This window comes from Pyrgilauda ruficollis, unplaced genomic scaffold (assembly GCF_017590135.1).
Source record: "Pyrgilauda ruficollis isolate IOZ18807 unplaced genomic scaffold, ASM1759013v1 scaffold4, whole genome shotgun sequence".
Taxonomy (NCBI): domain Eukaryota; kingdom Metazoa; phylum Chordata; class Aves; order Passeriformes; family Passeridae; genus Pyrgilauda; species Pyrgilauda ruficollis.
Genome location: NW_024525489.1, coordinates 11,123,326 through 11,700,041, shown reverse-complemented (window position 1 = coordinate 11,700,041; position 576,716 = coordinate 11,123,326). Strand labels below are relative to the sequence as shown.

Sequence of the window (576,716 nt, the reverse complement as noted above, 5' to 3'; positions counted from 1 at the left end):
AAAAAAATCTAAAAAAATGTATGCTTCACACCCCTTTTTTGTGTTAGTATTCAATGCACATGCTCATGTTTCACTGGCACAAATGCTTATGAAAGATGAATTTCAAAGTAAACTGCCAAAGTACATTCTGAGTAGGAAAAAATACTGCCAAAACCCAAGAACATAACTGCATTTGCTAAATAAGGTAATTAATAATTATTGCTTGAGGCCTAATAAATCATAGCATTCATAATTATGGAGTTTCCAATGGGTGACAGCAAGGCCGCTAAGCATGCACACTTGCTAAGCAAGCTACTTGTTATTGGGAAACCATACCCTGTAGTGATTCTACTTGTCAGAAAGCAAAGATGAAAGATGCCTTTCCTCCCCCGTGACTGTTTCCATAGAACATATTTGTCCCATCTTTCCATCTGGGAGTCAGTGTCTCTGGTCACTTCTCAAGACCCCACTTGTCAAATGAGTCCTGTCTCTGAAATATTTATGCACACTCCATCACCTATATTTCACAGCTCTGTTAAGAGGTAGACAGTCTCTGGGACAGCTGCTGTGTTCAAAGAGAGCAAATCATATAAAGCATGACACCAGGCAGGAAGCGATTGAAGAACCATGTGAGGCCAAGGTCCAGTTGCACGAACATTAATTATCTCTGTGTCAATGTTTTCATGCTGTACTCTGGTGCAGACTGTCATTTCATTCTTTCCTGCGATGATGCAACTGTCTCTGGGCCCCGGTGATCTCTTCAGCTTGTGGCCTGACATTTCTATCACCTCTTTCCTGTTCATTTTCTTCGCAGCAACCCATCCAAGAATGTCTCCAGGATCTATGAAGTTTGATCTCTTCCTCCCCTACCTCCTTCCACACGTATATGGAAGCTTTACTGCAACATTTCCCTCTGTATGCCTGCTGAAAGGGAGTAGAAATAAAAAGGAATAGAAAAGGAATATAATGGAGCAACTTAGAGGCAATGGGCAAAGCCAGGGTGACTCCAAATGCTGCAGGAGAGATGGGAGTTAGGAAGGGGAAAGCTGGAGGACTCTGTAGCACTGCAGCAGAGATGTTAGCAGGGAGATGGGAAAACAAGGGAATTCTAACTGCATCATAGGTCTGCATCAAGGAGCTGAGCATAGAGTTGTTCCTGTGCTGCTTCTGAGCTGGAGCAGGTTCTGCAGCAGTGTGGAACAGGGCAACTGTCTGACCTGAGGCAGTGAAATCGGGCAGCAAAGGAGCCAAAGAGGGGGAACTGGGAAAGGCAAGGGAAAGCCAGTGTGTGTGAGGAAGGGGAGCCCCTCAAACTGGTGCAAACAAACTGGACACAGCAGCACCAAGTACTCTGCAACACACAAACTCCTGGAAGATGAGAAGCTGGGCAAAGCTACAATGACAGGATGCAGCTGAACTGCCTGCTGTCCGTTTTCTTTCTGTTTAATTCTTCCCAGGAAAACTGTAAAAAAGATACATTAAAAAATCCTAGTGTGCCATTCTGAAGTGCTGGAACCAGAATCTCTGTGCAAAAAATTTCCCCTGGCCTAGAGCAGTGTTTCCCATTATTCATAACACCAAACTGGTGCTGCTGCAGTCCTAGATTCTCCTGGGTATCTCCTGCTTTCAGTATGAAGCATGCCAAGATAGGGCTATAAATCCCAAGGGTTCTGCTTTGCTCTGTTATCCTCATCTCCACTCCAGGGAATAGACCTATGCTGTGCTCACTTTCTTCCCAGATGCATTTTACACCACTAGTGGTACCTCTGAGCCTCTTGTGTATTCTCTGCATTTTTGATTATCTCTTCTTGTCACAGATAGTGTTTGGTACTGAAAGGAGTGATGGAAAGGGAGTCCATCGCTATTCTTCACCCAAGGTGTTCATCCTACCTGAGCTTCACGGCCCTTCCTCCCTGCACTTCCCAGATGCTGTTAGTCATGGGGCTGTGCGGGGATTTCTGGCAGCTTGTTGCTATTGTATCGGATTCTGCTATTCCTGCCTCCTGCCTTCACCCAGCTATACTTTGACACACTTCTGTTTCCTGGTTAAAGCTTATTTGAAATCCATTGCAATTCCTTGCCCCTGTGATCTCAATGTGTGGCCACTCTTCTTTCCCCAGCTCAAGTGCTCACCCCGTGCCCTCCCCGCTTCCCCCCTCCCTGCTTGTGCACTAAACCCAGAGGCTTTTAACACAATATTTTCTACCAATCTCTATGCTTCTTAGCCTATATATCTAGTCTGACAGAGATCCTGCTGGGTTGGGGTTTTTTCCTCTTATGCTTTAGGACAGATTTGGCTGGTATAGGGATGCAGACAAGTGTCTCAGCATCACTGGGAACATCTTTTCTTGTTTCACCTTTTCTTTGATCTTTTTTCTCTTCTGCCTGCTTCTTCTTCTACATTCATGCTTTCTTCTTCTTTCCCACCCTCCCTTTCATGTGTAAAAAGCGAGTTGAGAAAATGTCAAGCTGGTGCTGGTCAAAGGAACCTGTTCTTCCTTTCTTCCACTTCCTTTTATTGCCTCGGTGCCCTCTCCTAGTCCACATCTCCCAGACTGCGCTGGAGAGGGATACTTTTTCACAAAGAGCAGAGACAAAGGGTTCAAGCATGATTCTCCCCTGTTCATGCCCTCTGCCACTACAAGCAAAAGGTGCATCGATTGCAGCTTTTGTCAGTGCCAGGCAGCTGATCCAAAACATGTGATCCCTGCCCTCAGGTGGTGGTGGAGGTGGTGGAGGTGGTAAAGGAGCTACTCCTGAAGTAGATGCCTCCATCCAGAAGGCTGTGTTTGAACCAGTTGTCAGCACTCCGAGGAGAATGTGCTACTTGAATTTCCCTTGAGGGGTCTTAAAAACCACTCGCAGCATGGGGATGGTTATTGGCTCATGCAGCTCTTAGGTGGACCTTCCTGTTTAGGCCTTGGTGGAGGCAGCCTTTGGCCACAGACAGCACATCATGTCTCCCTGATGAGAGGAGGAAGCCATCCTGCAGAGTCATTTCTGTGGAAGCACTCAGGTGAGGCTGTGGCTTGCATGTCCTGACACCTCTAGTTGATGAGAAAACACTCCAGCTGGTGTTCTCACATCAGCTGTCCAGTGGCCACATGCATTTTTGGGAAGCTGATCCTATCAGCAGAGAGTGACTTAAAATAACACACAAGAAGTTCCTCAGTCCCTTTTTGTCCTTAGAGAGAGCCACCCTCACTTCAAGAACTGAGCATTTGTGTTTTGGATATTAAAAGATAGCTGCGGAGTAAACTAATTTTCTGCCAGAATCCCTCTTCACTGTCCATCCCAGACCACAAGAGCTGGCAGAACTAGTTGCAGAAAGATCCAGCAGTGTGCCAGGCAGGCTGCAGAGAAGAACATCCCATTCAATCCCTGAAGGAGTCCCACTGCTTCCTGGGGGACCATACCCTGCTGTTCAGAGGTACAGCTCTCCATCAGCCTCTCACTGCAACACAACAATGAAAAAATAATTGAAATCTGTAGCTGTCAAAGCCACAGTCTGAACAGCTTGGGCAGTCAGACCTCTGCTGGGATGGGCTTTGTTGCACCCAGGAGAATGGGTGTGCAGTCCCCAGCTCACATGGCCATCACTGGCTGTTTTGGCAGGAGATACCTGAGTCAGCCCAGTGCCTGGTGGAGGCTGCCTCCTACTCTTTTTTTGGCAGCAATCCAGCCAATTGCTGTTTTTCTTCACTACCACAAATCCACTCTCCAAGCCTGACCCATCTTCCCTCTGCCCAAACTCCTTCCAGGAGTGTTATAAATAAACACGGCTTTGACCTGAGTTTTGGAAATCCTGAGGCCAGAGTTCTTGTTGGAAATATAGTGATCCCTGTGTGCTTATCTCTTCCAGAGGCACTCAAAGATGGATGTGGACACTTATGTTTTAATTCAAAATGACTTATATGGCCTGTTTCACTGTCATTCCTTGCTCGGCTCGTACCTATAGCTCAGGGTGGCAGGTGAATACATCAGAGGGTTTCCAGGCTTAAGGAGAGAATGCAAAGAGCTGCCTTACTGGGCAATGCATGTCTCAGTGCCACTGAACTTCCTTGCTTTGGCTCTGTAAGCTGATGAGGTCTGGAGGGATAGAGGGCTGCAAATCTTACTTCGATGAGGGAGGATACTCTGAGCTCATCTGCGAGGACAGGGTCTCTCAGCTCTCATTTGTGCTCTTCAGCAGTCTCTGCACATATACCACTTGTATAAAAACATTATTTAATCTCAATGTTTTGATCCTATATTACGTTAGGAAAACTTGGATGCCTGAAGTCCAAGTGCTTTGAGAAATGTAGAACACAAAGAAAGTCATGGGTTGTTGGCCCCTCTGACTTAATCTAAAAGCCGCTCCCTTCTCATAACCCAAATCTAGCCCATGGTGTAAAAGCAGCACACAAGGCTCAGCTGCTTTAAGTGAGTTTGAGAATAAAGCCCCTACAGTTAACTTGTGCAGAAGTAGTTTCCTTGTTGGATATTACATTTAGTCTATGAGCTACCCTTAAATGTTGCTATTGCCTCTTCATTTTCAGCATTTCACTGCTGCAGTACTTGACTCAAGGATCCAGTGATTTTTTTTCTTTTGGTTTTTTTTTGTGTTAGCTGCTATGTACACACACACACACACACACACACACACACACACATCCTTTTCTCTTCTATCCAGTGATACACTGCAGCTACATTTTTAACAAACTGCCTGTTGAAGTGAAAATATCTTTAAAATTCACTGCACAAATCCAAAAGTTGCAAAAGAAATGTTGAAAGAAGAGAAAATGTTCAGAAAGGATGTAAAACTGCTGAAAGGATGTAAAACACCACACACACACATAATGCACCAAGGATTGCTGCTCCCTCTTTACCTTTGGGGTGAGTCTGAAACACAATTCCATGTTGCCTCTATGCTTAAATATTCTCACATCCTTAAGGCACAGCAGCATCCTTGTTTTCCCTCTGTAAATGGATCCATTTTAGTAAAGGTGAAATACCCTGTTTAAACTTCACATGTTTGTAATACAATTGTACAGCAATTCAGAGTTAGAAGAACCATTACTGTAAAATTAAGTAACACTAGATGCTACATGCAAGGAATTAGCAGAAAAACCCTACTGAGAGGAAATTATAGAAAAACCAACCCCATTTACCAACATATTTTTCATTGGAGTTGCTCTGACCATTTTAGAGAAGCTGGGGCTGGGGCTGGAGCTACGTGGGGACACAAGACAGGTATGTGAGTTCCATGTAGCATTGAAACACTGCTCCTGGGGAGGCAGCTTACCCGCAGAGCTGCTCTTGCCAGGATCACCCACCTCCTCACTGCTTCCAATCAACACAACAAGGGAACTTGCACTCACACAGAGGGCTTCTGCTGCCATGGCTGTCTCAGCCAGGAGTTGCAACTCTGATCAAAAGCGAGCACGAAGGAGCACTCCCCTGTGTGAGGAGGGGCTGAAACACAGAGCCAAGGTGTGACTCACCCAAACTCAGACAGCGAGGCAGAGAGATGAGCAGAGCTGGAACAGAGTACTTTCTTGCCTCATTTCTCAGCATGGCTGCAGACAGACAGCATTGCCACTGAACTGTGTATTCCAATGTATAATTACTTGCTTATTAGCTGGCTAGCTCATTATGCCAAGAAAGTTATCGGGAATGTGGAACATTTCTTCTCTTCCTGCCTTTCAGACCAGAGAAATGCCAGATCATAAAACCTGCTAGGAACCTCCACCTTCTCCACCCTTCATAGGCTGTCAGAGGTTGAAGTTTAATTGATTTCTCAGTTACCTCTAGTCCTCAGAAGAAAGAGAAAAAGAGCTAATCATGCTAGCCTGATACTAAGGTCAGGGACTTTGATGGCTGTTGCTATTGCTGCTTCCCGAGTGAAGTGCTGGGCACATGGGTGATCTTGTACCGAGCCTTGAAGGTGTTGGGAGCAACCAGCTTTACCACACTCCACTGCTTGGTACCTCACAGATGGGGAGGACTGTGATATGGAGTGCCAGCCTGAGGTAAAGCCAAATACAGGGCTACTGGAGCCAAGACAGGGCTTGACTTACCTATTATTTAGGTGACCCTTTCCTAAAGCTTAAAAACATAATCTACTCTGTTGTAACTTCCCTCTAGGGGCTCACCAGTCACTGCAGTGTTTTAAGGCATACCAATTCATGTCTGAAGTGTTGCACACTCACCCTGTGGGTTTCCAAAGAAGTCTGTCCATGCAGCTCCCCGGGTGGCTGCCCTCTGCTGAAGGGTGAGGCGCTCCTCCCTGCTGAACCAACCCCTGCATCCCAACTTCCCCAGGCAGATCAGTCGAGGGATTTGAGCAGCAGCAACAGACTTCCCTATTAGCTATGTCAATCAGTAAAATTAGTGGGAAATTGCATAATTTTCAGATGGACCAAATAATTTAGATTACAGAGACAGAAGGAAACACTGCTGATCTCCTGTTCTAATCAAAGTGTATTGTAAGGAACAACCTCCACTACTGATTTCTGATAAGCCAATAATAAACCATTCATTTCTAGTTCACACAGAGCAGTGCCATATTCCATCAGGATGCACAAACCAGTATTCTGAAGGAATAAAACCCATTTGGAGTCAGATTTACAGCCCTTCAGCAGCTCTCAGATTTGCAGGTAGACCACATTATCTGACTTGCTGGAAGGTTTCATGGCATGTGATGCTGGCACTGTGGAATTGATGTCTCTGATTTTCCCACTCTGATTTTTCCTGGTCTTTGGTATGAAGAATGAGGGAGACAGGTGCCACACTCCACCCAGCTTCAGGGAGGACTGGAGGAGCCAGCAAAGGAGGGAGGAGCTAGTGGGAAGTCAGGCAGCACTGACTCAGAAATTAATGGGGTAGACAGAGAAAGGAGGGGCTGGAATATGGCCTGGGGGAGAGATGAAAGAGGGGCACTGGGGCAGCTTGAAGCATGGGAGGAGAAACAAGGACTGCTGGAAAGATGCTGGGAGCAAGTAGACAACTGAAGCTTGGTGAAAGCTGGAATAAAGAAGGCACTGATTCCTGGGGCAGGAACTGGTGGCCCCTGGTTGGGCTGAAATGTGGTCCTGGGCCATGGGTATGGCAAGAGGAGGCTTGTTGGGGGAGGCTGGGCAGGGTCCCCAGGACCTGGCATCTCTGCCCCTTCTTTCTGCCCAGCTAGCCCTTATTTTACTCCCTTCCACCTTTGTGCACCCCCTCACTTCCCTCACACCCTGCCTTAATTCACTTACAGTCCTGCCTTTGCAATGAAGCCAGTGGAGCTGGAAGGGCTGATATGAAGGGGAATTCAGGAAAGAATAAGGTGAAAAGTGTTTCCTTGTGCCTGAAGATCCAGCCCAGTTGTCCTGGGCACACCTGGTCTTGGGAGTAACATGGAGTTGGGTCATTGCAGCTGACAGGGGATGAGCTCATCCCTGCTCCAAACATCCTGTGTGAGTTGTCTCATGTTAAATACTCTTCTGTATTCCCCATGCACCTCTGAGTCCCTCAAAACAGCAGACATATTGATAAAAGATGCCTGAGAAAAAATATTTTACAGGAACCAATAGATGCCTTTCTCTCTGGAAAATAAGCATTGGTTAATCAAGAAATTACCAATAAAAATTTCTCATATGAGCACTTTTCTCCCCCTTGTTTGTCTGGCTAGAGGATCACATTTCATTTTTAAACTGCAGTTCTACATTTATCATCCCTGATTTAGCAAATTGCCTCTTGCGGAAACAATGTCTAACCTACCTTTATTTAAGATTTTGCAGGATAATGTGTTTATGTTGGACTCAGAGAGGCTCACAAAAAAGTGGTGAACATATTGCAGTGGAGGTAATATAAATTATTTTAGATTTAAAATATTCCTCCTCAAGTAACACTTTCAGAAAATATTGTATTGCCAGTAAGACTTAACTCTAAAATCTTGAAGCAAGAAGAATTTTGTTGTCTTTCCCCTTTATTTTTTTTTCTTAACAGGGATCAGAATCAAATAAGCCTCTCGTTGTAGTCAAATAGAAGAAGGTGAAGATACCTCTAATCAGAGTTGGCTCAAGGCTTATCAGCAGGGTAGGTAAAATTTAATTATGCAGCCCAAAGATTTTTCACTTCACCCTTGGGCAAGCAAGTCAGCTCTGTGGCAACAGCAGAGTGGGTCCCTCCCTAGATGTGTTTCTTCTTTTCCACCCTCTTTGTAGCACGCAGCTTGGAGGGGAAAGGCTGGACAGTGGGGTCACGCCTGCTGCAGCCACAGCCATCCCCACCTCCTCCAGCCAAGCAAACTAGGCTGCTGGTAGCCCCTGGCAGGCTCCTGCCTTTGGCACCCAACAGCTTTGCCCATGCTTGAAACCAGCCCCATAATAAGGTAGAGAATCTCGTATCTGCAAAGCTGAGTCTGGAATCATTATCATATAGCTGCAAATGGAGCCTCCCACTTCAATTGAAGGATGCAGATAATTGGGCTATCTCATGGAAAACAAATTCTTCTGCCCTATAAGCTGCAGACAGTACACATGATGTGATCTCACTATGCCAGGGTGGAAAGGGGAGTCTTGGGAATTGGGGGTGGCTTGCTCATCCGAAGCAGGAGAGGACTTCTGTGCCCTTGGCGGACACAGCTAAACTCCAGGAGATCGTGACAGTCACACATATGACCCCTTTCCATTTGAGCTCCATGGGAATACTATTATGATGATTTCCAGTGAAATCAATGAGAAAGTAAGAGGGCATCAACACAATCATTAATAATTTCTCTCAATTATAATCCAGTTTCTTCAAATACAGCTGTTGCTGCAGCCTCCAGCCAGAATTAATGGCACGGAAAATCTGAAGGACAATAAACAGTATATCCTTGAGCTAGCAGGACGTGAACAAACAGTAAACAAAAATGAAAATGTCAAAGGGGTTAAATCTTTAATAAACTACTGTTCCAATATTGTTTGATAAGCGCTCCTTCAGATGTTGCACAAATATTCTCGCTTGCTTTCAGAGCCAGCTTGGTCTTTTTCAAGCCAAACACATTTCACAAGACAAAATTGTAGAGGAACTGAAATGGGCCTTTAAAAGAGAAACAGATTGTAACCTCATTCTTACATTTTCAAAGCAGTAACATGAATGCATGACTACACATTCCTCATAGCTGGGATTCCTCGTTCCTCATAGGTACAGAGCCTGTCCTGTGTTCAGCACAGAGCTCACTGATGTTCAGTACATTCTGCTTGTCTATAAAGCAAAACAAGCAGGTACATTTTGCAGCTGCTAATATCAAGGTTAATAATATACACACACACATGCATCCACCCACACAAGCACAGAGAGGTTAATACCAATCTAAAAATATTTTGTGTGGCAGAAAGAATACAAAATCATTGTCAGTGGAGTTGTTGGAAGACAGTGTCAGTTAATGGAAGTTTTGTAGTCTTGGCCACACTGTCCATCCTGGGCAACTGCTGCGTTACCTCTTGTAAAGTACTTTATCAAATGCTTTGTGATGAAAGGTGCCACAATCCCTGTCTGCCTTACATAAATAAACAGCAATGCAAATGACAGAGGCACATTTGTGAAGCCAAGGAAGGAAAGGATAAGTTATCTTAGGCCTGATTTTATGTCACAGATGCATTTTTGTTACTTTTAGACTTGTCATGAGTGACTCAAAATGCCAAATTCTAATCTCCCAAGACACAGAGACAATCAATCAAAGGGGAAATGCTGAATTCCCTGTATCCAGCCTTTGCTAAGACAGCCGGTCAGCTGTGTAATGCAAACTAATCTGTTTCAAGCATCAGCTTTTTTGTTGCTTTCCCTGGTTCACATATATACACACATCCAGTGGGGGAGAGAGAAAGAAAAAAAAAAAAAAGGGAGGGGAAGAGAGAGGCTACATCTACATGTACCTATAACTGTTGGAAGAAAATAGCTAATATGTGGAGCTAGACCTGGAGAAGGTGTGACTGCTCTACAATTCCCTTAGTGAACTATAATTAAGATAGACTATAAAAACACAGAACTATCAAAAATAAAATACTGCATGGAAGACAAAAATCAGGGCATGTTTTTAGCCGTCTGGTGGGGGGAAAATAGCTATAGATTCTGACTGGGAGAAGCAGATGGCGATGAATTACGAGAACAGGGCACTGCTGCTGCTGCAGCCGCTGCTGCAACTGCCACAGTTCAGCTCTTTTCCATCTGACAGAGGGGCCCCTGGGCAGCCACAGATGAGTCAGACTCGTGTGTGCACAGGCATCTCTGGAGAACCCCAGTTTTCCCCTTTCATTTGTGTGACACTGCTTCAGGGTTTGAAAAGAGTCACACAGCCCCTACATCCTAAGAACACCCTTTCCCTTTGCGCTTACTTCTCCCAGTGTCCAAGGTGTGGCCAGCCCTTACCAGCACGGTGTGGCTGGCTGGCATCATGCAGGAGGGATCCCTACAGTCTCCAATCAAGGGTGATATTCTCATCCTCTGAGTGGTGCAACAAAAGTCCTCAGCTGATGCCAGGATGCAGAGAGGGAGCCATTGGGGACACCCATGTTGGAGCCATCTTGCTTGCACTCCTTGGGAAGACCTGCACCCAAGGATCCTCAGTGCAGAGCCTCAGGATTTGGCTAACACACTGAAACCTGTAGGTTACCTGTTAGCACTGGTGAATAGTCCCCTTTGGCTCTGGGAGACACTGCAGCCCCTGAGCAACACTGGCCCAAAACTTCAACAAAACAGTGGAAGCAGAAGGAGAGTGTTTTGAGCTGGAGACTGGCCAAAGAACATCCATGGCATCCACAGTGTGAGAGCATCCAAAGAGCATCCACAGTGTGAGAAGCTCTTGCCTGCTTGCAAAAGAGAAACTATGCCAGCACTGGCACCCTGGATTGCTTTTTTTACAGAAGACATAGATGTTGGATTGAAGCTGAGACGTTTCCTATCCTCAAAAGACTATTTTAAGCTGCTCCACAGAGAGCAGTTGTTGAACAAGCTCTGTAAATACAGAAGAGCAGTAGCAAATTCATTTCGTCTTCTTAGCTAATGGCTTCCCTTTCTGGAAAAGAGATTCCTGAGGAAAGAAACAAACAATCTCTGCCACCAAGCCTGACCTGAGTAGGCTGCTCTCTTCAGCAGGTGGGGGGGAAAGGGGGCACCTCTCTGATAAAGGTGTCTGCCTTCAAATGAAGGACTGCCGGCTGAGGGCGGTGGTAAAGGAGGGGAGATGAGCTGGGTGAGGAATTATTGTTTTCTGTTCTTTGATACCTTCTGGGAAAAAATTAGGGGTACTTAGCTGCTGTCACACAAACATTTTATGCAAATCTTATCTTTATCTTCTGCATACTGGTACATAATTTGCATCTGATTATCAACTTTGGGTCTATTGTTTTATTCTAAACAGAATTCCTGCTGCTGAAAGGTGTTAGATTGACAACTCTGGTGAATAAAATAATCACATCATCTCTATCAAGAGGGTAGGAGAAGAACAGCTTCTCACACAGGACTCTGCCATTATTCCCCAGCCAGGGCCAGCAGTGAGGATGCCAGCCCTTGTCATCTTCTGAGCCTGCCAGTTGATGTAAAGAGGAGCTATGAATGTGGAATCCCTGTGAATTTTCTACAAAGACAACCTAAAATCACTTAAAAAGGCAGCAAGTCTGTTGGGTCAGATTCACATGTGCTGCACGCACAAAGGGTTCCATCACCTAGCTGGTTCTGGAGTCACACCCAAGGATCATGAAACACTTTGCATGGTGGGATCTTCAGACCCAAAATGAAGGCCTTTACTCTCTTGACTTAGAAGAGTGGAGGTATTTGCTCCCTTTGGCACATGCACAAATATTGCCAGCTGGATACAGCCCAGTCTCCAGCAGCAACACGCTTTGTCCTTTTCCTGACTGTAGCAGGCTGTCTTGCCTTCTGTCTTAAGTTAAAAATATTTGCCTGGAACTAAAGTGTCTCAAGTCCACTGGAGTTCTACTTCAGTTTACCCTGGCTGAGAATTTGTCTCAGGTACACCACCTTAGCAGGAACATTTTGGGAAGCCCCTGTAGGAGTCAATGACGAGGAGAGATCATGATCTTCAAATTTTGCAGCACATGGATCTTATCACTTACCTCTTCTGTCTCTGGAAAGATATTTTTCTTTCACTTTGAGTGAGGGCGCAGAGTGCCTTCCCCTCCCTAATTCTGGGGAAGAATAGGGAACTATTCACAGCAGCTACAGGATGAAGTGGGGACTGAATTAATCCTGCAACACAAGGCTGCTTCAGTCAAGCCAAAGGATGAGGACAAACGAATGTTAACCTGATTCTTAGGCTTCAGCAATCACAGCACTGAGCAATAGGAGTCTGTCCACTTGACTTTGGGATGGATGCCTGTTCTAGCTGTGTTTGTCCTTTCGATAAAATATTCAGGCTCCGTAACAGCTGCTTCTGTAAGAGCACCAGATTAAGACAAATAATGCAGACTTAGTGCTCTTTACATGGATTGCATGGGCTGACCCTGCTGCAATATGCACACCCACAAATCTTCTCAGCTCATTACCTCATTGAACACTGCTGCTGCTCTGTGAGGACAGGAGCCTGGTGATACCTCGACAGAATTCAAACATGACATGCCAAGTCAGACATGGAAAGAGCTGACTGAGAGCTCGGGGCCTGCCTTGGCCATCCTGTCAAAAGATGCAGCCTCAAGAAGAACATGACAGCCCTGTTGGACAGGACCCTTGGCACTGTGGAGGAGCTCATTAAGACATCCCACATTATTTCTGTTCTTGTTCTTTGGTATCACTCCCTTAGTATTTCACTTCTCTTCTGCTCTGCACAGCCCGTTTTGGGTTAAGAAGGGAGGAGTATGCATTGTGTGAATGAAGCTTGTTGTTTTTCTTTAAAGTACGTGGGAAGGCTTTGAAAGCTCAACTGTAGCCATTCCCAATAATCTCAACTTTCTGCTCTATTTCTCTGGTTAACCTTGCTGACTCAAAACAACAAAAAGCATAGCCTGAAGGAAATAGTGCTCAGTGCTTTCTTAGCTTTCCAATAGCATTTTCCCAGAGATATTTTCTTTTTGCTAAGACCTTTGAAGTCCATTCCTCTCTTTCTGTGTGGATTCCCGTGAGACCAAATGACTGCCCAGCCTGCTTCCCCAGGCTTCCATGGGGTAGGAAGCATGGCTGCCTTCCCCAGGTGATAACAAGAAGGAAGAGTCAATGAGGGGGCTGCTGAGCTGACAGCAGTAAACAAGTGAACACAGAGATGTGTTTTGTTTTCTTCCCAGAAGATGGTGGGAGTGAGATCTTCCCTCACATGTCCCAGTTAGAAAATGACAACATCATCTATTAGGATATTGCTCTGCCCATCCAGTAAGACTGAACAAGTCTCTTTTTCATATTGCTTTGCAGTCAACTCAAAAGGTCACTCTTGACTCAAGCACATTTTCTTTCCCCACCCACACTTGTTTCCCCTCACCCCTAGCTGTAGTTACAAACTCATTGCCTGGAGAAGGAAGCGATAGGAACTTCACAATAAGGCAGGTTCCTGTCAAGCTCTGCCAAGATACCTGCCTGGATGAATAGGGTGAAATGTGTCAACAAGATCACTTGAGGTAAGGCAGACACCCTTCCTTGCTCCATTCCTGCTACAGAACTTCTGGACAAGAGTCTATCTCCTCCCTCATCTGAGCCCAAAGGACTGTGTTTTCCTTGCCAACCTCAGGCATGCTTCCACATGGTGGTCAGTGGCTTGACAGACAAATGTCTTGATGCCTTTAGTTTTAGCTTTTTCAGATTCTGTACTGCCTTGGTGTGTAACTGAACTCTATGTGAGGTGTTAGCAAGTTCTCTTCACAGTTTAGTTAGACAAAACAATCCTTTTCCAGCCTGAGAACCAAGGACACCGTCACATCTTTGGGCCCAAAAAGTGGGCAAATTGAGGAGATCAGTCTGGGAGGATGGGACTTCATAACCTGAAGCTGTAATTGGACAATTAACCCCAATATGTACATACACCAAAACTTATAAAAGCGAGACACTCCATGACTGGTCGTGCATCTTGCGTCCATCTTGGGTCCACCTGGGGCAAAGCCCTGGCCAGGCTCTTGCACTGCCCAAGGTGTATCCTTTGAAGGCCTTTCAATAAATACCTGCTTTATTGCTTTAACTCCGTCTAGCCTCTGTTCTGGGTCAGCCTCTCTAGGCATCAATCCCACAAGTGCATGGCATAGATAATGCTTCTGCCAAGGTACAAATCCTGAGTGTAGGGAATGTGATAGAGAAGGGCATTTGCCAACTGCGAAGTGAGCACCACAGCACTACACCATACAGCAGCCTGAAAACAGAAAGACACACAGCTGGGAAATGTCTCTGCCTGGAAAGCCTGTGCCATAGGAAGAGCTTTCATCCAGACCAAGTCAGCAGAAACACCACCTACCCACTCAAAAGGATTCAATATCACCACCCTCTGCTTCTGTCTCATTTCTAAGGAAATTTCTTCGGGGAAGATGAAGAAAAAGACATGTTCTGCTTCCATGCCCTTCCATCATAGATGTGATATGTAAATGGAGGGAGAAAGGACTGTATGAAGAGGCCCCTTGAACATAATTGGAGAACTGGACTAATTTGGTTTGTCCTTATAAACAGTCCAGAGCTGGGCACTAGACTTATCCACAACAGATAAAAATTACTAACTACATAATGAGGTTAAAATATTCATTAAGCTAATTGCATGTTAATTAAGTAAATGACGCTATTAGGGATCCATTGAGCTCCATCTATGTGTGCAAACAGGAGTGAGAATAATCACATTAGAAAGCAGAGGAAAAGACTGTGGCAGTACACAGGCACCAGGGGTGGAAGGGATAATCACTAGGGGGAGTTCCTGGTCCTGGGAGGTCTGACAGCTGGGAAAAGGAGGGTGGTCTCGTGAGGAGGCCTGGTCACAAGAAATCCTAGGTGCTGTTGCCAGCACTGTGAGTGTGCACATCACTTTCCCATGCTCTATTTCAGACATGTAAAACATGGACCATAACCTTGTCTCAAGTAAGAAAATTAATGAGGCAACTCAGGAAAGGGTCTGGCCAAACTCACCTTCACTGTTGTGTCTGTTGATTTTATAAGAATTCCTTGCAGGGGCAGAGATCCATCACCCCAGAAAGAGCAGTAAGACTCAAGCCAACAAGCCATAAGGCACCAGAACAGGTCTGTTATTGAGAATGGCCAACAAGAAGGCTAAAAATAAGGGGGCAGAATAACTCATGCATTTAAACTTCCTCTGTCAGCACCATGGAGGACAGTTTCTAATAGGTACTTCGTCAAAAAAAAGAGAAAAAATTCTGTCTGACATAATTATGGCCAGTGTTCTATATGGCAGAATAGGGAAAAAGCCTACATATTTCATGTTAAAATTCATTAATAATGAACGGCAAGGGTTAAATTATATAACTGTCACCTTAAAGTTAAATAATATTTTCAGCAGAAGGAAAGGGAGATGGGACAACTCCATAACCGGCACGTTTATTTCATCACATGAATAATTTAGACAAATAATACAACAGCTTTTTAAAGCGGAGAGGATTTGATGAGGAGATTGGGTTAGAAAGGACTCACACTGCATTTGGAGATTTGAAGGACTGGGAGAATAATTCATAATCAATCATTCATTCAATTAATTTGTCCTTTCTTTCAGGCCATTAATGGGCAGATTGTTCTTTTCTCAAATGCACTTACAGTTTGAAGTTACTGGAATAAATCTGGTCCATGGTTCCCCTTGAGTGGACAGTTTTTTGAAAGAAGACACTGCACAAAATGGGAACAGGTTTGGATGGGAAGGCCATCTCCCAGTGGGCTTCTGATATCAGACTAATTCCACAAGTACTTTTTCTATGAATCTAAATTTAACATCTCATCATCCTTCAGCAATAATTGCTTAAAATTTCTTCTTGCCCAGGTAGACCTGGCAGCTCACCCCACTTACCCTGCATGGGTACAAAGTAGAAGGCAAAACTGGAGTGAACATGAATGAAACAGATTCATTTAAAATTTCAGACCATTGTTAATAAAAAATTAGTTTATTTTGTTAGCTTGTCCCCAGTGAAGCTGGCATTGTTCCAAACTGCCCTTCTGATGAGTGGGAAGGAGAAGAACTCTTTAAGTAATTCATATTTCTGCAGTGAAACCTGGCAGATGATGCTTTATCCAGAGGGTGATTATTGTTTTGGGAAAAACAAAAATATCCCTGTAGATTCTGCTAAGTACCCAAACATATGTGCTCTGCTGTGCAGACCCAGAGCCTCCCAGTCAGACTCTGGCTCATGAAAGATGCCCAGGAGAAATGGCACAGCCCTTCCCACAGGCTCCCAGATAAAACCTCTGCAAAAGTTAACCAGATTTCTCTGAGTGGCTGGAGCTGTTGGCAAGAGCTGTACGTGGGTCTAAGGATGATGATCCCTGCGTAACAACAGAGCTCTGGTGCCCAGAAACCATTCCTGTGACTGACTCAGCAGGAAGCCTTAATCCTGATTATTTTATGGCTCTTAGAGGCCTGTGCCTAATGATTTTTGTCTGGGTTGTCTGCCCATTTCCAGGTAGATAAATGTCTGCGTAGCAAAAACAGAAGCCCTGTTTGGCACTGAGATGCCTGCCAAGCCAGGGATCTCAACAGGCAGCCTCGGGGCTCCTGCTCAGTTCAGTCTCCACTCCGCATCCAGGGAAAGCTGTTTTGCAGCAGAAGGGACAGACAGCCAAGGAGACACAAATAATGTTGCTTCTGATCTGGTAGTAGGAATAAGCAAAAAACACCCATCTGCAAGGATGCTAATCAATTCTGCACAACATTCTCTCCATTTAAAGAAAAATTATAAATAATAAAAACTTCTGAAAATATTTCCATTAGGTTTGAAACACAAGTGAAATCTAGGGTATTGGTATATGTAGGCAAACTGGTCAATGAGCAATAATGAATCACAGTGGGGGTATGTGAGAGCAGGAAATTTTATCTGCTATTTTATCTGAACGGTTTTATGGGGGTAGAGGTCCTAGTAATTCTTTTCCATCTCTAATTTCTTTGCATTACCTATCTTGGCTATCACTAGTTTATCATTAAGGAATCACTCACACAAATTCAATTAAGTATTTAACATTTTCCTTCCTGTAGCTCCCTGCCTCACTGACTTTTCATCCCATTTCAAATCTCAGTTGACAACATCTCTTACTTCTCTGGCTCCCAATTCTTTGCCCTTAGACTATTAACTCAGTAGGTGTGTGACTTAATCCACTGAAAGATTTTGGATTCTCTCTTTCTTGCAAAGGAGACACAAAATGCAGCTGTAGTGTAGGGCATTAACAGGGCCCAGCTGCTGACTGCACAGCTGTGTGCTGCAGGAGATTAGCCCGCTGGTCTGTCAGCTCTGATGACCCCAGTTCAATGCTGCATTAAATGAATGCAGGAATGAAAATGAGGTTTTACTTTCTATTGTTTGTGTTCACAGGCTAGGTACAACATATGGGGTGGAGTTCAGCAGAGTCCATTCATGACCTTGGGATGCGAAGAAACAGGCTGTGGCATGGGCCAGAGGAAGGGGAAGACTTGTGCAATGAGGAGTTAAGGGCTGGAATAGCAAAAGTTGAATGGCTTGCAGGATGTACAGCAGTGGTGCACAGTGGTGCTCAGTCTCAGCCAAGAATTACTGCTCTGCTGGGCTTTGAGAATGAAATTTTAACTGCTTACCACCTTGGGTTTCATCTTTCTGAGTTTTCTGCCATTAGTCTTCTGGCTTTTTGCTCTCTCTGGCATATGCTACCCTCCCTTCCCACATACATGTTACTGCAATTATATGTAAGCTTGCTCCAGTTGAAAACCAATGTTCTACAAAGGCTCAGGAGCAAGTCCCAGCTAAGTGCATAATTACATAGTACTTGGAGTAATTTTGCTTTTCCTCTGAAAATGCTCATTGGCTCTGATTTTTCTGTCTGCAGATTGTAAGCTCATAATTAGCAGTAAATTACTCACACAAGTGACAAATTTTGTGCTTTCAAGTAAACAGACAAAATACAGTTCGCAGGTTGCCTCGTGGTGGCACAGGCACCTGGCTTTTCCTGCTCCCATCTATCCCAATTGCAAGAGGGATGGATCAGGAAACATTTCTTCAAGGGGCTTGGATGAAGACATCATTAACTGAGTTATCACAAAAAAGCTATAAAAGGCAACTGCTAAGCTGATGCTGGCCAGTCCCAGGATTGTGTGGCTTGGCTGGGTGTGAAAAGGAGAGCATGTGGCAGAGGGATCTCAGGAGCAGAGGGTCTCCCTGCAGCCAGCCCAGAGCATCTGAGCGCATCAATAAGCTCTCGATGCAACAACTGGAACTTCCCCTCTCAAGCAACAGGAAAAAACATGTGGTCTGGAAAGTTGCTGCAGAGCACTGGAGGAAAATCCAAGTGCTAAGCTATTGTGGAGCAAGGCCCAAGCTAAACTTTGAGGGTGGAACAAACTTCTTAAAGTGCGGTCTGGTCTTGGGCAGTGCTGTGTGATGAAACAGTGCCAATGCGATTTGTTAATCACAGTTAATCGTGGCTGCTGGGGACAATAGCCCAGACAGAGTGAGGGGACTGCAGGGCAAACAAGCCAGATATTTTCCAGTTTTAAGAGCATTCAGCTGAGAAATGGCTTCTGGAAGAAGCCCCAGGGATGGGTGTAGCTGGATGGAAGATCATCTGTACTGGCTGGACATCCGTCTGAGGCTCAGAGAATGGCAACAGGCCTATTCATCTGATTAATGAGCTGTATGTTTTCAGGGATCTGACCTGATGGTCATCAGTGTCTCTACTACATAGCAAGAGGGTGTCTCAGGAAAAATTACCACAGCAATTATCAGAGAAGTAGAGATGACAACAAAAAAGAAATTTCTCCTGGGGTTAAAAAGTAGTTGTTTGGCAATGTGTAAATATAAAGGAGGGATTATTGGAACATGCCATTAGCAACAGAAGAATAACGTGAGGAGGTTCTGCAGGAGGGATGTTGATTAGGGCTAGAATAACTTTCAGGAACCAGTGTGTACAGTGGCAGAGTAAACCCTGTTCCCTGAACACTGTCACAGATGCTGCTCTGAAAGTGTAGGCATAAGCAAATGCAAAAATCATATTCTTGTTTCATCTTCACTGGAAATTCAGGTGGGAAAACACATAATCTACACAACAGCAGAAAATAACAGAAAAGGAAAAGAAAGGAAAGGCATTAAAAATGGAATTTTAAAAAAACCCCAAAAAACAACAAACAAAAACCACAAAACAACAGGAAAAGATTATATCTTAAAAAAAAAAAAATTGAACCCAGAGGTTGCTGCTGGCCTGGGATCATAATCCCTTTGTTATTACATATTAATATGTAAGGGATGTTTGCAGGGAAAGGATAGGATAAAACAATTAATCTAGAGCATCCATCCAAATAGAGGCAATTCTTTCCTAAGCATAGCATTATGCGAATGCATTGGAAACAGAGCTGATCACAGAATCATTTCATATAGAACTCACTCGCATTTCTAAAGGTGGACTGAGATTTTCCAATATGTATACATAAATACATATTTTTAGGAATACAGTATAAGTCCTTGAATAATAGTACTTTGCACTATTGTAGCAAAGTACTTCCTTCTGAAGAACTCAAAGAACTTTACAGAAATGAATGAAGGAACTTTCTGCAACCCACTGTGAGGGAGATAACTGCTTGTCCCTTGTTATACAAAGGGGAAGGAGGAGAAAGAGCAAGACAGAATAGTTAAACAATTTGACGAAAGTCAAGCAGTACATCCAATGGTCTGAATGAATTTAAGAAGGAAGCTGCTAAGTTGCTGCAGAAAGTATGCAGCCTGTCTGATAGCAGCTCTAAGGAGAATCAGGGGCTGGCAGATGTTGCAGCAGCCATCTGCAATAGGTGTTTGGGAAAGCAGAGCAGGAAGTGTTAGTTACCTGTGATGAAAACAAGACTGGAATGACAAAATATCTGGAAGTTGCACATATAACAGGGACTCTGGAAGGGCATTTGCAAAAACACTTCAATCTATTAGCACTCTTTGAGTGTGTCAGCAAACATGGGACAAATGATAATTATCTGCCTGTTTTCACTTGGATTTTCAAAGCATTCTCGACAGGATCCAAACAAGAGAGTAGGCAATCAGGTACTCTATTAATGAGAACATCATGCCGTGGCAAACAGACAAGCTGGCTAAGCATCCAAAAAAAACAACTTCGTAATTTAGCATCAAGTTTGCCATTTCCAGTGCAGAAAAATACTAGTAGCAGAATGCATCTATCTCTGAGAAATATCTCTGTTGGTTTGTAGATTAATGGACAATGTGGTAATGGCAAAGTCAGTAAGGTGGAGATACTTGCAAATGGTAAATATTCTTTGTCAAGCCTAGAGAAAGATGTGAGTAATCAACCACATAATGGTGCAGAGCTTCCTGGTAACAAATGCACGTTGGAAGGATTCATTTGAAGTATCCATATCTGTTCCTATGTTCAAAATCGGAAGGATCTGAAGTCCTCCAATGCTGCAGTTTACATCCTTGTAGCACCATGCTCCTCTGGGGTCAAGCCGTGCTCTCCATTTGTTGGGGCATGCATAGAGAATAGGATGGAGTTTCTTACTAAAAATGGTGTGAGATCAGTATGAAAGAGCATTATGTCCAGAATGCTGTGCCCAGTTCTGCATTCAAAGAAAATTGTAGCAGAAATCAACAGGGTCCAGAAACAGTCAACACAATTGTTTCACGGAATAGCATGACTTCCATGTACAAAGCAAATTAAATCACAGGTGTATTTATTTTAGAAATCCTATTAATAAAAGAGGCAGTCAAAATAGTTAGAATAAATTATGTAGAAAAGAAAATTCAATGGTCCTATTTACATTGTCTTTCACACTCTAGTACCAAAGGCACATCTCATTAAACTGAGAGATAGGGAAAGTATTCCATCAAAGGGAATACTTTTCCTCAGGCGTCCTCATTCACCTGTGGAAATCTCTTCTACAAGATATCTCTGAGGTGCAGGGTGTGGAAGGATTCAAATAAGACAGAGATATTTGTGGATATTGAAATTTTCCAGATTTACAATAGAAGTTAAGATACAAATGATGAACATAAAAGCTTCACAGCTTCACACTACAGCATGTCAGACAACCACTAATGAGGGTGCTAGGAAAGCTATTTCCCTAAGCAATGGTTATACTTAACTCTTCAGCATGAGACTCTGTGAGCCTTCCTTTGTAACTTCTGGTACGCATCAATATCAAAGACAAAATACCAAAAAAAAATGAATAATTGCCCAGATCAGACGTGGCATTTCCTGTGTTCTTGAACCTTCTTTTCCTCTATTTCTTTCCGTCATCAAGGCCAGCCTTCCTGTCATCTAAAGTGCATGGAGGTACAGTTGAATCATTTAACATTTCTATCAGTGGCTTTTTGCCTCTTTTAAGCAATTGAACTCATGGTGCCCAGCATCAGCCTCACTGCCAATTTTGACTTGACTTGGTCACAATTTTGCAAACACTGTCAATGCCAGAGCAACAGCTGAAATGGAAATTTTAATGATGTTAATGACTAAAAGCTTAAGCTGTGCTTCCTACACCTGGGCAGCAAAAGTGCATTTATAATTACTTGCCGAACAAGCCTCCTGGCTGCATTCTACTTGCCCCAGGCAAGCAGTTAACTGAGGTTCTCTCCTTTCACCGGGATTATTTTTGAGTGAATACTTCTGCCAGTGAAAGCTGTTGGATTGACAGCTGTGGAGGCTGAAGTCCTCTATTATGTGAGAGAAGTGAAAAAATCTGTAACAACAGATTTTATTAGGTCACCTAGTTCATCCCTCTGTCAACACAGGATTGTTCGTTATAATATATTCTTGAGTGATTTCCACTGCCCCTATTCTTCTCCTGCTCTTAAATATAAATCTCTAGGTCTTTTCCATTTTGCTGCACAGTCTCTTCTTTACTGGCATTGTAGGAAAAAACCCTATGTGTGTGAGTATGAAGATATGCATGTGCAGCTTTCAGGCTCCCAGACTTCATTAGAGAAAGGGCAGCAAGAAAGTTTGAAATCTTCAGGGAAGATGCCAAGAAAATATCAGATAGCAATTTCTGTGGAACAATGACTTTCCTCCTAGAAGCATCCTGAAAAACAACATTCTTTACCTTGCTCTGATGCTAATGCACTACAGATAGTGTCTGAATTATCACCACCTTTTTACCACAGACCACCCTTAAAACTTATCACAGCAGCTTTGCATTTGTTTAAACAGCGAGAATTGAGGCACAGGGGGATTAAGCGACTTGCCCAAGCTTACAGTGGGTGAAATGAGTCTCCTACCTTCAAGAACAAGCCCTTAAATCCTCCCTGGGGACTGGTAGTAAAATTCAACTATCGATGAATCTTTGTCCATGACAGGATACTGGTCCCATGCCAGGGCAGTAGGAAGAGAGGAGTCCTTCAAATCCCACATAACATGGATTTCTGGGAATTCCAATCTCCTCTTAGCCCCTTCTCCCCTTGCATGTTGATGGGATTCATTGCCTCCATATTGTAACGTGAGGGTATTTATTCCAGAATACATCCTTCTCTCTGTCAAAGTCAAACCAACAGATGAAAACAGGAGCCTGCATAGCCTCGTGAGAAGAACTGTGACAGATGTTTCCCTTTGTACAGTCATAGACTCACAGAATGGCTTGCGTTGGAAGGGACCTTAAAGACCATCTAGTTCCAACCTCCCTGTCATGGGCAACCTTCCACTAGAACAGATTGCTCAGAGTCCCATCCAGCCTGGCCTTGAACACTTCCAGGGTTGGGACATCCACAGCTTTCCTAGGCAACCTGTTCTGCTGCCTCACCACCCTCACACTATTTAGTACGTGAATGGGAGTGGGAGCAGAAACTACACTAGAGATGACCAGTTTATAGATAGGCATTTTCTTTCTGTTTAGAAATCATCTATTTACAAATAATTCCAATAGTCAGCAGCAATTACCATGCACCCTTTCTTATCAGACTCCTTTCATGCAACCAGTTATTGTACCAGAACAGACCTGTGCTAGATATCTTCCTCCAGAGAGCCACTCTGAACGTCCTTAGCTTCAGAAGAGCATTGCCAGTATATGAAATGGCCAAGACTACTGTCCCAGACATGACCCAGTTTGATTAGCATTTGGTTCCTGCCATTTAACTGTATACATCTGGTTTGTAAAAGGATCTTAGCTGGCCAGTGTCAAGCAGTAACCAAGTGTGTTCAGTCAGGGAATTACAACTGATTTATTTATTGCCGTGATAGTGCACATGGATGGATCCTAGACTGCGTGCCCAAAAACAGAGGGCATCTTCTGCTCTCGCACTACAGAGCATATGTCCATCATGCAGTGCATCTCATGCGGAAATTTCCAGGCTTGCACGTCATGATCTCGCTTTGGTTTCAAAGGCACTGGAGCTTCACTGTGTGGTGCTGGCTCCAGGGAGCTGGCCCTGCTGGGAGCAGTCTGCTGGCATTGCTATGCCACTTCCATGACCTGACCTAATGTTTCCGTGCCACTCCCTGCTGCTGGGCTCACTCAGCGCTTCAGCACAGCAGTGCACTCTGCAGTGTGGATGTGCCCTCAGGTCACTTGCCAAAGCCATTTTATTCCTCCCAGCTCATGCCATGACAACAGTGCAGCATCCAGATGTTATTGAAAAAGAGGGTGATTACAAGAGGACGCAACAGTCTTGTGGAGCCTTTACAGGAGAAGGGCTGGCTCAAGAGAATCAGGGCATGAATAGATCTTAGAAAAGAGCCTAAGACTGGGGACAGCCTCTGTTGGGATTTCATTCTGCAGGAGAAAGGTACATGCGTGGGCCAGATTCATCAAAGAAATGAAGGATATTGGAAGTGAACCTATGCTGCAAAAGAGTCAGCAAGGCATTTTAAAGAAGGTGAGAATCTGGGTGGCAAATACAGGTTGTGTCAGATATCTGACTTAAGCCTGGCCACCTGGCCTCCTTCTGTCTTATATTGTTACTTTGCGCGCAGCAGAACAAGGTCTGGCTCGCTGTGCAAAGACACCTGGAGCCTGCCCCATCCTGAAAGAGATGCTGGGCCTGGCTCCCAGCCACCCTCACGCACCACAGAGCAGCCAAGCACTGGAGCTACAAGGACCACCCTGGGGTCTCTTCCACACCACACCCACAGAGCTCATCCAGAGTCACACTGTCTTGTGCCCTGGCAAAATTCATGCCCTCTCTAAGTGAACGATTTCCAAAAGAGTAACACAAGTGACTCATTCTGTCTTACAGTCTTTCACATGTAAATATTTTATATTCCTATTGAATATTTTTAGATGATTATGAATTCTTGATGTGATGAGGACCTTGCTATGAAATGCAGGCAATACCAAGGACTCCACAAGGAGGGAAAGCATCCAAGAATAAAAAATATATCATTACAAATGACAAGTTAGAAAGAGCTGGGGTAAAAACATGGGCACATACCACTCTTTCTTCTTCCTCTGCCTGGTCATTTTCAGAAACTGTCTGTAGCTCAAATAATGAGCTTTGCACATGGATTGATATGGAATTGGTGGTCTCTCACCCCTTCCCTCCCTTTCTCTATCTCCTTCTTCTTCCAATTCAGATTTTGTTTCACTGTTCCTGTTGAAAGATGCAATACCAGTAGCCCAAGGGACCCAGGATTAAAGTCACTCCAGAGCTTCTGCTCTGTCTGCAGTTAGACTCTTTTTCTGCAGTGCATCCAGAAACCCAGACTGAGCCTCTGAATCCATACAGTGAAGAGGGACTAAAGGCAGAGGATTTCTACAAAAGAGGTAGATCTGGAAAGGATCTGGACAAAGCAATGTTTACTTTTATAGCCCTAGCATTGATAGTGGCAGCATGAGCTTCATGTACAAGTACCAAAATGCCTCAGTGTCAACAGAGAGGATCTTGGCTAGATTGCTGTGATCTCTCTTCTAGGTCTCAACCATCCAGTTGGTCAGAAGGACAGATACACATACAGAAGTGAACGGGTGAAAAATGTTAAACCTCAGTCAAGTTAGGACAAGGTTTTCAGCAGAAACGTATCCTCTTCATTGAACTGAAATAAGTAGGGTCAGTTATAATTAATGTTTTACCCTATGTATCCATACATAAGCCTGGCTTCTCTTCCAATAGTCCTCGCCATGAGCTAAGAAAGGGATTTGTGATGCCAATTGTTTTTGTGATGTCCTGACTGACAAGATATCTGTGGGTCACCACAATCCAGCTGTGGCCTCACCTGCTGATCCAGATCTAAAAGTACAGAGCTTTATCCAAAGGGCATACAGTTTGTGTTGTTGGTATGTCTAGCTAAACCAGGAATAACAGTCTTTCCAAGGTTTCTCTAGGATCCTTGTTGTCCCTTGTCCACGGTCCCAGCAATTGCATCTCCACAGAAATCCTATGACAAGGAGTCACACTGCTCTCTGTACAGGAATAATTTCTCAAAGCCTGTACAGAATACAATGGTGCCTTAGCCTTCTTTATGTGGTGAGAGAATAAAACATTATCTTTGTCAGACACAAAGCTAATTTGGACAGATCTAAACTAAAAAGCTGACTCAGAAAATGCTTATCTGACCCATCTTCCAGACCTGTCCACCTCTGCTCATGCTTCCCGAAGTAGTTGTCTCCAAGCACAGCCCCCCACCATGACTGTCTGCTTAGCATGTTGCCTGCCAAGACAAAACATCCCACTGTCTACCAGGGAAACGTGGCCAACCAGCACAGCAAGGGAAGTTCTCAGCTGAAAAAGCCCAGATAAAGATTGCACAAAGGACCCTGGTTATCTGGTCCCTGTTGTGCTGGTATCAAAGTCCTGCACTGAGCATTAGGGTTTCCATGTCTCCCCAGGGTGTAGTACACTGACTTTGCTTGAAGTGCAATTTAAGATTGATGAATTCACACATTTTAAATCAACTGCAGGCATCCGGGCTGGCCCCTTGATGGAGGCTATTAACTTAATGAAACTGAAAGGCTGTGAAGTCAGATAACAGGCATTAGAGTCTTTATTTACCTAGAGATTTAAGGAGACCTTTCTGAGATAGCTCATGGCTTCTCTTTTGAGAAGTGTAAGCTACTGCCCAGCAGCTCTTCCCGTGCACATGCACACATGCACTCAAGCTGCCAGGAAGGCACTTTGTGCTGAGAAGTGCTCATTCCCTCTCAAGTTGGCTGACAAGTGATACACCGTGGCACACAGAGAAAGGCCTATTTTAAAAGCCCAGGTTCTGCTGCAGTGGCTGTCCAGTATGAAAGGAAGGATACCCAGCAAGCACGGGGGTTCCATGTAGCCAGCCCCCAAAAATGATGCAGTTGGATGACTGAGGGATGGTCTTGACCAGGTTTGTGCGCTGTCACTCAGCAAGTCAGCAGCTGGGCTAAGGGAAGAGTCTGACTCTCACCTGCTACCTGGCTCTGTTGGCCACCAAGCCCCAGAGCCTCCCAGCACACGCTTCAAAAGGAAGAGGCAGAGCAGTTCTCCATCAGAGCGATCCAGTACCTAGCAGCCACCGGGATGCCCTGCTCCCCACCTCATGGTTAATGCATGCAGCGCAACGCGTGCGTGCTCACTCTGCACAATCGCTGTCCTTTCGACTCCTGTCGCACCGAGTCTCTCTGACAAGCCCAAACATTATGTTTGCTGCCTCTCCCCCACTCCCACACACAGCTACGGTGACAGGGTGCGCGCTTGGAGCGCTCGGATGGCTGCTCCGGAGCGGGAGAGGCTCGGCCCCCCGGCTGGCCGCTTCCAGGCGGGAGAGGGGAGCGGCAGAGCGGGCACCCAGCACGTACAGCGACCCCCGGCACCCCCTCACACAGGGGCGGCAGTGCTGCAGAGCGCCCAAGGGCACAGCCAGGGAAAGAGCAAGGGGACCGGAGGAGAGGATGGAGAGCAAACAGATCTAATTACCCCCACAGTCCTTGCCTCTTCGGCGGACAGCTCAAGAAGGAGAGAGAGTGTTTGGAGAAACAAAAGTGCACCAGCCCTGAGTCTCTGCCTTCACTGCAGTCAGTTTACACGGCACTGAAATCCATCCAGGCTTCATGAACCACGGAGATTTGTGATGAGAGCTGTTAGAGTTAGGGAGTAGCCTCCTGCAAGGCAGTAAGGATGCTCCACTCATGAGGTAATCTAGAAGAACAGTCTTAAATGAAGCATTGGCGTTTGGATGTGTTTGTAGTTATGCCTCCTTTATTAAAAAATAGACCCTTACTCAGTCACTGAAATGAAACAGAGCAAAATCTTTATATAAGTCACTTTTGTCCTGGAAAACCCACTGCAGACTCTGGCATATCTTGCTCAAATGTAGCTGGGCTCCTCCCAGCACCAGACAGAACTCTCAGAAGCATGAGATAGGGGATTTAAATGTCAAAATAACTAAGGAGTATTAGGGAATTTATTTTGGCTAAATGGCATATGTTTCAATTTGCACAAGGCTGGGGACTATTCCATTTAAGCTCTTATGCAGATGATTTTTGCTCTTGTTCACCTAGATCTAGCCATGTTTTTTTTTTCAGATAAAGTGCAGGGGTCACTCTGAAACACACTTTCTATTAAATTCTCTTTAAAAAAGGGAGCAGTTAAAGTTTACCTTTTAAGTTCTTTCCAGTTTCCAGTTTTCTTCTTTTAGTGATGCAATATCTCTTTGGATTTTCCTGTGGGCTGAATGCGTTAGTTAGACTGTAACAAACAGACTAAATTTAAATTCCAGAAAAATCTTCCATCTGCAGGAAATTTAAATCAAATATTACATGCAAGTTCTTGTTTATAGGCACAACGGAAATGCGAGCACATGTACGTGTATTTTTATATATGTATTTAAACCCAAGAATCCGTTGCTAGTATAATCGAAGTCTTAACAGCGTAATCCAAGAATAACACTCCAGATCTGACTGCAACACAAAAAGGAAGCATACTTCTGTACAGAAAAATGCACTCAATAATAGTAATAATGCACTTTAAAACTTCTGAGTTGGCACCCCTTTTCCTGCTCCTGTGCTCCCCTTTTCACTGTTCTTCCAGGTCTTGATGGTGGTGGTTTCTCTCTGGTGGGAGGCGCCAGGACTTGTCATGGTGTGTCTTCAACATCTGGAGTGCTTCACCAGAAAAATGTGATGTTAATGTTGATGGTTCCTTCTTCCTCACTCTAGGGTCCTGTTGGGGTCTATTTTATATAACTTTTTATATAACCTTGCTCTTTTTTCATTGGTCTGCCCCCCACATTACATCCAAATGTATTATGTATGGATAGATACTTGTTCCTTGTTCTCTTAGTTACCCAAGATTACTGGTTTTGGGCAGCTCCAGAACACCTGTCCAGCTGCATTTCTTAACTGGCTGTTGCTGAGTGGTTTATAGCCATGCAGCTTCCGCTGCCAACCTGTGACCCATCTCCTGCCATCCCATACTTGTACTCTTCTAAACCTCTTTATGCCTACAAAACTGACAGAGATCCACGTGCAGCACAGCCCTGCTGGTCCAGGCATTTTTACCTCAGTGTTGTTCTTAACTGTCACAAAGATCTTGAAGACCAAATGCAAAGACAGGGAGCTTTTCCTTTGAAATCCCTGTGGCTTTCATTCATCTTACCTGCTGTCTGCCATGTCTAATTGAAGTGCAAGGACCATGTCATGAGGATGGTGAAGTTGTATCCAGACTGCAAAATTTGTTTCCCAGACCTGTCACCAGCTTCCCAGCTGACATCAGACAAAAACACAGAGTGTGCCCTTTGTTTTTTCCTTTGTAAGAAAAGGATGGCATGGCTTGTATTATCTCTGCAGAGACTTTGAAGGAAGGACAGATAATGTATTGACCCAGGTTTGCAGATGAGCTCTGACAACTCAAACAGTGAAGGAGAGGCTAAACCACAGTAATTCTCTAACCAAGTTTTCACTGGTTGTAGTCCTGGAGCACAGAAAAGAAATCCTGGGGATCACAAACAATGGCAAATTTATGTAATCCCTTAGGGATTATCCACCTGCAGGGGATAGTGAAACTACAATGATTTCCCACTTTTCCCATATTCCTCATGTGCTCTGTGCCAGGGATGGTCTGGGGATGATGACTTAATACACGAGACTTGTGCCAGCTGGGTGTGAGGAACTCCTCAGCAGTCAGGTACCCATCCCCTCTGGCAGGACAACAGCATGCAGAAGGTCTGATAACCTTTCAGAGGCTGTAATAACAGCAATAAGAGGATCTGTCTCTCTTGCAGCCTGCCTTCCAGAGAGAGAATTTCTTGCTGAGATTCTCATCCTAATTCACTGCTTCATGCCTCCTGGGCTGCAACTACAGAAGCATGCCATTGTGCTCAGAAACATTTCTGTGTATGGCTTCTGGCTCCATTATTAGAAAATTGTGCATTATCTACTGGTGAGTGACTGGCGTGTTAAAAGTCACCCACGGGGCCCTGTCCCCTGTGCACACAGGGGGTGCAGCCTCGGGTCACCAAGATCCAGCACTTTGTTTCAAGCTGCTGCAGACAGTGTTTCCTCTCCTTCACTGTGTCGTTCTGCCCATCTGATTCCAGCCATAATGCTGTGTACCAACGAGCTGCTCCTGCTAACCGTGGTGCAGATGGGCAGCAGTCTTGCTGGGAATTGATGGATATATTCCAGGGGGAGAGAAAGCAGAATTCAGCCTTCCAGTTGTCTGACACATCTCCTGCAGCAAACGCAAAAAAAATACCATAATACAAAATAATTATATCTCCTACATCTTACCTTTCAGCATTAGGAATAGTTATGGACCTGGATGCAGCCCATATCCTGAGTCAGGATTGTAAATTTTGCCTTTTCAACACAGCTGATAATAGGTATCAGAGAAAAAAGAAAAAAACAAAAGAGCAACAAAATGATAACCATTCCCTCTCCTATTCCCTGCTGGAGGATTTCTTCCTCGTGGTTGTTGCAGAGCCAGAGAAATAGCAGACTGGCTGTCAGATTTCTTTTTTGGCAACTGGCCTTCCAAAGGCAGTGCCTTTTCCCTTCTCCATTCTGTCTTGTGAGACTGCTCCTTCCTGTGCCCTTACCTTTGGTTTTTGTTCCTCTTGGCAGAAGCAGCCAAGTCCTCATGACAATCTGAAGTCAATCTGAAGTGATATCAGGGTGATTGATATAGGACCCCTTTAGCTTCACAGAATCACAGAATCATTTAGGTTGGAAAATACCTCAGAGATCATTGAGTCCAACCCATGATCGAATGCCACCTTGTCAACTAGACCATGGCGCTGCATTCCATGTATAGTCTTTCCTTAAGCACCCCAGAGATGGTGATTCCACCAGGTCCCTGGGCAGTCCATTCCAATGCTTAACAACCTTTTCTGTGAAGAAATTCCTTCTGATGTCCAGTCTGAACCTCTCCTGGTGCAGCTTGAGGTTATGTCCTTGAACTTTTCCCTGGGGACATGAAGGGGAACTCTGTAAAGGAGAATAACCACACCAAACCCATTACCATTTGTGAGAACAATTATTATTATATCCACTGTGAACTACTCTAACCTATTCCTCTTTTCCCCTTCTGCCAGGTTACATGTCCTAGGTGCTTAAAATGAGAAACCACCCCAAACTGAGATGTCCTGGAGTTACCTGAGCACTGCCATGTCTGTACAAGCAGCTGGGATGGTAGCCCAGCCCATGGGCAGCTACCTCCAGCTACCACAGAGAATTAAGGGCTCTGTCAGCTCCACTGCCCAGAGACCCTGGGCAAATACATAATTTACCCTGTAATACATGAGGCGGATTTAGAAGGTGTAACTTCTGTTTTGCCCAGGAACAAACCCAGAAAGGCAGCTACAAGAGACCCCAGAAGAGGAACATCTTCTCCCAGCTGTGAAGAAAAGTTCTGCATTGGCTGCTGCTCAGGCAGGGAGGGCCATGGCCACATAGTGACGGTGCAGCCACATGCTCCTCAGAGAGCAGAAGAAGACCCCCAGCTTCTGGTGTTTGAGCTGTTCACCGCCCTACCTTGGCTCTGCCTTCCCCACTATCTTCTCCTTTGGAGGGGAATTAAACATTGCCTCTCCAGCCAGGCTGGCCCTGCCCCATGTATTTAGCCTTTTCACTCCGTCATAGCTGGATTAACCCTCCTGCTCATCTGGACAAGCTGATTAGTTAAAGAACGTGTTCATCCCTCTCTAGGGCTTTATTTTTCATCTGTCATTTTCCTCTTTATTACTGCAGTAAGCTTCTGCCTCTCCAGCTTTTCCCATGCTTCCCACTCACTGTCTTCTTCAGCTCCTGGCCACTGGACTTTACCAGTCTTTCCCAGCTGGGGTGAGAGTGCAGAGCATTCCCATTCACCTCAGTGTGATATTTCTCCATGCCCTTTTACCTCCTTCCTTCAGATGTTCCCTTTCACCTGAGTTAATGCCCAGTTTATTCCTTGCTTACTCCCTTCTATTTCATCCCCCTGGGTCCATGTTGGTCCCATGCACAGCACTGTGCTTGAGGTGCTCCTGCACGTTCCAACACAGCTGGAGGCAGTCTCATGGGCTTGTATCACCGTGCTTGATAATCCTGGGCCAGGAGTCAAGAAGAAACTCTATGCAGGTATCTGTCCTATAGAATGCTTGCACATTTGCACTTGTTTCTGGCCAAAAGCAGCTTTGGCTCATGAAATGGAGGCGCCAGGACTTTGAAGTCCATTAGAATGAGTACTGAACCTGGAAGCTTTTCTCAGCCTTTTGCAGGCCCAGCAACACCACTCCCTCAGCTGCCTTACCCATCTCAGCAGCAGGAACATGGCCTTATTTCTCCTTGACTCTGTCCATTTGCTGGTCACCTCATCCTGACCATTGCTCCCTGCTCCTGCCATCTCCTCTGTCTGAAATTGTCCTTCCAAGTGTCCCTTTACATCCTTCTCCATCTCTGACCAATACAGGCAAACACTCCAAATGGTGGGCAATGGAAATGTATCTTTAGGGGGGGAAAAAAAAAGCAAAAGGAGCCTATGATTATGCTGCCCCTGTGGCTGCCAGCAACAGCTCTGATCACTTTGATTGTACATTGTGACCCCTTTTGCCATGCTCCATCTGTTTGTTTTTATAGTCTGAGTTGTAGCAGCAGCAAAAGGACAGTGTCTTCTTATTTGTATCTACAGGGTCTCCTGTGCAATCTGCCCCAGCTCTGACCAAGGCCTTGCTCTACAGGAGGGACCAGGAAGAATAACAGTAAAGGGGGAGCCACAGCCAGCAGCATAGCCCTATATTTGAGAGCAGAACAAGACAATTAAGGAAAGAATTCTCAAATAATCCAAATGAAGAATACAAGGGAATAAATATTTAATACTCTCTCATGCAGTTTCATCCTCTCTAATAATCCCTAATGTTTCTACAGAGCCTTTCAAAAGGGAGCAGTGCATAAAGGGCAGATGCAAGATGTGGCTCCAATAGGCCAAGATCCTCCCTCTTCCCCAGTGGGATGGCAAGTGTGCTGCTAGATCCAGGACATGAGGGAGTCCTGTCAGTGGCAGCCACAGCTGTAACCCCATGGAGCTCTGTTGAAGGACATATTCTGCTTAAGCCGTAGCTGTGGCTATATTTCCTATTCTTACTCCCCTTGACTGCACAGGCAAGATCATGGAGAGATTTAGATTTAGAATTGGATTTAGAATACAGTAATGCTCTGTTTAAAATTAAAAAAAAAAACAGTTCACACTTTTTGCAACACAGTTCATGTCCTTGTCTGTCTGGGGGCTCAGCAAATTACTCTTCTTGAGGGGAGAGGGTGCACTGATCACAGCTTCCCTTCAAGAAACCTCTGCATTACACAGACAATTTCTCTGTCCTCCTCTTGCCCAGGCATTTTCAGGCTCCACTCAGGAATTCCCAGCACATGCCAGTACTGGTATGAAAAATACTGATGTCCAGGCTGGGTCAAGGGAATTGAAGACAGTGGGAAAGGACAGACAGATTGCTGGTGGATTGGAGTGGCCAGAGGGAGGGAAGGACAAGCAGAGACATTAGTGTGTTCCTAGTGGAGGATGCTGGAGCCAGCACCTGGGATATGTGCTGGATATTTTGGAGTGGGAACATTTTATCTTTGTGTGTGGAGAAAGAGGAGAATTTCAACAGTCTGATTTTCAAACTTTTTCCCCTTGTCTGATGAACAGTTGTGATTATAATCAAAATTAACAAGCCATGCTCTTACTGGGCAGGTAATATCTGTGAACAAAAGGTGACACCTAGATATATATACCAGGGAATGGGCCACCTGCAGAGCATCTGCAGCCTTCTCCCCTCTCTAAAAGCAAACCTGGTCTATTTTCCTTCTTAGTAGTCAAAGGCTAGCTGCAAGCAACTGGCAGGAGAGAGAAGAAGTTACCAACATGCTGCATCTCTGCTTCTGAGAGTACTTGAGTGTATTTGGGAAAAAAGAAATCCCAATTGCAAAGGATGGATTCAGATAAATCTCACTCTGGGATCTGATAGGCTTATTGGGGATTGTGTTAGCTTCCAGGGACTTGGACAAAGGAATCACATTCTCTTCACAAGTTCTCTGGATTATATAACCCTTTTCAATTTTCTGCAAAATCAACCATGCGTATGGAGAAAGCACCCACTTTGTAAGGTGGTCTCAAGGTGGTTTTATACAACTCAGTCTCAGGTCCTGCCTCCCAAGATGAAGACAGGATGGCATTTCAGAAAGGCATCTTTCCAGTAGTTTCCATGTAACCATGAGCACAGCACTGTGTAGTGGCAACCTTGGATGGAGAAAGGAGGAAAATAAAAAATTGCTGAATAATCCAGGTTGAAAGTGACCTTTTAACTCCTGCTGACTTCAAAGCTGAGTTGGGTTATACAAGACCTTGTGCAGGTGAATTTAGAACATCTTCAAGGATGGGGGTCCCACAACCTTGCTGGGCACCTCTGTCATGATCACTCTCCTGGTGAAAAATGTCTTCCTTATGTTCAGCTGGAATGCTGTGTGCTGCAATTCATGTGTGATGACTGCCTTGTGCCTTTTGGCCTCTGTCAAGAGCATTTTCACCATCAACGCCTTTAGGCAGTAGAAGACAGCAGCTGGATCTCCTGTTTGTCTTCCCTGCTTAAGACTAAGCTGAGTTTTCCCTCAGCCTCTCTCTCTGCACTGTGTGCTGCAGCTTCCAACCACCATGGCAGCCCTGCACTGGACTCCCTCCAGTTAGCCAAACTCCCTCTTTTATAGAGCAGTCTCATACTGGGCACTGGACACTAGGTATGTCCTCATGAGTGCCAAATAGAGGGACTAATCCCTTCCCCCACTTTGATAGTCAGCTCAGCTTCCCAGATCTGCCCCTAATAAATGCACACCATGGATGTGTCCTCTGCAGCTCTGCTCTATGCACTGCATGCATGTTAGAAAAGGAAAAACTTACTGCTGAGTGTCAGATAAAATTCCCTTTAATAAAAAAAAATTAAAATACTTCAAATAATTAATGTGTGAAAGCTACAAAAAGGGAAGAGCTTTCAAATGTCCAGTAAAATTTAAGAGCCAATTGTGTGTGTATGCTTGTGGGATGTGAGTAGGTGGCTGAGTGGGTGTCAGTAACACTAGAAAGGAATCCTTACTGCTTTTTAAAATAAAAAACATTAAGGATCAAGCAGTATGAAATAGCAATTACTACGAAGCATGTTCTCATTTCTGAATCTGGTATGAATTTCAGGCTCTGCAGCTATTACATTTTGAATAAATAGCAATTAACATCTAAGGCTTTTCTATTTCTCTTAATTTCTTTTTCTTGCCTCCCAACTTCTGGATAACTGACAAACTTCAGCAATTCTGAAATTCAAATACCTCTGAAGAGAATGTCAAGATCTCTACATCCCCACTAATGAAAAAAAATCCAAAGCACATTATCCAGCTTTGAGATTTTGCTTTATCTTCCTGGACTGACAAGCGCTGACCACTTGTGGGTTGTCATTCATTGTAGTGTCAAATGCCTGCAAATCTTGTACTGACATGCAGCTGATTTGTATTTCAGCTTTTCATTCTAGCGCCTCACTGTCAAGTTTAGACTTTTTTATCCCCTTGTTTGTACAATAAGGCCCATAGCAAAGTTTTGCAGACCATGTTCTACTGCCAATGGTACAACTCTACTTTCTGTGGCTCGCTGACAGTGATACAAGGGCATATGCTAAGTCTCCAAATTGTGCCTGAAGCAGCAGATGTGGGATGCCCCCACCAAGACAAAGTGTGAAAATGCAGTGTGGAGATGAAGTATGGAGAGCTGGAGCTTGAGGTTACCCTTCCAGGTCTGTGATAGTGATGTAGGAGACATAACACAGAAAACCAATGAAAATGTAGTTATCAAAGAAAAAACCCTAATTCTCAGGTGGTATATTTTCCTTTCACTAGAAAATCCTTTCTGTCCCATCTTCTTCCCTTAATGTCTTCAGTCAGTATGTCTAACATTTACAATTAGAAAAAAAGCCATGAGATGAAACATGAGATGAAACATCCACATCAGTGAATTAAACCTTTCTTTTCAGTTTATGAGCTCCTTAAAAAAAAAAAAAAATCCAGTATAAGTGTTATTTATTTCCTGTAGAACAAATGTAAGACTGCATTCATGTTTCTTTGTTATCATCTGAACATCCTGTGGGAGCAGTCTGTGAACTTCCAGGAATCTGCAGAGCTCAGACTGAAAACTATTGCAGTGATGTATGTGGAACAGATACACCGCCTGCAGAGCAGCTGTTGGACTGGTATTCAGCAAGATATGAAGCTTTGGAATAGACAAAACACCCCACTATTAACCTCTGTTTAATAGAAAGTGCTGTTGCTGGAGGACTGATGGAAGTTTTGCTCCTGAAGAGGAAGCAGTACCACAGCCCACTTGATCCTAAAACGCATTAACCTCACCAAGCAAGTGATGCAAATAGACCAAGAGCAGCTACTGCCTGCTCCAAGGAAACTACAGTCTGCCCCTCTTTCACATATTACCTCCAAGTGTACTTTTCAAACCTCCTCTGAAGCAAGCTGGGGTGTTGGCAATGCCTTCAGAGTGTGACACAGACTCCAGTCAGTTGTCCTTTACCCTCTATTCCTGCTTTATTCCACATTACCCTCCAGAGGGCACAGCGGAAAATCTGGGCAAAAGAAGATTCCTGGAAAGTTTCCTCCCTGCAAGTGCAGGGGGAGGATGCAGCCTCTGCTGTGGTTTCCAGGGGGCAGAAGCAGGGAGCTGAGCAGTGTAGCTGAATCTTAATTCATGGCCATTATCAGAGGTCACTTTCAAATGCTTCTCCCTTAATGAAACGCTGGCTGTTCCTTCCTGGTGTTTCATTAAATCACAAGCTGGAGCAAGCAAAGATGCACTGGAATGGAAACAGGGAAAGTGGGGCCCCAGCTGGGCCCCTTTGGGGTCTTCTGGGATCCCCCTGTCTCCTGCAGCTGGAACTCTCCCCCAGCTCACAAAAGAATAAAGAAAGTATTTTCTGTGTTGAGGGGTTTTGTTGTTGTTGTTGCCTTTTCCCTGTGCCGTGCCCAACGTTCCAAAGAGAGAAAAGAATATTTGATTGCAGTAATTAGTTAATCAGTAACTGGCATAATTTTTTTTCCCTGATTAATGTTCTGAATAATCATTGCAGCCCTATCTGTAGGCAGTCCTGTTATCAGAGTCACTTTGAAAACAGCTTTGAAAAGATGGATCTGCATGCCTACAGATAAAATTAGACAGGTCAGATGCTCCACCCTCCAAAAACTGTTCTTTCATTGAAATTGGCCAGGGGAAAAAAGAGATCAAAAATGCATTCTCTCCTCTCAGCTCACTCATTCGCACTTCCCTGTAAGCACCTTTCTGGAAGAACCCGGGGAATGAATCCACATGGAAAATTTCAAGCTCACAGGGCAGATGGAGGCACAGGATGGGCCTTCCAGGAAATGAAGACCAGGAAAAACATTTACATCAAGACTAATCCATCTCTGTCCCTAGAGCTTATTCCACTGCTCCAGGGGAATGCTGAAACAGAGGACCATATGCTGATCTCAGGGAAGGGCAATCTCAGTGTGGACTCCGTGTGTTTATACATATTTACAGAACATGTATATAAATAGGGGGTTTTTTAGATATATACTATATTTTTCTATAATGTGTGTTTCATATGTCTTAGTCATGTTAAACATGCATGCATAAGATAAACAATAAAGCTAGCTTCAGAAAAAGAAAAAGATGTGATTTTTTCCACCCTGCAGGAGTTAGATCAATTCCTAAAGCAGCATCAAAGTTCAAATCAGCCTTTGGAGGGATGAATAGTGCAACTCCAAAAATTTTTTTGTAACTAATTATTAATCCTGAAAAATTGAATCTCTCAAGAAGAACATCCCAGGCTCAGAAGCAGTCTCTTGTCTCTTGGGTGAGATTTCTAAACGGAACATTTCGAAGAGGATGTCTTCTGTGAGAGGAACAGTACAAGTGAATATATGCAATGCTCAGAATGCTCAGCACAAGATAGCACTCACTGGGAAGGGCCCAGCTGTCAAAACCATGGCTTTTCCAATTTACTTTGAAAACCTGGACCTGAGTTTTACTCATCTCTGGTCAGTGCTGTACTCTCTTGCATATGAACTATTTTAAGTACCCACTCCCAGTCCGTCACCTCTCACCAAAAATGCTTGATAGAATGGAAGTTTTCGTTTTTGTTCTTTTTCTCCCATGAAGCAGGGGTATTTCCAAAATCCTGAAGGTGCTGGGAGGATGAGATACCATTTCCTGACAGCTGGACCACCTGCCTCCAGAAGCTGTGACATCTGCAGTGGGCGCATCAGTAGCTGTGGGAGGAGCCCATCAGCAACAATGACTTGATCATCACAGGTACAAGCTGAATCCCCTCCTTGAGACAGTTCTCAAAAAACCACAAGGTGTAAGGCAAAAATCAAAGAGGAGAGGAGAGGAGAGGAGAGGAGAGGAGAGGATTGTGTGTGAGGACAGACACTGCATCATTCAGAAGAGCTGGACCCAGCTACATTGTGTGACCCCACAGGTATTAGTAGCAAAGGGGTGAAAGAAATTCCTCTCTGAAACTAGGATTTCCTGTAATTCATGCAGAGAAACATATTTATCAGTCTTACAATGTGATACCACAAGTAAATCAGGAACAATGGGATAGAATTACAATCAGACCATCTTATCTTTATCTAAACTATGTCCTCACTTATGTTATAACTTTAGTGAAAAATTGCCTCTTGGCAATGAGGCCATTCCTTCTGACCTTTTGCTTGTGGAAAGCCTCAAATCATTTGTCTTGCACCTCCAATGTTTCCTGGACATTTAACTTCCACTTAGCCTGCCTAATGCTGAGCTGACAAAAGCTGTCTTGGTAATGGGTACTCATACGTGCAAAACTACTACCTATGCTCCTATCATATTCCTTTCCTAATGATTATTGTATAATATTTCCTACTTTCTCTTATGCTTAATACTATACTTAGACTTACTAAAAGAGTCAGGATTAAATGACATGTGAACAGCTATCAAAATGGATAATACTATTCCCCCTGCGACAGGAAGACTCCCAGAGTGATATGGTCTGGCTGGCTGATGCATTTGTAGTCATGAGAAACCAAGCAGACAGATCCCTCCTCATTTCTGTCTCTGGAGGAAGGAGAGCAGCTTAGAGATGCTTCCTCTCTGCTTGAAGGGTAGTGGCCATTTATAGGGGTGAGTACAGTAGGACCCAGACAGTGACTGAAGAGGAGCCTTGGACATCTCTGTCTCATTCCTGTACTTGGAAGAGCCAGGTCACACATAAGTAAAGACAGTAAAAACTATGAGATTCATTCTTGTTTTCATTATTTCAGAAATAGCTATCATCTTCCAAAGACTGTTTCTGCCTTTATAATTGACCTGGTCCTGCCAGTATACAGATATCTGCAGAGGGGAAAAGATGATCCACTGATGTTTATTCACTCTCATCCCAGTGGGGATGCAAATACAGAAGGTCATGGCCTCCCTTGTCCATTTATTTAACTAAGGGAATTTCTGCCTCGAGCTGCCAGGCAAACCCAGACTGGGGAGAGCTGGAGCTGCTGTCCTGTCCCTGCTGGTGGCAACTCCACAGCCCCAGGAGACTCAGACTTCACTGCAAACACAGGGAGCAAAAGCAGTGTTAAATTTAGACAACGTTAATTTCTGCTGTCTGAAGGAAGAGTGAGCAGCTGCCTGTGCCCTGGATTCCACATCTGAGCTGTCTCTCTCACGCTTGGATGCTTGGGCACACAGAAAGTCTGGGAAAGAACTGGGGGCAAAGGCAGGAAAGCTGGAGGACCTCTGTGCAATCTCATCCCCAGGGAGAATCTCCTCAGGCTTGGATGTATTTTTAATCTGTTCCATCAGCAATAACAAACACGGCCAGAAGAAGTAATAACAGGGATTTTGCTGTGTATGAACTTGTTATCATGAAATGTAATCTCTCGATCAAATTAGAGCTATGTTCACACATTCTCTTTACTGACCTTGGGCTCATCAAGAGAACAACATTTTCTTTCAAAGTTGGCGGGTCACAGCTGTGTCCTTTAATCAGCCACCTAAACACTTTGCCCTTGTAACTACCTCTTTAATCTGTTGATGCCTTACTCTCTCTGAGTCAACAAGTAAGGTCAAAGCAACACGAGATGCTGTCTTTTAACATGAGATGTCCCATAAAAACCACCAGTGAGTCTGATTACTATCTTGTTACTTCTGTGCCTGAACCAGATACCAAATCAGAAGAGTTGCAGTCCATGCTGGAGTTATTCTATTGTCTTAGATGGCCAAGAGTAACTCTTTCCTTCACACTCTTAACTGATGTGTAGCTAAGAACAGAACTGCTGGAGTTCACAGCAAGTCTGTGACTAGACCGCAGTGTGGGGCAGAATGCTACCTGAATGTAGGTAATAAGTTGGTGAAGTTTGTTAAACACCTTGGGTGGAAAATACTCATCATTCACTGAGACACAACTCCTTAGACAATCAATTCAGGATGTCAGACATCCTCCATCCCACAGTGCCAGTGGTTAAGGGCTCACAAGGACCTTACAGCTACTGCACCTGCTTGCTGGGGAAATATGATAAATGTCTGGGTGTTCCTGAAGCCGATCAGTCAATTCCGTGATGCAAGCGGGCTGAGTCTTTGTCCAGTGCTCCAGAAGACTTGTCCAAACCCACACAACAGAAGTTAAAGGGTAGAGGTACCAAATGACCCTGCTGTGTCCTTAATGTGCCAGCATGCATAATTCATCATCCTCAGATAACCTGCAGTCCTTCCACCCTTCTGGTGACTGTATCAGCATTTGCAATGCAAAGCACTCCTTTAATTTTATTTATTGCGGGACTGATTTGCACAGCAGGGCATCACTTTGTTTATTCTCTGCTATCCTTGTTACCTTTAATGAAGACAATGAAGAATTTTAAATAATAATTATAAAATATATCCCCCTCAGTTACCGTGGCAACAAGCTGGAGCTTTTTAACACTGCCACATATTCCATCTGTTTCTTTCTTTTAAATGACAAAACAGCTTCCTCCCATACCAGCGTTGCATAGAGGAGAGAAGACTCTCAGGAGGAGGAAAACAGAAGTTCCAGCTAACAAACATCTCACTTTACTACCCTGAAAGAAAGCCTGTTTCTAGTCAAGAGTGGTTTCCTCCCACTAGCGCTGTCTAACAAGGTTTCTCTACACAAAAAAAAAGGACACAGATCTTTTAGCAGTCAAGCAGTCAAGGATTTCATTCACTTCTTCAAGGAGCAATAGGTACAGTGGTGAATGTGTTCCTCCCTTACCTCCATCTGCAGCTAAATCAGCTAAATATCCTTCAGCTTGGTGCAAGTCTAGACCTACTTATAACTCAGCCCAGTTTTGAAACAAAAGTGCATTCATGTGATACTGCATGAGAGATGTCACAACAAGGTGCTTTCCAATAGATTTTTGGGATGTGGATTAAGGGTAAATAAAATGTCATAAAAATGTTGTTTTTCTAGAATTAGTTTCTCTCAGTATTCTCCCACACAGATTTCCTGGACTAACTCTTTTCTATTCTTCCTCTTTCTCTCTTTTGAGGCTTACCCCAGCTCATCCCTGTTCCCAGAAATTTCTTAGATCTCTAAAATGAACTCTGGTCTTCTCTCTTCCCTTGTTGGCAGACAAACCCTCTCCCCCTAAAGACTGGCTGTCTGCCACTGTTCAGATGTATGTCACACCTGCCTCCTGCCTAGCATCTGACTCACAGATGGAACCATTCGTTGTACGAAGTCTCCATCTGCAAGATTTTACTCTTACTTGTAAGGATGTAAAGCCAGAGCAATTCCCCCAAACTTCCTGGAGATACTCTGTCTCTTATGCTTGCACTACCAACACCACAACTATGATCAAATGTTCCTCTTTGTCTCGCAACTGAAGTTCCACAGAGAAACATCAATGGACGAAACTGAATGCTTAGAAAGAAAGCTGGGAAGTGACCTTACAAGCAAATATAAACCTTATCTTCAGAAGCATCTTCAGAATCAAAGAGTTTGCACTCTCCCTTCCTTTCCAGCTTCCAGGGTTCATTTTGGTTTGTGTGGAGCTTTTTTTCCCCTATTATCTAAATGTTTCCTGCAGTCTTCTACCTTCGTTTTCAGTTGGTTTTGCTTTTTTCATCTTGTGTCTCAGTGCTTCTCCCAGAGTCCAATTTAATTACCCACAATTTTATTTTCCGACAGGCTGTATAGTGTTTTGGGGTTTTGCCTCTTCTCATATCAATCTGTTTATTGGTTCCTTCTGTCCTTCCACATAAACGGCAAATTGCATCTGGGGATCAAGAGGAAGCTGGGAAGCAAACTGACAGTTCACCTACTGACATTGTAGCAACTCTAACCAAGCCTGAAATGAGAGTCAGCTCATGGCCAGGAGAGGTTAATGTCTTTTGCCTCTGCATACGTGGGTCCTGGCCAGAGCCAGGCCTCGTCTCGACCACTGCTAATGGACACCAGATAAGCCATCGTGGTGGCAATCTCTACTTTAGAAAGACTCAGGGCTGAAAGCACAGAATCGGGATAGGCAGTAGCAAGGATGCATCTCCAGGAATGCCTGGAAGCCACAGACTGAAGTAGCAGAAAGTGCTGTGCCAGTGGCTGAGGTTGGCCCAGGACATGAATAACAGGACATGGCCCTGGTGGTGCTGGGGGAAAACGGTGCAGTGGCTGCAGTGTAGAGAACTGTGGCAGTAAGACTGGCCTGGCTGGAGGGTGAGTAGGAAAGTCTACGTGTGGACACACAAGAAAGCAGAAGAACTCTAAGAACAACAGATGTTAAAGACATCAAAATCCAGAGGTCACCAGGATAATGGCATATCTACAGGAAGCCTCCCAAGAAACTTGGAAAAAACTCTGGAAAAAATAAACAACAAATATGGATCTAACATCTTTCTTTTGTTTTTGGTATTGTAGCCCTGAAAAGTACCACTAGCCTTTCTGTCACACACAGACTGAGGTTCTTTCTCTCTCTCTTTCTCTCTTTCTCTCTTTCTCTCTTTCTCTCTTTCTCTCTCTCTTTCTCTCTTTCTCTCTTTCTTTCTCTCTTTCCTTCTTTCTCTCTTTCTCTTTCTCTCTTTCTCTCTCTCTCTCTCTTTCTTTCTCTCTTTATCTCTTTCTTTCCTTCTTTCCTTATTTTCTCCTTATCTTCACGCGTAAAAAGCAGACTCCTAGAAATGCAGTTAGTTTCCTGGAGGAAACAGACAGTTATGAGAGCAGCAGCGATGGTTTCCTGTAACCTGATGAGCCATGGAGCTAAGACTTGGGAGCCATGAATCTTGTCAGCTGACCAGTAGAGTGTGGGATGAATGGAAGAGAGTTCCTCAGTGAAGCATTGGACAATGGTGGAGCAGAAGCAGAAAGGTCATGTGACCTTTTAAAATTGGGATAGAAGAACTACTAAATGAGCAGTAGAAGACGGGAAAAACGGGCTTGTTTGGAGATACCTTGCCTTGGGATTTCTAAGGGCAATGTGCAGTGTCTGAATTATAAACTACCAGAATTGTGGTTGATATCAACCTTTAGAGATGCTGTGAGGAAGTCTTTGAAGGGCAGAAGGGGAGAACAGATCAGTAACTTCTTCTGTAATATAAGTTAACATCACACCCCTGAGCCTGGAGGGCTTGGGGCAGGAATGCACCATCCTGCCTTGGCCCTGCTGTTTCACACTTGTCCATTACTGGGGATTTTAACCTCCATCCTGAGGTGTCCCTTGGTGTCTGGTGCAATAAACATGGCCCTGGAGCCAGATGGTCCCATTAGCAGTCCTGATGCTGGCAAGACACGGGCATAGCACTTGGCACTTTACTACCTGCTCCTTTACATTGCTTACAACTGATGGTTGTGCTACTAAAAAAAAGGACAAATATGATAAATAATTATGGGAAAAAGTAGATGGATTTTCTACTGCAAACTATATGTCCCTGTCCAGGGCTACTGCACAGTTGTTAACGAAAACAGCAGGGTAATAAAAAACAAGATTTCCTACATTTTCAGTGATGTTTTCTGACCATGTGTAATATCAAGTGTTGAGAGACTGGCCAGAATTTCAGCCCTGGAGGCCAGACAAAACCTCCTTACGTCACACCTTCTGGGATCTTTTGCTAAAAGGAGGAAACCATTGCTGCCAGCCAGTGCTTGCCTGGCACCAGGCCCTCCTCCTCCTTCTGGTGGTGAATCTGCACCTCCAAAAGAAGCCAATTTTTCACTGTAATCCTAGTGATCATAAAGCTAAAGGTGCTGGCCCTTGACATTAGCTCTTCAAGGGCAAAAATCTTATTCAGAGAAAGAACACACGCACAATCTGAGGAAAATCCAGAGTACTAGTGCCAGCAGAGACTTAAACCCCCAGTTTTCCAGGATCCCTAATGACAGAGTCAACTCATCAAATTACTTTCTTGTACACTGATGAGGATGTCCTCAGGGCTTCTGGACACCCATCTCCCAAACTCCAGTCATGACTAGGCATACCAGCCAGGTTCCCACAGAATAACCTGCCTTTGCTGTCTGAAAGTTAATCCAGCTAATTATTCACCCCCATTAGCATTCATACAGAGAGAATTTACCTGAGTAATTTCTGCTTTAACAATGCCCTGACCATCAACTTTCACCTTATAGTCTGTAACAGCTGTCATTGTCAAGCTTTCCATCTCTGTTGGCTCACTGAATTCCTTGATTTATATCTTCTGCAGCAAAAACTTAAGAGGATGAAAGTTAAAAGTGCTTAGCCAAGCAAGGACTGAGATTGTTGAAATCAAGGGTTTGGTACTCCCAGGTGAGGAGCAAGACATGAGTAAACAGAATATGCTCCACGTTAGAAGCAGTTCTATCCTGTTACCTGTATCCAGGGAGACATGGTGAGTGGGCAGTTAATTGTTACCCCCAAACACAAACATTTTCTGCAACTGAAAATCAATATTTCTTTATCTTACAAATCTATAATCCCAGGTAATGGTGGTTTATTGCCCTGTCACAAAAAGCACTATGAGTAGGGAATCCATAAAAATGGAAATAGTCAGAGTCATTTCCTCCTCTACCTGAGTAGACAGAATAAAGGGTCCTTCATCCCTTGGATCTCTGTCTCTTGGGAATTGACAAGATGGAAAGATGACCTTTTTACTAACAACTGTGGATGTTAGAGGGGTTTTCTATTGGATTTCTGCCCCAGTGGGTTGGTAGAAGTGAAGCATTAAAGGAGAGACGAGCATTTGCAGTCCTTCCTTCCTTCCAAGCCTTATCACCTTTTCCTAGCTGTTATGATGAGCCGAAGGATTTGTTCCCCTACCTGTCTTCCCTGAGCTATTTTTCATAGTGGATTGAGAAAGGCTTAAATGCTACAGATGGCTGAAAATCTTGTGGCATCAGCATGAAATGGCTGCTGCTGTTCATGCTAATAGCCTGAAAGGAACAGCAGCAGCAGCAACATTGTGAGCCTTGCCCTGGTCCCTGCAGTGTCTATCCGCTGAAAAAAATGAAGCAACATACCTAGTAGCAAATACTGTCCAAAGCCTTTTTGGCTCAAATTTGCCGCTGTTTCTAAGGCGGGTTTGGGTACCTCAGTGATAGCAATGGACAGGTGACCCATCCAGAATGCACAGATTCAGAGAGTTGCCAGCATTTTTAATGTTGTTAATGGTTTTTTGGGGTTTTTTTTTAGCAAAGATGAACCTAAGGGGCTGCTTAGGATGCTTGTTTTTTATGTGAACTTCCAAAACTTCTAGTGTTTGAGACCATTTTGCTACCAGGTCCCATTAAGACAGCTCACTACAACAGTTGGAAGTGCTCAGGTCAGTGTCACATAGCCTTTTCTTTGCTGTATGGTTTGGGAGCAGAATTAAAGGTGACCAGCATCTGACTAAGTGCTTTCTGCCTGTTAACCAAAGCAGCAGGTAAGTGTGCATCCTATATATCTGTACTTTTGCTTGGAAGTCTTCCCAACCTGTCCTTGTACAAGTCCTTCCTCATACTTGTTCCCTTCATGACCTGCCTTCTTTTTCCCTACATCTTCCTCTCACTAGAATGTAGCTGACTCTGGTAGGATGGAAAACCAGCACAGCAATCTGATTTTCATTCTCACATCAAGGAAAAGCAGTAAATCCAGGTTCTTGGTGCAAAAGCACTTGTAATTGACAGCCATCACTGGAGCAATGGAGCCCTCTGCTCACCGTCCTCCTCCTCCTCCATGCAAGAAAGGTATTTGCCAGCAGACATTTGTAGACATGAGTGTCATCTCTAAAGCCTTCTCTGTTACAAAGTGTGTAAGGAGGAGGTCACCCACACCTGTGTTTGAATTGTTCATCTACCAACAAAAAGAGTGATCCTCTTAAAATAAAAATATTCAAATTAAAAAGAGATGCATTTATTGGAGACAGATTTCAGGGTGTTTCTGAGCAGCTGAGCTTGGCTAAAATTATTAAAAGTGACAGGACCTAAAATTCAGTTTCCATGTTTTTCTGCAGATATGTTTTTAACCTCAACCATGATTATGCCTTGGACTGGAATCCTAGGAAAGCAGATGGGTTTTCCTGGCATCAGGTTTCCTAGGCTTTTGACTGTTGGAGTCTTCTGCATCCTGTTGTAAGGGGAATGTATTTTGCAGTGCCATAACAGGATTCTGTCTATTTCCAAATATAGTGGTTCCCTCCTAATTTTCCAGCACGAGGTACTGCCAGGAATGGCTCAGCCTGACACCATTTTACTACAATGGACATGTGAAAATAGCCTGATTTCTGCACTGAAATTCCAAGCCAGGAATTAATTGAATCAAGAACAAATAAGTAATTCCTTGTTTATTCCTCAGCTAAGGTTTGCTGCTGTTGTCAGGCCATAACAGGTCAGGGAGGAAAATTTCTCTCTCTGCCTCAAAGAAAATAATACTCACTGTTACAGAAAATTAATAAATGGCAGGACTACTTCTCCTCCAGGAAAAGGTAGTTCTCCTCACTTTTTAATTTACTATTTTTTAATTTCTGTCTCTTACCTACAAATGATTGGAATATCATTACAACTTTATAAACCATGAAAATCTTCATAACTTCCCTGAGGTTTTCTCTTACCTCAGACCCCTCAGTAGTTACCCAGTGGGGAAGCTGTTAAGGTCACTGTTGGCTTTTGGGGCAAATGCAGAGACAATGTGCCTGGAAGCAATGAGCTTGTGAGCTGAACCCATAAGTTTCCATGCAGAAGTATGGAGGAGTTAGTGAGTGAGGGGGTGCTCTACAGAAGATCACCGTCTCACCAAAGCCATGAGATCCAAACCACAACCTCCTTCTGAAGCTCTCCTTTCCTCAATCATGCTGGCAACAGAAGCTGCTGGTACACACAGCTCTCTTCCTTCATAGGTACTTTTGAAAAGCTCCTTTCCTTGCTGTTCAGGCACTGTTCACCAGAAGTTTACTCTTGGCTTCACATCTCGGGTGAGCACAAGGACATTTCCTATCCATGTGAGAATTGCTTTTGCACAGCAAACTCTGGAAGGAGAGGTTTCCAGAGTGCTCGACCTCCTCTGTTGCAGGCTTCTCCCTGGCAGCCGAGGGCACTCTCCATGGTCTCTGTACAGCAGGACAGAAGATGTGCAGCTCAGGAACCTGGCTTGTGTCCCACCAGGGGAGACACACGCACTGCTAGCACCCGTCTGTAGCACAGCAGTAGCCCGTGGTCCTGTGCTTGAAGTGGCCATGCTACGGGGGCGCTGCCAAGATGCCTTCCTGGCTAAGACTGCCTTTAGGAACAATTGGAGGGGCACCTGTGAGGACACACAGCAGTTCTGCTGCAGCAAGGGAGGTGCCCAGGCCATCTCTCCCTGCCTCAGGGATGCTCAAGATGCTCCTCTGCTTGGTGAGACAAGGGGCTGCATCACGGTTCTGCTCCATGCCTCTGCCAGCACCCCTCATCCGTGACATGTGGCTACTGTTACTGCAGAGAGCTTTTACCTTAGTATTATTAGTATTTTACATTTTTATACAGCTTTTAGTTTTAACATTGTTTGATGATCAACCGGACCCTTCCACCACAGTGTAAAGCACCACTGAAATAATTCATAATGGGTAGAACCTTCCAACAGGGCCTGATTTTTCTCCAGCCTTGACACAAAAAACTTGTGGAGAAGGAAAAAAGTGGCTGTTTATGGTGTCCACTAAAATTACACAAGAACATAGGACAAAAAGCAAAGTGAAAATCTGCATTAATCTGAATTGTTGGGGAGATTTAACAATCATGTACTTAGACAGGCATCAATGTGGACAGGAAAACCCTGTTTAGCACCTCTCTCTCTTTAGAAAAGGACCGGAATTTTGTGTATGCAGCAAATAAAGAATTTACCAGAATATTAACAACTTCCCCATTCCCACAGTGGGCACAAATATAAGGTTCAAATAGGCACTCTTGGTATACAAATAGAAAGGTATTGCTGTCCACCCATGGCCTGTTGCCTTTGCTACTTAAAGACCCCAACCATTTTGCATTTTGCCAGCCACTTGGAATATATATACCAGCTATAAAATGATACTTAAAGAGTTCCTGCACTTCGTACAAATGGCTATTTATGACCTGCCATCAATGTTGTTCTACAGAGAGACGTGGGGAGGGGGGATTGATGGAGCACTGAGCCCAATCCATCAGTCACTTCGCTACAAACTCTAAACAGATTTTAATTGTGAGGCCAGATTTATTCCAGCCATCTGTATACAAAACGTGTCTCCCCACTGAAACAGAGAAATACTTTATCCTGAATGTTCTTTTGCAATGTATATATTGTATCAATGTCAATAAAATATTTGTCACAGCAAAAATGTAAGCCTGTCTGCTGTGTAACAGAGAGCCCCAGTGGAAGGCAACATTCCCAGATTTAATGCTGACTAAACTTCTCAGTTTCACAGGAAATTAATGGGGCTGGGGAAGAGCCTTGCAATTAGAGGAGCAGGGCTACAAATTCTTGCCTTGCTGTTGGCTTGCTTTATTGGAAAGATCTCAGTTCTCTGAGCAGTACTGGGCTGATGGCTGGAATTGCTGGGAGCTCTTATTTCTCCTCAAAGCAATAAAAAAAAAAAAAAAAAGCCACTGGCATGACAAGCTTACCTATGCCTCCATGCCCTGTTTTGCCAGAGCACCCCAGGTTGTTCCCCACCCAGAGCAGTGGATTTACTCCCCACAACCCCTTTAAACTACGGCATCACTGCTGAGACTGCCAACATGGGAGCCAATTAGGTGGTGCTGCAAAGATGTGAATGCCTGTGGTGTGAAATCTATCGGCTCATCTCAAATATCCCCTGAACTGCTGTAAGTGGCAGCAGCTTTTAATCATTGCTGAGCTTGACTCCGTTCAGACCATTTCCTTGAGCTATCCAGTCCTTCTGTCCACCTTACTTCCACAATGATTAAAACTCTATTTACTGTAAGAAGGCAGTAACTTTAAATGTTATACCTTTCCTCATTGCTAACTAAAATACAATTGCTTCTGAAGATCCTTGGGTTCTGTGACTTCCTCCTCTACTGTGGCAGACCCAGTCCACCACCTCAGATCTCTGGGCAGCCTGGCAGAGTCCTCAAGACCTGGTATCCAGTCCTGCCACTGCTCCTCTCTCTCTGGCACTCAGAGAGGCATTGCATTACACCCTCCTTTCTGCATTGCCATAGACAGGCTCTCCCTGCCACTCACAGATATGTTTTACCCAGGCAGAACAGTTCTCCTTTGCAATTCCTAATGCATCTGTTAATAATAAAGGCAAAAAGTGACCAGTACAGCCTGAAAGGTTGGTCTCTGGGACTCCTAAAAGTGCTGTACATGTGAGAAACATTTCCTCCAAAATCAAGTGACCATTGCATGCAGGTGTCATCCTTATTTTCTGTGAAGGTGCAAACCTTACCAGCCCCATTGCACTCACATTTGTATTTTTTCTCCTATGGCATGTGAGTACCACTCACTCATTTGTTGTGATTTTAGATTATTCACACAGCTTGTGGCACAGAACTCCAGTCTAATTAACCTGAATGGATGCTGGCATGCTAAACACTGTGTACTCAGATTTATAGAGGATACCCCAAAAGCTTATCCTTGCAAGGCTTTTTATAATCCAATTTGCTTTTCACATTCTGCTGTTTCCTTGTCCCTTGGCATTCCTCTCTGATGGACAATGGAAACAGACATCTAGCTTTCACTTCAGTTTCTAGTCAGGTTTACTCTGAATTTTGTGCACTAACAGAGTTACATTTGTGTTGCAAGTTCCAAAAGGGGATTTTCCTTGTTTTTAAGAGCATTTCTTTCATGGGAAGTTTTTAATGAATTGCTGTGTTATGTTTTTATTGGTCTGTGGTATTTATTGGGCAAGAAAAACCTGGACCGAGGGTTAAGCCCTAGTCTTGGAGCTTCCCTCAAAATGGTGGCCCCTGGGCCACAGTTAGTGAATCTAAAACATTCATCACAGGCTTTCTATGTGCATGAAGGGAAGAAGAGATATCGACAGCCTCTTATCTCCATTTCTGGACAGCCATGCTTGGTATCACGGCTGCTAATTCTCAAATCACCAGGTTCACCTCTGTGCCGTGTGATTCAGAGAGATCTGCCAAGGAAGAAAATAATAGGTCAGTGTCAGTCCTTCTGCGTTCACCTGGCGATGTTCGTTGCGCAGGCATAACCCTTGTCTCCTGGGTGATATTGAACAACCCAGGAACAATTCCAAACTCCTCAGGCTTTGCTCTTGCTAGGCTGGCAGCACATCACCCTTCTCCCAGTAGTGAAGTGAGACATGGAGTATATGGATTTGAAGATGGGAAGGAATCCCAGTGAGGCAGGCAATAGTTTGGCAGTTAAATTTACCATCAAAACCACTCTAATGTATTCTAGAGGCACTTTAAGTGCACTGCATTAAACACAACCAGTAACACAAAAACAGAACAGAAATACATCTTTGATTTCCTTGCCTGTTTTTTATTGCTCTAGTGTACGCTCTGTAAACCACGTGAGCATTTGCATCCAGGATAAGGCATTAAATGATAGTGAAATTCAGTGGGCAATGTTCCTGCCTTTAGGCAGCAGCATTGAAGGTCTGTATTTTCCTTCAAGCTCATACCTGCTAGTAGGAAAGCAGGAAAAGGCTGGAGGGGTGAGTTGCTTTTTGGGCCAAGCATTTAACAGAGAAACATTGTGAGATGCAACAGGGTGAAAATGAGGATGCACATCACTCATTCAAGAAGCATTATAGCAGAGTATGTACATCTGACACATAACAAAACTTATTAAAATGACAGTACAAAGTCAAACACTGAAAAATTAGGAAAAGGCAGGGATCTTCAGGCAACCATTAGTTTGCTCCCTTATGCATTAACTATGTGGCTACACAGTGTTTTCCCCGCAGGGCCCTGTTTCATTCACTGCACAAGGTAGGCAGCACAAACTTAATAAATAGCATTTCAGTATTTCCTTTCTCCTTGGTGTTCGCTCTGCTGCCTTCACGGTTGGGTTCCTCATCTCCTGTGCCCCTTTCTGCTTTCTCGGTCCCTGTGCTCCCAGTCATGTTCCCCTCCCTTGCTGGTGTTCCAGTCCAGAGCCCCTCTACAGGCACAACACCAAGTCTTGCTGCTCTTTCCCATCAGTGCCTCCAAGACATCCTGTCACATTTGTCTCTGCTCCCCTCCATCCTCTTCAACTCCTTTCCAAGGGTTGCTGCTGTCTCTGTAGGGTCCCACTATTATCTCCCCACCCACACAACCTTGGGCACTGAGGACTGGCCTCCCATACAACCCTTACCCCTCCCGTCTCCATCAACCCCAGGGGAAGGAGCAAGGAGTCAGCCCTGCATCCAGGGGCTGCAGGGGTTGGGCTGTGACACGGAGAGACACCCTGCAGAGGGTTTTCGTGCCAGCCCAGGACCAGGGCTCTGCAATACAGGCAGATCCCCATCTTCCATCAGCCTGGGAAGGTTTAAATCACCTGAAGGGCTCAGCAGCCGATGTCCCCCCACAGGCTGTGAGCCCGGGCCCCATCTGATCAGATGCAGAGGTGTCCGTCTGAGCTCATCATCTGGTGAGCCTTTTGCCGTCAAGGCAGAGAAAACACAGCAGTCCTGGGGCATGATTCATCCTAAGCAGGCACTTAATATAGGTCAGTCGAAATGTTCCCTAGGAGTGCCAATGGCTGTAAACAGAAATAGAGCCTGCAAAGCTGTGCATCTATCGAATGCCACACTGGTGGCCAGGAGGGGAAGAGCACACAGTCCCCTAGACACCGTCTCAGCCTCTGTAATCTCAGTCCCAGTCTGACCCCCATGATCTCACTTCCCTCACCCAGATAGTTTTCCAGGCCCAGTCCCTTTGCTGGTTGTGTCTCAGTCTTGCACCCTTCTCCAGATCCCAGCCTGGTTTCCCTCTCTCCCTCTTGCTCTTACCCAGGTGAAGTTCCAAACCTCACCAGGCTCCTGTGAAAAACTGCTGCCCCAGCAGCCACTAAAAGCTAGCTCCACATGGCTACAGACCTTGAACAGCAAATTCTGCACAGCTTGAGGCACCAAACATGCTCAGGACAGAAAGACTCTTGGGGGAATGATGCTTCTACAATGCAAGTAATTCCCAGTAGGCATGTGCAAATCGTAGTTTTGGGGGACCACATTTGGGACAGGTTCACAAAGGGTCCATTCCTGACTCAGAGGCTACCCAAGTGCTCAATTTCAAGTTTTATTTCCACAGCATGCTGGACACAGAACTTTTAAAGGAAAAGGTCACCTTTATTTCTTAATGTGCACAAAGGCATAATTATTTTCTGGCTTCATTCTTGAAAACTATTACATCATTTTGGATGTAACAAATATATGTATCCCAAAAAGGAAGACTGAGTAACTGAAAAATCTCTGCCCAGAAACGGTCTTACATATTGAAAAGTAAGACCTTATGATGGGAAGTGCTGGACAAGCTTAATTATATGTGAGTCTAACAACCTGCACGTAAAGATGAGGCACTGTCAGGAACCGATGTGTCAAAAGAAAAATTGTTAGAATAAATGCACTACATTAAAGAGCTGTAAATCACCACTCTCTGATGGCTCAGATTAAAAAATTCTGAAGGCACCTAAGAAAGAAATTTTGGAGGAAAATACATAATCTCTCAATAATATTAGTTAGCTGAAAGACAGCAAGCACCAAGTCTACCATTTTCAGAAACACTAGGATTACTCATTCCATGCAAATCAATACATCTTACTCTGATAAACAAGTTTTGTAATGAAAATTTAAAACATAATTACAGTGCCACTGATTGAGATACGTTAAGGTCTAACAAGCAAATTTTTGACACAGGAAAATCATGTTTCATTGTTTGATTGGACTTTGGATAAAAAGGCAACAGAGAGCTGGTTGCTACAGGCTACTGGATTCCTACAGAACTTTTGACAAAGTCTTTCTTAAGACAGAATTGCATAAATTAGGTAGCTAGAGGCAAAGAAACATTATAAACTAGAGCAAAACTGCAAAGCAAAAGAAAATCAAGAGGAACAAATGACCAATTTTCATTATGGTTAAACACCATTAGTGAGATACAGTAAGTTTGAGTGCCAGGGGATTGTACTATTTAACAGTCTTCGGTGCTCCTGAAATGTGAAAAAAACCAGCAGAAAAACCAGCTGATGAGGTTCCTTTATCTAGCCGAGGATATGTAGGACTGTGTGGGTTGCTACGTGCCTGGGCTTCTCACACCTCCAGGGGGCCACCACTGAACCAGCAAGCCAGAACTTGGGTCTGTAACCTCGCTTAACACTGTATTTGCCTGCACTGCTTTCACAAGACTGCAGCTGCTATATTGCTTCTTTCCAACTTTAATTCACAGTACAGCTGGTCCTCAAACAAATGCTCCTTTAGAAATCACGGGTATTACTTACGAAGCATAACCTTCCCTCCTGGAAAGCTACCAGGCACAGCCCATGCCATACTCGCTTTGGGTCTTGAGGATCAGCACTTGTACAACAGGGGTCTGTTCCTGGAAACCTTTGCTTCAAACTGTGAAATTTCAACCATGTTTTTAAATAGCATTGCATCATGTACATTTATAGCATTATAAAAATTAAAATAGCCTTTTCACGAAAACCAGTCAACCCCAATCAAGGGTCAAGCCAACCCAGGTCCTTCGTCCTGGCACATTTGGATAGGAGACTCCTTAAACTCCCTGCAGGGTCAGTCAAACTGAACCAGTTGCTGTGGAGGGTGGCTGCTTTAGTGCCTCACCTGTCTCTGCCTTTGAAGTCTTTGCCCAGAGTTGCTGAGGACAAGAATCCTTTAATCCCAGAAGCTGGGCATGCATCCATAGGTCACAGCTCCCATTCTCTTGGGCCTGACCCCACGTTTTGTTTTGGCATGAACAAATCTCCCAGATGGTGCACATAGTGGGTAATAAACATGTCCTGTGCTCCCAGGTATGCTTCATTGCTGTGGCTGGGGAGCCAACAAGGACGTGCTGCTTCTTGTGGCCTCAGAAATAATTCTCTCTTGGGATTTTCCTCTCTACCTCCTTCAGCAGGTAGGAATAGCAACACCAAGGAGCTTTCAAAAGCTCTCCATCCACAGTAGCACCCTCCCAACTCTGCAAAGAGGGACGTGGGGAAGGAATGGAGGAAGAGGAAGAGGCAACAAAAACTTATCAGGAAACAGAGTCAGAAATGGGAAGCATTACTAAGCCTTCACCTGAAATTCAATACTCAAAATGGTCAGGCTGGTTTGAAGGCTGGAGTTCTGTGATGAAGTTTGGAAGTGTTCTGGAAAGAGCTGGGCAGTGCCCAGCTTGGTGTCGCTGCTGTACGAAGGCAACATGCTCTGTGGCTATTCACCTCTGGGCAGCGCCAGCTATTGGGGTGGACACTGCCCATTCTCTCAAATCAGCTGTGTGTTTCAGAGGTGCTCCCTTCTCCTCTCTGTGTGGTCATTTCCTTCTCTGCACACAGTGTCAGGTGCCCAGCTGGAGATAATGGGGATCTTAGTGATCCGTGTGAGACAGTCTTCATTTCCTTTGCCTCTCTACCTCTCTTCCATACCATACAAGCCACCTCTTGTCTGTACAATCTGATGTTTAAGCTCAGTTTCCCATATGGAAATTCATGGTTTTTATGTTTGACTTCCACAGGGGCCCTTCTCCAACACCCTCTTAAGAAGCAAACAACAATCGAGATTTTTTCATATTCTTAGACAGCAAAAAAAGCAAATAAAAATATTTACTGTTCCTTCAGCTATTTACAAATGCAGGTGGACATTCCCACACCAGAGAGGGCAGGAAGAAGTGAAAACTGTACTTCAGGGCTCCTAAATAAAAGCAGCTCCACAGAGCAGCCAGCTGAGCTGAGCTCTAGCACCACTCCCCTGCCCCCCTTTCACTTCTCACACCTTTCTCCAAGTCTCCAGCTACAAAGAAGAAAAGCAACAAACCTTCAAAGGTCAAATGCTGTTGCTGGCTTGCTGGGGTAGGAAAGTTTGGTGTCTGATGTCAGTGTGGGGCTGTTTTCCCTAGTGTTCATGTCAGTAAAACAGATTGTTTTGAGGATGACACCTCAGAAGTAAGATAAATATTTGGGGTCTGAGTTGGATGGCAGCTGTCTAACAGATTGAAAAAAGTCTAAGAGGACAGTCATGTGGGTCTGGCAGCAAGGGACCAGCCCCCTGCTTAATATCTTCACTTATAGGCTAGAAAGAAAGCTCTTCCCTCCTGTCCCTATATCTGACTGCTTCAGAGACAGGAGAACGTGTTTTTTGAAGCTCCTCTTGCAGGAAATCATCTGTCACAGCAAGGAAAACATGGTCAAAAGCAAGGCAGCTCTGGGGCATGGTGCACTCAGGTCTCCCTGAAGTGATGCGCTGAAGTTACTGGCCTGAATGTGCACAGTTTAAAAAAACCTCTCAGCTGCCTTAAAAAGGGTCAGCCCATGAAAAATAATAAAACTTTTGCATTTGTGCCATGACTTTTGTGCTAGAGTAGCACAAAAATAGAGTCTCTATTGGGGGTCACATATGTCCCTGTCTCATACCTGCTCTTAAAAGGGGAGCTTCTGGGGAGAAGAAAGAGGCAGGCCATCTTCCCCCATGCAAAACTGGACATTGCTAGCTAGATTCCACTGTCCTTTGCAGGGAAAGGGGGGTGATGGGGAGTGCTGCAGCCTCCCATCGTGACCCAGCATGGACACGTGTGCCATGCAGCTGACAGAGCACATCACGGTGCCTCCAGTTCCTTGGCAGTCAAGGCTAGGTGGGGCATCTGCACTTAGACCCAGGGTGGAATTGTGCCTGGCCAGCAGTACACACACTGAGGTGTTTTGGTTCTGTGCCTAAACCATCTCTGGGGGAAGAGAGATGTTTCAAACTTACCTTCTTGCCCCAGACAAGGGGTTTTATTAATGCATCTATTGACATAAGCAGCTTAGACTGTTAGAAACTGAGGGCAATTGCCACCAATTTTCTTTTTTCTTCTTTGCACAGATAAAACCCTGAGGACTGAGAATAATTTTGGAAAATTTTCATTATTGGATTTTCTGAGAGATGTTCATAAATTGATGAGGCACTGGAACGAGTTCTGGATGTTTCATCCATGGCAGTGTTCAAGGCCAGATTGGATGGGGCTTTGAGCAAGCTGGTCTCGTGGGAGGTGATGATCTTTAAGGTCCCTTCCAACCACAATCATACTATGATTCTACGAAGTTTGTAGGGAAACCCAACAGGTAAGGCAAAAGCCCTCTGATGCCGTACTAGGACAAATGCTGGGGCCCAATACAGGGTGGAGAAAAGATCAAGAGCAGCAGTTGTTTGACTTTCTTGACAGTATCATGAGTCCCAATTAGCAACTTCAGGCATCTTTGTAGCAGTGCATCTTTTCTATTAGGGGTCAGGCTTTCACCTCATCCTTCTCTAAATACTATTCTAGGGGAATCAAAAATAAAATAAAAATAAATGTCAAAATAAAATCAAAATAAATGTCCAAGATAGGCTCTGTCAAGTTGTGTTCCCTTCAGCTAAGCTATCAGAGTTCAGCTCCACAGCATAGCCACATACAGCAGTTTTAGTTGGGCAAAATGTACTGAGTGTAAAGCTGAGAGAAGGTTTATCTCTTTACACCATTCTGTCAATGATTTTCTCTATTAGAATTTCTCTTCAATAGGAATTGTTTCAATTTAGACCCTTAGGAATAGTCTCTTCATAATTTTTCATTCTGACTTAATGATATTAGCTTCAAAGCCAATGTAATTAAAGCAGTATTCCCTCCTCCTCCACAGTCACACTTTAACTGGCATAAAGGGACTTATAATGGTACTGTTTACATGAAAATTAACTGCATTAATTTTTCCTTCTCTGCACACCTGTATCACATGCAAACAGCTGCAACATCACAAGGGGGTGAACTGGGGATGGAATAGTGCAGCCCTACTGATAAATTAAAATATGTTCAGGCGTAGGCAGGTGATACTAACAAGGCAGACCACCTCACACTCTGGTCTTGTACTTAGCAGGACAGACTGAGAGTCAGCATCTGTGGGTTTCAGGAAAAGGAATCTAGAAGAGTCTGATTTGGGATACTCTGTCAAGAAAGTCCCAAAAGAATGGGGAACTTACAGCTTCTTCTGGTGTCACACCGGCATGAATCAGGATCTCCACTCCTGATGGCAGAGAATAATGTGTTGGCTTCAATTACTGCCTCTCACTATCTTCTCCTACACATGGTTCTGTCAAGTCTCAAAATTTCTTGTTTGGATACTGGAGTTTGCCGCCACCCCTCCACCCTCCCCACCCTGCTTTTCCATCTCCCAAACTCTAGGTCTCCTTCCAAAGCAATCAGAGGCATCCCACATGAGGTAAGCACATCTAAGTCATCACAGTCATCTTCCCTGCACAGATGCCAAACAAAGTGCAACATAATTTCACATTTGTTACTTCACAGACTCCTTCCCAGTCTCCCTGATTTGTGATTTCTATTTCAGGAGCTCTGCAAAGGATCTCCACTGATTAATCTTCCATCAATGAGCTAAAAGCAGCTGTAATCCCATGGCATGGGGGAGCACCCTTAAACATTCCTGGTGGAAAGAGGCAGTATTAATTCTGGCATGGGAACAGTACTTAGCTTGCCCGCAGAATTACTTAATTTGTTTCTTAATGGACACAATGCTTTGCTGATAAAAGCCCTAAAGTGCCTTTAAAAAAAAATTAAGAAAGTGATTGTTCCTTCTTTACCCATTGGAGATTTCATTTATAATGTTTATGTTTCATCCTGTAAAGTGGAAAGGGTCATGCTCCCAATGGAAATTAACAGGTGCAGGCTCAAGTACTTTGTTAACTTTGAAAGGGAAGGGAGGAGCCTGCCATTGAAGAAATGCTGAGAGCAGCTCCTTGTAAGAATTACTGTCCGACCAGAGGTTCAGGGTGAGGCAGGAGGGATGCCTAGACATCCAGGGAAATGTTTTACCTATGATCTTGTGTGTTACAGGAAGAAGAGATCAGAGATTAAACCCAGTATCTAAATTTCCCTAAACTGGATAGTAAGGAAAGTCAGTTCTGCTACGTACCAGGTAAAAGCGGGGACCAAACACCACTCCCCAGGCAGAAAGGGTTATCAGCCACTTGGCTCTTTCTTCTGATGCAGCCTTCAGATGTCGTCATTTTCTTATAATTGCTGATGACTCAGCAAAATGGAGGAGGAGGAACAGTAGATCCTGGAGATGGGAATAAGGAAGAGCTTTTTAGATTACATATATATAACATCAGAATATCAACCAAATATACAGAAACTGAAAATCAGATCCCTGCCCAGCTCTGGATCCTGGTCCAGTGCTTTGTTTTGGCCATTTCTGCAGGCTGAATTTGTGCTACTGACCACTGCCAGGCAGTCTAGCTCTGAGAGAGACGAACCATTTGTTTAATCTAACATGACAGGTCCTGTGTTCTGTAATGCATGATGCATTTCCAGGGACCCCAGGCTTTCATCTTAAGCCCAACAGCCAGGTTTTGGTACCCAGGCTAAAGTGCTGGGGCTCCTGCTTTTATTCCTTACCACATTTGCCTGGAGTTGCTGGGTGGGTGCCGAACCCAGCACTGCCATTTTTCCCTATCTCCATGGCAGGGGAAGTCTTCCTGGCATCCTTTCAGAATGTGGTGTGTGCTGGGTATAGTGCTGCAGCAGGGTTGCTCATGTTTCCTGTCAAGGTTAGTGGATCACCCGCTCTCACCCCTTCAGGTCTGGGATCCCTTGTTCAGTTATTCCCATGCTGGACCTCTTGGACATGCAAGACCGAAAGACACCATCTCCTCTTATGCCTGGAAGCCTCCAGGAGGGAGGGGAAAGCAGCCCATCCTCTGAGGTTTATCTCTCTCTCCACGATGGGGACAGCAGGCTGGGTTGGATACAGAGAGCTTGGAGGTCAGTCTCCCCACAGCAGTAAGCGTCCTCCCAGTCCAGGAGATGAGGACAGAGCAACAAAGCTTCTGGAGGCCAGACTAAAGTAGATAAGAAACCAAAGTAAAACATTTGAGCTGACAGAGAAAACTTGATGATCCAGGAGTATCAGTGAAATGAGAGAAGATCTAGCAGAGATCAGTGCTATAAAGCAAAAGAACGTGACTAGCTACTCAAAATAAAGCTCCTTGAGTCATACTGCATTAGCCCATGCAGGAGAAAAATACCCTATGTAATGTACAGAGAAATTACGTACAGAAATCCTGGGCCAAGGCTGAGAGGGGAAAAGTGCACAGGAGTCTCTGTTTCAGTGCCACTCTGTCACAAGCACTCACCAAGGCACAAAGTGTCAATGAAAGCTGCATATCATCCTGCCCTGGTGAGCACAAAGGGCACCCTTGTGTCTGCAGGAAGAGACAGGGATATGGCACCAGGTCCAACTGACATGGAAAATTCCTTGACATTGAGAAAATCTAGGTTGAAATCAGCAGGAAGCTCTGTACTCTATTGGGCTTCCCTTCCTCTTGTCTAACAGGTAAAAATATTGGTACTTGTTCAAACAGGAGAAATCAGGGAAATCCCATTCCCAAATGAACTGTTTGCTGGCACTTAGCATCTAGCCCAATACTGATCTCACTTTTACAGGCATCAAGGCAGCATTAACATCATCTGAGGAACTTCAGACTTAAAGTGGTGTGACCACAATCAGAATCAGGCCTTCAATAATTTTTTGGCATGAGAGTCTGTTCCCCTCCCCCTGTTCCTCCCATTATTTTCTGTGGTCTACAAGATAATTCACTAAAAATATTACTATGTGCTGTTTGTACCGCCTGCCTCTTCAAGGTGTTTCTATGCCATCATCTCTTCCCCACTCCAATCTGTGGAAATTTCATAAATCACTGCAGGTTACACTCACCTGCCGTGGGGACATGCATCACCTAAATACCCTCTTCACAAACTGGCTTTCACCTCAAGGACATAAGAAAAGATGCTCCTGCTGGCTAGCCTGCTTCTTGCCTTTCAGAAAGCGTGAGGAAAACTCCAAACGCAGGAGTATATTGATCTAAATTAAACACACAGACACAATCTAATTGCACTGACAGGAAACTGGTGTTTAAAGGCAGAAAATTAAAGCTGTTAATATAATAATGAACAGTTGTGCTTACTGTCTGTGCCTCTGACATTTCGTATTGTCATTTCACAGCTAATCACCACCTCTCCCTCTTTTGTGGGAGTTTAAATGTTTTCATCCATTCACCCAACAAGGTAGCTCTCCAGTTCTTCGACAGTTACTAATATATCCTACCTGCTAATGAGCCACCAAGCTGGAGCTGCCCAGGCGATGGAACAACAGCCGCCCACGCTCCGCAGTAACGCTGGTCAGGTCAGGCACAGCACACTATAAGCCTCCTGACTGCAGGTCAGGCACAGCACACTGTAAGCCTCCTGGCCACTTGCCTTGATCCCTCAGATGGGAGCAGTGCCCCAAGAGCCCCACTCACACCCCGGTGCTGATGGGAGAACATCAGGGGCAGCTCTGAACAATGCTGTCAGGCTGCTGCAGGAGCAGGGGCGAGCCACAGCCAGTGCCTTTGGCCAGCGAGGTTCCTCCCTAGCTCGGGGCTGGAAAGTCAGGCCCTGGCCGTGGATGTGAACCCCAGCTCAAAGTGCTGCACCCCCCACGGCTTTGCGGGGACCTGGCAGCTCTGCCCATGCAGCTTCCCAGAAGAAGCTGCAGAGGTTTTCGAGGCACTGCACTTGACGCTGGTCCTGGCTGTTACAGTAATTTGGCTCCCCTTATCTCCAGCCAAGGGCTGTGAAGACTTCAGCCTGCAGCCTGTGAGGCTGCTGGGCTGGGCCACTTCAAAGGGTCTCTCTGCAAGTTTACTGGCCAGCAGCCCCCTGCCTGCTCTCACAGAATCAGGGACTTGAGCACTGCAGCTCGATGACTTTTTTTGCCTGAAGAACTGTGCTCACTGCTAAGTAAAATCTCTGCTCCACAGACAGTGAGCCTGGGGGGAGGCAGGAAGACAGACTTGCCTACGAGTCAGCAGCTGGACTGGGAAATGGACCCTTGCCCCAGCCTCCAGCATTGCCAGTTCCCATTTCCAACAACAGAAGAGGGAGAAAGGGAACGAGGCTAGTCTGCCTTTAAAGACAACCTGCAAGCTGATTTCCTCCAATGATTTTCCAATAAACTTGGCTACATCGCTTGAGTGGATTCTCGACAGCCTCAGCATAACAGAAAGGGCACCACAGTAGCCTCCACAAGGGCTGCAGAAGTGAAAGCCTGTGGAATAAATGTTACATTACCCAGGCCAAACCCTGCTTTGTGCTGCCCGCCAGTTATGTCCTAGCTGATGAGTAACTACCTCGTTAATGGCAGAGGGATGACCTTGGAGTTGCCAAAGTGATTGGACCTGTGGCTACAGATCAGCATGACTGGGAGACACCTTCTGCTTGCACAGCCAGTGTGTACAGAGTCCCACATCCAGCTGGGAAGGAGCAAATGCAGAGAATTAAGGGTATTTCCATAATACATATTCATGCATATTTCTTTTTATTTTTGTCCCATTCTGTTTTTTTGGACACATTAATTTTTGAGAGCAAGGAGTTCCTTCAGACCTGGAGCTATGTATTACACAAAAATAATTTCCTAGCTTTTTATGAGCAGCTTTTCAATATAATGAATCATCTCCAAGAAAGAAAATAATTATGAGCCTCCAGTACACTTTGTCTAACCCATCTATTGTTTTACTCTGGTCTACCATGTCTTTGTTATTTATCTCCTATGTTTGATTTAAAAAATCCAGTATTTTCCACCCTTTTTTCCTGACTTCCAGTTCCTTTTACTTGCCCTCCACCTTTTATGGACAGATCTCCAGGGCAGAGTATAATATTGCAGGTAAAAGCAAGCCATCTAACAATATCATGGCATTACCGCATAGTCGATCTCCTCTCACATTTCCAGCTGTTCCATGCCTTGCTTCACCACCTTCCTGCATACTGGAGGGGTTTCATAGAGTTCTCTGCACTGGAAAGCTCATTTTTTCTTCCCTTAAGTGAAGACACAGCAATGTCACTGAACACCTTAAATTACCTCGCCTTGCTCCTCGCCCATGATGGCACCCACATCTTTGAAACAGATTTTTGGCTTTGTTTGGGTTAGCAGTTTTCCATCCCCTCCATTTCTGTCCACCTGTCAGAAATGTCCACCATTTTCTGTCAGCTCCCTCTGTTTATGGACAGCATGAATTGCCCACCAGTCCCTCAGTCAGCCCCAAGTACACAGACCCACACCAGCTGCTGGGAGCAGTGCTAGGAGAAGATGAATGCAGTCCTTCCTCCTGCAGTTTGCCCTAAATCTTCAGCTGAGGAGCTACAGGAAATCAGCCTCCAAGCCCAGACCTTCCACTACCAGAGACATGAAGAACAAAGTAAATCTTCATTCGCCCAAGAGGGAAGCAGTACTTGTGGGTGACATCACGTTCCTGTGGGGAACAACAAGGAAGCCCAATCTGCCACACAGCTTTCCCAGGTTCATTCCAGTGCTTGGGTTGATTAAATCCAAAGGACAGTCAGGAAAGGCCAATGAGCAAGCAGGAACAGCAGAAGTCCTGTTTCAGAGGGAGAGTAAGGACAGCAAGGCTGAGTGGAGGGGGTCTGTTCTGCAAAGCAGAGCCAGCTCCACCATCCTCACCACCACACTGCAGAGCATTTGTGCACTGGTCCCTGGGGATTGCTGACAGCGAGGGAATTGCTCGGTGGAGATGCCTCACTTCTGGGTAGCCATGGCCACTGGCACCATGTGTTAGTCAGCAGAGATGGGAAGTGGTGATGGAGGCGATCAGAAAAGCCAAGATGTGATCAGCTGTAGCAATGAATCAGCATTTTCCCTGGCCTGGCCCTGCCCACGTGGAACAGAGAGTGACACTGGATGAAAATCATGGCTACTGCACCTTCCCCTTTGCATTGGGAGTGAGCCCACTTCACATGGATCCCATCCTCTGACAGGTAGGTCGTGTCCAGGCTTGGCCTGCAATTTGTCACTCAGAGGTCTCTTCTGAGGCACTCTGCTCCTTACTTGGCCCACAGCACAACCAAGAGGAATGCAGAGAAGGATGTAATTTCCCATTGCCCAGGCAATGAAAGTATCTTTCCTCATTTTATAGGCACCTGCCAACAGGCTTTAAAAATAGGGGACCCAATTTCCATTTTCATGGTGTGCCCTTATAACATAAAGGAGCTTTAAATTGGAGTGATCTATATTCATCTCATGGTTTCTTTCCACTGCCATAGTGCTGTAAAACCTGCTGTAGTGTAAATGAGAATCAGGTCCAAAGTGTTCCCCTACAGCACAGAACAGCACTGGTCCAAGTCTTTGAGCAAGGCACTTGGAAAGAGGAAGAGAAGGAGAAATTCCGTGGTCAAAAAGGGGGGGAAGTAAGAGGGCAGGATGGCATATGTGACCTTGATAGGCACATTTGAGAAATAACCCTCTACCAGCTTATGGCTGTGGATAGCCCTCAGGGATGAAAGTGCCCAAGCTGTTCACACATGGGTGAATTAATGTGAGTCCAGGCTCGTGAGAGAAGGTGTCACCCATGCAGGTGACACCTTCAGTGACACAGTGTGTATGTATAAATCTATATATTTGTATGTATATATGTATAAATATACATACAGTGTGTATGTATAAATCTATATATTTGTACACATGGATATCCTGGAGTTTTGGCAAATCTTTTCAAATTTGTTTCAACTACCACCAAGACCCAGTGGATTACTGATAATTTAGAGTTATCCTTCCTGTACAAGATAAGCAGTTTCATATGCAGTGTAAGCAAATATGTCAAGCAATTTCTTGGTTCACCCATCTGTAGCTGCCAGTCACGCTGGGATTTATGTATTAACTGTGTTGGATCAAATGCTGGCTCAAATCTTGGATAATTTGGTGAGAGAGGCCAGTGTTTTTCCAACTGAAAAGAGAACATGCTGGAAGATGGACAGGACTGTGAGCAATGGAATAGTTGTACTTTTTTAATCCCTGAAAAATGCCACAGGCAGCAAGGCTAATCAACTCCGCTATTAAAACTGGGAGGACTGTGGGTTTGGTGTATGCACAGCTTATATACAAGTAGCCACAGCCACGAGCAGCACTCCCCTCTGACCACCTCATGCCTGTGGGTGCAAACTTGTGACCCCTGGGCTTGGAGGAGGAGAAGGCAGTGCAGAGGTCAAGAGTCAGAGAACAACAGCTGCTCAGCAAGAGGTTTCTCTAACAACTCTCAGCCTCTATAAAGCCCATCTTTTTCTGTCAGGGTGTCTGTGCAGTCTCTTCTCTCACTGCTGATGGGTAGGCAGCACAGCTAGGAGGCATTTTGGTTTTATGACCAAAAGCCACAAGGGTTCCCAAGTCACTTTGTGCATTCATCTTCTAATGAAATTGGTATGGAGAGAGGAGACTAACCACGTCCCATCCCTTGGACCCTCACTGAACTCCAGAGAAACTTTCTATCTTGAATAAATTGTGCTGAGTGGAACCCTGGGACCTGGACCAGGCTGGTGGATGAATGTTGGCATGTCTCAACACCCCCACAGAGCTGCTTTGAGGACTGGAAGGACAACTTCTCTGACCCTTCTGCCTTCCTCTGCCTGTGGTACTTTTTGCCCTTCTAGTTCCCCATGGGACTCTGAAACCTGACTGACCCTCTTCTCGGAGTATCATGAAAAAGACAGGTACAGGATTCTGGGATGTTGAAAGAGAAAGGAAGGAAGGAAGAAGGGATTTTCCCAACCTAGCAAAGGTGAAAGGTCATTAAGTTTGTAGAAGGCAGCCTTCAGCCAAAAAAGAGGCTTTGTCTGAAGTCTCAGATATGTGAAAAAGGTGAGTAAAGTGCAAACACACTGGTCAATGCTTTGCACCATGGAGTTAACACTGTCATTATGTGACACAGCATTTGGGGTGACAGGACTACACGAATGTCCGTGGTGTGGGTAACAGACCAGGAGACCCCATTAACTTGCTCCTCTTATGGATTTCTGCTTCAAAACAAAAGGACGAGTTGGCTCGAGGCTCCCCATAGAGAAAGCAGATGTCCAGTTGGTGGTCTTCTCATTCTGCAAACATCCATTGCTCCTTACCATCAAAGACAGAGGTCAGGCACAGCACAGCAGCTATGAAAGCACTGCACATTTCCCAGCCAGAAAGTCTAAAAACAGCTAAATGGAGTGGGTTAGAATGTGTCCAGGATGCTGGTACTCTGTCTTAGGAAGAAATGCTGTGGCATTTGCCAGGGATTAAAGATATCACTAACTGTACAGTTCATCCAAGTCTTGCTAACTCTTTTATGGATTCAAATAGCAGAGAGCCGCTGTTTCCTGCAAGCACAAACACAGCAAAACACCAGTGTCATTTCCCACAGCAGTTAAGTTTCCCATAGTGGGGCACTGACACCTCCTGGTGCTGCTTACTTTGTAGGACAGGTCAGAAGCAGAGCCCTGAGGGACATCATATGCTTGTCTTCTTCCGCTATCTTTTTCTTACTGATTCTGGTCATACCACCCTCCAGCCACCTTGGCCAACATATCTCAAGCAGAGAGATTGCTGTTGCCACTTGAATCAGACCTGACCAAGAAAAAATTACAGCCACTGGCTCTTCCAGAGCAAGGTTTGTTCACAGCAAGCCAAGGGATGAGCATGAGTCAAGAGCGGTTTTCCCAAGCTCCCAGGAAAGAAACTGTTCATCCCAGGTGGTGCTTCCCAGAAGACTTACCTGGCTGGCATTGTTCCTCCAAGGCTCATTTTGTTTTTGCTATTTCCTAGCTCATATTTGACTAGTTAAAAGTTTTATCAGCCAGGGCCATAAATTATCATGACAGCTTCTAGGGAAACTCAGCCCTTTCGTCTCCTGCTCATTTCCTCTCTGTCCCTTGCCATTGATCAAACCTGCAGAGTTTTAGACTTTTCAAAAGCAGAAACAAAGAGAACTCCAACCCTGTTTAATTGAGATGTAGGTAAAGTTAAAAAGCAGCTGCCACGCATGTCTTTGCTTCAATTAAATTGACTCCTTGATATTTCTGATAATTCCTTTTTCTTCTTTCCTTTTCATATCTTGTTTTTTTTTTTTTTTTTTTTTTTTTTTTTTTTTTTTTTTTTTTTTTTTTTGGTTAGAGCAGCTTTATGATTAATGGGTGCTGTGATGTGGTGACATTTCAGGTTTTCGCATATCCCACGCCCCTGTTAAATGGCAGGGGCTTGAGCTCCTGTTTACAAGAAGCAAGAGGACTGCAAGTTGTACTATTAATCAACAGGGTAATTCAGCAGGGGTGTGGGGAGAGAGCTCAGAGCCCTGCTCCTGGCAAACGTGATACCCCCCCAGGAAATTTGAAAATGTTTGTATCCAATGCACTGTGCAGCTGAGAGCAAAGTGGCTCAGCTGAGTAGCGGGCTCAAGGAATATCACTGCACTGCTTGAAGGTCATTAATTTGTGTCTGATGAGGGAGAAAAAAAAGCAGTGAAAGCCAATGCTTTTCCAATGTGTGGATTGAGGGCTCTAACAGGCCCTGAAGAGCTGATGCTGGAGAGCAGGAGTTGTGTTTCAACCCATTAAGCCCTGGCCTGACTTTCAATGTCAAAAAGGAGATAGATGATGGTGCTGAGAGCAGTTTCCTTGCACAGGAGATTGGAGGCTCTACAGTAAACTTTGAACTGGATAAAGTGTGAGGAATATCAGGCTTTGCTGGGGGCTGCCTCTGTAATAACAAGAGTTTCAGATAATGCAGCTGTCTCTGATCCTAAAGGGACTTCAACAAAACCAGATTCAGGAATGCCTCACTGTGCTGAGAAGGGAAGGGTGGCTGGTCCTGGAGAGAAACAAGCGCAGTGGAATAAGACAGCACTGCATGCCAGGAAGGTGGGACTGATCCTCCTACTTAAAGGGCTCATTGAGAATCCAAAAGCAATGAATGAGTGTAAAAGTAATGTTCAACCATGTCTCTAAGAGAACATCCTAAGTTGCATTAGCATTATGGTTGCCTGGAAAAAAGCCTCAAATTTCCATAGCTGGGTTTCTTGGTCAGGTCTCTGCTAAGTCAGTCATCATGCAGCTGGGGAGGACGGATAAGGTGGTAGCCTGACATGACTGATAAGCTTTGTGCACAACCCGAGGAAAGCAGAGCTGAGGAATGGGCTATCAGGATTCTCCCTTTCTTTCCCTGGTGCAGCATTTCTGAACAGGGGTGCCAGCCCAGCATCTAGCATCTGATGAAGCATCAAAACACAGAATGTCCTTTCTTCTGAATGGGAGCTAAATAGACTCACTTGCCATTCAAGTGGGAGTTGCACAATGTGGCATGTTCAGCAACAAACAAAAAGACACAAGTTAAAAATAAGACTTCCAGAAAAGGACTGGAGAAGCTAACTTCGATCTTCTTATCAAAACACAGAACACAGCCCTATAATCATCAGTGTCAGGACAACTGAGGGGGCTGCAAAAAGTGTTACAAGAGCAGAAATTTCTTGAGTCGGCTTTCCGAGTAAAGGAAACTTATGATGTCATAATTACACCCTACCAGCAAGCACAGCAGCAGCAGGTTTCTATTGTCTCTGGATGTCTCTGTTCCTCCCTACATGGGTGTAGTTATAGTAGAAGTAATTCAGCCAGTTCAAGCTATCCCACATAAAATAGCAGCAGAGAAAAAAATAATTTAAAGCTTTGTCTGCTGTGGCCTTATGGGGCTTGTAAATGATGCTCCCAGTTCTAAGAAGAGGGGAGGCTTCTCTGGGGGACCAGGACACCTGAAATCAGTGTGTTGTCTAAGAACTGTGGAGATGGAAAAAGTTGTGCTTACTCTTTGGGAAGACTTGTGGAGCAGCAGCTCTCAGAGAAAGCATCAGAGCTGGTGTAGCTATTGCGTGGAGCTACTACAGAGAGCAGAGTTGCTCAGCACCACAACAGCGATTATCCTTCAATGGCTGGGAGAGGAGCAAAGAGAGCAAAGCAAAGAGGAGAAACCCCCAGTCTATTCTACATTGCCACCTCTCTTTGCAAAGCATCAGCAGAGACATACAACAGATGAAAGGGTCCCCTCTTGGGCAAGCGGTATCCAAATGTCACTCTTTCTGCTGCCTGACTAGCTCAGCTCTGAGAGGTACTGAACAAATACTCTCCAATGTAACTAAACCAAGGGATGAGCACCAAGTGCTTTCCCTGAACTAGAGGAGCTCCCAAAACAGGGGTTGGCAGGCCTGGGAGATCCAAGAGAAAAGATTTTAAGGAGTCTTTGACAGCGGTTTCAGAGCCACAAGCTTCTGAAGGGGAAACATCAGAGGGACATGTTGGCACAGCTAACCTTGCCTGGGGAGTTTCTGGTATGGGCACATGTCTGCTGGGAGAGATGCAGCCCTAACCAACCCTGCAGGGGTAGGAGAATGGGCCAGCAGATCTCATGACTTTCTTTTTACTCCCCTTTTCTGCAGTTCCTGTCAAACATGCCTCTTTGTAAATAAAAGAAATCATTGTCTTAATTCTTCTACAACCAGGCTTAAGCAGAGCAAATAGATTTAGATATAAAACCCAAGGGAGAGGGAGCTCTGTTGGAGGCCACAGCTTTATCCAGTAACCCCAGCCACATCCTCTCCTCCCTCCTCTGCTGAATAATTCAGAGCTTCATTTTCTTATCTGCTCTAATCTGGGTTTGTACAAACCAGCCCTGCTGTTAAGTAACATGAGGAAGATAAAGAACAACAAGGAATCTTTGTGCAGGGGAAGCCTCAGCAGGCAACAGATACCTCCCCTTTGTGCTGCCACTGTTCAAGAGAGGAACTGGCATCTTTCCTCTGTACTGGCACACTTGTTTCCCTTCATTTTTTCTTCATGCTCCTTTCTCCACAAGGATTCATTATATGCCTAGGCTGGCTTCTACCTGAATCAGGAAAAGCCAAGAAGCACTGAGGGGGCAAAGGAAAAACAAAAAAGCCCCAAGCTCTGTAACAGACTTTTCATTTACTAAATCTTTTAGAAGTTTTCCTTCTTTCTTCACTAAATATCAGTTGCTTAAGATAATCTGTGAACCTGCAGAATGGCCATTAGGAGCTCCCTGGTGACTAGGTTAATTCACAGTAAATTACAGTCACTGCCAAGGAGATTGCAGGGAGGTTAGGAAGAGATTGGAAGCGGCAGGCAGCAAAGCACTGTAGCATTTACCAAAACCAGAAAATAGAACAATAATCAAGGATTGTAAGGAACAAGGAGTCCAGGCAGTGAATGCACATTGGAATAGTCATTTCCAAACTCTGACAAATGCTGGTGAACACTGGCATCAACACTGAGCAAGTTTTCTGAGTGACAGATCAGTAGTAGCCTGTTACCATACACAGGAATCATGAAGAACAGGCATAAAGAGACTGCCCTTTTCCCAACTGTTTTTTAATGCGGTAGAACACAGGAATGTTGGGCAAGAGCCAAAAACTTGGCTGCACCAGGCACTGTATGCATGGAAAGACATTTTTCAGGGAGACAACAACCTTTTCCACCTTCCCCTTCCCCCCACCATTGTTCCCTCCTTTCCGATCTGACTGTTAATACGATGGCACTGACCTTGTCATGAGTTCCACCACTGATGTTGCTGTGAGGACCTGGGCTCTTTCATAACTCAAATATTTGCTTGTGCACTGCGAGTGCTACTGCTCACAGGCAGGCTCTCTGGGTGCACCATCCTGGTCCTGATGAAGACCAGCTAGTTGTAAGCATAAAGTGGGGGACAAGTTCCCTGTGCAAGTCACATCTCACAGACCACGCTTTGCCTCCTTTCTTCTGGCTCAGTTTATAGCCCAGGTGCCTCTCATGTGCTTGGCCACTCTGATGTGGGAATAAGTACATTTCCATAATCACACTCAAGAGGAAAAAAGGGAAAATGCCACAATCCAGGAAATCCCTGAATTACTGAACAGTAATTTCAGTCACAGCAATGTCTAAGTGCAATAAAATTGTGCCTGGAGAGCTTTTTGAGAATACCAGAGTGGTCTCCACTATAGGACCATTCCTGTCCACCTGGGGACTGCAGCTGTCCACTGCAAACCTCCTCAGGGCTCCCAGAACAATTGGGTACATCAGAAAACTGCCAGGATTTCTTCATCACAGCTTCCAGACACAAAAGACTCCCTCAACACATTTGCCTATTGTCTGCATCCCTTCAAGAGACCAGCGTAGTGAGGACCAGCTCGGCCCATAGTGGCAGTGCAGCCAAAAAGAGGTCACATAGCAATTGTCACCATCCCACAGTGGCTTCTCTTCAGCCTCCCACCCAAGATTTGTTTCCTTTCTCTTGCTATTTCCACAGTTCCTTACACAGCCACTGCTGTGGCTACCAGCCAATATTCAGATCCCTGTGATATTTTGTGGCTTCCTAGTGTATAAAAGGCTGGTGTTCAGCACTTTCACAGTAGGTTGGTAGTAGATCATACTCCAGTGTTCTGGGGTTTTCTGCACTATTCAGCTCAATCCATTCTTCCACCTTTCTGGTGGGCTACAGGCAACAAGGTATAGAGGTCTCTGGAAATTCAGCTATCATCTCACCCTCCCTCCCTTCCCTTCTTTTCTTCTTCCCTCCCCCCTCCCCAGGCTCTGGGCTGCCAGGGCTTTTTTAATATGAACTTCAATTTTTTCTGCTAGTAAAACATAACTGTATCAAAAAATCATTTATGCCTTTTTTTTCCCCGAAAATATACATATTAACCTATTGGAAAGCCTTCGTTTCTTCTGCCAACTGGTATCAACAGTCAATCAGAGTCTGTCAACATACCAATTTTATCATCTCCAACTCGGATAGCAGTGCAGTCGTCATGGGAACCAAAATAGTAACTATGGAATAGCTGCCTTAGAAACAACAACAACAAAAAATGTGTTGGCATAAAATTGCATTTGTAGTAAATTTCACTTAACACTTTAGAAATTAAACAGCTGCTGTGTGAATCCTGTAGTTTGTAAAATCAAGAGCCCTCTCCAAGGAAATGGGGACTTTTAAAGTTCCCCAAGATCTAACCTTGTTGCTGGCCCCTAGTGCTCTAATTTGAAAGAGAAGTAACAGGGGGAAATACATACTTATTTTGATCTGGGCATTTGTGTAACATGAGATTAAAGATGCAGCAGCTTTACCCCTGTTTGAAGAGGCAACCTGCATTCCTTATATACAGAGTTAAATTTGTGATGCTGAGGAGAACTGCTAACTACACAGACTTTAAAGCCAGGCTTGCTTTGGTCCTTGTGAAAATCCAAAAGAACATGGGGAAACAGCAGGAAGGGAAACATGGAAATTGCTGCATCAGTGCAGACCTGTGGCCCAGACTCTGGGGCATATGCACATTTCAAAGGAAAACACGTATTCTCAAAATGCTTAAGTCACATATGCACAGAGATTGAGCTTTTCAGGATAGTGGGTCATTCCCTTAGTCCACTGAATGCTCACATTATATTCCCAAAAGCAAGTGAACAGAAAGGGAGGTTATGTTTAAGAAGAGCACTTGCTGGGTTTGTCTTTTCAGAGGACAGGTTAAATACAGTGCTTTTATCCCCTCCAGGCCTCTGGTTTCTGTCCTGAAACACCTTCAGAAACAGAAAAAGTCAATCCTAGCTTTACTTTGTATGTGACCTGTAAAGATCCTGCCAGATCTCCTTGCATTGCATAGATGAATATGATTCTCTTAACAGCAAAGATGAGTAGCTAATTTTCAGGTCGGCTTTTTAATTCACTGTCAAGGAGGTGACTTCTCAGCTGAGCATCAACGCTACCCACAGCAGCAGGTTCAAATCCCAGCACTGTCTTCTCTGCTCTGCATAGAAAAATTCAGTTCTCTACCACTGAGGTCAATCAGACACTATGGACAGTTGAGAAAGAGTCCCCAATACAGTAATAAAGTCCTTTATGAAATGTCTCAGAGCTCTTTTTGAAATGACAGTACTATTCATTTCAGTTTACCAAAACTAACAAATATATAGAAAACACATCTGGCACTAGAAAGGCTGAGCCACAGGAGGCTGAAGGCTGAAGAAGACTTGGGGAGCTACAACTCTCTACTTATACTGGTCTTACCTATTTTCTGAAAGGTCCATTTTTTAACTCCTGACAGATAAAAAATGCTGTGGGAGTCTGACATACATGTTTTAGGTATTATAATATTCTTCCATACACACACCCAGTTCATTACTGGCCTACAGCCAAAGAACAGTTTTATTTAATCGGTGCTATATTAAAATTGTGAAAACATTGTCATAAAAAGGGAATGGATAGGTAGTAAATGTTTCTCTTTCTAGAATAAGAGGTAGTTTAAATATTTGTGTAATTGCAGTGTCACGGGGTTATAATCCATTCACTTTAATACCAAGACACTCTTTACTGGGAACAAGGCCATTGAGACTGTCAGTTTGCAACAAAGGCCAGTGACCCAAACTCCTGCTCAAGTAGATCATGTCCCCAGGTAAAACACAATCATTTAGAATGGTATAAGTGCTGTACACAATTTAAGTGACCTTTTGTCCAGATGAGTGTGTCCTAGTGACTAGTTACCTAGAGAGAGCACGCTCAGAGGAGAGCAATGGTCAGAAAGGTCAAGAAAACCTTCCATTCTTCCACCTTCATAAATCTTTTTGTAAGAATGCCTTGAGATGCTTCAGAGAAATCAATAGGAAAATTCTGCTAGAGCAGTAACAAAATCTGTGTCATGTAAAATGAGTTTAGACCTAAGGTTTAATGCCATTATCTTAAAAGGGCATCTTGCTACATTCTTCCTAGCACGGTGATAGTACAGTGGAGAATGGCCTGAAAAGGTGTTTCTCAAGAGGAGGTGTGACCACTGAAGGGTTTGGAGGATTAACCTTTCAGTTTTGAACCAGGGCTGTGAGAAGTGGGTACGAGTCAGTGAGGGCTGCAAGGCTATCAGCATGGACAGAGCTGGCAAGGTTACAAAACAGTTTGGGTGATTAGCCAAGAGCCCCAGTGGAATCAGTGACAGAAGTGAAAACAGAGGAGAAATGCTGCAGCTTTGAAGACAGGAACAAGGACAGTGGGTAGAGAATGAGTTTAGTTTGCTCAGAGGTGGTTCTGTGTTAACAAACAGGGGCCAGGGGACTCAGGGGACTCTGAGGGGCCCTGTAAGGCTGATTCAGAAAACAGAACTATGGTGGGAAAAGGACCATCTCCAGAGGCATTAGCAAGCCTAGAGTGTACCCACGCAAAAGCTTGTAGCTATTATTTCCTTACTACACACATTTACCACTCTCTGTATCACTTGCCCCTTCTCCCTTTTATCCTGACATACACAACCACTTTTCCAAATAAAAGTGGGGTTAAGTTGGAAGTTAGAAACTTTTGCAGTTTTACCACTCAAGAGAGCTGAGCACTAACTGAGATGTCCATATGGAGCTGTAATGGACTAATCAAGTTCAGTGACTGCCAAACTTCCTGTGCCTATGAAGCACACCCCTTCAGCCCGTGAAAGATGATTGCTACTGTTCTAATTTCTAAAACACACAGGAGAATTGTGATTTCTTTTTGCATCATGGAGTTATGGGTTGATCCCAGCATTAATGGTGCCTAGCTGCTGCCTATAATGTTCTCAAATCCTCAAGTTTCCATATCCCACATATGCTACAATTAAAATGTTTTAGAGAGCAGTTTAACACCAAGAAGAAAGAAGCGGGAATATTTCATAAATCCACTAAAATCTACTGGGATAAGGAAGGCTTTAGGAAGGGCAAAGGGAGAAAATAAAGTTATTTCAAAAGACAAATGGGGCACAACATAGGATATACATGAGAACCAGTTTGTCACTGCCCCTCAGTGCCACCTTTGACTCAGGAGGTCACACGACTGCAGTCCACAGGCAGCCAAGGACAGCACACCAGGAAAGCTTCATTGTCTAGTGGTTTATTTCTGGTGCTCTTCTCTAGGCCATTGCTGCTGCCAGGTACTGGATTCTGAGTGAAATAGCTCTTGGGTCTCACCCAGAGCAGCTGGTTGGATGGTTGTGTCCTGATCCATTCCTGGAAGGCAGCTTTCACTACATAAGCTGGAAAGGGAAGATCTTAGTACAGAAGGAAACAGTATAAGCAGTTCACAGTCACCATACACTAAGAGTACATGTTTACTTCTGATACTTCCAAGAAAATCTTTCTGAAGTTAGGTCTGCAACTGCTGACCTATTTTTTCAGTTACAAAACATATGATTTTTGAAGAAAAAGTGACCAAAATTGAAGCAAATTTCCCCATATATCAAAATAAGGAGCCAAATGGGGAAGGCATTTACAGTATGCCCTGCATGACAATAAGCAATATTCGTTGTAATGCAGCAGCCCTCAGGGAAGGGAGAGGGAGGTGAAGCTCTGTCTCAGCTACATGCATGTCCCCAGCACAGGCAAAAAGCTCAGCTCCACTTGGGTGAGGAGTTGTCTGAATGCCACAACAAATGGAAATCCACGCCTGAAATGGTTTCATGCCAGCTTTGTGCAGCAGTATATTATCATTTCATGCAATTATGTCATTAACTAATTTGCAAATTTGCATAGAACCATTCATTTAATCTTTAAATAAATAGTATGGATTTTGCACCAGTGAAAACCCTTCAGAATAACTGCTTGGTGAATGAAGCTTTCCACTTATCTGTGAGACAGCAGCAGGACTAGCTTTATCCACATGCTGACCTGCCAGCACACTGCAACCTCGATTTGACAGATAAATGCACAGCTTCATCTGAGAAGTTGTAGAAAGGAGCTCAGCTCCTTGGCTCAGGCACCTCGTAATCTCTCTTGGACCTTTATTGCACATCAGGGCAGAAAGTTTTCAGAGTGCAGCTGGTACTGAGACTCATCTCAGTTCCTGTGCTCAAATCTGGATGTCTTTGGAATTGAAATGACTAGCAAGTTGTCACAGGGAGCTAGAAATGGCCCCTCCACAAAATGAGCACTCTGCATCTGTGAGCAGCCACAGCAGAATAACACACTTACACATTCTCTCACTGTTTTATTGTCCTCTGCCAACCACCTCACTTCAGTAAGTTATGCTGTGCTCTGCACAAGACACTCACACCTCCTTAGACAGCGTCTGAAGGTTGCTTTATGACAACTGGTTGGATTAGCTCTGCTCCTTGGAAGCTGCCCCCACAACCACTTTTGCAACTTGCAGAGAGGCAGCCACGGTGTTGAGGAGGGGCAGCAGATGCTTGTGCACCTCTTTGGTGGCAGATGGAGCTGGATTCTTCCACCTACCTGTCACAGCTGGGCAGACTGACAGACTTTCTCCCTTCATCAGGAAAATATACAGGGCCTACACCATAAGAAAAAAGAGGAGGAGGATCCAGGCTTTTGCTCTACTGTCTTTCTGAAATCCAAGGACCACAACAGAGCCATGATATCTGCAGCTCTGAAATCAGGAGGCTGAGTGCTCAAAGAGGAGAGGAATAGCAGACAAAAATCAGAGGTAGAAAACTATCAGGAAGCCAGTGATTTTACAACCTGTGTTGTGAAAATAGATCCTGTACCTCAAACCACTGTCAGGGAGGCACACTCAGCAGCCGGGCACACCTGGACCAGCCACTTGGCTCTCAGCTGCTCTTATTATTCTCTGCAACCCTTCAGCATGACTCTTGACAGAAAAATTACCAAATGTAATGTACTTGTGACTTAGTTAATTTGCACCTGTATCTAATTTCAGACCTGCTAGAATAACAGAGCAGTTCTGTAATCAAAAATGGAGAGAGGGGAAAAAAAAAAAAAGCCAGAGCTGCCAGTCACTGGCTGCTGCAGGGGAAACTGCCCCCACTTCATACGGTGTCCTCATGCAAGAGCTTGCAGGAAGGTCATAGGTTGCAGAGGTTTCCCTGAGAACACCCAAAGCAAACCCCCTGTGTGGGACTCAGAGTGAGCCCATGGCAATTCCCAGTGGCAGCTGGCAGTACCATGCTCCTCCCTGCTTTGCCAGTCAGCAGTTGTTTCAGTCTTGTACATGTCTCTCCATTTTCATTTTGGGAGATTGTTCTGCACAGTTTACAATTGTCTACTCGTGGCTAACGGCCATGACATTCTGGATGCCAGAGGGTGCCTTGCTTCATTGTCAGAGAAGCACTAATGAGACAAAGACCCTCTGGCCCATGGTTGTGGCTCATTAGGGTACTAGTCACGACGCCTCAGTTTCCCCTCCAGGCTCTGTGGAGCCACTGATGTTATAGTTCATGTGTCATTTTTAATCCTCTCCCTCAGTCTTTGCCATAATCTAGGTCCTCCACAGTATTCAAGTCCCTAGACATGAGATTTAAGAAAGTCAAACCCACTTTGCTTTTGTCAGCTCTCCAGGGACCCTTACCCATGCTGGTGCCAGGGTCCTCTGCTCAGCCTTCTCAGCCTGCTCAGCAGCTGGCCATGTGCAGTGTGGCACACCAGCCCACAGACCTCTCATGGGCTGTTCTGTGGGACACTGGGCTGGCCCCATCCTGCCCAGCCAGCAGCTGCCTCCCCTTCATTGCATGGCACAGAACTGTGATTTCAAAAATGTTCTCTTCGAAGGAAATCAACAAGGAAGAGCTTTGGTTTTCTTCTTGACCAGCTTGTCTGTCCAGCCCTCTCCAAAGAGGGCAAATCCATCAGCCTTGTTTTCTGCTGTCCTTTCCCTGTATGGATCCCATTGCATCCTGATACCCTTTAAACCAGGTGCAACTCTACCCTGTCACATGAACCATCTCTTATACTAAATCATCTCAACCCATACCCAGCCATCTTCCTACACCTTCCCTCAATGGCATCTGCTTTCCTGTAGCATAATCACCCAGCTCATCCCCAGTGATTGTGGTGACTAACCCCAGCCATCTCCACTCTGCGAGGACCTGAAGGTGATACAGACAGTACAGCATGCAGCAGCCTGCACTTTTCCCCCAAGAAAGACCAACAGTCTTCAATAGAGCTGCATAGAGAAAGCAAATCGGGACATAAAACATTTTGAGATCTTCAGATGAAAGGGGTTAGTACGTCATTAACATCAATTTCTTTGGCAGACACATGTTAAGCACAGCTCTGGGAATATGTAAGTCTGATGTTTTAACCTTGGCCTTCTTACTGACCTTATCTCTCTAACCCTGGTCACACATTTTAATACCTTTGTCTTATTTTCTAGCCTAAAAGGAGGTGGGTTCTAGCTGTCCTGCCTTACCAGCCTGCTGTGCTTCTGTAATTAGGTACAGCCCATAGATCTTTTTAAATGTAAGCATTATCTCTCTGTAAGAGCCTGAAAACTCAGTGTCCTGCTATAGTGGGCGTACCACAGCAATATGTTCCCCAAAGAGATAGGTCCTTCCACCTCCCAGCCTTGCTTTTTTCTACATGCAAGGGCTCTCCCGGGCAGCCTGTGCAAGTAATATCTGCCCATTACAGCTGAAGCTGAAGGTTGAACCAAGAGGAAGGAATTTCAGACACTGTCTTGGGACATCCTCACATATCATGCTGTACCAAATAGGCCTTCTCTGCCCTAAATGTAATCCCAGGAGTGGTTGCTTACTCAGCTGGTGAGAACAGTGCAAAGCACAACTGTTGATCAATGCTGATCGTATCACTGCTGAGATTTCTTCCCAGAGATGCCCTGCAGCAACAGCTCAGAGAAAAAATCTGGGTGAAGGATATGCACTTCTGTCTTCAAAGGGACCCCTGAAGCCACCACTCCCAGCCTGCCATGGGAGCACAGAGGTCATGAAAAGACTATGCCAGCATTTACACCAGATCCACAAAAACAGCACCTTGGAGGAGCAGGAGAAACTGAGGACATTGAGTGGTGCTGAGGACTTCCTTCATGTCATAATTGGCTCCTGCAAACCTTCTGCTTTAGTCACCTGAGAACCGTTTCACATTCACAGTACCTCTGCAGAAATTCTTCTATGCCAAGTAGCCTTTACGTGAAACAGTCTTCCTATGCTTAGAGCAAACAACTAACAGAGGACTGGAATCCTCTGAAGCCCCGGTGACTCATGACTGGGTAATTACCTACAGCCCAGCTCCTCTGAGACATACACCTACCTATGGCTGGCATTCATCAGTCCTCCTAGTTTCAGTCCTAGCAGAAAGGCCAAGCCTCACCAGAGAAACCAAACATCTGATCCCCGCCCGAGGTGGTGCTCCAGGGCAAGGTCGAAGGAATATTAACGATACAGTGTGGGAGAGCTGCACTTTATCTCAGGATCCAGAGCTATCAATACAGCGCTGCAGTGGGGAGATGCAAAATCTTTAATTAACTTTTGCTCACTCGCTCCTAGCACTGGTGGAGGTGGGTGGATGTGATCGTTGCTCAAGGGAGGATTCTCCCCTCCCCCTGCTTTTGAATTCCCAAGCAATCAGTGCTCTGTACAGAACAACATAAATAGAGCTCCTCAAACCTGGTGGGCTTTAGTTTTGTTTTGTTCTCTTTGGGGTGGGTTTGCCCTCCTCCCTGGTCTATCAAATACCAAGGAATTTAAGGACCACTTTGAATGTGTTTGCACACCCTCTTTGCATCTTAACTGACAACATACATGCTTTTTTAATTAAAATTTTATTGGCTTTTCCATAAGTGATGTACCTACTGTAAGTAAGCACAGTTCAGTACAGATAACATGCGGTTTGTTTAGTTATCTTGCAGGAGATTATTTCTGTTATCAATGTAAGTTGATTATTGTAATTATTGAAAGAGAGAAGGCTGACAGAAAGAGAGCATGCAGAAGGAAAATGGGGGGGGAATTAAAAGATAATAATAAAAGATAATAGCAGTCTCCTTTGTTCTTATTTTTTTCTCTTGACAACCTACTGTACATGCTAAATTTCAGTTTAATGTTAGAGTCCTTCCTTTTGCTAACATACCCCCATCAATACCACGAGGTCTTTAAACCCTAGATGCCTGCAATTAACTTCAGTATCAAAAAAAAAAAAAAAAAGAAACTGTCTCTCTTGTTACTATTACCAACCCTGTGAATATCTCAGAATGATCCTTTTCACCTCTGTCTTCTGAATTAATTAGATATTTTTAACCCTCTTTAGAAATTGTATGGTTTGGGCACACAGAAAATTAATGATAAGCATTATGTATGTGGGGAATGTGTGTGCATGGAAAGGCTGAGGGAGAGACATTATAGACTGCACAGATAACCAGGTGCTCCCGGCATCGTTCTGAGGAGCCAGCTGCCATTCTATTGGTGAAACACTGTGTTGCCCTGTGCTTGTCTAGAGGGACACATGTTCCAGAGGCAGTGAACATGCCCTGTTCATGTGAAGTGCAAGGGAATCTGTACATGTTGGTAATCTCAGTAAGAGAAGTGCCAGTCTCAGGTAAGGTTATTTTTTCCCACATTTCAGAGAGACACTGGGCAATGCTTCAAACTACTGGAGGAGGGTATCAGAGGGCCACTTCTTTCCTTTTCCTGCAATGGAAAATGGCAAGACTCTCATATAAACCAGATGGTGCTAATAAGGTTACTTTTTTAGATACTTTGATACAGACTACTAAGGCTCTCAAGGACTGAGACTTTGAACTTGTCTATGTGTTATCTTAAAACATGAGAGAAAGGAATGGCACCACCAGCATGAGCTATTGAAGTGTTCTGGGCTGCGGCAATGTCTCCCACACCCCAATGACTTTGTGTTCAATTGGGGCAGCTAAAAAGGGGAAAAGCATAGGTCTTAGTGGGACAGCACCACATCCAGGCATTAGTACTAGTGGCGCACATTTTCATCTCCAATAACTATGTTCCACTGAACCATTTCCACCAGACTGCAGATCCCCTCCTCAGCAGGGACATGAAGAGTTTCACAGTCAACTGAGTCAAATGCTGCAGAAAGATACAGTGGGAAATCTGTCCTCTAGGTATTAAATGCAAAAGTGCCACAAAAGCAGTTTCATCTAATGTCCTGGCCTGACTCCAGCCAGAGCCCCTGTGTCATTCCAGGAATACTGCGAGTGGCAAACCTCACTCGGGTCAGGGGGTCAGAACTGAAGCCATCCAGCTATGAGATATTCAGATGCATCTCAGAAAATCCTCCCAACAGACCAAGCGCCGTGAAACCAACCTGAAAAAGAAAAACCAAGAAATCAATGCTGTGCTCTTTACAGTTTTTCTGCGGTAAATAAATACTGCATTACCTACACTGTGCTCACATTAAAGGATTCTCTTCACTCAAGGTAGTTACTCACTTCAGCATATTTGGTGTTAGCTTCCCCTCTTTGCTAAGGAACCTGATTTGTGATGTCGCATGAAACTTCAAAATGAAGTGCAGCTCTCCCTTCCCTCTCTCAGAAAAGGAGGCTAACAAGCTGCACGCCCTTGCTCACCTTTCCCAAGGAAGGAGAGCTATGGCCCATGTTACTGCTTTACAATGACATGACTATTTATGGTCTCAAAAGTTCTTGTCAGGGTTCCTCTAGTGAAGACGAGAAAGACAGGAGAGAAGTCTTTGAAGGTTGAAACAAACGGACAAACCAGAAGAATTTTTTTTTCCACTGGGGGAGGGGTGAGAGATGAGGAGAATACACCCCTTGAGATCATCTTTGATCATGAAAAAGCAGCAGGGATCAAATCAGCTGAGTTTCATTTGAGGTGTAGAAATCTGGAGTTCAGACTGTAAATATATTCAAGAATAACCAATTTTACTGTGCCCTCATTATCTAGCAATGTCTATCCTGACCTGCGGGAAGCAAAGCAATGAAAGAAACTGAAAGGAAAATATTTTTAAATTAACCCAGATTTCTCAAACCACCTAAGATAGGCAAACAAACAAATAAAACAGGCTGAGCCGTCACTCACTTCTTGGATGCAAGATCACGTCAACTTTTATTTTTCTGAATTGATTTGCTTGTTTCTATTGCTTGCCATTTTTATTTTTTGGTCCCTGAAAACGTTGTAAAAACCAGCTAATAGGGGTACAAAATAGTAAGTTTTATGTACATTGCAGAAACTTGTATATGATGCAGTTTGTTAAGATCTCCGTCGTTCCCCCAGCACCGTGTCAGGTTTGTCTAACACCCAACCCCTGAGTTACAGTTTTACGGCGCCGATTTATAGCGCTGTAAGTTTAATATAGTGGCGCATTGTAAAAGGTTGGGGTTTGTTGGTTTGGTTTTTTTGTTTTTTTGGTTTTTTTTTTCCCTTTCCCCTTCCCTTAATTAATATTTCAGACGCCGGGAAGGCAGCACAAGGGCAAGCGGCGGGAGCGGGGCTGGCATTCAGGGAGCGGGGCTGGCACTCAGGGAGCGGGGCTGGCATTCAGGGAGCCGGGCTGGCATTCCGGGAGCGGGGCTGGCATTCAGGGAGCCGGGCTGGCATTCCGGGAGCGGGGCTGGCATTCAGGGAGCCGGGCTGGCATTCCGGGAGCGCCCGGAGCGCGGCCCGGGGACGGGCAGTGCTGCCCCCTGCCGGCGCGGCGCCGCCCCGCCGCCGCCCTTCCCGCCTGGTCAAGGGCGCCGCAGCTGCGGCCCCGCAGGCCGCCCTCAGGAACGGAGCCGCCGTGCTTGGAAAAAGCCGCCGTCATTTTAGAAGAGAGCGCTCCCTCACTAATTAAGAAATAACCCACCCCGCCCAAGAATTTGGCAACCGGAAGGTGCTGCAAATTGAACGGACACAAACCCCTCGGTCGCCTTTCGTTGCTATGGGTAGCGTGAAACTGTAAATCACCTAAAACATGGCAGCCCTTGTGCACTGGGGGTAAAATACCAGCTTTAGGCCCAGGAGCTCTTTCCTGTGCTTGTTTCGACCTCCTGGAACGATTGTTCTGTGGCTGGGATTGTGCCGCTTGCTGGGGCCTCCTCTTCAAGGCCTTCACCTTCCTGGAGCTTACCTCCAGCCCGGCAGGGCTCTTCTGAGATGTAGGGAACCTCTGGATAGCTACAGGGAAAATAGCAGTGCTGCTGCTAGCTTATAATACAATCACAGACTATCCTGAGTTGGAAGGGACCCACAGGTATTATTGAAGTCCAGCTCCTGGCCCCGCACAGTGCTGTTTGGACAATGCTCTCAATGCCTGAGAGCATCGTCCAAACACTTCTCGAACTCTCTAAGGTTTGATGCTGTGACTTTTAGGTCTCCTTGTTTGCCATCATTCAGTGTGTTGTTTTTTTCCACAGACTAGTGGGACCTAACAATGCTGCCAGCAAAACCAAGCTGTATTGTCTTACAAGGGAGGTGATGTGCCAGACGTGAGTTGCGAAGTGAAGATGCTTCAGGGACGGAGGAAAGAAGAGACGCTTTGGCTTTCACGGCAGCCCCTCTTCCACTGAGCCCCCTCTACTCCAAACAGCTGTTTGCCATCAGCCGTGGCCCTCATTGGAGTCGGCTCCTGCTTTAGTCCCTGCTCCCCTCCGTCACTCTTCTCTACTTCCCTAGATCATCAATTTGTCTGATTGTTTGCAATTAACTGTTGATTATGGTGCACAAAAGTCCAAGGAGGATAATTAAAAACTGCTCAGCCAGCAGTGGAAAAACTCAGCTTTTGCAGAAGAGAGAGCAGTGCACAATAAGCACGTCCCTGCTTCGGGTGGCATGACGTGGGCTGGTGAGGACCAGCGAGCCTGCTGTGCACAGGTGGGAGGTAGGCTGCAGGAAATGCAGGGCAGGTCAGAGACTGGTGGTGATCTCAGAGGGCTCAGATGAAACATTGCAGCTTACTGCCAGACCTCCCAGAACCGTGAAAAGAAGGGTAGTTCCCTGCCTCAGTTATGATCCATGAAAAAAAATGAAATCTCGAAGTCAGGGAATGAAGTGAGATGACCAGACAGAGAAGGAATTATGATGAAATTAATTCCAATTTTTAAAAAATTCTGAAATTAAGTAAAAATATTTAAATGGAATTGGATGATATGAGTTGAAATGAAAGGACCATAAATTACCCAAATGATACTTAATGAAATCTCAGAATCAGGGAACAAAATGAAATGAGCACACAGGAGATGTATTTTGGTGAAATAAATTGCAATTAAAAAACACCCCAAAATTCTGAAATTAAGTGAAAACAATGACATGGAATGGAATGACATGAAGTGCAGTGAAACAGACCAAAACTTGCCACAGTGATACTACTTGAATTTGCGAGATTTCATTTCCTTTGTTTAGAAGGAAACTGTGTTTCCTTCTAACATATGTCCTCTCCAGTCTGTTCATTTCAGTTCCCTGATTTTGAGATTACATTTCCTTTCATGAAATGAAGAATCTTCATTTCATAAGGGAAATGAAATCTCAAAATCAGAGAACAAATTGAACCAAACACATAGGACAGAAATTACAATGAAATGCAATCAAAAAGAAAAAAAAGAAAATTCTGAAATGAAGTGAAAACATTTAAATGGAATGGGATGTCATGAGGTGCAGTTAAAAGTTCTAAATATTGCTGAAATGACATTCATTGAAATCTCAAAATTGGGGAACAAAGTGAAATGAACAGACAGAGGAGAAGTTATGATGAAATGAAATGCAATTCAAAAATAAAGAAAAATATTACAGGTAATTAAAATAATTAAATGGAATGGGATGACATGAAATGCAGTGAAATGTACTGAAACTTGCAGAAATAATACTTATAGAAATAGCAAGATTTCGTTTCCTTTCAAGAAATGAAAATTCTTCATTTCACAAAAGGAGATAAGATATTGGAATCAGGGAATGAAGTGAACAGAACACACAGGAGAGGAATCATGATGAAATAAATGCCAATTGAAATGAAAAAATATTCTGAAATGAAGTGAAAACAATTAAATGGAGTAGGATGACATGAAGTGCAGTGAAGTGGACCAAACCTGACCAAAATAATACTCATTGAATTAGCAAGATTTCATTTTCTTTCATGAAATACCAGTAGGACCAGGAGCCCAGGAACTGCAACATGCACCTCAGGCCGTAGCAGTAACATCAAAGCCTTGAGTGATTTCTTCAATAACTTTGCTGAATGGGTTGAAGAAACACACTTCTCTGTGTTCTCAAGCAGCATCTCTTTTTAGACAAATTGTCAGTGGAAAACCTTTCAGGAAATCACCTTGCTGTGAATTACACTTTTGTTGCATGAACTGAAGCACAAAGGCAAATGCTGGACCTGATAATGCAAAGTGCCCGCTCAGTCCTGCGTCAACACAGACCGACAACATGGGGTGTTGAGGAGAAGCCTGGGCAGGAACAAAGTACAGACAATAAATTAAAACCTTGGAGGACTGAGTGTGAGAAGCAGAGTTTTATTGAGGTAGAGGCATTTTGCATTCCCGTTATACGAAAAAGAATTGCAGCTCAATTAGAATGAAGAAAAGTCTGACCAGTTATATGTACTAAACAGATTCTACACACAGACCTCAGAGCTTCTCTCAGATGCCACCTGGAAACAAGAACAGCCTCTGATTCTGCAAAGGGAGTTGGGAAAAGGGGTGTGCAGGTAGAACTGCTGTTTGTCTCTAATAGCATCTCAGAAATTTAAAAAATTAGCTTTTCCCCATGGAAAATAAATAGCTTTTCCAAATGAACCATGCATCCAGAAGGAGGTACTGAACTTGCTCTGTCATAGGTGAAACCAAGTCTTGCTACACGGTCAGCTGAGCCCACACAGCCTTTTCTGCTTAAAGGAGGGGATTGTCTTCCTCACCCTCTTGTCTTTCTGTACCTCTCCACTTCCCCTCATCCTGTGAGATAACCTTGCCTTCTCCTGGCCCTTTGAGCCCATTTGTGTTGCCCACCAAACCCTTCACTAAGCTATATGAGTCATTAGCCTGGGAGGATGTGATCCTAATTTCTGGGGTGGTTTCTGCTATCCTAGTGAGTTGAAGCTACTCAGGGTATGATACTGGCAAAGCAAGAAGATGTTAGATACAGCTGGAAGAAAAAAAACCCATATTTCTTTGGAGAGAATAACACAGTGCCAAAAGTGAAATGTTTCAGTATTTTCAAGAAATAAACCTAGAGTAATTCCCAGCCCTGACCTGTATTTGGATGACCATATTGTACCCCAGATAAAACCAGCAATATAGAAATGGGTAAAAATGAAGAGCAAAAAGAATAATTGAATTGCTTTGATTTTCAAAGAGGGATTCAGGACAGCCCAACTGTGATTATAATGAGCATCTTTGTTTTCTCTGTGGGAGATCTATAGGGATACAGTTGATATAAAAATAGGGGCTCAACAAACTGGTAGGACATGATTACAGGAGCTGTGCTGTGCTGCTACACAAAGCTTAGTTCAAGACACAGACATAATATTTTCTCTGAAAAAGGTGGAGTTAATTGCAAATTTTCTTGGTTTCACGGCATCTTGGGTTCATTTCATGAAGCCTGAGCAAAGGAAATGTGAACAGCTGGGATACCAGAGGCAGAGTGAAAAGAAGGAAGAATTCAGTGCAGGGGAAAATGCAAAAATATAAACTGAATGAAACTTAATACATCGGGGATGAACTCTGTTTTCACTTTTTAAAATAATATCCCTTATCCTGAAGACACAATGCTGGATGTTATAAGAAAATCACTGTCCTCTGAAGCCTGATGTTTCAAAATAATGAAGGCTAAATTCTCATTAGATGTTTGTTTAAGGACTAACACATTTAGCAGCTGTAAAACCTAACCATAATGTCTTGCTGTTTGTCCACTAAATCACATTATTCTCTAGCAGTGGGATGTGTTCTCTGTTTAGCTGCCCTGCCTGCCCCGAAACTAGAGTTTTCTCACTGAATTTGCCGCTTGGTTCTACAGTTCTTGTTCTAGACCTTGAATTTAGGGCTGGTCAAGAGGGATGTGAGAAACATCTTTGAAAGAGCTGATCTCCTGCCAGGCAGTTCAGGAGCAGCACAGGCAAGACTTTGACATAAAAAAAAAGGAAGAGTTTTTCTTTTGTAAGAAATTAAGCAGCAAACAGTAACTCCTGGAATACAGAGCTGTGGGACACTCATTTATTCCAGTGACACAGCACCTTGCCCACAGTTTACTGCTGTTGGCACCATGGGATGATGGACAGGTTGGAGGGAATGAGGGTTTTCTCATGGCAGGCACTGTCCTAAAAGCAAGCAGGCTGCCTGTGTTTCATTTACAATTTCAGCAGAAGTTTTGCTCTCTTGAACCCAGCGTGCTTTGGTCCATGGATCCTATTCAGTAGAAAGTTTCATCGAAGCTCAGCTGCTCACTGAATCTGTGCTTGAATGGACTGTTAAGTCTCAGTGTCCTGGCATTGAGGCTGCTGAAATGCAACGCCTTGAAGTCTCAAATCTTCATGTCAAGCTTCTCATTTACCTCAGTCACTGACAGGCTTTCATCTCATTCAGATAAGCTGCTCTCAGCGTTTAGAAAGTCATCCTTACAGCCCAGTCTGTAAGTCTCTCTGCTGAGCCTCTTGGCCAAATGACAACTTTTATAGCTCTCTCCCCTACTGTGGATGTGCCAGACCCAGAATGACAATCCTCAGAACTCAAATCAATAAATTGTGCCCCAAAGTTGTGAGTTTTGTCCAAAAGTTGTAAGCTCAGATAGATTACTTAGGGACAACTTCAATTTTCCATAGTCTGTATTTCCCTATCAGTTGCTGTCTGGAGATCTGGGCTTTAGAAAGAAGGAAAGAACAAAGACACTAATTCCCTGCTCCAGGAGACAGACCTGCAAGACATTGGAAATCCGTAAAATCCTGAGCTGGCACCACCCCCAGCCGTGGGGTCTCAAAAGTGCCAGTGGGTGAAACCAGGCACCATAGCTCATCAGCACAGAGCAAATGCAAACTTTATTGTGTAGTCATTGTTGCTGGAAGAATTATCTATTCTTTATCTCTGTGAGAGCGTGAGAGATTAAGTTTGGAAGCCTATTAGCAACCATTGAAATGCCATTGTTATCATTCACTGTTAATCATCATGCCTGGCTCTAATGCACTTAATCAAACCAGTTGACACTTGGGCTCTAAATGAGTCAGCCAAGCGGGAGAGAGGTGGAAAATGCCCACGGCTCTTGCATGGGGCTGGCATCTTCTGCTCATGGCAGTTTTGAGTCAAATAAAGACCCCAGCAGCAGGGTGGGAACTCCTGGCAGATTATTCCAGATCCCTAACTGATTACAGCTGGTCTTGGCAGTACATTTAAATGGCACAGGGAGGTGGCATAAAAGCTCCCTGACATGAAACATCCCACACAGGACTAACAGACATGCTTAAGAAGCCAGCCCCTGGTCAGGGAAAATGTTTCTTGGGGTCTTTTTGGAAACTCTTGCCTGCCAGCTGTTAATGGATGGGGCTGAACTGCAGTCTGCATGTTAATGAGCCTATTATGAGCGGCACTTTATCTTGTGACAAAGGTGGATTTAATGGAGTTGAAAGGTTTCCCAGAGTAAATTCTAAATGTCCTAATAATGCAATGAAGACTCTATTAGTGTATTTATTAATTACAACACAGCCACATTTCAGCAAGCTGTTTCAGCACCCCAGCATGTGGCTTTCCCAGTTGAGAAAGCTCACAGAGACGTGTCCTGCAACCTGAAGATGAGAACCTGCAGTCCGTGTCACAGTCCTTCTAGAAATCCTTAACATGGTGTTCTTATCTCGTCTTCCACTTTTACTTCCACTCTACTTTATCTGGCAGTAATTCTAGCCTTGATGTCTGTGAGGAGCTCTGGGGGCTTATCACCCAAATGCTTCAAAAGCTCTGGGGGCTTATCACCCAAATGCCTCCTCAACCTATGTGTCACTGTCACAGTTCTGGAGTGTAGATCTCACATAGATTTGGGGCATATCTCACAGCTCCCCAGGTGTACCCCGTTGTTTCTCTAGGATATTTTGATGGGGCTTTACCTGTACCATGAATCTTCCAGGAAAAGTGCTGGTCATGTCAGCTTCCAAAGTGCCTGCTTTTACAAGGCACTGTGGCATGCACCAATTGTTATTCTTTGCATGCCTGGGCTCAAATTCTTTAGAGTTCAGGTTAGTCACTGAGATGAATTCCTTGTCTCAGGACTGATGCTGTCTTTTTTACACTACTGGTCAGAGGACTCTTCTATCTTAGATGCTCTGGCAAGGTTTCCATGAAGATTGTTCAGAGGAGAAAGGGACCATGATAATTGTTTTAGAACACTGTCAGATAGAGGACATCTTTCTTTGTCTTTCAGGTTATGATTTGCTTTAATAGTGAAGTGTGAATGACTGCAGGCTTTCTGTGGGTTTGCTGGAGTCAAGCTTTTGAACTCTTTCCTCTCCTAGGAGCTAGCACGCTCAGAGGTGAGGAAAACAAGGTGTGCAATTAACATAAAATTCTGGCACAGTATCATGATTCATAGTATCACCTGGGGTTTGTTTTTTTTTTCTGTGCTCATCACCTTTGTCTCTTATTGAACGGCATCTGTGCACAGAATACCTATGTTTTCAAGCTGTAATCCACATCTCATTTGGCAACCATACACCTGTTGAAAAAAAAAATAAAAACTAATACAACAGCTCACAACTTTTCACTGACAGAGAGAATATGATCTTTCCTACCTCCACCAAAGATTCCAGTTGAGAAACTTGTGGTGAAAGGAGCTGCACAGATCTATAGGAGATGCTTTCATTCATGCCAACAGGCTCATTGGTAATTTTTAAGAAAAGGTTTAAAAGTCTATTTCAGTTGGAAAAGGGGACTAAATAATCTCCTTCAATCCAGTTTCACTCCAAGCTCTCTGCTGCATTGTAATTAACTTTGCTATCTGCAGCAGTACAAGAACATTTTCAGTCAAAATAAGAAATTATGCTTCTTCTATAGTACTGCCTATCCAAGACTGAGTTATCATATCATCCTATTGCTTATTGCCTTCCTTTGCTTTGAAGCAGCTTGTCCCTGCTGACAACAAGCAGTGGTGGGACAGAGAGACTCCATCTCGTTGGCCCTGACTCACTGCCCACTCCTACGCACTCTCACTGTCGCATTTGAAGACACCATGAAAGAGGCCGTCCTGCATGAGCCCTTCTTCGTGGCAAGCATGCCTTGCTGAGGAATTACAGATCTCATCAGAGGTCCAGCAAGTTTAAATACTGTATCTAGAAGAAAAATGGCTGCATTTTGGTCTTTTAAAGAAAGAAGGGTGGGGGCATCCCATCATTTCTTTAAAGCGAAGAAGAAATTGCTCTGAACATAGGAAGTGCCCTATTCAGATCATGTGGACCATGTCTGGACTCAGATGCCATCATATAACTGTGAACTTCAGCATCATCACAGAAGGGTATCGTTACAGAAGGAGGTCCATCCTGATTAAGGTAAGTATCCACACACTTCTGAGAAACAAAAGGACCATGACAGATCTGGCTGTCTCTGCTCTACCACTCTTCTGGGGGTAAATTGAAGGAATCCTGGCAGACATCATGAAGGAAAAGATTAGCTTTCTGATGTTTGTCATAAGTGATCAGAGAGGCACATTAAGCCACAAATAGAACTGTTTGTATTTCTAAATCAGTGCTGGACACGGTGGTTTTTCTGGAAAATAGAAATAGTAAAAATTAATTTGTCAGCCCCTGTTTAGATCCCAGCCTGTTCCACAGCAATACATTGAGAAGAGCTGGTTGAAATAATTATGCTTGACTTATGCAATCATTCTTTTTATTTCTGAAGGCTAATGGAGTGAAAACACGCTTTCCAGACCTTTGCTAATGACAGAGTCAGAAATAATGATCTGGGACCCTTATGTTCCTCTCATAATGAGGAAAGCAACACAAAATGATAGGGATGTGAGTCCTCAGCAATCACTTGTTCTTTATTTAAAAGGCAAATGGAGCATTCAGACGAGTTCTTTAGGTTAATGGAGCCACAAATAAGGTTTTGGGGCAAGAATTTTTCACAGATAATGCAATACAGGCAATCACTTCTCTGGAGGACAGAATTATTTACAGATGTTGAAATTTCTCTATCACAGAGAGGCAACCTAAAAACTAACACTGTGAGGACAAGCCAAATTAATCCTTCATTTCGCATTGCCCCAAGTCTGCGCACAAAGTCCCCTGTGGTGCAGAAGCATCACATGCCCAGCCTGTGTGTCAACTGTTGAAATGATACAGGATGGTCACAGGAAGTGAGAGCCCCAAAAAGATTCAGAGAAGGGGACATAGTAAATTTGAAAATCACTTCTCATGTGCCTGTCACCTGAACCTCATGTCCCTCTGCCATGCACTTTCCTGTCCCCTGCCCTTGCCCAAGCCCAGATTCTGACACTAACCCAGCAAAATGAAATGACCCAGAGACTCCCACTCTTTGATGGGGGTCATGAGACTGGACAAAGCAAGCCTAGGAGGTCCCTCAGGGAAACCCTAAGTAGGAGCTCAGGCAGATCTATCCCAAGGGAGAAGAGGGCAGAGGTAGTAATCCACACAATCATCAGCTTCAGAGAGAAGGAGTAGAGTGTAGGAAGTGGCCCAGGCTCGGTACTGATGGTCAGATGCAATTTCCTCGACATCTGCTAAAAAGAGCTGGAAGAAGTGAGAGCCTGGAAAGACTTCTTCCCTGCTGGGTCATTCTTGCTAAGGAGATTGTGCCTGTTTCTTTCTCACAGGTTGGTGAAGGCAGTGGCAAAATGGAGCCCCCATAACCTTGGAACAGCCGTTCAGGTCCAGCTCTCCAGAGTCATCTAATTTTTCACCGCATCACCACATGAAGCAGGTTCATGTTTCCTTTATAGTTCTTGTTGTAGTCATCAGTACTCCTGTAAATAGACCTGAAACAACATCCATAGGCTGGGGACTTTTAGGGAAAGGGGACTAACTCCTTGATTGCTAGCACCACAAAAATTCATTTCACATCACCGCTTTCCCTTCTAGTGCAGCAAGAAGGGAATCACCTGCAGGTTCAGGTGGTTAAAAAATAGTCCAAAGGCTAGTATGCCCATATCATTGATTACTCAGCAGGGGGAGGAGGAGGCAGTATGTAATCCACTAAATAATTTCTGAAAGATGCATGATTAGTACAATTAACAGTATCTCATTTCTTTCAATATGAAACCATCACAGGGGGGAAAAACTCTTAACAATCACTATAATGTTTATAACTGGGTATGTATCGAGAACCAGTCTCCTGGACAGAAAGAGAGAATAGTTCACAGATACATTTGTTTTTTATCAAAGCCTGCTAAGCCCGTTAGAAAAAGAAATTTAAATCCATTGATCTGGCAGGGTGAACAACAAGAGAAGCACGTCTGAGAAATTGGTTCAATATTCAACACCCTATTTTAATAAAGCTGTTTTCCCAGGTTGTGATCTCATCACCTCTCACAAGCTTAGCAGCAGGAGCTTTTTGAATGTGTTCAGTGGGGTGCCATGAGCATGTAGAGGAGCATCTTGAAGTGATGGGGCAGAGCTGACCGGTCCTGCAAGTCAGGACTTGAGCCCAGCACCCTTGTTGACATCTGCCTGGTGTAGTGATCCATGAAAAGAGATGTGGAGACAATGTACTCTAAATCTGTGACCATGAAATTTTCCACAGGACTTTGTGGACTTACATTAGAGTGATGTTTGATTTCAAGGAGGAAAAAACTACTGAAGTAGAGCATCTATCAGTGGATCCATTTTAATATGTGCAACTTCTCTAACATTTTTGACTTTCACTTGAAATTCTATATGAAATCAAGAAATTCCTAATAATTAACTGGAAATAGGCACCCTCTGTATGATCTTCTGCATTATTCTGTAGAAATATGAGGTTTTGGTGCTGTAAAGCAAGTACAAGCTGGAGAAATTCTACTACTGTGACTTTCCCTACCCTGCCCAAGACAGTGTGAGATGCTAATCACCCTTCAAACCTTGCTGCATGAAGACTGAACCTTGAGAGTCTATTAATGAAGACCCAGCTGCAGTAAGCTGGGCTCATGGCTTGGACAGATGGTATGAGACTGCCCAAATAATGAACTGGGAAGGGCAGTTGTCCAAGAAAGTGCTTCAAGTAACTTTAATGTACATTTGACTCGGTGTAATTTATCAGCCAATGTATGAATCTGTAGTCACAAGCAGAGCACCAAGCTCGGGGATGATGTGAGCCGCTTTAATCAGCTTGCTGCTGGGTAGGAAAAGCACACAAGGAGAAGGGTACTGTCAGCAGCAGAGTGACACGTGCTGAGCACAGAGTAGGGCTCAACAGTCACCTCCACCAACTCTGATTCACTCACTGCTGGTACAACACTGTCACCCTCACCTGTAGGAGACTAACACTAACATGTGCAACCACCTAAAAACAGTCTGTGCTGGCAAAAAAACATTTGCAAAACAGTCAGTGATGGGATCCAAATGTATTACCCTAACAGATATTTCAAGATGGGAAAAAAAAAGAGGAAAGAAAAGGAAACAAATCATGTGCTAGGGCTGCCATGAATAAGAGTTGACTGTATGAAAACTGGTTTCCCTGCAATCCAGGTGAATGACTTGGCATTTGGCAACATTAAAAAGCATTTTATTGAAATGGGCACTGCAGACTGCACCATCCTATCTCTCTGTGTAACCACTCTGTCCCCATCACTACTGGCTACTCCTTCAGTTTTTGTTGTCATCCTCAGATTTTATCAGCAGCAATTTTATATTTATTTCAAGATCACCAATAGAGAAATGGAAATAATACTGGACACAGACTATTTCCTAAAAACCTCACTCCCATCAGTCAACATTCCCTACCTCTTTTGACTCAAGTCAAAATATTGTGCTGGGGCATGCTGAACACAGTGCAAAAGTACATTATCTCTCTGCAGTTTCTGTTGACAACTGAATTTGTAATCACATACAAAATGAAAGTTGTTCTGTTTAATAGGCTCTACCTCCCTGAAAGCTAAGTTGCCTGATATTAATTTTATTTCCAGTTAGAACCTCATATTTCCCTGTGCACTATTTTGCCAGATATTAATTTCAGGTTGTTCAGCTTATAACTGTCTTAACTGCTCCTGTTACACACCTCTGAAGGGGTGGCAAAGTACTGGCTAAACTTAAGACCTTTGCAGTCATCTGCTATATTGCCAGCACTCCTAGGCTCATTAAAAACAGATGTTTCCTGAGCCAACCCTCTCAAGACTCCTAGATATATTTTGTCCTAATAGATAATGTTTAGCAGACTCTTCAGTTACTTCTTCTGGGAAGTAATCAGCCTTATCCAAGTCCATATGTTGTGGATTTTCAAATATAGAGTGGAAATAATGACATAATGCCTTTGACTCCCTGCCTTCATTATAGTATCTTTAATTATCTCTGCATCATAATGCCAGCATTCCTACAGTTCCTAAAACTGCAGATAGTCCTCACTGCCTCTACCTTCTCTCACTAAATCAGAGGGTTTGTGTGCTGTATTTAGCTGCTTCCCACTCCAGCAACCCCCTTTTCTGCTGCCTCTTCCTCCTCTCTGACACCCCCCTCAGGAAGGGTGTTGTGGTCAAGGAACAGCAGGCAAGCTCTGGAGGGAGATCATGAAGGATGCCTAACAACTGCTCTGGGATTCAGAGGCTTTCTGCAATTCATGGGGCCAAAAGCCCTGCCTGCAATTAGAAGGAAATTATGTGAAGAGAAAAATTTGAAAAGTCCCATTCTCAGGGTCTCTGTGCTGTTGTACAGGGTTTCTGTCTGTCAAAAAAGGTAATGAATAGTAAGTTAATAGTTGGCACAGAGGCCATAACAAAGACTGGGACAGAAGTCATCACTCTAAACTATTAATTTTGTGTCTTTTTCAATTTCACTCATGTTTCTTTTTCCAAATTACCTGGTGCATCTTGTCTTACTGCCACATGCACAATGGAACTAAAAGCTTTGCTCTCAAAATAAATATCTACTGCAAGGAGAAGTTTGTTATTGTAATAGCACATTCACCACACACACACACACACACTGCATTCTAACAACTACAGCTGTGTAGAGAAATCCTCTTAAATCAAAGAAATACCATAAAGAATAATGAAAATGTTCAACAAAACCCTCTGAAGCAAACAGGGAAATAAAAAGATTGTTTGACCTTTTAATACTGTAAATACATCTGGAGTGCCCAAGGAATGGCTGCATCCCACAGCCTGCTGAACAAATACCTGATGCCTCTAATAACATCGTTTTCCTGCTGTAGCAGCCACATGGCTCCTCTTAGCAGCAGGACAGGACACCTGGGATTATATGGAGCAGCATTTCCCAGCTGCTTTGATTTCTGTGAGGTTTTTTTTGGTTAGCTTAGGTTTTTCTTTCAGGAGCTGTGTCCATTGAGTGGGCTAAGTTGTCAAATACAGCACCCATTTCTTCTCAGTAGAGTTAGGCAATAACAGAACACCAGGGATGCACAGGTGAGCCAGTCAAGGGCTACTTTGTTAGTCTTGACAGCCTGAAGGACCAGCTGCAGTGAAGGACGTCCCACTAGACAAGCTACACTTCCCTGGGGGAAGGAACATGAGCAGCTTCATCTCAGAGGTCCCCTAGTCTCGAAGAAACTGTGAGGGTTAGAGGGGAATTTTGATGAATGTCTGAGGTGATGGCATGTTCACTTCCTCAGTATCTCCATATCAGGGAAGCAACCTCCATAGGTTTTGGGTTCACCCCATGCAAAAGTGGTTGCAGAAAGAGGGCTCCTCCTTGTCTGATATGGGGGATGAGTATATACACTCTCCCAGGCACTTTCTAAGGACCTCCAAAGTATAAACTTGTCTTCTTAGTACAACCACACACAGGGCAAAGGCCATCAAGCTAATTCTGCTCTAATTATCATCCAAACTGGAAGGCGAATAGCTGTGAAGCTGCTTTGCTCCACTGAAAGGCTAATTTTCTGGGCCCTGAAAGGTGTACTGGATCTCTGGAAGCTGAGTTTGTTACCTGCACAGAGCTGCATTGTGCCATGAAGACTCATCAGCTTGTTAAGAGGGGCCAAAGCACAGCTCTGGGTCAGGTTTCCAACACAGTTCTGTTCCCACTGAGTTAGGTCTGTGAAACTCCAGTCCCAGGTATTAGTAGCAAACTGTTTGGAAAGTCAAGCCTGAAGCTCTTGAAATCTGCCCTTTTTCATGCTCTTCCCATTACTACTGATCTCCATATTTAAAAAACATGGTTGTGGTGAGGGGTGGTGTGGTCAGGATGGTAATAGAAAAGGATTTTTGCAGTCTGATAAGCTACACTTGTTTAGTGTAATGTTTTAGCCATCCTTTCTTGAAAGTAACATTAAGAATGAGAAGTAAATAGTAACAGGGTGTTTAAAATGACAGCCAGAGAAGTCAAAAGTATTTCACTAATCTCTCATAAATTTCTGGCCATGTCAGAAGAAAGCCATGACCTACTGAGACTGTCAAAATGATTTTGAGCAAGCATCACAAAAAAGAGAAACTGGAGGAATTCAGAGAAGGAAGAAAACTATTATTTTGATGAAACTTTAATAAAGGGAAAATAAATAAAGAATCAGATGGCCTATTTTCGCCCTGGAAAACATCGTATGCCTCAAGGTTCCACTCTGGATTCCACACTGTTTAATTTGCTTGTATTTATGTACCATCTAGAAAGGACTGGAACTGAAATAGCAAAAATGTACCAGCCACAAATTTTTAGGTGGGTGAGTAGTAAGAATTATTATGATAATGACACTCAGAAAGACCCTAGGCAACCAGATGACTGGCTCAGGTAACCAAATTCCAGTGCCAAAACACCAACGATATGTTACATTGGAAAAGGGAAAAATATTACTTGCACAGGAATCTAAATGAAGGTGACAAATCTTTCCAAAGAAGCAAAATTTCTTCTACACCCAGCCCATGATCTGTACCTCCAAACTGCTGAGGGCCTTCATGGCTGCACAGTGCCTCCCCTTAGCAGACATGTGCCCATAATGGCACGGTGGGTCTGAGCAGTAGCTGTCCCTGTCACACCATGGGAGAGGCTGTGCACCTCCCTTCCTGCTTCCCTCCCCCAGCCTGCAGCATGGGGCTCTGCCAGTTCTCCCAGACAGGCGCTCCTCTGCAGTCTCTTGCCCACCACACATAAAGACACACATGGGGCCCTCAGGCGCCCTTGGCCTCTGTCTCAGTGAGGGGCAGCAAGCAGGAGAGAAGAACAGAGTATGAAACATGAAAGAGAAAGAGGTTGTGGTGTTATAAGGAGAGGAAAAATAAAGGATAGAGAAAGAGCAGGGAGGAGCAATGATCTAGGGTTTTTGTACCATGATGCACTGCTGGTGGTACAAAGGTGACACAAGGAGACAGTCTAAGTCATCACTGTAGATATATCCATCCAGATTCAATCTGTGCACAAACGATAGCAGAGAGCTGAAATGAATTCCAAATCTCAAAATTATTTGAGCAATTCTATGTAAGCACTACAAATCCAGCTGAAATCCTACACATAGTGTATCTTCATAGGCTCTAAAACTTCCTCAGAGATACTGCACAAGTCAAATGGGGATATGGTTGCTGTTAAAGCAAAATATTAAGAAGACATCATAGGGAAAGAGCAGAAGACAAGGCTATTAGCCTTGGGTTAGGGTTTAAAAATCACTACAATAAGAGTGCTACAAATGGTGCAGGGTAAAAAGGAGGCCAAAGGAATAGGGAAGCTGGAAAACATTCTGGACTGACAACTGTTCCACCTCCAGGATGCCTGAGAGTCCTGGCTAATGCTGTGGTGACAAAAAGGATGAGTGGAAGGGTTAGTGTTGAGAGAGAGGCAGGAGCTACTGCTGCAGTTGGAGTAGGGCTGCCAAGGGATGGATGGTCTGCAAAAATAGCTTTCCTTTAAGATCTTGCTTATCCTAACCATGACTGGGAAAGCTGGGACAAAAGTCAGCCAAGGTCAGCAATTTGGACTGAGGTGTGGATCAGAGTTTCTGTTGGGAGAGGTGCAAATCTGTCTGTATTTTTGAGTGGGGTTGGAAGCTGGCTGCCAAACCAATGCTTAAGCTGCTGAAATAATTCATTTTCTGAGACCTTTTGTACAATAATGTGATGAAGGAATGTGTAATCTTTAGAGTATACTCACTTTATCCCTCCTCCTTAGCTCATAATGTCAGGAAAAGAGACATGCAGTGAACAAAATCACATCAAAATCACCACAGATAGAAAGAAATATTAAATACCTTTTGCAAACAGGTGTTTAAGCCTATGTACTCATTCCTATAGTAGACCAAGGACAAAAGGTGATTCAAAATGAAAATGTATTTGTCTATGGATAACATTCGTTTCCAGAGTCATGGGAGTTAATGATAACAACAATTTTTAGAGTATATTAAATGCCATCCTTCAAGACTTAATCCAACCTCTAACTATTTTGGGATCAGGATGAGATCTAATGGGGCTTGGGAACAAGGTTGAAAGGATTGATTATCCTACATCTGCCTGCTGTGAGGTTCTTACATCTTCCTCTGAAGCATGTAGTGCTGGCCAGGGTCAGAGGCAGGCAGCTGGATAGGAAGGCACCCTGGATTAGCTTGTTTGTACTCCCTCTGCTCTGCCTTGGCTGCAAGCTAGGCAAGGTTTTATGTCTGTAATCCACAGCTCTCCTTGAGGAACACAGAGGGTCTGTGAAATGCTAAACAACCCAGGGAAAGAAGCTTACCTGAAGCCATGAGTATCCCAGCAGTCAAACCTCTGGCACAGATTTGGGCTTCTTCCTCTTCTAAATGGCTCAAGGTTTGGATGTCTTTGTTTTCAGCCCTGTATCTGAAAGATAAAGGAATTAGCAGGATTTCTTTAATCTTTGTGTTCTCCCAGATAAGTGTATTACAGGAATTTTGTAGGTTATGGAAATATTTATTTTGAATTAAAATTAAAGCTGCACCACACTGTGTTTATTGTATCTTAGTGTAGGGCACAACTGAGGCATGCAGTCTCCTATATCTGACTGCAGAAACATCATTCCTCTTGCCCAGACCTGGATAAATGAAATAACAATGCTCATTTTCAGCAAAACCCAGTTTATATCTTGTTGTGATGCAGCACACACAGATCCCAAAATGTCTCCTTAAATAGGTATTTTATTTTCAAAATTTCATGGGGAAATTGATTTTGGCTTTCAAGCAGAAAAGAACTAGAGGTGTAACCTAGGGCATTATGGAGTCGGCATGCCTGGTTACTGACAGAGGAGACCAATAATTGTATTTTTGTGTAAACTTCTTTTAGTAAACATAAGACTATCTGATCTGGCTCTACCTGAGCTCTCTCTAGCCAGTTTCTTCTAATTTAACCAGAGGAGAGGTGGCTGGTACTGTCAAAGAAAAAGAAGAATATAGAAAAGGTGATAGTTAACAGGCAGACATGTTTCATCACTGTGAGACTATCACTGTGTCCACAAAATTTCCTTCCCACCTCCAACAGAAATTTAGTTTTCAGAAAAGATCAAGCCCAGAACATATTCTAAATCTCACAGGCAAGGATTTGTTAGCCAAGTGACCATATTTCTGGGGTGCGGTGCTCCTCTGCCTGAACAAAGGGATAGAGGGGAAGGTGAGGAGTACAAGATGAACACCTCCCTTCTCAGAACCTTATGGGGTTTCTCTGAATCCTCCTCATGGCAGTGTGAAGCCCTCCCTGAACAGAGCAGCCCACAAGCAGCATAGCCCAGCACCTGCTGAACTACATTTTCACCTAACAACCCTAACAATTGTATCATAACCTTCCAGAAATCTCTCACTCTTAGCCGTGGCCCAGTCAACACTCAGGGAAATGCAATTTAATTAACCCTTTGTCATGAGGACTCCATTCAAGTACCCCATCCAAATAACCACTAATATTGTCTCAGTTGCATTGCCTCAGTTTCTCTTGTCAGTCTTTCTTTTTTTTCTCCTTCTGCCTTCAGTAAGCTCTTCAGATTCAAGCACTAACCTCAGGCCAATTTTTTATTTCAAAGCTGGATTACTGTCTTAACTCTCTCTTCCCATTTTTCTACCACTTAGTTCAATGCTCTCTGACTGAGAGGATGTAACACAGCAACAAAGGACCAGGAAAAAAGACAAGGGATTAAAGTATAAATGGATCTAAATACTTAATAGCTGGAAGGAAGAAAAGTGTGACCTACCTTAATCAGAAACAAAGCGGTGACAATAGGCTTCAGCTGTCTGTGTACCTAATTGTTTATTTATTCAGTTAGTTATATATTTATTTATTTTCAAGGCAGCAGGTATCAAGAAAACATGCTTGAAAAGGTTTCATTCAAGTGTGGCTTAAGACACCATTTGGAAGTTTTCTACCATTTGGAAACAATCAAGGCATCAGTCAAGGAAAAAAAAATAAAAGCAGCTTTATGAAGACTAGCCCGCCAGATAAGAGGCTGTCAAGAATTGCAGATTGAACCCAATATGTGTAAATTACATAGATTTAAATACACCACAAGGATCTTTGTTGCCAATTCTTGAAACTTATCCACATGGCTTTAAAACTGCATTTTGAAGGTCCAGGCTCTGGGGTCAAGAGATTATATAAGTCTCAGCTTCCATCACAAAATTACACTGAATGTCAACAAGGTTCAGATATCAATAAAGAACCTCCCAGCTTTCATCTATCTTTTTTTGACTTATGATTTTTGAAGGCAAAGTTATGGGGATGGTGTTCCAACTTGTCTTTTGAGTTGCTGGAGTGAGCAGTGCAGTACACATGGGGCTGCTGTAAATGTGCAGATCTCTCAAGGCTGCTGGCTGCATTCTTTACTCTCCAGCTGCACTTGGAGAAGGGACAGAAGATTTGAATGGCCAATGCAAATACCTAGACTTGTGCCACCTCCTGCCTTGTGGAAAATCTGGGAGGAAGACTTGTTCTGCTGAGGCTTCTTGGCCTGCCCCAAACAGAGTGTGTCTTTGGGGTCCCCCAGATCGAAGCAATGAGCAGCTGAGAGTGGATTGCTTCAACCTATACCTTATTTGTTCCCCTCCTCTCAAGCACTGCAGCTTGACTCATCACTGTAACTCATCTCAGTAGCCTCTTGAGCTCTGAGCTGGATTGGGTTTCCTTTAACAAATCAGCCTTCTCGCCCCATTTTAACATTAATTGATTGGAGATGCTTTTAACTGTTCCTTCTGGGTGTATTAATTTTTTACAGATTGAATTTGGTTTGATGAGGCAGGAAACCTGAAACTATTCCTGGCATCTCCTGCATACTCAGAATAACCACTCTAATGCATTCAGAGCAGCACACAGCAACAGGGTGGTAACAGAGCAGGGCTGGGGACAGGGGAGCAGAAGAAGTGGGGTAGGGTGAGCCTAGGTAGTCACTTATCCGTTTCCAAAAGACATCAGTAAGTGATTGCTTACCCATTTCATCTTTTATATTAAACACTCTTTTCCCAGCAATGCAGGCATTTTGATCAGGCTGGGACTGCTGACATTAACAGATATTAAATATACTCAGGAGAAATATGATCAAATGTTTGAAGTGTCTAGTAAATGTGCTGTTAGCTGCCCTCTCAGGGAGGCTTAGTGCAAGCTATTGTGTTTTGCTGAGCAAGAGAAAGGCTGGAATATTAGACAAGGAATCCAAAGGCAATTTTATCAGCAGTGTTATGCAGCCCTGGAACACATTGCTTTTCTATTGGAAGCTTTTCTGTTGCAGCCATCAAATTACTTGCTATTCTTAAACATTGAAATGCCATTTTGAATTTTAAACCCTCCAAGCTGGCATGTGTAAAGGATTGCTGTGCTCAACAGCAATACCTCTGTCTTCTGCCACTGTGGTGAGGCTCTGGACAGGGCCAGGTTTTGATGCCCTGTTAAAATAGACAAAGGTTTCATCCTTCCTGCTCACCCAGACAGGAGTGGGAGAAACATTTGCCCAAGTTCCTCTCTCACATAGCCCTACTCAGGTCAATGTTTAGCCCTTAGATGAGGTTGACTGATTCCATTCCTAGCAAGGTACCCTGAATCACCAAATAAGCTTTGTCTGTCTCAGAGAGTGTTTGTTTCTTCCCACAAGATTTTCTATCCTTTTATTTACAGAGATGCAGTACCAGCAAACCCCAACATTACAGCTCAACTGTTCTGCTCATGGAGCAGAGAAAATAACAGATGAGAAGATAATTGCCAGAAGAAAAAGAGGGTTGGCCACACCAGAAGTTATATAAAGGAGCATCAGGAAAATAGACTGGGAGAAGAGCCTCCCTGAAAAATACATCTCTGGCTATTTCTCCTCTGCTTTTCAGCTTTTGGTTTTATAAGAAGGAGCTTGAGGCTGCTCCTTCCTCATGGTACAGGAGGGATACTATAAGACCTCTGTAGGGTGGGCAATGTAAACACTCCCTTGCAGAGGTTTTCTCATCCTTAAACCAGCATCTCTGCCCTGCAGAACTCTTCCACAGGGCTTTAAAAAGGAAACCAAGTAAAAGTAAAAAGCCACTTTCTTTGGTAAAAGGCCAGGTTTCCCTTAGGGAAAAATGGCTGTTACATTAGTGACATGCACAGTACTTTTGGAAAACATCCTCATTCCTTTAAAATTTCCCAGTATATCCAAATAATACATATACAGCCATGTCTGGACTAGATGCAGTCCTTCAAAATGCTCCTTTCTAGCCAAAAGCTCAATTTAGCCAAACTGAAGGACCAGCTTTTATTTTGTATGAAAGAATTCAAATACCATTCTTGTGGTATACTTCCATACCTTACCTGAGGTGGTCAGTCCCAGGAGCAGCCCGAAGCCTAGGACATCCAAAGCACCCATACAGGTGATTTGAATTCATCCTGAATTCAGTCTTGTCCACTTTTCCAAGAGGCAATGCTAGTACCTTCTGAGGAAGGACTTGGAGCATCTCATCTGTCCAATCAATTATGTGGTGCTGCTACAGGGCACAAGTGAGGACAGCAGAGCCAAGCATCATGCTCTGGGGTCCCTGCACCCCCCCAGTCTTTAACACCTGTACATGTTCCTTTTCTCCCTCCTCCTTGTAGCCTGGGCTGAATATCTGAATTAGCCCAGAAGTAGCCCAAGGCAGTGATTCAACAGGCTAAACAGGTAGTGCAGCTGGCTTCATTCTGGGCTTTGAGATTAGTAATTAGTTGGTCATGATGGTCAACAAGGGGTTAGCCAGGGCACTACAGAGGATTTTAACCCAGTGTTCAAGCACCAGCAGGTGCTGGCTTTGGTGAACCAGTGATCTCATTGAGAAAAGCAAGTCCTGGGCCCTCCTGTTTTTTAGAGCAGCATGCTTATTTTAAATTCAAACCTGCTGTCTTTTTCTGCTCCTCTTTTTCTATTGCTAAAAATGGTTTTATGACAGATCTTGATGGATATGAATTGTCTGCCATATGTTGTTTCCTTTCCTGACTGTTATCTCCATATGTCAAATGTACTTGGATCTGATGATCTCCATACAAATGATAACAAAACAAACAGACAAGGAGAGGCCAGACTACAGGGGAAACAGAATCTCTACCAGAGAACTGAAATACCAGCAGACAGCCTTTCTACAGGAGTCTGTACTGTTTACATGCTGTCACTCAAAGACAGTGACTCCTTTTAGGCACTCTCACACATTAGTTGCTCTGTGCTAAGACAGGATGTGTTCAAGGGGAAATTCCTTGGGGATCCACCACCAAGCTTAGAATATACAGAGTAGTGAGAGACATAATAAATAAGGTTTACTTTGCCTCCAGCATACCTAGTGCCAAGCTTTTATAATTTGGGTTTTTTTTCCTGGTAAATTTGGTAAATTATCAGAAGTGCCTCAAGTGACTTAAATTTACCAAATATTTGGTCTCTTAAGTCCCTTAGACACTTAAGAAAAATTGATCTCTTCTCTCTTAGTCACTTATTTTCTTCTTTATTTTCTTACCAGATTGCCAATTTTTTTGGGTGTCTTTGAGACTTCTCCCACTCTCCAATACAGCGAACAGCAAGGCGTATTTAGAAAACACAGGATCATAAATACCTCATAATAAAAGATAGTGATAATAAAAGATTACTTTTTCCCTAATGGTCCCAGTTTTGCTTTGCTAGAACAGGCATAGGAATTGCTGCTCATCCTTCAGGCTGTTCCCTCCTGCAATGGGCATATGTGACCATGGGAGTACTTAGCCTGGCCAAAGTCTCCTTCAACATCTGTTGAAGAGAGGACAGGATATTCCAGGGAGACTGGTGACCCTGAGGACAGGTGAAGCCTTGCTCCACAGTGCTTTCCTCTCCTCTTTGTGATGGGAGCTTTCTCTGAGGCGACACAGATCCAGAGCCATGTTGTGCAGCCCCTGTGAACATATTGTATCACTGTTAAAGAATCATCTTTCCAATGGGAATCATACCTGTAGCCCTGCCTCCTTTCTTCTGTGCCCAAACTTTCCTGACACAGTGCCTTTCTTCCTGACTATATCCACAAGGAATGAAATTGTTCTTTACAGGCCAAGGTAAATTTGTGCAGCTCCTAAGAAAAAACCCACCAGCAATGTAAAAGTCAAAAACCATATTTCAGGTATGATAGCTTTTGACTTCTTCAAGTTCTACATTTCTGAATCCTTCTTTTCTTTTTTTCTTCCCCTCACAGTTATTGCCTTGCTGAGCTGCTCAGGAAGGGAAGCACAGTGTTGGAATAGAGATCTTTCCAAGGTTAGAGAAGACACCTTTCACTTTAACAAATGACAGTCTCCATCTGGTTAGCATCCCTCTCATGTGTCTGTAACAGATACAGGCAGAATTGATTATCTTTACTTCAGGCCTACTAATTAAAGCCCTGCTCTGATGTAATGGTATCACTAAAATTTCCACTTAGGTCATCTGTGTTTTTCTGTGGATCCTGTTTTTTGGTTTTTTTTCTTCAAGACAGAGGCGATTATATTTAAGGGAGTAGATTTTTTAAGGGAGACCAGATAGCAAAGAAATGAAAGGAGATAATGAGTCTAAACAACCAACACAAAGGAGTTTTATTCTAGGAGACCTAGAATAATTCAGGTTTGAAAGGATTTTAGGAATCCATCTAAACCAAGCACAAGCTCAAAATCATCTTCAAAAGCAGTCAAGTTGCTGAGGGCCCTGTCCAAAAGTGTTGAAAATTTTCAAGGATGGTGATGCCAGCCTCACTGGAGACTTGTTCCAGTGCTGGATTGCACAACTTACAGACTAATACAACAAGCAAATAAAGGGGTTTGTGGCTGGTATCTGTCTCAAGCTATCCTTTCAAGGCAAAGCATGGAAAGCAGGCTGCTTTGTGACTGCTATTTGCTTGGGGCTCACCACTTACCCAAGAAAACTTTAAGGCCCAGAAGAGGAGCTGGTAAATTGGTGTTTCAAGCTTTCATTTAACTACAAAGCATGTCAAGGATGCTGACTCCTCGGGAAGTGTAACTCAGCCTGTACAGCCATTTGGTGAACAGAGAGGAGGAAAAAAGGTCTGTAACAATTTGCTTTGAAGAGCTGCTCTTGTGTGCCCAGCACTTCCCAGAGCATCCCTTATCAGAGGACTGGCCACACTGCTCTTCAAAACCAAGAGGGTTTAGGAACTCACTTATCACTCATCATGCTACCAAAGTTTTCATTAGTCTTACAGCGTTACACAGACCTACTTTGCTAGATAATGTGGCTGCAGCAAATTTCCTTTCATCTGTTCCATAATCTTTTCCAGAACTTTACTGAGAGGTCCAGGTCCACAGTACACTCAAGGGGGCAGTCACAGAGGGTACACAGGCAGAAATGAGCAGCAGTGAGCAATCCAGGTCAGAGGAGCAACAAACCAGGTAGTGCCAGCTTCAGTGCCAAAGTGGATGCATCAAAACTGTGCTCTGAGTGCTGAGCCACTGCTGGAAGAGGCCTCACTGGAGTGAGTGCTGATGCTTGTGTGAGCAGTCAGGCACATGAAACAGAATGACCCCTTCAGAAAATGTCTCTTTCTAAAACTCAGGTTACCACTTGTTAATTTGAGTGTAGTTAACAGAGGTCAGAGGTTCCCTGTAGCTCCTGGGTGAGCCCCTCACTTCACAAACCTTGTCACCATTTCTCTTGTGACCATGGTGGTACCTCAGATCTTTCTCATTGAAGGAAAGGAGAGTGCAGCAGACCTTTGAATAGTCAGGGAAAGCTGAGATGTTTCTAGGAAGTTTCAATACACATGCAGATTATTTGTCAAATTCACTAACACCTAAGATAAAAAGCTTGCTGTTGGCTCAGCCGATACTAAGCAGACTTGTTGGGTTGGCTGTCTTCTATTTTTTGTTGTTACTACTTGTGTATTTAGAATATTTAAAAAAAAATGTGTCTTTTGAGCTAGCTGAAACCAGAAGTTGATCCAAACAGAGTGAATAGACAGTACAATATGCTTGCACACACTGCAGGTTTGTTTTTGTTTTTTTTTTGAGTAATTCTTGAACCAATGTCTCAAGTCTGAGATTTCAGTATTTAGCAGTTAAAATTCAAATCTTCTGGGCCACTTGCTCATAAGCCACAGAAGTATGCTTCTTGTAAGTGTAGTATAAGTAAAGAAATAAGAGATAGTGTACATAAATTCAATTTAAAATCAAGAAAAATGACCCTGGCTAATTTTTCTTACTCATTCACCTTTCCCTCTGGCTTCCTGACTGTGCTTTGACAGGTGCTCTGAAAGCAGCAACCAATTAAGCAAAAAGCATTGGGATATGGGAAGGGCTGAGGACCAGAAGGGATCACTTTGAGTGGACTGTGACCACCCTGGCATTAGGGCTGGAAGAAAGCAACAATTTCAGACCTTCCTTCACCACAGCCCCAGTTATAAGAAGTCTGTCTGTCTATAAGGATTTACATAGTAAATAACTCCTAGTTTTGTCTCTGACCATTAAGTACCAGTGTTATTGCCCTTGGGGAGAACTTAATGTCTCTATCTATTTTAATTTCATATTATTTTGCACTGGTTCTTTAGAAATGCAATTTCATGCATTGCTTTGTTTCAGTCAATACCATCTAGACAAATTGAAGTCACTACATAAACAAGCTCCTTAAAGGTAATAATGCCCTGAGATGAAAAGAAAATATTTGACTGCTTCATATGCTTGAGCAGGAAGGAATTGAAAGGACCACTACCAACATCAGACAACCTCACCATTTAGTTTTATATTTCAAGAATTTGATTATGTTTTGTTGTCAGACTCTTGCATCTCAATTCAGTACTGTTTTTACCAATACACATTGCACTTCAAAGCTGCTGGTGTAATTGTTTCTGTTTAGATGGTGCCCTTTAATCAACACAAGACCTTGCACTACAGACAGCATATGTGGAAGTCCTGGAAAGCCTTGCCAAGCCAGAACCTTCACAGGCTCTAAAAAACCAGTCCTCTCTGTGAGTGAAAAATAATAGAAATCATAAAGCTTTCCTAATTAGTGCATTCAGTTTTGGTGCCATCTAAAGACTGAAGCATGTAAGTCTCCATGTTTAAAATTAATTCTACAAGGCAGAGAGGAATCACTGTAGTGCACAAGCAGAATCAGGAAAGATGAGAGAGGAGGAAATGGAACAGCAAAACGACCGTGGCACTAATGATTATGGCTAGTAACAAGATGTTGCAAGAGCTAAATTGTCCAGAGAGAGAGACAGAGTATGTGTGTGTGTCTCTGTGTGTGTATGTGAGAGCATGGGACTAGAATCAAAAGGGTGAACTCCCAAATCTCAGTGGAGTTGAGCAAGTTTTTTAATATAAATAACTTCTTAAATGAAGTTTATCTTATAGTCTATTTAGTTATTGCAAAATGACTGTTCACAGGTTTGAATTTTTTTTTCTGAAATTAATTCACCATTTGAAATTGGATCTGAAAACCTGTTAATTAATTCAAGTGATCTACAGTTCATTCACAAGGTGGTTTTGGAAAAATTCAGTACCTAAAATTGTGCTGGTTTTGTATAGATTTCTAGATAGATTAATATGCTTCTCTATCCCTAGCTGCTGTGTCTCATTAATTGCTAACACTGGTTTCCAAAGGCTGTATCTATTGCAAATTTAAAATTCACTGTCTGAAAAAAATCACACACCAGCTAAAATTCATGGTAAAATGTAAAGGATGAAATTTTTCCCTTTTCTGAAATTTCTGTGAGCACATACACTCTGGGAACTCTGACCTCCAGCTTGCCTCAGGAGAACATGGCAGGGACAATGATAACAACATTCCAAAACAACAGAGGGCTTACAAACATCACAAAAAAGGACTAGGGGAATCAACTCGTGGGAAAGGCAGCAGTTTGAGCCTACATCTCTTAACATAAGACACATTTCAGACAGATGTTTTGCATAAATTGAAGAGTTATCCCAGGCGAGGACAATCCCAGCAAATTCATTTGAAATCACAAATGTTGATGGCTAGTTAATTAAAGGAATCCTTGAAATTTTTGAAATTTCCACAGTGTTAATGAATGGAGGTATCCTGAGTTTAGGTAGTACATTTCTTTGCACAAATGAAGGATGATCACGTCCCATCCTGCTAAAGCAGTACATCTGTAAATCCCCCAATATTTGGGATCATAACAACAACACAGATACTACAGCACATGATTGCAGCTGCTATAATTTCATTTTATTAAGTGATGTCTAAGGAGGAAAAAGTAACTTCCTGCATGTATTTGAAGATCAGCATTGAAAAAGGGCAGTGTAAACGGTGCCTAATATAACATGTCTGTATGGTGCTAAGCAAGTCAGAGGATCTGACTGCAACACAGTGAAGACTCACACATGCCATACATATTAAATACATTACAGGTGTACATTACAGCTGTTCAGATGGATATAAAATGTGAAGTATAATTTTTTAAAAAGAGTTTCTAGTAGTGCAATCTACCAAGCTAAGGGACAGAATTGCCAGAAAAGGGGTAGAACTGACAATTCTGAGATACAGACATTCAGTTTGATAGCTGCTGTGTCCAGAGGCAGCTAGAGGGAAGGTGATTTGGTCTTTTCCATGTATAGCTATGATTTTCCAGCAGGCAGTATTAGGGAAAAAAAGAAACTTCTGTTTTCCTGAGGGTAAAATAATCCACTCTTTCATTTCTATGGCAACATCAACGATTCCCAGAGAATGGGACAGCGTGTCCTCCACTCCACTTTGTGCCCTGTCTTCAGACAACCCTTCCCCTGCTCAGCACCTCTTTCTGGAACTTATTGCTTCCTTGTCAATGGCAAACCTACATCCATCACTGCTGCTCTAGGTTATGACATCAGGCTAGACTTCAAAATCCATGGAGGCAGGACTGACAACAGGCAATAATTTAAATTAATTGAGATTTTCCTCCTCATTTGGAAACAACTCAGGGAAAACATAAACCTTGTCATGTTTGAAAGACGGCTTAATACTACACTCCTGAATGAGACATGACTGAGTCTTAATCCCACTGAGTGAAACTTGACCTGTTTGTATTAAGCTTTATTATCTCTGATATTTCTCCCACTCTAAATCCTATGTGCATCATTTACATGGGATTTTTAAAATGGCAAAGCAAAATCCATTTGGAGAGACATTTTCCCATTTTAATAACATTTTCACGCACATCAGGTAAGTCAGTCACTGTTGCAAGCTCAGCCTCCCTTTTCTGCAGTGATCAAAATTAAATACCAGCTGATGTCCTGGGAGGCTACAGACTGAGCCCAGCACAGCAAGATGCTGTGGTAGGTATTGATGCTCTCAGTGAAATCCCATCACTACTTATTCATGTGTTTAGCAGTAATTAAACACCATGTTATTACAGAAATCACAGGATCCTAGTCCAGCAATTTTTCCTGAGGAAGTTTCTCTATACTCTGAGACCAGATTTCAAACCACCTCACAAAGTGCCAAGTTAGCACCTCCCTCCACAGTGGATCAGGTGAAGAAGTGGCCCTGAAGTTAACACAGGAACTCAGAGGCAAAGATGGGAGGTCCTTCCTTTCAGGAAACTAAGAAGTAGATGACAAATTTAAGCTTTGCTCTTGTTTGGACAAATTCAATTATAAAGCTTCTGTTTTTCGAGAAGGAGCAGAATGTAACTTCCTTTTTTCCTCCTCCCCACAGAACAGGTCTCTCCCTGTCTCTGCTGTAAGGAGCTGAAAGGAGAACTAGAAAGACCAGAGTGCAACCTCCCTAAGTCATGTTTAGCACTGCCTGGCTTAACCAGAGCTGGCCTGGGTTCATCCAAAATAAATACTGGGGCCTCTTAGCACCAGCCATGTCTTTTTACAGGTAAGGTCTTTCTTCCAAAATGCTGTGATCATATGTATCATGCTCATTTCCTAAGGATAATAGCCCACAGCACCAAACAATTCAGGAACCTGTGCCATCAAAGACCTATGGATTTGAATTTACAGAGGGTCTATACATGTTCTTCTGAGGACATCAGGGGGAAACAACCTCACTTTCAGAGGCAGGAAATACTCTCATGTCAGGGGTTCTTCCACACTTACTTCCTCCTGTCATCCCCCAAGAATATCTGTCTTCTTAATCACCTGAGCCTGAGTCCCTGCACCTCTATAACAGAGAGCATTTGCTGTGAGAGTAATCGTGAAGGGAGGGTCACACAGAATTTTTTACAGGACCATTTCAGAGAAAAAAAAAACCAACCAAACAAAACCTAAATGTGCAGTATCACTGTATAATATAAGGCCTTTCATTCTCTCTGAAGTGTGAAATGGATCTGAGGTCACACAACTGTTTTAATTGTGAGTGCATGCAGAATCCTTTGTTGTCCTTTATGTGCTGCAGTTAGAGGTGATCACAGGACACTCAAAAATTATTGAGGGTGCAAACTGGCACTATTATAGTTCCTACCTGGGCTCAGATTTTGAAAAATTAAATTCTGTTTGCAGGTTGCAAATGAACAAGGTCATGGGAAATGCTATTTTATACCTAGTAACTTTCTAACTTTATGCCAGTTTTGTTGCATGAGGATTGTGCTCAGCCTCTGTAATCCTGTCTTCAGACAAGAGGCAGAAGAGCTAAGGAAATGTGCTACCATGTTTAAGCATTTGCTAGTAACATTCTGTGATTGGGACTGTTATAGCATCTGAGTTAGTCTTGCTTTGCACCTTGCACAAGGCATTTATGCTTGAACAAAGAACATACAAAATGCTACTCTTTGGATTTGGCAGCATGTTATAGGCATTTGGCACAAGCACAAATTTCAGTGTAAAGTGCAAGGCAACAAAGAATCCAATCTCATTCACTCCACAAATAAAAGAGGGAAAAAAAAAGAAGAGTATTTTGCACTTACCTAATGATAAAATTTTCCAGGGCATAAGAGCTTTTTTTTTTTTTTTTTTTTTTTTTTTTGCTTTTTTTTTTTTTTAACATTCCTATCAGCCTTGCTTTTAAAATGGAAAGAATGGTAGCTGAAGGCAACTAATAGCTTACAGGGTCAATCTCAGCAGTGGGATTTGAATGAGAAGATGAAAGAAGTCTAAAGGGAATGAAATCCCCAGACACAGAACTATGATCCTTTTGGGAATCATTCCCGTAGGGCCACTTAGCAACAGGCCACCATCCAAGCACAACACCCCTGAGAGCAGAAGAAAAACTTTCTTCTTTGTGTCTTGCCCTCTCTGTTGGAAATACTGTTTTCAGCTTATTCCCTGGGGAGTCAGAGGCTCATCAGGAAGAAATAAAGCTGGCCAGTCTGGGAGTGATTGTGTCTCATGTTCTGCAAAGGCACACATTTCTCTTATCCCTAGGAAGAAAATTGCCTCATTTTATATTCAGATTCAAATGTACTGAAATTATAAGCAGTAGAATAATTACGTTCAACATGACACACTAGATCTGACCTTAATAAGACAGCCTGGTGTCCTTAGCAGTTATGGGACCGGCTCCTTCCGTTTGTAGACCTGGGGATCATTTCCACATTCTCCCTCCAGTAAAAATAAGTTATGTGCTTCTTGCATCATGACCCAGGGGCTAAAGCAGTAGCTCATTCACTTCTCTAAATGCTGGCTTGGCCAGTGCCACTAACATAGATACAAAGAAAGTAAATATTTACTTAGAGAGAGTAATAGACACAGCTTTGGATTTATTTTTATCCCCTATTAGTTTGGTACTAATTCACTTCGGAATTTTTCACTAATTCAATTTGGAATTTTTAGCAATGCTAGAAGAAACAGTGACACAATGAATTGGCTCCACTGGAGTAAGAGCATATCTCTTTCACAAAGGTATTTGGTATCAAAACCTGTCACAGACCAAAATCTACCAGGTTCTTCACTTCTGACTGCCAGGACATGTTGGTACTCCAGTGCTACCCCCAAACATCTCTGCCAGTGCTACTCAGCCATGACCCACAGACCTTACAATAGTTAGCATCGAGCACCCCACACAATGCAGACAACTCATTTTTTCTGATGGAATAGGTGTAACATAAAACCATCACACCAGCTGGAATGGCTCACCTTGTTTGGAAACCTCCCTGTACTTAGAAGATGGAAAGCTGCAGGATGGGAGGGAATGGGAGGAACAGCTCTGTCCAGGACATATCCTTTGGAACCTGCAGATGTAGTTTTTAATCCCTCTTTTCCTTGGGGATCAGTTAATCAAAAGTACATAAGAGAAGAAAATCAACACATCAGCTTTCTCCTCAGTAACAGGAGCAGCTGGAGAGAAATGTGTGGATATAACTTACATCTAACGACTATGTGCCAATCCTTCTCCCCAGAGAGGTGCATACATGAAAATTTGGTTAAGAGCTTGCCTCCACCCTCCCATCCCCCTTTCCCTGATAGACAAGGAATTAAGGTTTTTGCAACTAAATATCAGAAAACAGGTTATTAAAGTGCTTTCTTCTGGAATTTATGCAAACATTGCTTATTACCAGTTCAGCTTTCCATATAATTTTGGATTTTTTCAAACCAAAGGCATGAGACATGCCTTAAAACCCTGAATTGTTACTTGCTAGGTGTAAAAGGAGGCACTCTAGCATTTCCTTCACAGGGAAGCTGGAAGGATAACACTGCAAATGCTTGAAAGGTGTTCAGAAGCTGTGGATATAGTAGAGTATTGTAGAGTATGAGAAATACAAAAAGAAAGTACTTGTGTCTTTATTGGGAAATTGCATATGTATGCATCAGACCAGGAGACTTGGAGAAAAGATGTCTGTTTTATTTTCCCAAGTCTGTCCTTGGTATTTTTTCTAGCTGATGGTGGAAAAAACACTTTTCTTCTCAGTACATCCATCTCTCCAGCCATAGTATGGGAACAATACTACTGACCTTACTGAGGAGCTGAGGAGATTGGGAAAGCTGAATTCACTCGCGTGCAGAATGCTTCACGATTTGCATCACAGATCATGGGTTAGAATTAAGTGTCATTGTCCTGGTGCAACCCTAATGCAGCTGATTTTGAGCCTCTCATATTTCAGTGTTAAAGCAAGGAAAGCAAAAGTCAGTCTTGTTTTAACCAGCCTTGAGCAAACTGCCTGTACTTTCTGATGTACACACCTTGGAAAAGGATGATCTGGCCCACTATAGCCCTTGTGTCAAGGACAAGCACACAACATGAGGTTGCCTCTGCAACAGTGACAAGCCATACCACCTCTTGCATGAAGCCCCAAACCTGTTCAGTGAGCTCTACAAAACAAACCACAAACAAAAACAGAGGCTACAAGAGAACCCGAGACCTCTGTTGTATCTTTGTCCCCCAGAGCTTCCCTGGCTCACCTGGCAGAAGTTCCTCCATGCCTATGATCTGCCTTGGAGAGCCTGGCAGGACAGCAGGAGCCTCATGGCAGTTTGTCATTCAGCATTGCAGGTCAGGGACTTGTGTTCCCTTCCCTGCAGAAAGCCTCTGACAGTAATTTTCCAAGCTATAGTGTATTCTTTGTCTCTGAGGGAAGATCCATAATCTGAAGTTGGAGAGGGTCTCTTGAGCGGCAGGAACTGGTCAGTGCCCTGCTGCTTCCCAGTGAATGCTTCCCAATGATTTTGTGCCTTGTCCTATTTTGCATGGCCTCGGCATTTATAGTCTGTAGCCTCCTACACACCCTGCTCTTTGCAGTGCCACCATGAAAATGCCTGTATAAATGTGAATTTCAATAGCCATTATACTCCCAGCAACAGCAATCGCATTCGGTGCCTCAGAGCCTGCTAATCTGCAGTAGTCATGAGGTTACTTATCTCCTGCTCTTTTCAAATACCTCTGCAGCGGATACAAAAGGGAAATGGCATGAGCTATTCTTCTCTGGAGTCTGAGAGGGTTTTTTTTTCCTCTTTTCTCTCTTTCTCTCTCTTTTTTTTTTATGCTGTACTGTTGCTACATTACCAAGCATCACATTCAAAATCCAATGGCAAAGTTTGCAAGAGAGATAAGAGATTAAAATCTCCCAAATTTCTGCTAGTGTAAAGCTCTCAGCCCACAAGGGCAGCAAGCTGCAGGTTCCAGAGTGCTTAGCTGTCTGTTAGCTAATTAAAGCACTGTGATCTGAGAGCTTTGAAAGATTTAGTTCAGATCTTCCTTGAGGTCATTTTTAGCTTCACTACCTATTTGCTGATGAATCCTCAGCTCCAGGTGTTGAGCTACAAAAGGATGTTTGGAGAGGGGTGCTTGTAGCCATGGACTTAGGCATTGTTAAAAGGCAAAGAAAGATGTGGCTCCACAGAGACTTCTAGTGAGGATAATGGGAGTTAAAAGCAAGCAAAGATAATAAATTATGAAAAACAATTATAATTTTGATTGGATTTAGAATGCTGTTGCTATGCCTCTTATGGTGAAGAATTTGAGTTGCTGATTCACCTAATGCCTGTCACTGCTGATATCCAAAGTTGAAGCCATTTCAACAACTGAAAACTCTCCCTGAGAGCCAGTCCTCATCCTTTTTTACATCCCTAGGTGGAGTGTGACACAGTAATAGAACACTGAGATCTCACTGTGTGACCAACTGTGACTAAAACAAAGGCACCAAAAAAGGCATTGAGGCATGAGCTCCATGATTAACCAGCTAGGTTGGAAACAGTGCTTAAGAGAAACTGAGGAAAATTCTCTAATGTGGGATGAAGTGTCCCAGTCAAGATCAGAGGTCTGCCAGGTGGAAATCCAGCTGTGGAGCTGGGCCTACAAAAATAAAGGAAGGTAACTGGACTTGCACTTCCAAGCAGGCCTGAGCAGAGCTGGGTGCTGCAAATGAAGAATAATAGAGCCAGCTAATGTAGGACACAGAGTGTAACAGATGGAAGGGAATGGGGAGGATGCTGAAGGTGCCTAGCAAACAGACGCAAAAGATGGGGGTGATCTGGTTCTCATGAGGAGATGGTAAAAATGCAACTTTATTTTCTGCTTATAGAAATTAAGAAACTTAACAGTTCTTTCAGTGCAACTTTAATAATTTGGTAAACAAGAGACCCTTAGTCAGTGCACAATAATGAAATCTTCGTATTTGTTGTCCATCAGTCAGTCTTTGGAACAAAGGGATAGAAGAGGATTTTTTTCTATTTTGCTGCCCAGGGTCACAGAAAATTCAGTAAAGGACAATGTTAAGCTCTTTGGAAGGTATCTTTATTTCCTAATGGATTTCTGCAGGCAGAGTCATATATAAAAATAAACAACACAAGGCAAAATAAAATCAAAGAACAATGCCTGGCAATCTAAGATAAACTGTGTTCCTTTTGTTATTGATCACCTGAACCCTGTGCTTTCATTCCTAGTCAAACTGGAGAGAGAAATAACTTAAGGATTTCAGAGAAAATAAGCCAAATATCGTATACCTGAAAAAATATCTCAAAATATCTCAAAAAAATCTCAAAAATATTTCAAAAGCCATGGACCAGGAGCAGAGAAATGAAGTTGAATTAAAATCTGGCTTTCTTCTCTCCTCTTCTACTCCCCACCACTGAACTGAAAAGCTTCTGCCATCATCTGCTTGTAGAAAGGCAAAGGCTTCAGGCACCTGTCTTTTTCTGTGTCTGAATCATTGTAATTACATGAGCAACCACCAGTATAGTAAAGGAGTCTTTTTCTTCAGTGAGTCTGCCTGTTTGTCCAGCCTGGAAGGAATATACTTTTGGTGTCTTTCCTTGTGCATCCTCACTCGTGGCCCACTGCAACTTGGCTGCTAGTAGCTTTTCCTGCCTCATAGGGATAGATAGGAAGGAGGAAAAAAGAAAATGAGAGAGTGCCCAAGGTGCCTCCCAATGTGATTAGGTTTGCCTTTTGAATTATTGCTGCCACAAGCTAAAGAACATTTCCCCCAGCTTTCTCTCTCAAGGGCAGAAAACTCTCTTGGTTCAACAGGATTTTCCACATGCCTGTTGTTGTGGGTAGAGGATATGCAAGCCAGAAATGAGAACTATTTTCACTGTTTGAGGCAACTGCATAAAAGTAATCAAACAACAACAACAAAAAAAAAGGCTGTTATAGAAATCAGGAAATGCAATGAGCTCCGATTTGCATTCAAACATTACCTCACACCTCAAAGGCAATAGAAAAATAGAAAGGCAATCTCAAAATAGAAATTTGAGATGCTCTTTTGCAGCATGATTCCATGACATCTTCTGGACGTCATTAATACAATTTTGTGGTATATATGTGTGAGTATGTATATGTGGTATGAGTGTGTATTTACATGCTGATTATTTATGTGAACTCTGACATGGGTGTGTGTACATACGTTCAGGGCTTACTCTTTGAGCTGGGGGTGTTTAACCTGGAGAGAAGGAGGCTCAGAGGTGTCCTTACTGCTTTTACAGCTACCTGACAGGAAGTTGTAGAAGGGAAGGGGTCAGCCTCTTCTCCCAAGTAACAAGGTAACAAGTGACAGGATGAAATTGGCCTGAAGTTGCTCTAGGGTAGGTTCAGATTGGATATTAAAAAGTTTCTTCACTGAACAGGTTACCAGGCTTTGGAACCGGCTCTCCAGTGATGTGTTGGAGTCACCATCCCTGGAAGTATTTAAAAGTCATGTAGATATGGCACTGAGGAATATGGCTTAGTAGTGCATTTGGCAGTGCTGGGTTAATGGCTAGACTCAGTGATCTTAAAGCTCTTGTGCCATCTAAATGTTTCTATGATTCTATGATTCTAAACCTATTTTCTGAAGTTTACTTAAGCAAATAATAATCCAGTTGTACTTACCGCACTTTGCAGCCACAACACTTGGGGCACTGCAGAACAACAATAGAAATGTTTCAAAGCACAATACAAACACAGTATTAAAAACGTCTTATAATACAAATAAAGCATGCTGAGTTCCTGAGAGGCAAAGCCATGGAGATGTCAGAAGGGAATAAATATGTGGTTACAATGGTTTTGTTTCAAAGCACAATGTAGAAAATGTGGTTTAGATAGATTTAGAAGAGGAGTGATGGTGGGGTGAGTTCCTCGTGTCAGAGCCCTCTCTGACAAAGACTGACTGTAAAAGCTGACCTGTGTCTGGTGCTGACACATGGTCAAATTAAGCTTGAAGGAAGCAAGCCCAGGTTATTGCAAGGATCAGCTGTGCAAAAGGCTTTCAATAAGCAGCATCAGCATGTGACAGTTGCTCTGCTTCAGAGGAAGCAGCCATAGTGCTGAACACAGGGCATGCGAAATTTAATCTTTGCCATTTTCACCTACTAGTAGGGATTGAGGGAGTGACCTCCTGACCAGTGTGGGAGCCATGTGAAGAAACAAGGAATGACACTGTGACCCCAGAGGTGAGGGCTGCTAAAGAAAAAGCAAAACCTGTTGTTCATACCTGTGGCCCATCCCAGGTACAAAATAAAATCCCCTACCTTCCTCTTTTACAACTCTGGATGCTTACCTTCTCAGATATTTACCCAGAGAAACACAGGTCAGCCCACTGGGAGCACCAGCTTCCCTGCTCAGCCGTCAAGGAGACCCACAAATGCCACTGGAGCCATTGTTATTCCTCCCGTGCAATATCTCTGAACACAGCACAGAGATATAAAGGCAGCAGAAGTCTTGCAAACAAGAACCTCATGATTTGTTGAGAGCCTTCTCCAAGGCTAGTGCGACGCAACAGGAGCTGCATCTGGCGATAAGCGCCTGCCTCCAAGGCTACTGAAAGCTAAATAAGCCCGTGTTTGTTTGTTGTGCAGCAAGCAGAGCTCTAAGCTGGATGCTGCCCAGTGCTTTCCCCATGTAAATCGGTGAGTTCCTGCTCAGACGCCAAATGTTAGAGCTGCCTTTGAGTGCCTGACATTGATTTCAATGGAATACAATTGCTGAAGCTTGATTCTCACTGAACAAAATGAAAGACCTGAAGCAAAGTTGTGCCTGGTGGAGCTGAGCTTGGTGTAGCAAGAGAAAGGAGGAACACTGCCCTCTGGCTTTTCAGCTCTTTGGAATAGACATTTTTTATGCCCAGACTCCCGTAGTATTCCAGGAAAAATGCCAGGAAGCTCTCAAAGGAGCTTAGGGTCAGGGCTGAACCCTGCTGGGGGTGTGCATAGTGAACTAGAAATAGTGCTGAGAGGCAAGAGTACTGAAGAGGGAAAAAGTGGTAACCAGGAAAGCACCAACACTGCAGTGGAGCATGGGTGTTCAGTATCAGCTGGCTCTAGGAGGTACCAGGAGACCATGGATCGTGTTGATTGTCTCACTGTCATTGTAGCAGAAGATCCCAAGACCATCTTTCTGTATGTCTTTACAACTCTCTGCTAAAGGCCCACCCTGTGAGAGACCTGAAGTAGTGTAAAACTAAACCCTGTACTTTAATACAATCCTACTCACATAAACACAATCACGAATTTCACATGCCAATTCAACCACAAATGTGACATCCATATTTTCACTCTAATTTAAAGAACATTGAATGATCTTGACCCAAACTTTCATTTAATATAACCAGGTAGGGAAAGAGCCTCAGTGTATAGACAAAATTATTTGTTTGCTTTATCAGAACAGAATAGAATACAAATTAGTTACCAATATTTGTACAGCACTTAGACAATGAGTGCTTGGGCTCTTGGAGTCTCCTCTCAAGAAAAGGACAGAAAAGACACTGTTCTACCATTTTGTGTTCTCTCCAGCAACTTTCCCTGTAGGATGGCTAGGAAGGGGATCTGGCTAGCATGGGGCCTACTGGAATTTATCCTCTTTCACAATGGCAGTACCCCCAAATGCCTAATTGTAACCTGACATGTAGGGTGCTGTGTATCTCAGGTGCAGTGCTCAGTCTGCACTCCCAATGAAGTCATTGGGGGCTGAGAGAATGAGAACTTTAAGTAATAATGAATCAAGAACCAGAATAGTTTAAAATTTTTACTATCAGAGTCACTACTGATATTCTTCAGTCTGTGCCTTAGCTGGAAAGCTATTTCCTTTGGCAATAAACCCAGCATCTCTGCAAGACTCTTCAAGCTGACCCACCCAAGTCTAAATTTATTAAGCAGGATCATGTGAGAAGAGACACAGCAGCTCTGTCATTGCAAGGTTAAATGTTTGAAATCTAATATACGAAAGAAGGTGAAACATCAGGATATATTGGGCCAAATAGTATAATTAACCCCCAAAGGAGGACTGAATTCCACATGTCCAGAATCTCTTAAGTGCTACCTTCCTCTCCAGAGACTTCCCATTATGCTGCCTCATGTATTATTAGTGACATTAGACCTATATCTATGGCCTCTCTCCCTGTCACAGTCCCTACACATCACACACTGACATTGTCCTTTCCTCCTTCATAAGGAATGACATTTTTGATATCACCCTATGAGCAAGGACTACAGAAACAACAAAGCAGCAAGCTATTGCAGGATGAAAATGCACAGATCCACCTAGTTAGTGATCTGAGAGTTTTGCAGGAAGGTAATGTAGGTTTCTTCTTCACATGGAAGGAAATAAGATACATGGAAGAAAGAGTCTCTCCCAGTCTAGGGCACCTGGTGAGAAAGTGAGAGTGTTCAGAAACTTCCAAAGTTCATTTCATTCTTTTAGGGCACTGTTACACTTTTGGGTGTTTGAATTAAAAAACCTCCTGGGGCTCCCTTGTTCATTTTGAGAAACTCCTTTCTTATGTGAAACACTTCCCTTGGACATATGGGCATGAGGAAGTGTAGAAAATGTGCAGCCTGGGAGAAAAGTCTGGAAAAGCTGCCTATTCTAGGCATAGGTTTGAAGATGCTGAAAAAGACACTGAGGCCAGTTCTGCCTTCCTGTTCTATTATTCTCCTTTCGCCCTTCATTTTTGCCTGAAAATAACTTGAGGATAACAATCAGCAGTAACACAAATAGCAGAAAATGACAGATACTAGAAGCTAATAAAGGAGATGCTTTTCTGGGATTGGGCTGGGGTCCATAATAGTGTTGGAAGGTACTGAAGAACCTGACTGCCACATTGCTCCAATCTTTCTATACAATTTCTCACTTTGGTTTTCCTTGGTGTCAGCACTATACAGAAATGTTATATGTAAAAGAAAATAAAAAGCATTTAGTGCTGTCCAATTTTCTGAGGTTCTAGCTCAGTTTTAAATCAGTCTTTCCTCAAGCTTCTTCTGGAGAAAGAGCTGAATGATAATTAAATAATGGGCATGTAAAAAAGGAAATGGATAAACAGAATATGAAATGTTTCTCCTGGAATTTTGTTCATTCTTCAGCCATTACCCTCTATTTATGTACAAACAGGTGAAAGGATGGGTACAAATATGTTCCAGCCTAGACAAAGTAAAATTGATGGAGACTAGAGATGCCAGAGCAAATGAGATCTCTGAGGGCTCAGAAGCAAACTCTCTGACATATCCACTCAATATTCATTGAAATGAGCTCAGGAAACTTTGCTCAATTAAAGACTGGCTGTGGGGGAAAGCAGATCCAAGCTGAACTCTGCAGAAGTGTTTTCCTGGACACCTAAGATCTAGGTCAAAAGAGACGTAATTGTCCAAGGGATGCAATATTTTATAATGACATCTCCAGAAGCAGTGTTCTGGAGTGCTCTGGCTTAATTAATAATGCTCACCTTTCATAGTTACACCACTGCAGTGTTAATGTCTGTACAGCTGGCTTAGTAGCACAACTGCCCCTGGAAATGCAGATTTCTATGGACAAAGTGAACTTTTGACCCTATGAGTCAATGAATAACAATTAGGACAGATTTTCCTAGTGACATTAAATCTGGAATGAATCCATGGAATTCATTGAAATTTCAGCAGTTTTGTAGTAGTACAGACTATTTTAGCTTATTTAGTTGTGATACTGCAGACTTATATTGATAAAATCATATATCTCGTGTCCATTTCATTTGGAGAGAGGAAACTGCAGATGACTAGAGCCAGCACTTCTCATCACCTCCCCAGACTCCCCACAAAAGCTCCAAAACAGGCATGACTTGATCAGGTTAAGCAAACCTCTATTGTCATACTAAACAATGCCTTCCCACACCAAGCCATATGGATGGTACCACTGCAAAAACATCTTACATTTCTGTAGCACCTTTCATCCCAAAGGAACCAGGTAGAGAACCTGTTTACAGGCTTTGGTGGAATGCTTTGACTCTCCTTTGTTGCACATGAGCGTATTAATTAAAAGTATTTTCATAACCAGCACTTGCAGCCCGTTCTGCTTCCCGCTGCTGCAAAGACCTTTCCTGGAGCCTACACAGCTCAGCCTGACACTCTGGAAGGCCAGATCACCCACTGACCACCCAGCAAACCCCCATGTGCAAGTGAAGCTGTGAATGAATGTGAAAGGCTGCCAGAGATGAGCCACACTTTGCAGGTGCAAATCAGCAAAATCTCACTGCCCTATACAGCAAGGCATTAGGTGGGTTGTAAAACCTAAAACAATGGATAAAGGGCCTGATGTACCAAATGCAAAATTTGATGAATCATATGCAGAGACTTATCAGTCTTAAGAGAGGATCTAGATCAGATGGGGGCCAAGCAAAAGCTGAGCACTTTCGTCATGATGCATTCTCAGGCAATGCCATGAATATCCAACACAGAGAAGAAAATCACTCCTTTACCTCCACTTTTGGTAATACCTCTCATGACACTGAAGGCAGAATATAATTTAAGCAAATTTTATAACTAACTCTAGAAATAAGGGAATTAGAGCCATCATTAAATTTTTTCACCTCAGAAACTAAACAAATAGAATCAAGTTGCTATCTGGTGTGATTTAATTGAATTCTGTGGATTTACAACCACAGATGAACTTTAACCAATAAAGAGAAGAATGTAAATGTTTTATTTGATACTTGTGACATCACAAAGCTAATATAGCTATGCAATGAAGAAAAGATTTCTAAGCACATTTGTCTTATTTAAGTCTCACTTATAATCAAAAGTAATTAAATACATTCCATTAAATTGGATAAAGCAGAAAAGAATGCTGAAGAATGCCACTTCATTTGTGGGACTGAGATGTATTTTGTTGTTTCCTGCTGTTTATCTTTAGCTCTGCGAGCAGGAGTTCATATTTATGTTCAGTTATCAGCTGCCAACCTAGAGCCCATTGGAAGATGCATGTCATTTCCAGAAGGATCTTAATAAACACCACCAGTGGAGAGGCATTTCACACTTGGCAGTTCATCTGTCAGAGGAAGACATAACTTCAAATTATTTCCATGCCTGTTCTGCAAGTATTTGTGGAAGGCAACTGAGGCCCACAAGATAATACTTAGGGAAGACACAAGTTAGAGAGGACTCACTGGTTTCATTAGGAGATAGCACAGCTCAGCAAGCTCAGTTGTGACACTTGTCTTACCAGTGTTCTGCTACACCACGTTCATCAGGCTAGTGGAAGAAAATTGAAATTTCCTTGCAATGAAGAGCTCAGTACTGCTAACAGCCATTCCATGGCTCGGGGGTGCCACTGCCAAACCTCTCTCCACTGCATCATGGTGGACAGATCATCTGCAGGGGGAAATAGGGCCCAGACAAGTGCTTGCATCGCACAGAAAAGTTAAGAGAGCACCCTTCGGCCTCCATAGGAGCCTGTCTCTTTAGCAGTGTCAGAGTTATAGTCTTCTATTTACCTAAGAAATTCTCGAAGTCGCCAAAGCTACTCCAGCTTAAGAATAAGACCAAAAAGACTCCAGCTTAAGAATAAGGCCAAAAAGTTCATACATGAATCAAGTGGGTGGAAGTGGTAGCACTCACCCGAGCACTGCCCATGTCCCTCTGGACTGTGTTTCCACTGCCTTGTTTATCTGGCCATGTTCCTCTCTCCCCAGTTTCCTATCTTTCTATCACCTTCCTGCAATTCTTGGATAAGGAGGAGAATGGGATGATAGCAAACAGAGAAAACAGGATGCCTGACTCACAAGCAGGCAGCAGAAACTGAATTAAGTATGGGTGTCTTGCATTCCGTCCCCAATGGAGAGGCAAAGGCACAAAGAAAGGCATGCATCCACAGAATCTCAGGAAAGGTGTCCATATGAGCAGTGCATTTAAGGAAAGGCATGGCTGATAGTGCATCTCCACAGCACCACAAGGTTGTAGCAGGTCTTGAGAAACAGGAGCTCTGCAATTCTGGATATGTATCCCAGAGGATTTTTTCCTTTTCTGCTTGTCACCATGGATATCAATACATCATTACACTGCAAGTTCACCACTCCCAGCTACCACCAACTGGTAACTACTGAGTTTGGGGACACACACACACACACACACACACAGACACACACACACAGCCAGTCACACACAGAGTCACACACACGCTCTTCTCGCTCCCAACAACACTTTGACAACAAGGGTGTTGTGACTTTTTCCTGTTCTAAGAAAATCTATACATCAGCTTCCCCCAGCTCATGAAACAATTTTTCTGGGGCACTTCTACAAGAGCCACTCCATTCTATGAAGAGTTAACGTGGAATGCAAATGAAATATATATTTTAAAGGCTGACGAAGGCATGACAAAGCTGGAGGCTACTGAGCAATATCTCCTCCTGTGAAGTGTAAACCCACTGCATTTTTTTGCCCCATAGATTAACCTAGTTCTGAGCCTCACTGGCTGAAAGAAAGGTGAAGTGCAGGGTTTTTGGCCATGGCAAGATCAGCAAATTTCAGAAAGTCATAGCTCAAAGGTGTGAGTGGTTTTACACTTCTTCTTTAAGCCCAGATGCTAACCATGCTAAAATGCAAGTTTATTATGCAGCTTGGCAAGATTTCAGCGATTTTATTGAAAGGCCATTTTGTTATGTTTATTAGATTTGTCAAAAAGGCATTTTATGATGTTTATGAGAGCATATAAATTTGTGAAACTGTAACAATTTTTTCAAAAATAGCCTTTGCTGGAAATCAAATAATGCAAGTAGTAAAACCTCCCATCAGAAGAATCCAGGCAGAATTTTCTATCAGGCAAGGTACAGACTCATCCACAGAGCAATTTGTGAAATACTGTCAATAAAATCCATTGTAAATGTAATCCATGCTGTAAAGCAGTGGAAAAGATGCTGGTTGCATGCAGGTAGGCTGCAATGCTCCCAACTGGCTGCAGATGTGGCCATTCTGTCTGATATCCCTGCCTGGCTACAAGTGAGGGGCCTGCTGGTTTTGTTGCCCCAGCTTTTGCAGAAGGAAGGAATGAGCTTCTGCCTTCTGTTTGGCTTTGTGTTGTGTACTGCTGCCCATAACAATCACTTGTCCCTCTGCTTTCCAGAACACTGCTGGGGTTGACATAGTGCACAGGAATGTGCCACGAGCACATCCTCCACCAGTCTCTGCTTGTCTCCAAACCAGAAGCCTCTTCTGCAGGGCTGTTCTTTCTCTTTGCTGCTGTTGTTGCTTTTCATTTACTGCTGTTCATTTCTCTCTCCCTCCTACACCCCCTTCAAGTAAAAAGCTGTCTTATATTTCTGCTCAGAGAGCTCCCTTCTTCTCCTCATTTTTTTTCTTTTGTTCATCCTCTGCAATACCATCAAGATGATGTGAAACACTTGATCTCTTCCTTTTTCTTTCTTCCTTAGGAGGTCAGTTTGGTACTCTGCAATTGATGCTCTCCTCTTTTTTGGAGGCTGTGATGTGGCAGCAGGACAGGCTGACAAACAGATTGAGCCATTACTGTGGCAGCTGGGATCTTGATCACAGCCATGACAACATTTCCAAAATGAGGATTTTGGAATGCCATTCCCAAGTCTCTCTTCCCAGGCAGGGGAAGATGTAACAACAATAAAATGTTTCCCACACTGCTTCCATTTTGCTGAGGAACCCTAAAAAGTTGGAAGGGTGGTGGGGATGAGAGGCATTGGGAGGTTAGGCAGGAGAAATCCATGCACTAAGGAGCTGAAAGAGTAGGGATGGGGAGAGAATGAAGTCAGCCCTGCCTGTGTGTCAAGGCACATTGGTCTTATGCTGGAGAAGTTCATCCTGCCATGAATCATAGAATCATAGCATTTCTGAGCTTGGAAAATACCTTCAAGGGTCCAACTGTTAACCTAGCACTGCCAAATCCACTGCTAAACCACATCCCTATTTCTGTACTTACATTTACAGCTTGCTCCACGATGTATCAAAATGAAACAGACCTAATACTCATACAGACTTAATAGCAATAATACTGCTAGAATACCGGAAGAAATAAAATACTAAATGCGTGAAAGTTTGCAATTCCCAACTGGTACTTTTTTACACTGTTTTTATGTATTCTAAGGAACACAGAGAAAATAGCGTAAATTTACTACTCCTAGAGTGACTGTTGTCTTTTAAACAGTGGCTTTTCAAAACAGACATGATGTTTTGGTACTGGAAAAGCAAAAAGAGTGTTGCAACCACAGTATTTAAATTTCAAAAATTTTTCATTAAATAAGGCCCTGAAGGGCAGAGAAGGGAGCTATTTGAAAGCAGAGCACAGACAAGGGAGATGTGTTCACTTTGTGTAACCAGAGTGTCGTCTCACAGGTCATCACTTCACCAACAAGCCTTGTGGACCTGCTTTGTCTTGCACTCTTGGTGAGGAGGTGCAGCACTGCCTTGCTCGCTGTTCTCCCTCATTCCACTAGGGGACACATTCAAGCACATGACAAATCGAGTCCTGCAATAACCTCACTAGACCTAAACTCTGATGGTGCCAAGAGTGTGACTGTGACAGTGACCAGCCCAGGGGTATTTAATCTCCTTCCATTTTCACACATCTTGTTTTAGGAAATATACCTCATAAAATGCCATGGGAGCTGAAAGCTGACAGTGTCCATCAAATAGCAAAGTGCCTTGTTTATTGCCCAAGCTCTCCTTAGCTGCAGTAAACTTGGATGCCCCTATTAAGTATTTATCCATCTGAAAGTGCTGCACTGTCATTAGTTTGATTGAGGTGTCATAGGCATGTACCACAGTGATTGGCCTGGAAAGTATAAAAATGCAAAAGGCTGGGAGAGTGGGGATGGTAAATAAGTGACAGTGTGCAATTACTATGCAAATTTTAGAGGAATGATCATCACCAAACGAAACCTCCTTGGCATGGACGCTGCTTTCAGCAGTCTTAGAATCCACAACCCAAACAGGTTGAAGAAACTGCCTGATTCTTTTGTCCTAAAATGACAACAGTTGCAGGGCTCACAGAATACATTTGTGTGGCTTCCCTTACCCCTACCTCTATAACCCCAATATACACCTGAACGTGAAGTCTACCACCACCATCTTGAACACTCTTTTACTGTAGCTATACAGCAGTTTAAGCTGTTGTTTAAGGATCATCCTTGTCTGGGTCTGTCCAGGGTTTTTGTTTGTTTGTTTTTCCACAGGGGAGAGGTCCTAGGTTTACAGAATTTTACATTCTTGTAGCCCTGACTAAATTAGGACAAGACTCCTGTCTTCCACCAGCACAGGTCACAGCACACAAGCTTCTGCACCAAATATCAGACACAAAGCCTTGGGGAAGAAGTTGGTACATGAAACATTGACAGAGACCTTGTTTACAGACTCAGAGTTTTCTCTCCCATTTTTTCCAGTTTTATTCCATCCTTGTTGCGATCAGGTATATCCTAAGTACATCCTTCTCCATCATTTTAGTATATATTCCTATCTCTCCAGGTCACTCGCAGCACGTCTGATCAGCCTGCTTTTCCTGGGTGTATGATGATCTATGAATCCTGGATGACTCCTCATTTTCTGGGCAAGGAGATTGGGAGGTGTGAAATAGTGCATGAGATTTTGAGTATGTATTCACAGGCTACTTTTGAGTACATGCACCATTAGCTGAATCCCATTAGCTTGGCCCTTGATCCAGCAAGAGCCTACAGGTAAGCAGATGAAACAACCCTGGCATGAAGAAATGTCATATGGGATATCAGCAAGAGACCATGTAGAAAAGTACAAAGTATAGATGTGTCCATACAAAACTTAATACACCTTAGCTCATCCAAAGATTTTTGCACAAGCCACTTTTAAAATAAATCCAGTGTATCAAAAGTGAACATTGACTTGCTGCAGTTCACTGTGTGAATTAAAAGTGTTTCAGGTTTGTAAGGAGAGGGTAGTACAAAAGCACAAATAGAATAAGCTGGCCATTAGGTAGCATTTGTCATGTGGCTGTGAATAACTGAGGCAAGCATGTGAGCAGCACATATGAGAGAGCCACAAAAGACAGGAGGATCAGAGGGAATTTTAGAGCTTCTTACTCTTTAGAATTTATTTAACCCACTGACTGCTCATTTGTTTAATTAGAAATAAAAGATTACTGAAAGACCTCTATAGTTCTTGGATGATACATTAAGAATACCTTAATTCAGCACTTTGGGTTGGTACCCTTTGGACTGAACATTGCTTTGGCATAATCCCAGTGCCTTCTACCAAGATTCTCTCCATTACAATAGAGCTGACTTTGCCCTCTCTTGCTGGGGCCACATAACTGTGCTCAGTAGTTATGAAAGGAATGTATGAAGCAGAAATTAAATAGAAAGAACAGTATGACTGCAGCTTCATGAATTTTACTCCAGTCCCAATGAAGCTGGAAAGATTTCTAGGCAAGCTTTTAAAGTCAGGGAATATTAAGGCATCAGGTTTTTTGAGTCTGTCAGCACTGCACTGATTTAGTATTTTCTGTATCACTTTAAACACAAGGATTCATAGACAATCTGTTAGACTTTCAGAGGAAACTGTCCAAGCATCTTGAGGTCACAAATGTCTTGGAAACCAGATGTCCTTAATATCTGTGTGTTGTTAGGTCAGAAGAGTTTCTTGTCCACTGAGAACCTCACTTTGCCTCTGGTAACTTGACAGGGATTACTTGACCAAAGAGAATTTGCTCCATACATAGACGTATTGCCAGTCCTGGTGAAAACCTGAGATCTTCCAAGGTTTGGAGCATTGTATACTGTGAGAACGACTTTACTGCACTATACTTTAAGGCATTTGGAAAAGAACCAACAGGGGTGGGAAAAAAACCCCATGGGTCTGAGGAGCTCAATCACCCCTGCCCAATGCAGTTTGCATACCTGGTGGTGGGATGGCAGTGGGTATCTGTCAGCTGAGTCCCACTTTCCCTTTCCTTCCACCTGTACTGCCCCAGACAGGTTTGCATCCCTTCCCTGAGTCTGTGGAATCCTCTGTCTGCACACCACGAAGCCTTGATGCTTCTGCAAGATAAGCAGAAGGGTATGTGAGAGACTGGGTGGGTTCCAAACTACTCCCTGGGCAGCTCAAAGCAGAGCAGCTTGTGGCTGAAGAGATGGCAGCGTTCAAAATACCTGGGCTCCCCTGAGCCAGGGGCTTGAGTTCCAACAGGGCCATTCAACCAGCTACTCCCAGTTACCCTACTGCTCTCCACATGTTTTCCTGTCTCTAATGCTTTAGATAAAACATCACATCTTGAAGCTGTGCCTGCTTTGTATGCCAGCAACATATTTTGAAGCGCTCTTGGTGAAAGCTGGGTTTTCCCCACTGATTCTCAGCAATGTTTGCACCAGAAATTATCCAAATATCTAACTGACAGGAATCCTAGACCTTCTGGGGAGTAAATTTTCTGGAGAGGTATTCAATAGATAAGATATTCTGCTGTGTATATATCAATATTTACAATTTCTAGGACCAAATCTGGAGGGTCACCAAATAAGTAGAAGAAAACACACATATTTTTACAGTGCTATGTAAGCACTTTGGGCCTCATTTCTAATTTATAATGTGCTTTGGGATTAAAGGTGTCCTATAAATGTAAGATAATTATTAGTAAAAGTATCTCTGCAAGTCCAAAACAGTCAGCTAGGAACAGATACAGGGTGTTCTGCATGTTTGTCAAACCAAACAGAACCACTACAGAGGAGTATTTCTTGTCTTTTATTAGAATGAAGCAGAGAAATAGTATGAACAAATATAATTAAAAATACCTTCTGGATTACATGTACCCTGATTGCTCTTGCAAGCCAGATATCAAATTTTGCACTGTTTTATAGGGGTTGATTTTTGCTCTGTAGTTTTCATCTGGTTTTACAGTCAGCATTACTTCAAGCTTATTAAATTTGTAACACAATACAAAATACAGCACCATTAATTTAATTTTATTTACGTTTCAGAGTTATTCAGCTGGAATAAATTGAATGCAATTTGATTGAAACTGTCCTGCAGGACTGACTTTAGGCACATTCAGCAAGAGTGCTTTATAAATAATGGCAGCATTTAGTACACAAAAGACACCCTCTTGAACTGGAGGATTTGCAGGAGTTGTTATCCAATAAGGGAAAAGCAACAATGCCAAGCATTGGGCTAAGCTGAACACTTCTCTGGAGCCCACTTTTAATTGCATGTGCCTTCAGAAGAGACCTTGGCTGGAGGGCACGATGACCATGCACATATAGTTCCTACAGAAAGCAGTTCCTAACTTGGGTGTTTCACTGGCACAAAAGCATCAGCACTCAAACTCTTCAAGTGATGCAAAAGGAATGAGGAAGATCAATGTTTTGTAGTGGCCCTCAGAATTCCCAGTCAATGATGGGGAAGATGTTGTGAAGACACTTTGCAGAACCAAATAGACCATCCCTACCTTCCAGGTGTATGTAAAGGGCAGCAGGTGCATCTGGGCACACAGGGCAGTGGGTTGTTTGGTTTGGGTCCTGCTTGTCAATGTGATGGAGAGTGGCCACATCGCTGGCAAGCTTTTCATAGGCAACACAGTAAAGGAGTGTTTTCAGCAGAGATTTGAAAAGACAATGAGGGTATTTTGCTGCTCTTTACCAAGATTATTCTCAATAGCAGCAAGGAAAAGAAGCCCATAAGTTGTTTCTATAAAAATGTTAACAAGTGAGAAATAGAGACTGACAGAATGATGAGAAGGAGACGACATTGTCATAGCAGAGGAGAGCTCTTTGGCAGGGTGGGAAGGGGCTTGACAGGAAAGACAAATAGCTTGTGTTTGATGGAGTAAAGAAGAGGAATGTAGTAGAAAGGAGCAAAGAATGTGTAAAATCCTCAAACTGATGGATTAGGAGGATGATCTTTATAGCAGTACTTTGCAGGGATGTGCACAGACTGAAAATACACTTGGCAAGACCAAAGAGAAGGATGTTTCAGTAATCAAAATGCAAGACAATTGGATTTTAGCCAGGTTAGATAAGGCCATCTGATGCTTTTTAATGGGAAGACTAGACTACTAGCAGCAACTTTCTTATCTTGCCTGGAAATGAAAGGCAGAACTTTGAATCAGTTTTTCCTTGTGATTATCACTGGGTTTTGTTCCAAATTCTGACAGCCTGCAGCATCCATGAGACACTCCCATTCACATCTGTGGAGGACATAGAATCATAGAATTGTTCAGATTGGAAAATTCCTTCAAGATTATCCATCAAGTCCAACCATTAACCCAACACTGTGAAGTCCAACACTAAAGCATGTTCTTAAGTGCCACATCTACACATCTTTCAAATAAGTTTAGGGATGATGACTCCATCACTTCCTTGGGCAGCCTCTTCCAATGCTTGACAACCCACTCGGTGAAGGTTGAGGGATCTTTGGTGTCCTGCCACTTCTCTAAATGTGCTCATATAAGTCCTGAATGAGAGTTGGAAGATATTCCTGTTAGGACAGGTAAGTGAGATTTGTTGGTGCTGATTTGGTGGTGTCTAATAGATGGACATTCATGGTCAATCCTCTTATGGAACTAGCAGAAGAAAAAGGGAATTTTGTTTCCGACTACTGAGATATTTGTGATCCTTCAGTGCAATATTTGATTATGAAGGAACAGAATTGCCATGCTATACCAAACAAATGGACCATATAGTTTAATAATCCTGCTGTGATAGGGCCTGTAGAAACAATTCAGATTAAGTACAAAGAACCTAGCAGAAGATAAGTAGGGAATAACTTGCCAAAAGGGGAAGTTTCTTTTTAATTCTTATCAGTTAGCAACTAGCCTAGGCCCTGAAGCAAGAGGGCTTCCATAACAAAAGAAAATATGTATTCTATTTAATTAGAACATCCCCAATTACATTATCCATATAAATGTCTAATCCCTTTATTTAAATCCTACTAATCTCCTAGGCTTAATGTTATCTTATGGGAATGAGCTAATTAGGCATTGTATAAAATGCATTTCCTTTTAACAGTTTTATATTTGCTGCCTTATATTTCTATTAAATGTTCCCTTGTCCTTGTATTCTGGGAGCATGAATACTATTTCTCCCTATTTCTCCTTCTTTCTTCTACCCACATTTTTCACATCCCAGTCAGGGACCTCCTCTCTGACGTACAACTTCCAGTGTTTCCAGGTGTTCCAATCAAACATCACATTCAGATCTCTTTGCAATTTCTGCCTTTTGTATCTGAGAGCCTTATTCATCTTTACCAAACAGAAACCAGAGCAGGGAAAGAGGATTATGCCATTGACCAAAGGCTTTACTACGATTACTACGACTGCAGGCTGGTTTGGCCAATACTCTGAGCAGACTGGCATTATCTGTAAATTTGAGCACCCCATCATGCCTTGAGCAGGAGAATCCACTGCACTCTCACAGTTCCTTTCCTGAGACATTACAGTTCCTGGAAAACCTTGCAAGTGCCTGGGTGCTCTCCACCACCACTTCCAGAGGCATTGTCTTATGCCTGCTCATGCAGGATGCCTCTGCCATTGCTCCAAACAGTTAAATAGTAGCCATGGCAGGGATTAAGGAGGTGTCTTGCTGCCAGTCTTCACCAACTTTAAAACTGAACCCTTATTCCTTTGTTTTCATCCCTTTTGCAGGTGTTTGATGCTTCTTCCTCTCACCTTTTACCAACCTTGCTTTTTTAACAGTAACTTTGTGGGGAGCATTGATACATGTTTTTAAATGACCAAATAAAATCTGACAATTTGTTCACATCCTGTACAATCCTGAAGTGGTACTGGAGTCATGATAGTAAAGCTTAGTTCTTGCTAGACTATAAAGAGCCTGCAGGGAGTAAAATACAGAAATTGTGAAGGATTTCTATATTCTGGATTCAGTACAATATTTCTTCTGGCACCCATCCAAGCTTCTCCACATTGATCTTTTTTTTCTCAGAGCTTACACAGGAAGGCAAAAAACCTTTACATTGAACCCAGAAGTAAACTGATCACAAGCCAAAGATAAGTCCTCTCTCTGAAGCTATCTGAACCATTATAGCACCATTTATTGAGTGCCTTTATTTTTCTGGTTTTAATCTGCACAATGCTGACAGCTCCAGAAAGATCTTTCTTAATGGACTTCAATAGCGATGCAGCGCTAAACTTATATATAGCACCTGCCACACCAAGGCATCCCAGTAGACTTCCCAAATAATAGAGTTTAAAGCTTCTGCTTTCATAAGCCAAAGGCAAGGCTCAAGAGAACAAAATTAGGTTTAGCTTTTAAAATATTGACAAACTTGACATTATTAATTTCAAGAGGTGAATTCATCACTGCTGGAATCGATTGCAAGGGAGAAACTAGGGAAGGATCAGCAGAGACAGCATTGGTCAGGTCACAGCCACACACCTGCATGGGAACCCAGGAATGAAAACCTTTGTTCAATGTGCAGCAATTGCATGTTTACAGCTGTTTAACCCACTGCAATTAAAATCAGTCATCCAGAAAAGCAACAAGAAGTCTGAAGTCAGACTTGCTGTATGACATTTTGAGCTTTCATGCAGTACCATCTATGCAATGGTCTCAAAGTATTCTACAACCTTTAAAAAGTTACATTTCCCTGAGAGCAAAAGCATTAAAGGTATTGCAAACCAAGACACATAAAGATCAAGTGATCTGTGGCAATTAATTCATAGTAGTACCAATAGCAGAAACTCAGGTTCTCAGATTTCCCGTCTATCACTTAGTCAACAAAGATTCCTGAAACTCCAAGAGACCAGTGTGTTCCATGAATGACTTCTCTTTCACTTTGGTCCTAATCCCAAGAATAGATGTATGGTGTCATTGTCATCAATGGATGTATAGGTGTCATTAAGGCTAAGACAGCATTAATAATTGAAACTTTTAACTGGCATTCAGCAGGTTTCATTTCCCTTCACCAGTAGGAATTCATGCTTTGAACGACAAGAAAGCGGGAGGAAAACCAGATCTTGTGTTTTCTGAGCAGACCAGTCTTTCAGGAATAAATTAAACATGTCAGAAACAATTTGCAGACCATCTGAAGGAAGAATACAAGGAGATGCTGAAATGTTTAGAACATTTATAAACACATTTAAACAGATCCTGGTAGGAGATTTTACCTCATTTCAACAGAATAGGAAACCTATTTCCTAACTGTCTGTATGAGCTGATGGAAACTGCTTCTGAACAGTGACTACAAAGTTCAAGACAGGTCACACTTTCCAGCAGGAAACAGGCCACATGCTTACTTAGTGCTACAACTAATATATACTTATTTTTTGTTCCCTATCTTTCAAAGTTAAATGCATCTTCAATTGATTACAGCTATTTTCTTATTCTCAAGTTACTTATCACATGTCTATTAAATCTGTGAGCACCAATCAGTGCATCAAGGTACAAGCTCCCATTTGAAACTCCTGAAATATTTGTTTTATAATGGCAATAAATGTTTTTGATTCAGACAGCATAAGTAACTGCATCTTATTGATATTATGCAGAACTGAGCTTGGAATAAGGCATTTTTATTTCTCTGCTGTAAGATTGTCCTCCATGAATTTCAAACCATTCTCAGACATTTTGCTGCCAAGCAAAAGGTGACATGTAAAATCAGCTACTGGAAGGAAATGGTATGACTGGGCAAAAGTATGCAAAAAAAAAAAAAAAAAAAAGACAAAAAACCCTCTTCTCAGAAAGAGAAAGTTTATAACAAAACTCAATGAAAAAAAAACCAGTCTGGGGATTCAAACTATTCTTATAATCCCATATGGGAGCTCCATCCTTCCCCAAGGTCATTCTCACTTTCTGCCTCCTATGAAGTCCATTTACAAACTTTTTCTGAATGTTTATTGAAGGTGTGAAGAGGGAAATATCTCTGACTGAGCTATGTCTAGCTAGGAACCAATTTGCACCTTTCACCTAATCCACAAATTTGCAGCATCACTTCTTTACACATATGGGCAGAGCATTTCACTGTGGAAACTAAAATGCTAACTTGGTGCCCTTGGGCTGTCCTACAATTTTTTTTTTTTTTTCCTGTCAGGACAATACAGCTGGGTAAGTCAGATAACAAATATCAAAGGCCCAGTTCTGTCACTTTATGAAAATATGGGAGTACTGTCAGTGCTATCCAATGAAGAAGGTACATCTTTGGATTAAACAGATCCAAAATATTAAGTATTAGTGGATTTGGATGAGAAAATGATGAAGAGATATGTCATCCCAAATGTCTAAGCCCCATAAAGTTACAGCATAAAACATGAGGCACAGCCAAGCTCCCCTTAGTTCGTGCATTAACCTTTATGAGCTGGGAAAGAGGCAGTATAAGAAAAGAAAGTGTATGCTACCTTTCATATCCAAAGCTGGGGCAAATAGTCATCAAGAAGCAGTTGATACTGGTACTGATAAAGGAGTAGACCAGTCTAGGCTGGATCATGAAGCAAAGGATCAGACAGCAAAGGGGACAAAGTATACTCAGTATTATTATATAGGGGTGACAATGTCTAAGAGGATGGCACTTCCTGAGAGCCACTGCCTCCCAGGCAGCAAGTTGGTGGGGGACTGAGAAGCAGCTTTAGCACCTTGCAGGAAGGAGAAGGAATTATCACAGCTTTTTGCTAGGTTTTGTCCAGGGCTGGCATGGCATGGGACAACAAGAGAGGGGAAAGGAAGTTTAATAAATAGGTACTTTAGCCTGGGACTTTTAGTGGTTTTGTACGTGTAGAGGATTTTATGTGTTACATTCAGGAGCCCAGTACTTCTGGGCACTGTCACAACATAACCTACATAGGCAGTTCTGCCTTGATAAAGTTACCAGCCAGGAACAGGGAGCCAGAACAGATCAATATATAATGTGGGAGTCATCGGCAAACCACCTGCTTAACCAGCGTCTAGCAGCCTGTCACCAGAAATAGAAAACAGGAGACTAACGTGTGTGAGAGATTCTGCAGTAAATAATTATGGATTAAACTACAGCTAACTACTGGTAGTTTGTCTGTCATCCATTTTTGTACTGTCTAACCTATGGCTGCTGTCTTCATGTATTTTACTTCAACCTCCAGAAAAAGAGAAAGCTAGACATAGAACTTTTGCAGGGGTATAAATTAGAGACTAGGTTTCAGTGTAAGCTGAACCCAAACTGGACACAGTTGAAACCTAGACAGCAGAGTTTAATTTTAGTAGTCCTTCAATGCCATCACATCTCCTAAGCCTGTATTTTCCAGACTCTCTATTGCCCCTCCTTTTCCTCCAGCTTACTAGAAGCCACCTGCTTGTTTCTACCAAAACTGAAACCAAAAATATCACAACATTCTCCATTGCTTCACTGCTCAGATCTCTTCAACAGCCTGAAAAGACACTACCTGAATGGACTACTTGCTGGGCTGCTTGCTCGGTCCTGGGTGCTCACTTGTGAGAGAAGGGGAAGCAAAGTGGTTTGGGTAAGCACACTGACACCTGCAAGGGTGTCACGACACAGATGAAAACAGACAAGGAAAGATGGCAAAAGAAAGCCTTGGGAAGATGTATGTCCTGCTTTGGGGCAGGTTAAACACAATTAGACCACCTCACTATCTGCTTTACAAGGCAATGTGCCACAATGACAAGAGCTGCCACTAAGCTGTCCCAGAGCAAGGTGACTGACAAGGCACACCGACAAGTGTTGATACAGTATCAAAGCGGAGAGAGCAGAGTCCTTGTGAGAGCCCTTGGCAACAGGGGGACCAAGAAAACAAGAATAAACCTTGGGACAGATTGTGTGATTAAATGGAGCTGGAGATAATTGTGTTTTAAAGATCTCCTGGGGAATGGGCTCAGAATAAATGCAGGAGCAGAGTTGGATCTGCAGCTATGTATAAAGCAACTGATGCATTTTTCAGCATAAGACAGGAAATGGAGAACCATGGTCTACATGAGTTCATATCTGTTGAGCAGGTCATTGTGCTGTTAACCAGATGTGCTGATAGCAGTGATGCAACATTGTCCCACACAGGCCCTTACAAGTCCCAGGGCTATACTGAATGAAAACATTTACAGGAATACTAGTCTCCACAAGTTATTCTTCACAGCCTGCTATTTAGGAATAATGCAGAAAGCTGGAAAAGAAATAATTTTTAACCATCTTCTGGTTCTTGGTTTCAACACTACCTGGACGTTCACCCCCTTTATTCCTTATTCCTGACTAGGTGCCTCCCTTTATTTCTTTATTTTTTCATTTTTTTTAACCACAGGACAGACTTGTGACAAGCTCTGATATTCACAAGCAGGATGAATGTCCAACAGCTGCCAGCTAGCTCTCCCTATTCATTCATGTGATGATCAGTCAACAGGTGCTGAAATCTGTTGCCCATGCATGTGTACAAACTAGCAAAGCTTTGAACTCCTTACTGGAGAAGTCTCCTGATCTTCTCACAGATGTCATGCAGATGCACCATGTTCCAATAAAGATGAGCTGCTTCCAGTGGGCTTTGCTAGCAGCATGGCCATGCCTTCAGTGCACCAAATGTGTGCACTAGCAGCAGCTCAGAATAGAAAAACCACTGGCTCCTAGGTACTTAGATTTCAGCATTTAACTTCTGGGATGAGAGCAATGCAGTCTGCATTTCTTTAAAAAGAGATACCCAGCTTTCAGTTTCAGCAGTACAGCCTCCCTTCTCTGGTTGCTGGAGCCCTTTTACCCAGTGCATCCAAGGGCCAGATGAACGACCCCGAGTGTGAGAGCAGCTATCGCCTCCTCGGCAGTAAATCAGCATTGCCAGAAAGTGCTGGACTAGAAGTGAGAGAGTCACAGTGTGTGGCCTTCTGGAAGTAGGGAGGTGATGGGCCCATCCCAGAAATGCAGAGAGGCACCTCTGAGAGTGAGTAATGGCTATCAACACCTATTCCCAGTCATGCTCCTGAAGAACTTGTGACAACTTCTGATCCCAGAAGTGAATGAGTTTATTGGTAATCAAAGTTGGTAACAACAGTACTTCACTAATAAGCACAGGCAGCTCACACCTCAGAGCTGGGGTCTATAAATTGCCTTCAAAAGGTAGTAGAAATTCCTGAATAGGGGTTTTCAAGATTTTCTTTGACCAGGACAGCAGAAAGCTTTCTTCCCTAGTGAAATGATTAGGCCTGCACTGACACAGTCTTAATCCAGCCTTGACTATGGATAACAGAATTGGAAAACAAAGCAGTTTGTCTTAGATCTCATTTTGAGGTGTTGAACTGTCACATTTTTTCAGAAATAGAAGTCATTACAGAGAAAGCCACTCTGACAGCTTTTCCCTTGGTCTTCTTAAACCCCTCGTGTTAACCACAGCTGGGGGGGTTAATAAAGAAATTAATAAACTCAGCAGGTAACACAAGTGACAGTCCCAGCAACACAGACAAGCTTCAGGAGGCTAATTGTGACACGTAAGGGCTGGAGGATCCCTGCTCAGAAGTCTCTCTGTTTTTGTATTGCTTGCTAAGGCCTCACTGATAATTTCTTCTTTCCTATCCTCCTGTTACTCCTTTCTCCATTGCTATGGTTTCTGCCTGTGGTATTTCACTGACCTATTTTCAGCTTGTTAACCACTGACCTGCCCCATGTTCCACCTCTTCCCATCAGCAGCCTTCAAGATGTATCCTGTAAGCTGTTCTTCTGTTGAAAAGTTGTCTGTAAAATGCAATAATCTTCCTGAAACCGATATGCAAACCCCAACAGTGATTTATTCTTTCTCTCCTGCATGCATAGTTTAGCCATAGAGGATCACCCAGTGTTTCATTACCGTGCCAGCACTTGGCTCCACACCTGAGTGTAGGCATTTGCACTGGTCTTCTAGCCAGACTCTTACTCCACTCACATCCTCAATTTATCCTACAAATTTGGAGCCTATATAGGCCAGACTCACTGCTGAAGTCAAAGATGTGTTTGAGTTGCTGGAACAGTAAGCTGACCTTCAGAAAATGAAGAAGCTGCAGTGAGCCCATTTCCATCTCCTCTCCCCAGTCCAAGAGCTCTACCTCCCTCACCCATACACAAACACTGACAGACACTTTCCCTCCCACCTGCTCTTAAGAAATCCTCCCTCTCACAGCAGCTGTGTGACTCTGGAGCCACCAATGTACTTGGTATGTTACAGGCTATGAAATCTGGGGTAGAGAGTCCCAAAGACTTTGGGACAAGGCTTGCCATGCCTGCTGCTCTGGGCAGGAAAAGGATGGTTGCTCCTTGTACTATAGGGAGACAGCATCTCCCTGCCTCCACCCAGCAGTGGCCCCACACCATGCAGACCATTCCTCTTTCTGTACTGCTGATACCAACAGAGCTGTGCAGGAGCAAAGTAAAGATCAGCAGCTGAAGTTTCCCAGCTGCTCCCACTGGAGCTTGTGGTCATGAAGTTCAGGTGCTGCAGCCTGTCTCTCATCCAGTCTGCTCTCCACTTTCTGTCCCAAATACAATGTTGTTGTGCAGATCAACTTCTTTCTCTTGCAGCTGGGCCAAGGTTTGTCACCATGGCTGGTATCTTGTCAGAAGCATCTCCCTAACTACTGCTTCACTTCCAGATTTTGAGTTCTAACTCCCCCGGTTCCCTGGAAACCATCCTCTCATGGCTTGCTGCTTGGATTTCTTATCTGTTGCTTTGCTTTGTCTAGGTTCTCCTCAAATTTTTCAACTGACTGAAACAAAATATGGTATCCTCGCTTTAGCAGTAGTCTGCTAGAGTGAAATGCTTTGTAGCTTGACAGAGGGGGGTACAGAAATCCCCTGCTGAGTTTCTGAAGAAAATGCAAAGCCTCAGCGTTCTCCTTACCTTCAACGGGCACCATTCCCTCACTCTCTGGCAAATACTCCAGCTCCTCCAAACTGCTACTGGAGTAGCAGTTCTGCCCTTCAGGTGAAAGACTCCTTCAGATCTCAGGGTCTTCAGCCCTGGGAGAGGAGACTAGAGCATGCTGCCCCAGGTACATTACTGTAAGAGGCAGGACAGGATTCTCCAGCAGTCCCTCACCAATTCACCTCCTCCTCAGTATCTGTTCAAGGCCAGTGGCTGCTGTTCTGGCCTGGGGAGCACTAAGCTGGTCAGGGCCGCAATCTCCTCCTACATTTCCTGCTTGTATCTTGCCATCACCTTGATGTGACAGGCAGAGTGTGAAACACTTGGGGCTCTCTGGAGGTGTGACTCTCCACCTGGAGTCAGAAGGTGACACACATTTAACAGGATGGGCAGAAGGTCTGAGGACCACCACAAGCACTGGTCAGCCCAGCAGATGCTGCTATATGGCATTATAGCTGTGGCTGGCTGCACACATTCCTGCAGGTCCAGGAGCCTGCCCAGTCATTTCCAGCCCACAGCTGGAGAAATGCATCTCAGAGGAACAGCAAGGGAACTGAGCACAAATGTGGTAGCTCAGTTATATGGCATAAAGGAAAGCTGTCAGTGTGCACACAGCAGGAGAAACTGTGCCATGGGTACAACTGTTAACACTTTAAACTTGTTTTATAACAGCATCAGACAAATTTGAAACAGCTGCTCAGTATGCTCTTCATTTCCAGTTGCAATGTATTTTTTTTTTCCTTGCTGTAAAAGAAATTGGTGCTGCTGCTGTTTACAAAATTACCCGAGCGGCACTTAAGACTTCTAACTTCTGATCTTGCTGTGATCACATGGATACCATAAACGGCAGGATCAGGGTTTGCTCTGCTAACGTTGGTGCCACAGCCCTGAAAAACTAACTGCTGGATACATTATGGAGGGGAGCAGGCAGGGGCAGCAAGGGAGAACTGTCAGCTCTCATTTCACATTCTCTAAGACCTTTTGTCATTGAACTACCAAACACTTTCTCATGAAGCCAAGCAATTAAGCCTCCCTGACACTGGAGTGTTTATGAGGGAATTACTGCTCATCTCAGCCATGCTCAGAAACACCAGGTCAGAAGTCAGAGAATTAACAAACCTATTGAGGTGCCAAGAAATATGTTCAGTTGCTGCATCCCTAGGGTTGACATCTTCAGAGCAGTGGAGGAAAGAGCAGAAATAGCTTATACTCAAACAGATTACCGGGGCAGGCACCTTCCAAGCTAATGAAGGTGAACTTTTCCATATTTATACAAGATGAGAGTTTTATAATGCTTCTTCATCTGTGTTGCAGTAGGACCCAGAAGACATAGGTGCAGACAAGATCCCTTTGCACAAGGCATTATGAAAATCCTGAAGACAGGTAAAGAAAACAGAAGAAATATATAAATATTACTAATATTCTACCTTTCCATTTAACCATATTCTTTCAGCCTAAGCTGCTTTTTCAAATGGAAGGACACGTATAGTGCTTTATTAATTTTTATCCATGCAATTTACGAACCAAGTAGCTGCAGCAATGACTTGAGATACCGCTGTTAAGCAAACATGGACACTGTGGCAGAGGAGGCAGGTCCTGGGAGGTGCTTATGGGAGCACCCAAGGCATGAGCTCTGCAAGATGGCACAGACTCTGCATCGGTTGCTATATTGGGAGTTGAGCAATGTGAATGCTATTACTAGATCTGCAGGTGCCTTCTTGTGTGACCCGAGGCAGCTTGTTTCACTTTCCAAAGCCGCTTTCCTCCCGGTAAAATTGCTGTCACAATGCTTACCGGTTTGTTTTTTTTTTTCTTTTAAGGAAGATCATTTGCTAAAAAGAACATTCAAAGGCTAAGAATGGTCTTTGCTGAGTCTGCCATCCAGCACCAGGAAATGCCTAGCACAAATTCAGCATCATTACAGATTCATAAGTCTCATGGTTTCTAACAATAATGAAAGTCTCGCTAATATAGAACATAGAACCATTGCATCATTTAGGTTGGAAAAGACCTTTAAGATCACTGTGTTCAACTGTCAACCCAGCACTGCTAAACCATGTCCCAAAGTACCACATCTACATGTCTTTTACCATCTGCAGGTTTATTTTTGTGTGAGTGATTTCAGTATTAGTTGCTGTCACCATACTGTGTGAGGTCACTACTCAATTTTGTTTTCTAGGCATCCTCACTCCTTCTACTAAATCATGTCTAATATTCTGATTTTTATTTGAAATACATTATCTGGCATTTTTAGACTAGCCTAGAATGTTTGTTTAATTGCACTCCAATTTTTCCATCTGTGCTTTTTTCCAAGTGTCCTAGATTACATAAGGAGCAGGAAGGGGAAGAAATACATGTCTGAAAAAAATAGAAATATTATTAATTGCCTCTGGGTTACTCATAATAATGCAAATTGCAACTGGTTAAGAATTTTCTCTTTAACCTTGGACCTTCCATCCAGCCATTAATTGCAAAGAAATGGCACTCTCTTAGTCACAGTAATAGCAACAGCAGCAGTTTTTCATTTCTAAAACCACCATCCAATAAAAACTCCTTTACTAGAGTGCCCATGAGATTATTGTTTCCATTTGAGAAAACGAAACTGAGGCACAGAGACTTAAAATAACCAGAAGAATGTCAAAGTCCCAACTCCAGATTCTGTGTTGTAACTATTTAAACTTGTCCTTTAGTTTTCAAGCTTATGTTTTATGTTTTAAAAAGACACAGCTACAAAAATCTTCTAATCTGCATGACTCATAAATTGATAATTCATGGCTGGTTTTTTGTTTTGTTTTGGTGGTTTTTTTTGTTTTTTGCTTTGTCAAAACAAACAATATTGAGAGCCAAGATGAGCTCAGCTTGCTTTCTTTAATCTGGAGACTTCCTTCAAGCAGCAAAGAAAACTGAGTTGGATTCATTGAGGCCAAGCCAGAGGCTAAGGTGTGGGCACTTCTCTCTTCAGACAGCTTGCACTGACACCTAACTTAAACTAAATGAATAAGCAAATGCTAAGGCATTCAGCTGGATCACACCCTGCCAGGCCAGGTGCATACAAAACCCAAGGTATGCGTTTCAAAAGGAGAAAATGAGGTGAGCTATGCGAAGAGCAGGCACTTGCAAGCCTGGCAGCCTCAGCCCCGATTCAGTCAGCCAGATCAGTCACTTTTTCCAGGGTCAGATCTATGTTGCTGACTTGCTGCAGGTTAATGCCTTCATGGTCTGCAGTCCGTGCCCTGGGCTCGAGTGAATCATCATAATTGTTCACTTTTATTGTTTGCTATGGCTAGAGCTCAGACATGTCCTCTCCACTGCCCTTTCCCACATGCTCATTTTATTTCGCAGCCTCAGTACAGGTTTTAACAAGAATGATCTTCCAAAAGAAAAGACTTCACTAAGAATATCTGCCTACTGAAGAGGAATTAAAAAGTGGTGATTATTTCAATCAGTTCAAGAGTCTCTCAAACAGACTGGCATCACGAGTCACTTTTATAATTTCATGGTAATGTAGATCTCAAGATGAGAAGGAAGACGTACAATACTTGTGACATTCTCCACCTGCTCCACTTTATGGCTGTGCACATGTATTTCAGTCAGGCAATCATGTTTACATTAAAATAAACCACCCCCAAATGTTCTGATTATATACACGTACAACCTTTTCTAGCATAGTGAGAAAAAAAAGGGAGCTCTTGAGAAACAATGGTATTTAATTGATGCTTTTAAATTTGGTGGAGTTGTGCCTCCTGATTCTGTGAGGTGTATTACCTCATCTAATCCTGCAATGGGGTCCTGCTGAGAATGAGCTAGAAATGAACCTCAGCGAGAGGTTAAAATCAGACCTTACCATGAGAACACTTTCTGCATATGTCTTAAGCATTTATCTCCTTAGAGACATCTGCTTCTATTTTTTACTAAATTCTGTCTGTCCTGCTAGCAAATACCTTCTATTTTTGGTGACAATTTAAAGTAAGAATGTATGATTATAATCTCTCCCTAAATGGCCAGACAGTAAACATTAGATTTTTCAAGTATTTCAGCATCTGCAGCCTGTATTTGGGCTGCTTTTCTCTGTATTCTCTGAATTGTCTGTAAAAATATGCCTGGAGAATAGCTGCAGGGTCACTCATTAAAAAGGATTAGTACCTTCCCCATTTCTTTCATGCATTCAGATACACAGAACTAAAATTGCATGAGCTGTTTCTCTTGTTATGTACTTAAACTGTTGCTCACTATTCCAGGCATCACTCTTCTCCAAATTACCTTCCCATCACTCAGGAGGTTTTCCCCCCCACCTAATGCATGTTTACAATGCATATTTGCTTCCAAAGGCTGAAACATGCTTTGCTGTATCTGGACCATTTGATAACTTTCTGCATACGAATATTCCCAGCCCTAGAACCAACTAATATGCTACCTATCCCTCTATGTATTTCCTAAGTGCTGTTCATCCATTTGTCTGTGGATGCTTGTACATTATTGAGAAAGGATCCAGGGCCTGGACTCTGGATCAAAAAAGCCAGAGAAAATGTCAGCACTGAAACTCCTCAGGGGCCAGAGGCCTGGCTCAAGAGGCGATCTCTTGGAGGTTGGATCTGAATGGAGGTTGCAATGCCATGTTCATGACAGCATTAATTTTAGATCAGCTGAACCAGTTTTCTCCTTGCCAGCCTCTAAAGAAGCATCACTCAACCGTACTTCCCTTTGCTGCCAAATTTCAACACAAAAACACTTTCTGGTGGTTGCAAATGGATGGATGTGATTAGCAGACACACGACACAAATCAAAACACTAAAGGGTTTAGAAAAGGAGGTACAGATTAACATACTGAATTTTCAGGAGACAATGCTGAACTGATACATTGGTAATTTTCTGTTGTCTAGACAAAGTAGGAAATATACCACAAATATACAAAACCAGTGTTGCAAAGGTCACACTTGAAAATAAAAAAGGCCAAATACATTATTACAAACATAGCATGAAATCAAAGCACATGCTCCCCTCTTCTGGATCCCATAGTATTCAACTGCACTATAATCCTGAAGCCTCTCACGTGTGTGTCCCTGAGATTATCCTTCCTCGGGGCACTAGCAGCAGCCAGTTTGTTGTTGTGTATCTTCACTGTCAGCATGCTTAATAAGTGTTTGCTTTTTGTAACAGCATTGTCCCTAAATTCATGCTTTTCTTGTGTTTACCTTTGGACTGAAGTACCACACCCTTGCAGGGATTTTAAAAATCTGAACTGCTTGGAAACCTGGAATTTTGACATTATCCCAATATCACTTTACAAAATTATAGAATGGCCTGGGTTGGAAGGGACTTAAAGAGAGATCATCTAATTCCATCTAATTCCAACACCCCTGCCACAGGCAGGGACACATTCCCCCAGACCAAGCTGCTCAGAGCCCCATCCAAGCTGGCCTCAAACACTCTCAGGGATGGAGCATCCACAGTTTCTCTAGGCAACCCGTTCCAGTGCCACACCACTCTCACAGTTAAATATTTTTTTCCTACTATCTAATCTAAATCTACTCTCTGTCAGTTTAAAGCCATTCCCCCTTGTCCTTGTCCCTATATGCCCATCCAAACAGACTCCATCTTTCTTCTAGGCTTCCTTCAGGTGATGAAAGCCAAGGTTTATTTGAAGTGACACAGAAGCACTGAGCAGAGAGATTGCTTCTGCACAACAATTGTAATAGTTGAAAGCTAACTCAGTATGAGCTTACCTTAATAGCAATTACAGACATAAAGCCTATTAGATCACCTTTTAAGAAGCCACTCCTTATCTGAGGGGAGTTTACAGCCTCTGGTAGTAGTGCAGGTAACCAGCACAAAAGAGACCATTTCAGTTTCCAGCTGACTTACTGGCTTAAAGGCCTGAGTTAACAAGGCCAAGGCTATTTTTTTTTATGTACTCGCTTCTCTTGGTACCCTCAGCAGTGTTGCCTCAGCAGCTCAGCTTTGTCCTCAGAGAGCTTTGCCACGGGACAGCCCTAGTGCTGTTCAGTTCACAGGGTGGTTTGCAGCTACAGACACTTCAGAAAGGGCACAGAGTTGCATCAGCTGGGAGTCAGGCAACCCCAGACTAGAATGGTTTGAAAAAATCACCACCATTAGTAAACTATCATGAACCAGCCTTTTCACAAATCTTGTTTACATTATTTCAATTAAATTCCAACTTTTTATTAAAAAGTTTTAAGCATGTGTGTATATGTACTTTGTTATTATTTTTTTTCTGTCATGAATTAATTTGATAGAAGATGCTTTAGGAAGCTTAATACCAATGCCATAATATCCTTGTCATAATTAATTAGTTCACAAAGATTCATACACTCTAAACTTTGTTAAGAATGTTTATTATTTTCAAAGTTTAATAACCTCGGTTTTAAGTGCAAAGCAAAAATCGAAGTATAAGACAGGCAACAGCAGTCAGAAACAGATCAAAATTCCCCCTTCATTAATGCCACACCAGTATTTTTCCACACATTTCCCACCCAGATCTCAAATTTCTGGTGGGGAGGGGTGGGGGTGGTCAGCACTATTTGTATTCCCCAGACAAAACCAAGGTACAGAGTGCAAGGCTGTGACTTGCTCAATACTATTGGCTAAACCAGTACCAGAAGTACAAACCCCATTACCCAGCCCTCAAGTCCAGGTGCTGGAAATTCTCTTCTCCTTTCCTGTCCGTCAAAGATCGGCAGCCAGTAATGACCGTGCCAGCCGTGCTCTTCCCTCCCTGCCATACCTTACCTCTCGCAGGTGCCAGGAGCGGGGCCAGCGCGGCCTGCCTGCTCCGTGTCCTCACCCACCCAGTGCTGCTCACCGCAGGCGAGGAGAACCCTGAGTACGCCAAACACGTACACGGCTTTATTTCGGACAGAGGGAACCGAGGACGAACATCTACAGGATAAGAAGGCAGACAGAAGGACAAACGAGGCCCTCAGACCTCTGTCCAAGCGGAGCCCAAAGGGAAGAAGTCCCTGTCCTCACCCTGCACCGCACCGGAGCTCCCCAGAGCCGCCCAGCCTCCAGGGAGAGCTCCCGAGCGCGCATAGCCGGCCCGGCCCCGGCACACTGCGCTGGCAGCGACCAGGACAAGTGAAAGACATTCACTAGCCCCCCTCGGCGAAGCGGGTCCCGGCACAGCGGGAGCGGCAGCACGGGACCGGCCCGGCCCGGCCTCCCGGGACCCGCTCCCTCCAACAGACTTCCGCGTCAGGAGCCCGTCTGCGCATGTGCGAGCGGCACCGGCACACCAGCCCCCCCACCCCGCCGGCCGTCCCTGGCTGTACCACTGTGTGCCCAACGTATGGGTAGAGGCAAAAGAGGGCAGCGGCTCCAGACAGCTCTGCGGACCTCAGCCCCGTCTGGGACTCGTCACTGAGAATCCTGTTCTGTTCTCGAGCCTATGGGTGCCCTCCAAACTCGCTTCTCACCCAGTTCCCGCACGCGATCCGCCCAAACTTCCCCCGGGGATGTGCTGTGGTACACGCCGCTCCCAGCTGATTCGGTGGCTTGACGAAACCATCGCGCTCAGGACGGGGGGAGCCACGGTGCCGGAGGGGGGCACGCATTGTTGCGCGAGGGGCCGAGCGGCGCTCCGGGGAGGGCGGGCGCGAGCCGCTGTGGCACCGAGGCGGTCACCGGCACCGGTGGGCGGGCGGCGCCGCAGCACGGAGCTCCGCGTCCCCGTGCCGCCCCGTCTCCGCTCCCCTGCCCGCCCCATCGGCAGGGTGCGGCCGGGCCCCCCCGCGCCCTCCCCTCCGCCGCCTCCCCAGTGGTGCCGCCCGGCTCCAGCTGACCGGCCTGGAATCCCGGCCGGGAGCCGCGCGCCCCCCGCCCGCCGCCGCCCCGCGCCCCGGCCCCACCATGGGAGACGCCGGCAGCGAGCGCAGCAAGGCGCCCAGCCTGCCCCCGCGCTGCCCCTGCGGCTTCTGGGGGTGAGCCGGGCCCGGGGCTGGGCTGGGGCGGGGAGGGACGGAGCGGGGCGGGCGGCCAGGCGAAGGGCGAGGCGGCGGGGGGCCGCGGCCGGGCCGGGGGGGGGGAACGGGCCAGGTCGTAACCCCCGGCGCTGGCGGTCGCGGGGCCGAGCCCGCAGCGCGCCGCGGGGAGGGGGCGGCCCCGGGCCCTTGCCGGGCGGGCCGCGGGGGTTCCCCCGCTTCGGAAGAGGGATGTCTCCGTGCCTGTGGGTGCCGGCTCCCGGGGGGCCTGGACCGCGGTGTCGGCTGCGGCCGCTGGCGTAGAGGCAGCGGGTGCCCCGGGGGGAGGCGGCTGCGCTGCCTCCGGGCGCGGAGGGGGAGGGGGTGCCGAAGCCGCCCGCGGCCCCCCCGCCGCCCGGACACCGCGGCCTTCCCGGCAGCCCGGCGGGGGAGGCCTGACCGCTTCCCCAGGCACGCAGGTTTCCTGGAGAGGCCGCCCCTCCTCTGGGGCTGCGGGCTGTGCTCCGGGGCCTGCCTTTATCTCCTCAAAGGCGCAGATGAGTAATGCGGGCCCCTGGGTGCCCTGACGGGTGTCCCTGACACATCCCTGCGCTGTGCCCGCGAACGGCGAGCTGTCGCTGCAATTCACGCAGGGCAGCATAACTAATGAGGGAAAAAGGCTAAGGACAAAAACATACCTCTTTATTCACCTTATGAAAGCGAAGTGGTTCATAAGAGATAAGGCCCTTGTTAGCTGCTTACTGATATCCTTTTAGGAAGAAGGAAGTAGGGGTCATTCCTCTTTGCCAAAGGTGAAAAAAAAAAGAGTAAATCTGTTCCTTCCTAAACTATCACCTCTAGGGTCGTGTCTGTTGAAGATATTTCCGTTACTGTTTTATTTTTAAGAAATCACTTGTACCATGGGAGATGGTATTCTCACAGATACACATCATCGTAAAATGTCTTTACTGTCTATCACAGCAACGTAAGTCCCTAATGTTCTTATTTGTGGAAAATTCATAGAGTATGTGACTAAATAGACTTTTGAGGGCCCGCCTGAGATTTACACTTGTCTGTGATTGTACCTTCTTGGGATTTATGTAATGCAATTTAAGGTACTCTGGGGAAGTGGAGGCTGAGAGAAAAAAGATACAATAAGAGTGATTTAGTGATGTCACTGTACGTTTGGTTGGTTCATTGAAGTGGCAGGATTTTAAACGAAATCCCATTTTTTAGTTATGACAGAAGCCTGAATTGCAACAAATGCCATAGTCTGTTGGGAATGATCTTGCAGGACAGATTATAAATACATAGGAAATAATTTTGTTTATTTTTGTTCTGTTAGGCTCCCATATTTGGGTCTGATATTTTTTGTAAAGTAGTGGAGAAGAAGGTTTTGCTATCTCTAATGCAGTGCACTGACTTCTGTAACATGATACTTATGGGAGAATCATAGAAAGTTGAAAGTGAACTTTTTCTTTGGGCTCAACTTCTTGGCTAGTTCAGCGTGTTTTGATAATGAGAAGAAAATCTGGTGCTTTGTGTTCAAGGATCTGCTTAATAGTTACAGGAGGCTCTCAAGAAAACCCATTGCCTTTAAAGCTGATTTTTTTTTAAACATGCTTCCCTTGCACAAGCAGATATCAAGTGATTTTTTTTGCCCTCCCTTTTTTTTCCCCTTCAGAGTACCATCCGTGCAGGGGTGTTTTTCCTCACTTTTTCCACTAATACAGTGAACAAATTAGTCTGTTTTTCAGTCTCTTTAAGTGTTTGCCAGGTGCATTTCAATACACAGTGGCAAACTAAGTATCTATTTTTCCGCTTTAAAAAATGATGCTGTCAGTTTCCAGAGTTGATTGCTGTACTTTTCAGTCCTGAAAAAGCTTAAGTGACTACATGACCTTATTTACCTAGGCCTTGCTAGTGCTTGAACAGATTGTTTGGTAAATCAGTGCACATGCGCCTTTCTATTGAAGTTGCATTGTCAGGAGTTCTTAAGGGGTTACAGTTTTATCCCAGCTTTCTGAAGAAAGTAAGTCGTGATAGCAGAAAGACTTATATTTGTGTGAAGTTGAAATTCTGCTGCTCTAGATTTCAAGTGTTCCCAGAGCAACCCTTGCTATAGCTGGAGTTATGACATGTTTTAAGATATGTTTTAAGACAGGGTCTTATCTGTGACTTTCATGTCATCTTAATGTCTGTCAAGTCACGTTTTGTAACAACAGGGCCAGGACATTTAAAGCTATGAAAAGTTATGAAACTTGTAATTGGATGTAGTAGTTTGTATTGAATTTGTAAATAAGGTAGTGTAGAGTATTGCTGTATGTTTTTGGGTCCCTGTCAGTGCAATGGTTGAGAACCCTTTCACAGTTCTTCTTGAGTGAGCCCCAGCTAGGTAAGCAGCAGAGCAATTTTGTGTCTGGGGGTCCAACAATAAGGTCTAGATTTTACCAAGTATAAAAGATCATGCCTTTCTTTTTTAAAATTGATTTTATGTGATGCTTACAGGACTCTGTAGTAAGATTCATGCTTTCTGCAGTAAGCCACAATGACAGGAAATATGAAGGAAAAGACTGAAAGAATTATTAAAATTGAAGTAAGCTGTGGGTTACTGTGCTAAAGCTTGCTCATTGGTTGAACTCAGGATAGAAGTAGCTCCAGAGACACGTGTTGATAGTGATGGCATGCAAAGAGATTACAGGAGCAGACTAGTATGTACTATTGCATTGAAGTTGCAGGGGTTCTTCTTTTAGAAGACTTGGGTTTATATTAGAAATTCAGATCCTCTAGGTTTCAAGGATCTCCAGAGACTGGAAAACTACTAAACTCTTGATGTTTCAAGATCTAAGAGACTGAAAAATGAACAGCTGAAAGAAGATACTTTTGAGTGAGGCTGTTAAGAACTTCTGAAACATCTGCTTAAGGTCAACAACTAACGTTTGCTTGCCTTTTGTTGAAGATCACGGAATCCATCCTTGAATCTGCAGACTCGCCCTTCTTTTTAGAATCTCCAGTCTGCCATTTCTGCTCGAGTAAAGTTTAAATGGAGCACCGAGATGATCTTTATATTTTACAGAGTCATTTCACTTACCCAGATAATCTCAACTGGGAAACCTCATCAGTATTCATGTTATTTATGAAAAATTCATGCAACTTAGTGTTTGGAAATATTTTGCTCCCCTTTCTCCCTCCTTCAACTTCCATCATTAGGAACTATCTCACTATTTACTGGAATAGTCTTAGTATACAAAGATTGGAAAGGATTCAGTATGCAAGTTATTTTAGATTTCTTCATCTAAAATATGTTGTATTTAACTTCTTATTCTTATGACCTGGAAAAATGCTTTCTTATTTTCCTGGTTAACGGACCAGAGAATTATAAAATCATGTAATGTTTGCTTTTTTTTTTTTCTTAGACTACTGGATTTCAGAAGCCTTTCCCTTATGGTTCAACCTCAAGGTTGAAGATTTTATAAATACTTGAAAATATTACTGGATGTATTATATTCCAGTTAAGCCTTTTTGCATATTAGAGATGAGGCTGATTCTTTAATGACCTACATGTTGGCAATTTCCCTTTGACTTTTCAAGATTTCCATGAAGGTTTCATTTTTGAGGGAAACCATCAGAGGGCTGGGGATACTACTGTTAAATGGTTATATGCGTAGAAGGGACTTGTAAGCTGGTGGTAGCATATATTGTGAAAAGAGTATGTCAGAGAGGGTGATACTTTTACAATTCTATTTGTAGTGTGGTGGCTGCTGCTTATCTTTTTTATTGGCCAGACTGATACCATACCACTGCATTTAGTGCCTTAGAACCAGAAAAGAAGGAAATATGTTAATAAACATAAAACAAATTAATTCCATTCTTGAAATGGTGGCAGCCAGCAGGAAGTTGATTGAAAACAGTATGATTAGTTTCATCTCATCTTCGTTCTGGCAACTATAAGGTACTGTAGTCAGCTAAAACCGATAGCAATATTATTTGAGAACATGCCAGCAGGGCTTTTGCAGGATGTTGCCATTTGGTCTGCCTTTTTCTGACACTGCATGCATCATATGTGTGGTGAGACACTGTGCCCCAAGCATTCTGTGCAGGCCCAATTCAGAGTTTATTTCTGAGTCTGGATTTTCCAGTCACTTATGTATCATCAGATCCTTGTCATGCCAATCTGGCTCTTTCCTCAATTTTGTTTGCTAAAATTAAACATTTGATCAAACGGTGAATCATTTAACTTAAACATGATGAGTTTGTGAGTGTATATCACCAAAGCTTGCTCTTAGCTTCTAAACAAACAATGGTTATATATATGTGCCATTTAGAAGCCTCTTTTTTGACTAGTCTTTTCTTTACTTTTTTTGGTGATTACTGCTATTCATTCCATAGGAACTCTCAGTGTTCCTTTTTAATAAACACTGTCTCATCTCACAGGCAGTGTAGGTCATCATAAATGCATAATGCCTCCCTAAAGCTAATTTTGCTTTAATTGTTGTTGCAACCTCACATAGATGTTCCTAAATGAAGCTTGAGTAAACTGTTGAAATATGTATCTTTCCCTCTGAGAATCTGTTTTCACTGGGCTTGGATCATGCAGTTCTTAGCCAGGCTTTCACTGGCTGGCACTTTGGATCAGATGCTGGAGTAAGCAGTGAATTTGTCAGTTTATGTGAGACAGTGTACTCTATTTTGCTCTTAGGTTAAGACTAAAAATACCTTAATATTCTAATTTTTTAATATTATGCATGAACTTGTATAATACTCTGTTAAATTCTTGGATAAAAGAACTTGAAGCAGTTTATATTTAAATCCAGTGCTAACTGCTGTAATAATATATCTATTGGTGTGTTGCAGAAATAGAAGTGACAGATTATTTAACTGAGAAACAAAGACTGATGAGAATTTGATTTATTTACAACTTTCTTACAAAGTGCTACAGTGTATGATAAGAGGTGTTGGAGAGGAACTGAAATTAATTTGCTTAGATCCTAATTTTAGACAAAACTGAGAATTATGAGATAGAGACGCTTCTGTCTGAGGAGAGAGTGGTAGTGAGGAATTGAGCTTTGTCATGTTCCCTGTTTGAATTAAAATATGCAGGATAAAGAATGATAAATTGTGACTTCCCTCAGTCATAATGCAACTAGAAGGACATATCAAATGAAGTCAAAAGGTATAAATTTTATCCACTTTTTTGTACAGTGAGCTCTTGCCACTTGCAACTGCAGTTGCAAGGTGCCACATTTTTGCTAAGTTTTCCATTTGCTGTAGAAGCTTACCTTGTGAAATGGGGCTTATTGGCACTTGAAGTAAAAGCAGATGAACTGGATTTAATACTTTTAACTGTAATAAGCTCTTTTCTAGGAATGTGAAAACAATGCTTTCTTTTGCAGTACTTAACAGAATAGACAAAACAGAAAGGAGATCTTGTTATTTAATGAAAACCAGCTGTTCTGGATCAGACCAAAGATACATCCAGCCCTATTTCTGATTTGAGTGATAAGTGATGCTGAGGGAATAAGCATAAGGACAGAGCAAGCATGCAGTGATGCATATCTGGTATACCTCCTTTGCTTCTGGCAGTCTGACATAAGGTTGTCCTCTGTTTTATAGATGTACAGCTTAGTAGGTCTTACCTATTTTTCAGTAAATTTGCATAATGAATTGGTGAGGCCATATGTACTCTTGACCCTTAAAATATCCTGCAGGAAGATGTTCTATAATTTAACCATTCTCTCTGTGGGGAAAAAAAAAAGTAATTGATTTTTTTTCCTTTAAACTTGCTGTGTGATAATTCTAAGGAGTGCATAAATTCAAACAGCTGGTGTATGAGGGCGTTTTATTTAAAAAGATCCAGAAATAGGCCTGCTTGATTAAAAATGTCTGTTAACTTATTGCAGTCAGAATTTGAGAAAAAAAAGCCCTCTTGCTTAAACCATTAATTTATTCAAAATCTGTATATAAAATGTTTTATAAATATTTTCTGATTTTAAATGGGTGCTATGTTAATTATAGACAGGCATATCCAGTACCTTTTAATTTAATGATAACTTCCTCATCAGTCAGAATGAAATTCAGTATCGTAGCTGCTGTTCTTACAAGTGGAACAAACAAGGAAGAAGTAGATTGTCCTCCTTTTTGAACTTGGAGGAGTTAAAAGTTACTGTGTCTAGGTCACCTTCCCAGTTTCTGTCTTCCTGTGTAACAAAGCTTTATCATGTCTTCTGTAAACTGTGATTAGTCAAAGCTATTACTGTTTGGGCAGTGCTGGCAATTTTTCCACAGTTACTGCTAGGAAATATCTGTCTTAATGCTAATTACTAAAATGTTCAAATGTCGTATGGTACCACAGATGTGTTTATTGTAATGCTTCATTTTGATGAGGATGCTTTCAGTTCTCAAAAGTTTCTGATGATAAGCCCAGTCAGTCAGAGGGTTATAATATAGGTATCAGTTTTGGGGAAATACTGCTGCTGATTTTAATTCCATAAATTTCAAACAATTTACCGCTTCTGTTGAAATTTGATATTAATATTGTTGCTGCATGTTGGACAGCTGTTGAAGTCTCAAATTGGTGGAAGCTTCACAACTCATTATTTCTTTTAAGGTGTTGAAATCAGTGATGCAAAACATTAATGAGAGAGAATGATCCCTGATGGATGTATTTATTGGAGATGTCTGGTTTTGACTTGAATGTTTTCACTAACATGCTATGCCGTTACTGGATTTTAATTTCTTTTTAAATTTGAAGTTAGTGCATATAAATAGGCATAGTCTTTCTTTATAGCCAGTGGGTAAAAATTATGAATGTGATATACTTTCTCAGCCAATTAGTGCTTATATTCTTTGAAGTAAAAAATTTTGTTCATGTGTCTCCTCAAATATGCAACCCTGGCTGGTGTAATTAACATTGTACTTCAGAAGTTAAGATAAATGTCTTGTGAATGTTGGACAGTATTTGATCTTGATTATGTTGAAACCCTTATTTGGGTTGAGATAAACTTCATCTCAACTTTAGGCTGGTAAATTCCATTGATATTTTCTCCCTCTTTTTTTCTCCTTTTTCAACTGAAGTGTCAGAAATATTTCCTGTCTGTTTTGAGCAGGCAGGGCTCCCTAGGTAGGATGGAGTTCCTTCTTTGCTTTAGGATGGAGTTCCTTCTTTGCTTTTGGAAGAAGAATTGAAAATCAGGCTGCAGCTGCAGCATCAATCAACTTCTCTCGAACATACATCTGTGAAGAAACTTAGGTCAGAGTAGCTACAGATATTAAAATGGCATCTCCTCAGGACACTGAAGAGGCCACATAACAAAATATTGTTGAGGATACCGTATGCATTGAATAGTAAATGGTTCTGACAAATGAAACATTTGTGTGAATGACCAATTAATGTCATCTCACGCTGTGGAGATGACATTAATGTACAGAAGTAGTGGGTTGGTATTTTTAGGTTCTGCAAAAATGCCCAGTCATTATCTTCTAATTTAAGATTTTGATGTAAAGCTATTCTTGTAATAGAGATGGGTCTTCTGTTTGAAATGGTGGAAAGTTTATATACTTAATGAGTGTGGAGTTAAACTTCTATTTTTTTTTGACACTTTTTTTAAATCTTGAATGTCAAACAATGTATTGTAATTCATAGCTCCATTAACTCTGTTATTCCTTACCTGTACTCAGGAAAATATGGTAGTTGAAGAGTTGCAGTATTCCATGAGGAGAAGGAAGATGTTCACAGTTGTGTGTTCAGTTTCTGTTTATAGCGTCTGACTAGTAGCATTGTGGTAAGTGCAGTACTTGCCTGTACAGAGAAGTTGTATTAGAAAATTGTTGATGGATTTTTACACTTAGTGTGTCATCTGGTGTCTTCCCTGCAGCAGGGAATGCTGCTCCATGCTATGTATGAAAGACTTTTAGGTATCCTGTTTGACTCCATCTGTTTAATCTGGCCACCATTTGCATGCTCTGAACTTGAACAATGTAAGTCAATGCAAGGAAGATAAATTTCAGTTTGTAAATATTGTAGTATTTTTATTAGTGTTTTAAGGAAGTTTATTTCTAATATTACTTTCATCAGTGTTATGTCCTTTAATAAAGGTACTTCGGCTGGTGTTGGATTCCAGTGTTTGTGTGGTGTAAATTAGAGACTAACTTAAAGTAATGAAAAATTTTGAATGGAGATAAAAACCGGTTTTCCTAAAATAATTTTAATAAGCAGTTAGACAAAGAGAGAAAAAGAGTTTGGTTGATGATTACTGTCTTTAGTTCTTGGCTCTTTAGATTATATAGTGTCTAATGTTGGGTGAGTTGTTTATTTGAAGGCCTGTCCTAGTAATGTATATATTTAACTTCTGCTTAGTTGAGTGTACTATTTAAGTTGAAAGTCCTATTTAAATACTAACCATCTATGGGAGGGGGAGGAGAAAGGAGCACAATACTAGATTTGAAGCAGTGCTTAAAAGAACGAAAAGCAGGCTGGTGTCATGATAACCACCTAGTTATGCCCTTGGAAAAGCAGAATCCAAAGTCATGTGCTCATTGACTTAATTGCTAAAACATAACAGTCCTTCACAATATGAATGTTACTGACATCAACTCTGTCGCCATAACTGCAGCATTTTTATCTCTAATTATTATATTCAGAGGTGTCTCAGAGGAAGCTGCATATATAAGTATGCAAAATGCTGTCATTTAGCCAGAGTCCCTCAGTATTGGAAACTGTATTGTCCTCTAACTATTGATTAGATGCTATTTTGGTCCAAGATAATGTCAATATTAAGGAGCCTGGCTTTTTGATAAATCAATTAAGTGTCTTTGAAAATTTTCTTTAACAATTATCCACTATTACCGAGTGAAATGCATTTTTTTACCTGAAGCAAGAAGAGTTCTAGGTTGGGTATTGCTGACATCAGTTTGCAGGATGAGGTGTTAGTAATGCTGGTTCATTGCTTAATGCCCCACTGTTACCTTTTCCTTAGTGATCTCCTTCAGTGAGCTAATGGACAATAATGGTTTCCAGAATTGTCCGGGTGTTAACAAATGCTTGCTTATTCATGTAGATGGGTTTCAAGTGTTCCCCTGAATTGTTAACATGTTTATCAATTCAAAATCTATTAATCTCTATTTTTAGAATAAACTTTGACTGTGTACTTCTGTGAAGGAGTTAAAGCAATTATCGTATAGCTTGTTTCCATAATGAAGATTCTCTCCAAATTTAATTTGTAAGCATGTTAATATAATTACTCCATTTTAGTAGGAAAAAAGCATCATAATTTAATTTTTTTAAATGCTCAGAATTTTACAAAATTTAAAATACATTTAAAATTCTTTGAAGAAATATTGGGGTTTTTTAATTTTTTTGCATAGATGTGTGGACAAACGATCATTTTTGTTGTAACTTATAAAGGGCTTTTAGGATTAGTCCATATGTACTTAGTACCTTCCCTAGGTGCTGACTCATTTTTGAACTTTTGAAAGAAAGCAATTAACAACAATATTTACACACTTTGAATATATTTTTCTTGGCATTGAGACTTTGTGATTAGTGTGTCTTGGCAAAATAATTGAAATTAAACTTGCCTTGGAAATAATAATTAAGATGGAGCAGGTTGACTCCATTAATTTAGGAAAGTGGACTAACTCTGCTGCTTGTTAAATCCTGGTGTTGTCAAATATATGGAGTGTTTGTGATACTCCTAGCATATCTATTTTGAAGTATAATTCTTTTCCAGAATCTAACATCAAGTTAGAGGTTAGAATGGCTCTGCATATAGTGTTGAATGTCACTATATATTCTTCTCTTATTTTGACTGTAGTTTATTAGCAGTTGTTTTATTTAGGACATTGCATGTGTTCCTGTTTAACATTCTCTTGGGTACTGCTTTAGATGTTTTGCTTTAATGCTGATTTTTTTTTTTGAGACATCTTTTTATTACAAGACTTTAGAGACTATAAACCTATAATGATGTGGGTAGTAGGATGTTATTTTTTTTGATAAAAATCCGTTTCTTACATTTAAGTTTGGAAAGGATTTATTGCTATTTCTGCTGCTGATACAGTGTGTCACAGTCTGTCCATGCTTTTCTCTGCATGGACTCTCTCTGTTTTCATTTGTGAATCTTCATTCAATTCCACAGTGCTTTATGAACTTTGAATGAGAGATATTGTAGCAAGCAGTATTTAGGAGCAAGGAGTATTTTAATTCAGAAACAAGTGTTTGTTTTAAATCAGAACTTGCTGTAGGACAGTATTGACCCATTGACATGTTGTTTCCCAGTGGTTCATGTAGAAGGAAGTGTTTGTGGTGGGTGGAGGAAATCTCTTTCAATCAGAAGAGTTGCTATGCAATTAGAAGAGCAAGAACTGCCTGCATTACACATCTGTGAGTCTCAGATGGTTTTGCAGCACTCTCTTGATGAAGATAGGACCCCATTATTATCCATTATTCTGTGATGCAGTCTCTCCTTCGACTATTAAAGTTCTTGTGTGACTAATTCAGGAAAGACCAGAAATCTTTCTGGTGAATAATTAACACTTCCTGTTCTGCTCAAGTGACTTGCAAAGAGAGATTCAAAAGGTAAAAACAAAACCACAGTGATGTGTATTACAGTGATGTATATTATTATATAGCAAATTGATACATTATATTATACTGAAAATGCCATCACTCAGTGGTATAACAAGAACTCCAGCATTACAATTTAAAATTCAGTGGCCTTAGCTGAAGTGCAGCTGAAATTCACATAACAGAAAGTACTGGTTGGTGTTGAAACTGCTGTAATTGGAATCCCAAAGTAAACAAACTAGTTCAGTGCTTTGAGAAACTTAAATCTGCAGCTTTCGGAGATTGTTATAATTTTTTGTTGTTGTTGCTGCTTTCTGTGTTACCCCCCTCTCGCCTTCCAGATCAAGTTTCCATCACACTCCTAGATGCCATTGAGACAGCAATTTAGCTGCTTTCTTATTAGCATTCTTTTTGACCTTATTACTTCAGTTTGCTGATTCAGAGTGGCTTTCTGACTTCTGCTAGCAAGATGTTTTTTGCAAACTTGTATAAAGAAAAGGTTTTTTTTAAATTATTTTTGAGGACTATTATTATATTTTTAAATGATTATTTTTAAAGATTATTTAAGGCTGCTAAACAACCAGTGAGTATTTAAATCAGTTTGTGGCCCAAATGGATTCATACTTCTTTTAAGGTTACCTAGTAAAGTTCTGACACAAATGGAGGCTTCAAGGACTTGTGTTCTTTAGGTGTCCGTGAAGGCAGTTACAGAAGGAGGTATGGGAAATGGTGAACATGATCCTCATCTTGGGATTATTAGCTGGTTAATCAGTGGTGCATAACTTTCTTTGTCTTAGTTTTCTTGTCCCTCATCATTCTGTAGGACAAATTCTGAAGGTAAGTGTTACATTTTTAGTAGCACAGCTGACTACTTAATTTGGAAAAAGTTGACCAGCTTTTGGAGGCACAGGCATTTCTTCAGCGTATGGGAAAGTTAATCCACTTTTTCTGAGTATATACCTAGATTTTACCTCTGTCTCCAAAATCAGTCTTGCCCATATCCTTAGGTCATCATGGGTGCAGCAGTGACATGAAAGACGCGTGTGTTCTATCTGCCAGGACAGGTGGCCTGATTTAATGTTTCTGTATTTTTTTCAGCTATTTTCTTGTGTATGTTGTTCAGAAACCCCTATTTCTGCCATGATATGTAGCAAGCACTAGATGCGGTGTTCTCCTTACCACAAAAGATTGAACTGTTCGATTTGTACCATCTAGAAAAAAGCTATAGATGTGTTGTAATTGCCTTGAGTCTAGTTGAATTAGGCAAGTGTAAACATTTTCTTTGAGTGGGTACAGGTAGTATTTTACTTTCCCAAAACAGAGCAAAATCATACACATGAATTGACTGGAGGAAAATTATGCTTAGCTAAAAATCCAGAACTGTCATCTGCCAGCCTACTGTTTGCACAGGGTTAGATGTTGGGTAAAAGTTTTGGGAAGTAAGAGCACAAGAAAACAATGTACATGAAGTTAGTAATTTGTTGTTCACTAGTTTAATAGCTGAAGACACTATTTTTTTTTTAGTTCTATGTCACTAAATTTCCCAGACTTCTGTCATGCATTAGTGTAAACGGACAGTGACAGAAGATTCTGTGGACTCCTTTCATAAGAGGCTTTCCATGTGTGAAGGATGCAACTGAACAAGGTGCACAGTTCTATGATTATAAACCTAAAGTCAGGCAGAATTGTGGAAATACCAGATTTTCTTTTTTATTTTACTTGAAGACTAGAGGTGATTGAAGAGCTATGGGCTGATACTGCTGCTTGCTTAATTTTTAAAACTCATTTTAACTCCTGCTTCTGTTTAGGAGTCAGCATTAATTTGATGTGGTTAGTGAAGCAGTAGAGTTGCAGTTTGCAGCTACAGCTTGGCCCAGTGGTTAGGTGGTTAAAACTTGCTTGTTCTTCTTGTGTACTGAGAAGGTTACACATAGCTTGGATGAGAGTTCAGGATGAGGTAAGGTTTCGAGGCTCATTTGTGTTGCTTGCTGTTAATGATCACTCTGCTTGCTTACTGTGCCTTTGCCTGAGATTGCCTTCAGAGATGCATAAAAAGCTGCTCTAATGAAAGAGCCTTTGCTGTTTGCATGCATGAGAATAAAATATTTAACTTGGCCCTGACTTCCCACTGTCAGAATTGGATGACATAAATGTACTGATTGTGATTTATTCTCTCAGTCTCCATTATTAGAAGAAAATAAGAAGTTGAGGCTTGTTCCCACACTTTCTTCATGTTATTCTAAAATAGGAAAATGGTGAGACTAATAGTAGTTTCTCTGAGTGCTGTGATGCCCTTGTTTTTGTTCATGTAAATAATTCTGGGCTGTCTACTTCGAACACTTAGAAAATAGTAAAAGCTACTTGTGAAAATGACAGCTGTGAAGATTACAGTTTACATTAGCATGGATCACTGAAGTTGGAAAAGCCAAAATATCACCCTGTGTAAAGGTTTCCTTCTCCTGTCTTGGGATGAAGGATATAGGATGAAGGATTTTTTTTTTTTACTAGATGTTTAAAACCCTTGAACTTTAAAGCAAAATGTGCATTCTGAATTCTTTTTACCTTGGTAATTGAAATGCAGTTGCCTGAGACCTCGGAAGTGTGCTGTGTGAAATAGGAGAAAGGCACAATGCATTACAGAGGGGGTCTCATCCCATCTTCACATCACTGACTCCCTGTTTAGAAAGTGCTGTTCCCTGACCTGTCAGCCACTTCTGCACATGCAGCAGCTCATTTCCTCCACTTCCCATCAGATGACCAGTGCAAACATAGTGGAGAAGGGTGAGCTGCCCCTATAGCTGGTCCACACTGCCTTCTGTAGTAGCTGTGGTCTTACTGAAGGGGCTTTCACCTGAACAGCAGTGGAAGAAGAGCTCTTGACTCAGCTTCCATGGCACCATATGAGAAAGACTGTCTGCAAGTATCTACACTTGAGAATAAATTTAGGCTGGCAAAATTTTAAAGGAGATATAAAGGGGGAAGGTAAAGCATGTTCATATTTTGGTTATTCCTTTAGTTCTCTTATTGCCTTTTCTTCTAAGTTCTCCAAGTACAAAAGAAAAACCTAGGTATTTTTATTTTTGTCAAGGAAAGAATATAATAGTTTTGGATGACCTTGTTCTGTCTGTCCTCCAGCCATAAAATTTTAGTTCTGCTGCACTTGCATAAAGGCTTTAGTTATAAATTTATATGGAAAATGTCAAGTGGCTAGTCACAAAGTGTGATCTATCTTATGTAGACACTTATGTAGAAACTTCTCCGCGTATGGCTTAAAACTCTTTAGGAAAAAACCTCACTGCTTATGTGCAATTGAATTATGACAGCAAGAAACACATTACAGAATGGTAAGCACCAATGCTTTTTACAATTTTGCTTTAAATCTCGATGGAGTCAGTAGGACATTGGAGGGTAAGGTTTAAGATGTTTAAGAGATCCTGATTATTTACTTAAAAGAGGCTGCTGATGGATTTTATGTAGTTTTTAAGTACTTCAATTAATTCTATGAATTAACAGAACTTATATGTTTAAAATGCAAAAGTAGATTGGTCTGCTTAAATTTGGGAGTTCAGATTTGTGGGTCATTGATAAGCTGAACTAATCAAAGTTCAGCTAATCAATGTCAAAGTTATTTCCAAATGTTATGTCAAAGTTGTTTCCAAACAAGACCTACTGCTGTTGATAGCACGTTTGATGATTGACCTAAACACTTAACTAACCCCCTGTCATTTAGCATGCATAGTGTTTACTTAGTTGCATTTCTCATTAGTTGGATGCTGAGAGGAAATGAGATTAGCAGGTTTTGTTTATGTTTTGCTACTTTCTTGAATAACACTTTCTTATATTGCTGCATTACTAAGACGATAAATAGGAAATGCTGGGTTTTTAAAAATAGAAAAGCTTCTGCTTGTTTCTTTGAGCTTTACGTGATTTGTTACAATTTGCAAGTAATAGCCATGTACATCCTGCTTTTCAGAGGATTTTTTTTTCTCTGCTGCCACAGAGAGACTGAAATGTAAGATAAATACTTTTTTCATGAATACTTCCATTCTACTAAACCTAAACTTGGAATACCAATCACATGAAAATATTTATTTATACTTTTGGGACACAGAAAGTTCCCTAAACTGGAAAAACAATTTGTCAAGTTGACATTATGCAGAATTATCAACTGTTAATAAATCAGTGTGTTTTGCACTAGAGTAGTTCAAAATCCTAAAATGGAATTTTTTTCCAAAGCACATAAAACATATGTGATACAACATAGAGCAGGAAATACCTGTGTCTAGTAGAGATACAAATGAGTTCAGCTACAAAAGTCTAAAGTCAGGAAAAATGCAAAGGAGATTGAAAATCAAGTTATTTGTTTTCCTACTGCAAACATAAATGGAGATTTGTGAATGGAAGGTGTGTATGAAGAATGCTGAATGATCTCTACTGGATATATAATTTGCTACTTAGAGGAGCAAAATTTGCATGGGTAAGAGCAGAGAGCAGCGTTGCTTGCACGCTGTACAACCTGTGAGGAGTCATTTGCGCTCAATTTCAAAGGAAGCACAGAACAGCTTTTTGTTGCAGTGGATGGCTATTATCAAACTTCATCTTTGGGAGAAAAACAGTAAGAAAGAGCTCAAGCATTGTTTTCCCTCTCTTATGTCATTAGGAGGAGTGAGGTGATGCTGAAAGGCATAAGGTTGAAAGAGATTAGTGAGAAAAACAGCTAAAATTTCTCACTACACCTTGGGAGCATGAAAATGGAACAATATTACTTTACATTGAGAGAAATCATGAATCAATGGGCGTTTTCATTCTAGAGAGTCTTACAGTCTTGTGTTCTGTGTTTCTATTGCTGAACTTGTTTTTGTACACTTTCAAATATTGAAAAGCTTAAGACTGATGTAAACACAACTGAATTCTTATATAGAATCATAGAGTCTGTTGTATTTTTTTTTCCTTGTGCAATTTGAGTTTTGAGTGATTTCCTGGGAGGGCCTTTTACCTAGTTAGAGATGCCCTGAAAATAGTGTGATTGGTTTAAAACCAAACTCATTATCTTTCATGAGTAACAAAGCAAACAGTTCTTGTAACTGAGTGTCCTTCAGTGAAAATCTAAATACAAGAAATTATTTCAAAGCATTTAAATGACTTGTGTGTTAAACCTCCTTGATACTCAGGAGCCTTTGAAAATGTTACATTACCATCCATACTTACATAATGTGATCAAACAGTGATTGTAGGTTTGTAGGACTGAATCCAGAGCCAGAACTGTGGTGAATATCTTAATGGGGTGATTTACTTCAGTGGCAGAGGCAGCATTGGATAGGCTTATGTATGATTTGACCTAAGTGCATTTAAAATGTAGTTGTGTAGTCCATTTCTTTTAGAAAACAGTGTTATAAATATTAAACAAAATGTTTAATATTGAACCAGCTTTAAACAACTCTGAAAGGAGTTACATTTAGAAATAAATAATATAGTTTTACATTTTAATCTTTTCCCCAAATGTAAATACCACAGAGCAAAAACTGTTGTATATGCAATCTGTAGTTCACATTCAGTCTTGTACTAAAAATTTAGAACATTTTCAAGGAATATCATGAAATAAGATAACTAACTGTGGTTCTGTCCCTGGTTTGCCCATCTGAAAATAAGTAATAAATACATAGTGACATTAATATTTTTGAATATCCATATGAAATGTTTTTTTATGGCTGTGGACAGGAGTGCAGGGTTTTTTTTTTTGTTTGTTTTTTTTTTTTTTGTGGTTTCAAAATAATTATTTAATAAAAACTTAAGGCAGGTTTTGGTTTTTTTACTTCTTACTGGTTACTCTTTCATTTGTTTAATTACTGGCAGAGGTCATCTTGTGTGTGTACAAAAATATAAATGTTTTCCCCATTGGTAAGATGCATTATGCCACAGTAACCTACTGTTGTTTCTGATTGTAAACTGTTTTGGAAGAAACACTTTATCAGCAGTATGTTCACATTCTATTTATGACTATTTTTTGACAGACCCCATAGTAGTATACCAAATTTTTGAATAATTTGACTTATTTTCATTTTTGAGCTGGAAATTCCCTCAAGTATTTATTGTGCTTCAGAATGATACAGTAAATTTTTGTGGATTTTTTGCATGTGTGTGTTTACAGCCTGCAAAATGGTCTACAAGTTTGAGGGAAGAATTTGGAAATCCTAAATGTAGTGGGTTCATTCTGTTGCATTTTAACTCCTATGTGAATTTCTCTGTAGCCTCATTGTGCAATATATTTGAGTATCTCATGGAATCTGGCAGCACCGGTAGCAGTAGAATTTTTCCTGAACAGAGTGATCAGATAAATTGTTTGAAGTAGGGGACAAGACAGGATTACTGAACACATTGACTAGTGTGAGTGGAATAATTTAGATGATGGTAATGGAAGAAAAAGGTGTTTAAAATATACTAAAGTTTGGGTATCCTGAATCAGCAGATTTTCAAATTCCCATACTTCCTTCCTAAATTTGGAGGAGAGGTGACAGGGCAGAGAGGCAGGACAATAGCTATTGTATGTATAATGGACTAATAGTCATTAGTATGTATGTTTAACCTTTGATTCTGTGAGCTTAAAAGGTATTTGGAATATTTTTGCCTTTACCAGCAGTGTTTGCCATAATAAATGCACCCAAAAAAGCCCCTCTAGTTTCAGTGATGTGGATACCTACACTGGGTAAGAAGTAGTCCGTGAGTCCAGACAAGCTGTAAGCTCTGATGTTCCAGGGTGTGATGTTTGATTCAGTACAGTTTCAAAAGCCTCAGTAACTTGGAAGATGAGTCAGTAGTGAAAAAACCCGCATTACTCCATCCACATGAATTCTGCTTGTGTAATTACATGTGGTATCAACAGAAGGTAAAGCTTTCATACAAAACAGCTTTTATGGAGAAGGCAAATGTTTTTGGAGGTGTTTTGCCCTCCCCTAAGCAGCCTTCGAATTATTTGATACACTTCTATAAAATCATACAACATTTTTTTCTTATTATGCTATAAATGCCAGAAGTACAGCTGCAGTCGCTGACCTTCAGCTGTATAACAGTAAGATAAAAATTTTTGAAAACTTTGGGACTGATGTTTGAGTGCATTGCTTTGTACATCAGGGAACTTCACTGAAGAATGAAGACCAGAGTATTCAATTGAGTATTCCAATTCACAGGATTTTTTTTTTAAACCGTAGATGTAATACTTCTATTCTAACTGAAAGTGATGATTCAAAATAAGACGCTTGCCTTTAGGGAACAAAAAGCAGAACATGGAAAGACAGATATGACAGTCTGTCCCATTGGCAGCTGAGAGGTAAGAAACAGGTAGTTCAAAAACTTTTTTTTTTTTTCATTTGGACCATTTTGTCACTATTATTGGGGAGGCTTCTGGACCCTGTGTTCTGGGATGAAATGTTCACACTGTATTACAGGAACAAACCTTGCCCACATTGTGTGACCAGTTTTAGTATAGGTGTTATAAAGGAAAAATGAAACCTGCAGTGTAGTTATGGTTTTCTTGCAGAGTAGCAAAAATACAAAACTGAATATAACTTTTATTCCTCTGAAACTCCTTACAGTGATGTTGCTATAGCTGATGGGTAAACTATGAAAGGTGATGTAGTTAAATGCAAGCTAGAATTCTGTTTGCATCTTGAAGCTTTAGGAAAGTGTTGGTCACTGGTTCACAAATAGGAAGAAAATGAGCTTTAATAGCAAAAATAGTGTAAGATGGCTGGGGAAATGGAGGATTTGTGGATTTTTGTTGAGGTTTTTTGGGTTGCTTTTTGTTAAGTTTTTTCCCCTTCTTTTTTCCCCTAGAGTGAGTATTGTAACAGGGAAGAGCATTGTTTCATAATTTTAAGGCATTTTATTTCAAGTGTGAAGGTTTAATGTGTGTTTAGAAAGTTGTCTAGAGAAAATGACTTTTAAGCAATATATCTTTGTATTGCTTTGTGCTCTTACATTACGAAAGCCAAGAGCTGACTGCTTGAGCTTATGATTTCTGGTCAGTTTCAGGTTTCCAGACAGCACATTTCACAAGCCATAAACTGGCAACATTAACAGTATACTAATACGAATATACATAGAAATATATAAAAATATATAAATATATAAAATATATATATACATATAAAGAGATAAATATATATCTATAGATGTATATTTCTATTTCAGTTGGAGCATGGTGGTAATAATGCCAGGATTGTGAGTTCAATCCCTCTATGGGCCATTTACTTTAAGAGTTGGACTTGTTCCCTTCCAACTCAGACTATTCTGTGACATGTGTATATATATTTCTCTATATCTGTGTATCTCACTTACATTGAAGTCATGGACCTTAGTGTTTCCTTACTAAATTAAACATTTAATCTGTCATAGCTGACTTTAGCAAAGAAGGTGTGTTACATTTTTTTAAACTTTAAGATATAGGGAAACAAAATTCCTTATGTAATATATTGAAAAGCAAAAGCTTTATATATGTTTAGAAAGTCCAATAATTAAAGTTCTCAGATGACCTGCAAATGAAATTTGGAGGAGAATAAAATTCTGGAATCTGAAGCCCCAGCCATTTGAAAATACTAAGTGACTTACCTTTTTAAAAAGGGACTACTGAAAGAAAGTGTCTTACTTGCTTTTATTGTGTTGTTATTTTAACCTTTATAGAGACACTTAAAGACTGAAATTTTTCAGTAGATCTGGTCGGCCTGTCAAACTAGCTTCTGCTGAAGTTACTAGTCTCAAGAGCAGAAGTGGGGGTTCCTGTAAACCTTTACTGAGGGAGCAGGAAGTGAGTCAAAATTACGATTTTATTAACTTTGGCCTTTCTCAAGCATTTTGTGAATGACTCTCATTCTATTTAAATATAGTAAATATTCATATTTGTTTTTATAGATTCTTTCCTTGGTAATAATACCTTCCATTATGTCCATTCTCTCACCTTCTGATTTGCTAGTTTTATTGTGCTGAAAAGAAAAGCAGAAAAAAATAGACCAGGTTTCTTGTAATACAGTGTAAAAAGGAGGCAAACAGATACATGCTTGTGTAATTGCTCATATTTTCTTTTCTATACTGGGTAAGTTTTCTGGGTTGTTTTGCTGACATGATACTGAATCCTGTAATATGCTAAGTTCTAATATTGATGCCGTTTCATTTAATACAGTATTCAGCATTTCCCCTTCTAATAACACAAAAGACTACCACATCAATAAATGTATTTGATTACTGAATGCTAATTTTGGTGAGTGGTATTTCTTCCCTATAGATTTATTTGCAGACATGGGCATTTACAGTCAAAATTATCGTATAGTAGTGCCCACTGCAGATGGCATTCACTGGAGCCTTGCAATGCAAGTGTAAGCAGGTTATGTATTTAACTTGGATTTTTGTAGAGCTGAGGGAAGATCTTCTGAACTTGCTGTTAAGTCCTGTTGTGACTCACCCATTGGTACTGGAGTGTAGTAGCCTGCTTCTGTAACGCATTTCCTTTATACATTAAATTCTTTTTAGTGTTTCTGGTAGTTCAGCCAATTCAGCGTTTACAACAGCAGAAACCCATGTGTGCCAATAGTCTGAGTTGTAAAATGTTTCACAGATGTTAGAGTGCCTAGAGAATTATATATGTTTAGTGTAAACTAGCAGAGACCTGGAGTACAGATTTTGTTTACACAGCAGATAGGCACTTGGGTAACTCCTGCCTCTGTGGGTACTTTTCTGTGGTGCCACATCATTTTAAGGGTGCTGCGTACAACCCATGGATTTTAGACTGATTGTGTATTTGAAAGTATATTGAGTCATTAACACTTTTTTATTGAACAAACAGTAAATTTAATTTTCTGACCTTGGTTAAGTGTGAAGGCTAAGGGGAAGTGAGCACCATCTAATAAAAGGTGAGCAGTCTCTCCCCAACTTTCTTTGCTGCTTTTTTATTGCCATATCTAATATTTAGTTTTTTTTTTTAAAGTTCTGCGGACTTTAAAAATAGCTGAACTCCAGCCAAGAACTAAACTGACATTTGGAGTCCGGTCCACTTTCTCTTAGTAGGTCAGTTAGATACACTGGAACAATTTGATGGTCCCTCATAGGATGTGCTAAAAAAACCCAGGTGAGAAATAACCTCCTGTGTTAGTGAGCACTGTGGGACACAGCTGGTCTTTCTTAGAAATGCTTTTGATTTAATGCATGCCAAGCTCGCACCATAAACTTCTCTCAGGAAAATAAGTGATTTTAGGAATTATATGTACAAGATACTTTTGAAGTTGGCTGTAGTTGCATACATATCACGACACCTGCATTATTTCTTTTGCACCCAATTCACCGTAATACCTTTAAGAAAATAAAGATTAAACTTCTGATTAGAGAGTGATTTTTGTTGTAGATCTGACTGTCTTCTCAGGTAGTAATCAAGTAAATAACAGAGTTCATGCCATTGGTTCCAATTTAACAAATCCTAGGAATGATTTAACAAATCCCCAGGTATGATGGGTGGTAGCTGGAAGTTAGCCCATGCAAAAGTGATTAGAATATGCTTGTAGTAGATTGTGAGCAGTGCTGATTGACAGCATAAGGAATAATTTGTTCTGTGTCAGGGATAACAGCAGCTGCATTTACAATGGTGAGTGTTAGTTAAAATTTCAAACAGTGAGTCCTTTAAGCCTGAGATGACAGCCTGTATGGAGAAAGATACTTAAAATCTATCTGTGAATCTGTTCCTTCCATCAATCCTTTCTCTACTTCTATGGGTACAAATGTTCATAGTGGAATATAAGGGATTGATTTTCAGGCATGCTGCAGTCGAACATGCACAGAGAACAGTTTTTGGTCACAGTCAGAAACAAAACAATTGAGGACTGACAAGATCCCCAGCACTTGGATATTTTAAATAATAGTGTTTTGCTGGGATAGCTATATTAACTACCAAATCTGAATATGTGGAAACAGATGCTGTTGCTTCCTTTTAGAATTTTGAGAAATGTAGTTTTATGTAATATTTTGAAAAGGTATGGAGAGTTGAAAAATGCAAAAATAAGAAACTCAGAATAAACTAGCATAAAAAAGCCAGTGTTCCATTAGGACATTGCAACACTTGTCTGATAGATCCAATTCAGCACTGATGCTGTCTGGGTTGTTTTTTGTGTACTGTGCTCATTTTATTTCAGTTCTTACGGAAGATACTTCTTGCTGTTGACTTCCTGATCAATGTCACGACAGTAGTAGTGACCATATAGCTGCAAAAGAGAATGGAAAGATGTTGGTCTATTTAAAAGAAAAAAGAAAAAGCATCTGTATAATTATTAACATTTACATATTAAGACTCAAAATGCTTTTGTTTAATTGTTTCCTTTTGTTTCATTATTTACAGAGAAAGTTAAACATGCAAAGGTTTATTCAGTAAGGTTTCCCATAGCAGAGAGTTCTTCTTGTATCGAGTGTTTGTTTGAAGAGTTTCAATTTTTGTCTTTGAAGAAACTAATAAATATAGACTAGTAATATGTTAGTTTTTTTCAGTGAGTCAGGTGCATGTTAATGTGAATTAACATGTGATAAAAGAAAATTGCAAGGACTGGAATACTGTCTACTAAAAAAATGCATAGGGTACTCTTCATCTGTGTTTTGAAAAAGCTTTACTACAGTAACTTAATAAACTTAATTCTTCTGTAGTAGAACCAAATTGTATGGCTAGAATTACAGAAAGACCAGTCTTTTAAGCTAACTGTAGGTAATGAGAAGATTTAATAATATTTTAGTATTTCATATTATATCAGTCGTAGTCAAGTTTAAAATCTGCATTTAGTAAATAACTTTTTTTCTCCTTCTAGAATTATAGTGAGGTATTTAAGATGTTTTTTTCTTTCTGAAAAAAACTTGGAGTACTGTTTCTGTTGTGATTGCTCTTGGAGATCATGCACTTGCATTCAGAATGCTGGAAAATGCAAGACATAGACACTGTGGTGCATTACATTATTTTAAAGTTGTTTCCTGTTTTCAGCCAAAAATTCTGGACATTATGGCTCGGGTCATATGGCTCAGGATGTTTTTACAATCTATTTTTTAATGTGTAGTTCTTTAGCCCAGTTAAATTTATTTTAAGCATTTTTCTATTCAAAGTAAAATTGAGAAGAGTTTTCAGGCAACATAGCTGGATAAAGTAGAGTTAAGGTAGCTGTTCCTCCTGGGCATATGAATCATAGGATTTGAGCAAAAGAGCACATTTACTTGCAGTTCATTTACTGAACTCTACAACATTGTTAACTCATTAACTTTCCAGAATCCCTTACGTGAAGAAAAAGAAGGGCATTGAGCAGCATTCCCTGGGTAATGCTTGGGTCTTGGAAATTGTGTTGAAGATGTAGGGAGGAGCTGAAATTTTCAGATATTAAAAAATCTTTAATGTTTAATGTTTTAATCATAGCTTGAGGAAACCTCAAAACCAACCAAACAACCCAAAATAATGTTTCCCGTCCCTCAAAAAAATCTTCTCAAGTCTCTCAAGCACTTAATTTCATTTTGAATTTCTTAATTGTGCAGATTTCCTACACCCGCCACTTTTGGATTTGTCTTTGAATGGAATGATTTGAGATGTTCATAGAGCAAACACCTTCAGCAAGTGAAGGGTCTTGGGGCTGAAAACACTTTCCATGACCAGTATCCACTGTGTCTTAGAAGCTCCTGAGAAAGTGACTTTGTACTGAACACTGCTGAAATGAGGATGCTGCTTTATGTGAGCTATCAATGGAGCTGTAGGTCCCAGCCTATCAAATGTCATTTTTCACTGAGCTAATGGTGGTTACTGTATAACTGCTGTTGTATTTCTTTACCTGTGTTTGTGCCTGGGTGCACATGTGGGAAAGAAAAAACTGCACCTTTTTCTGTGTTCAGATTCCTGTCTTGCTTTGTGTAAGTCTTTGCTATTATCAGCCTAATTATTGTTTATAACGTTTTGGGGGTTTTTTGAGGATTTGTTTGCTTTTTGGTGTTACCAAGCATGTTTGTATTGGTTTGTTCCTTAACTCTTTGTTGTTCTAAATTTTACCTGTTTTATTTAGTCTTTTTCAGATGCTTTGGAAGTTGGATGTTTAACGCAGAAACATTGTGAAAGAATTATTTATAAGCAGTTTTGTGCTGATTGGAAATGCTGTATTGGTTGGAATGATGCTGAACTGTTAGAAAACTCCAAAGTACTTATGAGAGGATATCTCTTCTCAAGGTTAAACATCCAAAGTGATGTTCTGAGCCAAGACTTAGTGTAATGTATTGGTGAAAACATAAGTTCATAACATTTTTGCAGAATAGCAAGAGAGTTACACTGTTTCTTTACTCTGGGATGGTTCTTTTGAGGATGGGAACCTCTCCTACCTGATAGATAGAAAAATCAGGGACAGGCATCCACCTGAGAGCTATTTGGAAATTGACCAAAATTCTGGGATGACCAAGATGAGCATGTAAACCTGCTTTTGCTAAGAGTAAGATAGTCTTGGGTGGTTCATTCCAATTTAAAAAGTGACTTTTTATGTGGGTTTTTTTCCTACTTACTTTGTCTTATTTTTCTGCTATTGTAACAGCAGGGCGGAATTGTTTTCTGACAGTGTAGGTAGATCTGCTTCCAGGAACGTTTTGTTTAGTTAACTGGCAGATTGTTCCTAGTGTAGGCATAATCTTAATACAATTCAAATTCCTGAGCTGAAGTACTCTTATTTCTAAAATAGGATCATGAGACGTAGCTGCATTTTCACAGCTGAGAACTGAAAATGTCTGTGTATAGTCAGTCAGGTGTAGAGGCAGCAGTGACCAGAGTAAGAGCCCCATTGCTTCTTGACTGTACAATTGGGTATAAGGCAGGCTAGGATGGAAGAAAGTGAATTCCCCATGGTGAATATCCAGGTAAACTTTTGGAGACTACTGAAACCTGTTTTAAATGGGGAAGAGGAAAAATGCCTGCTAACTTCCATACTGGTACCTTCTTTCAGATGTGTTTATGAACAATGTAGTTAAGATAGGATTACAGTCTCCTTGTCACAATTCTTCAGCTGCTTTTTCAAGAAGTGCCACAATTCTGTCATGGTGTGCAGTTTCAGAAGGATTCAATAACCAAGGAGTACAGAGAACCATAAAAGGGAGTTTGTCTCTCATTCGCAAAATGTCTCTCATTGCTGCTTTTTGGGGTTGTCTAGGCAGGTGAGAGATCCTGCTGGATAACCTTGTCATTACTAAATAGGACATAGCTCCTTACCCATCTCAGAATAGCAATGCTTTCTTGCTTTGTCCAAGGGATACTCTTTCCTCTTGGTTTTGGCTGCTTTATTTCTGAATCTAGCTTCCCATATTTTTAACTCATAGAAATTAATAATCAAAATAATGATTTGGATTCTAAGTCATCCAGTCAGATCTTTTGCATATAGTGCACCTTCAAGTGCCTTTCCGTATTTGGGATGGTCAACACTTGAAACTCCTTTTTGCTTGATTAATATTTGACTTGTTAGATGGAAAATGTAGACTCTACTACAAAGAACTTTGTTTTATAATTTTGGTGTTCTGCTAGCTTTTGGGAGAATACACATGGCACAATATTTATACCAGACTTTATTGGTGTGATTTGTAAATGCAACAACAACATTTTAAAACCAGTTTACATGCCTTGTCCTTTTAAATGTGACTTGACATAAACCCTTCCATCTTGGAAATACTTTGCAAAGCTGTTGCCCTCCCCCCACACAGGAAGAATTGAAACGTTCTAACCATTCTAAGGTACATAATGGCAGGCATTCCTAAGTATACTTGGAAAAAGTAAAAAAAGTATAAAAAAAGTAAAAAAGTATACATAGAAAAAGAAAAATTTTTTTATTAAAAAAATTTAATGCTTTGCTATGCATTTGTGTACAGAAAAGACATGCTGAGCTTAAAATCAGCAAGAATCAAACATTTTCCTACTTTCTATGCTAAATCTGGCAGTTCAGGTCAGGAAGTATTTTAGGAGGGTTTCTTAGTGAGGTTTGATATGTAATTACCCATACCTTTAAGTCCAGGGACAAAACAGTTTCTTTCTTGAGGTTTCTTCCAGCTGCCTTTTTTTTTTTTTTTCCTAAGAATGTTTTACTATTTAGTATCTCTTTACTGATCCTGTGGTAAATGGAATAACAGAAATGGAATAGATTTTTGAGTGGTGCTTGTCAGCAGAGCATTTATTGGAGTGTCTGATCTGAAGAAAAAGATAAAGTTAATATCTTACATTGTAAATCTCAGGAGGATGATTGTGTTGTTATAGGGCAATGTTAGTTACTACCTACAATATACAGGAAAATAATATCCTTGAGGAATTGGTGAAAGGTGGGTAGATCACAACTTTCAAGTTTTATTCCTACTTCACTAAAGGCTTCTTCAACTCTCAGAATTCCAAAATTTAATTGTCCTTTAAATAGTAGACTACACATCTTCTTGAAAAAGATTTTGAAGAGTTATCAGAGGAATGTTTGGTATATGATTTTGTTGCCGAGATTGTTTTTTTTAAAGGACAGAGTTGTGTATTCATGGGAATATGAACCATTTAGCTTTGACTGGAGGGCAACAAAATTTAAGTTCAGCTAGAAACCCAGATGAATCAGGTGGAAGTTCTCACAACCTGTCTTAGCTCATTTAAATGCACTGGATTCTTTTGCAGTTTATTTTAAGAATTGTTGGAGAAGGCTTTCAGTGAAAACTCCATCAGTGTTTTTGTGTGTTTTGTAAGACTCTGCTACTTCACTGTGTATTTTCCACATTCTCCCCTCTTACCACTTGTGTGTTTGTGCTCTTTTCTGGACTAATTGTAAACTGTATTGTCTTTATGTATTTAAAACATAAAAAGTCTTTCAGTCATGGAGTTTAAAAGGATGCTTTAGTGTACCCATTTGAAAAAAAAAGTAAATTAGGATCCAGCTACTTCATTGGGCTACATCAGCATGTCTTTTGAGTGTGGAAAGCTGCCAGAAGGGCATTGCCCTAGTACACTGTGTAGTTCATAAAGTTTGCCCTCTATTTTATTTAAAATTGAGGTAAGAACATGTGGCTCACTGACTGAAGTATCATTTTCAGCGGGTTACCAAAAATCTTCAGATGATAAGCAACATTTAAATTGTGGTGAAAATGAGAAGTCCAACACCAGAATACTGATGTTTTTAAAGCACAATCCCTTGTAGTAGCTGTAATCATAAAAAATGTTACTGATAACACTTTTCTAATTGAAGTTCTTAACCCTGGAGCATATAGGTATAGAATAGATGATTAAGTGGAAGATTTTGATTGCATTTGTGGGATATTTCATTTCAGATCTTAGTTCCCTTAAAAATCTCTTTCTGAATGCATGTGGCTTTCTTGTTGCCAAGTTCTCTGTAGGTCCACCTGCGTTTGCCATGCTCCACTTCTGCTCTATTATTTGAAAGGAATTTGGCATGCATCATTTATGAAGAATAATTGAATTACCTCAGTTTGAAAATATGAATAATTGTTTAAACTGCCCCAAAAAACTTGCCTATATTCCCTTTACAAGATTATAAATTACAAAGGGTATATAAATATCAAATATACAGCATATATGGAGTTAGTGAGGTGACTTCTGATTTAGAAAAGTAAAATGTCTTTTTTCAGAAGGTAGTGTACAGGATATATAAAACTTTCAAAGGACAACTGAGGATCTTATTAACACAGCCTAATTAACCTCCCTCCTGTACAAGGTGAAGCGTTAGATGCTCTGAATGAATGATGAAAAGTGTCAGGGAAATACAGAATTGGATCGATTTTCTTTTAATAATAAATAATCCTTCTAATTTATTTGGATGAAAGTAAACGTGTCTGCTATGGTTTTGCTTTTGCCCTGTGCCAGGATTCAGCTCACAGTGAATTCTTAGCAGAGGTCTAAGGCTTTGAAAATTGCTTTCTAATGGAAATGGTGACAGATCATTAACTACAGTACTATAAATGCATTGATTTAACATGAGTATAGTCATCCTAAGTTACAAAATGCATTACATCGTATGTGCTGAGCATATAGGGAGTATCTTTGTGTTTCTAACTAATTAATGACATGATTCATACTATGTTAATCTTTTTCAAACATAGGGCCCCTGACAATGTCGGACAGATATCATTCAGGGGCTGAGATATATTTGTACTCTAGTGACACTGTGATCCCACTGTAATTTGCTGTGCTGGAAGGGGACCAAGAAGCATTTAACATGCTGCATTTAATCACCAGTGCAATTACAGGGACACTGAAGTAGATACGTTTTCCTGCTACCAAGTCATAGCAACTTCTGAATTGTAACAAACCATTACTAGATGTGCTGGAAGACTTTAAGGCTTTTTTTTTTTTTCCAATAAAAATGCAGAACCTGGGATTTTATAGTCATGCTTAATTAGCATCTGTGGTTTTTAATGTCTCTAAAACTAAATGTCTAATGCACATATGCTGCATGAAAGCATTTTTTCTCCAATGTCCTTATTCCATCATCAAAAGACATATGAACAACAATTAGTTTAAAGAATTATGATTATTCTAGTGTTGTTTTTCAGGCATTAAGAATACATACTTGTATGTAGTAGTAGAATTTTTACTCCAAGGCAGCTGCACAATTCTTGTCATTGGTGAACATCTGTACTGATAATACTAGTTCACCATTACCGTAAAAAGTCTAGGTGGCATGCTAATACAGGTGAAGCTGAGCATTTTGTACTGTCCTTTGGCACTTGCGTACGGTAAAGTTTCTGGTATCTCCTTTTGTTTTTTGTCTTAAAGATGGGATGGGAGAGTTGTGAAGCACCTGGCCATCTGCTGGAAAATGGAGTATTCTGTTACCAAAACCTTCATTATTTATTAGGCGTGCCTGTCTAAGTTTCTTGGCAGAAGTTTGTTTTTGGAGATTGAGTCTCTCATCTTTGAATCTTGAGATCAGTCAAGTTTTGTCATACTTCTTTTTAACTCTCTTTGACCGCACAAAATTTCCGCATGTGATTTGTTCTTGAATCTTCAGAGTGAGATTGCCATTTGAATCTGTTTATTCTGATCAGCTGCTGTGCATCTAACAGTTGTGTCTTTGAGATTTAGGGCTAGAATTCACTTGCATTCTCTGAATATGATTTTGTATTGGTAGTCATTTACTGGAAAAGGGGGAAAGAAAACCAAACTTCCAATGGAGACAGAAAAGAATGTGCATTGATTTGGGTGGTTCCTTGCAGTGATATACTGTAAAATGGCAGGAAATATAAGGAATAATTGATAGGATAGAGCATAAAATTGAGTTTATGAGAGCAAGTGCTCTTCTTGGAGCAGATAAAGCCACTTCACACCTTCATAAGAATGTAGTGGAAGTACCATATGAAAATGGAATCAGGGAAGCAACAATCTCTTCAGTTTTCTTAATTAGTTATATATCAATTGTGGTACACGATATGAGCACGTGTAGGATTTGAAGTATGTGATTTTTGCTATTTAATGCCCATTGCTGGCTCTCAGTTTGCATTATGCACCTTTGACTGGAGATGCAGATGTGCATCTCTCTGAGATTGGGACATTATAGTGGTACACGTCTGTCTGAATGCTCAAATAGTTCCCTTTGCTGTGGCGAGTTGTAGGCACAACAGCACAAGTAAGGGGTGATGGTTCAGAGCCTCAAATGTGCATTTTATTTTTATCCTTACATGCAATTTATTTCCTGCTTAAAGTATAAACATGTTAGAACTTCCAGGATTTCCCATTTCTGTAAATTTCTTCCTCTTTCGAAGTCCCTATGTCATTGCTACTGCTTTCGTGGCCATGTTGTTAAGGGAGTGGGTTTTTTCCTTGGGCAGTGGAGGCAGTTTTAATGCCCTCACTGTTTTCAAACCAAACCCTGCAGAACTGTTGCCCGCAATCATTCTATAACCTCTGGGCTTGAAGTATCCTCTGCATTTAACTTAGTCCACCACTTGACCTTCTGAGCTTGCTTCACCTTGTGGTTTCCAATCTACATAATAATTTTGTATTACACTTTAGTTAAATGGTTTCTTTTTGACAGATGGAAGTACCTCCAAAGGGGGTTTAACTATATATTCTGCCTCAGTGATAATGCCATTCTATTTGACTTGATTTATCTATAAATATGAATGTCTTTCTGAATACCAGCTTAAATTATGTACAAGTAGAAATTATAAATTATCTGTATAAAAATTACTTTCTAGGGATATTGTACATATAAAATGTACATTGTGAGTAATTCTGGATGAGGTGCTGTTCAGCATGAAGCTGGCTTTTTATGAGAGAAGTCTAGGAATTACTATAATATGTGCAGTTAAAAACTGTGGTGATTTGATATCTGATTCAGAAGCATATCCCAAGCTAGCTGTGTCAGAAGGGTGTAGAAGTGCTGGGTGTCAACCTTAAGACTTGCAGTCTAAAACACAGAATTCTCATTGCCAGGACTAACTTAGAATTCTAGCCTTGCTGTGCCTTATACAGCACTACAGTCATGATATTATGTGTTCCTAGAAACAGGAATTGTATTGCCTTCCCTAAAAGTCATCCATGACCGTCTTTTTCCTATGAAGTGGAAACAGAAGGCTGTGTCGTGATTAAGACTTAGATATTTCAGAACTTTGAGTGTTTCAAATGAAATTGTCCCTAGAAAGAACAGATATTGCAGATGTATGATATATTTGAGAAGGTTGTTAGGAACAAAGAAATTTTACATTTTTGTTTTCCTCCCTGGCACTATGAGCTTCTGGTGAATTCTGGAGTCACTGAGAAATAATTAAACCAGTGATGTGGTTAACATGTGCTTTGCAGGAGAACAGCAATGTGCAAGTTTGCTCAGTTTTAAGTCTGGTGAGTGAACCCTTGCCTGCTGTAAAGAGGAGATCCTCTTAGCAGTGACAGGAGTGATTTGCAGTATAGCAAAAGGCTGTCAAACATTTTACTTGTCATACACTGACCTACAAAATTTGATGTACATAAATGCATTTTCTTTATAAAAGTTTTGCTCCAATTAAATATTGCATTTTCATAAAGAAGCTGACTTGATCGATGCTGTTTCTCTGTATTTGCTGTTTCCTTAGTTGTAGTGTAGTGCTGCTGTGTGTATCTGCTCTCACATAAGTGGCTATGTAAAAGAAACTAATAAAAAAACTGCTCAAGGTTCAGGTTCTCATCCTAGTAGCAGCTTCAGACTGACTTGGATGCCTTGAAAAGGCATATACAAGGATCGACAGGAAAGTGATCCTTGAAACTGTAACAGTGTTACTTGGCTTACAAGGTCACTTGTCCAATAGTGCTGTCCTTTCAGAAAATTTGATGCGGTTTTGTGTGTTGGATGTACAAGGCAGCCTTTTTTTCTTTTTCACAGAGCTCTATGTTGTGTTTGTGTCTGTGTTTCCCATTGTGGGTGTGCTGATAAGTAAATACTATATGGGGCTTTGGATTGATATTTAGCAGCTGAGATGGTTGATTATACCACTGAAAACATTTGTCGTTGCCCATTCCAATGTCATTAGTATGAACCAGCTGAACTCTGCCTTTCTTTTTCTTTGCTGCCCCTGGGGTTTAATGACTTTGCAGAGAAGGTCCTGCCTGGCATATTGAGCTGCTCCAGAAGGTCTAACCCATAAGCAGTGAGTACTGAACTGCAGCACACTGATGCTGTAGGTGTTGACTCACCATGCTGTTTTTAATTGCAGTTCTCTTGAAGTTAGATAATCTGTGTAGACCGTCAACCCATTGAATCTTTGGGTATCTACCAAGCTGATGATATATTTGTATGGCTACAAAGGCTGTTCTGCTTTTCTTCTTTCTTGGAAATTAACTTTTCTCCTGTGCGCATGCTGTTTCCATTTAAAACTAGCTTTCATGTTTCTGTAGCTCTTGCTATAGCTGGCAAATGGTTATGTCTCAAATCTCCAGTGATATGTGTTCTTATAGAATTTTTGAGCCTGATGTAAACCAGCTTTCAGATGTGCATGAATTGAAAACCATCTCTGATGTTTTGGTGATACCAAGATATGATTGATCAGGTCTGGATTTACTTTGTTACTAGAAAGTAATTTAAAATAACCATCTGCAAATTCAGGCGGGGGAATCTATAATTCTGATACATGTTCATTTGTGATACAATTGCTTTGAAAAAGTTGTCAAATTTTTTTGTCTCAAGGTAACAAGCAGTTTTTTATAATTGATGTGTTGTTAGACTCAGATATCCTCTCAAAATTCCCTTTGTGTTTGCTTGGAGGTAGAAAACAACTGTTTTGGTAGTCTCAGTTGTTTCTTTGTTTGTATTTTCCTAGAGAGAAAGGTGCAACTAATTTGGCTAAATTATATGTTCCAGCTGGAGGCTGCCCTGGGGAGGAAGAAAGGACTTAGGGGCATGGACAGTTTTGGTACAACCTTGCCTGTTAATGGATACTTTCAGACTTGCCTAGGATGGTGTTAATGCCTGTAAATAATGGCAGAGATGATTCAGGAATGCTGAACAAATCAAATATTGGGCAGTGTGCACAGAAACCAGTTCATTTTTACCTAAAGATAATCCAACACATAGAGAACTTTTGAGAATATTCTCCAGGTCACTTTGTAAAGGACATGTGGTGTTAGAAGAGAACTTTTTGTAAGCTGGGGGCTTTGGGTATTTTCATGGGAGCCCTAGAGAGGTCTTATAACCTTTTTTTGATAAGGCTACTGACTTTCTGATGTTTGAACACCTGTGACATAATTGCATATGCACTTTGTAGACATCTGGGAGGCTTAAGATACTGCTGCTGTTCTCCTGCTGTTATTCTCTCAGCTAAAGGTTGCTGCCCTTAAAGCTGAACCACCCTTGTGGATCCTAGGAATTATCCTAGTCCATGTCAGTGCAAAGTCAGCCAGGTTATTTTAAATTACTGCTGAATGCAGCTGAGGGTAGTAATGAACAGCTTGATGTAATAACTAGTTAAACCATTCCATCTAGACTTCCAAGAGCACATCTGTCTGTGTCCTTATAAGTAGAATACTTTAATCTCTCCATTGCTGTATTGTATTCAGGATTTGTCAGGACTGCAGAGCTGTTGCTATGGGGAGTCTGCTATTCAAATGGAATGTATTGGTTCTTCCTATCTATCATAGTTATCACATTGCAATACAAAGATTAGAATGATGAATGTGTAACGTATACATTGAATGGTCAAATAAGTTTATTTTCATATATGAGGTAAATGTGTAGAAGTCATATTTTGGAAACTCTTGGAAAGAGATTACTGTACAAAGTCTTTTTCCGTACTCTCATTTCTAGTGCAGCCACTTCTAGCCACTTACCTTTGATTCCTAGCCATTTAAGTTCTTACGTTCTCTGTTACCCTTGCTTCATTGCCCCCAAAACTTCCCTGTATTGATTAGAAATATAATGAATTTTTTAGCTCTATTTTTTTTTATTTTTTTGCCCCAGGTCCAGCAAGACTATGAATCTCTGTTCCAAATGCTTTGCTGGTAAGTGCAGTAAAAGGTTTTGTGTTTCCCTTAGATTACTGAAACCACATTGTTGGCATCTTCCTTAGGATTTATGCATGGGTTTCTTTTCCTTCAGTGTGTACATGTAATCAGATTTTCCTCACTTTGGTGCTTTCTTTATTTGCTAATCAAGAACCTCTTGTGTAAATGTACCCATCAAACTTAGTTCTTGAAGTTTAGGGAATTTAGGTACATCCTTGTACTACATAGCTTCACTGCCAGCACAGCTCCTGTATAGATGATGTGGTTTCCGCAACACATAAGTCTGAATTGTAATTTGGAATTTTGTAGGATTTATTTTGTAATAACTTCTGATATATAGAATGAATTAAAAAATTAAAAGGAAAAGTTGGTATAGAACACCTTCTTCCATTTCCTCTAACTTGCAGCCCTTGACCATTAAATGATCAGTAAGTCATCAGTAGGCTGTTCTAATTACTTCATATTATTTTCTTATTGTAAGGTCATTGCTATTGTGTAAAATCTCAGGAATTGTTTTTGAATTGTTTTTGACCTTTTGCTGCTAGCAGCTTCTAGCTTTGCCCTTCTGAATTAATTTTTTGGTATTACATAGTATTGTAAGCTTAACTTTTAATTGTAATTAAGGTCCTGTCATAACTCATGATTTTTAACTGCCTTGGGGCAACAGATAAAATTTTTAAAGGTCCAGCTTTTTTTTTTTTTTTAACTTTAAAGCTTATTTAGCATTTTTAAAGCAAAAAATTAATTTTCACTTAGATTTCAGATCTTGGGTTCAGCATCACTTCATTAAACAAACACTTGGGAAATAAAGATTGCTAAAAGGTTGTTCAGCAAAATGTATTTCTCTGGCTGTTTTCCAAAGGCATGGGTCTCTGGAAATGGTACATTGAAGAAAGTATAAGTAATTTCTTGTACTCTTTCCCTACTGACCACAGTCACAAACAAATCTTTGATTTGACTCAGTAGGACTGTTTTGTTCGTATTAGCATTGTAAGTAATTTGTGTTTGTATGCTCAGCAATGCAGGTGTTCTGATTCTGAGACATCAAAACAGCCCGTCCCTCATTTGCTGAGTTTAGCAGAGTACCCAACACTTCACACCCAACAGACTAGGCATTAGGCAGAGCATCTTTTCTTTTGGTTTTTACTGGTTTGGGGTTTTTTTTTATTTGCTTGTAATTTTGTTTCTTTTTAAAGAGAAGACAAGTTCTTGGCTTCTATTGTGCAATTTTTCTGAAATGCTATTACCTCTGATAAAGTTATTTTTTCTCTGCTGTAAAATTTTGAGATGAGACCTTGTGTGATTGGCGGGGTGGGGGTGGGAGAGCTTATGTTTTTAAATTTCCAAGATGTTCCTTAGAGCCTGTTTATTTTAATGACATGAGTCTTTGCAAGAGTTTTAGTAACTTAAAGAGCTGCTAGTGGTTGGAGTAAAGGTACTGTAGAAGATACTGTGGAAAAAGACAAGTTTACTCTATCTTATTTAGATCTTAACTATCGTTGCTTCAACAAGTAGTATTAGAACTACTCCAACTCCTTTGGAGTCATAACTCAAAACCTTTCAGTGTCATCATTCCAGCATAAAAGTGGTTTTCTATTTTTTCTTTTTTTCCCCTGTTGTTACTGAAATATTTTTAGCATATTTTCTATACTGGGTTTCTAGCTATATACTGATATAGAAAGACATGTACTCCTGTTTCTGTAATTTGAACCACCACAGGCAGCAAGATTCTAGGCAAGTAAGGTGTTGAAAGATGTTTTTCACTGTTTCAGGCACTCCGGAAAAGGGATGTGAAAACTAGTTCCTCTTTTTTATCTTTTAAAATGGCAGGTTATTTATTTAAATGTGTTGAAGCAGAGGGAAAATTTCAAAATACTATTTCTCTTGACCATCATTTCCTTTTTCTTTTATTTCAGAAAAAAGAAATCCACACAATGAAAAAGGTTAGTAACTCTTTAAATTACTTTTTTTGTTCATTTTTTTCTAGACTGAAGAATCCAGTCTTCCTTTAAAAAAATATTAATTTGAGACACACACTGCAGGAAAGACCCTTACATTTGTGTAAGCATTCCTTTCTTACATATATCAGGGGAGAAGGGCAACAAGTCCTCAAGGGGTGAAACATTCTGTTTACAATACAGTATGATTTATTCATGGAACCTCCCTATCTTAGCAAGTTTTTCAGACTTTCTGAGCTATCAACAAGTTTGTAAATACATGATCATGAAGTTTTCTTTGCTTCTGCATTTCCTGGCTTCCCCATTGTTCTGGTTCTGCCAGGACAGGGTAACTTTGTGTAGGTTACAGGAGGTTATTCTGTACCATCTCACCTCATTGCCAGGGGTGGGGGAAAAGGGACACTCCTCCAGGGAGAAGGGGTTGTATTCCAGTCAAGAAAGTCTGGCAGAGAGAGTGGTTTGTTAGCACTAGTTCTGAGAATTTTGCATGTGAACCACTCTCCTCTCTCTGGTACATTTTTGTTACTAATATTGTTGCTGTTAATGTTTGTTTTCTTATCTCATTGCTGTTTCCAGTAAATTGTTGTTATCTCAGCCTGAGATCTTTACCTTTGTGCCTCCAATTCTCCTCTCCAGCCTGCCACAGGAGAGGGGGAATTGAGGGAGCAGCTTGTGGTTTGGAGTTTCAGTGGGACACTAAATTTGGGAGTACCATTCCTAAACAATGACACCCATCCCTTGGGGGGAAAACATGGGCAAGTTTGACATAAATCAGATTAATTAGCCCAGAACTGGAGCAAAGGGTAATGTCAGTTTGCCTTATTGTTTGACCAAGTGCTTCTGTTTTCTAAATTTATTATCAAAATAAATTCACTGGATTTTCACCCACATTTGTCCAAAGATGAGACAAACTGCGAAAGCAACCAGATAATATGGCAGGGAGACTGACATTGCTTGTTTTGGTTATCTTTTGTACTTTTTTCTTACATTAAATGTGGGAATAGTGCTCACAAGTTATTACAGAGGTAAGTTGTTGGCAAGAAGTGATAAGTGTATGGCAAGAATGGGCTGCATACTGCACAGATACATGCAGCCCTTTGCCTGTAACTGCCCAGTGTTTTCATCCAGATCCAGAAAGTTCGCTATGCTCTTCTGTACAACCATAAAATTGCTGTTCATTTGCCACAGACTAGTTCTTAGCTTGCCGATAAGGGTTGATAAATACTGCAGAAGAGCTTGAAGTTAGCTACCCTCTTCAGCTGTCTTTGCCTCCTCTTCATACCATCTGCTTGTTCCAATAAGGAATACCTGACTTGCTGCACTTAAACCCTGCAGAAGCAACAGACTCTAAAATGTTCAAGAGCTTCTCTGAAATAATTTCAAATTAATTGTACTTCTGCAAAGTACTTCACAACATTCTGTCTCCAATTCAGTGCTGACCATGTGTAATCAATGCCTCAGAGTCTCCAGATAGAGAACAAGTGTAACCCTACATATTTAAGTGCTTCAAATAAATACGCTCTTTAGATGGTAAAAACGTAGTTGCTTCAGACTTCCCATGCATCTAGAATACAAATGCAGTAGAGTGGTATGTGTTTTGTAGGTATTTTGGTGTTTATTTTTTTGGTCAGAATATAGGTTGGTAAGTAAAAAAACGTAAATTATGGCCAGAGTATCTCCCTTAGTGACACCACATCTTTCAAGAATGCTGCAGCCTTTCTTCTTTCAATATGGTAAACTGTGAATTCTGAGTGATTAAATACAGGACAGTGATGAGTTAAAATTTTCAAAAGTACTCTTTATTAACCTGTCTTTGCTCCCATTAGGTTTATGGAAGTTCTAGTATCACCTTCAGGTAGGGACATTGTTTGAGTACCTTTTGAAATGCCACTTGATAAAGTAGAATCTTTCAGGCAGGAATTCTGCATTCATGGAAACAGCACCTGGTACCTCAAGAATTCAATTTTAATTGGAACCTCTGGGAACAGTCACAGAATGAACTATTACAGAGTAAGAACAAAAATTTAAATAGAGAAAATGATAAGACTACACTTTCTACTTACATCACCCCCCAGAAATGCAGTCTGTCTTTAATCCATTTGACTGTGAGCCTGGAAGGCTTAATTCGTGTTATGTTCTATCAGCCACGGAAGGAGAGGTACAGGAAATGGATTTCAGCTTTTTCTGTAGTGTGCGAAGATAAAGGTAAGCGCAGCGCTGGATGGTTTGGTGGAGGGATGTAATAGCAAAACTGGAAGTATAAGGATAAGATAAAATATGGTTAGAGTATCCATGGATTTGTGAATCAAAATCATAGGTATTCTGTCTGAACATGCAATTGAAACTTCTAGAGGAGATATCTATCCCTTAATTCAGCTGTGTAATATTTTTATTCATGTTGTGCAAAGTACTAGATCAGCGTCACTGAAATTGAAAAACTAACTCAGCCATAGAACCCAAGAATGGTCTGAGTTTTAGGGGCTTCAACTCATAACTTATTTTTAGGCTGAAGTAAAACATGTTTTTTTAATTACTGGGTTCTTGATGAGTAAAAAATTAGAAATTTTTAATCTTCACTATAGTAGCAGAAAGTTGGTGTTGCTAGAACCACATCTCTATTTTCAATACATTTGCTTAACTCTATGCTAGGTTATTATGAAATTTTGAAACTTTGATAGTATTTTTTATGTTCCTGACTTGAAAAGATCTAATAAGGAGTGAAAAAGAAAAGTAGACATTAACATGTACTATCTGTCATCTGAATCTAGAAGTGTCAGATTATTCACCTATTGCCTGAACTCAGATATCTGACTATAGAGTTACTTCATATTTTTGCATATCTTAACCTTCCTTTGTTGAGCAGATCTTTATTTTGTCATGCTTGAATCACACACAGTTTTTGTAGCTTACAAAATTGGCAGGTTTTTGTGTCTCAGAGTTATTGAATAGTACAATTTCCTTTTCTCTCAGTTTTTGTAAATCTTGGGAGCTCTTTAGAACTTGTCTGTTATTGCTGCCACCTCTGGCAGTAATGACTCCTATTGTAAGCATGAGCTGGCAAAAATCAGCGTTCCTGCCTAAATAGATTTTGCTGTTAATTAACTGCTGATTTGATTCTTAGTTAAGCTTTCAGCTTGCTTACTGGAAATCTTTTCAGCACGTGCATCTTGCATGTTGCTAGTTCAAATTATGCTTTTTTTGCTGTACCATATTGTATGGTAATTACTAAATTATGTTTCGTTCAGCATTGTGTTCATAAAGTTTTCAGTCCTAAATGAATGATACAAGTCTTATGTTTGTATTTTTCATACACTTGTAATTTCTGATGTCAATCCACAAGTTTTAGTACTTTGTTAGAAAAGCAGCAACAAGTGTTTCCAGAAATTTTCTAAACACCACTAAGAACTAGTTTCCTTTACCACTACACAAGACATTTCTTTTTTCAGTATGGTATTCCCTTTATTGGCTCCTAATAGAAGCCAGTGTCTCAGCAGGTTGCTTCATTAGATTAGAATTTGCTGCTGTATTCACATCTTTGTGTTTTGAAGTACATGGACTGCTTGCACAAGAAATGACCCTCACTGGCTAGAGTTTGAAAGTAGTCAAGCTTCATCTTTAATTTCTATTACACAGTCAAGCTTGCAGCTAAATATTTCTTTGGAAAATTGTATGGCCATTACAGTGGCAACAAAAATGTTTTGTATTTCTAGAGCACCTTCTAGTAAAGAATGTAAAACATTTCAGATATAACCATAGATATTGTTTGGCATACATTCAGTTTCTTTTGCTCTGTACCCAGAGAATTTCTAAATGGGTAAACCTGGTAGGAAAAAGATGTCTTAGCATAATCAGTAAGCTTGAAATGTGAGATGTGTGCTAAGCTTGAAAAAGAGAGTCACCATGAAATGGAATTAAGAAAAAAATTGGATAAACTGCTTCAGTTATTTATACACTTGATTTGCACTGCTGATCCCAATCATTCCTTTTACTCTGTTAGTACGTGTTATTTGTTGGCTTTAAAAAAATTTAAAATCTGAGTAGTAGCTCTGTTTGGATTGTTAAAACGGGAATATATTGTGGAAAGGTTGGGAAGGGATTTTTACTTGACTCCTTTTAACCCTAACCTGTCTTAAATGTTTAGAGGGAAAATGCACATCAGGAGAAAATTAATTTATTCAAATACAGTTGTATGATCTAAGCTTAGGACTAATCATTTTACATTTGTCAAAAGGAAACATCAACCAAATCATCTAGCATATTTATATAGTATCTTCCTAGGTCTCAGTATATACAGGAGGACTGGAAATTTGGGAGAGAGGGATACCTGAAGCTTTCTAGCCTTTCTGGAGTTAAAATACAGATCACATGTTGAGTGAAGTTAGTAAAACACTACTTGAGGTGTCCATATCTACATTGTCATGGCATGGAAACTGCAGAGTACAGTGCTCCTGTGTTGCTTTGTGTCGATACTGATATGATTTGGCTGTGCATTGTATAAAAAGGTGTGGAAGACACTGAGTAGAAGGCGCAACCCTCACCTTCCTGGGACCTGGCTATGTGAAGGCATTGTGTTCACAGCAGTGCAATGAAGCATGTCAACAGGGCCAATAGCCAATGGCTCAGCTGCTGGTTTGGTGTGCTCAATTATTTTGTCCCTTTTCATCCTCCTTTAAGTTCCCCTGGATGAAGTAGTGGGAAGGGGCAAGCACTGATGGAGGACAGACCCATGAAGTTTCTATGCAATTTTTAGTGGAAGAAAGAAATTCTTTCGCAGCTGCCACTCAAATGTTGTGTATTGAGGTAGGACAGGTTCTTCTTTTTCTCTTTTCTTCTTTCTGGCTTCTTTAAGTTAGTGGGGCATTATCCTGTCACATAAGGGGTTTTTTACCAACACAGTCTAGTAAAATTTAATGCCTTTTAATTAATTAACTATTGTTATTTTACAGTCAATCAATCTTATCAGCAAACTACCCTGTAGGACATTAGTGGCTGTTGCATTGCATCTTGCAAAATTCAATCTAGTAGACTGGGACTCATTTGTTAAAAATATGAATTACACTCACACAAAAATATGACCTTTTCTCAGTACTGGCTACTTGAAAAGACTACAAAAGAGTTTTAATTTAATTTTTTGCTCTGTCTTGACAAGACATCACTGATGTTTTCCATGTGTTTTCTTATCTCAGGGGGTTGCCAGTCCCATTGTACAGATTGATCTACAAGCAAAGAAAAGTGCTCAAGCCCTTTTTTTCCTCAGATTTACATTATTTTTAATTTTTCGTGGCTTTGTTTTCTAGTATGTTTTTTTTTCCTTTATGGTAAAGCCAGTTTCTTTCTCTTTTCTTAATATCTTGTTCCTATTCTAACTCGTAACCTTTCCAAATGACTCGTTGAAGCACTGGCTGTAATTTAGTCTCTTGTGTATAGGTTCTGTGTTGATGTAAAAAAAATGTTTAGAAATACGACTTAATTGCCATGATGTTTGCACTTTGCCAGCATGAAAGTGGAGTTACCTACTGAGGATGTGCAACCCACGGGTTTAATTTATTTAACTTCTTTATGACTCCATTCCCTTATAAATGTGTGCATAAGATAGAAGAAGAAATGTTATTCTTTTTTTTTCTAATTTAGCAATTTGCTTGATTTATGGAAAAGTCTGTGCTCTGTTTTGTGTATTTGCTCATTTGGAACCCTTCTATAGTTTATAGAGACACTAGTGATTTGTTCCTTAGCCTCCCTGTGGAGTTTGTTCCATATTACAATCTAATTCCATGTCCGTGTCGTGCACTCCTGAGCTGTTAATTTGTACATTTCGATGCAGTTTGTTTCATCGTGTTTTTGTAATCCAAACTGAATCTAACGAGCTGTGTGCTTTGGGGACCCAGCCTTGCCTTGCCAATTAGAACAAGTGGTTACTGAGAGAGAGCATGTTTTAAATAAAACATGGCACCTCTGCATGGGACCAGCAGCATTCGGGGAATAAAAAGAGGATATTTAACTCTTTCTGCCTGAGAAGAGAGGGCAATATCAGAATGTGCACTTTAGAAACATTCAGCTCATTCCTTTAAAAAGTGTTATGCACATTCATGGTCCTGTCTTTTAAATAAAATGTAGTTTGCCATTGGAGATGTTAGGCACTACTGCCTGAGGAGTATTTAGAAATTCATAAGGATATCTGTCGAGCTGACTGCATGTTTTCTAGGATTCTGATTGTTAATGCCACATCAAAATTATACTGGACTAGCAGCTACCTTTTTCCTTTCCCTTGTACTGCCACACAAGAGGCTGAGAGAGAGCAGGATGAGTGCCAGATGGTTAAAGAGCTGATTTCAGAAGGTATTTTACAAGGGAAGGAGTCTAGAAACAACATTTATTTTATTAGAGTGCTAAGGTTATGTGCTAGGTGACCAAGAGGAAGTTACCATTTTGAGGTAGCTGGGAATGTGTGTGTTTATGATCAATATTTGTGATCATTGAAGAAATTATCTAGCTTCTACTGATCTTCAAACTAACTAAACCTGCTGGTGAATTCAAGCAAGACACAACAGTGATTTAGGAAGTGAACTCTATTTTGCAATTCTTTCTTGGATTCCACCCCCAGAATTTCCTTTCTTCTGTCATTACTATTAACTTGTACGTCTACACACTTGAGCATCTCCAAATGGAAGTAGTTAGTTACTGTCCAACAGCAACTCTTAGCTTAGGACAGTGAGAAAGAATTTAGGTGAACAGTCGTGGCAGCTAATTCAGACAACATTCAACATACACAAGCGGGGCAAGACCAAGAGCAACCTCCCTTGTGAAAACCTTTTTGTTGAGCAGCTAGCTGTAAGGGAAGTACGGCTGTTTACTAAGCTGATTTAAGCTGTTAGGGAAAGCAGGTATATGGGACAAATGTGATCTGGATAATAGAATGAAATGTAACTGATGACTTTTCAGTTCTTCATCCATTTCATATGAAAGAAATGTGATCTAGCAGCTAGACAGCTAGCTAGGATCCTGACTTGATTTCCTTTTCACAGTCAGTGAGGATTTCTTTGTGATACTAGACAAGTTGGGGTTTTGTCTTGCACTTTTGTTCCTCATCACTTACTGAGAGGGGATACTATTTTTCTGCTGATTTTGGACAACCTGATTTTGGACTTGCCTTTCATGCCCTTGAGAAATGTATGCAGATAGGGACCTTTTGTTCCTTTATTTTGTCTTCGCCTTCAGAAGTCTTAGGCAAATTGGAATTTCTTTTCTGTATGTGTCTTTTCTGCAGTTGAATTTATCTTCTTCATTTTCTTGACACTCTTACCTTCAGTACAGTTTGTTTCTCTCTTAATTTAAAGGAACTCCTACTGCAGTGGTACAATTAATGCATACCATTTCATTTAAAAATTTAATGATTTTTCTTTTGGACCCTGCAAACATGCCAGTTGTTGTTTATTCATACCAGTCTTCTTATATGTATTGCAAAACGTTCTCACAAAGTTTGTCACCAGAGGGCAAACTGCTCATGCAGATTTAGTCAATACAACTATAATTTCCTGGCTTTTTAAAAAAAGCCCAACAGTCTATGAGTGAGTTTCCATGTGGTATTAATTAAATGAGAAGTTTAATGACTGTTGTCTTCAGACATAAAGAAGTTACAATTTTACGCTGAATGAGATGGAATTTTTAAGAGGTAAAATTTAAACTGTTGGACTAATTTGCAAGCATTGGGGGGAAAATACCCCTTTAGATAATCCTTTTCCTTGCTATCACATTAAATATCCCTTACTAAATAAGTGATTAAATATTACTTAATTGTTAATCAGGGAGAAAAAGTAGCTTAAAACAGTTTTCAGCAGGAATGTCTTTTTCCTTAATTTTAAGTAGATGACACTCATTTTATGGGGGCAGGTGTGTGTGTAATCCTGTGCTGGAGATACAGATAAGGCCTTTCTTGAGAAGTCACCTGAAATAACTATATCTCTGGTAGTTCAGCCTGTAAAAAGTTGTTCCTTTCCTTTGCAGAAAGCATAGGCTGTTGACTGAATCTGGCACTGAAGATTTAGGAAATGACAAGACAGGTTATAGTGCTGTAATAATTAATCCAATCTGTGTGTATGCATTGTAACTGTCTTTTAATTATGATAAAAGGATCAGAGTACAGGAAAGCACAAGATTACTGGCCTAATCTCCTGGTTTAAATCACAAGTCATTAAATGTCATCTAGGTAAGCTCTGTTTGCTGAAAATTTCTCCTTTAAACAGCTACTCTCTCTTGATGTGAGGTTGCTTGGGGTTCTGAATGCACCATGGTTAGTAGTATTTCTAATGATTAGGCCCCCTTACTATTAAGTAACATTAAGGTATGCCTTCTTAATTGCAACATTATAGAGATGACATTTGCACATTGAGCTGAATAGAGAATAATTATTTTCTTTAGAGAATTTCTTTAAAGAACTCATTAGCCCCCTAGTGCTTCAAGAAAACAAGTAATTTACCATCTTGACATTTGTGTGAGTCAGAGGTGGTGATATTCTTGTTCACTGTACATAGATAAGAATCTAAAGCACAAATACCAAACATCCAAAGATATCCAAATATCCAAAGATATTTGGTATCAACTTTGAGAAGCCTTGTAACTGCAGTCCTTTCTTAATCTCCCTCCCCCAAGACATAACATTTTTTGATGCTTTAAGCATTAAAAATACTCACCTCCATAACTCTATGAAACTGCAAAAGTATTTAATGCTTCTCTTGGTGAACCTAAGAATAACTTTGAACATTGAAAATAAATACAATAAATACATTAGAAAAGTCTTGTCAAAATTCTGTGGCAGAGAAAGCAGGTAGAATTTAGTTATCTTTGATTTTGCTCTGGAGTGATCCTTGGGGTTAAAGTCAAGAGCAGGAAGGGGCTTTGCTTTGCTTTCTGTAAAATTCCAATTGCACATTTTGAATGTCTTTCATTCTATCCAGCAAGGAAGTTAAGGGTCCTCTAAAAGAGAACCTCTGTGACTTGCATACATTATGAAAGTAATTTAAAATTAAATCAAGAGGTCAGATCACAAGTGTAAAAAATTGATTGGATTGGGCACTTCTTTATTTCAGACTGCTTGACTTTTCAAGCTCAGTGTAGGATTTTGTAATGCCACCCCCAATCTTCTGGTATAAATAAATGCAGTTATGTGAAACTATTAACTATTAATGGGCCAAAGTACTTGGAAGCCATGACTCAGGAGTGTTGATACTGAGCTGTTGGGTTGCAGTCAGGTTGGACACAAATGCTCTGTCATGGTTGATCAGAAGTGCTGAAGCTGAACAAGCAACCTGACTGGGGACTTTCTATAGAGTCCATCTTCTGAGATTGCTCTTTTCTTGCTGCAACAAAAGCAGCTCTAATAATAGTCTTCAGAACATAATGCAAGATTTTTTTCTCTCCCCTATGCATTACGGCTTCTGATTAGACAAATGTGGGATGAGGCTCTGGTTTGTATATTTTTAACTACTAATGTTATCCACATCCTAGCTGTTCATTACTTGAATAAGTGAACAGATGAATTTCATGATGTGCAAGGTTAATGATCCAATGCATAAGGAAGAGCTTGGAGCTTTCTAAACATTTATTTTGTATTTACGTGCATTTATCTACATTAATAGTTTAGCAACATTGGTAGCATTTTTATTATGTTTCAGCTCCTAAATAACTGGAGCTTTTCTATTTTGGGATTGGGGATTTCTGTATAAAAGGTCCCATATAAGGAGAGCAAATTATGAGCAGACAATAGATGTCATGGGAGGTTGGTAAGCATTAGAAATGACCAAAAGTACACTTTTACATCTCAAATGATTGCTCAAAGTTGACATGGTATTCACTGGAAGTTGTTTGTGGTGAGCTCAATCAGCAATAAAAGACTAATTTCTTTTTTGGTAATTGTGTAAGTTATAAGCTTTGCTCTTTTAACAAAAGATGCTGGAGTTTTGTCTTCCATCTTGTATTTTGCTTCAGAATAGGAAAAAAACCCTAAAACTTCAAGCACTTCAGAGGGTGTTTGTGGACGTAAATACCAGTCTGGCTTATTTCCAGGCTGAGAAGGAAATACACTGTGCTATTTACCTTTGTGTTCTAGCAATGTTTAGTATAGCATTACTGGTCTTCATAAACAAGCTTTCATCCTCCTCTGTTGACATGTCTTGCCCTGCAAAATGTGAAGAAATAGAAAGTTGATCCCAGTGTAGGTGAATGCAGTCTTTCACCATGACATTTTCTGTGCCTCAGCGAAGTCAGTGCTTAGCTTCAAGTTCTCAGGAGAACTGCCATCTGCTGAAACACTTTGAGCAGCAATTTGAAAGGTAGACTTTGACAATGCTGGCTTCTTTTTTTTTTCCTAGGGACTCAGTAGTATCTAGACAAAATTGGGATGGGTGTAAGTAATCCCAAAAATGCAAATGCATATAATAAATGTTGACATCTACTCAATTGACACAGATAAGTTAATGTTTAGAAATTGCTCAAACATTATTCTTCATTCTGAAGTGCTTCTATTAGTGTCCATACTTACTATTTCAAAAGAGTTAAAATTATTGTATAACTGGAAACTTATGACTGTAAACATTTAATGTAAGGTAGACATAGCAGTGACTTGTTTGGATAATCAGCACATTATGAGAATCACAGCTGATATGTGGCTGCAGCTAGTGTTCCAGTATGAATATTTTCTTTTTTTTCTAAATGAGCTCTCAAATCTGTGCACAACTGAATTGTAAAAAAGAGTATGTCTGAGTCCAAAATCAAGACGGCTGGTAATATTCTCCAAATCAATACATCTGTGAGCTGTGGGTAGCAGTAGGTCTCCAGTGCATTTCAGTCCTCTTTTTTTCCCCTCTTTTTTTTTTCTTTCTCTTTCTTTGACAGGAACCTGGTACGCTCTAGCTGAGGAAGAATATATAGGAATATTAATCTAATAGATTTAGAAATGCAGAGTGCTGAAAGCTTTCGTAACAGAACCAGTTTTTCTTGGTAGAACTAAATGAGCTTTTCTTCATGTAAAGGTCAGATTTCATGTATTTGTTCCCACTTGAGTTCTTCTTTGACAGAAAGAAAGCTATTTTTCACTTGATTTATAAGATATTTATTGTGAGTTAGTACTGCATAAGCATTTGACATTGCGAGCAGCACTGTGTACCGCTGACCATGCCTTGGTGAAAGGAATTTTAAGGTATTTATTGTGGTCTTTTCTGCAGGTACTGTAACAAAGTAGAGAATGACCATTTACAGGAGAGCAGAAGTAATTATTTTAACTTGAAGCTGTTTTCTCTTTCATACAGCAGGCTGCAGTAACTCCCTGCAGACTAAATGGTCAGTTGTGACTCCATGCACACACGTGAGCCTGAGAAATTAATTGTGCCTTAACTTACAAGGAAGGGAAACTCATGGCTCATTCACTTTATTCTTCTGAAGGTGATGTTGTCAGTAGGACTTGAGAGTGTGTGTTCATTTAGGACACTTCAGAAAATAATTGAAGTATTAAATCTTGTATTATGGCAGCTTGTTCTTTAGTTAGATTTAGTAAGGTGTTCAAATAAGAGTCTAGCTACTTTCTATGAAAAAAAGCTAGGCAGATAATTGTGTTGATGTGATGACACATAATTATGTGTCATATATAAAAATTCAAGTTGAAGATGATTTCTGTGAATTTTTTACTAATATTTTATTATCATAAAAGCAGTCATTTTTACTAACAGTAGTAGTGTCTCTAAATAAATACAAACCATGTGAGATAACTTCTTACTCAACTGAGTAATCTATTTTAAGTTCCTGTGTTTGTGAACCTTCTATGAAATTCCAGTTTGCTGTATTCCTAAACCATGAATAGACAAGTGAACTAGAAAACAGTAAGTGTCCAACAAACAGGACAAATATTGAGCTTAATTATTTTGTAAATGCAGCTAGGTAGCCCTTAGTTTTTTCAGTTAACAAAAAGAAGTTGTAAATTTCATTATTAAATATTAACAGTGTCTAAGAATCAGTCTTTAAACATGTTCACCAAATAATAAAACATTTTGGTTAAAATGCATCCTTTTGAACCAGGATTGGAATAATGTTTTTAGGTTTAAAATGTAAAAACTCTTTCTAGAGCTGCCAGGTTAGAACCTATTTCTTCCACTTCTCTTTTCTTAGTGAAACTCAAAGGAATTCAAGCCCTGAAAATTGAGGAAAATCATGTTACTGTGAGATTGTATTCTTGAGCAGGTGGAGAAATCCCATGTTCTGTTGTTCTCTATCAGGTTTGAGGCTGAGAAGCTGTAGAACCTGTATAAGCAACTAACTGCAAGGGTTGAGGTGTTTGCTGGTTGCTACCCAGCCTTCCTTTTTGCTTAGCCAAAAGGAGCTTTGGCTTCTAGACTCTCAGTGGAAGCCCTATAGCTTAGCATATGTCTCAGCCACCTTCTTCCCTCTCTGGTTCCCTGTTCTCTGAAAGACTCATGTTTGGGTGGGTGGAGAAGTTAAAGTGACAGGGCATTTACTGTGTCCAAAAGAAACTTTTTTTTTCTCCCCTCCCTTGTGTTAGAATACTCTTCTTTCATTTTATATTGTGCCTTATGCTGCATTCAGCAAAGTACTGTATTCCAGTAAGGACATGAGCTCCTTTACAAAACACTTATCCAAAACTGGGTTATTGAAGAGAGAGTTTCCTGAGCTTTGAGTGTATTTGCAGGTTCCAGTTGGTTGGATGAAACTAATAGCAAATTATTCTTGTTGCTTTTCTGTGCTGTTCTGGCTCTCTAGGTGCACAGCTTTCTTCACTAGAACATGTCTATAGTAGTATTTAGTATCACTTATTAAATAGAATATGGAGTTGCATTTCATGGTTAACTGCAACTCATTTTCTGCCCTTTGCTCAAGGGAAAGCAAGTAGGAGGCTTCCTGCCTCTTTCCCCAGTTTTACTGCTGATCAGGGAAACAGACTATAAAAGTTAGTTCTCTTTCCACTATGTAAGTTTGTGCAGCAAGGTATTAACAATTTTTTGGTTGTGCCCTGGCCTATTAGCAGGACTATACAGTGGTACAAGAATGAATTTGTTCAAAATTTTATGCCTCCATGACCTATTGAAGAATGGTATCCTTCTGCAGTGTTATTAAGTAATTTTTCTTCTCCTCTTACATTAATGTTGACGTTCTGTTACTGGATTTGTTCTTGTCTTCAGATTGGAACATAATGGAAAAAAATCGTATTGCTGCTACATTAAAATTAATTGTTTAAATATTTTCCTTGATGATGAATTCAACTAGAAAGATTATAATGTAAAATCAATATATGATTTAGTTTTGCATTCATGTATGAAAAAGTGCTTGTGGAACATTCAAAGCAACAGGGGAATGCAGAAGAGAAGGATAAGTGGAAATCACAGTGAGAAAAGGGCAAATTCCTGAGGAAGAGGAGATACTCTTCTACATCTGTGTCAGTATTCCAAGGGAAAACAATTCTTTGGAGTTCTGCCTTTCATGAGCATGATAATTCCTTTTCAATAATTGCCTTGTGACTCTGGTGATGCGAATTTTGTGCAATGTATGGAGAGGTGGGAAAGCTATTTGATATTAAATGTCAGTCCTGGTGGTTGGGTTTGGTTTTGTTTGCTTTGAACAGAGCCTTTTTACAAAACTTGGTGCAGGTTTGGAGCTGGCATTTTGCAAATGCTTTCACTATAGATTTTTGCTCTGATTCAGCTCAGGTCAGCCTTAACTGGAAGTTATTGATAAGGGATTTCTGTTTGCCTATGGAAGATAAACAGGCTTTATAATTCTGTTTCTATTGAATACTTCGTAAAAATTTCAGAATACTCGAGATGAAGCATTTGCTTTTTACTTTAGTAAAGAGATAAATCATAGATGGAGCTAGAGTGCTCAGCATAACCAATTAGAGGTTCGTGGTGTGGAAAGAAATTTTTTGTTTTGCTTGTAAGATAATTTAATCATCCTACCTGAAGGCTTACAGCCCTGAGACAAAGCTTAGGTATAAATGTAGGTGAGTTGGTTTTTGACAAGGGGTGGAGCACAGACTTCTGCCAAGGGGGATGGTGTGTACAAGAAAACCACTCAACAGTTTTACAGCAGCAGAAAAGGTGAATGGAAAATAATTCACTAGTTACCAGTCCTAGACAGAAGCACTCTGTTTTCTTGATAGTTTTTAAGTTGGGCATTTCAGAATGTGCTGCATTCCTTAGGCAAGTGGGGATTTACTCTTATTGTTTTGTATTTATTGTGGGGGTTTTTTCCCTAGTGGGATCGCCAGCACATGGCAGCTGAGGAAAAAGAAAATAATCTTCAGTTTGTTTTGTGGGATGATTGTGGTTTTCCAGGAGTTTTTCTAGTGTCCTGTCATCTGCTTGCCCTCTTATAGAATAACAACAGAATCGTGTAAGGTGTATTCTTTTAATGCATTTGGTTAAAGTTAATGTCTTCAAATTATATTCAACTGGCTGAGTTATAATATGAAATTTGGTTTGCATTGGTTTTAATAGTGTTGTGCCTGAGACTTTTATAACTGATGTAAGCTGCTGGCTTTAACCAAGAATTAAAAGTGGAGTCATGCACTGGATGGAGTGATAGGCTGAGGTGAGAAAGTTAGGATTAGTTAGTTTCTTTATCTAGCTGATACTGCTCAAATTTAGATCACAAAAGCGGTAGTTGGAAACTTTTCTACTGAAAGTTCCAAGTTGTGTGCTCATATGGTGGGACTGAGTCTTGATGTTATTACATGAAGAAAGCTTCTTATGAAGAAAGCTTCCACAGAAGCCATAACCTAGTGTAGTAAAGCCATTTTGATTGATTAGTCCATCTACAGATGGTACGGGATTTCTCATACTCTTTCTTGGCATCTGGTGTGGGCTACAGGAATTGTTTTGAGGATTAAAGGCAAATAAATTCAAGGAATTGATTCATCTTTTCAAAGAACAAAGAGAAAACGCTCATTTCACTGATGTCTACCAAATGAGATATCAAAAGGAGTTGAAATACATATGCTTAAAACCTGAGAATTGCACTGCAAATACCAAAAAAAAAAAAAAAATCATGTTGTCAAACACTGTTTTTGCTTTTGAGCTAGATTTGCTCCTAGAGGATTTTGTAGAAGTTTTTAAATAATAACGTAACGTTTGTCAATGTATTAGCTTACCAATAAAGCACAAAACATAAGTATGAGTTTTCTAGCATTAAAATAAGTTATTGGTAACACTGATTTTAATTTTTTATATTTTTCCTTTTAATTTTTCTCCCTCCGTCTGAGAAGTGAGACCTTCACAGAATGTCAGGTGTAGCTTGGCCCCCAATGGGCATGAAGAATCTGAGGCATGTACCTTACCTTGGACTTGTCTTCTTGCAAGAATTCTTGTAAGGCTGTCAGTCTAACTTAGCTTTTTCTAACTTGGCCTCATAGGCTATGGCTCCTGCCTTAGAAGGTACTCATGATTGAGCCCAACTTAGAGCGGATCATTACCTTATTTTTTTTTTAAAGGTTTGCATGAGAGTTCATATTATTCAGCTTGATCTACAGAAATGCACAAAAGAAAATGAGGAATCTGTTTTAGAAGAGCCTTCATCTAATGAGGGACTGAGCTTGGGATGTCTGTGTTCCAGATGGCAGTAGTTCGTGCTGCCATGTCTGCAGGTGTCTGCTGGAAACAGTTCCCTTATACTAGACAGTTCTTTGTAATGCCTCTGTCCCTCCACCTTTTTTGTTTCCTGGTTTAGTTCAGAAGATGACACATCTGTCAGTGTGGAAATACCTTACAGAGTGCAGTACAAAGTGGTTAAAGGAAAGCATCTGTATCTCTGATAGCTTTCTGAGAAGCAGTTTTAATCCGTAGAATACAATACATTGCCTGTCTTGTATGATCAGTGGAAAGTGTTCCTTTCAAATCAGGCGTTCTCTGGTAACCTTTTTAAATTCATGAAATCGAACCCACAGTGTTCAAGAATTGTAAAACCAATATTCTGAAGATTCTCTGAGAGGCAAATGTGCATTAGCATGTTGAGCAGCATGCTCCTACTGTTTTTCACTGAGAGAAAATAAGTGAAACCTTAAAAATTTTTATACTTTGTTAATCTGGTAAGTCATTTCCTGTCACCTTTTTCCATATAGATAAAAATGGTAAATGTGAACTGCATTTTTGAAGGATTTTTCTGCATCTGTGCTGTCTGGTGTTTAAATTGATTGGGTCTTTTCTTTAACTCTTATAATGAGATTTCAAAACTGTTTTTATTTCTGACTCAAGCTTTCAGATATGTTCACACTTGAAATGTACTGGGCTCTGAATAGAGTAAGTGGTTTTTTTTCTGTATGTATGCTTATTACTTTTCCAAAGAAACTGAAAATTAATCTTAACTCTAACCTGGCAATAGTGTGTGTGTGAGATATGGGACTGGTCCATGATTAAAAATTTAGGGTAAGGTTAATTTACTAGGTACTGACAGACTAATTGTGAGAGGTATAGGAGCTAACTGGAAGAGAATCTGTAGAGAAACTGTGCTCCCTTTTGAAAATCATTAATATTTAATTTTAATTTTAGTTCAGTAGCTTGAATCTGTCTCCCCTGGACATTCTGGGGAAATTGCATCTGTAGCTTGTCTTCTGTGAGTAGCCAGTGAAGTGAATATACAGAGCTTTATCCACAGGGCTAAAGAGATGAGAGAATTGTGTAAAATAAAAATAAAAGTTTGAAAATTTATATCAAATTTTAAGATTCAATTTAAACATATTGACATAAATTAGCAATGCTGTTTATTTTCAATGGGCCAGTATTTAAATTTCTCAAAAGCATTAAACAATGGTGCTGTATTTACTTATATAGGGTTGGCACCTAGGTTAGAAAATCACACTACTCTCTTGGAGCACAGGAAAGCTATTCAGTAATTAGTAAATTTTAAAAAAATTGAGGCTGCCTAAGTTGGTGGTACCATGTGGTATCACTGGTGACGAAAAGTTATTAGGAAGCCTGAAAAAATTATTTACTTCCTCGTGCTCTAGTCACAATAATGAATCTTCTAGGTTGTCTTATTAAAACTGAAAAAAACCTGGATTCTAATTTCAGTTTCGTTTTACCATGGCAATAGTGTTTATGCAATTTCATTGTGTGAATTTTCCACTATTTAGGCAGTAGGTATTGTAATTTCTGTGTGCTTCAGTCAAAGATAGAGCTCTGTCCTGTATGAATAAAAGCGAGGCAGAGTAAACTTTCTTAACATTGAAAGGGGGAGAGGGCACTGATGCTTCATCCAGCTCAGTCTAAGGAGTCACCCTGCTTACACACTGTTCCTTTATTGGCATAGTTCAATGAACATTGATCTTGTCTGAGATTGTGATCCTGAGCAAGTGGCATGGGAAAGGGAAATACATAGCTGAATAAATTGTATGGAAAAAGGCGAAGGTTGCTTTTTGAAAGGATGAGTTTTGGTTCCTCTTCTCAATGTGGAGCTCACGTGGGCTTTTAAGGAGAGTTCCTTGCATGGTGCAGGAGAGCGAGACATGTTTTGATGACAAATGTTTGTGTGGTTTGAAATACTGCCTTACAGATAACTGCCTCTTTTTACCTGGATGTAGAATTTTCTCTCTTCCCTTTTAACTTCGGGTGTCATAGAGAGGAAGAATTTATGAAAAAATGTGAGTGTAGGTTAAAGCAGGGCGCACAGAACTCACTGAAGTTTCTGTATGGATGCAGGCTTTTTACTCACAAGTTAAAACCTGGAATGTTATGAGCAAAAGTGTTCAGCTAATCCTCCTGAAGTATGTAAGCATGTGCACATCAGGGTATTTTCTTTTTCTTGATCAGATGGCCCCATGTATAGTATATTTTGGATTTGTTGAGAGTAAGCTGCTTTAAAAATAACTGTTCCTGTATTTTCTTTCTAAACAGAAGCTCCTCTAGTACGTCTTCAGATTTTCTTGCATTCATCAAAGCAAGACAAGGGGCTACCAGAGAGGTGGAAGTGCAGAACTCAGTCTAGGTGGCAGTGGGGAAGGGTTTTCTGCCTGAGGCTGTAAAAGGCATGCTTGTCCTGTAAAACTGTGTAGAATGTAATACCTTCTGGAAATACTGATGGTGGGAAACCACTGAAACTGTTGCTTGTTTTTTGGTTTTTTTTTTTCTTAGGGCAAAATAGATTGGTTTTTAACTCTGAGAACAGATTCTTTCCAAAGACTTTTCATTTGTCACAATTTGGTGGAATAAATTTTTTTTCTGGTTTCCAAATTATATTATATGGTTGTGGCTGTCTTAGGAGAGAGAGGAAGACTGTGTGCATGTGTGTACAGCCATTTATTTATATTAGTTTCCCTTATATAAGTTTCTCATATGCTGAGAGCCTGCTGTTTTGGCTGTTTCCATAGAAGTAAGTGACACCTATCCCAATCTCAGTAGAAAGAGGATGTATTCCTCATTTCAAGTTTTATTAATGGATTGAAGACACACTCCTTTCTAGGAGTAACTACTGGAGCATTTTATTCTTGTTGCCTGTCATTGTAGGTAATGAGAATGTTTAATCAGTATAATATTTTTTCATCTACTTTCTAACAACATATATGAAACACTTGACAGAGCAACAAAATGTGTTCACCTCTTACTGGAGTTCTGGATGGACCTTTGTAAGAGGACATTCTCTACTTTATGCATATTCTGTGCATAATTTATTTTCTTTCCTTGGTGAAAGGCTCATTAAACATGTGAGGACATCATGCATCTGTTTAAAAATAGAGGGGAAATGTGTTCACCATGGCCTGAAGTGTGCCCCTCTACTACCTCAACAGTTCTAAGTAGAAAATTTCTCCATTGCTAATAGTGAGATAAGAATTGATCAGCTGCATTGCTTGAATGAATGGAAGTGAATGAATGGAAGATTGAGAAGTGAAAAAAGAAAAGGGGAGGTGGCAGCACTGTAATGCTAGAGACATTACTAAAATAATGTTAGTTCTGTTGATGTACTGTCCTGTGTAAGTGCCATAGTGGAATCTATTGACTCTTGCAGGAGATTCCATTAACCACATTTTTCTCAGTTTAGGAGGCTTCTTGGTTAAAATTTAGCTTGTTAATGTGACACAGACCTTTTCCTTTGCCTCTATTGCATTGGCATAGAAAAATTCATTTGTATCAGATGCTTTATTCTGAGTTTTAGTTTGAGTTCTTAGAAATAAATCTCTATTTCCATAGTTTTAGGCAAATCAAACTAGAAATTTCCTCAGTGAGTTCTGTTTGTGCTGTCTCTAGCATGCAGTTATTCTGCTGTGTGTGAATGTACATCTTAGCTGCCAACAGGTTTTCCCTTTTGAAAGGTACAGTTCAGATGTGGAATATAGAAAGTGTACATTATGAAAGCATTTAGTTAAACGGTAAAGAGAAGAAAAAACCAATTCCCATTTCCATAAAAACATCAACATGCAGTATGAAGTTGGACTTTCATTCTCTCCAAGACAATCTCCTATCTGAAGACATAAAAAGGCATCATTTAAAGCAGCTTTTCCATTGATAACAATAATATAAGTAAAACTGTACATTTTACTGTTCAGTTTTGAGCAGCAGATTACAATACATCTTGCACTGCTTTGATAGCTTTCAAACTAATTTCACAGTGTTTAAATGTTTTCATATACATGGTTTCCATGTGGATTTTGCATTCTGCTGTGAATTTATTTAAATTATCTCTAATTTTTTTTCTTAATTTCATATACGGTACTTGTCTTCGTTGTGTTGATCGCACAGTACAAAAAATTTAGCAGATAGTAATTGCTTTAAGAAGTTAAGAGTTACCAGAACTGTATGGTTACAAAATTCTGTTTCAAAAGTAAAATTTTCATTAGCTGGAAGATGAGAATAGTGATGGAAAAGACGACATCACCCACTGTCATCACAGATGCAATAAATCCCAAAGCAAGGTGGTAGCTCTGGAGAATAATAATGGAACTATGCCTTTCATTTACTGAACTAAACAAAATTAATTCATGGTTAATACTGATTATATCTATGCAATATTGTCTATGTGAGAAGAAAACTAATGTTTTATAAATACACTTCCTTTAATTTATCAGTTGCCATACCCTAGTTTTGAGTGTAGAATATGGGTAGAATACATTTTGTCCCAAAGTGTCAATGTGCACAAATATTTGCATTGGAGAAAGGCTTCAATCTTACACTTACACTCCATATATTTTTAGTGCTTGTCGTTATTATAAAGCAAAGATGAGAGTTAGTTTTCAATGTAATGGATGTGAAACAAAAATCCCCATAAAATTAGTTTTAAAAGGATAATGTTTTTAAACAAAAGGGGAACGTCTTGAAATTCATGAGAGAAATTAAATAGTATTGCATGGTGCCTTTAAGAAAAATCCAGGATATTCTCTGTTAATACTAAAGTCATCTTTATTGTGAAATGTTGTGAGGATTGCAAAAACCTATGCCCAGTGTGCTTAAAGTGTGTCTATTTGTATTGAAATACTACAGAAGATGGCTTCTAAGCTGTTGGCAGCTCTTCATGGTAAATGGTTTTACTCAGCAAGTTCTCCGGCATTCTCTCAATTCTCCGTGGCATTATGTGATCTTTTAGTGGGATTGTGTTCTAGTCTAGCTACTTGTCTGCCCTAAAAAATACACAGTGTCCTTGAATGCTGATTGTATTGGCTCAATTGTGACATTTTCTAGTGGGATTGTGTTCTAGTCTAGCTGCTTGTCTGCCCTAAATACACAGTGTCCTTGAATGCTGATTGTATTGGCTCAATTGTGACATTTTCCAATGAATTTACCTTCTTAGTGTGGGTTGTTGTTACTGTATGGTTCTCCTTATTGTAATGCCTGAAATTAGGCAAGCAATCTGATTAGCATCTGCTATGGGTGGTTTTTTTCCCCAAGGTAAGCCCTGTAGGGTTGTTACTAAATACATTCCTTTATTCTATGTTCTATATTTGTTAGCAAAAGCTATATCACCAGAGTATACCTTGCCTTTAGAGAAGAAACTGATAATATTTGCAGTGGGTTTAGTTTCTGTAGGAATCCATCACGGAGGCTTGAATTGACTGTGGGGAAATCTGTGCTATGCAGGTGAGCTTTACCCTTGCTTTAGGCAATTTGTGGTGTGTTCTGCTTGGTTCTCTTCAGATACTTTCTAGTACCGTGTTGGCAGATAACACTTATCACAAAGATAAGATCTGACATCTCGCCTAAATTTCCTCTCTGAGAAGCCAGGATAAAGGTTTGGATGGGTTCCATGTGCTACTGGCAGTATGGTGATGACTGCTATATTCAGCTCTAGCTGTAGCTCCCTGAGGGTTTGGACTATCAGCGTAGCTGTAGAGTATCCTGAGTATGATGAAGTTGAATGTAGTTCAGGCCAGATCCTCACCATCATCTGGGCTACACCTTCCCTTACAGCAGCCATTTCTTAGAAATCATATTTACCTGTAGATTGTGAGTATTTACAGGTCGTTGTCACCTGTGATTTTCACATTGATTTGATGTTCCATATGCTCTCCAAATAGTTTGTTTGTTCCTGTTCTCAAACAGTAGCATCAGGAATACAGTCTTAGTAGTGCAGGTAACTCTATCTCAATTTATGAGAACTGCTTGATGTTGAGAAGGATTCTTGTCATTGGTCAGACTTCTGCATATTTTGCAGAATTACAGGCTGCTTGAGGTCAGAAGGGACCTTTGGAGGTCATCTGATTCAAGCCTCCTGCTTAGGCAGGGCCACCTACAGCTGGTTGCTTAGGGCCATATTCAGATGGCTTTGAATAGATCCAAGCATGGGGACTGCAACCTTCCTGGGCAACCTGTGCCAGTGCTCAGTTGCTGTCATAGTGAAAAGTGTTCACAGGATCACAGAATATATGGATTTGGAAGAGACCTACAAGGATCATTGAGTCCAAGGATCGTCCTCCTGGCCCTGCACAAGACCATTCCTGACAATCATCTGTGCCCAAGGGCATTGTCCCAAACACTTCTTTGAACTCTGTCACCCTGCGGCTGTGACCACTTTCCTGGGGAGCCAGTTCCTGTGTCCAAGCACCCTCTGGGAGAAAAACCTTTTCCTAATATCCAACCTAACCGTCCCCTGACACAACCTCAGGCTGCTCCCATGGGTCCTGTGTTTCTTCATATTCAGATGGCGGCTCACATGTTTCAGTTTGTGCCCATTGCCCGTATTTGAAGGAATGTGGTTGTCATGGAAGGAGCAGGATGAGCAAGTACTCTAAGTACATACTCTTGCCATTCCAGAGTAAACATTTGTGAAGAAGGAGAGAAAATATAATTAGGTTTTTTAATAGTTCAGATTGCTTCAAGGAATATTCATTGTTTCCCTGGGCTGTTGTGTGTAGAAGTCATTACATGGAAAGCATATTGTTTCAAAGTTCTGTTTGCTTTGACACAGTCATATGTCTAAATGCATGATGGTATTACTAGCCAAATATATCTTTGAATTTTCATTCTGTGCTGCATAGCAGTATGCTATTTCACTTTTGTGTCTTAGAGCTCAGTCAAGCACAAGTGTACTTCCTCAAAATGATGAAAAGTTTGTAGTTTCTTTACAGTCCAGGTGTTAGAGGTCACATGACAGGAAGCAACAGGAGAATTTTTGCTTCATACCTCCCAAAATTTGAACCAGGAATAGATTTATTTGGGGTTTTAATGATAACAAACATGTATTCATCCTCTATGCTGTTTACAAGGATTGTAATGCATTAAATAATTAGGTTAGCTGTAATGATGGATTTCAGAAATCATCTTAATTTGCATACAATTGTTGTGCTACACAAAGTAAAGAATTTGTAGCTTGTCATATGGCAAGCAGTTACCTCGGGTAAAATCAATGTTTGGCCAAGTTCTCACTATCTCAGTTTTTCCAGGCAGTGAATTAAAAGCAGTGTCCCAGTGTTGTCCTGTCATTTCCAGAGCTATTGAAGCAATTTTATAAGAATAGGTTAAAAGTTAGTTGTTATATAATTTACATACAACAGGCACAGATACCAGCCAAGTGAAAGAGTACTTACGTCTGTCTGTCTCCCTCAAGGGCTGACCAGGATTCTCAAGCCTGGGTTTTTTACAACTATGTAATAGAACCTTAATCTGTCAATGTGCTTTTGTGGGGTTTTGTTTGTTTGGTAGTTTTTTTTTCATTTGGGCTTTTGTTTTGTTTTGGTTTTTGGGATTTATTTGTTTGTTTTGGTTTTTTGGTTTTTTTTTTTTAATATTTTGCGGGGATTTTTTTGTTTGGTTGGTTTTTGGGGTTTTTTTTGGGGGGGGGTTGGTTGATTGGGTTTTTTGTGTTTATTTTTTTATTTATTTTGTGGGTTTTTTTTCTTTATTTTTTCCCCTAGCATCCATTAACTCCATGGTGTTTGTCAAAAAGGAACTATAAGGTAGATAACTGGCACTCTCCAAATCACTAACAAAAGATGTACCTCTAAAATGTGAAACTAGAAGAACAGATAAAATAATTTTAGGTTTGTATTTGAGTGACTTTGAGCAAAAATGTATCATGCCCTAGAGAAAGGTCAGGTTAATCCTTAGCATTATGGATACAAAGTACTTTATTCTGTGTTTCCAGTAGAAAAGAGTTTAATGAACTTTAGGTAGGGTTTAATAACTACTAGCGTAAGTTGAATTTGCTAGCTGTTACACGTCTTTGCATTTGCTGCAGTGGCATGTGGGAAGCTGGAGAAATTTCACACACATTTTGTTTCAGAGTGTTCTAATTGTTTCTTTTTCATGCAAAGTGTGAAAAGGCTCTCACAATTAAGAGAACTCCCTCTTTAAATTAAATGTAAACCCAGAGTTTTAATCAAACTAAGTCCAAAAATACATCCTCTTGTCTTCATTGTGCTGCCTTGAGGGTTAGCATATTACTTCATAACTGAGTTGAAACAGGACTTCATTGCAAATTATGCCTGAGGTGACTACTGAGTTGCCTTTGTCTCATTTCTTGACTGATTTGCATTTGTTAGAAGATTGCAGATTGTTAGAAGATTTGTCCTGGGTTGCCGGTCTTGGGGTAGTTGAATAAAAAGCTGCACAGTCCTTAAAAATCCTGGTAATCTTCCTTTACATGTGTTTTCTGGAGGCATGTGAGGTCACAGTGCTAACTAGAGATCCTCAGAAAGAAATTATCAGCATATGGTATTCAGAAAAATTTTGTCCATATACAAGATAGGGGGATGAAGGTGTTAATTTGAGAGGCTCTAAATAACTAGAAAGTGATACCGTCCCTTGGCAGCTCTTATGTTCATCGATGGACAGCAGAAAGGCTGCACCATATGCTGATGGAATAAATAGCACTTCCTCATTATGAGAAGCTGTAGCATATTGGTGTCAGCTAATTTGAAAAATGTCCAGAATGAAGTCATGCACCATAAATGAGAGCCCTCATGAGAAGCTGATTGCTAACTGTTACACAAAAACACTTTCTAAAATCAAAGTTGCTTCAGGGATCAGTGTGTTAGCTGAAAAGTGCCCTCAAGCTGACATATATTGGAGGGAAAATCAATGTTTTAGCTACAAAGTCTGTTTGGAAGTGTTATAATGAAAATAGCATTCACTTTTCCCTGTACCTAGAATTAAATGAAAACCTGGGGGGGGGGTTGTGTGTGTATATATGTATATGTATATATATATATATACAGAGAGAGAGATACTGTGAGCATAGTTTATCATATCCCCTATTGAACCTGAGCTATTAATCATGCAAATGCATGCAAGTGAGCTATATAAGGGACTGATACATACAAAATCTAGCCTTGGCATAAATTTGAATTTAATTTTCAGTAGTTTTTTTTTTTAATTCTCTGTATGGTTTTAAGTGCTTTGTAATTGAGAAAAATAATGTCTTATAAGGAACTAAGCATTTATTTCCTGGTTTTCTGTATCAAGTAATTAAGACCAGGTAAAACAGCTGTAAAAACACAGCCAGTATTCTTGATGAAGTATTAAATAATTCTTGGGAGCTGTTTTAAACTAGTGATTTTGGTCAGATAATTGGCTGTATGGGATAGTAAACTCATCCTAACTTAATGAAATGTCTGTATTTGTTCAGAAACACTGAAATTGCTACGTGGAAAAGCATGTTATTGGTTTTGGGTGAAAAAGATAACATTATCTTTCATTTAAGGATGTTAATTACTACATGTGTTTACCTAAACATATTTTTATTGCTCTATTCTCTTCCTTGACCCCCACAACAACATGATCCACAAGTGACTTGATACGTAGTGTTAGAAATACTAAATTCTGGCCACTGTGCATTACCTATGGGAATGTACTCCAAGCAGTGCAGGGTAGGTGTGCCACTTGGTAATCACTGATCGTGGGTGGTGTGAAGTGTTACCCCTGTCTGTTCTAAAGGAGAGCTGACGTGGCCTTGGCCCTTTTCCACATGAGCTGATGATTGTATTAGGCATAATAAAAGTCTCTCGTTCCTGAAGGAGGAACAGGAAGTGCTTCTGTGGCTTCAAAGTATGTGCAAGTTCTGCAACTGGGGAAGGCTGTACTGCATTTCTTAAGCTGGATCCTGATGGTGTAATTGTTCAGTTACCTATTTGACCTTCTCACTGAACAGAATTTTAATGCAAAAATATCTTGGATTTATTTGGCTTAAAATATTTAAAGAATAAAACTACTTATCAAGAACCTCAGGTAACATCTGCCAGTCCTTTATTTTGAATTTTCTTTTTGTAGAAAATGATAGGAACAAATTCTCAGGTGTCTTCATTATTTTGTTCCCTATTAAAAGCCATATAAATGCTTCAAGGTCTGCTTTTTAGGTGTTTCTGTAAGAATGAAGCATTGTTTATACTGCTTGTCAACTCATTAAGGTGAATTGCTATTGATTGTTTCTCACTTGTTATTCAAAGTTTCCTTTAGTGTACATTATTTTCATAGTAGTAGAAATGAGTGGGAAAGCAGCTGCACCATGTGCCTTCCAACACAATGAACAAACATCATTGGTAAAACAGTTGTTTTTATTTAATGTCTTTTTTGCCATGCAATGGGGAAAGTATTTACTTATGTCCAGTGTGCAAATGACAGAAGCAGTGTCCTATATAATCACTCTTGCACACACTAGTGTTTGTTAGTTATTGATGACATTTCACAATTTGTCTCTCTGGTGTGGTATCTCTTCCAAAACACAGCCTTATTATCTGCTGAGAACAGGACGTGTCTCCCAGCTCACCAAATGTAGTTGGAGATAGCAGGTGAAACAATTTAATGCTGCTGTCAGTAATAACAGGTGGAACAATTTAACATTTTTAAATCTCTCTTATACCTCTGTTGGTTTTGTAGCAGCCTGCCAAAGCAAGTTTCTGTGCTTTGAAACCTGTGTTGTAATTTTATAAGTTCTTTATTCTGTGTAGGAGATGAGAGCTTCCTCATCTGTCCCCAGGCTTCCTATTACTAATGTGATAAATATTTGGATGATTAACAAAAGTTTCTACTGCTTTGCTTACTTGAATTTTTAATTTTGCGTGATGCTGGTTGCCACAACATTTCACCAACTATGAAGAATAATAACTTCTAAAATTTCTATCACTGTTAAAGAGAACTTCTATCCCAAAGTTTTTTTCCCAGGAGACAGAATTCCTAACTTGAGTGGCAGCCAGCAGTGGACCTAGTGCTAGTATGGTAATGAATATGCATATGTTCAAGAGATTATTCTTGTTTTCACTGCTGGGTGCTAATTCTCTTGCTTTCCTTGTCTCCCATGGCTTGGACAGTACAGGAGATTCTTAAGAGCAGGAATGAGTTTATAGTTGAGGAACTGAGATATTAATCTTGGGTTCTGCTGTTAACTTTACAGTGTTGCATCTCTAAATTTATGTCTGTTAATGGTTTAAAAATACTTTCTGTTGACTGTATCTGTTAGACTTTGCGTGGATGGTTGGGACACACATTTAGGATCTTTACATTCCGACTTCTGTCAGCTAACATAGGAACGTGTGTTGGCCTCAGGTAGTAAAATAGTTTAAGAAACTGAAGTACAGCACCATACCCAGTGAGAACGTGCTTGGGTATCCCAGGCTGACAATTAAATGGTGATATATGTAGTTTATAACTCCTATAGACATGGAAAAAAAGAATAGGAAGTCACTCTCACTGTTCTGAGAGTAAGAGTAAAAAGCAAGTGTTTGCTGCAGTGCTCCTAAACCTAAGAAGTGTTTTATCTAGATTCAGAATAGTTAAATAATTGTGACTTTATTTTCTCAACAGTAACACTTCCTAAATCAAAACAACAGGGACTTCTGAGAAATAAAACCCAAACTGCAAGTCTTGTACACAAAATAGTTCTGAAGTTCCACTTACACAAGTTTGTGTATATTAGTTTTCAATATGTAAAATAAATACAGGGCTAATAGTGAAGACTTCTGTTATGGGGTCTGTGGACGAGCAGGTAGGAGTAATGGAAAAATAAGCTGTTTTTCCTGTTGGGCTTTTATTTAGTTAGGCTGTCTTTCTGTTATACAGCTCCTTCAGCTGATGTTTGAAGTTGTTTATTAGTGTACCCAGCCAGCCATGTATTCAGTGCTTTAAAAATACAGTCTGAGAGTTTGATCTGATTAGATCCACTATATCAGTGTTCCTGCTTTTGAAAACACTTTACTGCCTCTTTTCATTTGTGCATACAGGAATTCAAGATAAATTCTAAAATGTATATTTCTTCTTAAAGCTTTTTCTACTGTCTCCTGACAATGCAGAAGCAATAGAAGGAAAACAAAATTCCACACTTTTGTAAGCATTGCCTAACCTGAAAGCAAGACCAGAAAATCACATAACCTCTCAAAAGCTATGGAACTCACTGCTGAAATTTCTCCTAGTGTTCTTGGGGTTGAACAGACAACAAGGATACAGGTTTCTCAGCAGACAGTGAAGTGGCACTATGATGTATTCAGTTTTTTTATACTGAAGATAAAATCATCCTCTAGAGGCATCATGTCATGTTCCAGGTTACTACTTTTTCTGTAAATCCCTTTTAGAAGACTTGTACTGTCTACTGATTTAATAGCGGCTTTTATCTGGTATCTTTTGTACTCTAAACTACCTTCTTTTGGATTTTGTTTTGGACATCGTCTTAAAGGTCTTGTGGAATTAGACACATTGTGGTATAGATTGCTTATTAGGCTTTAGGTATTGTTTTCCCCATTCTTGCCTGTCAAACAGTAGCCATGCCTCAAAGGTTTCTCAGCTGTGTTTTTGTTTTGACAAGTTTGTCTATATTTGGACCAGTGTTACACCCCTCTCAGTGGCTGTTTCCTGCATCGGTGTTTGGAAGTTTCATCTGAAGCTGTCGGTGATCACGCTTTCTGTGTTTACATGATTGAAGTCAAGTTAGCTCAAATGTAACTCAGTATAGAGTTTCACTGTCAATATGGACTGGTTTAGGTAAACTGAGTTAGAAAGCCTCATTTGATATTTCCCTCTATGGGTGTGGTGATTTTGGCCACACAGCAGACTGAACTAGGGGCAAGATATCCCATCAAACTGCAAACACCTGGATGAGTTTTGTATTTCAGTGTATTTCGCCACCTCGCAAATCATTTTGTGACCACATGGAGGGGAGCAATTACACATGGGTTAGCATAGATGGGTACTGGAAATTAATAAACTAATTTCAAACTAAGGATATGTTATTAAACTGACAGTCAATTTAGGAATAAATATAGATGTCTTGATTTCTGTTATTTGCATCTTAGAATAAAGAAATCAGTGTTAATGGCATGTTCTTAGATATTTTTGACAGGGCAATGCCTAGAGGTGCCTCCCATCCAGAGTAATGTGGTAGTGAAAGCTGAAAGATAAGAATAAATTTATGAATTCCCTTAATTGTTGCCAAGAGAAGTTCAGAATATCATGGAAATGACACTTGAGTTGCATTGCATTTGAAATCTTGTCTGGAGTGGGAGATATCCAGGACTTTTACTAAGAAAAGTAGCAAAAAAATTATCTAGAACACAAAATGCACGACGTGTAGTAAGTGATAGCAAAGGGAGACTTACTTTTGACCCTTGTTGGCAACTGATTTGCCTCGAGCAGGAGGATTTAATTTATAATTTATTTATTCTTTCAGATAAAAGCATTGTCTGTGTTCCCTCTTCTAAATCTGTCTAAAATGTTGACTCCCATGATATGTCTAGTAAATATATGTCTGGCTACAAAGAAAATAATTCCATTCTTTAGCTAAAAAAAAATGGAAGAAGGGAAAGTTATGGAAGATGTGTGGTTGCATTTAGTATGTTTGGTATAAATACTTGACTGTGTCAGACAGACAGTAGTACTTGCTTATAGTTTAGAGAGTTACTTCTAATGGAAAATGTATTGAAAATCTTAGTTGAGATTGTCATACCAAAAAATAAAAGGTATTTTAAAGTTTTGCTGTTAGGAAGTTGATGGAGCTGCATGGAGGGAAGGGAGAAAGGTCTATGGTGTTGACATAGTATCTCCAAGTGTGGAACCATTTATTGATAAAAGATATATGCCTCTGTAGGTAGAGGATATAATTTAAGAAATTTCCCACAAAGCTGCTGAAGCAAAGGTAACTATGTTAGTTGATTTTGCAGCCAGTTTTCAGATACTGAGAGCACAACTGCTCTGAAAATTTATCACTGCTTACTCTACAGATATATGAAACTGAAGTCAGAGTTTCAAGTACATTTCTTCTGCGATTGATACATTTTCAAGGACTCCCTGTTGTTTGTTTCCTCCTCATCCACCCCCAGTTCTTTTGTGTAACCTGGGCCGGGAAGTAAGTGATGTTGACCAGAATAAAAAAAGAAATTGACAACCAAAATGTGCAGCTCTTTAGGATGAGAGGAGGTAGTGTATTTTTTCCACATTCAGCTTTCTGGTGTGGTTCATCACACTGGTGTAGGACAGTTGCCTGAGGGAAAGCTGCTTAAACTGGCACAACTGTTGGAAGAAATGCTTTCTGAACTTTGGCATGTTTATCTCTTCAAGATGAAATTTTTTAATAATGCGAATGCGGTCATCTTGTTTTGGATACTATTTGGATGGAAAGTACTTTGGTTATTTTTGCATTGGACAGAATTTCAGACTTCTGGCTCATGCAGATAATAGGGTGGGATAGGTTCAGGATTTTTTTTCCTATTTGAGGAATAAAATGATCCTCAACCAGAGATTGGATTAACTGTATTACAAAAATTACTTTTTAAAAGTGAATGAAGTTCTACTTTAGCTAAGGAGAAAACTTTTTTTGTTATTGCAGGATTACATACTGTATCTCTTTTTAAAATTTTACATAAGAAGGGAGGATGGCAAGGCTTAGCATTACCTGCATGATTGTAAAACCTAAGTAATGCTGTCTAATTATCCTGCTATTATATTTGGGGACTTGTAGACTTCATTCTAGCTTTTGGTGTGCAGATGGCTCAAAGAGAAGGTTTGGAGGAAGAGAGTAGTGGATTTACAGGTCACTTCAGGTTTGTGTAGGGAAATGTCAGATCCCAGAAAAGAGAGCCGGATATTTTCCTATTTTTTGCTATTGCAAGGGATTCATGCACTTGAAATTTCACTGCTCTGCAATAAGAAGTGCCACAGAAAGTTGCTTAAAAATACTAATGAAGAGGATGATTGCCCTTTATACTAGATCATAAAATAGTTTTGTTTGATTGTCCAGGCACCACAAAGGCAGAATCCCACAGAAATGTTACAGAAGACTGAATTTGTGATTTCATTATGTTATTTGAAGTTCTCTGTAATATTGCAGATACACTTCTCTGCAGTCTTGCCTTTGCGTGTTCTCATTGTTTAGAGCTCATCTTATTTGGTAGAACAGCAGCCCTGACTTGTTTGGCCAGCTGGTTACTACTGCAGTATGGATAGGTAAAGAATTGGGTTTTTTTCTTATTTAACCATGTAGAAAGGTTTTGTGGTGTTTGGGTTTAATTTGTGTTTTGGGATTTTTATAATCATTGTTTGTAGGTTTCTGTCTTTATTTCCCAATGTGAGTAGTTGGTATAATTTAAAGTACTGGTTTGCTTTTCTGTCAGTAATTGCAAAAGGTCTGACAGTGGTTGAGGTTTGCTTTTTGAAATGGTCACAATGAGAGAGAGAGACTTATGATTTCTATTACAGCCACTTTCTTAAGTGTCTGAAGAAAACATTATATAGTGGCAGTGTTATTAACATGAAAATCTCCTTTTAACCCAAGCAGTTCTGTGACATGCTCTATCCAGGGGACTTAAAGATTGTACAAAAGCATTTGCTTTGTAAAGCAGAGGCAATGGTTTCTGCACTGAAGCAACAAGGCTAAATAAAATGACTTGTGAAATTAAAGACTGCCATCTTGAATAAATGCATCTTGTTTTCCTTCTTCCAACCTTTATACAGCCTTATATTTTCCAGATTGCTTTGGGTCTCTTTGTTAAATGTGCTTTGCATCTCTCAGTTAATTTTGTGCCAGTATCACTTTAGGTTGACGGCTGTGGGTGTTTGTGTATCCATTAAGCACACTGCCAGGACATGTCCACCACTTGCCACCTCTCCCATTAAATGGCTGTCAGCAGGTTTACAGAGCTGCTTTCTTGCTTTGCATTAATTTCTGCAACTCAGTAGATGCACTGAAAAGCACCTATAAACAGAGAGCACAGTTTGTCTTGACATTTCTAAAGGTAAATAGAAATGCCATGAGCAGTTAAGTCATATTTCATATACAGTCATATCAATATGATTAGTAGGAAAGAAGTGTCACTTCTTTTTAAATTTTCTTTTTTCAACTAACCTTTCTCCTTGAGCTCTGACCTCCAAAAGGAAAATACTACAAATCTAAACAAGTGTATGTCAACAGATTCTTGCATGTGACTGTCTTGTTGAATTTGTATGTAATTTGCAATTGGTTCCGAAATGAAAATCTGTTAGGATTAGATCAAACATTATCCTACCTGAGATAAGCAGTGTGGGGAAGTTTAGTGATTTGTCCATGAAAGTCAGTATGTAGATGGGTTATTAGTATAAGGCTTTTCAAGAAATGTACTAAAATGCAGGTGTGCTAGCTTAATTTGGTGGGCTGCAGCTAGTTTGCTGCATACTGATGTGGTGTATTTCTCTAGACTAGGAAATTTTGATTCTAGTTCTTAAGGCAAAGAATCTTTTTTTGGGTGAAAATCCCTTTGTATTACTTGAAGCAGTAAAAGCAATAGTAAATAATTAAGGAGTGAAGCAGTAATTTTGTATATCTAAGCTCTTATTCAAATATTACTTTGGAAATCTACTGCTGAATGTGTGTAGGAGGCCAGTGCAAGATGTGGGAAAACTAAAGTGTATTGACTGGAGTTGTGAAGTTTAATCTCAAGCTTATCTCAGGGAAATTTATGTGAGACTTTACTATACTTAGCCCTATGCTCAAAGACTTCAGACTTTGATTCATTTTAATTTAACATTCTGGAGCATCCTTTGTAGATGAATTTTGAGAACAAATCATTGTGTTGATGAGTTTACAAGCTAATTTGACATGACCAGCATATGGAAAAAGCTGAAAGAAATTAGTGACTTGTGCAACATCACCCAGAAGACAAGTGTTGGAGAGCTGAATAGCTCCCAAGTGCTTTGATGCAGAGAAGTATCCTCTATGCTGGGTTGCCCAGTCTTCTAAAAATTACCAAAAGTTCTATTCATTCAGCTCTCTGTGTCTTCTTACACTGTGCAGGACTGTGAATTTTTTACCCAGCGATGTTCTCTTAAGAATCTTTGTGTTTTATACATTTGGCTGAATATGTTGAGTTGGTCTTTTGAGGGCTAAAAAGCTGCCAACTTTTCGGGCAGCCAGTGGTTGATCATACTTCTCCTACCAAACCTGCTGGTGGTAAGCTGCCTACTTCCACTGGTCACAGCATGTTGGTGAAATAAACATTTTTTAACAATGATCAGGATCTTTACTACCTTCTCACAGAAACTTGTGTTCTCTGTTTTATCCCTATGCAGTATTTTTCTTTACCCAACGTCTCTATGCTCTGTACAAATAGACTTAGGTAAACCTATTCCTGATGCAGGAATAAAATCAACTTTATCACCAGGTATGTTCTATTCCAAGTAGTTTCTAGGCCACTTGAAGGTAGTACTATAAAGTAATGGTCAACATCTGACTTAAATACTTGGAGTTCCTTTCTGCTCTTTAGTAATCATTGCATTGTTGCTGACAAAATGCTGATGGTTGTGAAAATGTGGAAAAACAAGCCAATATCCAAAACAAAATATTAAAAAAAACCCTTCTAGAAATGTTTACGTTCAGCTTTTGTGCTTCAGACTTTCTTGTAAACCATAAACTTCTTCGTGGTTTTTCACAGCCTCTCAGAATCTTTGGAGTGCCTACTGCTCCATCTTGCACAGCATTAGTTAAAATCAAATCAGTTCTAAGACACATTTTAACTGATTTGTGTAACTCTGTATAACATTTTATGCAGGATTCTTTACTGTGTGTCACTGTATGTTTTGATCATTCCCTGACAGTGCTGAAAATGTATGATATTTTCATGCTTACAGTTCCCTTGTTGTTTTGCCAGGGGTAAAAATCCTGTGCTGGCTATGTAACTGCATTTTTGTTTGAAAGGCTTTGGGGAAGGGATGGGACCGGGCAGGTAGATGTGTGTATGTTACGTGTTAGGGGGAATATATATAAAACATACTTTGCATATGTAGAGAAATTAATTGAGCTGTGTGTGGTTCATTGTCCTGAGGGAGCTCATTGCAGGTTTTGGTGAACAGTTTGCCTCCTCATTTTACCTATCTGACTTTCATAGTTAAAAAATATTCTGTTACTCCAGAGATCTGTCGGCCACTATGTCACTGCCATCTCCAGCAGAACACCTTTAAACCTGCCCTTTTTGAACATGTTTCCAACACTTTTGGTAGCCGTATCAAAAGTAAAGATCTGTTCAATCCCACAACACTCTGTGCCACTGAGATGGGATAAAAATTCTTTAGCCAGGAGAAAATAACAGCAGTAGCTATTGCTTCCCATCAGTGGAGTCTAGAGCTATTTTAAGTGCAATCAAATTGTCCATTAGGAACCAAAAAATCACAATTTCAAATGGGAGTTTCAGGTGTCTTTACATGGAAGATGGTAGAACCCAGCTTTGTGAGGGCTATTAGGTTTGAAGTAATTTAGGGTCTCATATTTTTTATTTATTTATAATGTGGTGATATGTAGATATAGACATGCGCATCCACTAATTATCTACAAAACTAAGTCTATAAAGTAATGTTAAGTAAAGTAAGACATGAAGGAAAATAAAAGGATCTGAAGATGTGGGATAAGTTTGGAATTTCCCACAAATTACTTCACTCCCCTAAACAAAATAATTTAATTTTTCTACAATGTCTGCTTTGTCAGATGTGTATTTATGAGGAATCAATAGCATTTAAATATCTGAGATGAAAATTCAGGCCAGAGTATCGTGTAAACAAAAATAGTGATCCTTACAAGAAATAATAAATCTTCTCAATAAGCAGGAAAAAAGAAAGTTTTAATATTTTCCTTTATTCCAGACTTTTACCCCTGACCCTGTAAGCTGAGGCCTGATACATATTTGGTGATTACATTATAAGTTCAGAATTTTACTGGGGCTTGAAGGACGTTTTGAACTATGGAAGATTTGAGCAAGAGAAATTTAAACTTAACACTTAACATGGAAATAGCAAACCATAAAATCACAAGTATGTTAAAGATCTTTGAGGCTCTAGCACTGAGAAGCAAACTACTTCACAAGTACAAGGATTTGTTCCATATTAAAAAGGTACTAATTCAGGTTAAGCCTTTCTTTGCTTAGATACTTGTAACTGAAATCTGATGAATGTTTAACTGATGTCTGACATAGATCCATTTACTAACTGCTTGTAACTTAAAAATTGGTGGTCAAATCTTAAAGTATTGACATCAAATGTCAGGCACGTTTAGTAACTTGTTTGCACAAAGAATTTTATCAGCAGAATCCAAATCCTTGTGTGTTTTCCAAACTGCTTTCCTTTTCCTTTCCTTCTTTTTCATCAGAAAATAACTCAGCAAGTGCTGTGAACATGTTATGGCTGTGTTAAATGTAAATGTCAAAAGATGTTCTGAAGAGTTACATTGCTCTCAAATTCCAGAAATCTGCAGGTGAATTGTGTAAGTCATGAAACAGTGAATGGCAGCTGGGAAGTTACTTCATTCTTTTGCATCTGGTGCAATTAAGGGAACAGAAATAAAATGCACTTTGGAAGCTTTGTTTTCCTCAACATCTCAAAGTTCCATTGCAGAGTTCTTTGCCACACAATCTCCTAAAACATACTTTCTGTATAAAAAACACTTAGAAAGTATATATTTTTTAAATCCTTTTTAATCAAATACATAAAATATCAATGAACATACAAAGAATTAAAATCCTGGTGGAATTCTGTAGCTGAAGTAATTTATACAATAAAAGGTGAAGTCACAGAAAATCAATAGGAGGTTTTGAAGAATAAAATTTTTCACAGCTGTCTGCCTTTGTTTATATAAAAGACTGTTAGCAGAGACTATGCAACCAATAATAGATACTGAAGGGGAAGGTTTCTTAGTCAGTAAAAAGTAAGATGTCAGGAAGTCAGCAAAAATAATTAAAGTAGTAGAGATTTTTGAAGCCCAATGCAAGTTGCCTCTCTTGCACTTCTTCTTTGCTCTTCTTCTGACTTCTGAGAAAACTCAAGTTTTGTATTTGAGTATGGATTTGTATTGTAAAAAGGTGCAGAGTAGCATGTCTTGTAATTCTAGCTCATGTATTTACTAAGAATGTGGTTTGACAGTATACTGTGTATCAGAGTCTCTGATAATAACTGCCTGTCATGGTACTTGATCAAAATAACTTGATGTTTTTTGGTTTTTAGGATTTTTTTTGTCATTTTCTTTGTCTTGTCTTTTTACAACATGTTGATTAAAAGAAGCAATGTTATGCTGGCTTGAGAACACAGTAATTGCTACCTTCTTGCTCAGTAAAGCCCTAATTAGTGTGAATGAGCATGAAAAATAGATACTAAAATACAGTAGATAAAGGTAATACTGTGCCACAAGAGAAAAGCTTTCTTCATTGTGACCAAATTCTGGCATATTTAAAGTATTAAGAGGATTAAATGGGTGAATTAAATAGTTGTGCTCTCACACACCATTTGCATTTGAAAAGAGAGACTATGTGGTGGAGTTTAGAGGAGGAAATGGGTCCCAGCCTGCTATCTCTGCAGGGACAACAGAAATTATAATGGACCTACTGGGTTTCCTCACAAAAGTTTTTCGTACCGAATAATTTTTAGGAGAGCAGCAGAAATGCATAAATACTATTAGATTTAAGACAGCTTTACCTTAGATGTATTTTATTTGTAGGTACGCTTTTGTTACAAGTTTTTGTTACTAAATTACTTTTTTAAATAATTTAATGAGTGCTTGGTGTTTATACATATATATATTCCTCTAATAATTTTGAATCTTGATTAACCTAGGACTGTTGAGTGCTTTCTTAAAGGTGAAAATTATTTTTTAAAAAAACAATATGTAAATTGCATGCTGTTATTGCAATATCTCTTTTTGATTTTTATTTTCTGATAAAATTGCTTTAAGGTTCATGATACCTAAAGAGCATCTTTTCTCTCATTGTGTAGTTAATCACTCTCTGTCATTATATTTAGTTGCTGAATAGAATATCAAATAAATATATTTTGGCTGCACTTACAGTTTAGTTGGATAAAATATGTGAAGTTATCATCTTGGCTGCTTTTTCATTTGCATCTGCAGATTTCTAATCACTTCATAATTCAATTATTCATTAGTCTGGTGTGTTTTTAAACAAACCTCATAAGTTGTTGTTATATACTCTGAAAATTTTCAAGAAATAGCAACTGTTCTTAATTGGATACATTTATATTCTAGTGTTCTTTACTTTTCTGATGCAAGTTCTAGTTCTTAGCTTAGATAGTATTTCCAGAGATACATTGTTGGCAGCTGAATACAGACTAGATGTTGAGTTTTGCCTAAACAAGTCAGGTAACCTCTTGCTTAAAACTTTCAGAAATTCATAGTTGTGGCTTTCCACATCTGACTCCTTCTGAAAAACTGAGCAAGCATAGGTCCCAAGGAACTTCTAGGCATCAATGATAGATCCATGTCATAACACACTATAGAGAGTTTGTCTCCTCTTCTTGTGAAAAATGGTACATCTTTGTAAGCAAGACAAAAGTCTGCAGAGTAGTTTTAGCTTGGCACTTCTGGATCACTTTCATTTGAACTTCAATTAGACAGCAATTTTGTATTAACATAGAGAGGCTGTGCTACCAACCTCTATTTTTAAAAGCAGATGTCTTTGAAGATATTTTAGTACTAATCAGGCATCCAGGTGGAAAGCTACAGCTTTCTGTTCTTCACCACATGAGATTTGATGAAAGCCTTTCATTCTGCTGTCATTGAACAGGTAAAGAAGAGAATAGAAACTCTCCTTTCTCAGCATTGCAATAGCAGGCTGAGATTTGTTTCCCTAAAGAAACTAGGAGAACGAGTTGAGAATAGCAGAAGAATAGCTCTGTACCTTTACTGAACTTTTCAGATCTTCTTAAATGTGATACTTCTGGCATGCTCTGCTTTGACAGAATTCAGCTGCATTGGGACTACTTTGCATTGGCCTGGTGTTAATGTGTTTGCTCTCTCAGCAGGTTAAGAATAAAGTTGCTCTAATTTGCTTCTAGCCATGTTTTTTTCATCCCTTGTGCTTGATAACAGAAGTAAGAGTATGACCTAAAGAAAAAGAAAGTAGAATATGCTCACATGAGAAGACAATGCAAATCCGACCTACAGGAGTCTTAACTTTCTTTTGTATAATGTCTTTAAGATATCATTTAATTGGGGATATTATCAAAAAGGAGGGGAAAGAAAATGCGTGAAGTGTCCATTGGTGTGACATCTGATATTGCTCCTTAAAAATAAATGTTGAAAAGAAGTCATGTATCACTACGATAAAAATACCTTTTACAGCACTGAAAGAAACCTAAAAGGCAGCTAATGCAGAAAATCACAAACACAAGTCTTGAATTTAGAAACTGCTGGCAATGTAATTTCTGGGCATGTACAATTATCACTCCTCAGTGGCCAATGTCCGCCTCAGTCTTCAGCATGAATTAAACAAAAAGCTTGAGAATCCAGCATTTTACAGACAAGCCTGGTCCTAGCTGTCTTTGTAATTGTAATTCTTTTTAAAAAGCCACTACTTTTCTGCTACCTAATTTTGATGTGAAAACTAGTCTAAAAATACTTCAGGTGTGTGCCATGTCTTCAACATGAGGGGCCACTGCAGATTTTCAGACTGATGGTTTTTCTCCTGGCATTGCAAATCAATACGACTGTGTAGTTTTCTTGCAAAGCAAGTTTGATGGGAAATACTGACTGTGTAAATCATCTTTAAATTGACCAGGGAGCATAAGATTCACATTTCTAAAACTACTTTTTTGAGGGTGTGTGGAGAAGGAAAGAGATTTCAGGTTTGATAAAGCAAGAATAAGAGAAAGTAGCTCGAGAATCAGACAGTGGTAATTTTTCCATACATTATAATGAGCTACTTCAGGGTTCTCTGGAAAAGGAGAGCAAAAGTAAGGAACTGAAAAGCTCTTCATGTCGACTGTGGCATTACTTCATTTAAAGTTATGCTTGTCACTTTGCTGTTAGCAAAATAACAATCTACTTGAGTATTGTGTAAATGTTTATAAAGATGTTACAAGTGCTGTTTCTTTTCAGAAGGGCTGTGTGATCTCCTTTTCAAAAATAATTTTTAAAAACAGGTTTGTTTGTCTAGAAGGATTAAGATAGTTAAGCAAGATAAAAGCAACAAGCCTTACAATTCACAAGCACAATGGCTATTTTCTGAATTTTCATATTAGTTGATTTGTGACATTGAGTTCTTCACACAGTGTACAGTTAGGAACTGTATTATTTCTTTTCTGTCATTCTTTCCTCAGCTTCATTTTTCACTACAATGTTGCTTGCTGTATTCAAACTGTTTCCTGTGCACAAGCGAGCAATTCCTAAATAATTCATTAATTTGAATAAAATAATGTTTGTACAGGGCCAGCCAAAGCTGTGACTAATCAGCATTCTCTCACCAATTGTGACCAAGGTGCCAGACTAAGCAGATAGGGCAAGCTGTTCTCAAAATTTCTAAAAATACTCAACAAAGAAACCCTTCCTAAATTTGAAATGAATCTTGGTTTCCTGAGTTTGTCATGCATCTCCAGCATGAAATTGGGCTCGTAGCTTAATTTTCCTTGTGCATAGCTGTTCCCTATCTCTAAAGACAGTTGGATACCCTTAAAAATGGTTATGAAAATATAGCTAACAGTACTGAAAGCGTATTTGATAACGCTGAAAAGATCACTCAACAGTAAACACTAAGTTAACCTTGAGTCATGTAGCATGTGACATTTTCCACTCTGAATGGTGTGCAGTGTAAAGCAGCTTGAAATAATCCAGTTGAACATACTACAGAAGCTTGGATTTTGTCTGTCACCTCTGCCACCATGGTCCCTTCGGGGCTACTAATTTGTCTCTGTTTTTTAAAAAATCTTTTAAATGTGCAAATTTGAATCTGCTAATTTGAGTAGCATCACAACCAGAACTTGGTTTGTTGGTAATTTAATAGAGCAGAATTCAACTTGGGACAGACCAGGCAAAGCAGAAGTAGCACAGCTGTTACTGTAAATGTCTGCAAAACATAAAAATGAGTGTTCTTGCTTAAATTAAATATGAGGTCTTGAAATCTTGTAATTGAAAGTTCAGCTTCTGTAATCATACTGTTTATCTCCGATGTAGCTGACACATTCTAGTATCGCCTGGGGAACTTGGAAATGAAAGAAGCAGGAAACCAGACCAGTGTTGCAGTCAAGATTTAGTTACGTTCTGAACTGGAAACTGGAGGAGATTATGGACTGACGTCCCAGAGTGCGTTGTAGAGGTCACAGATTAATTAGCAAGGGAGTATGTTGATGGAATTGAATATATGGTTTTCATATCAGAGGGTTTGTAGTGCTAATATGTTCTTAGTCATTGCTGAATTTGGCAGGAAGAAGGTAGGGCATAACCAGCAGCTCTCTTGAGTCTGTGAAATCGAGTGCAGGAGATTTGCAGATACTTGCCTTTATGAAACAAGATTTAAGATTCAGAGTTTGAGTTCCTATGGAGTATCAGTATAGTTAGCATGCAGGTCTACAAATTAATTTCTTAATTAAGAGTCTTGGAGAAAACATGCATTAGCTTGGAATTTAGTTCTAGGAAAAGAAAAATGTAAATATTGGGCTGTGGATTGGTTTAATTACCTGAAATCCCTTCATTTTACTTCTGCTTTCAGTTGAGCTGCCACTGTTATTTGCTGTGAATCTTAATGTACTAATGTTTACAGAAACCTTGGACAACTAATAGAAAGACAGATGTTTCCTGATGTTGTCTTCCAGAATATCTAGTGGCGCCTATTTTTTATTTGAATAAACATATAAAACATCTTTGTGTGTGTAACAAGTCTTTCTAGAGATAACCCAAGCCCATAGTATGAATAAAATTAATGGTTGCATTGCTTCTGTCCCATGTAGAAAAAAAATTTCTTTCATTTTTATCTGTGCTAAATATATTTTTTCTTGAAGTTTATTTTATATTTAGGCATTAAAATGTATCTGGTTTTATATATGTCACTGTGGTCCTAATATATGATTATGAGAATAAAATCTGTACTTCAGAACTGTAACTTCTGAAGTTGTTTGCCTCCAATATTTTAATGCACAATTAGGCAGGATTGAAATGTTACTTTACAGCATTTTGGATTAGGGCAAACACTGGAACATCAGTCACAGAGCATTACAAGTTAGATTTACTGTCACTGTTTCCAAGCCAAATCTATTGAATGGGTAAATGCTTTGCTCCCCTTTTTTTTTGTAGATATATTTCTGTTTCTCCAGCAAGATTAGATTTAACATTGGAGATTGTCCTGATAAAAGTTACCATCTAGTGTTCATATATTGAAGAACTTGCAGACTTTAATTAGAAATAGTCAGTGCAATGGATGACAGATTTCTACTCCTCAAGACTGGTGTTTGGTGTACCCTGTATTTGAAGTGATACAGGAAATCCTTGTTCTGTTTTTCTTCTGCATTTCTATTTGCTGGTTTGAGTGTTGCATGTATTACCTGTTCACCTCTGTAGGAAACATACAACTCTTGCCTTTTTTTTCCCTAAACAGGACGTTTGGTTTTATTACTTAGGCAGAACAGGAGAAATTGTAAAGCAAGATGGCAGGCTTGTGAGATTTTTTTTTTCCGCATGCATAGTTGAATTGCTCACTGTAGACAGTAGAAGTGGGTATTTCAAGACAGCCGTTTAGGCATTGTATATTGTAGTCATTTTTTTGCTAGTGTTGGCACTCTAAATGTTTTTTGTTTTTCCAGAGGTGTCTGCCTCAGTCCTCTCAAACTTCTATCAAAATTAAATTCTTGCAGTTAGATATTGTTGGTACCACTCCTTTGTCTCTTAGAAAACTACATTACTAGGTGTTCCCACAGATTTATACAGCAGAATTTACCAAAGATGAAATAACATCAGTCTTGCTTCTGCAACTGTATCTCTTTTTCTCATATTTAATTTAAAATTTATCATTCAAGTTTGATAATGTGCTGCACAGCAAGGTGGTGCCTCGTCACTTTATTTTTTTCCCCTTTTTTCTTTTACTTTTTTTATTCCTCCCTCCTCACTGAAGAAAGTAGAAGTAGTTTCTGTTTTGGAAAAAGAACCTGTAATGGTCCGCAGTCATATGGAAGATGTGCATTTCTGCTGTCTTTGTTTTATGTGTCAGAAAAAGGATCAAGGGCAAGGTTTTTGTTAATTGTTTGAGATGAAGAGGATGGATTAAGTTACCGGGTTGCTTCTGTTAAATTATCAAATTTGCCATAGCAGTACTTACTCTAAAATTGATACATATAAAAAGAGACTCTTTAAAAGTGTCTTTACAGAAATAAGGAAGCTTTTTTTTTCTGCTGAAGATGATTAGAATAGGAGTCAATGCAGGGAAGGAAGGTTTTGGAAAATGCAGCCTAGTAGAACACCTCCCTCTGGTGGTAGATATTACAGTTCCGTCTGCTCGGTCACACCGTGACTGGAACCTTCATGGCGGAAATGCCGCTGCTACTGGAGAGCTAGGAGAACTTTTTAAAAATATAATTGAATTGCATATATAGTTTCCTCCCCCCTGGCTATGATGGGGGAGATTTAGGCTGTTTGACCTCCTTCATTCTGAATTTGTCAGGTAATCCATGCTTTCTTCTTCTCCCATCTTGCTGCTGGGATTGGTTGCATTTTGCCATTTTTGCTGGGCTGTAGGAATAGGCTCTATGGATCTTGGTGCTTTAAGCAGGTAATCACAACAGTATGCACGAAACAGCTCATAGCTTCTAGCAATCATTTGGCTCGTTCTGAAAATTTAATTAATCTTTTAGTTTATTCATATTTAGCTGCTTGGTCTGAATTTCATGTGCCAGTCCTCAGTTAGTTTCCAAAGTAATATCTATAATTACTTGTACTTGAAACACGATTAATCACCTTAACTGGAGGAGAAGGGTTGCTGTTAACAGTTTATCTTGTAGGGTATTAATGCCAAGAAACTGATTATTTCAAAGTTGTTTTTTTTAATCAGCTGAACAGGAACGGGTTCAATCTATCAATCAGGCGTGTGAGCTCCCAAAGAGGTTGTAGAATTGTTATTTTTAGCTCTGTTTAGGCATAACAAGAATGCTTTAAAATGATTCTCGAAGGCATATTTTAGTTCCTTGCTTTTCATGCCCATTACACTTCAGAAAGTATAGCAAACTAGCAGAATGTATGAGAACAACATTTTTTATCCTTGTTTTCCTTTCTATTTAGTAAGCATTTTATAATGTTTTTTCCTGTTATTCTTTCACAGCATAGTGAAACCTGCTCTTATCCCCCCCCATCCAGGCTGAGCACTCAAAACACTTCTAGCTTTGTTTTGTATGTCATTAATAGAAGAACCTGTGAAACTAAATCTTCTCCAAGGCTCCAGTTGAAAAGCAAAAAATCTGGGACATTTTCGGGAGTAGGAGTCCTAATTCCATGACTGTGACACTGTTAAACTCAGGGAAACAAAACTTCAGACATGGAGGACTGGCTACAGAAGCCCGTTTTTATGTTCAGGATCCCAACATTACCAGCATTTAATTAATGCACAGTTCAAGGTCAGCACATCACTGCTCTGATTTGCAGGTTGGTTCTTTGCTACTGTAGACTCCCCTTTGAGGGATTCCACACCTGTTGTGCCAGCTAAGAACCCTTTGCAAGCCAGAGCTCTGGAAACACCACTGGTAAAAGGTTATTTTTCCATATCTGCATTAACTTGGAAGTGATAGCACAGGAAGTCAGATCACATCAAATGACAAATCATGGATATGAAAAGCAAAAGGATTTTTTTCTTCTTACACCTCTTTTATTGCACTTTGTCTTAATATGGAGATACAGACATAGACAAGAGTGGGTGTTTTAGGCAATTTCAGCAAGGATCCTCCAGCACTGACAAGCAGAAGGATCACTTCATCATCATAAGAGATGCTTTAAGTTCTCATGTCTTTGTTACTTAAAAATAAGGTGAATTCAGGAGCAGTGTATTTATCTGTGTTTTCCACTGAGGGGACAGGAATACAACATTCTGACAGGAGCAGTTTTTCTATTCCTTTTTTCCTTTTCTACACTTCTATGGTTTCTTTGCATTAAAGGAAGCATCAATATCAAAATAGTCAGCATTTGTAAGGGAAAAAACACTTAAAAATCCATGAACTTCAGATATTAGCTAATAACTTTTTTTGTAGCCATTTTGTACCAATTTCAAATGTTGAGATGGGTTCCAGCTTTTTTCTTTGGGATCAATTTAGTAATAATGAAAAAGGTTGTCTTTGACTTATATTCAAAACTTCTAATGCCTTCTTCTAAAAGACAATTTTAATAAGAAATTAAAAAAAACTTTTAATTCAAAACTTTGTCATGTTTTGTTGCTCACAGAGAAGCCCAAGCAATGTTTATTTTATGTACGCATTGTATGTCTGATACTTTTGTTCCTAAAGGACTGGAAAATAAATATGTATATTTAAACTTTACTGAGCAGAAGCATGGTATGCTTAAGTATAGGCTTGATTTCTGAGCCTTGGTGTTCCATAGTCAAAATTTAATGTAATGCAGAGGTTTGTGGCATTCACAGCTAGGGAGAGTTCTCAATGTTTGAGCTTTGGGATTTATAAACCTAAGTTGGCTTTTCTTTTCTTTGTCTTTGAGCTCTTGTGTGGTTGGTTGGTTGGTTGGTTGGTTGGTTGGTTGGTTGGAGTTTTTTGTTGTTGCTGGCAGGTTGAACACTAGTCTCCAGCATTTTTGTATGATTATAGAATGTGGTGGAGGGGATGGTAAGTGGGAGACTACAGCTAGTCCCTTAAGCTTCTGGACTCCTTGCGTAGTTAATGAGCTCTGGAGATTGAGGCTAAGGCAGCAAGGTGTCAGATGAGATTTCAGTGAATGTTCTCACTTGTATGATTAAAGCATTGCTTCAGTTTTCTTCAAATTATTTTAGATTATTGAAGTGGCAGATTGCTCATATAAACTAACCATTGCAAAGTTTTTGCCCCAACAACTGAGGACTGTCAGACTGCAAGTTTGCTCTCCAGGCTTTCCTGTAGCTACTTCATATGAAAGGCAGATGTGTATTGCAGGAAGAAGCATCAGGTTGCAGTAAGACTGAGAAGAGTGGGAAGATTACCCCTTATACTTCATCCTTCATTGCTTTGGTGGTGAAAATACTAAATCTTCCTTACAGACACACATTTCAAAGTGTTTGGTTGGCTCTGGGAAAATGAGGCCAAGAAGTGGGAGTGCCTGCTCTCCCTTTTCTTCCAGAACAGCCTCTGGGCTGTTCAAAGGAAAAGAATCTGATAAATAAGTGATTCTGGGAGATGTTTTGAGGGTTTCAGTAGTAGTTATTAAGGTGCCCTAACTGAAGATAAGGGCGAGGGCACTGATGAGTGGCTTACTACTAAGCAAGGTTTAATCTACTGCAGAAGCCTTTAGTCCCTTGTGAAAATCCTGTCAATTTATGACATGGTCAAACATTTGGGAATGCTTGAACTATAAATGTGACTATTATTGACAGAAAATGAGGCAAATGTACACGTTAATTGGAATGATATAAATTAGACTGGAGGAATTAATTAAAAAATAATAGACGTGTCTTGAAATTGGAAAGTTCTCTCTAGATATTGGAAAGGGCATGGTAAGGTGACTTGCAAGATAGTTCCAGAATAAGAAAAGCTAATTGAAACATTTCTTTTATTAAAATAATAGTTCCTATGTGTCCAGAATAAATATGAGTTGTAATTAAATCCTGTCAGTTAACAATCCCATTTTCAAGATCTCTCATTTATTATAAACACACCTTGAGAAGTTCACTTCATTAGTTTGTTTCATAGGACTCGCTGCTGTTGCAAAGTGCTTGGTTTATGGGTTCATGGGTCAGTTTCCTTCACCAGAACAAATGTTTCTCCCCTTTTAGGAGTGTAAGTTTTGATGTCTCATCACTCTGAATTTAGTTCAAACTTGTACATTTACTAATCTGTTTAGTTTCATGAAGGGATAGTAATACTGAAAGAATTCTAGTGATAAACATATTGAAATTTAGGGGAATAATAGAGGCACGGTTTTTATGGGCTGTGTGCTGCTCTTAATCAGTTTTATGCTTGCGTTTTTGAGCATTTTCTAAAATTGTCTCGTCTGTTGTAAAATGCCCATGTCACACGTTTTCCAAGCTGTCTTTGAGAGCAAATTCTACAGATCACAGCTGCTTACATGTTTTCCCAGGTACTTTTTAAAAATTTTCCCATGTTTAATTCTGTTATATCTCTGCTGTATTATCCTCAGATCATGTTAAATGTTTGTTCTTTTTAAGTGCCAGATGGGTCTTCAAATGACTGCAGGATTTTACTTTTCCTGGCTATGAAGTAATGGAGTTCCTTGTCTTGTTTCTTGGAGTTGGTACAATTGTTGAGATTGCCATCTTTAGCAGAGGAGCATTGTAAGAGTCCTCAGCAACCTGCCGACTCAGTTGGTGTCTTACTAGTCCACTCTGGTATATGCCCTTCCTAATGAATACCTGTTCCACATATCATTGAAAAATAAAATATTTCTTGCAGTCATGATGGAGTGGTTTCTTTGTCTTCCTCAGTTAAATTTCATGCTTTACCCTTGCGCTGGTCTATTACCAATATCCTTTGATACAGATTCAAGAATCTATAGAATGTCAATTAGTTGGGTATTAAATTGTCTTCATGCCCTGGTTTTACCAGATGCAGGTGCTGTATAAGCCATCCCCTCACTGGTTTTAGGTTTTTCAATGTAACAGTACCTTCAAGTAGAGTTTTTTCACTGTATGTGATCTATAATAAATTAAAGTATGAATGCTAACTGTGGACCTTAGGGATTCTCTAACTGAAAATTTAAAGTGGATTGTTAAAATAGGAGTTTACTCTTCATGGTTTCAGCACTTTGGATCCTGTAAAAGTCAATAATATTTATTCTTTTTTATGTTGGTGAGTTTTCTGGAATAATGAAATTTTGGTTGGAATAATGTAGGCCTGCTACTTTACGTAAGAATGGGAAATGTGACACCAGGGTACAGAAGTTTTCAGTGACCTTGTTCCTGTACTGAAATAGCTACAGTAAGCAAATTGTCATTATCAGGCAGAGCAAGTAGTATTTGTTCTGTGGGGTAGCCATTCTCAGGGGATACTTTGTAGATGATAATGAAATTCCTATTTCATCAATTTAGGATTTCACAACTGCTTTGAAAATGATGGGATCATATGCCATTAAAATGGCAATTTTTTTTCGTGTCTGTCATGCAATGTGTTATAAGTCTGGTTAATACAGTTGCTGTAGATTCTTTTGTACAAAACTGCATTTTCCTTCCTTAAAAACATTTTTGTATATATAATAATGACCTGGATCTTAAGTTGAAGGTCATCTCTAACAATGGTATGCTTGTTGTCTCGATAGTCTTTTCTTATTAGCTATTCATGAATTTTCTTGCTAAATGATAGGCAAAATATGGTAGTCAAATCTAGAGGTTCCTGTGTAACTTTGGGAAAGAATAATTTTATTGAGCCAAGGGAAATAAGGTTTATTATGGAATCTCATCTTTAAGCAAGGAGTGTCTTTTTGGAGAGAAAACCAGGTCAAAACACATCATCATCAGACTTCCTCCCACCCATCAAAAACTCAACCAACCAAAGCAAACAAAAAACTCTACAACAAAACCCCCACCAAGATAAATCCCCAAAATATTGATACATTGCATAAGACTTACAAATAAGGTGGTGTTATATACCTTGATCCTTATTCCTCAGTGATAAATACATGTAATTGCAGAGGTGTTGTCTCAGTGTTTGCCACCCTTGCAGATGCGTCTTTTTTATTTTGTCTTTGTAATACTTTTCTACTTATTTGAAAGGACAATGAAATGCTTATGAAAAACCTAGTATATGCAATATGCAAAGCTCAGTGTTATTTGACACTTATTAATAGTGCAACTTTTAAAAGTATGGCAATCATAAAGGATAACTTAGCATGAAGAACTCATTTCAGTTTTTCTTCATGAAGAAGAAAAGCTGGAAAAACCAGAAAATATTGTGTTTATGAATAAAACCCCTAAGAGCTGAATAGCTTTCCTGTATCATACATGCTCGTAACTCTAAATAAAGTTCTTTTACAGAAAATCACCTTTCTAGTATTTTTACTGTTTAGTTCAGTACTTTGTACTGTGAAAACTATGAGATCTGCTGATAGCTCATATAAGAATATACTGCAATTGTAATTTTGTACTTTGCAGTCTAATATATTTTATTTATATATTTATAAATATAATTTACTATAATTAATACATACCTCTGATACCTTTTTATTACTTTGTTTGTCACCTCTTAATGCAAATGCTTGTGTGTATTCTATGGTGCATTCTCCTAATAGCCAGATAGCTGTGTTTATTCTCCAAGTGGGCTAATGCATCTTTCTGTCTGCATGTTATTTAAAAAGAAAAAAGCTAAAACGTCTCTTTCCAAGTGGGGTTTTATTCCCAGACCATTACTGGAGCTCTGGATTGCATTCAGTATGTACTGAAAGTGAAGGTTTATCCATCTCACCTTAATTTATTATGCAAAAAGTAGTTACATATGAATGACACTTGAAATGCCTTCAGTAAGCTATGAACCAAAGAAGTTAGTGAAGAGTTCTCAATAGGTAAATAAAATCTCTGGGAATTTCAGTACTATTCCCTGGCCATATGTGAATAGTTTCTCTGTTCTCAGTTCTGTGAACAGACACATGAAGAAAAGAAAAAAAAAGGCCATAACTTAAATATTTCACAGTAGCAGTTTCAATGTCATAACATTTGTTACTTCCCATAGAATACTCTCAGAAAGTAGTTTCTTTTAATTGTGGAACTGTTTTCTGAATAGACTACTGTAAGTCTGTTGTGTACGTTGGGATACTAATGGACTGGAGACATTTGATGTTATACCAACACATTAATTTATGCTCTGTAGAAGAACAGGTTGCTCTGGGAATAAAAAACATGCAGATTGTGCATTTAATGCAGTGTAAGAAGCTAGCACTCTCCAAATAACCTTTTTGCTAGCTCACATTGCTAAGTTATGGGAACTGTAGGATTGAAGAGTAAGGAAGTGTAATATTTCCTATTGATTAAAATAATTACTTTAAAGACTTGGATTTTCTCCCCTTAGCATGCTGTTTACTCTGACACATCACATATTTGAATGAACTCATTCTTTATAATGAAACATCTGTTTTAGGTCAGAGAATAGGAATTGTTTGTAACTTGGACTCTCAAAATAACCCAAAAGGAGATTTTTGGCTTGATTTCTTATGCCATAGCAGTAGTGCAAATGAAGAAACAGTCTGGCTTAGTATTAAGTCATTTCATGCAACATTTTGACATACCTCTGTTTTTCAGAAGAAATGCTTTGTGATATGCTGATGATATTCATACTTACCATTGCCTTAAGTTTTAACTGATTGTAATCACAGAAGTTACCAGAAGCAACTGGTAACTTCACCAGAAGCCATGAAGGGTTGTTTCCTGCTTGGTCACAGAGCCCTTAGTTAAGCAAAAGTCAAGAACTCAAGATTTTCTTGGTGTTTTGTTGGATATTGATGGCTAAAGAAAGCTACCTACTGGAATTGAGACTGTCTCATTTCTTGTATCACAGAATCAAGTATTTTAGGTGGTGGAAGGGGTTGGATGTCCTAAATAATTGTTCTTGAGGCAATGGGTGAAATGAGCATGCTGGGAAGATGGGCTCTTGCAGGTTGCTCACCATAAACTGGTAACAGTAACTGGACAACTGAACTTGAAAGTTTTAGGGCTGTTCAGAAAGTGTGATTTTGTGTGGCAACTCCAGTTTTATGGGCTAGAATCAGAAGCTGTAAAGGCAATGGCTTTCAATATTAATGTTATCTTATTAATAAAAAAGGGCAAAAGATGGTCCTGCAAAAGGAGGTGTTACCTGAAGTCTGGAAACAAATGCAACTTCTTGTCTTCCTTTAGTCTAAGCTATTAGAATTCATTGTATATATAGAATATGAAGTGATTGAATCATGTCTGTCCATTCATACAGTCGTTGTTTTATTTACGAAGAAATACTAAGCAACAAAACAAAAATAGCACTCTTAGTATTAATATCCAGTGCACGAGAGCTCTGAGATACTCTGTTCTTGCTCAGCTATTTGAGGTACTGCATGTGTAACCCCTGAACTCAACAAAGCAAAAGGTTTTTGGAGCTTGAAGCAGCTGACAGCTGCTTATTCTTAGCAGCTTTTCTACCAAGCACTAATAGTTTATTGAAAATATTTCATGCATTTTATTGATAGATCTTTCCATCTACTATTTCCTCATATTTGCAGGAAAGAGCAAATTTTCATGTGTTATTTTGATGTTGACTCCACCATATTGTTAACAACAGGATGCTTCGCAGTGTGACAAAAAAACCCTGCTACGGCCACCCCAAAAAGCCCCAAAAACCAAACCCACCAAACCTGAAGGCAGTGGAGAAAGGGAGACAATGTTGAGAGGAAAAAGAAAACACCTTTTCTAACAAATGGAGAAGGCTTGTGTTAAAAACTGCAAATATGCATTTCATTTACTAGGAATGGGCAGTGCAGGTTTCATGGACTTTCAGTCACCCTTATGCATTTTGGCACAGATTTTGCTACTATAGTGAAAGTCTCAGGAAAAAATTTTAAAAAATTAAATTAAAGTGTTTCTCATGCCTTTCCAATTAAATAGGAAACTTGTGCAGATGGTGATTAATGTCTTGCCAGCTCTTGTTCTGGTTTTTCCTTGTTGAGATTATTAGGTGAGGTCATTTTTCTGTCAACAGAATTGCTTTCTGATTTTAATCAGAATAAAGCTTACCTTTCAAAACTTGCCAGGGTCTTGCCTGTATCATGTGTGTATTTTTGTTTTATTTGTTAAGCATTTAAGGCTTAACTGGATTTATTCAGGCTCAGCTCTCCTGGAAATACTGCCAACTTTTATGGTGCTTGCAGGAAGAGCAAGGTGATCTGCAAGTTATTTGTGTTAATGAGAGTCCTGGTTTACAGAAGCCAAATGTCCCGCAATACATGGATGAAATACAGAGGCAAGCTTCAGTTACAGTTCTTGTGTTTGGGGTGCTTGGGATCATCAGTCTTAAGGCTTTTCTCAAGTACTGTTGTCTGTAATGAAGAAGAGCCTGAAACAGGGGCAGGAGGTGTTCTTGTGTTCCACTCAACTGAGCAAGCTAAAACTTTTTTGAAAGTTAATTGATTTGCAGTCTGAGTAAAAGTTAGTTCTGAACAGGAGGTCATGGGTTAACAGAGGCAAAGAGCACTTCACTGCCATGATGGATTTTGCTGCTGCAGCAGCTCTGAACTGTTAAAATTGCCGCAGCTGCCTGATTGTGGCTGGTGCAGAAAAGTGTCTGAAGCCTTCTTGATTGCACAAACACACAAATAAAATCCAGAAGCCCAGTTTGGGTTAGGATTTGTTGATTCCTAGTGAGGCCTGAGTAGAACATCTTCCTCAGTCCTGTAACTCATCCCTGACAAAAAGATTCCCCTTAATTTTCAGAGCTGTATTTTGGAGGTGGATGATTTTATGACTGCCACCTCCTCCCTCCTCATCCTCCCCCTCCTCCTCCCTGGGTATGTGCTTGCTCCTCTCCCATCTGGACTTCTGGCTGACTCTTCCACAGCAGAAGTTAAGGTTTAATTCTTCTGGCAAATCAATTAATTCCTAAATCAGCATTCAGGGACTGTTTGACTGTAGTGCTTCCTAATCCCAGCGAGTCATGTTGGCAACCTGTGTTTCTAACACATCATCATCTGCAAATATTTATAGACTGCTCTGTTTTCTTGTCTGTCATGACATAATAATGTGCAACCAAGTATTGATTTATCTATGTATTTATGTATTGAATAAATTCTACACTTGTATGTAATTTTTTTAAAAATGTGCTTAGATACCAAGTGGTGGTGCACTTCATCTTCAGCTGTCTCTTTACAAGGAAGATGTGAGAGAGCTAGGTGCTAAGCAAACCAAAATTCATTTGGTTGGCCGGTATGCTTCCCAGAGGCAGAGTGTGCCAGACTGAAATCCAGTAGTGTAGCTGGTAGACATGCTATAATCAATCATATATCAGGACTGCAGATTTGGGAAGAAGCTTTCAGTGGGGAATTTGCACTTGAAAATATTTCCCCTCCGAATCTGATTTGGAGGTAAGGTAAGCCAGAGGGTGATGTGTCTAACACATGGGATTTGGACTATGGAGGCAGTTTGGAGACAAGTGTGACTTGACATTTGCTGATAAAAAAAGAAAACTTTGAAGCCAAATCGTTTGTACACATCTTCAATATATTTTAGTGATTTACTTTCCATACCTAACTCGCTGCTCTTAGATCAGTGGGCAGCTTTTAGTGCCAGTGTTGGAAAGTGAGGGAAGGAGGAAACACCCCAACCTTCCCCCCACCTCCTCCCACACATTCCCTCCCAAATACCCATCAAACCAATGATGCAGACAGAAGCAATCCTTCACCGGCTTTCCATGCTAAACTGGCACTGTAGCTGAGTACACTGGCTTTGCCAAAACTGTTACTGATGGGATTTTATATAATAGCAGTGAAAAGTGTAACATTCCCATAGTGCTGAATTACATACCTTGGTTCTTCCCTCACTGGATGTCTGCTCCCTTTAGGTTTCTGTATGTGCTTTGTGTAAACCCTTTAAAAAAATTGATACTGTGTGCTGTGGTAAGCTTTGAATGCTCTTGGATGGCTGGAGAAACAAGACCTTTGTGTAATTTGAAAATGTCTTTTCCCTAAGAAATAACTTTTAAGTTGTTTTAAATCTGAAGCAAAAATTCGAAGGCCGCTGTTTGTGTTTATCAAAGTGATGATACCTCTGGCAGTGTTTTGGACTTAATTTTATTACATGGGGTTTTTTGCATAAAATTTGATGATTAGACTGAGCAACTGTGGTGACATGAAATCTTGGTTTTGATAGATTTCCAGAAGAAACAGCCAGACGATGACTCTACTCCCAGCACAAGCAACAGCCAGTCAGATTTGTTCTCTGGGGAAACGAACAGTGACAACAGCAATACCTCTCTAACCACGCAGGCCGCTAACTCCAACCAGCAACTTTTGACAGAACTGAATGTAACTTCACCGAGCAAAGAGGAATGTAAGTGCACAAGTCCTAAGTGAAAGCAAAGGAGGCATCAACTTTTTGCTTTGTTCTCAGGTTTATGTTTCATTGACTTCCTCTGGAAGTTAATGGCCTGGCTTTTGGGTGAAGGGGAAGGTTAGAAGCTATTCACAAAATAGACATTATGGCTTTAACTGAAGAACAAATAGGAGTTTTTAACTAACTTCATATTTGATAGATTGTATTTCTTATATATGTAAGCCATTTGATGTGTGGGAGAGAATTTAATTGTGAGAAACTCCCTCTCACATTAGTGGTAAATTCATATGTGTATTCTAGCAACAACACCAGTATCTTGTGAAATTTGACTTTTAAACATGTTGGTTTTTAATTACTGTAGTTGCACAGAACACTGACTGTAATGTGTGTTTATCTAGATTGCTACTTGCATATAACTTGTTTTGTGTGGTAATTTATCTATTCTTTCATGACCTATATTTTGTCTTTATTGAACTGTTGGGCAAAAATTCTTCCTGAAGGTAAGTTAGAATGCTTAGCAAATACAGTGAGATAAAATTGACTTTTAAATTATTCTAAACCTCTGTATAAAGTTCATCTTGCATCTCACATATTGAGTTGTAAAATCTGCATTCTACAACCTAAGCTCCAGTGTGTAATTTGTAGCTTCATTTTTCTCCAGTAGTAGATATATTTTAGAAGGTGGAGAGAAACCCCCTTGAGCTGAGATTACTTTAGGCTGTGGCTAGTAAATAGATCTACACATTGCAAGAAAATGCTTGTTTTTCAGTAGGAAGTTTACAAGAGCTACTCTGGTTCTTGAGCATTTAGGCAGCTGCTGGCAATAAGAGTGTTGACAAAGTACTAGGACTAATACATCTTGCTTTCAGTTGTGTTAACTATTTGCTTAGGATGGTTTTGCTGAGTTGTCCAAGTATTTATTCTGTTTACAGATATGAAGAGGTTTTAATTATGCAGGTTGGCTGTGCACAAAGCATAAAATGTCATTTTGGGATTGTGGTGGTTTGTTAGACTAACTAAAGTAAAACTTTTAAACTGTGATGTTATTATCTCTCTGTATTTGAGACTATTGTGAGAAATCCAAGTGCTCAAATGTGAGTGTTCTCTGATGAGTTCTTGTCATAAGACTAAACTTGCCATGTAACTCTTGTCTCTGCTTTGTGTACACAGTTGCTGCTGACCACCCTTCCATCTCTTCCTTCTGTTCAGTGCTTCTTCAGGGAAACCTGTAGCCTGCTGTAAAAACAAGGCCTTAAAACAAGCTTTCTGGGGAATTCCGGAAAGCACATTATGCTTCAGCAACACATTTGGGCTTCACAGTGCAGGGAGCTTAGAGCACCTCACTCACTTATTAGCCAGTGTCACAGGATGCTTCTGTAGTGCTTACTGGGTCAGCTTTCCGAAAGTTTGTTCAGGTAGAAATGAAATTGTATTACAAATCTGTGTTACAACAAAGTGTTTCTGTTGTGACTGAAAAAGATTTGGTAAGTGGGAAGGTGATTACAAGAATGGGAAAGAAATTAAATTGTGTCCTTCATTGTGAATTGCTGCAAGCTTGTGAGCATACACTGAACGTGACGGATATTAGGCAGCACAGCCTGCAGAGCATTTGAAAATATTGCCTATTAAAAAAACTCTCTTTATGACTTCCTGCTGGGATGTTTTTAAGTGAAATACAGTGGAGAGATTTATTTACAGCTCAACCTTCTCTCACATCCCCACTACCTCTTTAATGAAGCTTAATATAATTTATCAGAAATAATTATGTACAGATGGAGATTTTCTGATGGATAATGACCTCATTGTGCAAGGTTCTTTCCTTTAACGAAGAATGCCCAGACTTAAATGTCTTTCGGATTTTAGTTTGAGGTTATCTTTTTCTATGCAATATTTATTTATTTTGCAGCATATTCTGTAAAGTATGCACTGCTCTTAGTACAACTGTGTTCTGTTATGAATAGAATTGTGGTAATTCACCAGAAATCAATTGTATGGAATCACTGGGCTAATCCTTATCCAAGTGTGGGAAAATTGATCTAATCGGGAAGGATCCTCATATTTCATTCCGTTCACCTCTCTTTCCTTTCAAGATTTTGAGGAGAGTCTTCTGAGGAGAGTCATTTGCCACAGTACTTGAGTCCACAGGGTAAACAGAGGGGACAAAATTGCAGCAAGTCATTTAGGCAATTAAAGTCATTTATATTACAACAACTGAAGAAAACTGTAGAAATCACATGTGGTAAGATTCATACTCTGTGTCAGAGAAAGTGAAAGGGTTTTTGTAGTTGTTTTTAAATAGTTATTTCCTTTTCATCACAGAATGAATTATATAAAAGAAAATTTCTTTGAACTATATTTTGCAGAAGTTCAGTTTGACACTGTGCAAGTATTTGTGTGGTTTTTTGTTACTGTTTTGATTATATGTGAGAGTTGCATTTGCATTCCTGAGTGTCGTACATATGCATAACCAGGTTACAGTGACTTTCCATCTCCCACCAACCTCAGTTCCAAAGAGTTACCTACCACAATGACTGCTGTGCCTTCTTATATCTCTCCTCCTTATAGGTGGAAGGTAGTTCTCAATATTATATTTACAGTCAACAAAACTGTGATAAAAATTTATACCCAGAGACAATAGCACAACTTCAGTAATTTTTTCCCCCTCCTTCATATATGTTTGATCTATTATGATATATTACTAATCATTGATTTTTTTTTAAATTCTGTTGAAATTGGTGAGGGGGGAATCCTGTGGAATTCTTTTTTTTCCCCCTTCACGTATACTTCTTGAGTTGCCTGTTTCTATCCAAAACTTTCAGGTCTCACCAGTTGCAGTAAATTTTCTGAAATAAACTTGCAGGCAAAGAGTAATATTGATATTGGTATAGCTCTAGTTAGTCTATAGCTGCATGAATTTTATTGATCCATTTCTTAACAGGTACTTGAATCAGTCTAACTTTTGTTCTACTGCTGCTTTATGTGCAGATAAGTTTAATCTGTTCACATTTTTCCTTCCATGTCCTCCTTTCATTTAGGAGTTCCTAATGGTAGTTATTTCAGCATCAGTCACTATATCAGCCAGTTCCTCTGTCAAAGATTTCCTTTTCATATTGAGTGGGCAAGGTTTTTGATTATTTTTAGCAGACAGGAAAAAATGGATTTGACAATGGCCCTCACTTCTCTATGTCCTTACTTTCAGCCACCAACATTCTTAAAAAAAAAGGCAGCTTATTAAGCAAGGTTCTATGTATTTTTGGTAGAGAAAAGGTCACACTGCACATGGAATAATTTTGCTTAGTTTCAGGCCTTCAATGCTTTCTTTGGGGCTGTCACATCATTTTTCTGTCACTGTATGAGCAGAGCTAAAGCTGGTTCTGTGCAGGTTTGAAATTAACTGTGTTGTTATGTGACAGGAGAAATGTCAGTGTGAAGAACACTGACTGTGGCAGCTTGATCAGATTTGGTATTTCAGTAGTTTTTAGCTTCGGCTGACAGGATTTTATTTTAATTGTGTGCTTAACTTTTCTTGGCCTTAGTGAATAGCAAAAACCACAATTGAAAAAGGACAAAAAGAATATCTGCTGTTTCTAAAAGAATTAAACTATCTTCATTCATGTGTTGAAGAATTTATAAGAAGATAAACAAAGATCTGAGCTGTTGCTGTGAATGTCAGAAAATACACTGGAGATTTCAGCCCAGAAAGATGGTTATGATCACTGACCACACCTTACCTCTCTGGGTGCTGAATTTTAGATGCCCAAATACAAAGGTATTTCATGACTGGGTGTCTATAAATTTTGGCTAGTTTCTATATACCCTTCAGAATTTGAGCCATTGCACATCAAAACTAAAACAATTTTGTCTCGAACTTTTAAATTTGCAAGATAAGGTTACAAAAATGCTTTTTAACATTGTTCATTTTATTAAGCATTTGTGTGCAGTGGAAGCAGTGAAATACCCCTGATGATGGAGTAATTTTAGTGAAGTTAATGTACATTAAGTGTATTAGTCCTGAGACAAAGATACAGTAGGCTTCTGTAAGAGATATCTGGCAGAAAGGTGAGAGATTGTTTTTCCTACTGCACCTATTGGATGTTTATACTCTGAATTTTATTGCTTGTTGAAGCATGACTGCGTAAAAAGCCACACAGGCTATAGCACTCAAAAAGTAATGGTATTTTTTCTCTTTGGAATAAAATAAAAATATATGTCATTTTTTCAACATTCACTTTGTGAAAAATGGATAAATAAGTGTATTCTTTCTTTGCTTCTTTCTTGCTGAACTGCCTTTTCTCTGACACTATGCAAAAGATTTTTATCAATTTATAACAACTTCATGGTTTTTGTATTTTGTCTGGGTTTGTGAGTAAACTTCTAGATGACAGCTTTTCTATGTATGCTCGGAAAATACTTCGCATTTTGAGTTATTATGATGACATCCTTAACTTCAATTTGTGCTTTTTAAGGAGAGTGATTTGTAAAATGACAGTTGTTCTTGGATGTTATTCATTGTATACTTTTTTAAATGACCTAACTTAGAGAATTCAGCTGCTTATTGCAGTAGGAGTCAGTTTTGTACTTCCTGTCTTCATTTGCTTTAGGGTTTTCTCAGTTTGGGGTTTTTTTTTCCTGGGGGGTGGGGGCTGTGTTTTTGTTTTATTTTGGGTTTAGTTTGGTTTTTTCCTAATTCACTTGGTGGGGAGCTTTGATCTTTGGCTCATCTCTGACTGAAGGTTACATGCATACCCACTTCTGTAACTAGTAATTCGATTATCATTGACTCTGATTTTTTTTTTTAATATTTATCACAAAATACATATATTTCACTATCAATGCAAACACTTTTTCCTGGGAATTTGTAAAAATGCTTTCAAATATAAAACCATACTGAGTTGTGGGCTATTTCTTTTCAGAAATGCCACCGGTATTAAGTGCCAGTACAGGACATAAAGGCAGTTAGACATTTGAATAAAAAGTGTCATCATCGTCTTCAGTGAAAGATTTTTCTTAAGTTTCCATCTATTCCATACAATCTCAGTTTCATATAAAGAACTTATCTGTATTTTCTGACAAGCAAAGGTCTGGCACAAAGATTTGTGAAATGAGTACATCTTTCCACGTCTGTCGCATGATAATTTTGAAACATAATGAAGACCAGGGATGTTATACCACAGTAATTGTTCTTCTGATTTATAGTCACTTCACATGCAGAGTAGATAGTGTATCCTAGGGTCCCATTTATTAGTGTGAAAGGACCCCATGGAACACAAAACAGAAACACAGCCACATTGGAAAAATGTGGGGTAGAGCTGCACAGCTATTGAGGTTAAATAAAATTGTTTATAAAAATGTTATTTAACTGCTGGTTTCAGAAGCACATTTTACTGTTGAACTTACACCTACAAAGAAGGAGAATATGACATCTGTTACTGAGGAAAAACAGGTAACCAAGTGAGACAATAGTAGGGGAGAAGGTGAAATCTGAATCCTATCTCTCTTTACTTCATTATAGTTGTTAAATTTACTATCTATTCGGCAACAGAGCAGTCCGGGTTTCATTTCCTTGTTCAAAAGCTTCATGCAGACAAAAATCCACAAAAGTACCTAAAGGCTGATTTGTAAAATTAGATTTTAAAAAGTAAGTATTTTTATGTGATATAGTCCTCTTATCTGTGTAGTAATGACATCGCTTAGGTGATCGTGCATCTTGCCCATTCTGGGACAAATAAGCAGTTCTTAAGTGTGGTAAAATTCTTCTGCCTTTTTTCCTTAAAGATAGCAGAGTCTGTCTGTGCAGACTGAACTTAGAGATTTATGTTTCTGTTTGTTTATGTATTGGTGTTTGTAATCGATGACAGTCTTCAGACTCAGTCTCAGTCGTGTAGATTAATTAGATTATGTCTCTCCCAGTTCAGGACATGTACAACTATGTTACTGGTTTGGACAGGTTTCACAAGGTGGGTTCTTTCCTGTATTGCAAATAGCCATTAAATTGTTCCTGTCCTGGCTAGAACACCGCTGTCCAAGGAAATTCTGCTCTTATGTATTACCTTCTTCCAGCCTGTTGCATTCAAGGGGTCAGTGTGGCTTATCTGGGGGGGAACCATCGCAGTACCCAAAGCTCAAAGAGGAGTGCCTCTGTCCTTATGTTACTGTGATCAAATGTTACTGAGCTTCAGGCACTTCTTATTTTTCATATTTGTTGATTATCTGACTTGCAGTTTTTGTGACATTTGAAATTGTTTCAATGTATTACTGTAATTTAGACTTTTCACTCATGTGTTAACTTAGTTTTGCTCCATTCTGCATCTCTTTCTCTGCACAGTGTGCTTCTGAGTGCTGTTCAAACCCACCTGATTTGTGTCCTCTGGGCTCAAACTTCTTAGTGCTTTTTCAGACAGCAAGGAGAGGGGATTAGAAACCCTAGTGTTGAACCTTTTTCCTGAGTGGAGTCACTTAACTTTACAGACTTCAGGAAGGGGAAACAACAAGTTGCCCTGACTCAGAGATGTCCTCAGGACAAATACTGCTTGGCAGCAGTTAACGTAGTTCAGGAAGGGAGGTGGACAATGCAGAAGGGCATTCTAAAAGACAGTTTAAACATACAGAATTAGAATGGTCTACAATAGTAAATAATATTAATGTATCCATAGAAATATAAGCAATATATAAAATTTTGCTACTTTGAATAATTTAGAAAAATTATATTTGAATCTGCTTTTCTAATCAATATATTTTGAGTACAGCTAGCAGTAAGTTACGGAAAGCTGGAGATATCAGAAGCCAAAAACATAGTAACTACATTAACAAGACCTATTGTATTAATATAAGGTTTGAGTTATCTTGTTTTGTCCTTTGTTAATTCTATGTTTGAATTTGCAAACTTGAGGATTCTCAAAATTCTCACAATTCTTCTAATTTCTTCAGTAGCTTTTAGTATTTTTGCATTTATAATTATCTTCTCTTGGGATTACATTATCCCTGGGCAGTGACTGCTTTTGTTTGAAAGAGGAGTTGCAAATGTCAGAAACCATACACTGGAAAAAATAGGAGCAGAAGCTGTTGTGTTATCGGTTAATTGGATATAGAGTTGAAAGATATTTCTTTTCTTCCATTTTAATGTCTTGTTTGTGCTGAGCAAAAAGAGCTTTACAGCCTTGTGGGTTATGTTAGAAGCTAGACGTGTGTGGCCTTTCACTGTGCACTGAAGTGTTTTACGTAGCACAGTTAAATAACCTTGAAAATTTTACTTTTTTGGCAATGAAAATGCAGATATATCCTGAATCTTGCAAAGTTATAAGCCTACCTTTGTGAACAGTCAAGATAGACTGGTGTTCTATTGTTATGATTTCCCTTTTCTTTTTCACACACAGAATTTTTATCAAAGCTGTGAGAAATATACTGTCCTGTTTCAAACAATACAAAGATGCCGGAATTAGCAGTTATGTATACCAAAAGATTCCATGTAGTGACTTCCACGCAGAGCTGCACAGCCAAGCCCACAGTACTGAATTATGCATGACATTTTTAATGGTGGAACAAAAGGAGTAGCAGAAGGAAATGCGGCAAAGTACGTGCTGCCTTCACTGGTTATTAGGCACTAGTGTACATGCATGCAAATCCCAAGATACTCTTTATTGAAACTGTGGTGCTGTGCTATACAAATCAAAACTGTATGAAAGCCATACCTAATGAGGGAAGAATAAATAACAGAAAACTCTGACAAAGAGAAGTGCAGAATGCATGCCAACTTATTGTACTTTAGAGAGTGAGAAATAAAGTTCTTACATTTGGCTGGATGCTGAAAGTATCAGCTATTGTAAATATTTACTTTACAATAATTGAAAGGATTAGTCTTATTTGTTAGTCCACTGTGATGATGCCTCTCACTGTCTATTCAGTGAAAACTGGGAGAATGTAACTAAAATTATTTACAGAAGAGCTGCTGCATTTTAAGAGGCAGCTGCATCTAAAGTCAGTTCATTGAAATTCTGTACCCTGTTGAATTTATTGCTGACACACATTTTATATTGAAACCAAATACTTGGTGTCTGAAAGTAGAGAGTGACTTAACAGACCTGCTCTGTAGGTTTTTGAATATGCAAAAGGTTTTACTAGAAAATTTGGTAAGGATTCTGTTTCAGTATTGATTTTCTTCCCCAAATGCACCAACCCCTACACTAAGCATCTTTTGAGCCTTTTGCAGCAGTAGTACTAACATAGATCAAAATAACTTTTTCTAGGCCAGAATATTAAAAAAAATTGAAAATATTATGTTATAAAAAAAATATTTCTGCTTACTTGACCATTTCTGGTTGTTGAGAAGAGGTTGTTGCTTGCCAATGCTGTCAGGCTTTAAGCCAGCACCCCTTTGGTGATACCAGGATGCTTGATCCGTCCATCCAGGATGCTTTATTTTTGCCTAAGAAAGGACCCACCCTGGGACTCCCAGTCCTCCTCACTGCAAAAGCAAGCTTGTATCTTATATGCATACTTGAGGTCCCCACCACTCCCCTCCCCTTACCTGTGCAGCTCAGCCATTTCTCACCAGCTCCCTCCTTACCAGCCTGGAGAATCCGCCTGTGCCTTGCAACACTGTCTGTAACATCTGCCAGCTACTTATGATGTTGCCTGTCACAAGCAGCATTTCTTTTGTCAGGTTCAGTAGTTTCCCATGTCCTGATGCTTGGCTTCACCTCTGACCAGGCCCTGATGAGTGCCCTCAGTGCTGGCCTGCAGGCCAAGAACTGGCTTCTTGGCCATTGTAACCGCCCGTTAAAAGCTTGCCTGTCGCACTGGTATGAAATGGTGTGTGTTGCTGGAGGAACTTGTTGAGAGAACAATAAACTCATCAAGTGTATTGGTCCTTCTCTGGAAAATTGAGAGTGTAAAACTGTTCCCAAGTGGACTTCATTGAAATCAAATGCACCAAAATAAGTTCCTCACGTTTTTCCCCCTCAACTGCAGAATTTTTTTTTTTTTAAGAGTTACAATGCTATGAGTGTTTCAGGGTAGACGAAATTGTCTGAGACCTGAAACTTAGTGAAAAAGAGAAATAAAGGAAAGCTTCAAGGGGGAGCATCCTAGAAAGAAGCAAAAAGAAACTGTTTACTAACAAGCCAGGCTTGAAAATACTTGAAAAGGTAAAAACATTGCCACAGTCACAGTGCTGCTTTCCAGTCATGCAAAGACTGGGGAAAAAAACAAAAGGGAAAAAGTATTTTTAGTATTTTTCAGTGCATGAAGACTTAATGTTAAAGGTTATCCTGTTATACTAAGCTCTGTTGTATTGCCAGTAAGTATTACTATATCACCAGCAGTTTAGTGCAAACTTGATTATTGGTATTTTGATAGCCAGACTCTAGTAGGGCTAACTCAATTTCAGGCTTTCTAGTATCTTCCCATTTATAATATTCAATTTTCAAAGCTATGATGTGTTGTTACCATTGGCAGTGCTTACTGTCAATTTGTCTTGGCTTCTCTGCATGGAGTTTATTTTTATTTATTTATTTTTCCTGCAAGTCACTGTGTACACTCAATTGGTTGCTACTTTAACAAGATCTCTGGAGAACTCCTCAGCGATGATGCATGTTAAGAAAAAAGGCAGAAAGCAATTTACTACCAAGCAGATACCAGATGAGTGGGCAAGAGTCCAGAACTGAAAAACCTTAAACATGGAAAGAGCTTGTTAGCATATGCTTGTGCCACACTTAGAACACATAATGAGAACAAGATCAGAGGCAAAATTGTTATCTCACTGGAGTCAGTAGCAAGATTTGATATCAGAGAAGTGATCACTTTGTCCCTTGTGTTACTTGTGGGTCACTTAAATACATTTCTAGCATTGCAATTACGGTGTATATTTTCCTAAAAATGCCTCTTGAAATATTTATAAAGTATATTTTAAAAGTGTAACTTTGTCCCAACTTTTCATCTATTTTTTACCACAAGACATTCACATTCAGCTTGGAAAGAAGTACTGAAGAGTAGAACTACTTCCATATGTGCTCTCCAAAGACAAGTGCTCCTCCGTGTTTTTTATGTTCTTAAGTATAGTCTTGATGTGGTTGTAAATGTTAAATATAGGTGGTGTTTTGAGACATACAATGTTCTCTGTTTCCAGGTGGGCCATGCACAGGTACAGCTCATGCCTCGTTAACCACGCCAACCAAAAGATCTTGTGACTCAGGTATGTGTTTTGCAGGATCAAAAAATTAGGTTTTGCATTATATTTAGCAGTTATAGTTTAATAGTAAAGAGTAATAACCATACCTGGAAAATGCCAAATGAGAATAAATATTGTCGCTTTGCTGACAGAAATGTACATATAAAAGGATTAGTATGGCGGATAGTTCATCTGAGAATCCTGTTAAACATAATTCTATAAATACACATTGTTTTCAGGTAATCTTTGTAAAAACAAGACATACAGGAGTAATCAGTTTAAGTCTAATGATTGTGACAGTGTTCTGGAAATCCTGCCCTTGAAATGCAAAGTATTGAGTAGAAAACTGTTCTGAGTACATTGACTTTCCCTGATTGAAGATGCAGTATAGACAGCTGATCTTTGCTTTGAGACTAAATTTTACCTGCTTTGGATCCTTTTGATGCCTTTACTTCTATATGCTGGATGTAGATGGATAATGTCACACAGAGCTGGTATTAGGAGTGACATGTTAGGTCACTGTCGCCTGAAGTCACTGCTTCTGAATCAGGTCTGTCCAGAGGAACCACACGTGCACTCATTCAGTCAGGCAGCCAAGTTACCTGCACTGGCTCAGGTCTTCTGCAGGCTTTGGTTTTGTGTGGATTAAGGAGAATTTACCTGATCCTTTCCACCAGGACCACTGTTGGAAGCCATAATCTCCTGGGGAGTGGTGGGTGTGTAGGTAGTGGTAATGTTCTTGCAGTCTGTGTTTCCAAAATAATTTTTGCCTATATTTGCATTTATGTGCAGAAAGGAGGGGTATTCCAGTTTGCTCTTTAAGGAGTTCAAGGGAAATTTCCTCTGAAGTCATTCTTTCAAAAAGTCTTTCCAGTTACTGTTTGAGCTGAACTGTAGTTATTCCATGGGTGAGTGTTGTTAGCTTGCAGCAGGTGTGTGATGATACAAGTTGGCTTGTTCTGCAGTGAAGGAAGGTTACAGAGAAGCTGCATTAGCTTGATCTTGGTGCAGGTGCAGACTTCTCAAGTAGCACATGATAATCTTTGACAGTGAGTGTTTTTTGCCAAAGAACTGAGTTTGGAACTGGAAGACAGTTCTTCAAAACAGGGAGACTGAATTTTCTTTTCTGTGTAGCCATGGACGTGTATCTAAACAAGATGGAATGTTTGCCACTATATCCCTTGAAAACTAATCTGCTTTGCTCACGGTATTTCTAAATTGTATTTTCTTTATATGTTGGCTGTTGTAATGTTTAGCTGGTTTTCATGGCAGAGTAATTTAAAAGCTTGCTGTGGTGCTACAGATACAGTAAACTGAGAGTACTGCTGGAAATTTTTTGTGTGTGTGCTTAGCAAAAAGATATGTAAGTTCATTATTTGGAGTGTGAAATAGCACCAGTAAAAGCTCCTTGGAGTAAAGCAGATGAAACCACAAGACATATTGAAAAATGTCTTGGCTAACTTGTTCAGTAGTTCTTTTATTTTCAGTTTGTGCTCTCGTTTGGTCTGTACATGCTTTATGTTTTTCATCTAGTGCGTTTTGCAAGAAAAGAAGGAGATGGCCTTAATTTGATGCACCAACTTTAATCTTCGGTCAGCTAAATCTGCTGATTTTGAATTACCTCAATTTCCCCTGAGGTTTTTACATTATTTGTTCAGTAATCTACATATTATCTTTATAGACCCTTACATGTATAAACCTGGTACCAGGAGTTAGTTTTCTTCTCCAGATCTTGAATTTTTAGCAAACTTTCATCTTTAAAATAAATTACCATGTTGTCATGGGAATTGGTAAGAAAACATTGGCTACAAAATATTACCCAGAAGTGCTGTGACATCCTCAGGCGTGAGCAGCATACTATGTAGGTGAATATTTGTCAGGGTTTAACCACAAGGCAAAACATAGCCCCATTATCTACTGTGAAGAAAATTAACTCTATCCCAGCCAAAACCAGCACATTCTTTCACACTAGAATCACTTCAGCTTCCCAGGAAGCTACTTAAATGATGCAAGCAGTATTTATTAACACTACACATTGTTTATAAGCCTATTTTCTGTAAGTATCCTGTGTTTCTTCTTCTTGGAAGAGCTTTGAGGAAAAAAAATGCTGTGTTGGATTTTATCTGTGTAATTCTGTTCACCCTTCAAGCATAGTTTTTTCCCAAAGTTCCCTAGATCAGCATTTGAGACAGAAAATTAGAAATTTGACCTACTTATTTTATATGTAAGTTTCCATCAGAATATTAAGGAAGGAGACAAACCTTTCACATTTTATCAGCATGAGTGTAACAATTGAAGAAAGATCAAAACAATAAATCTGTCCAGGTAAAGTTCTCCTAGAGAAAAAAGAGATTTTTCCTAATGTACTTGTCAACCTGCATGCTGTAAGAGCTGTTCTGATAAAAAAATCATGTTGTGACACCAAATAGTGGGGGTTTTCCTCCTGTTTGCCAGAATCATCACTGTGGTAAAAGTATTTCTATTCCAATGTACCCACAGGACAGGGATTATAATGAAAAAAATGAATAAAGCATTATAATGAAAAAAATGAATAAAGCCTTGCAATCATTAGTTTGGATGATGCCTCAAAGGCTTCTGAGTGCTGGCAGTCTGAAGATTTTGTAGGAAGAAAGATGGGACTGTGTGGCTCAGTGTACAGCTTCTTATGCATTTTGATTTGTTTCTTAATGCTTGGGTAATGTGATGATTGATGGCAGGTACTGGGAGGCTTCCTCTAGTACAGGGCATCCACATCCCATTTCTATCAGGTGCCCATGTTGAGAAAGTGCAGTAGCAAGTAGCATATTATTCTTGTTTTTCTGCTGTACAACTTTAATGATGATTTACTACAGAACTCTAAACAGCCAGACTTTATAACATTTTTATGCAGCTTAAAGAAACCTGGAAAAAATTGATGGAACTGTGTGAGTGTGCTCACTTAATTTTTAATTGTGCAGTAGAGAAGGTGGTAGAACCTAGGCAGATAAAATGTGGTAATGATGCAATCAATTCATACATTATATCCATAAAGTTGGTGAGGTTTTAAGTACTTTATTGCTCAGTAGCAGTTCATCAGAGATGTGCATCTGTAATATTTTGTATAGTTATATGTGTAGATAGCTCACATTTTATGAGAATATCTGTTATAGATTGGTGTGATGGTGTTTATATTGTACAAGATGAGAATCTGTCTTTTTTCTCTGTGTGTTTTCTAGCTTACAATTTGAGTCTAGAAGATGGAAATAATTATTTCACTGCTTGAGTAAAGTGGTTAAACAGGGCTGTGGTCCTTTTTGAAGTTTCGAATTTATTGATGTTCTTGTACTAATATATGTGCTTACTTTTAACAGTGCCAGGAATCCAAATGCATTGAGGTTGAACCTCCACAATTGAGAGGACAGCCTTTGAGGAGTTACAGGAAGGTCAGGTTGTGGAAATAGAAGTACACAGATTTTGAGCCTGAGCTAAAACCATGAAATCATTACATTGTTATGATCATTTTTTTTAAATCTATCATTACATGTTGAGTAAGGACAAAAGGACCTCATACACCACTAATTACATTTTCTTTTTTAATTGCTCTAAAGTGTTAAGCTCCTGAGCAAAAAATACACAAAAGATTACTGAAGAGGGCTTTATAGCATTAAACCAACTTTGAGGTCTGTTTTTCATTGGTGTTTCAAGGGACTATTAAGGTTTCTTTAGTGTTTGACTTCTGGAGGGCATTGTGTTGAAATCCAGCCTTCTTGGAGCTCTCTCACCAACAGGAAAGTGATGATAGAACAGCCTTTGAGCAGCATAGTAAATCACCCAGCCCTAGCAATAATAGTGCCCATTAGGGACGCTCTTCCCCCTCCCTCTGCTCAGTTTCCAGCTGCACTAATAGAGCAGCACATCAAGCAAGGCTGTAAATAAAAGTTACAGCCTAATAGGTGGGTGCTGAAGTGGAACGGACGGGAGCTGAGGCGTGGAGGCCTTATTGCTGCTCATCAGCAATTACAAACAGGATGAAGTGCCTGGGACTGGCACTGATGTGGCAGGAGCTGATAGAGGCTGGGAGATGACGCTGTACCGTGATCAGATGATGTATGATGATGGCTTTTTACTGCCTCAGCTTATTGCCTAGTTCTGTGACATGCTGGATTATCTGTTCCGTGCTCCCATATCTATCTGGATGGACAGGTTGGTTTCCTCTCCTCCTGGTTATCTAAGAGCCTTCTCAAAGTGTTATGATTATTGTAGACTAAAATCCGCCTAGTGGTAAGGATCATAATAGTCATAGCAGTAAATAAAATTAAGGACTTGCTCTAATTTTATGATTTATTTCCACTATTGCTTTTCTCAGCTATACAAAGCCCCCCTTGTTCATTAAAAATTGGGGATGTGCTTCACCTGAACTTTCTTTTACACTGAAGGCATCCCATGATTTTAGACTAATTGAGTTAGTTGGAGAATCCAAAGAGATGGGTTTGGGGTCCATACATCAAAAAGTTCATTAAAAGTCAGCTATAGCTGTGATGATCCTTGCCTCTGAGTTAAAAAACTTCAGCTGTTCCTGGGAAGGTTTATAAGAGCTTGTTAGCACACAATAATTGGTAATTTTATTTTTTTTTTGTAAAAAAGTCTTTCTTGATTTTTATCTATCACAGTCTAGCACATTTCTGTGCTAGACATCTAAATCATCGCTTTACTAAACTGCAGTGAAAAAAGCTTTGAATTTTAGTCCATATTTGCTTTGAACTAAAGAGAAGTTTTGCAAGCATCTTCATAGTTCATACATTAATCACTCATGCTGTTTACTTTTGAAGAGAATTTTCTTCCAAGTAGTGGAAAAAACACAGCATTCAGAAATTAAAAGGTATGCAGCAGCATGACAGCATATGAAAACAGTGACTCCTGTCCCTGTCTGTTCAGTACAGGCAGGATAAAATAAATAGATTATTTTTTTATCATCTTATGGTATTAGGACAGGAATACTTGTTTGCTTCTGTCTTAAAGTACACGAAACTAACTGACTGGAAACTTTTCACAGACAGAATTACTTTGAAATTAACTTTCACACTTAGTGGCTCCTAGGTGTACCTTTTCTTTGCATTGATCATCAAGTGAGGAAGCTGGATAGCTGAGGTGGCCAAAGGGATTAAAAATGTATTATGGCTGTGAAAGCCCTCTTTCACATGCTGTATAGATAAATTACAAATACTTAAGAGACATGCCAGTAATTTTATTTAGGGCTAACTCCTTTTTGTTACCATTCTGTTGTAGTCATTCTTGAAAGGATGATTTGCCTTAAGAAATAAAATTACTGTTGTGGAATAAGATAAATAGATGAACATGATAACTTACATGCTTACTAGTGTTTCCCATTTTTTAACGTCTTTGTAGTCCCAAAAGCCACACTAACTGAGATCAATTCTCTTAGGACCATGTAAGGCAGTTGAACATGATCTCCAAGAAAGAAAACTCCCGGGTATAAGAACAGTTTAATAATTAAAATAATAATAAATTGTAAAAAAAGGAAAATAGCAAAAAGGAGAGAGAAATAACCAACTTTTGCCAGCCAGTTCTTGAGCAGCAGCCCCTGGCCAGCTTTCCCCCTGGTTTATATGCTGATTATGACACCATAAGGTATGGAACATCCCTTTGGACAGTGGGGGTCAGCCGTCCTAGCTGTGTCCTTTCTCAGCTTATTGTGCTCTCCAGCCCCTCTCATTGGTGGGATGAGGTGACAAGCTGAAAAGCTCTTTACTCTGTGTAAACACTGCTTAGCAACATCTAAAACATCAGTGTGTTATCAACATTATTCTCATCCCAAATCCAAAGCAGAGCACTGTACCAGCTAGGAAGAAAACTCCAGTGGAAACCAGGACAATAACAATCAACCATATTTTCCCTTGTGGGGAGGAAAAAACCCCAACCCAGTAAAATAGAGGCAAAACACAATAATCAGAATCTGTCTGTCGTTGGGGAGGAAGGGCCTCCTGGCCTGTGTGGCCTCCCAGCAGGTGCTGACACACACACACCTCATAGTACTCCCAGCTCTCTGAGGTCAGTTCAAGTTCAGCATCCTAACAGAAAATGTCCTCCGAGTACTTAAACTATTATTCCCACTATCTTTATTTATCCTCTCAAATCACCCAAATTCATCTTCTTTCATCCTTTGTGCAATTCAGATAAGCCCTTGAAACTTTTTTATTCTTCACCAAATAACCCCTTTAAGACTTTCTGGGTTTGTGTAAGTCCATTTCTCAGCTTTCACATGTCTTTATCTCTTCTTGCTGCTTTTGTTTCAAATTTTTCATGTTTCATTTCCAAATTCTGAATCCCATAAAAAAGAACAACTTGGAGGAAAATGTACTTGGGTCAATAGGACAGGATGATCTCTTGAGAGGAGTTCACATTGAATTGTCAGCCAATAAGGAAATTATTTTGAATGTCAAACTAAAGATACCAGATGATAGGAATAAACACTGTCTGGATTAACTGTTTTAGGAGCAGTATAGCTGGCTGATTAAGGGCAGAGATTTTTTCCCCTCTAGTTGACACTAGAATAGGTACTCACAGAGGCTGTGAAGTCTTAGTCTTTGAAAAATTTTTAAAATGTACCAGGCCCTGAGCAACCTGATCTAATTTCTTTGATGTTTTACTCTGCATCGAACAGGAGGCTGGACTGCATGACCTCCAGAAATCCCTTCCAACCTAATTTTTTCAGTGACACTAATGGAAAACAAATACGATGTGAGTCTTTAGAGATACTTAGTCTAACCTCAGTAGCATTCGTAGCACTTAATGAAAACTGAGGTCTGGAAAGTACAGGCAAGCATTTAGTGCCTCAAGGACTTAAAGCTCTGTGGAGAAGAGCCAGGAGAGAGACTCTTGGAAAGGTGGGAGGGTTGGGATGGTCAGTGCAAAGCAAAGATATGGGAGAGCAGTCCATGCAGCAGCATTCTCTTGGGCCATGAGCAGGATAAATGACCTGTGCTTTTGTAAATGAGACTCTCCTGTCCTGAAAAAATGTGTGCTGCTGCCCTCAACATTTTCTCACTACATTTTCTCTATGGGCTGATGTTTTTCAGTCTGGTTGGTGAAATTGTTGCCAAATAGAAAACTAAGCAATTGTCTTTTAAAATTCAGATATTACCACCTCTTTTTACCAAAGTCTTAGGGAATTATGACTAAGAATTTGTCTTCAATTTGCTGAAACTGAAGAGCTAATATTTTGTCCTTCATGTATATTTTGGTTAAAATGAAACAGCTTTATCTTGATTATTTTTTAGTGGTTTCATGCCATGTTTAGTTTTCAGAACTCTCAATTAAGTGATCTCTGACAGTAGGTATATACAAGAATATATTAAAGACTATACATCTATTACCCTTATTTAACTTAGTTCTCCCAACAGCTCTGAACTCCTTGTTTTTTAACCAGAGACTGCTGGAAAAAATTGCATCTCATAACTTTAAACAAAGCACATCTCCATTAATTTAAAGAGTAGAGAATTCAGGGTTGTACGTCTTGCATTTCTCACCTACACTCTACTGCAAGAGGATTTGGGGAGCCTAGGGTTTGCTTTACTTTCAACAATATGGAGAATATCACAAAAATAGTTGAGATCATTAACTTTAAAAACCTGTCTCCTGTCAAGCTGAAAAATTGAATTGATTTTACCTCAGCAGTCAGCACCCTCATCTGATCTGTTCAGATCAGACAGCTTCCTTACAGGTATGCTTTAGCAAATGATATACATACTTTTAAATTTATAATTATAAACTTATAATTTATAATTTTAAAACTCTTACTTTACTGCACTGGAGATTTTTTTAATGAAATTAAGCATTAAATAACCAGCCTGAAATATATTTGGAACAAATAGCCACTTACATTTACTTTTTAATTAATTTTTTTTGTTTAATTTTTTTTTTTTTTACTGTTTTAAAACACATGTAACTTGTAGGGAACAAATCCACGATCAGATTCCTGCTGTACTTTTTGATGTGAGTGCCCCAAAGATTTCATCTGACTCTTTGTGAAGTTCTCTATTCTGACTATTTATTTCAGTGAGCATCAGACAACTTCTGAGAACAAGTTTTCAGTGTTTTCATTTAGATGATGGTTTTCATAAGGACTTCAGAAATAGATGAAGGTAATTTTAAAGCCTTTTGGATGTATTCTTTAGTCTGTTGAACATACACAGGGAAAGTGTAACTGCCTAGAAAGTGAGGAAGTTGCTTTCATGACAATTCTGTGAACATACAAATGATGTCTTTTTTCTGTTTCTGTTCCAAATTATTTCCATAACATGAACTTTGAGGAATAACTAATAACTAATGAGAGCAACATCTTGGAGCAAAAGAGGACTGAAAAGGATCTGGGTATAATATACAAGACAGTTCATGTACTGTTGCATCCTCCAAGTTTCACTGATCTGTTCTTCCTCTCCCTGGTCTTTGGTTCAGGTTTGCGTAGAAGCTTCCCAAACATCTCCTTTCCAAACAGTAAGAACTACCTGGTGAACCAGCATGACTTCTAGTGTACTGTAGACACCAATCAGGTGTACAGGAATTGTGTCCTATGCCAGGGTTGGTTGTTTCCCCCAAAAAAAAATTTGCTAGAAAAATGAATACAGTCAAAATACAAACTATATGATATAAATCGTTAAGCTTTATTTAAAGTAATGGAATTAAAACCAAGTTTGATTAGCTGTACATTTCAGAATGTACCTTCTCACAAATGCATTCAGGAAAATTTTTATCAAAATATAAAAGCTCTTAGGGTTTTTTCCTTGACATTAATCAGGTACAATCCTTGGAGCTATAGTCTCTCATTGCAAGATTTCTGTTACTAATGACATCACTGAAGTTCTGCACTTAAAAGACAAATTAGTTTTTTGAAAGATAAATATTGATAAGTATTTTTTTCACTGCTAGCAGGCAAGAGTTCTTTACAATTCCTCTTCTGAATATCTCTCTTAGCCTTGGAAAACCCTCATTATGCCAATGGGGGAAGGGTCTACTAAGGAAAGCTCTGTGTATGAATGAAAAATAACAGAGCAAATATTTTCTATATAGAACTTGTTTTAGGCTATTAGTTTGAAGAATTACCTTCCTGAATACTGTATACCATCTGATTGATGAGGACATAGCTGGAGTATACCACTAGGATTTGGAAGCAGAGCAGCACCGCTTATTTATGCACACTGGAGCTGACTAGCAAATATGAAATATTTATAACATTATCTGTTCTTGCTAATCATATTTTAGAGAATTTCACAAAGCATAAGAAAGTTCTCATTAAAGTCAGCAAAACCAAAACTATGATATTGTTGAATGCTTTCAAATTTCCTATTTTATCAGAACCAGTGTGAGCTTATTTGTGTGTATTTCTACATACATATTCAGATATGTAGATATGCATATTTGAGTACTACTAAGTAGTCTTCAGGTGCTGAGGAATGGCCAGGATGTTCATGATTTGTCTTCATAGGTTCTTCATAATGTGTATTAGTGTTAATGCCTTTTTTCTTTCTACTTGTGTCTTGTTCTTCCAGTTAGCTATTTGTAGTGTGCATTATCCCTTCACTTAATAATCCTGTTCTGATTATTCAGGCCACTTAGGATGTCATTTGTTCTCTAACTTCAAGTGTCACCAGAATTGGCCTTTGTCCTTCTCCAAGCCCATACCCTGTTACTATTAAAGTACATAATTTAATAACGAGGCAAGAAGTTCAAATTGACACCATAAATTTTTTTTTGTAATTTTTTTAAATTTAGTGTTGTGGCCCTTTTTCTCTTCTGGCCTTTTCAAGGTTCATTATTTATAATAGTCTGAATATATGAAGATGAGATGCTGCTTGTGAGCCATTACAAAAACCCCCACCAACAACTTATACCAGCTTCCCTTAGCATCCTTAGAATAGTATCAAGCTTCTACCCTGCATCAACTGCCCCCAGTAATCAAGGCAATGGGAATTCAGCCTCATGCCTGTACACACCAGCAGTCACTGTGTGTGTATCTGGCTGTCAGCAGCTGTTGTTAAACACGTTCTTCAGGTGTTTACCCTTGGACCATGAGATGAGCAGCAGTCCTGGACTGTCCAACCTGTTCTCTCTTCACAAGTTCATCTGTTGTGTCTCTGAAGGTTTACAGACTTCTCCCATGGGTATAATTCAGGAAAGGAACCCCACTCACATAGTTTTCTAAACAAACAAAATCCTTCTGTCAGCCAGCAGCAGCAGAGGTGGCCATTGCCTTAGGAAATGTTCTAACTAATTGAAATGCCTGAAGTTAATCCATCAAAGGAACTCTACAGTACAGGTGCCTGAATACATTTAAATATGTGCTTGTTTGAATCAGTCTGATATATAAGTAAAAATGTTTGAGAAATAAATTAACATTTCTTTTAACTAAAGACATGCTGACATCAGAGAGTATGGGAAAGTAATGCAAAAACTGAAATATAAAACAGAGTATAGGAGCCTAAATACAAGATGAAAACTAATTAGCTTTTCACATAATTTAACAACTATGAATTTTATTGACAGGAAAGTATAATAGCAATTTTCACACTTTTTCTAATTATAGCTTAGCTAAAAGGCATGCAGGAGCCAGTGTAGTTCACTATTTCTCATACATTTTCAACATGCATTAGATTAGTCCCTTCTGTTTCATTAGAGATGGTAGTTAGCACCCTCATTAAGTTACACTTCCTTTTTCCAGGTAATAATACTGACAGTACGGGTTTAGCAAAGAAAAAAAAGTGAGTGGTGGGAAGGAATTAGTACATAATTTTTAATTTTATTTTCCTGTCCATGAATCTTAGAAGTAAGAAAGGCTGAGGGTGGGAGAGAGCTCAGGAAACTAATCCAACCTCCCTGCTTAGAGCAGTCACCTAGAACAGGCTGGGACCTGGGTCCAGTCAGGTTTTGAGTACCTCAAAAAATGGTTTTGAGTACCATTTGTGGATGGAGCTTCCACAAACCCACCTGGGCAGCTTCTGCCAGTGTCAGGTCTCCCCTACAGTAAGAAAGCCTTTTCTTATGTGCAAGTGGAATGTTACCCAAACTGTACATATGATTACACCCCCACACTTCTCTGTTTTTCTGAAATCATCATAATTAATATCCATTCACTCACATACATAGATACATGTATATCTATATCCTCTTTTCTAGCAATGCATGTCATGTGTGCCACCTCTCATTTTGGAAAAAATGAAGCCATGTTGTTGTTGAACATGAAAATACCACTTACACTCAAAGCAGTATACATGCTAAGTTCCTTTTTTGGTTTTTGAGTGTTTGTTTGGTTGTTTGTTTTGGGGTTTTGGTTTTTTTTTTAATTAATCCAATACTTCAAGTCTATAACGGAATCTTTTTCTTAGCTCTGTTGCAAAGGGGGAAGGAGAATTTTTCTGTCAAGTGTTTGAAGCACATCAGTAATGTTTCACATTTGGAACATTTTGCAGCAATTCTTCCACTTATGTGTCTCAAACAGCTAGGCTGAAAGTTGTGGGGGGGTTTTATTGGTTGTTTTTACTCATTAGAGCTGGAAACAACTACTGTTGCATGGTTTTGGTGATGGATGAGAAATAATAACTTATGTAATACAACTTAGGAGTGTTATTTATAGTCTCCAGTGTGATTTCATGGAGAGCCTCCTGAGGCAAAGAAGCAACTGGTGGGATGTGAGTTCTGTAGAGGCTGTTCCCATGTGGTCTCTCTATTCCACATTGTTTAGGGACATTGAGTTTTAGTGCAGTTGCTTTTAAACTCTATGGAGGGGAAAAAATAAATCAGTGAAATAATGATGCTAAGGGCCCTGCAATGATACTGGAAAAGAGATTGTGTGGTTAAATATTACCAAAGGGCTTATATAAGATATTTTTGAGACATCTGTCTGTAATATTTTTTAAAAAACTGAGGTGAATTCACAAAAGAAATACATTTCTGGTGAGTGTTAGTGCTTCCAAAGAGGTTCACAGCCTTGAGATGCAGTCACAATTGTGTGAGAAGACAAGATAAGATGTTCATTTCAGTGAAATATCAGAGTTTCAGAATGACATTTTCCACAGCACTGTGCAGCAACAGGGAGGGACTGAGGTGGTCACAGTTGTCAGACTTGGCTTATGAGGTGTTAATCTTGATTTTCTGTTTCTTCAATAATAGTAACAAACAAAAGGGTTTTGGAACAACTATGTTAATTTTAGATTCATTTGAACTGGAGAGATTATTTTAAATTATGATTCTGGTAAATGTGATAGGGAAGATTTGTATAGAGGCAGTTTTTTCTAGATGAAATTTTTAATGCATAATCAACGTGCCAGGCAGTTAAGTAATCCCTCATCTAAGAACAGAATAATGACTTTTAAAAATAAAAAAAAACAACTAGAAATTGGCAACAAGCTATTGCTCAGATTTTAGTTAATCCATGTTACATTGTTATAGTCTGTGACTATGCAAGTTTCTTCATGGGCAGCGGTTTTAACAGCTTAAGCTGCTTCTAAAATAGTTTCAGGGGAGATGGCAGTAATGTTTGAGGTTCATTAAAGACTGCTTGTTCTGGTGTTTGCACAGACAGCTGAGATCATAAATGCCAGTCTGTGTGATGGGTTCTTTATGATAAGGAAAAAACCTGATTGAGTGCCTCAAAAGCTGTCATGAAACCAGAGATTAAACAGATTCATCTTGAAGAAAGCAGCAGCAGAGAAGAGATCCTTCTTTTTCTTACGATTTTCCCATTTCTTCCATCCTTCCTCCTTCCCTGTTAAGTTTTGTTAGCCCATGTCTCTGTTGGGCCTAGAGCATCCCACTCTCCCACCAGATGCCATGGAGGAGCCATCATAGTTGTAACTGAAGCCATTTGCATGCAGCCTGCAAACTCCTCCAAGGCTGGAGAGTAAGGGAGTGAAAATCAGCTCAGGTGCCTTTTTTTGGAAAAATTTTGAGGGGAGAACATGAGTAATAAAGATGAGAACATGAACAGTGAGGAACAAATGTGAGTCTCTGTTCATGACGTAATAGTTTTAAGAACACTGTTCTGCTTATTGATTCCAGACAAGCCTCCGGTTTCAGCCTTGCCTTGTTCTCTCATTTCACATGGGAATTTGATACACAATTAGAAGGATCTCCACCATCAGATATCATTTAGAAGAATCCTTGCTTCTTAACTCAGAATTAAATTTGCAGTGGCAGAGTGTCAATGGCAGTTACTCTGCTGAGCAGTTTCTTCCTGAAATTTTGGGGATTTCTCATCCTTATTGTTAATTTTTACAGAGAAGTTTTATGATTTTTTACATCTGTGGATAAAAGAAGAGCATTTTGGTTTTTCTCTCTGCCTGGGTAATAGTTGGTTTAGGTGCAATAATAAAATACAAGTTGAGCATGGAAGAAGGTTCTTACAAGCAAAGGAAGAAGTAACTGTTGTTGAATTAACCAACTTTCTGAGAAAAGCCACTGTCAGTCACTGGCTGAGAGAATCCTCTTCTCTGTAGCCTTTTTTGGTTGTTTAAAGGTTCATGCTGGGCGTTTACTCTTGATTCTAGTTGCAGCACTTCAGCCTGTATTCTAGGGAGCTTTTTTCAGTTGCACTCCAGGTAGGAAAGCTATGTATGACAATTTCATTTTGCTATCAGGTCTTTCAACTTTAAGGTTGCAAGATTCCAGGTGCTGGAAGATGTATTTAGTGTCCTGTATTGCATGTGTCAGTATCACAAAAAGCAACTCGATCTGGAAGAAATGCAGGCAGGACTGGCTCTAAAAGGTCTAATTTCTGCTCTGTGCTTTCTCCTTGCTTGTTGTACTCGCCCATGGGAAGATGGAAGTGTGTGAGCTGTGGGTCTGGTTTGTGATGAGTATTAGCTTGGACTCCTGTGTTCAAGGCCCTGGGCAATCAGTGATCAGAGAGTTGGTGCTGTTGAGTTTACCTCAGTGTTAAGTGTTTTACATTATGTCAGAGAGATACACATTGTGAAAAATGAGATACCTATAATTTCTATGATAATGACCAACTCATGTTAATATTCAGTTAGTCATTACCAATTAACTGAAAGTATGTGATTAAGTATTTTCATTTGTAGGACACTAGCCTGACTTGAGGTAGCTATTTTTCTCATTAAGGCATATGGTTTCATTAACTTATTAGACTCACACCATGAACTGAACTTCAGGATCAGCAGACCACTATGGTTTCCATCAGTGTAATTCAGAATACCAAATTTGCTTCTGAGAACTACCAGAATGGCTTATATTTCCAGAAGCAAAGATGTGTGGGAGGCAGCTGTTCCATAATGGCAGTATCTGTTTGAGTAGAGAATAAACTGCAAATGATGTACATTCTCCATGTGGGGCAGCAAGGTGGGCTGGAGCAGGTTTTACTGCATGCTGAGTCAGCCAGGTCACAGGACAGAATCTGCCTGTTGGAGGGGGTGTCCTTGTACACTCCAGGCTAGCCTGGTGTTCCAGGCATTCTGAAAACAAGTGTCCATGGGACAGGACTGTTGGCCTTGGAGTATGAGTCAGGATCTCTGTTCAGGGAGTCAGGCAGTCTGTTCAAAGGATCTTTCCCTTGAATTGTTATCTCCAGAGATTTAAGACAGGACTAACTGTTCCATAGCTGTATTAATGCATTATGCACTACTTTGTTTTCCTTGCCAAGGCTCCTGCATGGCCAAGCATGCAGAGGTGGAGTATGTTATGTACTGAATGTTCGTTTAGGCCTAATATATGTATTTTGTAAGGTGTAAATTGTAATCTGTGACACTGATCAAAAAGGTGGCTGTCTTGAGGTACACATCAGATAAAATCATTGCAGCTTAATAAAAACTTATCACCTGTATGCAGTGCAGAAAGCAAGTCGCTCTTCTATGAAATGTGAGCTGCAGAGACTTTATACTTGTTGGAAAGCCAGGCACATTTTCAGCATATCTTAAGAGCAGTATGACAGAAATAAAGTAGGCTCCAGTGAAGAAAGGTGTAAATAGTGGGGTACAACAACTGGAAAAACACTGTGACACAAGGGCTAAAACACAGGAAGGAAATATTAATTAGTCTGTATTGCATGTGAGGAACCAGGAGAAGTATCCTTCAGAGTATCCCTGAAGGGAGAAGCTGCCAAGTATTCCAAGTCTGACTGCTTTAGGTGTTTACTCAAGGAAAGTCAGGATGTTGATCAGCAGTGGCTCAGGTAAGATAGCTGACATAACAAGGTTATGGACAGTGTTGTATCCATGGCAGTTTCCTTTTCCTGCCTAATCCAGGACAGCACAAAGCAGACATAAGCAATGGAATGTTAGAATAATGGTACAGACATGTTCAGTGCGTTACCATCCTGCCAAAAAGATAGATTTAGCCTGTTATTTGTTGGATTAATGTTGGTTGTAAAGGGATTTAACTCAGCTAATGGGCTTTTTTTCCTTGCTCACCATCCTGCAGTAGAATACTGACTGATTGCAGTAATGTCTTTCAGCAGCTCCTTGCAGCACTGCAACAATTAATTTAATTTTTAGTACAGTTGGGATTAGATTTATTTGCAGTTTGTATTACAAAGAAATACAGCACTGATTCTGCTGTGGACAGATCTGGGAAGGGAAAATGTCTTTTCTGACCTGACTTGGATTGCAGAGCAGCAGATCCACTGAAATGTCATGTCTCTGACATGCCACAAAAACAAGGCTTGGACATCTCACTGTTCATCCGTAATGGGCATTCCGTTTGCTACTCTAGAACCCTTGTCAGTACACTCTCCATTGAAAAAAAAAAAAAAGAAAGGCTGAAAAAAAAAAAGTAAGAAAGAAGTAAGACTGCTGTAAACTAACTCCTAAAGGCTTTCCACACACCGTTTTCTTACAAGCTGAAATTTATGAAGTTATTAATGCAAATAGTATTCTGACTAATACTTTAGAAATAGCTGGGCATTTGGAATTTATAGGATGTATGTACAGATTGTGCTTATTTTGTTTGGGGTTGTATTGTTGGTGTATACTAATTTACATTTAAATTGTTATCCATGTGGAAAGAGGGGGAAGCACGATATGGTGCTTTCATGTACCGCCTTCAGTCATAAGAGATACAATTTACATGCTGTGCTTGAAAAATCCCCCTCCTGTCCAGGGAAGGAAATAGGTCAAACCTGCGCTCAGTTGTTTTTCATCACTTCAGTCAGTTTGTGTGGGGACACCGAAGGCAGCGCAGGAGAAAATAAATGAGATGGCAGATGAAGCCTGCAATTGTTTAGGATGGTGCGTGCTCTACATGTATCTCCATATGACCCAGCCAAGGCTGGAAGGAAGCTAATCAGTTCACTGTATACTCAGTATTGATAGCAGGAGGGTTTCTTGTAGGGAACAAAGATAATTTGTCCTTTACTTGATTCTCATTTTGGTTGTTAAGAAAACATGCATATGCAATAGAATGGGAAGTATCACACTGCTTGGTGGTGACCTCAGCTGAAAGCAATGTACCTTCAGTCTGTCTAAAGGGATGCCTCACCAAGGAAATTCTAATATTTTTCCTAAAATATTTGTTGTGAATACAACAGATTCACAGTCGGAGAGTGAGGCTTCTCCTGTGAAACGGCCACGGCTACTGGATGACAGTAATGACAGGCCTGAAGAAACCAGTCGATCCAAACAGAAGAGTAGACGTCGATGCTTCCAGTGCCAAACAAAACTGGAACTAGTACAGCAGGAACTGGGATCGTGTCGCTGTGGTGAGTACAGTTTGGCAGTAGCATCCGTGCTCAGGTCTGTGTCACACATGGAAATACAGAGAACACTTGCGTTTTTCACCTTGCAAAGATGCTTTAAACAGAAGCTACAGCTTCCATTGGTAGCAAAAAGTTATAATTAGTTCCTGTCAAATTTCCTCTTTAAAACTTTGGCCTTGATGTACTGCCTTGTCTCAAGAGATGCCAGATATTAATGAATTCAGCTTCAGAAGTTCCTTGTAAGACAGGAAGGGCATCATGCCCACTTGACAGGAGAAGAAGCACAAAGCACATCAATAAATATGCAAAGAAAGTTTCTATAGGGAGTAAAGAAACATAGGTCAGTAGCTGCTTCTGCATGTTATAATTACATACATATTAAAAACTTAAATCCAAAAAACCCCTCTAACTGAAAATATTTTCATTCTCACACTTAGTTTGCCTGGGGAAGACCATACACTTAAAGTCATCCAACTTGGCTTTTCCAAAGTTGATGACACTGTTCACGTAGTTGAATTGAAGACAATAATCCCATGCAGGCAGCTAATTTGGGGTTTCATATTAAATGCAAGTAAAATTTCTGAAACAATAATTAATGTGCCTGGATTCCAAAGGAGTGCTCTCTCCTTCATGGAACAATTGTGTTCTTAACTGGTTTAAATGTGCTTGTTAGACCCAGTGACAATGGCATGTGGTAGTTTTACCTGCTCATTTTTTCATATAATCATGTCTTGAAGGTTGCATTGAACTCTCTGACAATGCTTGTATTGATACGTTTGTTTCAGTTATTCCATTGTGTCTCAGGCAGGGGATAATTTCCAAAGGATCTGCACAGATGATAGGTGCAATTCATGTTGCACCTGTGAAAAATAAAATCTTCTGTTAAAACTGTTATCTGGAAAGAAGGCGTGTCCTTCTGAGCAGCAGTGTGGAGAGGAAGGGTGGGCTAAGGTAGTTACAAAGGCAGTTAATCCGATACTGAATACCAAATGGCAAGTGAAGAGAAGTGATAGGAAGCTGCAAAGATTTTGGGTTGTGCTTTTTTCTCTGCTTCAGCATCTGTCTGTCTTCAGGCTCTAGACATTACTGTTGTGTTGGGCTCTTTTGGACATGAGATAAGGCTTTGTTTTGATATTGGAGCACTGGCACAGAACTTACCTTATCTGTGAAGCCACCAAACATGAAATCAAAAGCTGTAGTGTTGAAATTCCTATTATGGAAATCATGTGTCAGGATACTTTGAAGTGTCTGGTAACATTTTTCTCAAACTGAAGAAATTCAGAGCTATCAATGGCATATTTTGGTATGGCTCTTTCTGCTCAGCATGGTAGAGGCAGGAATTTCTGCTCTTGGTCTGCTATTGTCATGAATACAATAACTCAAGCTGCTCATGGGCACCTGACTGAAATAGCAGAATCTTCCCAAATACTGGGAGAGTTTGAATTTTCGGGTGGATTGGATAAATGATTGCTTAACCATTATGTAATATCGTTAATCTCTCCTGCATTCTGCAATATTGGAGCTATGTAAGAACAATTAAGATGAAAGCCACTTTTAAAAAGCCCTTTCATTGATGAGTAATGTTTTTAAAATTATGTAAGACCTGCCTTTTTTTTTTTCTGTAAACTGGATTACAGATACATTTGGTTGGTTCCTCTCAAGTTTTCATGAAGTGGTTCCATAATTCAATACTGTTGCAATATAAATGTTGTAGGAATTATTCTTTAATTTTCTTCTACTGTATATATATAGCTTTATGGAAATATTTCTGTTAAAGTTCATAAAATGTGTTAATAAAACATGAATGTGAAAAAAATTCCAAATTCCTTGGCAATAAGTGAGGAGATGAAAATTTGCATTCCTTTATTACATCCTACACAGTTTATAGTTTGTATTATAAACATTTGTATTCTATACTTTTAATAAGAAAATAGAAGGCAGGAGTCTATTTCCATGTGTCCAAGAGGGCTGAAAAAACTGGACATCTTAGGTTTCTGTGCAGTTGCAATGTTTCATTAATACTGTGTGCAGTAAGGGTGTGTTATCTGTGCTCTGGTGTGATGTGAATGTGGGCATACCCTGTGCCACTTACGTTGAATAGTCAGATTAATAAGAAGCAAGCCAAATGCTGCCACTGAGCCACACTGGGCACCTCAGCTTCGCATCACCCAAACTGCTTTACCAATCGTAGCAGCATGTGGCTCCAGTCAGTTTTAAAGATGCTGCCTGAGAAACCATTCTTGCTAGCTTGCCCTGCTGTCTGTAAAATTAGGTTGCTTTAGATCATGAATGACAAGCCCATTCAAAAACTCTGGGTGGAGGTGATGGAAATGCAGTAGAACAAATCTGTCAAATTCTCATTTGTTTAAAATATTTCCTAAATCCACATGACTGGGTTATACTTTCCTGTCCTGATGGGAAGCACAGGTAACAAATCATGTGTGGTCAGGTGGAGGTGATGAGATAGAATCAACTGGTGTAAAATAAGCATGTGCACTCTTCAGAAGTAATGGTCAGCATAGAACATTGTGTGATCTGAGTTTTGAACCACTGCTATTAAATTCTTGGCATCTTAATCCTGAACTAAAGCAATGGGAAAAAATGAGGGAAACTCCTCCCAGTTTTAAACATTAAGAGAAAATCTGATATTAGGATCAATAAAAAAGGCAGACACCATCTTTGGAATGACAAGTGTGTGGGTTTGCTTGGATGTAAGGAAAAAGGATTTAAAGCATAAAAATGTTGATCCAAAGCTGTGTCTGAAACAGTCTTGTTAAAATCCAAATTAACTCCACAGACCAACAATTTAATTGTTTGCTGTTGCACATCTTCTTGTCCTAATGTTAAAAGTACTGGAAATCATCTTATTTTTTAATGATTTGTCTTGGTAAATCCTCCAGTGAGATTTTTAGTGAGACATAATGGAAAGGAAAATATATACATACTGAACAATGTTTTAATGTAGACATATTACAAATACTGATCCAGTTAACTGGGACTTGTCTAACAAGGCACAGCCTTTTTGGAAAGGAGACAGAGAGAGTGACTGGTGCTTTACACCACTTAGAGATCTTTGGGAAGCTGCAGTATTGGCTTTCCTGTCTCCTGTAAGCCATGTCCAGAGAGAGGTGACACTGCTGAGCTCGTTCCCTTGACACTACATGGAATTTTTGACAGATTTGACAGTGCTGCAGGGCTTTGCTGTGAAGAACAACAATTCACTACTGAGAGGGGAGTTCCAGCAATTCAAACACAACATTTTTCAGATGTAGAAAGATTTGTTTGTTTTCATACACACATACTCTCAAGATCTTTTTTCATTCTTCTTCCGCTGTGTTCAAGTTACTAACTGCTGACAAGAAATTCACATCTCATAAATAATGCTTAAGAGCCATTGCTATATAAATTGAATGTGTTATGAATTGTGATGGGCCTTTTTGTAGCATTCTATGCCCGGAGCAGGAAGAACAGAGGATGTCATTTTCATTAATTTCTAATGAGGTGCCAATTAAAGCTAAGGAAGGAACTCAGAAGGGAAGAGTCACAGAGCTCCCCTGAATCCTGTGCCCCGGGGCTGTCAAACGAGTGTGCTGCCAAACCTCCTCTGAAAGTTCCAGTAAATTACAAACTCATCCAGAGCACACACAAGACAAATTCAGCTTGCCTTTGATCTTCAAAAGAGCAATTTGTAAGACGAGTTCTGAGCCTTTTCACACACCAAACTGGGAGAAGTGATAGGAATTGTTAATTGCTGATGCACTTGCAAGCTCCAGTGAGAAAGAAATTTTAAAATGAATTCTCATTTTGAGCTTCTGACAGGATAACCTTTATATCAACACTGCTAAAACAAAATCAGCTTCCTGTGCACTGTTTGTAGGTGACAGTAAGAGTAGGCAAGTCCTGCAGACAGCAGTGTTCTGTAGTTTGGGCTAGATGGCCCTTCCAATAGTTTAGTGTCTTACAATGGGTAATGATTGTATTGAAATAATTTTTATTTAATATTCAATTTAGGAGTCAGTTTTATCATCAAAGAATTGCAGGAATCATACTCTTCAAGTAACACTCTGTTAGAGCATTTCTGCAAGCAGTCTGAAATCAACTGCCTGTGATCCTTGATCTGAAAAGGAAATTGTTGCCTCAGTGGTGTCATAACTAGGTGGTTATCAGAGAGTTGCTTCATAACTAGGGGCAGTGAATGTGTGAGTGTAAGGAGCTACAAAACACTGAGTTCTGGAAATATATTGTACAAAAGGCAGGTTGATTAGTTGCAAATAACACTATAAATTTCTAGCCCTGCCCTTAGTTGCTTGACTAGATGTATATTGCTACTAAATGTAGTTATGTACAGTTTTAAAAGACACTGAGCTGTAAACTTTTAATCTATAGAAATTATTTGCACAGAAAGCAAAACTTAATTTTATGGAAGAGGCTTACAGTTTTACAATAAAAAGTAGTTCTGGTAGCACTAGGTCTGTGGTACCAAGCCAACACACAGAAGTCTGCAGTGATCTTGTTGTTGGGATTGCATGAGAAATATGATCCACTTCTAGTCAGCAGTTAAAGAAAAATAAGTGTAGTGTGCCAGCTCTGCAGCAGCTTTTGTGTAGAACGCTTTGGTGTTTGTTGGCCACATCCTTATGGGTGTGTCTGTACCTCAGACTCCACCTGCCTCCTGGCAGTCAGTGGGGTGGCTGGGATAATAGGCCCTGCAAAGCAAGCCAGGCTGTAGCTTCCAGCAGCAGTGCCGTTTGTTTGTGTGCTTCTCAGACAGGAATTGTAATGTTTTTCCTGTTCTTGGGACAGAGGAGGTACTTAAGAGGACGGGAAGACGTTGAAACCTTCCAGCTTGATCACATTTGCTCGGTCATGTTGTGTTCTGATCAAACACTTGCTAGCCATATTTCTTGCCTGTGTGGACAAGAAAGCTTTTCTTGGAATTTTGCTGGCCTAGGTTATGTTGTAAGAAGCTACAGTTTCCTGGAATGCATCTGGCCTAACAGCTGTGCACTCTCTGCTGCTCTTGGGGGAGGCTGCTGTGAGCACTAAGCTCAGGCAGAGGTGAAGGCAGAAGTGGTTTGCAATTTTAATTTCTGAGATGTTGGCAAGTACTGATGTTTGTCTGCTTTTTGATTGGAAGGGATGCAGTTCACAGGTGGCCTCTACAGCAGTAAGACTGAGCCAGGAATCAAGAGTCAAGCTTTGCAACTCAGCCAGAGAGCCATGTCAGGGTGCAGAGCACCTGGAATTGAGGGTGGAGCACATGGCCCAACACAGCCCGCTCCTTTAGAAGGGCATAAATTTCCTTCCTAGTTACTGTGCTTACGTTTCCACATCCCTGTTTTTCGTTTAGTTCTGTATAAATCTATAATAATCTGTTGAAATTATTTTCTTGGTGTTACTGTTGATTTATTTTGTTTTGGTCTAAGCACAGGGATAAGAGGAAGAGAAAAACAGACTCCTATCAAGCACTAGCAGAAACAAAATATATCCACACAGCAGTGACTGTACTTACAGATAAAATGGCAGCAAGTCTCACTGTCATTAAGTAATCAAAAAAGTGGAAGAAAAGCAGCTGCAGATTCTTAACTTGGATAGCAGAACTGCTGGTTCATAAACACAGGAGATGAAGCACTTGTTTGGATTGTGCCAAAATAAATTGGAGTGATTTGATTTACTCAGTTAATTTAGAAATAATCTTCAGAAAGACAGGAAAAAAGAAACAAATTTAAATAGATAAACTGCTCCATCTTCATACAAAGTTGTCAAACATGTATTGAAACTAATGTTTCTCTTAAAACTTGGTCAAATATTAAATCATAGTTCCATTTCCATGGAACCTTTTCCTGTGGAGGAGAATTTGTAATGGTGCTGGTAAATTCACTTTCTAGATGGATAAGGTTTATCTGGTACAAGCCAAAATGACTTCAGGGCATGATTATGTCTTGGTATAACAGATGTACTTCCATTGATTAAGATGAAATATGCACAGTGCTTCTGGAGAGTATGAGTCAGCCAGTTCAGTAAAAAGTATTAAAATAAATCTTATTAGTGACTGGTTACTACAGCCCTGGCAAGTCTTACTGTCAGCCTGTAAGATGTGCCACATTCAGCTGTCTTGTGTTGGCTGTACTCCTAAGGGGGTTGCTCCCAGAATAGTTCTTTTGCTTTAGCTATTTCAGGAATGTCCAGCATCTTACCTTATATTGCTGCAAGTATTAAAAAAATACCCAACAAAACACAAAGTCTCTTGAAGTTTGAACTTGAACTCGGGGTGGGGGGATTGTTTTGTTGTGTTTTGTGAAGATGTCATTCCAAGACTCTAGTTTAATTGATGGGGAATAGGAGCTGTTAACTAATGTTGGTTTTTCTGACTAATATATATTCTGAAAGTACTGGAAATGAAGAAGTAGTTGATTAATTGGTGCATCACAGACTCCAAGTGTAGGACCCAGAAAAATGCTTTAGTGTCTAGGTTTCAGAAAAGCTGTCCACAGCTTTAAAAGTGTTAATGGAGTTCATGCTCCTTATAATTAGGAATCATGAAGTACTGTTTGAAGAGGCTCCAGTATAATTCTCCAGCTTGTTCAATTAACATGAGTTTCTTACAGGATGTGCTGATTTTTATTTCTTCCATTGTGCTACCAAAAGTTTAGCAGTGTTGATTTAGTAATGTGTACTGAGCCTGTTCCTTACCTTCCTGTAGTCCCAATCAGTCCATGTAATTGAAATGGGCTGCTCATCCTTTAGGTCCCCAAGTTCTCCTTAAGTAAAACAAGTGAGGATATTCCTTCTAAAATCAAAACATTTTTATTTTGACATTACTGATGTGGTAAGTCTATCAGTATATAACCTTCTGAGGGTTTTCAAATGGAAACTGCAGTACTGGATGAAAAATCAGCATTTTGTAGGCGTGCCACGTAAAGTCTCTTCCCTACATACCTGTATTGTGGTTACAGAAGAATTAAGTGTATCCATAAAGTGAAAGATGATGCGATTTTTTAATTGTCTTGTATGCACAAGAGACACATGGCCTAGTGAACTTGAACATAAAAATCTATCTTAGACTATCTTATATTTTTTCCAGTACTATCTTATATTTTTTCAGGGAAGTATTTGCTCAGTCTCTGAGTCATTTTTTCCTATAACAAAAGGACAGACAATTCCCCCTAAAAGTGATTCAAACATGTTTATCCATATGTTAACAAACAGCTGTACACAGAAGTACTGATTCTACTAGTATTTGATATTTGAAGTAGACACAGAAGGCCCAAAAATATGCCATAATAATCTGAGGAACCCTGAAGGAATATTACCAGCTAGTTAACTCACCACAAGGTAAGGCTTAGGTAGGGAGGAATGTGAATTTGTGAATTTTGTTGATGAAAGTCTAAGATATTCACAGGAAGAAGTGGGGAAAGAAGCCCACACTGCTGCAGAACTGGGAGGAGAAAAAGGATAATTGAAAGGAATTGTCTAAATTTGCTTGAAAAGTCAGAATTCTTTCCAGGAGCTAGAGTATTTTTCCCCTAAGGAGTGTCCTTAAATAAAATCTTACCTTAGAGGAAAATACCACCTGTGGTCCTAAATTACATAATTCAGTTATAATAAGGTGTTAAAGGTGGGTTCTGAGACTTGGGACTACTTAATGTGGATGTTTTAAGGATATTGATGTCCTAAGGAAAAGGCATTAAGATCAGTGTGCATCAGTTTTCACAGAAGTAAAAAGAATAGTATTAGTCTGTGCCAGGGCTTTTTAGTATTAAGTCTTACTGGCCTTGGAGGAAGGTTTCAAGGGCTGAGAAACTGCATCAATGGATATTAAAATCACTTAGGAGTATTCAGTAAGTTTTTAAAGGGTAATATATTTATTTACTGCATCTTTATATGTATTGAAATGCAGATGCTTACAGAGGTGTTCAGAGCTGTTAAACATTCCCAAGCTGATGAAAGTTTTGCAAGTTACAGGCACAAGTCATGAATGGGGGTCCTGACATATTCTGAAGAAGCAGGAGCCAGGAATGTTTTTTTCGTCTACACCAAAAGAAAAAAAAATTGAATAGTGGAAGCGTACATTGCTCTAAGCATTTGTTTTCCTTTGTGTTGTGAATGGGGCTTCTGAATGGAGCTCTATTTTCCTGTGATTAGAAGAAGAATTACTCTTGACATGGATTGCAAGAGGCTACAGTAACAGAAGACTTTCATGGAGCAGAAGGTGTAATCTTAGAGACCCTGAACAGGAGGTGTAAATAAGGAATGAAGACATGAAACACATTTTATTTAGGTTTAAAAGAAGTAGAGCTGCTTCCCTCTTGTTTGGCCAGCCAGCCTAGCTGCTCTCAGACTGTAGATCACTATGGTGCAACCTCTAGGAAGCTACTGAAACCCAGGGCAGAAATAATACAACTCAGGAAATAGACTGAAAGTTAAACTTGGAATCATATTCAACATGTGATGAAGTCAAAATACATGCAGAATGCAGGAAAACTGTTACAATTAATGCAACACATGCTGGATGTTAGTACAGACCCTTTCATTATTCATTCCAGTTCTTTATTAGTAGCATTATCTTTCCTGCATTTTCATTGGGCTAAACAAAATTATACACATACATTATTGAATCACTAGGTATTGCTTGCTATTTTAATTAACTTTCTGGGTACACTTCAGCTTTTAATTAAATCCTCAGCTTCTGGGAGAAGTGTATAAGCTCAGGTGAGTTTGGTGTAGAGAATTCTAGAAGTACTAAAGATCGCACAGCTCTTTTTAAAGTGTTAAATACTGCACAAGTCCCAGCTCTGACCTTAGGAGAGCTCTGTCATCCACCTGCAATTTCTCAGGACACTTTAATTAAGGTTTCACACCACTCAAATCTAGATAGTCTACACTGCTCAAATCTAAATATGTTGAGTAGGAAACAAATGCCTCTTGATGAGCTGGTATAACCCATGGAAGATCTAACTTTATAGCAGTACTAACATTTGTGATAATGTAACCTATTAGTATGAGTTATCTCTACTTCATTAGCTGCCTTGGACACTAGGAGGCTATTTGGCATCATTCTGCTTTTTTACCATGCATTCTGTTCTTTGGATTCATTTTCCCACATAACCTTGTGTAATTAGGAATGATTTGGGAGGTGCAGTATTATTTCAGTATGTTCTTGGGTGTGCAAATGTGGCAATGAATATTCCTTTAACAAGTGTAGCAGTGATACTAATTCCTCTTGAATACGCCATTGCAAAATCACACAATTGTTTAAATAAGGAAACTTTTCACCCACCTAAAGTCTAAATTTTTAATTTTGAACCTTACTTTTCCCCTCCTTCAAATAAGCTCATCATTGATGTTCACTATCTGATACCTCACTTGATGCTGTAAGTTGTTTGGAGCAAAATGGTTTCTCCAGAAATTCTCTTGTTAAATTAAAGTTTAACCAGTTTTGGTTATTTGGGGTTTTTTTTTCCTGCTTTTGTGTTTCAACAGTCGCACAAGTCTTTGGTGAAAAATGTTTCTTCCAATTATATTGACAGATTACATGACAAATTAAAATGCTAATTTCTGGGAGGTTGCATCCTTTATCACAGATGAACTGGGACCAGAGCCCAGTTCTGCAGAGATTACACAAGAGCAGTAACCCAACAGTTGTGGTTGGAGAGCGAGCTTGTGGTGTCTCAGCTGCTGCTTGTGCCTGACTGCTGTGGGTGAAAGCTGAGACCAAAAACCAGGGATGGTGTATAAGGTCAGAAGGGGAGCCTACAGATGCCATTGTCACCACTGTGTAAGTCAGTGATCTCTGAGGTATGAAGCAGTTTAGAAGTGAGTATTGATTGCACGGTGTATCTGTGGGACTAATCCTGGACCTGAATTGTTCTTATAGTCTGTCCCCAGTAGATAATAGCCTTAACTTAGAAATCTCTTGTGGGTGAAGAAGTTGTGATGTGGAAGTGTTTACGCTCAGATGCATGAGATCTGTACAGCAAGAGTTCTTGAGGATTCTTAAAGAATCTTTAACCATACCTGTCCAGTGGCTGTTACAATATTATGTCCTCTCTCTTTGGTGTACAACTTCTTTCATTCACTTCTTGGGCAGTCCTTTCCACACATGCTTTTTCTGTCTCTAGTGAACATACATGCACATTGCTTTACCCTCCTTATGGCAGAGAGCAAAACAGAGGAAGGACAGAAAAAAAAAATTCTTACTCCTTTCTTTTCTCCTAAGCATAACACCAGTAGTAGAAATACAAAATGAATCTGTAGGATCTCATGAGCACTCTTACATTGCACCAGGGGTATCACAGAGCTATATGCTTCCAGCATGAAACCTGAGATTATCACTGACTGAGAGCAGGATGGAAGTCCCAGGGTGCCCATCCAGTCCCAGGGACAGATTGCCAGAGTAAAAGATACATTCTAAGGTGTTTTACCACCGCTTTTCTTTTCCTCTCCTTGATTCAGCTATTGATCATTTTGGTAGTTGCGAGTAGGTATCAATGATCTGTATGAAGAAGAAAATACTGTAAATTGAGTTGCAGTAATCATAGCAAATGGGAAGAAAAATAAGTTAATAGGAAAACGTAATACTGTACGTTTTGTGAACCTTTTGCAGCTGTGCTGGTTGTGAAGATTCATGGAACTGAAATGCCTTGAGAAGGCAGTGCTTAAGACAATGTGCATTGATATTTAGAGACTTCTAACTTTGAGCACCTAGAGGTTAACACTCCTCATCCACTCAGTGTGGAGTGGAAATGATAGAAAGGACTACTTCAATTTTGTGGAGTTTAAATAAATACATCTGGTTAAAAAGCTTCATCATACTGTGGTGTGCTCCTCTTTCCCCTTGGAAATGAGTGACAAGATTCCCAACCAAGTTGTTCTGAGGTACTTATCACTTTGTCAAAGTCTATGTCAACTTGCAAAGCTGGGAAAGAGAAACAGAAGAGTTTAGTTCACTTATTTCCAAAACCTCGTTGTTTCGTTTGGTGGGATTTGGTTTGGTTATACAGAAAATGTCAGTAAAACTGAAATTTCCTTGAGTTGTGTAATGAAAGCTGACAATGCTAGTGCAGAGCATTCCCACGGAAGAGAGAGGCAAGATAATTAGAGCAGATGTAAGAATGGAGCTGTCTAAAAGAGAATAATACCAGATACCAGCAGACTAGAATATATTTGTATTGCCTAACGCAGTGCATACAAGCTGCCCTGGAAGCTTTGCCCGGCTGGACTGTAGCACACATTCCCGTCTTTCCATTACCGCGGGTTCTTGCTAAACAGCCTCCAGAACATAGGGAAGTAAGCTGGGTCATACTGCGCTTCTCAGGTGCTGAAGCCTTTAGGACCTTGCTTTGTATCTTGGTAGCTATTTGTTCTACTCTTCATTTCTTATCTATTTCATGTTTTTAAAAAAGAAAAAAAAATACTTCCTTCCCACACTTACTTATAAATAGTTTTATTGTTAGTATAATGTGCAGCACATTAAATCGTCTTTCCAGTTGGAGGGGCTACAGGGGGAGATGCACAAATGTTGTTTTGGATGTAAATGGTGTGCAGTTGTTCTGAACAGTGCAGCAGCATGAGCTGATCTCTGCTGGCTCATCTGCCTGGTTTGGCTGTGCTGTGTGATAGCCTGCAGATATGTTCATTGTTTAAAGAGATGTTAAAATCTGTTCTTGAACAGACATTTGCTTGTAGACTCATGCAATACCTTGTTAGATAACGCACCTTTGGTGTAGTTGGTTTACTTCTAAACTTTGGTACAGAATTTTTGCAGTATCTTCAACTTTTAAGTCACAAAGTATTTTTAAATTCTGTTTGATCATCTGTTCATTAAAATTTCAAATTTGCAAGAGAAGTAAAATATCTCGTGAAGAATGTGAAGTCAAAGCACACAGCACAGAATTCTGCACAGGATTATGTCTGTGTTATTACTAGGACTGTTTTTGAATAGGCTTTGTATAGGGCTCTGTACAAACACCGGTTGTTTATTAAATAAAATTTGGAAATTGTGTAAGCTGCAAGTTCTGGCAGTTCTGAACTTCTGCCTGTTGACTTGGGAATGAAAATAGTAAATACTGATTCTAGTGGACAGGTACGATGATTTTTAAGTATCAGAAGCTCAGGGTTTTATGGTAATGTTGACTTCACTTTCTTTTACCTACCAGTGGGAGTTTCTTTGAATGTATCAAAAGGGGTCACTGTAGTATAGAAGGCTAAACTTTCAGAGCAGTTGGTGCCTGCAATGAAAGGATAAATGTCTAGAGTGAACAATTAAGATGATTGATGGTACTTGGTAATGAAGGGCTTTGCCTTTCCAGGTCAGCAGTGATACTTGAACGGCTCAGCTTTCAGAAACTCAAAAATGTATCAGGGCTCTTGAGTGTAGCAATGAAGAAAAGGCAATTGTTTTTCATTACCCACACACAGCATACTGTAGGTCTGTGATAACTCTCTGGTCTGGAATATGGAAGCCTATTCTGTTTTCTGTTCTCTCCAATATCCCTTTCCCATCAGGTTCCTCAGGAATGATGCAAGCAGCTTCATATTTGCTGGTGAGGTCTTGAGCTTCCTTTGAGTGACTCCTCTGTAAGGCAGGGATGGTGCTCTGCTTTATGACTTCAGCCATTTTTGCTCTGGTGATGAAATGGAAGTGAATTTTTTATGATGTATTCTGTAGAAATTTCTGTGGTGCTCAGATGAGCTCAAATGTTTTGAAGGCACTACATAATGTTTTTCCAAGATGTTTGCATTAGAGACCTGAGGAGTGGGTGATTCATAGTTTACTTCTAACATAAGAAAACAATTGCAGAGCTGTGAGATGTATTATTACATTTACTAGATTGAAATCTTCTGTGCAGGGAGTGGAAGTCTGGCATGTTTTAGGTTGATGACTTGGGCAAATGAACTTCAGCTGGCAAATGGATTCCCTTTTGCAATGCTCTTTACACTAGTAGAAAAGTTATTTATTTTCTCTTTTAGTTAGAGTGTGCTAAAAGAAGCATTTCTGCAGTAAATTCCTTTAAGAGACACAATCTGTATTTGATACCATCCCATAATGAGCTTAACAGCATATACACTGCAGGAGCTCATTTATTTAACCTACTTTGTAACCGTAGAAGCAGAGTTCTCAGGAGAAAAGGTTTCACCTCTAAATATGGATTGGCATTAAGGATCAAAAAACAGATGCATCTATTGGCCTTCTGCCCCGGCATGCACTAGCCAGAAATGAAACTGCTGTAAAATCTGATGGCCTTGATGCAACTCAGGCACTTGTGCACGTGCAGACCACAGAATGTCCATTCTGATTTTCAAACCACTGAAAAAACAAGGAGTGAATACAGCAGTAATAACCTAATTGAATATACGCACTCTGAACTAATGAAAAAATGTTCACAACTAATGTCACTCAATTAGTTGCTGAATAACAGTGTTTCAAAGGCCTTTAAATTTTAAATAAAACCTACCAAAAAACCAAGTTCCAATCTTTAAAGTGACTTCAGCATTTGTAGCAATGAGATTAAAGATCTGAATTCTCTTTTTGGAAATGGAGCTTCCAGGAGATCTGCATTGCTAATTCAACCAGAATAAGACCCCTTCCATGAATCAGCCAATATATGCAGAACTATTTTTGTAACATTCAAAATGAGCTTGGGTATTCTTTCATTAGATACTATCTGTTCTAATTAGGAGTACATATTTAAATATATATATATGCATGTATTAATAACAGGTCTAGGTAATTTAGTTGCTGAAATTAGACATGCTATTCCTATACTCTGGGAAAAATGAAAATCACCTGCCATTCTTTTGTGGACAGTTACTGAAACTTTGTTCAAGAATGCATTAAAAAATCCTTGATGAACAGAAAAAAATAATGTGTCGTGTGGAATAAATATAGTGTACAGTACAGATTTTCCTGTGTGAAAACAGGTGCTCTATAAAGAAATGAAAGGTGCTCAAAAATGAAATAAAGATGGGGCAAATCAGAGGATAGATTGTATTAGGGGTGGCAGGGTAGAAAGGAACACCATGAAGCTGTGCTGGTCTGCATGAGGCTTTGTAGAAGGAGAAGAGATGGGGCAATTGAAAGGCCATGTTCCAAAGTGATAAATCATGTGGCATATGTACTTCCTTACTACATTTACAGAATTGTCAAAGGGTTTTGGTGAAGCAGTGCAGAAAATTGTATAAATTTTCAAGACCACTTTTCAGTAACATTAGATGGCATTTTTACATACACTTGTTAAACATTTAGAAAGGATCTGTAGGACTGCCAGGATTTAAAACCAGTTTTTATTCAGAAGGGGCTGATACACCTCCTGCCCAGTCCATATCTTCGTGGTGTCTTGCATCTGCTTCTAAAACGTTCATTGCAGCTAAGATTATGAACTTGATTTTTGAGCTCATCCAGGTGGGTATTTATGATTCTTGTACCTGCAGTGGACATTGGTTCAGCAATTTGATACCTTATTTCAAGAAATAAGGGAAGCCTTCAGACCCTGCTTTCTGTGAGAGAGAACTGAGTGAAATGAAATGCCTGTTCAGTATTGGCACTATAGTCCGGGGATATTTTGATTTTAACAGTCAGACCTTGAATTTTTGGCACCTCAGGAAAGGTATTTGTCACATTTGACTGTAGTATGACCCAGATTGAGATTGAAGTGGAGGCAATGATCACAAGGGGTGAGATACATATCAATTCAATCTGCATGTTTTCATCCATATTTCTGAATTGTACATACCAATACAGAAAACTTGTCTGTTTGGCTTTGTTCCTAGAACTGGGTTTCAAAGCCAGACACAGGTAATAAGCATGTATTTTCATAGCTTGGTGCTACTGAAACAAAGAGCAAAGATAAATCAATTTTTCTTCACCTTTTAAAAATAATTCCATGTATGACACTTTTCCCCTCTCTGTTTTCTTAACAATCACTCTAATATAAAGATAGCAAGTTGTTCTCTCCTGCAATTGATATTTTGTAGTCCAGGAACTTAAATTACTTCACACACATATTCTCATATAGATGTGTGTGTGTGTGTATATGCACAAAACACTCTCCCAATCATTCATTCACTCATTTTTATCCTTTTCCATCTCTCAAATACTATCATTTTGTGGGTTGAATATCTTTGGAGCATTTAAGGAGCAGCAGTAGTGTAAAGCATTCAGGTAAGAGGTAAGTGTTACTCTTTGCACCATCAGGCAGGAAGAATATCCCAGCACAGGCGACATTACATGAACCACACTAGGTTTTGTATACAGTGGACTGGTGAGCCCTGTATCTGTGTGACTTCTCCCTCCTATAGCATCCACTGCTATTTAACATTCATTTTGGAGGTGGGAAATCTGAGGCAGTTTCTTTACTGTTAGAAAGTGTTAGCGACAAAGAGGAAAAAAGCCGATTTCCTTTGTAGACTAGAAAGTGGTGGCTATGGCAGATGCCCTCCTCATCTGCAGGGAAAAGAATTGGCAAGTCACGTGCTCCCTGGAAAGCTGAGTAATATCAAGGAGCTTTAGACAAAGAGACGATAACCTCAATTTCTCAGCTACAGAGCAAAGTGATGTGGCATGCCACATCCCTGTCCCAAATGTCTGTTGCCCCCTGTGGTTAGTGTCAGAATGGTTCATGGGGAGAAGCTTTTGAAGACAGGGATAGTGAAGGAGCAGTGAACTCTCCTGCCGTCACTGCCAACGCTGGCAATGAGGAGGAAGAAAGGTGCTTAAATTTAACAGTTCTGACCTGAAAATCTGCTTGGGAACTCATCATAGAGTACCATAGGCGTGAGTTTCAGAAATGACAACAAAGTCCACTCAAAAGTAGGAAGGATTTCAGTGAAGGGGATTAAAACCCAAAAGCATTAGCTTTGTTACTATGCAGACGTACATAGCCTAGATGATTTTGGAGGTTTCCTGTATAAGATGAGAGGATGGCAAAAAAAACCGACAAATCTCGTATGACTTGAGCTTTGGTACTGTGTTGATAAATTCTCAACAAAAGGCAGTAAATGATCAAATATTCATTACCCTGTAAGAAAATAAGTAAAAGCTTTAAACTGCTGTGAACTTTTGAGAACTGAGTAATCCCCCAGTAGATGGGGTGGTTACTCACTTGTGTTTCAGGTGAGATGCCACCTCTGTAAGCAGTCCCTAACCGTGTCTCTTGTCTCTCTGTGGCAGGTTACGTGTTCTGCATGTTGCACCGCCTGCCCGAACAGCACGACTGCACGTTCGACCACATGGGCCGCGGGCGCGAGGAGGCCATCATGAAAATGGTGAAACTGGATCGGAAAGTAGGGAGATCTTGCCAACGCATTGGCGAAGGATGTTCCTGAGTGCAAGACTGCAACCAAATGCTGTTCTCTTAGTTCACTAATGTTAGCCTTATTTAGGACAAAGTCAGCCAGACACCTTGTACTAGGCAAGTTTCAGACTACAGCCAATCAGTTTCCTTCCTTTAGCCAACCGTCCTGGTACTGTAGTTTAGGGATTGATGGTGGTTGAAATCTATCTCTGGCTGGTTACTAAGGTGCCTGCTAGCCACCGTATAAAAATAAAACATGAAGAAATATTATTTTTGAGTATGGCTAGTGGATTTAAACAAAGCAAGAAAAATCCAAAGGCTTCTGTTATTGCTGGAGTCACTCTAAAAGCCTTATGCTGGAAACATTCCAGCTGCAGAGTTAAAACAAATAGTTGTATAGAAGCTGGTGTAAAAGTTTGCTATGCACATGGCTTTCGGACAAACTGTTTAATGTGCAGCCTTTCACCTCTTCACTGCTACTGAATCCTGAGGAGGTGAAATACTACTCGGAGCAGCAACTGCAGCTGCTTAAGCCCAGAAGACCTGACTGGTCACTCGTGCCTTCATCGCATGTGGCTTTTGAGTTAGGCAGTGTCACCAGCATCAGGGATTCTGTTGGGGTAGGAACACCTTTCCTGTTCTTCCCAGGAAGCCAAAAAGAAAGGGGGACAGAGATTCTTATGAAAAATTTTTATATGTATGTTACTATAAAGAACCTATCAGGGTTTGTTTTTTTTTTTTCCTTATTTTTTTTCTTTCTTCTCTGTTAAATTATGATCTCTCTTTAAAGCCAACTCCATCCTGGAGCAGTAAATGGTGCATAATTTTTACATGGCATCCACAGAGATTCTACGCGTTGTGTGAACAGATTCCACATACCTTGAGCAGTGCAGCCATTCCCACTGGCCGAAACCTGATTGGCTCTTGTTTGCCTTTTGCTAAGTGCAGGTATCTGATAATTGATCAAATAAGGCTAATTCACAGCACAGTAGCCATGGCTGGATTCTACAGACTGACTTTCTGTAGCTAGACTTACATATTGGGGAAAAAAGGACATTTTGTAGCAAATGGAATTCAGTAACAGTATTGGGGAACAACCTGTAAAACAAACACCCTTTGTGAGAATGAGTTTGTGTTCCTCACGTTCAGAGTGTCAATGAGATAATCAAAGGGGCTCCATCAGCCCTCCTTCTATGCAGCTGAACGCGCCCAGGAAAATCCCTGCCCACAAAGTGAGTATAGCAAGTGGATGTGAAAAGCATGACCTGGATCTGGTTAGAGCCTTGGTTCTGTGTTACGGTGTGTCACGCTGAGCTGAGCCGAGCCGAACCGCACCAGCTTTGCCACTTCGGAACATAAAAGCAAACATCATAACCGGGCTGTCTCCTGCTGCACACAGGGCTTACGCAGGTAAAAATGATTCGTGCCGATGGTGCCCAGCTTAATCCTGAATGAGTTTAACTTCACAGTCAATTAGTAAGTTATTAACAAGTGGGTACTTTTGTAAGAAAACCTGAGGGAGGGATCGACTTTGTCTTATCTTCAAATACTGGGCAGATGTGAAACATTGGGGGTGAAGTAACCTGTCACTTGGAAAACCCCAGCTTGTATGAGTCATCCTCCACTCTACTTGTTACAGGTATATACTCCTTATAGGCCAAATTATACTGTTACTTTGGTAGCCAGTTAGGAACATTTAACAATTAGACAACTAATTAAAACAAGAATACATATATATATACACATATATATATGTCTCTCCACACACACACTCAGCATCTGACTGTATTAGCATTAACCATGAAGCAAATCAGAAGTGTCCCATCATTATAAATGCAAGCTGTCTGGAAGGCAAGCTGTTTTTTTTTTCCTTGTTCTTATTCAAGAATATGAACCAGCAGCAAAAGCTTCTGTAATGGGCTGCATTTTCAGGAAGTGGTCCTGGTGAGAAGGACTGTCCAAGGATATTATTTACATTTGCCGTGAAGAGTTTAAAAAAACCATGGATTTTGGCGGCTGCTGTGATACGCACTTTCTTTTCCTACAAAATCCTATCCTAGCATTTGATGGGCATTCTGATTGATACACAAGACTTTTCTGCATTAATACTGAAGATGCTATTTTGTTCCTCCTTAATATTCTCTTTAATCTCGTTACAAGTGCACAGACGGTTTCAAGGTGGCTCTTGAGAGGACACTACTTAAAGTTCATGTGAAATATGGACAATGTTCACTTTAAACAAAAAGTTGGGGAGGGGGTTGTTCCTTTGCAGTATCTGTTCTGTGAAGTTTGTTAAACGTAAAGAAAGCTTAAGTTCTTGTATCTTAAAAGAAGATCTTATTTAACCCTTTTGTGTTCTAGATTTACTTACACATGTAGCCTAGAGCTCAGTTTTAGTTTAACATTGTGAAAATATTAAAAGAATCTTGTAACTTTATTCTTTTTCCTCATGCTAAAAGAAAAATTAAACCAATCAGATTAAAGTTTGAAGTCCTTTCTGCCTATTCCAACAGGTCTTACTATTTTGCACCATTTCTACTGTAAATTCATGTAAGAAATACAAACGGGGAAAAGACCAAGGTTAGGTCAGTAACTTCAAGCTGAATTTACAATTGGTGAAGGGTGGACAGGATTTTCTGCAGGTTTGGAAGAGAAGGATAGTATTTCTACTGGGTTTGAATTGAGGGATTTGTTTTGTAAGCAAATCTGCTGTAGCCAGTTTGGTCCATTTAACTTTGAGGTTAGACACGGTAATCAGAGGAATAAGTTGTGCATACTCTTCAAGTCAAATGCATCCTGTACACTGTATCACTGGCACTAAAATGTCTTAAATGTTCTTTTATGCACTTTGACAGCTTCACCTAGAGTAGCTGTATTCCAAATTAGAATGGGCTATATTCATAATGGATAAACAGAGGAATAACTATTGTTTCTTAAACATTTAGATGCTAAAAATGCAAGGCTAATTAAAAACCCCATAATTTACTGTATTAGAGGGAGAGAGAATGTGTAATTAATCATTTAAAAAAAAAACTTGAAAATCATTTGGAATTGAAATTGTGCCTGATTCAGGGGTCACATACACCCATTTTTTTCCCTCAAATTCTTATGGTACTTTAAATTATAAAACTGAATGATTCTTGAACAAGATAGCTGTGTTCTAGTAAAGGTAAGTTACATAAAACAGCTCTGCCTTTTTGTCCAGTTTCAAACCTGTGTCTAGGTGTGAGCCAGGGCTTCTAGGAAAATAAGACTTGCATGGGAATTTTGCTGTGTCCCTGTTCTGTTTCGAAGCAGCTCCGTGTCTTGACTGAGCAGCAGCACATCTGTAGCGTGAGGTATCTGAGAACACGAACTGCTCTTCAGTGTGCACGGGAAACACCCTGAAAAGAGTCCTGGTGCAATTCCAGCAGTCCAAAAATGATATTAGCTGCTTTTATCAACTCAATGGCAGGCGATAAATACATTCAAAACTTAAATTTTGCATTACTTTTCTTTTAGACAAATTGCAATCCCCTGGCCTAGTGAATACAATGTCCTCGTTATATTTGGCTTTGTACTCACTGTGGTTCAGTTCACTGTGTAATCAGCAGTTCCTTCTGTGATTATGCCACATCTTCAATATAAATCTCTAGGGGATAAAAGCACTTTTTTTTTTTTTAATCTTACAATGATTATTTCAGTACAAAGGCTCACCAGGAAGGAAAACTGATAGGAACTGTGTCATAAAAATACAGATTTTATAATAGACTCTAAGAAGTAATATCAGTATAATATCTGATAGCACCTGTCCTCACAGTCAACGTGTAGACAGTTAAGTGTCCTCATGAATTGTAGTAACATTCTCTTCATTGTATTGTAGTTACTGATATTGTCCATCACCAGAGGAACAGCCCAAGAGAAGGTCTAAGCTAAGTAATCCCTTAATGTAACAATGAGCTTGTAGCCAGTTCATGCTGGAAATAAATTAATGTTCTCCTGGAAACTTTCAGGCCTAGAAAACCAATGGAAACATTTAAGACTGCACTTTTTTAAATTAACTACATTTATTGGTACCAGATGTTCATCTTGTTACTCAAATGCATGATTTGAATTCTGCATAAAGAACAAAAATAATATATCTGGTTCAACACAAAGGCTGTGGTGGCAGAAGCTGCTGTGTAAGGATGTAGTTTTAGTATAACCAATTTATAAGATTATGGTTAGTTAAGGCTGCGTCTGTACATACTTTACTACAAAAGGATCACAGTGAAAAAAGACTGCATAAGATTAAACTGCTCAAAAGTATTTGCAGTGCACATTTTACATGGTGAACTGGTGCAATAATGGGCTTTATTTCTCACTATCAGCGGCTGTTTTGGGAGAACAAACATACTGCTGCTGGAAAGAGCCACTCTTAAATAATGTTCCTGATATACATCAACGAGGAGGACTCTTCTTCATCTTCATTAATTTTTCCTTTTTGTTGAAGCAGTCAGCATGTGCAGCTGGGCATTTGAAAGTAGTTCTGCTTGAATGTTTCTCTTTTTGGCTTTTCAGTATTCCCCACTGAAAAAAAAAGCATCAACTTCATTGTTCTTGCAAATCCCTGCACATTAGTTCAAGCAGATTAAAATACAGGTGTTGGTCTACAGAAGTGATGACCTCCTTGTATTTTACTGCAGTGGCAGCCTATTTCTTCAGTTAACTGAAACATAATGCAAACACAATTCACCTGTTCTGCATTTTGGGCTATGGGGTTTTTGAACTTCAGTTCTATGATTCTGTTCACAAAAGTCTTCCAATAAACTCTGCATGCTTCATCTTCCACTCTGAAGTTGAGTAAGGACAAAAGAAGGAATGAAAACAGGACGCAGAGGACGGCAAAGTGACAAATGCTTAGTGATCACATCCACCTTTCTCTTCAAGTCAGACTGGATCATAGAATAGCAAAGAAGCAGATAATTACTTGCCAAGCACCACCACCTTTTTTTCACTTGGTACTACAGAAAACCACTTTGCTTTATCTTTGTGACTATACTTGTGTAGAGTTTGTCTGAGTCAATTCTGCAACAGACGTTATTTGCAAAGAAATGAAACAGCACCGTCATAATAGGAAAACATTTTTGATGGATTATTTAGTAATAACTACATATTTTGCTACTGGACCTTCCTATTTTGCAATATGCTGCTATTTTCTTAGGAAGAAAAACAAGCAGAACTTTTTAAGACTAACTAAATTATTTCAAATTCAATATGTGTATCTGAAGCATTAGAAAGAGATTACTGAAATTATATATAGTTTTTAAAGATGATGACTGCATCCTCTAACAAAAGGGTTTTGTTCTTCACATAGTAGCAAGTGTTGATGGCCATGGTTTAACCATAAGCAGAATGTTCCTTTCTGCTAGGTTTGTGCAAAGCCAATAAGATGCAGTAGGATGCTCTGAGTTAATAACTTGTAGCACGGTGCAGTGACTGTGTAAGTAATGAGAATAAAATTATAGAGACCTACTCCTGTCTGTGGCTCTCCCTTCACACGAAAGGACAGATAACACCCACTGTTTCCTTGTTGCTTAGTCCCCTTTATTCTTTTCTGAGTCACAGAAGACACTTTCCTTCCTTCTACCAGCATGCTCAAGGAGGATGGAAAGCCAAATTCTAACTAAAGGTTATTTAGGAAAAAAAAAAAAAGTTGACATCTCTGAAGGCAAAGTATTGAAGTTACATGGATATCAGAGATGCAACTCCAGAAGGAGCTCTCCTTTGGGTTTTTGGAAGGAACACTTGAAAATTTGGGGGTGTCTTTATCTTTGTAGATTGTTTAGGATCTATTTGAATCAAAAAGCTAATCCTAATAAAATCCTAAAAAATAAAGAAAAGCACCGCATTGTATCTTCCTTTGAAAGGGGCCTGCATGACCAGCACTGCTACTTTAAGCCAGCTCAATGAAAGGTTCATTGCTGACTCCTGACATACTTAGTCTCATCTCCCTGCTTTTCAAAGGAGCACATGAATGCAAGACTCTTAGAGGAGGGAGGGAAGAGTGTGAGCTAAGGCCAAGCAAATTTCATTCTTCATTCTAGCAATATTTGTCTTTTTCCCCCCCACCTCCTCCTTCTGCAGTGTTTATTCTACATTTGCTTTAGATTCCAGGAAGTTTCAGCTGTACCAGGTTCTGGAGAAGTCTTTTAACACACTGCATTTAGCAGCGGCTTGAGGAAGATGATGAGCTCCAGTATGTGAAAATGAAAATTAATCACTACTGGCCAGCACAACTCTTGTCCACACTAGAGTGTGAAAAGGATGGCTATCTAGAAATGTTTCAGCTCATCCTCCTGTATGAGCTTTGCATCAATCCTTCTCATTCGGGTAGTCTGTCATGTGCACAGCAGCCAGAGGTGTGACCTTTGTCCTGTCTGCAAGCAGACTCTGCCCTTCGTTACACACACCCACCCCAACATTTCTATAGATAGAAACACTCACCAGATAAGCAGCAGTTTAATTAGAAATTCTACAGCTACACACCTATTTTTAAGTCACTCTGTATATCCCTTGTTTTCTCCTTTTGACTGTTTGGTCTTCGGTCTTGTCAAAAATAACAGTTCCACATGTATTTCCTGTACATGGATCTATATACACTCGAATCTTCTGGGACATCAAATGGCTGTAGCAGAATGATGCTGCTGGAATAAGCCAGCTTTCACTTCTGCACACCCACACATGTATTATCAGTCCTTGTCTGGCTTGTGTTCTGGGGAAAAGTAGCTTGTCCCCATATCTCAATTTGCCTGTTTAATAGTAACTGTAGTTAAATTATTGTCAACTACTAAAGACTTGGTCCTGGAACCACCATCATGTTCATTTACAATTCCACTAAAACCACTCCCCTCGAGCAGGTGGCAGGTTTGAGTGACTGCCAGCAGTTCTGATCTCTGTCCATAGTGTGTGTCCTGCTGTCCTGGGGCACTGAGCTCTGAGGGATGACAGGAGTGTGGACCTTGCAGGATCAGCAAGGTGATGCTGATTGTATTCCAGCTACCACCTTAAAAGAAATACTTTGTCCCTGAGGCAGCAACTCCTGCTAAATTAGTGGGAACAGGTAAATATGTGCTACTTGAAACCTACTATCCAATAAATATCTATTTATCAGCCTGTTTTCAGCACCCCTGAAATTTGATTTGCTGTGATTTCCATAAACTTTTCTCCATCATCCCTTTTGCAAATTCTCCCTCATTGACTTTGATGCCCACTCTTATATCAAATTATCATGTTCAGAGACAGAGTCTGTGTGAAGACAACAGGAGAGCTGATCACATATCTAAAGGTGCTGGGGCTTATGTTGCCATCTGCAATGAAAACATAATTTTCAAAAGGTAAATGATTGCTGCTCTTTAGTATATGAAACGCCTATAGCTGTTTTAATACACTGTAGCAAATAACATTAAGGCTGTGTTCTACTTCCAATTCAATCCCCTTCTTCCTTGCTCTTAACTCTGGACTTTCTCTATCTGAGAAACCTTAGGCTAGCTTGATACTGCAGCCACTGGAGATACGCAGGCAGTGTTTAATAGCACCTCTGCAAGTACCAAATACCCATCCAGACCAAGAATACAAAATTGTCTCTTTGTTCTGCTTTAGTTCTTTCTTCCTCTTGTTAACCCAGTATTGTTGTTTTGTGGATAAAATATAAAGCTATCACTCATTTGCCAAGTAATGCTAAACATTTATCAATCACAGTGATTGGTTTAAGATTTTTAGCATGTGGTTGATACTGTGGGTTTGTTTGGTTTCTTTACACCAAGCTTCATGAAGACAGTGCTCAAGTGTTAACTACTGAAACAGGCAGATCTGACTGACATAGAAACCAAGCGTTGGGCAGACCTGAGTCAGGACTTAACATGAATCAGAAGCAGTTCCTTGCCTTTGCTGTTCTGCATGTGGAGAATAAAGGTAAAGCCAACTCTGCTGCCTCAGCTGCACAGCCTGTGCCAGTGGTCCCCTGGCTCGGCAGCTGGAGGGGTGCTCTGTGCTGTGCCCCAGGCCCTGAAAGGTCTCAGGAGTCACAGAACCATCATCCATGAGTCCCTGGAGGTAGTCAAGCCTTCACTGTACCTCCTCTTTCTAAACATGTTTGTTCTGCAAAACAATAAAATTGTTTATGAAGAGATGTGCTGTATTAAACAAGACAATGCTGACCTGCAATTGAGTGGTGCATTCCAGGGTGGCTTTCTCTAGCAGCCTTTGGCTGGTAGCATTAAGGTGGGTAAGGAACTTCAACAAGCCTATGGAACTTAAATCATTCCACAGGAACCAAAAAAAATGTTAGGCTTTATGCAGTCTGCATACATCCAGCAAGGCAGAAAGATTAATGCCTTTATTTCATACCAGCCCTGATTCAGTCACTTAACACCAACACAGATCAGTTTCCCTCAGCCAACATTCAGCATCTTTCTAGAGTAAAGACAAGGAGGATCAATCATTTTGAGAGCAGTCTGCAGATAAAACATATCAGAGTTAAATATATACTATAAGGATTACAGTTTAGTGTAAAGCGTACCAAAATAGAATTCTAATACTGCAATGCATTTCAAATACAACACTACATTTCTGATTTCTCAGAAAGCTCCATGTGAGCCAAGACTGGAGCATTAACAGCAGAAAAAAACAAAAGGCAATAGGCTTCCCACACTATATAATTCTTCACGGTAAGACAGTCTGACCCTTGCTGTTCATACTGTTTATGGATTTCTTGGTGTAATTTTCTGTTTGAAAGAGCTTAAAGGTGAACTACAGTTTGTGGATATGGTGTAATTCCTTTGCTAGATAACTGCTACTCCAAGTGTGTGAGAAGAATGAAAGCATTAAGTCTTAGAATGTCTAGTTTTTATCCTTTAGTTTCAGGCAAATATAAAATAGCAAATTTTCTCAACGAGCTTGTGTAAACTTTGTGCACAGATTTCATCAACATGTTAATTGAGAGCTGCCAGGTAAACAGTATTCAGTTTAAAAAAGCCTCAGTGATAAAGTGACTCACTCACTCCAGCCAGGGGCACATTCTTCATGCCATGCTTCTGTTCCATATGAATTATCCGTGACTACTGGGGCCCCGCCTGTGCCAGCACAGCCACACAAACAGTACAAGCTTTGCAGGACAACTCTCACAGTTCACAGAGGCAGCTGAACTTCAAAGGTTTGCAACAGATAACGGTTTTACACAATGCTGCTCCAACCATCTTTTCTTTTACTTCTCTGCTGGCACCTAGGTCTTATGGAGGAGCGTAACAAATGCCTTTGTTTTGTGAGGTGCCAAGCCAGCTGAGACTTAAACACTGCACATAACCGTCCCCAAAATAAAAATGAACCTTCTTGAGAATATGAAACCCAGTCACATTCCTCGAGTTGGGATGGGCCTGCAACACTTACAGGGGAGTCTCCCATAAGCATTATTTCTTCAGAGATGACAAACTGCAACCTTCACCTGCACACAGTTCAGCAACTAGTTCATGTGATTTGGCAAGGAGAGAGAAGTAATACTGGGCTCTAAAGTATCCGCTTATCTCAAATTTATCTGAATCTGGGAGCCTGCTCTGATACTGAGTTACAGACCACACCAACCCACATAAACGAATCAAGCTCCATTTCTGTGCTTGCCCACACTGACTATACCAAACCAGTAAATGAAATGCCATCTCTGGTGTGATAATCAAACAATCTTGTCACTCCAAAGTCAAGAGTTCAGACTGGCCAGGCCAGGCTGAGACCTGTGCACCAGCCTCTCCGCAGAGAAAAGGGTACAACCCCCCGCTAGTGTGGAGGGAGGTCACTGTGACATTCCTGCACTGACTGCGGTAGGCAGGACAGAAGGGCAGCCATGTGTAAGATACTGTCAGTACAGCAATTGTGCAGTGCTGAAGCTCCCGAGGCACCTCCTGTGTGAGCTCCATGCTCTGCCCCTACATCACTTGGCCATGACATGCCTGTACCCTGCAGACCCCCTCCCCCAGCAGTAGTTTAAGAGCTCCTCTGCAATAACATCCACTCACGTTCTCTCCTCAGTGAGTAGCAGATCAACACAGGCAAATGCTTGACCAAAAGCCCTCAAAGAGGAAGAAAAAAGAGTAGAACTCCCTGTGCTGCTTTGGACTACTGAAGGCCATTTTGAAACCTTCCCTCTCCCTATTCTCCAAATCTTGTTTCAGGTCCTGAAAACTGTCAAGCAAAGGTCAGTGAAGGGACACACATGCTCCACACAAGCCTACTTCTGACATCCCACCAACTCCTGTCCACAGGAGTTGCAGTGGTGGCTTGGTATTTGATGGTACTGGAAAGTTTGGTGGGGGTGTCATGGGATGTGAAACATGGGTGGAATGTCCTCCTGACACACAACAAGGGAAGTTGCTATGCTGTTTTTAAAAACTGGCAAGAACCAGACTCTGTTTAGTGAGCTGACTGTGCCCATTTTATCATTTTGGACACAGAGCTTCCTGCAGAAGGCAAGTTTCAGTCAGTGACCTGATGTCTGGGCACAAGACTGTTCCTCAGGAACAGGAACAGTAAATCTGCCACAGTTTCATTCTCTGCTCAAGCTGAGCCCTGCATCAGTGACTGCACAATGTCAAAGTGTGACATAAAATATCTGGCTCCATGCTGAACTAATGCTTTGACTCAGTATTTCATTTTCACAAGAAATGAAAAACAAAAAGACATGGAAGATTACTGAAAGGACAGGTCACTAGCCAGGCTCTACATTACACTGACTTCTTACAAGCCATTCAAGTTTCCTAAGGTTAGCTGGAGTACCATTCTACTCTTTCCCACATTAACAGGGTGTTTGATTTTGCTTTCAATGTTGTAAATGTGTCAGATTCCTCACAGAGGTATTTGCCCTTTGGGAAAGGGATCAAAGTGTGGAATCCAATTTGTAAAGCACAGAAATACTTGCAAAGTATTCAAAAGTGCCGCATACAAGCTATTAAGAGGCTGTCTGTCAGTATTCATTTCAGAATAATCTGTGTGCAGCAGAAAGTAAAATAAGTGTGTGACCCTAAATATAAATAAAGTTGGTATGTGGCTCCTGAAGAAGAACATGAACACTGTTGACCCAGAACCTGAAGGGTAGGGTTTAAAGGACTTTCCTTTCATTTTTGTTTTAGCAGCCTTCAAAGTAGAAATTCTCCCCTTCTCACATGGCTACCTCTCCCACAGTTCAGGTCTTTGGTAGCACTCCAATTTCACATCTGTGTTTGTTTATGAATAAATGGATAAAAAGTATTGAATTGCCCCATTTCGCAGCTGAGAACTAAAGCTGAGAATTAAGAGACGAAATAACTATGAAAACTTCTGGTATGTGGCTGGAATGAAACTAGATCTTAGATAAATCAGAAGTTCCTGATTATTATCCTGACCATTAAGATTCCTCCCAATTCCACTGGTATTTAAAGAAAACCTCTCTGGGAATGTTGCAGCATCACAGAAATTACACAAGACTTCTGTAAATTTCTGGGCTAATAGAATCTTAAAAATCCCAAACAAATATCAATGCCATGAGAGTGCATTTGCTGCCATGTCTTTAGGCAGCAAAGACTAAGTGACACAATGTCACCTTTCATAAAGAGTTTTAGTTTCGTACTGCTAATAGCAGTTCTGTGGACTGAAATCCAATGCACAACATCTTGCAGCCGTGTTACAACACCAGAGTATATGGAATTCTGCTCAAGTGCTGTGGGAGATAAAGCGAGCAAAAGAAGAAACCCTTCTTTATAGCAACAAGAGGGTCTCATGCCAGGAGAGAGGCAGCCACCCTGAGGGCACAGCAAACAGCTGAGTAGCTGTGGTGGCACTGACCATCCCTCCACTCCACACAGATGCAAAAGCAGTTCTGAACTTCACTGGGGTATTGCTCAGTGTGCAGTGCTTGCCTTGCAAAGGCATTGCTCAAGCTGGCTTGCAGACCTGGCCAGCAGAGTTAGGCTATAACTGTCCGCATCAAGTCTGGTTGAATTCTTGCCACCAATTTAATCAGTGGGTCTTGTACACATCCAGTGCTGAGATCTCCTGATTGCAGATTTAATATCCATACAGTGCTCAGCACCTGAGTATCAACACACTACTGCTACAATGCCACAAAGACAGCAGCAACACTGACCAGACACCAGCAAACCCTTGGGTTGTTTCTTATATTTGGCAAAATTGCCATTTATCAGGTAAACCATGCCCAGGTAAACTTTCCCTGCTGAGCCTCACAGACCTCCTCTGGCCCCTGCAGAGTACTGCCCCAGTACTTTGGAATAAAGACCCTTTCCTGATGAAAACTGGACAAAGTCTCTTCTGCTCTAAGATCACCAGGCCACACTGATTGCCAGCTGCTGAGCTCTGTTATCTTTGCTTTTAAAGCACACTAGACAACCACAATGCTGCACAAAACATACTCATTTATTTAGCCAAATTACATTAGCCTTGCCTATTACATTGATGTGGCCAAACTGACATCTTTATTGATCCAGGTAGCCTGTTCTATGTACCTTCTTCATTATTTTCCATTTGTTCAATTAAAGGAAAAGGAGAGAAGAAAAACAGGCTGTGACAGAACCCTGAAACAGCTTGAGTATTCATGTGGAACAACTCCCTACCTTTTCTTTCAGATAAGCACATCAAAGTACACCAAGAAGCTCTCAATCTCTAAACCACATGTTCTAGTTTATTAGGCTCTAAAATAAGCCCTTTCTTCAAACAGATAAAAAACTAAGATTTGCTTGGTAAGGCAGTCAATAAAAGAGTTTCAGAGCATTCTCCCTTTCACATCACCCTGTTCTTATGGAAAAAGAGAGAGACTCTCTCTCCATTAGGGTTTCCCTATCCATGTTGCATTTTCTGCTGAAGAATTTCTAACTGAGAAGAATCCAAGAAGCCATCCCCAAGAGAAAGTACAAACGCTTCCCACAGTACTTCACCGTTGTGTAGCAGGTACAAGACACACAGGGAGCTCTTCCTCACCGCTACTCCACTGCAACACACCTCTTGAGAAACAAAGGGAACAAATTAGGCAGCTGCACCCTTTGCATCTGGTACCACATGCATACACTAAACAAATCAAAAAACAAGAACTGTGTACAAGAACTATGACAACTCAGCTGTTGTGCCCAAACTGCATTACTGTACACCCTAGATAATGAATTCACTGCAGCCAAGAATAACTGAAAAGTCATTTAAAATAAACAGGAAAGCTGGGGAAAATGAGCTTGCTAAATTTAATTCAGACTATTAAACCTGGATTATTTTTTTTTGTCAGATTCTGTGGCAACTTAATATGCCATGAAGAGCTATGAAGACAATATTCTTCCTTTTACAAAAAAAATGCGGACAGAAGGCAGCTGCCAATAAGGTAGCATTTGCTTTAGTCACGTAAATAATATCTTCCATAATCTCCATGTCTTGATGTCAACAAATGACAGTAATAGAGAAACTGAGATAACAGCAGGTCTGCATGAGCACAGAAGTAACTCCAGGTCTGCAGGGATGGGTGGGTGAGCACTGTTTGACAGATGACCTGAAAACCTGTGCAGGGGCTCAACTCATTCTGAATGGCTGCTCATTACTGTGGAATGCAAAGGGCACCGTGTTGACGATACTGTGCAGGGACGTGGTTTGCATAACAGCTCTATTGTTATGTTTGTTTGTTTTTAAATTAGGTGTGGGAACCTGTAATCCAAAAGTTTTTAAAATGCTCTGCCTTTTTTTCAGCTTCCTTTCTCAGCTGCCAACATGTTCTACATCTACATGCTTTGAGAATTTCCACAGCTGTTACACGCAATAGCTTCAGCAGCAATTGTGGGGTTGTTCAGTGTTTGTAGACATATTCAATTAGTTAACATGGAGAAGGCTTTGGTTCCTAATTTGTTCCATTTCTGTTTTTTCCAATACCTTTCCACTGAGATCAGAATTCCAGAAGTCAAGTCAAACTGTGCAAGTCAGTCAATGTCAGATGCTGAACCGAAGTACTTTTCTGAATAGCAAAAATAAATTTCTCTTCTTTCATTAATTACAGCAATGCAGAACCCCTTTATCTTTCTTTCCTCACCATCCAAAGAAGACAGCTGAGATGGCATATGTTGGCTAGGCTCTCTTCTCTCATCTGGAATCATTTAGTGGCTTTGTACAACAAGCACCCAGCAGACAAAAAAATTAGCCGGAAGGTTTTCCATTCAAACACAAGTTTGGTTACAATGGTTAATCTTGGGCCCCTGCCCTCTGTCTCTTAAGCAGTTCTGTCATTTAAGATGCAGGTGAAAAATCAGTGTAATTAGTACCTATTTCTCAGTGGTAGCTGAGCTGACCTACCTTGTACATGCCATTTTTCCTGCGCGATGCAAGAGCACAGCAGCATCTTAACTTCAGCAGCATAAAGGGAAGATCAAGTCAATTAGTGGCAAAAGGGAAAAAGAGCAGTTCCTCTTATATGTAAGAAAGGGAGAGCAAGTACTGCACAGATTAGGTGGCTCATTACATTCTTTTTCATCTTAGATTTTAAAGGGTAGCAAAAATGCTAATATATCATCAGAAGTATTTGCTAGGAGTTTCTGCAGGGAAGCCAAAGTCTAATGCAACAAAGAAGAATTAGAAAACCCACACAAAGCCTTGGTGCCAAACAATTCCTGATCAGAGCAGTGAAATGCTTCATGTGGCATTTAGAATGCCACAAGCATCAGAGATCTGCCCTTTGGAGATGATATAAGGCATCAGAACATCTCATTATTCTTTACACTAGAAAAATCCAAACATTCACTCTACTACTGAAATTTTACTGCTAGATGTAGCCTCAATTGCAAAGAGCCCAAATCACAAACAATTTGTTCTTTCAAAAAAGAAAACCTCTAATACGAAGAGTTCTCTTCTCCTGCTGAGTTGCTTACACACAGGTAAACAAAGCCCAATCCTTTTCACACAGGAAAATCATCAAGTGTGTGGATTAAAGAGAGATTCATCACTATCCTTCTGAGCATGCTGGCAACACTGCACATTTCTTTGGCTTGAAAAAACCCAAACATTTTCAAATGAGATTGCTGTCTCCATCCTGAATGGAACTGCAAGTGATTGAGTTACTGTGGTGTACAGTGGATCAGAGCTTATCCATTGAGCAGCAGCAGCCAAGGCCATGGTGTGCCCTTAACCCACTGCAAATGCAAAGTAAAACCACTTCCACTGTCCTAACTTAACATCTTGTACTAAGGTACCATCTATCACCAGCACTTCAGTAATTCTTCACATGCATTTTCCTCCTCTTGCAAACATAGGCCTTCACACACAGCACCTCAAACATTTGTTATCATAGGAATGTAGATTTAGGGAGGCAGCACTGAAGTTGTTTACATGGAAATTTGAACAGGCCATGCAGAATAAGACTCTCCCTGCCTTGGGAAGTTTTTAAGTGCAGCATAAACCAGATGCAATTTTCATGTAGTGCATGAATGATGGCACTTCCAGAAGGACAACATCCCCTCTTATCACAGTATTGTCTGCCCCTGAAGAGAGAGGAATGCCAGCTCCTCCATCAAAGAACTACACCCCTTGCAGCACAAGCTTTTCCCTCGGCATTCTTCCACCTAAGAACTGACCAGATTTGAACCTGCATTATCTCACAAAATTTAGCAGAATCACAGCCTGTGGCAGATGGCCAGCTTGTCAATCAAAATGTTACTCTGATCTATGCAGTCAGTGTCTTTTTTCCAGCTTGACTGATTGCCTTTGAGCTGGATCCTCAACTCCAGTGACATCTTCAAAGGGACCAGCTGCAAGATATCGCACTGCTCATGTCAACAGTCTGGCACTAAAATGGCTGTGAAATCCCACTGCATCAGAATGGGACACAGATATTGTAGCCCAACAAGGAGATGTGCACTAGAATGGGAAAACAAGACATACAAAAGGAAAACCACATTGACTGATATTAAAGGGTCACCCAAAGTATCATCCCTCTTTTCCTTCACCTGTGCAAGTCCCAGATGGATCAAATAACTTTCTGGAAGGTCATTAGTCAGGAAGAGAAGGATTCAACAGCCAGTATTTCAAAGCCAGCCTGACCTGAAACATTCAAGGTACAACCTCATGTTTATATCATGGTCCATTATCCTTGGGTTAGAAGACACCTCCCTAGACCACAAAGTCTTTGGGATTCTAGATTAAAGTCAGGGATAACATGGAAGAATGCAAGGAGCACAGGCTTCACAAGAGGAGTTTCTCAAGCACACACATTTTACACAATAGAAGCAGAGATTCATTGCTCAGAATTCAGGAACCCCAACCCTCCAATACAGCAGCCACCCCAGCCCACTGACGATGCAGAGGAACAGTACAAACACCTGTAAAAAGATTTCAGCAGGTTCATGTTGTGCCCACCTCACTGGCTGCAGGCACTGAGGCACATCTCAGCAGCAAGGTTTGCTGGCAGGAATGGTGTGGAATGGCAAAGGGGCCCAGGCTAACAAACCCTGGGTTAATGACCTGACCTGGCACTGTGGAAGCGTGAGCTGCAGTTGTGGCATGAAGGAAGCCTATGGGAGTCCCGGGTGACATGGAGATGGGAGAAGCAGTGTGTACCTAAGAAGCACCTGGGATCCCACAGTCTGGTTGGCAGAAGCAGTGTGAGGGCTCTGAGGGTTCTCTTGGCTTGTTGTTGACCCAGGTGCTTATATTCTACTGACAGTTGTCCTTTCAATGTTACAGCTTTCTTCACATCTGTACTCTTACATCAGGCATGACCTGGACCTGTCTGAACTGCTGAAAGGAGACAGACAGTAGAGACAATTACTCAAAAAAAAAGCAGAGTTCTGTCTAGATTTGGACTGTTAAGCGAATTCTGCTTCAGCTTTCCCATGAACAGCCAGGTGATCAGAAAACAAATGAGAAAAACAGAGGTAAGGTCACAGGGTGAAAGTAAAAAGGAGATGTCCAATCCAAAAGCAGCTGCATACAGCAATCACAAACGCTCTCCTCTCCTGGATGTTTTCTGTACTCAACAGCTGGGAGCAGTCAGAGTTGAGTTCTCTGCCCTTGGTAAGAACTGGGCAAGAGCATCTCAGAAGTGGGAGAACACATCTCAGGGTAAAATTAGTAACTCTTCTGTAGATGCTCGTCAGACTCAGCTCTTGAGAGACCTAAGATGGAAAGTATATGGAAAGTATAAAAACCCTGTTAGATCTGCAATTTTGTTGCAGCAGAGGAGCTGTAATTTTAGAGAAATTCAGCATATTTTTTATTAGCTTAGCAATAAAGAAATCGTGTCATAGATGGTTTAGTAGCACTTCACCCTCCCTTAACTGCCCGTGTAGGGCGTGCTCTGAGCTAAGCACTGTCCCTGCAGCCCAGGTATTAACTGACACTGGGCTAGGATTAAATCCCAGAAGGAAGTTTTTCCTTTCCCCAAAACACTAGGGAAAGCCCTGCTTGATAGACTACACAAAGAATGCAAGGGTAATCCTGAGTGGCACAGGAGCACTGCACAGCCTCAACATGCCAGACATTGCTTCCTAAGACTGCTTCTGTAGTTGTAAAATCAACAGAAGAGCTTGCTCTGCACCTGCTGTGATTTAATTGGTTTGGCCGCAGGTGACCAGGCTGTACAATACAATATTCTGCATATGCTGGTACAGTCTTTGTGCTTTCCTATTGCTGCTGCAAACTCCTCATTCAGCATGTTTGGAAACAGAAATACAAAGCTGAGATTATCACAAGGTTGGGACAGTGAGGTCTATCCGCATTCCATTTGTCACTTCTATTAGAGCAAGGGGCTGGCCACAATTTTCCTCTTTCCCTCAGCCTATGGAACCCTCCCTGGTTCCATTTACACTACTGCCTCACATAATGCAACAGCCTTTACTCCTTCACAGTTCAGTTACCTCCACTCTCCAGATTTTTGTCCTAATGTTGAGGCAAACTTAATTGCTCATCAAGTCAAGTGTGCCTCAGGCTCATTCTGTGCTGCCCTTTAAACACAAAAGCAGTCACACAGTAGAATCTACAGTGTCACTGAGAAAATTCTTCAGGTCTCATCTTCAGTGCATTACTCACAAGATATATGACAATGGTTGGATGAATCACACTGTTCCAACACTGGTCACTCCCCAAGCTGCAATTTTTATTCCCCCCTTCTACTGTTATCCTGCATTACTCTGGCCCCTATCCCTCTATTTTTAAACAATTGTTCAAAGGTCTTTGGGACGGAGCTTAACTTTTCATTACATAGAGTCTAGAGTCTGATTGGGGCCCTCAGATGCAATGATACAAAATAATAATAATAGCTGCAGAGCAGTGGTAATATTCTGTAGTTGTAATGGGCATGCTGGAAAGATTACTTGATGTTTATAAAGCTTTTTCAGACTCTTAGATGAAAGTCAAGCTAGTGATGCACAGGATTTATTATTCTATTCAGCACTTCAGTATCCAAGGCTAGCATCTATTCTAGTTGAAAAAGATCTTTACTGTATTGTAAAATGGAAACAAAATGAAATATATACAGTGCATGGTGCTTTATATATAAGGCACAGGCAGCACAGGAACAGAATTTCATTATTGAAATGGATGTAGCTGAAACTGTTACACACAGTGGGTAAAAGACCAGATTCAATGACCTCTTATTCTATTTAATCAAAATTGTTAGTATATGGTTTTCCAAAGGCCAAAGAAAATTTCTGGGTTTTTTTTCTTTTCTTTATTACATATTTCATCACTTTGTAATAAACCTTTGTAGTTGCTTATGATGTGAATCTCAAGCAGACTTGACCAGCAAAGAAATGAAAATAAAGCACATGTAGGCTTAGCAAACAAAGCCACGGTTCTCCTGTAATACCCTGTGCATTTAACCAGCAGTTCACAATCATCGGAGGTGGCTGCACTCCCTCTCCCTCATCACAAGTTTCTGCTCATTTCACAGCATCCCCCACTGCTCTATTTAGATGTGAGTTTCCCCCTCCTCCCATTCTGCGCTTGCTGAGCACAGAGGGAAGACGATGCTGTTTTAATGGTGCTGGTTATGCTATACGTGGTCTTGCTGTTTCTAGGAATAGACATGCTCAGACATCAATTAACATCTAATTGCAGGAATTAATCTTGTTCCTCTGCCTCAGACACCACAGAGATCAAACCAAGCCCATTTGCAGCTCTATTTTTAATTTACTGGAATTATAGTTTTTTTCCATCCAGTGAAAAATAATTAAGTAACATGCTGTCCAGAGAATACACAGTTCAGGGATCTGGGTGTTCAGGAAGAAATGAACCAAGCAGGAAAAGATCACGATTATTTGTGCGAAAGCATCTTTGTTACTGCAAGTCTTTCCTCTGTTCACACCTTCTCACCACTATTTCTCTTCACACCTTCCTGCTTGAGTGATCCTCAGAGAGACAGTGAGAATTACGACAGTGGCTTGAGAAGGAGCTGGATTTACCACCCTAGCAGATAATCCCTAGTTCTCAGGGTCAGCCTGTGCATAAGGGCAAAACAAGAGTGGAAAGATAAAACAAGGAAGTGGAGGGAAATATTTTAAAAACAGCAACCACCAATGCCAACCAACCAAAAATCAAGCAAAATGTTTTTGCAGCTTTGTCTTTAAGCAGTCACCCATTTGCCTTATTATTTCTTTAAGACAGACATTGCAGGCCACAGACAAGGCTTTGTACTGTATTTTGCAATTTTTTGTACCCAATGGAGCAAATCAGCTTTCAGCAGACAGCTCCCAGTCTTAAGATCCTGCCCCAGTTTCCTGTACATATGAGCAAGGATGGCTCGAGCGTGGCCAGTGAAGCTACTAGGGTAGGAACAAATTGGATTATTTAGCAAGAGAAAAACAGAACCTTACACAATAAGAGTGAACCTGAACTATCAGAAAGCTGAGCTGTAAAAGACTGTGTGACCTAACTGAGACACAAAACTGCACTCTGGGACTGGGTCACAACACCTTCTATACCAAACCTAAAGCAGCTGAAGAAGGCATTATATCCATGTACAATGCAGACTGCCAATTTATATTTATGGAAAGTTCTTTGATTGTTCCCTTGATTTTCAGAAAGATCTGAACCACTCTTCCTCATTCCTAGGTTAAATTGGCAATGTCCTAGGTTAAATTCCAAGGTCAACTGATGACATGTAGCATCACTCATTTTTACTGCTTGTGTCAGTCCAATTATTCTCTTAGCTTGTCAGCACGAGAGACCTGAGCTGATCTCACCTAAGGCCATCACCCCTTTGCTTCCTTTTTCTGTCATTTGCCAAATTCAGCATGCCCGTAATAAGTAACATTGAACCCCTCCTCTTACTTCCTCTTGCTAAAGAATAATGTGGAACATTCCCACTTTATAGCAGCTCAAACTCCATCCAGAAATGCAGTTTAAGAAAAAGCTGCATCTGTGAAGCTTTCTGGCACCTTTACTGTAGACTGTCGCTCCTGGTGTGAGGAGCCCACTTGGAGGCAATGAACGTCAGTCAGCCCCACACCAAGAGACATTTCAGAATTTCCTCCCCCCACCCCCCCCAAAAAAAAAGGTGTGGAGGAGCACCACCATTCCATTTGCTCTCACAGATTTTCCAAAATCCCACATTCTTACTTTCAAAAAGAAGAATGGTTCCCAGAGCTTTGGCAACCAGACCCATCATTCCCACATTGCATTGTAGTCATAGACATGACAAGTGTTGGTGGAACACCAACATGCCATGTCACACCCCACTGGAGAAACTTCTGGTCCCTTTAGAAGGGGGAGATGCTCAAAAGCAAGACTGAGTTTGGCGATACTTTCCTAGGAAAAGGTCAAATCTGTACACGCTTATGTGTGAGTGAAGGGCAGAGGTGGGCTGTGAGTAGCAATCTGTGCTAAGAAGTAAGACAAAAAAACCAAAATGCGTTTATTCAATGCACATCATTAGGTACTTAATTTACATTCCTACCAAGCAGCAATAAACATCCTTCTGCTGCTTCCCATTTCCCCTCCCCCCAGTATTTCCATTAGGAGCTCAGCTGGAGGCAAGGAAGGAATGGGAGGGGAGGGAAATAGAGAACCTAATTCCATCTATCTAGTTCTCAAAATACTGATACATTATTCTGCCAATACACGTTACCTTGACTCATGACCTTTGTGCCCCAGCAGTCCTCACTGCTGACAGCAGAGCTCCCATCTACCAACAACACATCTCAACAACAAGTTGATACACTTGGCACTTCTTCTGCTACCTTATTTCTGGAGTTTGTCCCTCTTCCTCCTAATTGCATCGCCCCAAACCACCAATAATCCATACCACTACAATCCAGTAACCTTATGCAGCAAGAAAAAGGAATGCAATCAGTGAGAGAGCTGAAAGGATCCAATCTTTACTGTCTCATCCTATCCTACAGTAAATGTACTTTCCTAGGAGATGGACATTGCAATGAAGCAAGAACATAAAGAAAAGCAAACCCTTCCCAGCATAAAGGTCTTCTGTCCAGGTGAAACCCCCACAAAACGCATAAAATAAGGACCATTCCATTTGGATGGCATTTACCTGACTTGCAACCCACGCAGAATTTTTTTGGTGTGAAAAAGCACTGGCTATTGAGTGCTAAATACATCCTATAATAGGGAAGACAAAGAAAGTAACCTTAATGTAAACCCTAAGCACAAAGCCAGCATTTTTAAAAGCGAGCCGTGCCCAAACAAAAACATTTTCACATTCAGAGATTTTTTTTTTTTTTTTTGCTCTTCAAAGGCATAGACAGAGACACCTGATCCCAAAGCCATCAGGCTACTCCTTCAGAATAATGGATACACACCCGAACTCTAGAGTAACAAACAGGTACAGTTAGAGTGGTGCAAACATAACAAATCAAACACAACACTGGTTTGGGGAACATGCCCCAGGCATGGATGTACTGCTGAACACACCAGCACTTTACACGGTTTTTGTTAAGAGCAGCCAAGATTTTATTGAGTAGGAGAAAGGGGTGTTTAGATGAAAGACTGTAGTATCCCATTTCTAACTTAAGCTGCAAAGCAAATAAAAGTGTGACTTGCATTCCTACCTCAGTTTTCCATTTATATAATCAGGATACTAATATTCAGACACCTTTAAAAATATTTTACTATCTTTGTTTGACAGTTGCAACATTAATTAAGTTTATTCATGCTAGTCACTTCCATCATACTCATTAGCTCTACTTGAAGACATCACAGCTTTATTAGAAACACCAAAACTGCTTCATAAATTTCAATTACCTAGTACAAATCATTATTACTATTATTTTATTAACTCTTGTGTAATTGCCTGTTGTGCATACAATTACAAAGTTAATATATGCAAATCCAACTTTAGAAGTTCTTTCTGTAACTTTTATCTCCATATCTGGCACATGTGTAGGCTTACATAATTTTTCCATTAGTTTTAAAATCTCCATCCTGAAATTTTCACTGTGCTCACACACTGGCATGATTTAGACATTAAAACATGATTCTTTAAATGACCTTATTATTTCCAAAGCAGCCATTTGTATAATTGAAAAAAAAAAAAATCATCTTACCATTCAGAGGTATGCAGAAATATCCATATTTACAGGAAACCTCAAAAAAGAAGATCATTATTTCTTTGATTATTTTTAAGAGGAAAACAAAGCCACCTAGTTGGGTTCTAGGCATAAGGTAACAAGATCCCAAATTACTAACCCACAGCTTTCACTCAGCTGTTACCTATTAATGGCAATGGTCTGCTTTTACAGAGCACCTGAGGACTTAAAATATGCACCTGAGAGAAGGCAGCATTGACTTTTGAGCATTACTCCAGGGACCACTATTAACTGGTAAAATAATTACATGTTCTCAGAACTCTGGGCACGCAGGCAACTGAAGTACTTCATGCGGGTGCCAGATTTTCTTTTCTCATGTATTATTTTCTGGATGATGACACAGGTAGCAAGTACTGTGCCTCTCTCCCTGTAAACTGCAGGCTTAGAGTATTTCTGGGAGTAGAGAGAGTTGTGACTTTGAAAGTTGTGAAGTTGCAAAGAGAACAGTCTCTCACTTGCTACAGTTTCCCTGACAAGGTGCTGTATACCAAGATGATACCTTCATCTCATCTCCTACAATGAGGATGCATTAAGGAAGAAATAAAAGCTCTTCTCTTTGTAGACATCTCTGCTCAGTAAAGAAGTCCAGACAATACCCCAAAAGTTTCCTAATTAAACACTTGAACTCTAAAAAGAGACATGATGGATAATGAACCCTTCCACTCAACCCTTCCAAATGAAGCCATTTTGGCTTTTAAAATGCTGTACTTCATTGTGCTGAATTGTTTTTGGTATCTAGCTCCTAGATACTGACATAATGAAGCCATACTTACCTGCTTTCCTTGAACTAAACGAGCATCTGAAGGTAAACACAGCAAGTTGTTTTCAAAAGGAAAAACGTGGAGGGAAAAAAGTATAAAACTAAATTGATGGGAAGCCGAAAGCACCTTTCATTGTAATATTACAATGAAATAGGATATTTCAGGTAAGACTATAGCGCTTTTACCTAGGCAAGGACGAGCAGGTCCTCTACAGACCAAAACCTGCTGGGGCGCGGCACGAAGGAGCGACTGATACCCCGGGAGCCGCCACGCACGGCAGGCCCCAGAACTGCACAGGAAATCATGGAACCACGACTGGAAAAGGCAGGAAAACAACAAGCAGAAACCGAACGACTAACAGGGCACCTCTTGTAAATAAACATAACAAGGATGGAATTACTGTCAAATCAAATTATACCAATTACAGATCGTAGGGCGCAGCTGCAGAGCAGCCTGGTTGCTCCAAGCGGAGCGGGCGGCGGACACCTCCGGCATTCCGAGCAGCCCTTCCCCTCGCCGGGATGCACGGCCCCGCAGGCAGCCGCACCGGCACGTTTCGCACCGCTGGGGATGGGCCCTGCTGTGCCGCCGGCGGGACGAGGGAAGGCCGAGCCGCTCGTCCTGCCCAGAGACAGACCGAGCAGCGGCCCGAGGGGGCTCGGCGGTCTCCGGCTCCCTCTGCCGGGGCCGCAGCAGCGCTGCCACCGCGGCCCCTCGGCGGCTGCAGCCCCGCACGGCTCTCCCTGTGCCCAGTGCCCCGGCTGGCTGAGGGAGGGGCCCGGAGCTGCCGGGCACGGCCACGGGGAGCCGCGGCCGGGCACGGGGGAAACGCTCGGGGTGCGGCCGCTGGAAGAGGAGCGGGCCTGGAGTAGGAGGCGAGAAAAGCGGGGGCGATGTTGGAAGTGCAGCGGGGGCGGCTCGGAGCCCGGGTGTGGAGCCCAGGGAAGGAGCGCTGCTCTCCCGGCGCCTCCGCCGTGAGGGGCGGGCGGTGCTGCCGCGGGAATGGCGCCCGTGGGCCCTGAGGGGGCCCGGGGCGAGGCGTGCAGCCCGGCGCCCTTCCCCGGTATCTATCAGTGCCTCTCCCCGGGACAGATAAACCACCTTTCCTGTAACAAGCGTGCTCCTTTCCAATTTGAATGGTCTCTTTCAATAAAATAAGTTGTTTTTATCGTTTATTCTGTCTGTACAAAACACTCCAGATTTGTTGCTAGAGATAAAGCTATAGCAAAGGACAATGTTTAACAAAGATATCAAAGGGTTTCTCACAAAGCAGTGCTCAATACACGCTTCACATTACTAAGGAAAGAAATAGATGGCCATTGCAGATTATCCATCTCTACAGAGAAAAGAACTTTCCCCAGAAGTTACTAATGCAAAATTACACCTGGCACCCAAAATGCCCAAATCGGTGCTTTCAGCTATATTTTGCTAAGGATCCTAGAACAAAATAGTAAACCCTTAAATACATGATTGCATTAAGCTCACAATGTCAACCTTAATATGTGACTATTGCCCTTCTGGCTGGTGGATATCAGCCAGCATTATGTGGATATCAAAAAGCATTAAGTAGTTTGTAGGTTGCTTTCTCTTCAATCTTTCCTTGCCCAGCAGTTAGGCAGCATTTCCTTGGGATACTCTGCAAGAAATGTAAAAGAAACAAAACTAAATATTGCCTCAGCTTCCATTACAGTGTGAAGCTCATATTGTAGCTCAGGTAAATCTTCCTTTGAGGTCTTGTCTCCATAAACTGTTACTTAACTCACCTGCTTTTATTTTTTAATAAAATTGTCTTTAAAATGTATGTGGAACATTGGAGGGGAGAAGGTATACAAGGACAGAAAGTGCACTGTCAGCCAAGTAAGCAGCTAAATGCAATAAATAAATAATGAGGGGAAGCAGAAGGCCCTGAAACATGGGGCTATAAAGATGTGGGAATGCCCAGGAGAGCAGTATTGTAAAAGAGCAAACACTACAGCTTTGCTTCCAGACAGCCACCCAGCACAGGGGAAGAGAAAGCTACCACTGATGAGGGCAGGTGCAGTAAGCTCCAAGTGCAGGCACAGGCACTTCCAGGGCTAGAAAAATTAATGCTTCACACATAAGTCAGATGCTAATTGCAGGTCACAAGGGAAAAGAGAATCAGTTCCTGCTTGAAACGATGAGCTCTGTGTGACTGTCCTAGGAGTCTAGGGAATCTGCCATTTCAGGTCACTAAAAATCTGTGATCTTGCTCTGGAATGACTGAAGCCAGTTCAGGGAAATCAGGAATTCTCCCCTCTTCTTTCTTTCCCTTCCTCCAAGATGAGAAGGGCAATACTCACCTTTCTGCAATGCCATGTGTCCAACATTTGTTGGAAAACTGATGCTGTCATGAAACTGTTAAATCCAAGTTGATGCCATTATTCCCAAGAGTTTCATTGATTTGTTATATAGCAAGGAACATTATTAACTGCCCAGATCACCGTGTGCCCTTGGCTTCACAGTTTTCCATTTAAATAGATGGAGACTCAGGAGGATGTTTTCAAATAGAGGAGCTGTAAATTTAAGCACTGTTTGATTTTCAGAGGTGCTGATATTTCTTAACTATCAGTGAAATGAATGGAGGGGCATTTGCTCAGCACTGCTGAAAATTAGGGTGGTTTTATTCAGGTATTGCATCAATTTGAAAATAAAAGCCCAGTTTGTGCACCCAGGCTGAAGATTTTGGCCATGATTTTTAGCAAGTGTCAGTCTAACACCCAGTGCAAAATCCATGTGGCACATGGGGAAAAAAATTCCTCATTTCATTCTTTGCAAATGTTAAGAACAGCATTTTTGACTCAGCTTTTCTTTCTCAGTAGGACACAGTGTTCTGGAGATTACTGGGCCTGCTCTGTTCTGTTCATGCTTAGATGCTCATTAATGGAACTGTCCCCTTTGGGGAGAGGGATGGAGGAGAGAGGCCTGACGATTGATAGCCAAAGTACTGATACTGGCTGTGGAAAGCCCATAAGAGGAATAAACCTATAAAAAGATTATTTTTTTTTTACCATGAAGATGCAAAAGAGCCTGTGGCACATTAATTTTTCATATGGAAAAGATAGAAACAGGTTGCAGGTTTAAATAATTTACTTAGAAGAGTTAACACACTCTCTTTTATCTCTAACTCATTCATTTTTCAATTACAGATATTTCTGAAGAGCAGATACTGCTGGCTCCTGAACAAGTTTGTAGTGGGTGTGGTTTTACTGGCTCAGTGGAAACTCCAGGTGCCAAGCCAGCCCCTAATGCCACCTCACCCCACCACAGCAGGAACAAGTGAACAGCAGGGTGAGGGAGAAGAAAGGTCCCATTTGTCAAGATTTCTGTAGGTAAATGCACAAGTGAAACTCAATAAAATTTCCGTTTAAAGGAGGTAAATCTTTAGTGTGATATCCTTATGAATCTAGTCTCAAAGCATCTCGAATTGATACTATTCCTGGACTCCCATCTGTAAGGATTTCTGGGAACACTTCCATGATGTAGTTATTAGGTGAAGAGCAAGCTTTGCTGTGCTTTAGTCATCCTGCTTTTTGCTGGGATTAATCTGTGTATAAGGAAGAGGAACACCTCCCAGTCATTTTCTGGCTACATAGTTCAGTATTGTTCAATTTGATAATTGTAATTAATACTATGCAGAGGGTTATGAATGCAACTGTGCTAAATAGAGAATAAGAACAGAAAATATTTCAAATGCACCACAACCGTTCAAAATACTTTGCAACAGCAGAAAAATTGGAGTGTCTGTTGACAAGCAGTCCTATCTTTGGGAACTCTCCATCTGAGTATTGATGCTGGAAGCCTTTCTTCCAAAAATTCACTCTAATTAGAGATCAGATCAGAAAACAAAACCTCTAGCTGCTTTCAACATCATTTCCCACAAGAAAGATCATTGTATGCATTACAATAAGGTGTATTTTTTTTAAGGCACTACTGTCATGCTAGGAAAACAGCTTTAGAAATGCCACCACCTTGAGACTCCTACCATGCTGGGAACAGCATTCATGAAGAGGCTGGCAGAGAAAGTGCCTTAATATCTGCTGAGCAGTATTCGGGTGTAGCCACTCACAAAGGTCTTTTCTACCATGCAAGATCTACTAATAAGGAGTTCAGTTAATGTGTCTCAGCTCTCACTACAGAACAGCCTTTTTAAAAGACAAGTGTAGAAAAAAATATTTGTTTTCAAGACTCCAGATTACAAAACCACCTGACAGATGGCAGCTGACAGTGAATGTGGCTGTTTTGATGTAACTTATACATCTGAGGAGCAAAGAGTATTCTGCATTTAGAATTAATAAATGCTCATATTATAAATTAAATTAAATTAAATCATGCTCATATAATTGGCTAATGATTAGTTTGTGAGTGATGAATATATTAGTTGTGAGCTATTTTCCAACAGCTATATGACCTCATGGAACAAGCCAATATCAATCTGATTTTAGATTGCAAACATTACAGTGCCAAACAATGATGGCTGTCAGTACAATCCCTCAGTATTTACACAAAATACTCAGTGAGTAGCTCTGGGTGAGAAACTGTTCTCTGTTCAGAAACAAAATTCAAACTCAGTGGGTAAATAATTTGTTGCAGATAGCTCAGGTAGACCAACAGTGGCAGGCTGGGTGCTCTGTCGCTGTTCTCTGTACGCACAAAAAGAACATTTGTAAGGGTGCGTGCTGCAGCTCAGCATAAAGGACAAGCAGAACATCAAGCTTTTTCTTCATGGAAAAACTGAACGTGATGCTTTTGTCAGCTGCTTCCAGTAGACAACACGAAGGTGTGGGCAGGAAAGAGGAAGCTCTAATAGAACAAAGCTTTTCTAAAGGGCAAGTCAAGCAAGCACTCTATAAAATTTCCAAAGAACAAGCACACTTTTTGCAGTCAAATCCACTGTCCAACGGAATCTGTTTACCACCTGCCTTATCTCAGAGCCACAGCTGAAATAATAACAGGGATTTTGATGCTGGTGAATTGCTTAAATGTGGCTCATTAAAACCCAGAGCAACTTGTGAAAGTGAAGTATTTTCTATGAGACTGAGTAGTGTCAGAATCAGGGACTGACATATAAGAATGCCCTCCTTGATGGTGGCCTGCAGTGGCCAACAATGAAGGCTGTCTGCTTGAGGAATTTGGAATATGATTTGGTTTTGCTCTGAGAAAGGGGCTTCAGTTAGGATATGGGGAAAAGGGCAATATGTATAAATCAGAGAAGGTGCAGATGGACAACCTAGTCTACATTTAGATCAGTGTCACTATCACATTAGATGGCAGCCAAGATTTATTCTTCCAGAGCTTTCATAAGGAGCTGAAGCTTCCAGGCAAGCTGGAGAGAGAAATTCTATGGGAGTGGATACAATATGATGCTTTTCCCATTAAAGAAATGTGATTAGCCTATTGCTTACTGTACCTCTTAACCTTGGTGATTTGAAACCTGTTTCATGCTGACCATGTCTGGCTACGATTCCAGTGCGCAGGACCTTGCTGTGAAGGCACTTGGCTACCCAGGAGGGATGATTAGTGACTCCCCTCATCACCACCACACAGACTAGGAAAATAACATTTATCTGACCTCCCCAGAAAATCTGAAACCTCTAAAAAGCCTTGGCAGCAAGATGAAGTAGATACTACTGGGTAGGAATCTTGCAGCTAGTATCTCTGGTCTAATCCTGCCAGCCCTCAGAACATACTTGACTTTTGCACCCTTCAAGGAATTGTCACACTTTTCTATCAGTTCCTGAGTTATCTTTTTGTTGCTATGAACATAACGAAGAAAATGGGTATTCACTGAAGCCAGGGACTTTTAACCAGAACTTTTCTATTAACATTCATTCTGAATCCTTACCCACAAACATGAAATATTGGGCTCATATTGGTTATTGCTTCATGTTAAGTAGAACAATTGATTCTTCATGGAAAGGTAGTGCTGGCACAGAGGTATCAATCAAAATTCTAGTCTCTAAGTCTCAGCAGTGTTAGCACATGGGAACCAGAAGAATGTGTCAAAAGAATCAACGTGCCTTTACCTTTCGTGATATAGTAATAAGGAAGAATTTCTGAATCTGTATCTGACTTGTTCTTCTCTCTTTTTTCTCCCCAAAACAGGGCGACAGAATATACATGTACCAACTTACACAAATCGAGTATTTAAGACAGCAGAAAGCTGATTATAATACTGTGCTCTGTCAGCTCTCCAGAGATCTTATCACAGTTCATAATTGCTAATTCAGGCTCAGAAACCCCGCTGAGATAGGCTGGAGCCAGTATTTTAATTTTCAAATATCAGTAAACAGAGACAGAGTGAGAGGTCACAGCTCATGGAGTATTGCTTCAGGAAGACATCTTAGAGACGTGGCACTGCTGTCTGAAAGCAGACTGGTTAAAGAAGGCTTGTGCCCCATTCTCACAGGACTCCAGAACAGTGTGCTTACTGAGCTTAAGGGTCTTGGTCACACGTGGGCAGTTCTACCACCAGAAAAGTCAGAGGAAGGTATAAAATTCCTTTGGCATAAATTCAGATCATTCCCAGGGCATACATTAGTCACTTCTATTAAAAACACTGTCTCTCTCTTGCTTAATTGCACTAAAACCTTTGTGTCCTTTCTTCAGAATATGAAAGGGATAAAAAAAAGCAATAAGTAATTCTGGGTGCAGGGATGCTGGTGTTTGGGTATCCTTTAGCTATCAGAGAATCAGAATAATCTATTAATGTTGCCACAGTGAAAATACAGCTCTCCTTCAAATGCCTTAGAATCACAAAGAGAGCTGATTTTAGTGGTTGGTTACATATTCCTTTTAATAGAATTTTCCTTTTTCACTTGTTAGCCAAGAAGGGGAATGTTTCAGATTACTGTTATCCCCCTCGGTTTTCCATGTTCTCCCAGGGAGGTGACTATATCCAGGAGGCAAATGAAACCTGCTTTGGTTCTCTCTAAATATTTGAGTACCCGGGATTCCCTTCAAGGGGTTTTTCATTTAGCTGCCTCTCCTGCATATAGATTTCAGCAGATTTAAGAAGCTCATCCTACTTTTCCCCTGAGAATACTCATAGTCAAGTATCTGATCAGTGTAGAAGACAAGCACTTTTCCATGTTCAATTCAAGACACCTTTGCAGTCTTTTTTCTCCTGCACCTCCACACTCACCGTAGCCTTGCAGAGCTGTAATTTGGAGAAACTAATACCATGGACATGACTATGCAGTCACCTCTCTGTTTTCTGGGATTAGATTATTCAGATTGTGGTTTATCTCTGGTATGGCTGCAAGAGGAGTTGCCTTTGATACAATTCATATTATTGCTTAGGTGGAGAACAATGACACACCACTGAGAGGCTTGGAAATCACAGAGCTGATCTGTGTTGCTTGGAGCCCCCACTGTAAACCTTAGATTGAAAGTCCCTCAGTGGCTGTGCCACACTGGCAGGACCAGGTGGGCTGTCAGGAACAGTGTGCAGCAACTACTTCCAGAGCAGTGACACTGAGTACAGCTGTGCACAGCAGCCCTTGCAAGCTGGATCTGAGTTAATGCTGTGCAGAACCACCGCCTGTGCACTGCAGCTCTGTGCTCCTGGTTCCAGGGCTTGTTTGTTCAAGCCACAGTGCAGCTGCAGACCCAGATTCAGACTAGCACTGTGCTGCATTAGTGAAGTCTCTCTGGAAGACTAGGGAATGCTAGTGTGACAGCCAAGAGCCAGCCTAGCTCTGACACAGCCAGCTGAATGCAGCCCTGCACTGGACACAGGCACTGTGTTCATTTTATTGTGGTCTCAGGTGCACCCAGTGGCACATGTATAGGCTTCTCATCTCACAGGTTTATACATTATGTCCCTTTGATAAGGGAGATTCTACTATAGGATCTCTCTCCCATCTCTTACCCAACAGTATTTATGTATATGGGAAGAACAAATGTGGATGAGATCTTCAAATTGCCAAACACTGCAGTTTTTGCAGCTCAGTGTCCACATTTCCATTCTTAGTTGAATACATTTCGCAAGAGATTCTAAAGATGCCCAGGTACAACTTTATCAAGCACAGCTTCGTTTGTTGCCTCTGATGTTTTACTTATTTACACACAGATAAGATCAACAGATTCAACCTAGAGTAGCACCTGTCTTACATTTCTAAGAGGCTAGGGAATGCCCAGGCAGCCTGCCAAGGCTGGGTATGCTACTGGAGAGGCCAGCTAACACAGAGGAAAATGGACTGGTTTCTGTGGCAGGGGTGCTAAATTAATTAACTGTAGTTTGTAATAAATCTGATCTGCTTTGGACATTTAATGCTCAAGAAAAACAACACTCTGGAGGGAAATAACAGTAAATAATTGTTATGACTACCATTTCTTTACGTCTAGCTCAATTCCCAAGTCCCTGGCTGCCATTTTTGCACCATTGGCGTGTGAGATTTCCTTCACGCTGATTTAATAGAAAGCATATTTGCACATTTCTTTTCACTTCAGTTTCTCCAAAATTAAGCTCATTCAGATTTTTGGCTTCCTGTACCTGATTTTTGTCACAGCTTCTAATTTTTCTCTTTGTTTTGGCTGAGATACAAAAATTGAGATTCTGATTAACTTTACTTATTGAGGTTCCATTTTTTGAAAGAACCAGGAAATAACTCAGTTTTCTTAATGGAAAATTCTATTGGCAGTTTTCCTTTTTAATATCCCTTCCATCTTTTTCTTAAGGATCTGTACTGCCCTTTTTATTTGTTCTAGTTCTCCACATATTTTTTCCTTCTACTTTTTCTGACTTTCTGCTCCTTGAACCTTTCATTTTCCCTTTCTTTCCGGCTTCTCTCTACTGTGAAGCACAAACGCCTGTTCCCCACAGTCCTGCAGGGTTTTTCTCTTGCCATGCCTTGTTTGAAAAGCCTTCCACCTTTAAAATGGCTTCCACCTTTAGAGTAGTCTTAGTGTTAGCCTTAATATCTGAACATAGCATGGGGTTCTGAGTGTTATGTTTCAATTTGACTGTTCTCTGCATTGTCTTCTCTTTCTGCATGTCATTCTCCAGTACTGTCCTAAATTCCTGGACAAGCTGTGAGGACACATGTTTATTCAGAAGTTCAGAGGTAAAGTAAATGTCATGGTTTGCTGAGACTTATAAGAAATTTTGAGGTGGTTATAAGCTGATTAATAATCACAGGAGAATGAATAAAATCCGTAGACAAATCACTGCCCTGCCAGTAGCATCTGACAGGCTGAGAAACCCATTTGAATGCAGAGATATGTACCAAGATTCACCAAAAAGGGCATTTCAGGAGGGGTGTTTAAAATGAAAACTATGTTTTGGAAAATAAAATTTACATCAGAAAAATGAAAGCCTGTAACTTTCCATTTGCAGTCAAATTACAGTCTTGCAAGATCCTCTACATGCCTGCAGGGACCTGTTTGGTAGTCAGAAATGCAAGTTGATTTTTTGTTTCACTCTTGAACTTATTAAAATGAGGCCCAGATTTACCATTTTTGAGCTTGTATCCTACAGAGAATTTAAAATATCCTATAGCCATGGATTATAAATCCCTGACCTGCCGTGGTAGTGAGTGATACTTGTTTGCTCCTTCCCTGCTACAATCATTAGAGAAGCACTTTCTCTTGATCAGAGGCCACAAAATGGATTCCTGCAGTTCTCAGGCTAGCCAGCAAGTTAGTTAGCCTGTTCTCTTTCTGTCATCAAAAGAACTGTATAGAATGATTAAAAAGAGGCCATGAGCATGGAGAACAGTGAAATTATTTCAAATCCATATTTTTACCAGCTGTTAATCATGCCAGCAGTTTCCTCCCACTCTGCTTCATGTGCTGAGGCTCCTCGTTTCCTTTAATCATTAATTAAAGCACTTTTTAAGCAAAAAGATTCTCACAAACTCCAAAGCCTCTCTGAATTTAGTGATTGTCAGCCCTGTCAGCCTTTCAGCAAAGTTTATTGGTTATGTTTTATCAACTCCATTCACAGTAAAACAGTTTGTCACCATATTGATCCTCGCTGGTTATATTATGGGATAGCCACTTTCCTGACACATACGAGGGCCAAAGGGACACTTGCACCAAAGACATGCCATAAAGGGATTGCACAAAAGAGCAATAGCAAGAACCAGAAAGGAGGAGACAAAAACGTGCAGAGCTTAGGATTTATTAATTTAGGATACCCTGTTTCATGTGTTGCTTTCTCCTCCCTCTCTCAGCAGCTTTTTCCCTTAACATAGATGCTCCTTCCCACCCACCTAAATTGTGAGTCTGATGTCCCATACTGAATTTGGTTGTGCTATTTTGTAGAAACACATCGGGCTGAGCATCAGTATAAATACAGTGACTTCTGTGTTTTGGGCTTTTTTGCATAGCAAAGCCTTTAATCTTGTTTGGTTATCTAAATCCTGCTAAAGGGAAATTTAGACAGAACAGTAATTGAAACACAGATGTACCATGGTGAAATATGAAAGACAGCTGTTACACTCTCTTTTGCCTCAAGGTATGAATGAAAAAAATCCCAACATCCCAAGGTAAATTTGTTATGTGGTAGGATACTTGTAGCAAATGTTGAGGAAAGGCCTCCTGGGATGGAATATACTAGCTGCTTTCTCTAAATATAAAACTACAATGAAAACAAAATCTGTCTTCTACAGAGACACCACTATTCTGTGGTTTCTATTTTCATATAACAGACATTTAGAAAAGTCCCTTTAAATCCATAATACACTCTCTGGGTACAAAAACCAACTTATTTTAATTTAGAATCATAGAACAATTTAGGTTGGAAGGGACCTCTAAGATCATCGAGTCTAACCATTAACCCAGCACTGCTGGGTTCCCCACTAACCCTCGTCCCTGAGTGCCACATCCACACATTTTTTAAATACTTCGAGGGAGAGTGACTCCACCAGTTCCCTGAGCAGCCTATTCCGATACTTGACAACCCTTTTGGTGAAGGAATTTTCCCTAATGTCTAATCTAAACCTCCCCTGGAGCAATTTGAGGCCATTTCCTCTCTTCCTATCACTTGTTACTTGGGAAAAAAGACTGACTCCCATCACACTTTCTTTTCTCACTTTCACCTCACATCTCCTTTCAGATGCAAGAAATTTGCATGCACTGAATGAAGTGCTTTGCCACAGACCTTTTTTTTGTGACCTTACCTATTATTTAGTGTTTGAAATTGGATTTCAAGTTCCTTGAGACAAGAATCCCATTTTATGCAACATAGAGGTCTTTAGAAAACACTGAGCTGACTTTAAAAACACATTGAAAAGAAGAAAACATGGCAGTGATTCTGAATTTCATGGGTGTCCATTATTGCACGTCTTCACCAGTTTTTACTTCTCATACAAAGGATTTTGCGTTAGATTTAGAATTAAAGATTGCATGTGGGTAAACTGGGAACAAAGGCCATACTCATAAGTTTTTACATTTTAGTTTCACAGACCTCCTGTCACCCATATAAGCAAAGACAAATCTCCCCACCCAGCAAACCAATCAGGTCACCATAGACATGACTAAAGTCATTATCTCAGAAAGGTTTTTATAGTATTTCTTGCTTATTTAAAGATTCCTTTGTCTTTTGAAAATACCAGCTCTTTGGGGAAAAGGTTGCCTTCAAGCCATTTCTCAGACACCTAACTTTGCTGTTGCTGGGACACTGATACCTCCTTCTGCTTTTGCATGGGGCCTTTACATGCTAAGCTTTTTTCTGAACTTCAATGTTATAGAAGCTCATATTGATTCAGTCACAGAGTTTAATGTTGCAATCTTAATTTACCATGCCCATCTTAACTACGTAAGTGTGGGTGGTGCTCATGGCTGTGGTACCCGAGTGCCCAAGCAGAAAACTCAACAACAGTTTTACTGATGAGTAATAGAGTAAATCAGATAATCATGCAGTTTTAAGATCAGAGGTGTCTTTCAAATGTGCCCAGAATCTGCACTGGCTGTGCCACTCTGTTGATTGTTCTTACCAGAGTCCATTTTCCAGGTGACATGGGACAGGAAAGAAGCAGAAAGAATTTCTGAAAAATCACTGCATTCTTGGTCTCTGGGCAATGATGACAGCAGCACAAATTTACCTTGTATATCACTGATGAACACTGCCCATAAACACAAGCAATTCAGGAAACCAGCTGATATTGCAGCTTCTTTGGTAAAACTCTGTGATTCAGTGTGTAAAACACAGCACTTACTGTGTAACTTCACTACAGAACTCCTCCAGGATTTATGGCGGTTCAAACCATGTGAGAACATTGACAGACATTGTGACTTGGATAACCTAACTGTAAATAAATATAAGACATTTTGTTTACTTGGTTTAGCTACTTTATTGGAGCTTTGATGTGTATTTGCCAGTTAGCTGTGAGACTTGGGGAGCTGGATCAAAGGAAGCTCCTGTGTGTGTGTGCATCTGCATTTTTTTGTGCATACACATGCATAGATTGATACATACGTAACTTGAGCAGTATAAAAAAGCAGGTGAAGAGTCTTCCAGTCTGTCTAGACTTACATGGTGGAAGTACTTGTACAATCAATATCTATGAACAGTTCATTCATCTCAGAAAAATACCCTGGAGTTTGTTTTATTTTTTAAATTGTTCTTATTACTCTACTATTCCTATTTTTATGCTGCTGTATACTTGATGCTTTAGAGATGTGAAGTGCTAATAGAGTATAGGAAATATCTATAAATACTACATATACCACAGACCCTAGACTATATCCATCCTGATTTACAGCCTTTCAGTACACACCATCTGTCTGATTTTCACTAACAAGGGGAGGGAGAAAGGAAGAAGAATGGACTTGGGGGTTGAAGGACAGACTATTATAACTGTTTACATATTTTCTGTTTTGAAAGCAAAGGCAGTTAGGTTAATAAAATTTTCACACTAATGTTGTTTGTTACCATTAATTAATCTTGATTATATGCATGCACTGTACCTCTCAAAATCACAGTGACATCTTTCACAGTGCTGCTTTCCAGCATCTGATACCATTGTAATAAGACATTATATGAAACTCCTTTATTACTATGGCTAAGGATATAAAAATCTAACAGATGTCTGAATGACAAACATGTAATTGAATAAATCATATTATGCAGTGCAGTGATGTGTCTACTGGGAACTGGAAAATGCTGCATCTACTTTGGTCTGGGTTTATTTTTCCACTGTGGTTCCAGCTGGAAACCATTGCATAGGAGCAGCATGTTGCTTGTATCCTGAAGAGTCCCACTGAGTCTGCATTTCTTTGGACTCTGTTTCAGGATTTTTTAGGATGGTTTTCTGACTTCACTGACTCATGCTGCCCTCTACAAGGTGACCCTTAAGCAGGCCAATGCACTTGTTCTCTCCCAGAATCACTACTCACTACCATGGACACACCCCCAGTGTGATGATGTGAAAAGTCATGGTCTTCAGGGTAAGGTGAAACAGCAGGAAAAGTGCTATGCAACAGGGGTTTGGGTTTTTTATTGTCATTTTATGAAAAATCTACTGAGCACCTCAATAGATTTGACTTGCCAGTATCAACAAGATACTCTTGTATTTTGATATTGAATGGGTGGAACTACGGCAGTCCTACATAACTGTAATAGCTCAGCAAAGATCCTGGAACATGTTGCATATTTTGAATTTGCTGTAATGGAAGAAATATTTCTGGTCACTTCAGGAGGGGACATTGCTTTACTGTGATTCCCCAAGCTTTGCCATGAAAATCAAGTCACAGTCAGCCATAGGCAGTAGGAAGTCAAAGCTGACCGAACAGTCTAATATATGATGCCTTTTTTTCTGTTTGCTCTTCAGTGTTTCTGCAGATTTCAGTATTCAGATATTCAACTTTAAAAGCCTTTCCCAATTTAACACAGAGTCCCTGATGCATCCCTAACTAGGGAGGATGATTAGATGAGCCAGGCACACAGTGCTGTTCCACTAAGGATAGTCTCTGTGGCAAATCTTTGAAAAGCAAAAGATAAACTCCCACTGGAATACACAAAGAAGCAATAACCATATGGGGATTGTGGTGTTGAATATATCACAGAAATCAAGAAAAAATATATCTCAGGATAAGTCACCATATGGCAGGCATCAGCAAGACTTAGATATTCCCCTCAGCTTGGGCTGTTTCTTGCACAGGTCACAGATAAAACCCTCTAATACCAGGAAAATAAAAAGAAAGATCAAAGTCTGCGCATGAGTTAAAAGCATCTCAACATGTGGGCACAGCACACAATCCATGGAACAAAATAAGCAGTGTAATATATTGCCAGCTACACTTCCAATACCTGATTGCACACAGGGGTACAGCCACCTCAGCTCCCTCTGCCTGCAGCCTGGTCCTCTGACTACCTCTATGGGAACCATGAAAACAAAGGCAATCTGACCTCACACTGCAGGACAAACAGTCCTCACGTGAGGAGATAATTAGAATTTCTCTTTACCTGAATCTTCTACCATGCTGATTATCACAGTTTCTGAAAATGCACTCAAAACAAAAATTAAACTTCTTTTTTGTCTCCCCCCTACCCTGCGTGTTTTCTCAGGAATTGCTTCCTGACTGTCTTCTGTCCAGGACCACTCAAATCAAGTATGTTTTAGAGAATGTTTCCCTTCTATTGAAGCATCAGACACCAGTCCTTGCCAACAGCAGTGGAACTGATTTGACAGTGCAAGAGATGTGTGACAGCATCTGTGCTAGCAATAGTTTCCCTTTCTTTCTGGAGGCAGATCGTTCATTCACAAACTGGTCAAATTTGTTTTGTAATGCACTGGTCTGTCGCTTTGGGAAAGTGAGTTAGCAATTTCCAAGGTAATTCCCCAATTTTCCTGCCAAGAGCTCTGACAGGACCCCCCAGAGAAAGAATCATTAAGCAAACATCTGTCTACTTCCTATCTGTCAACATCACAACAGCTTCAGAACTGGGGCTGACACAAAGGACCTGCCAGCTTTACCAGAGCCCACATTCTGAGGCTGCTGAGATTAGTAGAAACTCTGTCTCAACAGTGATAAAGACCCAGAGAGATACTTAACTGCACAAAGTAGTGAATTGCTGTTTTCCTAAATGTATTTTGATTGCCTTGATACAATATATGTCAATTTTTACAATAAAAAATCTCCCTTGAGAACCTGCTGCAGAATTAGCATTGTCACCTGTCTAGTGATGATACATTGTGCTGTCAGCTTGTCAAAATGATTAAGTGAACAAGAAAACCAAATTTTTAGCACTTTCTTGATAAATTAAGAGCAGAACAGGTTCTTTCTGTTTGTCAGCATCTGCTATGTTTTAGTAGTTTGGCTTTGATGGTGGAGGGAAAAGGAAAAACAATGGGGAGAAAGACAGGTAAGGAAGCCCATTAATCTTGAGAAAAACAAGACTCTGATCTGCCCATCAACCTTAAGATTAAAATCACTCAAAAAATAATGGGCAATTTTATTTTCACTTAAGAAGAAAATGTTAAAACAACTTGCTACTTCACATTCTCAGAAGAACAATTGCAAAACACCTGTTATGTAATAGTTTCTAGAATATTTTCAGGGGAACAGGATATGTTAGTTATGTTCCTTGCCACAAATGGGCCAGCCAACACTTCCAAACTACACCTGAAATAACAGTTTTGCACAGTACCTAGCAGAGAATATTTTCATCAGTTAGATGACTACCAAAACTGTGATCTTATGTCACCAGGGAGGTGCTGCAAGTGATACTCGTGACAGAGACTGTACCGTTGTTACCTTGACACAAACTTGTAACCAAGTTGAAAACGTTTAATATTTTGGATGTAGATATTACAGATGCATCTTAATGGAATAAAATTCCATACAGGACTGCTTCAGCCAAGCATGAGCATTCTCTGTGGTGTCTTAGCAGAAGGCACATAAATCTAGCTCTTGCCCAACAGCATGGTTGATTTGGCCTGCCCACTACTGCAATCAGTGGAGACAATTAGAGATCATCTTCAATATGCCTGATATAGGTATCTGCCAGCTTCAAAGTTCAGGCTGCATAGTCATGATTTCACAGCCTTGGAAAGCAGATGATTTAAATTATTTTGTCATCTCTTGACCTTAGAAAGTATTACAGGTAGACACCAGCTTTACCTCTTGGTCAGTTGGCTGTTGTGGCACTGAATATTCATGTTTCATCCGCTCCTATCTCTGTCAGAGAGGAAAAAATCCTTGCAATGTTTAAAAGAGCATCTCCTTGACTATGGGTCATATGATAGCCTAAAGTGAAGTGCCAGGCCCTTTCATGAGCTGCTTCATATACATAAATCTGACTAAAGGATCATTTTCTGAAGATGAATAATAAGCTGGCTTCCTGTTTTTGTATTCCACTGAGAGAATATCTGAAATGTGTAATGGTTAAGCTTAGAAAGCATAGCATTTAAGTTATTGGGACAGTAATTTCCTTGAACAGCTACCACTGGGAGCAGTTGAGAGTTAATATGTGGAAAACAAGAAAGAAAATGCCCTTGGAGTATCAGTAAACTTGTGGCTTGTGTTTATGAGCCTGCCAGTATTAACAGTGATATGAAGGGAAAACAACATCCTCTTTGAGCAGATGTTTTATTCACCCTGATCATGTACAAGAACCCCCATGTGTTGGGCTATCACCCAAACAGCTTTGTGCCAGTGCTGAGAGAGACAGTGGAAGTTCTTAAACACACCATCAGTCAAGCCTGAAAGTGGCAAATGCTAGAAGATTACAGGATTTCTTGCTGTAAGTCATGGGGCCTACTCTAGTTTGAAACAAAAAGAAAGGTCAGTTTAATGGGGAATTCTGATCTCATAAAATATGCAGGATAACATACGTATGCTTATATTACTGCTCCTTGTTCTAGAAAAGTAGGAAGAATACTGGACTTGCTGTCTGTTCCAGTCAGGAGCTCACACTAAATCACAATTGTGCCACAACTTTCCCCAGTTAGTTTTCAAGGTTTTTAAAGTAGTAATCCTGTATTCAGTGTTCTCTGCCCAAATACTCCCCCAGGTCAGCAGCTGGAGTGATGCTTTTGACAAGGGAGCTACTGGCATTTCCCACCATTTAAATAAATATTTGGACCAAGGCTGTATGAGAACGTGGACAAGGAAAATATCTACGTAGTAATTATATGCTTTATTCCCCTTTCTGTAGATTGAACTCGAGAGCTGGAGAACAGAACTGTCACTGGCAGAAAGCCCTTCAGACTGGAGCTACAGAAGGAAGAAAGCTGCTGGAAGCAGGACAAGAAAGCAGGACCATTAAACATATGGGAGAAGGGTTAACTGTACACATCAACTGGAAAGCTGTTGACTGGGAATATGTGAACATCCCTACTGTTACTTCCTGTGTTTGTGCAGAAAACCACATTTCTTCTAACATCCTCAATTGCATAGCTGTGCTTTTTTATTCCCCTACTAAGGTTTAACCAGGACAGTACTATGACAGCATCAAAAGCATGGGCAATTGCTTTCCTTGTTCCAGTCACTTCCAAAAGTAGCCATTCCCATCTGGTATTACCATTAATAACCAGATAAATCAAAATAGAACTATAATGTAAGTTTATATATTGATAGCAAAATTCTACTAACACTATATAGCTTAGAACATGGCTAAAGGATCATTGTGACATATGTTCCATTTATATTAATAAACCCCCATTTATCTGTTTATTGATAGGGAAACTTTAGCTTAGAAATACATCTATAAAATAAAGCATCACCTCCATTATGTGATACTGAAGTCTGAGCAGTGTAAGTAGCAATAAAACCATACTGTGTCAGCACCTTGGCAAAAATATCTTTTCACCCAGCAGCTGATAACAAAATGTGATAATGTCACATCTGAATTAAAACAACAAGGATATTTATGCAGAGGTTTAGCAGAGAGCATTCAGCATAAAGAACACATCTGACAGAAACAGATCTATTTCTACCACATTCTCCTTTCTTAAAATACACATTGTAAGTGTTCATTTCATTAGACTGCTGGAAAGCAAGACTTTTCAGATCCTTATAGCGGCATCAGTTGAGCACATTGCAATGATGGATTGATAGTAATTTGCCTTGTAAACAGAACGCACTTACAGACCTGCACCAGGCAGCCTCAGCTGTGCCTTAAGCAAATTTCTAATACTCTTACCATGCCCTTCATTGATATGTGCAAGTACATTTGTCTGTGCATGATCTCTCTGTATGTGTGCCTAATGAAACCATTAAATCAAGCTGCAAAATGGCTATTTATCAAAAAGTAAATACCTCTGAAAAGAGCTCAGACTTCGTCTCATGCATCTCCAAGGCAAGGGCAATTAGGAGTAATTGTAGCTAGAATCACTTTCACATGGTTTTTAAGCAGCAATCCTGGAACCTGTGACAAAGCTTACTACCTAAGGACACAACAGCCCATATTTTCAAAGCTCACAAATTCTCTGTATGGAATTTGGGATCTCTCATTAGCAAAGTGTGTGCATGAGCACAGCTGATTTGCTGGTGGCCATTTGCATACATCAGGTGTGCAGAAATATGTGTGAGCATGCATCACCTACAAGGCAAAGAGGCTTTTGTATTAAATAAGCACAGCTGTGTCTCAGTCTCTTCTTTTGCCCATGCATGAGCTCCAGGAAGTAGATTCAACTATTTGAGAGTACCTGAGGCACAAGGCAGTAGCTAAGGTTAGATCAGAGAGGATGCAATGGAGAGCAGTTACACCTCCATGAGGATTTTAGCCTGGAGAACAGGAGGCTCAGGGGATCCCTTTTTGCTCTCTGCAACCCCTGAAAGGAGGGTGTAGTTGGGTGGGGATTGGTCTCTTACCCCTGGCAGCCAGTGCCAGGATGAGAAGACACAGCCTCAGGCTGTGCCAGGGGAGGTTCAGGTTGGATTTCTCCACAGAATGGTTGAGTCAACATTGGATGGATAGCCCAGAGAGGTGGTGGAGTCACCATCCCTGAAGATGTTTGAGAAATGACTGGAAATGGCATTTAATGCCATCATCTATTTAAGAAGGTGGTGTTCCGTCAAAGATAGGACTCAATGATCTCAGAGGTATTTTCCAATCTGAGTCTGATTCTGAGGATGACCAAAGCCCTTGGCTATTCTACAGCTGTGATTCCCGGGCTGGGGCAGGTTCCCCCCCTACATACAGCACATGCAGGTGCCCAGCAGCAGCTCGTGTCTTCTAAAAACCACACAAGTGCAAGTGAAGGACTATGAATGAAGCTGGGGACTGACAAGCAAGTCTCAGGAAAAAGCACACGTATGACCTGGCAGATGTGAAAATGTAAAAGCTATTGCACAGTGCACAGAAGGGTGGGTCATCTTCAGTTCCTCCTCAATAGACACACAATGGGAACACTCAGGATGGCTTTTGTAGAGGAGATAATTATCTCACAAATGCATTTAGTGTCTTGAAGAAGTCAATGAACACAAGGATACCAGTGATCTAGTGGGTATATTTAGGTTTCCAAAAAGAAACTCAGTTGTAACAGGGTGTAGAATGTCCCCTCACAAAAAATAATGTTCAAATGATAGAAAACCAAATATACCTTTTATATTATAAAAATGCCTCCTTCTTGCCAACTTGATTTTATTCCAGAGATGGTGATATTTCTGTGCTAAGAATACCACTATCTGCCTTACACACATGCTGTGAACATTCATATCTGAAAAACATGGAGGTGTTTGATTAAACAGAGCTACAGATGCGTTTCCATGAACACATTGAGAACAACCAGACCGTGCCCTCTCTGCAAGCCAGAAGGGTTCCTGTGCAATCAGACAGTTTGTTCCTGAGGAAGGGGGGAAGATTTATGAATATTTCAGTTTCTCCCCAAGTCATGCAGTCTTCAAGGAAAAATACCTAGCAATTTAAACATCAACCTTCAAGTTAATGTTTACCACCTTCAAAAGCAGACAACAAGGAACAGTCTTTCATAAACAGGACTAAAGGTGGCACTGCACAGACCAGGCACTTCCCAATGACTCAGCTGCAACACACAATACTTTTGTGATGTGTCTACTCTTATTAAGCAGGATATGCTTTTATCTCTATAACTCAGTTCTTGCTTTTGAGGCAAAACCCACACACTTTTCCAGCTGCAGAAGGTCAACATATTATTAGATGAGAAAAAAGGAAAGAGAATAGCAAAGCATGGAAATATAGAGACTCAAATAAAATTTTATACGATTATTTCTTTTTTTGCCTTGAGCTACAAAGGCAACCACTGCCTACTTTTTAGGATGTTTAATTTAATTAATACAGCCCACAAGGATATTTAAGCAACAGTTAATAGATTATAAAATACAATATGAATAAGCAACAAAAACGTCCTGTTTATGTGCATTTTGCTTTGTATTGTAAAGATAAAATGATTGTGATTTGATCTGGTCTTTCCAGCTCTTACTGAAATGACGTGCTATGGTGTTTTAAGCTTCAATTGCCACTGCTCAAACAAGCTAGTCCATCACTTAGAATTAGAAACAACTTTGAAATAAATCCTCAGGTTGTAGCAGTGACAGTGCTCACTGCCCTCCACTACTGCTTGGAAAGGCAGCTGTATTTCCACTTCAGTCTGCACTCCCTTCATGAGCCCTCCCTGCTGATGATTTTACCTAAGCACAAAGATAAACTGGACCCTTACCAGAGCAAAGAGAAAGACTATTTCTTCTTAGCTTTGTTCTCATCCTGTGGCCGCAGCTCTCTTCACAGAGAAAAGCAGGTACAACTTCTCCAAGGATTTTTCCTGGAGAAGCACAGAGAGAAGAAAACAATTCTTATCTCTGTTCACTGCTCCTGTTCTTTGGCACATGTGGAATGTGTTATGGAGATTGTTTACTGAAAGTGATTTGGTAATTGGACACAGGTGAGGGTTGTTTGGATTGACTGGCCAGTTAGGTCAAAGCTGTGTTATGGCTGTCTCCAGACAGTCTCGGGTTTTTCTTTAGTATAGTATTCTTTAGTATAGTATCTTTTTAGTATAGTATGTCTTTATTATATAATTTAGCATAGTACTAGTGTAATATAGTATAGCTTAATAAAGCATTTGTTCAGCCTTCTGAATCATGGAGCCAATGCACATTATTCCCCAGCTGGGAGATCGCCTGTTTCTATTAAATCATCCTACCTCTTTTCCTGCTCTCTAAGCTTTTTTTTAATGTGTTTTTTCTTCTAGTCTAATATATCCAGCACTCACTACAAACTGCACTGTCTTGAACACAATCAAAATTTTGCTGAGGGTTGCAGTGCAAATTCCCTAAAGGCCTCAAGAGGCCTCTGATTTGTCAAGACAGTAAAGTCATTGACTCTCTTTTTAACTTGGACACATGGCATGGGAATGCAGATGGCTCCAGCATGAGCTTCTTCTCATTGACTGGATTATACTGCTTTCTGGCTTACTTGCAGCCTGGACCTTATTATGCACACATCATTTCAAAAGTAAGGCTTCCTTGCCTCAGTATTTCCACGTGTCACAATTTAGTAACTGAGCTGAGTGGCAGCTTATGCTTCAGAATCTACACATCTGCTTCTTAAAATAAACAGGAGGATGTGACACGTTAAAAATCTCATTTTTATTCTCAGAATCTAATAATAACTGTCAAGTGTATTTACTATTGTATGACTAATCAAGGCACAAAAGAAATTAGATTTAATTACATTGTGGCATTGTATGGTTTGCTGTGGTACCTCAGCTTGATCTTACAACTTAGTACCATCTTTTTGAGTTTGACCTCTCCACTTTCTAGGTAACAAAGGTTATGTACTTTTATGAAGAAAATAGCATGACATACAAATGTTTAGAAGATTACATGACAGAGGAATGTAGCATAGTTACAGAGAGACTGGAGGACAGTAACTGCTTTAGGGTATGAAGTTCTGAAAGATGGGCAAGGCTTACAAAAATTCTATTTGATGTGTGAGGCTGATAAGCCAGGAAGATAAAGGTCTAATATTCATGAATCAAACATTCAGTGCTCCCACCTTTCACGGCAGTCTGACGGGTTTATCAGCTACAAGCCTCTAAATAATCAGGCCTTTTTTGGTTTGTTTTTAGGAAACAGAATCCCAAGTCTCACTTTTTTTTTTTTTTTTTTTTTTTTGTGAAATAAAGGGAAATACTCATTCATACACTTCATCCAGAGAGTGTAACAGCACATAATGGTAGCAACACCCAGCACCTGTTGGTCCAAACATTTGCAGTAGCTTTGTGGATACCCGGTGGCCTGGAATCACAGTGAAAATCACCCCCATTTTCTATGTTGATATTAAGACTGTGTCGTTATGAGTTAATATATCAATGATGAGGTTATTAACTTCCTTGCTCTGATGAGAAATCAGTACAGTTCTGCCCAAAGTCTTCTACTCACACATGAAATATGTGAGCAGCATCAGACAGGTTCTAACATTATATTAATAAAACTACAGACAAGCAGTGAAGCACAAAAGATCACTTTATTTTTCAAATCACACCTCTCTCATTCTTGAAAAGGTGTATTTCTAATTGTTACTATTTTAAATATACTCTATATTTTCCTGTGAAGTTAAATACTTTGAAGAAGAATCCCCAAAGAAATAAATACAAAGCACAAGTTTCACTTTATTATTTGCTTTGAGCATTGTCTGGTCCTGGATCCACTCTGGCACTCTGCTGCTCTTTGAAACAATCCACAGCCAGCCTTCCTTGTGTGCCACAGCCCTCTGCTTATCAGCTGTTAATACAAACTGTTAATACTATGCCAGAGCATGCACAAAATAGCTTACAGCAGTTTAATAATTCTAAACCTTTTGTTACAAATACACACACTGCTACTAAGAAAATAATTGGGATGCTTCTTTTTCCGGATGCTCATAGAAAATTCCATGTTATAAAATGCTTGTTTGATGATATGCATGTCTGCTGGTGAAAACTAAATCAGTACTAACGAGGTTTGCCAGGTTGTTCAATGGATAACTTACAAAACCAGACAATTCCCAAAGTTATCAACTGGATCACTGCTGCACAATCTGCAACCACCATTTTACCTGAAACCTAATTAGCCCAAAGGGTCAGTAATGCGTATCTGCCACAGTATAAAATGACAATAAAATGACACCAAGGTCATCAGAACACGCCATGTGGGGTTTATTCTCATATGATGAGCACAGTCCAATGCAATAGCATGGATCCTGCAGCCAGGGATGGAGGCCTGATGATGCAGTTTTATGATGCTTGTCACGATGATGGAGAGGTGGAAGTCGTCCAGGGCAGGCAGCATCATGTCCCTTCAAAGAGAAAGTTGAAGCGCTTCCCATACCAGAAGCTGCACTCCTGAAAAGCTTTTCTTGAAAGAGGTATCAGCGAGAGCCTGAACAGGTGTGGCTGTGAATTCATCCCAATTACATGTCTCACTTGGGACCATGTTCCTGAAAACACAATCAGGGTCTGGCAGGCTGCTTTTGCTACATACACATGCACTTAAAGAACATTCCAAGACTATGATAGAGGCTAAAAACTGTAGCTGAAACTCGTACCTGTTCACAACAAAGTCTGAGGTAGTTTAGAACCATCTATGAGAAAGAAGAAAAGGGATTTAATGTACAAGAATTTCAAGGTACCATTATAATTGCTGCAGAGAAGGGGAAGGTAATATAGTGTAAAATGGATTTAAATTACTGTCTGTCAAGAAAGAGGAGCCACTAACAGAGAATGAGTGAAAAAGTTCACTAAAAGCTAAACTTCTATTTAGCCTGGCTCTGAACATTAACATTCACTTAAAAAAAAAAATCCAAAGACAATAGTGACATTGAGCAAAGCAAAAAGGAAAGAACATTTTATGAGAGACTGGACAAGATTAACAGACATGCGGTCCAAATTGTGAAATAATGCTGAACTTCACAAAATGAGCCCATGTGCTCAGTATGATGTTCAGATCCCTGGACAGCTACAATACCTTCACATAGGGACACTGAAAAGTTATGAATTATTTCAAGGTTCACTTGTGATGATGCAGTATACTTAGAAAAGATCACTTAAGTACAATTAATGCTTTGGACAATGCACAACTAGCAAATTGAGCATATATCTGGTGTACCATGGTGAGAAAGAAATACCTAAAATTTGTATTTAAAGTTATGTAAGCCAGCGTAAACCTGACCTACTTCCTAAGTCAACAGTAAACTTCTTACTTGTTTTCCTCTTAAGGGTAACAGACTGTAAACAGATCATGGAAGCACAAGGCCCAAAAGGACTACTATTTCACACATCCATGGAGAGCCAAATCTAAATGTTGCTGACTAGCACCTGACAGCCTAGTGGTAGTTGCCTTTTGAGTCTGATGTGAATGAAAGGGGATTATGATATTTTATTCAGCATAGGATAAAGAGGTAAGACGAAATAATTTTGAAAAATTCCTTAATACATTACAATACAGAGGAAAATTACAGGGAACACCCCAGCAACAGTGATATGATGCTATGTAGGGAGGAAAAGAAAAGGAGTAACAAGCAGGTTGGGGAAAGCATGTAGAGAAAGTAAGAGCTGGAAAGATTGGGGACAAACAGAACTAGCTCAGACCACAAGAATTGTGTCTTTGTGTTGCTCTTGCCATAAAAACTACTAAAGCCTCACTTCCTGTGTTCTCTTTTAGTGCTCATATTCAGATAAGTGATAGATTCCTTAATAAAATTCGATTTTTTTAGCAAAAAAAAGGTCATATAGAAACACATCTTTGCAAATGATCACTCAGCTTGCTTAACACATACACTTCCGTTGCTATATATGCACAGATGCAGCCAGGTAATTCCATACCAGTCTTTCTTTCTGCCAAACTGCTCTTTTTGCAACTCCAGCTCTTGCTTTAAGAGGTATTTCTAATCTAATCATCCAACCCTCATGAGCTTTTTATTACTGCATAAAACCATTCATTTAAGTATTTATCTCTCAAAATGAGTAACACAATTTCTGAAACAGATCCAGATCATGCAACACCAACACCCTTGTTATTAATAATGGCAAAAACAAACTCAGAGAACAACCCAAAGAGGATCCTGGCCTGTAGAAGCAGAAGAAACCCACCCCTGCTCTCCAGCAATGAACCTGCCACTTTCAAAAGCCATTTTTCAGCAAGACAAATCTCTATGAGAAATTCCTGAGAAGAATCTTACCATCTTTTAGCAACTGAAGATAATTCAAAAATCCAACAGACAGCTATAGAAGATGCCTAAAAGCCAATTCTGTAGCCTGAATATGTTTCAAAAGCACAAGCTGAAAGTTTTGAGTAAAGACAAAAATTCTTGGTTAAACACACTTACTGGATTCCAGATATCAACCACAAATCTTGCCACCTAGCAACTACAGCTCAGGAGTATAAAGACAACCAATAGCAGACCACAAATTACATGAATGAAGGAAAAGAGAAGTCTTTGGGATGACCTGACTGTGTCTGTGCAGTCCTTAAAGGGAGCCTACAAGAGAGATGGAGACGGATGTTTTACACGGACACGTAGAGGCAAGACAAGGGGGAATGGCTTCAAACTGACAGAGAGCAGGTTTAGATTAGGTATTAGGAAGAAATTCTTTACTGTGAGGGTGGTGAGGCAGTGAAACAGGCTGCCCAGAGAAGTTATGAATGACCATCCCTGGAAGTGTTCAAGAACAGCTTGGATGCGTCTCTGAGCAACTTGGTCTGAAACGTGTCCCTGTCATGGAAGGGAGGTGGGAACGCAATGATTTTTGTGGTCCCTTCCAACCCAATAATTCTGTGATTCCCTGATTCCTCTACAGAAAGACACTGTGATAACCACTGTTCACTTGGACTACAGGGCACATAGTTTAGACACCCTCATCTGAGCAGTAATACTGTCCAACTCACTTGGTATTTCAGGACTTGGCTGGTACTTTTTGAACACGCAGAATTTGGTATAAAAGACCATATTAGATTAATTTTCTAAATTCTTCAGACTGCTTAATATAATTGACTAAAGATGTTCATGTGTATCTGCCGATTTTCAGGAGTCAGAGGATTAATTCTGAAAATGATGAGAAACTTGTTTTAACTGAGCAGCTGCACAAAGAGAACAGATGTGCCAAGATGATAAGTACAAAAAGGATGAATAAAAGTTCATTTTACCAACAGTGCAGCTTTCCTCCTCTGTGATAGCCCAGGGCCTAAAGTAGTAAGAGGCACTAGAGAGGCATGTTTACACCTGTGCAGAGTGATGCCACCACTCATTCAAATATTTAGTAATCTGAACTTCAATTCCATTACATTCATGCAAAGAATCAATTACAATTTCTTCAGAACACTGAGTTGTATTATTGTATTAGGCTGCAAGGAACAGTAGGAGAAGTACTTCTCTAATGACTGGCTATGTAAAAATGGACAATGTCATGGGTGTACGGAGCTCATTCTTCACTTCCACCATCTGGACATGCTGTGGTAATTAAACACGTATGTATGATAAGACAGGTATGTGGTTGCACAGGCAGTCAGAATGTGGGCATATGATAGAAACCTGTAGTTTCCTCATTCTATGCTGCAGTTTTTAATTTGGGCTTTCTTTATCTAAAGAAAGTTGCAGAGTGATTTTAAAACTTTTCATGTAAGCATTCAGAGACCCAGATTCCACCATGGAATGTGAGTAGGATTTTGTCATTATGTCAGCCAAAGCTTTGCAACAAAAGCTTGGCAAGGGCAAAAAGACTGCAGGGCTTTTTTTCAGCAGGTGACAGAAGTCCTACGAAGATTCACTCTGTAAATACTGCAAACCATGGCAGACAAGGTAGCTAGGAGGAATATCTGTATTCTTTGGACTGCATTCATCTTTGAGATGAGCATTTAACTTGTTTTTTATTATATATACCTCACTACAGCCAAATCGCCAATATTTAACAACTGGACAAAAACTTTGGACTGCTTCACCTATACCTTTTTTAGACATTTGCACTTTTAAAGCAACCAGCATCCTGCCATACCACAACAGCAGCGTTTCACACCTGCCTGCAGAGAGGTTTTTTTTTTTTTCATTTTGGAACTTTAGAACATATTCTAAATGCAACCTAAATAATTAGCAACAACCTCAATTTAATGCACACACACACACATATATATATACATGTGTGTGTGTATATATATGTATGTATGTGTATTTAATAGTCCAAAAACTTGACCCAGGACCTTTACTTCTGTATCCTGGAAAAAGCTTTGTGGAGCTTCCATATATATATATATATATATATATATATATATATGAGTTAACTAGTACAACTGACAACAACAACAATCAGTTCAGAGAGAACTAACGATTCTAACCTAAACAGAAACATTAACTGAGAGATGGGAATGGAAACCCGGCCTCAAGCATCCTCTAGGATATACAATTATTTTTGAAGCATGGTTTAGTCCTCTGGCAACTGATATGATGACGCACAAGCCTAAACGTTTACTCTCGGATACATTAACTCTTACTGGCTCTATCACTTGCTTACTACTCTAGTCACAACAACAAAATTACCAATGCATTCACTTGTTTATTTGACAGTAGACTAACACCTGTCAAAATATAAGCCAATTAATATCTTCATAGAGAAATGCAATCTATAGCTTGTGAAATCAAAGTTCTAGGCCCTTATTAAGCATCTCTGAGTGGGCGTCACTTTATAACTAGAACTACGATAACACAACAATCAGACAAGAAAGGCAATAACTATGTAATCTAATTTTTGTACTGAAAATTTAATTAGACTGAAACAATTACAGACTTCTTTTGCTTTCTTTTATGGAAACCAACTCTCATCAAGTCAGTTACTCAACTGAAAATTCTCTCATGTTGTCATCAGTAAAGATGAAGATACATTAAACTGAATTTTTCAGCAATGCTGAGAAGCACTGAGCTCTTACATGAGCTGTCATAATGAATAAGCTATTTTCATGGAGAAAAGAAGAAAGAAGTGGAGCTCTGAAGGAAGAAAACTGCAATGAAGAAGAGTTCTTACTCTAACAAAATTAGCAATTTCTTTTCTGTATTGTCTTTTACATTAGACTTGCATTAACTTCTCTGATTGTAATTCCATTTAGCAGCCATTTGAACTTGTTTTAAAGCTGATTGGAAATGACTTGAAAAGTATCTTGAAAAATTGTAAGCTGCACAATGTTTGCTCACTTCAAAAATTAATTTCCTTAGATAATAATTTCCCCCTACATTCTGTGAATAAAAACCCTTTTATTTTCATTTGGAAAAAGTTAACTAAATAAAAAGATTTTAGAAAGGCCTTTGCTGAGCTCCACGTGAGTTAAGTCTAAGCCTGAATTCAACTTATGGAAGTAAAATTGAGAAAAGGAGGCTTGGGGAATTTAAAGATGCTGAAGTACCAAATAGAATCAATGGCTCAATATTGTCAGTATAGTTATTTCCATTATGCAGAACTCGAACAACACATCCATTTTATAGTTTCTGATAAGAAAGCAATGAGTGCCTGGTCCGTTCTGCTCTAACCTTGTTCTAAATAGAGTAAGACTGATTACACAGTTCTGAATAATTACATCATTTCATCACTTTGATAAACCCTGATACTACACCATAACAGCACAAGTTACCTTCCCTGAAAAGAAAAGCAAAGATAAAAAATAAAAGAAAAAAAAAAAAACTTCAGAGGAATATACAGGAAGTACATCTGAACTTGGGAGTCAACAAACACAGACAATAATTAGAAAGAATGAGAACAATGAGAACATTCACAGAAAACCACAAATCAGTTCTGTGTTGTATCCTCCTCTGTCACTACTAATACCTTGCTAACACAATGTTTAAGACAAAAGACCTCTTTTAGGCAATACAGGTATTAGGGGTGTTTGGTGGTGAGCAGTATTAGAAGACCCAGTGGAGTTCAGCTCTCTGTAAACATTGTATCTTTATTTAAAGAGGGTAAATTTGAAAGTGCGAAGGGCTTGTGGCAGGGCTTGACTTAAAAGCCTGGGAGCTCACTGGGCTCATCCTGATGCCAGGTTCTCAGAGCAATCAAAATAAAGACTCTGAGAAAGGCCAGTTGTGACTGAGAAGAAGTCCAATACTAAAAATTCACCTGCATGAAAGGATAATGCAAAGTTGGTTTTTCTTTTTACTGACTTATGGGGGTGGGAAACTGAAGGGTCTGTAGGACCTCAAGAGTTTTTGCTTTGGGGATTTCAGGTATGTTCATCCAGATTCTTGGCAGAGAGTGAATGTCATGGGGAAATAAAGAGATTTCTTTTCCACAATGAGTTACAGGACAAGATCAAACAGATGTTCCATAGGTTACAGCCTACAAGACTTATTTGTATCATAAAAATTAACTGTGCACATCAAAGATTACAAATGGAAAAATTCCATTCTTTCTCTGAGAGCCTAGGCTCAGAACAGATGGCACAACCTTTTTTGATTTTAGTTGTTTTAACATTCTCTACAGTGGTGACTACTAAATACTAGCAGCTAGGAAGTTATGCTCTTTGCTTATCCACAGTTTGAGAAAAGCAGACTGGTTTGATGGAACTGCAAAGAAATACCACCACTGCCATGCAAAGACTTATCTATCAAAAGCAAGATATGCTCCAGGCATCTCAGTAATTCCAGCATGGATTGCAACTGAAAAAGTTTTCCGGTTTTGAAGGGAAAAAAATTCCAACTTTTTGGACTTATGCATAAACATGAGAGTGGTGTCCTCAGTAGCTGGTCTCAATTCTTCCATGCTCCAAAGGCTGTTAAGCAATAAGGTAATCAGCCCTGCAGACTGGGAAACGGCTGGCACATGCAGCATCCTGCCTCAGAACTCCACACTGTCAAAGGCAGCTGTGGCACATGAATTAGAAGCTTTATACAGCACAGTGGGCACCCATCTTCACCAACAGACATTCACAAGTCAGAACACAGCAGTGGGAAAAGAGGGAACTGTATGCAAATGTCAGAAGTAAATTGTAATTTGGCAATGAAAAATACTATAATATTATTGATAAAGCCTAATCAATTTTATTTGAAAGAAAAAGGATGCTTTTCTTATTTGAAATATCCTCTGATTCATTGCTACCAATGATTGTATTTCTTCTTGGGTTTAGCACAGCTAGTATCCAACAGGGAAATTATTTCAAATTAAGCAGTGTGATAAATTAAGATACAATTTGCTATGTTGATATAACTCATTTTATCACTATGGTTATGTAATAGAAAACTGTATTTATCCTGCACTAGCTTTGTTTTCTTCTGACAAGGTTATTTATCACCACAGGAAATTCCAAGTTCATAAAACTGGTTAGCTGACATTTCCAATATAAAATACTTTGTGAGGAGGAGCAAGTGTCCTAATCAATTTTGCCAATTACACCAGCGTTTGTCTTAATACAAAATCTCTTTATCCCATACTGAAAAACCGACATGGAGCTCCTTCCTAAAAGTCAGGCAGATCTGGAGAGTAAGAGACTACATCATCATAAGTGTGAAAACAGAATAAGCAAAGTAGCAGGCAATGTAATCCAGACAGATATGGATAGATAACGAATTCTGTGACTGTAAAGAATCAGATCTTTTACAATACAGTACAAAATCATCACATTTTATGAAGATCATGAGAAATGTTAATGCATACACAGTCTTTGAATTTTTAGCTCCAGGCTGTAAAACAACTTCTTGGAAAAATGTAAATTACCTGCAAATTCATCTCTTGGTATTTGAACAACTGCTTGTTGTGACCAGATGGAGTTCCACTTTTCTAAACCAAACATTTTTGATGTTCTGTTGCAAGTTGTCTTAGGCAGGCAAAATTTAAATAATCATCTTCAGGAGTGAAAAAATACAATTTTCTTCAAGATGGATGTTTGATTTAGAAACTTCCTTCTGAATGTAGGAAATTACAATTTTGAACTTTGAAAAGTCAACTAAGGTCAAGATTAATATAGATACATTAATTAGTTTGTTGATATCATGAATGCTTTTCTTGTCATCCCACTGATGAATGAGAGAATTTGCATCTCAGCAGGTAAACATGTCTGATACTTCCTTAATTTACTGTACAGCATTTGCTATAGTCAAAAAAAGGAAACTAAATGGAATACAGAATCAAAATGATTTAGAAAACAGATTACTAGTTACAAAGGAATACGGATAAAGAATCACCTTAAAAATAAAATATATTCTGGACTGATGTGTTCCACAAACAATTTTTTTGCTAATAAAAGCCTCCAGGGAACAAATACTTATTTCATATGCTTTCCATTCTGCTTGAGTAATTTTAGATTTCCACTGTAGCTCTGCCTTTTATTCCCTTCTGTTGTCCTTGCCTTGGTTAGATTAGAGAGGTAGGGTGTTAATGGGGTACTTGATAAAGATTGAAGACCTATTTTCTCCCCCCTTGGAGACCAGCCTGATTTGAACATATCGAGGAGAGTGCAACAGTCTCTTTGTGTCCTTGGGAGAAAGCCTTTTCCATTTCAATACTTCCAGCTTTCAGACATGGTCCCCTTCATTCATAGAGAAAGAAAGGTGCCAACACAAGAAGGTTCTGAATAATTTCATAGAATGTCAGTGGGGCTGCAAAAGCTCCCTTTCAACCTCCTTTATGGTTGGTGAACTTGAGGATGCGAGGTGGATCCAGGAGGGGAATGCAGGGAAGCAGGTGCTGCAGCTCCAACAGGGCAAGAAACAAGCTACTGTCCACTAGTCCCCACCTCTGTTGTTGCTACTTCCTTACTACTCTCGTCCTTGTGGGTACTGTTTTGTGCTGGGCACTCAAAATGCACACAGTGAAACACCTGTAGAGAACAAAAAATGAAGATAAAGCAAAACAATTTAATGCTGACAAAAACATGATCAAAGTAAGATGGAGTCTACATGGAAGTCTATATGGAAGTCTGCAGGCCAGATCAGCGACAAAGTCAAAATAGAATGTTTCACCATGAGGTCAAAAGCATTTACTCATGGGCAATAAACATTAGGCAGGGTCAACACTGGAGCAAGAGAAGGCCTTCAAATTATACCAACCTTTACATATAGCACTAAAAATCAGAAAGATGGTTCCAAAACGGATAGGAATATTTGAAAACATTTTTTTTCCTTTGCCAACTACCAGAAATACCTACTACATGCTATTGGATAACAACAACTATTATATTAGTTGTCTTAAACACATTTTATGATCCAATCACTTTCTCAAGAGGCTGAATGTTCATGCACACTAGAAATGAAATTTAAATCATTACCAACATGATTCTATTTCAAGATTGCCCTCTGCTGTAATAACAATGGCAGCTTTACAGACATGTCCTGGAGTATGTAGACAGGCATTCAGTGTCCAAGGAGGCTGCTGCTTCATCAGATGAAATATTCCTTTTGAAATAGTGATCATTTTCTGATGATTCAAACAACACCTGGGACCAGTGTACAGGTGACTGTGTCTTAGAGTAAGAGGACCATGTGCTTAAGCTTTTTTTCCAATTTACTTTCTACTTTACTTACTTCTACTTCTTCTTGAAGAGCCTGGGAGGAGAAGGGGGAGGAACTCTTTAAAATTGTTACAAAGCCTCTTTCCATATGATTTCGTATTGCTATGAATTGCACAACTTTGACGCATACTAAATAAAAATATTGTTTTACACTGCATTAAGTTTGTTGTTTTCCCATGCATTATAGTTTAAAAGCTAAAGCTCAATGAATATTAAATCCTGAATTTTAAAGTTATTGTCTTAACTTTGTATACTTTTATGACATCTTGTATTATTCTTGTCTTTAAAGCTCTTCTCACAAAGAAAGGTAATCTCTTATAATCTTAACTGCACTTTCCCAGACCCTTTCAAATTAATGTGGGCAAAATCAAATATCATAAACAAGATGGATATACTACATATTCATACAAGACTACAGAATATTATATTTTCTATCTTTTCTCCAATATAACCTAAAATCCTATTACTCTTTTTGACCATCCCTGCTCAACTGAACATTGAGCAGACATCTGCACTGACATGTTTGCAGTAGCCCCAGGTCTTTTCTGAGGATGTAGCAGCTAATTCGAATTCTGACAGCATACATAAAATGAATTAAAAAATTTTCAGTCACTGCTTGGTTTTTTTTTAACCACCATTTTATTTTCTTGTGCCCCCCAGTGTAAGTTTTTTATTCAGATACATTGCAATACATGCTTGTATTTCTATACATACACTCATGCTCACATAAAGATGTATTGCTATGCCTTTATATATACATATATATGAACAGATTACAAATCTGCACAGGCACCCACACATAGACACACGTGCACAAAATGGTTTTCCTCTGCATTTCTTCTGTTTTTGTCCTAAAGCTGAACTAATTCCTATACTGGCATGCATTCTCTCCATCTGCTACAGTTCATGAGAAGCCAATTTTTGTATTTATCTACACTTCTAGAAAAGTCCCTTTTGTACTCATCCCACTCCTCTGTTTTTTAAAGTAACAGCTATTGTAATTTTTCCAGCTGCACTTTTCAGGATAAGGCCTTGCAGAAAAGAACATTCTCTCATCCGTGTAGCTCTGTAAGATGCTGCTTTCCTTGAAAGGAAGCACAGAATGTGATGGAGGTCTCTGAGCCAGAAGATTCTGTATTTCTGCTGTATCCCACAATAATAGCGTTTCTCATTTAAAACCTCGCTACACGTAGTGATACAGCTTTTTTAAACATAGCGTGGATAGCCCTGAAATTTAGCTAATACTAGTCTAGAAAGTCAGAAGTACACAATTCTTAAATTGTAACTTTCATTTTTACTGATTTTTTCATATCAAATTCTTAATGGTGAAAACATGTGACATATTGGCAAGCCTGTGAATTTGGAACATGATTCTCAGTTACTGTGCCACCTCAGCATTTAAGAATACAGCGTGTGGGAGACGCCTAAGTCTGAGAAGCACAGTCGAGCCCAGCTGCCTCATCCGGTATCAGAATTAAGCATTTCAGAACAGTATCACTAAAACAAACAATCTTGCATGTGCTTCTCTCAAAAGAAAAAATGACAGTTCAGGATCATCCTGTGACCCACATCATGTTCTGCTTCTCATGGATATTTTGAGAGAGGTCAGACACACAAAGCAGGAAGGCCAAGTACAAATACACTGGTGCAGTAATTTGTAAGATAAAGCTCTCACATCAGCAACTAGGTGTCTTTTCCAGGTCAGTGATACTGGAGACAAATAACAAGAGAAAACTTACATAAAGTATCAGGTGACCTATCTGACAAATAAATGATGACAAGGAAAAATAATTCTTTTCTCTGCAAAAGTGGATGTGTGTAAGCTCAAGAAAACAGAAAGTTACACTTCTGTCATGTTCAAATATAACAAAAGCTATTCAAACTCCAGGTCAAAAAATTAAGTGAACTTGTCTTTCAGAATTTGGAAAACATGGTGAGGAAAAAACGAGTTTAAAAGATTAAAGAATTCACAAAATGGAGAAATTTTATGGGATTTCTTTTAAATTCTAAAAATCAACTCTTCCCTTTGGGATGTACAGATTGTGTTTCAAAGTTCAAAGGTATGTGTAGGTAGAACAAGTAAGGAATATTTTGTACCTATTAAAGTAATACTCATTGATAAGAATATGCTGCTGAATATGCTGTATATTTTATTAAAAATGAAAATGGTTTGACATACTGTACTAGCAGCTGTGGGCAAGTAATTCTGGACACTGCTTGTATTCTTACTGAAGAGCCTACTGAGACTATAGAACAAACCAAGACTTTGGTTAAACTCTTCCTATTTAATTTGTAAACAAGAAAAATATCTTGCTGTTTTCTTTGGAAGACTAAAATCTATGACACAACATTACAGACCCTCTCTTTTATATATATGTAATTTGGTAATATGTGCACACTGACAGTGTTCCTCCTCTATAGGCATTAAAAAAAATAATTTAAAAAATAAAAACCAAATTACTGTTGGATGCAGATTTTACAGACAAAAGAGGAACAGACAAAGGAGAACAGCATGTATTTATAATTCAACTGAGACACTACATGAATGGCTGTAACCTCTATTCATACTCATCTTCACTACAGTTATGCAGTGCTCTGTATAAAAATTATACAGGATATTAAATTCCTTGGAAATAGTAACCAATTTAAAATTGGAATTATGGCTAAAAGGCCATTGCTCTTCAGGGCTTAAAGCTACCTTCAAGAATTCAAAGTTGAAAGCAATGTTCCCTGCATTGCTAAGTTTATGCAATGCACCTCCTTCTTTTTTAACAGAGAGCTGGGAATTTACAAACACTGGCATGAGAGGAAACAAGACTGTCAATATGGATCAGTAATGGAAGAAGCCTTCTTCACACATGTACTACCCCACAGGCAGCTTCTGACACTTAATTCTAAGGACTCATTGAGGCTGAACTGTACATGGTGGGAGAGACTGCTCAGAGACACAAAATAAAAATTTGTCTTCCCAGTTCTATTGGTTGGTCAGCTACTTTCCAGCTGTTGGCTGAGACATTGATATCTGCTGCTGCTTTTGTCTGCAGGAGTTGCACTACAACTGGGAACAGACAATGCCATTGGAAGATGCTCCCAGTGCTTAGGAACCAGCAATGCTAAACCCCAAATGCTAAATACAATCAGAAAACCTCACCTCTGGAGCAGACACATTCTAATTAATCCAAATGTAGTAGTGCTACCCCAAGCTCAGTGTAAAGCATCCAAGTACCATGTTTGGTGGTGAGCTACACGAGTGGGATATAGACAGGCAGGTCTATGCACACAAACTGTGGCCTTTGGTGCCTCTTGTAATGTTGTCATTTAAAGTCCTAATCTCACAAAGACGTACATATACTATTAAATTCACATATTGTAAATTGTTTCATTGAAGTCAAGAGTAAAATCTAGACTTTATCTGAGACAATACACAATGACTACAAAACAGAGAAGCACAAGTAAACAAAGATGGGATAATACTGCACTTTCTTTTTATACAGAAAAATATCTTTTTCTGTATAAAATGAAAAGAATCTTCTGGTTTGGCCACTATTAGTCAACCAATTTACCAGGTATGAAAATAAATTATAAGTGAATCTTATGCAAATAAGATTTTCTTATGACTACTGAGATTTTTCTTGTATTTTATTAATTAAAAAGATAATATACGGGTGATAAAATCCAAGTATATCAGAGACCATACACCTTTCTCTAGTGTATTAAATTGGTATTTTAATTGTTCATCAAAATCAGGATTAATTTAAAACCAAGCCCAATAGGAGTGTTTGATGGCAGTGTGGAAAGGTCAAAACGAGGAACAGTTTCAAGTGTTTTGCTAGATTGCCAGAGCAAAAAGATGATGTATGTACATTTGAGAAGGCCTTATCAATTTGACTGCAAGATATGAAAAACTGTGTTGTAGTATATCCTTGAAGAATATGGGGTTTTTTAGAAGTTCCTTACCTCATTAGCTGTGTTGCGAGTTCCAACTATTCTGATAAAAGATGCAGGCTGTTTATCAAAAGTGATTGTTTGCCAGGATCTACAAAGAAAATTCAGAAAGACGTACAAATATTGAACAGTCACAAAAGCCTCCAATAAAACATACAGAATGCATTCAAGTGACAGTATGTACTATTATCACTTAACAGGGCAAATGCAGAAACATTTTTCATGGCCTGAATTTCCAGCACCACTTCCTCATTTTTAAGTGTCTTGACTCTGCTTATGCAATTTCATACATACCTTATACCACTATAATTTGTATGCAGGGACAACAATCATACTACTGAAGCTGAAAGTTAAGAAAATAGTCAAAGAAAAAAGGCCTGGATCAAAGCCTAAAATCCTTGACTAATGTAGACTGTATTAGATAAAAAAAAAAGGTCAGATAAATAAAAGTGCATTCTCCTATTAACTTCTCACCAGGAATCACCAGAGTTTGTTTCAAGAAAATTACAACTGCAGGAGGGAAAAAAAAAAACCGACACCAAACTACCTAAAACCTCCAACTTTTCACACTCTAATTGGAGCAGTAGAGTAAGAGGAGCCAAGATTTCTTTGTGTGGACCAAGGTCCTTCCAGAAGTTAAAAATGCCACAAAGTACCATTTGCAGTTCAGTTTGCGAGCATTTCCCCATGCTGAAACAGCAGCAGTGAGGAGAATAGACCACTCTTCCAGAGCTGGTATATAATTTTCAGGCTAGACTAGAACACTAGAGGTACATTGGGACCGCTATAATCTTTGTTCCTTACTCATACTCATCTGATCTGAGCGAGGTGCAACACCTCAAGCAACCTAATACACAGCAGGAAAAGGACACCATAACTCTGTGCTCACAGTACAACAGAACAAATAAACAGAATACCAGGAACTAGAGGTTTCAGTTGGGCACCAGTTTTCCACTAGTTTAATACTTGAACACATTAAAATTTAAATTATTTTATATTCATAAAACATGAAAAAAAAAATCCAGAACTTAGCGTCTCAGCCAAACTAGACTCTATAACAAAAGGCCTCAGAAATAAAATTGAGTTAGGTCTAACTTGATTAATTTACTATGGAAAAAAGCTGGATAGTTTTCCAGAATGGGTTCTGAATACCTTCAGAAGTGTTCATGTAAGAAAAAGGGACCAAAGTAAAACTGGAATAGAACACCACTCACTGCCAGCAGACAACCCCAAAGCCTGGCAGTATGAACAGCTTCATCGCTGACTACTTGTCTGACATTTGATTTTTCTCTTGTTCTTGGGACAACTTTTGTCACAAACATAGCATTTCTCAGCTTAATTTAGTTGGCTATTACTTTTATCACTGCTGTCTCATTATATTTGCTTAAAGAAGATTACAAATCAAATCAAATCCTATTTTTAAATAGTTTACTGGTCTTACTCCATGAGGTAATGGGTGTAATTAGAGTCATTCATGACAACAGACAGGTGTGGTTTGTGGCAGGCCTCAGAGGTAGGCAGTTATCTACCTGATGGTATGTTTTATTTATATGCCTTATGTGGCTATATCTCTATTTTAAAGCTCAGGTTGTTTCTTCATGCTCTAAATAAAATATAAAATGGGAATAGACTATTTTGTTGATTGTTTCAAGACCTGAAAGATTGTTATGATTTAAGCATTTCCCCCAAACAGGATAATTACTCTTCTTGACATCCCTTCTAACATTACTCTAGTATGGTCAGTCAATCTCCATGGGCAAACAGAGTTGTTACCTTGAACTACAATGTCCCAAAGATGAGAGGCTGGGATAAAGAGATGATCACAGCACTGCTTCTCATAACAAAACATTGCCATAGTTTGCATTATGCATATGCTTTGACATTTACACACTAAAACTTTATGCAAGGAGAATTATGATGTAAAAACAGTTTGCTTTCTCATGATTTGGAAAATATTTTAAAGCTGCACTAAATAAGAGTTTAAAATCCTAAAGAAGCTATTAAGAAGAGCCTGTGCCTCCCTAGACACTAATGTAGAGTTTGTGTTCTGTGATAAGAAAAGACCACAATAATAATAATAATAATTAGAGACCACAAAATAGAACAGAAGTGGGTCTGTATTTATTTCTACCATTTCTGAGCACTGGTCAGATACACACTGCAAGAGCTCAGTGCAGAATTTCCAAGCACGGCAATAAATGTCACTGTTTGTGCCATGATGTGATACCAGGGAAGCTGATGCATCTATCTGGGAATACATCTGAAGAGCACAACAGATAGTAAGAAAGACTGAGCAAAAAGGTCTCTGAAGATTGTTTTGATGACATACTTCCAGATGAACTCCTCCAGGAAGTTCCTATGCTTGTTCACTTCTCACTGCATTGCAAGTCCTTACTTTCTGCTACAATGGCATTATTAGGATTGTATTACAATTACTTCTTTAATAATATTAAAATATAATGAAAAATAAAAAAAAATCTTGAGGGTGTTTTAGATAGCATTTTCAGCAAATTCAGTCCTAAGAATATTTATATTTTGGTATGTGTCCATTTTACTCCTTTCTCATTGGAAAAAGAAAGTCAAAATTACTTACAATTTGTAGGCACATTATTAAAATGCAAGAATATTGCCACTGGAGAATTAATACTTAATTGCATAAGGAGAAAATTAGGTGGTTCATTTTATTTTCTTAGCAAAAAGGAGAAAAGCCAAATAGAAAACAAGCCAAGTGGATTGGGAAGAATAATTTTTGAAATAAGTAAGGCAAACCTTCACTAGAAAAACACATGGATTTGACTGTAACAGTACGTTTGAGAATGCTGATATATGCAAGGCAATACCTCTACAGTATAGACAGCATTATGCAGCAAAGAGATAATTTATGCATGTAACTATACCCCTATAAGAAAAGAGATTTCTGACAGAACATTATCAAGGCATATCTGATCTCTTTTTTGCATTTGTTGTTGATATAACAAATTGACTTAGAATTCTATTAATGTATAGAGCCATAATAATTTTTCAGTGGTGCTCCTCAATTAAAGACATCACAGGTAATCCTCAAGTTTTATTCTAACTTTCCCTTTTTACTACTAGGTATCTCTGCTGGTACTATTTCAATAATTTCACTTTCTCTGTAGAAATTCTATTTTGCAAATTGTTTTGTAGTCACATCATTTATCTATTATCTTATCACGCCACGCCTGTGTGCTTACTTTACATTTTCTTCACACAAGCTTGTCTTTCTATTCTCAAAATCACTTTTGATGGTCTTTATAAAAATTTCCTCCAAACTTTATACATTGCTCTCACAATGATTCACACATAAGTCACTCTATAACAGGAACAGCAGCATCAAAGCAGATCAAAAGCACTTCATTCTTAGCCTGGGATTAGATAGTCCTGTGTAATGGATGGCATCTCTTCACCTTTACTCCCCATATGCCAAACAAACAAATCTTTCAAACTGTTGGCAATACTTTTACTGTCCTTACCTGGGACACAGTCATAAAGAAGCTATCAGAATTTACTTCTCTCATAAAATGACACTGCTGTCTTTTGGACTTTTTGTGTCTCTGTACAGCTTATTAGTGACCCTATAACAAATATAGTTTTCAGGGTTTAGCTTTATTAAATATTCAGGCAGTGTTGATATTTTTTATGCTTTGACACCTGTCTTGCTGGTTGATTTGTTTTAGATTTGTTGGATCAGTCTGCAGCAGTTCTGGTCATCACTTTCACAACATCACTGCATCAAGCTGAGGTTTCCATCTCAAAGAGAAGACCCAGGACTAGCAGCCTACTCAGATTTATACCATGATCCTCAAGCTGAAATGCAGCACTGGAAGTTGTTTGGCTAGCAGCTCCATTTTAAAAAAGAAATTAGCCTTGTTACAGTCCTACAGCATTTAACACTCTACATCTCACCTCAGCCAGATGACTTCTAACTCTTTTTCTGCCTGACTCCCCTAAGGAGATGCAGTAATTGATGATTAGCATTCCAAAGCCATGCTTGCATCCTGTGAGCCTGTCATACTTAATTACATTTTAACTATATTCGTCTTCTGTAATAGCCTGAACATAATTTAGATAATTATCTTTTGCTCTCTTATTCTCTGACTCTGCCTGTCTCACTTAGAGCTCCTTGCAATGAAAATCACTTTCTCTGTTTAAACATATAAACAGACTCTTGGGCAAAGAATTTTCACCTCTCCAACAGCAACAGCTGAAAACCTGATGGCTTTGTGCATCTCACAATCTCTTCACCACACTTTATTCAGAGAGAGAAAAAAGATCACTAGAAATCATCCTGCTTTCATATTTCTTCTTGTCTTTTTCCTTATTAGGCTATTGCAAGAAGAATGCAAGAAATTCTGATGTCCAGGTAAACCAAATACCCTGCTATTCATTAAACTATCTATAGCTCCAAAATAGCAATTCACTTCCTAAAGGACATAATGAGTTTTCTAAGCATTTAGAATATTTTCCTAGTTATTTCTAAGAAAAGCTGCTATCTTCCTAAAGATGTATTACACATAATAGGACATAAATAGTGATTCTTCCCATTATTTCCTTCTCTTCCAAAAAGAACAAATAAAGAAGGGGAAATTTATATTTTATTGAGGTTTTCTAATGAGCCAGTGGCACTACACAATACTACCACACTATAGGCTTACTAGAGCAGCACTGATCAGAGCCGAAACCCAGTTCAGGCCAAAGATGTCAGACAAAAGAGAAGCTGTTACATGTAACTAATACTCATCAAGCTGTAATAACCATACCATATTCCTATCAAGGCTTGCTTTAGGCTAAGCATGTATGTTTTCAATGCGCACATCATGTCTCGTCACTTTCCAAGATGACATAGAACTACCATATTTCTGTTCCTCACTCCAAGAAAAACAAAAAAAACCCCAAAACAAACAAACAAAAAAACCCCAACCAACCAAACAAAAACAAACAAACAAAAAAAGGCAAAGCAGACCGTGAAGCAAATTTAATCTCCATTTTACTTTCCAATATTTGTCTACATATGCCTTATTCTACAGTAAGTGATGAAACACTTCTTTGCTTATTTGGATGCTGACTTTTTCAACTGTGACTATGCATTTTTTAATGGAATTTTTAAAAGCAGGTAACAAGACAATGAAAGAAGAGTTGTGTCCTTTTTCTATATACTAGTGTGATGACTGTACTGATATAAAGAAGGCAGATTGTAACCAGCATGGGATGCTGCCATATAAAATTGTGTGCACAGATAAGCAAGCTTATAAGGAGTGCCACAGTATGTTCTGCATGTTATGTTACACCCCCTGCTTTGTTAATGAATACCATACTAACCTTTCTTATTTCTTATAAAATAAACACGGAACCACACACCATAAATGTTATAAAAGTAATTGTTATACAGATACTCTTTGTTATAAAAAGGTCTACAGCTACCTTATAAATTGCCTATAAAACCCATGTTTTCCACCACAACAGTACTGAACAATGAAGGGAATACTCCCTCTCCTGTTACAGATGTACTTCAACATAGGAACTCAGAAAGACAGACCCTTAAAGAAGTCAGACCGAGTAGCTGGCTCAGCCAACCCCTTGCCACCCAGCCTCCCAAGCTACTGAGGGGGGAAGACAAAGCATGAGAAAGAAAATATTGTTAGGAATCAAAGGTCATCAATATTTTGGTTTATAAATTGAAGCCAATTAAGATAAATTCTACCACTGCTCTGCCTCAACTAAAATTGAGTTTCCATCTCATGCTGTGACCATGATGGCAATTTCTCAGAAGGTGGCCTATGAAACATAGGACTCCTAGGAAGCAAGGAAAGTCCAAGCTGGAAGTAACAACTTTTTATCTGTTGTTCTCAGAGATGGAGGCAAAACTGACCTAATTAGGCATCTTGGCAAAAAAACTGAAAACCACCAAACAGCCAAGGACTTTAAGTACTAACAGAGGTACTAAAAACGGTGTGTGTAAATATTACAAGAGTCTAGAATAAACATGAGAAGAATAATAAATACTAGAAGTCACCTGTTGCAGTATTTGTTACATAATAGCTTTATATACTGACAAGTAAAAACATGCATGGACATCTTTTGGGAAACTTTCCCTCAAAAGTTTTTACTGTAGATATACTTCCCATAAGGATTGTATAATTTCTGTTTAGTTCAGAAAGCATGTGAACTAAATTCGTAGCTATTTGTAGGATAATTTCTATGATTTGATCCCTTGCACCAACCCAAACAAAATAGCTGTCCTCTACAAGAATGCTTTACTAAAATGCTACAAATGTTGTATTGCACAGGATTTGTTGTAGAAACCAAATGTGGGCTTGACAAAATGGACCTATTAGAAAAAAACTTCTGACATATAATTGATTTCATAAAGTCTATACTGGCTTTCTGACATCTTTATAAAACTTCCCACTTGAAAGACTCCATATAGTAACACCTGCTTTCAAAGCCTCAGTGCTGACATTTTTACTTTTTTGGAAAAAGTATTACATGAAGTAAATGTTAAAAATACAGTCAAATTGAACAACGGGAAAATTGAATGTAATAATTATCTTTCTATGTAAATGAAGCAATCAATTTTCAAATATTTCCACATACCAATGTAGGCAACTGCTAGAATTTCTGTACTGAATAAGCTCATATAATTTAGCTTACTTGCTTACTACACCTTTTTTCAGTTTCAATAAGACGTCTTTCTTTATTCCCCAAAATATAGCTTATATTTTAAAATCTTACATGAAATTAAATTATTAGCAATTTGCTGGAAACTGGCAGAATGCCATGAGCCAAATTTCTAAGTTGTAGCAAGAACTGTGCATGTAATACCTACACACACACCCTCGGGGACTGGCAGTGGCAGATGAAGCTGACAGCAGACAAAGGCTGTGAACTGGAGTAACTTGAGAGCTCATCTTCTGTGTACATCAGAGCACACGTGCACATGACAAGTCTGCATAATCCCAGAGGCTGAACTGGGTTTTTTGTGCTTACTTGTTACCAATAGTTATTGCTCCTAATGTTCACACTGGTAGCAAAGATATGAAAAGTTATCCAATGCAATAACAAACCAATAATACAATTATGGGAGGCTTTCAACTTTGAAGACTTTTTGTCCCCATAAATCTACAACAGATTGTGGGCTACTTTTATTATGTAACTTTTCATACCAATGGAAAAGTTGATTAAAAACAAATATATAAGCAATTCTTTTAGAAATATGAGGCAGAAACATGCTCCCTATTAATCAGTTTCTTTGTAGTGTGTACACTAACGCTATTTATCGCACTTGTCTCTTCCATTCCCCTGGGTGTAATTTCACGGCCCACTCGTAAAAACTTCACATTTACAGCAACTGCTCTTCTATTACAGTCGATAACATCTAATTGACATGTCAAACCTCCAAGGAATGCAGTAAATTGAACCACAGCCTCTAAGAAGAATAAAACAGTGAAAAAAGTAAATCAGCACGTGCCTCCTCCCAACAGCAATACAAGCAAAGTGAGGTTTGGCAATGGAAGGGAGGAAAACTGCTACCCTTTCTACTACCACAATGAATTATCTATTAACCTCAATGTCAGAAAGGAAAGCCTTGTGACCTCAGATTGAAACTCACCCACTAAAAACCCTGAACCTGAATCCAGGACTGCAGTAATTTTAGACATGAGAGTGAAGTGAACCAAGACAGACAAAAGTAACATATAAAACTTTTCTTCTGTTACTTTCTGAACAGAAAAACTGAAAATCCCTCAGAACAGTGTCTGGAAAACTGAATTTTATATTTAGCTGGGAACTCTCTGCCTTCAAAACTTACAAAGAACTGGGTAAAATTTCACAAATACAATTTAAAAAAGAAAGGAAACATGACTCATTATGAAAGAGCACAAAACAGAAGTCAGGCAAAACTTGTTTGCATAGCAGCCAAGGTATCAGGAAAAAAATTGATTTCATGTATGTGTACATGACATATATGAAATCCATTAAGAAAGAAAAATTAGTTGACAGGTATAGAAGAAAAATAATGGAATGTAATTGGGTAATATGATGATATTCTGCCCTGAGAAATAAAAAATTCTTACTGTGGGAATTCGGTGTAATAGAAAAGGAAAGAGCAAAACAGAAGCATCATCTCCTTAAGTATATGAAACAAAATGACAAAACATTATTCTAAAAAAATAGACTACATGCCACACAGTGCAGAAAACCTCAAAGGATGAACCTAAAGATATAATAATTCTTGGACTTTGTGTTTGATGGGTATAATCTGTGCTGGTAAAAACATTACTGTGACTAAATCAATGGCTTAATACTGCATGAATCTCAATGCAAAACATTTGTAACCCTAAAGACCATACCTGTTTTGGCCAGCATAAACAAATGTGTACTTTTCAGAGTTTTGATGAGATTAGGTCTTAAATATCAAGAACCAAACTAGGGCAAACCTCTTGATTTGACATGTTAACACCTGACTGTCCTCCTGACAATACAAGGAGATGTCAACAGTTGCTGTATTATTTAATTATTTTGCCTGTAGGAAAGGGCTAAAGACAAAAAAAAAACCACCACCACCTTACATTCTAGGTTATTTGGGTACCTCTTATTAATTAGTTTATTATCTTAACCAACAATGAATTTCAAAGTTAACAAACATAGCCTCAAAACAACAGTTCAGGTATTAGCCATTCCTTTCTTATCTCAGGCAGATAAATAGGCCAATTTCACAGAAGACATGTACAATCTGGATAATCTTTTTGTACTAATATTTATTTATACAGGTGCTGAGAGGGTGCATGTGTGGGTATACCTACATACACGTGGGTATATGCATGCATGCACAGATATCTTCAAGAGAGAATTTAAGACTGTGAAGGCAAGCCAATGTACTGTCACAAGATAATAATAATTCTTGAAAGTAAATGACTGTTTGTTTTGATTTTTTATTTTGAAGAAAAGACTATACTACAAATATTTCACACATACTGAATTGCCTTTTCTTCTTAAAGTATGTTTTTCTAGATGGTAATAGCAATACATCTATTTATTTTTAATTTAACTATTTTTGCTGGTCACCAGAGACATTCACATCTGTGCTGGCATGGGGGGAAAACTCAATACCTAAAAGAAACAGGTAGTGATATTGTGGGTATTATTTGGTATTGCTTATTTCCTCTGAGGCAGAAGTGAGCTAACATCCAAACTGATGTCAGATTTACTGTGGTGTTTTCACAACTCTCCTCACAGCAATGTGAGTGAAGAGGAGCCATGATCATGGCAGTCACAGGGCAAAATGGAGCAAGGCAAAACTTTAATGAATATTGTACATGCAGAGCTCTAGTGAAGAACATGGAAAAGCATTTAAGGCAGAATAGGACACTGCAGTTTGCAGCTCCTTGTTACTCTGTTGAAGGCTTGCTCAAAAGATCCATGTATATTTGTGGCTGAAAAGCAAACACAAGGAACTGAAGGTAGAAGTGGAAAAATAGAAAAGACAAATTAACAATTTGAGAACCTTGTAATCCTGAACCACTGTTAAGAAATGTAAATTTAAAGAAGCCAGACTCTTCTTCAATCAAGCTAGAATCACCTAAAATAGAAGCCAGCAAATGAAATGTTAGATGCAGAAATTCTACACTGCTGAGAGGCTCCTAATGCTCTGAAATAGAAACTCTGGTTTCTCTCTGTGAAATCTTAATTCTTTGTGCTTAATAAGACAGCACTGTGAAGCTGGAGTCTTTCTTCTTTTGCCTTATTAGAATCTTTCAAAAATGTGAGCATATAAACACAGGGAAAAAATATGTACTTCAATGCCTCTATCGTGCAGGGCTTAAAAGCTCAATAATTACACAAAATGACCCTTTATATCTGTCTGACTTGTTCCAGTAGGCATTATTACCAGGATAATGAACAGACTAATGAGAACTCTTAGTTTATTTTTGTGAAGTGAGACTTGAAATTGAGCTTCACAGTGTAGCAATTTCCCAGACATCTTGCTTGAATATATTTCATTTTGTATTGTATGAATGTGGCTACAGTGAGTTCGGCAACCCTGGAGCAGGCATCTGGATTTCACAGAGCTGTTGTGAAATTTGCTTCATGTGAAATAAATAGGATGAATCATTGTTGAAATATACTCCATTTGACAGAAGAAGAGGTACAAGAAGAGTTTTACTGTGAAATTAACTTCATGTAAAATAGGTTAAAGTATGGTCAAAAAAACCTGCTTGACATCAGAGGCACAAGAACAGCTCCGTTTACCCTGTTCCACCCTGCTGCTTGGGAGCTCAGGCATGAGACAGAATTAAGGACTACACAGAAATTAGGAAAAATGTTTTCTCATTCTAGGTATGACAGGAAAATAGATGCATGAAAAACTGATGGGAAACAACATAAGAAATGTAATGCAGGCATACAGGCAGTGGGAAAGAGCTGAGAAACATTTGAGCCATTTTATTATGCAAGAAAAGAGTTCTGTAGAAGTAGTTAAGGAAAATAATGATGAATGAAAACTGATGCAAGGGAATTTGAAATGGGATCGTATAGTGAAGTGCAGGAACTAGAAGCGGAAAGGAATAAAAAACTGTTGTGTTTGTGGTTAAATATAAGAAACTACAAATATAGGTACATAATGTGCCCCATGCAGGAAAGATATTCATACACTTCAGATATTATCTCCATAGCAGAAGAAATAATCATATCATGATAGCTATTAACCTGGTTTCACAAAAGCATACCCAGGAAAAAAATCCCAACTTGAGTTTGCCACTATTATTGTTTAGAGCAGAAGTATTTTCTCACTAGAAATCGTCAGGCAACATGGAAAACATTTTTCTGTACATCGGGAAAGTGGTTTAGGACTGTTAAGCACATGATCTAGATCTCTCTAGGTGTTCTTTACCTGTGAATTATTATCAAATAAAATACAGCAGTGAATGAAAACTTGAAATGCATATAATATGTCATGAGGTAGAAATATGAAACACTGGACAAGAGCAAAAACCTCAAAGTTGAAAATTATTCTGAAAAAAATAATCAGAAGACAGTTAATAAATTTTGATAATGAATCTTGCATTCACACTCCACAGGCTGTTCCATGTGAAAGTATTAATTAGATTTATACATGAACTACAGAAAAAAAATTTGAGGGGAACTGAACTGAGAATTGAAATAGCTGTTATACAATAAAAACTCAATAAGCAATGGAAATGTGAAATTAACAGCAGAACATTCTGAATAGCAAAGAATTAAAAATACATGTATAATGCAGTACGTTATAAGCCTCCTGGAAATCAAGTAATGCCTGCCATGAGAAAATCTCAACCAGCCATACAGACAGTTGATACAAACTGCTTTAGAACTGTCCATCTAAAAACAATATTCATTGTCTCTCAAATTCCATTACAGTATTAGATAGAACATACTAATGTATGGCAGCATGCCTGCTGCCAAGGGATTAGATCCATTTCACAATAACTACAAAGAAGAGAACTTTGAAGAACGATACTGAGTTGACAAGTACCGTGATAGCCTGCTTAGTATTTGTGTTTGCAGGGTTTATTTTATCAGAAGTGTCATTAACTCTGAGGTCTGGTTCTCCTACTGGCCTTTGGTATCTTTTGTTTTTCATTTGACTTTCAGACTCTGTCAGCAAATTCTCCTAACAACTGCAAGTCTCTATTGTTCAACACTAACACGCTCAAGTCCACTTATCATAAATGTTTTTAAAAATAGAAGGGAACATGACTGTTCTTCATTACTGTCATACTGTGTAGAGAAAAACAGCTTATTGTGGAAAAGAAAAAAAAAAATAGCCTCCATAGAGCATGTGAAAATTGTCAATTACACAACCAGTATGCATAAATTGGCTCTCACTTAGAGAAGGTACACAAGCTTCCCCTGTGAAGATAACAGACATTCAGTTTTTTCTTCAGCCTTTTAAAACTGGGAGAAGAAAAGGTTAGGAGTAGCCTGTCACTTCCTGCCTTTGAGCACTGAATTATTAATTTACACAAAATACTACATTAAAAATGCCATTAAAACAATCCAAAGCAGCACACTGATAGTTTAAAGGGGATGTTCATGCTTCAGTAGTCTGCCAAAACCAATACACGCTCTTTAAATGTAATTTAATTTTTTCTCATAGTTTTTTCTTCCACTTCCCGATTATCAAAGGTTTCTGTCGAGGTCTGTGTTTGGCAGACAGTTCATCCTCCTCTTTGTGCTAGCAACTGAGCAAAAATTATTTGGAGACCTCACAGGGCACTTGCAAGACAGCAGGGTAATGACCTCCACAAAAGTCTAACTCTACTGCAAGAACAGGTAGCCATAAAGCCAGGCAGCAAACAGCGAAGGCAAAAGGTCTTATCCACAGAAAGAACTCTTACCCACAGATCCTTGAAGCCAGGAAAATGAATAGGAAATATTACTAGTAGTGCACATTTTCTCACTGAAGTATTCTGTCTCTTCAAATCTGGGCCCCAGTGAAATTCTCCCATGTTTTCACTACATCCACTTTGATTTTCTACATTGGAAAGCAAGTGAGCTATTTTTCTTCAGTCTACAGCAATACATTAAACACAGAACTAATGCCAGAAAGGATAACCTCAGGATTTCAAGACCTCATCAATCACTTATATTGCACTCCCATCTCCAGTATGTATATTGCAGTCAAGTGGGCAACCACAGTCCCACGGAAGGACATACTTACTTTTTATTTTCCTTAAACAAAGACACAAGTCTCAGTGAAGGCAATTTTTATACCAACACAGGATTAGTTAATTTCAGACTGCAATGTCAAATATTCATTAAAAAAAAAAAGATTTGGCTGAGATAAAAAATAGCTGCAAAATTGGACCACATTAGCAAAAGATTCGTTTTGTTTCACCCAAATGAGAGAGGAGCACAGCATTCAAAACCATACAGGGAACAAAGAGATGATACTGTTGTTTCTATCCCTGTATGCTCTAGTCTGGTTAATAAAAATTGCCAAATGTAGGCATTATAACTGTCTGCCTAAACCTGATGGTGAGCCAAACCCAAGCACAGTGCTTCAGTGTGACTGTTCCTTTTCCTTGGGGAGCCTGTAAATCAGCAACAGAAGGCATTCAAAGGCAGACTAAAACTATCAATGTAATGCTAAGAGGAAGGACAGACAGATAAAAAAGAAATCCTCTGCATCCACTAGGAGTATCTTCATCATTACACTATGACAGTAAACCAGAAAAACGGTACCACCTCCGCTTTACCAGCATGTGTTCATTTTGGTTAAGATCCAAAACTATCTTCCCTATTTGTTGTCACTGTTAAAATTATCTGAAGTGAAAACAAGTTGTTTGTTTTCATGGCAACCATCCCCAGGTTCCAATCTGAGCTTTTTTCTTTTTTTAAATTACAGAAATTAACCCAAAAATTAGTTCTTCACATATTCCTGGCAGCAACTGGTTCAATTTTTCCCTCTTTATTAAGAAATCTCTACCACCACATTGAAAGTTTACCCAACAATTTTAAGTGAGGGCCTTCATTCAACACATGAGCCACTGAATGATGATGTCTCTTCTATTCTACATTCCACTGTTTTTAAACACTAAGAGTATGGCTTTTTTAGATCTACTGTGTTTCAGCATTTTTCAGCAAAAAAAAATTAGTGTTCCAGTACTGTATGTAATCACACACTGTATGAAATTACAAGGCTCTGATCTTTACAAACCAGTCTTAACATTTGTGGCATTTGGCAGTTATACAGCATTTTATATATTTAACGTATTTACTAGAGAAAAAATATTGATACTATAGATATTACTGCATATATTTACATGATACATATACTAGGTTATCAAACTGCCATTACAATTCAAGTAATTTTTGAGCTGAAGTAACTTCAGCATTTCTGCAAATCACACCTGAAAATAAAATGAAACATATTTAGTTTTCTTTGACTGAAAAAACCCCAGTCTATATTTCTGATCATAAAGGCAAGAGATATAAATTGAACATTAAAAAATGCTATCAGATGCAAAGAAATCACCTGAAATTTGATGGCCAGTGAACTCTGGTAGCTTCATGACCAGGTCTTTTTATCTGTTTAAAGCAGATACAGACAGTGCTTTGGACACTCTGTGTCTGCAGACTTCAAGAATAAAGACTGGCATTATGCCAGCTGACTGCACATCTGTCAGAGCAAGAAGTTAGGCAAAATGCAATTCTTTAATCCACATGAAAATTGTTCCTGCAGCCGCAGCTTCGAGAATTTCCACAGTATCTATGCTTTGAATCAAGATTTGAAGTATACCCAAAGAAGGCAGCTATCTTTACTTTAGGGATGTACCTTTATTTGCTCAAGGCTAAGGCTTTGAAAATAACAAAAAAAGCAAAAAAGCGTGGTTTGAACATGGTGAAAAGATACTTGAATTGGGCAGTCTATCAGCAATTTCACATGCACTGTGCATACTTAAGCAAGTGCTCCTTTGGACTGTTAAAGGGCTTTCAATATCAAAATGTAAAAGGAAAAAAGTGCACAAATATTCCTGATATCTCTTTCTCTCCCTTTTGTAGTTTCAGCCTTTTAGTGCTCCCACTGCTGGAGGCAGACAAAAAGATGAGTTTTATCTATTATGCTGAGATGTCTTTGAGAACGAGTGAAGATTTAATCGTTCTCCAGACCTGCAGGCAGAACCCAGGTTTCCTGCTCATCAATACCCTGCCCTTTGCAGGCACTGAAAGGACGTGTCAAGTTCTCCTTCACGAATACATCTAGAGTGCATTGTAAAGCATTTGAGTCACATTGTTTGTTAAGAGATGAAATATAAACTTTAGAAAAATGTGTGTCAGCAGTGCTGCTACAAAGGACTGAATAACTCTCTTGCTTGATGTGATGAACTGAGAATTTGGAATGCCTCTGAATTTGTAATATCAATTTTGTTTTGGCTGGCACAAATACAAGATGGGTGGAGGTTGGCCCCATATAAGCTGATGACTTGAATTTTGTCCAAAGAAAAAAAGCACATCTTATGGAAAACTGACTTAGGGAAAATGAAAGATGGAAGCTTTTTATAATTCTGAGCTTCCCTGGGGTTTTAATCTGGGAATCACATCGCATCAACACTTGCTGAATGCTCAGCATACCCGGCTTCTGGATACGTAATATATAAATTTGCAGACTGTCTTTTCAGTCCCACGACCAGTATCTAGATCATTCTTTGCTAGGAATTAGAATCATTATCACATGGCTTTTCAAGAAGGCTTTCAGTACTAAATTATTCTTCCATACTTGAGGAATGGATTTTATCAGCAGAAACTGCAGTAAAGCCTATGGAGAGTATACAGTCAGAGAGTATGTATGCCTGATTTCTCCTGATTTAAGTATTCAAATGAAAATGGAAGTTTTTCTCTCTTCTTTATCTCTGCTTAAGGATCACTCTTTTTCTATGGAAGGGTGCTTTTCAAAAGCAGAGTGTTTGGTGCATAAGTCAAGTACTCTACTTTTGAACAGAGACAAGATCAAGCTTTCGCAACTGTGTGGTCTATTATGGTTTGGTCCCTACCCTCACTCTCCTCACTCTCTTCAGATGTCATACAATACATTTATGAGTTTTGATAAGGGAGAAAGACATTTGAGTAGCAAAATCCTTTATCAAGTATGCTCCCTTCCCTCTCCTACCACATTTCTCAAGGCAGGGTGGTTTGACATCCAGGGTCACCATGAACATGTGACCTCCAGAAAAACACAGATTAACTTCTAGTGATCACAAAAACAAGGGTATAGTAAGCAGACTTTTTATGAACAAAGAATCCAACTGACTGTCTGAAGATCCAGTACCAATCTTAGGAAATTGATTCTGTAAGTCTTGCATTAATGTACAGGTTATGCAATGATCATTCTTTTCACAGTAACCTATATAAGTAGTGAACAAAAAAAACCCACCAAAAACTGTGGCTTCCAGTTCTTAATTTGTGCTAATGAGTGGAAAAAACTAAACTCACTTGCAGGAAATTTTTGTGCGATCCACCACCATGGTCCACTGCTGCTGATTTGTTGAAACCTCAATGTAGTAGCTGTAGCTCCGATCATCACAGTCCCAAAGTAGCAACCTACGTAAGAAGAAGTTTTTGAGTGGTAAGTTAAACAAACATCAAACCAACTTTAATTTTTCACAGCCCTTTATTTTCTTCACTTAATCCTTTCTAAATATAACTGTTTCTTTTGGAACGTACCTCTAACACTCAACAAAGTCTTCACTGTTTTTGCCATCTCAAACTACTATGACTCTATTCTTATTATCCTGAGGCCAGTAATAGACTCACAGGCTTATAATAACCAACTTATGAACATTAATCTATTACATTCATCCAATTACTTTTAATTGATTTGCCACTGCCTTTTTTAGACACGATGCAAAGATCTGTTTCAAAAAGTCAGTTTAGGAGAGGACAGGAAAAAAAGAATTAGGTGATCAAAAGGATTATTCTGCCTTCTTAATTGTATTTTAATGGTTTTGGAAAATATATCAGAAATATATTTAAAAAAAAAAAAAAAGAAAGTAAGAAAATTCCCAGTCCTAGTTCATCAGCAGAAGAAAAAGAAGGAAAAAAGGCAATAAATTGTTAAAAAATTGCTAAAAAAGCAGAAGAAAAAGAAAGACAATAGTTGTAACAAACATACAAACATGCACTCTTTCAGGAAGGGCTTTAAGTGACACTGAATAGCCTTTGATTTCCATACTTGTCTTACAGAGAAGAAGACCTAAAGCATCAGGGGTGGCATTTAGCTCAAGTGTTATCAAAAACCACATCTGGCAAATGTATCTTCTTTACTTTCCTTTATATGGGCATTATCTCCCTGTTGTAAGAGATATTTGGCCCAGACCTGGACACAGTATTCGAGGTACAGCCTCCCAACACCAAGTACAGAGAGAAACATCCGAGTTCAGGCCTTTCTTTTCAGCTTTTGAAATCCCAGTGTTAAAAATGGAATTAGGTCTAGTGGCCAAGCAGATTCAAAACAAATTCTCTAGGTGCCGAATGTAGGTCATTAATATTATCAGAAATAATATGCTGTCAAAAGCAGCTTTAAGAAGATAAATTAAAACACTTTCAACAACAGTCTTTTAGCACAATTGAATACTGTCTATTTGCAAATTAAAAAATTCAGAGCTGACTTAGTAAAAAACAGAGTTGTCCGTGTACCATGACAGTCTTAAAAAAACATCCCATATGCCAAAACAACCACTCAGATTCAACAGCTCTCCTTCATCTGATTATCCCCATTCCACTTTTCTACAGCTGAAAGGTCTCCACATACACTGAATGAAGTTTACTGATTACAATGCTCTATTTTGAAACTGCTACTAATCAACAGGTCCTGAATTATTTAACATTTATATTTTAACCAAGTCTTCTAAAATGATAAAAAGAGGAAAAATAAAAAACATTCATAAATTTGTTTTCCTTCAAAAAGTCTATCAAAATGTAGCTAATTATGCTTTTTGATAGAATCCTTTTTATCACGGTGACTCATTGCTGTTTCCTTGATCCATGTTTTCAAAGCTATGATCAAGACTTTGAATATCAGAAGCACACTGGTGACTGTAATTTCAACTAACAATAGTATAATTAAAACACAGCTGGCTTTGTTTTAAAGCAAAAGGTAACAGGACATATTTGCTCCTTTCAAAAATATATAATTGCTCTCTTCCAAATCAACCTAATCTCATTAAATAGGAGTAAAAATCATATGGTTTAGAATTATTACAAACCAAATAATGAATTAAAGTCAGCGGCATCTTTCCCAAAGTGACTTTGCATGAATGCTAAATGCAGATTTCTGTTTCTTTGATACTTCTGAAGGAAAATAAAAAGTTATTTCTTCTCTAGTAGCTTTTTAGGACAGACTCAGGATGCAGACTGACAGTAGATGTTATGTGGAATTTACTCTGCTTGAAATGCCTTTCTGGATAAGCAGTGAAATACTTTCAGGTGACACCTAGAATATTCACAAGGGGACATTGAGAACAAAGGCCACTTTTTATGCCAGGCACAACAATCTTTTCAACACATTACAAGCAAATTACCATGCTGAACTTTTTTAGCAAAGCTATCTTTTGCTAAGATGAATATTAAATGACAGGAAGGAGAATATTCCACTTAAAAATGAGAACTATACCCATTGGAAATGCATCTGTTTATGGCAAAATTTCCCATGTTCTTAGGACTTTCCATATTGAAATAAAAAGCTAAATTAGCTCATTAGGGTATCTTGCCCTCAAGATTGAGAAAGAAAAATTGAGTGAAGATTTATCCAGCTTACACCTTGCAACACTGAGATTTAAACATATTTCTGTTTTGGAGCCTAAGCCTGTGAATCATTTAATATTACATTGCTGTTTACATCACATGCTCACAATGCCTCACTTTATAAAATAAAAGCTTTTCAAATATGAATGAAACTTCACATTGCAGGCACAGGAAAATGATTATACTGGCTACCTGTTACAGAAAAAGAAAAACAATGCAGGACTTTTTTAAACAGTATGTCCCTAAATGTCATCTGTTGCTCTGTGATTGAAAGTTCTGTGTTTCTAAAAACATTTTCTGCTGTCTGTGCTTACTTTTTATTTTTAAATTCCTGTAAAAAGCATTGTCCCTGTTTAGTTCAGACTGCTGTATAACGACATACACTCAAGGTGTTAGCAGAAAACCAAATAATATTATCATGCACTTGACAGAATGACACCTGCTTCCTGAGTGGTTTAAGTCACTACAGAGAACATACAGATAAATATTTGACAGTACTGTGTTCATAAACCACTTGCATACTTGTAGAAACCCAAAAGACAGAAATTAAAACATGAAGTAGTGACATATCTTGAAAGAGAAAGAAAAAGAAAGAAAACCCTTCCACATGAAAGGAGGATTTTTTATACAATTGTTGCTGCATTTTTACCTCTGGTTGTCTATAAATCCCTTCAATTTTCTGCAGATATTTATGTTTCAGTAGTTACCCTGCAAGAAACCTTCTTTCTTCCTACAAAGAAGACAAAATTTCTGCGTATTTTCTAAGTGTTCCTATGATCATTCATTCTGAGTCATGATTTTACTCTCAAGTCAGGCAAGCACAGAAAATGAGCAGCAAAGAAAGAAAAGCTTCATAAGTGGAAGTGGTATGGAAAATCAGAAAGCATAAGAGATGTATATGATGATGGTATAAGCAAACAGAAAATACATTCAAGTTCACTGATGCTGTTTGTTAATTTACTGTGGATTACTGTGAATATAAAAAGCTATTGATTTCATATGAGAATCAAAGTCTTCAAAAAGATTAAGTTGGATAAGTAGTTCATGTACTTTTCTAAAGACATATTTTTTGTCTTCCTATTTATTCTAACATGAAAATCACTATGGCATAGATTTCCATCTCTACCACATACACTCCAACAATTTTATTTTTTTTTAATTTATAAGAAAAATCATGCAAAGACCGTAGCATAATAGTACTCTATTTCTATTCCAGATAAATGCAGGGAGAATTAGACAGAAAGTTATTGTGATAGGGCAGCTGCTGCAATATTCACATTTTAGCCATTTAAAAATTAAATTGTGTTTACTATGTTACACACACCAGTTGCTTTCTTTCTGTTCCTAATTAAACACTACAAATACAATATAGCATTCTGTCACTGAATATGGGTCCTTTCAGGGACAAAACGGAATCAGATATTTTGTGTCCAGACAGGCAACTACATGGGAAAAAACACCTAAATTAACAATTACTCTTCTGTTAACTCTTCTGAGAGCTAATAAAAAAATAAAACTCTTAAATATTTTTTAAAATTTCATGATGTAAAAGACCATATTTAGTAACAACTGTTAAAAAAAACTCCATAGAATCATAGAATAGTTTGGATTGAAAGGGATGGGTTGAAATCTCCATGTTTTCCATGTCTCTTCTATTAGAAAATAGTATTAAGTACTGATTGTCATTAGACCTCTTTCAAAAATTCTCAGTAAATTTTGATGTGGAAGTCAAGGGCTCCAAATTTATATACAAATAGAAGAAGTATTCTATATTAACAAAGTTTCAATGAGGTCTCCCATGGAATTTCTGAGTCAAATTGAACAGATGTCATTAGTTGCCTCTGTGCCTTCTCAGCAATGAAGGCCACAAACATATGGAGCTGAAGTAACAGCAACTGAGCCAACAAAACAATGGAAAGAGATTATTGTTCTGTACCTGACACTTGTTAGATCATGCCTCGGATACTGAATCCCTTTTTGGATCCAAATAGAACATTGATACATCTCAGCAATTCCAGCAGAGGACCATCAAAATGTTCATCAGGTTGAAGCACACACCCTGTGCAAGAGACTGGGGAAGCTGGCTTGCTCAGCCTAAGGAGGCTTGGGGTTGGGGAGGAACCTAACAGCACTTGTCAGTATCTGAGAACAGGATATCGCAGGCGACACAGAAAAGATTTAGAATTTCCTGCCTTTGAAATTTTTAAGACCTGATTTTCTAAAGCCTTGATTAGGATGGTCTTTTTTCATAACTGACCCTCCTTTGAGGAACAGCCTGATGCTAGGTGCTTCTTCCTCAAGTCCCTTTCAACCTAAGGGTGCTAAGATTCTTAGACATTGGAATGACTTTGGCAGAAAGCACGCATACAATATATATTCCTGAAACATTCAACTCTCTGCATTTCTAAGGCATATCTGAACACCAATAGTTCTTCTGTTTTTTTTCCATACTCAGAATCTAGTTGCCATGGTAACATTATGTCTTGGAGGCTCTCTCCAGTGATATTCCCATTTCTAAAGACTAAAAGCAGCTACTACCTTTTTTCAAAGGTTTATATATTTACCCCCTCTGAAATAAATATATTCAATGGCACATGTGTTTCTGAACTAAAAAGATACATACTTTAATTCCTAATCATTGATTTAAAATCCAAGCCCATGAGTATAATGACTCAGTTTCTGAGGGTAGCAGAATTAATGTCATTCTGTAGTCATGGTGTACTGCCAGCAAGCAAACACTCCTAGAATTTTTTTCTATTAGGTGGGAGCATGAGATTGAGGGAGTTTTCAAACAAGCAAACAGCAGGAAAACAGGCAGTGAATACAGTTCCATCATTTTTGGCAGACATTCTGTTAACAAAAAAATTTTCCTGCTTCCATAAAGATGAAATACTAAGACTTTTGCTGTCATCTATGTTTACATATTATTTGATTCCTGTACAAAACATAGGTTTCCTGATGCTGAATAAAGAGACCATTGTCACCATCTTTAGCACAGCATAATACAGAACATGTTCCAGACCCTTGCCAAAGCTGTAGATGCCACAGAGCGAAACTTCACTTCCCCACTCCAAGGAGCAGCTTCCTTTGGTTACCTGTGACCCGCAGTAGACATGGCTAAAACTCAAAAAACTTGTTCTTCTAGGCAGTACACAAGAAAGGAAAAATGACATGCTGCTAGCATTTCTGTCTCTAGGCAATGCAGGTAGTCTCCCCTGTCAGAAGATACCCCAGACTATGATGTTTAATAGCTTACTTTACAAAAATAACAATAATAATCTTGTTTGCACTATACATGCAGGGAAACTGACAAAGAAAGATGAGATTCTGAACCTGTAGCTGAACAATTCAATACCACATAAATCACTAAATGCCTATTAGTTTTGAATTATGTAATGTTTGGTTATTTTTTTAAATTTGCTTTACACACTTACTGATTACACAGTTATTACTTCTTGGCAACCAAGGTTTAATTCACCTAACACACCATTTAATAAAAAGACTTATTAAAAATCTGCACAAAAATAAACAACAGCATAGCATTTATTATGGGAAATTCAGTTTTTTTCACTAACTGGAAAAAGACAGTACAATGCATCAATGGAAGGATATACAACTGAAGGATATCAGAAAACAGTAAGATAGGAAGACAGAGGAACTGAGAAACTACCCATTTTAGTTAATATATTCTTCTCTTAATCTTTTATATGGCCAAAGCCTCACTGCTAAAAACTGCTACTTAAGTTTAAAGTGTCATGAAAATGCTGGCACTACATTTTCATTTAGCAATTTAAAGAAATCTGAGTACTGCTTGGTTTTCTACTTGATATACAATATTTAATAGAATATTATAACACCAAACTCAAATGAGTGGGGAAAGTTGCCAACCACACTTACTCAACTTGTTTCACACAGTGAGAACAATGCCGGACTTGCATTATGCATAACATCTACAGCTTGCATAACACACTAAACACTGCTTTTGTTGGGTCAGGGATTTTCCTGCATGTCTGATGTCAAACTCTGAAGACAGAGTTTTACAACCATCATAACAATGCCATAGGCCAAAACCAAACCACACAAAACAGAAACTGGCAATTGTAAGAGCTTTCAAGTCTCACTTGGCAGCTCTTAACAAGGGGAACACACTGAGCTCCTAGAAATACGTATCTATGTACATGGTCTCTGTTGCAAGCCAGTACTCACCTGGGATTTTAGCCTTTGATCACTGGTACTCTGAACTTCAGAAATCTTTATTTCTCTGTCACAGAGCATACAAATTAAGTCCCTGACTACATAGTCTAAATTTACAAAGACCATTATCCCATTAAGACAAGGTTTTGTATGCCTGATTTTATGAAACAAACACCCCAAACATTTATAGTTAGAGAATCTCAAGTTGGCAAGAATATTTTTCTTTTCACCTGTAAAAAATTTGTCTCTCCTATCTATTTCCTAAGTCTCTACATCAGCCAAGATTTTCATCTTCATATGTATACACACATTTACAGTAGAAACAGCCCAATGAACTTCAATCCAAAGCTAAACACATTCATTAATCTAGCCTTGTAAATCAATATTCAGGTTGCTGTACCTTTATTACACCCTCCACGTTTAAGTAAAAACCAGCACTAATTGTATAGTGAAAGGAAGCCTGGCTGACTTGACATGATGATTTTCTTTAAGAAAATTGTTTTCAGAATTAAGTGGATAACAGTAACTGCACCTACTTAACCATAAGTGAGACTGCAATTAAATTCTATTTTAAAATAAGTATATAACTTTAATCTTATAATTTGACTGTTACTACTATTATGCCTCTGAAAAGTATTATTTTCTGAAATCGCACTCTGTACCTCAACATATAATTCGCACATTTAATTTTTAACATCCTGTTATACTGAAGTAAGAAGCCAAATGACAACTACTAAACTAGCTCCCTAATTAATGTCATTTCAAATGTCACACATTCTAAAGAAAATAACTGCTCAGCAAAAATTTCAGTGTGGCCCCTAATTTAGAGAAAAATAAATCCTCCTACCGTATTGATCCAATCATGTAGGGCTGTGCCAGCTGCACCACAATAGCTCCGCTCCCAAGCTGGTGGCATGTGTATCCAGAATCCCAATCATAGTTTTTTGTGTCTCCATTCAATAAGGCATTGCGACTGCGACTTACACCCTCGATCACACTGGCACAGTCTGCAATTGTTGCAACATTTTCAGTGGGAACTATAAATTAAAAACACAGAGATGACAGACATACAGTCAGAAAACAATTCAGATGCCAGTGGTCTTTATTTCTGGAGAAGAACTGGTAAAAAAAAAAAAAAGAAAACATGATCAACAAAAGGAAATTTAATTCACATAAAATGAACTACGAACAAGTGATGAACAAATGGTACAGATAGTTTTTACAGCACTGATTCCAGAATAGCTTGGTAAATTAACAGATGGATTTCAGTATTGGTGATATGAGAGCACTCTTTTAACACAATTGCAAAAAAACATCTTGTCCAGCAAAACTTTAGAAATTTTGAAATAATTTCTTCCTGTTTTCATGATGAAACCTCCCTCTACTACAACATCTGAAAATGGCAAGAACACAGCTATGAGAATTCCAGAGATAATTGTATGCAAAAAAAGAGAATTTTCCATGAAGAGCTAGGATTTTGTGATTTCACTGTGCTACTGGTGTCAGAAGCATAATATTAAGAAAGCCACTACCCACCAAAACACCTTAAAACACATATGGAAAGAAACTGCAAGATCATTGCCAAGTAGTAATCCAAGGCAGTGGAAAAGCAACCAGCTCTGGAAAAGCTACTGCATTACCAAATGTACTATCATCTCTGTCTTCTCATAAAAAATTACTAAAACCACCACTTTACTATTCTAAAAATCTCCTGATTCCCTTACTACTGAAAAGAGGCACTCAATTCCCAGATTCTTATGAGGGAGCAGGTGTTAGACATTAGAAGTACTTCACTTGGAACAATCTGAATAAAGCAAAGTCTAACACTGCAAACTAAGAGTACTGGCATTGAATTAAAATTTGTCTTGACTTCCTTTTCTTCCTCTCCTCCCTGGGAATAAAGTAACTTATTTGTCTATTCATTTTATATAGGCTTTAAAGCATCTTCTACACAGAGCTGGTTCTTTTTTTTTTTTTTTTTAATAGGATGAGGAAGGTATTGCCATCTTGGTAAAATAGTAAATGATTAAAAGACAGAGTCAAAATCAATGCCCATATTGAGGCTCCATGGCATATTCCAGACACACTCTGAGCTATCTAAGTGATTAATTAAATGCAGTGCAGCTCAGTTCATGCAATATTTTGCCTGTGTGCCCTCTGAGCATCATCCTGCTCCTTCTCACATTTAGATTTCTGCACTAATTCAGGACCCTCCTAAGAAGATGTTACCCTGATTAGTTAAAACTCCTTAAGAACTGTACAGAAACTGTCTTGGTGTGTTTTTAACATAATTCTGTGGTCTTCCCTACAACAGCTAATTAGAAAGTGACTCTGACTAATTCAAGTGTGCAGAATATGCCATCCTGTCCCTTTTCCCTAGGGGGTCTGCCACTCCCTATTTTGAATGTTCATTATCATCTTTTATATACACTTGATAAATTTATTAAAAGTACCATCTGGTGGGGACTCGGTTCTGTATTTTCAAGTATTTTTATTGTCTTTCTTTCTCCCATTAGAATATCTGCTTCCATTTAGGTCACTTATTTACAAATACAAACTGTCAAAACCAACAGTCTTGTTTCTATTTTTGTTTCCTTTTTTTTTTTTTAATCCACCAGCTATCCAGCTCTTACAGTAACCAATATTGTCAGAGAAAAGAAAAGAGAAGATTACAAATATAATTTTTTTCCCCCCCCACTGTTCGTACAACAGTTTTGGGCTGAAAAGTCTGATTTGCTTCTAAGGAACAGAAAAGACGTGTGTTAGCAAAGCAAACACATTCTGTAAGCAAACAAAAGGAGAAGATGATTGAGGTTACAGGACAGCAGCATCAAACATTTATTAAAACTTACTTTCTTGTCTCTTTGCCTTATGCTGCAGTATGGAGCGATGAAGAACTGGCAGTATATATAACTCTAGCAATGGTATTTTTATAAAGGATTGCAATTTTCAAGACATGGCCTAAGGGTCATCTATACTGACTATATTTAAAGATAAGACAGATATGTTGTTCAACTTTCCTTAGAGATCTTCCAAGATAAAAATGTACCAGAAGTGTGTCGTAACCTCAGTCATATTTATCACTCCTTAAGCTTGTTTCTCTTACTTTGTCTTTTTAGCATACTTGGTTTTTCAAAAGAATTTTTATTTTTCCTGAAGCACGCTGAAAAAAAAGTTAACGCTGATGCTGCCAAGTGGCTTCCATATCTGAGTATAGACTACTTCCTTTCATCTCTCATTCTGGACAGGCCAGCTTTTGCTTTCTATCCATCCACTGTGACTTCACTACAATGTGGATGAGTGGGGAAATGAAAGAAAATCCTCAAATAACTTCTTGCAGCACAGAAAGGAACAGAAGTAAGTGGGTATTTGTATTGGTTTACATAACCAGCCATCAATAAACCTTAAATAAATTATGAAAACGAACATACAGGGAGATGGCAGATCTACTACACAGTCTTATTTTCTAGGAAAACAGCAATTTAAAGCATTATGGGCTGTAGAATATATTTAAACTGCTCTCTAGGCAATAGTCAAAAGCCCCCTGCTTATGTGTCATCATTGCAACAAAACTGTTCATTTTAGGGAATTCTCTTAAGATGCTTACAAAACTATCATTGTGAAGAAACTATAAACAAGAAATTACATTAGAAGAAATATATTTTTGTTTTAGTTAGTATGAAGGAGTAATTTTACTCTCATGATTATATCAGTTAAATATTCAGCTTCCAATTGCTCAACTTTTAACTACAAAATTGCATTCCTTCTCTACTTGAACATCTACTAACCTGACAAAAGTTTCCTTCCTGGCTGGTTGGAAAATAGAAAGCTGAGACTAAATAAAAAGAGAATTAAGTACATAAGGATTATTTCAGAGTTTGATCATATCGTATTAAAGAATTAAAGGGGTATTAGGCATTTTGCTCTCATTATTTTCCACATGCCAAAAGATTTTTTAAGTCTAATCTTTATTCCATATATGAATTAGCCCTTGTTTATTTGCTACATGGTAGAAAAAATAAGAAATCTACAGACTTTTCAATCAATAAGAAGTACAGCCAAATGTCCTGTCTTTCATTCCATATACTCTTTGTTATTTTCTTGAGTTGAAACTTGCTGATGAAATTACTAGATTTAATTTGAATCTTCAATTAAATTATTCAAAGAAATCAAGAGCTAAAAAAACATCAACTTCAAACAAATATCAACAGTATTTTCACCTATTTCAGTGAAAAGCCTTCTGCAAGCCATATTTATCTGGAAAAGAAAACCTCACTAATATATGTTTTTGTCCAACTGTCAGAAATTGTATTAGAAAAACTTCAGAGAAGGCTGATTTTTCACTTGATACCTGCTACACTTTGCGATTCCTAATCCAATAAATTAGAACAAAACCATTAAAGTCACTAGAACTGGCCATACTTTTCATTGCCAACTAATTGGCTGCTACAGGGCTCTTTCATTAAACATTGTGTCTGCAGAGGGCTGTCAGAAATATCAGTTGTTTTAGGAAGTATGCATCCCTCTTTGTGGTACTGGAGATAGACAGGAAAGGATTTAAAAAGAAAAAAAAAAGAACTGGAACCATATGAACAGATCTCTCTCAAAACCAACCATGTGGCTGTCCTTTCTTACAGAAAGGGGAAAAAAATTCCTGCAGTATTTAGATTGTCTTCAATTTTTCATAATTTCCTAAAGCTATGTCTGCAGCCGAGCTGAATTATACTGCTGGGTAAGCCTGCATTGTTTCGGAAAAAATGTGACCCTTTTCAAAAGGGAAAAAGCAAAATATGATAGCTTTGTATGGAGTCAACATTAAACTAGACAAAACCCAGCATCTTTCACTGCTTCCTTGGGGAGAGACAAAGCAATCTTTTACAAAGCTGAACCACGCACTAGGCAACTGATATGACTGGTTTCTCCCTGTTACACATTCAGTTTTATTTGTTCTTTTTCTAAATAACTGCCAGAGTAAAAGACAAGTGAATATTTATTTGTATCATTCTATCCCTTTTAAAACAAGTTCTCCTAAGGCATTGAGCAGCACACAAATGAAGGTTCATAATGATTCGTAAGAACTGAACAGCATTCCTCAGAGGGTGACCAAGGACATTCCAGTGTTTTTACATCTGTCTTCTGCTCTTCAGTCATTATTCACTGTTCTCTTATTCATGTCTATTGTACACATTGCAAGACAGTCTGATAGACTGAGACAGACTACTGACCAACACTGATATGTGGAAAAACCATCACCATTGCACTCCCGATGCCCTTCACCAGGCTCAAAACCAGAAAGAATGTTGGTAAAGCCCACAAAATCCTTGACTGCCCCTCAGCACTGAGTATTGATTAAAGGACACTGAGGTTATAATTTTTTTTTTTTCCATTTGAGGCAGAAAAAAGGAATTTTTCCTCCTACTAAGGTGGGAAAGAAAATTCCCAAAAACCTAAAGAGGCCTTGCACAGAAGCAGTCCTTTAACTGCCGTTGTAACTTCTTGCCACTGGGCAGATTAGAACATTGTACAATACATTGCATGACACCAGGTACTGCTTCCAAAGCAGTATGTTTCTTTCTTGTGAAAATATTCTTTTGTTTTGAATTCTAGATTAAATATTAATGGCTAAAGACCATTCAAAATTTCATAAGCAGAAGCTCATAATAAGCAAGCACTATGATTGTGAGATTAAAGAATATTTGCATCCTTGTTAAACGAAAGAGTTATGTTAATACCATGAATTTGATATGGAAAACTGTTAACTTGCACATTTAGAGATAATACTATGCCAAAAAGAAAAATACATCTCAACCCTAACATCTGCGTTAGGGAAATAATTTCATATGATTACATTCCTTTCTGTCACCTCATTTCACAAGACAACAAACTGTAAACCAACACTTAAACACCAGACAGTGCTATAAAGAGCATTTTCTGCTACTTTTGCTTCAAAACTGCTACTCAGCTACCATTGGGTCATGTCAGTATGACATCCAGTATTATACAAAGTAACTGTACAAATCACCATCCACATTGACTTTTAATTGCAGTATGTCAAGTTAGTAATCTTTCATTAAAACCTTGTACACAAAAACACAACAACATAAAATTGCTGTAATAATGAAACAGCACTTCATTTGTATTATTTGTTTACCAGCCCTCTAATCTTCACTGTATGGTGACAGCCATCACATAGATATTATGTACCAGTAGTAATAGATCTGATAAATTACGCTCTTTGCATATACTCAACTCTTTGCAAGGTGAGTATCTTTCACAAAAATTAAATAAATAGTTTCTCAAGTCTCTACATAACATCTCTAACCAAATACCTCAGAGGCCTCATTTCTTTGGAATGAGTTTTCAAATGACAAATCTTCACATCTTATCTTCAGTGTTGTTTTGGTAGAAGTAGGGGTCACTACATCTTTTTGAAAGGGAAAGGACCTTATGGTCTTCAAGGGCTGACCAAAGGACCTTATGGCCTTCAAGGGCTGACCAGTAATACTTCATTTTTTTTGATAAAACAGGGTATAGAAACAGCAGCTGTGTTTGTTCTAACCTAATTTAATACCACATTTAATATCATATGGGATAAGCAATGAACCCAATGAACTGCTTTTCAAGGGTTTAAGATGGAAGTTTCTCTACTCAGTCAAGCTTAAAAGCAATCTACTCTGATTACTGCACTTTCATATATTTTGTTGATTTTTCCTAACTGCTTTCAATTCACTTTATCCTATCTGGTCATTTCAGAAGCAGAAACAAACATTACAAATCCTCATCACAGTAATAAAATAAATCTGTGCCAACCCACTGGCACTCATACTGAGTTTTTACACAGATGGACCTTGGACTTACAGTCTGCTTGATTGCAGGAGCCATACAATATGGCACCTTATGGTAATCATCACACTGAAAAAAGGCATTGGATAGATATAATATCTCTTTGCTGGATCAAAGCTGCTGAGAATATTTTTGAATAGGCAATACTGATGGCCAAAAATTCTGATGGAACAGTCATAGGTGTCTTTGCTCCATTTCACAACTGGACAGACCTCAACTAGTCCCCAGATCTTTCCATTTCTATCTTTCTCACCATAAACTCTGCAGGGTCATGTATACAACTGCTGGTGCCTCACTGACAGTTGGAAGACTATCCACATCCCACTTTCAATTAACTACTCCCCAAATTCTTACTTTTAACTTTCTACCAACTGTATTGACTAATATCCCTTAAATATAAAAAGCCATGTAAACTACAGGCCCCTCTCTTTCCTTACTGTTGATCACTTCAAATGACTTACACACACAACAGCTTGACTGACCCACACTGAAGAACAGCAAAGCTGCCCTTGATTAACAACCACCATTAACACCAGAAACCCTCACTATTATGCTGCCCAAACCCTATTTACCTGTAAGATTCTACAAAACCATTCTCACAAACTGAAAATTTTTAATAAAGCCATATAAAGCCCCCATCCTCTAGATTACCTTTGAAACTTAAGAAGTGTTAAAATAGATCAAATAGTTTATCTCACCAGAATGATCACCCAACCAGTAAAAATAATTGAGTCTATGAAAGATGAATCACTTTCAGTATAAGTTCACTTATACAAACATGCACGGATTTACTGCCTTATGATCAAACAATCTTTGTGTTAACACAAAATTATTTAAGTCCAAAATTCAGCATTTATTAAATAAGTTTGATCATCTGAAATCAAATACATACAAATGTTTGTACACACTAACTGGATTTTGTATGAAGTTTTTAAAAATTCATAGCTGGCAGTGCTAACTATGAAATTTAGCTCAAAGGTTTTATCACATCTGAGATACTTTGTTTCTCTGTTGACTAGCTAACTCAAGGGAGATGTTTTCTTTTAACACAGTTCTTCCTTACTGTTTATTCTATTTTGAAATCAATAGCAATTGCAATGCTACTTGCACACTACCTAAAACAAAGGCTTTTGATTTGCCTTCGTATAATGCATGCAGAACAGGCTGGAGGAATTGGGTCTTGGTTTTTCACTGCTAAATATTATAGTTTTCTCAGTGAAAAATTTAAAGTGAATATGTCTTACTAAAAATCTTCTTTCTCATTCTATTTTGCAAACTTTTTCCCTTCCATCTGTATTGGGTACATATTTAAAATTTAAATATACGTTTAAAACCAGCATGAACTCTGAGAATTTTGCTGAAATTCTTGATTTTATGCTGTAAGTAATAAACTGTGGGAAATCCCACCTAGACAGCTACTAAATACTTTCTCTCCAATGAACTTCAGGATCTGACTTTTATGAGTTTATATGGAAGAAAGCACAGAAACCACCTCATTTTAACTATTAAAAAAAAAATCGATATTAAGTCTTTCTGCGACACATGTTACCATGCAGTACCGTTGCTCTGTAGGGGATTTCTATCTTAAGTAACATAAAGGTACTTAAATCAGTGTTATATAAGCTGCCCAGAGCTAAGACAGCTCCATCAGCATGGTGTTCTGAGAATAATAGCAGTATAACTGATATAATGTTCTGCCATGGCTAAGCATGTCTATGACTCTTTGGGGGGAAATGAACACATGAGAGTTTACTTTCAGCAGTTATAACCAAGCTGTATAAGGCCCTAAATGTCCAAATCCATCATCACTACAATAAATAGCTGTGCTTAGTCCATTCTTGCCTACTGGGAGGCATGAGCAACTGTACTGTGACATGCAAAGAAAAATAACATTGCCAGCACTGACTGACTCAGCTACAAGTTGCTTTGTCAGCAGCGGCTGATTTGAATTTCAGCATTCCTGCAGCATCATTAATTAACCCACAGTACTGGAATCTCATAGAAGTTGTAAGGACTAGCCAATTAATTCTATGCTTACAACATTGTTTAACTCAATTTAGAGATTTCTGGAAACAGAAGTAGTGTGCAGTAATGGCCAGCTTTAAAAGACAAGTGTTTACAACAGTTTATAAAAAAGGAAAATGGTTTTATGTCTTACCTATCAGACCTTTCTCAAGAGTAAAGGATTTGTTCGTGAACATGCATTCAAATGCCACAATATGGAAAACTTTGTTCACTGTATTGTGGGTCCCAACAATTCGAATATACCTATAGGGAAACAAAAAAAGATAAACAGCACAAGTTAAACATGACCAACTTCTGTGCACTTAAATATAGATTCAGTTAGACTATAACGTGCAGACCCATAAGAACTGAGTGACTGTTTAAAAAAAAGAAAAAGAAGTAAACAAGAATATCAATTTCATAGCAGTTTGCATCTAGTCCAGCATTTCATGCTGGCTCCAGTGCAATTTAAGAAGAAAAAAAAATCTTTAAAGAGATATGGAATCTGTTGAAAATGTTTCTAAATAAATTTGCCAAGAAAAGAAAAATTAGGGACCTTCTGTTTCAGAAATGGTCTGTTAGTGCAAATATGTGTTCATGGAGGTTTTAAATACTGCTACTACTAATGACAGTAATAATAATAGCAAGAACAACAGTAATAATCATCCTTTTACCAACAAATTTTCAGCACTGCGAAAGATTTCATACAGCCAGGACAAACTCAAAAAAACGAGTCAAGCTTTTCTTCCAAAGCCAAAAATCAATTCCATTTTATTAAGACTGTTTCTAATTCTAACACTGGATGTACACGATAGCAATCTATGTTGGTGTATGTTTTACTAATACTGAAAAAAACCCTCATTCAAATATTATGAAACCAAGCTATTCTGGGTTTCTTGGTGGTAGCTCACATTTCCACACTCCAATTGCAAATCAAATAGAGCTGCTCTCAAACATTGTGACCTATTCACCCCTGCTGCATCACCTTGGAGGCTTCACCTTCCATAAACAACCACTAACATTGATTCAGTCTGATTCTGCATTTTCTGAAGAGATCCAACAGTTCTTACTATAAATTTTGAAAAATCTCAAAAGGACTATTGTACACCTCTCAATAAATGCTGAGCAAGCAACCAGAAAACTACCTAAACCAAATACCAATTACTTCACAAGATGCGTTACCCATACAGAAAGCTTTGTATGAATTTAACTCATTTCAATCACCAACTATCAGAATGTATGAATCTTAAGCAATATCCTTGGTCTGTCTCTCATTTACATGGTATAATTATATTTCTAACATAATGGCCATTCATCAACAGCATCATTTTGGCTTGTGTTCTCCATCAGATCAAGTTGAGAAGACGCACAGTATGTTTTCTGAGATTTTCTTTTTAAACAATAAAACAACCATCATAGCTATTTACTGTGCTAATGCTCAATCTCCAAATTTCACTTAGAAATTATTTTAATAACTTGGAACAAACAATTGTATGCTATTGCCTAATTAATATTAACTCACACATCAATCAACTATCACAGTAGCCAATGTCCTGAAAGTCATTCTATGCAGAAAAAATAAAGTTGCAGGAGTGTAGAAAATATTTATTATTCATAAAGAAGATGAACCTGTGTTTTAAGACTAAAGCAAAACTTAGCCCTTACGCTGTAGCTGTGCCAAGTGCCTGTAAAGAGCATCGCAGGAATCTTGGCAGACAGGCAGGCAAACAGGAGGTGTTTCCCCAGACCTGCCTGTGTGAACCAGCTGACTTTCTTTTTATGAACTCACGACCACAGTCCGAACCCTAAAAACACAGGGAATGTCCAAAATTCTACAATGGTAACTGATCTTGTTCCCTCCAACCTCAGAAGCACAGAATTCCATTAAACGCAGGAATAATTTTGGAATATTTTGAAGTGCACATGGAGCCTGGCTTGCCATAGACACTCCCTTGACTCTCCCAGGCAAGAAAGATATTGATTGAGTTGCGCTGCTTGGACAAAATGCACAGGCAAACCACCAGAGTGTTACTAATGGAGATGTACTTTGACATCCTTCAGTTACGCTTCCTTGCATTAAAGAGCTTAGAGAATAAACAAAGTAACAAGATTAATAGGAACACAAGAAACTGCTTCATAATTAGCTTTAAAAGCTAATTTACTTAGATTTTTTTGTGTTATAAAATTGTATCATTAGAGCAAACTTCTTGATTGTTTGTTCAGAGCAATTGGAAGTTGTTCAAATTCCTATCAGCAACAAAGCAGGTTCACATGACACAAAGTTATCTGTGAATCTTTGTGTGATTGCAGAGTAAAAGAATCACAGTCCAATGCCTAGACTAGCTCCACTGTTGATGGGCTTTAGACTCAACTGCTAAGACTGGAAAACAGGAAAAAAACCCTGAATCATTCTCTAAAGAGAAAACCTTGATCAGTTTGTGGGGTTTAAATGAACTTCCCTAGCAGGTAAACAGGAATGCAACATGAAAATTTTGCCCCTTACTTTTATTTTCTGGCCCTTTTGGAGAATGATGGATACTCATATAAGTGCTCGAGAGTTTCATTCACACGTCACAGACTTCTCTAGCCACACAGAGTCAAGCTACACATGACCTTAAAATCCTCACAACAGGAATATCAACCAGAAAAATCTGATTGGTGGGGTTCTTTTTCCCACTACCAAGAAAATTGTTTTGACTATAGGGAAACAGCATGTTCTACTGGATCTTGGTAGAATTCTAAACAACTGAAATTTGAATGGACTACCTGGGTTGATTAATTAGGCACCTACATGGCAACATCTCTCATTCATCCCCTATTTTTCCCAGAGCAATTCTTCTCCTTCATATGAAATTACCATATTTGTACTCTGATGTGAGAAGATATCTAAACAACTAAATTATGTTTTATTTCTGCTCTTTACACTTGTAAAGCTGACACACATAATTCAGATAACAGCTGCTGCAGATCACACCACTGATTCTGCTGTGGATACCCTAGAGGACCACAAACACCAAAACTCAGCTGCCTACATCATCACAGCACTGCTTAGGAAATATGTGTCAAAGCACGAAAATATGCATACTCTAGGAGTCATTTAATCCTTCATTATAATAACAGCAGTAAGATACAGAAAAACAAATATATTAAACACAAATTCCAATCCCTTGAGAATATTGAGACAGAAGACTAAATAAGGGGAAGGAATGGAAATTAACATGTATTTTGCACTGATACCCACTCTTCAGCTACTATCAAAGCAACCTAAAATAGCAACAGCAAACTTGAAGAACTAAATCTAATATGTACAAAATGTGCTCTTATGAAATTGGCATTTCATCTTCCTTTGTGGAGCATTTGGTATGAGACACCAGTGCCAGAATTACTACATACTTTATACCTCCTCTAACTGCTTAGAACCACTGACATTCACATTCCAATCACTGCCACAAAGATGCGTGAGGCACAGCCCAACACACAAGGGCATTAGAAGACATTGTGTTTGTTTTTCAGTGGAAAAGGAAACAGTGTTATTCAACACCGTCTAAACTCCATTTATTGACAACTCCCTAAAACGAATAATCCTTCAGACTCACACAGCTGAATCAACAGACCTGTGGCAGGAAGATAGAAAAAACAAGGAAGAAAAATCTATTCCCAGTATTAAATCATGTGGGAGAACAGTGGACATAAATAAATACATAATATAAATAATTAAGCCAGAACAAACAAGAAAAGCGTATCTGTCTTTTGACAGAAGACAAGTTTTCCTGCACTTAGACAGGAAAGTCTAATAAAGTCTATTTTATACCAAAGGAAATCCCTACTGCAAATATTGAAAATAACTGTGACAAATTAAATAAAACACTTACACAAGACAAAATCATTGAACTCCAGTAGAAAAAGTACATCTAACACCTACAAAGCCTGAACAGTAACAAACATTTTCACCTTGTAAATACAACCGACAGTGAAGCAATTTGGAAATACAGCACATTTCCTTTTGTAATGTGCCAGAATGTGTATGCAGGTATTTTATGCTGGGGCATTCAAGTGACTAAAAATATTGGTATACAACATTTAAATGGGACATGTAATTGTTTGTGTACCACATGTAAGCAGTATGTCAACCCATCAACCAGTGTTTCTCAAAGGATATAACCAAATTAACACTGATGTGCTTTGGAACATAAGTAAAACTTGCACAATGTGATAATATGTTGTGTATTCCATACACAATAATCTGTAAGAATAATAAGTTTACAAATGCTTTGTTCTTTTCTAATGATCTCCAATTTTTATTTCTTTAAAACAGAAAAAAAACCAATTCCAGGTAAACTGGCTTTAACCTCCTCTTCACATTGTATGCATCTCTAGTTCCAATGAAGTTCTCAAATCTGAACTTGGTTCACCTGCTTTTATTCTGGGTCAGACCTCAACCCAAAACAGCTGAGTTTCCTAGAACCCATCTGGATATGAGCAGAAATCTGCAATTACACCTGTTCTCATAATGCACTTCCACTATAAGAACACAAAATAAAAAATGAGACGATATTAAGATTTGGATGTCATGAAATCTACATTTAAACCATATTCCTGATTTGACTGTGCAGCCAAGCACAACTTAAATATCACCCTCACTTATCTTTATGCCATCTTTACTGAACACATAAAATGGGATGCTAAAAAATTTAACTGTATAGAAAAAAAAAGTAGTTTTTAAATAGAGAAGAAGGTATTGTTCTTTAGAAAGTCTAGTTCTAAAACAAACAGGACAGGGGGATTCAGAGAACAGACATGACCTGGCTCTGCACACCTTCTAGGCTGATGCGACATGAAGCCAGATTCTTCCCAAAGAGAACCTCATCTGCAATAGAACTAATTTTCTTTCAATCACACTACATCCTCATGAGGTTTTATGACTTAGGATCAATTTAGCTTCATTATATAGATACATTGTAACCTCCACATTTTTAAACATATTGAATAAAACAAGAAAATACAGGAAAGTGCTGCTCCGTGAAATCTGAGAATGTTTGCCATTTTCCCAAGCTTCTCATGCTCCACCAGCCTGGGAATTTACCATGCAATACGTATTTCTTGCTCTAATGACACTTCAGTAAGTGCTGTCTAGATCTAGGCTAGAATCAGACTACAAACAATATGACAAAGAAATACCTGAAAAGTATTAGAAAAAAGTGAGGGAGGATGGAAGGACAGAAGGAAGGAAAACAAAGATACATTGATTTCAATCTGCATCCAGGTAGCTCAACAAAGAAGTAACTGTAGTTTTGACCTGTGCTTAAAAAAGCAAGATATTTTGAAATTTGTCCTATAAAACTGTAATGAAGATATATAAAAAATTTGTATTTAGCTCTGGGAAAAAAACCTAACAGACAGTGGTAAAGAAGGGTGGATTAAAAACAAATCTGAAAATTATTTTTAAAAAAGGAGGCAATTACTGAAAGAATCCTTTTAATATAAGTTTTGTTTGGACGAATCATTACAGTAACTCCTGGTATTTGAGCTCACAGGCATAAGAGAATAAGAGAAGACCTCTAGGGCTCTCAAAAGGTGGTCATAAATACACATGAAGAATTAAATGTTATAAGGTAAAAAAACCCCTAACAAACTGACCAACAAACAAATAAACTAAATGAACCACGACTCCTATCCAAACAGTATAACATCTTCCTTACAGAAAAATACATCCAAGAATATATGCAAGAAACCTTACCATTCATGATGTTAAAATTATACTGGAAAACTACTAAACAATACTCAAATGAAATCAGCTAACTGATTATGTATTTTTCATCAATATTTTTACGATTTGAAAACTTGTACGTACAGATACAACTCCTTGTACTTGCAGGTGGTTAGAAAATTGATCCAAAGTATTGCTGGTTCAATTTCAAATTTGCTACTTAGTTTTGGAATGCTGAAATATGAGGTAATTCATTAAGCCAAGTATGTCTCATACATTTTAAACATTTGTGATATAGCATGTAGTGTTACTACTCAAATGTGGTCTGGATCTGGAACAAGAATGCCTTTGTTAACTGAACAAGATTTAGTTCTTTAACTAAAGATATACAATTCTTAAACCCCTGTATACTACCAGTGATTTAAAGATTTACAAACACCAACCAAGAGTAACCGTATCACAAGAAACATCAACTTCAATTGTTCAACATTAGGAGCAATGTTTTTAGGAACAAAACCACTAAAAAAAAATCACAAGTAACGTCCCACCTAAAGCAGTGGAATGTCAGTTCTGACTGCTTTGGTGCTCCTTTCTAACATAAAGTGTGCAACACCTGTTCTGCTCCCGATAACACACAGCTTAGTCAAACTTAAACTATGATCATTCTTTAGATGGATTTTAGAAATTATTAATGCAGATTAAAATTCACATGAAATATATATCAAATATTATGAAAGTGTTTGTGAAACCAATGTCTGATTTGAGACAGAACAGTGAAGGCATCAACCAATTATTTCTAAATTCACCAAGTTCTGTCTTTTATGAAAAAAAATCTTACATGATATCCACTAGCAATGTCACCTGCTACACATATATACCACTGCTACCTCAGTTAATCACGGTCTCTAAACTTCCTTGCTTATGCTTTCCAGAATATTGAAGACCCAGCTCTTAGCTACTGCAGGCCTGAACTCAGGTATAAAATAAAGGACAAAAGAAATATTATTTAGGGGCCTATTCATCAAACACAGACAGTGCAGCAGATTCAATCTCATAAGCTTCATATGTCTAGATCTTTTAAAATCAAATTGTGTTTCACTGGAAATCATTGACGACATGGTGAAAGAAGATCATAAATTTGGATTACAAGTAGGTGGTCTGTATTAACCTGTACAAACACTCCTACACAGCTCATCAGCAATGAGATGGTAAAAGGGAAGGGTAGTGACTTCCAATATATGTAACAAATAATAAAATTTCCAGAAACTCAAGTTCATGTGAGAATAGTTGAATTATGGTTAAAGACAGAGCATTTAAGACAGACAACTACTGTAATGATTTCTTGTTCTCACTGCTCCTCTTTCTTCTGCTTTTTTTTGTTATTTTAATTGTAGAGTAGAGCCACATGTATCACACAACATTTGCCACATTTCTCTTGCTGATTTAATAAGCAGTAAGAACTGTCTAATTCAGAACAGCACTCTACAGTATTGCACCAATTAAACTGATTACAATGGATATTTATTCACTGAAACACTACAATCAGCCTGGAGTGGTACACTGAGTGTCACAGCCCCAAGAAAATGTTATTATTTTGTTAAAATGTAGTTCTTGTTCTCCTACCAAACAAAAATAACTTATGTTTGACATGTTTATGAAATACACCACTATAACTTGTGAGCAGACCAGCAGAAAACAAAAATATATTGACTGAGCTACTGAGTTCAGATCTCTTTAACTGGTTCCACAGCCAAGGAACAATAACCACGCAAGAAGTTCTCTTCCTGTGGTTAAGCATCTAAAGATATGAAACTGTTTTAAATCTGATTTCATAAATCTTAAAATAACTTCGGGTGCAATGGAAAAGAAATGGCAACCAGAAAAATAAAGTAAGGCTTTTCTTCCAAACTTTATTTCTTTTAGAGTGTAATAAAAAGTGAAGTTCTCACCTGCCCAAAACTCCCCTAAACACCGACTGAGCTACACACAGGTTACTTCTAGGTGACACTAATCCAGTGGGAGATTGCAACCACTGATGCACTGACTGCCTCCTCAGAATGAACTCCATACTCAAACAGAAGGAAGAACACTACTTACAGAATAATTAATGTGGGAAGTGAGGAATACAACTAACAAATAGGGGTTTGGCTACTAATTAATGCAAACATTATGTAATTGCTAAGAAATGAATGCTGATGCATTTGTTTGTTGAAATGTATAAACAGCATAAAGTTTTGATGGTCAGGGAGCCAGTATTTTATGCATTACCACCCAGATCCATACTTGGAGCAAACTAGAATAAAAAATGGAAATATCCCACCTCAGTGTGTGAATTGATGCTGTACAGGTAACGAGCCTGTGTTTAAGACAACAAAAATGCATATTTGTATCAGCAACAACAAAAAATCTGCCTTAGTAATGCCTTCCAAATACTTAATAACAGATTCTAGAGAGCTCTGAAAGGACATGAAAAAGTCAGTACTTGCCTGTGCACAAAAATTTCGAACATTTGCAAGATGACTACTTTTGTAGTGAAGTAAGCTTTATGGCCATGGAAAAAAACACCAGAGTAATAACTTCCTTCACTATGAACAAAGAATCTCTTATCTGAGAATGAAACAGAGCTTTATCTGGATGCCTACTTAAAGACAGAATGCATTAAGCCATCATCCATTTGGCTATCTACATATTAAAAACTGCCAAAGAGCAGTGTAGTGTATAGGGAAAGGCAGTCGGAAGATCACCGCGCTGTTACGGAAAGTCACAGGACTCGTTTCTTTCCCAATCCCCTAAGATAAGCCATCACCCTTGGAATGTAACGACTGTAGCCCCCCTAACATGCTAGTAACTTTCCATTCCTTACTAACCTAGGAAGTATTGCAAAACCCCTTTCTGATGAAGTAAAGTACCCTAGAGTATATAACCCCATGAGATGAAACAATAAACGCCTTTAACCATCTACCACATTGGTGTAAGCGTCTTGTTACTGGCCCGAGCGACCCTGAAGGGTATTGGGTCGCCGTGCTGTTTCATCGGAACCAGGTCGCCTGCCTTGCATCAGAAGGCAACAGAGCAGTTTCATCAAATGTTTCAAAAAGTAACAAACTCCCTGAGTATAAGAACTGCACTGAAAATGCTGGAAGTTGCAAATTAATAGGCTTAGAGATGAGTTATGACAAAATAAAGGATTCTTAAATAATTTAATGATCTACCTAGGATCCTCTAATGCAACAAACATTTCTTTTTCATAAACATTTGCCTTTTTCAATCCAGATGACATGTAGTACTTCTTTTCTGAGCTTAAAGCTGTTTCTGAAATATTTTCATTACTCAAAAAGGTACTGTATAAGACCCCAAATCAGATAAATCTTGATATCTTTTTCCTCTACTGTTAAATTTTGAACTATGTTCAAAACCACTCAAATACAGCTCAGAAATTCATACATACATACATACATACATATATATGTAAAGAAAATGTGAAGGAGATTTTTTTAAGTGCTCTGATCTATCTAAATGCTTACCACAATATCCTTGACACCACCTTATAAGCCTGTGTAACACTTCTGTTTTCACCTCAATAGCAGCTGGAAGAAGAATTCTGCTTATACAGCACATCTCTAGCACTGACAGAGTTTCCAGCATTTGGTTTGATGGGAACTTGTTTTCTTTGACTTTTACTTTTGACTGTTGCTGAACTCACTCAGCTAGCACTTAGAATGTGACTCCTCAATGAAGAAATAAACCACTGTACTTGAACTAAAAAGTCAGAAAAAAAATAAAGGAAAAGACAAAAAAGAAAAATAAGTAAAAGGTATTTCCCTATACTGCACAGCAGGTAAGTTAGTGAGAATGAAATTAGTGATTTAGGATATTAGCTCTAACAATCGTAGAGTCCATCGGAAACCTGCAGTTACACATTTGTGTTGGTATCAGCTAAGCTGGTCTATTCATGTGCTTGTTTCACCACAGCTACCCTCAGGATATGTGGTAGCTCTTCATTGTTATTACCTTGTATGTGGCCTTCCCAAAGTGGCTGTGAGCACACACAACTCACTCCCATTCAAAATCCAATTAGATCATTACAACATTACATTGGAAAAACGGCCACTGAAAGGCATTAGGTTGTATTGTATCTTCTTCAAGCAGTTTTTTTCCTTTAAATAACACTATTCTTGCCTCAAAAGTGACAGAAGTGCTCTGTGGAAGAGTATCTTTTAAATGAATCTACCACACAGTTATATGAATCTCAGTTCTATGGACATAAACTTCATTAGCACATCAATTCAATTTTCCTGAACGTCTTGCATTACCTTTTAAAACATCTACTTCACTTTATTAAGCTGATAATTTGAACTCAGTACTGCATTATTTTGATATATAACTAAAAGATAAGTTAATGCATTTTATTCTTATATATGAATGCAGTGAAAACATGTTTCAGGAGGCAGCTCTTTGTCATACTTCATTGCTTTATTCCTAGTTGTAACTAATGTCATGTGGCTATTATTAGTCTAATAGTACCTTTTTCTGATGATAATATTATTATTCTCAGTATAATGACATAAATATCCATTTAGAAATGGAGGCAATCAATATTATTTATTGCTATTTTTCACTAACTAGAAATTTACAGAGAATACAAGGCTGTGACTTCTTTCTGTCCTTCATAGAGTAGAACCTTTGAACTTCAGAACTAAGGTTCCCCCATCTGACCTTCCTTACCTGGCCTCTCTGACCTTCTTTACCTATGCTGAAAGTCAATTTTTCACACTTAATTTTCAGATCTTTTACTCTCCACCTCTCCGTTCATGCAATCTTTCCTTCACCTTGACAATCCATCCCCCTACTAGGTCATGTATCCTGAAATCCAGTGTATTTGATATATTCAAAATGAATCTTGATATACTTAGAATACAGTCTCCAGATTTTAGTGGAAATCAATAATTAACCTGTGTACTTTTCATCACAAAATGACGTTTAAATACCCTACTGTCCATATATTTAGCACATAATTGTAGTGTTGATCTATGCAATATATATCTTTTGATGTATACCCTAACCATTTTTTACATACCTCATCAGAGAGCTTTCTTGATGTCCTACAACCTCTGATGACTCAACTGCATTAATCCTAAATTAAACTCAAACTTTCTGATCATTTTCTTATATTACATTATAGTATTAGCTCAGAGAAGTCTGGCCATTGTTTCTACCTAAATATACACAGTTGACTCTAAATACTTCAAAACATCAGATTCAAAACATCAATTCAGGGAAAACATCCCAGTAACACCAAAATGCTAGCAAAAGAGTGGTTTATATGCTGATTTCAGGGAAAGGAGTCCAGGACCACAGATACTTAGCAAAAGTGACCAAAGCATAAGGGAACTAAGTAATGGTAATTTTTATGCTACAGTATCATTGCATTTACACCTTACATTATGGATTAAAAACATGCAAGTCTTACAAATAACCCTCAGAATCTCAGTAGCTGAAACCTGCATCCCTACAACTCACCTATTATTATCCATGGTAGCCAGATTAAAGTTAAAACATGGATGTTTAACTCATGTTAGGATCATGCCTTCATTTTGCTACACACATATACCATAGAAATAGGATTTCTGTGTTATCAAATTGCATTTGAAGCTCTCTCTTACACTCAGGGATTCTACTGTATTTGCTAATTTTCCACAAATAAGTAAACCAGAAATACAATGACTGGACATGAACAAATTTCAGCTCTAATAATTTTCTATAGCCAGAATACTAAAAATTATTTGCCAAATGTCTGATTTCATTCTATATATAAATATCAAGTCGATACATGAACTGTTTGGTGAAAACATTAAACCAGATCCTATATAAAGATGTATGACTATACATGACAAGCAATTTGAGCAATCAGCATCTAACAAAATGCGGTGTAATGCTAAGAGAAGATCAACTAATCTATGAGACTTGACACCTACCTGTGTTTCAGGAGAGATATTTAAACAAAATAAAAAACAAAACGACAACAAAAACCCCCACCGAAATCAACCAAACAACCCACAAAACTAGGGAAAGAACAGAAATAGTAGGAAGAGGGAGCAAAAAAAAAAAAAAAAAAAAAAAAAAAAAAAAAAAAAAAAAAAAAAAAAAAAAGGAAAAAAAAGAGAAAATGCAATGAAAATAAATAAATACGCAGCTCCACATTATTCTATACCTATCTCCTTTCAACACATATTTTTAAAGGAACTTACTTTCGTGTATTATTTAACCTCATAGTGAAAAGTAACAAAATCTTTCCCCACACAAATGAGATCTGATTTTACTGTGACACCTCTTAACACACTTAGTTTCAGACTTCAAAATACTCACCATGTTTTGTGAAAGACAAAAGCAAACAAAAAAATTGTTTGGAAAAACAGCATCATTTTGCAAATATCTTGCTAGGCATGCATTGTCAATATTAAATAGCAAAAATTCAAAGCTCATTTTTCTTATTAATAATTCACTATTACTGCAGAATGTCAGTATTCTAAAAAGTAAACCCTGTATATATGCTTTTAGTTCTGCACCTACAGCTTTGGTTTTCCACCTCTGTTTCAAAGTGATAATACTGCACATATATAAACTAAAAAGGACATCAAGAATGAATAAAATTCAGAAGTCTGCTTTAGTGCACTGCAAATGAACAGCAGGGTAGGCGCACCTTACTACAAGTGGTATGTACCATGTCTGCTTTGCACTGGTGAAGTCTATGAATCTGCCTACTCTACACCAAAACCAGTCTAGAAATCACTCACATTCTCATAAATAAGCTAAAGGCCTGAGACACATTTAAATTAGAACTCAAAGTTAAACCTTCATGACTTTTGAAATATTAAACCATCATCAAAAATACATTTTTAGAGGTATTACTTATACTTTATGCTATGATGTCCCTTTCCAGAAAGAAGTATTTCAGACCTGTATTTTAATGAAAGGTCTGGACTAGAGACCAGACTTCATACAAATAAAAAGCTGAAAATGTGGTGAACCTTTTGGCCTGGAAAAAGCACTCTTGTTTTGGCACAAAACTTAAAGTATAAACCACTCATTTTTGAGAGTGAGTTTATACACGGCTAATATATCCCTTCCCTTTTAAAACAGATAGATTACTTGAAATATTCTCCTACCAATTTTCTTCTGTATTTATACACATTATTGTTAGTGTGCTCACTACAATCACAGCTAAGCTTTGCACTAGATCAGGATAAGCCAAGACTGATTTTCCTCACTATCAAGGGACGAATACTCTTTGGCTCTTGATTTTTAAAATCATCTGTTCCAGACCTGTTGAACATTAGTATTCTCCATGGTACACTGAACTCATTTTACTGGTAACTGACACAGGCTCACACTCAGTGCTCTTACTGTACATTAAGTTCAGTGTGAAAATTAACATTAAACCTGTCCCATGCCTTATGAGTATGCAATTAGCAAAAAAAGTCAAAACCATCTCAAAACCTTTCTGTATCAGATGATGATATATCCTAATAAAGGATACATTCAGGACAGCAGTCATTAGCACTAGCTATCGTTAGCACACTCCCCACACTAAGGGCAGAAATGTACCAATCTGACAATGACCTCCGAAGTCCTCTGAAGTCCCCACATTTGATATTTTGCTTTAAAGTAGAACATTTGCTCTGTGGTCAACATATTCAAACATAAAGAAAAAGAGTTTCTGCAACTGTATTTGAAAACTAACTGGTGGAGACTACTGCAGGGAGAACAACTGTTTCCAAAAAGTAGTACAACAGAAAGTAGCCTCATAAAATCTTCCACTCCTCCTACCCATTACAGGACACATGATCATTTTAACTTCATATTCATTTATATGTATATACAGATATATGTACATATATGTATAAATATGCCTAAAAATAAGTCAGCACAAAGCCACAGTTAACAAATAGAATGGACATGACCTATTAACTCAGAAGCTTCAGATTTCAAATTAAGAAGTTGATTTAACATAATACTCCATTACAAAGATCCAGTAAAATGCTTTAAAAGCTTGAAATAATAGGATTGTGTATCTCATCTGCTCAAGGGCAAACATGAACCAAAGGATGCTCGTGTGGTGACAGTTAAAATGACAACATGCAGTTGATGATTAAAGGAACTTTATATATATTCATGATCTCTGATGTTTCTGAAGTTGAAAGAGGTGACTGTTACCCCTCTCTGCCCTGAAACATATGTCAATCAAGGAAAATTGAGATTATCAGATGGAAAGATAAACTGCATTTTGATATTATTTCTTTGATATGATACTTAAATTTTTTTACAACATTTTAGGTTTGCCTGAATGGTTTTGGCTGATTTATTTTACTTTTTTAACAGAAATGTTAAAAATGTTATTCTGGACAGAGAATGGATGAACCTTATGAAACAATGCTTTAGCATCTTCCAAACAGGAAAGAAGTGCAGAAGGGAAATCCTTACATTTTATTTAACATCAATAATATTGCCAGTTAATATACACAGTCAATGAATCTGTAAATTACAGTATGGAGCAGGAAACTAGCATTTTATATAAGTTAATTCTGACTGGCCAAATCTATTTCTTTTGATAAGGCCAAAACTCATAGAGACAAGAAATAATTTCCTTTTAATGGCATCCATACAAGGCAACAAAATATTTAAATTAATGTTACAATCTTAAAATATATGACAAATTTTCTAAAATGAATACTTGATGAGAACTAAAATAATTTACTAAGGATTTGAGCTTTATTTTTACGCACCTCAGTTGGAATTAATCATTTTATGAGCATACATAGCCTATTAGTTCAATAGTGCAGAATACAATGAAGAACAATGGGGGAATTTTTCAACTATCAATAAGAAATTTTGAAGCAAACTGCTTCCTCCAGATACATACACTACATTGTGCAGAAATTCCCAGCCACAGAAACAGAATTTAAAAGACAAATGACAATGATGTTGGCATCCCCAATCCCACATAAAAGAGGACATGATAATGATTTAATTATTTTTAACTATATTGGGTTGGGGTTTTTTGCCAACCTTAAAATATCAATGTAGCTCTTTCTCAATTCAAAGTTTCAAGTCCTTTCTTATTTTTTCCTTTAATCCTTGCTCTGCTGAATTTAATTGCCTTGGCAATGCCAGAACATTGCCTGATCCTAACAGGTCAGCATTGATTGTTCTAAACCAATTGGTTCCTTCAATACAGAGAAAATGAGGTAAAGAGAAAAGGCAGGTGTGCTCTCGCACAGTCAGCTGGACTTCAGCACTTGCCCTTCTCTCCCTCATTAAGTAGCAACCAATCGATCAGGAACCTGCCCAGAACCCACAAAAACTATTCATCACTTCTGACATGCAATGGTTTTAACAGGTCATTCAAGGAAAGAATATTTGAGTTATCTATCTTTAGAGCCTTTAAAGCTCATACAGTTTTTAAACTTCCATCCATGAGAAAGGAAAACTGAATTGCTACACTCCTATATAGTTCCAGTCTAAACCTTGAATCCAAAATGAAATCTGTTATCTATTTGCCCAAGACAAGAATTTGTGGTGTACCTAATTTTAAGTGCTCTTTAGTGTGAAGAACATTGATGCAGAGAAAGATCACAGCTGGGACAAAGACTGCAGACAGGCCCACTCCCTGCTTAAAGCCCATTTTCTTCTGTACTTCCATGGTCTTTAGTTGAAAAATCTAAAAATGCCAGCGAATGTTAATCCTAAAGCTTAACACATCATTTTTACCTCCACCTTTTAAAATATTTGAACACTGCTTGTATTTCCAACCATTTCACATCACTTTTTCTTAATAGTCCCTTTACTGTCAAGCTCCATACCTAATTTGCCCATACAATTGCAGAAGACCTCCTTTACCTTGCTTGTCAAAATTACTAACTGTTCAGATAACTTTTCAAGAAGAATGATCTTTAAGAGTAATCTGTACTGATTAGCTCTTATTCTAGTCAGTTATTCATGTTTGTTTCTTTTCTTTCTCTGATTGTAAACTCTGTGCAATATGCCTTGTCCTTGTGCTTTGTTCATTAACATAGATTCATAATTTCACTTTACTATCAGTTTGAAATATTGCTATCAAGTTGATTTCAGGAGAAAAAAATTGAAAGAGATACTATTAATGAACATATAAGCAGGGAATAAGATGTCTGAAAAAGAACAACCAACACACCAACAAAACACCTCAAAAAGAGAACAAGAAATGAAGAAAAGGAAGAGGCAGTAGACAACAGATTGCATGAAGAAATAAAGAGGAGTGGCACCATTTTGATTAGGAAAAAGAAAATTACAGTGAAAGATAATGCATTACTCCTACTAAGAGGACCAGAAAAGAGAAACATCAAACCGGAATGTCACTTTATGGCGCAGTGAATACAAAAAAAAAATTAAGAGGGCTGCAGAAATATAGGTGTAATCCTTTTATTTGCAAATCAGTGTAAAAACCACTTGTCTCCCACTTATGTCTTCTGTCTAACAAATGAAAAGAAAAGGTTAAGGTTATTATTTTGAACAAATCCACAGAAACTAATTGACTGAACCACAGAACATAATAAAGAAAAAATCAGGTGTTTTAACCTGTGTTCTTTGTAATAGAAACATGACATGTGACTGGTCATATTAGAAACTAATTTCAGCTGGGAAAAAGTTTTACCCGTTATATCATATTCATCCCAGACTACTAAAAACAACTCTTAACCATACAGTAAAATGGAATTTCCAAGCACAAATAAATTAACTCATTCTTTTGCTGAATGTTTCATCTGCTATGATGACATACAGAATCAGCTTACGTTCTGCTGCTGTTTTTCACCTCCTTTTTTACCCTGCCATCCCTTTTAAAACCTTTGAACCAGCTGTCCTGCATACCACTAAAAGGCCATTATTTCTGAAAAGATATTGCTATGCAGGAACAGTCTCTTGTGAAGCAAATCAATTTACCAATAGAGCACACTATGTAAAGGGCTATTCACACAACCTAAGTTAGCTGTTTGGATTCTACCTGAGCTCTGCACGATGATTTGAGTTCCCCAAGTCTGGCTGGGTTATCCTTTGTCATTGAATCACACAAAATTGCCCATTTATGAGAAGGCAACTGACTCTGACAGAAAATGGATGATGAGCCTTGCTGTGACTATTCAGCAACACATAGTCATTCATACATCAGAAGAGAAGCATGAGCAAGTTCAGCAACAATTTTAAACACTGTGTAAGTCAAAAATTATCTTCCAACGGTAAAAATACATTCCAGCAGATTTGTTACAATGTTGCTAGAAAAAAGAATTTAACATTTTACATATTACTGCAGAAAAAACTGCATTTAAAAAATCAGCTAAATCAAAGGTTCTCAAATTCTTTGGTCGGTCGCCATTTTCCCAGTTTTCTATGAGTTTTAAACCTTTTGAGAGGTTTTTCATACCCCCCTTCAGACCTCTCTTCTCTAAACCAGTCAGTCACAAGTTTGTCCGTCTTTTCTCGTAGGTCAGACTATGCTGGTTCTTGGTGTTCCTTTCTGGACTCTTCACACATTTTTTGAAGTGGAATTTTCTTTTTCTAATGATAAAATGATAATCCCCTCAAATATCCAGAATCAGCAGTTCAGATATGACTGAACTGAGTGAATGACACTGATTCACATTACAAGTTATACTCTTGGCTGTATATTAAAATAATATTTTTTTCACTAGCAGGTGATACTGCAGCCCTGTATCCAGTTTGGCATTGCAGAACTTTCTGGGGCTGAAGCGCTATTCAGCCATTTGCTCCTTACCCTCATTCTCTAAATCATATTTCCCTACACAGGGAGAGATTTTTTTTCCCTTGTTTTTAGGAAACTGCATTCTATTTATTTTAGACTGTGTCTCCACTTTGTCAAGATCCTTATTAACTCTCATTTTGTCCTTTTGTGTAACTGCATCTTCTCTCATAGTTTCATACTATCTGCAAATTTAAGAAAAATACACTCCTAATACACTTCCACACACGGAGTTGTGTGGAAGAGCCCATAAAAAACCCACTTCACATTATCATTCCATTTTCCATTTCTATTTAACTATGATTACAAAAGGTGCTAGTCAAATTTTATATTCACTTTACAGCATTTTCCTGTAGACCATGTTCCCCTTGCTTGGATAAGGAAATACCCTTTTACTGTCAAAAGCTTTACTTACGACAAAATATAACATGCACTGATTTATTTCTTATCCATGCCCAGTTTTCTGCTTCAGAAGGAAACTAAATTGACTATCTGTTTTTGACAAATCCAGTTTAGCTGACAGTAATTCCTTTATCTTTGAGTGCCTACAAACAATTTGGCTCAATTACTTGCTCCAATATTTTTCTGGAAACTGAAATTGTGCTGTACTACACAGCTCCTCAGCTCCCTCTTTTTGTTTCTTTTAAGGATGGGAAAGGAATAAGTTTGGTACTCATTACACATTTTCCATGAATTTCTAAAATCAATAAGTCTTCCAAGCTAATAGGCATGAGCTACAACTACTAGTTCAAAAGCTGTTTTCTGAGGAGTAAAAACCAAGTTCCGTATTTCTGCAGAGAAATAAAAGGGAATTCAAATACAAATTTCAGGCATCAGCAGAACAACTTTCTTCCTGGTTCTACAATTACTAATTGTTAATTGCAAGCATTACTGTCAAGAAACTGGAAGATTACATACTGTAATTTTTCAAGGATAACAGCTGATATTTAGAGTATATATTGTTGTTTATATTTCCTGGTTTTATTAAGAATAGAATAACTACTGCCTCTTCTCTAACATCACTATTGCTCTTTACAGCCTTGTAGTGAAATAAATAAGGAATTTTGGAATTAACTTGGCATATCATGAAATCATCTCTAGTATGAAAGTAAAAAACTTTCAAAATGGAAGAGAAAAATTACACCTTACTAAATAATATTCTCTAAGGAACACAAATCAAGAACATATAGAGAAAGAAGTAAATGTGATGAGTAATTTTGAAACCGTTTAAATTAAATAAAATATTCAGTGTTAGTGTTAAGACAGAATGCAATCCATACTGCCAAGAGTGCTATTCACTAATGTAATCAGATGCAATAGTATCCCTAACAATACACCTGTGAGGGCTTCTCAGAGACCTCCACTGGAAGGCAGAAGAGGAGAAAAGACCTTAAGTGAAACTGTCATATTCTCCTGCAAGCCTTTACATTAAAAAAATATTGACACCTTAATTCTCCTTTTCCCTCCTGCAATGGATGGATGGGAGGGAGGGAGGGAATACAGCTATTCCCAACAGCTTTCTGACTTCTTGAGAAGATCCCACTCAAGAGGAAAACCTCTGCAGTTGAGTGCTTATATTACTGGAAATGCACAGAAACTGCTGTTCAACACACATCATGACAGGACACTTACAGCTCTAAAAAACAAGTTCACCTTATTTTTTTTAATTTACTGACTGAAATCACTAGAATTGTGACAGCTGATCTGCTGGTAGCTGCTAAGTATTCATAAGAATTACCTGTTGTTTTCTACCTAAACCTAAGTGCTATAGAAAACTTTATTTCAAAGTCTGTCTTATCATATCATATATGGAGGTTAAAATAATATAAAAAGAAAATTAAGAGAAGTATTTTTAAAAATAGTATATTTTTCTAAATGTAAATTGGTTGCTGGAAGGCACAACAAACCCAAGGAAGACAGTTCTCTCTTGTTCTTCTGTATGGAAAAAGTAATAATGTTGAGGTAAAATGATGTGGAGTTTTTATTTGAAATAACTGTTTTATAATATGGCTAAATGGGAATCAGGGAGGAAGAACCTATTGCATTTGTTTGTTCCATGCAAATACCTGCATATTAATTGTACCATTGTTTCAAAATCTGGAGACTCAAAGTAAGGGAGCAGAGAGAAAATCAGCTGTGTCAATAACAATGTCTTATGTGCTTTGCAACAAAACCCTGAGAGCTGCATTCCCACTTTACAGAAGCGGCTGCCCATTTAAAAATGTTTCACTATGTTTTTTACACTTCAGTAACATCAGCCTGCAGTGTTGGTAACATACCATGTTTCACATTGGTATCCTTGTACTATTTAATGCAGTAATCACTGGGAAAAAGAACAAAACTCAGAAACCTGTGAGACAAATCCTTACCTTAGTACCCCCAAAAATTTATACTCTGATTAGAAATACAGTTAAATTCCCTCTGGGGCAACTGAAGTAACATAAGTTTGTTTAATATGCAAGGATAAAGCAAAAAAACGCTATGTTTGCTCCTTTAGACATATTTTCTGACAAGAATAGCCTCAGAAATAGCAAGTGGTGAGATAAAATCCAATAACACACAAATTAGAAATCAGAAAAAAAGTTGAGTGCTTTAGTAAGCTTAATTTTCAAACCTTTTATAGTATCCTTTGATGACAGTAATCAGGTAACAGAAGAATAAGCACTATTCCACAAGAGAGATTAATTACCAGCTCTATTTAAAGCTCAGTCATTTTACATTCAAATTTTCTCCATGTGATATACAAATCTTAAAAGAAACCAAAAAACCATAACATGATTGTAAAATATTATTTCAGAAATTGTCAATCTTAGCACTGCAATACTGAAATTGTGGCCACAGGAAACTTCAGTGTGGGAAGAGCAGTACTTCTATGCAGATTTAACTTAAATCCACAAAGACTGTTCAAACCACTTCCAGGCTAAGTCCTGCAGGGCTGCTGAAGCATTTCCCACCCAAGCTTATTATATTATTATACTGGAACAAGCACAACACCAGTACTCAGATTATAAACAAAAAACAGCAAGAGACTTCACAGCAGGAGTGGACAATGCTCGTCATCCTGATCATCAGCAAAAGTAGAGGGCAGAGACTTCCAGGAAGGTTTGCACTGGGACTGAGAAGTTGCTGATAACCCACTCTGTGCCTCTGAGCAGCTCTGCTTCCAGGAAGGTTTACAGAAAAGAAGATCAGTCTGCACTGGGACTGAGAAGTTGCTGATAACCCACTCTGTGCCTCTGAGCAGCTCTTAAACACACATCTTGGAGATGTCTCTGCTGAACTCTGCAGCAAAAGAGGATTAAAACCCAGGCACTAACTACTGGTTACTAACAACTGGCTAATACTACTACTGCCCCTCCCATTTTCCCAGCTGTAATTTTTAGCTACGGTAAAGGTACATTCAAACTCCCAAAGCAAAACTGATGTCTGCCTCTGTGTACGTGTACACTTTATTTCACTGCAAGAAATAAAGTCTACAGATCGTTAAATGTATTATCTTTGCTTTGACAAAAGGCTCTTCAAACTGTAAAGCTGCAGTAACAGTTTTCTAACTTCAAGGATTCATGTTCATTCATTTCAGATGGACCGTTAATAAAGTTTAGTAGTAGAATTTCAAAGACTGAAAATAGCTGTATCTCACTGAGGAATTTATGCGATCTATTTCTTATGTCATTATGAAGAAGAACACTGAAATGAAAGTCAAGACACTGTTCCACACTTATTTTCAGCCTGGAATCATACTTTCTTTTATAGGGAATCTCTTCACTGTACCTTCAACTAGAACAGTTACATGCTTACCTTATTCTGCTAATAGTTCATTCTCTATTTTTAATACAAACTTTTTTTTTCTGCCAGTAGCTTGCTGTTTCCCTGTGAAGTAATAATAAGCTCTTGCATTTCATCACAGTTCATCAGCTGAAAATCCATCCAACAGAATTAATATATAAAAGATTGTCTAGGCTAAATTGAAACTTTGAGACATTCAGTGCAGTCTGGACATTACAACAGCATCCTGATCATCACAGCTTCAGTGACCCTGATACTTTCGTTGACCTTAGTAAAGAAAAAAACCCTACCAAAACAGAGCTAACATTACAAAAATTATAAGAATAAAAACCACTGTGGAAAGTCATTTATTTGCTGTTTTTTTCTATTTTGTTGATATTTTTGTTTAACAGATGAACAAGAGATGGCAATCAAACAAACACTTTGAATTTTCAGAAAAGCATCCTTCATCTCAAAGTCAGCACTAGCTCCTTTTCAATTAATAGCTCAATCAAAACATGCAAATTACACCAAGTAAAGTATATTTGGAAATTAAAAATATTGAATGACAAATTAACACTTGAGAGCCATTTCCTAGAAGTTGCTTGACAAAAAGAAGCTTCAAGAACACTAGATCTGCAGCTTTGACACTTTGCTATTTCAAGTAACATCAACAAATTTTGCTTTTGAAAAGATATTGTGAGCCTACAAAATGAGAATTAGTTACATTTATTTTACCACTCTACTGAGTCTATTTCTGTGACTTTGCTGCTGCTCCTGTCACCCACCACCTTTAAAGGGTGGTAGAAAATACATCAGCAGCAGATTCAGTATTGCATTGCACTTAAAATACCGCCCTTCTGTTTGTAACACAAACTCTGGTTTTGACATGATAAGAAATCACATAACAATCAGTTCAACTTTTGCTTACCTTAAAGAATAATCTATTCTGCCCATTACAATACTATCTTACTGATAATATAGTTGCAAGAATAAAATCAGAGCAAAGACAACTCACTCTGCAGCTTTCAGTCAGAGTACTTCTTCTCCAGAGCTATAATTTCTAAATGGGGTAATTATTTTTTTAAGACAGTAGGAAATAAGCAGGTGGGCAGACAATTTTTTTCCAGTCAAACGTGTCTGGTTTAAGACACTTGATACATTTAATATACTTTCAGAACAAACAAACACAGTTTTCAAACTCATTCAATGGCACATTATCGTTCCAACTTTCAATATGTTTATTTTATCTCCCAGAGATAAGGCCCCAGAGCAATCACCTCAAATACATCCCTTTGCTTATCACACCATCCTCAGCTGGGGGTCAATTCTGGTGATGACATAAAAGACAACGCTGTAACAGCCTCAGACACTATTGACTTCGCAGGAATGGCAATGCCTCAAATACACTGGCCTCTCAGAGAAAGAAGGCTACAAAGCAGGATGCGAGGAACAAATCAGCACTACCACTAGACTCAGAGAAGGAAAATAGCTACAAAGCTTGTACATGAAGTGTGAATGCCTAACTTGGCAAATATATTTAAATCAGCTTTTGTTTAAGCTAAAATGGATACCTACTGCAAGAGACAGATACAAAGTCTGTTTTCAATTAAATTCTCTATCCACCACATTGTTTCTGAATCAGGCATATCACATGGAAAGAATATTTTTCATTCAATATATTTCATTCTCAAAGTATGTCAATTCGAAGTCCAAAAGAAAACTCCTTAAACCTATCTTTAGGAAAAAAGGCAAAACTTGATTAAAGAGGTTTATCTTCCTTTTTCTGAATTGGATATTCCAGCAGATGTAACAGTGGTTTGCAATACACAAAACAAATCCCAAATTCACCACATCTCATACTACTTTATACTTATTTACATTTCTGCTCTTTTAATGTCAGCTATACACTAAACCCAACTCCTATTATTCAAAATGTACTTTTTTAAAAAAAGAATTCAAGAACTGCAAAGAATTAAGGAAAAGTAAAAGATCTTCTGGACTGAATGAAGCATTCTTTGTAGGATTTTAACCTAGCCAGCATAATAATATTCCAGAACAAATCTTTTGTACATCTATGTCAGTATACGGAAAAAAGTAAAACCAAACCCAAATGACACCTTTGACCAACATGTCCACACCAGGGGAAAACTGCAGAACCAATGTAACTGTACCACCAAAATTTTTTAGGGAATTAGTATAATATTCTCATCAATGGAGGTGTTCAAGGTCAGGCTGGATAGAGCTCCAAGCAACCTGGTCTAGTGGATGATGTCCCTGTCATGGTAGAGGGTTGGAATAAGATGTTCTTTTGAGCCCCATATCACTGCATGAGTCTACACAGAGCAGGAAAACAACGCTTCCTTTACAAAGGCTTTATGTGTTATATATATACTGCAGAGTATTAAAGACCAAAACAAGCCACTACAACTTACTTGTAGGATTAAGCAAAACCAACTGAAGGCTATTGTATTTCTATATGCCAATCACCATGTGATTTAAGATCCTTACCTACCATATACCACTCTGTCACAATTCCACTGATTCAACTCTGCAGATACCCTGGGCCATTCCCACGTGTATACATCCTGAGCAGGAGTTTTTTTACACCCCCCCATATTATACTATACCACATCCCACAAAGTATATTGTGCTACAGCACATAAAATCTGTGCCAGGAAAAGCAAATGCTGCTTACAAGATATTCACTACGGTAGACAGGTAATGTCAAATTTCTACCAGGAAAAAAAGAATAATAAAAAAAGTAGGAATTTGGCTAGGTTCCTGAAAACCAATGTTTTCTTTCCCGGTTACATTTAATAGCAATAACTACCTGTCATTTAAAATTCTATTAATTTTCCAGTGGACCTCTTCTCTTTTTCACAAAATTGCTGGCAATAGTGGAACCTGCTGTTTATAATATACTTCTCATATTTGCCTGTCATTCATGTTGAGAGTGTAATGAAGACTGCAAGTATTAGCAATGCTATGCCACTTTATTTGCAGTTTCTTCTTACTCAACAGATGCACAGTGGCTCTTCCAATATGCAATGTTCTATGAAACTTCATTTAAGACGTAACAAATTATCAGTGAATATCTTTATCGTACAAATTGTGTATAGGCTTGGTCTACAACTGTGAAAAACTAACTTCTGCTATCCCCAGTACCACCTCAGTCTGCAAATAAAGGTGAACAGAAGCATTAAATCTCTGCATTGCACATAAAAATCCTGCAAGCCCTGTATCCTTGCATGAAGGATTCCTGTGCATCTGATACTTACACACCTTAGTGTATCCAACTAAAACTTTTCCCTATGTTCCATGATCCAGTGGCTATGTACGCACCAATTCCCCACTCCTGCCTCACCGAGTTACTCATTCACCTTCCTCCATGCAGCCTGAAGTGCTTCTACTTCCCAATAAACTACTTCTTAAGATACATGATCCATATGCTTCAACCATGTGCTTCTATGCTAAGACAGCTAATGCAGTGCTCCCCAGGGCAGAGCTCCAAGTTCACAGAATCCCAGAATCAGTTAGGCTGGAAAAGACCTCTGAGGTACTCAAACCCAAGCTATGACCAAATACCAACTTGTCAACTAGACCATGGCACTAAGTGCCATGTCCAGTCGTTTCTTGAAAAACTCCTGAGATGGTGACTCCAGCATCTCTGGGCAGTCTGTTCCAATGCCGGACAACCCTTCCCATGAATAAATTCATCTTGATGTCCAACCTGAACCTCCCCTGGCACCACTGGAGGCTTGGTCCTCTTGTCCTGTCACTGGTTACCCAGCCTCACCTTGAATATTGTGTGCAGTTTTGATCAGTGCAATGTAAGGATTATAGAGTGTCCAAAGAATGGCTGTGAAGATGGTGAAGGGCCTGGAGATGAAGCCCTCAAGGCTTGAAGTATGAGGACTGGCTGAGGGCACTTGGTCTGCTCAGCCTGGAGAAGAGGAGAATGAGGGGAGACCTCATTGCAGTTACACCTTCCTTGTGAGGGGAAGAGGACGGGCAGGCACTGATCTCTCCTCTGTGGTGACAGTGACACGACGTGACCTGACCAGGGAAAGGCCTGAAGTTGCATCAGGGGAGGATTAGGTTAGTTACCAGGAAAAGGTTCTTCACCCAGAGGGTGGTTGGGCACTGGAACTGGCTCCCCAGGGAAGTAGTCACAGCACCAGCCTGACAGAGTTAAGAAGCATTTGGACAACACTCTCAGGCACATGATGTCACTCTTGGGGTGTCCTGTGCAGGGTCAGAAGTTGGATTTGATGATCCTTGTGGGCCACTTCCAACTTAGCTTATTCTGTGATTCCGTAGGGACCACGCAGAGCCTCTTCTTCTCCAGGCTAAACAACTCCAGTTCCCTCAGTTGCTCTTCATAGGACTTACTCTGGTGCCCTTCTCTGGATACACTGCAGCAGCTCAATGTCCTTCTTGAAGTGGAGGGCTCCAAACTAAACACCAGTGCCAAGTACAGGGGGACAACCACTGCTGGCCACACTGTTGCTGATACAGGCCAGGATTTGCCCTCTTTGCCACCTGGGCACATGCTGGCTCATGTTTAGCTGGCTGTCGACCAGCACAAGCTCATCCCATCTTTTTCACCTACATTTATGGATGTTTATTCCTCTTAGAAGCAGAATGAGAGTGTGTGTGTCTACACAGATATGAAACCTGGGCTCTTAAATGCCTAAGCTAGATGGAAGGAATGTTCTATATCACCACTTAGATGATAGGGGCTTAGCTGTTGTTTTAACATGTGTAGAAATTCTCACAGAAAACTCCAAGATGGAAGTATGAGTGACTCAAAATCCAGAAAAACTCCAGCAGCATAACCAAAGCTAAGCTAGTATCAGCATAAAACTGAACCAGTATGATTCAACCTCCCTCATATGCTGAAAGCATTTATAGCTCTTCTGAAAAGCTTCTACTCAACAAGACCACCTATGTCAGTGGTTCACAATTTGAAATTCACCGCGAAAAGACATTAAAGTCACATTTAGATAAACAGAAGTAAGTTAAACTTATAAATCTAAATTGATATTTTTATAAAATCCATAATATTTTAAAAATTCTATATTAATAGAATATATAAATTAATAGAAGTTAAATTTAGAAGTGCCTTGTGGGGCACAAAGGCAATTGTACATTTCTTGTAGGGTTCAGAAACTTGCATAGTATCTGCATAAAATAAAATACCTAAAAAAATAATAAAGTTTTTAAAAAACTAACAAAATCTTATAGTTTTAAATGAATGAATTCTGGAGCATTTAATTTCCTCTTAGTAACTAATATCCTTTATATCTACTATTTAATTTATCAATATATCACATAAAGCTTTGGAAAGTCAAAATATTAGACATATCCCTGCACACAAAATTTGGTAAATATCACACCCTCTTTTATGCTTTCATGTCAACACATTTTAAAAATTGAATCCATTTAAAAAATCATGTAAGATTCTAATGTATTTAATGCTACAAAAAGTAGGATTTTGCCCTAGCTAAAAGGGATAGTTTGGTGCTTTCAGTGTGATTTTGAATCTGCTAGGTTAACTAAGTTTATCCCAAGAAGAGAGCAATTCAATTGTCCAAATATGATGTATACTCCCTGGATCCTCAGAGGAAAATAAAATACAAGTCTGCAAATAATGCATGTGCACAGTTGGAGCTGAGAAATCAGGCTGGTAAATTAAAAATAGCGTAAGACTGACTGCAGAAAATCTGTTCCATTATTTCTGAGGATGAAACTACAGGGTGAAACATGAACAAGAGTCAAGGACATAACTGGGGCAAAGTTGCATGATTTAGTGCTGCACTGTTGAACGGGGCACAGTCCCTTTGAAGGCTGCAGTTCTGATGGGATGCCCAAAACCTCAGGTAGAACAGGCTTTTCTCAAGCACCCATTAGGTAAGGCTCCCCAATATCTGAAGCCTGTGGCTTCACTTAACAGTCATAATTGTAATATGCGTTCAACATGAAATGGCAATAAATGCAAGACTTTATTATAAATGTAAACTGAAGGAGGCCAAGTAAGGTTATATACAACACCCTGATTTTGGCATTTCCAAACATCCAATTACTGGATTTGCAACTCTGCAAAGAAAATTCAACAGAAAATTCACAATTCACAGAAAATTCAACAATAACTTCTGACCTTTAAAGTCAGTATATCTATCATATGGTGTAAGTTTTGTCCATTCAGATTACTAGACCAAACACTTTTTTCATACAGGCTTGTCAACAAAAGTTAACCAAGAGAAATTAAGAACAACAGATACTCATTCTCCACCCCACCAGCAGTACAGGTGAATGGGACATTTAAGAGGTTTCACAGATATTTGCTGCCAATAGGGGAAAACCAACATTCAATACATCTGAAGGTGATATTAATTATAAACAGAATATAAAGAGAAATGCAGCACAATTAGCAATCCTGGTTTTAATTTTTCTTCTTAATTTATTTATGGTCACACTTCAGATTTGGAAAGGTGATTTTTCTTAATTTCACTTTTAAATTTCCTTTGTGTTGAAAATTATCTTGTATTTCAAATGAATACATGTGCTTCTGAGGACATCAATCATCAATATACTTATCATTAAACTAATTAGGAATAAGACACATTATTTCTATTGCTGACTATAAACTGCGAAATAAAGGCAGAAAAATACCACCGCCCTGAAATAAAAATGTGAAATTCATGTTTAACATACTGATATTTTAAGCCGTTATATCTCCTCTACTCTGTTGTTAAGCCTATGAGTTACTAAGAATTAAAACGAAACAATGATAGTAAGTGGTAAGACCAACTGTATTAAGTGCTCCTTTATCTGAAAACAAAACATGAAGCACAGCTGGAAGGTAAAATATTTTAAGATAAGTAAAAATGAAGTACAGTAAATTTGTTCACATCACCAAGCAATACAAGTTATAATAATTGCTAGAAACCCTAATAAAATACCCTTTCAAAAATATTGATTGGAATAGTCACAAATCTAAGTGCTGTTCACACATTGGTGCATATCCTGACCTCTAAATCCTGACAAGAAAGAAACTCCTTTCTACCAGTGGAGTATTGCATGCCCAAACACTGTGTATAATTTTTGTGTTACCTCCTGATACAAAATTTCCAACCTCCCACTCAGAGACAGGACATAGCTTGGCTATGCAGGTTGTTCTGCAAAGGCAAGAAACAAGACCCCATGAAAGTAAAGTATCTCATTCCTCATACTTTCATCAAAAGAGAAAAAGAAAGGAATTCCACAAGGCATCACTACAGCAAACTGACAACAAACACTACAGGATACATTTTGACAGCATCCCAGTCGGACATGTTTGTTCCTTAAACCAAAATTTTTGTGAAAATACATTCCCAAATACATTTTGCCCCTGTTATCCATGAACTTATGTCATCCTGGAAAAGAGAAAGTAGATCCTCTAGTGCCATAATGCTTTGATATGAAAAAGTAGTCAGGTAGCTATTATTTAAGGCATTAGTAACAAAAATAAAACCTAAGAGGGACAGAGTCGAAGAAATAAGTATCTTTCAGGTTGAACCAAGCAACACAGAGTAAGCAGAACTCTTGTTAACAATCACTCAAGTCACAAGAATCCAAAATATTTTCTCTACATTGACAGCCATTTCATGTTTCAAATCAAAACAAAACAAAAAAAAAATCCCAGAGAAATAAATGCATCAACAACTAATGGTCATTTCATGTTGCTTTACCAACAAAAGAAAAAAAAAATTTAGGTATAGTTCCTTGAAAAGGAAATTTCAGCTGTTGCTACTCTGCTTTCCAGATACTTCTGTAATATACTTAGTGCAGAAAAAGTAAAAGATGTCATTTTTTCCAAGTCTCATGGTTCTCACCTGTTAAATTTAAGAGCAAAGAACTCTCTATCTCTTGTCTTGGGGAAAGAAATTCAAAGACTGAATTAATACAGGAGTCTAATCATCTGACAAACTGTCAAGTGATAAGACTGCTGTATTATGATGATCAAGTCGAAAACTTCTCTACCATGTGGGGAAAGGTCTCACTCCATTTCCAATTTCATTATTTCAAGCCTCCCACTTCTTAAATTTCTGGCCAAGGAGTTCCACCTTGCAACACTTCTGGTATTTATCAGACAGAGCTTCTTCACTTACATCACCTTAATTTATTGGGAGATAGAAATCTACACTGTCATGGGTCAGTGAATTGACATGGGTCAGTGTTCATGCAGAGGTCAGACATGCACCAGAGCCAGCACAATGGAGCAAGGCAACTATGTTCACCCAAAAAATGAGGAAAAAAGACCTTCCATCCTTTTCAACCTTCCTACAATCTTACTACAGATTGTACCTGCACATACAGCTAACCCACTTTATGAACCAATTAGTCCCCTAAATTGCTTCCAAGAAGTAGAAAACAAATAGTTCCTCACTGCTAAGAAGAGTTTTCTAACAGTAAGCATGTCAGGACATTAAGTGAGGGGGACATGATTCAGGTCACAAACTCTGAGCACTTCTCACAGCCTTGCTCTGGAGCAGGGGGTAACCAGAAGCCCTGAGGTGAAGCTGGTGTGTGTGGGTACCTGAATGATAAATGACATACTTGAAATCTCATCAGGCACCTAAAGCAAAGTATGGAACTGCACCCAAAACACTCAACTCCCACATCGGTACTTCAAGCACAATAACCTGCTATCTTCCTAATAAATATGAGGGCAATGGTCATCAACTGATGAACAGATCTGACAGATACAATTACATGGCTATCAGAAACAAGGAAGCTATGCTTCCAAAACCAGCTCACTCAGGCTACCAGGTCATACCAAGCTGCAGAGCAACTGACCTAGATCGAACATCAAAAGCCTGGTACAGGCTTTCCAGTTCTTAAGCTACCCAAGCTATTGGTACACATTCCTATAAAAGTCTAACCCACATAACCCTAACTTTACTATAATTATTTAAAACTTTGTAAAATCTAAGTATAAGAATCCTATGCACAAGCATTGTTTTGCAGACATATTTATTCTGCTTTTCCCTTTTAAAAAAAAAGTATGCATTACCTTCTAAAATTGCTAAAATGTGAGTGTGAGACAAATTGCAACAGAAATGGATCTGAAGCAATGAAACACACACAAAACATTAAAATACATGGCTAAAGAGATGTTTAACTAAGAAAATTATCCTTTGCCAAAATCTAGCAGCAACACTCTTTAGTTTTTTCCACAAAACACAATTTTATTATTCATGCAATGCCATATCAGGTCTGATTAAAATATAAAATCTCTTTAGGAAATGTTAGGACTATATTACACCACAATTTACAGCTTATTTGTCAAACTGTGACAACACTGTATTTCTTATCAAACAACCCCTATTACTATGTATGAAAATTCACCCTAAAATAACTTCACAGTTGTCAGAGATGACTGTAAAATTAAAGCCCATGGTTCTGTATGAAATGCATTCAATACACAAGCATAATGGCTGTATTGAGCTTTGTATCATGTACCTGCTCCTTTTGGGAAGACATATGGCAACATTCACTCTTACTTTCATTGCTCACTCTGTCTTAAGCTTTCTTAAATATTGTTTCTGGATGTGACAGGAAAAACAGAGGCCTGTTGAAGTGCTCCGAGCACCTGGAAAATTAGATCAGGTGGCAATACCATTACTGCTATTCCTCACCAAGATTAAAGGTTATTAGTGAAGACTCTAAAGGGAGCTTCTGTAAAGGGGAATTTCAAAGAATCCTGATTGCCATAACTTAGAGACTAATTAAACGAAAATAATAGACCTTATGCAAAGGTTTTGACCAACATTTTAATGAGGTTGGAGAGCACTTTTTTCAACTGCTATAGCTATGGACTCCTGATAACAAAATACTGTACTATTGAGTGCTCACACAATGCAAGCTATTGAATTTCCAAACAAGAAAAGCAGCCAAGACTCTTACAGCCTTCTAGCAGCTAATTTCAGTAAATTCAAACCTTTTAAAACTGTACAATAAAGTACTTTCGTACACCTTTATTAGCTGAATCTGTATCAAAGAGCAAAAAAATTCCTGATGAGATCTGTGGGATTGAATGCTGAGGTTTTAACTTCAGCAGTGGCAGACAGGAATTAAAGTACTCCCACTGTCAGTTAAGTCCACATCTTAGTTCCTTGTTTGGCAATTACACTGATGTTATTATTTCAGCAACCATAACATTCACTTTTGCTCAACATCTAGAATCATACAGATTAAAAAAGATATAATTATGACTTCAAAATCAAGGTTTTTTAGAAACAACACCTCCATAGACTCAGCACTTGCTTCAAATCTGATCTGTAAGTCTACTAGAACAAAAACATAGGAAGAATTATAAAGAACTATTAAACTGAGCAGAAGGAAGAAAAGAATAGATAAATTGAGAAAATTCTAATTCTAAAAAATAAAATCTTCAAAATTACATTTATTTTCAAACTTTCTTTCCACATAAGAGCTGGATGGAAAATATGAATCAGAAAGACTTTTGGCTTCTTTTTTTCTTTGCTTTTTTTTTTTTTTAATATGCATTTAAATTAATGCTATAAACAACAGCAGCAGCATTTTGTTTTGATTCAGTCAAATAAGGAATTACATGACTTTGAGTAAATTATAACCTTAAAAGTTTAAATAACTTGCAATGAAACCATTACTGTCACTCAAACAATTTTCTACAGTTAAAGTCTGCATGTTAAGTGTAAATTAATTTTCCATTTGAAGAATATCAATAATTTATCTGCTCGGTGTGAAGAAGGAAAGATGCAATTGAAGATATTTTTCTGGAAAGATTTTTAGTTATTCCATAGCACTCTCTAGTGGTAAAAGGTGTTCAAATCAACTGGAACAATTCTGACTAAGAATTTACATTATAACACGATTTTGCATGACCTAATGCACACCTATGTTTCTTTGGAGTTTAGGAAAAGTGCTTGATTTTGTGGTGGTTTTTGTTAGTTTTGTGGGGTTTTGGGGTTTTTTAAGCTACAATCTCTCACAGGCAACTTTTCTCATGGTAGTGGCTTCAAATATAATCTTTGTGAACATCATTAATGCTAAATCTAATAACATTTAATCTTTCTCCAAATAATGTTTTTTAATTTGTATCTATGCAGGATATTCCATGAACAAAAAACAGAAAGCATTTGCATAACTCTCCATTGATGTTCTCTGACTTCAAGCAGAGCCCATAAGGACAGATCACTTTGAACTGCTGGAAAGCAGCTTCTACACTCTGCATGTATCCTTCTTTCTAAAGTATATTTCCAAGAGCCCTATGATTCAGTAGGTTACAAATTTGGAAGATTTGGATACCCACACATGTAGCCAAGTTGTATTTTGTACATTATAAAGTGCACCTAATGCATATAAAGACAGAGATCACCTATCTCCATTACTCTGCACAAAAAAGACATGAAAGATAAAAGTTTCTTTTAATATATTTATACATAATAGATAATAGTTATATTTTTAAGTAAGTTATTTAATTTTAAGATTAATATTATCTTTGCATGTGTCATTCCAAATTCACTCATCCATCTCCTGGGAACAAAGACACAAGGCTGGTTTCTGCAAGAAGTGCAGAGGAATTTACTGGTGTTTCAATAAGCTCACTCCTTACCTCTCCTAACAGCAAATTTTCAGTGGGATCCTTATGCTAGACAGTGCTGATTTCCTTTTGTATTTGTGAACTAAGAAAAAAGCCCCCTTTACATTACTTTTCAAATGCAGATCAACTTATTTCCATGTCCATTAAAAAAAATAACTCAAAACTCAGCTGTGAAATGGAAAAAATATACCTTATTATTTTATCACTCAGGACATGCCGGTTCCTAAACTCCCAGTTTATGTCTTTTGGTGAAATGGCATACTTTCTGGCAGATTACTAAAATAACTTAATTCTAGCAATAGAACAAGCACAGGTAAGACTGGCTAATCCCTTTTCATTACAAAATTGTAAATATTCTGTTAATAACTGTCTATAACAATTTTGAAGCATTAAAAGTGAAGTTGGATTGTATTAAAAGTCATTGTTAAAGATATAAATATTATGAGCATCTGACTTCCAATATACTTTGTCATAAAAGAAATTACAAAATAACATTAAAATCCTAAAGACAGATGGTTTTGTGGTTTTTTTAAACAAAATGTAAGAATTTGAATTATAGTCAGAGGCTAGGAGCCATTGCAATTTACCACATTTGTTCATTTCTTGTTATTTAAATGGCTCATTCTTAAGCGTTAAATATCACATGCAAAATTATGCTTTCTAGACAAGACTTTTACACAATAAAGAGAGTTGAAAACATTTTGATTACTTAACTACCTTCCAGCCCAAACCTCCAAAGAGAGAACTAGGGATACACTGGTTGGTATGACATGTCCCTAGACAGGCTCCCCAGGCAGGAGCAAACAGTGCATTCCAACTGCTGACAGCAAGAGCTGAGCAGGCTCTGATCAAAGTAAACTCAAGGACCAGGGATTCAAAAGGCTCTGGCAGGCAAAAAGGACTTATGTATCTAAATATTGAACTTGCTTCAAGAAAGCAAGCCAAAATGCTTACATTCAAGGAACCACCTCGTGCTGCAGGAATACACAGCCCACTGGAAAGCCCTCAGATGGATCAGTTTCTCTGTGTACCTAAAATTTACACATACAAGCTCTGAAGCATTATTGACTTCTGATACCTCTTACCAGCTGAGGTATGAGCCAGAGACTAGATAAAAAACTCCTAATAAACCAGAATTTTTCTTAACTTCTACTTTTTCTTATTACTATTATAATTATTTTAAGGTCTTGACATTATCCAGAAGTAAGCTGCTCCTGTTGAGAATACAAGGTCTCTGAACACTCTTTGGAACACTGTTAGGTTTGTCTAAACCTATTTAGTGAAGGTAAAGGTGCAGTTTCACAACTTCTGGAGAACACCACACCACAGATACAAAACCAGTCTTTGCCCATACCAGTCTCCACCAGGTGTTCAGAATGATCCTGCTGAGCACAGCAGGATCTCTGTATGAACTCATAGCTCAGAAAAGCTTTGGAAGTACAACTTACTCCTTTAAGGGTTGTACCTTGTACCATAAACACACTGATGGCTTAAAAAACTGCAGAATTCTTGGAACCTAAGAGAAAAACCTTAATTCTACATTATGATAAAGCACTGATTGTTGTCATCATTCAAGTTTAAAACATGAAATGCATTCCCATAAAGAATTTTTCCCACTATCAAGTATCTGCTAGAACAGTTTGCACCATTTAGCTTTCATTCTGAACATAATAAAGACTAAATGCTGGAGGATGCTACCTCAAAAAAAAAAAAACAAAAAAAAAAAAAAAAAAAAAAAAAAACAAAAAAAACAAAAAACCACAAAAAACCAAAACCAATCCAAAAATCAAAACAAAACAAAAAAATCCCCAAAAAACAAAAACATAAAAAAACCAAAGCCCCCAAACAAACAAAAAAAAAATCAAACAAAAAAAAGCAAGAGGGCTTTTTAAGACCATACATATAAATCCATGTTATTTCTTTTCCAAACTTTAGAGAAAATATTTATATTTCAGGTTGTCAAACACTTACTCTAAATTAAAAGACTTTCTGAAGTATTTTTGATCATTGAATTAATTTTAAAGAGTACATGACCATGGAGACTGCGGTTGTTTCCAGAACTGATCATTTAGGAAAGGAAATTTATCAGGACTTTATTCTGAATTTCTTACTTTATTTTATTTAACAAACAAATTCTAGTTCTTATATGCATAGCTGTCTTAATAGAACAATTTTAAGAAATCTGTTATAAAAAATCTTCTATCATTATTTTAAAATATTATTACATGTGGTATCTAGCTAGGTAGATTTTCAATACTACCAGTTTGACCTAACTTCAATGTAACATTTTGAATGTTGCATTCCCCACATAAACTGAGTATTACACCAGCATACAATGTGCAATTAAAATAATTATTCATTATAACAGAACTGAATTTACTCTTCCCAAAAGTCTTAGTATCCTGCTTAACTAGATTTGTATGTCTTCATGCATTTACACATAAAAGTGTGTGTGCATGTGTGTAGAGGAGCTCTATACAGCCACTGAAAACACTATCAAATACTGTGAAAACGCTAAAGGCAAAATCAATTCTATGTTTGCTACACATTATTTTATAATGATGTAACACCAGAGAAAAATAGTTTGGGAATCACTGCTTATATAAGAAAATCAGTTTTCTTGAACTCCTAATTTATTTTACATCAGTAAGAATGCTTTAAATTAAAATTCAGTACCCTACATGGGCTTAAATACATAAGACACACAGTTTTGCTTCCTAGTCAAAGAAAGATCTGACTGTGTACATTTCATGTTAAACCTTGAAATTACTGTAAGGATAGAATAAATAGTTTCTCACAGGCACATTGACTTTTGCTATGAAAATACACTGAATTTTTATGATAGTTCTTATATGTTTTCTGCTCCAATACAGTGTCTTGAACTATCGTGCAGACTAAAAAGCCCAGTCTCTTCTTCCAAGAGGTGTTCTTAAAGCATTTTCATAGGAATATGGATTTGAAAAGTTAGCATGGTGCCTTAAAACTGTGACTAAATGTAGTGTTTTGCTGACATCTTTCCTTACCATCAAACAAACTGACATTCTGCATATAAACTGTCACAACAAAAAGTTGAGGTTTTCTACATACTTTTCTCAGAGCTGATCTGCTTCTGCATTGTAAATTTTAGTATAACACTAGAGCCTAAAGAACAGTATTTTTTAAGCTCTTATCACCGTTTTTAACAACAGACAAGCAACACAAACATAACAGTTTTCATCATCTGGCCCTTGTATTCCTTTCCATATGAGAATGCAAATGGCCTCAGTTCAGCGGACAACAGAAAAGTGTCCAACAGCAGAGACAGAAACTTCTTTTGGGCTCCTAATGAGGTCTCCAGAGCCCAAGGCAAACCAATAACAAATTGTACTTTCCACACACTGGGATGTGGGGGCTGTGAGGGAGGAGAAGAAAACCCTGGAGCTTGTCATCTGAAATTAATTGAACTTAGCCATGCCAGGAAAATACTGGTAATAAACCCTTCCCAACTAAATAAAGCTTTTCACTAGGAAAAAAAAATTTATGGCAGTAATTTCATCTTGGGTTTTTCAAGAAGATCTTGCTGTTTTTCTTGCACTCGATAGAAAAATCCCAAAGGAGCAATGTAGGCAGCAATAAGGCAGACTTCTAAAAAGATACCACTTAATTTCTCACTCCTCCCTTGCACTATTGCTCCTCCTCCTCTTGTATTTAACTGAATATTAACTCTATTAGTGAAATATGCTACCTCAAGTTTTCTCATTCTGTAGAGGTAGGAAGTTTTATGCTTCAGCATCCCCTTGAGAGGGTATTCGATCTCTGCAGGTTCATCACTCATTCCATCATCCTAAAAGCAGTCCAGAGATGCTAGACAACTTGGTATTAACAAAATGCCATAAAAGATCAAAACATAAAAGACTTAAAAATAATAAATCTCATCTTCAGCCAGAGGACAAACATTCTATATGAGTAACTGACATCGCATTTGTTATTCCCTACATGCCACAGAAACAAAGCGATCTTGGATTTGGCAATTGCTGAATACATTTTTCTTCACTCTCTTATGCATCTTACATCCTATTAAAAATCCACCAACTAATGTTCATTGAATCTATTTAATATACAGCACCCAAATCCTTCAAGCACTAAAATTAAAACTCTGCAATTTTAGTTTGTTCTGTAAACAAAAGCAGATTAGCCAATATTATTTAGTTTTATTTTCTTCATTTTCAAAAGGATGATACAGCTACAGGAATTTTTTAGATGAACTGTATTAAAAAAAATAGCAATGCACTCTACAAAACCTAAAGAAATTATCAGTGACATACTTTATTACTTCACTCTGTATCATAACAGAAACCAAAAATTTCTGTACAGCTCACACATATATCTATTGTGTCATAGAACAGCTTACACTGAGATGCTTTTGATGCATCAGAAAAATGACAACCAATGTTCTCCAAATTAATTATTTAACGAGTTGAACCTCACACAATGAAGTTTCACACCCTGTAAAAATCTGTTCATACAAACCAGATCTATGCCCTCACTAGATCTGATAGCCCCCATTATAGGCCTGCTTCCTCCAAGCTTTTCCCCTACTCTACACAGCAGTCATTCTGCACAAAAGCACAAGAAAACCTCCCAGAATTCAGCCTCGAGATTATTCTGGCTACACTAACTGTTTCTGAGATCATTTTAAAATGGAAGCAGATATACTGCCCACACTGTTAAGGTAGTAGGCCTGTCCCTGGCATAATTCCTGCCCACCCCAACTGGCACTCCCTTCTCAAGCACTACTTCAGTGAGGGTCTACATGGGCCAGAAGCTATTCCACCCAAGGGCAATGAGGACAGTCAATACACTCTGAAGGTGGAATGGAGTTTTATAGGATGGACATGGCTAAAATGTAAAAGGACATTACAGGACTAAAGAATAGGCATTGGGACTACTTAGTCCATTAATTTTTAGATACAGCTACAGACTACTGGAAGCAGTTTCAAATGTTTAAAAACAACAGTTACCAGAAACAAACAATTTCTAGGCTGAATGATAAATTCCATAAGCCTGTTCAGCCTTCCTAGACATTCTCCAGGCTTGTCTTTCATGGCCCTACTTCTGTAATTCGCACATGATGCTTGCTCCTAATTGTACCTTTCGCATATAGCTTACTTTGCCCTTTGCCTCATATCCTCAGTTGAAACGGTTTCCTTTACTTTAAAAGCTTATCCTTCTATTCTAGTCTTCTGCCCAGGCTCTTCTGAGACTCACAAGCTACACAGTTCTTAACAGTTTATGTAATCTCCCTATCAGGCTTATACTGTATGTCTAAAGCTGGAGAACGCCAGCTGCCTTCAAATAGGATGAAATAGGTTTCTTTTTATTTTAAGAGCTACAAAATGTGGATCAAGAAAAACAACCAAAAAAACAGTGCAGCATTTTTCCCCTTTAAATACAGTGATTATCAGGCTGGTTTTCTGATAGAAACTCCTGAGAATAAATCAGTGACATTGGCAGGTACTTTATTATCCTGTATTTATGTATTAATCCAATTATATTATCAAAATATACACAAAGAAACTTAGCGAATAATCTTGACTGCCTGCCATATATATGCCATTTAATTTACTGAAACAGTTCCAAATCTCATCTAGTACAACTATCCCATCATTTTCAAATCAACAAAACAGTCCTTCTAATTCTGTTGAAACCATTTGATCCATTTTACTTTAAATTAACACAGTATTTAGAAGCTGTTGTATCATTGTTGTCCCTAGCATTCACCTAGCTGTCCAACTTTTTTTAAGTATCTTCCCAGTTCAGGACAGAAAGATGCTGCCAGAATAAAACCAGCTGATTCCAGTGAGGAATTCAGGCCTTCCCGACATCAAGTATGAAACTTATACTCCTTACTCTTCCCTCCCTTCTTCCTGCAGTATGACACAGGCCTCAGTTTTACTGAGAGAAATTAATGATGAGCTCCTGTTGTCTTTACCACATCTGTCTACAGGTAAGAACATGTTTAAAGAATTAAGCCATGCCGGGTAAACTAAAAACAAAGGAAAGGCACAAATGTGAGATGGCTTTAAACGATCTGGCTCTACCCCAACAGAGAATTAACAGCATTAAAAACACAGAAAGAAAAAGACTGATATAAGAAAATATAGAAACCCTACCAGAAACAACAGAGAAAAGGAAAAGAGCAGCTCAGCTAAACAAAGGCTCAGCCTGCTCCAGAGACTGATCAGATCAGCACTTTTCCACTTCGCTGACGACTGGCCTGCAGAGCACTAGGGCACTATGCTATTGGTGGAGAGCATATTCATGTTTAATCCAAGACTGTTTTCCTACTTAATTACTGTGCATTATGAACAAGAACTATTCTTTGCTCACAAACTAGACACCATCCTGCTCTCAAGCATCCACAGCTAGTGGAAGATAGAAAAAGTCATCCGATTTTTTGCACCATTAGGTATCTCCTACCACTGTAAAGTGCAGGAATAAAGCAAAGGCAGTTTCAAGCTTGATTCTTGGATCTCCTGTCTACATCTAATTTAGCTAACTGTTTTTCTTTCTGTAAGAGGCTGACAGTTTCCCACACACTCTGGAGTCCCACCTTCCAGTTTAAGCATATGAGGTTAAAGCAGAGCTCCACCATATGTTTTCCTCTTCAAGAGGAAAGTGAGAGTCAGCATCAAAAATCCCTGCCTCAGTGCTAACCTTGAGCTCAGGGCAGAGGCAGACCAGCAGGAACCATTCCAACAAGGCCTTCTGAAGGAAGATGAAGCGGTGACAGCACAGCATATGGCAGCTGTGTGTTAGTCACTAGGCCAAGAAACCAGCTGTCTTAACACCTGGTTCTTTTAACCAGAATAAACCATTTAGAATTTAGCCCTTGCCTGGAAAAGAATTTAAAGGATTAAATAAAGAATTAACAGGTTTTTTAACCATAAGGATCTCCAAAGCAACAGAGGAAGAATGCGAGCATCAAGGCATTGTTAACGTGCAAGTGAACTGCTGCGTTTAACTTGCTCAACAGAAAGTGGTGTTAAGAGGAAAGTAAAGTCAAAAAGAAATTCATCTTCTAGCATCCCAGAGAACAAGCACTGGTTCCATTTTGTTCTTTTGGAAATTGTCAGAAACTGTATTCTAGTAAACAGGCCACAAAAATTACTACAGTGACCCTGGAATGAAGTATTCTTCATTAAAGCTCTAATGTTACAGTAACTATGAATTACAACTCGAACACTGAAGTCTGGCCATAATTCTACAAAAAATAATATTTTCAACCTTATTTTTAAGACCACATATCCCCTGTATCTCCAAGCTTCATGAAAACCACAAGTATTTCAGAATACTTGGGATAAGCATTCTCCATTTTTCTTCATATAGGTGTTTACTACTTTATTTTACACACATTTTATCTTCCAGGTCTAATAACTCTGAAGTGGAATGTTGAAAATATTTGCCTATAATTATTATGGAATAAGTTCACTCTAAAGCACAATGTATGAACACCTAAAACATCCTCCACAAGAAAACAAACCACAAAAAAATGTAAGTCTTCTCCATGAGTGATGCTAATTTCTACATATATCTCTTCTCTTGCAAGTTGTGCATCACTAAGATGAGACACATTCGTCTATTCCATCTTAGTGGAATTTTGCTCACTCAATTGAAGAGTATTTTAGCCAACTTTCATGATACTACTGTAGTAACTGGGCTAGAGCTTATAGATAACTAAGAACTGATATGAGTACATGGTTTTCCTGACCCATAAATCAATTAACTACAAGGTCAACATAAAAATTCTCCTTAAAAGACTAGGTGGGTAGGAAAGTTCCATAGTACTGTGAAGACACTTCTTCTATCCAATATTTGAAGCAACAAAGATGGATTCTGAAAGACAGAAGACAGAAGAAGGAGCAAACTGTGAAAGGAAGCAACCCAAAAGATGTTCAGAGGACCCCAGAAACAACTCTTCTCTCCTTGAAAAAGGCCACTAGAAATAGGAAAAAAACTGCAGAGATCACAAAAAAGCCCAGTCCCTTTCTATCAGTGTGATCATATGCACCTCATACAAAAGCACTCTCCATTCATTGTTTGTGACTCCACTGGTGACCTCTGTTTTCTTTAAAGTACTACAACTACTTCAAGTAATTTCCATGGTAACTGCACACAGTTTCTAATTTTAATAGCTAAACCAAATTCTTACCTGCGTGAAATAATACATATTTTAGCTCCTTATGCAGACATAATTCACTAGAAGCTAAAATGAACAAAGATACTGAAGTGCAGTTATGCCTGAAAAAGAATAGAAGGTAATTTTGGTAATTTTCCAGTTTTACAGCTGCTTTCAGAATTCTGCCTGAAGGATTACACTCGGCAATCACTCAGATGCAAAATATTACTTCTATTCCATAGATTCTGAACATGAACTATTAAATCTGTTAGATCAATACCCATTCCTCCCATGTACACTTAAGAAATTAATAATGACTATAACATTTTCATACTGAAACATTTCCATTTCAGGTAAAGGATTAGACAACAAATACATTCAACTTTTAAAACTGCATCACAGCAGTTACATACAATGTAAGCCATAAAGCTATATAATAAAGATTAGATTATGAATTTCACCAAAATGGCAATTTTAAATAATGTACCACTGAGCCTACCTTAAAATGAAATGGTACAATAGATGTTCTTCAGTGCCTAGATATATCTTTCCCCCCGCAATTTTTTTTCAAATGTAGCTAGTAAATCAGTTTCATAGTTTGTTTTTGAACAGCTCTAACACTGGTCATTCACAGTACAAAATGAGAAAAAGTATCAAGCAATTTCAAAAAGAGTAGACAGAGAAGATCTATCTGAAAATCAATTTATTTTAAAAAAAATTATAAATTGAGTCCTCCAAAAACTCAAGAGGTTGCTCAAGAACGGTTCTAGAACAGTACTTTAAATGGGTTGTCCAGCAAAGTGGGTGAGTTATCATCCTGAACTCACTTAAAAGACTCACATGGATGTGGCACTTGTGTGGTGGGCTTGGCAGTGCTGGGTTAATGGCTGGAGTCTATCCAAGAGGTCTTTTTCAACCTAAATGACTCTGTGATTCTACTTCCTCTTAAATGCCACACTGTCCATAAAAAAAATATATCACAGAATTATCCCAAAACACACATCACATTTTTAACTGAGGTCACGTATTTGCCAAAGTTAATACAGAAAATGGGCCAACCTGAGCAGACAGTTTACATTCCATGCATTGCTCTACACAATTTCCCTTAGCCTATGATTTGGAGAATTCTTCAGTAAAAATTTTTGAAAGAAATCTGTACTAAATGAGCTTAGAGGACAGAATAAAATGTTCAGTCAACTCCCCAGTTGCTAAATGCCTTTACAGATTAATTTTAGACACAAACTAATATTGTATCTAATATACACCTTCTGAGAATTCCAACTTAGAAACTGTTCCTTAATTCAAGAAGCCCAAAATATTTTATTAAAACGTTGCAGAAAAAAAGTATTCTAAATATGCTGCTGACCTCAAGCATTATTATATTTACTTCCAGACACCTATGGGGGAAACCACTTAGGTGCCAGATGCGATGGTGCCAACACATGCCCACGTGCCAGACGACAGTAAAGAGCCTTGAGTTATCTACCTAGAAATCAGGTGATGCATAGATGGTGCAGACATTGCATAGGTAACTACAAAGTTTCCATAATACAAAGAGTAAAAAAGGATTAAGGAGTCTGAAAAAATGAATTTTCTAGCAGTGAAATTTCTAGCAGCTTCTGTTAAAAAGATGGATTGCACACTCTACAGTGTAAATTACCTGTGAGTACAGTGAACCCCTTTCACTTTACTATAATTCAATATTCGTGAACATGTCTGACAACTGTTGATGATACAAGGAACATTCTCTTACTACTAATCTGCATTATGTCAATCCACACCAAGAGAATAAAAGACATTTATAGTCTCTAGTTTCACCCAAGAGTGAACTATTTCAATTTCATTCATTTTCACTCCAAAGAAATAATATAGATTTGCTATATTGAAACAATTTGTTTCCCTTTCATTTACACACTTACCTATGAAGGCAAGATGAAATATGACACAGGAAGTAATCTCTCTTTACAGCTGTTACATATGCTTTATAATTTACTACAAGCTGGAATCATGACAATAACGTCTTCTAGCCCTTCACCCTATTTTGATCTATCGAAGTTTTAAAATCAGTTTTCACCTAAATATACATTAAATCATTCCCTTAAAAAAGAAGGGATGAAATAATATCTGAATGGGAAGAGTGTCTATGCATATACATACAGTGTTTCACAAAGATTTAGTTTTCCTAGCTATTAAGTCAAAATCAAGAGTTCTCTTGTAGAAAAAAAAAAGAAAAATAACCCCAAATAAAACATTAACATCATTATCAAAACTGAAAAAAAAATTGTCTGGCTACCAATAGCACAATAAAAATAATAATAACAATTCTAAAAAGATAAGCTCAATAGAAATTACAAGAAAATCTAACAGATAAAAAACTTACTACTATGCACTGAGGGAACACAACAGCTATACAAGAACACCCTAAGGCACATTGACTGTATGCCTCAATACTATGTACTCATAATTTACTCTTAATTTTTTCTAATGTCCAAGTATGTGACACTTAAACCCATAGTTTCTAGTCTAAAAAACTTGTTACAAAAACAGTAAGGCATTACCCTTTTCAGCTATTGCTTTCTTAACTGAAGTTATTTTTAAACACTATTATCCAAATTTTGGTGGTATAAAAAGAGCAGAGATGCCTGATCAGTTAAGGGGAAAATGAATATGTAATCTTAGATCACATCGAAAATTAGTATAAAATACTCCACTACAAATCCTATACATCTGAAGAATCAAGTAACTTTAAGGTAAACTGCAGAACAACTGATAAGTGCATTTCAAATCCTCATAGGAGGATGTGAAAGAAAAAAATTATTTTAACTTCAGAATGTCTCCCTGACTTTTAAGACTATAGTTCTAGTCATTAACTTTAAAAAAAAAAAAAATTCTTATCCTCTCCCTCAAAATTATATTGTATAACTTAAAAAAATTCCCTGGACAGGCTTAGAGGAAAAATTTTGGAGAAAATAAACCCAGCCCAAAAAGAAACCAAACCAACTAACCCATCTCCCTCCATTTGATTTTTGCTTCTAAAGTATATAAGGGAATTAATCTTTGCAAACGGTGCATCAGATTCAAAGAAATACCACCAAATCTTACTTTTAAAAACTGAACCAAATGGGAATTCTCATGCGGCTCACACAGTTACTTACATAACTGTGTGAAACCCAAAAGCATTTTCATTTGCAAAGTACTGTCAAATATCAAGAACAGAAGTAGTGAAATCTTTAATCTTGTTTCTAAGTAGCCTGGGAGCTAATAAGCCTAAATTCTTGTTAGTGCAGCCTCTAAGTCTGCAGATGAAAGTCAACTTCTTTGGGTAGTCAAGTAGCAGGGTGGGGTCCCTGAAATACTGTACATCTCTGGGAAGGGTGCTGAGAACAAAACAGTGCTGCTCTGTTACAGCTTGCTGCACCCAAATCTCAAACACTCACGTACAGTTCTGGTCTCCACACCTCAAGGAGTACATACCAGAGTCACATAAGGTACAGCCAACACCACCAAAAATCATAAAAGCGACTGAATAGATGGAACTAGAGTAGTGGTTGAAGGGTCAACACTTGACACTCAAAAAGGCTTAGTAAGAGTCAAACAAGTGAATGTTTTCATTCACCAGATCCCACAATACTGGAATTAGAAGAAACAAAGTAGCAAAAGAATTGTCTAAAGGGTTAAAACTACTTTTTTTGTGCAGTGATTAATGAGCTTTTGCAAAGTGCAGCCACTACAATCTGCAAGCAGTTGACAGCAGCCCAGTCAGAGAGGGACCTTAGATAAATGAATGGCCAAGCTTATCTCTGAATATGTCTTAGCAGGATCAGAGGAGCACAACGATGTCTGCGCTCACAGCCTCCCCCTGACCAGCACCTCCTGCTCTCGAGGTCAGAGACTAGACACACAGCAAGGTGCCTGCTGACCTGACTCAACAGGTCACTTACACTGTTAATGAAAATGCAGCTTGATTAGCCAAACTTGGCAATTTGCCATTAACAGAGACTGTAATTTAATTAACAGAATACAGATTTAGAGATCAATACTTAATACACCTTCCATCACAGCTGTTATTCCCCAATACAAATGAGAATGGGATGAAGAAAAGTAATGAAATTACTACTTTATTGACCACTAAAGATGTTACTTGCAGTATCTAAAATTTCCAAGATCTTTATTAGATCTGCAGTGAACTACAGAAAAATTTGTCCCAATCTTACAAATAAAAAACAACTTGAAAGTATAAAGCTGTTAAAGTTGCTCTGTGGTAGAAATCAAAACTCAAATGCAGAATCTGGTGTTTTAGAAAAAACAGTTTTTCTTTCTTTTAGTAGACATTACAAATAATAACTGCTCCCAGTACAGTAGCAGCCTAAAAATCATAAATCCCATGTGGTTTTCCGGTCATTAACCCTACCCATAAAAAAAATCTCTCTTAAAACATTTTTCACTTCCAGAGTTTTTCCCAAACATTGTATTTTTTCTGAGTAATATATCTCTCTTCCACTGTTTTCTTTCCTTCACTCACTTCTGCCAGTTGAAGACCCTTATACACATGTTCATGTCTTATTTGCTACAATTTGATTCTCTACAGCAGGTAATTTGTTCAGTTTGATTTTTCATTTTCAACTCTATCCTTTTATTTTTTCATAATAAAGAGTAAATATTCCTTTTAAAAACTATTTAAAACTGCATCAAATGGAACCATAAGCCCCATCCTCCCAACTGCAACGGAGATGAGAAAGAGCAAATATAGGCCAAGCGCAAGAAACTTCAAGTTGCATGAGCTTCTTTTGCAGAGAAAAAGGACACTGAAGATTAGGGCTTTTCTACTCATACTCTTACCTTTCTGCTGCACAGAAGATAACTTGAGGTTTGTGAACAAAGAATCAAGTTTAATCACAGACAAATTTGTTCTACTGTTAAAATTGTTATCATCCAAAGTATTCCACAGCTAAGATTGGCCTAATGTTGGCTGACAGATGACTTTATAAACTTAGACACTGAGAAGTAAATCCACAGAACGGCATTACTTCATGCAAACAATCTGAGTATTCATAAAGTGCAGTTTTAAGTGTGGTACAGCATTTCATATACACACAGGAAAATCGTGCCCATTATCAGCTAAGAAATGGGAAACAGAGAAAAGCTTCACACAGTGGCATCAAACAACTTAAACAGACAGCCATCACAGATCAACAAAGTAAAATAAACCAGAATTCTTACAAATTTGCCAAAACATGATTTCCTCTTGGAAAAGCCTGTCTTTGTAAACATGTATGGCAAGTTTTCACAGTTAATTCCATCTCTTGGAGTGCAACAGAAAACACAGAAGAGAGTTTAAAAAAACAAGTGCTGAAGATGCCTTTTAAACACACACGTCTTATGCAACATTAACTTTAAAATACAGCCTGCTGTAGAATTATCACCAACAATTTGATAATTCAGCATTTAGGTGTATCTTTATGCATCACTTTCAAGCTGAATAATTACTGATAATTTTCACTTACATCAGATCTCATTTATGAGGTGAAATACTGAAAACAGAACTCAAGACAATTTAGAGTTTAAGAAACTTAAAATGAACACTTCAAAATTCAGACTAAAGAAATTCTAACCATACTACAAAAAACCTACTTATTATTATGTCAAGCATGAGAAATATGTAATCTAGGTCTCTTAAAAAGTTAATTGTTTCTTCCAAACCATAAAGCAAAAAGAATATATTACACTTTTTTTATAATCCATGTTCAACAAACTGCATTGGCAGGCCCTCCCCTATTTCTCAGGTATCTCTATACAAGGTATATTGACCCTCTACAAATACTTTTTCAGACAAATACTCATTTTCAGCTGATAACTTGTCTGGCAGGTTGTCATCAACAGCTTAAATGCACACTGGCTTTTTTACTTTTCTTCAAAGCTGAGTTGGGCTCTTTAGGTTAAGATAATTGAAATTGCTATGACAGACAGGAGAAGGAATCTGAGAAGAAAAAACTGCTTTGATAAAGTTCTTGATGAAAAATATTATTGATTATTCCTGTAGAGAAATGAGCTTTTATATCACTAGGAGCACATTTGGAGCTGAATTTAGAAATGTAAGCTTAAGATCAAAAGTATACATAACCTGAAATGAAGAAAAAGATCTTATAAATCAATAAACACTCCAATCCAGATGAGGCAATAGCTTTCTTGATCCTGTGTAGATGATCTACATTGTTTGAAAAAATCTCAAACTATCACCTTTTCTTAGCAACAGAAAAAACACTAGAATGAAAACCTACTGGAAGAGAAAAAAGGATGTTTAAACACTGATAGAGAGAAAAACAAGCAGCAACTACTCACTAAAATGGAGACTACAGGAAACCATTTCCTCCTATTTCACAGTTAAAAGGCAAAGTATTGGAAACATGCCAATAAAGGCTTCTAAATATGATCACATCTTACAAGAAAGAACAATGAGCTCTACTCCCCAGCCCCAAAACAAAAAACTGCCTGCAATGAAAATTGATTTTTGAAAATAATGCCAGTGAAAAGCCTCAAAGCTTTAGATTAACATTTCAAAATGGCTTTTACTATTTATCACTATGCTTCTGTAACACAAATCGAGGTAATTTTTACTTATTTCTAGAAATAACATTTTTGCTGTATTACTTATAGTATTAGATTCCAGAAAAGATTTTAAAATTTCAGTTATCCAGAAATAAAGACAAGCTAATTTGAATTATGCAACAAGGTTGGGATTTCTTCGTAAATTCACAAACACCAGCATATCTGCACAGTTAGAAATAAAATATTTACACAAGAGTCAAGGCTTCCCAAAGAACAGTACAAAAATAATTAATCAACATGTTGCCTGCACAACTATTTCTAATTTTCAGATGCAGTGACTAAGATAAAGATGGTTTCAGTTACCCAAGTTTAATTACTCAATTTGCAAGAAGTCCTTTTATAAGGATACTAAGGACTTACTGATGAAAAAATTTTCACATATTTTTCAGACTGACAGAAGGCCTTACCAAGCTCTTGCCAGCCACTCTTAGTCTAGGTTTTCTAGTTAGGTCAGTGATGCAGTAGGGCTTCATTTTAAGTTAAAACAATGTTCAAAAGCTTCTTTTGGATGTCTCTACACTTTTTCTGAACACCACCATTCCATACTGGGAAACAACACAAAAAACACTCCCAGAGCTAAATTAAATCTGCAGACACTGCTTTCCCCCCAGTTTATTTCAAGTATGTTGAACAAAATGTCAACTGCATAAATTGACTCATTCGTTTCAACATCTTAAATCAAACTGTACTTGGAATGTCTTTTGGCAAGTTAGTATCCACTAAGATTCCAGACCAAGCTCAGGAAAACTGCAAAATGGCTATGCATAATAGATAACGTTGTCAGAGACCTACTGGTAAGGCTGAAAGTGAGACATTGTTGCTTAATCAGTAGCTAATTTCAGTGACTCTTCAAAAGACAGAGAAAAATAAAATTACTTTTAGTAATAGTAGAAGTTACCACAATTACCTGAGGCTGCCTGATTAAGACCAGAATGCAAGAAAAATGTTTTGTCTAGCCTACACCTGAAAATCACATCTGCTCGCATATCATTACACGCAAAATAACTGTGCATAACTACTAACGTGTCTGAGTTTAGAACGACCTTAGCACTGAATAATTTACTCTTCTTGTATTTTTTCAATGTTCAGAAGACACGGTCTACAATTTAATTTGCCTTCACTCAGGCAGAGGATTACAAATAGTGTAATCATTAGTAGCAAAGACTGCTGAAGCACTAAACAAAAAACGAACCCAGTATCATCAGTGCTTAATAAAAGGAAAGGCAAGTAATTTTTTCTGCACCAATAAATACATCTAAAATACAAATACACCTTCTAAAGTAAAAATAATTCTAATGCCACACTTTCTATAGCAGCCAAGTGCTTTAAGGGAAACACAGAGCCTTTATATCACTATTAATTCAACACACTAGTACTAGAAAACCTCAAGATTTTTCAGCTTAAAGCAGATTTAAAAAAAGGAAAAACAATATGCTTAAATAATTTCCCACATTTACAGCATGCTTCTACAGGCATCTACCAGTTCTCTTAATAGAAACATACTTTGGGACCAATTGTTTATGCAGAAATAATTTGTATTTTCTTTTGATAAATCACATAATTATCATCACAAAAAGAGCTAAGGCAGTAATAGCAAACACAGACCAAAAATTGATCTCTTTACCTTTTCAATATATTTTTTGAATGTCTGTATTACTGACAAAATAGCATTGATTTCAGACTATAAGTTAGTCTGGTCAGGGAAATACCTCCCCAATCAAAACACAGAATCATCCAGTGTCAGACTAAAGATGGAAAATGAATTTAAGGTTTCCTTTCGATTTTATGTACTTATTCCGTACTTGCTCCCTCTATAGCTTAAAGAGCAAACCAGAATGATTCTGTAAATCTGGAAAGTTTAACGCACAAAAACAGCACACAGTAGGAAGAACACTTTGATCAAACGAGTGTAAACAGAAAGAAATTAAGTCTTTTAAACTTTTATTGTAGTGACACCTTGTGGCTACATCTGCCTTATTATGAAACCTCAAAATTTTTCATTTTGTAGTAATTCTTTTAATGCAGTTCTTCAAATACTGTGGTTGAGGATGAAGTAAAAAGATAGTCACAAAACAAAAAAGAAAGGATGAAAAAAGTGGGAAGGGTAAAACAGAAAACAGCATTACCTGCTCAAAGACCTTTATCAGTTTTAACATTCACTGCTACAAGAGGAAGATGGAATAACTATGAACCTGACACTTGTTCCTAACTTCCACAGGAACCTGATTACATGAACATTTTCTGTGTCCTGTCTTCCCTCTAAAGAGTGTTCAGTTTACACGAAAGTTGATACAGAAGTGCAAACAAAGAAAACAGGACCAAAAGAAATTTTTAAAAAATGCACTACTGTGTTGAAAAAAAAAAAAAAGGGGGGGGGGGGGAACTATCCTGTAATCACACTCTCTTATTTGCTTTTTCTGCATAGTATATGACTGTCCAATTTTCAAAGATGGTAGAATGATGTATTCTAGAAGGATTTAAAGCAAAAATGTGAAGTCTAAAACAATTATGTCAATAAAACCCCCATATGTTTTACTCAGTATTTTCTTTTACTAAAACCCCTCTAAATACAGCAACACCCTCTTACTTGTTATACTAAGCTTTGACACTGAACAAGTAATCTTTGTACAAAATAGCTTGTTTATTTAAATCAGGAATTACATCCTACAAATAACAGAAATGATCTGATGTGTGTGAGAAAGCACAAACTCATCTTTTTATTTCAGAATTTCAGTCTTCAGTTATTGCTCTTCCACTTTTTTTCAGCTATTAATCTGACAGAGATTATGGCTGGTAAAAGTTACTCTGAACATATTAAGACAGACTGGAGCATGTAAGCAACAGGAAGAAGCCAAGAGTGTAAATAGTCTTATCACATTTCTTGACTTTGCCTAATCAGTTTGGATGGTTGGATATGCACTTTGCCAAATACAAATTATCTTTCATGGGAAGTACAACAATGCCCCTAACTCCAACACTACTGTAAATATTCCATAACACTCCATATATCAAAAATTCACATCATGGTAAAGACTATGACACACATGACAAACGATTCATTAAGAAGGCTGAATTGGTCTTAATTCACTGTCATATAAATTATTTATTTTATTTAACAACTAAAGGCCAGAAGGGTGCATTTTTTCATCTAGTTTCTGTAAAAAATGCATTGATTGTAGAATTGAATATGGATAGATTTGCTTAAGAGGAAAGTTACTGTTTTTCAAAGAGAAACAAAAACCCCAACTTGCATACATGCAAATAAAAGACACACTCCATCAATTTTTTATGCCCATGGAAATGTTTGACTAGCTTCTTAAAACTTAGATGAACATATCAGTTCAGACGTTGACAGCTCTCACCTTTTACAACTAATATTTCTGTGAAAAGTAACTCAAAAAAGCAACTAACCCTGCCTAACGTAGCAGGGCTCATATCCTGTTTATAATCTATGTTTGAACAATTACTCTAGTGTATCAGACAACTGGCTGTCCTTCAACAGCCTGTACAGAATCCGGCATGTTCTACTCCCTCACTTTGGAAAAAGGCATGCTAATAAAAACCCCCCAGCAATAATTCTACACTTCAATTCTTTGTTGTGTCTCAAAATGACATCTTACACAGATGCTTTGACCTCACAAAGCACTTTGAGCTATATAATTTTTTTAATTAAAAAAAAAAAAAGCAAACCCCAAACCACCACCTAACTGAAGACCTTCCTGGAAAGGCAATCAGTCCATGATTTTCTACTAGAAATGTATTCAAAACTTGAAAAAATTGCAGCATGGCTCCCTAAGTGGTTGCTTCCAAAAATATTATCTGCATTAGTAAGACAAAAAGAGTAAAATGTCAAAACTATTGTCAAGAAGACAGAACATAACATGATGCTTCCATTCCTCTGTACTGTTATCCATTAACAGGAAAAATTTTGGCACTGGGACTTGAGACACTAAAACAAGACTGTACAACAGCATTGAGCAAAACAGAGCATACAAAACACTTAAAACATATCTGCCCCTTGGTAAGTATGTACAACATGCCTGTGAAACAATATCAAATAAGAAAGGAATAGATTCTGACAATTTCAGATTCACTTATATGACTGGTGCTCGAAAGACTGGAGAACACCTTTTTTTAGGTGACAAGAAAATGCTGTGTATACTAGGATTTCTGTTTTGTGTACATCAGTATACTGGAAATAACTAATCTAACTTGTTTAAGTAAACAGAGCTACTTTAAACACATTATCACAAAACACTGAAATTGGAGACAAAAGAAAAGTTTAGTAGTCTTTGCTTACTCATTCTGAACAGATTATTGATTAAAAGACAGATAAGTCTCTAATACTAATATCTAGGTGTACATAGCCTCCCCTGCTCAAAGCCTCTCTCCTGGAGGGAATTTGATCAAAATTCCTGATCAAAGGAGACTCAACCTTCAAGTAATACCTAACTATTTATATCAATATAATTAAATAAAAAGTTCTTAATGGGGAACTCCTCAATGTAGGCTTCAATTCACTTATGCAAATAAAGATTACAGAAAACCTTATCTAAACTTTATTTATTTATCATGGTGACTCAGCTGAGAATTCATATTTTGCCTTAAGGTTACTGCTCCTTAGCAATAAGTGCTCATAAACTTAGGCTGCTACATTATTTTCTCTTTAGCTCTTCCAATAAGCTGCATCTCCAAGAAATTCCCTACCATTTTGTGGGTATGATAATGAGGAACAGAGATTTATAGAAAAGAACAGGAAAATGTGAAAAAGAAAGCATCTCTCTCCATGGAGATTCCAAGACTTGCTGTGCCAATTAAAAAGTTTATGTCTACAGAATAATTATAACAATACAGGTCATTTCCTCTCAGGGTCTATGACCCAAAACCTAATGATGACAGCATCTTTGGTATCTTCAGGTTGTATCCTCCCTACCAATTAGCTCAATTCAGTTTTTGAGTAAGACTGCTTCAATGTGATTATCAGCTTCTTGCAGAATTCCCAACCCCTACAGTTAAAATAATATTACAGTTTAAAAAAACATTAGTTTAACTACACTTAAACCCATTTATTAATTTTCACAGAATGGCAGAATCTCAGATATATGCTGATGTAGAACGGACCCAAAAGGATCACCAAAGTCCCTGTCCTGGCCCCGCACAGCACCATCCCCAACAGCCACATCATGTGCCTGAGAAGATTGTCCAAACGCTTCTTGAACTCTTGTCAGGCTGGTGGTGTGACCACTTACTTCCCTGGGGAGCCTGTTCCAGTGTCCAGGCACTCTCTGGGTGAAGAACCTTTTTCTAATACCCAACCTAACCCTCCCCTGACACAACTCCAAGTCATTCCCTCAGGTCCTGTCACGGCCACCAGAGACAAGAGATCAGTGCCTGCCCGTCCTCTTCCCCGCACAAGGAAGGTGTAATTGCAATGAGGTCTCCTCGCAGTCTCTTCTTCTCCAGGCTGAACAGACCAAGTGACCTTGGCTGCTCCTCATATGGCTTTCCCCTTAAGGCCCTTCACCATCTTTGCTGCCCTCCTTAGGGCCCTCTCAAATAGTTTAATATCCTTCCTATATTGTGGTACCCAAAACAGCACACGAGGCATTCCTCAAAGCTTCTTAGTCCTAACTTTCCCCTTTCTCCCTTTTCCAACTATTTAAAACAGTGCATCAGTAGAAAATATATAATACATAAAAATACATTTCCAAGTTCTATAGTAAGTATGTAAGTGCATTATAAACACTCAGGCAGTCAAGGAATGATGTTTACTACTGAGTGAAAAAAACCCAGCATCAGCTGCAAAAAAGGTAGGTATGATCCCAAAAAAAAAAAAAAAGAAAAGAAAGGAGAAGGAGATGGGCAGATATGGAAAAACCATAGTTTTCAAATTGGATGCCTGCATTGTATAAACTATATTAATATTACAAAATAATAATATAAACTATTATAAAACTATATAAACTAAGATAAACTATTTTTTTTAGCATAGCTGATAGAAGTTGAGATATAACACATTTTCAGAAATACATAATGAAGTAGCAAAATCCAGCAACTTATTCTGGTGCCTACATTCTTTAATGTCAGCCACAGTAAATTACACTGATGAACTAACCTGCAGACACGGGCAGGAAAATACAGGTTCTGCCAGGACCGACAGAGATATTTGGAGTGATCGATAACACGAATCCAGTCCAACTCATCCATGGACACCTCAATGTAGTAGGAGTAAGACCTATGGATTGCCAAAAACCACTTGTTAGAATACAAGTCAACAAATTTTAGGTATTAAATCTTACACTGAATTCTGGATTTTCAGTGTGTTGAAAAAAAAAACCTGTTCTTACCCAGATCCATATTTTCAAACTTACTTTAAAAAGGAACTCACACAGGTAAGATGTATTCTCAGAATGATTTAAAACATCCACACACTCACAATCTACAGTCATTAGATGAGACTACTGTGCCTCAAAAAATGAAATGGAGACTTTTGACTCTGTCATAAAAATTATCATTTGTATTCCTTCCTCACAGAATAAAAGTAAATCACCACCAGTGATATGGTACTACTTCTACTGCCAAATCAATAAAAAAATGAAAAACAATTACTGGATCAAAAATGCAAATTTAAACTCCTCACTTGAAAAAAGCGAATTTACTTTATGACCATTTTCACTTTATGACCATTTCACAACTGAAGTTGTTCTTCACTTCTGACCCTTTCAGTTCTTTATGATCCATCACTGAGCCTGTCATTACTTCCTTACACACTCCGAAATTACTTTACGAAAAATAAAAAAGCCACTGACAGAATCTGTGTCTTCCTCTTGCTTATCAGTTATGTTTACCTTACAGTTTGCTTTTAAAAGAAACCAAATGCAAACTAGACCGTAAATGTTACAGCTAATTCCCTATTATATCCATGACTGAAATGCTTAGAATAAAGTAGAAATTTCACTTATGTAACTGCAAATCACTGAATATCTGTTTCAGAGTATTTTCCTTCTCCTAACATTCACAGGCATTTCAAAAGCACCATGTCACCACTTAACATCCTTTCAGACTAATTTCTACAGAGGATTTACTCCTAAAGAGTTCTACACAAGCATTTCTTATTAAACATTAATGCCTTTGTTAGTATTTCTGATTTTCCTGATGACTTAAAGGAGTACATATTGAAAACTATGTTTTTTAAAAATCCTTAAAACGTTAGATAGTTAATACCTTGGAAAGGTAAGGCTGAGTCTTTAAATGTCAACTGCATAGCAGCTTTCACATTCACACCAATCAGATGTGTAATACTCACAATCCACATAAATACAATGTGTTTTAGCAACATTATTATTACTAACATATATGTACTTTAGCAAACTAGGCAGCAAAGTTTTAGTTTGAGCTGCTTGTATACAAAAGTTACTGACCTCTCTGCCTTGAGAATTTTAGAGGTTCTCATCATTGCTAACATATATTTGTAATCAATACACAACATGCTACTTTTTGGTTTCTGAAGACACCAAACAAAGAAATATTACCTCAAAAATACAGTTCCATTAACATATACAACAGTATGCCTTTAATTTTTTTAAGGTGGGATAACATCATCTTTGCAGAGACAGTTTGGATAGCCTCCCCTTAGCGCTTTTACAGCTAAGATTCAGCTGTTAATACTTCTGAACTAGAGGTGTGAAACACCTGTTAGCTTCCATTTGGTTCTTTTAAGTATATCCAATAGATCAGAGCTTCACACAGACAGTTAAAATTAACAGAGTAATTTAAAAAATTGTTCAACAAGAAGTAGTCATGCTGTACAGGTCTGTTCATGTCTGTACAGGTGTTAAAACACCTCCTTAGAAGATATTAGTCATGTATCCCAGGAGAAAGATGCAGTTTAGTGGCCAGCAATTGTTAGACAAAGACAGTAGAAAGGAAAAGATATCTACAAAAAGTAAGGACAATCTCAGAGTAAGAGAGACATGGACATGTCTGGGCAATCCCAGATCCTTAAGATCTTGGCTGGCAAATTTCTGCACACCTCTATGGCCAAATTCTTCCCAAGTTTAACTATTCCAGTGCAAATTGTTTCCCTAATATTCAATATGAATTTATCTTCTTGCTTGTGTCCACTGCTCTTTGCACTCTCAGCACACAGCTGCAAGAGAACTCTGTCCCTGTATTCTCCATATTCTTCCACTGAATAGGTGAGGAGAGCAACAAATTCTCCCTTCTAAGCCTGCTCATATAAAACAGCAGGTTCTCATGTGCTCAAGCCTTCATCCTGGTGTCCTGCTGAACTCACTGCAGGAAGTCAGTATCTTATACTGAGGAGCCCACAAATAGATAAAGTACTCCAAATGCCTCCATTTCCATTTAACTTAGACAGTTGAGTTATTGGAGGGAAAAAAAAGCTTGACAATTCATAGAACAGAGAATCACAGAATATTCTGAGTTAGAAGGGAACCCCTAGGATGATCAAAGTCCAACTCCTGGCCTTGCACAGGACAGACAGTGCTAATTCTAGTACTATACCTGTTGGGAAGCAAAAGAAAGCCCAATAGCACTTTCCACAGAAATCAGGATGATTAAAAAAAAAATTAAAAATCAGCAAGACGCAGAAACTAGATCTTAAACCTCTGAGCCCTCAGTATTTCATGAAGACAAAAATCTCTAGAGATCCACCTTGTCAGATACTCTGCCAGCAATAATAAGTTTGTTCTACAAATTTCAGACGAAGCACACAGGACACCAAGCAACAGATAACTTTGTAAGAAGTTGTCCCAAGGAGAACATTTATGCCCTGCAGACGAGGGGCATTTTACCAGTTACATGAATTCTCTAAAAATTGCTAGAGAACTCATTACTAATATATCTCTAATACTGTTTCAGATTATATAAAGTTGGTTGATAATTGGTTCATAAATTTGGTTGATCTTCTGGCACAACTAGTATAATATTATATGAAGCAGTTCCTTCTATCTTCAAAGATCCACTTATTGATCTTTACAAAAGAAATAGAAGTGAAGCAAATTTCAGTTGAACTGAAGTAGAACTTCCTTGAAACAGTTAAATAGTTACAATTCATTAAATTGGTTTTAAATTGGTAACTAACTCATATTTAAAAAATTATTTAAATTTACAAAACACCTTACCCTAACTAAAACTTTTATACACCCTGTTCTAGAATAACATGGCTTAGCTAAAAAAGCAAAATGAAACTGTTCTACAATGATAAACTGAGTTTTTTTGGAAATAAAATAAAATTAATCCTTTATCACAAGGTAATAAGGTACATAATAAATGTATACGTAAGCTTGTTTTATTGTTTTTAACAGCTTATGAATACCTGCTGAGCTGTCTACTAAACTGTAAGATCTTTGTCATGGCCAGTTACAAAATTAATATATTAAATTTCTCAGAGAAAAAGAACCCTGCAATTTTTCTACTTCAGCAGCCTCTCAATTGTTCAAATGAGCTTAATTTGAGTTTTCATACATTCCATAATAACCTGAAGTAGCTCAGTAACAAGTGGCTACAGCATGTATGACAATTCATATTTCAGCAGTCTAACCACAAAGTGGCTTCTAATAATTACTGTAGTCAGCTAGTAATTCACATTCTAAATAAATTTTACTGTCTCTGAATTACAGAATCACAGACTCATTTAGGCTGGAAAAGACCTAAAAGATCAAGTCCAATTTTATTGTCAAAGTGTGCCCTTTCTTAACAGTTTTGGTATATTGAAAAAATTGGAACAAAAAAAATTTAATGTTTGAAATGCAAATACGTAAAAACACTGAAATAATTTAAGGTAGTTTAACATCTCTAAAAATGATCTGGTGTGTAAGTAACTAAAATTGCATTTAAAAATCAGGTTATTTCCAAACAAACCCTGCAACTGTCAGCTCCAACACTACCATACTATTTCCATAAAATATTTAAATTATAGTTTGCACTGCTACATGATCTCCAGTACAAAATGCATTGCTTTCCCTTTTTATGTCACCTTGGCACCTACCGACTGTCTCTGTCCCAGAGGAGAATTCGTATGTGGTTGATTATTGAGGGCTGGCCTAGTTTAATCTCAATTCCCGAGCGGCAGTCATCGTTGATCGGGTGTCGAGAGAATCCATGATCCAGGTCATAGTTCTGAGTGTCTCCATCCAATAGAGCAGACTTCAGCTCCCCTTTTACAACTTGTGCTCCATACTTCATTGTTGCAATATTCTCCCCTGGTACTAAGAAGAAAAGGGAATAATTTCTTAAATTTTACACTCTCATACTGCAAATTAGATGTTCTGAATATCAACTCAATTAGGTCAGACCAAAGATTTATTCCTAGGATCCTTTCTTGGCCACAAACATATGCTCGAGGGGGAAAAAAAAAAAAAAAAAAAGAAAGTAAAGAAAATAAGACAAAAAAGAGGCATTAAAAACATTTCACTTCTTCAATTTTATTTGGTATCTTCTACATCCTTTATGGTAAAAAAGCTGTGATAATTTACTATTATGTAGCAGCTATATTCTCAGTCCCCTTCATGATTTTACAGAATTCTGTTGCACCTGTTAACTGTTGTTTGCTTTAGTTTGGGTTTTATTCTGTTCTTCCCTAAATGGAAGAAATTTAAATATACAAGATGTGTATCACATGTTCAAGATCCATCCTGACTTTGCAGAGGGGTGCATACAGCAGTAAAGCCATATATGATCCTCTGCCAGCTATACAAGCTTCCAGTATCCTGCAAAGCTAAATGAACTCAAGTGAAATAGGAAACTTTTGGCTACTTGGGCTTTGAATTGACATGGAAAGGCAAGTTTTTTCATGCCACCATTTCACAGTAATAAGCCTGTGTCCTAGGAACAGCTTCCTTCAAGCTAACTGGGAATAATGATCCCTAACTTCAACTACAGAACAATACTCCGTAAACTAGCCTTTCCAAAAGACATTTTTAACAGCCTTGTTTGAGGAGAGATCCTAGAAAATATGATCTGAAAACTTAATGATGAAAAGCAACCCCAAACTTTTCAGGCAGGTTGACAATAGAAGTATGAATTTTAACAGGCTGACAAAAATTTGATATCTAAAGAACAGAATTTGAAGTGGTAGTCAACATTTCCACAAATAGAAAAAGCTTCAAGATCCTGAATGAGTACTAAAACAACAAAGAAATTCCACTCTCAAAAAAGCTGTAATTAGGAGAATTTTATTGTGGAGATAAATATCCGGGAAAAGAAGCCAGAGAAACCATTTGACTTATTCAAATGTATCTACTGCACTGTCAACAGAACATCTCTCATAACAAGACTTCCACAATACCCTACTATTAAACTTTTAATCAATTAATTAAATGTTTAAATTAATTAATTAAATGTTTAAATATTAATAACTATAACTTCTAAGGGAGAACAAAGAATATGCAATTCTAAGATAGCAGTAATTTTCAGGGCTCATCATGCATGACTGAGAATACAGTGCGGACTCTTAAAGAATGTTGAACTTTTCTTTCGCTGTGGGTCAAATGTACAATTAGATGGCTAACTATCTTTTTAAAGCTTGAGTGCTAGATACTCTTGTTGAATTAACAGAGAGCACAGAAAAAACGTCAAACACAAGGTTTCTTACACTTCTTAGGCTTCCACTAAAATTACTTCAAAGACTTGTTTAAACTAATTAGACAAGCATTTAAAGAGAAAAGTCATAGGTAGCAGAGAAACTATGAAATTGTTTATCAAGTAGAAAACAAGTCACTATCAACATAAAACCATTTAAGTATCATATCTCACAGCCAATTCATTTTAATTTTCAATGATTTGTAAAACTCTTTCTATTAAATTACTTCTAGGAAAATGGTATTACATTCATTTTTGAGAAATATCTGATATACAAAGCAAGAAAATAATTGACTAATATCGAGAATTCAGAATAACAGCTACATAACAAGACATTTCATATTGCAAACCTTTTATAACACACAGTAATAGATGAAAACTCCAAGCACAAATTAATCATATCCTCCAGACAACCACAGTCACTAAATAAGAAGGAAGCAAACAAAAAACCTGATGCTTACTTAGCATGCCCCTGTAGTTGAGGTCCATGTCCCGACTCTCAGAACGAATCTTAATGGCATCTAGGATGGCATCAGGTGACAACAATCCAGAAGGTCTTACAACATTCAGTAGTTCTGTTAGACTCATTAGTGGCAAACGTACTGCTTGCATGATTTCAGCATGGTTTTCCTTGGGGTTATGTTTACACCAGTTCATCAAAGCTTGGAAAATGTCCTTTTCAGGAGCTGCAAATGAGTCTCTCAGTACAATACTTAGAAGGGCAGCCTGGAAAAGAGAAATAAGAACAAAAAATATACCCCCTAAATAAACAGAAATTAGGTTGAATTATTCTTTTTTTCAATTAAGAGAAATTCAAACAAGGCAAAAATTAATGGCTATTTAACTTATAGCTATTAAAAATAATCTCCAAAGGGGTGACTCCCCGAAATTGTAGATTGTTTTAGTTATGCAAGAATTACAGAATCTATGACCAAAGTAATAGGCAATATAACAAAATCACTAGAAAAAATGTAGAGAACTGAACAAATCAATATGATACCATTCAGTAGTTCAAATTTACTTTAGAATATTGATTTGAGGACTTAGCGGTACAGTTCAAAATATTCCTTTAAACTTAGGTTGCTATAAGACCACTGATGAAAAAAAGAATTGTTGCTTGAAACCACTTTTTTTAACCATTTCTAACTACTTGGGACTTCTGTCCTGTCACAATTTTTCTCTCTCTTTTGGTACCGACTAAGAATCACCAGGTAAAAACTCCAGTGACTCTTATTCATGTAGAAAACCCACTGACTGCAAAATGAGACCACAAATAATCAAATAACACTTTGATTTTCACTTAGTTAGCAGAATAATCAGGAGCTTGCGTAGAAAAGGAAAGATCTCTCCTATATACTATGACTGGCTATGTCAAAGACCTCAAAGTGTGCACTTTCTGATGAATGATGTTTGCTCATTTTTTTATTGATAATACACTCTCAGAACTCAGATTCAACAAACTGTATACGACACAGTACAGAGAGAGAAAAAAAAAATTTTTCCTTATACAGTGAGTAATTTACAGCAGTGTCATAAACTCACTCAAGTAACAGACCCTTCACAGCTCTTCCCCTAAGAAAAAAACACTTTAAAAAATCCCAATTACAGCATCGTTCATTCAAGGTGCTCTGCTGCTTCATGTGAACACCACTTGAAAACACTCTCACTATTAAGTCCAGCCCAAAGACCCCTGCAGAGTAAGTGCAAAATTTCAACTTCATAGAACAGCCAGACTCGGTTACAAATATTTATGCATCTAACAAAAAAAACAACACACAAAAAACCCAAGCCACACCACCATATTCTGCAAGTTCAGAACATGATGACAATCAGCAATATAAATCACAGTAATCTCCAGAATGCTTTAGTTCACCCAGCAGAAAGTCACCCACCACTGATGAAGCCTTTATCAAGGAATTAATAGAACAAAGTATGTCGTGTCATATTCAAGTTTATATTTGACTTCCCCTCTGAAGCATTCAGAAGCCAAATTATATTATACCAGGAACAGATTAAATAAGACAAAATTAGATTGCCTGCTGCCATATTTTAGAACACTCCATTAGATATACTATATTAAACTATATTGACTGGTCAGTACCTAAGAATTTCGGAACAGATTGCCAAAATTTTCAGTTCAGCTTATCTTGAGGATTTCTGACCCTCACAGTTTCACAAGCATAAAATAACTATGAGCTAACACAAGTTTTTAATTGGTTCCCTCATTAGTATTTCATCACAAAACTGTATTACCATTAAAATTAACAGCCCTGGGGAAAAAATGCACAAAACTAAAGATATACCTTAGAAAGTGACAGGAAGCCTTCGCTGGAGAGCACCTCTTGGGCATTTCTATCCATGAACATACAGCACATAAAAGTTAATTTGGGAAGAGAATAAAGACTGGCAACATCAAAAGTCATACAGACATTCTGAATATTAAGTATTGTGCAAAGATACTCAGACGTGGAATCCTCCAGTTCTGGGAATCCGTATTTATGTGCTAGGCTTAAGAAGTCAAGAAGAATCTCTTCTTTCTCATCTCGTAGTGTAGCACGACCAGTGTATATGTATTTCAACAGCATGGTAAATGCTTCTGCAGTGGTGTCCTGAAGAGGAATTTCTGCTTCAGGCTGAGATTCTCTCATTCCTCCATACAATAATGCTCTATAACGAAAAGAGTTTAGTTTAGTTAGCAGCTTATCCCTCTGACAAAATTCACTGGAATATTAAATGTATTTCTATTGAAAAATGCCCAGCTCTTAAAAAAAAAAAAAAAAAAAAAAAGGTGGATTAGTATCATTCCTAGTTTTAAAATATGTATTTTAATCTGTGTCAGCCAAACCTCAATTCCAATTCATCAAAACGAAACTTGCTATCTGACTATATGCCATAGAAACACACCATTTTATACTCTGAGAAATCAAAACAACTTTGCAGTAGTACTTTCCTGCCCTCAAGTTCTCTTTCTCTTGAATTTGCGAAACTACCTTCAAAATCCAATTTAATGAAGGTCAAAAGAATAATACTGTGACATGGTATTTATCCTTTTCTTTTTGAACACAATGATTTGATGTGCTGGGAAACATTCACACAGAAAAGGTCACACTCAATGGACAGATGATTACACCCTGAAAAGTTCATAGGGAAACAATGTTTATCTCATCTGCACAAAAATTTCCTGTGAGCCTGACAAAAAGCCTTACTTCACCTGAAATAATGGCATCTAGCAGCCAGGATCACTCTGTGTGCCGGAAAACGCTTCTTTTCCACAATAAAGGTAACGTCACTGTATTCTTCCCCGTTCATTAGAGCACCAATATGCTCTGACAGAATGTGGACGTGGTCAATCTCCCCCACAGCTGTGTATGGACGAAGTGGGTGGCTGTTACTCATCTTGGAGGGATGGTGATACTGGTAGCCTAAAGGACAAAGAAAGCAAGCAGTATTATACAGGAAAAAAATATTAAGAATAGCAAGCATAACTGCAATAACAAAAAAGTGACTAATTTAAGTAATTATATATTACAAGAAAAATTAAACCAACAAGTTTTCTATGAAAGTTCGTTTTCAACCCGACTCAACACAGCTGGCACCAACAATTCCAGCTAAGTATTTCAGAGAATTGTCACCTCGTTATTCAGCCAACCCATTTATTTAAAAAAAAAGTTTCCAACAAAGGGAATTAGAAGTTAAACTATTTTACATCATATTTCCATTAAAAAGCAATTTTTATCTGAATTAAAATGCACACACACAAAATAGAAATAAGCAATGTGATTAATTAATTTTAGTCTTAACTCTCCAATGAAATCAATGAAAATCAAATAAAAAATAAAATCAATAAAAAGAAAAACTGTTTTTGCAGGTTTCTAGTCAGCTTTTCAGAAACAGGAGAAAATAAACAATCAGCATAACTTTTAATAAATAACAAAGTCTGTCAGAGAGAAAAGCTTTACAATGTACAATTCAATTCTTATTCTTTACACTCAGTTTTCTTGATGACTTCTTATTTACACACATACATATACACACACCCATATATATATATATAAAAACATACCTCTCATAAAATTAGTCATAAAATTAGGAGATTGCCCACTAATGTGAATTATAGATAACTGCATTAGTCCTATCTTCTATAGAATTCTTTTGTTTCTTCTTCCTTCACAACAGGTTTTAGCTTTTTATGGTTTTGGTAAGACTAGCTTCTACTGTGACACTTCAGTTTACTTTTCTTTAAAAAGAGGTTGGTTGTTTCAGATAATGACCATCCATATCTTCAGAGGTATCTTCCCTGCTCCAGTTACTAGACACTTTTCAAAACAGGCAGATATCCAGTGCTGAAGAAAGGCAGTGTACCACACGAACCAAGAAAATGATGAGGCCATACCTTACATACACCTAACACAAGAATCTTTCAAATCAAATACTCATGACAGAAATACACATTTAGATTCTACTGTAAAAATACTATGAGAAAATATGTTAAAAAAATCCCAAACAGATGCACTTGGGGTTAATTATTATTTGCATTTGAACACATGGAAATGCTTTATCCAAAATCAAGATACTGTGGAAATACAGTCCCAAAGAACCTCAAATGAAACTAAACAGAAAGTGATAGAATAGAAAATAAAATTTAAGGAAAATACAGCATACTAAATCAATCACAGATCACAACACAAATGGGAACAAATCCCCAAGTTTCCACTGGCTGTCTCTGCTACTTGAATTAGAAGCTGTGTGCCTGTGAATCCACTACAGCACACCCCCAAGTTTCCACTGGCTGTCTCTGCCAGAATTACTTGAATTAGAAGCTGTGTGCCTGTGAATCCACTACAGCACAGAACCAGCAACACTGGCCAAGATACCTGTGACAGCCTAACCATGGGAACACAGAACGCTGTAGTCATTCTTCTACCCTGACATGAAAGCAAAATAATTTTCAGGTTTTCATGATAACAGACTATTTTTTCCACTTGCATTGGTTAACTTACAATTAGTTAAGACAATTTAGATTTATCCTACATACACTTCAAGTAAGATTTACTTTCTAACAAGCAAGATTAAGTTGATTACATCAGCCCAGCAACATCTGTTTGTACCAGCAATACCACTTACCACAACATAATTGTTTGAGACTTTATAGACAATGGTAAAATTGAAATGTCCTCGAAATAGAAAACTTTTTATTACACTGAGGGAGGATGCAAAAAGATGTTATTTGTTACTTAGCTGCAATCTCAGGTCTGGGTACTCCTTGAAGACTTCCATACCACACCCATAATTGCTGTTGTTGATCTTCATTTGCAATCGTCAGGCAAACCAACTACGTGTGAATTACACATCATCAAGGAACTCTGTATTACCTCTCTTCTGCTAGTTTAAACATTTGTGGATTCAGGAGGCTGATTTATGATACTTCATTCATGTACAAATATTGGCACATTTTAATTTTACAATCTATTTTTATTTCAACTTTTTAACTACATTCTACTGCTTTGTTTCCTAAATCCACTCTTGTCTTCAAAAAATAAGAACAGAACAGGTACTGTCTGAATAAAACTGAGAGACTGTAAAAGTAGTGAATACAAGGGAATGCCACCAGCTGCACATTAACTCTGCTTTTAGTAGCTGTGGATGTTGTCATGTGCCAATAGGGCAAAAATCTCAAGGGAAATTGTTTCTATTTAAGGTTAAATAAACAAATAAAATCAAAAGCACGCTTTCCTCTCAAGAGTACATAAACCTCTGTCTAAACAAGTATCAGTGTATATAAGAGGGCAAAGTCAGAAGTGGGAACAGTTGCTAGTGACCCGAGGATGCCCAGTCCTTATGAACATCAAGATGCTGAACGACAGCAAGCAATGAAAGGAGAAATTAGATATTGCCCTGTGTGTAAGCAAGGCAAATTTATTCTGATGTGCAATGTTTCTCCAAATTGCTGGTTCCACATACTATTCTGAACCATCAGTTTCAAACACAAACCTGCCGGGCACAGGAAATACAGGAGTCAAATGATGGCTACAAGCTGAGGAGGACTTTCAAAGGCTTGAATGACCCAAAGTGTAGGGCACTGTCACCTTTACAAAACCATGTTCATAACTTTTCTGTGCACTATGGGTACCACCAGTATATTGAAGAAACATGCCAACTCATCTATTTTCTACTCGTACAGTTTTCCAACACAAATTTTGTCTGGATTATGGATTTTTCATATAAAGCAGACCAGTGAGACAGTCCTGCCTTCAAAATATAGAGCCAAATAATACATGGCTTCATATCTTCCTAGGATTAATTAATGGTAAAAATTCAGGCAACCATTTCAGCGATCTGTACATTTCTTGTTTGAGGAAGTAAAACTTAATAACCTCTTTAGTCATGCCAAATTGCTATGAGCTCACAACTTCCCTGTATAGCTAAACATGTCTTTTCCTAGTTGTTATTCAAAAGTACTATTTATGATTAAAAAAATATGGATACTGCTAAGAACTAGGGCAGAACCCTTCCTGAAGCTCCCTCTGGCATCTTCTGTCATCAAACAACATCAGCTTTTCAGAGAATACAGGTGAATACTCTTCCTGGCAGTCAAAGAATATGGCATTTGCAAGCCTGCCAGCACCATAACCTACTTCCAGGAGGTATTCAGAGCTAATTAACTGCTTCAGGAGTCAGCTGCTGCAGCTTTGGTCATGACACAGAAATAAACAAACAAAACACTCTTCTCAGGGATTTTGAGGCAGGATTAGAACTGCAACAATCTGAAAATGCATTTGTTAAGTCCTAAGGCCTACAAACCACTTCTCTGACCTTACTGAAAGACAAGCTATTTGGTGGCCATCTTCAACAGTGAGCATGTGAAAAATGCAGGCTAGTATTTATGACATAAGGCAGCATGCAATACTACATAATGTGTGCTGTGCCTGGAGAAACAACCACCCCCTCCATGCTTTCAGTTTCCTGTACTTCCGCTCAGCAGGTAATCTGTAACAGGTTATGGGATTCAAAAACATCATCTAGGAAATTCAGCAACACCAGCAATGACATCCTTTCTGAACAACTCTCAGTTGCATTGAAAGATCAGCATTCAGTCTCTTCCCTCCCTCATTCAGGCTAACACTGAAGAATCCTCTGAAAAGCAGAACTGCTTCAATGAAACATGGAAGTGTTTTTCTACCAGGTGTAGAAAATTGAATATAAGAAATTAATCATGAATTATTTGAAGAAAAATTTTATATAACATGAGTAAAGAATGCTTACATAACTGATAGCTCTATCAAAACTTCAGAAATAAATGCAAGTAAATAGACGATTGCTAGAACTAATTTTTTCATTAAATAAGTCCACTTTATAAACACTGAGCAAATAATTTCATACCCTTAAAACAACTAATTCCTACATACTCTAGTTTGTACCCAGCAATTAGTTTGTACCAAGCTAATACTTTTATCAGAATTACACAAAGATAATTTTCTTAAATGCAATTCTTTTACACTGCTCTTTTATCTAAAAATTTGTTCTCAGTTGATTGGATGGCACTTGAGTAGTATTTCAATTTTTATAAATTCATTACTTCATAATTACTTCATATATTGTAAATAAATTCCAGTAAAATATTACTTTAGTTTCAAATTCTATTACCACAGACTCCCAGAACATGATAGACGTAACAGTAAACTACTGTACAAACATACCACTGGTTCAAATAATATGGTTTTTATATTTTCAATGGATACACATATGTCATTTCATAAATATATAATCTCAGGAAACAGAAATTTTCAGTAAATACTTTAACACGCAGAGTGTAAATACTTTGGTTCTGTCAGAACCTTTGTACTTTTAAGTAAAAATGGTTGGTTCAACCAAAGTTGAATCTGAGTGAAAATTGTAAGGGGGGGGGAAACGACAAAAACCAAACAAACAAGTTTTGATACTTTGTAGCCAAGAATACAAATAACATACTCAACCCATACAACTTTATAAATACAGAATTTGAAAGCTCAATAATTAATAAGCACAATTCACAGAACTTTCAAGTTTCATCTCCAACCCTTCTGTTGTGAAAGGACTAAAAGGAAAGCAGATGGTAACATTAATGGAAACTAACCACACCATCCAATCACAGCATTCTAAACAGCAATTTAGTACCAAAAAATGTTTTGACTCAAAGCATATGGGAAGTTATGCCCTGCTCATCAGCAAACACATTCCCTGCTACTACACTTAAATGCTGTAGTGTTAACATTTTACATTCCGCTCAGATGCTTTCCTGTCACAGAAGAGAAGGAGTACGTTTAGCTAAGTACAAAGAACAATATACTTAGTGCAGACTATTTATTAACATATATATAAAATGAACCTGGTTAAAATGGCATATAACAAAAACATTAAAATCTCAAGAAAACACATGGGGTCTACTCACCAGTGAAGCTGTCTGAAGACCTACAGTGCGCGTAGCCTGTAGGCAGATTCCCCGCTTCCGGGAAATTAGGGTTCTTCGCCATTCTGAACAGCAGACAGATTGAACAGCAAGCTCATAGAAATGTTATTCAGCAACATCCAGCTGCACAGCAACAACTGGACCATTTCCTGGAACAATGCATGAAATACACACCATCAGAAACCATGAGCACAAAGCCTTACGATGAAAGTGAGAGAGATGCGTATTTCTCAATTCAGCTTCTTGCAGAAATAAATTCTTTAAAAAGCCTTCAGTTTAACAGGAAAATGTCTAAAAACAGAATACAGGAATAGTATTGCTGTTCTGAGTCATCATAATTTAATTTTGACTGTTAATATTTTTAACCATCACAGAAGACAGTAACATGTTGCCATACTCATTATAAGCCAAAAAAAATTCCATCCTGGCATTTCTGCTACAGCACCATTTTCCCAGATGGGTGTCCTAATTATACCAGGTCTATACAAACTGTATCACACATGCTTTATTCCCTACACAGACAAAATTCTCCAAGTGTTCTTCCCGAACTAAAGTTTTGGAGGTTCCATTTGGGTTTTGGTGGTTGTTTTTTTCACAAAACTTAAGGCAGTTGCAGACTTTTCTATTGCACAACCTTTTTTTTAAACAAGAAACCAAAAAAAAAAACTGTAAGGTCAGGAAATGGAGAAATACAGAGGCTTGACTTGCTTAAATACATAACCAACATAATAAGTCTCTCTCAATAATTGCAAATTACTGTTAACCTTCCCTTCAAACCTTCCAGGAGGAAAAATAAACTGTATTTAACTTGCTAAACAGATGATTTATCAATTCTCTCATAAGGGTCACTCTAGTTTTCTTTATGGGATATGTTGAAGAGAACAAAGAAGGAGAAGGCAGAAAAAAATATTTTTAAGAAGTCTCATGAACTAGAAAGTAATCACACCTTAATCCCGCAAATCAAATCCAGGTTTTTTACAAAGAAAGTCTCCTGGATTTTAAGGATCAAAGGATAATATGTAATAAGTAATATTAGGATAATATGCATAAGTAATGCATGCTGTCATGTTGGACTGTGTTATGAAAATACATTCAAAAGTCATTCATTAAAATTCTTGGTGTCTTTTTTTTTTTTTTTGTTAAATTTGAGCCAACATCTCAACGGAACAGTTCTAGCATCTGATTTAGTTTTGTAACAGAAGACACATCAAACACACCTGCTCTGTGAACAGGCTCCAATTAAATCCTAAAACACATAAAAACTTAAATGATTCCAGCACAGGACTTCAAGAAGGTCTGTGTGCTGCTCTTTAAAAACACGAGCAAAAAGCACTGTTCGGCAAGCGAGATCACCGGCAGATTGCTAACAAGTTAACATCAAGTTAGTTTCTTTTAAATCTGATAATATGTTTCCTAAGCTACGAGTAATTTCAATGAATCACGGTAGTGCGTAACTTGCAGAGTGGTTAAACTACTACGACACCAAAACATCAGCGCAAACACTGAGTACCGCGAGAGCATCAAAATACTGAACTTATACTTTTTAAGAAATAAAATTCGAATTAGATGGCCACAGCACGGCCTGGAGAAGCCAGCCAGGGGCAGGACGAGGGGGCGGGCGCGGACCAGAGCCGGCGGCCGGAGCCGCCGATGCGCCCAAGGTCGCGCCCGGGGTAGCCGGGGCCGCCACCGACCGCAGCTCGCGAGGCGCCGGGGGAAGCGACCCCAGCCCGCTCGGCCGCCTCCTCCCTCGCCTCCACAACAAGGCACTTCAGGTGAAATCACTTCCCCGCCAAACGCGCCCGGCGCCTTCCCCGGACGGCAGCGCTCCCCCGGCCCGCCCTGCCCGCGCCCGGCGGGAGCCGCCGACGGCAGCACCTCAGGACTCCGGGCAGCCTCGGGACCCCGCTCGGCAGCGGGGCCGGGGCTGCGGCCGCCGCGCCCCTCCCGCCCGCGGGACTCACCGGCCCCGCCGCCGCCGAGGCCTCCTCCCCCCGCCCCGCCGCCGTTCATACGTCACCCGGCGGCGCGCTGACGTCACCAGGCAGCAGCGGCCTGCGTGTGACGCAAGTGGGTCCCGCCGCGCCGCGGGAGCGCCGCCGCCGCCCCGTTTCCTGCTCCGCCCCTGGAGCGCGGCAGGCGGGACACAGCGGCGCTGCCGGACAGCAGGGACCGGGAAAGAGCGACTGGTGGTTAACCTTCCCCGCCGCCTGCCCGCTGCTCCTTGGCTGCATTCAAAATCCCTGTTTCCTTGGTAGCGGCGTGCGTAGCTCCAGCCCTTCGCTGCGTGTCCTGCTTTCCTGCGTCAGGAGAGCTTCTCCCAGCGGGAATGGGGAATGTGGGCCTGTCGCTACGTAACCGTGAGAGTGACTTCTGTTGCACTGCATGAAGCTAAATTTAAGCCCTCCGAGAGGCAAAGCACTACACGCTATTTAATTCCATGCTTTATTTAGAAGATAAGAATCCTTCCTTGGAAGAAACAAAAATAGTGGCCTGTAATCAGAGAACATTATGAGAACATTAAACAATTTCAGAAGTTTTTCTAAATATTATCTAATATTGTCCTAAATATGTCTAAAATATTTTTAAAACGTTGCAGGTTAAAAGACTTATCATTAACTGGTTAGGTTTTTTTGCTTACTAAGCAGAGAAGCTTTATCATAGCCTGCTCCTCCTTATGTAGTTATCCACTGGACTACATGACAGGAAAGATGTTTGCTAATGTCTTTCCAAACAATTCCATGGGCAGGGTGTGGGTGTTAATGTCTTTGAAATAGTTCCTAATGTCTCTACGAACTTCAAGCCGCAATCTTGTTAGAGCCTAGACAATTTGACTCCTGAAACAGACAAATGGGTCCACGCACAAGCCTGTTTCTTAACTTTGGCCGGAAAGTGACATGCTTAAGGAGGAAATACGTGGTAGGCAGTTCAGGAAGGCTGTACCTTCCTAGTACCTCAGCCAATAGGGAAAGGAAGAGGCAAAATGTGGCTGGGAGTTTATAACAGGCATGTGCTCCAGTGAACACTCTCCCTTTATTTGAATAAATTTGCAGGACTCCTCTGTCTCCTTTGTGGACACTGGCTTTCCATAGTGTGGCTTTTCTGCTCACATGGGGTCTTTCCAGGGTCCTTCCACCATCTGGGACCAACACATGGCAAAGGTGCTGGAGTCACACCTCATCCAGTTTTTAGATGACCAACTCCCTTTGGTGCTGGCCAGCACCGGGCAATTGATTGCGTTCCCAAGACTGTCCAGGAGACGGACGAGAGGTGGACCAGGGAGGTCTGTGAAGAGTCCACAGGAAAGGACCACTGCAAATTTCACTGCTGAGTACAATGATTCAAAACAGAATCTTCAAAGGAAAACAGCGTGCCTTTCAGTCATCTAGAATTCAACAGTAAGCAAAGCGACATGTCATTGTGCTTTAACATTTTTTGTAGTTTTCTCCAATGCTTTATTGGGAAGTGAACTGCAATGCAATTACACTATTCATTAGCCTTTGGTTACACTACACATTCTTTGATAGCTGCATAACTGAAGAAGTTAGGTGCTGCTCAAACCAGAGTAAGACAAGGCAGAGGGTTTTATAATTTGTGTAACACAAGGAAATGCTACATGTTTTCCTGCTGCTCGCGGGTATGTACTATCACTTGTTATGGGAGGGCAGATCAAATGTCTAGTAGTAGGAAACTTGTTTCAGATATTCTTTTTCATTAATTTCCTAAGGCAGAACATACAGAGCATTTAAGTCAAATACAGCCTCAGGCTTCTACTGAAACAAAAATTATGAGCAAGTTCTTCCTAGTGTTGAAAGAGACAAGGGTCACTGTGAGTTAGCAACGATGAGACCTCTTCTCTTGGCTGTCAATCAGCAGTCAGAAGCTGAGCTGAAAGACTGAATTCTTTCTGCTGTACAGATTTATTCCCTCTATAAACTTTCTTTTTCCAAGACTGCTTAAGGCTGCTCCTTAAAAGAGTTTTGCTTGGAATAATGTAAGTAAGATTATGATTTTTATAAGCATGCTACTACTCCAGTCAGAATTAGCCTGACATTTTATTTTCTAGTATATGAGATGGGACATTAAGCCTTCAGGATCTTTTGACTTAATAAAAAAATATACTGAAGTTTCTTTTTGCATCCTCATTGATGCTTATCAGTAGTAACACAGTAGGTGTTGTCGTTGCTAGTTTAAATCTAATCAGTGTGAGATGCAGTGAGTTTCTGGTCACGTATCTTTTGACAGTGTTTACTGAAATATTAACATAATGAATGTTCAAGAGGAGAATCTGTGATAGTGCTCTTCCAGAAAATGATTGAGTATTCCTAACTGGAAAGAATTTGCAGTGGCATCACAGGACAAGAGAAAAGGAATCCAAGTGAGGTCCCAGGGGATAGTTTTGGAGGAGACTCTGAACACGACTGATTCTTCTCTATTAAGCAAATTTCACAAACACCTGTTACAGATTTTCTCCAGGAGTCTGAAAGTGGGTCTCTCTTATACTTCACTAGCACTAAGTGAGAGTCACCATGTGGTTAGGATTCAAAATTTCAATCCAGTAGCCATCAGGATCCTGAACAAATGCAAGTCCTTTCATTTTACCTATTAGGGAAGAAAAAAAAAAAAAAAGATAAAATTAAGACTACATGACTGTTTTTAAATGTCAAATTGTCAAATATAACTAATTTGAAAAATATTTTTCCTTTTGCATGTGAATTAGTTCAAATTTAGACAGATAATTCTAAAAACATCCAAATTAGTTTTTAATCGTCATTAGATCTCTGTATGCAAAACCATCAATCCTACTCTCAATAAAGCTGTAGTTAAAAGCCACTTCAGAATTCCATCTTTTGTTGATTGAAATTTTTTGCATATGCCCCTGTAAGTGTTCATCCTCAAAATTCAGGAAAATATTTTTGTGCTCTGGGGATGTTTTGATACATTTTCTTGAACTGGCTTTGCTGGCATAAAATCCTGTGTTCCTCTGCCCTGTTCATCTCCCATCATTCCTGACTCCACACTGTAATTTTGCCATAGAATTTTTACCTCTGACATGGCTTACAGTACACTTCTGCATCACTTCATAAAGCAAAGAAATGCAGGATAGGATTGTTGTAAATTTTACTGGTGGAAAACATATTATTCCTTAAAACAGGGTCCTCAAAAGTTGCTTTCAACAGTAGATCAGGACAGCACAGCTTAACATGTTATCTTTGAAGTGTTAACCACACACTTGTAGTATACTTGCTCCATGAAGTTATGTACTGTAACAGACCCAGCCTAGCTCTTAATATAGTCTAGTCTCAAAAACAACTGAGAAACAGATGTTTGATCAGTAAGGCAGGAAAATAAACCCCATGCTTGATCTCCCAGCCTGCTCTGCAAACAATGTGAAGTCCAAAACTTCCTCCTCCTCCTTGGCATTTGCAGCATCAATTTTGGTTCTGAATTTTAAAAAAGAGATTTTGCTCTGCCCCCACCCTTTCTCTGCTTCAAGAGTTCTTTCTTGTGATTCCCTCCATTTATAGTCTAAGCTTGTTCTTCTATGTACTTTCATTCCTACCACTGCACAGCTCTAAGTCAGCAACTCTCATTTCAAGCCTCTCACCATTCAACAGACAAATTTAAAAAGGCTCAGAAACTCTAAAATGCTAGAAATACCAAGATCTATTCTTAATTCAATAAATCAAGTTAAGTTTTCAGCTATACTTCTTATTTTGCTTCAGCTGAGAACACAGTGAATAAGATGAAAATCACTTAAATCTCTTTTCAGTTACTAGTATTATGTGTCTCTTTTTGAATGCATCAGTCCTAAAAATCTCGTGAGGTCTTTTTATGAAAGAGAATCCAACTGAAAAATGCAAGACCTCTCACCACTTCTGCATTCTGCAATACTTTCATATACACATTCTTTGCTTATATACTCTCTAGATATTTGTGCTATACATTATGCAAGTCAATTATGATACAGACTAACGGGGCTATTCCTACCAAAGCTCAAAGAACAGTTAAAAATATAATAACTAGTAGGTTGTATAGTAGGTGTTAGGTGGATTTACATGAAAATAGGCAGAAAAGTCAAGAATGACTCAGTTTAAATGAGTGGGAACTATTACGTTTTCTGACTTTTTTTACTAAGACAAGAACGAAGCAGATGTGCCATGTGAATTTTTTTCCATGTTACAGTAAATTCTTTAACAACTCTAGGCAGCAGTATACGTGACATGTAAACTATGACATCGAGAGAGGATGTGAATTTTACTGAAGGTCAGGCTGCATACAGAAGGCACGTAGCAGACTGATGTATTATTGTTACTGGGATGGATCCATTGCCAGTTTTGCCCACTCCATAAGGCGGTGCAGGGGTAACTGCTTCTAGAAAGCTCTAAGCAGTGGCAACTCCTAGCAACACGTGACCCAGCTTTCCAGGAAGATCCCATAGACAAACTGTATTAAAACAAAAGAAAAAAAATTACTTGCATTTCTGATCGAGACTTACCATCATCTGGTTTCTTCACAAATTTCACTCCTAGTTCTTCAAACCTCTTACAAGCTTTATAGACATCAGGAACAGCAATTCCAATGTGTCCTGTGCAAGAAGGTAAAAAGGGTGAAGTGCATTATAAATATTGCCGAGTGTTCTGTGAAAGAAGTTAGTTTAGTATTTCATGCTGTAGCTCACGTAAGGTGAGCGATTTGGGTATTAACATTATCAAAAGACAACTGTTTGAAAAATAATGTCTTTTAATTATGAATGTTAGAGTTGAAGTATCTTGTGCTGTTTAGACAAGAACTTTATTTAGAACAGGAAAAAATAAGATTTTCAATCAAACTGTTATAGCAGTATGTTCTTCCTTGAAGTGCAGCTCCATAACAGGATTTTGTTGTATTTGCTCTGTTTAACAGCACATGGATTTTATCATTAATGCTGTTTCTGCAGAGACTGACACTAGTGCTATGCAAGGACTGAGCTTACAAATCACTTCAGGAGCTTTAAATGTCAAGTGGCTGGACAAAGTGTGAAAACTTATTTCACAGCAGTGACCTTTCAAGCACTCAGAGTATCAAATCAAGCCACACAAATAATATCCTCAGTGCTACAGAGTTGTCCTTCTACCTTAACTAGTGGATTATACAGCAGATATCCAAGAATAAATCAGTTCAAGCACCATGATAATCTAATACACAATCACAACTGATGTTCTTCACTCAGTAGTTACAATTAGCATGTGTTTGCTTGCCAAAGGGTTAGATTCTTGATAAAGAGTGTAACAATGGCTCAGTACTGTGAAACACATTGCTTCATTTATTTTTATCATCCTTCACAGTATACATGTTGAAAGAAGAGAGATAAAAGGATGAAAGGCAAGTTCCCTACTTTCCAAGAGTTAGTACATTTTATTTCAAAACTTAAAAACTATAAACACAAGACTAAAGACCTACCAAATCCTCGGGGATCTGAATTGCCATTGTGGTAAGACTGACTGTCATCATTTTCAGTGCCCCAGTTGCTGTAAGAAGTAATTATGATATATTGAAGAAAAGCATTAAAATTAACTAATCCTAAATATTCAGTTTCCTTGGGGAGGGTAAGTTGTTTCTCCTAAAAAAACAGAGAATTTCAACTGTTGGCTGCCTTCATTAAACTACAAAGATCTTCCCTAGCCATGGGCTCCAGGGATGGTCTTGGGACTAATTCAGTCATGTTCACATTCCTTCACTATTATTTAGGCTCTACATTTGAATGAGTCAGGAATGAGTCTCATTCAGATTAGAGAGGTTTTGTTGCACAAATCAGTTGAACTACCCATCAACAGGGAACAGCAAGTGAGGGTAGCAGGTCCTGCAGTTAAGTAAAACAGCATTTGGGAGATTGTGTCTGCACAATTATAATGATTAGCAGCATTAACCAAATTGTCCTGTTTACAGGAAGTACATGTTTTGACTTAATATCCCTTCAGATAAGATTCCAAAAGCAATAGTTACCCATTATTAGGTGCTTTGGGGATCCAAAGAAAGGTCCCTAAATTACTTACCCAGACAGTATGCATATAAAATATACCAAGTACTGTTTCATATTAATGTTCACCTTGCAGTTTGAAAGATCTCCGAAAGAGGAAGATTAACCTTTCCAAGTATCCAATCTCAGATATATTGTTTCTATGACAGTGAAGATGTATCCACAGTAATCATTAAATTTTTATTCAATCTAATGGGATTTACACTAATCCAATATGTATAATCACTGTTAGCAAAGTGTCATCTCTCTTTATATAAATACTTACTGTGTCAGTTCAAGTGTAGCTTTTCTAGAGAAGGTCCAAGGTGTTCTCTCAGCTTTATCTTTCGGGATATCATTTTTATCTTCATACCCCAGGAAATAGAGTGAGAACTTCATAGTAGGAAAGTCAAATTTTTGAAGCAGTCTAAAGGGCAATATTATTTTGAAATAGTAACTTAAAAGGGTAGTCAGGTAGCTTGCAAATAAACCAAGATGCTTCCCCTATAGAAAAGTTATTTCCATGAATTTTTGTTCTTCTATAATCCACACCTTAAAATAGCTACATTTTAAAATATCAAATAAAAATACTCCAGAACACATTACAAACCTAAAAAATTTAAAAGAATCAGATGTTTAAAAACCAAACTACCAGTAACTGAATAGAAAAGTCAGTACAAAGGCTTGGATATTCAGACTGTCACGCTGTTACTTGAGGGTGTTTCCATAGGAAAAAACTTGAACCACTTTAAAATTTCACCAAGGAATAACAATATCTACTTTGAATTTTACTCATTCTACAGAGCTTACTGGTACCAGACAAAGTTTAAGAACACAACAAACATTTAGATGAAATACATTTACAGTTTCAATAGTTACCTATAAGGATAAAATCCCTTTCAGATATGACAATTTAATAAATTAAAAATACATGAAACATACATTTTATGTAGGATATTTAACTGGAACAAGTAGGCATGCAAAATTAATCTAACTTCTTTTTTAAAAGGTATTTTTATTTTCACACATTTTCACTACAGTGGAAGTAATTTATTTTACTTTAGTCTGGACTCATATCAAGATGTTTACAAACAAAACAGTATTTTGTTTTGAAATAACTCAAATGCTAAGAATGCACAAAAAGCCCCAGCATAAACGTGTTAAGCTACTGCATGGCAACTGCCTTCCAAAAGCCCTCTCCAGAAGGCTGAGCCTGGACTTTGTCTTCACCCTTTATTGATTTATTCTCATGTGACTGGAGGCAGTCATAAGGCACCTCTGAGAACTAGCAGAGAAAACTTAATTTCAAGATTTTTAACAATGACTCCTCATTATAAGCACAGTAATAAAAGTTACCAGCTAGCTGCAGGCTCAGTGAAGAGGAAGTAAGCAAGTTGTACCCTGATAATTAATGACCTATTTAAGAAACAAAGAAATTTCTAGTCAAGGCCAATATTAGTTCATTTGCAGCTTAGGCATCTACAGCTTACTGCCAGAACATCCAACTAAGCATCAGCTGATGGGACAGCATTGTTTATGTAGTTAGACCAATTAGTAAAATTACAGCCAAAAAAAAAAAAAAAAAAACATTTTCAGAAGAACAGAAAAAAACCCCAAACTTATCACAGCATACAAATTCTACTCACGTCATTCCAAGTACCCTTGTATAAAAATCCAATGATTTCTTAGGATCCTTTACTCTTAACATTGTCTGCTGAAATATAAAATCCTGTGGGGAAAAAAGGTTTATACTTTATACATCAGCCAGAATTAAATTATGGATATGAACAAAGATGCCAGTTACTAACGAGTCTAAAACCTGGAGGTTCAGAAGTAACAAAGAAAATTACTTCAAGTGCAAATAAAGCCTTTTGTCCTGATTCTATACATACAAATTTGTATTAAATAAATACATCTTTGTAATGTAATGTTTAAAACAAATAAACAATCCCATGAGTGGTATCATTCAATATGTATTATCAGATGCATCAAAACAGAGTATCCTTATATTTATTATTCTTTTATGGGGCTGTAGCATACATGAACAACTTCACACACAAGTGCAACAGCCACATGAATATTCAATATTGAGCCTCCTAGACTCCTGAGCTCATTATTTTTATTATTTCATGGCACAGGTATTGAACATCTGTCAAACTGGATTATATCTTGGCAGCAAAACCGGCCTACCACTCTGTAAGGATATTTTCTTGAAGTCCCAAGGTAACTATATAACAAGAGGCTTGTGAACGATCAAGTGGATAAAAAGTGAATGGTGTAATAGTTGACAGAGGTAACGGGAAAAAAAAAATTAAAAATTCAACTACTATGTTCTCCTAATAAAAAGTAAAAAGGTTTGGGGCGTTTTGACGGATTTTTCTGTGCCGTCCGGGCCGGGACTGGCCGAAGCGCCCCGGAGCGCTGGCTCAGAGCCGGGACAGCCGCGGGCCCGGCCGAGCGCGCCCCGCGGGGTTCAGGGGCTCACAGCGACCGGCCCGGCCCGGCCGCCCCTATCCACGACCCCGAACCCCGCAGGGCTGCCCAGCAGACAGGCACCAGGGCAGCTCGGGGCCCGGCCACACTTCGCTGCCCCGCCGGGACCCGGCCCGGCCCCATGCCGGCTCCCATTCCCCGCACGTCCGCCCGCTGCGCCGCCGTGAGGCGAACGGGAAGGAGCGGGCGCCACAGCCCCGGGCGCGCCCGTCACCCCCAACCAGCCCACCTTGGTGCTGGCATCCGGCTCCGAGCAGGCAGCGTAAGCTGCCTCGTCCGTGAGCCCGCTGGGTTCCGCGGGGGCCGCCATGTCGGGAGAGGAGGAGGAAGGGGAGGAGGAGGAGACGAGAAGGCGGTGCTGCGCCCCGCCGCGCCCCACGGCGCCAGCGGCCCGGCCGCTCCGTCGCAAGGATGCCCGAGGAGTCTTGCAAAGGTGTGGGATCAGATCGAGGTCTGCCAGTTCATCCCTGATTCACAGCGAGCCCCTGAAAGCGCTGAATCAAGCTTTTTAATTTTTGTTTTTCCGCTACTCTAGTCACTACTTTTATCTGCATAGTTATGATTAAACAACTACCTTGTGAACGTCGTCTACTTGGATAATCTTCTGTTTTAAAGACAAGAGAAAGCAATCCTAAAATGAATGGGCTGTCTGGACTAGAGCCACCAAGAGTGAAGTCAGCAAAACTGAGCAGTAAGTGGGAAAAAAATAATCCCAGCAACGGTCAATGGTGACTGTTGACTCATTGACCATCCACTCAAAATGGACCCCAGACTCAAATGGTTCCGCTAGTCACTAGTTTTATCTGCACAATTATGATTAAACAACTACCTTGTGAACGTCGTCTACTTGGATAATCTTCTGTTTTAAAGACAAGAGAAAGCAATCCTAAAATGAATGGGCTGTCTGGACTAGAGCCACCAAGAGTGAAGTCAGCAAAACTGAGCAGTAAGTGGGAAAAAAATAATCCCAGCAACGGTCAATGGTGACTGTTGACTCATTGACCATCCACTCAAAATGGACCCCAGACTCAAATGGAAGGAAGAATTGCACCTGTGGACTAATAAGCATTAGAAGTGAGAGACACAACTAGCAAATACGGGGTTCAGCACTAATTAATAGCAAGATTATGTAATTTGTAACTAATGAATGCTGATGCTTTTGTTTGTTGAAATTGATAAATACTGTAAAGTTTTGATTATTGGGGAGCCAGCATTTTGTGTGTTACTACCCAGCTCCCTACGTGGAGCAAACTAGAATAAAAAATAGAAATACCTTGCCTCAGTGTGTGAGTTGATGCTGGACAGGTAACGAGCCTGTGTTCAGGACACCATAAGGACCAAAGGGAAGGAGCTTTCCTGACTGTGGCATTACTTAGCTGAAATGTGGCATGAAAGTGAGGATCCCCTACGGTGACCTGACGATGCATCCCTCCAGTTGCCACCGGGAGGCCAAGTACCACACCAGTGCCAGAGCAGACACAGCTGATAACCCAGCTCTTCTGGAACGGTGGTGCTTTTGTAAGTCCTGACAGTTTCAGGCTGTTTGGGAATCCTGGCCTTGTGCTGTTATCATACTCATAGCAGCCTTGGTTTAGTGTTGACAGAGGTTGATTTCTGATTTTTGCCTCCAGGTGACGGGAAAAGATTTCAAGTAGCATTTGTCACAGAATTGGAGAATTGGGCAGATTCGAACATACCACAGTGGATCTGTTCGAATCTCCCTGCTCATGCAGTGTTATCCCAGAGTGCATTGATTGTGTCCAGATGATTTTTGAATATCTCCAGGGAGGGACACTCCACAACCTTTCTGGGCAATTTGTTCCAGGGCTCAGTCACTCTCACATTAAGAACTTTCTCATATTCTGGTGGAACTTCCTGTGCATCACTTTCTGCCTTTTGTCCCTTATCCTATTGCTTGGCACTCCAGAGAAGAGCCTGGAATCATCCTCTTGGCACTCCCATCTGACCCCCCTTGAGATATTTATACACTTTGATGAGGCCCTCTTTCAGACGTCTCTTCACCCTCTGGAGTTACACATTGTCCTTTAGTATAAAAATATAATTTCAGGCCTAATGTGAAGGATAATATTTCTATCAAAGACACAGAATGAAAACCAGGATTGATTAACCTGTGTGGGGAAAAGAATTAAAACTCCACACGATTTGTAATCGAGAGCAAGGCACTTGGGCAGCGCCGAGCTCACTCTGGGTTACTCAAGTAACTTCCATAGGCACATTTACTACCCACACCCACCCGCGCGGCCCAGCGGTTCCCAGGCACACGAGATCTTTACGGTGGAATGGCCGTTCGGATTTTGGGGGTCGAATTTGAGCCGGCCGTGCGCGGCGCCCTCTGAGCCCCGCGGCTGCCGGGGGGCGTTAGAGCCGCCGGCCCGAGCCCGCCCCGCAGCGGTTACGGGCTCCCGGTACCGGCCCGGCCGCTCCGCCGAACCGGGAGGAGTCTGGACCGCCCGCTGAGGGGGCTCGGTGAGCGCTGCGCTGCCGGGGGCCGCGCCCCGCTGCCCGCCCTGTGAGGGGACACAGCTCCGGCCAGGTCGGTGAGGATCTTCGCCCGCGTCTCTCTCTCGCTCATCATCCCAATTGCACGCCAAAGCTGAAGTGCAGGCTAAGGCAGCTCAGCTTTTCAGAAGAGAGCCGCAAGGCTGTATTCTCAGTACTCGGGAATCCTCCACTTCTTCCCTCTCATTCTCCCTCAACCCTAAGATGATACATGCTGGAAGCCAGACCTACTTTCCTTGAATGAACAGTTCCTGTAGAGAAGGTTTGGGGCATCCTGGAGGGAAGGAAAGGAGGTTTTGACATAAAAGCATATTTGTAATTCCAGCTGGGAGAGGGGGGCAGATGGAGCTCAAAAAGGTTTTTGAAAAGCGTGAGACTCTCACCTGGACCGCCAGGTATCTTGAATATAGATTTTGGAGAGCCAGGGACAATGCAGCCTTTGTGGGTTTTTTAAAGAAAGCTGCGAGAACCCCACCTCTCTCATCTTGTGCTTTAGGGGAAAGTATCAGCTAAAAGCGAACCAGTTAAAAGGCAGGGAAATTAGCATCCAACCTATTCCACTTGAGTGGAATAATCAAGGAGGAAAGTACCACTGCTAACCTTGTAGATGACCAAGCCAGCCATAGAAACATGAAGAAAAATAAATAAATAAAATTAATTTACATTTCACTTTTTTTTTTTTTGTGACTTTCCTAAATTTTATTTTTAGCTTTTTTTTGGTGGTACGTTTGCTTCAAGAAAGAGATGAACACTTTCTGTAGCAGGTGATTGCATGCCTAAAACCGTAATACATCAGCCAATTTTTCACCTATTACATGGGCAAAAATAAGGAGCAAGTAATGAACAACCAGGTGTTGCTTTTCAGGTGTTGCTTTTCATGTCTTCCCCTTTGATTTTTCATTTCTCAAATCAGATAATAATGGCTAAGAGAGTGTATAACACTGTTACAGCAGTGGGAGGCTGCCCTTAGGCCTCATATTAACTATTTTTTGCTAGTTATCTTGATCCTTACTGTAATTGTACACTGAGCAGAATAGCAATTTCTGTGTATGCAAGTCTTTTCTAAGTTGCTGAATTTGGGTATATATTTTAGAAACCACAATTTAAATATGTGGTTTGTGTTTGAAGCCATTTCTATTTCTAAGTAATCAGATATGCACTGAAATTATTTTTAAAACATATTTATTTTATAGAGATGCATTCAATCCACAAAATGCACATGTGTGAAAAATTATTTATAAAAAATATCTCGATCCTTATCTTGACATTTGTAACCTATCATAAAAATGTATATAATGTCTGATATTTTAAGAACTGGAAGAGGATTTGATGAGACTATTAAATTTATATACCTGGAAAGTCAGTTTTGTGGTGCTCCTGTCTTCTGCAAAAAGTAGACTTGAAATGTCTGGGTTGTTATAAACATGATCTTCTCTTTTCAAATTTCAGATTTTAGAATGGCAGGGGTACGAAAAAATTCTAAAAAAGGTTCAGCCACTGCAGAAGAAGTAGCCAGATCTTCTCAAGCAGCTCAACGATTAGGGAGCCTTTCCTCTTCGTCTCGTTCTTTTGGAAGTCAAAGTTTTTCTAAGATTTACCGCCCTAGTGGAGTACCGAGCGTGCAAAGTCACAAAGCAAGAAAGGTTATAAGTTTCTGGTTCTTTCCTCAGATTATTAAATTCAGTTTATATTAATCATTAGTTTAAATATTTTATTTATTTATTTTTGTTTAGACTCAGTTCTTTTACTAAATTATTTCTGGCAGAAAGTATTTTTTCCCATGTTTGTAATATTTTAAAATTTTAAAGTAATAGAGGTCAGAAGCAGGAGATATTAGCTGAATAATTTACATAGAAGCAAAACTGTACTCAGCTTAGTTCCTGCAAATATTTACCCACCCTAGATACTTTATTTTAAATGGCTGTTTTAACCTTTTTGTATTAATTTAATAAATTGAAATTTTGATAGTGAACAAGGAAGCCAGTTAATGTCACATAAAAATCTTAAAATCTGACTGTAATATTCTTAATGTTTGTTTTCCTTGACATATCCTCAGATTTGACTTCACATCTTATAATAATACTTAATAATTTGTTCCTCTCTTAGCCTCTGAAAATATAGATATTTCTAAAATTAGGGCATTTTGCAGCTGTAAATACAAGACAGTAGATTTCAGCATTAGTTGCAAGTTAAGTAGCAGGTAATTGTTGTGATTGCTTTATTTATTTTTAGCTTGAAAGTATTGCTTAATGTTTTAGATTCAATATGAAAAAGCAAGAGAAGATCGAAGAGCAAAAGTTAATGCTTCATATAAATACATATTTGAAGTTCTCAGTGCCAGGGTAGGCTTAGACTTAACAACTGTGGAGGAAATGATATTGGATGTCCCTTCGGTGAGTCTGTTCTGTATGCCTGTTTATTTAAATTATTAGTTAAAATATGTAGCAGATTACCCCTCTGATAAAAAGTGTTACCCGTAATTTTGATTGTTTTTGCCAGAAAATGTGATTATTAAGGCACACAATCAATCTAAAAGGATACCTGACTAAATGTTTCAGCTGAGTTTCCCGGCAGATTTGCAAATATCCCCAATTTTTGATTGTGGCTTTTTCATCTTTCTTACCTCAAGAAAAATATAAATACTGCTGTTATTTTGATTGAAGAGTTTCTTTTCACACCTACCAGTTCCAAACAGTTTCATCCATCTCAGACTGACTTTATTATCTACTAATTATGATCACTTTTGTTTGTTAGGCAAGTTCTCAATGAAATTTATAAGATTGTGCAAAAGTGTGTAACTTACGGGAGCATTTTGAAAATTGGCATGTTGTTAGTAATAAGAAGGAAGATTAATCCTGCACCATTTAAGTACTATGGAAATATTTGAAAGACCCACTAAGAAATTTCAGTTTTGAGTGCTTTATTTATATTTGGATGTTTAAAAGAATGGGTTAAGAGTGTTTGCACAGTGTATAGATCTCAAATCTGTGGAACTTATGAAAGCTTTCATTATTTTTGTGTGTTTAGTGTTGTCTTTCATGATGTTTCAAAGTGATTAAACAAACAAGAGGAAACAGTTAAACTGTACTTTTAATAGAATGTCAAAACTCAGTATGGCTGTTGTGAAAAGATACAACTCAACTTCTCTGATTACATTTTTGTTATTTGGCTGTTGTTGCACCTGATTGATGTTATGTTTGTCTGTTAAGAGAGATTTGACTTTGCATTTAAAACTCAGCCAGATAGTATCTCCTTTGATAAAACAAGTCAATTCTTAGAACTTCAGTTTTACAATTAAAAGCCAAATTTAGCCTTACTCCAAATTTGTTTGGATTTCATTTGTTTATTGATTTTTTTTTATCATAAAATGTACTTAGCCTCATTTGTTTGTTTTTTTCTGCTTACACAACATAGAGATGTGCTAGGTATTTTTTTATATTTTTGCTAAATGATATAAAGTTTTAAATCATTCTGATTTAATGTGAAACTGCTGTTCTACACCAAGTTTGACTAATCCCAACACTTGAGAAATTGAGAAACTTTGGGTTCTTGAGGGGTCTTTTTGTATTTGGTTTTGGTCTGGGTTTTTCTGTTTGTTTATTTTTGGTTGGGTTTGGTTGGGTTGGGGTTTTTTTTGGCTGTCACCAGGATCACCTGAAAAATTATTGTGGTCGAATATTTTCCTGCTCCCAGTTTTAGTTTATTTATAAACAGTTTAGACTGTTGAGGCTGTGTCAACATTGTCCCTCACCAAATTGTCATTTAATAAATTGCCATAAACATATGACTTTGATATCCATGAGTTAGGTTTTGCCCTCTAAAGTGTTAGCCTGTGTATATATTCACACAGTGGGTGTGAGAACCACATGGACTTGAGACAGCAGATTGATTCTTTGCAGAATCAGTAGCTGGGGGAACAGTTCACTTCTTACCTTCTGTGTAGAATCATACAAGCCCCAAAGTTACTGTTTGTCCTCCTTTGCCTCACAAGCTGGAGTGCTTCTTGTAGTAATGAATTTTTTCCTGCTTTTTGTCACTGCATTTCAGCACTTTAACAATTTTTTCCTTCATTATTTTGAGGGTGGCTCTTTTTAATGGATTTTTCTCTGCTTTAACCTTGTTATTCACTAGTGCTGTTAACAAAAGTGAAATGCACTTCTAGAGCTCACTTGCTTTTACTTCTTTTATTTTCATACAATGTCTTCTCACAAGAGTGGCTTTAATTTCCATCAACCTGGGTGTTGCTCATTTTCCCATCACTGTTCTGATTCAGCTTTAGTATTTGTCTTTTTGGGGATAAAAACCATGCTTGTAAGTAATATACCACAACTAGAAGTGTATCCTTTGTCCCTGAACAGGTGATGCATTTCCACACATGCTTGCTAAACTTCTGACCTTTTTTTTTTTTTTTTCTTATGAGGAAGAAACCACTACCATGGCTGAGTCCTTCAGCTGGATACTTCCAGTCTTTTCACAATATTTGGGGATAAACACTGGGGATAAACATTTGGGGATAAGCAGTGTCAACAAAACTTTAAACAGTAGCATGATGAAATTAGTTTTGCACTTCTTAAAGGCACATAAAAATATTTTGAGTAACATGTATTCACTCTTTGATTTAACAGTTCGATGCCTTTGAATCCTTTTTTGCCAAGGGAGGAAGAAAATCCCTGAAAATTTTCTATCAAGAAGGAGAGCCACGAGGAATAGGTAAATGTTTAGCAATAATAATACAGGCACATGTAACAGTGCATTATATTGTTCATTTAGTTTGAGGTTTCTCAGAATAAAATCTACTTTTGCTTGTTCAGAATTTTTCAAGCTTTTGCTCTGAGGACTGAAAATTTGTATTTTAAATGCTTGCTTCAAATCAAATTGTTTGGAAAAAACAAAATCTCAATTTTAGCCATCCCTGGAAGAAAGACTATAAAGTGTTATTTTGAAGTACTGAATTGGTTGTGACTTTTTCATACGTGAGTTTTGCCCACAGTTCATTAGAAAGCACTTCCATAAAATCTGTCTCTGAATTTCCATTTATTATAAATATTTGAAATTTTTCACATTTCATGTGTGGTAGAGAATTAGAATGTAATGTCTGAAATCACTAATGATTCACTAAGTACTGCAAATATTGTTCTGTTACTTATTTATATTGAGCCATCAAATTGCATAGGAATATATCCACAGAGAACCTGAGGCCATCTCGAAGTCTCTCTTTTCTCACTTAGACCTGACATCTTTTTTGGTAGGATAAATGAAAATGAAGTACCTTAGTCACCAGCAAATTGTTTCAGAACTATGGGCCTGAGCAAATTCCCTTTTCAGTGCATTACAATGCACCCAAATAGGTTTGTAAGACACATGTTATATGTTTAGTGTAGTTTTGTAATAGTGTGATTAATTACAGTTAGAAATTATACTGTTTTTTGTTCTCTGACCAAAGAAGAAAATAAATTATTTATAAGTTCAATTTTATTTCCTTATATTGATTTCAAGCATTTTATAATACCATCACTTTTAAAAAGAGTCATACCTATGAAATTCCTTTCCAGAGTGTGGTCGGGTAATTCCAGATGTTGAAAAAGGAAATAAAATGTTTCAATTTTATTTGGAGAAGACACCAGACAAAATCATGGGACTATGCTTATATTTCGTTCGCTATAAGAATGAGACATCCATAAATGAAAAAACTATACATGAGGTACTCTCTCATTTATTTTAACAACTAAAAACTTTAAAAGCAGCTATTTTTGTTTCATTTTTTTTTTTTTCACAGTTGTCACATAACTAAAATTAGTGGTAACTTTTTTCCTCTCCATTTTGGGTAAACAACAAATAGCTGTATTGCTTCAGCAAATACTTGTGAATTTAGTGTCTTACAGGATTCTTGTTAAAGAAATAAACACTAATTTCTCATTCTCCTTGGTATTTTTCAAGCGGTCAAAGCTGCTAAGTATATTTTAATTGTGATCAAAATCCCTAAGCTACAAGGAAACACTGAGAAGACTTTATTGCAAATACCAGGAGACAAAAAGTTTACCTGTACCTTTTAATATGTTTTGATAAATAAAATACAAAATTAACGTTTATCCTGTGTAAATTATGTGGCATGAGATTTTCTGCTTTACAAGACAAATTCATATGTAAGTGTGGGCTTCATTACTGTTCATAGCTATATGTCTTAGCATTTGGGCAGTGCTCAAGGGACTGTAAATTGATAACAAATAATTTCACGTATGTATCTTGTAATTAGTATTATTTCAAATTCTTCAGACAGAAAATCCATTATTACTTTACATGCTTTATATTTGACATTAAAATGATCCATTCCTTTTGAGACCCAAGAAGTTGAAGGAGAATAAACACTATCAGAATTAAGATACAAGTTCTGTCTTTATCAAGGGCCTCAGTACTGGTCATAAATATCACTTTTCCATCAAATACCTTCTCAATTAATTCCAAATGCTGAAGGGATAAGGAAAGGAAATTTATGTTCTAGGAAGTTTGTTACGTGATGTATGTTAATATTTGCTTATTTTAAGGACATTTTAAATATTGGAATATTAGAAATAGTCAGACCTTCTAAAGTTTTGTTTTGGAGAGTAGGAAAAAATTTAACTTGATTCAAAATAATATATATTTAGTCAGATAATTGCTTCTTATATAATTTCAGATAAGGACATTCAGAGAGTTTTTTCCTACTTGCAATTCATGAGTTAGTACCTAATTGTGGGTGAGGGCATTTTTCTACCATTTCAGAATTTCCAAACTCTGTGTGATAGACTAATGTAACAAAAAAAATAACTAGACAGCTTTTTTAAACTGTATTAAATAATTATTGACTTCACTTTTTTTATTGAAAGTACTATCTTATGGGCACAATGTAGGTATGTTATATAATGATTTTCTCTCCTTAAATTAAAGTTTTGTTTGGCATATTGGAGTGCTTTTATAAAAAACATAGAACTTATAATACTGTTTCTAGTGTAAGTTGCTGCTTTGATAACAATAATATTTTTACACTGCAGGAAGTTTCCTTTGGTGTTTTGGATGCCACTGATGGACTCCTACCTGGTATTAAAGATGTAATAGAAAAGGTTTTTCTCCCTGCTATCCTTGAAACAAGTAATTGGGGTGATTTAGGTCAGTCCAAAGAGGATACAAAAGACAAGCAGAATTTTGTGGAAACAATTAAGAAATACATTTCATTTTTAGGAGGTAAGCATTGCATTTAGGAAACAAACTAGAGGAATTCTGCTTAAGGATTTCTGTTTAAAGGTGGTAGTCCATAGATAAGGAACTTCTCACATTCTGCAAGGAAAAATAAAATTATCCATTACTTGCATAATATATACATGGGTGGATTATTTTCTTAAGAAAATAGTGACACATTGCTTTTAAGGAGTATCACTGCATTTAAAATTAGATATTTCTGCTTTATGTGAGTGCAGTAAATTGCTATTCTATCAAAGCAACGCTGACTGCAGATGTATATTTTCAAATTTAAATTGCTTTGAGTGGTGGAAATTTATTTTAAAGTCTTAATTGATTTGATATTGCAATTGCCTTTTTCTCAGGTGCTGCAGCATGCATTGAAGGAACAGTTGAGTTGAAAAAAATAGATCACATTAATTTTTCTGAACTCCAGACCTTTGATAAAATAACTGCAGCTGCTGACAATTATGACACAGTTAACCAGCTAGAGGAAGTACTTATGATATGGTATAAACAAATTGAACATGTAAGTTGCTGTTTTAACACATCAATTCAGCGAGAATATTTATAAATTATGTGTGAGAATTGCCTGAAGTTTGCCAAAGGTTTCAGCTGCATCTTCACCCAAGTTAAGAGAAGCACTCCACTTCTATGCACAAGGGAAGTTAAGTGGATAGTCCTTAATGCCTAGGAATGTACAGTCTAGAGAGAATAAGAGTTTCTGAACACTTGATTCACAAATAGCAAGAAGATAACAGAGTTGCAGGACTAATAACACTGATGAGGAGCACGTATGTATATAGAGCATACCTAACTGTACATTACCTGTTAAGTTTCTTCTGCCACTTGTGGTGGGAAGTACTGCTCTTAGAAAGATTTTTGAGCAGGACCAGCAGGGCATATTTTATCCTGTGTAAGTCTTGCATGGTAAGGTCTCAGTTATCCAAGATGCTAGTGTCTGAGACTTCCATGAAAAAGAGAGAATCCTTCATCAAAATATGAATCTGTGTAGGCAGGGACGTACTCTACTTACAAGGCATACTATAGTTAGTGTGTTTATCTCACAAGAATAAAAATGTCAAAGACATGTAAAAAGAGCTGACTGCGCATTTATCAACATACAAATGGATACATTTATGACTGATATCTAATACTTTTATTAAACTAATTCTTGAAGTTCTGGACAAGTGAAATTACATTTGGTGCATTTCAATCCACAGATTCTGATTAAAGGCTTATCTGTATATGCTGATATTCACCCAGGGTATGACAGCAATTGAACATATGTATCAATTGCCTTAATTTCAGTTCAAGAATATGATTAAGTGCAATTCAGACTTAGAAAGCTTTTCCAAATGGGAATAATTTTCATGTGTCAGTAACTGCAAGTTTGTTCCTTTCTAAGTGAGTTTCCTCAAGAGTGTTTCTTCTCTATAATGACTTGTCTATTTGCTGTAGTAGACATTTGATTTTTTTTTTTTTTTAATTGGGTTGCAGGTTCTGATTGAGAGCAAGCAGCTAAGGAGAGAAGCTAAGGATTCAGGTCCACTGATAGAATTGGAGAACTGGAAATACATGTCTGCTAAACTGAACTTTATTATCGAACAGATCAAAGGACAAAACTGTAAAGCTGTTATCAATGTTCTGAAAGTTGCACACTCTAAAATACTAAAAGTAATAATTTTTTCCTTTTTCTGCTTTTTTTTTTTTTTTTTTTACTATAAAGGTTATTGCTTCTTTGTTTTTATTTAATCTAAGAGAGTTTTGCCAAGGAGAATTAGAAGGGGAAAATTTAGATGTGTTGCTGGTGTGCTGAATCTCTCCAGACAAAGAAGAAGACATTTCAGGGATGCAACCAAAAATGAACATAAAATACATTATATGTGTAATAAATACAATAAATTAACTTTTATTGACTGCTTTGTCAATGCCTCTTAAAAATTCTTTTACCAAAGTTTACCTCTGGCAAGCGAGTGCAAGTTAAAGAAATAGTTCACTTTGTACGAAGTTCACTATGTATGAAGTTGTTCACAGTACTCTTTTCCCACTAGTCATGGCAAGAATTAGATGGCAAAATCACAGATGCAGCAAATGAATCGAAGGATAATGTGAGATACCTAAGCACACTTGAAAAAGTTTGTCAGCCCCTTTATACCACTGATGTTGTAAGTATGCTTTTCGCCATTCTTTATGCATTGTTTAGGTATTTACATAGAAATCCCAGAGCAAAATAAAGTTTCTCTTCCTTATATTTACTTAAAAGTATTTTTTTCTAATTTACATTTCTAGTTTTCCTGATTTTTTTCTAAGAGCTTCTCAAGTTAAATGTTGAAGCATTATTTTATTATATATTTCATAAATATAGTAGTTGAAATATGTATTTAGTAAATAAACATAAATACATATGATTGTCTAATAAGTCAGTCCTGCTGCTGGTATTATTTTTAAAAGCAATTAAACCAGCTACATATTTCATAATACAAAAATCTCCAAATTATGTCTTGCCCTGAAAATGCCATATGTGTCAACGATCACATAACTGTAACCAAAGTGCCAACATTTCAGTTATATAGAAAATAATAAAACCTTACAAGGTCGTAAATGGGCAAAACATTTTTTTAATATAGATCACTTCTCTTTTCAGAAGTACCTGCCAGTCAGAATTTGGACAATTGGTTGTCCAGGTACACCATTCAGTGGTAGTTCAAGACATTAGTTATTTGGTATAATAACTATGAATTATTATAAAGGTGTATTTGCCTAATGATTGTTGCAGAATAGGATGAAAGGAGTAAATACCCTAGAAAAATAGTGCTCATTCTCCATTGGTTTTGAGTCCTTCATGTTTTGGTCCTATATGCTTCCAACCCTCTGTCAGGAAGTGTTGCATTTCTTTTGAATCTCTGGCAGCTTAGGATCCTACTACAAAGTTGTAACTGAGGGCAAGCGAAAGGACTTTTGTATGACATAGAGCTCATATTGCATGGAATAGTGTAAGAGGCAAGTATGATAAGCAGTGTCACGAAGCTGTTTATCTTCAGCTCTTCAAGGTATCACTAGAGGGTGCCAGGTACCAGGCCATAATGATGATCTACTTCCATGGGTGTTATGAAGATAAAATTATTTGTATCACAAACAAAGACAGACATTAGTGGGTGCAAACCCATTGAAGAGTTCATAATTTTACTAATACAGGATGGTTAATTAGAGTTCTTTGTTTAGTCTGGAACAATTTGGATACATGTGATTTTTCTGTTAAATTGTGTTCCTGAGATCAACTTAATTTAGGTAGGACTTTCTATGATATTCGGCTTAAAAACAATGATTTCCAAGCTAAATATATCTTCTTTTAAACAGACCTTCATTCTGTGCAGAGTTGCATTTAGTATCTGGTAGGGACAACTCTTTTATATATTAGTGAATAAGGAATGGCATACAGGTGGATTTATGGTGATATTTGGTGTGTGCATAAAATATTAGTGTATTTAGTGCATTTAGTGTATGCAGTATCACACAGTGACATTTGTGATGAAGTAAGTTAATATATGAAAATTCAGACTGAGCATTTAACTCAAAGCTTTGAGTCAGAGAAATTTAGACACAGTCCAATATTCAGGGTTTTATTTTTTGTTAAGGATTGAAAAAGAAAACCTGTAGACCCAGAATCTCCTGATTCCATTTCAGGAGTGGTATTGGTGATGAACAATATGGACACAGACACACAGCAACAATATGGTTGCTTTTATACTATATAGCATTTATTTCACACTCTTGCTAAATGCACATGGCTTCTATGTCTATTCACAGTAGGAGTTTGAATTTGCAGCACAAATTTAATTACAGGAGCTTGGCTTCTCCATTGAGGCGTGACAGCCAGAATTACTTTCTTGATGTTCTGAATTGTAACTTTGACAACTCCCTGATCATGTTAATGAATTATAATATTTTATCTTTTCTTTTGGTTTGTTTTTTTTTTCCCCCCGCCAAAATACTTTGGAAGTGTTTAAGCTACTGAGTATTTGTAAAGCCACAGTATGATTTTAACAATGTGAACATTGATTTTACAAAATATGTGAAAGATTTAGATGTTTGATATGATGCTTGAAGGAATTAGGCATTTGTTAATGAAACTAACATTGTGACAATTAATTAATGAGATTTCTGAAGTGTCTAAATGAAACATTTTATATTAAGATTGTTATGACAATGAAAGTACATTAGCAGCCTTACCTGAAGGAAAACAAAAACATTCATCACAGAAAAGTGCTGTCAGAAAAATACTTCCTGTTGCACCAAAAAATGGAACCTTTACATTTTGAATCAGTGTTCAGTTTTGTTCATCAAAATAGGATATTAACATTATTTTATCTTGTAACGTCTTTAATCTGATTTCTTAGCCAATGGTCAAACTTAGCCATTTATTGTTCTTGTTAGTTGATGTTTGAAATCTTATTGAGCATGGTTAGTCTTTTTTAATAAGAAAACTTTTGGTAAGATGCCATGACATATTAAGATTGATTCATGTGACTTAGGAAAATATGTAATTTAGAAGTTGACAATAGAATGGAAATATAATTGCTAAGAATATGAAGTAATTTTTTTCTTGAAACTCTGCTTTGAGGTATTAATGACACAGGGTATACCATACTTGATAAAGGCTGTACAAATGATTCACCGTGTTTCAAAATATTACAATACTTCTGAGAGAATTACATCATTACTTATAAAGGTAAGTATATTAAACAAATTAGTAGTTACAAAAATTGTGTGGCTTTTCAGAAGAAAAATTAATTTTGTTTAAATCAGTAGAAAATTTGTTCAAAAATGGTAGTAAATAGTGGGGTTCTGCGTGGGAAAGGAAGAGAAGTCTGTTGACCACAAGAGGATTAAACTTGGATTACAGGTTTCTCTTCTGAAAGGAGCTTTGTTTATTCTTGGTTCATCAGTGTTAATTTTTTTATATTCTTGTTTAATTTTCTGATGTGAATTAATTTGATCCATTTTTTCCTAAATCATAGAATCTGCACAGGCTCTTTTTTTCTAAGCCTGGATGACCTAATGGCAGATGGCCATCAATCTGACTAGGCTGTTCCTCCAAAAAATGAGAAAGATAAAACATTCCTGTTTTCCGAAGCAAGTCATACTTGAAAAGTTAATTGAATTTCAGATCATAAACTTTCCCTCCTTTAAGAGAAAATTAAGACTAGCTATGTGTTTATACCAATGTCTTTTGCAGAATCCAGGTATTCACTGCATGCAAAGATGGTTTGTACAATGATTTTATAGCAAAGAAATCCTTCCTAACTAAACCACACACCTGCAGTAAGCATTCAGGGGAAATTCACAGTACACCCTCATTACACAGACACACATTTTTTGTTTCTTTACACCACAGGGTTCAGCATAAAATTTTGTTACATTTTAATTTGAACTAGGATATTTAGAAGTATGTGCTCTTTTGAATCTGTATCTATTCATGCCTGTGGCTATTTTCTGTATATCACATTAGGTATATATTACCTGTCATATAATGGGTCTTTGTATGTTTGTATATTGACTCTTGCTACTGTCTATTATTTAATGGTTTAAGGGAGTGCGTATTTCACTGCAGAGGCTAATAACAATCTGGTTATATGAAGCTATGCTTGAAATAGCAAGGAAAAAAAATCTGTATTTTAATTCAGTGGTTTAATGTCCCTATTTACTGTTTGTTTTCACTTAATGATCATCAGAAGTGACACTGGAGGTCCTATCTCCAACTTTATCAGTAATTTTCTTAAAGTTTGAGGCTGCCTTTGGTATGGCAGTTTCCAGTCTTTTTTCAGCTAGGGGTACTTAAGATGTGTTTTACAGTACCCTCATGTCAGTGTTGCCTTTTTCCCAACCTGGAAATGAAACTCAAGACAATTTTAGTAAGGAGGTAATATAAAAGAGGAACTTTAATGAAGGTCTTCAGAGGCAGTTATGGAAAAATGTCCGCAAAAGCCCACCTCTACAAGGATGAGTACACATTTATAGGTTTTAGAAAATTAATATAATTGATAAAAAGCACCAATTAGGAGTACAAGTGGTGTTGCAATTTTCCTCCAGGTCAAGCCCATTCTCTGGAGTCTCCCTTTCAGCACTAGCTGTGCTTTGTCAGTGAGAATGCATCTCAAAGAGTTGTTCTCAGCTTTGGTTCCCAGGTAGAACCAAGATAGCGCTGGGGCCTTGTATCTCCCAGCCTGTATCTCCAGGGCTTGGAGCTCTGGAATTTTTGTCGTTCTGCTTAGGGAAAGGCCATGGAAAAGCACTGGAAAAACTAGCTACTAATGCAATACGTGACAGAGTTACAAATATATGTGCAAAGAGTACAGAGGACATATAAAAAAAAAAAGGCAAAACCCAAACAACACCATCAGGAGAATTGTTTTGAATTGTTCATGTTATTTAATGGACAAAAAAATTGTCTACCTGTAGTATGTCTTCTGTATCTGCACATACTCCTCTCTCCCCTTCTGTCATTACTAACTTTGGATTTTTGTGGTTGAGAAGTAGAATGTTTTTTTTCCTTTTTATAGCCACAGGAAATCAAGGTAAAGCCATACTGCTAGGATACAAAATTCTTTAAGAGCAGTCCTTAAATAAGTGCTGCAAGTGTAAAGACAACAATGTATGTGAAGAATAGTTGGAATTCAATAAACTCTTTTTATTCTTGAATTTTCATTGATGACATTCTGTGTTTATGTATTGCTGAGATTATAGGATTTACAAATATGTCCTGGGACTTACATATACTTCTGGGAGTGTTCTCAGAGTTTTTATAGGGTGTTTGTTGTATATATTGCACATATTTTTTAGCCACTATTATTTCCACAAGTGAAATTTATTCCAAATCTGATAGTATTGACACATGTATATGAGAATTTTATTAGATTTTGTGAAACAGGAAAATTTACTGTGAAGCTTAAAATTACTGCTGAGCTTCTTTCATTTGTCTGTCCTAGGTTACAAACCAAATGGTCACAACATGTAAAGCATACATTACAGATGCTGGCTTGAATGGAGTATGGGATCAGGAGACACCAATAGTCACTGGAAAAATCAACGTTTGTATTTTGGCATTTTATTATTTACATGTCAAACCTATTGATTACCTATTGATATCATAAGGAAGTCCACATCAATGTGAATCAAGTGTTTCACCCTCTTAGCTTTTTTATTTAATGATGCTTTGAATGTTTTCCCAACTTGTAGCCCATGGGCATTGTTGTAATTACAATAGCTTCATCTTTAATCAGTGTGGTCCGTCACTGACCTTGGAATTGGCGTCTTTGCTTTATGTGCAACCAAGGAATTAATTTCACATTTTTCCATCTTGAGGAAGAGGGGCTATGTAGGAGGGTATAGCTCTGATATGGTACCAGCTTCCTCTACCCTGGAAAATCCGGTGTTTGAATAGACTCTGACTTTGTAACAGTAGTTCCTTTCCATACAAGATTTCATTGGCATTACATGAAAAGTCAGTGTTAAGATAGTCTTCCTCTTCTTCATCTGATTCTTCATTCTCTTCTTCACCTATTAAGAACAAATTAAGCGAATGCAATGTGCTATGGCAAAATATGTGCAGCTGTGGGAATACTGGTTGCCGATGTTTACGTCATTTCCACCCTCTCCTTTTCTGGACCTCAGTTACTGAGTTCCTATCTTCCCCAAAAGGCATAGAATACAGAGGAACAATCATTTCCCCAGTCCTGCTGACCACACTATTGTTCATAGAGACCAGGATGCCGCTGGTCTTCTTGGCCCTGTGAGCACACTGCTGGCTCGTGTTCAGTCTGCCATCAACCAGTACCCCCAGGTCCCTTTCTGCCTGGCCACTGTCCCCAGCCTGTAGTGCTTCAGGGAGTTTTTGTGGCCAAAGTGCAGGACACAGCATTTGGTCTTGTTAAACACCAAATTGCTGGATTCAGCCCATTTATCCAGCCTGTTCAGGTCCCTCTGCAGAGCCCTCCTACTCTCCAGCAGATCGACACTGACACCCACATCTGAAAATCAGCTGATGGTGGGCTCAGTCCCCTTATCCAGATCATCAGTGAAGATTAAACAAGACTGGGCCCAGCACTCGTCCCTGGGGACACCAGTAGTGACGGGCTGCCAACTGGATGCAACACCATTCACCACCACTCTCTGTTTCACTGTGCTCTTCTACTGTATGTTCGTACATATGTTGCAAACACTTTCTTTAGATACTGAAGAAAAACCACTGTGTTTAAGTTGTTGTTGCCTTTTGGCTGAAACCAGATTAAGTGATAACTAATGGCTTTGGAATGTCGATAGGTTTGGGTAATCATAAGCAAAGCATAATGAATATGGTATTTATTCCTTCACTTTTTAGGAATGCATACATCTATTGAGAGAATATCAGAAATGCTTCCATGAAGCTAGGCAAGAGACTTCAGAAAATCTAGAAGGAAAGGCATTGGAAGTATCAGAAGTGTACATTTTTGGAAAATCTGAAGCTTTTTGTAGGAGATTAGAAAAAGTGAGTATATTGGGTGCTGTTGTTATTCATAAAGAAGAAGCGTTTCTCCAAAGAACAGTTTACAAAGTGGATGCTTGCCAACATACATTCTCTTAATCATCCTTTAAAGGAGTCTGTAACTCTCTATTGAGAGCATCTAGGCACTTCCACAGAGTAAGTCATCCCAATGATTGACGATATTACCTCACAATTGCCTTCTCAACTTGTCAATTTATCTCTTTTAGTATGGAGAGAAATAACCCGACTGATCTAGACTCAGATAATTATTTTAAGAGGCTTAAAATTATGTGAAAAATAACACACATTTGGTTTTTTTTTTTAATCACATTAAAAACTCATATTTACTGCCAAGCACAATTCTTCAGATGATTCTGCTGCTTGGTGTCATCTTAACATTTAGCTTGCTAATGCAGTGAAGGAATTTTAAACTAACATTCTTGAGTGGAAAAGGTAATAGATGCTTCTTGGTACAGAATAAGGTCAGACAAATGATAAGATGATAATCATCACAAGGTAAGAATTCTGTGAGTCTTTGATGTACTTTTTCATCACTCAATATGCATACTAACCTGTAGGGTTGGGGTTTTTTATTCTTTGATATATCTTTTTGTCATAAGCATGCCATGTTTTAACTCCTTTTCCGTATTATCCTATTGGATCTAGCAGTAAAACATAAAAAACCCCTCTTTATCAGTAAGAAAGCAAAGATAATTTTACTTTGTGTTGAGTTGTGGTGATAACTGATGTTGAAAACTGAATTAACCATGCTTCAATATTGAAGCTGCTTGACTCAGAAACAACACATTTGTGAATGCAGTAGCTAGAGGAGTGGCTGTTTAATATTTTATTTTGCTCAGGTTTTAGGTTATAGAGGAAATAACAAAGAATTAATTCTGAGCATGAATATAATATCTTTATTTCAGATAAAGGAGATGATAGCCGTAGAACAGAATTTTAATACACTGACTCAGTGTGCAATTGAAGGTATAGATCTTATGGCAGTAAAATTCAGAAATATCTACCACATTTTTCAAAAGAAACCGTATGACACCCTTGATCCACATGTAACAGAATTTGATGTGGATTTTGTGAAATTCATGTCAGAAGTTGAACGTTTAGAGGTAAGTAATATTTTGACTTATTATAACTTACTTGGGAAAGAATCTATGGAACTGATTGTCAGTGAGATTTGATTGTCAGTGAGACTTTGGACTGTGAATAGGCTACATTGTTCTTTTAAACAGCATGGAGTTTGTGTTTGCCTGGAGGGACGTTTTTTCCATTCCTTCTCCTTTCAAAGAAAGGTGTAAAATATATCAAACAGTGCTCAAGGACGATTTTCACTCTGTGGCCAAAAAGACAAAAATTGTGAGACCTGAGAGAATTTTCTATGTGAAAGTAATTTATTAGCCTGAAGAAATGTGGTCAGATTTTGGGCAGAATAAATTTGCAACGAATTTATTTCATTGAATTGTATGACATTTTAGAGATTATTTGACTGAAACTAGCTATTTAATTATTATATTAAGCATGGCCTGATGAAAGCTGCTATTTTGTGCTGTAAGTGTGCTTTAAATAACAATTTCAAATGTTACTATGTTAAGAAAATATCATCAAAGTACTATTCTCTGACCTGAAAACCCACGCTGAATTATGTATTCTTTAGACACAGCTACAGAATTTTATGCGTACCTGTTTTCGGAAAATTTTGTCTTCACAGAATTCACTTCAGTTACTTCAAAGGTATTGGCAACTATGTTTTAAAATATTTTAAATTAACTTGAAATTACTGATTAGCACAATTTAAACAGCCCAGCAAATTTTAAAACAAAGGGCCTAATTGAGAATTTTTCATTACTGATATTCTGAACCACATAATCATGATAAAATGTTTTATCTTTCTTATGGGAATCAGTATATTATTTTTCTTAATTTCATTAGAATATTTTTATGCACAAGAAGATACTAAAGGAAAAGCCTAAAACATACTAAACAACAACGACCAAAATACCCACCAGGGCTGAAATTTTCAACTTGTTTAAACTTCCTCAAAGAAAAAAGTTTTCCAGATTGAAAATAATTTCCTAGATTTTTGCTTATTTCACTTTATGTAATGTTTATATACCCCAAAATAAATTAAAACAGTTATTATTTTAGAAATGTCATTTTGGGTACCAATTTTTAATACAGGTTTCAAAGTCTGAATATGCCATGCCTTCAAGAAGAAACTGCACATACAGTTAGTTGTATTCTTCAACATTATGTAGCAGAACTCGAAGCTACTAAAAAGGTATTTAATTTCTTTCCAGTAAGTTGTAAACATCATGTTAAAATAGGAGCAAGCATTTTAATAAAAAAAAAATTTTTTTTTGGCCTCTTTCACTAATTTACTCCCAATTCTCAATTTATCCTACTTCTGTTTTCCTATTACAGAAAACAGGCCTTAGTGGGTGGGCAGCACAATATGCACAACTGCTCTTGAAGGCAAATTTTACTTTATAAAGCAAAATATTTTCTGTTATTCCTTCATAAATTAAATTTAAAGAAGCGTGTTCTTTACTGGCTGTGTACATTGCTTGTTTGTAACTTTTGGATTTTTTTATTAAATGAGGTTTCTGCAGTTAATTTGCATTTATAAGTAGTTACTATCAATTGCTGTGGCAGCATAAATTACAAGTAAAATATAGGCAAATTGATTTATGTTCATTATAAAGTAATTTTTCATGATTTTTGTAGTGCACCCTGACTGAAGTATAAATGAGAATTCAGTTCTGGCAACTGCTCATATCACTTGACTGTAAACTATTGCTTTGTCTGTAAAATAAACATCTGCATCAGAACTAGATGTCCAAACTCCCTTTCAACAAAAGAAAGAAAGAAAGAATTACTCTAGAGTGAGTTAATCTGATCAATTTTATATAGTGTCCTGAAGATTTAAATAATTCCCTCCAAATGACCATCTTCAATGAATATAAAGGGAATCTGGAAAACAAGATTGTTGAAAAAGGTTTTTTGATATGTTTACATTTTGTAAGACCAATGATAGAAGTTTGCACAAGGAGCCAATATCTATAAACTCCGCAGTTATTAGAAAATTTTTTCTCCAAACAGTGACTTAAAACTGTAGCCTAGCAAACCTGCTCTGAACCATTCTTTACAGTGTCCTTTCCCTACCTACACACTGTATATAACAATCCCTGGACCCCTAATTACTGGTTTAACAAGATGAACAGATTCTTAGCAGCACTGCTTGCTCAGAAAAAATAATGTAGCCCACCCTTACCTGTGTTTTCCCAGGCAAAAAAAAATAATAAGTACATTTGCTGAGAGGGTTTCATCCAGGTCAGTTCCTCTCAAGATCATTGTGAAGCTACTTGGATTTCTTTGGCTGGGGCCACTGGAGACAAGTTTGGGCCAAGACGTTCTAGTTATTGAAGAGTTGTGTCATCACAGCCTGAGTTCACATGCCTAAAGTTGGGTGTCTCCAAATACTCCTCTTTTCTGTCAAAGAACACATCTTGATTCTGCTGACTAGGTTTAACTATTTATTTGATATTACTAAATTGCCTTTTATCTTTGACAAGCAAGTTATTTCTAATAAAAAGTTGCTCCAACTGCAATGTTGGTTCTAAAGTGATTGAATACTTCGTCATTGCAAATTTTGTACAGTATAAATTTAGGCCTTTTTGTTTTGTTTTGTTTTAATGCAGCTATTCACTGAGCAGGGGACATTTTTTTCATCTTTGACACAGATAAAAGTATGGGCTGTGTGTCTAGGAGTATCTACATGCATTTTGGTTCGAAGTTAGTAGAAAAATGCATGTCATAGAATACTAAATTATCCTGATTTGGAAGGGACCCACAAGAATAATTAAGTCCAAATCCTGTAATGTTATCTAATAGTCAGATATGTGTGCCTGAAGAACACAATAGTGTTGATGTTTCTATTCAGGAGAAAGCTCTCAGTTAACAATCTAGCTTGGGCCTCTTCTAAGACCAGTTTCAAGCTAAGGAGAAGTCCCACAGGGATTCTCCTGATACCGCTTCCTTAAACAGCTTGCTTTCACAGCAGATGGCTTCAAAGCCAGGTGTCAGACTTGATCCTGAATACTGGCTGCTCCGCCCCAGAGTTCACAATGCCTTTTGGTGTACTCAGGACTCTGTCATAAACACAGAGAGAAACAGCACAGCTGAGAAACAGCATGAGATGACGGAGACCAGCGTTGATATGTGTGCATCTTTGGAGGGTACAAAGTCAAGGAAGAAATACATTTTTCTCTCCATGAGCTGTTGTGTGACTCCATGCAAATTTAATCTGTTTGTGAGGAGGAAGAAATTCTACTACAATAGAAAACAGTTTAGCATTTCAATAGATTTTTTAAAATACATGTGTTTAATGATATTGTTCTTGCTGTAGCTATACCAAACCCAGAAAGATGACCCTCCTCTAGCTCGAAACATGCCACCTATTGCAGGAAAGATACTGTGGGTGAGACAGCTATTCAGAAGGGTAAATGATCCAATCAGCTATTTCCATGTAAGTTGATGTGCTGAAAAATTAGGCGTTTTGTGTAACAGTGAACTGTCTTCAGTAGAGTGATCATGAAATTTCTGGCTATGATTGCATCATTTGTTATATGCTAAGCAAAATTTTTCTTTGTATGTTTATACTGCTCTGCAGTCGGCCTTGTAGATCCAAGATGTAGTGTTGGAATAGAACAGACTAGACTATTTCAGTTGAAAATAACCTTGAAGAATTCTTGAAATGTTTGAGTGATTCTCCTACAAAGCATCTAGGGTCTCATGCCAAGTTAACTTCTATGTAGGAGAGGTTTTCACTTTCCTGTTTCCCTTAGATGTGAATAATAATCTAAATCTGTTCCAAGGAAAACAGACATAAATATAATTACTGATTAAAAAAGGAAACTTTTAAAATAAATTTTCAGTTATTCAATTTTGAGTAGAACTGAGTATCCGTTTCACTGTGAATTGTAGGTATTTATGACAGTATATTGAAGTAATTGTTCTTACTGATGTTAAATATTTCGTATTTATTCCTTACAAGTTCTTGCTGACTTTATTGCCCTGTAAATTTGAATCATAAATATTTGATACAGTTTTTAAGAACTCTGTGAGTATAATTCATAGTATTAACCTACACTATGTATAGACAATAGTTAAATTGAGAAAAACCCAAGTGGTATGGTGGTTTTGGATATAGTTTTAATTTGAATGTACTGTGTTTTAACAGAAACATTCAGATATCTTGGCAAGTCCAGAAGGTAAAGCAGTTGTTCAATCATACAACAAATTTGCATATGTATTGGTGGAGTTCGAGGTAGTCTATCATAATGCGTGGATGAAGGAAATTTCACAATTACAATATCGTAAGTAATTAAATATGCACTTGCTTCTTTAAATTGTTGTTGAATAGTAAGTTAACATAAATCAGATTATTTTTAAAGCCTCATTTACCCTTAAAATGTGCAAGTAAATAATGATCCAATTATCAGACTCAGTAATACAATCTCAGTGCTTTACTGACCTTGATACTTGGCTTTGATGCAGAGGATTGCAGATTTGGTACACTGTTTGACAGATAATTGCTAAATATTAGTGACACAAATTTAAGACACAGATAACTGTTGTATTTAAATTCCCTATGTGTACTATTTAGTAATTCCTTCTGGGGTTTTTTCCCCAGTATAATAATTCATAACTTTGTGTTGCCCCAGTCCCTCTAAGGACAAATATTACTAAATACCTAGAAATATTACTAAATACTTAAAACTCTTTCCATAGCAGGCATGTTGTGAAGTTGTGTCCTTTTTGTATAGCCCATGATAGTCAGGCATTTTGTTTCCTGGTGCTCAGAGAACGAATTTCATGATTTTTTTAACTTGGGCTGATAAAAATTATGACACAAATAAGACTGCATCTGAGGTTTGTTTAGTTTATGAAGAGAAGGGCAGAAAGTTAATATGATGGAAGTGGGTTGTGTATTTTCTTGAAACTGAAAACAACATGAAGCTATTTCACAAGTAACCCTACATACTTAATCACTATATTGTAACATTAGAAATATGGATTTCATAATAATTTATAGAATTTAAACAATTGCTTGTCTTAGATACTGATACTAGAATGTCTTTACAGTCTTACAATCCACGATACTTGTGCGTCATCCTACAACTGAGAAGTTCCTGGTTAATTTTGATCCCCAAATTCTAGAGATTGTGCGAGAGACAAAATGTATGATAAAGTTGGGTCTGGAAGTACCAGAGCAAGCAGTCAAACTAGCAGTAATGGAAGATAAATTGAAGTCAAACAAGTTGCAGTTAGAGGTAAACTTGAAAAGTATTGTGATTGCTGTTTAAAAAAAATTAAATTGAATGTGTTTAAACATGGATTTTTTTCTATAGCTGAAGATTAAAGTTGGGTAAGAGGTAGTTTAAGGTAAATTTGCAGAATGCACACGTGGACATAGAAAATCTCATTTGAAAACCCCCTGCTAAGTCCTGTGTGGGCTGGTAGATACTTAAATATAAGAATATGTACTTCATATACCCAATGGCACACTAAGTATACTTAAGTCATTAAATAGTTTAAGCTATACAAATAGTTTTCACAGTCTGAAAATCAGTAAAATGCAGGGGTTTAGAGTTTTTGAGAAGAAATATTGGAGTTAGTCTGGTTTGGAATATATGGTGAGCCAGAGAAATGTGAAGAATTTTGCAGGTTACCTGCAAGAGAAGTTACATTTGTTATACCTATTGTAGTCTCCGCTATGGAGTTATTTCAAGAGCCTGTATCTTGTGCATCATACAATACTTTTCTCTGTGTTTGTGTGCTTATGGCATAAGAGAAGAGGATATTTTAAAACTGGGTTCATACCTGACTTAAGCATCTAAAAGATATGATACTCAATATTAAGAGGGTAATGCAAGCTACAGTCACTAAAGATCAAGCTGTCTTTAGTTCCAGAGAAAGTTCATTCTTTTTCTGGTTTTATGCCTTAAGGAAGTGTTACACAAAGGTGGCTTTCATTCCTCCTTCTACAGCATGATACGTATTCATTACATCCCAGAAATTATGTTCATAGGTATGTAATGTCTGTGTAAAATTCTACATTTTTTTGCAAATACAGCATTGTGCAGTTTTCAGTATCTTTTTTTAGATGATTTGATTGTATGACAGATTGTTTTCTTGAGTAAAGAGATGTTTTAAATATTCTGCTTGATACAACCCTTTCTAATAATCAACAGGGTGTTGTCCAGTCTTATGAAGATTTGTGTAAAGGAACACGAAATGTGTTTGTAAATCTGATGACACCAAAAATACAAAAGGTTAGTATTGCTGCATGAACTCATATACCTCATAAGATCTTAAAATAGCTTAATAATAATTTATAATTCTGAAATATTTAGATGGATCTGCCTGTTGTGAACTTAATGGATTTTACTGAGACCTTTAAGACTAAAAATTTGTTCTTTGGATCCTTCATACAGTCCTCAAATTATGTGCTTTACACTCAAATAATCTTAGTGCCTATGAGACAGAAGACCAGTAGAACAAAAAAATATGGTATTTGAGGTCTATCTGTCTCCACAAATCTCTGGCTTTAACACAGAAATTCGCTCAGAGGGAATTATTAACTTTGTAAATTGAGTCTCTTCAGTAGTCTAGAATGCTACACTGTGATATTTTATGCTACACTAAAAGTGCAGTTTTATTGGAGACACAGAATGTCTGTCCCACAAGCTATTTTGTTTTGTCAGACATTTACAAGTGTACGTATATGAATGTTTTAAGTAACCCTCCCCATTTTGGTTGTAAGTAGTCACACCAAAAAGTTGCATAGTTTATCTTAAGTTTGTATAACTACACAGTTGGACAGAAGTGTGAGAAACGAAAAACCTGAGGCTGTAGTATGCACTACCTTCCCCTTCCTTTCTATTGCATAAATTTCTTTGACCTTTTTTGTTGGAAGCATGTAACCTCGCTTGCACACCACTCTGATTTATAAGCAATGTTAGTGAATATAATAGTAGAACATGTTTTAATTGTTTTCTCTTGTGTTTTTTTGTTTGTTTTTGTTTTTTTTTATCTGTTAAATTATATTTTTATTCTTAGATGGAAGCTGTGTTGAGGCAAGGACTTACCATGTTGACTTGGTCATCTGTCACGCTGGAAACTTTCTTTCAAGAAGCTGATCAAGTTCTGCATGTATATAGACAGCTTTTGAGAAGGGTAAGCATTTGCTCACTATATAAATAAAACCAGTACCTTACAGAAATTATTTCAAGGATGCTATTTTTCATATTCAAACATAATACGTGCTTATTTTTGTACCATACATACAAATTTTATTGCTTTTTAAAATAGGTTCCTTTTCTTGGAATAGGGATACACTCAATGATTCTCTCTTATTATTGCCATCATATATTTGATTTTTCCTTCTGTCTTCACTTCTTGTCTTCAGATTCTGCGGCTTTCACTCTGATTTTCAGAGTCAATGCCTGTCTTTGAGTGTTTGTCCATGACTGCAGCTGCATAAAAGATACTTCTATGTAAAAACTGTTGAGTGTAGAACTTTGGAGCATTAACTCTTTCCATAGCAGGCACGTTGTGAAACTGTGTCCTTTTTGTGCAGCCCATGAAATAATGAAGGAGATAATGTTTTTTCCTCACTGTTTTCTGCATGCTGCTCTGTGCTCTTTTACTCTCTTGGTATTCATCACATGATTTCTGAACTCATTTGATTCCATATTTAATATCTACATAAGTAATCTGGATGACTGGATCAAGTGTACCCTGACAGTTTGCTGATGACACCAAGCTAAATGGGAAAGTAGAGAGCCACCCGACAGGAAGACCTGAATAAGCATGAAGTGTGGGCTAGCAAGGACCTTACAAAATTCAACAAGGAGAAATGTAAGGTCTTGCACCTGGGCAAACATCATCCAGGAGTGCAGCATAGGCTGAGATCTACGTCATCTGGGCATCCTTGTGGATAACAAGTTCAGTGTGAGTGAACAGTGTGCTGCTCCAGTAAAGAAAGTCGGCAGGATGTTGGGTTGCATAAATAAGCAGTGATGACAAATAACCATCCTCCTCTGCTCGGTGCTGGTGAGGCCAAACCTGGAACTGTATTCAGTTTTGGTCCCTGCTATACAGAAGACATTTGGAGAAGGTTCAGGGAAGGGCCACAGTGATGATCAAAGGACTGCGAAGCCTGAAAAAATGATGAAAAGTTGAGAGAAATGGTTTTTTTCAACCTTGATTAAAGAAGGCTTAGGGGACACCTTATCATCGTGGTGTAATATTTGAAGATTGGCTGCGAAGAAGATGGAGACTCCCTTTTTACAATGATTTACGTGGACAATATGGGGGGGTAACGGGTATAAGTTACTCACGGAGAGTTACCAATTTGACACAAGAGGAAATTTTTTTGCAGTGAGAACAGTCAGCCACTGAAATAATCTCCCACTGAAACCCCAGTGTCGGACAATTTTGAGAGTCAGCTGGACAATGTGCTGTCTTGTCTAGGCTGTGCTTTTGCCAAGAAAAGTTGGACCAGATGATCCTTGAAGTCTTCTTTCAACTGGGTATACTATGATTCTATGATTAAACATGCTTGAGGACCAGTATTGGCTTGGTTTTTTTTCTCAAGACTTTAGCTTGACAGTCAGATTGCCCTTCTGGTTTGATGGTTAAACTGTGTGACTATTATCTTTTCTATGAATATTGTAAATTGTAAAGTGTCTCCTTTGGTAGGAGATTGTTAGTCACTGGTCAGTGTGTCTAGTTCTTTTTATGTATGGCAGAAAATCATAATTGTGAACAATGCTCTGTTTGCCACTGAAACCCAAAGCTAGAAAAATGTTTCTTTGTCAGAAATGAACAGTTTTGTAAGCCTGAGTATATCTAAAATAACCATGTTTTTACGTAAATTTAGGTTGTATGCTTTTTTTTTTTTTTTTACTTCTCCCTCCCATATCAATTTTAAAAAGTTAACTTTGGTTAGACTTTTGATTTCTGTGAATGGGGTATTATTGTCAAACAGGAAAAAAGTGATGTGAAATGGAAGCATGAGGTTTATTGTGAAAAACAAGATGGAATATCACAGATGCAGACTACTTCAGACAAAAGATTAAAATATGGGCAGAAGTAATTTTTACTTGGATTCTGCCATGGTGAAAAACAATTCAATGTAGTTGACTGTATACTAATAATGCTTCAATTTAGAATTAAAAACTCAGCAAAAAACTGTGTTGACTAAAAGAAGGAGAAGGACTGAAGATTAACCTGTAAGCAATTTACAGTAAACCCCCCACTTGCCTTACTGCTAGAATTGTGGTTAGTAAGATCATGAACAAGTATCCAATTATATTGACGTAGCTTGTTCTATTACTCTGTTTTATTTAATCTAGAAGCAGTGTACCTTGCATGACAGGAATGATCTAGAGTCTGACTTTTTGTTGCTGCCTGTCTGCCTAAAACTGCAGTTAAACCAGCCAGGATTCTTTGGGAGTCTAGTAATTGTAAATAACCCTTAAGTTACCATAACATATTCACTTGGGGAATTTTCTACTCTGTAACATTCTTGCATTTATTTTTCTGCAATACATTTTTTACCTGTTAGAGCACTCTAAAATGGAATACATTATGCTTTAAAGATAAGTGTATGGTATTAATGTGGTTTTCTCTTTTTAGGTAACTGTTACAAGTGACGTGCGGATTGGTTCAATATTAAAAGACATATCAACAACTTCTTTAGTTAGCTTACCAATAGATGGTACTATCAAAATAGAGGATCTGTTGACTGACAATGAGGTGTGTGCAACTTTACATCTTTCAACTTGAATTTTAGGGCACGTTAGAAAAAATGCCTTTGTAAATGAAAATAAAACTAAAAAATGCTCTACGTGGAAATACAGAACTTTATTTGCAATTAAATTATTTTGGTTAAAATATTTTATATGAAGTTATATTGGTTCTTTGGTATTTAAGATACTTAAGCTGTAGTATGTCATAGATAATCTTATTTAAGTGCTTTGTACTTTGGTGAGATTTTTATGTATGAAGGACCTCAGAGATATATAGCCCTTCTTCTCACCTATTTTTTTCAAATTGTTGTTTTTAAATAGAAGGCAAAAAGTACTTTCCAACAAGTATATTTGAGAATCTGAAAGTTTTCTTATTACAAAATAGGCTAAAAATGTATTAATTATCAAATCAGTGCAAATAAATAAAATTATTAAGGACAGTTGGAACAGTATTTGGGTAATTTCAGATTCAGAGCCAATATTCAGGATTTTTTTAAGCACCTAAAAGTACCATTACATTTTAAAAACTAGACTTTTTTAGGCATTAAAAATATAGTGATAATATAGCAGAAGTTTTTATAAATATAAAAGCATACTCTAATAAATATGTATGTTTCATTGAAATGGTTTTGGTCTGATTAATACAATATTCAGGGAAATGTTTTGAATCTCCATGAAGAGAAACAGTAATAAGATAATCAGTGATAACTGATTAAGATAATGCATTGATATTTTTATTTAACAGGATTATACTAAAGAATGTTCTGAGTTATTGAACATCAAAAGCATGCACATTGAAGATGCTGTTCAAGATCTAATAGATCTATTTGAAAAGAATTATGAATTTCCATCTGTTAAGCCCTCAGAAATACAAGGTAGTTAATGTTGCTTATTTAAATAAAAAGTTCTGTAGGCTTTAGCTAGTTTTTATCAAAACTGATCTGTTTTATCTAATTTGCTAAACAAATTTTCCTCACACTACAATTTCATCTGTGTCACAGCTCTGACTTCTTTAATCACTGCAAAACTAAACCACTAGTTTGTGAAGTACAGAGATAACTCAGTTGTGGTGGGGTTTCTAGAGTTATAAGCTGTCCTGTTTAGATCAGCAAAATATTTGCTCTAGAGGAAGAACATTCAAGTTCCATTTCTATCAGTCGCTCATCATAACTCTCCCATGTCACATCTCCCCACCTGTAAGTGAAATCCAGTGTTCCTCTCTCCTCAGTTCTGTCAGCTATTTGGTACTGTCCCTCTTTTTTTAACTTTCCTGCAGCAGTAGAATAATGTGCTTTTCTGGCTGGTCAGTTTAAATTAGTATAGTGAAAGGCTGGCACTTGAATGACTGGTTCCCACTTCTTTGGAGTGTCTTACAAAGATTTTAGAAGATCACATGTTGTTGTAAGAGAAATAGTTTATATTCGGAGGAAAAAAAAATGTTTTAAGGAAAAATTTATTTTGAGGCTTAATCACTAATGGAGTTCTTTTCTTTAATGGGATTTTTTCCTTCTGGGTTCAGGTTTCTCCAGCTATAGAGGCATAGGCAGGGTCAATACTGCAGGTGGTTCAATAGGATGCAAGCAGAAAAAGATGACACAAAAATACTTCTCTGTCCTTTGTTAAATTGTTTATGCTTATTTTGATTTTTTTGGTCATTTTCACTGATATATTAATGTCTGCCTATACATCTTGAGTAACAGATAGGTAGTGCACCATGTTTGCTAAGCTAAGGCTTATAAGCTGGACTCTAAACCACATTCCTGGTGTGAAAAAGTGTAATGAAATAAAAATAATTTTTGGTGATTCACGTATTACTAAACAAAAGTCAATATTGGTTTGCCTCTAATGAGGGGACAGCATGCCTTAAAGCAGAATATTTGTATAATAATAACTTTCTAATTTTTTTTCAATTTACAGGAAAAGAAAAACGTATAGCATTTGAAGGTAAAGAAAAGGAGAAAGAAAAACCTCCTGCTGAAGGATCTCAAAGTGAAGATAGCAAGGGCAGTAATAAAGAAGAAGAGTTTAAAAAGGTAAATTATATAGGAAAATAAGGAAATAATTTTTAGGCCAATTGGATTAGTAAACAGGATCTTGAGTTTTGGTAGCTGCATATCTATGTTACAGAAAGACATCACATGGACAGTGTCAAATGTAATGTACAAATGATGAAATAGGTTACCTAAAAAGTGCATTTAAGATGGATTTTAGCTTTCACAAGTATATTGCATGTTATTCCAATTATCACCTTTTTTAAAAAAATTCTTGACACAAGTGGTAAGTGTAAAAATTGGAGACAATAATGTGACTAAGCCATAACACAGACTTTCCTTCTTGGGTAGACAGGATCTTTTATCCTTTCTATCTTTCTCTTCCAACTTCATCAACAAAGATTGTCATTGTACTTTTCCCATGAAGAATGCAATTTCTTCATGTTCAGCAGAGAAAGAAAGTAGAAGTAAAGAACGAGGACTGTCAAACGTGGAAGTACAAATACAATAATGCTACAATGTTGCAATTTTTCAAAATATGATCATTTCATGTTGCCGTATTTTCATATTCTTAATCCAGGTGCATTTTACTGTATTTGTCTCTTATTCATAAATTGGTATATGTGCACCAATATTCTTGGGTAATTCATGGTTTAGTTTTGTGGCTTGGTTTTCTGTTTGTTCTTTTTTTAATATGGAGAGCTTTTCTGAAGGAGCGTATTTCAAACAGATTTCAGTATTCTGTATCTGAATAAGACAAGTTGCTTCTTCACATACTATATTCTTTTTCCCATGCAGCTTTTACTTATTTACTTACTTACAACTCCCCAACTTCTCACTTTGTGTTTTTCATGTAGCTTACAGCACAAATTCCTTCTGACAAAATCTATTAGGTTTGACTTACAATGTTTGTGCAATAATTTTCAGGTTCCTATGTGAACATGATGCTAGATAATGTATGGTTTATTTATTACAGAACTGTAAAGACTTACTTGCCTATTTCAGTCGCCGGCTCCTAGTCAGTCTCCAGAAAGCAACCCGACTGTCTTTGGATCGTATTAAAAGAAGAATGAGTGTTCCAATGTAAGTTGCAAATGAAGGATTCCCTCAATAGTATGCACTCTTTATGAATTCTTCATGATAATGGCAAGATCCATACAAAATCACTCCCCTATGTTCAGTATGATTTCTATAGATTCTTCTCTGTTTGAACAGGCATACAGTTCAGAGATGAATTATTTCAATATATATTGTATATATATATATTGAATATTGAAAAGCCTCCTTAGAATTCTATTAAGAGAATTTATTCAAGCAAGTGAAGTTTATGATGTTTTGTCATTAATGTTTGTTAAAGTCTGAATTGCTTTTTTTTTTCCCCTAAGGATATTTTTCATAAAAAATGTATTGAAATCCTTGTCAAAGTCAATAGGAATTTTTTTGGTTGTTTCCTTCATATTTGTCTACTGTATCATATTGTTGAATCCTCCCTTATTTGGTTAATATACCACAGCATTTAAAATTTTACTTTGCTCCATGTTGTTAGGTTTTAATTTCAGTTTTGAGTAGGTTAACACCCTGTGTTTATAATTTTGCACTAGCTTGTCATCTTTGAAACTTTTTTTCTATTCTGTTGAATGCTTACCTAAAATATAGTGGGACAACTTTTGCTCTTGATACGTTGTTGCATTTAATGATCAATGAGACCTTCTTATGCCCTATTCAAAGCACTGGCAGAGTTCATCATTCTGAACCTGAGAGTTTAAAATCCAGAATCAGAAAATATTCTGGATAAAAAATTCTGAAAGCAATGGCTGGATCCAAGGTAGCCTTTATCAGAATGGTGGAGCTCTAGCTATTTTCTTTATCCTTTAAACAATAAAGTTCTGTAAGTTTTGGAAATAGTACATAATTTCATGTGAAAATTCTCTATGTGGCTTTGGTCAGAAAATGTAACTCAAAATTATATTTCTCAGATAAATTGAGGTTTTATGGTAAAGTGTTTATGATATATGTGAAAATCATTTTACAGCAAATCTCAGGATGTCACTCCTTTTCTAAAAGCAGAAGTACACCTTGATATTCCCAATCTGGTAAGTTTTATTTTATATAGGTAAGATACATTGTCTTAGAGTTATCTCTGCATTTGTCCAAGTGCAGGGTGTGGGCACACTTCCACTGAACCAGCAGCATCTGCTCCAAAGGAGAGCAGTGGCTCATATCTTTCGGTGTGCTGAGAGCACTGATGAAATGTGCTTACAGTTCCAGTGCTCTGGCATCTGTCTCAGTAGTGCTTGCAGAACCTTGCTTTTTAACCTTCTGTGGTTTAGCAATTACATTGCAATCCATTCTTCCGTGTTCTTTGCAGAATGATTACAGTTCTCACAGGTACTAGCTGCATTACTGGAGTAGGTTCTACATCTTGCTTTATTCTTATGCTTATTCTTATGCTTATTCTTATTCTTATTCTTATTCAATTCTTACTTGTGTAATCTAAATCTGTTTGTTGAATTTCAATAATGACCATTATCTTTGCTCAGTTTGACTTTAGTCACCTAAATGGGAAGTTAGATGGCCAGAATGAGGAACACTGAACAAAAATAGAAGAATCAAAACCAGAAAAAGGAGTTGTGGATTTCTGTGTACAGGGAAAAAAAGGCAGCTCAATTGCAAAGAAGTAAAGCATTAGTTGTTTTCTTTTGTAGAGTAAGATCACTATGTGTCAGCAATATGTATTTTATATTTTATGAGAGCAAGTTACAAAATTTCTCAAATGTCTTATAAGGATTGATGGGTTTATATTGAAATTACAATAAAAATGTTCTTAGATTATATTCCTTTGACATTGAACTAGTGTTCATATCACCATTCTGTTATATATTCACACTGTGTGTGTGTGTGTACACATGATATGTAAGTTCTGCCAGAGTGTAGAACGTTTACCTTGTTGATACTTGTAGAAGCATAAAGTACCAAGCTCCACCCACTACAAAGTAGGTACATCTCTCTTTCCAGTCCTCAAATGCTTGGCTGATCCAGGGCAGTAATCAAGTAATTCTGGGGAAAATACCACTTTGCTAGTGCTAAACTCTAATAAGAGTTTGCAAGAGCCTTGCTTTTATGTATGTGGCTGATCATACATAAGGCCCGAGAAGGGTGGGAAGTGGTGGTTGCGCCATAGCGTGCGATTTCTAATGCTTTGTTATTCTTGAGTGTAAAAAACAAGGTTTGCAACGTATTCCCACACATTATATAAAAGTTATTATAAAAATGGTGCTTAAAATGTTGTAGGAGTTTTTTTAATAGCTGTAAAAAAAGCCAATAAATCTATCTGCTTATATACTTGGTTGTCTTTTCACCCACAGTGTGAGTGCATGATTAGATGGTAGATCACCACAGTTGTTTCATCTCTTTAGATGCAATTCTGAGCCAGACAACCTGCTAAAGTTGTATTTTCCAGCTTCTCTTCTGGGGTAAACTCTGCAATTCACTATGGGTGGAGTAAAACTGAGGTCTCAAAAATGACAATCAGTTGCATTTATTTCAACAATTTTTCAACTGTTTTAAATAGGTAATTGTTCCCAGTTTAGATGATATACAGCATGCCATCAATCGCATGATTAATTTAACACTGGAAGTAAATCGAGGAGTTGCTCAGTGGGGACAGAGGCATTTGCAAAAATCTATTTTAAAAACAGAACCAGGCACACAGCAAGCAGCTTCTGCAGGATCACAAGGAAAAAAAGCCAAAAAAGGGGAAAGTAAGTGGTTTCTTTAGGTTTTGTTTTACTTTTCATTTTACTTTTTGCTTTAATAACTATGCCATATTTAAATATTTGTGAATAAGCTCATTTTTTGTCAGAGAAGCCTACTGTGGATTATGTTACATTAATTTTGGTGGGTTTATTTTGATTTAATTTGCTGTATTTTTCAGCTTTTCAGGCTTACATAACTTATTGCAACTCTGAAAAACAGTAAGCAAAAAACTTTGAAAAATTCCTACATTCTGAATATTTTACTTAAGACAAAGTAAACTGTTGATCAATCTTTTTACCTCCTCATTGTGGAATGTAGCCATAATGATATAGCTGAAACTGTAAACCATGATTTTATACTAAAACTCATTGAAATATTGAGATACAGCAAGAGACAGATTTCAGGAAAGATTTAAATTGCTGGATGTATTCCTAGACTGGATAAAAAACACCTCAAATATTTTTACATGTGAATGAAAAATATTTGACTGGAGACAGACCTACATCCATTTTAGTCAAATAGTTTACTTCTTAATATTATTTCCAAGTGTCTCTCCATACATTTTTCAAGCCACCATAAAAGCCTAAATATGTTTTTACTGTCAGTTTTTCTTAGCTGTTTGACCCAGTGATATGCAGTCCAGTTGTATCTTTGTTATCATTCCTTTGAAAAATCTGTAACATCTTGGAAAGCTTTTCCTTCTGACAGTCCAGAGCTGTTACTTTATTCTTCTACTGGCATGTATTGTATGATTCTCACCTCTTTTAATGGGCTTCAAGCAGGGTGGTAGGAGCCAATCCTTATCAGACACTCAGAGTCTTTTCCTCTGCTGTGTCAAAATACAGCATCAACAAATGACTATTTTCATCACCTTTAACTAGACACCAGCAACACCTGGGGGCGTATGTTAATATTGTAGCAATGAGATTATGGAGTTCTCTGGTAAGGATGGATGAATCTGAGACTGTTTCGAGGAAGCAGACCCCAGAAAAGGCCTTCAGAGTAAAAGAGAACTTGAAGCTGCCTCAAAATCCCCTCATTAAACAATATATGCTGTGGGAAGGGTGGATTTTTCTTCTTTGTTCACTGAAATCTGCTTCAGAATGCTCAGGGATTGTTATGACAGAAGTAGCTCATCAGATCTGAAGAATATCAGTTTCTATATTGACCCTGATTTTCTCAGCAATTAATCAAAGAGTTCAAGAAGTTTACACTGCTTTAAGCAGTATGTACAATTTTAAAACTTCAATTTTAAGAATTTAAAAAAATCATTAAATAATGTGGAATGTTTATGAGGCCTTTGATGTTCTGCTTACAATTACATTAAATCAAATCGAATGAAATTTCATTTCATTCATTCATTTCATGCATTCGTTTCATTCATTGAGAAAATGAAATTTGTGAATGAAGAAGATTATTTTCTTTCCATTTGAGAACCTTCATTTTAGACTGAATTTGCTCTAGCTGTATAGTGCCTGACATAATCTAGCAGCTGGCACTTCACATTAAGCAGTGTGACAAATCTTTGAAGAAGGATACTCAGCCTTACTGAAAAGCATCATTGCTCAATTTGGTATGCATAGGTTTAGAAGAGAATTCTAATCAGATTGTCAACAATTCATTGATTTACATATAATTTTATTTTACAGAAGGAGGTGATGATGTTGTCAGAAAGATAAAAAATTTTTACTCGGGTGTTGCGGAAAATGAAGCTATTGCTAAAATAATTGTGATCCTCTCTTCTGCTGGGAATTCTCTAAAAGAAGGAGTTAGCGAAGTTCTGCAAGAGTTTGATAAATATAAGGTGTTGTGGACAGAAGATAAAGATACCAAATTTCAGGTCAGTTTAATGATTATCACTTACAGGACTATTCTTCATTAATCCTATCTTTTGAAATCAGAAAACATTGTGAAAACTCAAGGAAAAAAAAAAGTAAATGTGTAGAAAACACATTTACAGCTGAAATTCTTCTTTTATCTTTCTGTAGGAATGGTACTGTATCTGCTAATACAAATTGCCGGGTTCCTTGTTCCTCCTCGTTCTTACAGGAGAAGTAATAGCATTTTACTTCTGTGTAAAATAAATGCTTGTGTTTTGGTTTGCCTTTTTGCGCTTCTGTGCCATTCTAGATACTGAAAACCTGGTAGTTGCTTTATTTTGTTTGTGTAACTCTGGATTTTTTGGTCACAAAAAACCAACCCAGTTTGATATGAGGCATGTCTCTATGCAAACACAGGTAGCACAGGGAAATAAGAGGAGTTGGAGATACACACACACCTGCAAGGCCACTGGTATCACAGGGATTTGGTAGGGTGGCACCTATGAGTGGAGTGTTGGAATGGAGGGACACGGGCTCTTTAGGAAGGCTAGGCAGGGAAAACCAGGTTAGGATCAAAAGGAGAGCAGGGACAGGATGATATTATAGTGGAGATGTGCTACAGGCTGCCTGAGCAGGAGGTCCGAGCAGATGAGACTTTCTGTAGACAGACAGGAGCAGCCTTGCACTCATAAACCCTGATCCTCATGGGGACTTCAACCACTCTGATAGCTGCTGGAGGAGCAACACAGCAGGGCATAAGCAATCCAGGAGGTTCCTGGAATGTGTTGCTACTTCTTTGACCAAGTAATGGAAGAGCCAAGGATAAGAGGTGCCATACTCTACCTTGTTCTCACCAACAAGGAGGAGTTTGGGGTGGGGAAGGTGAAGCTCAAGGGCAGTTTTATGCTGCAGTGACCATGAAATGGTAGAATTCAAGATGAGTTTTTATGGGTTAAAACCCCACCAATTCATAAGCAGGGCTGAAAATTTCCTGCTAGTCTAATTAAAATCTTAAGTCTAACGTAATTAATGTTACTAGCTTGATCTAGTTACTGTCGAGGAATAGGCTACTGCTACAGTGAAACCTTCAATAATAAGGCAGTTAAGTTTCATACACACAGGTTTAATTTCTACATTCTTCCTTTTCCACTATGCTAACTCTTCCACTGCCTCTGGGTACTCTTGGACAGAAGAGTGGAAGTGGGATAAAGCTTTCAGCATTTATTATTTGCCCATGCAGTGTAAGCGTAATCAATACAGGCCTTAAGTAGCATTGCTGAATTGCAGCTTTTCAGAATCACAAAATGTTTCTGCCTTTCAGTTCTGCTCAGGCAACTACTTAGAAAATGTGTTTTATTGTGATTGTTTCTCACATAATTTGGCTTATGAGGTATTTTTCTGTAAGCTTGGGCATGTATATGATCTCTGTTTTCACAAAACAAGTAGGTCCTTAATATGTCATGGTTATCTATTTCTCTGTTGAATTGGAATTTCCCAACAAGGTTGAGTGTTAGTGACAGAGAAATTTATAAACATTCATTTTATGATGTTAGCAAGAAGACTAAAACCAAGTATAATAATGGTATACATTTTCAGTAATTACTGAATTACAGTTACAATGTGTTTTACCAAAATTATGGAAATGGACATTTGTTGATTGACGTTTTGAACTACACACAGGAATTTTTTGCTACTGGTCCCTCCCTGTCTGAAATTAAAGAAGAAATAGTTCACTACAATACGTTTGAGCAAGAGATGACAAATTTGAAACCTGTTATTCTTCTTGGTCCAATTGAATTGCACACAGGTATGACATTTCCTTATCTTAGTATGTACAGTAAGATAATGAGTAAAATAGTCACACAATCACAGAAGATTCATAATTGAAAGGGACCCACAAGGATCATTAAAGTGCAACTCCTGACCCTGCACAGGACCATCCCCAAGAATGGTACCATGTGCTTGAGAGTATTGTCCAAATCCTTCTTGAACTCTGTCAGACTGGTGCTGTAACCACTTCCCTGGGGTGCCAGTACCAGCCCAACTATCCTCTGGGTGAAGATCCTTTTCTTAATATCTAGCCTAAAAACATCTTTAAACCTAAATCTAATATCCAACCTAAACCTCCCCTGACACAACATCAGGCCATTCCCTCGGGTCCTGTCACTGGGTATTACGGAGATCAGTGCCTGTCCCTCCTCCTCCCCTCACAAGTAAGGTGTAACTGCAATGGGATCTCCTCTCAGTCTCCCCTTCTCCAGGCTGAACAGACCAAGTGCCCTCAGCTGCTCCTCATATGGCTTCCCCTCAATGCCCTTTATCATCTTCACTGACCTCCTTTGGATGTTCACTAGAAGTTTAGTATCTTTCTTATTTTGTGGTGACCAAAACTGCTCACAGGGCTCAAGGTGAGGCTGCCCCAGTGTAGAGCAGAGCTGGACAATGCCCTCCCTTGCCTGGCTGGTGATGCTGTGCCTGATGCTCCCAGGACATGCTTGGCCCTCCTGGCTGCCAGGGCACTGCTGACTCATCTTCAGCTTGCTGTCAACCAGGAGCCCCAGGCTCCTTTCTGTGCCACTGCTTTCCAGCATCTCATTCCTCTGTCTGTCCCTACATCCAGGATTTCCCATTCCACGTGCAGAATCCGGCACTTTCCCTTGTTAACTACACATGGCTGGTGAGTGCCCAGCCCTCTGATTTCTCGAGGTCTCTCTGCAGGGCCTCTCTGACTTCAAGTGAGTCAACAGCTCCACCTAGTCTGTGAACTTCCTTAGTATTCCTTCCAATTCTATGTCAATTCCTTAGTATTCCTTCCAATTCTATTCCTTCCAATTTATGAAGGTGTTGAAGAGCCTAAGGTCTACAATGGAGCCTTGTGGAACCCCACTATTGCCAGGTCCCCAATCTGATGTCACCTCATTCACTACAACCATTTGTGTCCAGCCTGTGAGCTGGACATGATGTGTTTATCCAGCTGTGTGCTTTGTCCAGAAGGATACTATGAGAGACAGGTTTATTCTTGTAAATATGAAGATATGTATTGAAATATATCTAGACATATTTCAATATTAATAGAAATCACTGAAGAGACCTCAACAACTGTCAGCCAGGGCTCACTCAGATCTTTCTAAGAAATCTGTGATTAAAAAATCCTCCATTCCCCTTACCTTCTCCGCTTGTAAATGTGGACACTAAGTTTTGTCATGAATGAGAAGTTGTTATGGAGGCTTTCCAAAGAGTTAATGAATGTGTATTGACGCTGATTTGGTCATCAATCATGAAACACCTTCTTTGGTACTGGTGAAGACTGGCACTTAACAGCATTAATGTGTTGTTCCCTTTCAGTGTTTGTTTCAGGAGGAGACATGGCTACTTAGTTGTCCCCATCTTCAGATCTCTAGCTCTCAGAACATTATGTTCTGAATTAAGCTGTTTATTCTATGGCATTTGTGCCACAGCTGATTGTGCTAAGGATTCCAGTGGCACTTATCCCTTTCACCTCACAGGTTGTTACAAGGCTAACACATCTTCTCTTGACCAACTATATGGTTGGTACCTAGTGACAAGTAGAAAATGTGTCCTGCTGCAAATATCAGTTTGGCTGCATGTCTGATGAGCCACCTTCTTCTTCTGACAGATTAGTTTGATTAGATTAAGAAGTAAAATGTAAAATTTGTCTTTCTTGCACATCAGAGAAGCAGAAGATGTCTGCTTTGAAGACTGGAGTTCATTTCAGGATCTTGGTGATGTGTTAACCCCATTTCTTTCAGTGAACAAGCAAAAATGTCAGACTGCTGACTGCACATTCTCATCCAGTTTCTGGATGTAGTTTCTTCTTAATGAGACCACTCTGGAAAACTCTATCTATTATTGTGTAGGAAGAGTAGGAAGAAAGAGTGCATCCAAAAGAATATGGATTTTGTTTATGGTCATGCGTGACCACTGCATCAAAGGGACCCAAGTCCTCTAGGTTACAGAGCAAAGATATTAAATGTCTTTTATTATCTGGTAGTTTCTTGGACTCAGTTTAGGTTTGGGAACTGCTTTCTTGTGATTTACAGATTTTAACTTCTTTAAGGGTGTGGTAATTTTCTTGACTTATCCCTGGGCTTCACAAATAATTTCTTTAATGTTAAATGTCACATTATTAAAGGAGAATCTATATCTGCTGCAAAATTTGTTTTGTGAGCAGAAGTGTTTTATGCTGTTAGTATATTTTGCTTTCTTTTACCAGAGTACAAAATGCTGCCTAATAAAATCCTAATTTTTTCTGAAAATAAATTTGAATTCTTGACTCTTCTGTCTCTTCAGTGTTGGTTTGTGATTATATATTAAGTGCATATAACATGATGTGTCACCTTACAGTTTTAGCTGTGAACTATTCCAAGTCCCAGTTTTGAAATCCCAAGATGCCATTTCCTCATTGGGTATAAAGCATTTAAATATCACTCATCTTAATACAATTGGTTAATGTATGTCAAAGCTATTCTCTGAAAATCCACATTAATAAGTAGATATTTTTTTATTTATTCATCTTCTCTATGTGCTCCAGTAGGTAAGCTTACCAATATGTTTTACAGATACCATAATATACAATAAACTAACAGAAATCTATTTAATTATAGTTGAAATTGTTTTGAAAGTTTTAAAATGCTGTAATGGAATTCCTTGTCTGCTGTTTTGCAATTGCTGATAAAGAACCATATGTGGTGATGTGGGCTTTTTAAAGGAAAAAATGAAGATATTAATTAAGTAATTGTTTTTTATTTTATTGTTTTTTAAAACCAGGACCACTGAAAAAAGCTTTAACAACTGAAGCCAATTCCTGGAAGATGGTCCTCTGTCGTTACTTAAATGAGGAATATAAAGCAAAATTGCTAGACATCGTGTCATTCATGAATGATTACCTAAACAAATTGGCTCGACCTCTGGTTGACTTAGATGATGTCAGATTAGCAATGGAAGCTTTAGCTACCATTCAAGAAAAGAGATCAGATATAGACATCTCTATGGGACCTATTGAAGTAAGATGACTTTTAATTTGTTATATTATAAAAATATTATTGTTATTATTAATAATAATATATATAATAATGTCACAGGATAAGATAAACTTTGAACTCTAACAAGTTCACTGTCTTGAAGAAACTAGGCCAAAGATGGGAAAAAAAATATTATTTTTTGTTTTTTATATTACAAATTATGAATCAGATAATTTAATAGATCCTGTATTGATACAAAACAGAAAAATTTTCTTTCTGAAATTATAATATAGAAACAATCCAGGAGACAACATGCAGAAATAAGAAGATGAGAACACAAGACAAGGGAACACTATGCTCCCTTTTGCTTTTCATTAGCCTTAATCCTCTTACTTTTTCTGTGTGTGTAAACAAACATCTTGATCATCTAACCCCTTGAAATATAGAGAATATTCATGAAACCACACATCACAGTACGCTGTCAAAAACTGGCAACATTCTTTTATTTTTTTCTATAAGAAAGAAGCTGAAAGGAGCTAAAGCGAGATAATTTTAAGTATTTGGTATTTGCTATCACTCTCTGAAACCGTCAGTTTAATAGAACAATTAATTAATTCAATTATGTAGAGGTAAACTGCGGAAATACAGCTGCCTTCTTAAGTGTGTATCAAGTATGTTAGAAAGTCTTAGCCTTACACCAAATAGAAGAACATGAACAATAATTTAAACATTTAAAGTAAGATTCACATCTACTTAATGTTCTTAGTCTGTCTTTGGGATATGATAATCATACTCATAGCTGTTAAATAAAGCAAGCAAGAGGAACTGAGTTAATCACTGTCTACTTGCTAGGTTTTACATGTGTAGGAAATAATGCAAACTTTGTAAATAAATAAAAGGTATTAAAAAGATGAAGTATTAACATTTTGTTGTTTATTATTATTATCGTGCTTCTGCCACTTTAAGATGAATATTTAAGATAATGATCTTTCCCAAACTACTTAAATTTCTCATATCTTGTGAACATTTTTTCCTTTCTAGATTAATGTAATGGGTTCTGTCAATGTCAGTAGGGCTAGTCATGTTAACAAGTCACCCTTAGATCCTTTTTCTCGAAGAGATGAATAACCCTAGACACCAGTGCAGGCTGGGTAAAAATCAGCTTTGCAGTAAAAGAATTAAGTTCCTTTTTGAAAGTACAGCAAAGTGAACATAAGCCAGAAAAGTGCCCTTGCAACAAAGGGGTTTAGGGGTCTCCTGGGCCTTCTACAGGTTGTATTGCCAGTAGGTTGAGGGACATGATTCCCTCTGCTCTGCGATATGAGATTTATCTGGAGTGCTGTGTCCAGTGCTGGGCTTCCCATTACAAGACAGACATGGACATACTGGAGTGCGTCTGGCAAATGATGAATAAAATATGAAAATGAACTTATTTTTAAATAATGCAGTTTGTGTAGGAGGAGGATCATAAAGCAGAAGGTAAGCAAATAAATTGCAGATGAGAAAAAACAATAAGAAAGGTTCATTCCATTACAGATACATGTTCATATATTTGACAGTTGGCAAACTTAGCAAAAAAGGTTTTATAGACAATATGGCAAAATAATTATAGATGTGTAACTTAGTGTGCACAGTTATTCAGAGTTAGGGAAAATTCACCAAATTCTGCATTCAGGCGGATTGCAGATAAGTGGAATAAAATACCATAGACATGATAAAATTTTATATTTTCTGATACTAAATCTATGGTGTTTGTATATGTTTTCCTAGTATTTCATCCAAGCCATTTTTGAAGAAATAGTTTTTGCTGTTGTTGCCTAGTTCTTCATTCCTCATCCTTATTAGAAAAAAACCAAACCAAAACAGTTATGCCTAAAATATAAGAACAGATTTTCTTTGAAATGTTTCTTACAAATTTGGTCTGTGTTTCCTCAAATGAACTTATAATACATTCCTAAGTTAAATTTTTTTTCATCTAGGAAGCCTATGCCATTTTGAATACATATAATGTGGAAATTACGAAAGAGGAATCAGATGGTGTTGATTCAATGAGATATACTTATAAAAAATTAAAAGCCCAAGCTGTAAGTACATGAAATTATGTTATTTTCCATTTGTGGAAAACATTTTGATTTCTTCAGGTCATAAATGAGAGTGTGAGACTAATTGTCCATCCTCTCTGAGTTCTCACTCTTGACATCAGTTGTGCAGTAGTGTCTTAATCCACTATTAGTAGGTTCATTTTCTAATTTTATTTTTATAGACAGCTTTGATATTGTAGCTTTTAGATATATATATAAAACCTGCAAGAAAATGCTGTTTCTGCTCTCTTTCATTTCCAGTTTTTGCATCATTCTTGTCTGATCAGGGAGTTTATTACCTTTAAGTTACATTTTTCTAAGAATTGCATACTCTGCCAGTGCCCTTACCCCTAAGCAGAGATTGTACATTCACCTTTATGATTTAGGACAGTCTTATGCCTCAAAAACTCTTTGTTTACTGAGTATTTTATGTAATGAAGGCATATAGATGGAAATATGTAGATATTTTGTTGAATCTATTAAGTTACTTCCTCTTCCATAGGTTAATCACTCAGGAATGGACTCAAGAGTACATTTTACATTTTTGTGCAGCTCTTGGTTATTTCTTTCAAAATTTTGATCAAAGAAAAAGAAGTTTGTTAAAGAGAAGGCTGAGCTCTATGTGAGGAAGATGACTCTATTAGTCTGGGGTTTGAGGTTTTATGGAGGGAGGAAAGAAAAAGAATAGGATCTTGTTTCACCACCTCCTTGTAAAGAAATACATTCCTTTAAAGGCCAATGCAAGATTTTGTTATGGTTTTTGGTTGAGGTGGTTTGGTTTATCTCTCACCTTTCCTCTCAAAAATTGAATATAACACCATAAAGGGGGAAAAATGTATTTAGCTTCAAATAATCAACTTTTGTTCAAAAAATTGAGATGTTTTATTCATAATTTTGATTTATATCTAACTCAAATATCTGTTACTGATTCTTACAGAAGTAACTTTTATTTTAATCTTTTTTATGTCAGATTGTAGTTCAAGATGAGTTGGTTGAAGTTCAGCCGAAGTTTAAGAGTGAGTTGCTAGAAGCAGTTGAAGTTTTTCAGGAGGATGTGTCATGCTTTGAAACAGCGTATGAAACGGTAAATGAATTTAGTATTATTTTGGTTTGCAGGATTTGGGTGCCAGAATTTTATTCTGCTCAGCTACTAATGTTGGATGCCATGGTTGCTAAGCAGTCATCACTGTAGGTCAAACTTTTCAGTATGAAGAAATGCGCACAACTCTATAAAGAAAGAAAAGAAGTACTTGTGATGCATCTTGTAATGGAATTGTGATTATAAATTACAAATTAATTTAGAAATAGTAGTACATGTTGTGGCGTCTTTGTTCACACATCAGCATTAAAAAGGACCACTGTCCTGGTTTTGTTATTTTCAGCAAAATAAGGAAGTATGAAAAGTTAGAGCCTAATCTTATTAAGTTCAATTAAGGTAAGGGTTTTTCAATTCCATAGAAGTTACGTTTTCTTAGATTTACCACTGTAAGTATTGAATTACCAAGCTACATGACTTGACTGGAATTTGACTAATAAAAATATGTATTCTGTAATGGTCTGTAAATATAGAGTGGCTTTCAGTCACTTTGAGAATTAATATTCCATTTTTGTTAATTGTTTATTTGATAGGAAGGGCCTATGGTTCCAAACATTCCACCTCAGGAAGCCAGTAAGAGGCTGCAGATCTTTCAGGTGAGAAAGTAAACTGTTTGCAACTAATTAATTAAATTTGCTCTTGATAATTAATTAAATTTGTTCTTGTTTCCAAATTATAATTTGGATGTTACTTATAATATTATATTACCTGTAGTTTGTCTCACACAATGTTTTCCTTAATGTGGAAGGATTGATTGATTGATTGATCTGTAACCTTTCTTCACTCTTCATATTTTGTGAGGAGAAATTGTCAATTTGAAGTAATAAAAGCAGTAAAATAGGGAAGAGTCAATTATGACACCTTGATAATGGCTGAAAATAAGCCAGGATACAAAGCTGTCATGAGCCAATTTTGTAATCTTTTAAAGATCACATTTTTCATTAGATAGCTGTCTTTCAACTTGTTATGAACCTTAATTCATAGGTCCAGGAGCAGTATTTTCTCTAGTTTTAATCCTTCTTTTTTTCTGCAAGTTATAGTAACTTGAACAGTACTTTTGTCAGTCTAAAATATTGTATAGATTGTATAAAGTGAATTTTGAGTCTGTGAAAAGAACTGAGTGACTAAGAGAAGGTGCTTAACACTTCTAATGCATCTAACATGTACTGAAAATGGAATGACTCTGGTTATATTTGCTGTGTTTCTTATTTTCCCAAGAGAATGCCCTGTACTTTTGGATACTAGTTGCGAAAATCATTCTTCTTTCCATTTTTCTATGGTGATTATATTCTTTTGGACAGCAGTTAGACTTTAAAAGTATTTTTGTTATTTGGCACTCTGGTGTTTTTCTTCAAACTATATATTTGTTTAGATCAAAAATATTTTCAGATATTTTGCATATACTTCTAATAGACATAGTAGAAGTTTGAAACAGTTCAATGATTGTATTTTAGATAATTTAAAGTTAAAATTAATAAACTTGTATTTTCATTTGGTCTGTATGAAACACAACTTAATCAGGCTAACTTTGAGGAGCTGTGGAGAAAGTTTATCACGTACTCGTCTGGTGAACGGTTGTTTGGATTGCCTGTCACAGAGTATGACATTTTGCATAAAGTCAGGTAACTGTGGAAATATAATTGCCTTAAGGATATTATTAAGTATGTTAGAAAGTCTTTGACTTACACCAAAGGCAGAAATATTACAATAAGCAAGTTTTCCATTGCCTTGAATAAATAAATAAGTTTTTTTCTTCTGTTCTAATGAATTTGTTTATTCTAATTTGTTAACATTGAATTTGTTAATTTTGAAAAAATTAATTATTTATTATTGTAACAGAATGATACCACATTATTTTACTGTGTATAAATACTATATAATGCAGCAATATGCCCTGTTATAGACTTAAATAGAAGTAAAAAAAATATTTATATATTAAGATATGGTAGAAAGTGAGGAAGAAAATATAAGGAAAGATAATTCTATTGTGATAGAAGAAAAATTTAACTACAGCTTTTATAAAAGTCTGAATTATTTGAGCAGATGTACAAATGATGATCAGATTCTAAAGTTTTTGCTCCAGTCATTTCAATAGTTTGATGATGATTCACACCAGAGGAGGATCTCACTGTTTCTGTCTGGTTTTAGATCAGAGTTTCAGTTCAGATTCAGTGAGTGCATCTAAGTAATTGACAGGTTTTTTCTACCTGCCATGCTCTGCTTTGCCCTGCAGAGCCAGCTCAGGGCAGATGACCTATGTTTCGTTTGGACTAAGGGGAGTTTTGGAGAACCAGGCAAAAGCAAAACTTCCTCCAGATATATTTAGTGTGGATGTTAGGTCCTTAGCACAAACTATCTGCCCTTTTTTTGTGGATTCTTTTTGATGAAGTATTCTTTTCTACATTAAAAAACATACTCTAATTGTCTACCCCTATTTTTTGTATTATTATTTCATATATCATATATTTAAATACTGTGAGGTATCCAGAGAGTGGATTGAAATTATTGGCATAATTGCTTCTTTTTTTCCAGGAAGGAGATAGGCTTGCTTCAGAAATTGTATGGATTATATGATACTGTAATAAGCACTATTGATGGTTACTATGACATACTTTGGACAGAGATAGATATTGAAAAAATCACTAATGAACTTATGGATTATCAAACCAGGTATGTTTAACGTATGAATAGTAACAGATGTTAAGTGCATTAAGATTTAGGTGAGTTCAGCAAAGCCATTTATATATTTATCAAAACCTCCATGAATAAGGTTTGTTGTAAAGAGTAAGATTATTCAAGAAGGAATGAATTACCACCATACTTCTAGTTAAGCAGCCTTTTTCCTGTAGCTTTGATAACTTAAGGGCATGCGATCTGTCGAAGTGCCGATCTCATTAGCTAAACCAGCCGAAAGGTTAGGAGGACTGAAATTTTATTTGTAAAAGGCAAGTTCTTCAGCTGGGATGATTAGCCCATTGATTTTAAGTTTTGCATCCAAGAATAATGGGCACAAAATTCTTTCTCCCTCAGAGAAAGGCAGGCAGATGTTGAACATCCAGTTTGACATCAATCGGGGACCTAGCCAACACGAACATACTGACAACCACCCAGCACTGACATAGCTCTAAGCCACACACATGCTGCTGTATTGTTCCTGATTACTGGGAATATGAAATCATATCAGTGGGAGGTAGAGAAATATGTGTTCATGGATGCAAAACCAAAGATTTATTGTTTTTTCCTCATAAGATAAACTTTACCATGTGCAGTAGGGTATTCCTGTGGTAAGTTCTTGGTGTGTTGGCTCTTTAAAAGTGTGGTCAAAGAGGTAGATATTTATTTAACTGTTCTCAGGCTTTATTCCACACTAGAAATATGTAGTTTTCATTAGTGAATGGTTTCAGAACTATTAACCAAAAGTGGAGGAGGCAGTCATGTTTATCTCATTTTCATGTCTTTCTCCAAATTGGTGTGTAAGTACCATGTCTATTGAATTGAAGTAAATGTTATATTTGTAAAATGATTTAATATGTGAAATGTAACTAATTTAATATTTTTCTTTTTTTTTTCTTTACCAATAAAGAGTTTCTGATGATAAGCAGGAGATAACTATGTTTTAACAGAAACTGCAGCATTTTTTATTTCCTTTATTTTCAGGGGAAATATCAGTGTTTGACACTATTAAATATTGTGATTTTAAGTAGGGCAATTGTATTAGTTTTTCCTAAACAGATAGGCTAGCTGACATAGGAAATGTTGACCTTAATACAACCCACTTCGTATCTCCTTGTTTGAACTCTTGATTAAACAATTCTATTTTTGACAGAAGGGACATTTACTACTGTATCACTTTAATTTAACTGCAGGTGCCGTAGACTACCTAAAGGTCTCCACCACTGGCAAGCATTTTCAGATCTCAAGAAAAGAATTGAGGATTTTATCGAGTGTTGTTCTTTGCTGGAAATGATGTCTGACAAAGCAATGAAGCAAAGACACTGGGATCGTATTTCTGAAACAACAGGGCATCCTTTTGATGTAGAATCTGAGACCTTTTGCCTTCGAAACATCATGGAAGCACCAATTCTTCAAAATAAAGAAGATATTGAGGTAGGTACATATGTCTTTCCCCTCCCTGTTCCTTTTCTATTGTCAGCAAAAATAATGTGATTGCTTATAAAACGGTTACTCTCTTTTAAAATAATTACTTCATTACATTCTTTGACTCTCAATCAGACCATACTGGTTTAAAACAATCTGTGTTTTATTGAGAAGCTCTTATCAATGTGAGCAAATGTAGAGGTAGCAGCTGGAATCTCTAGACCCTTGTTTTTAGATAATCTCTTCACATTCCTCCTCCCATTATTTTTTATGATTTTCTTATCTCTTTGTAAGCAGGAAAAAATCCTCAAACAAAACTTTAAATGGTCATGGTCACCTAATTTTTTACCTCTGTTGTTGCTTTATAGTTTTGTAGGTAAATCAGAAATTTTAGATGAGGACTTCATGCTTAAGAATATCTAATATTAAAACATTTTCTAGATTATTAGAAGTAATCTTTTGATTATTCTGCCTTCTTTTGAAGCACACAGCTTCAAAAAAAAAAATGACCACCCTCTATAACTTGTGAAAACTCAGTGGAGTTTCCATTTTTCATATGGTAAATATGTATGCAAAAACTTATTATATCTATACTTGATTTATATGGAAGCATTCCAAGGTGATCTGGTTAATTTTTAATTAAGCTCTGATTTGAATAGAATGTTGGACTTGACCTTTCCAACTTAAACTATTCTTAGATTCTGTGACTCTATAAACTGAAATGTGGTAAGAGTCAGAGTTCATCTGGTGACGAGTCTAATCACTACCCCTCCTCAGCCTTGCAAAACTTATGATCCAAAAATCTTTTTTACACAGAAATAATAAAATGTGAAGCCACAGAAAATACATATCCATCCATTTCCATAAGTGATTTTTTCAGGTATCCATACAAGTAATTTGAGTGAGTAATATTCATAGTATGATATTTGCATTTTTTAATATTCTATGATTGGATGTGCAGTATTAGGAAATTCATTTCATGAGACTGGAGAGCCTAAAAAGGGGTTCTTTCTTTGCAGGATATATGCATATCTGCTATGAAGGAAAAGGATATAGAAGCCAAACTGCATCAAGTGGCTGAAACCTGGGGAGGCCAAAATCTGAGCTTTTCACTGTTCAAAGCAAGAGGAGAGTTACTATTAAAGGGAACTGAATCAGCAGAAATTATGATATTGATGGAGGACAGTTTAATGATTCTGGATTCTCTACTGTCCAATAGGTACTTGGCATTGTTCATGTATGGCATTTTCAGAAATACACTGCAATAGTAACAATACTATTATTGAGCTAAATTAACAGTAAATTTGAATTAAATGTTTTTTTTTAATGAAACAAAATATTACAAAGCCTAATGAAAAACCTCCATATGAGAAAGACTTCAATAAATATTCAGTTAAGACAATGTCCATCTCAGTATACTTGAATGTAACCAAGCTGATAAAATCTTGCTATAATGTTGTTCTTGTTCTAAGTGAAACAAGAGCTAGTTTGTTATGGGTTTGGAGATTTTTCACCATTGTAAGTATTTATTTTATAATAGCTTTATTTAGAATTAAATAGTTTATACTCCTCTCCACTTATAGATACAATACGGCATTTAAAAAGCAAATTCAGAACTGGGTTTCTAAACTAAGCAACTCTTCACATATAATTGAAGAATGGCTGGTTGTGCAGAACCTCTGGATTTATCTTGAAGCTGTTTTTGTAGCAGGAGATATTGCAAAAGAGTTACCCCAGGTAAACTTTACAATGCTCGCCTAATATTGTGTACTGAAAGATTTCTGTGCAATAATTTTCAGTGGATTATGCGTTGGTTTTTCTATATATAGGAAGCAAAGCGTTTTCAGAATATTGACAAATCATGGGTAAAAATAATGCAACGAGCTCATGAAAACCCAAATGTAGTTGCCTGCTGTGTTGGAGATGATACTATGGAGCAACTTCTCCCTTATTTACATGAACAGTTGGAAGTATGTCAGAAATCACTTACAGGGTATGAATTGTTCGATTTTTACTGCTTTACTATATTGTAAATAATTTCTATGAACCATTAATTGTATTTCAGTCTTACTTACACCCCTATGTAGAAAAAATTACAACCTGAAATGGTTTAATGAAAATCTTGTTCAATTTTAAAGATATTTAGAGAAGAAAAGACTGCTGTTTCCAAGATTCTTTTTTATTTCTGATCCTGCACTTGTTGAAATTCTTGGACAAGCAAGTGATTCTCATACAATTCAGGTATAAACTTAATGATTTTTTTCTACTTATAAAAAAAATAGAATACAGAGGAGCATTTAATAAAATGGGATGCAAACATTTTCTTTTTATAAAGTTTGATTGAGAAATAATTTGGTTTCTTGCTCTTGACTCTTTAAAAATATGTGAAATGGATCCCTTTAATTCAAAACAATCTTCAGAATTCAGAACACTAGAACATGGTTTGATCAAGTCATTTACTGGTGGTTCCTTTCCCAGCTAAACTAATAAAAGGACCCTGTGAGTCTTTCCTGCTTTGCATATTGCAAAATTCTTCCAGCCATTGTGGATTGTTACTGAGGGTCAGTTAAGATAAGCCAGTTGATCTCTGCTGGATTATCCCTGCAAACTGTGAAAATAGAGTAGACAGAGATAAAATTCTACACAAACATTTCTGTAATTGCTACATACAGAGGGTCAGAAATTAATCTGTAGGTTCAGATGAATTTTGCAGGATAACCTTATTTGAGGGTTTTTTTTCTGTTTGGTAATACTAAATATTTACATTTAATAACTTCCGAATTATCCTTACAGCCACATCTGACTTCCATATCTGACAACATAAATGAAGTAGAGTTTCACGCAAAGGATTATGATCGTATACTGGCAGTCATATCAAGAGAAGGAGAAAAAATATCAGTAATTATCGGATTTCTTTTTTCTAGAAACATTAATAGATAAATAATTTTATTATTGAACATATAAGATGTATTAAGGTGAATTACTGTTAATTACAAATAAATATTTCAAGGATTTTTGTTAAGAAGACTAGAATATGTCTTCATGAAATAAATTGTTTGGATATGAATTGAAGTAAAATCTGTAGCTGTCATGAATAGAAATTTATTAACTATGTAGTAACTCATATTCTTGAGCAGAATGTTGGTAAATATGTTCTATTTTATACATTTACTTTCATTAATTTTACAGCTGGACACTCCAGTGGTTGCAAAAGGACCAGTAGAAATTTGGTTGAAGAGTTTATTGCAAATGCAGCAGAAGTCATTGCATGGCATAATTAGGGCAGCATTTTACCAAATTAGTGACCCAGGATATCAGTTGTTGAATTTTCTTAATCAGTTCCCAGCACAGGTAAGAATATGAGATGTGGACGTGTGTCTGCAGTCTGGGTTGTGTCTGGGGGCAGGTGGAAGGTAAGGAGCACGTGGGATTTCCTGTATGAGGAAGTTTTCATAGAAGAAACAAGGGGAAGGATCTGGTTAGCAGAAGGTAATCCTAAATCACTTTGATTTTGATACCCGGTATATAGCATCATATTTTTTTGCCATCTGCTTTAAATTTAGGTTTTTTTCAGTTCTCTTGGAGAATATAAAGTAGAGCTTATATTTTCTGTAACGGATTTTTAATCCCTTTCAGCTGCAAATAAAATTGCATGTGTAGATTGATCTATCTCATAATTTAAGATTGTAAGAGCTATGATTATGATTATTTTTCTCATAATTTACAATATTTACCTCATAGTTCGTATATTTGTCACTATGATAATGCAGTCATAGTACAAGGCTATGTTGAAAGATTCTAGAAACTCCTCCATCTTACTGATAATTCATAAATTTCATTTAAAATTATTGAACTGTTTCCCATTCTGTATGAATTCTGAATCTGTAATTTGCTGACTGGTACAGTGCTGGGTGTAATTTTTAATAAAAATTCTACAGATATTTAAACTAGCTATTATGTTGCTATTTTTTAAAAAAATCAATACATTTAAATATTTAATAGAATTATCATAAAGCTCTATTTATTATGTAATTGGGTATTGTCTCAGCAGTGTTTATTTGAAAATTTTTCCTACCTTAAAAAAATAAGGACTGTCTTGTTTCATGTCAGACATTTTGATGTGGTTTTACTACCATCTGCAAAGATCTTTTCTCACATCTTGCTGATTTCTTATGCAAGAAAGAAGATCTTGCTGAGTTCTTATGTTCAAAAAATTGTGTTGGAAGGGTTTGGCCAAGGAATTTTTACAAAGAAAAGCTGTGTTACAGAAGGAGTTGGGCAAAATACTGACAAATTAAATGTTTCCTTCAAACTGCCTTTTTTCCTGGCTCAGAAACTGCAGTTATAGATAGCATGATAGTCACATCCAAATATTAATGTTATTTATTTTTTGTTTTCCTTTGAATAATTGGTCATTCTAAAATTTGTCTTTTTTAGACTCTACATATGATAGCTCACCATTTAAAATAATGAGGCTGTCTTCCAATACACAAACTTGTAACCATGAACTCACTACAGTTATAGGGAGCCAGAAAAGTAGGAAGAGATGATTACTGACATTTTTAGGGCTTGGTGCTTTGTGAATATAAAAATGTGGGTAATAAAGGGATACAGAGATTGTCTGTCATTTTTTGTTGTGGGTGTTGTAAAACAAAACCAATCTGAAACAGTAATTTATGTACAACATCCTATAACTCTTTAGATTTATATGGAAGCAAAATAACTTGTAGTTCAATGTGCTCTAGGCTTTACTCTGGGCATGACAGAATGTTAGAAGGCAAACCATCCCATGTTCAGTGAAAATTCCCAGCAATTTAATGTTCTTTAATTACAAGTTACAAATTGGGAATGGAAAATTTTCAGAAGATCTCCCCCCAGAGCCAGTTTAGGTCTGTATTACTGGAGTCCTCTAAAGGATTAGAAGGGAAACTGACACTAGTCCTTAGTTTAAGTGTATCTCACAATGTGACAAATTTTTGTAAAATTTGAAATGCTTTCTCAGCAGGTTGTGCAGCAGAGCCAATTAATTCAACCAAGGTGACCTGGTGGGATAGAGTCATGTTGGATGTAGTGATATTTTGGAGCTGTCTACACCATAATTTATGATTCCTGTAATAACTAAGCCTTCTGTAACACAGCTAGAGTTCAACAAGTGATGAGTTTGTATATTTTTCATGTATTACATTTTTAGGTTGGATTACTGGGAATTCAGATATTGTGGACACGTGATGGAGAAGAAGCTCTACGCAATGCTAAGGATGACAAAAAAATCATGGATGTAACCAATGCTAGATTTCTGGATATTCTGAATACATTGATTGGCCAGACCACACAGGATCTTTCCAAGTTTGAGAGAGTGAAATTTGAAACACTTATTACCATACATGTGCATCAGCGTGATATTTTTGATGACTTGGTATAGATTTTGATTTCTGACAACTAAATGCATTTTCTATCATAATACTCTTTCTTATGTGTGGTAGCTACAATTACATGTGTATGCATATGTAAGAAATGTCCATAATCTCACCACAGTAAAAATAATACAATTTTGCTTAAAATAAAATAACATTAGTTCTGTCGACTAAATATTTTCGCCAAATGTTTACACTTTTCCTAGAATATTTAAATTTTACATGTCTTCCTATAGAGCTTTTTTTTGATAGACAAAACAAAGTATTTCCTTTCTTTGGAAAAAGTTGGACTACTCTTAGTTACATAACTTAAGAAGCTGAGACTGCTGAGGGTAACTGTAACATCATTTCCTCATGACTTTACAGAATCTCAGCTGGCACACGGCTGCATGTTCCTAAGGAGACTACATAGAACTCAAACAAACAACCCACTAAAATCATCAGATGCAATCCTACACTTGAACTTTGGGGACTGTGCTAAATTGTTACCGTTCCTTCATTCTTTGGGGAATGGCATCATTCAACACTGTCCCTCACATATTTCCAGAGGCTGTTTAGGTTTTACAGCATTTTCTTCTCTGCCTCAGTCCTTTCCTCATCACATCCTTTGCTGCAATGTGTTTGGAGGATTTAGCAGTATGCTATTTGCATTTCTCACTTGGAAAGTGGACTGCCCTACCAAAGCAGTTTCAGATTTATTTGACAACACAGATGTTGGGATGATTGGGTTAAGCCGTCAGGAGGTTTTTTTAATATCAGTTTAGCATACGTCCTAACATGTTATATCATGCTTATTGTATATAAGTTTACTTACACAGGAACTAAGTAATCACTCATTATTCACATACAAATAAGCATTTTATCACAGTTGGTAAAGGCAGTATGTGTAGATGCTTGGTTATAACACATACTTTTACTTTCTTTTAAGGTAAAAATGAACATCAAATCACCAACTGATTTTGAGTGGTTAAAGCAGTCTAGATTCTACTATAAAGAGGATTATGATCAAGTCATCGTAGGAATTACAGATGTTGATTTTATTTACCAAAATGAATTTCTGGGTTGCACTGATCGTCTGGTTATAACACCTCTTACAGACAGGTTAGAAAGCAATTATAGATAAGGAATACTTTTAATATCTATAGTGTTTATTTAATATTTATTTCTAAAGAGACACACTCTGAGTTAAGTACAGTGTGGACTGAAAGCATTCTCATACATTTGCTTAATATACTCTTTTAGAAAAGGTAAAATAGAGTCTTGCTACTCTGTACACTTACTAATTCCTTTATCACTGCCTTCATCACAGTCTTTAAAATAACATTTAATAACAGAAATTCATTGTTTTAAGGTTATATAGTAACATATAGTTTAGCAGTATACTGAAGAGAAGTTTAGGTCAAATATTTCAAATTTTGTAATAAGAGATTCTATGACTTCTTTGAAAGTCTAAGAAAAAGCTGTGTGCACTCACCTTTCTTCTTCTGTGACCAAGCAAGTAAATGGTCATTTTGTTTCAAATGTGGCTTAACAAAGAACTGTATTTCCTTTTTCCTCTTGGGAATATCTTTGCTTCCTTCCCTGTCCAAATTATTTCTCCCTTTGATCCTTTCTTGAGATATCATTTTAAACCAAATGAAAAAATAGAAGACCAAGAGATACTTCACTTGCAAAAAGATCCCTTCGAGGAATAAAAACTACTTTCAATCTACAATCATTTACTTTGATATCTGTGTGGTGTATGTGCTTCTATGACTTTTTAAATACTTTTATTTCTCCAGAAGAGGTAGAGCTGCTATTGTGACAATATAGAAAGTTCAGTAGATTTCTGCAGTGAACTGTATTGCCCTCAGTAACTGAGTATTTTTGATGTGAAATTGTTAAACTCTACCCCAAAATTGATGGAAGTAGAATGGCAAAGAGAAAGCCTTCCTGTCACTTCGGAGCTCCTTATTGTATAGAAAGCAAGAAAGTTCCTGCAGTGCAAGTTGGGCATAATAAATTACAGTGATTCAAACTAAATTGAGGAACTAGTTACTTATAAAACTCTGTTCAATTATGGATTAAAACCAGAAGTGCTTCATTTAGAATGTGTCCAAACTGTGTTGATTTGACAATGAAGATACTCCATTGCTTAATTCCTTTAGCATTACTCTTCTATGCCTTGCCATGAATGAAAGTCATAACTAAGGTTCATGTATAAGTAAAACTGTAATCTAGACCTTTTAAGACTTAAGAAAGGGGGAAAAGCTTTGGGTTCTTTTTTTCGTAGAATTGTAACTATTTCTTATGCATAGCCTGGGAAGGGGCCATGCATATATCCTTATTCTTTAACTCTTGAGGATTTAGTCAAAGGTAACATAATTAAAAGTATACAGGTTAGTATGCTGCAAAATATGATGGCATAGCAGAATTCAACAGCAGAATGTGCTCTTTACAGCTGCCAGAAAAGTTAATGAGAAATACCTTTATGGGATGTACATTGATTTTTTTACTTGTTAACACCAGGGCTTGTTTCTTTTGTTGTTTGTTTGATTTGTTGTTTTTTTTTTTCTTTTATAAGTAGTGTTTAAATGTTACATTTTGTGCCTTTTACCTTTCTGAACTTCTTGCACTGAAATCCATGGGATTGCTTTATGAAGAAGTAACATTTCAACATAGGGGCTGTAAAATCTATTACATAATTTGATCTGTATTTTATATATATATGCATTTATATATTTAATATAATTTAAGAGATTGACATCAATTTATATTTGTAGGTGCTATATAACTTTAGCACAAGCTTTGGGAATGAACATGGGAGGAGCTCCAGCAGGACCAGCTGGAACTGGTAAAACAGAAACAACAAAAGACATGGGAAAGGCTCTGGGAAAATACGTAGTAGTTTTTAACTGCTCTGATCAAATGGACTTTAGAGGTTTGGGCAGGATTTTCAAAGGTAAGATTTCTTCCTGTAGGATAGAGGAGGCTTCCACAGGTCATTTAGCAGGTGCAGGTAGAGCAGGGTGCTCACTCAGTACCTTATTTGTTTTGGGTTTTGACTGTCTCCAGGGATGGATATTCTGCAACACCTCTGCTCAAGTGTTTTGATCATTCTCATCACATTTTTTATACTTCCTCTGCCTTGGAATCTTCCACATTGAAACACATGTCCGTTGTCTTCTCTTCTTCCTCTGCACCTCTGAAAGAAGCCTGACTCTCAGTGCTTCCTGTTATCTAGCTCTCAACAGCAATAGGCTTTTCCCTTTGCTTTCTCTTCAGGCTCAGCAAATGCTGTTCTCTCAGCCTCTCCCACTGTGTCATGTCCTCCCTCCAGGCACTGACGATCACAGCAACCCCTGGGTGCACTCGTGCAAATGTACCAATGTCTCTCCCCTACTGGGAAACCCCAGTGAGCATGGTACTCCAGCTGCTGCCTCACAAGTGCTGAGTAGAGGTGAACACTGATATGCCTCACCCTGCAGGCCACGCTGTTGCCCAGTATGCAGCTGGCTTCCCTTGCTGCAAGGGCATAGTTCTGATTCATGCTTAATTAGCTGGTAAATGCACCAGCGCGTCATTTTCTGCAGAACTGCTCTGCAATGCAGTCAGCACAGAGCTTGTACTGCTGCATGGGGTTATTCTGGTCTAAGTAAGGGACTTGAACTTGACAGATTTCTGTCACCTCATTTTTCAGAGTAATGGTATTGTATGTATTGGGAAGCAAGAGATATAAAAGTGGCTAAAGCTGGGGGTTTATACACATATTGCTTATTTGAAAGTCATTAAAATTTTAGAAAATCTTTGAGTGACAAAATCCATGACAGAATGTGTTTAAAGTGATTTAGTCTTAACTGTACAACACAAATAAACCCTGAATGACTTGCATAAATTATTCACAATTAAATAGAAAGCTTTCAGTATACATGAAAGAAAAACATGGCTTGCTGGTACTTTAATATCATTTGGGAAAAAATGCTATTAGAACCTTTCTTATAAAACATTGTGAAAGGAAAAACAATTCTCTTAGGTGCTACTGCATACATGTTACTTTTCCAAACAGAAATTAGGCAGCTGTGAAAATAATCTTGTACAAAAAATATTCTTGTTATTAATACAGTACTTCTAGATTTCTCTTTCCATTTATTTTTCTTTCTCTGGGTTTCTCTCTTTCTTTCATAGACATATCCACGCTTTGAATGTTGTTAATATCCTGTAATATTATGAGAAACTTGTTTAGTGGGGACTTAAAATGGTAAAAAAAAAAAATAGTGACTTTTTGGTGACATTTAGGACTAATGTTTTGTAGCTCTAAGTCACTTATTTTTAATTTTTTAGACTAAGAGTACAGCTTTTTGCAAATAATTGAATAGTGCTCTACAATAAAAGGCTACATTCACAGAATGATCTATAAAAATATTTACCAAATGCCCAAAATATAAAAATATTTTTTCAGACTTTGATTCCCTTTTAAGCATCGCGTATAAATCAACTAATATTAATTCGGACAGATATGGAAGAAGTCAGGTGGATTGGAGGAAGATAGACCTTGGCCACAGGGCAATAAATAAAACTAGTATGATTTAATTACTTGCAGGAAAAGTCATTTAGTTCAGATATTCAAATATGCATGAAGGACAAGAGATAATATTTTTTTCTTTCCCTGCTTTAGGTCTTGCACAGTCTGGATCTTGGGGATGTTTTGATGAATTCAATCGAATTGAGTTGCCTGTCTTGTCAGTAGCAGCACAACAAATCTATATTATTTTAACAGCAAGAAAAGAAAAAAAAAAGCAGTTCATTTTTTCTGATGGAGACTGTGTGGATTTAAATCCAGAGTTTGGAATTTTTCTAACTATGGTGAGTGTAGTAATAATTTCAAAGAAGTGGCAAACCATAATACGTAGAGGTTAAGTGACACAGTGGAAATAACTGGTTTTATTAATAAAATGATGTCACTACAGAATTAAAGTGCACAAAACATAAATAATACGATTATTCATGAATGGCATGCCTTCATTTTGACTTTAATATTATGGGAAGGGTTCCTAATTATGTTCCTTCATTGCTGAATTGCTATTCACTGTGCAGACTAAGAGTTTGACCAAACTTGCAGAATTCTCTGTGCTCACTGAGAGGACTGAAACATTAATATGCTTCACTACCATATCTTTAATAATGCTAATAATAATAATGCATTAATAATTCATTAATGTTTTAATAATATTAATGCATTAATAGTTTAATAGTATTAATACTTTAACAGTATTAATGAGAAAGATACTGTAGGGAGGGGGGAGAAAAAGAACATTCACCTAAAGAAGGAGATATAAGAAATATATTTTTCAGGGACACAGGTCTTGACTAATGGGTACCTACATGGATATGTAAAAATTCTTCAGTCTCCTGTAATATTAACTTTCAGGATATGCTGTCTTGTGGCCATAGGATTCTTGAGGCTTCATAGCACTATTTCCTGTAATCTCATGGGCAGGAAATTTTACAGGGTATGTTTCCTAATGCCAAGGCAGATGGCAATCCAAGATTACTTTATGGGAGATTAAAATTACAGTAATTGATAGGCAAGACTTCTAACTCCAAACTGCTCTAAGTATTTATATGTGCATTTATTTTAATTGAACAATAAAAAGGAAACTATTTTGACTATTGCAAATAATAATGATGCATTATGTTTTCTTGTTTAGAATCCTGGATATGCTGGACGTCAAGAACTACCAGAAAATCTCAAAGTACAGTTTAGAAGTGTTGCAATGATGGTTCCAGATAGACAGGTATAATGCCTGACTGAACTGAAAGGAAAAAAATGTATTTTAATTTGCTGACCTTTCTTCAGGAGAACCTAACAGAATTTCTACATATATTTGTATTTCAGATAATTATAAGGGTTAAACTTGCAAGTTATGGATTTATTGATAATGTGGTCTTGGCTAAGAAATTCTTTGTTCTTTATAAACTTTGTGAGGAACAGCTCACTAAGCAGGTAATGTTATGTATTCTTTTTTCTTTGTATTTACATAGTAAAACCTCCTACTTTTTGGGTTATGCAAATTGTTTCTGAAACATCACTTCTGTGCCTTTTACAAAATATTGAAGTACTTTAAATGTAATTTAAACAAATGCCTCTGTAAAATTTCTGAATAAATTACTACATTAATTCATGAATATGTTGTTGTATATGCACCTTTTTTGTTAAAAATTATGCTTTTTAGTTAGTTGCAAGTGCATGATGTTCTCTGTCTAAACATGTCAGCCAGACAAAAACCATCCCAGTCATACAATTTTTTTTTTGTAAGAATTATCTAGGGCTAGGCTAAGTAGTTGGAAATTGGAAAATGGAAACCGCAGGAGAAACGTCTAGTTTGATTTAAGTTGTTCATGTCCCCATAGCACTGCCTTTATCTGAAGTCTGTGCCTAAAGACGCCTTAGTTGAAAAGACATGTTCTAGAATGGAACTATCAGTTTTTTAGAACCCTGTTATTCAGAGCTATAAAATTTTGTCTATATGGCATGATAAATGGTTAAATCAATTAAATTTAAATTAGGAAAGAAAAACCTTATAGCACAAACACATCTTCCTAAAAACAGCTTTATTATCCTTCATTTATTTGAACAGAATAATTCCTAAACAGCATCAACAATTCCTATTTTAGCTACCTTTTCCAGGCAGGACAACTGCAACATACAAGTAAATATGCAAGTAGAGGTTGATATATTGATGAAATAAATCTAGAGAATTTGTGACTGATACATAAGCCTTCTTCCACTCTCTAGGTCCATTATGACTTTGGTCTGAGGAATATCCTTTCAGTACTGAGAACTCTCGGAGCTCAAAAGAGAGCCAGGCCAAACGAAGGCGAATTAAGTATTGTCATGAGAGGGTTAAGAGATATGAATCTTTCTAAGCTGGTAAGAATCTAATTTAATATTTTAGCACCATGTAGAGGCAAGCCTAATAGATATTTCATGGGTTTTGTATGAGATCAGAAAAAATCTCAAATGTTCTTTTCTTTAAAAAATGAAACATGATAACCTTCATGTTATCATTAAAAAGCATAGAAAGTTTATTAGACTTCTAAACAGTGTTCATTATACAAAGGTTCAAACAGATTAATATTAAGGCTTACCTCTGCATGTGACTTTCAGTGTACTGACTTGTGCACAGACTGACCACTGTACCATAAGTAAATTGAATAATGAGTATCCACTAAATCAGACTTTTAAAGATTTCTTTCCAGATGGGATCTTCTTTCCAATACATACTGCAAGTAGTTTAAAAATCAATTTTATAAATAGACTGCAGTGTCTACTCAGTGGGAAATTTCCTTCAATTCTGAATTTCTCTTTTGCATGGCTTGTGGATGACATTTTCAAAATGCTGTTTTCGTAGCAAGCTCTCCTGTTAGCTGTCTGTAAACATCTGTATCTTGAAAGTATGTTATTACTGCTTTTTTTTTTAAAACAGAGACTAATTTTGATTTGGAAACGTTCTTTGAATAACCATCCTTTAAACATTCCATAACATTTTTTGTTTCAGATAGATGAAGATGAGCCTTTGTTTCTGAGTCTTATCAATGATCTCTTCCCGGGGTTGCAGCTGGACAGCAGTACCTATGATGAGCTTCAGGCTGCAGTAGCTCATCAGGTTGAAGAGGCAGGATTGATTAACCATCCACCGTGGAATCTTAAGCTTGTTCAGGTAAAACTTTTTTTTCTAAAGCATTCTTCACAATCAGGAGTCAGAACAATGTGTTTGTGGCTAGACCACTGTCTTACCCAAGAGCCTGCACCCAGTTCTGGAGGAAGTGTAGTCCCTATGTTTGTTTCATATACACAGGTATTTCAGACTGTAGTAATTATTCACACTTCTGTAGTATTAATGCTTTGCTACTATTAATTTTTCCTTTTAAATAAAACAGAAAACCCTTTTTCAAATCTCGTAAAACAGTTTTCAGCTGCTTAAAAAAGTTTAGGTAAGATTTCGTTCTGTGAACCATTTATAGTATACTTGCTTAGCACTAAAAAGATTAGGAACTGAAGATATGTACTCTTCCACAAATCACTATCATTCTGCAAATGCATGCTAAATTAAATTCTGAGCATATGACTTGTATATCTAATACATCTTAATCACTACTAAGGGCAAGAAAGAAATCTTTCTAAAGCATGTGTTTATTTTTATTTTTATTTTATTTTTAAATGGAAATATTTTATTTTGATTTTGTTAATAGTTGTATGAAACTAATCTGGTACGTCATGGGTTGATGACACTTGGACCTAGTGGATCTGGAAAAACAATGGTCATAACTATATTAATGAGAGCACTCACGGAATGTGGCCAACCTCATAAGGAAATGCGCATGAACCCCAAAGCCATTACTGCTCCTCAGATGTTTGGAAAACTAGATGCTGCAACTAATGACTGGACAGATGGAATCTTTTCTACTCTGTGGAGGAAAACACTGAAAACCAAAAAGGGTATGTAAATACTTCTCATTTGGTATCATGAAAATGTATCTTGAATGATACATTGAAAAAAGCATATTGAATTCACAAATGTTCCTCTTGAGGAAAACCATAGAGGACATATGAGATGAGATTACACCTCTTAAGAAAGGACACCAGTTTAAAGATTTATTATTTCAGTAGTATATCTACATTTAAAAAAAAAAAAGATAATTTTCTTGCCACTTCTCTTCTACAGTATAGATGTGTTACTTGGAAGTTGATAAATCATAAATTAGATTAACTTATTCTAATGGCACTATCTTTATAATAATATTATTGTCATGGTTTTACATACATTGATTGCCCATATTAATATTCCAGTATTTTAGGATTGGCATACTGAAATTCCTTTTCGCAATGTTTCATTTGTATCTGAAAAAAATAAATATATTAAAGAAAGGGAATTCTTCTAGGGAACCTTCTTAGAAGGATGTTAATTTTAAAAGACAGGGGTTTTTTAATTTTAAAAGACAGAATTTCTTACATAGGAAATGCATATGTTTTCTCTATTAGAAAATTTCTGTATTCCAAATGAAGCTGGAATTCTAAAATTTAATTGCCAAAACATAGGTACTTACATCGATGTTTATATTTCAAAGTATAAGAAAAACAACCAAATTTTAAGAACAGAGGATTGTGTATAGTTCTCCTTAACTTGACAGAGATCTGTGAATATTCAATGTTTCTTGTTGAGGTTGCTCAAAGAACCCTTACTTTAGCAACAAAACAACAAATTCTCCAACCTCCCTGTGCTGCTGGAGTAGGGTTGTGGCAGGAGGAGGAAGAAGGAAGAGTTAGATTAGGTTGTAGAGAAAGAGATTGCATCTGGAGAAAGAAAATGGAGTGGGGTAAAGGTGTTCTAGGTGTTTGTCTTTGCTTCTCATCATCCAAATTTATGTTAATTTGCAATAAAACAATGTTTTCCAAGGTGACTCTGTTTGCCCATGATGGCTGACAAGTGATCTTCCAGTCTTTATCTCAACCCACAAACATTTTCACTGTATTGTCTCCTTCTGTCCTGTTGAAGGAGGGTAGAGAAAGAGAGCAGAACAGTTTCTATCTGGCAGCAAGCCAACACTATAAAGATACAATTGCACCCTCATTTGCTACCAATTTTTTCAAAAATATTTCCTTAATTAAGTATGCAATTTATTCACCATATAGATGGCAGAAATTACAATTATTAAAATAAATTTTATATGACATTTAAGTTCCAAACCATCTTTTGTACACTTATTTTCTTGATTTTTCAGCAATGTGATATGAGCTATCTCTCTTTTGATTATTTTTCCAGGTGAAAATGTGTTTCTGGTTTTAGATGGTCCTGTAGATGCAATCTGGATCGAGAATTTAAATTCAGTTTTGGATGATAACAAGACCCTCACTCTTGCAAATGGAGATCGAATCCCTATGTCTCCTTCATGTAAACTGTTATTTGAGGTCCATAACATTGAGAATGCCTCTCCAGCGACAGTTTCTCGAATGGGTATGGTCTTCATCAGTTCTTCTGTCCTCAGCTGGAGGCCAATATTGCAGGTAAGGTAATTATTGCTGGCTGCTCCTTATTATACCTTGATATACCTTTTATACAGAACATTATTGTGGATGTTTTTTTCAGGCATGGCTGAAAAAACGTACTGCTCAGGAAGCTGAACTTTTGCAAAGCTTGTATGACAGAATCTTTGAGCCAGCATATACATATATGAAACTAAACCTTAACCCCAAAATGGAGCTTCTGGAATGTAACTACATTATGCAGGTAAAAGAGATACTGTATGAGTCTGTATGAATTGACTGACAGTAGTAAAAGTGCAGGAATAGTAAGGAGAACATTTGATAGCCATAAAATTTAGCTTGAAAATATTGTCAACTAACAAAGAATATCTCAAAATCAATATTTGTTTATTGGGCAATGTAAGAGGAAGTGTGAAGATGTGCAGAAGAAAATTTTTCTTCTCTCTACTACTTCATAGTAGAGAGTGTTCTAATGACTGGAATTTGCAGGCTTCAGTAAATTTCCAGAAGCATGTATTTCATAAGCTAGTGGATTCATTTTGGTTCTTTTAGTACCGCAACATTGTCTTAAGGGTCACTATATCTCTACTGGCAGTGTCAGCAAAGAGTGGGAAGAATAATTCTATTTATCTTTTTATCTTCAGATGTAATAGGTGTTATTCTGTCCATCAGCTCTTTCAAGGTCAATGTAGTCATTTTTGCCTCTTCTTTCCTATCAGTTGGAATTCTACCTTGAGTGAAGTACAAACTGTATCAGTGATTTATTAATAATATAAATATGTGTTTGGCAGATTTTGCAAGACTGTCAGTCCTATACTGCATCTCTACAGTTGATTTGTTTATGAGTCTGTTGTCATCTGCAGATTCTAAGTTTCCAGACTTTCCATTTGTCCATGTAATCTCCCTTTTATTTTGACACAATCATAAAAAATTCGGTGGTGCCCTTGAAGAAGAGTCTAGATATGATAATGTTTTGGATAGCCCTCCAGTTTAATGTCAAACTACCAAATTTGCACCCAGTATCTTTTTATTGTTCATTAGAGAGTTAGTTTCAGATTTTCTAGATTGTGAAGTATTTTACTGCAATGTAATAGCCACAGTAAATGCTGGAGAGCTTAACTGTGCAGTATTAAATGCAAGTAGAGTATCTTTAAAGTCCCCAGGCAGAAGCAATTGAACTAACCACTTTATGATGTGCAATGCACAACATTTTTGAAAGAGGTATTATTTTTCTTCTACATTTCTTATCTGTGAAACCTCTGACTGAACTGAGCTTGTCTTCATGGAAGATTTTTTCTGTGATCAAAATTTTCTGTTATTTTTGATTAGTGCTTGTTAGGAAGCGTCAGCAAGTCAGTGCTCTATTCATGCCACTTGATCAGGGAAATATTTCCCTGATTTAGGCTGTATTGAATGTTTCTTTGTGTGAATGAAAATCTTTAGTATGTGTCTGTCACATCTGTGACAAAGTAAATAACTCTTAGCAGGCCTCCATGCTTGTGTTATCTAAGAGCCAGTGATACCAGAGATTTTTACCCTACTTGTAGCTTAAAATCCCAGCTTTGCCATCAGTAGTCTCTATGCAGAAGCCCTGTACCTTATCAGCCTCCTGATTTGTTGGGTCTTACATTTCTTTAGCAATTGTAGGATTCAGGACATGCTGCTTCTGTTTAGTTTGTGCATTTTCAAAAATTACAATCAAATCAAAGCAGTTGCATCTGGAAGACTTGTATTTGCATTCCAAGGCTCAGTTTTGGATGTTCACCCAAACATGCACATGTACCTGATTATGTGCCACTTGTTAGCATTCACAATTTGAGCTGCTTATTCATGTACAACAGCTTTATAATGATATAATATAAATGTGATATCACCTTTGCTTTCCTCCTTGTAATTTCCACTGACTTTCTGACTCTTTATGCATCCTCTGGCCTACCTCATTAGGAAGACAAATGTCATTTACCTTAGGAGATTCAACACCAATTTTCTGTTTATAGAGCCATCCTGCCTTACGAGCCTATTGGAAAAGTCAGTACACGTGTAGCTAAAGGAGAACTGATTGATGTAGTCTGCATGAAGGATCAAAGGTGCTTGACATTGTTCTTTACCAGGCATTTACCTGGATGCTAAATAGTCGTAGCAGAAGATAGGAGTTTCATTTCTAGATGAACAACGCATTGGAAGATAGGAAATGTGTGACTGGATTATCAGTTCTTAGGAAGGACAGAGGTTATCACTGATCCTGAGGCACCTTTGCTGGGATCAGTGCTGTTCAAAATGTTCATAAACAGTTTGGAAAAGTTTTAGGTGAAGAAATTTATTGACAATACTAGATTATTCAGGGTATTAAGGACAAAACAACTAACCATGAAGAATTGTAGACAGACTTTATGAGACTGAATAAATAGGTAATAAAATGGCAAATGAAATTCAATGAAGATAAGCATGAAGGAGTTCACACAGGAAGAAAACAAACTGTTCAATGCCATGAATAGCAGACCTATGGGACATCTTGCTGAAGGTTGTAATAGACAATAAAAGTTTATATAGGCTCAAGACCAGTCTTGCTATTTCCAGGGTGGAAAAAAACCCACATGGGATTATAAAAGCAGGAAAAGTGTGTATTGTTTAGAAGGTCACAAGCTGAAGAGGGTACAAACATGAAGTACTACCCCAGCACCACCACAAGCCAAGAGAGATTTTTTTCTTTTACTCTTCTCCAATTTTGGCCACTCTTGCAAATGAGTTTCTGGGCAAGCATTAGAAGTATGTGTTACTTTATTACTTTCCACTCCAATTATGAGATGCAAGAGTGGAAAAAAAGCATAAAGAGTACTAATTCCAAGAGCTGACTGACAATCTGTTTCACTGTTAAAAAAACGTATTTTGGAACAATATGCTGCACACTGCCCCTGTATAGAAGGGTAGTACAGGTGGGTTTGCCTAAGACAGTCAAACATCCAAATTCATAAGCAACATCTCAGAATTGTAGATAACAAGTTACTATTTTTCTAGAATCTGACTCTAGTTCCTTAGAAACAGAGTGAAGCAATCACATAATAGAATAATTTAATCTATTTTTGAATGAAAAAATAGAAGTTAATGTGATAGATACATAAATAGTACCATAGTTGAGATAAATACATCAGACAGATGCTGAAAATTCTTCCATGTTTTAAAATGGAAAGAAATGGCCAAGCTTCACCTATTCTTGGAGTTCTGAATATTACAAAATATCTTAAAAAGCTGTTTTGTTACCCTAGCTCAGGAATGATGTTTGTTTTGTAGGCATAATTTAGAAGGATAACTGATGATCAAATTACCAAAGTAATTTTGAAATTTTTTTTCAGTTTTGTATAGCTATCTTTAATAAATTTTATTTGGTTTGTTGTTCTGAACTTTATGCTTGGTGTTTTTTTGTAATCTGTATTGATTTAAATTTTGAATACATATAAATAATGCATGTGCATACCTATATAGGTGAATAAAAAGTGGCTATGTAATATTTTCTAAATGCATATTTTAAAATATTTTCAGTCTATTAATCTTCTGGAGGGCTTGATTCCATTGAAGGAAGAACGTGGTGTATCAGCTACACAACTTCTGCATAAATTGTTCAACTTTGCAATAATGTGGAGTTTAGGTGCCCTTCTGGAGCTGGACAGTCGAGATAAACTTGAAGCCTTCATTAGAGCTCATGATAATAAATTAGACTTACCAAAAATCCCTCGTGGCAGCAATGAAACCATGTATGAGTTTTATGTTACTGATCGTGGTAAGAAAAAGAACCAATATTCTTTTTTAAACTGTCACTTAAAAACTCTGTTACTGCTTTAGTCCTTATTATACAGTCCTGTGAGTTGAGGTTTTTGACAGTGTAGTACCAGCACATCTGTGGATGTGAGAAGTCAGAGACATGACATAGAGTGCTCACTGATAACATTTTATTATTTCTTTTTAATTTCCTTCTTACAAATTACTTTCTTATCAATTTAGCCAGCCTGCAATTGTAGATAATTCATGCTTAGGCTGGTTTTGTCTAGCTTAATACTATTTTATGTTTAATTTTCTTACAGGTGGTAGTTTTTGTTAAAGGAATAAAATCTGATTTTAATTTTGTTTAGTAATTATTACTCACGTCTAATAACTGGTCATAAATCTGAAATGTTATAGAATTATAAGAATAGTCAGATATTTTGATTCTTGTTATTTTGAATAGTGTACTATTTTCCAGAACAATTTTTGAAATTTAACTAGCACACAAAACCATTGTCACAAAAAACTTACTGTCATGACAGAGTATGTTCTCTTCTGAAGAAATTAATTTCTCTCATATCCAGATTTTTTTTTTGCCAGCAATATTGATTTAGTGTACAGATATGCAATCCATATTGCCATGTTCTGTAATTTTTCATCAGCAGTGTGAGAATTCGTTTCTAGGTAAATATTCTTTAGGGTTTTTATTTAGATAAGTATATATAAATTCAATAAATATGTCTACGTTTAGTAGGATTGTAGACTAATTACAGGTCATGACTAATAGAACGTCCTTTGTTAGGTGCCTTTTAGGCAGATTTGAGAACATTTATCCCTTTTTATACTTTGTAGTATTCTACCCATACTATCTATTTTTTAAATTATTGTATTAACAAAATATTGAACGTATTTAACATGATCAGAATATTATGAAATTTCCCCCCCCCCCCTTTTTTTTTTTGTCATTTCAGGTGCCTGGGAGCACTGGAGTAAAAGAGTTCAGGAATTTGTTTATCCAACAGATCATGTCCCAGACTATGCATCTATTCTGGTTCCAAATGTTGATAATACCAGAACTCAGTTTTTGATAAACACAATTGCAAAACAAAAGAAAGTAAGCACAGGATGACATATTTTAGTATATACCTACCATATAAATTAAATAGAAAACTACTTCAAAAGTAACTGCATGTTACAATCATTGTTCATCTTCTAGTCATTGACTGTAGTCATTGCTTCCCAGGTGCATCATGTTGCTTTATTTTTATTTTCTTAACATGGATTCTTTGTAATTATTTTTGTGCAAGAACCATAGTTTAAAATACAAAGGAAGGAATTTACAGGAAGCCTTTTTAGGGTCATCCACTAAAAGGGACTGTTGCAGCAGATATGTCAGAAACTGGAAGAAGTTTGCCAGTTGGAAGAAAATCCTCTAGCAATTCTTGTTTCTTCCTTTCTTTTTTAACTCTGCAAAGAAATTTCTTGGAGAATCTATGTGGGATGAAAAACACATATGGTCTCAGTGGATCTGGAGACAAGAAAAACCTATTAAAAAAATGTAGCATTTAAAAATAGACACAGGCACTATTCTTATCTCAAAAGTAGGTCTGTTGTGCATATATAAATATAAGTTTTGATATTACTTATGTGGTTTAAATATCTGTTACAGGCTGTTTTGCTCATAGGAGAACAGGGGACTGCAAAGACAGTTATGATTAAGGGGTATATGAAGAGATATGACCCAGAAGAGCATTTGTCAAAAAGTCTAAACTTTTCGTCTGCCACAGAACCATTTATGTTTCAGGTAAAAATATAGATTTTAAACAATCTTGCATACCATTTCCTTGCTAAGTTTAATTCTGATGATAAGTGATTTAGAAATAAATTCTAAAGGATCTTTTTTGTCTAAGGCACTTCAACATTTCAGAAAATTCTATTAAAAATAAAATATAGCCATTCACATTCATATATATTCATGATTACTTGTGATTTTTCATTAGGAATTCTAAGAATGATTTATTTTTTTTTTGCTAAAGACCTTTGATTTTCTTAGATTTTTGGTTATACTTTGGTTTTTTTCTGATTATTTAGTATATAGTATTAATTTTAATTTTTGTTAAATAAAGAACTGATTTCAACCTTTAGATAATTTTATTTTTCCTCAGCTCAAAAGTAACTACAGCATCAGAAATTCATTCTTTAAAGACCTCTAGCATGACAGCTTTGTAGAAATTTCTCTTACTCAATGTAACTGGTAAAAATCTATATAAACAGAAAAACACGCTGTACATAGTTTTTTCAAGTGATTGAAAGGACATTTTATAGCACTGTGGGATGATTTGATACCACTAATTTGCTATGATATGATTCTGTAAGTTAAATTGGCTTCATTACCAACTCAATGCAATGAATTCCTAGTGACGAACCTCTGTTAGGAAAAAGAATTCATTTTGGAAAATTTATTGATTGAAAAATCTATTCATAAAGTAGGTCTTAGAAACTCCACTCTAAACTTTGGCGTATTTTTTAAGAAGCTAATGTAAATGTTATTAAGAAAATGGTGAAAAATTATGCACCTACTTTTTAAAAAAATTCCAGACTCACAGAAGGGCTGCTGAGTTTTTCCCAGCAGGTATTCTCTTGTGTAAGATCTTTGGTCATGGTTTGTATCAAAATGAGACAGAATAAGGCAGCCACCCTTTCATGCATGCAAGGCTTATTGAACAGTCGGTATCTCTGTCCTGGTGTCCTTTACTAAGCATATTATGGGTCCTTAGAACATTCTTGGGGAGAAATCCCAGACTTGCATGTCTCTGGTACAGAGGATGTGTCAGAGGACACACCCAGGTCCTCTCACACATCCTCTGTGCCAGAGGAAGGGCTCTCTTAGCAGCGAGTTAACTCAAGACATGGTTCACTCTGCTGGTTTCCACTGGAGAGATGGAGCAGAAAAACAGGTGAAATGCTTCTAATCACTTGAAAGAGTTGCAGTCAAACTTTTTATTTATTTATTTATTTTTAATTTTGAGTCATTATTCTGAGGCTATTTGAAAGGTTGTGTGATTTTGGATGCATTAGAAGTGCTACAAAGTCTTGATTTCTTATGCAATCACTCAGTTTACATCACTCGGTTTTCTTTTTTCTTTTTCACCTTAATCACTCAGTTTTTCTTTTTCACCTTAATGATATATTCTCTCCATGTCTGTGTCTTAAAAATACTCATCAATATCCTATTGTATAAATAGGACAAAAACATTGGACAAAAGATGTGTCTATTTTCTATTTCAAAAATACTTTTAAAATAATTTTATCTTTATGGCAGCACATGCTATGTTACTCATATAGGGTGACATTTGTGCTTTTATGGAGATAACATTACTTGTCTGAGGAAAACATCTGGTACCATCTTGTAAGGTGTTTTTTTCTGTCATTGTTTATGTAGCTTTAGAAAGACTGTAGAGCTGTAGAACTTTGAAGAAACATTTCAGCTATATTTCCTTCTAACCTGTCTATTGCAGCCTCTTTCTTGCCACCAAAATATTAAAATTTTGCATTATATCCCTCACAAGATGTCTGGGAAATCATAATTAAAGGAATCTAAGTTGCCTCCATGCCCTGCAGTTGTATTGCAAATATTAATCAAGTGATATTAGTTAGGGGAATTATAATGCTGATAATGAAATAATAATTTCTAAGTTTGGAAACTTTTTAAAAACCTCTGATAGCCAGAGGTGGGTTGCAGGACAGGAGTTGGATTCCTTGGGAAATGGGTTCCTTTATACTAGAATTACAGATGAAACTGCTAGCAAAAAGAGGGAATCATTGGCTGAGTGCTGTAGCAGGTTTTTCAACAATTTCTTTTAAATATTGTTGCTTTAGATGTAAAATGCAAACTTTTTTTAACTTTTTAGAGGACAATAGAGAGTTATGTGGACAAACGTGTTGGAAGCACTTATGGACCTCCTGGGGGCAGAAAGATGACTATTTTTATTGATGATATCAATATGCCATTTATCAATGAATGGGGAGATCAGGTAGACTTTTTTAATATTTACTACTTATTCTCAAATTTTTGTGGTTTTTATGTGGACTTCTTTTATATATATACATATATATATATATATATAGTGGACTTCCTAAATTTTTTAATTAACTGTTAATTATTGGAAGTGCTTTATGATTTTGGTACACTGACACACTCAAAAAAAGGGAAAAAATTACATTTACTGGTGAGTAAATGTAATAATTTACATTTATATAATATAATAATGCTATATTTTACATAACTTCCACTTCCTTATTTTTTTAAGACTAAACAAAAATCAGCACCGTACTAAAGTATCATATTATCAATTTCAAGATTGACATTAATCTGAGAGCACCAATAAATAAATTTCTGCCAACAGCAAGGCCAATACCTTGGAGAGAGAAATAAAGGTCAAGACCTCCACTGGGTCTTGCATTATGGCCCGAAGACATGAGTGAAATATTTTTGAAGGGGTAATGGTTTGTGATTGGTGACATGCTGCATATCATGTTGGTTTTGGTGGGGTGTGTGAGCACATACGTAAGGCTTGCTGAATATCATTGGAACACTTGCTGTGGGGCAAACTCTGGAGCTGTAGAGTGGAATGAAGAGTGAATAACCTTTCCAAAAGAAGCATAAAAGAATCACTTGTTTTGCTTCAAAGGAGGCCCAAGAGCTGAAAAGCCTAGCTGGAACATCTGTAGCTGAATTTCCAGCAACAAAATAAGGAACAAAACTTTTCCCCCCAGTTCATTAATTTTGTTTAGTTCAAAAGAATACAAACACAATTTCTTGGTATTATCTGGCAGTAGAGCTGTGAAAAAATTTTCCTGCCACTTAAAATCACATAAAACAATATCTTCTGTATGACTAAGGAAGGTAGTTTAATTGGTTTTTAGATTAAGGTAACAGTATCTCTCTATGGATTAGCAGAATTACAAAAAGAAGTTAAATTATCATGGAGTATTTTCTTCTTTTCTTGCATAAATTTCTAATTTACAACTTACAACTTATATAAATTTCCAGATAACAAATGAAATTGTCCGTCAGATGATGGAAATGAGAGGAATGTACAGCTTGGATAAACCTGGAGACTTCCTTACAATTGTAGATGTACAAATAATAGCAGCAATGATACATCCCGGAGGAGGCCGTAACGATATTCCCCAGCGTTTAAAAAGACAGTTTTCTGTATTCAATTGCACATTGCCATCCAACGCATCCATCGACAAAATTTTTGGTACTTTTCTCTCATTTTAGTACAGTTTGTTTCCCTTTGTGTTGGTATTAAAATTTATAAAAGTATGCTTTCTTTATCACTTTCATCATGCAAATTCAGAGTTCTTCCAGGAAAACAACTGAAGTTGTGGTACAGCGAAAATAGTACTGTGGAAGAGAAATGAATTCCTTAAAATGCTTGTCTTTCTAATTTTGGACAAACAAACATTAAGAAAGTAACGACATTTCCTGGAAGACTATGAGCACTGCTATTTCTGTGTGGGTTAACATTCCATCTCTGAACTGTCTGAAATGCACTCTGTTGCTAAATTTCTCAATTCTGGTAACTCTGTCAATACAGGATATGGTAGAAACCCAGCACTTACTGCCCAATGTTTCTGTACCAACTCAGAAAAGCCATAGACAATAGAGAAAAATATTTTCACCTGTAATTTTAAATTATGTTTTACCAAGTAATGTTTTAAATAAGCACCTAGTTGTCTTGCTCATGACCTACCTTATTATATCCTACAAGCTGAGATTAATTGTGTATTGTATTTTCAGGTATAATTGCCAATGGATACTTTCATCCCTGTAGAGAATTCAACCCTGAAGTATGTGGTATGGTGGAAAAATTGGTCTCAACAGGAAGAATATTATGGCAGCGGACAAAGGTATGAATACAAGGAAAGTTTTATCTCTGAATAGTGACTAGTAGTTTAGTTCAGGCAACTATTCCCTAAGATCATATCTATAAGCAAAACCCAAACAAAAAACCAAACCACTCAAACCCCTCAAAAAAAGGAAAAGAAAAGAAAAAAAAGGTTAAAAAAACCCAGAGAATGGGCTACAATGTTTTCAAGATGAAATCTGGAAAACATCAGATTTCAATATAGAGGACAGAAGAATGGAAAAGTCAGTCCATTCATTCCTGTACATTAATTCATGTTACCCAAAGCTTTGATCTCCATAAGGGGCAGGGAGTGAAATTCTTTACAAATTATAATTTTTAATTTATAAAGCCAGAGCAGCAGGTGAAAAAATTACATGTTGTAAGTCTTGGTGTTTTACATTTAGTGATAGATCCTGCTTTTAAACAATTAGATACTCTTGGTGACTTCTTATACAGAGTTTTCCCACTGTATTACATGTGAAAACTAGTATTTTTGTTATTTGTATGTTTTATATGTGTTACTAATGATAAAGTTATGAATTTTATTATTATTAATCTTTCTAGGGGTTAACTGATTTTGAATATTAACAATCTTTTTCTTTAGGCAAAGATGTTACCTACACCATCTAAATTCCACTATATCTTCAACCTTCGAGACCTTTCTAGAATTTGGCAAGGCATGTTAAATATAAAGGCAGAAGAATGCACAACCAGCGCTGTTATCCTAAGACTTTTTAAACATGAATGTACCAGGGTAATTGCTGACAGGTATAATAATTATGGCATTTTATATTTAGTAGGTTTAGCCATTTACTTCATTTATGCTCATACATCTGTAAAACTTCTAAATATTATAAATCTTATTAGGCCAATATGAAAATTTTAATCTTATTTTACATACAGTCTGCATTGGTGTATTATTCCAACAAATATCACGGTATATACTGATACATTAATCCAGTATTTGAATAGAAAGCATAAAAATATCTAGGTATTATATATTTTAGCCTACTTTTTTTTTTTCCCCTTTGGCTGCACTCAGCTGATTCCACTGTAGAAAAGAGAACTTTATGGTGTCCTAAATTTATATGCATGGGATAATTTAAAATTGCTTTGCTCTCCTCACAGAAAGAAAAAACAGGATTGCATGCTTATGACTTAAAAATTTGCCCATTTCCTATAAGTCTCTTTCAAAATGTTCATAAAACAGATATAACTATCACCTGTGTGTCTTGGAGACCAATATTATTTTTCTGTTCATTGTGGTTCAATTTCTTGTGAAATTCTAGATGTAGCACTAAAGCTGCTGCTAAAAGTCTATACCCTCTACTACTGTGAGTAGTTATAATTACTTCTCTGTGATCAGAGAAGTCCATCCACAGCAAAATATTAGCAGTGCTGGTATTTCCAACTGTCTGATATTTCTCACTCTCTGAACTCTTATACAAACGTACGTATTTGATAAAATGTATGTCTGTACATTTCTATGTGCAACAGAGTGCTGTTGAAACGAGACAGAGAAAATATTTAATTTTATTTAAAGCTAGGATCTGCCATATTAAGGTGAAAGTATCATACAGAATCATATAGTGTATTAGTTTCTGCTTTAAATTAGGGAGTAGTATCAGTGGTATTTATTGATACGTTAATATATGGTTTTAATTTGTTGTGGTAAATTTAAAAATGCATGGAATATATGTATTTGTACAGATGTATTAGAAAGAGGGAGAGCGTAGTCATGCATTCCCTGTTTCCATGCTGGTTTTAAATTTCCTAGTGATTAATATTATAATGTCATTACAAAAGACCTCTAACAATAATGATGTAAAGCATATCTAGATTGTCTCTACAACAGTTCTTTAATTTAGCTTGTCTTATTTGAAAACTCACAGCACTGGGCTTCTTCACATTTGTTCTACTTTCCTCTCAGTTGCATCACTGAAAAGAAAAAGAAGTAAATATATGGAAACTATTTTTTTATGTACTTTGACATTCACAGTTGGAATTAACTTTTACTGTGGATGAGGTGGTTCTTGTCTCTTATGTTTGCCAGTTACTCCTAAATAACATTCTTCATTGCTTCACCAGTAATCATAAGCAGAGTAGTCAAAGGTCTGATCTGTATTAAAATCAGATTCAATCTGTTAGGGGAAGCAGATAAAACTGTAGTCACTAGTATATTTAATTAGTCTCCTCAACCCCAATGTGTATTCCTCTGCTAATTATGGGTTTTTGTGTACGAGGTGTTGAGAATGGAGTCAGGATGTAGTGGCATATACTACCTTCCTTTCAGTATTCCTTGTCTAATTGCAGTTCCATAGGCAGTGTTATGACACCAGAAATTATGCTGTTCTACTGCAGGTTGAAAGATGAAAGATTCACTTAGCCATGGTTATTTGGGAAAGCATTCACCCTTTTTCATCCTTTTTTATCTGAAAAATTACATGGTCTGTTGTTGTCTCATTCTCAGTTGAAGTTGGAAAATCAAATTATTTTGTTTTATATTTTGTGTCACTGACTGTTACACTTTATAGTACGGAAGCACTTGATTTTTGTGCATGTTGCCTAATCCGTGTCTGTGGTTACTGTGTAGTATGTATTGTCTAATACGTATTTTTCTTTAAAATGTTACAAGTTTTGGGGGTTTTTCTGTTGTTGTTTTAGGGTTTTTTCTTAGTATTTAGATACCAGTTTTCTATCTATATAACTAGAAATTATTTTTTTAATTTGTACTAATTTATGGCTTTCAGGTTTAATACACCCGAAGATACAGCCTGGTTTGAGCAAAATATTGATAAAACAATTGAGGAATATGTGGAGGCAGATTTAAGTGAAGTTCTCAAATCTGAACCGTATTTTGTAGATTTTTTACGGGATGAACCCGAACCAACTGGTGAAGAACCGGAAGACGTTGAGCTTCTAGCACCAAAAGTTTATGAGGAGGTATTTCATTTTACTAGGCACCAAATACTAGGCACCAAAGTTTTCCTTTAATTATTGAGTGTGTTACCTTGCTGAACTCATGCAATACAGAAAGTTTTGTAAAATAGCTATGAAAATTTTTTGTGAAAATATATCCAGATTTTCCTAGTTAGCATGCAACAAATCATTTTAGTGATGTTAGATTTAATAATGACATATAAATATGGTCTACTTTCTCCTTTTCTTATTACTTCTTTTTTTCTTCCACCATTAGCAAAAAATTTCAGCATAAACACAACTACAATAATTATGGTGAATTAGCAAGATAATATCATTACACATCACCAAGACATAAAACTGACATTTGTGTAAAAATATCAGGGGAGTTTTAAAGTTATGAAGTTCCCTACAAGTGTTGTTACAGATTTTTTCTTTTTTTAAAATTTTTTTCCCCAGATTCCAAGCTATGAATTCCTTTGTAACAAATTGCGGGCATATCAGTCGCAATACAATGAAAATATTAGAGGTTCCTTTCTTGATTTGGTGTTTTTCAAGGATGCAATGACACATCTTATTAAGGTTTGTATTGGTACTTTTTTATTTGTTTAACTGTTGTAACAGTGTTCTTTATTTGGACAAGCTATTCTTAGAGGGCGCTTTGTGAAAAGCTATTCTCACCCCCAAACTGCTTTGCCATCTTTGCATGGTCATTTTTGAGAACTAGGAAAGAGCTACATTTTACCTGTTTCCATGTTTTATAATAAATTCCTTATTTAAATATCTGTTTAAATTTCTGTGTATTCAGATGAAGATTTTCCTCAATAGGAAATGTGAGACCATAAATAAAGACATTTATATTGTCTATATAAAATTATTTTTAGCCATTTACAATTCAGAGAACACTTCAAATGTATCTGTACCTGACAGGTGACAAAAACAACCTGAGGTAGAATCTGACTGGATGAGAGACTAGATGAAAGGAAATACAAATTAGGGCCGCAATAGAATCAGTGTGTAGGGTAGAGATTAGAGTAGTGTGTAGGTCTTAACTAACAATCATTTGTTCTCCTAATCAGAACACAATGTATGAGAAAATAATTAATCTGAAATCAAAATCTGATTCATGGGGGTTAAATATAGGCAAAGTATGAGATTAGTGTCTCAGCTTTAAGAAGTGTTATCTCAGGAATTGCTTTGACTGGATGATCTGATTGCTGAAAGACACACAGAAGTTGCAAACACAGAAACACAGAAGTTGCAGTGAAGCCAAAACAGAAGAAGGGGTTTTGTTTGTCTCTAGTTCACTTCATATGAAGAAAATGTTTGTTTGCTTTGCATTTAAACAGGAGTAAATAATTTTTTTTTAATATGGTTCACATGGTGCTAGGTGCATTTCAGAAGACCTTGAAAGCCTCTGACATTCTATTTTTATTGGCAAATTTTAGCTAGAATATCCTCAATATGCAATTAGTGACAGCAGGGCTCCTTTCTACCTAAGGTGACAATAGATCTAGTCACCTACATAATTTCATATTTAGAGTTCTTTAATATATCTATCTGGAAAGCCTCAGAGGGAAGTGTGCAGTAAGCTAAAATTTTATAAAAGATAAAAATTAATATATTTCAAAGACTTGATATAGATGCCAATCTTTTGAATTTTGTGCATAATTTACTTGTGAACCTAAATATAATATAGAATATTAATAGTGCACTAATATATCATAAATCCAAAGAAGATGTGTCAAAAAGCAATAGAATAGTAAATTTGTCACTCAGCTTTTGTGTCTGGAGACTTGGTAAGAAAACTATCATAAGAGAATTTTGAAAGTAGATAGGCAGAAGATAACATTAAAGCATAGTTTATTTGTGTTAAGTCTTTCAGCTGCTAAAATTAGGAAAGCAGTATGTTTGTTCTTCTAGCTAAAGCTTTTTATTGATATTTTTAAACACATTCAGGATGATGTCCTCAAAATGTCCCCTTTCATGTATTTATGATTATAACAATCCCATATTCTTATATGCAGCTTCTTCATTAGCCACCCAAAATTTCTAAAGAATTTACAAGTGTTCTTTTGAGGAAAAATTTTCTGCAAGTCTCCTTTTAATAATTTTTACATTGTATTATAGCAAATTAAGCATAAAGCATAATAGATTTTTTAATTTTGCTAACTAATGTTCAAATTTATTACTGATGTTTTTCTTTATTTCCTCTATAGATTTCCCGAATTATTCGGACAGCATATGGAAATGCTTTACTTGTTGGAGTTGGTGGATCTGGAAAACAAAGTCTTTCAAAGTTAGCGTCCTTCATTGCTGGCTATAAAATATTTCAGATCACTTTAACCAGGTAAGAAATGCAAGAAATATATAAATCAGGCTTATGGTGTTGCTTTGTCTTTACTTGGCTACAGATTTTTCTCTTTTTTTTTTTTTTTCTTTTTTTTTTTTTTTAATTTTAATTTTGTCACCATTGGAAAAATATTGAAAACAATACACTCTTACCTGGTTTGTATACAGCATTGGATTTATTTTTACTTGAAAAAGGTAGACCGTGTGTTAGCTATTCCTGCATCAAAATATCTGTGTTTACAAAGTATGTTTGCAATGTCATTTATAAAATACTATAATCCAAAAAGTGCGGTATTCTGCGTTGTTTTCAATTAACAGGTGATGTTCCTTATCTCTCCTAGATCCTATAATGTAACGAATCTGGCAGAAGATTTAAAAGAATTGTATAGGACAGCTGGACAGGAAGGACAAGGTATCACCTTCATTTTCACTGATAATGAGATAAAAGAGGAATCATTTTTGGAATATGTAAATAATCTGCTGTCTTCAGGAGAGGTAAGGGTCTCAGCCTGACAGCCAATGTGCTCTAGAGGCAGGGTACTGAAGAATTTGTTCTCACTACTTTATTTGTCTTGGTAATACATTGTAGAATCAATAATGATTAAAATATTTCAACTTTTTAAGTAAGGAGTCCTCTGGATATGTAGTTTCTGTATTTCAGTGTAAGCCAGAAGAATATAAAAGGGCTGTAGTTAGTATTTCAGTAGCCTTTTATTAAATGATGATTTGGTTGCCAGTTCAAATTCTATACTCCTCTGGAGTTGGACTTCTTAGATTTCAGTGGAGTTTCATAAGTCTAAACCTGTGGGTTTTAGGCTAAACTGTGTATATGCAGAGAGAAAGAGATACAGATGTAAACAGGCAAATATTTATAAATTCTAAAATAATTAAATCCATGCCATTAATTATCAATTTCTTACTTCGTAAAAAGATTTCTAATTTATTTGCTCGGGATGAATTGGATGAAATCACCCAATCATTAGTACCTGTGATGAAAAAAGAGCTGCCTCGGCATCCTCCTACCTTTGACAATCTTTATGAGTACTTCTTAAGTCGAGCAAAGAAGAACTTGCATGTTGTCCTCTGCTTTTCTCCAGTAAGTTTTTTCTATATATCTGTTTTCCTTTCTTCCATTAGCGAACTTGCCTATGTGGTATAAGCTAATTATTCAAGTTTTATGTTTTTAAGGAAGTTCAAGATGCATAAAAAGATTACTGAAGTCTAGTTGTAATTGCTGAGATAATAAAAATAATAGTACAGCTGTGAGAACTTAACAGCAAAATACTTAAAAATGAAATAATTTCTTATAAGTTAAAGTTTTTTTCCTCTCACATATTCTTTCCTAATATACATCAGTGAATGTATTTTTGTGAAATTATGGCTTTTAACTGGAAAACAGTATTTTATTGGTAATTAAAATACATTATTTGATGCTTCAAAATATTAAAACCATATATATTTGTAATGAACTTCTTCAAATTTCATTAATGTTGAATGTTACAAATTTTGCAAAACTCTATTTGAGAAGAAAAAATATTTCAGTGTGTTCTAAGCAGAAAATCATCAAGAAGAAAATAGACTATTTAGTTGTTTTTACTAATTAAACACTTTAATTGACCTTTGCTTAAGAATCACATTGCTAACAAACTGTGATTCTCTCTTCAGGTTGGTGAGAAGTTCCGTGCACGTTCTTTGAAATTTCCTGGTCTGATATCTGGGTGCACCATGGATTGGTTCAGTCGATGGCCCAGGGAAGCTCTTGTAGCTGTGTCCAACTATTTTCTTTCAGAATTTAATATGGTCTGTGCTCCATCAGTTAAAACAGAAATAGTACAAACCATGGGTCTCTTTCATGATATAGTTTCAGAAAGCTGTGAGAATTATTTCCAAAGGTAATATTTTCTTCTAATGTAATAATTAATTTAAAAAATGTTGCTACTGACAGTGTTTTTTGAACTCATATGTATCAATAAATGTATTTTAAAGGTAATAAAAAATGAATCTGCTATACCATTATATCTTCAGGCTGTAAAAAAAATTGCTATTATGTTGCAAATTCTTTATCTTCATTCCCACTATTCAACAGTCTTTAATATTGTCTATGTGAATTAAAAAAATGTAACTAAAAGTGTAAGATTTCATTAAGAAGTGTGTTTTTGTATGAATAAAGACTAGAGTTACATAATTATCTCTTTTTTTGGAAGTGATTGAATAGCTGTATCTATCAAAAATATATGTGAAGTTGATGTTGCCAATATGCTTTGTTTTAGGTATCGAAGACGAGCTTACGTAACACCTAAATCCTATCTCTCTTTCATCAGTGGCTACAAAGAGGTTTACACTGAGAAGTTAGATAGTATTAATGAGCAGGCTGAACGTATGCAAACTGGTAAGCAAATATATTCCATGTGTGGTCTCAGATGATCTATGCTTTTAATATTCTTTTTCAGTGGTTACTTATAGGGGATTCAGTCCAAAAGTGGTTGCATATGAGGACCTTTACCAGACACTCCCCCAGTCACAATCTCACAATGATTCTCTTGTAAAAATACCTCAAAGAAGCTACCAGCCTAACCATTCAGCTCGGCATTCTATTAAACTTCAATATTTGCGTATCAGAATTTTTAATAGGAAGTAGAACCTGAAAATGGATAGAGGTAGTATCTGATTTACTGGTGTAGAGAGAGGTAATTCTAAACAGTTATTAACTTGTTTCTGGACTTGTGTATAGAAATTCTCACCATGCAATCTGTGTGCTTCACATGTGATTTATTTTGTATTTCTGCTGTAGAATAAGTAGTTGTTACTTGGGGTAATTTTATAACTGTGGTTCTGAAATACAGAAAAGTATGGTTGAAATATTCTTCAGACAGATTTTGGATATCTGTTTGAAATGGCCTAATTGTTGGCATTAGTATTTAATGGTGTCAGAACACCAGTTTTCTAGTGTTTTCAGTTTTCTCCAATTTGCACCTAGACATGCTTTTGTAAATCTATAAAGTCAACTGAGCATCTTAGGAAACCTGGCATGTATCAGAAAAGATATTGCATACCAATTCAATGGAATAAAGAATTCTACATTATAAGATTTTTCATACAAAGGTAAAGAATGTGGCACTTCAAGAATGATTACTAATAGAACTGGTGCCCTTCACATTGAGAAAAGTCTGGAATAAAAATGCATAGATATTTTTTTCATAAATTCTTTACTGAATTAGAGTGAATGGTAGAGGAGTAAGTGATCCTCAGTATTTCAAATTGTGTGTGTTTTGCTCTATGGATCTGCTGCCAGTTCTTGAAATCTGAACTTACCCTCAGTCTACTTTGAGATGGGGATAAAGTCTGAGAACCTTGAAGATTCAAAAGACTGGGGTCGGTTTAGATTTTTTGATATTCTTTCTACAGTTTTTTTATTTCCAAAATAATTCAGAAGTAGTAACATAAGCAGCTTAAGCACTGTCAATAAAATTTCCTAAGTAGATTTTCACAGCCTCTGACATGTTATTACAGGCTCCTTGCATGTTCTGCTGAACAAAATGATTGGGTACAGGTGAACATGTGTATGGATATGTTTTACTGCAGCATCTTCGTGCCATTAATGCTTAGAAAACCATGTGTTTCAGTTTATGGGCAATACAAATGCCAGTTAGAAAATATTTTAATTAGATTCACTTGCACAGTTGGTACTGCTGTAATATTTCTTGTTGGAAGTATGCAGGGAACCTCAATAAGCTATAAAGGTTTATTGTTTATAATGGAATTCTTCAATTCCCTTTGATCTGCATATTGCTATTTTCTGTCCGTCTTTCCTTCTCCACACTCTAGGCTTGTAGCAGGGAAAAGTAAAGCAACGAAGGGTATCATTTTCCCTTTTGTGGCTTCTGGGTTGAAGGTGCTGGATTGGTGGTGTAACTAGATGATATTGAGGGTTTCTTCCAACCTAGATGATTTTGTGGTTCTGTATAATGGCAGTAACCTAATCAAGAGGCAGCTGTGTCAGAACAAGGGCTATGCTGGGAGAGAACTCTTTTCTGTTTGAAATGTGGTAGCAGAAAATTGGAGAGCCATCACGGAGAAATATCACACATCCAATGTGTAGCTGCAAGGGTGTGCTGACTCAAGTGCCTAGGGAGAGAAAGCAATAAGGGCATTTACTTTTACCAGAGAATGAGTAGGATTTAAAGATTCAGTGATGAGGAAGAAAGAGGCTGGAGAGGCTTCAGAATGCAATGAGGAACTCAGGAATGGCCAAAATACCTGTGCTTAAGTCTATGAGCAAGAGAGAACAGAAAAAAAGAACCCATGAGTGCATGGGAAAGACTGAGTATATAATAACTATACAGGGAGCAAGCATATCTCTTTCTGGATGCTCTCAGGCGCATGGTGGGATTCTTGGGGTGTCCTGTCTCCAGGGCCAGGATTTGAACTAGATCATCCTGATAGGTTCCTTCCAAGTCAGCATATTCTGTGATTCCATGGCTCTGTGAAAGGCTGAGTGGCCTCTGTGACTGGCCTGAGTGGTTTCTATAGCACACAGAAGAGCTATGATGGGACTGGCCCTCAGCACATAAGTGCTTTTTCACCCTCTCTGTCACCAGGGACAAGAGAGGGTAAATTCAATATGCAGGAGCTGGAGGTCATAATTTTGCTGTGATCTTTAGGTCCACTTTTGACTCCACTTCTTCCCAATTTTTTCTAGAAGGGACTCCCTATTAGAAGTCAGTCATGGATTCTTAGGTAATTTCTTCATGTAACAACACAATGAAGCATCGTTCAGAAATTCTGATTGTCTCATGACTTTGCGATGCAACATATACTTGACATAGTTCCTTTTTTGTTATTTTTGTTGCTTTTTTCTTTTGAAGAATTAATCTTGTTTATCATAATTTTGTGACTTGCAAAATTACTTATATCCATGAAAAATGAATAATAGACACAATTATGACGGTATGACTGCTTACACCCACTTTCTCTCCTTTACATAAAATTGAATGAGAACACAAGGTACAATGCATGAGAGATCTGGGCCTACATTGTGTAATCAAACTAGGAAAAAAAGTTTCTATATTTCTGAATTTTATATTTTACTTAATAGGTCTGTCCAAGCTGATGGAAGCCAGTGAATCTGTTGCCCAACTCTCTAAGGACTTGGCTGTTAAGGAGAAGGAGCTGGCTGTGACATCTATTAAGGCAGATAAAGTAAGTGAGTGTTAAATAGCACTAGAATATATAGCAGGTAAAATGCTATTGCAGAATTTGATCATAATTTGCAAAAATTTTCCTCATCTAAAATGAGGTTTTACTCTCCCTATAGTGTGTTGATTTAGCATTTGCTTCTGAAAGTGAGGTACTTTTAAACTGCAACAGAGGTTGAGTGCTTTCCTTGTCCTTCTCCCGTTTCTTACCCACTCAGATAAGCATCAAATTTCATTTTCTTCCACAGATTTTTTTAAATTTGTTCCTAATTATTAAATTATTAAATTATTAAATTTTGGATCTTATGTGCACTTACTAGCAGAGAAAAAGTTAACATGATACTGGGACTTTTCTACTTCAAAATTGCTTAGAAAAATGTTTTTTCCTTAGAAAAATGTTCATTGCAATCCAGTTTCAGGTTTTGTCTTTTACATTAACAAGATACCTGTGTGTTCATGGGAGTGGTGGTCTGGTAGAAATCTGGTTTCCAAAATGACTCTCTGGAAAGGTATGCTAGGGAATGGATCAGTATAGGCATTCTGTTTTCTGAAAGATACCTTAATGTTCTGATGGTGCATATTTAATATGCAATGGAGAGTGAATTTTGGCTGGTGATGACTAAGGGACTACATGCATTCTTTGAGGTCTTTGATCTTGTAAGAGAAATATGTGACAGAAAGGGATGAAGTTGAACTTCTCACATTAAATATTTATTCAATAGTTATATGATACCATATATAGTTAGCTGTAGTTTGGGTTAGATTTAATAGCTGTTACTTACCTATTTTATCTTGTGTCTCATAATCATTTGTTCCATCATTTTGATTTATAGATTTTATGTGTTTATTATCATTTGCAGGTACTAGAAGAAGTCAAAGAAAGTGCTGAAGCCGCAACTAAAATAAAGCTTGAAGTCCAGGAAGTGAAAGATAAAGCACAAAGGATCGTGGATGCAATTGATATAGAAAAGCAAGAAGCAGAGAAAAAACTGGAGGCAGCTAAACCAGCACTAGAAGAAGCAGAAGAAGCTCTTAAAGTGAATAAATTTCATTTTTATTAGTACAGTATTATTTGCATCACCTGTGAGAGGCCAGAGCCACCAACACACAGCTGTCTCTTGGTACTGACTGCCGTCACCAGCTCCTCGCTGTTGCTGGCCATGTCTCTCATGAATACTTAAGGCACACATATTTTACTTAAAACACAAAGGGACTGTTTTATAGTATTTTTTTCCTTCCATCTGAATACTTGATCATTATGAAGGTGGAGATCTTTCCAAAAGCTACACATGCCTTTAGAATATCTGTTATTCTGAATTCAAGGGAATACTTGTTGTGCTAACAGAATGTTTTTAATTTAAATAATTTTAACTTAAGTAGTTACACCTGTCTTTTAAGACAAATAAAAATCTATCTCTTCCTTCACCAAAACCCACAATGCTTTTAATTTTAAGAGAAACAGGAAACAAAGTGGATTCAGGGCAATCAGAAGCAGGGTTCAGAAATCTGGAGGCATTATTGTGCTACATATTTTCATTCTTCCGCTCTGAACAGTAAAAACCTCTGAAAACAGAAATCAATGACGGCCTTTCATTCCAGTTTTCAGAATTTATGTGACAGAAGTTCTTGAGTAGAAAAAGCAAAAAAAAGGAGCATTGTTTGCTCTTACACTGATGTTTAGATAATGAGATAAATGAAACTTCTAAAAATAGCCACAAAATTGCTAAAGTTTTATGAAACTATGAAACTTATTAATTAGGCCAGGTTTCTTACTTTTTTTTGTATATACTTAATACAAATGCACCTCAGAGAAAAGTATTACAAATGAACATGAAAATCAAGATATTGAATGGGAAAGTAGAATGATGGTATTGATGCAGGAATCTATTACACCTTTCTTCAAACAGACCATCAGACCAGAGGATATCGCTACTGTTAGAAAACTTGCAAAACCTCCTCACCTCATTATGAGGATCATGGACTGTTGTCTGCTACTATTTCAAAAGAGACTGGATCAAGTTACCATGGATCCAGAAAAGCCTTGCTGCAAGCCATCCTGGGGAGAATCATTAAAAGTAAGTAGAGTTTTCAAACGGTGTTTCTTAAACATCAGAAATAGCAATTAGCTTATCAGAGAACTTATGATGCTGTTTACCCAAAACATGGCAGAATTTTATTGAAAGGCAAACATATTGTTTTAAGATAAACTGTATCTACACACTATGTTTAACGGGTAGAAATAGTAGGTGAATTGCTTAGAGACTTTTGCAGCAGAAGCTTTAGAGTTTGCTTGACCTGTTCCTGGCAATGATGGTAACAGTAACAAATAGTGCTCTTGCATTTTATTTAGGCTTTTACAGTTAAAAAAGTCATCAAAAGCTTTTCTTTTCCACTGATGTAATAAAATGAGATAAACAGTTATTCCATGAATTGCCTTTAGCATGCTAAAAGTTTGTTAGAAAAAAATTAAACCAAATTATTTCACTTTTCAGAATTTAGATAATGCATCACAACTGCCAATATTTTTTTGCATTTAGTTAAGTTACAAATATATTTCTGAGTCTTTCTATGGGTCAAATTTTTTTAATTAAATGATGCTTCTTGAATGCTTCTAAAGTGCAACACAGGAATATAGGAGATGGAAAGCACATCAGTAACTTTTGAATCTAGTTACTGGAGCGTAATTGGTTAAATCTTCAAAATAACAGAAGGTGTGCGGGAGGAGTTACAACTGAATAGCACACTTATAATATTAGCAATATGAATTACCTCTGTTTACAGAAGAATTTTAGGAATGCTTTTTAACAGCTTCACCTATGAACAAGACCTTGAATGTAAAATGTGTAAATAACTCGTGTGTTGTTTTTTGAAGCTTATGAGTGGCCCATTCTTGAACAACCTGAGGAACTTTGCTAGGGATACAATCAATGATGAGACAGTAGAATTAGTCCAGCCTTACTTTGAAATGGAAGACTATACACTGGAAAATGGTAAAAAAGTGTGTGGCAACGTGGCAGGACTCCTCTCTTGGACAAAAGCCATGGTGGTATTTTATGGTGTTAACAGAGAAGTCTTGCCTCTTAAGGTAATACATCCTCTCTTGCTTTGTGTTTGCTTACCAAGTAATTGAATGTATTTTAATGTAATAGGATTTTACAAATGTATACAAATGTATACATATATATATAATAATTACTTTATAATTGTTTTTAAAATGTTGTACCAGGATCTTCATTCCTTCTCCAGAGGGTCCTGCAAACAGAGGTTTGCAGCTATTTTAGGTTTTTTATTTTCTTCTGGTAACTTAGAAGCAGTGGAGGACTGACATCTTGCCTAAATATTGGCTTTCTAAAGAGGTTCAGAGGTCACATCAATAAAGGAGCTATGTTGCAATCGTAGGAAGCAAAATAAGGAAAACATTTTTAAGAGTAAATTTTTACTTTAGTGTGTGTGAGTGTTCTTTTTCAGGTTTATGAGACTCAAAGGCAGTGATTTTTTTTGTTCTAAACAAAGGATTTTATCCTTAAATATAGCATAATTTAAAAAAAATAGTAAAAGGGGTAAACACATACCAAATTTTTTTAACCTTTGTGTCACTGGTAGAAGTGTTATTTACAGAAGCAACAGTAATACAGATGAATTCTTTTAAAAAAATCAATTAATTTCCTGTGTTCACCATAAATATAATTTTAGGAGCAATAAGAAGAGTCACTGTTTTAGGACCATTTTACCCATTTCAGTGGGTAAAAGCAATATTGTTAGCTGATAAAGGACCCATTTCCTGTTGTGATTGCTGGCTGCTACAAAATTCACTAATAAAAGAGGAAATTACCTATAGTCAAAACATATAGTCAACCAAGAATACTGAATGATTGTTCTTCTAGTCTAACCAATGTGTACAGATCAGAAACCTTACTTCCTTAACAATGCTTCTTGAAATGTAATTTTTTTTATTGTCAATAAAATTGACAATATGTAGTACAACTTTAGGTACTGTATTGTTATTGAACAAAAGAAAATCTCATCTTCAGTATATATGTGATATAGTTTTCAGCTTAAATGTTTTTGATGTTTATATAAAAGTTACTTTGATGTATTGTCTTGTGATTACCAGCTAAGTAGGCTTAAATAGTTCATTGAATTATATTAAAATCATATATATGATTGAACTTTTAAATTTTTTTTTTCCTTTTCAGGCTAACCTGGCAAAACAAGAAGGTCGCCTGAAAATAGCTAATGCAGAAAAAGATAAAGCTCAGGCAGAATTAGATGAAAAGCAAGCTGAACTGGATAAAGTGCAGGCAAAGTTTGATGCAGCAATGAAGGAGAAAATGGTGTGATAAAAGTATTTTAGTCTTACCAAAAATGCTTGTACAATTGCACTTGTTATGTAATTAGGATTTGCTGCAAACACACATTTACCTGCTACCTTGAATAACATGGCTGAGATTGAGGTGTAAAAGTAAGAAATTTAAGCCTATATCTGCTTCCTGTGAAGAGGAACATATTAGATGCCCTTAAGTATCCTCAAGGATGAGTTTTAAATAAATAAAATAGTTATAATATAAGAAGATGAGAAGTATATAAAATAAGTCCACATTTTTGCATTTGATAATTAAGTAGGACATTTTTTCAATTTTAGGACTTACAGAATGATGCAGAAACATGCAAAAGAAAGATGCAAGCAGCCTCTGACCTTATAGATGGACTGAGTGGAGAGAAAGTTAGATGGACTCAGCAAAGCAAAGAATTTAAATCTCAAATTAAAAGGTATCAAATCCATTACAGAAAAAAAAAAAAGAATATGCTTGTAAAAACTGAAGTGTTGGTAAACAATTTAGTAGCTTTAATTGCAGCACTTCATTTTCTTCCTGGAAATCTTAATATAGCAATATAATCAAATAAACTACCCTGGAATTTGAATTTTCCTCCCATAAGTAAGAATACATGAGTGCTGAGTACCAGTATTTCAGTTAAGAACAATACTTCTGATTTTGGAATTAGCTTCCAAAAAGATTTTTACTAGGGCTGTTATGTGCCTGTATAACTGCTGCTTCTGCAGTCCCCCTAATACTGCACATCGTTCTGATGTCACTGGGGAAGTGAAACCTTCAGATAAGCTCAGCTTCTGTAGAACACTTATGTTACTATAAATTTGCTATGGGGAAAGTGGGCATTTCTGGTGAGAGTTTCAATAGAACTAGGTTTGTATCCTTGATAAATAGTGTATTTCAGACATATTTTTAAGAAATAAACAATTTTGTTAACTCATTTAGGAAAAAAGGAATAGTTGTCATCAGGGCTGTATTGTTTTGTAGGGGTGGAGACAGTGTTTTCATAAAATACTACTCAAATTTTGCCTCAAAATGCTCTGGAAGCAACTTTTTTTAAAAATCTTCTTATGTTTCAAAAGCTGTTTTTTAAAGTAATTAGAAATTGAATTTGTGCACCACCTTTTAATGATTTTTCTTCCTTTTGTAGACTTGTGGGAGATATATTGCTCTGCACAGGCTTTCTTTCATACTGTGGACCTTTTAATCAAGACTTCAGGAACCTTTTGCTTAAAGACTTATGGGAAACAGAGTTGAGAGCTCATAAAATCCCCTTTTCTGATGATTTGAACCTGATTTCTATGTTGGTAGATCAACCAACAGTAAGTTCTTGGTGCTTGGAGGGTTTAATTTGAACTTCTGTTAGCATATTCTATGACTGTTAGCCAGCATTATGCCTGCTTAGAGAAGAACTATAATCCCCAGTATTCCAAATATTGCTGTGTAGTTCTGTGGTTTCCAAACACTCTTGGCAATTTCCTCCAAGTCTTAGCATAGTAATAATAACAAAACCCAAGAGAAACAAGTGATGCACAATAGAATTTCTCACCCCATGCTGACCAATACCTCATCAATCCCTAAACCATGAACAAGCCTCTTCTGAGTAACTCCCCCAGTTTATATAGTGGACATGGCATTCTCTGGTATGGAATATCCCTTTGGCCAGTTCAGGGCAGCTGTCCTGGTCATGCTCCCTCCCAACTCCTTGTGCACCTGCTCACTGGCAGAGCACGGGACACTGAAAAATCCTTGCCTTGGGGTGAGCACTACTGAGCAACAGCCAAAACATCAGTGTGACAATGTTATTCTTACAGTAAATCAGGAAAACACAGCACTGTATACCATCTACCAAGAGAAAATTGACCTTTCTTTCAGCCAAAACCAGGACATTTCTAAAACAGTGGGTTTGGCTGTAATTTAAAATAGAATACATAAAGTCCTTTTATTCAATGTAAATATATTAGAAATGGGCAAAGAGTGGGAAATGCCAGAATCTTCAAGTTTCCTTCAGTAAACACTAATTCCCGAAAGCTCTCTTAGTCTGGTTTTTGCTTAATTGATCCCAATGCTTAATTTATCTGTCAAGCTGTCTTTGACATCCTTACACTTTAAAATATACTTTTTGTGATTCTATGTAGTTTAAAAAATCCATAAAAATAAAATTCTGGAAATTTTATTTATACCTGCATTTTGTTTATACCTGCATGAATAATTCTTCAGCAGGTTCAGATATTAATTCCCTTTGATGTCCCTGTTACTTCTTAGAAGAATTTTAATTGAAGAGAAATTCCAGTGATAATTTATTTCAAACTATTCTTTTTTCTTCATCTCTCTTTCTTTTTTTTTTTTTTAATTTATTTTTTTTAGATTAGTGAGTGGAATCTTCAAGGATTGCCTGGAGATCACCTCTCAATTCAGAATGGTATTATTGTCACTAAGGCATCAAGATACCCACTTTTAGTAGACCCACAAACTCAAGGAAAAGCATGGGTTATAAATAAAGAACAGGATAATGAATTACAGGTAAACAGTGGAAGGGTGTGCTCTATTATACTCCTTCAAACATTATTGCTTTAGAGGGAGGTTGCATTTGAGTCAATGTGATCTGAGATAAGTTTAACATGTATGGAGACTGACAATTATGTAGATGCATCAGCAGGGAACTTGAGAACAGCTGTAAATCCCACTCAAGGGCTTGGAAAAGACTATCCAACTTGTATGAACTCTAGCAAAAAGTATAAAAGTATTTTGTTCAAGATGGGTAGGTATGGTCCCAACACAAAAGAGGACAAAGAGATGATAATTTAAAAACCAAAAGAGTATAATATGAAATTATTAAATGAGAGCAAATTGGGTGACTGTTAGCAACATTAAAGATAAAGGCAGGATAAGTTACAGCTCTGAAAATGTAGGCAAAGTGCCTCGAGTGTTGCAGCCCATAATTTAGGACCTGAGAGGGTATTCATAATGAGGTTGTCACTACAAAAGGAAGTTGAGGAAATCCTACTGAAGCCATACCCATGAAAAATTTGCCTATGCTAACATTACTGCAATCTTCATAGCTCTTTCACAGGTTAAACCAATATGCTAAAATGCCTGCTCATGAAACATAAAACAAAGATGTTCATGTGTCACTATTTGCATCACAATTTTTTTCCCAAATGATGTGGCATGGCAAAAGTAAACTGCATTTTAAAACCCTTAGCCTGAATGTTGAGAAAACTCATATGTCCTGAATATCAATACATTTTAGAGGGTTTAGAATTAGTTAATTATATAGCTTACTGGTTTATGCATGCTTTTAAATTGTTTTATATAGTATGAATCCCATTTCATGAAATATCAATCTGAATTCATAATATTGGAGCAGTGTTTCATTTTTTAGACTTCCATATTTTAGAGTCCAGATTTCCAGAAGGAATTTCTCAGCACTTCAAAGCTAAAATTAGAAAATCTAGTCCTTCTAGGACATAGAACAGAAAATAAAAGGCTAGGTGTCTCTGGTTTCTAAAATATACATAACATCTTTAGCATGCAATAAACTGTACCAGTTTGATTTAGTACATTATTACTATCATAATGAAGTCCTGAGGATTCAGTTACAGCCAACCTTTTAAGTCACCTTTTTATGATACTTTTCACTGTACACACAGAAGTATTTCTGCATAAATTGCTTCATGGTCAACATTTATAGCACCTGCTTTAAAATGCAACTAACAAAAACAATGAAAAAAATTTTCCATGGTTAGGTCTGTGGTTTTCATGTAAGACTGAGGAAATGCTTTGTCCTTACACCAATTTATAATTTACTTTTTGAGGTAACAACTCTGAATGACAAGTATTTCCGGCAACACCTAGAAGACAGTCTTTCACTGGGACGATCACTCCTGATTGAAGATATAGAGGAAGAGTTGGATCCAGTCCTTGATAATATACTAGAAAAAAATTTCATAAAATCTGGATCTGCTTTTAAGGTTAGTAATCAAACAAAATAAGTGGAATAAATAGCTAGCCTTGTGACAAATGTTGTTTTACCATTGTTATAAACATTTGCTGAATCAGGTAAACTTTGTATTCAGTAGAGACATGTAAGGAATCAAACTGAACTAATAAAACACAACAGACAGAGCCTCAGCTGTGTAGTAAATTGGCAAGTCTAAACTATGAGTTTAACTACCAGGGTTATTAGTGAAGATTCCAAACTGGAACCAATTATGCTTATCTGATTAAATGCTTAAAATTCTTTCTACTGATTTTCAAGCATGCTTAAGGAAGTGGTTTGGTGCTACTCTTTTTATAAGCCAGGTATTTGAAGCCACCTTGGAGACTCATATGTTGGAGCCTCATTTGCCCCCCACTGTCCCATGGCAGATGATCTTTGAGGTCCCTTCCAACACCAACAATTCCATGATTCATACTACAGTATACAGTGATCAGATTTCCTTGTGCACATGCAGCTTTTGAGTTAGATTGCTGTTTCGGAATATCTTAATTCTATAAAAATTTATTTTGAATACTCTGAATGAATTTTTACTTCCTTCAGAAAGATTCTTTGAAACCTGCTTAGTCTTAATAAAGTTAAAATTTATGTCCAGTAATTTCTGTTCCATTGTTGGATCACATAATTCATTTTACCTTGGACATAAGAGAATGATGATTTCTGCAAAAGTCAGCAGTTTCTACAACCTCTTCATCTGAAGTGTGATTAGAAACCAAATGGTTCTGAAGCTGTTAATCATAATTCACAGTGGAAGTGATCCCTATATTTAGCTGAAGGGAAATGCTATAATGTACTCTAACTTATACATTTGGGCAGTGACTTTTATTTTCATGACAAATTTAAATTGTGAAATAAATTTCCTCTTTTTGGCACTTCAAATCTTGTAAGTTTTTCTTCCTGCTCAATATTACTGAGTTTAATAAAGTTCATTTTCCTCTGTTTAATATTAACTTAACTTAATCCACAGGTGAAAGTTGGTGATAAGGAAGTAGATGTTATGAATTCTTTTAGACTGTTCATTACTACAAAGCTACCTAATCCTTCTTTCACACCTGAAATTAATGCAAAAACATCAATTATTGATTTTACTGTTACAATGAAAGGACTTGAGAATCAGTTACTGAGAAGAGTAATACTCACTGAAAAGCAGGTAAGTTAACAGTACAAATAACTCATAGCGATATTTAATTTTTTTTTCCATTTAATTTGTTTTGGTATGTAGAAAAAAGAAATGTTCAAATGGAAAAAAGATATTAGCTCTTTCTAAAATTATATTCAGATTCACTATAGATATTTACAAATATCAAAAATGCATTGGGAAGCTCTTAATATACACATGACTGTCAGTATGACACAAACAATTAATTACCTGGATTTGACATTGATAAGATACATCATAAGATACTGAATAAACACTGCTTAAAAAAGCATTTTTTAAAAAAAAAACCATGGTTTAGATAGCAAGAAAAGTAAAATGCACATTTCATGACTGGATCCAACTGTTCACCTGTATCTTCAATCACAAATTATTCATTGAAAACTGAATTTTAAGTATCTCTCATAATTGCAACCCATAAAATGTCATGCCATTTTCTTTTTTCTAATAACAGGAACTCGAGGCAGAACGAATTAAGCTCATGGAAGATGTAACTTCTAATAAGAGGAAGATGAAGGAACTGGAAGACAATCTTCTTTACAAACTAAGTGCAACTCAAGGTTCTGTATAAAAATATTAATCAGAATAGGTAGATAAAACTGATTCACACTAGGTCCTTTCCTTACAGATTTTGGTTTCTCCTTCTAACATACATTAAGAGAATGTACAGTGGCAGGAGTATGAGGACTGTGAGGGATTTGGTGCTATAACATGCCACTATATGCAACTCAGGACACCTAAGCTTAAAACCTGAACAACTTTTTTGAAATACATCCATATTTTTGAGAGCTTTCTGCCCTTCTGATGAGATAAGGTATCTGACCATGGGCAAATCTTTAAACCATTGAAAATGTTAATTGGAATGGCCTGGCTTAAAATTGTCTTGAAACTCTTCTGCAGTACATTATGAGCCTGAACATGATCACTTACTATTTCTGGTGGAAAAAGAATCTGGTAACAGAAAATCTGTGAGTAACTGCTGGAGATTCATGCATATCGTTGAATGACCATTTCCCTTAGGACCATAAGTATTTTTTACTTTGAGAGTGACGATTAATAGACTTCAAAATAATTTAAATCATTTGTGGACTATGTAGGTTGTGTGGATAAGATAGGTGACTTCTCTAGTATGTGTTACAAAGCTGTTGGTATAAATACATTTAACATACTTTGAATGAATTTGCTAAAATATGTTGGATGTAAAAATAATTTTTAGTATTACATATCCTGTCTGGTCTCTAGTTTAAAATCTTTCTGTAATTCAGTAAATAATTTCATTTTTTAAAATAAATAATTCCTGTAATTTGGCCTTTTGTTTTCTATATACATATGAAGTGAAAATATTGTTACAATAATATCCTAAACATTCAGTATTTTACTTTTCAGGTTCACTAGTGGATGATGAGTCTTTAATTGGTGTCCTGCAAACAACTAAGCAAACAGCTGCTGAAATAGCTGTCAAGTTGTCTGTGGCAGCAGAAACTGAAGTGAAGATTAACACTGCTCAGGAGGAATATCGACCTGTTGCTACACGTGGAAGCATTCTTTATTTCCTTCTTACAGCAATGAGCATGGTCAATAATATGTATCAAACTTCACTGGCTCAGTTCTTGAAGCTTTTTGATCAATCTATAGCCAGGTAGAAAGACACAGATTTTTCCTGCTATTCAGATGTTTGCCTTTCCAATGTATTTGCTCTTATTAATGCTGTTTCTTTGTGCTTTGTTTTCATGATTTAGGTCTAAGAAATCTCCTGTGCCTCAGAAAAGAATCTCAAATATTATTGAATATCTCACTTTTGAAATTCACTCATATTCTGTTAGAGGCCTATATGAAAATCACAAATTCCTCTTTACCCTCCTTCTGGCTTTAAAAATTGATATTGAGAGAGGACATGTGGAAAACAGAGAGTTCCAAACTCTCATTAGGGGTAAGTTTTAAAAATTGTGTTATGTGTAGAACTAATTCAACTTTTAAAATTTTTATGCCATTTTGAAACCTTATTTCTTTGTCTACATGGTTTCTGTCAATCAGCATTTCTGTGGGAACTGGGCTTGTCCAGCTTGGCCAAGGGAAGCCTTAGAGGACACCCAATAGTAGCCTTCCAACACTCAATAGTAACCTGTGAGAAGGCCATTAATAAGGCTAAGTTATAATTTGGTATGAAATAAGTACACAAGAGTACAGTTAGTATCACAGAGAAAATTATTTAGGTCAAAATACATAATTTAAAAAGAAATATAAATTATATCTTGACCCCAGGAATATCATGTGTTTCATCAGAAAGTACGTTTCATCCTGTGTTTTTAACTACAGGAGGTGCAGCTTTGGATCTACAGGCTTGCCCACCCAAACCTTGCCGCTGGATTCTTGACATGATATGGCTAAATCTAGTGGAGTTGAATAAACTTCCACAATTTCAAGAAATTTTGAACCAGGTGATATTTTCTAATCATCTTTTTAATGTTAATTATTATGTTAATTAATTAAGAATTTAATAATAATTTAATAATAAATAATTAATAAGTAATAACAATTGGTTAAAGCTTAATTAACAATTAATAATTAGTTAATGATTATGTTAATTAATTATGATTGTCATCATAATTGTGTTTCTACAAAAATGCAGAATAACATCATAGAGACAATTAGGTACCATGAATGGTGGTGTGTTTATTTATCTTCTTTATGGTATTTGGTATTGTAGTAATTGAGGTCGAAAAAGGAGAGAAGGAACAGGAGCAAAGGAGAAAGGAAGTCAATAAAAGAGAGATAGGATAAAAAGCTAGAGGTATCTAAAAGGCTCATAAAATTAATCTGAGTGTCAGGTTTTAAGTTACAATGTTGTCTGTCTTGATTCTGGTATATTTTTACAAGTGAGTGCTTTGCTGCTTGTTTTTAAATACTCGTTTCTGTCCCAAGATTAAAAGTGAGATATGATGAGCTAGCAACAAATGCCATGCTTTACGTAGGCATGCATGAACTTATAGGCACATAAGCTTGTCACATGTTCAATTTGGTAAATTTATTTTTCTTTTTTTATCATAGTTTAACCACTCCCTAAGTATTTCTTGTCTCTAAGTGCTCCTTGCTAGTCAGGCTGATGGCCAGGACAGTAAGTTCTCCTTGCTGTTACATCGACATTGGCCGGCCAAGTCCATTTTGTGATGGCACATATTGCCCTGGAGGGTAGCAACCATTTTAGCTAAATGGTTACCTGCAAGTGGTCACTCATATTCTGTTAGAGGCCTACATGAAAACCACAGGCTGTAGTTTTCATGGCTGTTTCTAAACCCTGTAACCAGGCAAGAGTTGGATACATACCAGTGAAATTCTTCCTGTTTTTGGTTTCTTGAGGTATCAAAATAGAATATCAAGTTAGGAGAAAGTTGGAGGAGCTTCAGTTAGGTTGCTCACCCTGGGCTGTTAGGGCACAAGAATCCTATTTCTATAAAAGTCCTTTCACCAGGTCTTTTCTAGAATTTGTGCAAACAAAATTTTAGACTCCAAAATACTTAGGTGACCATGTTATCACAAAAGCTCTCCTTTTAAAATTATTTTCTTAGTACTGCCTTACTTTTGCCATGTAGTTGCAAAGTTAAAATGTGGCAATTAAAATTATTTCAGTCATAGATAGAAATGGAATATGGGAGGGTGCTAACTAGAACATCAATTAAAAACCCAAATATTGTGAAAACATCTTTTAAATCTTATTTTTATCCATTAGAAGTGCTGTTCTATTTGATTCATCATATCAAATACAACTGTATCATTATTAATTTAGATGAAGCATTAAATTATTTACGGTGACCAAAAAAGGACTGGGAATGCTATGCTCAGTTCTCAAGAGGTTTCCTGTGCTTTTCTTTTCCTCATGCTTGTTTCAATTAATTTTTCTCCTCTAAAAAAAAATAAGTCCCAGATGCCTAATTTAACATAGACATCTTCTGTTTAAAACCTTTATCAGTGCATTCCTTGTTCTCTTTCCAGTGATCTGAGAATATTGCAGTAGCTGACCTTCCTCAGTCACTGCATTGAAAGGCTCAGGTGCATTTTCACAATGTTCTGCCCACTGGTATTCCTTATCCTATTAGGACACAGATTCTAAGAGGTGCCTAAAATTGTGCTCATATTTGTGGTCAGGTTTATTCTTTCTCAAGCCAAAAGCTTACTAGAATCTGCTACTTTTAATTTGCCATTCATTGGCTGGTTAAACTGTACTGGGACAGATTTTTCTGGTCCTCTTCATATTTTGTGAACAAAAGGAATTAATTAATCAATCGCAGTGTGTTCCTCTTGTAATATAGAGTATAGTTCTTGTAGTACATAGTAAAGCTCCTCCTGCTAATTACTTATTTTTTTTAAGTAGATGCATCTGTTTGGGAGGGGAATGCATAAATAACTGACTGGCTTGAGAGTCTGCATATTTACACTGATTGCAAGTGAATTGAATTAATTGAAGCAATTGAATTAATTGAAGCAATTGAATTAATATTATTTGTAGTATTTTAATAGCAATTCTCATGGCATATTTCTTAAATGCTATAGGCAATGTTACTTGTAATATGTCCTAATATAATAATGGCCTCTCATTAAAAGCTACATTTGCAAGGAGATTTTAATGCAATGGCAATGTATTTATTTGTGTGTTAATGTAATAAATTTAGATAGCTCATAGTGATAAGGCATGGAAACACTGGTTTGATAAAGATGCCCCTGAGGAAGAAATTATCCCTAATGGATACAGTGATTCACTTGACACCTTCCGCAAGCTTTTACTCATCAGGTGAGCATCTTCAGAATTTTTGGGAAATTACACAGTTGCAACGCATCTCAACCTATCAGTATGCTATTATCATAATAGTGTAATTTCAGTTATCTCTGGGTGACATTAAATAGGAATTCACTCACATGAAATATGTTTTTATTTAATTACTTCAGAGCTGTCCTCTGCCTTGTAAATGCCTTGTCTAAAGGTATTTACAGAAAATATTTTTATAGCTTTGCTTTTATGTCATGAGAAATGGAAACTGGGAACCATATTGCAGCCTTCTTTGAGAAGCCCATGAAAAAGTAGAATATTCCAGATAATTTTCAATTTTTAAAAAATTTCTTTTAAAATTAACTATTTTAAATACTTTTAAACAAGTATTAAAATATGAAATGCAAAAAAGAGAGATGGTGGAAATCCAAAATATGTATTCAAAATTCCATGTGAAAAGAGTGCTGCAAATTATATTTTTTGTATCATATAAGACCTCTAAGAGCTTGGGATAAAATGGATTTCCAAAGAAGCATTCAGCTGCCTTATGCATGAGATCATATCTTCCTCCATTGGTTTTATATGGTTTACTTGGTTTCCAAGTGCTGTAACAAAAAAATCAGAGATACTACGAAATAGCCCAACAATATTATTTACTAGACCGTGATTTGTCTTTGGAGCAGATTCAACCTGTGCAGTAAAAAAGACTAGAATCTGATGGAAATATCATATTGTTTAATGCTCTACACCCTAAGAGGGAGGGGACCATCTAAGTCTGAAGCATTTAAATTATCTTCAAAACCTGAAGATTGTCAGAGTAATATGTTTTATCCAAAAGTAGTTGTTTGTTTGTTTTACCATGGGAAAAACACTCATCACCAATAGAAATACAATCCAGTGCAAAAGAATTGAGTTTGTACCCTAAAAGACTAACAGACCAGATGAATCATCTGCAGAGTTTTAACTAAAGGGCAAAAACAGTCTTAACATTTCCCACTTTGTGTTCTCAAATACAAAAGTTCTGTTTAAAATGAAGAATGTCCCAAAGTAATGAAGGTGCCTAGAACAGAAAATTCCAGTGCAAATAGTTAAGGCAAAATTGTAGGCAACTGGAAAGTATCATAAGTAGAGGGAAGACCATCGGCTCTGCCTATTATATCTGTAAAGACAAACCTACAAACAAATACATGAATGTGTGTGTATGCATACGCACATCATATATATTATGATTTTAAAAAATCCATCATTTGACAAAAATAGAATTTCTAATTTGAGCCTGATCTTGTAGGAAGAGGCAGTGAATTTATATCTTTGCATGTATTTTATTTTCTAGGTCTTGGTGTCCAGACCGAACACTTTCCCAAGCCAGGAAATACATTGCAAGTTCCTTGGATGAGAAATATACAGAGCCAGTTATTTTGAATTTAAGAAAAACTTGGGAAGAAAGTGACATGCGAACACCTCTCATCTGTTTCTTGTCTATGGGATCAGACCCAACAGATCAGATTAATTCCTTGTCTCGGAAGCTTAATTTGGGTATGAAAATAATTATTCATTTTAGTATATTAAGATACACATGGGCAGTGTAACTAATTTCAGAGATTGTTTTTTTTCTGAGAAGTATTTCTTAAAGTCTCTTGCACTACTGTTTGTTCCTGAAACATCATGTTAGAGATAAAATGTTTGAAATAGAAGACAGTATGCTGAGAACCATTCTGTGTGAAGTTGGAGAGTAATTCAAGTCTTTTTTTAATAAATTGTTATCATCCTTCCTGGTGATGATAATGTTTTAAATCCCTATCTTGTAAAGCAATTAATTCTTCTTTTAAAATTATGTTATGGTAACAATAATATTTTCTTGTTTTAACTTTTAACTACAGGTAACTGAAAAATCAATAATCTGCTTAGAGTATTACTTTGTAACAAAAAAATAGCTACAAGATCGACAATTGTATATTCTGGACTTTAGTTCTACACTATATGGAAATCTTGAAATGTGAATACAAACTGAGTTGAGAGCAGATCCCATATATTCTTGACATTAGTCACGTCAGTATGTTCATAAATGCAGTTTTACATCTTTGCATTGTGTTTATGTACACTTTGAGAAAAATCTCTGTTCATATTTCAAATAATCTGACATTGTTAGAATTTGGCACAAATTCACATTCACAGTCAACATTAGTCACTGTCTTTAACTTCTGTAAGTATTGTCTGTGTGTATTTCAGTGTTGTTATACAAAATGTCAATGTTTAGAAAATGTATACATAATAGTATAATATGATGGTGAAGGGCTTATGCTTTCATATTTATATATTTTTGAATTAAATTTATTTAATTGTGCTGTATTTCTATCACTGGTTGTTGGACTGCATTGAAGTTCCTACTTTTTCTCAATAATGTAAGTTCATTAATCTTATATTATCAAATATGTTATAGAATGTAGGACCATCTCAATGGGCCAAGGACAAGAGGTTCATGCACGCAAACTCATAGAGGTGTCAATGGAACAGGTGGGGAAAAACCATTGCAACATAAGTCGATTGTCTGTTTTGGTATTCTTTTACACCCCTTTAGCATGCAGTCTATAATATTTTGCATTTTCATCTTACTATCTAGCATATCTCAGGGTGACCATGTCTTTTTGAATGCCTGAGTTTAAAAACATGTCTCTGTGGCATATATATGCGACAGTGGAGTCCAAGCCAATACCTCTGGCAGCAGTGCTACTGAGCAGCTTCCCAAAAGCAGCACATTCCTTACTTATCACTACACTCTTAACAAAGGGTTAAAGGACATTGGGGCCTGGCCCTGTCCAGATCTCACCTCTTTATTGGAAATTTTTTTCATTTTTTCCCATATAAGAGATACCTGGATGTTGCATCGCTTCTACTGAAAAAAACAGTGAGTGCACACGTAGCTTAAAGTTGTAGATACAGAAGGATGTGATTGCTTCTAATACTGTTTCACATTTTCCTTACAACACTGCTAGTGACAGGACCACTTACCAGCATTTGGTGTCCTTCTTTGTTTCTTTAATTGTCAATCCTTTGGCTTTGAGTCCCAAGCATGTCTAAGAATTTCTAAACAATATATAAGAATTTTTCTTTCAATGTGGTAGTGTATTTTGTTATGGCAGATGATATTCCCCAACTGTAAAACCACGAAAAACCTAAGTTGCAGCTACAGAGAGATAGTAATTGAAACTTCAAATGCAGTATAAAAGTTATAGTGCAAAGATGGTAACTTCTGGTCAGCTGGACACTTCAAGGAGTTGTGGACAGTCTTTCAAATGAAGACATACAGCCATATTTGCCTGAAAACTCAAAATATGGGGTATCAGTCATATACCTGTACTTTGGGGGGATAGAATATTTCCAGCAACAGAGAGCAGAACATTGGCATATAGATGTACACCAATTTGGAAAAAGAGAAAAAAAGAAATCTCTTTATAGCAAATGACAATTTATATTATAAGTGCACACATACATCTGGTATTTCTTTCCTTGTATGTCTAGAATGGTCACTGTCAACTCCCAGTTCTTTGCAATGGTGAAAACTGGAGCATCCCTTCCTTTCTTTTGCCCTTAATTTGAAGCACAACAACACTCAGCACTCCAGCAGAGCTACCAGTAATGATTTCTGAACTACATGCCTTAGTGCTGAAGGGAGGAAAATGTGAACATCAGATTTGAAAATACTAAACAGAGTTAGTGAATATGAAGACAAATACCTATTTGGTTTTTTTGTACCTCTGGCCAAGAGTATATAATATGATTAAAACTGCTCTGCTGTGTTACAGGAAGATAATTTTCAAAAACTGTTTGATTCATTTGAAAATGTATGAAATTAATTAAAGATCTCCCTCAGAAAAGTTGATCCCCAGAAAAGAAGGAAAAAAACCATCTTCATTTAATCTTCTTTTTTTAATATCTATCAAGTCACCATAAATATGTCAATTACATTTTTTTTCACCGTTACTGATGTTTTTTAAATGAGGTAAAACAAAATTGCTAAAATGAAATTACAAGCTGTAATGAAATCCACTGTCCATCAGTGTTTAGAACTGATTAAATAATGGCCCATTTTAATTTCAGGCTTCTAATTCATCAGGCTTCTAAAGTGATGCTAAAAATGCTGATTGGATTTAAATTCATAAACAGAAGTTTAGAGAGTCAATAATCCAACGAGAGCTTTCATGCAATTTGAGAGATGAATAAGATCAAAATAAGTGGAGGTTGAATTTCATGCAAATGCCTTTATTGTGGATAAACTAATTGGAGTTAGAAATTTTTAGAGTTTCATTACCACCTCTTTGCACTTACTTTAGATTATGTTATTAACAAATCATTTTTTAAAAATATGTATTCGTTAAATTTCAGCTGTTACTTTTCCACTCACATTCTTTTGGATCTGATTACAGGATTGCTTATCACTGGTGTTTTGCTGGGAGAGTACAGGAACCTCTTTTTGCCACTAGATAGCACTGATTCTTTACTTACAATGTTGAGCCTGGTTATGTTATTTTCATTGAGAAAAAGAGAATATGGAAATAAGTTTTGCTCTAACTTATCCTATTTGCTTTATCTGTGCCAATATCCTATAATATCAAAAGAGAATATATATTCAGGAACAGAACAGAAGTTTAAAAAAAAAAACCATGGAAAACCAAATTTGGTTCTTATATAGACAGCTAGCTTTAGCATGAATAACCTGTTCTAAATATTATATGGTAAGGGTTGATATCCTTGTTTAGGGAGGCTGGGTGTTACTTCAGAATTGTCACCTTGGACTGGAATTCATGGATGAACTACTGGAGACACTTCTTACTGCTGAGATGCAGAACGACACATTTCGAGTTTGGATAACTACTGAACAACATCCTAAATTCCCAATTACACTGCTACAGGTTTGTTCAAATATTTAATTCAGGTACTTAATAAAAATTATTCAAAATAATCATGTAAATAGCAGTGAAAAAAATGGAGGAGAAAAACCCTAAAACCCATGGAAAATGGACTTTTGTTACAATGTAAATATCACTTTAAAAAGGAAGGATACTTACCAGTAACTGGAAGTGCTTGATGATGCATTATGTATGGGTGAGTGCGCACTTATTCTGTACACAGAAGCCCTTCAATAAAAGCTGTATGGCTTTACTTGTATCCCTTTTTGCCCTACCAGATGCCTTGTGGACAGATTAATGCCCACAATCATTCTTCCAGAGAAAGATTCCAGATTCCCCTATAATAAACACAGAAAGTGTAAATGGGACAGAACACACATGGATAACACATATTAGAAAACATAATCGACCCGATTTCTTTGGATGAGCTATAAATGGCTGTTCTGTAGATCTCAAGGACACATTTTTCATCAGAACCAGGAGAATTGCCTAAACTCTTACAAAGTACTCTTAAGTCACTGATGACGTTTCCCAACACTCTCACACTGGGTCATAGTGCTACTTAATATCTACTGTAATAGTTGTGTGTTGACATTCCTATGTTCCCTTTCCTCTAAAAAACAGTGGAAGTCTCCTTAGTGGTTCTCATTCTCTCTGAATAAAAATAAATGTCTCACCTGATATCCAGCATGTAAAGGGGGGGAAGGATATTGTATTTTCAGAGACCCTCGCGGCAGGGAGGAATGAATCTGACTCCATGTTCTCAGAAGGCTAATTTATTACTTTGTAATACTATATTATATTAAAGAATACTATACTGAACTATACTAAAGAATACAGAAAGGATACTTATAGAATGCTAAAAAGATAATAATGAAAACGTGTGACTCTTTCCAGAGTCCCGACGCAGCTTGCCACTAATTGGCCATTGAGTCAACACAACTCACACCAGAACCCAATGAAACAATCACCTGTGGATAAACAATATCCAAACACATTCCAGAGGAGCAAAACACAGGAGAAGCAAATGAGATAATAATTGTTTTCCTTTTCTCTGAGGCTTCTCAACTTCTCAGGAGAAAAATCCTGGGCGAAGGGATTTTTCAGAGAATATGAATGCCACAGAAGGATTCCTGTCTTTAAAGTGTAGAGACAACCTTCTGTAAGAATTGTCCGTCACCGTGGTCTGTGTATGGAAAGCTAGCTGTATAGACTCTGTGTTCTCTCAAAAGAACACAAAATCATCCTGCATCATAAACTCTGAGGGGTTTATGAATAGTGAGGTGTATGGACGCACAGTTTGTTAAAAGTGAAAAAAGAGAACTCAGAGAGTTGCTAGATGAATCTTCACTGTGTTTATCTTAAATATTTCACATGTGATTTCCCACTATATAGTGTTATGTTACCTGTTAAAATATTCAGGAATTCCAGAACAAGAATAATTGACAAACTAAAGCCCCTTCTCAGATGAAAAGAGAACAATTTGCTTTGGTCTTTTCAATACAGACTTTTCAAATAAAAAACTGAACAGGATGTCCTTTGAAATGTGGAAACATTGATTTCTCAAGTGTTGCAATTCAGTCCAACAGTAACAGGAGCACAACTCAGTGTGTCCATGGGCTGCCTGGTCTGTCCTTCCTGTGCGAGCTGCCATGTTACCCAAGCTAGAAAGACAAGTATTTACAGTTGGAGAAAAAAAAAAACCCCTTTATTTTTATTTGAGTTCCTCCAGCATTTGTAATTGTCTTGAGCAACAGAGATTCTGGTAGGGCCAATCTGTGTCTGAACTAATAAATAGTTCCATGAGCATTATCCAGCACTGGAATGCAATAGCCCATAGGGGTAAGTAGTTACAATATTCCCTGATGTGAAAACCTGTGCTTACTAGCACTTTTCCAAATAATTTGCAGGTATGGTTTGAAAATCAAAATGGTGTAGCCACTCTTCCCATTAGGCAGTTTGCATGAAACTAAGGGGCTGAATTCTAAGGGGCTGTGGCAATTTACTACCACAAATGTGGATTCAATGTCTACTGACCACAGTACACAGGAATATTCTCTGGTGAATCTAATTTGCTGTTGTAGACAGCCACAGAGTCCAGAGTAGCCACTGTGAACACAAAGATCTGATCTGAGGCGGAGTGAGACTTCATTTTATTTACTGTGAAATTCTGAGTAACAGAAATACTATACTGTTCTTGTCATTTATATGGGATGCTTCTCTTCCATCATTCAGTCACTGAATCAAGGATATAAAAGCCTTCTGAAAAGCACAGTGACTTCTTTTATGTCATTGACAATAAATTTTATTATAATAAATACAATAAATAAATTTATTATTTATGCACTATGGCCAAGCGTCAGTGTATAATTTCTCTTGGTTTTAACCAAGAGAAATTAAAGGTCTATGTTCAAAATCCATTGTGGCCTAATCTAGTATGACTGCAGAAGAGAGGGCTTTGGGAAGACCTTTTTGCAGCCTTGCAGTACTTGAAGGGGCCCATAGGAAAGATGAGGACAGACATCTCAGTATGGTGTGTTGCAATAGGGTGAGGGATCTGGTTTTAAACTAAAGAAGCTTTTATTTAGATTAGATACAAGATTTTACAATGAAGGTGGTGAGGCACTGGGACAGGTGCCACCCAGAAAGGTATTGGATACTCCATCCCAGGAAATGTTCAAGTTGAACAGGGTTCTGAGCAACCTGATCTGTTTGAAGATGTCACTGATCATTGCAGGGGTGTTGGACTAGATGGCCTTTAAAAGGTCCTTTCCAACTCAAACTATTCTATGATTCTGTGTACTCCTTTTATGCAGTTTAAGTACATATCAACTTTATTTCTACAAGGCTTCAGTTATTTACATTTTATTTATAACTAGTAGTTGTGACATTTTCGTATGTTGCTATTTTCGTTTCAGTAAATAAATCCTATTCCTTTCTCTTTTTCTTGTGACAGATTGCTATAAAGTTCACAAATGAACCTCCACAAGGTATACGTGCTGGACTGAAAAGAACATTTTCTGGAATTAGTCAGGATCTGTTAAACGTCAGCAACCTGCCTATGTGGAAACCTTTGCTTTACACTGTAGCTTTCCTGCATTCTACTGTTCAGGTATTTCTTAAAAGGTTTGCAAATAGTGGTGTAATATATGGAGTCATCCTAATAGAGGTTCCTGAAAAAACACATTTTGATATTTATTGTAGCATCATGCTGCAGGACTAAAGCTTTAACTTCTGTAATCTGTATTTCGAGGTTCATTATTATCTCTTTGTTTTAAAATAGCTTTTAAACAATTCTCATATAGTGGGCATTTAGAATTTGTTTTTTCTCATCTAACTTCAGCTGATCAAAAGTTAGTCATTGGGTATATGGGAAAAATTTCTCTCTGTAGTCAATAGAAATAGATAAGCATGCTGAAACAGAAAACCAGCTTATCTGTCACAGCTCTCTTTCTCTAAGAGTGAATATTTTTCTAGAGATATCTCACCCTCTCCATTGATTTTAAAGGCAATCCAGATGCCTAACTGAGAGTAGCTATTTTCTAGATGGCTAAAATGAAATAAAATTCTTATAATATCTGCGTCAATGTGTTTTCTACATTAATTCCAGTGTGAGAACAATGATATCTATACATTGTACTTTAGAGAGAAATAACTTTTGAGATCACAATAAAGACTAATATTCTGAGCTCTCTGAATATACCTCCTTTTCACCAAGGATCTCAAAATAAATACAAAACACTGTTTAAGCCTTAGGTTCTACTGAGCATCTAGTATTTTTGGTGTAGGCAGCTGGTGAGAGAAGGGCAATTTTTTGATGTTCACTGTTAAGATATAGCATTCTGCATTATTTTCCTTCTTCTATCCTTTTTAAACAGTGAAAAACTTGTTCTGTGCATTGCCTCGGGATTATACTTTTCTTGTGGAACTAGAAGATCTATGCTTATTCAACTCATCAGTACTTTTAAAAACTATTACAGCTATTCATCTATTAAGAAATTTTATTTATGAATTGCCAACCAACAAGCAATATATACATTGTCCTGCCTTTTAAGTGACCAGTTCTTAATATCCTTTGGTAAATAGGTCATTATGACAAATATAGCTTAAGAAGTAATTTAAAAAATTTTGCAGGAAATTATTACACTTTTCTGCATGGTATTATTGGTTAATGCTGTCTCATCCGCTTATAAGCAATATTTGATTTTGAAAAATAAAAGGTGGGGTTGTTTTTTTTTTTCTTCTAGTTCTTTTTAAATATTGAACTTAGGGTGCCTAAATGTTACTTCAGGTGTCAAAGACTGTCAGTGATTAGTGACCTGATAATATAAAATCTGATAAATATGTTATTACTTAGATAATTTTAAAATGTAATTTATTAATTTGATAAATGTCAACACTATTCATAAATTTAGTTCTTAACTTCTTGGATTAATTTGTTCTACATTCTGAAAAAAAAATCACTGAGCAATTTAACTGAGGTGGCTTTAACGTACTTGTGAGAAATCTAATGGTGCTAGATGTTGAAAGTGTTTGGGCTACAGAATATTTATTCTTTTACTTTCATAGTTGACTATTTTTCTGTTAATACAAGTGTTATCACTTTATTTCCAAATAGGCATGCAATAATATATTTGAATAATGTAATGGTGACAACCTTAACATAAAGTTGTGAATTTTGAAAAAATGTTCATTAAAAAAACATATTGAAACAATAAGACAGAAGTGGCAGTATAGAACTCTTTGGAAAACTGAGCATAAATATAGGAGCTTTAAAATTTGAAACTATCATTAATTGATAGTATATGTAAAAAGAAGAGAAAAACTGTACTGTGCTGAATTAATTAATTACTTAATATAAAAATCTCATTATCCACACAGAAGTGAGGATATTGCACACATTGCAAACCTTATTAAAGTTATTAATAAATTATTTTGTTGCTTTTTCTATAAATATTTATCCCTCATGGTATAACTTAGCTGTATTATTGATATGTATGAGGCATACAGCTATTTCCTAGGCTATCTTTCTTCTCCAGTTCACTTCTTTACTCCACTGGTATTGTTATTATTGAAACGTATTAAGGAAAGAAAATGATAAGTTGTTTCATAAACATATTTGGTTTTAATTTTGTTCTTAAGGAGCGACGCAAGTTTGGACCTTTGGGTTGGAATATTCCCTATGAATTTAACTCAGCAGACTTTACAGCCAGCATTCAGTTTATACAAAATCACCTAAAAAAAATTGACGTCAAGAAGGTGAATGCTAAAATCTTTATATAGTACATTTTAATGCTTTGAATGGCAGCACCAATTGTTTTTTCCTCATGTTTATCATAATTTACTCATTGCTATTCATTTAGTGACACTTCTAATGATCAAAGGTTGAGGTTCTCTGCAAGAAAATGAAGCTGAAATATTTTATGTGCTGTCACGCATGTAAAAATACATATTTGTTAAGAACATTAAAATTTGTTTTTCTTTTTCACTGTTGTATCCAAAATTAATGAGTCTGTATGTTATCTGTTTTGGAAAGGGATTAAAAAAAATATTTGCCAGGTTTGATAAAGCAAATCAAACATTTCTCTACAGCTACCATTTGATCTTCTACTGCTTAGCAGGGAATAGCCATTCCTTTTGAAGCAGCACTCAGCCAAGAGAGAAAAATGAGAATTAGGGAGAAGGGGTGGCATGGGGAGAGTGGAATGGGGTTAAGAGAGGCAATAGAAGCTGTGAGTGATTTCAGGTCAAACAAGTAATAATGAAATATATTTTATATATATTATATATATATATATATATATAGTGAGATTTTACTTCTAGAGATCAAGGTATATGAGGAATGGCTGAGGGACCCGGAGTATTTAGCCTGGAGAAAAGGAGGCTCAGGGGAGACCTTGTCACTCTCTACACCTCCCTGAAATGTGGGTGTAGCCAGGTGGGGATCAGCCTCTTCTCCCAGGCAACCAGTGCCAGGACAAGAGGACATAAACATCAAGCTGTGCCAGGGAAGGTTTAGGCTGAACATCAGGAGGATTTTCTTAGTGGAAAGGGTTGTCAAGCATTGGAATGGAGAGCCCAGGAAGGCTGTGGAGTTACTGTGCCTGTAGGTGTTCAAGAAACAACTGGACATGGTTCTTAGTGCCATAGTCTAAATTGGTGTTTGGTCAAAGATTGGATGCGATGATCTTAAAGATCTTTTCCAACCTAAATGATCCTGTGATTCTATATTTATAAGAGCAGGATCAAGCCCAACTCTTCTATAAAATTACAGAGTTGAGCTTAGTAAATACATTAGAAATAATGTATTATTTTTATATGATTTCTTCAGTTTACATTTCAGAATAGTGTGATCTTCAGATTGTATTAAAATTTAAATCTTCTTCTTACATATAATAACTATAGTCTTTCATGTACTTTACTTGCATCCAGGGGATATCGTGGAACACAGTACGCTACATGATTGGAGAAGTACAGTATGGAGGCCGAGTCACAGATGACTATGATAAACGTCTTCTTAATTGCTTTGCAAGGGTAGGAGATCTTGGAAATACAGTTATTTGTCATGTTTATTGGCAGCTGCAATACAGAAATCAGAAGGCCTTCTTTCTGCTGAATATGCACTTCACCAGTTTTCAAAGTAAAACAAATTTTTCAAAACATCATTCTTTGGCAGAGAGAATCTTCCCTTTGGTTCCTCTTTGGTGAAGAGCAGAAGTTTAAAAAGACCCAGCTGGAAGTCAAACTTAGTAGACATAATTATTAATGATTTACAGTTGTATTAAAGTAAAATTAGATGCAGTAGCTGAAACAAGAACCCTAATCCTCCAAGAGTAAAAGTGAGATTAAAAAGCCCTCCAAGTAGCAAAATAATTGCTCTTTCTTTTTTCCTCCATGGATTTTTCACAGGTATGGTTTAATGAAAGTATGTTTGACAGTGCTTTCTGCTTTTACACTGGGTATAAAATTCCAGTATGCAAAACTCTGGAACAGTACTTTGAATACATCCAGTTACTTCCTGCCATGGACAGCCCAGAGGTGTTTGGTCTCCATCCCAATGCTGATATTACGTAAGTAGGTCTCAACATATTGAACATGGAGAATGTTTCTTTTAGAATTTGGAAACAAATTGCTATAAAATGTTTAGGTAAACTATATTTTGCATTGGAAACCTAGTATTCATGTGAATTTCACTGTTGAAGTGAACACTTCCTGTGTATATACCTTATTATAAATGCAGTATCTTCAGCTACGTTCTACACGTCCTTTTAAAGCAGTTGGAACTCTTATTACTTACTCCTCATGATTTTACTTTTTACAATTGCAAGCATTATGCAACTTTTATATGAACATGTGATAGATGGTTCTATACATTCCAACTAGAGAAAGTTTCTATATTGGCCTTCTGTTTCAAGCAGTTTATTTTTCTGTGCACACATGTTAAATGATTCTCTGGTTGTTGTTTGATTTACAAGCATGCCTTTGGATGGAACTACAAACTTATGTTGCAATTGGTCTCACCATTCCCATTATTTAAAAGAGACTTTTCAACTGCACCAAGTACTCGCTCCACTGAATTCATTCTTTCATTACAAATAATCTGTGTAACAGCTTGCCCTTTATTTCTTTCTAATATTGTATGCCCTGTGAAAGGATATGAACATAGTCATATTTTTTTCACTGAAGTTCTTAATAATTCTTCCATGCAATATTGAATTTTCATATGCAGCATGTCCACATTCCACATTCATTGTTTCTTCATGTAGCTATTTTTCTGATTTTCTACTTTCTATTTTTTTCTACTTTTAAATAAAACAAATGTTATTCAAATGCAGAGCTGCTGTGAAAACCTATCATCATCTAATATTTTTTGGATGAAACAATAATTTCCCACAATTTTTCAGTCTCAAAGTTGGGAGGCTGATGCCGTGTCAAGAGGCTTGTATTCTAAGTATGCTGTGAGAAGAGCACAGAGTTTTATTGTCAACTCCTACTAGCACATACCGCTGTTAATATATGCTTGTGAAGAAAAGAATCTGAGAGTAGATTCTGTTTCAAGTCATTATCTGATACTTGCAAGACCTCCTTTCCAGAAATGATGAAAGAAGAAAGACGAGCCAAGATTTAGCAGAGAACTAAACAAAGTCTTGAAGAGAGACATGCTGTAGATCCAAAATTAGGCTTGTAGGAGAGCTAATTTATAGGAGGAAACTTGAGACTAATGCTGTTGGAGGAGCTTTAGTGAGAAGGAACAGCTCTCTGGTATCTCTTCAGTGCTCGGTTTCTCTTCCACTTGGTACCTTCACATATTCCTGTTACTTTAGCCCCTTTTTTCCCCCTGTAGATTTTGCCTTGTAGATATTTCTTTAGAGTTTGGGGAAAATGTTCAACAGCTTCATGCTTTTTTTCCATGTCTTGTCATGGTCTGTTATAAGCAACAATGCACAGCTACTGTGTCTGAATTTCGTCTTTGAAGCACAGACCAAATGGATTAGCATCCCATAAAATATAAAATTCTATTCAAATTCTCATAATATCTTATCAAGTCATCTCAGAGTATGCAGAAGGGTAACTGCTAGAATTGAAACCCTGAGAGAGCCAAGACCGCTCCATGTTACTATTACTGAGGACAAGAAAAATCTTCTCTCTCACTAATTTACTGTGGCAGTTTTACAGTTCATCCGAAAGCTCAGTCTGTTGGTTCCAATTGTAAGGCTTCAGTGAATTTTAATGCTTTCATTTAGGATTAACACCTGAAGTCATTGAGAATGATTTTAACTTGCTGTATGGATCATATGCTCTGCAAAGCCACATAGTTAACAGGTACCTGAGCAGGAAAGGAATATTCTGACAATCTTCTGCCAAAACCCCTTCCCAATTGATTCCCTTCTAAAACCTTAAATGTAGCTGAATTTTTGTTAAGCTGTTCCAAGCTGATGAATATAAGGTTTTGAACACCGTGCTGCAATAGATATTGCTGTCTTCTATACAAAGCTGAGGCAATGGTTCTGTCACACACATTTTTTCTTAGCTTTCACTTCCAGTACAGAAAATCCCTGATGGCACATATTCCAGCTATCAAATAATGACACTTTGTTACATCCAAACTCTTGAGAAAATACTCTTAATAATGCTTTTTGGAGTAAATCAGAATCCGTAGAAAATTAATTTTCTTTTTTCTTCTTATGACACAATTCACTTACAATACTCCTTTGGGGAAAAAATACATAAATAGACTGCTTTGTCTTACATACTTTAAGCAGCACTGACACTATAAATGAGATTCATTTAATGTTGCTGTAGCTTCCTTTCTGGTTACTATAGACTTCCTTAACAGTAATAGAGAAAAATAGATCCTTGCAAAGTGCAATTTCTCTCATCACAAAGCAGACATCTAAAATACATGAGCTGAATTGAGCAATTGACACAAAAAGCTGTTATGGAGACATCTACACATAAATATCTACATGTGATGGGTAAACCTATCTACATGTGATGGTGCAACTGATTCCGTTCTCAGGAACATGGTACTTCCTTTACAGACTTCTGCCATCTTTTTATTGTTATTGTTTGCATCTATACTTCATTTTATTTGCAATCTAAAGTAAAGTGAGGTTTTTCAAAGCTCAGAAAAAATTTGTTGCAGAGTGGTTTTTATGCTGAATATGTCCCAGTGGTATGTAAATGAAATTCGTTCTTGGTATTTTAACCTCACTTCCACAGTGGAAAATTATTTTTAATTATGTAAAGACTGAGATACATATTTTCATATTTTCTATTTTTTGTTTACAAAAAACTCTTCTCCAAACAGTAATTGTTATTTATGCAAGATTCACATAACTTCTCCTCTTCAGAAGGTTCCTAGCTTGTGTTATTGGAGAAAGGAATATCAACAAACTTTGATTTTGTTCCTTTGATGCTATTTCTCAAAAGCCGTTCTCTCCTTTTCCCCAAAGTTTGCATGCTGCCTTCTTTTTAAAATAGTTTCTATTTAATTTTTTTTAGATTTAGAAAGACCATTTTTAAAATTCTGTAATTTATTATAATTTAATTGATATAATAATCAGGGAACCAATACCTTCTACATAAAATAGTCTGACAGCAGAATTGGAGGAATGGTGCTTGCAATATGAAGAGGAAGGTTCACATCTCTCTAATCACTACTTATTAAATCAGCAAGACACAAAGGAAAGGTTACAACCACCAGTATGTCATTCAAATTACCAATAGAGCCATGAGTCCAAGAGAATTTTAATCTTTTCTAGTCATACGTGGTCTTGAATAAATCATTCATTCTTTTAATGGGGCCATAAATTGGAAAAAAGCTTGAGAGTTTTGAATCTAAAGTAAAGGGTTATGAAAAACCTTGAAAGCCCCCCACAATTCCTACTTTTAGAAGCAGAAGTGGAAATTCCTCTGAGAAGCAAACTCCCAGTAGTATTTCTTCTATGTTTCTGATTTATAGTGTTTATAATTGTATTCACAAAATTTTTTTTGCTGAAATACTGTAATATCTAGCTTCTCTGGTATTGTGACACTGTATCCAAAGCATCTTTAGGTGCTTTAGGAGTTTGGTTTCATGTCTTACATAATTATGTAGGACAATGTAATAGAAGGAGATGGGTGTCACAGGAAAGTTGAAAAGTAACGCAGACATTCAAATCGCTGCTTTGAATCAGCATAAATGTATGTCCTACGTCACCCATTGGGGTATGTTCCTCGTGTAGCTGATTCCATAAGGTAAAAGTAGGCATTGCTGACACTTCAGGCTTTCTTTCTTATTTCCTCTTATACCTCTATGCCACTGGATAGCACTGCAACAAAAATACCCCTATAATTCTTCTGTGCAAGGACTGATGGGGTCTACCATCTTTCATTGTCTGATGCCACACAAATTTAATTCACATTTTTGTGTTGACTCAGAACATTAATTTACATTAGCACTGCCCATGCTTCACTATGCAATAGATTTTTACCTGCAGTGCTGTAAATCTAGGAACCCTTGTCATTAATCCTGAAACATCTCAAAGCAGAATGGATTTACTAATTATTAAAGGGGCAACTTTCAGAGTTATACCTCCACCTTTTCCTGCTTCTGCATTACACTTTTAAGAAGTAATTAAATGAGGCAAATACTCTTCCTTGTTACAAAACTTTTGTTGCTTGTTCTCAATAAATAGCTTTTTAGAAGATCTTAATCAGGAATATGCCATTTCCTTCCCTTTCCTCAGAATCCCTAATATGATAGGGTTTTCTGCCACCGCACAATCTCAGTTTGCAGACCTCCTTCTTATCCCTGAATTAGACACACAGCAAGTGTATAACAGGGAAGAGGAAAGTTCATATTCTTTAAAACTGTGGTAAACCACACCTTCATGATCAGTGTATTATGGATGGTGCACGATGCAAAGGAAACCAGTTTTGTGCAAGTTTTGATTTGACTTCACGGCACACTGGTTTTTGTATGTTCGACAAAGTTAATATTAACTATTAGAAAATTCTATGTAACTTATAGCATGTTCCTCATCCTCTCAGATACCAGAAAAATACATCAGCTGATGTTCTGGATACTATTACCAACATTCAGCCAAAAGAAAGTGGTGGAGGATCTGGAGAAACTCGTGAATCAGTTGTTTATCGTTTGGCTGAAGACATGCTAGAGAAACTTCCTCCAGATTACATACCTCATGAGGCAAGCTAACCTTAGTCTGGTCCTACTGTTCTCTCTGTTGAGTTTTCACACTACACATTCCAAAAAAGAAACACCAAATTGTACAAAAGATCATATAAATCATAGCAGATTCAAGTAAGGAACTAACACTCTTATTGCTACCAGCCTGAATTGGCATGAAGATTTTTTATCTAAAATCAAGGCATCTAACAATTGGTCACGGAGATATGTTGGGGAGACTACACTTGGATTTCCAAAGCTACTTGTGAAGACAGAAAAAAATCAGTCTTGACATTTTGTGATAGCAGTCTCCTGGGCCTTCTGGTGAAGTCCTGTTCTAGGAAAATCATGAGTAACTGAGTAGTATCAGACAAAAAGTAAAAACTGCAGCAGTTTTAAGGAGGTAAATGTTAGTTGAATCGTACACAAATCTAATATTTACTTTTCTGAACACATGGGTAATTAAAATGTTGCATACTACAATGGCATTTCAACAATTCAGACTTAACTAAATTCCTTCTGTGCCTTTATAATTTAGGTAAAGGCTCGTTTAGTTAAAATGGGAGCACTCAACTCTATGAATATTTTTCTTCGTCAAGAAATTGACCGCATGCAGAGGGTGATCACAGTTGTCCGCACCAGTTTGAATGATCTGAAACTAGCCATAGATGGAACTATTGTTATGAGTGAGGCAAGTAATATGTACTTCTACTACATATGGAATACTGTGCTTTAAACTATTAAATTGATTTTACTTTGAATATTATTTAATTATTTCAGAATTTAAGAGATGCACTTGATAACATGTATGATGCTCGAATCCCTCAAGTATGGAGAAGAGTATCTTGGGAGTCTTCCACACTTGGTTTCTGGTTTACTGAACTTTTGGAGAGAAATGCTCAATTATCTAGTTGGATATTTCAAGGAAGACCAAAGGTGTTTTGGATAACTGGGTTCTTTAATCCACAAGGTAAGGCTACTGAAAATACTTGAGTAGTAATGTATTAAATAGTAGTAATTTAATGGTTATACTGCCAGGGTGTGTCACAGGAGCCAAGATGAAAAATGGGTTCAATGTGCACTCACAGCCCAGAAAGCCCACCTTAGCCTAGGCTGCATCGAACGGAGCGTGGCCAGCAGGGCAGGGGAGGTGGTTCTGCCCCTCTGCTCTGCTCTGCTCTGCTCTGCTGAGAGCCCACCTGGAGTACTGCATCCACCTCTGGGACCCTCACAGAAAGGATGTGAACCTTCTGGAGAGAGTGCAGCAAAGGACCATGAAGACAATCAGGGGGCTGAAGCACCTCTCTTATGAAGGCAGGAAGAGAGAGTTTGGGCTGTTCAGCCTGGGGGAAAAGGCTCTGAGGGTGACCTTTACAGCATCTTCCAGTACCTAGAGGGGGCTACAAGAGAGCTGGAGAGGAACTTTTCACAATTGCATTTAGTGATAGGACAAGGGAGGAAGATTTAAACTGAAAAAGGGTAGGTTTAGAACTGATATTATGAAGAATTTTTTACTGTGAGGGGTTAAGGCATTGGAACAGATTGAAGAAAGAAGTGTGGGTGCCCCATTCCTGGCAATGTCTAAGGCCAGGTTGGATTGGATGTGGTCTAGTGGAATTCTATTTTTTTTTTTTTTTTTTTTTTTTTTTTTGTGTGACCCTGCCCATGAAAGATGAGTTGGAACTTAATGATTTTTAAGGTCCCTTTCAACCCAAACCATTCTATGTGATTCTATGGTTCTTTGATCTTTTAAGTCTTACCCAAACCCACAATTTTTATATTACAAGAAGGAAAACATATGGTTAATAAATAAAATATTTAATCTTGCTGACATATTGTAGCATGATACTATACAACGTCTAAAGAAAGTATACTTAATGATAATGATACAGCTTTTAAAGAAAATGCTATTTTTCTCTGGTTTGAAACTGTTTAACTCATACCAAACTGCAAGTTGTGAATATGGAAGAGTTTTAATCTAGAGCAAGATGTTACAGTAGCAACAAAATGACTTTTTACAGTACAGTAAGAGCAATCACTCTCTGGAACAACTTCATCAGAGACATGGTAGAGGCCCCATTTCTGGAGGTTTTCAAGATGTAATTGGATGGTGCTAGATAATCTCATCTAGTATTTGCTTTCCCGTGAAAGGTTGGATCGGGTGAACTTCCCAATATAGCTTCCAATGTGGGCTGTTCTATGATTCTATGAATAGAATAGTACCAGAATTTATGGCAGTTCATTGTCTTTCATGAAGAATCATCAAAATGTAGTTTTACGATGTATCCATTTCACAGTTTCTTCAAATCCATCAAAGATATGCTGTGAAGTACAAGTAAACATTATCTATCATTATCTGTTATAGCTTGATATTTTTACCATTTAGAGGAAAGAGGAAGAAAAACAAATTTTAACCATCTCCATGAGTAAAAAACCCCATTACCTTATGAGGTGTGTGTTCCTAAGAGAATCTCCTTCAGCCTATACAACTACACATATGAAATTCTCATAAGAAATTTGTGTGTGACAGCTATGAGGGTTTTTTTTTTTTGTGTATGTTTTTGTTTTAATTTTAACTAACCTCTGAAATTGTTGAATGTTATATGAGTTACCTTTGCTTTGTGATACTTCTGACTGGCCTTCCTACTGCAAGAACTGTAAAAAGTACTAATACCAAAGTCTATTTTAGAGTCACTTTCAGAAACAACTGAGGTGCTTGAGTACATCCAATTTATTATTAAAGAATAGTATTGGGATGCCAGTCAAAACATCATTTGTATACTAAGTGGCACAGCTAATAAGCATACTGATCTCTGATGATTCAAAAGCAGCACTCACAGTGGTGTAAAAGAAGATAATGGACCACATTCTTTTGGCAAACTAAAACATTTAGCCTAATAGGCAACAAACCTGAGATATAGATGGTCTTGAGCTTTATTATTGCTTCAACCTCTGTGTTAAAAAAACCCAAAAGTAGTCCTTCAGCTAGAGAGAGGTTTGCTAAGTGCACATGTGTGCTGTGGGTAGGGGTGAGGTGAGCATATTTTTAGTATCAGACTATATTTGTAATACTGCTCACCAGGAAATTCGCTATTAAGTATGCAGTTCCCTATGTTAACTTCTCTTTCTTCGTCTTGATCTCTATGACTCTCAGTTCTAAGCAGCTCTTCATCTCGTAGTTTAAAAAAGCAGATATCAAGTATTTGATGACTTCATTGTTATCTTCTGACACACACAGAAACAACCATTTGGTACTAGTGTTTCTATTTTTGCAGCTTTTTCCTTTATAACACATTCAAACCTCACGGCTGCTGAGTCATCTGTGCTTAAACTATTGAGCCCTTTGCATCTCAAACCCTTCCTATTTCAAATTTCTGTAAAGTCTGTTTGAAACACTAGTCAAAAAATCACCTAACTGGCTGCTCAGTTATGACATCCTCTATCTTCATTTCTGTCTGACACTCTTTTATCCCCTAACAAAACATACATTTTTCATTCTTCATAGGCACTGCATTGACTAGATTCCCCACACTCACACAGTTATTTTATTATCATATTCAGACACATATTTTCTGTTTTCCACCAATAAAATTTCTTCTACTTCTTTCATTTAAAACACCCCCACCTTTTAGCTAAGTTGCCTTTACATAAACATCAGCTCACACAATGGATAACTTGTTTGCCTTGAAATTCTTTCTTGAAAGACTCCTTTATCGTAGATCTTGTAGTTGATTGCCTTATGATAATTTATTAGTCATTGTCCTGACTGAATATTTCTTAATGGAGTAATTTAATAGAAGATAAAAGTACATGCTGTTTAAAAATATTTTTCTTGGTGTCATGCACAGTCTGCCACTACTGTCACTTGTTCCTATTTTGGTCCCAAAGCTTGCTATCATTAGGATAGCAAGCTTTGCTCCTTTTTCAATACCACTCTGATTATTTGTCTGTAAGTTCAGTGCAGAACCATGCTAATAACTGAGCAAGATTTTCTTTTATAATGTGAGATAAATACTAAATGTCTGGCTTAATTTCTCAAGGATTCCTGACAGCAATGAAACAAGAAGCAACTCGAGCACATAAAGACTGGGCTTTAGATAAAGTTGCAGTACATAATGATGTGCTAAAGCTAACCAAAGAAGAAATCCTATCACCTCCTTCTGTATGTATGGCATGCAAAGATGTTTCAGTATTAATTTTGGTATTTAGTTTATATTATGCATCATTGAATCATTTTGGATTGATAGAGGAAAAAGTTACTACTGTCTTCACCTTAATGTTTTTGCTCAGCAAAAGAGCCAAATACCACGTATGAAGATATTAAAGTTAGAAAAATATTTAGTTAACTGTTTCATTGTACCACCTGTTAATTTTTGGAATTTATAGTAAACTTTACATGAAACATTGTAGTATATAGACTTTATACAACTTTTGTTGCCCTCCCTTTCAGTAGCATTGTCTTCTGAGAAAGGATTATATTATAGTTTAAAATTAAATCATTTGAAGAGATTAAATGTCAGATGTTTTTTACTATAAAACATACACTTTTTTAATGGTTTAAGAAAATTATGATGCTTTATATGTTGTGATGTATCTGCCTACTCTTCACACAGGAAGGAGTTTATATCTACGGGCTCTACTTGGAAGGTGCAGGCTGGGACAAACGAAGAAGCATACTTGTTGAGTCTTCACCAAAGATTCTTTTTGTCCAGCTGCCTGTGCTCCATATGTTTGCTGTTGATTCAACCAGACCTAGGGATCCCAGGCTCTATGTTTGTCCTCTTTACAAGAAGCCCAAGAGGACAGATTTGAACTTTATTACAGAAGTATATTTAAAGACAGCAAAGTCTCCAGACCACTGGATTCTGAGAGGAGTGGCTCTTCTCTGTGACATCAAGTAAGCTGTTTTTTCCACTATGGCAGAAGAGTATGTGGCACCTGTAACAAATTACATGTGTAATTCTTCTACTGCTCTTTATTTGGTGGCTACTTGTCATTATACTGGAAATTGCATTTCAGTCTTGGCTTACTGAAGATTTTTCTCTCTGCTTTCAGCAAATTCAGTTTGCCTTGGCTGTTTGTTGATAGTTTTAAAGTAAATCTTTCCAAATAAGTTCATTGCTTGTAGTCTTTGAAGTATGCATTATATTACTTGAAATGGATATTTGCTTTAATAACATCAAATAAAATGTTATTAAACCTTACAAAAAGAAAAACTTTGCTTTTTTACATTTTTTCACATGTAGAACTTTTAGCTTGTGTTTCAGTGATGTATGATGACAACAAAATTTAAAATCTCCTAGATACAAATTTAAATTTCTAGATTCTGCATGATACACACCTTATTTTCTGTGAGTCTGCAGGAAACTATATGACAGGAAAATATATTTGATCAATATTTTTTGCTTGGGCTTTCTCAGATCTCACTTGTTCTTGTTAAACTATCTAGATTAAGCAAAACTACACCAGGAATGTTTGTGTCTGGAATATTTGACAGAGGCCAGTGTGTTTTCTGTCCAGTTTAGCTGTGTGGGAACAGAAGTAAAACACTTCCAACTACTAAATATGGAATTTTTTTTTAATTAGAGAACCAGATTTATTTACAAGTATAATTATTTTGTCTGCATGTCCTTGTAGCTCTAAAGTGTGGGTTGCAATCCTTGAAATGACACTCCTAGCATTATTCTGCGATGATACTCAGGAATATCCTAACCATGAGTTTTCCAGACATAATTAATATTAAACTAATTCTATTTATGTAATACTAAACAAGATATGCAGCCTACACTATCTATTTAATAATCTCCAAAAAGCTTCTTTGTTCAGATACATTTATTTGGCAACACAGTTTTTCACTTGCACCCCATGACTGGACTGTTTTTCCTTTTGCCATTCAAGAGTGTTCAAACGCATCTGCTGTGGCAAAATGCAGCTACTACTTGACAAAGTCCTGGGCATCTGTTGAGATGATAAAAGGCCCTTCCTCCTGCTGGAGTCCTGCAGCTTTCTATTTGAGGTCACCATCCCGGGATATCCTCTTGCAGAAAATCTGTGGCATACAGGAAATAACAATATACAGACAAAACATCATGAGCAGAGTAACAAAAAAGTGAGATCTCCAAATGCAATTAAGTAAAACATTGCTTCTCTCTCCTCTATAGATTTACTTAGATTCAAATACAAGAAACCTGCCGGTGTTGGATAACTGTTACGGTTTTTTATCTTTTTAGAAGTTGTGCCACAGAACTACATCTGCAAAAAAGGATGAAAAAAAAATCTGACTTTGCAATTGCAAAAGATTTTTTCCCCAAGTAATTGCACTATTGGTGTTAGAATTTGTGGTGGGTTGACCATCAGCTAAGTGCCCAGTGGGTTGCCCCGCCCTGCCCTGCCCAAGCAGAATGGGGCAAAGAATTGCAAGATCAGAAGCTGAAAACAAGGGGGCCAAGATGAAGACAGTTTAATAAGTGAAGCAAAGCTGCACACATAAGAAAATTTAATTAAGGAATTTATTTTCTGCTTCCCACTGGCAGGCAGATGTTTAGCCACTTTCTGGGAAGAGCCTTAGCATACATAATGGTTACTTGGTAAGACAGATTCAATGAGAACAAATGTCCCTTATCGTGCTTCTTTCCTGAAGTCTTTGGTGCTGAACATGACATCATGTTTGTGCAATATCCCTTTGGACAGTTTGGGTCAGTTGCCCTGGCTCTTTCCCCTCCCATGTTCTTGCACATGTCCAGTATACTCACTGCAGGGGCAGGGGGGAAAACAGTTCATATCCAAAAACCAGCACAAGAACTATGTATATTAATTCCTAGATGGTTTTTTTCCTGGTCTAACCTTTTAGCTTAATTACAATGGAGAAATAGTGTGTAACCTTGAATGCCTCCACAGGTGGAAGCTGTGCACTGACACACTTATTTGTGAAAGCCTATGTGGGAAATAGCAGAAAAAGTACAAATTAATGTGCTGAGTTACATAACTTACACTGAAGATTATTTTATTCTCCATCCAGTATAATAGCAAAAATAGAGATGAATTGTATATTGTTATCTCAGCTATATCATATATTGCATCATATTCTTGAGACCATCTCTTTCTTGTTTGTCAAGAGTCCAATCCCTATTTCCCATCTTCTCCGAGCCTGTCTAGGGGTTTGTTCCATTCTCAATACCATGTATTAGCTCATTATTTTCAGGTTACAGTGAATGTTAATTTTCATAGAGCTTTTCAGTTAATTTATGGAAAAATCTATGTTTTGTGATAGCAACAATGTATTCAGAAGACTTTATTTTTTGGTCTCTGCATACTTCAAGAATATTTATGAAGTATTTTCCTGTCCTGGTCATATGTGGGATAGATTCTTATACTTAATTTGTTTACAGCCAGCTCTTCAAACATCTAAAGAGGTGCAGTTAATTACTTGAACCACAAGCCATTCCTCCCAGCTGTCATAATCTATAGGAATTCAAGATCTCAATTCAAGACTTTGCACTCCCAGGAATCCTCTATACCTCCAGAATATTGTAATAAGCATTCAAATTCCTAAATTAACACAGTTTGTTGTGTTTTTTTAAAGTAATGAAACAAAGTGACTTTCTGAAAGTTTTAATGCTGATTTGCCATTCAAGTTACTGCTGTTTAAGTTGTGAGACAGTGTTGTGGTGCCTAAATTGACAAAGAAAGGAGCACCATGTCAGCAAAACACAAATATTTAACAGATGCTCAAGAGAATACAAGTACTTGAAATATGACATTTAATTAGTCTCTGTGAGAGAAGACCTAACTCACAAAGGTCTGTGGTTGAGGATGTAAAGAAGAATATGTCCAGAATTGGCTTAGAGAGTGCATTCAGGGTATGCATTTTTCTTTCCTCTCCTGGTGTCACCAGAAGAATTTTCCTGCCCTTTTACTCTGATTTTCAGAGGTAATCCAAGCCAGTGAGACAAGGGAAGGCACTTCTATTTTTTCCTGCTGCTTTAGAACGGACATCTTAATTGGGAGCCATTGATCTGCTGGTACCTCAAGATACTCACTTTTCACAGGACTTTTTCTTAGGTGATGATTTATGAGAAGCCTGGAGCTTGGCTGTGTGATGAGGTTTTATGTGACAGTGGCTAAGAATTAACAAAAACTATGGAAAAGAGCTTGTGAATGGCAGGAAGGGGAGGATTTGTTTTCTGCCCAGGTTTCTAAATCTCACAAAACGGAATGAGCTTGTTTCAAGAAGGTAACATTTCAGCTAAGTTTTAACTTGAAAGATTTGTTAATTCCATAGAATCATTTTCTTCATCTACACCCTCTGTTTCTGCCTCTAGATTCTGGTCAGCTGTAATCGAAATTTCTTCAGAATATTCATAGCTTATGCCATGACCCACTGTTTTCTTATTCAGTAACCTCTTTCACTGACCATATCTATTCTTAATATTTAAACTAATACATTATTTTTGATAGTCATGCAGAATGTCTGGCAGCAGTATATAAGTGGTTTTCTGTTGAGACAAATACTGAAAATCAAATGTATGGAACGTGCAAGGTGTGTTTTAAATATATTGATGTTTTTGCTGATTTTTGAAAATTTGAGGGTAGCTGCATTTCTGTGACAAGTCTCTCATTCAGATTTCTTCAGAAGCCACTGCTATTATTTATACTCCTATACATGACCAATACTTCACCAAACTTTGTAGGAGTCAGTACCCGTATCTGCATCACACAAGGAGGATATTCCTGAGGTGAGTCTAATTTCATAAAAGCCAAAATCCCATGTCTTTTCCAGTGATTAGCACTGCCTTCAGAGCACCAAGAGCCATGCATTCATTAACTCTTAGAAATTCAGGAAAACTGTTTTTTTAACTTAGCAATGATCCATGATAAAGGTCAAAGCCAGAGAAAGACTGAAACTAGAAATATGTAGGCACACAGTTTGTGGTAACTGGGAGTGGGGCTGTGGCCGAGCCTCATCCCCAGTGGGTACAGCTGTGAAAAGCAGGTGAGCAGCATTGAAGGTAATGAGCCATGGAGTGCCCAGGTGCACTGAGCAATCACCAAAGGGAACAGAGGGCACACAGGTGCAGTGCGTGAACATGAGGGGTATAAAAGGCTGGGCTAAAGAACAAGAAGGGCAGCTGCTTGCAGCCTTCTGAAATGGTGTGATCTTATATGGGCAGACACCTAAAGCCTTCTGAAGTGGTATGGTGTTACTCTGTGTGGGTTGAAGCCTTCTGAAATTGTATGGTGATACTCTGTGTATTGTGGCTGTCTCAACTGCAATGTATGCTGTGACAGAAATACCTTGTGATTTTTATATAGCAGATATTAGCAAGGGTAAGTAAGGCACTGCTAACATGTCTGACTCACTTCTATGCCTCTCTAGTTCCATTACAATTTCTAATTTATTTGATATAACTCTATGCTGATAACATCATTGGGGACATCAGAACAGTCTCTGACTTACTGCATTGACTATTTAATAAAGGAATGACTCAACCAAGGTATTAGTTAGATGACTAGTAATTAAGGAATATCCAGGAATACAAGACCAAACTTATCCAATTTCCACTACCTTTGTGTTCCCAGGTGTCAAAAGTGATTGCATTCCACCAGTTTAAAAGTTAGTTTTTTAGGACTTTAATTCTTACCTTGCTGTTTAATCTTAAAATTTGCCTTAGATTTTTGTATCCTTTATAATGAAGCAAGATACTCTTCACACTATTCCTGTGAGAGTTAGTCTTTATCAAAATTATTTTATCATTTTTCATAAATACTGAGATCTCATCCAAAATTCATCCTTAATATCAGTGCAAACATTTACCTTAATTAACATAAAGTTATCAGTATTTTCTACCTAACTCTCATTCAGCTCCAGGGAGATGTGATTCCACTTTCTAAATATTAGGAAAGCACTACCTTTTATTATTTCCAGGACAAAATGGCACACCTAAAGAATTTCCTCTCTTACTCCTTGCCTTTTCCCTCGCCCCTGTCCCAACTCCTGGATTTTCTTTGTGGATCTACAACTTCAAATGTCTTACAGTATTAACAGGCTGACTCCTTGAATTCACCTTATGCTTCATTTTCCCAGGCAATCGTGGCAGGATGTTTTAACAGGTAAATGGCAGCTTCCTGCATATATTCTCTACTCAGTAGTTCCTCCTGCCAGAATTTATATGTTTATGTTTGATATTCAGGTTAGTTGAGTGGTTGTTCAAGAGGTTAGCTGATTAAAATCCCAGATATTAATTTCTCGAAGTCTGCTGGCTAATCACCAAAGCATGATTTCTGTGAACAGCCACTCAGAGGCAGAATGCTCATCTGCCTTACAGACACAGTAATTCAGAGAACTGCTTTTAACAGGTACCTGCCCTTTGTCCTTGCAGCTTCAGGTGACCTGTGAGCAGGCTGCTGGATAGCAATGGAAATGAAGGATGGTTAGGGTCACCCTCTCTTTTTAGGGCAATGTTTATGATGTGATAAGTAACAGCCTCAACGACATTGTAATGAGCAGTTTGTGATCTCCTTCCCACTGAGCACAAAAAGTCAAAATAGTGTAATGTAAATTGGCATGTAAATGGAAATGAAAGCTACTAAACTTGTATAATTACAATCCAGAGAATCAGAGAATTTAATCTAAAAAATACCCCTTTCTCTCTCTCTCTCTCTTTAGTCACAGCCATGATAACACATGGGAAATCCAAGAAACAGGTTCCCAGTTTCACTCATTCATGCAGGGAATATTTTGATAAGAAATGCCAGACCATAAAGTTTTATTTCTCAAGAGACACACCCTGTCCCTCTTCAAAAGACAGTTTTATCAAAAATCCATTAGATACTGCAGACAAGCAACTAAATGCTTGTCTAAGCATTTTACTGAGGGGACACAGGTCCTACCTTTGAGGCATCTAGCAGCAGACAGACATTCTCTTTGGAAAAGACCAGTATTAGATCATTGCACAATATGCACAAGGCAGTCTTCCTCTTCTGTACTGAGGTTTCCCTTGGTGGGGAAAATATTGAACGGAGGCATTTCCAAATAATTTCCTAATGGAAAAAAAGCTACTACAACAAAAGAAGGAGATGCAACATTTTAAGGAGACTATTTAAATCAATTTCTTCTTTATAAGATAGAGAACTGTATTGTATTGAAATTAAATACCCGTCTAAATCATTCCCTCCATACAATCATTACACAGAATAAATTCCACAAGGCAGCTAGACTCCAAAAGTAGATACAACAATTTCAGTTAATTATGTAAGTTCACAAAAGTTAAAAAAAAAATTGCACTCATTTCTTTGTTGTCATCAGGAAACATACAGCCCAAAGTGTACAAGCCAATACTGTCTGATAGCTGAAAATGGAGTTGTCTGTTACTTACAACCACAGCTTTATGTCTGGAAAAACAAGTGAGCAACAGATTATGTTCATTCATTCTGAGCCTGCATGTACGGTTATGGAAAGCTGGTTGATTTTAACCCTTGCATTCCAGCCCTGCAGAGCTGCCATGAGCTATTTCGTGAACTGAGCACATTCTCCTACATGTGGGCAGGTAACTTAAGTAACAGAACAATTACTACTTAAAAATACTAAATTAAAATTATCAAGATTTAATGCAAAATGTGTATGATGGTCGGCAACCAGAAGAAATTCTCCTGTTTCCTAATGCCTTTCAAAAACATTTAGAACTTTTTTACAGTGACCTGTCACATAAGTATTTTCAGTAGTCATGTTCTGATTCAAAATAAGGTAATTTTGAGTTTTGCTAAGAAGTATAAATTAACCCAGAGTTCAGGTTTCAAGATGCAATTAATGTAATTTAGTATCTCCAAAGACATTGAAGAATATATAGCTCCAAGACTAAATGCTCTTTCTAAACACCAATGTGCTGTAATTGCAGTTATTGTGTATATGTTTGTAACTCTCATTTTTGTAATCCTGCTCAGAGAAAGCTTTTTTCTTTCCCCAGGAGGCCCACAGAAGGATTCCACTTAGATAAACTTTTATTTCGCTTAAGAAGGTATTGCTATGAGTTACAACTCCACAAACATCATTCAAATTCAACAATTCAAACTGAAATTATTCTTCTTCCTTTCCTAAGCACATATTTTGAATTTTTAGGTGATTTATTTGAGTTACTTTATAGGTGCTTGTTCTCAGCTCACACCCTTTAGCTTTTATTGAGCTTGGGAAGATCTTTACTGAAAGTTTCTCTTAGCTTTGTAGAGAAAAATTGAACTAAAGCACATTACTGCTGCAGCACACTACAGGTATAAAACCTCTTACCTTTCAGGCACTTGGGCAACACTTGTACAGGGCAGCCACTCCCTCCAGTTTTCATTTAAATCCTGAGTCTCAGAAAACACTTAATTCTCCAGATGTCAGCAACCCTCTACTCTGCAACTTTATATATATGTTTACAAGGTAGAAAGGAATAAAATTCCACTAAGAGTTCAGATCTATTTGCACTGAGATCCAAGAGTATATCTGTATCCCAAACAAAGTTATTATGAAAGATGATGTTTATAAAAGCTTGTAGTTACTGGTCATGGGGAAGCACGAAGTGCATAACTTGCAGTTCAAACTGATAATATTCCTCAGGATGCTGCCCATGGCAGCTTAGGAAAATGTCTGCTACTCAGCAAATGTCACAACAGAAACATGCAATTTCTCTGTGACACAGACTTTTCCTTTCAGAAAGTTTCAGAGACAAAGCATCCAGTCTTGTGGGACAGGGATGTTACTTTCTGCAATATAAAAGTCCAGTGGTGATAGCAGAGAGCCCAAACCCTTGAGAAGGCTTTGTGTATTGCCTGCAGTTATGTTCATGCCATCTGCACAGAAAGGGATTATCAGGGGAGATTGTTGAAAGAGACACTGGACTTTTTCAAAATGCAGTTTTGTCCTCAAAGCAGTCAGTTGCATTAAGAATGCTTTAATGGTCATAGAAGGACGATAATCCCTGTGTTGCAGAGTAACTGCAAGGCAGCTCCTCCTTAATACATGAGAGTCTGGTTCAGATGGAAGATAAGGGAACAAGAGAGCTGTTACAAAGTCCTGAATATTAAATAGCATCTGAAGTCCTTCACCTACAGGAAAAGAAGTGCTTGCCTCAACAAACAGAATTCTGAAGTTGAACAAAACTTCATCAGCTCATTGCATTGTATTTTTCAAACTGAAAGGATCCCAGCTCCTTTCAAACTTTGATAGTGTCATTTTAATGATTCACTTACTTTCAAACTGTTCTTTTCTTGCATAATCACTGATAAAGGATCAAGTTAAATTTTAATATTATTAAAGACATGAATAAATGTAACAAAAATCCAACAGACCCAGATTTGAGAGACAACTTTCAACAGTATTTTTTTTTCCCCACAAAAAATATTTGAATGTATTGAATAAATACTTTTCTATCTCTAGGAAAATGACCTTTTAATACAGTCATTTCAGTCAACAGGATTTGTTTAGTCTTGTGATAATAGCTTCTTAATGGCTACAGTGAAAATGCACCTGTTCAGACTTTACTCTGATCTACTTTGCTTTTTCCTCTATTCACATAGATAACACTAGTCTATGTGTTTTGTTAAGAGTATAGAAATTTGTCAAGAAAATAAACTCCGTTGTGTTCCAGCAGGTCCTTAGAGGTCAGAGGGTCTGAGTGCAGCTGGGATTGATTTCTGGTTATAACCAACTTGGCCCTAAGTCTGGTCATGTTCAGTAGGGACTTCCATGAGCACAGATTCACAAATACTGAAGTTTCAACCTTGTAGGTCTGGTTGAGGTGAATAGGAGGAACTTGTGCAATCACAGATCCGTGAATAGTGTGGTTTAGTGAAGCAATAGAAATCCAGATTTGGAATTGAGGTTGATAAATTTACTTGATGCAATAGAGATACTAATAGTAGCAATAATAATAATTGTGTGCAGAAGCTTACCAATAAAAGCATCCTTGCTTGGGAGGAGGGAGAAGAGAGTAGTCCATCAGTGGTCTCCAAGGTCCTTGTGGGTCTTCTTCCTAACCAGATGACATTTCCACCCTGCTTGTACACAGCCCAATCATAAGATTGGCATAAGATTGTATCCCTTCTCCCCCTTCTGTATATCATGATCTAAAGGGGGAAATGAGTAATGTAGTCATGTATGCAGCATCATGTACTACACTGAGCTTATTAGCATGAGTTTGCCTGTTAATATTTAAATGTCCCTTAGTTAAGACAAGAGTGGCTTTTTTGGCCATGGTACCTTTCAGAGTTCTTGTTATATAACTTTTCTTTTTTCTGTGCATTCTTTGAAACCTAAACAGAACCATCCAATCTTCACAGCACCTCCTCCTTCAGCCAGCTCATCCTTTCTTGGTATCAGCCATGCACATCTCCATCCACAAGGATAACGTAGAGGGTACACAGTGTACCCCAAGCTGTGATAGTTAAGCCATAGTCTGCCTGGCTGCTTGGTCATCATCCCCTGGTATGTCATCACTCCTGAAGAGCTACCTGGGATTATTTCTGGATAGCAGAGTTTATCGCCAAAGTAAAATTCCTGCTTCCAACAAGACATATGTCACCGTTGTTGCCCTGATGAGGCTTTTCAATGGAGGCATGAGTCTACTAAGGTCTGGAAAAGCAGCTGGCCCTCTGCTGCACACAGGCACTGGGAATCATCTCAGGAGCAGAAGTCTTGACGGGAAAACTTAATTAATAAGCCTGGTGCAGAAACAATAGAGAGCAGTAAAGATTGGCATGTGAAATAGGTGCACCATGCTAAGGCTGGCAGTGCTATCCAGGTGGGAAAGGTTTCTCTTTATTTTAAGGTTTCTGTTGCCTGGCTTGAAGGCAGGAATTTTTCATTTTTAAAAAATCTTTATTTCATTTTAGAAAAGTTGAAGGAAATATATTTTCTGCCTTCAGTCAACCAAATCACCATGGCAGATACTTTCTGACTAGATTAGCTGTTGAGATGTAAGCACTGCCCTGGCAATTCACACTCTGAGGAATTTAATGATTTCATGATCTCACAGCATCGATGCTCTAACTAGTTACATTTCCAAAGCATCAGACTGATGCTGTGTTGTATTTGAAATTAATACACATCATTAATATTTAAGCTATTAACTTGTTTATATTCTAGCTGCATCTAACTGACCAGTGTGAAATATTTTCCCCACTTCCTGGTTCAATTTTCAGCTTTCCTTCTAGCTCTGATGGCTTTCTTCCAGATTCTGGTGTAGAATGTCACCAAATATAGGTGCTTTAGTGCTGGTTTAGTTCTGCCAGTCAGTGCAAAGTGAATAAATAAAAACAGTAATATGAATCTAGCACAAAGGAATCTAGCACAAAGCAGATTCAGAGCCTTCTTCTGCTAGGAAAATAAGTACTCTAAATCCTCGAGATTTACACATCATACTACTGCCGGAACTGACCTGTGCCCCGTCTTCAACTTAGACACCAAG

General features: G+C 38.2%; 4 protein-coding genes and 1 long non-coding RNA gene across 6 annotated transcripts; 2 read left to right on the top strand and 3 right to left on the bottom strand.

Moving 5' to 3' along the window:
* The first annotated feature begins 145,433 nt into the window (after positions 1 to 145,433).
* On the top strand, positions 145,434 to 279,229 carry ZFAND3 (zinc finger AN1-type containing 3). The gene is made up of 7 exons (XM_041476775.1): positions 145,434 to 145,796; positions 178,764 to 178,804; positions 180,724 to 180,750; positions 233,405 to 233,584; positions 243,711 to 243,776; positions 260,284 to 260,454; positions 276,623 to 279,229. The coding sequence occupies exons 1-7, from the start codon at positions 145,726 to 145,728 to the stop codon at positions 276,775 to 276,777; spliced, it is 711 nt and encodes a 236-aa protein (XP_041332709.1). The 5' UTR covers positions 145,434 to 145,725; the 3' UTR covers positions 276,778 to 279,229.
* A 1,137-nt stretch (positions 279,230 to 280,366) lies between these two features.
* Positions 280,367 to 320,775, bottom strand: LOC121358536. The gene is made up of 2 exons (XR_005955893.1): positions 320,673 to 320,775; positions 280,367 to 281,294 (listed from the first exon to the last, which is right to left on the bottom strand). It is a non-coding gene; the product is annotated as an uncharacterized LOC121358536 (long non-coding RNA).
* Positions 320,776 to 322,461: 1,686 nt separating this feature from the next.
* BTBD9 (BTB domain containing 9) lies at positions 322,462 to 437,764 on the bottom strand. 2 transcript variants are annotated; one of them, XM_041477285.1, is made up of 12 exons: positions 437,663 to 437,764; positions 435,447 to 435,613; positions 430,230 to 430,440; positions 429,322 to 429,685; positions 427,480 to 427,744; positions 425,427 to 425,646; positions 421,530 to 421,649; positions 367,913 to 368,022; positions 359,759 to 359,948; positions 352,408 to 352,515; positions 336,430 to 336,508; positions 322,462 to 331,782 (listed from the first exon to the last, which is right to left on the bottom strand). In XM_041477285.1, exons 2-12 carry the CDS (start codon positions 435,526 to 435,528, stop codon positions 331,678 to 331,680), a joined length of 1,854 nt encoding a protein of 617 aa, XP_041333219.1. In that variant the 5' UTR covers positions 435,529 to 435,613; positions 437,663 to 437,764; the 3' UTR covers positions 322,462 to 331,677. The 2 variants fall into 2 exon arrangements, with proteins under 2 accessions (XP_041333219.1, XP_041333218.1); XM_041477284.1 differs by lacking the exon at positions 437,663 to 437,764 and adding an exon at positions 437,429 to 437,566.
* Positions 437,765 to 438,902: 1,138 nt separating this feature from the next.
* Positions 438,903 to 446,326, bottom strand: GLO1 (glyoxalase I). Its single transcript, XM_041477287.1, has 6 exons — positions 446,186 to 446,326; positions 445,110 to 445,192; positions 443,750 to 443,890; positions 442,908 to 442,975; positions 441,964 to 442,053; positions 438,903 to 440,066 (listed from the first exon to the last, which is right to left on the bottom strand). The coding sequence occupies exons 1-6, from the start codon at positions 446,264 to 446,266 to the stop codon at positions 439,978 to 439,980; spliced, it is 552 nt and encodes a 183-aa protein (XP_041333221.1). The 5' UTR covers positions 446,267 to 446,326; the 3' UTR covers positions 438,903 to 439,977.
* A 7,728-nt stretch (positions 446,327 to 454,054) lies between these two features.
* Positions 454,055 to 566,174, top strand: DNAH8 (dynein axonemal heavy chain 8). The gene is made up of 90 exons (XM_041477031.1): positions 454,055 to 454,177; positions 455,505 to 455,694; positions 456,054 to 456,217; positions 457,189 to 457,365; positions 457,743 to 457,856; positions 460,313 to 460,420; positions 462,678 to 462,779; positions 464,069 to 464,215; positions 465,139 to 465,336; positions 465,882 to 465,958; positions 466,406 to 466,505; positions 468,633 to 468,752; positions 469,467 to 469,602; positions 470,372 to 470,559; positions 471,481 to 471,561; positions 472,349 to 472,465; positions 474,932 to 475,051; positions 475,790 to 475,919; positions 476,962 to 477,077; positions 478,012 to 478,118; positions 479,022 to 479,036; positions 479,068 to 479,128; positions 480,607 to 480,796; positions 482,441 to 482,631; positions 484,292 to 484,418; positions 487,400 to 487,635; positions 489,573 to 489,677; positions 490,645 to 490,758; positions 491,304 to 491,366; positions 492,292 to 492,392; positions 493,303 to 493,440; positions 494,637 to 494,877; positions 495,888 to 496,087; positions 496,452 to 496,605; positions 496,698 to 496,861; positions 497,007 to 497,109; positions 497,662 to 497,766; positions 498,058 to 498,219; positions 500,060 to 500,284; positions 501,211 to 501,383; positions 503,045 to 503,223; positions 504,937 to 505,124; positions 505,970 to 506,056; positions 506,158 to 506,265; positions 507,058 to 507,192; positions 507,821 to 507,982; positions 508,515 to 508,761; positions 510,086 to 510,327; positions 510,410 to 510,550; positions 513,844 to 514,081; positions 515,034 to 515,176; positions 515,732 to 515,866; positions 517,974 to 518,096; positions 519,116 to 519,329; positions 519,872 to 519,981; positions 520,585 to 520,748; positions 522,731 to 522,923; positions 523,359 to 523,481; positions 525,119 to 525,249; positions 525,593 to 525,746; positions 526,183 to 526,347; positions 526,917 to 527,143; positions 527,522 to 527,640; positions 530,347 to 530,450; positions 531,307 to 531,483; positions 532,354 to 532,521; positions 533,319 to 533,531; positions 534,643 to 534,780; positions 535,089 to 535,216; positions 535,928 to 536,099; positions 537,145 to 537,300; positions 538,596 to 538,751; positions 539,745 to 539,927; positions 540,388 to 540,493; positions 541,320 to 541,572; positions 541,673 to 541,863; positions 542,250 to 542,371; positions 544,601 to 544,719; positions 546,029 to 546,231; positions 547,136 to 547,209; positions 549,453 to 549,605; positions 552,559 to 552,714; positions 554,745 to 554,861; positions 556,035 to 556,136; positions 556,512 to 556,672; positions 561,138 to 561,294; positions 561,812 to 561,964; positions 562,054 to 562,243; positions 565,314 to 565,435; positions 565,887 to 566,174. The coding sequence occupies exons 1-90, from the start codon at positions 454,070 to 454,072 to the stop codon at positions 566,172 to 566,174; spliced, it is 13,458 nt and encodes a 4,485-aa protein (XP_041332965.1). The 5' UTR covers positions 454,055 to 454,069.
* Positions 566,175 to 576,716: the final 10,542 nt, after the last annotated feature.

Bases quoted from the DNA above. Each gene is read 5' to 3' on its own strand.
- DNAH8 (XM_041477031.1), top strand. From the start codon at position 454,070: ATGTTTCAATTTTATTTGGAGAAGACACCAGACAAAATCATGGGACTA. The intron at 460,421-462,677 runs GTAAGTATATTA...TGTCTGTCCTAG, and splicing joins TTACATCATTACTTATAAAG to GTTACAAACCAAATGGTCAC. The intron at 532,522-533,318 runs GTAAGTAGAGTT...TGTTTTTTGAAG, and splicing joins CCTGGGGAGAATCATTAAAA to CTTATGAGTGGCCCATTCTT.
- ZFAND3 (XM_041476775.1), top strand. From the start codon at position 145,726: ATGGGAGACGCCGGCAGCGAGCGCAGCAAGGCGCCCAGCCTGCCCCCG. The intron at 178,805-180,723 runs GTAAGTGCAGTA...CTTTTATTTCAG, and splicing joins CTGTTCCAAATGCTTTGCTG to AAAAAAGAAATCCACACAAT. The intron at 260,455-276,622 runs GTGAGTACAGTT...TCTCTGTGGCAG, and splicing joins ACTGGGATCGTGTCGCTGTG to GTTACGTGTTCTGCATGTTG.
- BTBD9 (XM_041477285.1), bottom strand. From the start codon at position 435,528: ATGGCGAAGAACCCTAATTTCCCGGAAGCGGGGAATCTGCCTACAGGC. The intron at 352,516-359,758 runs GTAGGAGGATTT...CTTCTTACGTAG, and splicing joins TACATGATTGGATCAATACG to GTTGCTACTTTGGGACTGTG. The intron at 331,783-336,429 runs GTAAGGAACTTC...TGTTCTCTACAG, and splicing joins CTCGCAACACAGCTAATGAG to GTGTTTCACTGTGTGCATTT.
- GLO1 (XM_041477287.1), bottom strand. From the start codon at position 446,266: ATGGCGGCCCCCGCGGAACCCAGCGGGCTCACGGACGAGGCAGCTTAC. The intron at 443,891-445,109 runs GTGAGTAGAATT...ATTGCCCTTTAG, and splicing joins ACAAGGGTACTTGGAATGAC to ACTGCTTCAAAAATTTGACT. The intron at 442,054-442,907 runs GTAGGTCTTTAG...CTTCTTGCACAG, and splicing joins TTCAGATCCCCGAGGATTTG to GACACATTGGAATTGCTGTT.